Below are 576716 nucleotides of genomic sequence, written 5' to 3' on the forward strand. Positions count from 1 at the left end.
GTCAGGCTAGAAATCTACTGTGGTGATGGAAGATTTTCTGCAGCCAGATCCCTCTCAACCTAGACAGAGCACCAGGCCATTGCCAAGTCCATTCATGTACTCTCTCTGGGGGCAAATTTACAATCACCAGTTAGCCTAGCATGCACATATTTTGGGCCATTTATGTTCAAGCTTTGTTGTCACATGTTTACATGAGCAAATCTACTATCAAGGCATTCTGGGTGCATGTTCTGGGGCCTGTAATGGCAAGGGGCCTTTTCACCACTCACAATCCTCCCCTTGCACTCTGAAATTACCAACAGGGAACCCACCCACAAGCCCCCGCCCCCGCAACTCCACCACCTTTCTTCACCACTTCAGTAGAATCTCCACAGGCATTAAATGGTATGGTATCCGTGTGCTGCATTGTTTAATGTATGATCAACAGTCTGCTGAGGAGCTCTATTCATTAAGTCACCCAAGGGCCTGTAAGGGTCTTAATCCAACCTTGCATGTGTATAGTGGGAGGAAAACCAGAGGACCAGTATGCAAACCCATGCTGACACTTTAAGAATATGCTCACTTTACACAGATAGCAGCCAAGCACAGGAGTTGGATCTATGAGGCACTGGCATTAACCACTATGTCACCTTGTCATCCACTAGTAATTGTAATATAATAAATCACAATGCCTGTGCAACATGCTTCTATGCATAAGTTGGTTAGAAAATGGATGGATGTTTGCATTGTACAGTCTATACTTCCAGATACCTTCAGATTCCCCGGGTTGAATTTAGATGAAGACTGTTGTTGGATATCATTGAATAGCATTGATCAAATAAGGTGACCACTGAACAGCATTGACCAAGTATGAATAATTAAGATCAATACTTGACATACTTTTTTAGACTCCCTAGTGGTTTTATCTGTTGCTAATGAGAATTCACCCTTCGAATTTCTGTTACAGGGTTATAAAGGAATCAACTCAGGAATGGATATATGTGTTCCACTCACACGTACACCCACATTCAGTCATGGTGTGTGATGTGTAATGTGTGCATGAGTGTGCCTTGTGATGGACTTGGACTTTATCCAGGACTGTGTTCTACCTTGTACCCAGGTGTTGGTTACCTATAATCCTGAATTGCATTTAGGAGATTTGAGGACATTACATTATACACATGTGCTAATTTAGAGTATCAGGTTTATCTGACTTTGGACTACTGAGGAAACTGCATGGACATGGGGAGAATGTGAAAGACCCCATCAGCAGGGTTCAAACTTCAGCAAAAACTCTAATCACTGTAACTGCACCCCTGTGCTGCTCACATTGTCTTCATCCACTCATTTTCCAGCCATTTCATTAAATGGAAGGTCTTGAGCAGCATTGTCAGGAATGAACGCTGGATGGTTTAACAGTACATTACCTCTGGGCCAATTCTGGGTCACCAATGAATCCTAATGGGCACATCTTTGGGATGCAGGATAATCCAACATGGATACGGGGAGAACATGAAAATCTCACACAAATGGTAACTAAACCAGGACCTGTAACCAGGCTTACTAATAAATGTGTGCACTTGAAAGTACACGAAGGTACACTCAGTTCAGTATCTATTTAAGTAACCTGATGTGTGCCACCTTCACCCTGTGTGCAATTGCACAAGTTCCTGGAGTGCTCAGACCTGCTTACTGGTCATTTTACATTGTATCATTTAGAAGATCTGCTCTTTTTGAACAGAGTGAATGATCATCCATGCTGTAAATATTATTTCAAAATCCATGCTATGCATCATAGCCTCTCAGATCCTAAATAGGATTGTAACTGGCATGCCATTTACATGTTTTACCAATGTCATGCCAGCTTGTTCAGTGAATTCTTCAATCATGGTGAGATATGCCCTCACGTAACCAAATCAGTGTACTTAGGAGTGCATGTGGTGAGCATTGGTACCTCACAACCCAAGGATCTGTGTTCAGACCGGCCACTATCAGTGTACAGTTTGCATGACCTCTTTGTGTCCAAGTGAGTTTTTCTAGTTTGCAGTCTGACCTATATAGCACTTTCAATGCCCGTTCCAACACCACGTGCTTTTCAGGGCAGATTACAAAGTAATGTACAATTTCCCTTGATTAATTCCTGGCCTGGTAAAGACATCTTTTCCTTGTGTTTTGTGACTTTTTTTCTGCACGGTGGTTTAAACTTTATGACTGAGAGTACTAGGTGTCTCAAACTGACAAATCTGAGTGAGTGTGCTCCTGTGATGGACTGGCGGCCCATACAGGATTTGTTCATGACACTTCCTTGGTGATCCTGTAATGAAAATCTAACAGGCTATATTAAGTAAGGGCATCCCATTTGCCATTTGTGTAATTCTCTTTGCACCCCAATATTATCATTTTTTTAACCTCGCCACCCTCTTTCTGGAAGCTTCAGAAGAGGTGAGTGAATGACAAATGGATCCCATTTTCCAGACTTGTTTCAGCTGAGCCTGTCATATGCATTTGACAAGTACGCTGGCCTTTTCTTGCAGCTCTTTAATGCTCATATAATTTTAGCCATTTTCATCTTTCTGAGAAATGACATTTTTGTTTTTAAAGTGAATTAGATGTAAAAATTGTAGAAAGAAGTGGCGGCTTCGGAACAATCAGCATGAAAGCCGAGGTGAACTTCGCCAGAAGGCTTGAGCTATTAAAGCTATTGTTCTGTATTAATTCTGATCGAAAGCCTTTCGCCCAGGGACCCCTTCAATAAAGAGATGTTACCTCTCCGGGGGATTCTCTCAGAGCGGGGGCCACTTTGTTCTTATTTATTATTCATTAAAATCTGATCACCAGGAAAATACAATTGAGTCATCCGTCTTGATTTCAACGTCTTCCCCGAGGACACAGTCAAACTGCCAGTAGATCATAAGATAGGTCCCCATGCTGGAGAATAGCTGAGATGCACAAGGACATAGCACATTCACAGTGATTCAAGTAGAAAAAACACACTTGCACTCAGCCATTCAAAGGCTAATCATAATCAAATCTTTTAATAAGGGCTTTTGTTGTCATTTTGGTGGGATACAAACCACTGTGAAGACCACTAGCCCACTGCTTTTAGATGCAGACAGATACTAAAGCTCCCAGGCATGGCAACATCCCACACACACATCACCCTCTGCTGACTTCTACTTGGGCTGGATGTCGAAGAGCCAGCTGGAGGATGAAATAGGAGCTCCCATAGGGAAGACGCCCCCAGTGTCTTCAGACCAGATCTTGAGAGCTTGATTCAGCGGCTGAGGCTGTTGACTTGCGCCTTGCTTGTCTGACTGCTTTGCTTCTGCGCAGCTACTGGGGCATTACCACAGCTCTACAGCTTTCATGGTGCAGCTTTATAGACCAGCTTATAGATGTTAACTAAAGGTGACTCCAAAAATGTGTTTTTTACATTTGCTTTCCATGCCCTTTTGGGCCTATTAGGAGGCACATGGGATTTCCTTTGGCAAGTAACATGTGCTTAGACTTGTGGGTTCAATCTCCATCTCTGCCACATTGTGACTCTTGCTATATTTAAATACAATGTGACACAAAGAAAACATACATTTTCCAGCAGGAAATTTCATGTGATAGCACCCAGTAGAACAAACAGAAAAAGGCAATACTATCTGAATTCTCTGAGTTCTTGCATAACTTTAACTTGACTAGTAAACTTTAAGACACTGATCTGTCACTTCATTACAGTATATAAAAGAACCAGGAAAGCCAGAAATAGATTTTTTTGGTCAAATTATATTTGGAGGGAAGAGTTGTGGACTTAATTAATTTAACTGCTTGTTTATTCTTACAAAAATAAACATTAAAGCTTATATTTGTTTGTTGTGACCTTATGTATCCCAAAATCTAAACACTAAAGTGGCAAGGTGAGACATCCCTAGTGATTTCTCTGAAACGTCTTGTAGCATGTGAACACAGCAGTAGCTCCCAGTGGGGCAATTTGCTGAGTTGAGATGTAATGTTGACTCTTCACCTCACTTGTTAATACAAAATAAATAAAAAATAACCAGGTGAGCCAGAATTCATTTTTGCATTCAAATTGTACTTGGAGCAATGTGACACCAGCTTCTAACGTACAGTTGGTTTTTTATTTTAATATAAGAACTAATTGCTTAAATTCATGTGACTACAATGAAAGTTAAGGTTAAACTCCAAAAATTTGAGAAGCTTCTTGCAGCACAACAAAAACTTAAAGGCCCCACTCCACCCACTAGAGTTACAGCGAAACAAAAAGAAATGGTTTAACATGTATTACAGTATGTACAAAAATACTTAACTAATTACATATGAGATAGTATGTTATATTTTTTATCGCATGAACTAGTCTATTCAGAGGAATAAAAAAATGTGTGACTGCTGGGATGTGAGGGGCACCTCCCGGATTTTTGTTTCAGCTCTACCTTCTACAGCGAGATGGGTGTTACTCCTCTTTCTATGGTCCCTTTACCTGAAACCTTGTGAAAAAAACTCTTAAGATGTTATGTTTCATTTGAAACTGTAGCCAATGGTTTAAAAATCAAATAAATTATATCTACCAAAAATACAGTGCATCCGGAAAGTATTCACAGCGCATCACATTTTCCACATTTTGTTATGTTTCAGCCTTATTTCAAAATGGATTAAATTAATTTTTTTCCATAAGAATTCTACACACAACACCTCATAATGACAACATGAAAAAAGTTTACTTGAAGTTTTTGCAAATTTATTAAAAATAAAAAAACTGAAAAATCACATGTACATAAGTATTCACAGCCTTTGCTCAATACTTTATCGATGCACCTTTGGCAGCAATTACAGCCTCAAGTCTTTTTGAATATGATGCCACAAGCTTGGCACACCTATCCTTGGCCAGTTTCGCCCATTCCTCTTTGCAGCACCTCTCAAGCTCCATCAGGTTGGATGGGAAGCGTCGGTGCACAGCCATTTTAAGATCTCTCCAGAGATGTTCAATCGGATTCAAGTCTGGGCTCTGGCTGGGCCACTCAAGGACATTCACAGAGTTGTCCTGAAGCCACTCCTTTGATATCTTGGCTGTGTGCTTAGGGTCGTTGTCCTGCTGAAAGATGAACCGTCGCCCCAGTCTGAGGTCAAGAGTGCTCTGGAGCAGGTTTTCATCCAGGATGTCTCTGTACATTGCTGCAGTCATCTTTCCCTTTATCCTGACTAGTCTCCCAGTCCCTGCCGCCGAAAAACATCCCTACAGCATGATGCTGCCACCACCATGCTTCACTGTAGGGATGATATTGGCTTGGTGATGAGTGGTGCCTGGTTCACTCCAAACGTGACGCCTGGCATTCACACCAAAGAGTTCAATCTTTGTCTCATCAGACCAGAGAATTTTCTTTCTCATGGTCTGAGAGTCCTTCAGGTGCCTTATCGCAAACTCCAGGTGGGCTGCCATGTGCCTTTTACTAAGGAGTGGCTTCTGTCTGGCCACTCTACCATACAGGCCTGATTGGTGGATTGCTGCAGAGATGGTTGTCCTTCTGGAAGGTTCTCCCCTCTCCACAGAGGACCTCTGGAGCTCTGACAGAGTGACCATTGGGTTCTTGGTCACCTCCCTGACTAAGGCCCTTCTCCCCCGATCACTCAGTTTAGATGGCCGTCCAGCTCTAGGAAGAGTCCTGGTGGTTTTGAACTTCTTTCACTTACGGATGATGGAGGCCACTGTGCTCATTGGGACCTTCAAAGCAGCAGAAATTTCTCTGTAACCTTTCCCAGATTTGTGCCTCGAGACAATCCTGTCTCGGAGGTCTACAGACAATTCCTTTGACTTCATGCTTGGTTTGTGCTCTGACATGAACTGTCAACCATGGGACCTTATATAGACAGGTGTGTGCCTTTCCAAATCATGTCCAATCAACTGAATTTACCACAGGTGGACTCCAATTAAGCTGCAGAAACATCAAGGATGATCAGGGGAAACAGGATGCACCTGAGCTCAATTTTGAGCTTCATAGCAAAGGCTGTGAATACTTATGTACATGTGCTTTCTCAATTTTTTCATTTTTAATAAATTTGCAAAAATCTCAAGTAAACTTTTTTCATGTTGTCATTATGGAGCGTTGTGTGTAGAATTCTGAGGAAAAAATGAATTTAATCCATTTTCGGAATAAGGCTGTAACATAACAAAATGTGAAAAAAGTGATGCACTGTGAATACTTTCCGGATGCACTGTAAGTACAGTGATTTAATTTTAATTGCTATCTTGTTGCTTTGTTGAGAAACTTGTGAAAATGTTTGCTATGAAAGATGCTATACAGGGGAAAACACTGATTGACTGACATATAGGTTCTGTACATCCAGCCTTAAACAGAAGATGAAAAATAATAAACAACTACTGTAATAAAAAATATAATCAAAAATGCTTTTTATCTGGAATTAATCCTTTCTCAGTATAATACCAAAATATCTCTCGCCAGTCTTATTATAAAAATTTTCAACTATTCTTTTCTTGCATTTTTAATAAAAGTACAAAGAAAACTAATGGCTGCCCTGGGTGCTCTGCAGCCATCCCATTGGACCCTTTCAAATCTAATAGTCTCCTTTCTGTTGCACAACATGCCGGTGATGAACCTTAACAACTGGACTGATATGTTGAACTTTCTTTTAGTTCTTTGTGGGAAAGTTGTAGTGTTATAATAACGATAGCTAGCAGAATGAAGTAAAAAAGGATAACAGTGGTCTATGTTATGTATAAATTTAAAACCATCCAGTATAGAGCGAAAGAAACATTCTGTTGTTTTCCAGTACCCCACTGTAATGGATCTTACTGTGTAAGAAATCTAGACAGATGAACATTGTTATCCCACCACGCTGACCAAGTATCTCATCTCTTTTTTAATTCCGTTTGCCTCTTGGCATCAGACTGGGTCGATCAGACCAAATATTCCTTACCCCAGCAAAGCCTCTAGCATGTTCTGATGAAGGTCCAGGTATTCCCAATACACATAAAAATTTAATTCATCCAGCACATTCAAAGTCTGCCCTGGGTGTTACCACATTGGGTTTTCTCACAGGAGGCACCCAAGGGGGCACCCTTGTTAGATGCTCAGCCCCCCCTACTCTTGACCTACTTACCCCATTCACAGATGGTAAGTCCATGCAATCTTGTGAGGGAATTTAATTTAAACTGCTTGCAGTCAAGACTTTTTTTCTTTCAGTCACTCCTCATAGATCCGTACCTTTGGTATGAATGGTGACATAAATTGAACTGTAAATAAAATTCTTCATCAGTTGCAACAACTTGCTCTACACAACCACAACCACAATCTAGAACACTGAGGAAAGCCCTACCATCTTTTACCATAAAAAACTGGTCACTCTCATCTTCACCTATGCACAAGGTATACACCACTTCCATTTGAGGCACTTGAAATGGTCAGATGAGGCAAAAATAATGCCTTTCTGTGAGAATAATAAAAGCATAACCCTCACATCCCCTAAGGTATATACTTTACAAGCCTCAACTCCACCTTAACTTCCTGTGAAAACAAGTTATAGACAGGAGGGAAGACAAGACTCCCAAAACAGAGTTCATTGCCTGCTATATTCAGACTGGAATTAGTATCAAATATGCAAAAACGGCTATTGCTGCAGAAATAAAATGATAAAATATGACATTACAGCACCCCTAGAACCCCAAATCTTTGTAGCATATTCCACAAGACAACTCAGAGGATATGGTCTTAAGCCTTGTCTGATTCCACACATTACATGTAAAAAGGATAGAAAAATTCCCATGTACCCTCAAGGAACTGTGAAAGGCCAAAGAGTTAGTTCCAGCTCCATGGCCAGCTATTAAATGAGTCTCCTTTCCAGTACTTCATCTGAGGATTTTCCATAGAGGTTGAGGATTATGATTCCTGCATAACTGGAATACATTGCTCCCTTTTTTAAAATGAGGACCACTACCCCTTCCTTCCACACAACATTGAAGAGATATGTTAGTAAAAACATCCAACACAATATCCACTGATTTAGTATTCTGGTGGAATCTTATCTATGTTCAGTTCAGCACTGCTTCATTTGTTGTCTTTTTGACCAGTGCAATATTGAGAAAATACTGCTCACTTCTCAACAAAGACCGCTTTCTTCACTTTGAAGATTTCCTTTTCTGCTGGTACACTAAGGTTTGTGCTATACTTATCAATGACACATAATGACAACCTTTCATCCACCACACTTTAAAGCTACTCCCAGATTTGATGTCCTGGACATGGTCCATTCAATTTCATTCAGCTTCAGACCTCTCCCAACATGCAGGAGAAACACCTCTGCAGAGCTGAATTAATCCTAAACCAAAGCATTTTCTAGTTGTCCTCAGTCCTCTTCCTGATGTGCACCATAGATCTGAGTCAGGTCAACACCAAGTGGTGATCAGTTGATAACTAAGCACCTCTGTTCACCTGAATTTCCAGAATATATAACCTTGGGTTAGACGGCATCATTAAAAAGTTAATCATTGACTTTAGGCTCAAGGCAATCCAGATACACTTACAAAAACCCTTGTCTTCAAGCATGGTGTTGGCCATGGAAAACTCATGACTAGCACAGACATCCAATAATAATTTCCCAATTGAAATACTTCCAATCGCATCCTTCAATCCTTCATTCTGCATACCAGAGCCAAAGTTTCCTAGTGGACTTACAGAGTCAGTAAGCATTACCTTTTCAAATGCTGAATGTCTCTTAAAAGAGTTGCTGTGTAGTCGCAGTCACAGTTTTTACGAGTTTCAACAACTCACAATTGCACACTGACACCCTTCCAGTTCACCAGTATAACTTCAGACCGTGAGTATTCACAACCACTCTAAGATCTTCTTCTTAATCTGGGTGAAACTACAGAATTAGAGTGAAACAATCCCTCAGTAAGAAACTCAGTTTCAGAGTTAATGCTGTGTTCATAGAAGAGGCCCATTATATGTATGTTGAACTTTTCAGCATCCCTCCATGAGCTACTGTTCCTCCCTGTTCAATGAAGTGATTTCCAACTCTACCACTCCCAACCTGGAACATTTTCAGCGTCTCAATACCCTTGTGAAAACTTTATTGTGCGACAAGTCCAATGTTTGATGTAGAACACACGCGGTGTGCAAAATCCCCCAGGGTAATGAGGGTCTTGTTAGTGCTTGATTATTGGCTAAACCCTGAAATGTTACTCTTGTACCATGGAATATGCAATTAGCTATAAAGAATGTTATCACATTGGATATGATATAATATCTAACACAGAATAACTGCATCACACATGGATAAGTAATTGCATTCAAAGCCATGACCTTTCTGACCAGCATCATGCAAAAGGCCACTTTTCATGACACTCTCATGCACTTCTGTGTAGGAAAGCAGAAGCCAACAACTCACTTACCATACTGTAGCTCTAAGGGAACAGACCAGGTCTAATCCTGGCTCATTTGTCTTATTTTTATTCATTCATTTTGTCTACTTTCGAGTTCAATTTTATAATCTATATTTTCTTTCTGTTTTCTTTTTGTTTTTTGATTATTTTGTATTTCTGTTATTAATTAATAATATATATTTTTCTATTCTTTATGCTGTATTATAGTCCTCACTTTAAATATGTTCAGTATAAAGGAGTGGCACCCAGGGCACTTCCCCCAGGTCTTTATATGGCTGCTACTGCTGCAGTGCTGTGCTTTGCCATTCTGATAATATTTTCTTTTTCTCCTTTGTTTTGGATTTCATTATTGTAAATTCGTTTTGGTTATTTGTTTTGATTAATGGACATAAGCTGTGTTTAAGGTTACGATTTTTGGATTACAAACTTGTTTTTGGTTGTTTAAGGTTTGCCTTTAAACATACCCTTTTTATTAATTTTTACTCTTGTTTTTGAATTTCTATTTAACACTGCTTTTGTCAACATGGACATTGGGTTTTACAGGAATCCCAAAACACCTCCTGTTTTGAAGTTTTGAATATTAAGCCTTCTATAAGTTTTTGTCGGACCTTTGCAGGTGTTATGGTCTGGATACATATTTACATTTTTCCTTATTTTGTATGAGGCCTTTTTGGGCTTACAGTATGTATCTCCCTTTGAGGATTTTTGCTATGGAGAATGTATTTTGTACATTTATTTTGTGCTTGGAAATATATTTAAGGCAGTTAGAAATTAAGTAAGTCTAATTCCAATTTGTTTTATTATGGATTCTGTTGTTTTGTGTTGAGGTCATCAAAATCTTGCTGTGCCAATTCTACTGGAAATTACATCCTATAATATCAGCACTGTGCACTTTCTGCTCATCTGAGTTTGCAGATAAATCCAAAACTTTTAGTGATTGATTCACTGTGTTATACTACTTCTTTCACGATATTGGCCTAATGCTTTGTTTTCTTGACTAAGATGTCGATCTTCGAAATTAACTTTGTTGAAAAATAGAACTGATTCTTAGCTTTCGAACTTTCTGTGTCTTTTCTTTTGATAACTCACATAAATCGTTCCTTCTGGCAAAACAGCAGATTGAAAGAAGGCTGCTTCTTGAGTTTAGAGTGAGGCTGATTTTTTGTTTGCTAGGCTTCATTTGGAGCCTGAGGCGCAGTTCTAGAGGTGAAGCCTCAGTTTTGTGAGCTGACAAGAATCACAACTATAGTAGTGCTGATGCTCGCTTAAGAAACAATGAAACTTTAAGTTAAAACTTAATCATTTGGGACATTTTTATTGTTTTGTTTGAATATTTTAAAAGCAAATCCAAAATTTGCCAGCAGGGAACTTTAGTTTCTTTTGTTCATTTCAGGACAGTGTTAAGATAAATACAACATTATATGGTTATTATTGTTATAAATTATTGCTGCCCTGTAACCGATCACTGCTGTTCCAGTTGGTGAAGAGCATGGAGAGTAGAAACACAACTTTTTGAGTGTAAAGCAGGGTAAAATAAAAGGAAACACCCTAATAATGACCTTCATCTGAAATCATATATGAGAGTAGGTTCCTGCAAATAGTATAAAGACATGTAGAGGTTGTAAGAAAGGCACTATATTGCGCCCAACCCGGCACAGACTTGACACAGGAGGCATGTATAAAATAAAAAGACTTTTATTTTTCTTCAGCTGGAGGGCATGTCTTCCCTGTAATCCCTCCAGCCACAACACAGTCCCAAGCACTAAGCACTGAGTCACCACACTCCTCTCTCTTTTACCAACACTCCTCCACAGCTTTATCCTCCTTCCACCCGACTCTGGCCGCTGAGTGGTGGTCGCTGGCTCCCTTTTATTGGGTACCTGGAAGTGCTCCAGGTGGTTGATTATCAACATCAGGCTGCACTTCCGGGTAAGGCGAAACCAGTGCCCAAAAGGGCCCAGCTGCTCCTGTTGTAGCACCCCCTTGCAGCACCTGCGGAACCCCACAGAGCTGCACAGAACTCCAATCACCATGAAGCCCTTGGGGGAGTCTGAGGCACCGCTGCAACCCAGGGGGGCTGCCATCTAGCATCCAGGGGGAGATACTGGGCTTCCCACCCTTCTCCCCCCGGCAGATATGGTGAAGGGGCATCCCGGCAAGGCATGGGTCCTGGCCATCCGTCACAAGGTTTATAACATCATATAATTTTTTTCAGACATCCTCCACAGTTTTGATTTTAATGTTATCTAAAGGGTTATTAGAGGACCCTCTCCTTCATTTTTCACCTTGACCAACTCTTCATCAAGTCTGGTTCCAGAACTAATGCTCCATTAAGAAATGAGACCAACATTCTCCACAAACGCCTGCTCTTTCACTGTTAGAGAAGTTACATTTCACCTCTACAACTGCCAAGGACTAATATGGCTGGATTCATCCCATGTAAGCCTGTTAGCTGAATTTCATGACACCCAAATGGACTACATGAGCCACCTGGTCACTAGGAGTTGCCAGGAAACACCTCTGTTGGGTCCTGGCTTAATGAGCGAATTTGTTTCAGTTACAATATTGTTTCCTAAAAATGATTAATTTTTCAGGGGCGCTATGGAAGAAGTAACACTTGTGTTTGTAACTATTTATAGATTTTTTACTGTAAAATAGCTACACGGGAGCTTACTTGGAAAAGTTTGAAGGAGGTGCAAACGAGAGCTACAGCAAAGGAAACGACAGGTTAGCTGCCCAGTTGTTCACACATTGAAGGCAGTGTGAGGGGAGTTTTGGAATGCTACATAACTCGTCTGAACTACTGAACAAGAGGAGGGATTCCAATGTGAGGTACCAAGGTGTGAAAGAAAATGGTAGTGTCAGCAAAACCATTTACTGTGTACTGTAAGTAAAGGGTCCGAAAGAAAGAGAAAACAATTTACTTATTGCCAAGTAAAGAAAGTTGGAATGTCCATGGCTCTACACATGCACACAAGCATGGGTCGCAGATTTAAGTCATTCCTTCCAGATTATGATGCAGAGGAAACTATGTGAAGGTGTGCAAGGTGATTGAAAGGGGCTAGGCAAAGTATCTGTCGGGTTTGAAGAACAAAGTCCCTCGGACATATAAAACAGGAAGATGCATTTCAGAGGTGGTCTTTCATTTTTGTTTTTTGGTATTGAGTCCATCTTTACTGGAATTTGCATTAGTGTCCTCTTGAATAGTCTGAGAAAGGTTAGGAAGGGGTGCACAAAAACATTTTATTATCTATCCCCTTGAGCTTATGGAGAGGGGATAATGTTAGTTTCATTTGATTTATTTTTTAATTTATAGGAAGTCTATGGTTCCCTTTGAACAGCTTGAAAATGGAGGAGTGAAAAGGATGGGAATCACTGTGTTTTTGTTTGATATGGATTTTTTTCCATTGTTTCACAATTTTTACTCAAGCACATGGGAACAGTGATTTGATGGACTTTTTAGTGTGATAATTCACGGAACTTACTTCAACCTTTGATATTTTTTGATATCACCAGTTTTTAATATAGAACTGTCTATTTTTCCATCCTGTCTCTGTCTCTCTCACTCACATTGGTTTATCCTCAATACGACTACCAGATGCCCCATGGTTAGACAGCTGTGAGGTATGTAGTGGGTATAAGGCATCAAAGACGGAATAACCAGGTATAGAAGATGGATAGATTATCTCATTGTGGTAAAACATTTGTTTTATAGTGAAAAATGTAGAATGGTGAGACCTGTTGCTTCACAGCCCAAGATTCAGTTACCAGCCTGTCCATTGTCTTGGGAAGAGATTAGAAGCTTTTCATGTTGCTTCTTCTCCAGGTTCTTCAGTATCCATTGGCATCACAAAAATATCAATTTGTGAATAGTTAGATTGAGATTTTAAAAATATAACCAATTACTTTTGAGTTCAGTATTTAGACCGTGTAGAGATACACTTATACAATACAATACAGTACAATTTATTTTTGAAGAGCCCAAAATCACACAAGGAGTGCCGCAATGGGCTTTAACAGGCCCTGCTTCTTGACAGCCCCCCAGCCTTTACTCTCTAAGAAGACAAGGAAAAACTCCCAAAAAAAAACCCTTGTAGGGAAAAAAAAATGGAATAAACCTTGGGAAAGGCAGTTCAAATAGAGACCCCTTTCCAGGTAGGGTGGGCGTGTAGTGGGTGTCAAAAAGAAGGGGGTCAATACAATACAATACACAAAACAGAACAAATCCTCAATACAGTATAAAAATAAAAATTTTACAAATACGGAACAGAATTTAATAATAATAATAATAATTCATTACATTTATATAGCGCTTTTCTCAGTACTCAAAGCGCTATCCACACAGGGAGGAACCGGGAAGCGAACCCACAATCTTCCACAGTCTCCTTACTGCTTATTTAACAGTAGATGATATCACATAATATGATTAGGATTTATTTTATCCAAATCATTATCTTAGCATAGTGGGGTTCAAAGGGGCCACTTCACTTTAGAGGTTTACAGGAATGGCCCAAGTAGTCTAAGGTAGTCTGTGAGAAGGCCCCAGATTTTTTAGCCTTGCTTTTTTGCAGTAATGGAGCCTGCTAAGAATGAACACATAATTCTTGTTATCACATTTCCTTGTGCCTACCTTGTAAGCAGATGGCAGCTCCCCAAATATTAGCAATCATCTCCTGTGCGTGTTTACGATGTGGGGGATGTGAAAAATACGTGACGTTTTTGAGCCACACTTCACTGTTGGCCCTGGATTGAAGTGTAGTTGTATGGCCAGACGGGAATTTCTGTGTTGGAGTGGAAAGAAAAACAAGAGCAGTTTTAATCACCGTGGCCGGCTGCTGCAAACTTATTAGCAAAAGAAGAAAGCCGGAATGGCGTCAAAGTCGGCATGTGTCCAGAAAGCAAACAGAGACCAGGAGAAAAGGAAGGGTAATGAAAAGCAAATGCTTTCGTCAAAGAACGTGCACTTATCAGCTAGCAGCCTTGCAACCTTTCCTTCTTTTCATTACGGCTCTTGTGTTTGCCGTCAGTCACTGTGGCCTGTGATCCCTCACTGTCACCATCACTTTTGAATGCTGAACGCAGCCAGGCGTCTGAGATAAAAGAAAAAAAAAATGAATACTTGCTGTCAGCTTCTTAGGCTGAACAGTTTTTAAATTAGTGCCACTCATAGTAAGCTTGAATCCCACCTCTTCCACCATTACAGTACAGTAAAATGCATACAATCATAGATTTAGCTCATAACGTTGCTTCCTTTAAAGATAAAAAAGTAAGTCCTTTATCTTACATTTTATAAAGGATCCTAATGCTTTTCAAAAGATATTCAGCTTGTTCATTTGCGACATTTTTGTCAGATGCTTTTTCTGAATAATGTTACTGTATGGTTTAATTTACTTTACTGGAGTTTGTATGTTTTCCAAATGTTTGTGGTCTCTAAAATTCTCCTCTTTCTGTGTGTTGGGACTGAAATGGACCAATCCCAACCCAGTTGTCTACAGACCCTGCAATTGCTGACTGCCACTTCAGCTCTCACTCTGCTGCATTTCATTCTGTTTTATCCATCTTTCATTCAATTCTGTGGCAATTTAATTTGTAGACTCTATTTTGCACTTGGATTCTTAGACCACATAAATGTAAAAGACAAACAAATTCAAGGTCGAATGAATTTGTCAGCCAAAAAGCTGCAAATTGTTATTTCATACTGTACCTTTCTTAGTTATCATCACCCCAATGTGCTAAACTTTTACACAAAAAATAACAGCAACATCCAATTGTATGGGAGCTTATTCGGTAAGTGGGATTTGAACCTATACTCAGAGTATCACTTTCACATTTTTAGCTGCCAGACATTAGTTTACAGTGTCCATAAAAAGTATTCATCCCATTGGAAGTTTGTTCATTATTATTACAACATTGAATCACAATGGAATTGATTTTGCTTCTTTCACACTGTTCAAAAGAAAAAGACTCTTTAATGTGAAAGTGAAAACAGGTCTCTGCAAAGTATTTAAAGTAAATTACAAATAAAAAAAATAATTGATCGCATATGTGTTCGCCCCCTCAAGTCAGTATTTGGTACATGCACCTTTTGAGGCCATGACACGCTTATGTCTCTGTGTTAACAGTTTTTCACATTTGCAACTTTTTACTGTTCATCTTTGAAAAAACTGCTCAAACTCTTTCAGGTTCTGCGGTGGGCTGGTGCCCCGCCTGGGATTTGTTCCTGCCTTGTGCCCTGTGTTGGCTGAGATTTGCTTCAGCAGACCCCCCGTGACCCTGTTTTAGGATATAACGGGTTGGAAAATGACTGACTGACTGACTGAACTCTTTCAGGTTTCATGGAGATTAACAGCCATTTTCGAGTCCCATTTGGTTTGAGACCTGGATTCTGACATAGCCACTTGAGGACATTAAGCTTTTAGTTTTGAAGCCACCCCTGTGTAGCTTTGGCTTTATGCTTGGGTCCTTGCCTTTCTGGATAACATTCATTTTACCTTCTATACTCACAAGCCTAACACAGCCTCCTGTAGACATGCCGCCCCTCCATTATGCTACTACCACCATGTTTCACAGTGGGAATGGTGAGGTTTTTGACAATATGCAGTGTTCAAACATGGTATTTAGTCTGATATTGAAAAAGCTCAATTTTGGTCTTATCAGACCATTAATCTTTCTTCCAGTTGACATCATGGTCTCTCATGTGCCTTCTGCCAAACTCTAGGTGAGACGTCATATGTGATTTTGTTTAAAGTGACTTTTACCTTGCCACTCTTCAATGAAGTTGCATCTGGTGAAGCATACAGTAACAAGTTGTTGTAGGTACAGTTTCTCCAATCTAATCCATTGTAGCTTATAACGTTTAGAGTTATCATAGATCTCAGTGATCTTCCTCACTAGTCTTCTTGAACAATCACTCAATTTTTGTAGATGGCTGCTCTAGGAAAATTTATAGTTCTGCTGAACGATTTCCATGTCCTAATGATCGATTTAACTGGACTCCAAGGGATATTCAGTGACTTGGATATTTTCTTCCTTATATCCTTTGACTTGTTTACTTCCATCCATCCATCCTCTTCCGCTTATCCAAGGTTGGGTCGCGGGGGCAGTAGCTTGAGCAGACATACCCAGACTTCCCTCTCCCCGGCCACTTCTTCTAGCTCTTCCGGGAGAATTCCGAGGCGTTCCCAGGCCAGGAGACATAGTCCCTCCAGCGTGTCCTGGGTCTTCCCTGGGGCCTCCACCCGGTTGGACATGCTCGGAACACCTCACCAGGAAGGTGTCCAGGAGGCATCCTGATCAGATGCCCGAGCCACCTCATCTGACTCCTCTCAATACGGAGGAGCAGCGGCTGTACTATGAGCCCCTCCCGGATGACTGAGCTTCTCACCCTATCTTTAAGGGAGAGCTCAGACAACCTGCGGAGGAAACTCATTTCAGCCGCTTGTATTCACGATCTTGTTCTTTCGGTCACTACCCATAGCTCATGACCATAGGTGAGGGTAGGAACATAGATCGACCAGTAAATTGAGAGCTTTGCCATACGGCTCAGCTCCTTTTTCCCCACGACAGACCAATGCAGAGCCCACATCACTGCGGACGCCACACCAATCCGCATGTCAATCTCACGCTCCATTCTTCCCTCACTCGTGAACAAGACCCCGAGACACTTGAACTCCTCCACTTGAGGTAGGATCTCGCTCCCAACCCTAAGAGGGCACTCCACCCTTTTCCGGCTGAGGACCATGATCTTGGATTTGGAGGTGCTGATTCCCATCCCAGCCGCTTCACACTCAGCTGCGAACCGATCCAGAGAGAGCTGAAGATCACAGCCTGATGAAGAAAACAAGACAACATCATCTGCAAAAAGCAGTGACCCAATCCTGAGTCCACCAAACCGGACCCCCTCAACACCCTGGCTGTGCCTAGAAATTCTGTCCATAAAAGTTATGAACAGAATCGTTGACAAAGGGCAGCCCTGGCGGAGTCCAACTCTCACTGGAAACGGGTTTGACTTACTACCGGCAATGCGGACCAAGCTCTGACACCTTGATTGACTTGTTTACTTCAATCACCTTTTCACAGAGTTAGTTGCCTGAAGTATTCTTTTGTCTTCATTGTGTAGGTTATGCCACAATAACGACCAACCACAAGTCAATTATAACCCTTTAATTACAGACAGGTGATCTTTATTGAACTAATTGTGTGACTTCTAGAACCAAATGGAAGCACCAGTGATGGTTCCACTTTGACATAAAGAGTCTTTTTTTGTTGATCAGTGTCAAATTAGTCATCTTGAAACCACTGTGATTCAGTATTAAATAACAATTCACCCAAGAGGGTGAATATTTTTTATCAGCCTTGCATATTGTGGTGGTGCGTGGGGCACCTTTGCTGTTATAAGTAGTCTAGCCATACATTGTTTTTCCGATGTTCATTAGGAGCATTTTGATCCTTGAAATTGGAAAATTCACACTCTGGACCTTTTTGATCCAATATCAGTTGCAAGGAGCCAGAGCCTATCCGAACAACACTTGATGCAAGACAAGAACTAATGTATCGACACTCACTGAGAATGTGCAAACACCATGCAGACAATGACTAGACCTAGAAATCAAATCCATGTCTCTGTAGTTGTAGCAATGCTATCCATTAGGCCACTTGAGTATAATGAAGCATTATATAATTTGAAGGTTAGGCTCATAAAGTTAAAGCAGTGGTATATGTTAACAAAGCAAATAGCTGTGTAGCAAATAGCGTTAAGAAAAATCATGTAACCCCTTTATTAAGTTCAGGGCTTCAAATAGCAGAAAGCAAGTGTGAACAGTATGCCAGTCCATCACATGGCACTCATCAACACAATCTCACTCTGAACTAGTTTAGTTTCTTTTGTTCATTTGAAGACTGTGACAAACCCAGCAGCATCTGGCCAGCACAATAACTAACTGTACATTCTATGCCAGTCCATCACATACAATGACACAATTTAAATTAGCCTATTTGACATTTTCTTAATCTGGGTAATAGTGCTGTGTCTCACAGCTGCATATATCTTTAGATACAGTAGATCTCAGTACCATCACTAATGAATGTTCTCCTCTTGTCTTCTCCAAATACCAAAGAGATGTTCAGGTTTTAGAGGCCGGTTGACAATTGTGATGATTGAATAGACTGGAGTACTGAATAGTAGTAGCCTATCTGGCAAGAAAGGAGAGTGCATCAATAAATTTGATCCTTACACAGGCAAGCACTAAATGATGATGATGAGTGTGATGCCGATTGTTGATACTTGGGATACAGACAGTATGTATGTGTTGAGAAAACACATGATGAGAGCCACATCTTGTTCTCAGCTTGTATGTGTTGTTTTCTGGATTTCCGTGGCTCATAAAAAATGGAAAGTGAAGTAATTATTAGGCTGTTACATATGATTTTGTTATTTATTGTATATTATTCAAAAAAAACAACAGCACTATTGGGATGAATGTGCAGCATGTCTACCAAGAGAACTTTAATTCACAAGTGCCAGCAGAAGTGAACAAGAACCAATGAAAGGAATTAGTGTTCATAGGGAATGGATCAAAGCAGGTTCTGCAGTAGTCTTTTACACCCAGAGTGTCTAAGGGCATGCGTGTCATGAAAAGAGTCTGTTCTGTGTGATGCTGGTAAGAAATAGAAGGTGGAGTGGCTTTTGTTTACAGATGTTGTATCTGCGTATTTGTCTATTTAAGATAGTCATAGCCTAAGTGATAAGATCCTCCATAGTTAATTTATTGTAGTTCACTGTAAGAGTAAGATTTTGGAACAATACTGGAACACTAACTAAATGCATTCTTTTGTGGACTGCAACCCTTCTGTCTGTTAATGTATAGATAGTACAATTCATGCCTCTGGAATAATTAGCTTTATTGAAACTGTCTATATGACCCGAATTGCCTAAATGTTGTTTTATTTGTTGACGGCTATTTTGGCAATGTCCAAGTCATTGACTGTGGGACACAAAGGTAATGAACTCCTGTCTGTATTTTTGCCAGGCACCAGCACGAGATTCAAATTATCTTCTTCTTTCAGCTGCTCCCGTTAGGGGTTGCCACAGAACATCATCTTTTTACATATCTTTCTTTTCTGTTGCTCTGTTACACCCATCACCTTCATGTTATCTCTCACCACATCCATAAACCTTTGCTTAGGCCTTCCTCTTCTTCCTCTTGCCTGGCAGTTCCATCTTTAGCATCCTTTTCCCAATATATCTTCTGCACATGTCCTCCTCTGCACATGTCCAAACCAACACAATCTCGCCTCTCTGACTTTGTCTCCAACTGTGCTGACCCTCTAATGTCCTCATTTCTAATCCTGTCCATCCTCGTCACACCCAGTGCAAATCTTAACATCTTTTACTCTGCTACCTCCAGCTCTGTCTGCTTCTTTCTGGTCAGTGCCACCGTCTCCAACCCATATAACATAGCTGGTCTCACTACCGTCCTGTAGACCTTTCCTTTCACTCTTGCTGATACCCGTCTGTCACAAATTACTCCTGACACTCTTCTCCACCCATTCCACCCTGCCTGCACTCTCTTTTTCACCTCTCTTCCACAATCCCCATTACTCTGTACTGTTGATCCCAAGTATTTAAAATCATCCACCTTCGCCAACTCTACTCCCTGCATCCTCACCATTCTATTGACCTCCCTCTCATTTACATACATGTATTCTGTCTTGTTCCTACTGAGCTTCATTCCTCTCCTCTCTAGAGCTTATCTCCACCTCTCCAGGGTCTCCTCAACCTGGTCCCTACTCAAACTACAGATAACAATGTCATCAGCAAACATCATAGTCCATGGATACTCCTGTCTAAACTCATCTGTCAAACTGTCCATCACCATTGAAAATAAGAAAGGGTTCAGAGACGATCCCTAATGTAATCCCATCTCCACACTGAATGCATCTGGCACTCCTACTACAGACCTCACCACTGTCACGTTTCCCTCATACATATCCTGTATCACTCTTGCATACTTCCCTGCTACTCCTGACTTCCTCATACAATACCAATACCACAACTCGTCTCAAGGCACCCTATCATATGCTTACTCCAGGTCCACAAAGATGCAATGTAACTCCTTCTGGCCTTCTCTATACTTCTCCATCAATACCCGCAGAGCAAACATCGCATGGTGTGCTCTTTCTTGGCATGAAACCATTTTGCTGCTCACTAATCATCACCTCTCTTCTTAACCTAGCTTCCACTACTCTTTCCCTTAACTTCATGCCGTGGCTCACCAATTTTATCCCCCTGTAGTTACTACAGCTCTGCACATCTCCCTTATTCTTAAAAATCAGTACCAGTACACTTCTTCTCCACTCCTCAGGCTTCCTCTCACTTTCTAAGATTCCATTAAACAATCTGATTAAAAACTCCACTGCCATCTCTCCTAAACACCTCCATGCTTCCACAGGTACGTCATCTGGACCAACGGCTTTTCCATTCTTCATTCTCTTCATAACTGTCTACTTCCTCCTTGCTAATCCGTTGAACTTCCTGATTCACTACCTCCACATCATCCAACCTTCTCTCTCTTTTATTCTCTTCATTCATCAGCCACTCAAAGTGCTCTTTCCATCTGCTCAACACACCCACCCTTGCTTGTGAGTATGTTTCCATCTTTATCCTTTATCACCCTAACCTGCTGCACATCTTTCCCTGCTCAATACCTCTGTCTAGCAATCGGTACAGGTCCTTTTCTTCCTCCTTAGTGTCCAGCTTCTCATACAACTCATCAAACACTATTTCTTCAGCCTTTGCCACCTCTCTCTTCACCTTAAGCCTTATCTCCTTGTACTCTTGTCTACTTTCTGTATCTCTCTGACTATCCCAGTTCTTCTTTGCCTACCTCTTTCTCTGTATATTCTCCAGTAGTTCCCCATTCCATCACCAGGTTTCCTTTTCCTCCTTCCTCTGTCCAGATGTCACGACAAGCACCCTTCCTGCTGTCACCCTTACTAAAGTACTTCTGCTGTAGTTGCCCAGCTATCTGGTCAACTTTTCACTGCCACCCAGTACCTGTCTTATCTCATCCCTGAACTCAACCTTGCAGTCTTCCTTTTTCAACTTCCACCATTTGATCCTAGGCTCTGCCCTTACTCTCCTCCTCTTCTTGATCTCCAACATCATCCTATAGACCACCATCCTATGCTGCCTAACTACAGTTTCCCCTGACACCACTTTGCAGTCTTCAGTCTCCTTCCGATTGACCCTCCTAGATAGGATATAATCTACCTGTGTGCATCTTCCCCCACTCTTGTATGTCACCTTATGTTCTTCCTTCTTCTTAAAATAAGTATTTACCACAGCCATGTCCATACCTTTTTGCAAAATCCACTATCATCTGAACTTCTTCATTCCTCTCCTTGACACCATACCTACCCATCACCTCCTCATCCCCTTCACCAACATGTCCACTGAAATCCGCTCCAATCACCACTCTCTGTCCCTTGGGTACACTGTTCATCACTTCATCAAACTCACTCCAGAAATCTTCTTTCTCATCCATTGCACACCCAAGTTGCAGGGCATATGCACTAACAACATTCATCATCACACCTTCAATTTCCAGTTTCATAACCATTACTCTGTCTGACACTCTTTTCACCTCCAAAACACTCTTGACATAACCCCTACCCCATTTCTCCTCCCATCCACACCATGTCAGAACAACTTGAATCCACCTCTGATCCACCTGGCCTTACTCCCCTGCATGCACAAAATATCAACCTTCCTTCTCTCCATCACATCAGCTAAATCTCAGCTAAGGAAGTGGTTATTGAATGGTTATTGGTTCTTTGGTTTCAATGCACTAGAGAGCCCAGTCACTATTCAGGGTGTGGATGTGGAGGTGGTGCATTGCTACAAGTACTTGGGGGTCCACATCAAAAACCAGCTGAACTGGAGCACAGCATACTCTTCTTTTTCTTAAAAAAAAACACTGTTCCTTTAATGTGAACAGTGATATCTTTTACATGTTCCTTAACTCTGTGGTAGCCAGTGCGATTTTCTATGTTGTAGTGTGCTGGACTGATAACATCACTTTAAAATAGGCCCATTGCATCAACAAGCTAGTTAAAAAGTCAGGCTTAGTTATAGGATTTACTATAGACATGTTAGAGGTGGTAGCAGAGAAGAGGATGAAGAGTCCCATTATGAGCAATGCTGCCCATCCTTTCTATGACACTCTAACACTGAGGACTTTCAGCCAACGAATTATTCTCGAAAAAAGTTATCGAGGCTCCTTTATACCAGCAGCAATACATCTGCATAACACCTAACTGTGTATCTTATTATTAACCAAGTCATACGTTTTCCTGTGCAATGGGGTATCTACTGGGAGGTGCTGCTTGAGTTGGGTTTTAGTGCTGTTATTACATCCCATTCAGTCCCTATATCAATGGAGCAAAAGTTATTTTTGCACTGTTAGCATTCAGTTAAATCTGTTTAAAGTGGGCATCAGTCTCTGCCACCAGTGTGCTTTGCTCCCCCTCAGTTGGTGCTTTTCATGGACAAGAAATCAGGTTATGGATAGCATCTGGTTGAAGCTCAAGTAGGCTGAATCCCTGCCTGCCATGAATTAATGTCTTCATTTGTTTAAACTGAACACAACGAAGTGGTCCTCAACTAATATTGACAGTATCGTAATAATAATCACCACTGCCATATCAGAGATTAAATCCTTAATTGACTCATTGACTGAGGGACATATTTTCCTACATTGCTGTAAAATATTTAAGGTTTTCACACCATTCAGTCTTTGCTTCTAAATTTAATATATTCTGAAATACAATATTTCATATCACTGTTATGCTGATGACACTCAGATATATGGCAAAATTTTCCGCTACAGAAAAGTAAAGATCTATCTATCTATCTAGCTATCACTTGACACACCTCATCCATCTATCCTTGGTGAGTTTCATTCATATGCCCATGGTTCATTTCCAGAAATATGCAATGTCAGTATTTGTAAAGTCCTAGGACGAAGTGTGAGTGGACACTGCAATGGACTGGTGACCCATCCAGTCTTGTTTCTCTACTTGAACCTGGTTACCAGAATAGTCCACTGTACCCCATAGCCATGAATTGAATTAAAAAATGAGGATGCTGACATATGCTGAGCACTCCATTTTACAACCAACAACGTATTGGCTGCCTACATAAGAGATCAGAGTTGTTTCATTTATTTATTTATTTATTTTTTGACAGCATTCAGAGTTGAAATGTAAAGCAGCTTCCATTCTACACCAAACAAATGCTGCTGCAACAAAGGCAGAGAAAAATGGCAGGTAGAAATGATTTATTGCACAAGCAAGGCATGGAAACGGCAGTGCGCAAGTCTCGATGAACACTTAAAAATGGTTAAAAAAAACCCTTGGTGGTACGCAGCACAACAGCACTCCCACGCTAAACGATCTCCTCAGACAGCTATTCCTCTACTGAGACTTTGTTAATTACGATCACTTGTCAACAAGCTTTACATAATGGCGTTGAATACACTGCAGGAATTAAGGGCTCCTAAATGCTACTATAAGAGTCAATTGAGATAATACAGAAAAAAATAAATAAAAGAATAGCTCAACAAATCATACTGTATTTTGTAGAGAGAGCAAAGCAGCAAGTGATTGGAAAAAAAAGAATTGTTCTCAATGACAAACTTTTCACGTTGCGTTCTCTATTTTTGGTAGAGAGAACTTCTATCAATTTACCACAATCAGACAGCATTGCTTTGTTTTATTGAATGTGTCATCTAAAGTAATGAATTATTATTATTATTATTATTAAATATGCAGTCTTACATTTTCTCAATCCACTTTTTGCATTATGGGATGGCAATTAGCTGGTAGCATTGGGCACAAGGTAGAAACCAACTATGGATGGACCACCAGGAAATGGCAGGGTACACTTAATGACAGAATTGCAGATTATCTTTCTTTGTGGCGTGGTGGCTATAGAACTTGACTCTAAACCACACATCCAGTAGGTCAATTCCACTTTGTGATCATGAGTATGTAACTTAATGTATCTATGTTCTGACTAAAAAGCATCTTAGGATGGAATTTGCAACATAATAGTGTTATATACAAATGAAGATTAGCATAATTATCTCTTGATGTAAGAGAAAAGAAAAGTGTCATGGATATGGAGAGATTATACAAAGCCCACACAGCCTGGACTTGAAGCTGCCAGGCTATCCACTAAGCCACCATACTACCAGTCCTTCGAATATGCCAGAATCACACACAATAAGTGTTTGAAGTTAGGAACAATACTGAGAAGTCATTAATTTTGTACTAGTGTTTATTATTAGCACCATCAAAACGAGCAGCTCAAACTATTAGGGAAAAGCTGTAATTAAAAAAAATACAAAATGGCAAGCAAAGCAAAATGTGACAAAGCTGTTTTACATGCAGTAGAATAGAAACAGAAAAAAAATTCAATTGAGACACTATAGCACACAACACAACCATATTCAACCTCCCATCCATCCATTTCAAGGCTGTTTTGTCCAGTTACATGACTGCTGAGTGCCCGCACTGGATACAAGGCAGGACACATTCACCCCAACATTCACACTGGATTTATTTAGAGTCATCAATCAGTTCAGTTAGGCTATCAGTGTTATGAATACTTCCTATGGTTAGTTAATATAGACTTTCCAAAAAATGCCACACAGAGTGCTTTTTGGTATACTGTATTTTTATCCTTTACTACAGGTGCCAAAATGTTTCACTTTTTAAAAGCTGCCACATTTGAGCAGGTGACATAAAGTTGGCTTTCAGAGGTGTCAGGTTAATCCCCAAAGGTTTAAAAGACTGGCCTAGAGCCTCACTCATGGATATGTGGATTCAAACAGCCAAGAGATTGGAACACCAGGCTCAATTTGTGCTTACTATGTAAGCCTGCGTGATATTACTCATTTTTAAGATGTGAGGCCCAAGAATGTTGAAAAACGAAAAAAGCATGTGGTCACAAAAGAAATCAAAACAAGTCTGGTATGATTTAAATGAGAAATGGCCATTCCTTTTCTGAATCTATTACACAAGGATCTACAGCCTATTGCAGGAGTATGAAGCACAGGAAAGAAGCCAGCCCTACTGTAGATGGGACATCAGCAGGCATATTCATTCACAGTGGGCCAAAAAATCCTGCACATCTTTAGATTGTAGGAAGAAATCAGAGAAGCTGACGAAAATATAGGGATACAAGAAGAGCATGCAAACCCCACATAGGCAGTGACTAGGTCAGGATTTGAACCTGTCAGACAGATTGAATGTTGTCCTACAAAGAAATGTATTATTTAATAATCATACTAAATTGTAACATTTTCTAGTAGAACACAATGTATATTATGTTGATAGAAAAAGCTAAAAATAAACAAAAGGAACAGAAAAATAGTTTATAATATACATGTCTTGCATTATACGCATACATGATCCCTACTATCCAGGATTAGACTTAAGACATTGTTTTAAAATTAAGCATTCTTCAAGCCATTTCATCTATTTCATGGAATGGATTGCACAATTGCCATGCTAGAATAAAGAGCAACAGAGAAATTTACAGAATACTAATGATATACTTATGAATTGGAAATTTTCAGATAAATAATTATGTAGTTGCAATTCAGACATTCGAACTAACAAAGAACAATGCAGATTACTCAAAGACAGGTACAGTTCTGATTTCTTAAAGGACAAGTAATGCCATTAGTCTAAACAGAATATGGAAGACAGCAATTGAAAATGTAGAGGAAATCAGAAGATGTTACTATGCTTCCAGAAAATAAAATAATGGAAAATAAATGCACCTCTTAACACATAAAAAACATATAGTTGTAACGGCCAACCCCTTACTCGGCCGGCAGCTACACTTCCTAGACCTGTGGCCTGGATGAATTACTGAGATGAATCTAAATATCAAGCTGTACCTCTAACAAATGAAATTTTCCCCACAATCAATGGTTTAAACAAGCACGCAAAAACAGATGATATGTAAAAGTAGGTGGTTAATTATATTAAATGGAAAACAAAACACTACTGCACATTTCACACATAGGAAAAAAAATATATATATCTATATCCCTCCACCAAAGCAACAACGTGACACTACCATATATATACACAACAAACCCTCCCATGCCCCTGTAACATATAACAAACAACAACGAATAACAACAATGAATGAAATACGGAATGAATGATTGTGAACTTGAGTCCGAGTGTACAACTGTCCTGAATGCGGATGACTGGTCAACAGATAAGAGATGCATTTGTATTTCCCGGAATAAATGGAGCAACCTCACCGTGAATCCTCAGCTTGTGGTGGATGATGTAATCTGACCCCGGGGTCTCTGGTGATGAGGGGATTGAAGCCAGTCCGGCGAAATGAAAAACAAACTGGTTGCAAAGGTGTGATGTGGTAAACAGCAGATAAGTTGATGTGTCGTGGTGAAATGTGATCTCCGTCTCTCTCCTCTCCTCTTTTCTCTGTTCCCTCCTGATTGTTTATATAGTCCTGTGCCGGATGTAATTAATTGATTAAAACAGGTGCTTTCCATCTTGGGGCTGTGGTCTCTTTCCATCATCCGTCCCCCTGTATTTACAGGGACGACATTCACTGACGCACACAAACAGCAAACAGGACGATGGAAACAAAACGCACTTAGTACTAACATTAACAACACTATTACTATGTAGCCCCACTACATAGTATGTAAGTAAACATAAGTAAAGTTTTATTTATAAAGCACATTTAAAAACACAAGAGGATTCTCCAAAGTTCTGTAGGGCAGTAAGAGTACATAATCAAAATATAAAACATAAACTCAACTCATGGTCAGAACATAAAATTTCAACATCGGCAATGCTTGTCACTGCCCACCAGTCAAAAATTTTAAGACCATTTATCCTTATTCAAAAACCATTGAAAAAGGTAACTCTTAAGCCTGGACTTAAAAACCACAATTGGTGCTACAGAACTTATTTCGAAGGGTATATTTTTCCAAAGTCCAAAGCTTGGTCACCTTTATGTTTCAACCTGGCACAAAGAGCAGTAGCTGATTTGAAGACCTGAGTGAATGTGATGAAATCTGTGGTTGGCGCAGATCAGCAATATAAGAAGGTATCAAGCCATTAGAAGCTATAACTTTCTTGCCGCTAACTCTGAACCATGTTATTATTATTATTATTATTGAGGTTAAGCCTGAGTCAGACTCAAGGTGACAGATAATAATCCACTTTATAGTGTAAAGCCCACATAACCTTTGGGATTTATTTCTATTGCCATCTAAAGTGGATGGAATATCAATATTCTTCAAAATAACATGAATATTTCTAAGTGTTTTGCCTCTCCAAGGTAACTCATCATAATTCATAAGTGTGGCAGAGCTTCCAACCAAAACACAACGGCACGTAAGTGAGAAGTTGTAAAGCCAGTTTTACAACAAACTGAAAGTGAACCATTAGTTTTAATCAAGAGATAGTGATGACAATGTGAATTGGTCATCAGTTGTTGGCACTGTCATAATATACATGCTGAATACATCCTATGAAGCTTCGCAGTGGTGCAAGAAGCTTCCTGGCAAAAAAAGGTCAAGTAATTGAGATCTAATAGAAGGAAAAGGAAGTCCTTAGCCCCCTTAACAGTGTTCATAAGGCAGCAACTATCAATGTTTATTTCAGGGGAAATGTGGAAGTCGCTAAGCCTTGCACTGTGGTAGCCTACAATAACACAAGGGACACATCAATCATGTAGATCAGGCACTGACATTCTATCCTGTCCTATAAAAGTGCACAAAGAAATATGTTGCTACTGTCCCAGGCTCTGCATTTGTGACTGTTTCAAAACATATCACATGAAAGACATGTACTAAATCTGCCTCAGTACAATAGTAGACATGAAACATACCTTTCCTGCTGTATCGATGCTGATGTTTTAGAATTTACATGTTTCTCTTATACATAATAACCCTTTTTTGCTAGAAAAAAGTAAATATTTTTGTCTTGTTTCTCTGGAGGTAAAACATAACCAACAATAAGATTTTGAACTGCACTCTAAAATTATTTGGAAGCCAGTGCAATGAAGCTAACACTGGAATGATATGTTCCCTTTTCCTAGTGGCAGTCATAAACTGTGCAGCCATATTTGGAACCAACTGTAGGTGTAACAGAGCTGACTGACCCAAATCAATATGAAGAGAATTACAGTAATTTAAGTGAAAAGTAATAAAAACATTCATTAATTTTATAGGTCAGAATGAGAGAGGAACAGTTTATAGTTTTATTTATTATCCTAAGTTGAAAGAAACTGCTTTTAACTCTGAATTAATCTGTTTTTCAAAATTAAGGCCTGGATCAAAAACAAAACCACAGCCTGTGATTTCAGAGATAAGGACAAAGAGCCAGGCGTTTGTGACCAAGTACGTGTGAGAAAATGCCTACCAAATGCAATAACCACTGTCTTGTCATTATTCAACCATATCTTGACATCTTTTAAGCAATATGTAATTGTAGATGTCACATCTGCATCAATATGATTCAAAGGAAGATAGATAGATAGATAGATAGATAGATAGATAGATAGATAGATAGATAGATAGATAGATAGATAGATAGATAGATAGATAGAACTTTATTTTTCTCTAGGGGGAAATTTGGCCATATATCTGGATGTCATCAACATAATAGTGACATGAAATATTGTATTTTGGAATACATTAAATACAGAAGCAAAAGCTGAATGGTGTAAAAATCTTAAGTATTTTAGAACAATGCAGGTCAATATGTCCCTCAGTCAACAAGTCAGTTAGGAATATAATCTCTGATGTGGTGGTGCTGATTATTATTAAAATACTCGTTATCATTTGGCTTGATTTACATCTCATTATCATTTGGACGCAAGTAAAGGAAAGAAATAAAAAATTAAGGGTCTGAATCTTAAAAATGGAGTCAGTTAAAATCAAGGCAAAAGAAGTCTGTCTCTTAGTAGCAGTAACTGACCATAAATTAAGAAAGCATGTAGAGTGAAAACTTGGAGCAGCAGGATCAAAGTACAGCACCCTGCTCTATATGCTCCTCATATTTTTCAGCGTATATATAATAAAAGTCCTCTACTCTGTGTGTTTGTTTGTGGTGGAAATTTTAATTCTACTCCCTTTCTATACAAAGAAATTTAGAAACGCAGTAATACTTTAGTAGACGTGCTAATCCCGCTTATTAGTTTTTTTTCTATATTAAAAGTACTTCTTTTTTCTAACTTTTCTTAATATTAGAAGAAAATCAAAACTGACTTAATGAGGAACATTCCTAATATTCCAAACAATCTGGCAGGCACTTATTAATATTGCACTCAGTCTAATTGTGCATGCTGAACCACTACTAACCTTTTGGACTCTTTGAGTGATACTTATTATTATTAAGTCTTCTTCTTTATTTTTTCTGTCCTGTCTGGACAGGTAAACTGATCTGTTTTGATTAAGATGTAATATTGTATAAATTTGCAGGGTGGGAAGCACATTCTACCCACAAAAAATGCAAGGCAGTAAATCATGACATGTTAGTTATTCACTGTTCTGCAAAAAATGTATTATTAAACAAGATGTACTTTTTCACTTTTAACATTCAAACTTTTTTCATGTTAATTTGATTCAGTTGGGTGTGTTTCTGGTTAACAACACTTAAGTATTTTCTTGTGGAGCTTTTTAAGGGACATGCCACGCACCTAACCATGGCTAATACTCTGTCTTTGACCACACATTTCTTTGACACTACCTCTTAGTTTGGTTTGCAGTTAGCCAAGTCTGGCTTCTGTGTTATACAGTGTCATCAAGTTCAATAAGTCTATTGTCTATTGGGGGTTTGTGCCTCACACTAAGTTTTGGAATTTTAAGCTTTTGCTTTCCATTTTCATTGTCTGGCTCATGCCTTTGCCTTCTATTATATCCTGATTATGGCCTCACTTTATCCCTCATTCCTGCTGCCTTTTCTCAGTTCTTACCATCTGATCTTGGTTTCTGCCTTATGACCATGGCTGACCAATGAACAAAGTAAAGTCCATGGGCCATCATACACTTTTGAATACAGTATTCAAATGCAGCCACAGTACATAATAAAAATGATCCAACATAGAGGCACAAATGATAGGTGGAGTTACTTGTGTTGGAGAAAATAGTAATACAACTAGATACTTGGCAAATCTGAGACTATGTAGTCCTTGTAGAGACATTTACTTTTTGTTAACAGAAAATGGTGCCTCCTTTGGCCTTCAAACTGCTTAAATTGATCTGCACATACAGTAGGTTGTGTAAGATGTTGGGTACATTGTTCATGAAGGAATGATTGTATTGTGCAGGAACTGTAAAGTGGATAAAAGTACAGAAAAGCAGCCCTTTCACCTTATCCTAAAGATGTTTGCTAGGGTTGAGTCTGTGCAGACCACAGATGTTGAAAACTTGCTGTTGTATTTGGTGATGATAAACGCCTTGTGACATGATGTATTGTCATGCTGGAAAGAGTGGCCTCTAGACTCAAAGGGCCCCACACCAGACTTCCACAAAGTCAGCCACAACAAAACAACTTTTATTTTTGCAAAAAAAAAAACATTTTGTACATTTTACGTTAAACATTTGAATGAAAAACTGGTGTGTTACATTGCATGACAATATTGGCAAAAGATGGACAAACATGGAAAAATCTGCTTAAGTCATCTAGAAGACAATAAAGGTCACTGGATAGCATCCATGTCTCGCAACCATATAGCAAGACAGGAAGCACCAGGACTCTAAAGACTTGGATCTTCGTCCTTTTCAATAGATTTTGGGAGCACTACACACCCCTTTCCAGCAACCTCATGACCCCCCATGCTCTCCCAATCCGTCTACTGACTTCATAGGAAGAGTCACCAGAGACATGAATGTCACCTCCAAGGACATTCAGAGGGACAAATAAGTTTAAATACAGGAGAATGCCAAGGTAGAATTTTTATTGGGACTGACGAAAAAAAGTGTTACATGCAGGAAATTGTCAAAAATTTCTTAGGATCCTATTACAGTTCTGGGTACTCTGTGTTCAGGGTTTTTAAGGTGTGTTTACATATAATGCACAAAGCACCTATTGTGATAGCCAGTCTGTCTGTCACATGAAACAACTCACCCCCCCCCCCCCCCCCCCAAAGAATAATTTTGTTGAAATGTGGCACACTTATTCTTCAAGAACATGTGTTGAAATAGTTTCATTTTCATTGAGATATATTGAACCGATTGAACTGTACACCCTTTTAAAATTTCAAAGTCTCCTATTAAAAAATGTTGCGAATTCACAAACGGAGAAACATTCTGTGTGATTTCAACTAAGAATTACTCACTGTTTCAGTTTTACCTTGATAGCAGTTACACCAACTAGTATATTTTCCTTTTTTTCACCTCCTATAGCTGTTACTGATGGCAAACAAATCCCCAGTACAAGCTAATGAAAAACCAGCAGACTGTGTGCGTGGGGTAAGAAGTCACTGTGATTGACTGTTTTCAGGAGTCCAGGTTGGTGCACGCAGAAACTGCTGCATGTATTTTCCCCCTTCCTGATGATTATAGTCTTAACAGCTAAATTAAAGTAACTTACTAACTGTACAAGTATAAAATGCAAGCAAGGAAAACAAAGGGTTATCTATATATGAATAAAGTACACTGTGTCATGCACAAATAAACATTTAGTCAGTGCTATTGACCTTAGACTAATCCAACCTCACAGTTCCATCATCTACACATTATAGTGACTCACTGTTTCACTGACACTATAATTTACTACATTGACCACAAGTCCAGGTGACAGGGACAGTACCAATTTCTGGCTACACATCCCAATAAATAACTGAAGAATATAAAATTGTTTTAATAGATTGACCATCTAATAAAACATTGCTCCACCGAAACAAACATCCTCACAATATATTTAGAGCAAAACTCCAAAGTTAACCTCCAAACCCCATATTTCAGTTTCAAATACGAGGGAAGTTCAAAACGTTTCTGCACTTTTATATTTTTGCTGGAAACGGTTAAGGCAGGAGGAGTAGTAATTGGGCATTAAAAATTTGGTACGATGCTGGGAAAATTCCATTGCAAATGAATGTGACTATATAGAAAGGTGATGTAATTTGTTTTTGAAATTCTTAATAAATAGAGTTAAAAAAAGTGTGGAAACGTTTTGAACATCCCTCGTAATATACGTTTGAAAACATGTTCAAAATGACATCAGGGAAAGCTTAATTAAGAACTTGTGTTAAATTTTACCAAGAACCAAACAAAAATAGACAGTACATTAAGCACTGTATGGAATCCTGTATGTTCATTTGTGAAGGTTTTTTTTTCGACTGTGCCCTGAACAGTAATTGTTGATGATTTATAATTAAATGAAAGAGAATGTGCTTAATGTGTGGGCATACCTGATACATAAGTGTCTTGGTTTGGAAAAATCTGGTAACTCTACAATTTACTATCAGAGTGCCACATTCACTGATAGCCATAATGGCCACTCATTGTAATAAAGTTTGCTTTTCACTTCTGTCATTCCCTAAAGAACAGCTCTGGAAGTTCTACCTCATGAAAATTACTACAGCCAGACATGCTCAATCAAAGAAAGAACTGATTAAATATGCTGTACTTACCATGTAATTTCTGTATAATTACAGGGTAAGTGTTATTATCTTGTGCTTAACTATGTAATACAGCGTAACACTGTAATTAAATACTCAATTGTAATTGTTATTCCACAATTTATATACACACATATACATACCCTTGGTGGGGTCCTTGGGGGTTGCTAGGGGGTGCTGTTGGGAGGAGACATCCCTGTACCCTGTTCGCCTGTCCACCTAACTCAGAAGTGCTTTCAGGGTGCAAAGCTACAGCACCAGAAGTACTCCCCCAGTCCAGTATAAAAGGAGCCTCAAGTAGACAAATTAAAATCAGGAGGAGGACAACAAAGCTTGCCTGGGAGGAATGGAGGAAGAAAAATGTAAGGAAAGGCAAGAAAAGAAAAAGGTTTAATAGCAACAGTTCGTTTGATTACAAGACTGTATCAGTGCAGTTGTGTCCAGGGTTTGGGGCTCTAAGGCATCCCCCTACAGGTCCCACCATGAAGGAATGAACTTAGACACACAAACATAGACACCTCCTGGGTGGTCAGGTCGCAATATGTAAATTGTTTGATTATATGAACTTTTTTCCACAATATGTAAATTAAGTAAATAAATTCCATTATGCATTAAAATTCTTTTACTCCTTTGGATGATGAACAGTATGTTTATTTCAGAAATACTGTGTATAGGGAATAACACAAAAATAATGAGATGCAAGCAAAGTGTATTAATTAGAAACTAGTGAACAAAACAAAATAATGATGTAAAAATGGCACTGTTCACAGCCCTCCCAGCATTCACACCACCCTGTTATACACTCGCTGCCCTAAGATCAGTAAATTTCAGATTTCCAACCTTCATCCCCCTTTCCTCTCCTTCCTTCAGAGGGATGCCCCTGCTCTAATATCTATGTAGTGCAGCACTTGCATACACAGTCATCACAATAGGACAAGGTTAAGGTGAAATTGAGATGCCACTCGATGGTTTATAAAAACAGAAGTACATTTTCATATACCTATGCACAGGTCATGCATTTCAGCAGCCTGCAGGTTTGCTCACTTTCTGCACTGTATTGTTTACATCGGCCAATGTCAGGGATTAGTTACACGATTAACAGGTATGCATGAAGGAGATGTCTGTTATCACTCAGTAGCGTTCACCAACAAACCCTGCATTTCTTGCCTTTTGAAACACTTCCAAATTGGCCAGCCGATGAATATCCAAGACCACTTTTACACAATATCCCTTTAAAGTCCAAAGTGTTGATTGCAGGGAGACTTTGTAGCAGGAGTTACTACACTCCAAGATGCTAGGAGTATGAATGGATATCAAGGTACAGCCAAATGTGCACTCCAGCCTGGTGTTGAAGCTCATGGATCTTGATCTGAGTGGCTCCATCAATTGCTGGGTGTTTGACTTCCTGACAAATAGGCCCCAGTCAGTGAGGATTGGCAATAAGAGCTTCACCACACCGTTCACGAACATAGGCATTCCACAAGGCTGCTGCCTTAGCCCACTGATGTACAGTCAATTCATCTCTGACTATGTAACAAAGGATGAGGGCAACAACATCAAGTTCGCTGATGACACTGCTGTGACTGGCCACTATGATAATGATGACTGCCTATAGAAGGGAGGTAAAAAACCTGACAGCATGGTGACATAATAATAACCTATCCCTAAATGTCGACAAAACAAAGAAGGTTGTTATTGACTTCAGGTATAACAAAGACAATCACGCTCTACACTGCATCAATGGTTTAACCATCCAGCCATTTAGGAGCTTCAGTTTCCTGGGTGTACAGATCATAGGCTGTCTTTCGTGGTCTGTCAACACCACCTGTATCCTCAAAAAAGGGTGGTTAAAGAGCTTTGGGGTGGAAACCAAAACACTAGAGAACTTCTATTGATGCACTATTGAAACTATCTTGATTGGATGCATCACAAAGTGGTATGGTAACCTGACTTGCTGGTATTGTAAACTTCTCCAAAGTACTCTCTGTGCAGCTTCTAAAATCATTGGGGTTGACCTTACACACCTTCCTACCATCTACTCCATCAGATGTCTGAGGAGAGCTGAATCCATCATCTCAAATAACAGTTATCCAGCTCATCCAATGTTTTCACTTATACCTTCTGGGAAGTGCTATCAGGACCTTACCACTCGTTCCACGCACTTCATGGTTAGCTCATTCCTTAAGCAATAAGGTCAGTGATCTCGTGATAACCTAATCTTACATGCCAGGTTCTGTACCCACCTGCTGGTTTATGTATACAGTAATTGTACTTTGAGTTACATGTGTACTCCCACCTACTTTTTTTTCCTTCTGTTGAAAGCAATTTGTACAGTTCAATTTTGCACTTGCTGCTCTTTTTAACAGAATTATTAAGCTTCAGCTATCTCTCTATTTATTTATTATTGTCTTATTGCTAGTTCATACGTCCTTGCAAACCCCCACCCCATCCTTCACAACTGTGGCACAAAAATTTCACTGTATTCTCGTAGTGTATAAAGCTCTCTAATCTCTAATCTAAATGATTTAACTTAAATAATGTGAGACTGTTGGATTCATTTTGTGGTGATCAGAGATACAGAACCCAACTGATATTCTTCTGAGAAGGTCTTCATTATTGTTGCTGTACCATCTCTTTCCCAGTTGGCCAACCCTCACTTCTTTTCCTAAGCCTTTTTTTTACACTCACTTCTCACCATAACCAAGTTCAATACAGGAAATGTTACTTGTGAAACTAAAGCTAGCTGCAGTCGTAGAACTTAGATACTTCAAAATATTTTAAAGAATATAGAAATATTATCAACTTATAAATTTATAATTATTAACAGTATTAATAATTTACATTTATTTAACAATTTATCTATGTAATATTATCATACAAATGCATTCATTTGCTTATTTCATCCTGAATAATATATCATGTCAAGTATAAATCTTAGTATTCTAAATGTTCGTAGAACTGTCATGACGTGAATTTAATGTGCTCTGTCTGGCAACTGCTATCTGTCACTACAGTTGGCGCCGGATGAAGGAGCACTTAGCAATTAATGAGTAGGTCTGGGAGAACATAGATTACGATGGATTTACCCTTGTAAATTAACGATCGATCTTAAAATGGAGTTTAAAAACATTCTTTATGTTATGGTGCTTTCAGGAAACTTACCATGTTATGTTTGAGCTTCAATGAAAGAGAGTGAGTCTAGCTTGATCTACCAATTTGCCATTGATATTTCATACTATGAAACTCTTTCTCCCGATGTAAGCTTTTAAAGTTTTCTGATGAGTTTCTTTTCTGTACAAGATTCATCTAATCCTCTTCAGTAGTTTATGATTTAGTGAAGCACAGTGGATCTGCAGATGCAGCTCATTGGGCTCCTCAGCTTCTAGGCTCTCATCACATTTTTCTTAATCAGACCTCATACTTAACTGCCCTGAAATGGATTGGTAGAATTATACTGTCATAAACATTTAGTCACATATGTGTTGGTGGTTTAATTTTGTTGATGTATTTTTTATTGAGCAGCAGCCCCTGTGTGCTTTGTCTCTCATTTTATTAATTGGCAGATGAAAATTACAAAAAGCATGTACTTTTAAATCAAGATAACGATAGCTGGTTATGTTTTCCAGATTTATGTTACTTGAAGAGCAGGTCCTATTTTCTAGATGTTTGAACCTTTTTGTTTTTTGTAAAATTGTGATTCCAGGTTTGTCTATAGGGACAATTTAGGATCACTGTGTTGCACCAAAGTATTCTGTGGAAAACAGCAGTGCCGGTTTATTGGTGTGGAGCTAAAGCATGATTTATTTAACACGTACTGCCTGCTGACATAATGCTGGATTACATTATACTGCATCAGGACTGACTTACTCACATGCTTACATGTTGTGTGTATTTTACTTACTTCTACTTGCATTCACCATTGTGGGTTCTCTGAATATGTAGGGGGCCATTAATTTCACTAGGTTCTTTAGATTATCATTACATGAGTTCTCTTAAAGCCAAGAACTGTCAGGATATTCATGCCTTACTCACCATCCTGTGTGAAAAAACAATTTCTTAGTTAATTCCTTTAATGTGCTTTTCCTTTTACAGGTGTTCTCATTTTTCTTTTACTATTTAGGTGGCCAAATTAACTTTAAGAAATATCTTAAATGGCTAGGTGACTGGGCTCACAGTTTGCTGGGTGCCCGATTGGCTGGATGGGTGTCAAGATAACAAGCTGAATGGATGGAAGATTAGATAAATGGTTAGTAGTTGGATGAATGACTGACTGAATGGTTGGTTAAATGGTTGAACACATGGCTAGCTCAATTGGTGAAAGCTTATTAACCCTTGCTTTTATGGTCATGCACAAGAGATGGAAAGTCATTTTAATAAAAAATTGAATAAATGGACAGCCAGATGGTTTAATGGATGGAAGTACACATGGATTGGAGCATGGCTATATAAATGGCTGAGTGGTTAGATGGATGCTAGACAACTGCCGGGATGGGTGAATGGATAGATAAATAGATAACACTTTTGGTGGATGGATAGCTGGCTGAAAACATGGCTGACTGAATTGGTGAATATATGAATGACTGGTTGGCTGTGTGAATGGATTATTAGATTAATTGCATGGATGGATGCTACCCCTTGAATTTTTTTCTCATGTGTTTGTGGTGAGTCGGTTATTTTTATAAAAACAACAAGCAAACTAAAAAATATCAATAAACAAAAATGAATCCTATATTCATAATTTATCATTGTCCAAATACAGGGGTTTTGGTGTCCAGATATATAAAAAGGTTTTATGACAGGCACACAATGAACAACTAATGCAACATGAACCTCCACCCTTGTGGTTTAAAGTCTTTCAGCCAATAGACTAGAAAGAGAAAAACAATGATTTTCAGCTTGTTGCACAGTCACCTTCAATAATTATGGCGGACTGATGGAGTCAATTTAGGCTTATGCTTGACATGAGGCCTTTGCAGTGGAATCCCAGGTAGCTGTTTAATTCCACAGGTTCAAGATGCTTCCCTCCACTTTCGACTAAACAGAGGGGGTGGATCTCTCAAAATATCATCTTGGAGCCGCTTTATTGTTTGCTAGAATATTGAGTACAAACAGTCTGCAAAACACCTGCTGAGAAAATGTTGACACAGCCAAAGTGTTCAGGATTTGGGAATTCAACAGATGACAAGATCAATATCCTCAATATGAGCCCCTGACAGCTGTGCAGCGCAGCCTTCTGAGATTTACCGAGACGGTGCAGATGCGAGAGGAATTTGCTATTATGTTACTGTGTATTACTGAAGATACTTGCATCCCCCAGAAGCACTGCCGCCTCTTCAGAGCTGCTCTCTATCTCCTTGTATGGAGGAAGCCGATTAGTGGCAGAGACACTTTAACAGATCCCAAATCTGACTGAAACGATAACACAGTGATGCAGGCATGGAAAGCTTTCAAAGAGGCTACAAGGCTTCGGGTTGAAAGCCCACGAGTTAATCATTGTAGGACCCTAAGACAGTCAGTCAACCTCTCTGCAAAAGGCTCCGCTATCTGCCCTGGTAAAAAAATGATTTGTATAATATGTTTAAATGAATAGTACTTGTCAAAAAGGCAATTATTAAAGAAGATGTTAATAATTCTGTTATTATACATAATGATGTTCTTGCAAAAAAATATAAAATAATGTGTAAAAAGTAGCATCAATCATAGAGGTAAAGCTGTGTATGCATAAATGAAAAGATTATTGCTACAAGATAATAAAACAAACAAATGGCAAATGTACTGTTTAATACTTCCTATAACTTTATTTAGGATTCCTCACTAATAAATGAATCAGGGTCTTACACGTCTTGCAATTTGCCAAGACTTCTCATAATACAGTAGACTGATGGAGGCACAAGGTTCATGGTGCTCCTATTTTAAATCTGAACACCACACTGTCTTCCTGCTAACATTTTCAAAGTTTTGAGTTATTTTTTTTTCCAAATATATGTTTTCTACTGAATAGAGATAAAAAAAATGGCTTGACATAACAGCAATTTGCATCTACATTTACATATATTTGCTTAGCAGACACTTTTATCCAAAGCAAATTACAAAAGAGGTCAAGATAATCAAGTAATGACTGCCTGGGGGACTGTTTAGGAATAAGTGTTACAGTGCAAGGTTATAAAATTGATCAAGACAAGCAAACCACTCAGAACAAAATACAAGCGAGTTGCAATTCCTAGGTTGCAAAATAGTTAGACGGATATTCACCAAACGCTTCGTAAACACATAAAGGGAATGAGAATTCCAAACGGAGGTGGGCAGTTTGTTCCAGCAGCTAGGAGCTACACATGACAAGAGTCTGGACTGATACTTTGTACCATACAGAGGTGGCATCTCTAGACACCATTCATCAGTAACCCTGAGTGGTTGACAAGGAGTATAGGACTTCATAAGTGTCTCCATTTATGTAAGTGCTAACCCACTTACTACTCTGTAGGCAAGCATCAAGGATTTAAACTTAACATGTGTCTATACAGGGAGCCAATTTAGTGATCTGAAGAGAGGAGTGAGATTTACCAGCCTCATCTAACTGAACACAAGATATACAAGATGTTGCATTTTGAATCATCTGCAGTGGCACATGCCAGTGCTCCTGACAGCAAAGAGCTCAGATCATAACATGTGTGGCAAAACAATGCATTATTGGATGCCTTTTACTGTACACTTGGCAATTATACCCTTTTGTCCATCTAGCTGTCTTACAGCCCCAAAACATTGGCTGCAAACCACAGCATTGGCATCATCTGTGTGACGTTTGCATCTTTGTCTGTGTTTTAGTAATTATTCCTATAGGTACTCCAATTTTCTTCTGACATTCTAAAGATGCACAAGTTAGGTGTAGGTGTGAGCATGGGCATTCACTTGGATGGTCTGGTGCTCCATCCAGGCTTGGTTTCTGCCTTGCTCTTCTGCCAGCATAGGCTGTACCTCCAACCATCTTAAATTAGAGTTAGCAGTTGAGAGGGTAGATGGATGGATCTAATACTGATGACATAACTCTTTATTACTTTTCTGTTTCTCGATCAATAGATCTCCTCCAGCATCATCTTTTTTAGTCATGGCCCAGCAATGATGGATCAGTCTGCTAAACATAATTTGCACTCCTGATTGCATTTCTAATTTCAGAAGAATTGAAAATGCATCTCTTCAGACATCTGAAAGATGACTTCAGATGGACTGCTGTGATTACACTATTTTGCTTTTAACATTGTGTGGTACTTATATTTTAATTTCTTTAATTGTTTGCTCTAAACAGTTACTGCTCTCATGAATAAAATTTGATCAACTGTTTTGCCATACTTCATTAAACTTTACACCACCATTTTACCAAACTTTATTGTTATCATTATTCCTTTTAATAATAGTTGTTACCAGGTTACTGATCTAAACCAGATTCTCTTCACTCAGACAGTTCTTTCCTCACGGTACATACCAGGTTAAACTCCGGTCCACTCCCCACAAATTGTGTGGAAAGCCACTGTCTTAGAAAGTTCAGCCAAAGGAGAACTCCATCAATTCTAGTTTTGAAAATGCCTAAAGTCCTACTGTCTGCCACACTACTTGTTAGCTTATTCCACGAGTCTATGGTACTTGGTGTGAAGAAAAACTTCCTAATGTTTGTGTGAAATTTACCCTTAATGACAGCTCATCCTTTCTGCTTGGGGTGGTATCATTTACTTTCTGAGATCCCTGAAGATGTCCCCTAAACACATGTGTGTGACAATATATGTCTAAAACCTGTTTGATCACTCCAAAATATCACATACTGTAGAAATGTTGGACATATACATTCTCACTGTCTGTGTGCCAGCAGAGTACACACTGTACACCTGGTATGTTGGTCACAGAATGAGGGTCTGAATTTCACAAACTGAAGTAAATCTTTTCATGTTATCGTTTGCCCACTGTGAATGACTGTGTTGCATGCCCAATGAAAAATCTTGCTGTGAGATGGCCACACAGAGCTTTTTAATTTTTTTTTTTTGCCTTCAGTCATTCTCAAGAATTGGAGACAAGTGTTTCTGCCTTTAATAGTGTCAAAATTAAGCAGCTTAGATACTACGTGAAAGAAGGACACTGATGCCAAGAAACACAGAGAGCTCTGTAGATTGTAAACAGCCACCTTGTGGATGTTCCTCAGTTCTGAATGGTGCATTTAGAATCCAGATGTCTCCTGTAAATAGTTAAGAGTGAATTCAATAAGTTGTTCTTTGTATAATACTGAGGAACAAGGTGTAGAAGTTAAGTCAACACGTCAAATTAAAAGGAAATGGTTTAGGATCAGAATGAAAAGAGTTACAAGTGAAAAAGACAATGTACACGAATAATACTTGATCAACATAATTCCAGAAGAAAGTACGCAATGTTAGGAAATTATTTAAGTGTATAGTAAGACATAATTTTTGAAAACTCTGATGAGATTATAAGAATCATTATTTTTGTATATTCTTAGAGTGAGGGGGAAATTGTTGATTGCTGGTCCAAGCTAGTGTTGGAAAAAGGAATAATTACTGTTAGATGGCATTAAATAGCAAAAGAACAGCTTAGAGTGATAAAAAACTTTAGCAGCCAGTGCAAACAGTAAGTGTTCAACATAACTTAGAAAGCATGAAGGCATGCAGGTCAAATAGGTTAATGCAGAGAAAAAAATAATTGCTTACCAGGAAAAGAAAGAAATCCAAACAGAATGCAGAAGGATGCACAGGTCAAAAAAGTGATAGAAGCTGTACAAGAAGAAAGGCCTTATCAGGGTGCAGTCTGAAGTCCACCTCTAACTGTCTGTTTGCCCTTGTCCACACCACATCAGTACTTGTGTTAATTGTGTGGCAGTTACATGGTATTAGAGACAAGAAGAAATAAAAAGATGATGCCTGTCTGAAGTGCTTTGCTGTAGTACTGAGTCCTGTGCTTGCAAAAGCCATCATGACAGAAAGGAAATCAGGAGGCAAGATCATTGACTTTGGCAGCAAATTGTCATCAATATTAGTTTTGCAGCCTTCTAATTTTATTTCTACCATTATTTTGCACTTTTGTTTTGTTTTTCCTTATGCTGATATTTTTATTGTCATTTTCATGACCTTATAACAGCATCATTTTGTGTTGTAATTTTTGGGATGATTGCCACCATTGTGTATTTCTGGATGGTCATGGCCATATTTGTGGATGGTATGCCTGTTGCTGGTCACGTGAGATGGAGATCAAGTGACATGCTGAATCATCAATCACTGCCTATGCAAGACTACAAATGTATAAATAATGAACTACGTTTGTGGTACTTAGAGAGGTTATTGAGGATTTATTGGCTTCTGAACTTTAGCTAGTTTTCTCAGCAATGTTTCTGGTTGGTGTATTGGACTTTGTTTTTTTGTTTTTGTATTTCTTCTGATTTTGTACTCAGCCTATTTCAGACTTTGGTTCCTCTCTCATCAGCCAGTCCTGTTTACAAACTTTTGCCACTTTGTCCTGCCTTTCTTGCACCCTTGGCAGAATAAAAATATTTTAAAGTCAACAAACTTCATAGAACCAATACAGACAATGGTCCTTGTGTCCAGCTGGGACTGAATAACTTCATGAATGGCAGGTTCAGTTTTTGGTCGTGCACCATGGAAAGGTAGTTCCATCTTAAATACCACCTCAACAAAAAAAAAAAACTAATAATGACACTAACTCATAAAGGAAATTCCAATGTAACTTGACAAGATGAATACAGTGGACAGGACACTCTGGAAGGTTTCAGGTGGCAAGTTACAGGGGGCCATAAATCAAACATCCCAGTGTTGAGCAGGTCAGAAATTTTAGCTTACATTCAGCGCTCTTTTCCTGACAGTTTAACACATGTGGGACTCCTAAATGCCAGGATGAGGTAACACCTTTTAAAACTTGAACATAATATTATTTTGACACAATAAAGCAATCAGTGTCTAACTAGGAGTTTCACCCACTGTTGCAAAGTGGAGTCACAGAAATGTGAGACCTCCAAAATAAGCCACAAAAGCAGGACAGGACCTTCTTTGGTCTGCCCAGCAGAGGTTCACCCAATCCAGCTATTCCTCTAACTACTACCTGCTGGCCTAGTTATCTCCCAAAATAGGAAGCTTTACAAGCTCAAAAAGTCTATAAAAAGCCCAAAAAGAACAAAATGCTTTGTAAAAGAGAGAATAGTTAAAATTTGGCTTGTAGAGACATGTCTGTAATGGTGGTGGATCAGCTTCTTTGTTGGCAGCATCCATTAAGATGGTTAGAGTTATTGGAGGAAGCTTGTCTCCGAAGGGACAAATGGCACTGGCACACTCATTCTAAAAATAAAAACTCATTTAAAATGTTCAAACCTATATGTCTATTATTACTATAGGCATACTATGAAAAAGTGCATTGCATAAATACTTTTAATAGAGACAGAACTTGCTTAAGGTTTCGGTTAAGGTTTATTTCAAGTATGTATACCTGTTTCTAAACTTTGGAGAAGTGCATTTTGCTATTCTGCTCCTTGGTTTTCTCTCGTTCAGCAGGCATTGTGTTTTTACAGTGCCTTGTGGTAGCTGGTTTTTCCACTCTCGTGAGTGTATCTCATATTGTTTCCAAAAAGCTGACAAGTAGCCGAGTCCGCATGTACAGGAGTAGCAAAGCAGGAAAAGGGAAAGAACAGTTGTGGAGACGGTCAGAAATAGAAATTTAATTTATTCGCTTTAATGTTTTGGCTGTTTGCTGTTTGAGTGTTTGATTTCAATTGCTGGGAGATTTGTGAAAATATACTTAAGACAGTTTATGTGTTGGAGGAATGTGACCACAAGGGGATGGATTCCCCCATTTATCTGAGTGATAGCAAGTGGGGCAGAAGTGTCTGCATATACATGTGTCTGTCTGGGATATAAGATACAGTATATATATCTTGAAATTCCTGTGTGCCATGAAACTTCAGCTTAATAGAGACCCTGCTAACTTGTGTTTTGCTGCTATGCTCATTCTTGCCATGGATAAATTTAATGATTTGAAGGTTAAACTGTCAATCTGCCACACCCTCACTTTTTACTTTGGTTTTTTTTTCACCTGGTTTGATTATTTCTTCACAACTGTTTCTGTTTTGGTGAATCAGTTTTGTTCAGTTAATTCATTATGTCATTGATCATTTGCAACTGCTTGTTATTTTTGTTTAATCATGCACTGCTCTTTACACCAACGAAGTAATCAAGATTTTATCGGAAAAGTCTTTTGTTACTACTATGTTACATTCTTTCATGAAATTCTAAAATGTATCTGTAAAATGTGTTTATTTATTTTTTTGGAAAAAAAATGTATCTAAATTTACTCTTTTTTACTGACTCAATAATGGTGAAAGCAAAAAATAAACATTAAAGCCAAATTTTATATTAATAATTAAGGGTACCTATCACTTTTACATAGTTCTGTATTTTTTATCAAAACCTCATTTTTCTTGTAGCGTCTTAAATTTGCAGTACTATAACGCTTTCATATTTTTTAAATGAGGAAGAATAGCTTATTTGTTAAATCATCCTGTTAAACCATCTAACAAATGATCATCTTTTGTTCAGACTCAACCAATGTGTTTTAAAAATGTCCCCTTTCACAGGTTTCCTTGTATTGCTCATGTACCCTGCTGTCTAGCTGTGTTCTAAATATTTATATCATTCTCCAGCTCATGGACAAGCCAGTTTGTCTTTTACCTTATCTGACAAACACTTAACAGCTATTGTGATGAAGCTGCTACCATCTTAGATGCATGAAAATTAGCTTTTAATTTCATTTAAAAAGGCAGCAAAAGCATATCAACAGGGGAACTCTTCACTCCAGACAACACTTGTCTCAAGCAAAGCTAACCAGGAAATAATTCAATCATCTTTATTTGATGTCAGTAATAATTCTTACATGGTGGTGACAATGTGGTGCAAAGGTTAGCATTGCTCCTTCACAGATCCAGCTTCCTGGATTTGAATCCTGCACCTGGTCATTGCCTGTTTGAAATCTGCATGCTTTCCTCATGTCTTTATGGGTTACCCTATGAGTAGTCTGGCTTCTGTCCCACAACTCCTAAAATGTTCTTGATTGGGTTACCTAAACTGGCCCCGTGTAAGAGTTAGCTTTGCAATTAGTTGGTGTCCTGTCTGTCACTCAGAACTGGGATGACCTTGAAGTCATTTAAGCAGGTGTTAAGAATGGTAAGGAAATTATTTTTGGAACATTGCGTCTAAAACCCATGGTATTCACCATTGTTACCTTCAGGCCTCTCCAGCTCAGTCTTATGATATACTGCTTTAAGATTGATACTGCACCAAAAGCACCTCCACACTGCAAAAATAAAATGCAAGAATTACTTAATCAAGTTATGTGAACAGGTTCCATATAACTAGTATAACTAATTTGTAAGGTAGTTTTTGTTGCAATTCTACACATAAATGAGCATTAGCCCAAGTTTGTGTTGTTGTGTAGTGTATATTGTATAGTTTACTCAAATATAGCGACCATGGTTATTTTCAAAAACTGAATATCTTCAAATATTCACACTGATCCATTAGAAATAGCATACACATTTTATCAACACAAACAATAAAACATGCGTATGTTCTGTGAAAACCAAAGTTTTTTTTTTTTTGTAAAGTATAGTTTATTCACATATATTTAGGATATATATATACTAGACATTAAGCCCGTTACAATAACGGGCGCTAGAACAGTGGTCCATAAACATTAGCAGGAACAGTCTATATTAAATGGGAATGGGCCTTTTCCCTCATTAAATTTTTTCCGTAAAATGCCTGTAATTTTCGCTGACAGTAATACTGGCTTTGTTGTCCGTAATATGCGTTTAATTTTCTGTCACAACAGTGGGCAATCAGCAGATTCTCCCCAGCAACTGATTTAATGTGCGCGAAAATAAATCTACTTTTAAAAGTCATTGTATTGTAATATCATGAAAATTCGTATATTTAGGAAAACCCCTTCAACGACTGACACTTTACACTTTCCCGGGCCAAGCTTCTTAATCGCAAATCTGACATCCTCAGAGTGAACACTTGCACAACAATGGGGAAGCTGGTCTCCGTGTCTCAGTACCCGATTGGATTTTTCGTGTTTTACACTCTTGCACAACGATAGGGAAGCTGGTCTCTGTGTCTCAGTACCCAATTGGATTTTTTGTGTTTTACACTCTTGCACAACAATGGGGAAGCTGGTCTCCACGTCTCAGTACCCGATTGGATTTTTTGTGTTTTATGTTTTAGGTCTTACCTCATTTACCGAAATCCGATTGGATCGGCTGCACGATATTTTATAGGTCCCGCCCTCTCTGTCTTGTGTGACGTGTCAGGTGGCTTTTGAAGCATCGCACCGTGCCCCGTGCATGCACACTTCACCAGAAGACACACACACATGGACACTGGACGCACACAGGGGTTTTATTAAAGAGGATATATATATATATATATATATATATATATATATATATATATATATATATATATATATATATATATATATATATATATATATATATATATATATATATATATATATATATATATATATATATATATGTGGCGTGGTGGCGCAGTGGTAGTGCTGCTGCCTTGCAGTTAGGAGACCTGGGTTCGCTTCCCGGGTCCTCCCTGCGTAGAGTTTGCATGTTCTCCTTGTGTCTGTGTGGGTTTCCTCCGGGTGCTCCAGTTTCCTCCCACAGTCCAAATACATGCAGGTTAGAAGCATTGGTGATTCAAAATTGTCCCTAGTGTGTGCTTGGTGTGTGGGTGTGTTTGTGTGTGTCCTGCGGTGGGTTGGCACCCTGCCCAGGATTGGTTCCTGCCTTGTGCCCTGTATTGGCTGGGATTGGCTCCAGCAGACCCCCGTGACCCTGTGTTCGGATTCAGCGGGTTCCGAAAATGGATGGATGGAGATATATATATATATATATATATATATATATATATATATATATATATATTCACGGCATTCGAAGTCTGTGTCACAATCTGATTGTATGGGTGGTTACCTACCAGGTAACGCTTGTGGTTGGCCAGCAATCTGCTAACATCCGCCACGGTGCCCTCAGTTTGTGAGGAGCAGATCATAGAATGGTTGAAATAGTTTACTGTCAAATAAATGCAAAGAGTACGCGACACGTGTTTCGCCCTCATTCTGGGCTCATCAGGTGTACACACTCCACTGCACTCCCTCTCGGGAATCGAACCTCGGACGTCAGCGGCGATGCCCCTAACGTTGCGCCACGGCGTGTGGTTCGTTTATTTGACAGCATGTAGATCGGGGTAATTACATTCACGGCATTCGAAGTCGATTCCCGAGAGGGAGTGCAGTGGAGTTTGTACACCTGATGAGCCCAGAATGAGGGCGAAACACGTGTCGCGTACTCTTTGCATTTATTTGACAGTAAACTATTTCAACCATTCTATGATCTGCTCCTCACAAACTGAGGGCACCGTGGCGGATGTTAGCAGATTGCTGGCCAACCACAAGCGTTACCTGGTAGGTAACCACCCATACAATCAGATTGTGATACAGACTACGAATGCCATGAATGTAATTACCCCGATCTACATGCTGTCAAATAAACGAACCACACGCCATGGCGCAACGTTAGGGGCATCGCCTCTGGTGCTGACGTCCGAGGTTCGATTCCCGAGAGGGAGTACAGTGGAGTGTGTACACCTGATGAGCCCAGAATGAGGGCGAAACACGTGTCGTGTACTCTTTGCATTTATTTGACAGTAAACTATTTCAACCATATATATATATATATATATATATATATAGTGGCAAGTGGCTGGGGGGGCACCCAGCAGGGATGACCGGAAGGACCGGAGGGGGGATTACGCCTCCTCTGGACCACGAGGGGGCAACCGTCCTGGTGGCTTTGGGGACCATGGAAACTGAGCTTGGAAGCTCAACCCTATAGGGGCCCGTGGTCACCGCCAGGGGGTGCCCCGATGCCTGGAAGCCCTGGTCTTCAGCACTTCCGCCACACCCGGAAGTGCTGGGGGGAAGACGACCAGGGACACCCGGAGTGCTTCTGGGTGCGCAGTCAGTACTTCCACCACACTGGGGAGTGCCAGCGAAAGATTATTGGGAGGCACCTGGAGCACATCCGGGTAACTATAAAAGGGGCCACCTCCCTCCGTTCAGTGGCTGGAGAAGACGAGGTCTTGGAGGAGAGGAGTGAAGGCGGACTTGAGAGAAAGACATTGGCAAGAAGGCCTGGACATTTGGGGGAGTTTTGGGGTAGTGTGCTTCACTGTTGTGTAAATAATGTACAATAAACGTGTCGTGGGTGAACTAACGATGTCTGCCTGTCTGTGTCCGGGCCAGCCTCCACAAAGATATATATATATATATATATATATATATATATATATATATATATATATATATATATATATATATATATATAAACACAATCTATTACATTCCACAACATTTTTTAATCCTGACTGGGTCCTAGACTTTGAAGGCTTAACCTCAAAGAGGGGACTTTGCCAATGAAGGTGGTACAAAAAAATTACACAGTAGTTCCAATCCTGTTGGTGAAATAAGTGAATCCTTCGCCTCCATATGTCCTTTGCCTCCATTAGGGTCTGCATGGTTTGGATTCTTCAAAGTGTCCAGGATAGAATAGTCTCTGAGCAGGCTGTGGATGTATCTGCAGCACTCTTGGATCATGATCCTTTCTTTTCTGAGTATGAGACAGCTTCTGGTGACCCAGAGAGTGTCTTTCACACAGCACATGAGACACCATGCCTCTTCGGTGGCTTCCAGTGAGTGGGTATCCCAGGGTACACATGATTTATTTTCGTTTCCATCTGTATAATCCTACAGTTAATGGTCATATTGTATTGGAAATGAAGAAAAATATGCTTTTGTGATATAAGGTAGGTGACAAGTTTGCCAGGGTATCAAACAGTAACATAATTCAGCTTCCAAAAATAAACAAAATCTTTGGCTATAGTCTTTCCACCTGTAAAAAGATGTGGGGATCTCTTGGACAACAATGCAACAAAAGGGCTGGTCCTTTATGGTAAACCTCATACTTTATACAAATACAGGATAGTCACTAAATAAAACATGTTTATTTTAATCAGTTAAATCAGCTTAATGCAACCGTGTATAGAGAGTATGGGCATTCCATGTTTTGAGTATAAAAAGTGTTACTTTTGATTAGCATGTGAATAATAATAAACATTCCCAAAATGGATTACAGTAATCCCTCCTCCATCGCGGGGGTTGCGTTCCAGAGCCACCCGCGAAATAAGAAAATCCGCGAAGTAGAAACCATATGTTTATATGGTTATTTTTATATTGTCATGCTTGGGTCACAGATTTGCGCAGAAACACAGGAGGTTGTAGAGAGACAGGAACGTTATTCAAACACTGCAAACAAACATTTGTCTCTTTTTCAAAAGTTTAAACTGTGCTCCATGACAAGACAGAGATGACAGTTCAGTCTCACAATTAAAAGAATGCAAACATATCTTCCTCTTCAAAGGAGCAAACAAATCAATAGGGCTGTTTGGCTTTTAAGTATGCGAAGCACCGCGGCACAAAGCTGTTGAAGGCAGCAGCTCACACCCCCTCCGTCAAGAGCAGAGAGAGAGAGAGTTAGAGAGAGAGAGAGAGACAGATAAAAAAAATCAATACGTGCCCTTCGTGCTTTTAAGTAGGCGAAGCACCGTGCAGCATACTTAAAAGCTGCACACAGAAGGTAGCAACGTGAAGATAATCTTTCAGCATTTTTAGACGAGCGTCCGTATCGTCTAGGTGTGCGAACAGCCCCCCTGCTCACACCCCCCTTCGTCAGCGCAAGAGAGAGAGAGAGAGAGAGAGAGAGAGACAAAGAAAAGTAAGCAATCTAGCTTCTCAGCCATCTGCCAATAGCGTCCCTTGTATGAAATCAACTGGGCAAACCAACTGAGGAAGCATGTACCAGAAATTAAAAGACCCATTGTCCGCAGAAACCCGCGAAGCAGCGAAAAATCCGCGATATATATTTAAATATGCTTACATATAAAATCCGCGATGGAGTGAAGCCGCGAAAGGCGAAGCGCGATATAGCGAGGGATTACTGTATGCTTCTGTTCAAAAGAAAATAATCTGATGGCTTTGTTTCAACATCAATTAATTGTTTTAATGTGACAGTTAAAAGATTTAACCACAAATACATAATACCAGCAAAAGTTACCATATTAAGTTAAATTAAACTTTAATGATATATATAAAACAAACATTCCCATTTTTTTCTCAGAGCATAGACTCTCTAAGGGCCTACTGCTGAGTGACTGAGGCCCTCAAGTCATTTGCTGCATCCCTTTAGTCAAATCATTCAGCCCAGCCTGCTCGGCCCCAAAATGAGTGCCTGATCAAACTATTTATTCCATCATGAATCTATTACTTTTGTCTTTTACCTAAGCTGTGTATTCAGAAGATCCTTCATCCAACACCTGTAACTCTTCAGTTTTTTGATGAATTTGAATGTTTCCAAAAGTAAAACTACAAACATACAAAAATGAAGGTAGCTTATAAAATGTCTGTATTCCCTACAACCATCTGATGCAGGGTGTTACTAGAAGGTTAAAGTTAAAGTAATAAACATGTTAGAAACATGTAGAAAAACTGTATTTTATATACTAGCTTTGTTTGGGCAGCATGGTGGCACAGTGGTAGCGCTGCTGCCTCAAAGAAAGGAGACCTGGGTTTGCATCCTGGGTCCTCCCTGTGTGAAGTTTGCATGTTCACCCTTTATCTGGATTGGTTTCCTCTGGATGTTCCGGTTCCTTACCCAGTGTCCAAACTCTTTCAGGTTAGGTGGATTGTTGATACTAAATTAGCCCTATTGTGTGGTTGTATCTGCCCCATGATAGACTGGGGCCCTGTCCAGGGTTTGTTCCTGCCTTGTGCCCTGTGCTAGTTGGGATAGGCTCCAGCACCCCCTGCAGCCCTGTTCATGACAAATTAAGTTAGAAAATGACTGACTGACCATCTTTACTTAGAAAAATATAACAATAACTGTAAAAATGTTAATGGGCATTTGAAATTTCAAGAATTAAAGTAAACCCTAGGGTAGTGCCTCACTCCGGTTCGCAAATTCTCCCTTTATTGTCAACTTAGAGTTACCAATTAATGTAATGAATGTGTCTTTGGGATTTGGGATGTGGAAAGAAAATGTGAGTACCCATTCAGACATAGGGAGAACATCTACACAGAGAGTGAACAGACTGAGATCTGAACCCAGAAACATGTGGCAGCATTTCACACATCTATACCAATGACCTCTGAATCTAAATATCTAAGCTTTTTGGGACAACCTTTGGCAATTTTCTTGAGGTGTGAGTGGTTGGTTTCATGGTAGATGAGTTTAGTTTCTGAGGTTTTGAACTTGTCTAGATGAAATAGTCCATCCATTGGTTCTCTTTGTTGTAACATTTCACATGAGCTGAAAAAAGAGGGAGGAAAATTCAAGGCAGCACACCAAACAAGCTTTGTGAAGGATTAGGAGCGCTCTTGATTTGGGCAATGCCATTTTGACAGATGGATCTTTCAGAAGACAAGGTAATAATGTGGAATTTCCTTCTGTGAACACTGTGTTGAGGTAATTTATTTAAATTTCCCCATTTAAAAATCTATCTAAGCATGGCAGTAAAAGGCGTGCATGGCAGCACAAAGAGGTGGGTGGGGGAAGCTAAGTAATTGAGTTTTGAGCTTCAGACTTGGTCTGTTCTGCTGTCTTTGAAGGGTTGAGGACAAAGGCAAAGTTTAAATGGTGGGGGTGGTGTTATTCATTAATTAGACAGAGACTGGGCATTAGTGATGTCTGGACCTAGTGAAAAGAGAGATAGCCCCTGGGGTTTAGAATGATATGCAATCATTATTTATATATGGTGCCATCCATAGGATGCACTGTGAAAGTGCTTTGCAAAACTGCAAAGTAAATTGAAAAAAACAGACACAGTACAACAAACTAAGCTGAAAATTGGATTTGAATATAATACAGTAATAAAAAATAATAATTATACCGCACTTTTCTAGGTGTTCACTTTACATACATAGTGGGGAGATATTTCAATCACTACCAATGTGTAGAATCCACTTGGATGATGTGACAGCAGCAATTCTTGTGCTAGTACGCTCACTACATATTAGCTATTAGGATGGCACCATTGTTTTTTTAGCACAGTGTCCCTGTCACTGCACTGGGTCACTGGGATCCACACACAGACCACTGGGTAAGTGCATCCTGTCATCAACACCTTTTCCAGCAGCAACCCAAGCTTTTATTATAGACCTGTTACTTCTTTTTGCCAGTCTTACAGCCTCTGTCTTTGTTGGATAGAGAGTCATGTGCCTATTGGATTTTCTGTCCTGCATAACCGATGGGGAATTTCTCCCTAGTCAGGCTGCCACCCCTCTCTTTAAAATGATTTCCGTGTAGTTCAAGACCTTCTATTCTAGAGGAGTCGATATCCTATATAACTGGATTGTCATGGATTTTTTCCTATATCCCTTTTCCTAATGGGTCACTGTGTGGTACTTTTCCCCTAACAGCTCTTTATTCATCTTATTTCTATCTGTTTCCAAAGCCTTCTGCTCTGTGCAACTACTGTTTAGTCAGTCTATCAACCTTGATTTTAATACTGCACCTTTCATAGTGAGACCCAAGTTCACCCAACTCAGAGCCTTGACAGAACAATTGCCCTGCTAGTCCATGTATGCCTGTTTTCTTTACCTGTGTAGAATATCTAACGCTTTTTTACATCTTTATATACACTTACAAAACCTTAAAACCTTGAAAATGAACAAAGTGTTTTATATGTTTATTAACTAAACAATAATGCATTAAAAAGTCATTCATTTTCCCTGTCTGCTTTTGTTTACTCTCGGTAAAATGGTTAACAGGAACCATCCCTACATTAAAAAAGGACATGTTTGCTTTTTTATGAAGAAGTCATTGATTGACAGCAGCAGTGATAAGGCACATCCTCATTCCGCTTTCGGTGTTTGAGCGAGGCCGCTGAACAAATGCGGAGAAAGAGCGATTGCCAAGAGTGGCGCACATTTGAATTTCAGCTTCTGAATGACTTGATGCAGTTTTTTTTCTGTTTTGTAATAAATATACATTTTTTGTTTTTTCCAACTTGATCATCGGCATAATACAGTTACAGCATGGCAGCTGATCTTTTTTATATAAATATGACTTGACGCTCCTGTCGCGGTCTGTTCCGCTTTTGCCTTTGGATTCTTCTTCTTCACGTCGCCTCGGCTGTTCTCGCATTCCTGCCGCGGCTTTCAGACGACACCGCCTAAAAGACGTCCTCTCAGCAAATGTGCAGGCGGCGTCGCCGAGTTCTGCTCCGCTGGAGGTGATCGCGTTTCAATGACACAGATCCTATCAGCCCGTCCGTCCTTTCTGCCCACGAAGCTAATTCTTTGCTTCAATTATGACCTCCAGCGCGCGGATTGGTGTGCGTGCGGTGTGATTTATGTAATCTACCAGAGAGACCAGCATTTAGAGTCTTAATGGAGCTTGAATAATGAAGTAAATAATTAACATATTGAAGCTTTAGTGGGCCCCAGAGGAATGACTGTCATTCACTAAGGCGCCGTGGACGCCTTTGTTAGACGCATCAGGCTTCAGCAGGGGACAAAAAAATGAAACGGCTTACGCTGACAGCGGGATCGTCGGGATAAAAGAGAAAAAAGGAAAGATCTTGGCGAAAGAAGGAAAGGACGCCTTTAAACAAAGCATTGAATAGTCAGGAATGGCGAGGAGAGTGCAAAGCCTCTTCTCTCCTTGACACCAGGGTCAACCTAGCAGCAGCTCGAGCCTGGCCGCATGTCAGTATTGAAGTAACGGAGCGCTTTTCGAATGTGCCAGTGGGATGGCAGCCAGCTTTTAATCGGAGGTCTGCCTTTCTCATTGTGCCAGCTTGATGTAAAATCCATGGCACCGATAGCATGCCCTTGTCTGCTAGACAGAGCCAACAGACCGGAAGGAAGCTGGACAATATTGACCATTAAGTTCTGACGCTGTGGTCAGGCTTCACAATGAGTTTAGATCTCGGCCCGTGTAATCTGTGTAGAGACGGCAATTTCTCCTCCTATATTCCACAATCAGCATTTTAAGTTTATTGGTATATCTAAATCTTACATGAGTGTTCTCTGCGATGCGCAGGTGTCACCCATCCACGATTAGTTCTTGCCATCATCTCAAGGTCCCGGTGTAGGCACCAGCTTCCAGCGGTCATAGAATGGGGTTTAGTCAGTTCATATACTGGATGGAAAATAGTCCGAGGTAACGGTTAACTTCATCGGTAATATCCCATGCCGCCGTCTCCAATTGGCGCCCAGTTCAGTTAGTTTCTACCCCTCACCCAGTAGCTTCCCTAAAGTTTGAACAGAATAAGGGAATTTGAAAATGGATGGATGGTTTTTCAGAATTACACCCCCCCCATGAAGACTAACAGCTTTGTCTTACCTAGGTGTCAGTAAGCAAGTAATTTAAAATGCATGAAATCCGGAAAGTCACTCTGTAATAATAAATCACCAGGGGATGGTGTTCAACTGAGAGAGAGACGCTATATCATATAAGATATGCTTGCAGTGCATATACATAGTAATATATTAAAACATTGTTATGCCTACATGACTCCTTAACAGCTGTCAAACTGCGATTTTTCAATGTTTCATTAAGCAGATTGGCACATCCAACGCCTTCTGCTTTCAATAACAAAAAATGTGCTTGTGACGGTTCATATGGGTCAGCAATATTAAAAAGAAATGATGGAAAACCATCACATAATACATGAACACACCATACTAGGCAATTTGCTACAGGAGTGTGAAAACTAGAAAAGTTGAAACAAAACTGTACAGAAAATTGTGCCATTCTCCATAGCTGATATAATAAACTGTCAACAGGGGGCAATATCCTCATTAAAAATTGTTGCAGGCAGGGGTATTTGAGAACCAATGAGTACTAGTAGCTCATGAGTTTTAGTCAGGTTCATGAAAAAGTATTAGTGGGATGCTGGCCCTCTGTGTTCTAAGGAGCAGAGATTAATTAACTAGGCAGGGGAACATGTGCATGGTACTATTGAGACGTGTTGCCATCTGGAGGAACATGGCATCTCTCTGAACGTACCTCTGAGGGTACTATAACAGAACAGCAGCAAACATCCAATGCAGTGACTTGATGACACCTGTTTTCCAGCTAGATGATTTATAGCATCATGTGGTATATTTAAGGGCTGGCAGACCTGGGGAATATTTTTAGATTATGTGGCAGTATGTTCAGGGACCAACAGGGGGACCGAATTGTCTAGTAACAAACCTGTTAGGGTACACTAAACATGAGATTGACCGCTTGGTGTATAAATGACCACCACCTCGCCACAATCAACATGTAGGAGGAAGCACCCACAGAATGCTCCTTCATATGGTAGGGTTATACAATAACTACTCTGCTGAGAGGCGGAGGGCATTTATCAGTTTGAGTCTCATACGTCTAACATCTTAGAGGTAAAAAATACCATAAAGACCTAAAAATGTGATGCTTTAGAATTTATCCTGAATTTTAAGAATACAAGTGGGGAGAGGTCCACTGGCAAATGCAGAAAAAAACTAGAAGAGTTGTTCAGCTGGGTAAGGCTGAATAATAATGTACAGTCTGTCTGTGCGAGAAGGAAATAAAAAAGAAGGAATGGCATGCTGCTGCAGAACTATTTTAATCAAGCAAATTATGTTTTATATACAGGAAGAAGAGACAGAGAACATTTTTACAAAATATAAAGTGACAATAAGCTTTATAAAAACCGTCAAGATTACAAGATAAGGCCATTCAAGATAATGCAAATTACAAGTGAATTCATGTCTAGGAGACCCAAGTTCAAATCTCAGCCAGATCAGATTTTATGTTGAGTTTGAATCTTCAACCATTTGTGTCATTACAGATGTCACTGAGAAATGCCAGGTGACTCTGGATATTGAGTATGCTGCTTACGGATGAGTTTGCCCTGTGGTGCATGACTGTCTTATCTAATGCTGACTCTTTGCTTCTGCAGGCTGTTCCCAAGTTCCCACAGCCAAGCAGTGGACAAAGTGAGTTCAGAAAATGGATGGATAAGTGAAGAGATTTTCCAAAAGAGCTGTTGGGTATTCTTTGTTCATGGGGTTACAAGGTGGGGACTTGAGAGTGGAATTAATGGAAGGACCTGTTTAATGTTGGCTCCCTGCTTGCACCACACCACATAAATCTCTCTAAACAGGTAAGCATCTGCTCTAAGGCACTAGTGGAAATGAATATATGCACTGGAGACATAAGCCAGGAAAGCCCATATTTACACAAAGTATCACTTTATTGTTAGTATGTGGAACATTCCAGAATTGACTTTGGGATTGGCTCCAGCAGACCCCCGTGACCCTGCAATTAGGATGTAGCGGGTTGGATAATGGATGGATGGACGGATGGACAGACTTTGGCTAGGTACAAAACATGGGATACAAGACATTGTCAACACCAGACAACACAATTTCAACCCATGATTAACCTGACACTATGCAAACCACTATACAAAAACAACAATTTCTTGAAGCAGACACCCTCCTAAGAGGAAAATGAATCAGATTTTTGACCAGGTTAGTCGTGTTAGACCAGGGGTTGGTACCACCATTAAAGAGAAGCAGAACATATTGGGGGTTTGGAGGGATTTACCAGCATAACGAGTTAGCTACTGAACACTTGGGTGGTGCACTAATAAGCTTGGCCTAGGGCACAAAATAACCTAGCACCAGCACTGGTTAGATCGATTGTCCTTCTCTGATTTTTAAAAGTTTTTAGCATTCTTTTGTGCCTTTGGTTAGTACCTTCATCAAGCTTGCATAAAATAGATACACTGGCACCACCAGCACTCACAATAATCCTTGTGATCAGTCTGTTATTTTTAGTGTTTTTGATCTGTTCACATGCATGTATAACTTGTTTGTTGGTGCTCTGGTTTTCTTGTTAAACCCAAAGCTGTTTTGAGTAGATTAACTGGTGACTACAATGGGCTATCACTATGACTTGAGTGCCCCTGTGCTGGACTTGAGTCCCGTCTAGGAATGGCTGTCACCATACAATATAAGCGTCAGTCCTTATAATGGAGAATACGGTACATATATACACCATGGCATTCATAAACTGATCCCGCACGGAGTGTCAGATATGAACAACTCATCATTTTCGCACCCGTGCCTATACCCGGGCCTCTACGCGCCCAGACAAATCACAAGAATGTGCTGTTGAGACCGGCACCGGGTTTATTTCAGCGACCACCTCTTTACTTTCCTGTCCGTTTGGAATTCAAAAGAACGATGCGTTTATGGAGGACATGAGCCTTAGTACTATGATTAAGGCACCGAGAGGCGATGACAAGCTATCATTACGCTGCCGCCAAAGAAACGGAGACACCCCGTAAGTGGAAAGGCATCCTGCAAACGCGAATCCGCACGGCAGTGATCGGGGCAGCAGAGACTTGGCAGGTAAAACATTAAAACACACAAACCGAAAAATGTGCTTTACAGTTTGACAGTAAAGCTGCCTTTGAAGTTTTCGGAGAGTCCCACAGGTGGCAAGCAGAGTGGCAGCTCTTTGATTTGAGCGCAGAGAGCGGCGTTCCTCAGTCTCGCGTTAACGCCGAGGCGCGGCTCCGTGGAAGCACACGCCGCGTCGGATAGCAAAGCAAACATTTGAAGCTCACAGCGGCAAGGATGGTGGCTGTGAGATGGCTTAGAATTGCGAGGCGGTGGAAAGACATGGCTAGACCTTGGGGAAGGGGGGAAGATAATAAAACGTCGATGTTAGTCGGAGACAAAAGATGATTTACAAACAGAGGCCTCCTCCTTCTTCCTTTTTTTCTTTTCTTTCTCTCACTGGGTAGATGCAACGCGCCGCACGCAGCAGGTTGAAAGATTTGCCTGTGGGGGTTTTATGGAAAATTACTTGTATAGCAAACTGTGTTTGCGGGTGGTTAAGCAGAGCCTTGAAGCATTTGAGCAAATCAGGGCCATTTACTTTTGAAAAATGGAACCGAAAAAAAGTGAATTGGAAACAGCGGGGGAAGAGGAGCGCCGCTGATTAAGAACGAGGGCTGGTGACCAATGGGGGATCGACATCAATCACGTTTCTGTTTTGTTCCTTTTTATGCTGTTAGTAGTTCCTTTAAGCCAGAGCAATCCTAAAAGTAAATGAAAAGAAGGTGTTAGGGGTACAGACGTAGGGCATCTGTTATAGGTGATTCTCATCCAATATCATTATGTGAACTGGCAGTCGGAGTCGTGCATCACACCCATTGGCGTCACAAAGGGGTTTGCGTACGACAAAATTACAGGGTTTGACATCCCAATGACTGTATATAAAATTATCTTTTGTGCAGTTTTTTGATGAAGTCACCAAGGTTGACATCAAGCCCTCCACACACACACACACACACACCCCACTCATTGAAACACTCTAGTGTCCGCGGTCACTCACCCACAAATAGCACATGGGACAACGTTGATTCATCCTAACCTGTGCATTTTCGGATGTGAAATGAAAACTAACTAGCACAAGAAAAAACGATGGAGACAAAGGGGGATGTGCAAACTCCACGTTCAGGCTATGATTCAAATTCATAAGTAATGAGGCAGCAGTGACAAATCAGTCGCTTAATTAATTGTTTTCATAAGAACTACTTATGAATGCTTTGAAATAATTTTTTTTTCTGGTGCCTACTGACTAACCAGTACAAGAAACCTCCAGATAAGATGTACTGTTTGACTTGTCTTGATGTCTAGCTGTGCAGGAGGGGTCCCTCCATATTTTTAAAACTGTAGACCTTAAAAAAGCCCTCAATCTTAGGCCATTTTTGGATCATATTTTGCTCAGGAAACTACACCCTTATTTTGCACAGGAAACTACACCCTTATGAAAACGAGTAAACCAGTAGGTGTCTTCAGCAAAAATCATCAGAAGGAACTGAAGGTGTGCATGGCTTCACACCATAATGGGATACAAGGGGCCAAAGTTAATCCTTTTCATAAAACTTAGAGATCAGTAAAATAGGCATTTGAAGCATCATTTTCTGGTACTTTAAGGTTGCTGATCACAAATGTGATAATATTTGTGATATATGATTCTTTACTGGTGGTCCTAGCTCTCTTAAGAGCTAGTCCCTGAAGGTTAAAAATGACAAACTTCAGACATAAACATGTGGTATATTGTTTTAGTCTATTTCAAGGTCAGTGATCATTTACTAGGGGTATAACCCTCTATGGACCTCTATCACAAAGTGAAAAATGACACATTTCTATTACAATTGAGAATATTTAGACTTGACACATTTCAATTGAAGGACACATTTTAATATTCCAAATATGTGATTCAACTGTTGTTGTTTATCATGTACTTCTACCTAATGAAATAAATCTTCATTTCTTATAAACACCCCGAATTAGGGCAGCTTATGCTAATTCATACTTTTTATGTTATAACAGCTACGCTAACCTCTAACCTGTCAAAGAAAGATAATAAAGTACATTTTAAAATATTTGCTATTGCCTTCTTCTCAGACTGTGTCATTTCGAGGTGCCTTGCTTGCTTTCTGTTCACTTTTTGACTACCACCAATTATAGATGGGCCCCCATTACCTGCTGTGAAAATTTGATTGCTATTCATGTGAATACTTTGAAGGTGACTCAGGTTGTTAGTATATAGTGACTCAATGTTGCTTGGTAAGTTATTCATTTTATTGTAGCTGAAATGCACCATTTTAAATCCTTTTTTGTAAACAGAAAAAAAAGTGGTCACAATCAGAATTTTGAGCTTTGCACCCATAAAGTATCATGTCATCATTCCTATCACTGAGCAACCAAAGCCAAACTGACCATTCAGATTGCATGGAGGGCCTGGAAACACACACACACACACACACACACACACAGAGACAGTAACATTTTATTATATACTAGAGTTTTTTTTTTGCTTTTTTGTGTGTATATACAGTACTTTTTGTGTGTATATACAGTACATAAAGGTGTTGAGATTTGGAAATCTAGAAACTGGAGAGCCCTCAGTGAGTTAGACATGGCAGAGTTATGGCTGAAGCATAGGCCAATAATGGGAACGGTAGCAACTGCATGAGACTAGGTATCTTCTCCAAGCCTGATATGATAAGGTCCAAGGGAAGGAAAAGAGCCACTTTACACAGTAGCAGGTGCCAAATACCACTGCCCTCTCAGAAAGTACATTACTTTTGTGTAAGCTGGAGAGCAGTCACAGCCCAGAACATCAGCAGGCTTACTCACTACTGCACAAGACTGTCAGCTAAAGGTTAATCTGGTCAAGCAGCTCAAATTTCCGGCCCACACAGCAGCATCACTGCAGTCTGACATAGTCATTCTATCAGAGGACTCAAAACAATTGGTCATGATAGAATTGGCAGTGCCCTGGGAAAACCACATGGAGGAGGCATATAAAAGGAAGCTTGCTAATTACCAGGAGCTATTGGAGCAGTGCTGGAGGCAGGGTTGGCAAGCTTGCTGTCAGCCGGTTGAAGTAGGATGTAGAGGCTTTGCAGACCACTCACTGTGCAAAGTATATACACTGATTGGCATCACTGGTGCTGCAAAGAGGAGGGCCATCTTAATCATCACAGAGGCTGCAGAAAGAGCCTCTAGATGGCTTTGGTTCAATAGAGGTGGAATAACACTACTGGGACACAAGTTAGAACCTGATTAACCCTGGCTGGCTTACCTGGGTGAAAGTGTGTGATGCTGAAAGACCTGAAACACCAAATGGACCCTGAGTACATTACTAGTAATGCATCTCAGAGCATCCGATAGATGTATACACACACACACACACATATATATATACTGTATATATAGCGCTGCTGCCTCGCATTTAGGAGACCCGGGTTCACTTCCCGAGTCCTCCCTGCGTGGAGGTCCTCCCTGCATGTTCTACCCCTGTCTGCGTGGGTTTCCTCCGGGTACTCCGGTTTCCTCCCGCAGTCCAAAGACATGCAGGTTAGGTGCATTGACGATTCTAAATTGTCCCTAGTGTGTGCTTGGTGTGTGCATTTGTGTGTGCGCCCTGCAGTGGGTTGGCGCCCTGCCCGGGGATTGTTTCTTGCCTTGCGCCCTGTGCTGGCTGGGATTTGCTCCAGCAGACCCCCGTGACCCTGTAGTTAGGATATAGCGGGTTGGATAATGGATGGATGGATATATACTCTCTCTCTCTCTCTCTCTCTCTCTCTCTCTCTCTCTCTATATATATATATATATATATATATATATATAAAATCCTAAGCCTAAAAGTGCAACAGTTTTGTGCAATGATTTTATGTGACGTTTTTATGGCTTATTTTACACCCTACATATATATGTTTGGTATCATTCTTTTCAGAATTTATCGAACTTTAATGTGATGTTGTTAGAGTTTCAGATTCTTATTCCATTTTTAAATTATAAACTAAAAAATATCAAGAACTCACGTTCCGTGAGACGAGACTTTGTGCCAAAAGATTTAACCATGCCCGGGGCCAGAAATAAAAGACAAAGAGTAGGACAGCTGCTGTACAGGCTTTTAAATGTTCGAAGCGCCGTGCAAAATGCAGGTCATGCGGCACGGCAGCAACAGCAAGCCAGCAGCTGATTGAGCAAAGAGGAGGTGAAAAAAAAAACCTATTTGTTTCCCATTGTGTCACCGTTTAAGAGGGAGTTTCGGAGGAGCAATCGTGTCTCCTTGGGGTGCGTTCAGCCACTCTCTTCACAACGTGAGCGTCAGAGACACGAAGTGGCTGGTGCCTAGCGCAGGCCGGGGGGGGTTTGGTGAGTGAAGCGAGCAGGGGGGAACACCCTAATATATTTATATATATATATATATATATATATATATATATATATATATATATATATATATATATATACAGTATACTGTATATTTACAGCATGTGAGAGAGATGCACATGTACCTATTACCACTCCTTATGTAAGATGAGGAGAGTGATATACTGGAAGCCTAATATTTTCATTTAGAAATGAAGTCTTTGCCCTCCTAGTACACAGATTTTTGGGCTGATCCCCATGTTATTGTTAACATGTTTACCTACTTCACATTGAGTGAAAATATTATGGATGCCGTCATTCCTGTAACTCTTCACAACTTAATTATGACTATTGCGCGTTTATGCACCATAGCTTATACAATTGACATATCTCATTGATGGTGGTCATTGTGTTAATGTTATTTAATTTAGTTACACATGAGAGGGGCTAATTCGCTTTTTTTTCTTTTTTTGCACTAGGGCTTATCAAATTCAAATTTCACTGCTTGCGTAGCACATACACTGTATATATGTAATCTTATGATACTCTAATAATGGAGAATCATATTCCAGTAAATGTTTTTCAGATGCTAAACTTATTAATAGATTGGATTATTTACCTTTTGTGCATTTCCAGGTCCATATTTTTATACATAGATATGTTGAATATATGTTTTATGTCATAGCCTTCTTTTAGACATTCATTTTTTAGCTTATCTGTATGGAATTTGTTTCTTCTCTTACTCCATCCATCCATCCATCCATTGTCTCCCGCTTATCCGAGGTCGGGTCGCAGGGGCAGCAGCTTGAGCAGAGATGCCCAGACTTCCCTCTCCCCTTCTTCTCTTACTGTCTTCTTGAATTTTTCTCTGAATAATCTGGTTTTCCTAACAAATCCCAAAGATGTGTACATTAGGTGGGGGACCTTAAACTGATCCTATATGAATGAGCGTAGCTACATATATGTTGATGTCCTGAAGTGGACTGGCATCCCATCCACATCCCATTGCCTTGCACTCAGTGTGGCCTAGTGGTTAAGGGTTTGGACATTGGATTGCAAACTCTTGAGGATGTGCATTCCAATTCTGCTACCAATACTGTGTGACCTTGAGCAAGTCACTTTACCTGCCTATGCATCAACTAGAAAAAACAAAAAGAAATGTAACCAGTTGCATCTCATATGTTGTAAGTAGTCTTGGATAAAGATGCCAGACAAATAAGTAAATAATAATAATAACCACCCAGTACATGACAAACTGCTTTTCAATAATGGATATATTGTATTTATCATGTTTACTGTTTCCAGTCCATTTTTGTGATTTTTATTTTTATTCCATCCTATACACATTTTAATATCATAATGTTGCACTTCTTCCTTCAGGTGATTGCCAGGGGTTAATTAAACAATATATACTGTACACACTATATATTACCATTTACTGTTTTAAAAAGTTTGCAAGTTAAAGATCGCAAAACTGTATATCTCTTTGGAACTTGGTGGAACCCATATGCACCCGTGCAGGCCATCCAAATGCCACACTGAATATATCCCTATTAATATTAATGTCATGGTTATTTTAGCACTGCCCAGTGTCTACAGCAGGCAATTGGTAACAACATTTTCTCAGCAGCATTTTCTCCGAGGAGGCCTTGCTCTGTATACTGTAGTTAGACGAATCAAGAAAAGGCCACATCTATTCTAGGTAAAAATGCAAACAGATGAATAGATGAACCAACAGTGCCATCTGCTGTGTTGAACCACTAAATGCACAATGACAGTTCATTAATCAAAGAAGGTAAAATATGAAAAGATAAAACCTTACTGTACAGAGTTAGTGCAAGTGGGGCTTTGAAGATAGAACTGCATCACATGTGCTTATACTTTGGACAGTTAATTCATAACGCTTTGAGCACTGTTAATGCATGTGATCTTGTTTTTGTAATCCTAAGGTTTTTTTTTTTCTCATAATTACATAAAGATAGCATGGTGGCATAATGGGCAGCACTGCCACCTAACAGATCCAAAATCTTAGGTTTGATCCTGCTTCAAGTCATTGTCCTATGGAATTTTCTTGTTCTGCCCATGTTTTTGTGGTTGTACCCCAGTTAGTCTCTTTTGAACTCTCACATCACCAAAGATGTGTATGTTATTGGACATGTGTATGTGCAATTGTGGGCCCTGCAATGGACTGATGGCCTGTCTGGGGCTTTTTCTTGTCTTGTGTGCAATGCAGTCAGGATAGGCCCTACCTCCCATGCCCCTGAATTGGATTATGAGGGTTGGAAAATATTATAAGTACAAAAATAAAACTTGAAATTTGTCTTTGTAGTTGCATTCACAAACAAAAGAACAAAAGATGCATAGAAACAACAGGTTAAAACCTGACATGATTCACAAAAACACCATTTAAGGTCAGTTTGTAATATTAAATGTTTACAATGGCTATGTGCCTGCATTGGAAAGATATGTTTTTTGTAGTTAACAGGTAACCGCAGGCTTTCTGCTTGAAAATAATGCAGCTATCCTCCTTGGGACATCCACATCACTTTTAGTTGGTAGATAATTCTGTTCTGTGGTGTCCTTGCTAACCCTGCAGGATAATAAGCCCTAGACTTGGTGTTTTTCTTTTTCAAGGCCTCCTTACCATCTGCTGTTTTTCTCACCTTGTCTATCACTCATTTGAAAAAGGCACAATGCCCACCCAAGCCCATCCAGCTTGTAATTAGCTGTGATTGCTAATGTGCCATGCACTCTGACGCTGCAGACAGAAGGTGCCCACACTTGTCATGCTTAAGCAGTTCTAGTGGCTGTCATTCAAAATTCGAATCAGTTATGTGTGACGTTAGTGGTGGTTATCTAATTTGATCTAACAGACTACAAACAGTACTGTGGTTATTTAGCTGACTGGCTGGCTGGAGGCCATAGGGCCTTTAAGTTCAAATCCGACTGCTGGCTCCATGTGTGACCACTTATAATAATATATGCTAAACTTCTGAAATTAGGGTGGAGATAGCACTTATGGATCATGCAAGGTGCTAGTTACACTAAAGACTAAGTATATGTTAGCGTTGCAGCTATTGTTTGAAAATTCAGTCATCTAGAAGAACTAAATTATAGCTGGGAATGTCAATCATGGCGTAAAGATGTACATTACTTTTCGCAGGATACCTATGAATTCAAAAATTCAAACATGACTTTCTATCTAGTTATAGAACCCCATACTTGTTCACTAAAAGCCCCCAAGCTTTTTGCACACCACCACAGGAAAGAAGTATGAGAACATGTTTTGAGATGTGTAATAGAATAGTATCTCTCAATCTTAAGCATCACTGGATAAAATTTAATGTCTCATTATTTAAGCACTTCTGGAAGGAAGTGTCAGATTTTTAAAAATCTCCAGTGCAGTGTCTTCAGTATATTTAAAAAAAAAAAAAAACATTGGATTTTGGAGATGAAGCTTGACACTTGTTTGTGTACAAAATGCATAATACAGGGACATGGGTTTATAGGGTCATTGTTGTCACAAGCAGTGACTCTCAAATGCATTGCAAATCAACAAGCAACACGTTGCCACTCTCTGGTGCCGCATCACTCTCCAGGAATCTGGCTTTACCCCAGAGCAACAGCATGAGCAGAAACTGCCGTCTCACTCGCAGCAAGATTTATTAATAAGAATTTGTGAGAGGCTCAGTGATCAACACTCATCCTTATTGACCCAAATAGAAGTAAATATTACAAGGCACCTTTGTTAACACTTTTAAGGATGACAGAGTTCAGCTGATTCTCACATTCTGGATGTAGTTCACAAGAAAATTGTACAACCATGGAATTAACAGAATGATTTTGGAATCAACCCCAAGTCCTAGTGAATTCCCAGTGACTTGATTTTACTGAATGCGCTGCTAAATCTAGATTTTGAGCTTACTCTAGGCATACAAAGATAGTGTTTAGCATGACGAGCAAAGCATCTTCAACCTCCCTTGCTACTCATTAGCCATAGTTTCTTGGGTCTAAGAAGTGTGTAACATCTGAAAAAAGGTGTTTTCTAGAAATTTAAAATAGTGCACATTTTCTTCCATCGATTGTCGTTAGGCAGTGGGGTAAGCACTGCTTTATTTCACCCCCAAGGTCAGAAACTACTCCACTGTCTTCTATCCAAGGAAACAGCTTCAGAAAAGGATGTACTAACTTGTAAGTACATGATTATAAAGTTTTACCTCTGATTTCATCTGGTCCATGAGCTTTGTCAGAGATGACTTATTTAATTTGTGTTCTAACAGCAGCAAGATAATTTCTATGTCTGTGACAGGAGCAATAATAATGCCTGTCTGCCCTAAAATAAAATAATTGATATTGAGATTATTTTCAAAAAGATTATACTTGCAGCAGTAATACAGTGCCTCGTGATTTTATAGGAACTAAATATAATCCCAACCTGACCCTTTTTGCACCTCTATTAAAAAAAAAAAAAAAAAAAAAAAAATCAGGTTTTTCAGTTTTTTTCCTAGAGCCTATTGTTTTAGTAAAATTTAGAAATGTTTTTGCAGACTCTGAATCTGAGAAGAAGCAGTACGTAACTACTAAACCACCATGCCACCCATAATCCAATCCCTTGTGGCCATTGGGCAATATTTACAATGTGAGACACGTCCATTTAATAGAAAAACGCTAGACAGCCAGAAAAGTTGAAATGACCGTTTATTATTACAGAGATCACAATTGCTTACAATATCAATGTACTTTATTGGCATGCTAGCTGGTGATGACAGTTTAAAAAGTTAAGTTTTATGTCATACAAAGGTTTAGTATTCATTTTTTTAAACTTTGGAGTCTTTTTTTTTTTTTTTTTTACCCCTACATTTCTCTAAGTTTGCTTTAACACTGATCCACCTATACAAACAACATCAGTGGCGGCTGCATCTACTTATAAACAAGGCAATAAACACACACATAGAATGAACAGGAGGCTTCTTTTTGTTGTCAAGCCCCAGACTTCCTCACATCACAAAAATCTTTGTTTTTGTTTAAATAAGTTACAGTTATCTGTTTTTGTGTTCTCCTCCATTCTGCACACAGGGCCAGGGAAAGAAAACAAGCAAGAGCGAGTGTCTGTCACAGTTCTTATACAGGACTCTCATTCAATCGGAAGGACAAAGGAACCAGTCGGCACCCAATTCATTTGTGAAATGATTTTGCCAGCTCAGCCCTACTGTTCAAGGCCTCATTGTACCAAAAAAAAGGGAAGTTTGGGTTGTTTGAACAAAGCCTGCAACTTGTTTCTATGGAGTGACGTGAGTACATAACTAGCCTATTATCTCAAAAAGAAATTCCCCAAGGGCACCGATGCGTTTATCTATTTGGTAGACTGTATGTGAAGATTCAATAAAAATAATAATAATTTGTTTTTCCCCATCCATAAGGATTCAACTGAATTGAGACTCTTATTGTATCACTCCCTTTGCCAGTATTTGAACATACATCTGTATGTTCTCTTGTGCTGAATCATCACAGTAGAGTGAATGCCTTTTGTGCCATTACAAAATTAATTAAGGAGCAAAATACACAAAAAAAATGGTCAGAATTTTTGCAAGTACCTGTACTCATGTTAAGTGCCAGGGTTGAAACAAAATAGTAACCATAAAACATGGAATTCAACTAAATAAAAGATATGGATCTAAAACATGAGTAGTATTAAGTTGAAGCAAGTTTTATAATCTCAAATTTAATTTGGCCACCCTGGCAACTGTGAGCCGAGGTTGGAGAACACCAGCATACCAAATTAAAACAAATTATATATTTGTTAAAAAAAAAGTGAAGAGAAAAAAAAGAAAAAATGAACAAACCAACAAAATTGCCAATACAAACACATCTACAGAAAGCTACAGCACTTTTTAAAATTAAGATTAATATTACACAGGATCAGATAGCAGCAAAAAGCAGAAGCAGTACAAGTTTAATGAGAAGTAAAAGGCTATAGTATAACTGAAGGGAGTGCTCACCCCCTGCAGGCCAGACATTTTCAAACTATTGTGAAAAGAGTTTTCAAGTATACTTTTTTTTCCCTCAAAATGTTTAAATATCTTTTTGGCTGAGAAAAATGTTAGATGGAACACAGTTACATATTAATTTTTTTCTTTAATCATATAAGTGACAAGTAATGTCCAAAAACTGTAAACGGCGACTCTGCAATCCAGGAATTATATGAGCGTCCACATAGAAATAGTTAATTTTGACCAGACATTGTGTGCTAGTTTTGTGTTAGTCCTCACTGTTCTCTGGGTCAACAGAGAGGAAGAGGGGAAAAAATGAGAGTGCCAGCAGGGATCTCTCGTTGTGGCACGTGTGGACAATGAGGAATGAAGAACCTACAATAGGGAAATGGCAATGGAGCATCCTAGTAATCTTGGGGTCTTCTCCAAGTCCTCCACAGTTTTGCAATGATAGGCATGATCTTCCTTTCCCTAAAAAGTGAAAAAGACATCAATAATTTTCAGGATAAATGAAAATCAACTGCAAACCAGTAAAAACAGATTTCATCTTAGCAGCTTTGTCTTGCGTAAGCGCTAGTTAAAGTAATGTCTGCGACATTGACCATGAATGCCATCTGATTGCTTTGGGAACACCTGGTTTCTCTCATCATCATCAGAGATTTACACACTGTTTTGGTGCCATCTGTCAAATAACAGTAAGTAATCCTGGACTGGTTGACAGTTCAACATAGGATACTTACACTCACTCACACCAGGCCAATTTAATGCCAACAAATTTGATGACATGTACCTGAACTATGGGCGAGAACTCATATAACTCATATATAAACACTGACAGAACATGCAGAGTCCACATATAACCCATCACAGGCATGGACTGAACTGGGATTCAAGTGCAGTGAGATGGAAGCACAGAATTTGAATCTCAGTTAAGATGATTCTGCAAATTAATTATTTCTAGGTTAGAAATGATAAGGGACATGGAGAAACAACAGTCACAAATATGGTCCATCCATTTTCTGAACCCAATTAATAAAACTCAGGCACAGGGGCAGCGCTGGTGTAATCTGTTACAAGCCACACTCCTGCTCACTCTTACACGCACTCTAATAACCATTAGCCACTTGAATTAGATCAGACAGACCAGTCCTCCTAGTCACATCTCTCTGGATATCATCATCATTCCCCACACAAGCCTTGAGGTCTCCCAGATAGACTACAGAGTGGGTAGGTGGTATCTGTTTTGAGTATCACATCAATGACTTTGGAAACCGGAGGATGTACAAACAAGCAAGTTTTCATTATCTGATGTTTGAAGTCACATCATGGTGGCCCTCTTGTTCATCAGTACAAAATTGGGCTTAACAGAACCCAGCAGTGGGCTACTTAGATAGATAGATAGACTTTATTAATGCCCAAGGGGAAATTCACAAGTAGTAAAAAGTGTCCAGGAAACAAGTCCGCATAAAAGAAAGTGGCAGGAGTGATCAAAGAGGTAGAGAAAAAGGTAGAAAGATAAAGTCCTACACGGAGCTGCTGGAAAGACTGCCACTCACGGTGGTGCCTAACTAAGCACTGACTAACTAACAACTACTTCCACACTCCTCTGGGATCTCTGCTTAGGAGAAACCTAAGAGTCATATGAAAAGTCTCATTCTGGAGCCAGTGATGTCTGTAAATGGGAATGCAAATATACATAGCTGCTAATTGTCTCTTTTGCATGAGCCATCTGCTTCCTCACCAGTGAAGCAACACTTCTACTCTCTTCTTTCTCATATGTCTGCTCTGCTCATGCCTGTAACTCATCTGGCATTGTAGCTGAACTCCACCATACATCTATTGATAATGTGCCTATATGGCTGCTCTATATTACTTCTTCTGATTTAGACTATGTGGGTCTCCTGGTCAACAGGCACCAACTGGTAAAAGGAAAAAAGAAACAATCCCAGGTCTGTGTCCAGAGGCCAGTCTCTGAATCCCCATTCTGAATGAGGTTCCCTTAGTTATCAGGAATATGATTTTTGAATGTTCTTTATATTATCCTTCCATTTTCACCAATCTGTCACCACCATAAGGTATTCTTAATTTAAAATTCCTAGTTAATAAAACTAAGTTTGATCTTTTTAATAATTTGTATTGTATGTTCACATAAATGACATTGTTGTTTCTAAAAAGAGCAAATGAGGGTATACACTTCTTCATTTTCTAAAGATGTGTTTTCAAATAAAAGGTTAATGAGCATAGAATTATTATTTGTAATATTATTTGAACAGAATACAATGCAATTTACAAGTCCACAGTACTGCACATTTACAGATATTCATACATCCATTTTCTTAATCTGCCAATTCCACTGTTAGCATCACAGCTGAATGCAAGACAGGTACTCTGGAAAGGACCAGGGACATCATTTGCAAAGACTGAATACGCACAAAAAGAAGTTTGGAAAGAGAGTACAGAACTTCCCACACAAACATCGGGATTTATAAAAGAAAACTTGACATTTAGGCTTCTGTACAGTATGTTTATGGGAACTCTTACCCATAAATATGCAAAACTTTGGAGAAACTAGAAAATGAGTACACCCTTGATGAAGAAGGGAAATGGAGTCAGTCCAACTAAATGATAACTCACCACAAAAATTCATATCACTGAATCGTTATAATGTGCGCTGATGTAACAAACAGATTACACCTCTAAAGTGTTGAATATAACTTACAGACTATTTTAGTTCCCTTTTAAGAAGGCCAAGCTGCATATCTGCACTGAAGAACTTTTTTGGTTATTCGTCAGTTTGTATCAGCTACCTGTTGTCACTTCTCAGGGAACTGGCCAACAGGTCAGGAATATCTTAGTCAATCTTCACTCCATCATGCCTGCTGTGCTGGCAGCCGTTAGCTGACCAAGGAGCAACTATATCCGGTTTCCTCATTTTGTGAGTGTACAAACCTAAAACTTATTTTTGCCAAAATAAAAAGGCTATTTGCAGCAATGTCTGGTTCTAATCGGATCACTTTACTGCACTAATATTGAAATAAGTGTACCTAATAATACTGAAGCTGCCTTGTTACCTGTAAGCTGTTAAATTCCATTAACACACAAGTCATCTGTGTTCTCAAGATGAGACTGACAAACATCATTTCTCTGTGGCCTGAGTCAACCCATGTTTCATTTATTTTGAGACAGGCTAGCTTTGGCAGACGTGATGGTGCTGTACATGGTGGCCTGCTTGTTGGTAAGGTAACTACCTGAACACTCAGAGTTTCATATGGCCTATTTTATTCATTGTTACAGCAATCACATCATTACATGTGCCAGGTAATAGCGTCTACCCACTAGATGCCGGCACCTTATGCCTTTTCTGGACCCCAAATTGCAGAGCAGAGGTTCTATAATGCCACACATGATCTTGCATGCTCATTTGCAGAGCACAGCCAGATACTTTTAAATGGAGGTGCTGGGATCTCGATGCATCAGAAGTGGGGCTGCTCTACTACTCAATGAATATCTGCAGCATCATGATTGCATATGTATGAGGTTGATTAGTATTGAGGCACGTTCACAAATGCACATTTACAAGACGATTGCAATTTATAAAGGTAAATTCGGGCAAGGAGAAAAAAATCCCCCAAAATGACATGTAATATTTGTAATGTTCAGTATGTATGACTTTCACCATTGTACTAAAACTCAGCTTTGACCCTTCATTTCCATTAGTTATTTATTTTTAAAGCTTCTGTCTCTCCCACCTTCATGTGCTGACTATATAAATGATCCTGTTTTTATAATGGACTGCATCTTTGTACAACTGCCTATTGAGAAACCTGTTGCAAACACAAAGAACAATACCATCATCAACAACACAACAGCCTCTAACTATTAAATGTGTTAATCTACCAAATACTGAAAAATGGAAGTTAGATTAACTCCAAATAGAAATGCATGCTGATAAAATACCTTAAATGTATTGAAAGATGCGTTTGGCTTTCCATCACAGAAGCATAAGGTTTGCTGATGATTTAATGAATGGCTTCAAAAGCATAAAAACAATGTGGCTTTTTGGTATGCCACCAATCAACCAAGCATCACATGTCTACATACTGTGATAGTTAATCTCTCCCTGTATTGACTGCATATGATGGCAGCAGTTTTTAGCAAAATTAGAATCAGGAGGTGAATCATTGCCGTTGGAGAAACAAGCTAAATTTTAAATAATAAAAGGGCAGGACATGAAACCAAAATGTAGTTCAAAAAACGGTGTGAGGAGATGATAGCTATAAAAGGTCAGAGATAAAACTTTAGATGTAATTTGTGGTCAAAGTACAGACCAAAACAACATAACTGTGTTTTAAGGCTGTATCCACAAACATGGACAACTAGGAAGTGCTTAATGCAAAGCTTTACACTGGCATGATAATGAGGCATTGTACACTTCTGTTCATCCTGCCTAGCAGCTGCATAGTAACCACTGCATGTCAACGAAGGTCTCAAAATGACATTGCAGGAGAATATAAAAATCACATTGAAATAAAAAATAAGCATAACCAATAGATTCATTGGTTTCTAACACCCCGAAAATTATTTTCAATAATTATTTGGAGATCAAGAAATAGCTGAAAAAACTAAAAAGCCATTTCATGACACTCTGATGATGGTTTATAAATTAGTTAATTTAAGTAGCTACAGTGGCGTAACTAGAATTTGATAGCCCTAGTTCAAAAAAATAAATTAGTCCCCCCTCATGTGAAATTAAATTAAATCCAATTAAAAAATGACTACCATCAAAGAGATGTCAAGCATATAAGGTATATAAAAGGTCAACAGTCATAATTAAGCTTTATGGAGTTGTGGGAATGATAACACCATTAACCTTTTCATTCCAATGTTAAGTATTGAAGCATGTTAATAGTAAAGACTTGCAAAGCAACAACCACCATGCAGTCACCATGGGCTCCAATCCCAGTACAATGGGTCCCAGTGCACATGCCCTGTCTGTACTGCTCGTAGGTAATGCCACTGGGTTTCTAAGAGGATGACTAATTAATACATTACAACAATCTAGACGAGAACTGGCCATTCAGCCCAACAAAGCTCGCCAGTCCTATCCACTTAATACTTCCAAAAAAAACATCAAGTCTAGTTTTGAAAGTTCCTAAAGTCCTACTGCTTACCACACTACTTGGTAGCTTATTCCACATGTCAATGGTTCTCTGTGTAAAGAAAAACTTCCTAATATTTGTGCAAAATTTACTCTCAAGAAGTTTCCAACTGTGTCCCCGTGTTCTTTATGAACTCATTTTAAAATAATAGTCTCGATCCACTGTACCAATTCCCTTCATAATTTTAAACACTTCAGTCATGTCACCTCTTAATCTTCTTTTGCTTAAACTAAAAAGGCTCAGCTCTTTTAATCTTTGTTCATAATTCATCCCCTGTAGCTCTGGAATCAGCCTAGCCGCTCTTCTTCCAGAGCTGCTATGTCCTTTTTGTAGCTTGGAGACCAAAACTGCACACAGTACTCCAGATGTGGCCTCACCAGTGCATTATAAAGCTGGAGCATAACCTCTTTGGACTTGTACTCCATACATTGTGCTATATAACCTAACATTTTATTTGCCTTCTTAATGGCTTCTAACCACTTTCTGGAATTTGATAGCGTAGAATACACGACGACTCCTAAATTCTTCTCATAAGATGCACTTTCGATTTTCAGTCATCTAGAACAGTGATTCCCAACCTCTGTGGTCCCGCAACCCAGTTTTGTCTGTATAAGTTCATTGACAACCCACTAGCAGCAGTTGCAAACCGGGGTGTGGGGGTATAGTGTATTACATAAATATTAAATAAACACATATACAGAATTATTAAACATAGGTTCTCAATACACCTACAAGTGCTGTGTTTACATTTGCCTATTACAGTATAAGTCAGTGGTCATCAGATGGCCTTAAGACTGTCATGGTGTCTGCACATCTTATCTAAGGTCACGTCAGAGGCTTCTTCCTGCCAGTTACTGCATTTTCCTGCATTACTGTAGCAAATAGCATCAAGTGCCCCAATAATGCCCAGAAAACTAAAAAAAGTCTTAACTGTAAAATTCAGGGCACAACATTATTCCAGGTTTTTTTTTTTATATAATTTAGTGCTTTTCTGACATTTTGCATCAAATGGAGGTCTCTGTCCCTCAGTGGAGTTTCCTAATTGCTAGATGGAATAAGAGAGGCATTTGCCCTTCGTATACTTCAGTCTGCTTAATGTTTATCTTCAATTATGTATTGAACATTAATTAATGTATGTATTTATTTATGAGTTTAAATTATTCCCTGAGCTTTCTGCTATTATTGAACACTTTTTGTGCCAACATGGTGTCACACACATGCACATGGAAGACAGCTTATGGGTTCCACTAGTGTTGTTTCTCACTTGGACCAGGGGTTGGTGCTGTTACCTGATCCTTTCTCCTCATGTCCCTCTGCAGACCAGCCGAAGACTGGGCCTCTCAATGACGTTACCTCCAGCCCACCCACCGGTAATGTCACTTCCAGCTCCAACTGATGACATCACCTTCAGTATCCAGAACCCACCTACGGACTACATCACTTCCTGTCCCAGCCTCCCTCATCCCACCTCTTTCTGTTTCTGCCATATTTATAGACCAGACTCACCCTGTTGGCTTAGTTCAGTTTTGGACTCCTGGCTGTAAAGGTATGTTTTTTTCAAGTATAAGGGGTGGCCATCCCCAAACCTTCTTATGTCTGCTGCCTTATCTTTTGACAATGGATATTTAAGAAAAAGAATCCAAAGTGCCATTTTACTCTTTTGCATGGTAAAAGTGATTAAAATCCAAAAATTAAAAATTAAACAACTTAACCCCCCCCCCCACATAAAAAAAAATAATGGGGAAAAAAAATCAAATGAAATTTGTGAAAAAATGATAATGGATTTCAAATGGATTTTAAGATATCTTGAAATGACACCCTGGTCACTCCGAGATATGCATTATAAAATATGTGAAATGCATTTTGAGAGATCTTGAAATAATGTCATGTGCATTTTGAGATATGAGTACCAAACTGTGACTGTGGACAAATTCCTTAATCTGACAAGTATTTCAAAATGTACAGTAGATAGGTTTATTTATTTTTTTTAGTGTTTGTTCAAAGTGATGTGCAGTCTGCAAGTTTACAGTATAATTGTTGCCATATTCACAGCGAGTCCAAAGATGGGTCTTAATTGTCATAACATCACTCAGCATCACATCCTCACTTGAAATTGTGTCCCTACATTTGCTTTGTTTTTGTGTGAATGGGGCAGAGTTTGTATAAAGGCCTTGTGTAAATGCAGCAATGCACAGGGTTCTTGTGGAACGAGGACTTAAAGATGCAAATCAGATGGTCAAGGAATTAACAGAACAAAATCTGGAGAGCAGACAAGAATATTGTGGCTAGAACTGTCAGAACATTGGTTATCAAAAAGAATCTTTACCCAGCAGTACACAATGACTAGCTAAAACAAACTCCATACATATGAGTGTTTTCACATTGTTTACAAAAGTATCTCTGGCCACACTAAAACACCCAAAAACACATTAAATGTAGACATCTGCCTACACTGGGAATGCCTGTATCGGTGGAAAAAAATCATTGAAGAGGTGGTAATGATGCTGCCCACAAGATTTATTACAAAACTTTAGCGTCAAATTTATTTTTGTTTTGTGCATATATGCAGAATTCAAACTGTAGAAAATGCAATGTAGATAATACAGGTAAACAACACAACAAATACCATGGAACGCAACTCTTTCATGTCTGCTGTGTTAGAATATGGTCACCGTTCACAAAAGGAGATATATGAGACGTTGTAATGAGCAGAATCTAATCCTTACACCACACCTGCAATGTTGGAATATGAGCACCCTTTATGGAAGAAAAACCAGTCAGGGAATTAGATGTTGTAATGAGTAGGATTCAATCAGGGAAGAGCCATATAATACCTGTAAGCATAAACCAACCAGAGTGCAATTTGTCTATGCTTTCAAAAATTTGCATTTCTGCCCCTCCACATTAAAGTGCTGAGGATGCGTTTTCAGACGTATATGCCAGGGTAGTGTGGATGAAAGGTGAAAATGGAGATTAATGTCTGCCTTTTTAAACAAAAATGTAATAGTGTGGAGGGGGCTTAGCTAAATGCAATCCAACTTTAAAAAGCAATAGATATAGTATGAAGAGAATTGTAAAGTACCCTGATCCCATAAGCTGCCTTGAGTAGAAATGCCAGTCATCTGTCTATTGTTGACCATACTCATTTCAGTTGAATCATGAGGCTTCAGCTTATTTGTAAAGTACTAAATGTAATGCAAGAACCACCTACAAGATAGAGTGCTGACGTATTATATGCCAAAGTCACATCCAAACCCATATTCATTCACAATTTAGAGTCACTATTTAACTTAACATACACACTTAGGGTGTAGTCGAGTTAGAAAAGTGTGTGGACAAAAATCCACAGAGACAAGGGCAGAATGTGCTAACTGAGCTGGACTGGGAACCAAAGACACTGGATCCATGAAGCAGCAGCAGCAGTGCTAATCTATGTTGCCATTTTGTCACTAAATTTCATTCATTCACTTTACGTGCAAATCTTTTATAGTGCAGTAGGTTCTGAAGAGGAAGTACTCTTAATGAAAATAAACCAAATTCATCTCATTCTCAAAGCTGCTAGCTGGAGCTTATGCATGGAACACAGAGCCTAAGGTATGGAATAGTCCTGGCCATTGTGCTAATCCATTGCAGAGCCAGCTCAAGCACACACTAACACCTGCTGTAACAGGGCCAGTTTGGAATTACGGATTAACCTGACCAGCAAGTATGGGATGTATGAAGAAAACCAGAATACCTGGCAGAAATCCATACAAACACATAAACAGCAGCATTAACTAACATCTGTTATTCACACTGCAGGTTTAATTATTGTATTGTGCAATGGGTTCTTAATTGGAAGTGCCCTTAGTAAGAATAATGTGAATTTATTGGATTTGAACAAAAGCATTTCTTAAAATAAACAAATAGTGCATATTATCCTCCACATTTTTTAAGTAGTCATCTTGCATATTAATATAATTAAATGACATAGCCAATTTATTACCCGTTTCTAGCACTATAACACGTATTGATAGGCTTTACCGTTTTGGAAAGGGGTGTTCATCCATGTGCATGAATGCACTGTTAAGTCTTAAACTGAATTAAATATCAGAAGCTTTTACATTTTTCTATCACAGGTTTGAATAGTGAAGCAGCAAAATGCATATACAAAAGCCTGTCAGTGCAGTCATAGGGTAGGTAAAGCGAAGAAAAGCTTTAAATGAACATTCTAATTGGGTAATTACGGCCTAGCACATGTCTTTAAAAAGAAATTGGAAACCTGCCTAACAAACAAAATTAATTAATCCGTTCTTTTAAAAGCAGCTTGCAAATGATGCCATTGCCTGGAATTCCCATGTTAGTAAATATATAGACCAGAAATGCAAATCCATGTAATAATAATAATTCCCCCCACCACCTTTTGACTAAAACTTAAAATTTTTTTTAAAAAGCTGCCCTCTATATCTTACCCTAAGGTGTTAAAATCCCGAAGACAAAGTGATTTAGTAAACATGCATGCACCCAACCATAAATATGCAGAGAAGAATACAAAGGCAGGCGCTGTAGTCCTCCCCACAGGAGAGCTCCCTTATCGGGACACAGCACGCCAGCTAAAGGCAGCTGCTGGACAGCAGTCAATTTGTAGTGGCAGGCCTGCGGGGGAATCAGAATTGCCCATTTAACGTGGCAGCAGAGAGAGAGAGGCCCCCTCTCTTTATTGTATTAACATGCTGGGCTGCAGGGACGAGGCAAATGTAATAAATCTAAGTTAATTGAGAAGTAAACAGCATTATTTATAATCCAGAATAGTGCCGTCAGGGCTCGGCAATTAAATAGGCTGGTAGGAATTTGTAGCTCTCTGTTAAATACTGCAGCCACTGGCGATCGACAGCTCCAGGCTGTCCCTCAGGAGATTTTTTTTTTTGTTTGTCTTTACGACTCCCCCATGGAGCTGGCTGTGTTCCTCCCATCTGTTTCTCACTAATCGCGCAGACGGAGTCAGGCCGCTTAGATCCCACCGGCGTGACCAGCAAGCAGAGAGCGGTCTGTGCTCTATCACAAGCCTCAACGCGTTTTCCCTGCCCATGCAATCGATCTGAGATTTTATTACAATCAAATGCTAGCAGTGCAGCAGCAGATGAGCAGCCATCAAAGCCCGCAAATGCCATAACAACTCCTTGTAATACAAATCAAGACCCGGAGAACTATGTCCATTTTAGAGAAGGCCAACAGCGTGCTAAACAACCAATAAAAATATTCAGACACCCAATATTTTAATCGATATAAACAGCATTCTTTACTAGGAGAAGCTTTACTGAAGCTGGGTCATATTTTCTGAATATGGGATCTTACTAGTGAGCGTTGACGCATGGGTAAACAGTAATTACAGATGGAGGATCATGGTGATCCTGAATTCAAATGTAAGCCTGGGTGTTGTTTGCACATTCTCTCTTCGGGTTGCATCCCAAAAATGTGCAGGTTAGATTATTCAGAGATTTAAAATTAGACTAGTGTGTGTAAGTATGCACTGATGTTTACCAGTATTCCATCCAAAATTTAAAAATCCTGTACTCAATTCTGGCAGGACAGACTCTGGCTTACCCTAGACAAAAACAGTTCAGGATAATAATTTATAGATAAATGTGTGCAGAAGGGAAGAAGCAAAGCTTGGTGTGTTTTGTGTCTAACTCACTCCAGACCCAGGCAACTCCACACAGGAAATGGTTCTACTGCTCAGCAGGGAGTGGGTCTGTCAAAGTTGGGCTCTTGAAGCTGAAAGGTCAGAGCTACTGTTCATATAATTCTGATCAGCTGTTCTTCAAAGGTCTGATCTGCACATCACAACGCCACAAAACCAAATCTGATCATTTCCATGCCATACCCTGCTGACCTTGCAAATCAAATAAGGTGGAAACGACAGCTGTTCTTCACATTTGTTTCCAGCATCCATCTTTTACCCCTACCAAGCATGACATGCTGAGTTTTGAGCCCAGCGTGCCAACTAATCACCAGAAAATGGGGGCTCAGCCGGGAATCAAAACAGTGTGTAAGTGCTGTGAAGTGGTAATGTTATGTGTTGTCCACTAAATTTATACAGCTGCCACGAATTGAACCCAGGCTCAGCTATAGCATTGATGAAAAGCAAGTAGCTTATTCAGCTGGCCTAAAGGAACAAATCATTCCCCAAGCCTGAGTGGCTTTTAGTACCTATGCCCGAGGGGGATACTGCATGCTATTACAATACTCTGCAATGCTATGTAAATAGGTAAACACTCAATTTGTTCTTTCTTACACATTGCTATTTGGAGTTTGGCAAATATTCCAATGTACTTTGTGCAAAAGGTCACAAATTGATTTGTAAAATGCTGCTGTTTGCATTCTCACAATATAACAAAGACTTACAATTCTTGGTATTCTTAGGCCTCCGTCGGCCTGCAGCCTTTTCACACAACCGTGAACCAGCTTAATCGACTGTGTAACATCTCCTTCCCAAAAAAAGAGAACAGTCCCACTACCTGTGTGGTGCAAAGCATCTGAATCCTGGCTATAGTCAGTATTGTTCTGTCAGAGACTAAAAAAGCAGAAGGAAAAATAATCTTTAAATTAAAAAAATAACCGTTCACCTAGGTCGCAGCATATTTCAGTAAAGCAGGTTTAGGTGACTTTGACCATATGTGCGTTCTTAGTAAAAGCAGTGCAATTAAGCTTGGGTAAGGGGGCGTAGGTGTGCGTGGTAGCGTGGCCATGGGGTGTTGATGAGGAAATTGACTGATCGAACATTCACGTGCTGATGTGGTCAGCCCAGCCGGTTTCCTCATTAGCAGTCTGGGGATTGTAATCAAGGCACTTATGCCTATATTTGAGCAGAAAAGTCAGGGGAATGAGAAAGAAAGAGAAAAATGTTAAACGGAAGGAAAGTAGGAAAAGTAAAGGCAGGATCGTGGTGCTGGGTGGAACAAGCAGATGGTGATCACGGGGCAGGGTTGCTCCAGCTGGGCGCCCAGGGAGCAGGAGCAACCAACCGTTCTGAAGGACTCCTGCAGTACGGCAAGAGACAGTGGCAGGAAAAAGGAGCAAAGCTAGTGGGATTCCTCACTGAATGTGGACAGCGCTTGCTAATGGATGTTTCCTCTTGCTGAGGAGACCACAAAGGGTGTGTGGAGGAGACATTCTTTTAGAAGGAAGCACAAAGACTCATGATGTTTTTTATGGACAGATCCTGACTGTGATTTTATCCTTGATTTTAACCAGGTGGAATATTTGCAATATTTTTGGATTATTTATTTGATTTTATCCTCAAAGGACACTGTTTTTATTATGGCTTATTTATTGACATATTTATTGAGGAACCTGTACTTTCTTTGAACACTTTATTGCTTCAAAATAAAAGCGCTACACATTTTGCACTACTCCTGCTGGATGTGATTTCTCATTGCTCAGTCCATCCTCGGTTTACGTCTATTCATGTTCTGGGTTCAAGTATGCCAGCTGTGGCGAATCTGGGCATCTCACAGAAGCAAACCTACCTGCTTTTTTAAGTCCAAACTTCCCTGCTACAATAAGAACAGGCAAGAAAGGATCAGGAGATAGACTTTCGCTATGTCTGAGTTGACAATCTGAGTCTCTGAAAGACTGGTAGAACCGAGAATCAGACACCAAAATCAAAACGCCAACAAACTCCTAGTCGTAAATACATCATGAAGAATTCATAAATGATAAATTACTCAAAAACAGCAGTGCACATAAATTTGCTATCCACAATCTTAAGTACTTAAAGATCCGACATGCTAGTTTTTAAGCCATCAAGTGGATGACATCACACAACTTGACTTCTGGGACTGCACCTCCTAAAAACAGAGTTGTATCTTAATGATGGGACCACCAAAACTGTGGCACATAGAAACAAAACAAATTTGTGTTGTGGTAACGGAAAAATATAATAACAAAGGGTCTAAATTCCAGAGGTTTCAAATGAATAAAACTCACATCCATAACTGGTCTCAGATATTCAAACCCAAAAAAACAGAAAAGCAAAGGAAAGTCAAAACACATCACTTTTAAAGTTTTCTACCTTGTAACAGATACAACGGGGCAGGAGCACCTTGGAAGAAAGCAACAGTGAAGTCCAGCTCAGTTTGCCCATCTGTCTGTTACATTTGTTTCCTTTGGTAGCCATCAGAAGACATTTGTAAGAATATATCATACTTCATATGAACCACACAAGAGCAAAACTTGTGTAGAAATATTCCAGTTAGTGCCTTTGCCAGCTCAACTTGACAGTATAGGTGATAGAAGCCACCCACTATACTACTTGCAGCAAAGGCCAGATCAGTGCCTGCCTGCACTTTATTTAGACAGGGCTGGTGGTGCACTGCATGGTAGGCTAGCTTCACTGAAAGCTGGGCTTCATACGAATGAGCACCACTGAATGATGGCTCTGCATGAAGCCAAAGTTGCAGTCCAAATGCCCAACAAAGTATTTTACCCAAACTCTTAATTCTTCCTTTCTGTCATTTATAGCTACAAAGTTATTTTCTTGATTGATAGTGCATGAGCTCTGTCTGAGGAGTATAAAATGAACCTACCAAGAATACACCATTTTGAAATTTAACTCCTTCATATATATATTTTTTTGCTTGTTCTTATAACCTTGAGATAACATCAATTTTGCAAAGAGGAAAACTCTGCACACACTGAACAGTGACTACACCATTCCCACAAAAAAGGTATAGGGCGAGCAGTCTGGTGATATAGTGTGCCATAACGTAGTCTATTCAATTTATTTAATCAAAAAAGCTGCTCTGGGAAACATCCTGGCATTTCAAATCCTTCAGAAGCTAGAAAGATTACATCACAGTTCTCTCCCAGACAGAGAAAAAAAACCAAGTTGTTGAGGCGATGAGGAACAGATTTCTTTAGGAGAGAAATAGTGGTAGTGCTGCTGCTTTGAAGTAAGGAGATTGTGGGTTCGCTTCCCGGGTCCTCCCTGTGTGGAGAGCGCTTTGAGTAGTGAGAAAACCGCTATATAAATGTAAAGAATTATTATTAAGTTTAATAATGAGGCTGAGATGGGTCAGGCTAGAAAGAGTTTGACCTGTTACTACTATAGCAGTCTGTGGTACTGAAGCAGAATCTGAGTTTTCAAATGATACTGAACATGAACTGTGGACAGTGTGAGAAAGAAGAAAGAATAAGATCATAGATACAACTGGCCTAGGTAAGCTTCTTCCACATGCTTACTGGACTTACTCTAAGTGACAAGGACAGGAGTTCAGCATTGCACGAGGACGCCAGAGTAGACCTCTTGCTGCTCCTTTAGTTTAAGTAGGTTGAGCATGTAGGGAAGATGCTTCCTTTTGGTGGTATATCACATATGGTTCGCTAAGTGAGATAATGAGGTGGCAGATATTAAGAAGAAAACTTGGTGTACTCAGCCAAGCCTGAAGCCAACATGGCCATGAAGATAATAGAAGCAAAGATGAGTACACTTTTAGTCTCTCTTTATAAAATAACTTAAACAAAACACTTATTCTTTTCTGTTATTGAACTGGCAACTATAGTATTCATATCTACTCTATATACTGTATATTGTGACAGATGGCCGGGAACCACCTGGAGCACTTTCGGGTACCCAATAAAAGGGAGCCAGCGACCACCACTCAGCAGCCAGAGTCGGGAGGAGGTGGACAAGGTTGCTTGGGAGGAGTGATGGTGGCAAGGAGAAGAGTGCTTGCTGTACTGGTGTGCTTTATTCGGGACTGTGTATTGCCTGTGGGTCACGGGGAAGACGTGTGCCCACTGGTGAAGAAAAATAAATCTTTATTTGTTTTATTTTACACGTGCCTCTCATTTCCAATCTGTGTCAGGTCGGGCGCTATACAGCAGTACAGTCGGCAGGACACGCTATACAGTCGGCAGGATTCCGGTCCGTCCATTTGGGCCAGGACCTGTTTAAAATTTGTATAAGGACCCAGCACAGCAGGGAGGCCGCAGGTTAACAACCAGGAAGCCCCAAAGGACCCTGTGCTGATGGGGAAGAGAAGGTCTGGGAGGACTCAAAGGTCGACTGCCCGACACCGCCACGCTGGCCGGGACCACGGGTTGCAGCAGGAGGTAGGTAATGGGCCCAGGGGTAATGTTCCCAGAGAATGTTACTCTGCTTTTTTGTCTACCTGTCTTCTAGACGCCAAGGGGCGGGATACCTGCTGGTGGCCGGACGACGTGTGTCCAGTGTTTTCTTCGGCCTCGGACATCCTTCGGAGGACGGAGGCCCGGACGATCTCCGCAGCGCAGTGTTTCCCATGGAGGATGACAGGTACGGGGGTGGAGGATGTGTGTCGATATCCCATCGATACAAGTGTAGAGACGGGGACGGCGAATCTCCACCCCGATCTCAACAGACACCCGGAGTGTTCGCTGGGAGGAATGCAGGGTTTGGGTGGCTTGCGGTCGGCAGGAGAGGACGAGGGGAGCCCGAGTCCACCGCCAACCAGAGAAACTGACCTGTTTCAGGCTGCATGGGACTTGGAGGGCATTGTCCTACCCCTGCAGTCCCTTTTTCAGGTTTTTCAGGCCCTGCAAGAAGAGAAGGAAGGGCTGGAGAAGAAGCTTGGTGCGCCGATAGGAGTCATCCTGGAGTGGGTGAGACGACGCGGGGCCGATTCCTCCAGCCTGACCGATGCGATGGTACAGGTGAGTGAGGCCTGCGCCGCAGACAAAAGGGAAGGGCAGAGCTCAGCGGCGGCAGGGATTAGTATTGCTTGCCAGGCAGCCCTGACTCCTACAATAGACACAGCCACGATGACTGACAGCGCGGCAGAGGAGTGTGCACAGGGGCAGCTGATTGACATCGGCTGACAAACAGCCTTGCCGCAAATGCCGGCATCAGTCTAAAAGGGTTTCCCTTCTTTCCATAAGGGGACCCAGATCGTCAGTGCACCCCAAAGCAAGAAGAGGTTCCCGGAGGAAAAAACGTGATTCTCCTAACAGCATGCAGCATGAGCCTGTCTGCTCAAAGGCAGTGGAGGGCTGTGCTGCAAAGGGGCGGAGACGTCAGGTGCCCTCAGGGCAGCGGACGAGGGAGAAGGACTTTCCATCCTGCTTCCAATCCCGCAGGGGTCGAGTTGAAGGGGAGCGGTGTTGCTATAACTGCGGCCGCAGTGGCCACATCTGGCGGTGTTGTCCAGAGAGGACGTCCAATTGGCGTGGGCGTCGAGGCAACACCCCCAGACCTGTCACTTGTATTTCCACAGGGCAGAGCCGCAGACAGGAAGATGCCGACTCCCCAACATGGAGAAAACCAGCCCTTGTGGGACGTGCCGCTGAGCCCTACAGTGCTCATCTGAGGGAAGGGTCCTGTGACAGATGGACCAGTCCCATGCCTGGCCGGGATGCCCCTTCACCACATCTGCCAGGGGGACAAGGGTGGGAAGCCCAGTATCTCCCCCTGGACACTAGATGGCAGCCTCTCTAGGTTGCAGCAGTGCCTCGGACTCCCCCAGGGCTTCATGGGGTTTGGAGTTCTGTGCAGCTCTGTGGGGTTCTGCAGGCGCCGCCAGGGGGTGCTGCAACAGGAGCGGCTGACCCCTTTTGGACACTGGTTTCTCCTTACCCGGAAGTGCAGCCGCATATCGATAATCAACCACCTGAAGCACTTCCAGGTACCCAGTAAAAGGGAGCCAGCGACCACCACTCAGTGGCCAGAGTCGGATGGAGGACGACAAGGTTGCTTGGGAGGAGTAGTGGTGCCAAGGAGAAGAATGCTTGCTGTACTGGTGTGCTTTATTTGGGACTGTGTATTGCCTGTGGGTCACGGAGAAGACGTACGCCCACAGGTGAAGAAAAATAAATATTTATTTGTTTTATTTTACATGTGCCTCCCATGTCCAATCTGTGTCAGGTCAGCCGCTATACAGCATCCAGCATTACAATATATAAAATCCTAAGCCTAAAAGTGCAATGATTTTATGTGACTTTTTTGCTATCATTCTTTTCAGAATTTATCGACCTTTAATGTGATGTTGTTAGAACAACACCTACGATCCAATCACTTCTCATTCGTGTGAATGCTATTTTCAGACACAGTTCCTGCACGCTCAGCTCCAAGCGGGGTCGGAAATAAAAGGCAAAGAGTGGAAAACAAAGTATAATGTCCTAAAGAGGTTCAAAAACGTTGGTGCGATACACATGCAGAGCTGGTTAGAGGTTATGAAAGTACTAAAATTAGAAAGCCTCAAAAAACTGATAGTAAAGATTGCATTAGTGCTAACACATGGAAATTATTACTCGGTGAAATAACGGAACAGCGAAAAGAGATAGAATATATGGACATAGGTGGTATGACAGAAGTACATAGATTTCGTTTGGCTTTAAACTTTAAGTCAGAGATTTGTATATTGTCTAATTCATGTTGCCATCAGGGAAAAGTAGTGTTTCTTCCCAATGAAGAGGCATATCTGTGAGAATTAAAAGATATGTTGTTTGGTGAAAGTGAAATCCACATACGCAAGCGGCAGAGGATGTGAAGTGGCTAGTGTGAAGCACAGCCCGGGGGGGTTGGCAAGCAAAGTGAGCAGGGGGCAAAGCCCCCTAGTTTATATATAAAAAAACAAAAAGGAATGAATTATGTTTAATTTCAGCTAGTTATTTCCAGATATAATGTGAGAAATTTGTTTAATCTGGACAAAAAAGAAATACAAGATTAGATTTCTTTACTGTTTTCACGGAACAGTGGACCAGCTCTACACCCTTAGCAGGATCCTGGAGGGTGCATGGGAGTTCGCCCAACCAGTCTACATGTGTTTTGTGGACTTGAAAAAGGCATTCGACTGTGTCCCTCGGGGAATCCTGTGGGGGGTACTCCGAGAGTATGGGGTACCAGACCCCCTGATAAAGGCTGTTCGGTCCCTGTATGATCGGTCAAACCCGTTTCCAGTGAGAGTTGGACTCCACCAGGGCTGCCCTTTGTCACCGATTCTGTTCATAACTTTTATGGACAGAATTTCTAGGCGCAGCCAGGGCGTTGAGGGGGTCCAGTTTGGTGGACTCAGGATTGGGTCACTGCTTTTTGCAGATGATGTTGTCCTGTTTGCTTCATCAGGCCGTGATCTTCAGCTCTCTCTGGATCGGTTTGCAGCTGAGTGTGAAGCGGCTGGGATGGGAATCAGCACCTCCAAATCCGAGACCATGGTCCTCAGCCGGAAAAGGGTGGAGTGCCCTCTCAGGCGAGATCCTGCCCCAAGTGGAGGAGATCCTGCCCCAAGTATCTCGGGGTCTTGTTCACGAGCGAGGGAAGAATGGAGCGTGAGATCGACAGGCGGATCGGTGCGGCATCCGCAGTAATGCGGGCTCTGCATCAGTCTGTCGTGGTGAAAAAGGAGCTGAGCCGCAAGGCGAAGTTCTCAATTTACCAGTCGATCTATGTTCCTACCCTCACCTATGGTCATGAGCTATGGGTAGTGACTGAAAGAACGAGATCGCGAATACAAGCGGCTGAAATGAGTTTCCTCCGCAGGGTGTCTGGGCTTTCCCTTAAAGATAGGGTGAGAAGCTCAGTCATCTGGGAGGGGCTCAGAGTAGAGCCGCTGCTCCTCCGCATCGAGAGGAGTCAGATGAGGTGGTTCGGGCATCTGATCAGGATGCCTCCTGGACGCCTCCCTGGTGAGGTTTTCCGGGCACGTCTAACCGGGAGGAGGCTCCGGGGAAGATCCAGGACACGCTGGAGGGACTATGTCTCTCGGCTGGCTTGGGAACGCCTTGGGATTCTCCCGGAAGAGCTAGAAGAAGTGGCCAGGGAGAGGAAAGTCTGGGCATCTCTGCTCAAGCTGCTGCCCCCGCGACCCGACCTCGGATAAGCGGAAGAGGATTGATGGATGGATGGATGGATTTCTTTACCTTATTATTGATAATTATGTTATCACACAAGAAGATTATTGGTCTTACATTATGTAGAAAGCTTCCAGTCTTACACCAATTTTCTGTTTTTAGGTTTTTTGATTTTTTTTTGTTATTGTGGAGAAATGCTTTCCAGGGTGAGGCATATTGAGAGGCCCGGCTCCACATATTTTTTTGGTTGTTTTTTGATAACCTCACACCTGCTGAGCTCCTATGGAGTAGTAAACTCACTGTGTTTTTTCCTTTTTCTTTGTCATTAGACCATTTCATATTGATTGGCAGTGATAAATCGAGACAGACAGCAGGCCAACAGCATCCCAATCAACTGTGGAGAGAAAAAGAGAGAAAGAAAATAATCATTTTTTGTACACTTCTTTCAACCCATGTCAAGTAAGTATTTGTTAGTGCTATACTGATATTCTTTAACAACTTCTTCATAAATACATGTTACATTTAAACAAAAACTAACTGTCTTCTTAGTTATGTAACATAGCATTCTCATAGCAGCTCAATCCAAATCAAGGTTATAGGGGCTGGAGTCCATCCCAGCAGCACAGGGCAAGAAACAAGAAACATCCCTGGACAGGATGCCAGTTTTGTGGTGTTTTTATGATTCTTGCATGAAAATACATGTCTGGGGGCAACTTGTTATTAAGTACTGTATATAGTGAACAAAGATGAAAATCTGCTCTTAAAATGGTCAAGCCCAAAGGGTTTTTTCCTAAAAACCTGCCCCAGTTTCCTCTAGTCTATGCACTTTCATTGACTGGGGTACAATTGAAAAAATAAGCAAAGCAAATGAGATCAAGGTGGATGCCTGTAGTCTGACTCTATTGAAGCATATCTATATTACTAAATGACAGTTTAATTTATGCACAGACGGCAGACGCACCGCATGCGCACTGCGCCACAGAGTCAAACCCAGCAGCTTCCCAGAGTCAGTAGGTGGTGCCCAAACAACACAACCTGTAAACTAAACTTGCTCTGATCCACTGTGCCAGCAGTCGGTGTCAGCAGAGGTAAAGGAGTCACGGCTACAAATGGAAAGAGCTCAACGATGTGTAATACAAAACCGAGCCCGTAGTTCCCAGAGTCAATGCGTGGCGCCCAAACACCACAACCTGTAAACTACATCTGCTCTAATCCACTGTGCCAGCAGTCAGTGTGTGTAAGTTTGAGTATGCTTCCTAACAGTAAACGACTTCTACCTAACGACACAGCCACAGAACAACAAAGACGAGACCGCATGGATAAAAACAATACACGGAGGCTCCTACGACACGCTTCAGACACACCAGAAGCAAAGACGTCACGGCTCCACAATGAAAGAGCTCAACTAACGGAAATACAAAACGAGCCCGTATGGATAAACACAATGAACGAACGCGCCCACAACGTGCTTATGACACAGCAGAGGCAAAGGAGTCACGGCTCCAAATGGAAGGAGCTCAACGATTAGTAATACAAACACAAGCCCGTTTATTTAATTAAATGAAAACTTTGCCATGACTACGACCTGTAAACTAAACCTGAGGTAAAGCGTGCACGCCAGGTTGTACAGCCGCCCGAACGCGACCGCCCACACCACCGCATATACCACGTTCGTTTAGTAATGTAGCCCTCCATGCCCGGATCCGCTGCCATGGTCACTTCAGCATGCGAATCCACCGCCGTCAGCAAATGACTTCTTGCTGACGACACAGCCATAGAAAAACAAAAAAGAGACTGCATGGATAAAAACAATAAACGAAGGCGCCTACAACGCACTTCTGAAACACCAGAACCAGATGAGTCACAGCTCCAAAAAGAAACCGCTTTAGTACAAGTACGTTTATTTAATTAAATGAACTTTCCCAGGACGCACCCACCCTACATGATATTTCATCCCTCCAAGTATCGGAGGGAACAGAAAGTGATTGCCATTCTTGGATTTGCGATTCTTTCGAGAATCGTGGGCTTTCTGGTTGAAAAAGAAACTGAACAAAAAATCTGACACTGAAAGAAAACAGAAAGCTACAATTTTGCCCATCAGTTAAAGAGCTCTGTAACCCAAGTTACTGAAGCTGTCATTTTGACTGTTGCACCACTCCAAGATATAACAACAGCAACTTATCTTTACAGAGGTTTTGCACTGTGGCCTATATACAGTATGCTACATGTTTAAGCTCTGCAGCTTTATGCTTGTATGGCATGTTTGGTAATTACAATTAGACAGTACTGTTAACTTGCTTTAGTTATTCCTGTAGACTGTGCTGCCTCATCTGTGGTCTGTGGTAATGCTGGAGTATCGTTTGACATGTTAACTGTTTCCAGTGTACCGTGTACCAAAATGTACTTCTCCTGTGGCTCTTCATTATCAATAGCAAAGAGATCTCTCTTAAAGGAAGCTCTTTTCATCTACTCTTTACTCGGTGTGAAGGCACACGGTTTAGTATGAATATATAATATACAGTTGTCTTTTCTGCAAACATGGCTGCCAATTCTTTGTACCGCTTGCGGATTCCAGCTATACCATCTTAAATATGATCGTCATTGACTACATACAGCCTGAGGCAGTGCATCATTCACTTAGTACAAGTCCAGCGATGTGCTCAAATGCTAAAATATAATCTGGTTTCCCAGAAAGATTTTTCCCTTTGTTTTGACCACATTAAATGAGATCTTACAGGATGCACATTTATTTGTTTTCACACAGGTCTTTTAGGGAGACCTTTCACCCATGGAAGGTTTATCCATTATAACCGCGCCAGCGCCTTTTGCTGTGTAAATCACCGCCCATACTCTGAGCTCCACCTTCATGAAGCATTGAGTTGATTTAAATATGTGAGACTCAGTGAACCGTCTAATTGTTCCCACCCACATTTAAGTAGAATTCATTCATGGTTGCCTCCAGAAGTATATATTATAAGTCTGGCTCTGCGAGACTAGGGTGCCAGTTCATCACAAGGGTTACTCACTCACACATGGCCAATTTGGAGTCGACAGTCCACCAATCAAATACATCTTTATGGAAGTGTGAAGAAATCCCACACAGACAGGGGGAGAACGTGCAAACCAGACATGAGATTCAAAACGAAAATGAAAATGTTGATTCTGTGCATCAGCGATCAGTGTCAGTAATATCCAATGTGCCACCATGCCATCCTTCTTATGTCAGCAAGAACATGTAAAGAAAAAAGTATCCTTTAACTCAGTAATACTGAAAAAAAATAAAATTCATGAAATGCAGTCTTATTAGCTCTGTGAAACATTTTGTGATGACAAAGACTGCTGATGGCACTATTATAAAATAAAGATTGACTAATTGATTAATTGACTGAATCTTGGGTCAAGATATCTTCATAGGATGGGTAGGCACACAACTGTAACACTTTGCTAGGTCACAGACCATGCCAAACACATTTTTCATGTGGACTAAGTGAAATTCAAGAAGGATAGATAGATGGGAGTAGGTAGTGGCTAATGAAGAACTCTAGATTTTCTTGTAGCAAAATGGAGACACCTTTCTTTACTTTTCGCTATCATGAAAGGGAATGTCAATGTCACATTATTATTTTTCCTGCAGACAGCGTCATTTTTTTTTTTTTGATGAGGGGAACTCTTTTAATCATTTTTGCACATCAAGAGAAGGTAGATGCAATGCTAATTTGCCTAATGCCGTCAAACACATTTTAATATATTAACCCTTTAGTGCACAAAATAAAAACTTGAGCTATACCAGGTGACTTTTTGGTAAAGTTAGAAAGGAGGAAGCAGAAACATCAGAAACCAATAAAAAATTCTTATGAAGAAGATTTTTCTTTGTTTTGGTACAAACTTTTTCTGAAGTTAAACCTATGTGTTGTATTAAGAAAGATACTTTAAAATGTGCTTATCTGCTTAACAAAATGAAAATTAAGCAACCTAAGATTTTGTTTTTATTTTGAAAATGAGCTTTTTACAAGGGAGATGTTTCTTAAAATTCTGAACTAGCAAAAAATGCATGAGTTAATTACCTGTGGAAATGCGACTTTGATGAACATATCTGCAATAAAGTATTATTTTGACAAAAGAAAACAATTCACAAAAGACTTCTGATGCCTATCTCTCTTTGACGCTATTTTCTCCCTTTAACACACGCACACACAAATGCTTTGAATAGGGAAAGTCCTCAATGTCAAAAGATAAGCCTCTTATGTGTCTCTAGTCAGGAGGTAAGATGGCAAGCAAAACACGCTGAAGACGGATTAAGGAAATGAGAACAAAGCTCTTTTTAATGGCTTTTATTGATTCCCCAGCCCACCCCCCCAACATTTATAGTTCAATTAATGGTCAACAGAGTGAAAACGCCCCGGCCATGGAGCTGGGCACAAGAAGGTTAACAGCCTTTTATTTCCATTAGGGCTAATGGGAGCTGATGCTTCTGGTGGGCAATTGGGCACAAATGACTGATGGGCAGCAGAATGAGCAATTTGGGCTTGCTTGATTTTTTGTTCTTTTACAGAGTTCCTCTAAAAAAACAGATTCTATTTGTAGTATTTTAGTGCATCTTAAATACAAAAGAAATAAAGGATATATAGGTATACTTGCACATATACATAAACATATATTTCATATATTATAGACATAAAATGTACACAGTGCCCTGAAAAAGAATTTGCCCTTTACTGATTTCTAGCACTATCACAGAAAGTACTAAAAACAGTATTTTCAGGTTATCAACCAAAATCTAATATTAGATAAAAGATACCTGATGGAATAAATAACAGATGCTTATTTGGAACTTATTTTAAGTTATCCAGTTGACACTGTGTGAAAAAAAAAATATTTGTCCTCTAGTTAAATCATCCCAATTAAAAGGATAATTGAAGTAAGCTGATTGAACACAACCGGACTTGATTATGGCCAGCTCCTCAGTCATTTGGACCGTTACCATAAGAGTCAAGTGGCCACTGCAAACATTTAACAAACACATAGTGGTACGATCAAGGGTAAACTCCCAAAGAGATCAGAAAAAATATTGATATCTATCAGTCTGGAAAGGGCTACAATGCCATACAATACAATCTCCACCAAACTTCAGTGGGAGACATACTGTAATGTTGAAACGGAAAGAAACGGAATAGCAGAGAATCTCCCCAGGAGTGGCCTGCTTGCCAAAATACTCCATGGGGCAAATCATAAAATCATCCTGGAAGTCACAGTGGATCTTATCAGCATCCAAAGTACTAAAGACATTTCTTGCCTCAGTAAAAGTCTGCGTCCATGATTCCATATTTAGAATCTCAATTGGATAGGCAATGGACAAAAAAGCCGTTCATTGGAGAAGAGCAAGGCAGGAGTCACTAAGATCCAAAAATAACTCTAAATGCTTGTCTTTCATTTGGACAGATAAGAAAAAAAATAGAACCTTTTGGATAAAGTAAATACAGCATTGTACAGTTAGAACATTATACCATCAGTCATGTGTGATGATGCTAGTGTGGTCCTGTGTGAATTCTTTGCTGCCTCAGGACTTGGAAGACCTGCAGTAGCTGATGAAAGCAAGCATGCTGCTGTACATCAGAAAATTGAAGAATGTCTGGTTATCTGCCTTAGAGCTGAAGATGAAGCAAATGTTACATTCACATGCGATTGGGCAGATGGTTAATATAAATTCCTGAGTCGGAAATTCCATGTGAAAGCTTTACAAACTCTGAAGTACAAGTTAAACAATTCAGGGAAAATAAAGCTACCCAGATTCTCAGAGCTCTGAAGTAATTCTAACCTATCAACTTAGTCAACTGTATGCAATAAAAGTATAACCCGGTCAGTCAGAAATGCCAACTTTGTGGTTGAATTGGATTGCGAGTGAAGTGATACACATGTAAAACATCTAGTTTACTCTTTACCTTCACAAAAATATACAGTTAATCTTTAATTGCTTTTTTACCGACCAATTAACAAATCAACACTACCATGCATTTCTCTGAATAGTCCTATCAAAAATTCGCATGAACACATTGAAGTGGGAAGCTGAAATATTACAACTTGGGAGTATTCGGTGAAACATTATAACTTACAAGCTCCAAATCTTCTGATACCACATGAACAAAGTAATAGTTGGTTCATGCAGCAAGACAATTAAACTCAAAAGCAAATTCACATCAGAATGGCTGGAAAAGAGGCAAATTAATGTTTACAGACTCTATGGTAGAACTTGAAATGAGCAGTTCATGCTTACAAACCTACTAATGATTTTGAGATTATAGTAGCTCTACAAGGAAGAGTATGGTAAAATGTGTTAAATGGTAAAAAGTGTTTGGTTGAAGTGATAACAGCTAATGGTGACACAACCATCTATTAACTGCAAGGGAAAATTCTTTTTCACACAGTCCTAACTGGTGTTGGATGACTTTTATTCATTAAATAACATAAGAAAAAAGTGAGTTATTTGTTCAGTTTAGTTTTCCTTTATCTAGTATTAAATTTTGTTTGATGATATTACTGTATATTACAGTTACAAGAAACAGTTTGTGAACCCTTTGGAATTACTGAAATTTATGCGTTAATTACTCACACAAATGTAGTCTGATCATCAACTAAGTCAAAATAGCAGACAAACAAAACCTTCTTAAACATTAACATAATAAATAACTAATGACACAGACTTAAGACTTTGTTTAAACATTCCCAGGCCAGGCTTGAAGATGTATGAAAATCCCTGTATTCGATGACTGGTAAGAGCTCCAATGGCAGCAACAACCTCCATCAAATGTTTTCTGCAGCTTCTGATCATACATGCAACAGTAGGCATGAGGATAGACAATTCTTTCCTTATAAAAACATTTTAGTTTATTGACATTACAAGGATTCCTTGAGTAAACTGCTCTTTTCAGGTCATGCCACAGCATCTCAGCTGGGCCAGGGTCTGGACTGCCACTTAGCCATGCCAGATAACACATTTTCTGATGTTTTAGTCATTCTGTTGTTGATATAACCCTTTGTTTTGGGTCACTGTCTTGTTGCATCGTTCAACTTCAAAAAGTGATGGATCAGTATCCCTGCTATTCTCCTATAAAATGTCAATTTTTTTGTCCAGGCTGAAATGCAGAAAAGCGGCCCCAAACAATGATGCTCTCTTCCCACTTCAATATGTCTGGGATCTCAGTTTTTTTGAACACTTAAATCCACTTATATTTTATCATTAGAGCTGAGGTTCACATACTTTTTCCTGCCTTGACTATGAAAGTTTATATAATGTAATCATTATTAATAAATAGTCATCTGGTTATTTGTGTGTTATTCGTTTAAGCAAATTGTGAGTTTATTATTGTGACCTAGGTGAAGCACAGACCACATTGTTATGAGTAATAATACAGAAATTCAGGTTGTCCCATGTGGTTCACAAATTTTGAATTGCAACTGAAAAAAGTTTCATACTATCATAAAAATTGCACTGTCTACAAATGTTTGTACATACTAGTAGGATGACCAAGAGTGTCTCCACTAAACAGTAAATAAAAACTGAAACTGTTGAAAATACCTGAAAACCAGAAACACCTTTCTGGAGAGGATGACAACATAAACTTTATGCTGCTACTAATGAAAGGGATAAAACTATTAGATCACAAAGGTAAGGTTGGCTTACATCTGCCATTATACTTTCCTAGAATGGAATGTGAGCTTTTCCAACACAGGAGTGTAAAAGAGTGTCAAATCCAACTAATTAAAACACCTTATAGGCTCTTGACTCTCAGATTCATTTCACCTTACTACTTACACATGTCTCGATTGTAAGCAAACTTTATAAGAAGTATGACCTTCGGAGAAGTAAAAAGTCAAATTTCCAAGAGGGCCTTCTGAGTGAAAAATGCAAAGTATGGAATTGCCTGAGCAGAAGAGCAGGCAGGTGTAGTCTGTTGCAATGGTACAGTGAAAAGATCAGCAGATAGAAAGCAATGATGCAAGAAAGCTACCTTTATCATTAATTCACTTATTACCATTTCTTTTGCCATAATAGGAAAAATCATAACAAAGAAATGAAAAAAGGGCATTCTAACACATATGCATAAATAGTAATCAGTTAGATTACTGACCTTGTCTATCATAAGACCTAACTATTGCTACCGTCAATTATCTAGCTGATAGTCTCTGATATGTTGGATGCTTGTGCTTAATTAAAAGTAATTAATATTAAACATAACGCTAACGAGCATTACACTTATTAATTCAGGCTAACAAATCTCATCAACAAGCACTTAGCATACATCAGAATGCGCTCATGTCTCAAATTAATAACAACGTATTCAGTTTCAGCCCTGGCAATACACAATGCTGCCCTGTAAAGTGACACGATTGAGACTCCACAACAAGATAGCAATACTTTCTAAAAGATAAAGGCCTGTTTAAAATTTCATAATGAAATGAAGGACCATCCAATGTCCTGTCATGAGGTATGCCACAAACCCAGAGAGCATTCTTCTGGTCCTAGTTGATGGAAGGAGCACAGATATGACTCAGACAATGCAAGAGAAAGCCCAGAATTTGGGTAAAAGTTCTGGGTGCCTCCTGGGTTCAATAACCCAAGTTAGAATAACTGGCACTCTGAGGACAATAAAGTATAGGATGGGGTGGAGCTGTCCAAGCCTCAATTTTACCTCCCAGTCAGTTGCTGCAAAACCTGGGATGCTGACATAAAACATTTATGGAAGGACATACGGGGGAAACAAGCCAGCTTGGACAAACCCAGATGAGACAGACAGTCCTTATTAAAAGACTACCACCTTGTTACTAGTCTGTCTTTGGTGAACGACTTACCAAAGAGACTAAGAAAACAAAAGTAAGGTTTGATCCATGTCTGATCCAGTTCTCCTATTCTTTGTCTAAGCTTATTTTAAAATTCATAAAATCTGCAGGGCAAGCCTTGGTATCCTCATTAGAAAAATTATTGGAAACTCCCCACTATTAAGGGTATGATATTATTACTGGTATTAATTTGCTGTGAAAGTGTAATGATTTCTAATTATATTGGAATAGCTTGGTGTCTTTAGAAATTTTTTCTAGTCTTCTGATTTTTTGAGTTTTATTTTATTTGTTCACATTGTTTTGGTTGCAGTTTGATGACATCATCAAACGGTTGCTATGGTCTGTCTCTATAGCGATGTTGTAAGCATCAGTGCTAATCAGTTCCTTGATGAATGCCAGGCTATTTAAAGCCAAGGGGCCATATAGGTTCCTTTGTCTGAATGTTATCTTAAAAGTAACGTCTACTTCCCAAATAAAAGTCAGTGAGTCCGTCATTTTCAAACCCAATTAGTCCTGAATGGTTTCACAGGAGTCTGCTGGAGCCTATCTCAGCTAGCACAGGGCACAAGGCAGGAACAAACCCTGGACGTAGGGAAGACCTGGGACACGAATCCTGCTCTCTTCACTGCGACGCAGTGGTGTTACCAGTGCAGCACCGTGCCACCCCAAAAGAAAAGTAAAAGGCTTTAAAAATGTAATGTTTCCAATAATTTAATCACACTGTTGACCATGATTCTTTAATTGCCCTCTCTATGAAAGTTTATTTCACTGTATGACCCTCACTAGTCCTTTGGCTTTGAGTTCTGGTTTAAATCTTCAACTTCTGAAACTTTGATAATACAGAAAGTAGTCAAGAAGTTCTTTAATTAATCATTCATGTTTTCACAGAATATGCCTGACAAATGCTACAGTACATATTCTTTTATTGTAGTCCATTCTTTATTCTTGTAATAGAAATTATGTTTTCAGAGTCACTAGAAAAGGTAAATTGGGTAATCCTGATTTTTTTCAAGAGAAAAGTTATCCTGAAAGGGAATACTGCTTGTCACCCTGGACAATCAAAGGATATATTTTAATGACGGCCATCGGAGACTGGAATATTAGTTGGCCCTCGACTTTTTGAGAATCCCTAAGTGTAATACAAAGCATATACAGTGCATCCGTAAAGTATTCACAGCGCATCACTTTTTCCACATTTTGTTATGTTACAGCCTTATTCCAAAATGGATTACATTCATTTTTTTCCCCTCAGAATTCTACACACAACACCCCATAATGACAATGTGAAAAAAGTTAACTTGAGATTTTTGCCAATTTATTAAAAAGAAAAAAATTGAGAAAGCACATGTACATAAGTATTCACAGCCTTTGCCACGAAGCTCAAAATTGAGCTCAGGTGCATCCTGTTTCCCCTGATCATCCTTGAGATGTTTCTGCAGCTTAATTGGAGTCCACCTGTGGTAAATTCAGTTGACTGAACATGATTTGGAAAGGCACACACCTGTCTATATAAGGTCCCACAGCTGACAGTTCATGTCAGAGCACAAACCAAGCATGAAGTCAAAGGAATTGTCTGTACACCTCCGAGACAGGATTGTCTCGAGGCACAAATCTGGGGAAGGTTACAGAAAAATTTCTGCTGCTTTAAAGGTCCCAATGAGCACAGTGGCCTCCATCATCCATAAGTGGAAGAAGTTCGAAACCACCAGGACTCTTCCTAGAGCTGGCTGGCCATCTAAACTGAGCGATCGGGGGAGAAGGGCCTTAGTCAGGGAGGTGACCAAGAACCCGATGGTCACTCTGTCAGAGCTCCAGAGGTCCTCTGTGGAGAGAGGAGAACCTTCCAGAAGGACAACCATCTCTGCAGCAATCCACCAATCAGGCCTGCATGGTACAGTGGCCAGATGGAAGCCACTCCTTAGTAAAAGGCACATGGCAGCCCGCCTGGAGTTTTCCAAAAGGCACCTGAAGGACTCTTAGACCGTGAGAAAGAAAATTCTCTGGTCTGATGAGACAAAGATTGAACTCTTTGGTGTGAATGCCAGGCATCACGTTTGGAGGAAACCAGGCACCGCTCATCACCAGGCCAATACCATCCCTACAGTGAAGCACGGTGGTGGCAGCATCATGCCGTGGGGATGTTTTTCAGCGGCAGGAACTGGGAGACTAGTCAGGATAAAGGGAAAGATGACTGCAGCAATGTACAGAGACAACCTGGATGAAAACCTGCTCCAGAGCGCTCTTGACCTCAGACTGGGGCGACGGTTCATCTTTCAGCAGGACAACGACCCTAAGCACACAGCCAAGATATCAAAGGAGTGGCTTCAGGACAACTCTGTGAATGTCCTTGAGTGGCCCAGCCAGAGCCCAGACTTGAATCTGATTGAACATCTCTGGAGAGATCTTAAAATGGCTGTGCACCGACGCTTCCCATCCAACCTCATGGAGCTTGAGAGGTGCTGCAAAGAGGAATGGGCAAAACTGGCCAAGGATAGGTGTGCCAAGCTTGTGGCATCATTTTCAAAAAGACTTGAGGCTGTAATTGCTGCCAAAGGTGCATCGACAAAGTATTGAGCAAAGGCTGTGAATACTTATGTACATGTGATTTCTCAGTTTTTTTATTTATAATAAATTTGCAAAAACCTCAAGTAAACTTTTTTCATGTTGTCATTATGGGGTGTTGTGTGTAGAATTCTGAGGAAAAAAATGAATTTAATCCATTTTGGAATAAGGCTGTAACATAACAAAATGTGAAAAAAGTGATGCGCTGTGAATACTTTCCGGATGCACTGTATATTAACAGAGTGAGGGAAGCAGGACAAACAGCTTGCACCTGGAAGAGAGAAATCACATGACAGAGACAGAGAACAATTGGTTTGAAGAATGGTGGTGAGGGTAATGGAAGGTTGTGGTTGTGCTGGAGAAAGAGACCAGCTTCTCATACTTGTAATTGAAGTCTGAGTGCTCTGATACTAGAAAAAAAAATATTTCTGCTGTGCTGTTTTCTTCAAAGCCCAGGGCAGGGCCAACAACAGTGCTCAAATGCGTTTTCTAAATTACTGATTTCATTTGAGGTAATCGAGAGAGGTTTCTAAACAGCAAAACAACTTTTACACAGAGTGGGACAGCAGTTTGGTACAGATTACAATTTTGCAAAGAACTCAGGCAATTTAGCAGCACTAATCAATCTGAAAACATACCTTGGGAAAAGTTGTGAAAGGCAAAGAGAAATTGTCTTTCCATAACATCCAAGTAAATACAAAATAAACATACAACATACAGTGTCTTAAATATTAGTTCTGGCGCCGATGAGAACTGCGATTCCGTTATGCCATCTTTGTTACAGATACTTCCAGCAAGACCCTGTCCACTCCATCTAATTGTGCATGTTGTGCACGTAGAAAATCAACCATTCTCCTTTGCAGTGGCTAATTTGTGTCTTTTTTTGAACTCATCATTTAATTAATCACTCTGCCTTACTCAGTTTCTCAGCTCACACTGAGGATTCTTAACAATCTTGCACTTTGTGTTTTGTTTTCTAAGACATTAATTAAACCTGAATATTTTCACTGAACTTTATTCCGTCTCTTTGATGTGCTTGTTAAGGGCTCTCTCTCTGTCTAAACAGCTTTAAAAATGTGGGTGTGCTCAATTCTAATAAATAGACATGGGTGCAAATAATGAGTCCTACAGAGGAGCGTCTCATTCACCTGAGCCTGTCTGTGTGCTGCAAGTTGCCTGCGACTTGGAAACAAAACAACAGCCAAGCACTAATGAGCCATCTAGACAGTGAATTCACCCTATTGACCAACGTGTCAAAACATTACCCTATACCTTTGACAAGTTTCAAACTACACTGTAATTTTTCAGCATAGACAGTACTTAAACAAAAAAAAAGCATAAAAAAGAAAAAACTTCAGTCTTTCAGTTCATGCATTAAACTGGTGAGTTGTAAATGAATGCTTGCCTTGTGATAGACTTGTGCCATATCCAGGGTTGACGTCTACCTTACACACAATGTGACAGGAAAGTCTACAACCCCTTATGACCTTGCCAGGAAACAAATTTACAAAATGGATGCAAATATGGACGTTTATGCATTGTCTGAAAATTATTATCACTCTCTAGTTTGAAATTGTACATAAAAACCTGCAACACTCTTTAGAGACGCTGCTTCAGAAAGTTGAAATACGCTACCTGTGAAAAGGCAATTCCAAAAGCGACTCCAGCTATTATACCCATGTTGGTCTCCATGAAACTGGTCACCAGTTCGTAACAGCCCTACAATTCAAAGAAGTGTCAGTGAAGAGCAAACAACCTAAACATACAGTACTTAGTTTCTGCCATGAAAAGATTCTATGACATACAATTTCAAAATACAATTCACATTGGTTTATTTTTGTCATGCATACAATAATTACCACATTGTGTGCACTTTTGAAAAGTTGAGCACATATTGAATGATATTTGTAAGTACAGGATGATGCAATATAACAGCCTATTTAAATTTTAAATTGTACCATTTATACGGAACCATATTCCCAGGGGCCTCATGTACAATGCCTTGCATTGAATTTGCACTAAAACATGGCATACAGACAGAACTTTAAATGTGCATACGCAAAAAAAAATTCAAATGTTTAAAACCGTGTGTAAGCAAAGTTCTATGCATTTTCCCTTTATAAATCCCAATCAATGTGAATTTTAACGCACATGCACGAGCCCACAGCCCCACCCAGACTCCTTCTAGAATTTCACCTATTTGAATATGCAAATCGATATAAATAGCCCCCTCCATTCAGTATTTTTGTTAAAAGACATTGGCAAAAGCACGTGTAAAAAAAAGAATTTCAGCAAATACAAAATGGATGCCCTGCTCAGTGAAGTGAAGGCAACGAAAATGAACTATTTGGTGGCTTAAGCAGTGGTATAAGCAACAAAACAAAATTGATGGAGTGGCACAGTGTGGTAGAGACACTCAAAACTTAAAATTCAGAATGTCACATGATGCCTGAAATAAAAAAGAACTTGTCAGATATCAAAGTCAGTGTGAAAAGGCGAGTTGCAGCCCAAAGTCTGAGTGTTAAAACTACTGGAGGAGGTAGTGGAATTCCAGGACTCACAGCGTTTGAGCAGCGAGCTGCTGCAATTATTGGCGGGTGAGGGGGACCACGACATCACTGCGGGTGAAGGTGAGTTTTAATTTTTTTTTCGTTTACCATTATCCATACTCGTGTAAATAATGTGCATGTTTAGCAAGACAAACAAGCAGGGAGTAGATGTAGTATTACTGTTTATTCAGTTTCAGGCAATATAACAAAAGGTGACCCCAGGCGGTGATGGTGTTGCTGTAGCGAGCACACACACCCCTGCCTCAGAAACTGCCAGGCAACCATCTGACCGTGTGGTGACGGACGCTGTTCTGAAGCCAGAAAATGCAATATTGGATGCTGTAAGAGATGTGGCCAATGACCTAAAAAATATAAGAGCTGTACTATGTGATATTGACCACAAGTTAAATGAATCATTTAAATATTGCTGCGTCTGATTACCCATTTTAACATTCTGCTAATTACATTCAAATTAAGTTGTAATGCTGTTTGATTTGGCTGATCATTTGGTGGGTTTAGTATCAGGTTCATCATACTGCATTTCTTTAGGTACTGGCAAGGCACGATTGTGTGCTACATTATGCAGCATGCTACATGCTTGCACAATGTGACACACTTTCTGTGGACTATAGAGCAGCACTTTAATAGAGTTGACATGCTTTCTGTTTACACAAGCAAATTCATTCTCTGAAGGCACTTTTATAGCAATGTTCATGCAGTTGACTTCTGCATGGTGCGACTCAGTGGTAAATGAGAATACCTGATCAGTCAGCCAGTTCACGTTGAAAAGCTCCTGTGGCTAAAAACCAGAGAATGGACAGAATTTGCAAAGGAACATGTACAGCACAATTCCTCAAAGTCTGCCTTTGTAAAGCCAGCCACAGTTTAGCACACAGCTCCAAGAGGATAGTTCTTGGAAATCTAAATCGACTTATAAGTCAGTCATCATCAAGAGAGAAGAAATCAGTATGATCTCTAAATACATGCTCTCTTCTAATTTTTCCATTTGCAATGTCTCCTAAAAATACTAAAGCAGCCATGGTAGTTGGAACAGTTTGTCCATTCTGTGCACCATATTATTGTAACAGATTGATTACAGTCAACTGCATTAAATTTGTAAACAATATGAAATTAATTTCAGTGTATTTGACAAAAGATCTCACCATGTAAGTGAATCTAAAAAAGAATGGGAAACTGCACAGAAACAGTAGTGCTGTTTTGACGCTGGGGGCTGCCTGTTTGCAAAACCGAGCAGAAACATGTGTACGCATGGTCTGAGGCTACCGTGAAAATGTGCGTAGTTTTATATCAAATTTACTTTTTATACCTCTCGATGTGAGCATGGAAATGGGCGTAAGCAACATTTTTGTGCATACGCACCATTTATATATGAGGCTCATGTGCTTTGCAAAGCAATTTTTGAGGTTATCATGAAACAACTGCCCCAAATAAAAAAAATTATATATAAATTTATATCTTTTTGTATTTAACATCAATGAATATATTTACAACTTTAATCTTTTAATCATTATTTCTACTGTATTATTAATAGTAATTAAATTAACAGTTGTGTTGGTTCTGTAACATATACCACAGGTGTATGTACTGTATGAGTAAAGTCCTGTAAAGGGTTAAAAGTTTGGGTTTTCAATGAATTTACACATTTCAGACATTCCTGAACATGATTTGACCACTTTTGGAATAATGCCTGTCTGTGTGTCATAAGTCTTTTGACATATTAACTCAAAAACAAATGACTCAATCCCATTGAAACTTGGCACATTTATTGGTATTGTAAAATGTTAGAACCCTACTAATTTTGAACAAAATTGCTTCAGTAAATTAGACAGAGGTAAAGTAGATAAGAATTTTGCATTTCCGAGCGCAATGTTTTACTGCTAAAGATGAAGCTTTATGTTTGGAAAGTCAAGTGCTAGAGACATCAGATTTTTAAATTCAGCTGTACCACCAGATGCTGTCCTGAGAAGCTGAATAGGTACCGACTCAAGATTTTACATTTATCTGCTGATGAACATGACAATGTAAGTGGCAGTGTGCACAAGGGGTCACCATGTGTATTGTCATACTATATCAAATTTCAGTATCTTATGTAATGTTAACTACAGACGGGTGTGATGTTGAAGAGATTATTTCATGCAAAAAGTGAAAGCAGAGATGTCATAATTGGTTTTTTTTTCTTGTCAAATTAGGCCTTGCAATATCGGATGAAATCCTTTTTTTTTTTTTTTTTTAGCAAAAATGGGACATATGCAGTTTGTTGCACAACTTACTTCATTGTCTGTCAGAGCTGCCTTAGATGCATCAGGGTATTCAAAATAACACTACAATGGTTCAATTGTTCAAAATGGGTCTGAATTATTGACACATAATCATATGACTTAATGAGGGTAAGAAAACTAAACAAAAAAGGTCATACTGATTTATGCAGCTACTATAAAATTCCTACCTTTAAATAAATCCATTACTTAAAACCTTAATATATATTTATAGACTAAAGCATTTAAGATTACAATATGAACTATAGGTAAATGAGCAAAGGCAAAACACAAATATACTGACGCTTATTAGCTAACAATGCAGTCACTTTAGTCTGTGGCTGATCTCAGTCACAGTTTATGTGACATTACATGGCACTTCCATCATTTGAAAATAACTAATGACCAGTTACAACCGGCTGCTTCAAGGCATGCCCTGAAAAAAAAAAAAAAAAAACCTATCCTGACCCATAAACAAATTATTTTGTTTATTTCATGATTTGGGTTTCAAGGTTATCAAACCCTGTGACTTGCATTGTATGACTCAAGACATACCTGCTGGTACACCTTAGTGGCAGCAACAGTAATATTACGCAGGTCCTGTTGGTTGCAGTCACTGGCATTTGCGCAGCAGCTGGATGGAATACCCTCTTCTATGAAGTAGGTACTTGCAAACCAGCTAGTGTAGTTCTGCACTCCACAGCAATGCAGCTGGAAAAAAAAGAGAAACAGAAAATTAAGTTCTACTTTATCTAAAGCAAATAAATGTATAAAAAGTAGAAGGTCCCTTTTCCTCACTTTCTACTCATCCTGGAATGAAAAAATAATGTGCCCCCAACTCCATGATTTTTCAATCTTAAATCAGAACTAGAAAACCTAATAACACCATCCAACCATTCATCTGTTTTCTCAACTTCTACTTTCTATTATAAGTTCTCGACAGAATTAGGCACAAGTTGGAATCTTGTTTTGTTTCTTCTTTTGTATTTTAATTGTTCTTTTGTTTTCTCTGGATTGTATCTGGTATGTTATTATTTTGGTGGCACGGTGGCGCAGTGGGTAGTGCTGCTGCCTTGCAGTTAGGAGACCAGGGTTCGCTTCCCGGGTCCTCCCTACGTGGAGTTTGCATGTTCTCCCTGTGTCTGTGTGAGTTTCCTCCGGGTGCTACGGTTTCCTCCCACAGTCCAAAGACATGCAGGTTAGGTGCATTGGTGATTCTAAATTGTCCCTAGTGTGTGCTTGGTGTGTGTGTGTGTGTGCCCTGAGGTGGGCTGGCGCCCTGCCCAGGGTTTGTTTCCTGCCTTGCGCCCTGTGTTGGCTGGGATTGGCTCCAGCAGACCCCCGTGACCCTGTAGTTAGGATATAGTGGGTTGGATAATGGATGGATGAATGTTATTATTTTTTGTTATAATTAGTAGTATGCCACTGTAATGTTCTACTTTTCAAAAATAAAAGAAAAATTACACAGAAAAAACAAAGGATTGGGCACAAGGCAGTACTCAACAATGAATAGAATGCCAGTCCAGAGGATACTCAAACATACTCCCAATTTAATGTCATCAAATAATCAAAAATGCAAATCATTAGGATGTGGACAGAAATTAGACTACATTAGAAAAATCATTTTGACATTATGGGAACAAGCAAACACACGGACACTGATCAGGTAAGGAACTGGACCTAATTTCACTGTAAGTAACGAAGGCAAACATCTGACATTATTAATTATGAAGTAATGATGCATACCTCACACACACACACACTTCAAGTTCAATCTGCCTAACACTTTTACTGTACCCGGTGTAGTTATGCAAGCATGTGCAAATTTTAAGTGCTCTTACAACAAGATATTTTTAGCTGGATTATAGAATGTCTTCATAATATCCAACTAAGGAGTTCAACTTTGACAGAATGGTTAGTGCTGTTCCTCATAGTTAATAGATACTAAGGTACCATTCCTGGAGAAACACTATCTGCAAAGAGTTTAAAGGTTCTACTTGTTCCTGGCTAGGCTTTTTACTAAGTGTTCTGCATTTTTTGACACCTCCTAAAGATGTGCAGGTTAGAACAATTAGCAGCTGTATGTGAAGTGCTTCTCATTTAGATCCAGCCTTGTGCCTGACGCTGCCAGGATAGACAAAATGTCTTCACAGCAGACATATTCAAATTATCTCGATAGCACAGAAACTCTTGAATTTTTTCCTTTGGCCACCTTTCCCCTAATTCTTCTTTCATATTTTATTATTTTACAGATTAACAAATTATTTAAAGACATCACACAGCTTTCTCAATCAGATGATTAATTCATTCATGTGATGGAGCCTCCAACTCCAATTGCTTTAGACTCTTCTCGCTAAAGCCCAAAGAAATCTGTCTAAAGCCTCATTTCTACTAATTCCAGCTGCTGCACCAGATCATGCCATTTCAAGCGTGCAAAGTACTTCCGTCCATTTACAGTAATAATAGACCTTGGTAGAATAATGCAAAACATGCCTTGCATCCATTTTATCAGAGGAGATACACATACATATCTGGTTAAGAAAGAAATGTAACATTACAGAGCAGAACTTAGCTTTTATGTAAATTAAAATAAATGGAATACTGTACTGGTTAACGTCTGGCACTTTAACTTGCAAGGTTTTATTAAAGGATAGTGAAAATGCAGAATTTAATTTTACAGTGTCTATTCTGCCCACTGGCTGCTGTCACTGCTGTAGCATGAATGTCTTTTAGAAGCATATCAGTTTTATTCCATGTTTTGACTGGATGATATATTGTGAGCCAATATGGCATTACTGGAGAGCATATAGGTTACAGTAAGCATATTTAATATTGATCTGAGTTTTGTGGTTGGGTGGAACACTGCTTAGGACTGTTGTCTTGCAAATCAGAGTCCTGGCCTCCGCAGTGCCTATGTGGAGGATACATATTCACTCTGTGCTTTTGTACCTTTTCCACTGGGTACTCCTACTCCTCCTGGTTTTCCTCCTACATCTTCAAATGATGCAGGTATAGCTAACTGGCTTATGTGAGAGTGCAGAGTTACTTTCAGTCTTATGCCTGATGGTGTTGGAATTGACTCTAGCACCATGTGACCAAGAACTGAACAAGCAAGTAAGAAAATGATGGATTATTCTTAAATACCCCTTATATATCAAGCTGAATCAAACAGAACTTCATTTAATCAACACAATATTGTCACTACTCCTGCATCTTTAGAGATGCCTTTTTTTGTCTGTCTTACACTGTGCTGCACGTCATCCACTGCCCGGCTCCTGTCATCCTTTCCATTGTAGTTCTGCACAGCTTCATTGTATGTCCGGAGGAATGTGCCCTTGATCTAAAAGAAAAGCAAAGAGAAATAACATTTAAAGTCATTTAGCAGCCTGCCAGTTCTTCTGCAACGTAGTCCAGCTACATCTGAGCAGCACAGGGATAAGCTACAAGGTATAATCCCTGGAAAATGATCCAGCAGTAGTCTTTAGAGATCAGCTTATTGGACCAAAGCCTGTAATACTCAAGTTCAGGTACAGTAATTGATCCAATTGATGTAAAACAAAGAAGTTCTCATCCTTTCATGAACTCTACCTTGTAAATAAGTGTCTTTTCATTCACCAGCTAAACATCACAACCATAGATGAGAATGGAGATTGGTCAATACAATGAGAACTATATATCAGAACCTGGCCTGGCACAGCACTGCAGATACCAAACTCCTTGAGCTCTTCTATGATGAGTTAATGACCTTTCCTCATGTGGAAGAAGCATTTGCCACTTTTCTAAGGCAGAACCAGAACAACAGATTTAGGGAATATTGATTCTTATCCCTTCTGATTACTGAAACACTTGCAAGGTCTTCAGTACTTTTTATTTCTATTGCAGCTCTCATTGACCTTAAAATAATTAGGTATTCATTTGAATGTTCCTGCACACCTCTTACAAGTGGACAGCTTGAAAGATTTGATTAAAAATGCCTTGTATGCAATGTATTTAACAAAATCCAAGGGCTGTGTTGGAGTTAAAAGTACTTGTACAAGATTTCAGCCTTCAAGTCACTGGGGCTACAGAGCCTGAATAATATCTATCCAATCATTCTTAATGAAAGAAATGTCTGTTTACACCATCAGGATCTAAAAAACAGTTTACAACAAAGGATCATCAGAGATCATTCACCAGTTGTCATATAATCCTGAGATCTTAACATTTTAGAAGGTGTCCTATAAAGATGAAACTGATAGAGACACATGCTTCAAAGTAGAAACTAGGGGAACATGTTCCCCTTCGGAAAACTGATGCACAATGGTCAGTGGACAGACAGAAATTCTTTACATAAAGAAGCCAACGAAGTAAAAGGAATACTCCAGTAACTAACCAAAGCAGAGAAGAATATCCCTCATATATCTATAGTATGTTAACACAACTGGGGCTGTGGGCAAAATTGGAGAGCATATCTAGGGGTTCTAAAAGTGGAGTAAATAAGCAGTTCATGTTCATTACTGGTCCTTAGATGATGGGGCTCACCAGCATACCACAAACAATAGAATAATCAACAATATTAAGGATTGAAACAGCCATTATCTACTATATAATTTTGCCATTTAGCATGAACTCTGCATTATGGTTCTTTAAAACACTTTAAAAACTCTTGTTACATACAGAAGATTCAGAAAATACTCAGACCCTTTCAGTTTCTGCATGCTTTATTGTGTTGTAGATTTACTTTTAAATGGATAAATTTGTCATTTTTGCTCGTTGATCGACATTCAGTAACCCATAATAACAAAGTGAAAACATGTTTTCAGAAAGGTTTGAAAATTTATTAAAAATCAAAACCTGAAATCTCTCATTTTAAAAGTATTTTGTCCCTTTGCTGTGGCATTTCAGATTGTAGTCAGGTGCATCCTATTTGCATTAATTATCATTGAAATGTGTCTAGAACTTGGCTGGAGTCTACCCTTTGGAAAACAGAATTGATTGGACAGTTTAGACAGACACACACCTACTGTATATATATGAGGTCCAACAATTCACATTGTATGTCTGGACAAAATTTAAACCTTGAACTCCAAGGTGCTCTCTCTAGACAACTGTGATAAAACTGTCAGGAGGCACAGACCAAGCCAAGGGTATAAAACCATTTCTAAAGCATTGAGTATTCCCAGGAACACTGTGACATCAATAATTGTGAACTTAAAGAAGTTTGAAGCCACCAGGACTCTTCCTAGTTTCGGTTGTCTGGCCAAACTGAATAACTGGGCAAGAAAGGTGTTGATTAGGGAGGTGACTAAGAACCCAATGATCACTCTAATAGAGCTTCAAAAGTCCTCTTCTGAAATGGGAGGACATTGTGGGTAGGACAACCATCTCAACAGCACTCCATTAGTCAGGCCTTTATGGCAGAATGGCAAGATGGAAAACACTCTTGAGAAAAAGGCATATGACAACCCACATGGATTTTGCCAAATGGCATTTAGAGGACTCTGAGAACATGCAAAAACTAAACACTTGGGACAGAATTTCAAGCACTATGTCTGATAAAGACCAAACACTGCTCATCACCCTACTAATACCATGCATATGGTGAAGCATGCCGACGGAAGCATCATGCTATAGACTGCTTTTCAATGGCAGGTACAGGGATCCTGGTCAATTCTGAGGGAAGGAAAAATGCAGCCCAATACAGAGAGGTCCTTGAAGAAAACCTACTCCATAGTGTATGCGACCTTAGACTGGGCCAACGGTTCACCTTTCAGCACAACAATGAACAAAGCTTACAGTCAAGACAACACTGGAGTGGGCTTGAGACCAGTCTTCCAATGTTCTTGAGTGGCCTAGCCAAAGTCTATGTGTGGAAATACCTGAAGATGGCAGTTTATAGATGCTTCCCATTCAATCTAACAGAGTTTCAGATGATTTTCCAGGAGGAATGGGATAAACTGCCCAAATACAGGTGAGCAAACCTTGTAGAGACTTACTCAAGAAGACTATAATTGCTGACAAAGGGTCTTCTACAAAATACTGAATTAAGGGTATGAATACTTTATGACGAGAAATATTAGTGTTTGCTTATGAATTTGCGAACCTTGCAGAACACATGCTTTCAATTTGTCATTATGGGTTACTGAATGTAGATTGATGGGCAAAAATGGCAAATTCATCCATTTAAAATTAAATCTACAACACAATACAGTGTGCAGAAACTGAAAGGGTCCCAATACTTTCTGAATCCACTGTATAATCAAAGAAGTTAATATTAATGTGTTTTTCTTTAAAGCTATTAACTCATTTTAATTTTACATATTCCTTTAAAGAAGGCTCCTATTGACATTTAGATGAAGATTAAATAAGATGTGACTCTTTAACTTGATGTACTTATGCCTGGATATCGAAAAGAAATGTATGGTTGTTGCTGCTGTAACAGTGACCTAATCCACTGCCTGCTGTCTGAGGCATTAGCACAGGGAATAAAAGCTCCCTTGTGTGCTGAGACTGAGTGATAATGAATGAGATCACGGGGGGAGCGGGGTCCGCAAAGGGGGTTTCAATGTGTACAGTAAAATCACCAGTGTCTGAGCAAGTCTACTGTACGTCAATTAACTCTTGAAACTGACTATGTTGTATGATTGTACAAAAATTGACCTGCAGTTTACTTTTGTACTCATTCTTCACTTGTTTACTTTTTACAATATACTAAGTACTGTAAATATCTTAAGAAAAAAGAAATGTGAATCCTTTTATAGATGCTAAAATAATAGGAGACTGATGATTTGGCTTGGCCACTGCCTGTGAGAAGTTGGCACCTTCTTCACATTTCTACATTTGCTTGCCGCCAATTACTCTTATTTACCATCCACTCTGTAAATGTGACAATAAACTTGACGTGGAACCCCTTCAAGGCATGCATGTTAGATTAACTGGTGATTATAAATGGGTCCCGTGTATAGACTGGCACCCACTCCAGGGCAGGTTCCTGTCTTGCGCCTGACATGCTGTAGCACTTGGCAACCCTGAATTAGGTTACAGAGGTTTGAGAATGTTTAGGTTGTCACAAGCGGCTGGGGGACAGACCCAGCCGGGATGCCTGGATGGACCGGGAGGTGGCGTATTTGTCCTCCGGGCCACGAGGGGGCAACCGCCCTGGATCTGGAGAAGAGCAAGGAGGCTCAAGCCCATTGGGGCACGTGGCCACCGCCAGGGGGCACCCCGAGTCTCAGAGAGCCCGAGAAACATTTATTTCTGCCATACCCGGGAACATGGAGGATGATCCTTCCAGGGACGCCCGGAGTGCTTCTGGGTGCTCTCCTGACACTTCCGCCACACCAGGAAGTGTCGTCAGATGGAGCACCTGGAGCCCATCCGGGTCATTACAAAAGGGGCCGCCTCCCTACAATCAGGGAGCTAGAGTCGGGAGTGGGAGCAGGACAAGGCTCCCGTGGAGAGAGGAAAGGCGGCCCACGGACAGTGAGAGAGAAGCCCGGAGTAGGGGTGATTGGTGCTGGGGGCACAGTTTACTGTGCGGGACTGTGTTTATTGGTGATTAATAAAATGTGTGATTTGGATAAAGATGTGGTCTCAGTCTGGTGGTGTCCGGGCATGTCTCACAAGGTGTATAATTTAGTCATTTTGTATGTGCAAGGGCTGTTTTGTAAAGTGATTCATATTGGTGAGGACATTCCAGACACTGAACAACTGATTGACTGATCAATTGATCAATCAATCAAAGGGTAACTTATAGTGCAGCAGATCACAGCATTGATGTTGTGTGTCTGAAACAATCTGGGTTAAGTAGGCACCATATAAGGAACTAGCTTTGGAACACTCCTAGCATTTGTTGCTACAAAGATAAGCTCAGACTTTCATGAACCTGAATTGGACAGTCGGGTAAAAAAAATGAATGTGTGGACAACCAGTTTAACGGAAAACATAACAAGCACAATATGAAACTATCCATCTTGTTTTGGACAGGTAAGAAATCAAAAGATAAAGAGAAGAAGAAAAATGTTGTAAAAGAATGCAATTAGAAAACACATAATGTTTGAATAATGACAGACCACAATAAATACTCATTTAGTAAATTTAATACATAAGGGATACCTACTTCATGCCGGAAAACAAAGCCAGAAATGCCAGCGACTAGCTCAGCCAGGAACACCAAGGAAAGGAACATTGCATACTAAAAAAAAAACACATGGAAAAAATGAAGTGAGTATACAGCAATATGAAAATTATAGCAGCAAGACAACATGTCAGGCTACCACAAGCTTCAGAGTCCCTGATTTCATTTCCAGGCCAAACAATGTCAATGTAGAGTTTGTGTGTTCTTCCCTTATCATGTGGTATTTCTATGAATAGTAAATTTTCCTCTCACATTTCAAAGACGTGCATTTTCACTTAATGGGCCCAGTCTGAGTGAACCTGGGTATGTTTATGTGTTTGTGTGCTTTGCAAGTTTTTCCCACCTTGTTCCAGATGCTAGAACATTTTTTGGTTCTCCATGACCTTTGAATAGAAAGAACAGGTTAAAAAATGATAAATGGACTTTTTAAATTTAACCATTATGTATGGGTGTATACTGGAGAAGTCCGTAAAATATGTAATGCTACTGTATTTGCACATTTTTTAAAAATAGGGTCAGGCGAAATGATGCTACATAGGCAAAGACCTTAATTCTACAGAAACTTCACTTTTCTTGTCTTGAGCTACATGCACTGCTCTTTAAAATCTTTGGAATTCAAATGCGTATGCAGATGCCAAACATTTTTTTTTTTCATTAATGGTTACACTTTATGCCCTTATACAAGTGCTTTGTCTCTTCAAGGCACATGCTATCAAGGGCACAGGGGAGACCACTATGAAGTGTGATTGATGCCTCAGATATTGTCTTCAACAAATCTTACGTAGGCATCTGAAGTTTGAGGATTCAGAGACATCCAGGCAGGGCACCTGAAAGTAGAGGGACCATAGCACCACCCAAGAAAGTTGTAGGGAAAGATGAGAAATGCCCCTTGATCTTTATATCCCTTCCAGAGTCAAAACATGTAATAATACAACTGGAATAAAATTATCTTTCAGCATATGTCGCTGTGGCACTGACAATGATGCAGACAGCTGGATAACTTGGCACTTGTATTATGCCACTCAGTGATGTTTATCAGCCTGCCCTGTTTCTTTTGTGCACTGTTGCTTGTCATTTTTCATGAACGAGTCAACCCCAGAGAAACTACATCTTGAACAGAGGGTTGCTCAGATCAGATGGTTATGCAGTATACATTTCACAATTCCTAAATTATGGTGTTTACAGTAGATAAGGCAACTTGGATGAATCTTTAGAGATAAGATCACTAGTGGAATTAAGAATTCAGCCATACAGCTGGGGGCACAATCTTAAGATCATTCATTCATTTTCTGAACCCACTTATTCTAATTTCAAGGTTGCAGGATTCACAAGCTCTTCCGGGCAATATTGGTCCAAAAAGAAGAAAACACCTCTAAGCACATACAAACCCACACTCACTTAATCATGAATCAATCTAAACTGTATGTTTTTGGACTTGTAAGAAAACACACACAGACACAGAGAGATCACACAAAGCATACTCTGGAAATGACTGGACATTCGATAAAGAGGTGTCTGCAGTTAGCACATTTGAATGGATGTCACCACCAAATTTTCCAATATTCTATAGTAAAATAACTCATAACCAAACCAAGGAATTAATGATAGGTGCAGATAATGTTATCAGTTTGACCCACTGCACTGTGTCTCCTTCTAATAATAATAATAATAATAATAATAATAATTCTTTATTTATTAATCGCATACATAGTTATACAGGACAACACGCAGTGAAATGCATCTTTTCGCATACCCCTTGGGGTCAGAGCGCAGGGTCAGCCATTGTACAGCGCCCCTGGAGTTCTTATCCATTGGTTAAAATAATTTTAAAAAAAGCATGAAAATTGTGTTTCTTTGTTTGCAGTGGATAATCTATGAATTGTTTATACTTTATTTTTAAGTTCAGCAACATTTAATATATTTCTTTCTACTGCACTGCACTGGCATTCTTATATTTAATATACAGCCATATGTGCGTCTATTTCATCTTCCCATCATTTGTTTTGGAAAGCACTGTGTCAGAAGGCTTATTTTGGAAGGCACTTTATAAAATAAAAAATTAATTAACCGTGAAGAAGAAACCAAAAAGAAAATTGGCTTAGCTCAGGATTTTGCGATGGTTAAAATACAACAAAGTGTTTTTGGGCCAACAAATTAAGTCAGCTTACGTATTTTCTTTTGTTCCAAGTGAAATTCACACACGGCTAATAAGAAAGCAGGCTGGCACAAGCATGTTGAAGCTGAGCATCGTGCAAAAACCCGTTCCACCGCCTGCTATCAGAAGGTATCAGCCACAACTGTTGAGTCTTAGAGCTGTTGAGCTACTATTAAAATGCCAAGTGTTGGCGGCATTAAACAGAGAGGGGCAGCCGTGTTGATCGCCTGTGTGCATTGCTAACAGCATTGGGTTTGTTTCTGTGTCAAACAATATTTAATTTCCCAGCAGCTGTATGAATTGGGAGTTCCTATTTTACAGTGTCTTGACAATGGCAGATAATGGGAATGCCAGCTATAGTGTAAGTGCTTGTGACATGTTAATAGCACCCCTGACACAAACCCCCCCACCTACATTTCTCACTCCTGATGGCTGATGGCAGTTTCCCACTTCTTTCTAGCTACACTCTGATTCTATTCTAGGCTTGTGCTGCTAATCAGCTGTAAAAATGGGAAAAAAAGATTTTTTTTTTTCAACTCACTCTCATCTGGTTGTATGCATAGAAATCACATTCTGTCCACGTCTGAGCTCATTTTAATGGCAGATCAGAAGAAAGCAAGGCAGTTACAGAGAGATACGGAAATGAGGAGCTTTCAACTCTCTTTCTAAATGCATTAACTGTTTCATTTAAATCCTTAAAAACAAGGATGGCTTCTAGACCCACACCTGACCCTACACAAATGTTTACCGGACTTAATGTGGACTGCTCTGAACAGCATTTTAATTATTGTGAAAGATGCTATACAACATAAAAATTTGATTGATTGAGCTCTGGTGCTTCCATTGTTATGCATATTAAAGTAAATTCAAAAAATGAAAGCTGGTGAAACCATGTAATAATATAATGAATGCTGTCAGGGCATGACAATACTTACCTGTTCTGAGAAGTGAACCAAAATCACAGACCCCCAGGATTCTCAAGTAGGAAAGCAAATATATTACTGCCTCCAAAACATCTACTTTTAAGTAAATGAGGTAGATTTCTGCACATGTTTGCTATCAGATCTTCTCTAATTCTGTATTTACTCCATAACTCAATAGCCTTACAAAATTAGACACTTTTGCCCTCCCCAACAGTGGCGGCTCGTGTATAGGCACTGTGGAACTGCAGCACCCCCTATTTCCACTTGATATTATCGATAAAATTTAATATAATCAGTCCTTTTTTCTTTTAATTCTTTCTTTATACTTGTACAATATATAATCTTTAAGCTTCATGTCAGTAGCCATCCCCCAGTTTATGAAAAAGATACTAAAATCTTTGTATGGAACTGTGCGCTACACAGTTCCAGCGACGTGGTGTTTGGCTGTTGTGCGCAAATAGGAAGCTGCAAGCGAGGCAGCGAGGGAGAGAGAGCACTGTCGCTCCTGCAGTGCCGACCCTGGCGTGCTGGTGGAAGGTAGTGTTCTTTTTTTTTACTCCACGTGTGTTATGCTTAAAAACCGTGTACCATATTCTTGAATGTGATAAAGTGTAGAATTAGATTATTATCCTGCTTCCAGCTATTCTATTTGATTAATTTTTTTTCGGTTTCTGAATAAATTTTCTTTTTATACATGTTTGTTTCCTTTTACACAATTTTAAAACAAAGGCTAAAAATTTTCTGGAGCAGCACCCCCACTAAGTTTAGCTACGAGCCGCCACTGCTCCCCAATCCCACAACGCAGCACAAAGTAGAAAAGAGACAGCAAGAAAAGAAGGGAAACTAAGCCCTACATGAGAAGGGCAGAGCCACTAACATGCTATGATAGATGTACCTAAAAATGTAAAAAGTTGTATACAAGCAAACACTTAACTGAGATGGACCTAAGAAGCACTGTAGATCCCAGGATGGAGTAGAAGAGTTCTTTGTAGGCCATTTGGGGCCAATAGAGGTATAATTATTTAGGTTCTACTAATCTCTTTTGTGTTGGGTTAAAGGCCTCCCCATTAGCCACTGGGACCTCAAACAACATCTTACCTCCACTATACCAGAATATAGCCCTGGTAAAAGGGTGTGATTAATCGTAAAGCAAAGTAAACCTCACATGGGACAAGACCAAACAATCATTACGGCCATGTCAGGCATTGCAAAACTGAGATGGGGTAAAGGAAAGTGAAGTTTTAGTGTTTCCTATTGGTACAAGAATACAAGGAACAGGGCTGAAGGACTTCAGACGTGGTTTGTCAGTGATGACTTAGACTTGGGATGAAGGATTGGGGTACAAACCCAACAATCCCCCAGTAGTGGATAACAAAAAATGATAGTAACCAAAAAGTTACTAGTAATCACCTGCATAATTTCTGTTCCTTCTCTTTAGTATGTTTTCTAAGATTGGGCAGTCCTTCTCTCTGCTTTAGAGCCGTTAGATTGATCACTCTCTTCCATTCTCTGGCCTAATATATAGCAGATGGCGAGGATGGGGTAGGGCTTCCAGACCCTGGGGCATAGTTAGGAATTATCCTGGTTTTGCCTATCATAGCTGTAGGTAAGAGGGGAGAGGTTGCTAACAATGACACCCCTCCCTTTTTCCAGAATGGAACCACTTACGTTGACAGAACCTTAAAGGTGTCTTCAAGGTGCACACGTGTGACACTGTTGTATGAATTAGGCAAGCTAAAATGCAACGATATATGTGTGTATTTGGGGGGGGGGGGGGGGCTATTAAACATATAAAGGCATAGGGAGTCATTACCGTAAAACTGTTTATCTATTTTATTGATAGAATTATATGAGCTAGAATGTTGGAGATGGTTTAGTTTTTTTTTTTATTTAAACCAGTAACTTAGTAGATAAGATAAGAAAAAGCATGTTGCTTTCATAGTCACTGATTATACAGTAATAAGTGAACAAAATGTGGCCCTATATTTGAACAGATTCTGAGAATGGATAGAAACAAGGATGGATAGATTGAAGAATCGAGGCTTTTAAGAGCCTAGCTGAGCTGCACATTTAGGAAATGAACATCAGGCATCACTAGGTTACTAAAGGTAACGGTGGTAGCGGCAGCAGCATTGTGCAGTTTTATTCCCTACACCAGCTACATTGGCCGCGTGAAGTAAGAAGGTAGGGCATTACAGTCATAAAATACCAGTCAAGTTCAATACAACACAGCTGAATGTGTTACAAGATCAACAAGAAAAAGACAATTTTAGCTGAAGGGCAGGATACAGTTTTATAGAAGGCCATTTTACCTTAAGGTCTGATGCATGTCTTGCTTTCATCAATTAGCTCAGGGGTGTGTGTGAGCACATAAAATTTTATTAGTCCAATGTTTCTCAAGTCTGTTGCTTGTGACCCAGTCTTTGTAATGAGTTTCATTGTAAGTGAGCATTTAATCACTGAGGGTCAATTACAAAAAAAAAACTTTTGAAATTAGTTTGGAGCTACGAATAAATTTGGGGACTAATGCAAACAGTATATTCCTGAGATTATTATCAATTCTGAGACCAACAGCAATGGAAAAAATCAGGGGATCTTAGTTGTCTGCTTATCAGATATTTAGTACTTGGCTAAGGAGTAAGGCTTGTTTTTATTCTATGAAACAGGAGATAAAGATTGGCTGTGGGGCATTATTGAAATATGTAATACAAAATCCTAAAGGGTGAATGGTCATGAGAGTATTGCTTAGGTAGGGAGAGTCAATCTGTATCATAACAGAGTAAATGAATGAAAATAAATCTCTCTTCTCAATCAGTTTCTGTTTTGTACCATCTGCACTTTACCTACAACCTCTTGCATATCCTTCACTACTCTGTACGTGTGACAATACTACTGCTGCTACTACTACTACTACTACATCTTCAACTACCTCATTCTTCCTTCTGTTTTTTGGTGTTCCTGTTCTTTTTTCTCTTAGCAGCTACATCACTAATGTTCTCCTCTAGTAATCTACTTTCCTCTTGTCTCCATACAGTATCCCACTGGAGTCTTCTTTCCTGCATTTTCCACCACATCCCTTCTACTTTTAGGCTTTCCCGTAATATAACTATTTTCTACCCTATCCATTTTGTTCATCCCACACATCCATCACATCTCTTTCATCTCTTGAACATTTATTCTTTCTGTCTAGTTGTTATCCAAATTTGTAAACTACACCACATAGCTGGTCTCACTACCATCTTGTATATTTTCCTTTTATCTTGGCAGCTATCCTTTTGTCACAGAGTATTCTGCTGCACTCAATACAGTCGTGCCATTCTACTCGAAAATGGATTTCAAAATTGTATGTAAAAATTGTCAAGACACTTTAAAAAGTAACTGCCAATAACAATGGTAGATTAATAATTAAATATGTTGCATAAGAGTGTGAAAGAAGCTTACATTTTAATGTGAAATTAAGTTAATGTAGGAACATCAGTATATATGGTTCATTAAACTTGTCAAGGGGTGGAGTAAAGACACAACTGAGGTCAGTATTGTCTTCAAACACAAAATGTATGGTTGCACTGAAAAACAAGCACTGGACAGTGGAGGAACTGGTATGACAATTCCTGTTTTGGATATACTTTGGCTTTTTCAACTGGCAGATTTCAGGTGGTGGGCCTCCAGCCAGAAAGTCTTCTCATTCTAAAGAGAAGTGTAGTGTTTTCTGGGAAAGCTGAAAGATGAAGCAGGCCTTTAGAATGTTTTCTATATTTAGTCTGTTTGCAGATTCAAGCAGCTTCTGATTCACATGGGAATCAACCTTGAGCTTGAATAATAATGATTTAGTAACATCCTGTGTTTTCAGAAACCATTTGCATTTGTAGCAGAAAGAAAGCCAGGTGTACATTTATTTTGGGCAAGACTTGGAGGAGAGCCTGGCAGCCTTCTATTAAGACTTATTTCAAAAAGAGAGTTTTCAGTTCTGTTGGTGCTTTGTTGCAAAAATGGAGCATTTACTTCAGTTGCTTTTCTGACACTTCTGAAAAGAGTTCAACTCAGTTGCAAAAATGGACACCTTCAGAGGTGTCTAGGACACTTAAATGAAGTGTTCAATTTGTTGCTGCTGGACACTTTCCAAGGAGCTCTGTCTCTGGCAAGAAACTTATCTTTTTATTTTTTGATTAAGGATATATAATCTGTGACTACGGAACCTGACCTCCTGGAGCTCCTGCTGATATGAAGACTGATATGTATAATTTATTGTATTGTTTATACTTGCTGCTATTGGTTTTCATGCAGATACATCTAAATTTTACATGAAAACTTAAATTAGTACTGAGCTGAGAGCTATATTGTTTATTCCTTGTCTAACTGCGTTCTCTTTAGGGCTCAATGGGACGACACTGTGAAGCCCTCTAATAGTGGTAAACTGGGTTGAAATAAAGAACAAAAGAAATTTTATAAATGAGAAGAGACCATTCAGACCATCAAGATTGTTTGTTTTGCTAATAGCTAAGCTGTCCCAGTATCTCATCCAGAAAACTTCTTAAAAGATGACAAGGTTTCTGCTTCAAATACAGTACATGTCTTGGTAGTTTGTTCAAGACTCCCAAAACTCACTGCATAAAGAAGTGATTCATGACTTCAGTCATAAATGCACTTCCCCTTAATTTCCACTGGTGTCCTTAAGTATGTGATTCACTGTTTAGTTGAAAGAATTCTGCTGGATATATTTTATCAATGCCTTTTAGAATTCTGAAGACCTGGATTAGGTCCTCTGTTCAATACTAAAAAAGTTTAATTCTCAGATTCTGTCAAAGTTTGACATGTCTGTAAGTCATAGGATTCACCTAGTTGCTCTGCACAGGTTAAGTGAAGCTTTGAAAGAAAGACAGTCCCAGTGTGCGAAGCAGCCTGCTAAAGAGACCCCCAGGGTTTAATATGCAGGGTACAATGGAAAGAGTGAGATAGGTTAAAGGTTACACGCAACAGTTCTATGGCTGATTTTCAAATTTCTTCCTATTTTCCAATAAGAAAAGAACCAAAAAGGTTAGTTGGTATCATTCATGTTGGGTGCATCTGATAATACAATAAAATAAATCCAAATTCCTGCTGAGTCACACTTTGGGGAGATCCAAGATAAGGCAAATCCCTCATGTGCATGGTTCCTTTCAGTGGACTAATTGCAGTGTCAGCTGGTGGTTAAATTGTAATAGTGGCACACGTTTGATCCCTTGATATAAGAAAACCAACATTAGAATACCACAGGATAGCCAATGAGGTCCATCCTTTTATGGAGACATCTATAAATGGACAAGTAAATTCCTGATACAGATCTAGGCACATGAAAGTAAATTCTGCTTAATACAGAGGCCTCTTCACTCTGTGGATCTTGGTCCAAAAGTTGGATGAGACAAACAAGCTATGTGGAGTACAGCTTCTCCAGTGGCTAATTTGAAACATCTATGAATCACAAAGGAGCTGGCACTAGCCAGAATCCCACTGTCACATTTTTAGTACATTTTGATCATCTGTGAATCAGGATTGTGTAAATAAAATAACATAATAAAGCAATCATAATATATATACAGTATATGTAACAGAAGATGCAGTGCATAACCCTCTTAACTATCTTTAGCCTTGCTGTTCAATGTGACCACCTCTTACATCACTTAAATATTTGACAGTCTTTTCTCTCATGACAATTTTTGAGGAACAAACAAGCAGTTTAGTTTTAACTCGCCACTAAAAAGAAATGACTGAGATTTATCTAATCCACTCTCTGGGAAGCTAGAGGTTCATCTTGAACAAGATGGAACCTAGCTCCAGACAGAATGGCAGTCCATTGTATACTATTATTTATGAATGTACGCTGGGGCAGATGCTGCTGCGTGTGAAGAGAGCACATGCAGAGACCCCAATTAGACAGCATAAGCAAACTGCACCTTAAATCAACACATTTGCTTTTGACCACAGATGTGGTTGCTACATCAACAGATGAAGAACTTTGAGATTTTTTTTTAATAAAAGAAAAAAATAAATCGCCAGTCGACAACCCTGATTGCCATTCAGCCTCACAGCATGTCTTTGGTTGAGAGAATGATACCTCTTTTGAATGTATAGCTCATTAGGGTTAAAATATATGCAAGATTACAGAATGGAAAACAGGCTCCAATCAGTGCTACACTTGATGAGCAGTCCTGATGACCGCAACCAACGACATTTTCTTGCATTAAAATTCAATTTCTAACACCCACCAGAGCAAATGAAACCATGTCCCCTCAAAGTATTTAAATGAGTTATCAGTCACTTACCAGCTTCAGCATCCATGGGCTGCCACGACATGTTGCAAAGCAACCAAACAGGCCAAACACGATAATAGTAGTTCCAGTCCCGATCAAGACATAAGGCGCGTTAGTAGAGTTTTCAGCGATTAGTGAAATGTAAGTTCCCAATGTAAGTTTTCCCCATAATCCAACTGCCAGTAGGATGGCTCCAGTAATCTAGAAGGAAAAAAAAGAGGACCATAATCAGAGCTGCAGCTCATTAGCCATCATTTCAGTACCACCAACTTGTTATTAAAACCTGACAGTCAAAACACTGATAATTCAAACAAATGCTCTTGGACAGCTGTTAAAACTCCTAATAAGTTCCCATGTCTGCTCTTTGTCTGCAGGACCACACTTAGGTGTTTATCTTACTGTAACTGTAGGCACTTTTTCTCCCTTCAAATCTCTTTGTGCAGTATACTTTATACAGATATATGAACTTAACAGTCAAGAAACCACCTGTGACAATTCTGAAAGTAAATCATAGCCTTCTTGTTTCACTGTTTTGTGAAACTTTAACTTGACAACTGACAAGTGGTATCTGAAGATGGCCCAGTCAGTTTTAAAACTCACTTGTACAGGCAACTGTTACAGCTACTTATATTCATATGTATTCAAATAAACACACACCACACATTTCATATGGGTCCTCCTACCACATCCCCAAACACATGCAGGTTAAGATAACTGCCATTTACAAACTGACTCCTAAGTGAGTGCAAGTTGAATTGTCAAGGGCCGTTTTCTTCTTTGTAGTCATATATCTATCTATTATATTAAAAAAATTTTGGGTCGAGATGTAATCATCTCGGGTAGACACTTTGAAGTCCCGCAAGACTACTTGCACGACACGCCCTACTTACAAACAATTTCTCGGAGACACTTGAAACGTCCTGGGAGACAAGGAAGTAAGAATAAAAGGACAGCTGCTGTACAGGCTTTTAAATGATCGACGCGCAGCGCGACATGCAGATCACGCAGCTCGGTAGCAGCAGCTGCTGTACAAGCCAGCAGCTGATTCTTCCGCATCTCCTTAGCGTGCGTTCAGCCCTCCCCCCCTTTACAACGTGCGCAGCAGAGACACAAAGTGGTGAGTGTGAAGCGCGCCCCCAGAGAGAGAGAGGTTGGGGGGTGGTCGAGCGAAGCGAGTAGGGGGCAAACCACCCTAGTGTGTATATATACAGTAAACACACACACACACACACATACATACACTGTATATATAGTACAAACACATATATATAATCTAAAGAAAGGTGTATATTATCACACATGCTAACACTTTCTCTCAGAGTTTAAAGGGACAATAAAAGAAGTGGAGGATTTTACACAATGACTTAACTGTTCTTCATTTCTTTCATTGACCAAGAAGAATTTGACAATGCAGAACTAGCCTGCTGTACTCCAAATTGTGCCTCTCTGCACAACTCTCTTGGTACAACACCATCATAATCCTGTTGCTACTAGGAAGAGTTATCATTTGTGACCATTGAATCTGTTATAACATGTCTGGCTATTCCAAGCTTTTAAAGAGCCTGTACTGGGGGAATCCAGAAAACTAAACATCTTCTATAAATCTGGCTCCTCGTATCAACCAAACTGCTTTTGATGAGTATTGTTTACTTTATTACAGGAGTATAAATATATTTTTAGGTATGAATCTCAATCTGATTATTTAGGTGGTTACCTACCAGGTAACACCTGTGGTTGTTTGGCCAGTTGGAAAACATCCACCACGTCCACTGAGTTCTGAGAAGCAGATCATACATATGTTACAGAGTATCTGTCAAATATAGAGGATATTTTCAGGACTCCACTAAGACTGTCATGCATACTCCTGCTCAAGAGAAGATGCATTTGCAGACAGACTCACCTCTTTTTATCCAAACATTTGATCAGGAACAGCTAGAAGAACACAGTGATGTCAGTTGCTCTATGAAGCCTGAAGCTCCAATGCCATATAATAATGGATCAACCTGGATGTCTGCATTCAGCTGAGTACCTGCATCTGTGTGAGACACAGCAGAAGCAAACTTTTCAAATCGATGGATTCTTCTGGGCCCATTTATAAACTTTGGATCCATCTAATTTAATTCTTCTTCATTTGTTTGTACTCATGGACTCTGACCTAAACTTTAAATTGTACATTAACCATATTACAAGGACTGCATTTTTCCATTTAAGGAACATGGCAAAAGTTAGACCTCTCATAACACTGCAAGCTGCTGAGAAATTGCTTTTGTTTTGTGTTGACTAGATTACTGTAATGCACTCCAAACTGATCTACCAAAGAAACACATCAAACGGTTGCAGTTAGTTCAAATTGGAGCATATCTTACCAGTCTTAACATCATTACATTGGTTACCTGTGTCCTTTAGAATTGACTTTAAAATACTACTAATGGTATTTACTTAAAGCTTTAAATAATCTTACTCCTTCATATATTTTGGAGTGCCCCCTGTCCCCCTAAACTCCCAATCATAACCTTAGATCCTCTAATGGTGGTCTGCGTATTATTCCAAGAGCTAAGCATAAAGGAAGTGGCGAGATGGCTTTTTGCTGTTATGCACAAAAAAGTCTGGAATATGTTACCAATAGGGATATGCTAGGCTAATATTGTGGAACATTTTTAAAGACTCCTAAAAGCTACCTTTTTTTAATTTGACTTTTTTGTAGCTACATTTTAGTTGTACTCTTAATAAACTACATATGTAGTGAATAATTATATTCTCCAATGACTTTTTAATCATTATTAAATCTCTACTTTCTTTTAGAGTTTTTCTGTGGTGGCATTTTGCACCACCTCCCCCTGTTCAAAGTTCCGTGCAGCTGCCTGCAATGTCTGAATGAAAGCAGATAACCAGGCTTTCAACAAGACCCACTCCATCAAACCCTATAAGACAAAGCCTAAAAAAAAATAAGAAGCCACTATTTTAGGTAGAATGCCCAGAGGGGGGGCAATTGGTCTTGGAACCCCAGCAGATTTTTTTTTTCCCCAACATATATGAATTTTTTTTCTTTTCTTGTCCTCCCTGGCCATCTGACCTTATCGTTAGACTCATCTTTACAGACTTAAAAACTGATTCCATTAATAAGGACTCTAATTTCTATTAATTAACTGTGCAGACTGCATCTCTGTTGTTGGTTATTAGCACTAAAACATAAGTAATATGATAGCTATAATTTGTTACTAACCCTCACCTATTCTGGCGGCACTTGGTGCCACTGCCCACCTGCCAGGTTATTTTGCCTGCCTAAGGAAAAGTCATCTCTGATGGAGGATCACAGGAATCATTGGGCAGAGGGGTCCTTTCACTGGATTGGCTGGCCCAGCACTGACGAAACTGTGGAATGGCCAATAGGGGGAGGCAGCTTGATGGACAAATCCAAATCGTATTATGTGATATCATCTACTGTTGCTCTGTACTTGTAATATTTATATTGCACTATTATACTGTATTGAGGATCACTTGTGTTCTGTTCCGTGTATTGTATTGTAATTACCCCTTTTTTGACATCCACTTCATGTCCAATCTACCTGGAAAGGGGTCGCCCTTTGAACTGCCTTTCCTAAGGTTTCTTCCATTTTTTCCCTACAAGGGTTTTTTTTTGGGAGTTTTTCCTTGTCTTCTTAGAGAGTCAAGGCTGGGGGGCTGTCAAAAGGCAGGGCCTACTCTAGGAAACTACACAATCATGTTACTCAAAAGCATCTTTCCTTCTTGGACCTTTAGCACTGGAGCACAACTAGACCACTTCACATATATTCCCAAGCAGTATAAAGCTATATAACATGCAGAAATTAATATGAAGATAGTAGCAATAAGAACACGCCAGAAACTCCTATTTGCATAACTTGCATACAGTACACAGATTTCAAGGCTGATGTAGATACGCGTTTATAACCATATTACTGCTTTTATTTTGTTACTGCATTGCAGCGTGCAGGCATGTGTGTCATTTCCTTCATTTCCTTTGCTCAGCAAATGTTACCAATCTTTGAGATTTATTTATTTATTGACCTTGACAAACTCCAGGAACAAAAGTTAAAGTTCTTGATATGCAAAACCAAGAAAAACTAAATTCCCAAATACATAGTGTTTACTCACAATACTGTAAATAAGAAAGTATTTTCTACTTCAATGTTAATTCACTAAGGAGTTATGTAAGCACACAAGCACATATACAATAAGCATTTAAGCATACAAGATACAAATATGCACAAAAGCATTTTATGCGTATATGTTAGTTATCCATTATCTCATCTTTCTGTTGTGCTTACAGCCATAAGTGCCATTCATCTGTCCAATATTATAGCCATCCTTCCATGAACGGCAGGACATGCTGCTGCAGCTAGTTCATTATAAGCTGCAATAACTGAGAAAAATGCTATACAGGACCTGGGTACCGGCGGCCCAAGTGTGTGGCGACATCGGCTGTTGCTGAGGCAAAAACCCGGGCATGGGAGGAGTTTGGGGAAACCATGGAAAATGACTTTCGGCCGGCACCGACAAGGTTCTGGCAAACCATCAGGAGCCTCAGGAGGGGAAAGCGGTGCTCCACCAACACTGTGTACAGTGGAAATGGGCCCCTGCTGACTTCAACTGCAGACGTTATTGACCGGTGGAAGTAATACTTCGAGGATCTTCTCAATCCCACCAGCATGTCTTCCTTATAGGAGACAGAGCTGGAGGACTTGGGGGGGCAGGGGGCCGTCCATATCAGGGGCCAAGGTCGCTGAGGTAGTTAAAAAGCTACGAGGTGGCGGGGCCCCTGGGGTGGACGAGGTTCACCCTGGGTTCCTCAAGGCTCTGGATGTTGTGGGGCTGTCCTGGTTGACACGTCTCTGCAACATCACATGGACATCGGGGGCAGTGCCTCTGGATTGGCAAACTGGGGTGGTGGTCCCCCTTTTTAAGAAGGGTGACCTGAGGATGTTATCCAGCTATAGCAGCATCACATTTCTCAGCCTCCCCGGTAAGGTACTGGAGAAGAGAGTAATCTTGGATTCAAGAGGAACAATGCGGATTCCGTCCCCGCCGTGGAACGCTGGACCAGCTCTACACCCTGGCCAGGATCCTGGATGGGGCATGGGAGTTTACCCAACCAGTCCACATGTGTTTTGTGGATTTGGAGAAGGCATTCGACCGTGTCCCTCAAAGCATCCTGTGGGGTGTGCTCCGAGAGTACAAGGTACAACGAGCCATTCAGTCCCTGTACAGGAGAAGCAGGAGCTTGGTCCGCATTGCCGGTAATAAGTCGGACTTGTTTCCTGTTGAGGTTGGACTCTGCCAGGGCTGCCCTTTGTCACCGATTCTGTTCATAAGTTTTATGGACAGAATTTCTAGGTGCAGCCAAGGAGCAGAGGGGGTCTGGTTCAGTGACCTCAGAATCTCGTCTCTCTGCTATTTGCGGATGACTTGGTTCCGTTGGCTTCATCGGACAGTGACCTCCAGCTCTCAATGGAGTGGTTTGCAGCCGAGTGCAAAGCGGTGGGGATGAGAGTCAGCACCTCTAAATCCGAGGCCATGGTTCTCAGCCGGAAAAGGGTGGAATGCTCTCTTCGGGTTGGGAACACATTACTGCCTCAAGTGGAGGAGTTCAAGTATCTTGGGGCCTTGTTCAAGAGTGAGGGAAGAATGGAGCGGGAGGTCGACAGACGGATTGGTGCGGCATCCACAGTAATGCGGGCTCTGCAATGGTCCGTCATAGTGAAGAGAGAGCCGAGCCAAAAAGGTGAGGCTGTCTATTTACCACTCGATCTACGTTCCTACCCTCACCTATGGCCACGAGCTTTGGGTAGTGACCGAAAGAGCAAGATCACGGATACAAGCGGCCGAAATGAGTTTTCTCCGCAGGGTGGCTGGACTTTCCCTTAGAGATAGGGAGAAGAGTTCAGTTATCCGGGAGAGGCTCGGAGTAGAGTCGCTACTCCTTTGCATTGAGAGGAGTCAGCTGAGGTGGTTTGGGCATCTGGTCAGGATGCCACCTGAACTCCTTCCTGGGGGGGTGTTCTGGGCATGTTCCACTGGGAGAAGGCCATGGGGCAGACCCAGGACATGCTGGAGGGATTATATCTCCCGGCTGGCCTGGGAACGCCTCGGGGTCCTCCCAGAGGAGCTGGCGGAGGTGGCCAGGGAGAGGGAGGTTTGGGCTTCCCTGCTTAGGCTGCTGCCCTCGCCACCCGACCACGGATAAGCGGTGGATAATGGATGGATGGATGGATGGACCTGGGTACTAAAAGATGAATTCATGAGGTAAGAGGAAAGTCCACTAAAGTGCTATTCTTGACATTATCCATGTAAACATTTTTTCACATCAGCAATGCAGGGAAGCCAGAGTCTGTTACAGCAAATTTGTGGGAAAGACAGGAACTAGCCTAGGATGGGAGTCCAGTAAATCACTGAATACCCTCTCGCTTACATAGTTGCTCAAACTAATGGCCAACTCAGAGATACCAATGAACTTTACATACACATATAGGAGGATACTGCCAGGGACCAGAATACCATAAAGCCATTGACAGAGTTTGTCACATGGAATAGACTATGAGCTGCCCAAGAACTGAACCCTTAATTATGCTACTAACCAGTGTTCCACAGCGCTATCTATTGGAAAATTACATTTACGTTTACACTTACTTATTTGGCTGACACCATTATCTTAGGCAACTTAAAACATTTATGATACAATTGGTTACATTTCTTTTTGGTTTTCCACGCACTGGTCAACTTGAAGAGTCAAGAAATTGGTGTGGCCATTTTCAAGAAGTTCAGTTTTCCGAAGTTCGCTTGATTTCTGACCCAAAAAAAAAAAATCTGTCTTATCGCTGATTTTGGGGTTATTTTTCCATTGCTACTTTGGTACTGTTCCAGGCTATTTTCTATAGTAAAAAAGGCTTATTCATTTATCCGTAGTTGTAAAATCCATTGAGATGGGGTTGCTTTAAAATGTAATGATACAAATGACTCTTTTGTTAGTCAGTACATGGCAGGCCTCAATTTAAAATATAGTAATTTATGTGTAAGAGATACTCATTTGGGACAAAATCCAAGCCGAACTATTAAGCTCTCCATCCATAATCAAAAGCAAATTCGGACGCAACATAAAAATCTGAAAGGAAGACCAATCCATTTACAACGTACATACTCAAACACTCTTCCATATTTATGTCAAATTAGAGGCGTCAGACAACCAAACACGCATGTCTGTGTTTCGGGGGAACAACTGAAGTACCCAGAGAAAGCCCCCCTCCCCTTGGCCGCAGGGCGTTGACCAACATTTTTACTCGAGGCTTAAGCGCACGTCATAGCTCAAGCATTCAGGTTCGCGCTAACCGAGTGCAGCGGGGCGTTTGCCCTTTTTATGTAAAGTTCATGGATTAAACTCTTCTTACATTTTGGTAGACATACTTTGATGAGGCTTGAGGTACGTGCTTGATGTCGATTTTCAAGCTCTACTGACACGGCTATTTGACGTAACTCGGTGCCTTGCCAACCTTGACCTGTGCAGCGCGGGGACGCTAAAGAGGCGGAGCTGTAGGTTCAATAAAGCGCCAGATATGGCACGAAGTGGCGACATGCCCAACCGCCCAGGCCAGCGTCGAGCGCCTGCACCAAAAAAAAAATTGGGAATTGCGATTACAGCTTGAGTCGGTTAACCCATTTGAGGTGCCGTTTATGGAGGTTAAGAGGTCGCGCGCTCTGTTTAGTCCTTGTTATATACACAGAAGGGCATCGGGAACGCAACTGAAGGGTCGCGCGCTTTTGTCAGCGACTTCTCCGTTCAGCCCCGGTCTTCGATGTCTAATCTGCGCACCGTATATTAAGGATAAGAGGTGTGGCTCCGGACACAGAGAGATCGTCGAAATCTAATACTGACCACTCGTTATGGACACCGAGGGGAGCCCCCATCCCTCCCGGCCAAAGGCTTAAAATGGCCGGTGGCTGGCACGCAAAGCAAATGCATTCTACACAGTCATCCGAACCCTTCTTTAAAGAAAAGTGGGATATTACACGATTAATTAAGCATATTACTGTCGTGTGACTATCAGCAATTGGCAGTTACATTAAATACAACACTTCAAAATTTTGTACGAAAAAATCAATGGCTCCTGAAAACAAAAAAAAAGTAGATTAAAGTGGGAGGACGGATTCCCAGGCATGCTTAATTCAAATCCACGTCGCGGTGGACCGGAGCCTGACCCTGCAGTATCGGGTACAAAGTAGCAACCTGTTGCTGCATGGGGTCACTAAGTTTTACACTCTTAAAAAATGATAATTTAATTGGCACTTTACTGGGTTGTGTGGTTCCATGTGGAAATATTTTATTCCGGGAAGTTTTCTTAGCATATGAAAAGGTTCCTAGTATGTGACCAAGACAGCCATCTAGCAGGACACTAACATATTAAAACGTCTGAACTTTCTGTATTACTGTATGCAGCAAACGTCCATTTAAAACCAGGGACCAGTTGCTTCACAGATCGTATCACATATTGATGGCTATTTATGAATCTAAATAAATAAAGATACTTTTGGGAGCTTTCGTGTAGATGTTTCTTTTGGGAACCAAAAAGAGTTCGTCTATGGCATCGCTCTGAAGAACCACTTTTATGTTTAAGAATGCACACTCAATTGGCAAATTTGGAATCCGTAATTAATATTCATGTCTTTAGGGACGTGTGAATAACACTGGCATACTAAATCCCCACTCGGACTAACAGCACGTGCCAAGTCGTGCAGGATCCGTGAATTAACCATATTAACCACTGCGCCACCCTACCGCCACGATGGGATGGATGCTTTTCCTTATTCGCATGGTACGGTAACAGTATGCGCAGCACGTACTGCTGTTGCCGCACGGAGCTACCATCCAGGTTCTTTTTTCTTCTTTCAGGCGAGCTTCTTTTGTACTGAAAGATGGACACACACGTTAATAACAGACGCCCTGAAGTTCCGTGCCATTTAGCTAACTGGGAAGCTGCGGTTGTCATGGCTATTTAGCCAAATATTTAATGTGATTTGCAACCTGCCTCGGCGCTGCACTGTGACAGATGTCAACGCGTGTGTCTCACTTGGTGACATTTCTGCTCGTCCGTTGTCCCCTAAAGGAATGCTTGACAATGCAGACCAGGAATTACACAAATTAGGTCGCAGCTGGTGGTAGGGATCAACATTTTTGTTGGGGGGGGGACGCTTTCCCTTCTTTCATAACTAAACCCCAGGGTACACCAAAGCAATACAGAAAAAAATCCAAATGCAGCAGAGGGGCTTAGCGTGAACTTTTGAACCTTCTGTCCGTACTGGTAATGCAAGAGACAAGAATGAACATCACGGAACACTTCTGCCTGGCATCGCATCCTCCGTTTGTTTTGTGACTTCTAAATTCAAGCATGTGGCGGACGTGGTATGCGGACCCCAGCAGACCTGCCGGCGACACACGCGTACTCTCTAGAGCTCAGCGGCACGACTCGCATACTTCATGTCTATTGAAAGCCGTGGCAGTAAACGGCAGTGCCGAGAATCTGAATTGCCTGCTGACGACTGAAATCCTTTTCTTCCCACCCACGCACTTTAATTAGCCTGCGCCACACACACACCCGCACACACAATTTGAACGCATATGCATAATTCATTTCATTTTTCAGCACTCATAGCAGCTTAGGGCTGCCTTGAGAGATTTCCCAGCCATCCAAATTACTAGCGCAAATCCGGTAACATCATTGGCGAATTAACAAAAAAGAAATGGAGGGAAAAAAAGCAAAACCTAGCGCCGCGCACATACTTTTTATGTATTATTTTGGGGCTCGATCACCATTATCTGAGCGCTATGCGTCCAGCGTAAATCTTTTAATGCCTCGCTTTCGTCTTCCTTAATAGCGCGGCGCCACGTTTCCTCCTTTTTTTTTTTTTTTTTTTTTTTTATTGCTTTCTGCCAACAGGCAACCTCGCAAGAGGCTCAGTCTTGCAGGATTTAAAAGAGCATCCTACAGGTGACAGTTTTCTCGGAATTTCAGCGGGCACGGCCCGAGTTTCCAAGGAGACGGAAATTCCCATCATCCCCGAGGCAAACACATTCAAATGAGGGCACCGTTTTGTCAAATCAGCTGGCAGCTCTGACCCCATCTGTCATTCAGAATTCAAATTTATCTGATGTGGCGATATTCATGACTTGTTGCCTCAGAGAGCGTCCGATGCAATCGAGTGCACAACACAATGAGGCTTCAATAATACGGCGCGCCGCAAGGCACCGAGGAGAGAGAAAGCTAAATCTCGGGGGGTTGAAGGGCCTATTGGTTACCATCACCTCAAGGCATGAGATCAGTTACTTGGCATGGCTTTTGTCTTATGACAGCTGGCCAAGATAACATCGGGAGCTGGCTTCTTCCCAGTTGCCTGCTGGGATGGGATGCTGAAAAGCATGCGCCTGGAGTCACCACACGCTGAGATTGGCATCTGGCAGGTACTAAAGTTAAGCGGTTAGAAAGCTGCATTTGACAGCACAAGGTCGTGAATACGAAGACTCACCCCGTCTTGTGGTGGGATCAAGAAGAACAAATCGATTAACCTGCCTGAACACCACCTACAAAAAATATTCACTCTTTAGTCTATATAGTGCCTTCCCAAATGAGAAAATCTGAGGTATTGCAAAGTAAAATGATAACACTAGGGAAGGTGCACTGGATAATTCCATCCATCCATCCATTTTCCAACCTGCTGAATCTGAACACAGGGTCACAGGGATCTGCCGGAGCCAATCCCAGCCAACACAGGGCACAAGGCAGGAACCAATCCCGGGCAGGGTGCCAACCCACCGCAGGCACTGGATAATTGCGAGATTCATTTAATTTTTTTCTGTGGGTAACTAGCCCTTTACATCCCATACCAAAGTAATATAAGGCAATGTTTCTTACACTTATTTTTTCTCTCAACCCAATGTTGCCCATCTCATTTTTCATAATTGCCAACAATAGTAATCCCGTGGTTGTGTGTCCCCCTTGGAGACTTGCCTCCGAGAGTCATAGCTTATTTAAAATGCCTGCAGCGAGAGTCTTCAGAAACTGTATGTGACCCTTTTCCATTGAAAACAATGGTGACTGCACAACCCAAAAAAACAGGCATCCGGATAGTTTAAGAACCTATCCTTTAAGGGATACTCCAGTTCACTGATGACATTCATTTTGGTAATGAATTCTGCAGGAGTGCCAATGTTCCAGAAGCTTTTCTGCATTATAATTCTGTCCAGTTCACAATCAGGAGTCAGTACGCGTAGGTTATGTTCAACTGGTCTGCAAACTGAGCCTGCAGGGAGTCTTTGCAAACCAACACTGCATAGAAACCCTAATTGCATAGAATGGACTTACAAAGAGATGATAATAGGTGGTGGGAGCAGTAGTGACCCACATGATATTATCAAGCCTCCATTCTTGACCCCACCCATTGCCTTGCCACTTGCTTATCGTTACCCAGCAACCTCAATCACTTGGTGGTCGCCTGAGGCTTGTTTTAGCTTAATCTGCCTCACAATTTAAACCGGTGACTGACTCTCATTAAACTCTCTCTCTCTTTCTCAGAGTCATTTCCAACTCTTAGTTTCCCTTGAGTCCCATTTGGTTTGCTTTTTTTGTTTTCATGAAACTTACTTTATTATTAGCCTTTCACCTTTACCCTTCTTCCACTTTTTTTTTTTGTTGTTCAAGCTGTGTTAACATTTTGCCAATGTCTTCATCTAGTTCTTTTAATCATCTGCATAATGATCTTTTTTGGTCCAACCATGTTTTTGTGCCCCCTTTCTCTGTCTGAATCATGACCTCAAATGCACATTTAAATAATGGCAACAGCGAATATGAACTCTCTGCACATGAAGCCCACAACAAGTCAAGTGAAGGTTAAGCCTGGGACACATAACGAAGCAAAAACATAGCCAAATCCTGATGGACATTTTCAGGCTTTTAACGGTACTTTCTCACCACAGAGACGTGCATTTTCATCTCAACCAAAAATATTAAGAAATATCTAATGGAAAGAACAAATTAGGAATATTTCAAACTAATAACATAACTGCAAACAGTAAACTTTCAGCTCTGTCTGGTCTGGACAATGATATTGTAATATAAATATGGAAGCAACCACATGCAACTGACTGGCACCTTGACCAGGACTGACTTTTACGACAGACAGACAGACAGACAGATAGATAGAGAGTAATTGCAGTTATAACAACAGCTGAATCAATGTTAGTGTGTTAAATCAGCTGTAAAAAGTTCTCTAGTCGTACACCTGATGCTACAAGAATAGTCACCAAATCTCCATAAACCTGGAATGGATAAGCAACTTAGAAAATGGATGGTTGGACAGCTGGACGGATGAGATTGTTCTGTACCTATGATCTGTAGGTCACTTTGGATAAAAGCTTCAAATCCATATATATAAAATGGTAAGTCCTCTCCATCTGACATTTGATTACTTGCAAACTTCTTCGGCTACAGCCTTGATCTTGGTCTTGATCAAAAGTTTATGACCTGATATATTCTGGCAATTCAAAAAATTGGAGGTAGCATCAAACTTGGCAAATTGACCTGCACTTACAGGTTTCTTATGGTGAAGTGACAGGCAAAGAAAGTGACATGGTGGAATGAAAATGAAGACCTGCGACATCTGGTGAGCATCAAGCAATTTGCACAGGGCTTTAATGCGTTGAAGAATACCATAATAGGATAAAGAAGAAGAAGGCTAGTACCATTTGCTGAGCATCAAGTGTGGAATACAGAATGAAAAAATGACAAAGACTGACAAATGCCTGTGACCGGTAGTTCATGTGCGACTTCTGGGGCTAGACTGATCATTGTCAAGTGCGAGATACAAAATCGAAGAATGACAAAAATGGACCAATGCATGCAGCCAGAAAACAACATGTTTCACTAGCATATACAGTTTTTAAATATTCATACACAGCTCAGTGCCACTTTGTGACGTGGTGCAAGTCTCCTTATTGGTGAATCACTCAGTGGGTTAAATGTTAGGCCCTGACACCAACCTTTAGTCAAACAAGAGCCATCTGCACTGCTCTCCGGCACGGTGAGGGCGTCCTCCTCACTTACAAGCCCTTTTCAGCTTATTTGAGAACTGCTTTAAGTTATTAGACTCATTGCTCTAGCTTATTGCAAAGCTGTGCAATGTCAAGAAAAGAAAAATGTCAAGTGTCATGTGATCTTGTCATTTGCCTTGCTGCTATTTAGAACTGACATGCAAGCACAGATGTCTGGATATTTTTTTCTGACAAAGGATTTTGGAAATTCTCCTGGGTTATTTTCTATCTACATCTAAATATTGATTTTATATCTCACTGGAGCACTAGTTGACTGAAACATGGGACTCTGGGATAGGACATCACCTTCTGTGTTAATGCCTGCTAGACCAAAGCAGTGGTTTTACTTGTGAAATCCTATGCTCCTTCTTGATCACTTAGGTCTGGTGATGCATTGTATGAAATCTCAGTCCAGACTCTTGTCGTGTGTAGCTTCAAGCTGGTGGAATGATTCCTTCCGGAATTCTGACTCCCTCAATGTGTTTGAGCAGCGTTTGAAGACTCTTATTTGGTGAATTTCTGTCTGCTTGGTTTTGTAACCTAAGAATTGTAACTCGCTTGGATTTTGTTCTGAGTTCTTCACTTGTGATGACCAATTTTGTAACCTTGCCCTGGAACACTCGTCTCAAAACAGTACTCCAGAATGATATTTACTCGATTATGTTGACAAGTTTTGTAAGTTGCTTTGGATAAAAGAGTAGACTACATAAATACATGTATATGGTTTACCGGCTCTCACGTAGCATTGGCATCTACTAAAACATTGATGTCAGCCACTCTTTATGGTATGCCAATCATACTGATAACATCTACTATGCGAATGAAAATTCATTCCATTTTCAATTTGTCTCAGAAAAGATTCAGTTTGGTAGATTGCATCCTACATTGGAAGTAGAGCTTTTGATGGTGTGCTTTGTAAAGGGCACAATATGACTGCAGCTCAACGGCATAGTAGTTAGTGTTGATTCCTCACTGCTCTAAGGTCCTCAGTTTGAATTGTAACCCAGACATTAATCGACGTGAAGTCTGAATATTCTCCAAAGAGGCGACTCTAACCTATAAGAGTGCATGTCTGTGTTTGAGTGTGTCCTATCTAGTCTGTAGGTGTGTGTAGGGGGGTCTTGCCCTTCACTCAATGCTGGCTTGCCACAGCGCTGTATTAGCAAAAACAGGGTTGGAAAATTAGTGATTTAACAAATGAATAACTGAATCAATGTGTTCAAGTGTCTGTGGGCAGCTGGGGTAATAAGCATCATTACATTAACATCTGCACACAGAGGGTGAAGTGAAGCAACCTCTTCTTGCCCACTGAATGCTCATCTTATCATCTCAAACCACTTTTCCTGGTGAGGGTTGCGCCTACTGAATGTTGTGAATGTATACTGAAAATGAATGCAGTCTAGTGGGATGCTGCTGTGAGCTGAGCTACCTGCATATCCTCATTAAAATCAAGAGTTAATCCAGACCTGAAAAACTGCCAAAACCGTCTTAGAAGATCAGTGACACCAGTGACGATAGAGCTGGGGGTCTATTCAAGTCACAGCAGCTAAGCTGCCAGGAGAAGATAAAAGGGGAAAAAGAAAAGCTATCATATGAGCTTTCGTGTGTGCGCCCATCAAACGGACCTCACCCACAGATCACAGAACATTACAGGAGTCAGGGGAGCATTTGCTCATGGCGGCAGAGACAGCCTCCTCCACTGACAATGATCAAGAGAGAAAAGGAAAAGAAACAACCCAGCAGCACCTGCAGCAGAGGACTCAAAGTAGACCCTGCAGGTGCCAGCCAAACTGCGCCAGTGTTGCAGAGCCGAGGCTTTTCAAACAGCAGGCAGACAATCAGCCCGGCCAGTCCTCTGAATTATACCGCTTGACTAAGGAGCAGCCCGCTTCTATTATTATAAACCTATTATTACCTAATGACGTAAAGAGGCCATTCAATACTCCAGAGCTCATCTGTTTCCGCTGCACGCTCGATCGTCACCAGATTGCCCTGGCAAGCAGACAAAAATGTATTTTTAAATGGGAACTTTCCACTGGGGGCTAAGTGTCCAGAATCATGGAGCAGGCTGCCTCTGTGGCCGCTAAAGTGCATCACACTTAGGAAAAGCAGTGGGAACCACAACATACTGCAGGTTCTTGTAGCGTTTGATTGGCTAAGGCATTTCATAATTCCATTCTATTTTCTTCTTCTTTTTTTTTCATTGCTGGTTTTTACATGTAATATTGTCGATATGCAACACTGCTTACAGTGACTAATTCTAGGCACACTGCTACCACTCTAATGTTCTGTGGAGAACAATAAGCAAGCTGTATCTTTAATATATAACATCCAGCAGCATTCAATACTTTATTATCTTAAAGTTGAGCTAGGAGCATGATTATAAAACATTTTCTAAAAGGAGACGAAGTGGGAGGCAAAAGCATTATATCAATTATGCAGGGAGCCAAGCAAGACCATTTTAAACATGGAAAAGTCCAGCTCTGCCACAAGGATGGGTGGTTGACAGCAAATATAGACTCTTTTAGCACAGGCCTGTTAAAATCAATCATTGCATCTAAGGTGCAGCCACACATTTACATTGAATACTGTGCCCTTTAACACAAAGCAGCTTATAAATGACAAAGGCGTAGAATGACAGTTTATTCATTTCTAAAACGGAGGTGAAGAAAGTGAAGGGGCATATTCAGAGCCTTATAGTGAGTCTGTGGCGGGCATTCTATCAGCCACCTTGTGGTTTACATTTTGTCACCATAACTCCAGGACAGCCACGTCTGACTAGTATGCTAAAAGATACAATGGACTCATACTGTCTCATTATCCTACATAATCCCATGATCACAAATAAATAATGGCCAGTACAAAACAACTTCTTATAACTACATCAGTGTTTCTCAACCACTGTGTCACAACCCACTCTTGGATCACGAGTACTTATTGTTTATAATGGTAGTGGGTGACAATGGGTCATGAATGGTTTTATCGCTCCGATGATCGCACTTGCCTCCTTCCCTGCTCGGAAGATTTCACCTGATTAAACCACCCAACTCCGACGACCGTGCTTGAAACACCAAAGAGGACCCAAAGGTGTCTCTTGAATAAACTTAGATTGGAAAATCCCTCCACAAATTGAGAAATACTATACTACAGTATTACATACTAAAAGTTATTTACATGCTGAAAAGGAGTTGAGATTAAAGATACAACATTTGGCTCTATAGCCTTCATCAGGTGTTCAACTGAAAAGTCAACAGCAGGCAATATACTGTATATAGGAGGAGGAACAAAACTAGGGAAGATGAAAGAAGAAAATGGGAGAAAAGGTGTAAAAGGCTGCCATTAGTGAAGATGAAGGGAGAGATTAAACATTTAGTCAGTTATTAAAACCTGCAGAAATATGTGACCCCAGGCTGAGAATGAGTTTCTATTTCTCTTTGAAAAGTATATTTGTAGCTCTGGGAAAGAACACAAAGAGGGAGATCAGCGTGGCTGTGATCAAGTAACGTGAAATGTTCTGCCATAGGCTTTGTAAGGTCTTTGATTTTAACAGCTTGAATGTACTACCACAAATGGTCAGTTAGTTACCTCCCTGCCTCTCTTATGTAGATGGCCAACTAGCTAGAGGCTTGTTGTTTAATACTGATATTACCAGAAGATCCAGATACAAGAGTATTGTTAGTGACATATTTGTAAGTGACACAGTGGCTTCAGTTACAGCTCAATATGCCTGTTGAGGAAGGTGGCTCTCATCTGTAAAGTCTAAAGACTAAAGGTTTGCATAGGTTAGGTGGTCAACGGAAGGAGATCAAGGGAAGGATCAGTGTGAAAAATGTTGAAAATTTAGTCTGACGGCCTGTGTGGGAGACGCGGTGTTAGGTTGGAATAAGGAGGACTATTTTTACTTTGCAGGTGCACGCTTCAGTCCAACACCAGCTCCACAAAGTGTGTCCCTTTCAGACTGTTCAGTAAACTTAACACAATACAAAAAGTGGTACCTATGGATGTTTTGAGTGTGGCACATCCATATAACTTATCGAGTACCTGTTAAAATGGAGAATTTTAAAGGCAATGTGTACCGAGGAGGTAAGACTATACAGAGTTCACATCCCAGCATGCTTGGTATTTGAAAAACAAGTGGAAGAAGCATAGAGAAAATAAAGACATGTTGGAGGTAAAAAAAATTTCAACAGAGTATGGCTGTGGAAAAGATAGACATGATGTAGTGATGTAATAGGACATAGAGACAACAGAGTGAATCAGAATACAAGAGTAAAGACTGGAATACTCATTCTGGAGAAATTATAAAAAAGGAAAAAATAAATCAAAGCTTTTGGATTGTTTTGTGTGCCAGGATTTTTTTTATAATTTTGATCGTTTCCACACAGGAAAAGCTAAATGTTCCTAATCTATGTCTGGAATATGATAAGTGCTACTGTATTCAAAGTATTTGCAACAGTAGGTAAGTATAAGTAACTGGGTATGAAATTGAAAATGAATACCAGAAATGCTCATTGTTATACTCAGCTCTAGCAAAATTCTACCCAAGTTGTGAATGATCCACCATGTTTTCAGTAAAATGAACAATTCTGCACACCACATGATTACAGGTACTTTTATTATGAAAACCGTAAGGACCCCTGGGTGTTAAATTTCAAAAGGCCCCCCTTCATCTCAGCACTCCACCTCACTTGGCATATGCATATTCTCATACATTACATCAAATAGTTCAGTAATAAATTAGGTACAAAGCTTTAAAAATATATATTGGGTCAACTTCACCTACCGTTTTTGTTCATTTGTGCATTACAAAGAATGCATGACACGCATTGATGAGTGCAACGTGACATCATATCTACGGGAAATCTAACATTTTTAAAAGGGCTAATCCATTTTGTGGAAAAAGAATTAAGTGTAACTGAGCGTTTTGAGTTGGTGCGTCTTATGTACTGCCAGGGCCTCGTTGTCCTTCCACATTGATGCTCACCTCCAAGTCGATGTACCGCAGACTCGGACTGCGTGTTGCCGGTAGTAGCGGCTATTTTTGCCTTTTCCCGACTATCTTCTTCAGTTACTTTCAACTGCAATATTTACGGGTTGTTTAAATCATTACTTTAGATAATTTTCTTAATTTGTCGGACACTCTTTAAATCAGAACTGGATCTTTTGCTTCTATCTCCTTTCTTTAAAATGTTCAATTCGTCGCACCACATGGCTCTCGTTTTGAATGAGCTTACTTCTTTCCGACACGGTAACACATCAAATGTACGAACTCATAAAAGGCACCAACTCTGACTGCGGTCTCCCATACCTACCAGTCAGAATTCATATTTTTATTTCAGATCTTTTTAGTTCGGTATGATTAGAAAGCATCGCGATGATCCAATTGAGGCTGGGTTAATGTGATGGACCGTGCATTGCACTAAGTGCCGGTACTATGTGTGAAAAGTTCGACATTTTCTTTTATTTTTACATATGCTAACACGTACTGGGCCACAGGGTTAGGACCCAAGTCACCCCGATGGCAGATCCGACCTTGCACCCATGATTCGTTTCCTCCTTGCGAACGATTCAGTTGAGATAGGCTCTGGTTTAAGGTGATTCCGAAATGGATGAATGGATTTCTCGTTTGGCACTGACGAATGCAGACTAACTGCTCTTCTGGAGCTCCAGACGAGCATAAGCACAGTGTGCTCTCATCAAACTGGAACCCTGTAGGCCCTACGGAGCACAATAACACCTTTCCCATACATCACTCATGCTCGTAATTTTTTCCGTTACGCTCTAAGAGACACCGGCCCTAAAGATTTTTTTTCCCTGTACTTTGATGACCCCTACTGGAATTATGCAGTCCTTGCAGGAAAGCAAGACGACTCGAGCGCTTGAGTTCTGACAGGCATAAATAAAATGACCGCATTTTATCACAATAGATGACGTTCTGAAAAGAAAAACAAAATAAAAAAACAAAAAACAGCATGATCGCATGGCGGAAACAAGTAATAGTTAGAAACTGAAACCTTTTTGTCTACAATGGGAACAATTAACTATAACATCGTGTTTACGTGTGTGTGTTTGTGTGAGTGAAAATAATTCAAATCCCCACATCATCAGACGCAATGCAGGAACCAAGCTCAGCCGGGGTGCCAGTCCATTGAGGCTTACCCATTCTTACAATCACATGTGAATTTAGAAGGTTTGGGGCTCGGCTGTATGTCCTGGTGCATCACAGATCCGGTACCTAAGGTCTTCTTAATCCCGACCCTGGCCACTGACGAATTTACGCAAAAATAAATACCAGTTGAAACCTGAACATCCCGACCCCCCAACCCCGCACGCAATAAAATGAACGGGACGTCACTACCCTGCCGAGTTAATGTTCTATTAACTGCTTTATTCGTATAATTGATTCTTGACGTTTGTAAATTGAACAATAAATGACCACGTGTAAACAACCTTATAAAAGAAAAAAAAACCCAACTATCTCTGTCCTGTCAGATTAAACGCGGAGCTCCGCACCGCCCGCTCCGTCGGCCCGTCTGTCACACATCGACGCGGCAGCCTTTTTAACAGCTGCCATCGGCGGTTCTGTCAGCCAAACAAGCGTGACAAGCAGCGCTGAACATGTTGAGAATGTCGGCTGCTGTTCGTGACGGCCGCACTGAATATTCCAGCGTGTTCAGGCAGGGCACGTTGACACATTTTCAGCTACTGGGACCCACACGTAGCATTCAGACCTGCGAGGCTGCCAGAAGGCACGGCCCTCTGTTTCGACTGGCGGCTCTTCAGAAAGATCAGAGCGAGCGGCGTGCCAGCACGTGCCAACGGGCAGCGCTCGGTCTCCGCGGCTCGCAGAAGCCCAAATAAATGACAGGCGCGGGCTCGTAGCGGAGCAGACGTGTGCAGCTAGGTGTTCAAGCGTCATGGAAACTGGCCCGCTGAGCGCGTTAGTCAAACGACTTGGCTTCGTTTCGTGTTTGTCTGAATCGGCACAAAAAAAAAAAAATCAATCTCCGTGCATGCCTTCTGTTGCTCGAAATAAATCCGTTATAATCCTGCCAGTTAAGGGGATTTTTTTTAATAATCTAAAGGGTGCAATGCAGAGGTATGAATATTTTGACCTCTGTTTTTTAAAGTGGTTGAATATATAAAGCATATTGTGTTCCGAATATTAAACCATATTTTCCATTACCAATTTGTTCTAGCAGTGCTCCCCTCAGCGCACATATACTAAAGTAACTATCATAGGCATATCGATAAGATTATCGGCTACACTAAACTGGACCGTCGTGAAGGTGGGTGGGGGTGCTATTGGAATCGAAAGTTCCTGTTCAGAAAACAGATGGATACTTAACGTAAAGTGCACCAAAGAGTTTCGATGTTGCCTTACAACAGCGGGATAGGTGTTTCGATTTCCGGGTCCGTTTTTTGCCGTGGCCTTTTATGAGACGCGCAAGATTTTTAAAGCCTTTCCTCATCTATTGTTCCATTACCACCAGGGTCAGCTGTTGCATATTTGTTACCCTACGTCGTTTTAAAAGTCGCACCCAAACCTTAGTTGTCTGGGTATAATTATACAAAACTGAAGAGAGGGTTGGCGAGATGGGGACACTGTTTGGGGTCCCATTTGTGTTTGAAGTACGCGTCATATATTCAATGGAAGAGCGGGTGTCGCATCTGGTACTTCAACCGTGGAGATATTTTTAACCCCCCCCCGGTTTTAAATTGTGTCCAATTGTTTGTAAGCATTCTCACCAGATTGTCATGGTTCCAAAACGGAGCACAACTAATTCATCCAATGAGTGTGCTAGAAGCAAATTAAATCGACGAGCGGGGGTCTGACTCTGAGGGTGGTCCCGCGTGTAGGTCCGTGCGGTTTGTAGTAAAAGCAAAGATCCGGCTAAGTTCATGGCGTTCAGAGCTTTGTAAAATGTACACACATTCTGGGAAGCGAAGCAGAAAATCTGAACGTCTGTTCAACCTATTTGTAGGTCAAGATCTGTAATGATTATATAATGACGTTCTCGTATTTTGCCGTCTACAGGTGATTGTCCAGCTAGTTATCTTCATTAGGATGTGCCAACTAACGCAAGACAAAAACGTTAGAATTATTTGGGCACATTAAATTGGGCCGCCGGGAAAGTTTTGGCTGAATGTGCGATCGACGGTGTCCAAATGTGGGATGCTTTCTTATTTGGACCGGATGCTGCCGCGATGACCCAATTCCGTAAACAACTGTTCTGAAATAAGCGGGTAGAAAGAGACTGTATACAGACATTCAGCGTTTCCTTCAACACATCAGTATCGTCCACTGCGCAACAGCTGCCTCGTGCGATTCGCGTTTACAGCGCAGACAATTAGAGAAAGCGCAAGGGCGCCGTATTTATTTTTCAAAGGATGTTAAATAAGACGACAAACTGGAACACCCCTCTCGCACTTTTAAATTACAACCTTAGTATGTTCAGGCGCAGTATGGTCTACTAGCTGTCCAGCACAGCGGCTGCCCCAATACCGTTCTGTTAGTTTTACGTCCCATCATTATTAAACGCCTCCAGTCTGCCCCCTGCAGGTATGAATATGATATAAATAGTTTTTTAAAAGACGGGCACGTCTCTCCTCATCCCCAAGTCCCTTTTTGAGTGAGAAATGGCAGAGACTCTCCGTGACTGTAAAATTGGACCAGGGAAGTTCAGGAAATGTCTGAATAAGCAGACAAAGTATCTCTTTCTTTAATTCACAAATGCGAGTTTCTCAATATTGCTGAGTTTGAGGGTTTCTGGTTTTAAACAAAATCGAGACACTGTAAGTGAAGTTTGCACGTTGCTCTCTCGTGTCCGGTGAAACGAATATTATCGTGCGTAAGAAAATGTATGGAAATTTAACTTAAGATGTTCCAAAAGGTATCGTTGCATCGTGGTTCGATTTGCTTCTCGATCACCTTCTCTGACCACCCATATAAGGCACACGTTTTGTTTTTCTGCGATCATCTATTGGTCTAAGCATATTGTGTTTCAACTCTATGTCTTCCCTAGCTATCCATCCATACACTGCAGTACTGAACAACTGCGTTGCTGTTTCTCCACAGGACAGTAAGGTTTGTGGCCATGTGTAGTCAAACGACAGTTTTATTATGACAAGTATTCCTTTATCATAGCAGAAGCTACTATTTTTTGGACAAATTAATTAATTATCGAATCCATTTGTTTCCAATAGGGTTCCGGGGCGAAAGATCGAAAAACAACATGCCGACCTTTTCCAGAAGTGAAATAAACTCAGGGTTAATCCGAGGAGCGGTTCTTAGTCATGAGCTCGAATTCGAACTGCGCTAACTTCGCTATAATAAGAGAGCAGCCATAAATGGAGCAATGGCTCCCTCTGCAGTTCTTTACTCTACTCTGCAACCTGAAAATTGCGCCAGGCCTGCTCATTTCTTTCCTTTGGAAGAGAGCTTGGCCCGAAAATATTTCTTGTATATTAGCTTTATTAGATGGATGGGTACAAGAACCCTAAGAATTTTACATGACACAATTAATATTATATAAACCGTGTGTACTCCGGTTTCCTCCCACAGTCCAAAGACATGCAGGTTTGGTGCACTGGCGATTCTAAATTGTCCATAGTGTGTGCTTGCTGTGTGGGTGGGCTGGCACCCTGCCCGGGGTTTGTTTCCTGCCTTGTCTTGGCTGGGATTGGCTCCGGCAGACCCCCTGTGACCCTGTAGTTAGGATATAGCGGGTTGGATAATGGATGGATGGATGGATAAACCGTGTGAATTGTTACTTTAACAATCAATGGAAGTTGTTTCACTTGGGTGAATACAGCCACTGCAACCAGGTGCCAAAAAAGAAGCACTCAGTGCATTTTCACAATTAATCTTACGTTAATCAATCTCATGGCGACACGGTGGCGCAGTTCGCTTCCCGGGTCCTCCCTGCGTGCAGTTTGCATGCTCTCGCCGTGAATGCGTGTGTTTCCTCCGGGTATTCCGGTTTCCTCCCACAGTCCACAGACATGCGGGTTAGGTACATTGGCGATCCTAAATTGTCCCTAGTGTGTGCTTGGTGTGTGGGTGTGCGCCCTGCGGTGGGCTGGTGCCCTGCTCGGGGTTTGTTTCCTACCTTGCACCCTGTGTTGGCTGGGATTGGCTCCAGCAGACCCCCGTGACCCTGTAGTTAGGATATAGTGGGTTGGATACTGGATGGATGGATAGTCAATCTCATTCTTTAAAAGGTACAAACGAATCTGTTAAAACAGCACCTAGAAACTTGATTATAGGTAGGAGAAAAGAGTTAATCTTGTTCTCACAACTGCACACACACACACGGTTCATATTGGTACAGCCTATTGATTCTATACATTTTATTTCTTATGATGGTCTTTACTCTATTCAAACCATTTAGATGTTGTTTTCATTCATGGCAAGTTAAAAATCACAAGCACATATCAGATAGATAGATAGATACTTTATTAATCCCAATGGGAAATTCACATTCTCCAGCAGCAGCATAATGATACAATAACAGACAATAACTTTTTATAATGTTAAATGTTAATGTTTACACCCCCGGGTGGAATTGAAGAGTCGCATAGTTTGGGGGAGGAACGATCTCCTCAATCTGTCGGTGGAGCAGGACAGTGACAGCAGTCTGTCCCTGAAGCTGCTCTTCTGTCTGGAGATGACACTGTTTAGTGGATGCAGTGGATTCTCCATAATTGATAGGAGCCTGCTGAGCGCCCTTCGCTCTGCCACAGATGTTAAACTGTCCAGCTCCATGCCAACAATAGAGCCTGCCTTCCTCACCAGTTTGTCCAGGCGTGAGGCGTCCCTCTTCTTTATGCTGCCTCCCCAGCACACCACTGCATAGAAGAGGGCGCTCGCCACAACTGTCTGATAGAACATCTGCAGCATCTTATTGCAGATGCTGAAGGACGCCAGCCTTCTAAGGAAGTATAGTCAGCTCTGTCCTTTCTTGCACAGCGCATCAGTATTGGCAGTCCAGTCTAATTTATCATCCAGCTGCACTCCCAGATATTTATAGGTCTGCACCCTCTGCACACAGTCACCTCTGATGATCACGGGGTCCATGAGGGGCCTGGGCCTCCTAAAATCCTCCACCAACTCTTTGGTTTTGCTGGTGTTCAGTTGTAGGTGGTTTGAGTCGCACCATTTAACAAAGTCATTGATTAAATTATTATATATTATTATTGTACATGTTTAAAAGATTTGGACAGAAATAAGGTGTAAAAGTCGGAACCTATAGGGTCACAACGGCTGCAGATTTTCATTCCAGCTACTTTGATTAATAAAAATTACGAATGCAAATGGAACAGCCGGTATTGATTTGCATTTAATTGACTTGCACTTTAGCTGTTTAATGTTTCAATAATCAGCAGCAAACAATAGTGAGAAATGGAAACTGAGCCAACAAATAACCAGATACTGTAACATTATTCCATTTGCACCTATGATATGTCAATCGTACAATACCCGTCTCCGTAAAATATCTGAAAAGAAAAAGGAGAACATCTCAGTAATGCTGGTCTGCTCTGGTCCATCCAACATTTGGATGGTGCTGTCAGGAAAAAGAAGACAGTTTTGGAAATGTCAAGTGTAGTAGAACGAGACCACTAACAGGCTTGTGGTCCATGACATAGAGTAGATTTAAAATAATCAGGTCCTGATAGTACCCATTCAGGTCAGTATAAGAGGTGCCTGCATGGCTAAGGGGGGCAGACAAGAAAATAATAGACATAGAGGAACAAGAGACACAAAGATACAGAGATTAAAGAAAAAAGAAAGAATGACGGAGATGGCAAGAATGTGAGAAGCCAGGGTGTGGTAGGATTGAGTCAGGCAGCCAGGTAAAGAGCTCCAGGAGGAACGTAGGGCCGACGAATCAGGGGCTGAAGAGGGATGCTCTTACTAAGAAATCTTGGAATAGCTGGATGGGCCTGATGCCCATTCTCATGTAAGGCCAAGAAGTGGCAGAGAGTGCAGGAGGTGAAAGACTTGGCTTGACGCCCTGCTGGGAGCACGTGGGAGAGCAGGGACCTATGCCTGGATGAAGGTTAGCTGTGCCTGTTGGTGGGAATGTCTACTCATGCTGCTGGATCTGAAGGGGGTAAGCCAGGGAGATGTTGGTTTTTGAAAGGGGTTCACAGACATGACAGGGAGAAACCCGGATTGTCACAAGGCTATAACTGTGTTTCCTTAACATCTAAATAGGAGACTGGCATTACGTAAAATGGAGATTTACACCCCTGAGTTAGCTGGTCATCTGTTAGCTTGCTTTGTGTCTCATTATTGTTTGGCTGCTGATTAACCTAAAAAGAAAACAAATAAGGGTTCTGCATTTTAAAAAGCAAATCAATTAGAATTAAGGCAAAAGAGGTATGTTCAATTAGCAGCAGTAAATGGTTACTATTGAGTAGCTGGAACAAAAACCTGTAGTCACTAGCTCAGAGTCAAACAGTGCATCAGTAATAGGGTCTGAAGCAGCAACCTTGGGCTTTACAGTTCAACATCTTAACCACTGGGGTCACATACTTCTTTATGTGTCATAACTTCACTTCAAGGAAGAACTCCAAAAAGATGTCAGAGTGGAACAAGTATAATGGAGAGTTCACTTTCTATCTCCACTTGATCTAGTGAAGTAAAATAAATATAATTTTTATAAATGTTATATATACTGTATCAAGTCAAGTCAAGTTGGGAAACATGCACTGGTACAGTGTGTTGCCGCACCCACCACATGACGAAACAACTCCGGATCCTGGTTGGCAACCCCCCAGGCAGACACACAGAGGGTCATTTCCGGAGGGTGGGACTAGACCATCTGCCACAGCCAGGTGTTATGTGGGCGACCCCTTGGCCTGGTCCAGCCACTCGGGTCCCCAGCAATGAGGATCTTACGAGCTGGATCACCCTCGGGGAAAACGCGCCACATGGCCGTAGTGCCGTAACTGACGCTCCCTCACAATGCAAGTAATGTGCCTCATTCTGGACTCCATGAGCAACCGCTCATTCGACACAAAGTCAAACCCAAGGTACCCAAGGATTTTCCAGAGAGAGACAGTACCAAAGGAGTCCAGTCTTCATCTCAGGTCACTGGATAGAGTCCATGTCTCACAACCATATAGCAAGACAGAAAGCATCAGGACTCTAAAGACTTGGACCTTCGTCCTTTTGCATAGATATCGGGAGCGCCATACACCCCTTTCCAGCAACCTCATGACCACCCCCCCCCCATGCTCTCCCAATCTGTCTACTGACTTCATAGGAAGAGTCACCAGAGACATGAATGTCACTGCTGACGTAAGTAAACCTCTCGACAAGGTCGACACTCTCTCCGCAAACAGACACACTGCTGATGGCTGTGCCCAAGAGGTCATTAAAGCCCTGGATCTTGGTTTTTATCCAGGACACTCGCAAGCCCAGACACTCAGACTCCTCGCTCAGTCTCTCGAGTGCCCTGATCAGAGCCTCCATTGACTCCGCGAAGATCACAGCTGCAAAGTCAAGATCCGTGAATCTTTCTTCACCAACAGATGCCCCACAGCCGCTGGACCCCACAACCTTGCCCAACACCCAGTCCATACAAGCATTGAACAGAGCAGGAGCAAGAACACACCCCTGACGAACCCCAGAATCAACTGGAAAAAACGCATATACAGTATATATACAGTACTGTGCAAAAGTTTTAGGCAGGTGTGAAAAAATGCTGTAAACAAAGAATGCTTTCAAAAATGGAAGTGTTAATCATTTATTTTCATCAATCAACAAAATGCAGTGAATGAACAAAAGAGAAATCTAAATCAAATCAATATTTGGTGTGACCACCCTTTGCCTTCAAAACAGCATCAATTCTTCTAGTTACACTTGCACACAGTTTTTGAAGGAACTCGGCAGGTAGGTTGTTCCAAACATCTTGGAGAACTAACCACAGATCTTCTATGGATGTAGGCTTCCTCACATCCTTCTGTCTCTTCATGTAATCCCAGACACACTTGGTGATGTTGAGATCAAGGCTCTGTGGGGGCCATACCATCACTTCTAGGACTTCTTGTTCTTCTTTACACTGAAGATAGTTCTTAATGACTTTGGCTGTATGTTTGGGGTCGTTGTCCTGCTGCAGAATAAATTTGGGGCCAATCATACACCTCCCTGATGGTACCGCATGATGGATAAGTATCTGCCTGTATTTCTCAGCATTGAGAACACCATTAATCCTGACAAAATCTCCAACTCCCATTTGCAGAAATGCAGCCCCAAACGTTCAAGGAACCTCCACCATGCTTCACTGTTGCCTGCAGACACTCATTATTGTACCGCTCTCCAGCCCTTCGACGAATAAACTGCCTTCTGCTACAGCCAAATATTTCAAATTTTGACTCATCAGTCCAGAGCACCTGCTGCCATTTTTCTGAACCCCAGTTCCTATGTTTTCGTGTACACTTGAGTCGCTTGGCCTTGTTTCCACGTCGGAGGTATGGCTTTTTGGCTGCAACTCTTCCATGAAGACCACTTCTGGCCAGACAAATCCGGACATTAGATGGGTGTACCTGGGTCCCGCTGGTTTCTGCCAGTTCTGAGCTGATGGCACTGCTGGACATCTTCCAATTTTGAAGGGTAATAAGCTTGATGTGTCTTTCATCTGCTGCACTAAGTTTCCTTGGCCGACCACTGCATCTACGATCCTCAACGTTGCCTGTTTCTTTGTGCTTCTTCAAAAGAGCTTGTACAGCACATCTTGAAACCCCAGTCTGCTTTGAAATCTTTGTCTGGGAGAGACCTTGCTGATGCAGTAGAACTACCTTGTGTCATGTTGCTGTGCTCAATCTTGCCATGACATGAAACTGTCTTCCACAACCTCACCTTGGTAGCAGAGTTTGGCTGTTCCTCAGCCAGTTTTAAGCCTCCTACACAGCTGTTTCTGTTTCAGTTAATGACTGTGTTTCAACCTACATGTGACATTGATGATCATTAGCACCTGTTTGGTATAATTGGTTGATCATACACCTGACTATAATCCTACAAAATCCCTGACTTTGTGCAAGTGTACCTATAAGAATTGATGCTGGTTTGAAGGCAAAAGGTAGTAACAACAAATATTGATTTGATTTAGATTTTTCTTTTGTTTGCTCACTTTGCATTTTGTAAATTGATAACAATAAACAATCATTATTTATATTTCTGAAAGCATTCTTTGTTTATAGCATTTTTTCACACTTGCCTAAAACTTTTGCACAGTACTGTATATACACACACACACACACACATACAGTATACACACACATATACATATAAACACTGTGGAAGATCAGCCCAACTACAGATAGACACAGGACACACAGAAGTCCAAAACACACACACGTTTATTTTCTTCTATTGCACCTCACACAGTGCACAAACCCCACAATGCTCTGTCCTTTATTCTTTTGCCTCCTCTCCTCTCCTCTAACGGAGTGAGGTGGCCCCTTTTATAATGCCCCAGATGTGCTCCAGGTGCTCCATGATGATCTTCTGGCAGCACTTCCTGGTGTGGCCATGGGCCCCAAAAGTGTTGAACTTTAAGCTTCAATCCTGTGGCCCCGATGCAGACCAGGGCAGCTGTCCTCTTGTGTCCCAGGGAAGGTATTGTCCTTCTCCTGATCCTTTCAGCTTCCAGGCATCCCAGCTGGGCAGGATCCCCAGCCGTCTGCCACAACACACACACACCGAACCCTTTGAAGGGTGATGTTAGAATATTTATTTTAAAGACATCCACGACAGACAACAGATGTATCTCTGTCCATCTATTCTATAATTCACTTGTCCGGTACATGCTCAGAATGAGCCAGTATCCATACCTGGCAACATTAAGCACAAGGCAGGAAATGAATGCCAATGTACCTCATGGGACAGTCATCCACACTCCCATGCTCATGGATTTTATAAAATACACTTCCCAAAATGGAGAGCTTTCAGCATTACCAGCCTTTGTAGCGTTATTAATTTTGTGGGTTCTTCTTATTATCTGTTAACATATTCAGAGCAGAACCTTATCATTACCCATCTAACCCTTCTGCTTACATACAGTATATCATCATATATTATTAAATGGCATCTCATAGATGAGTGTTCACTTGACATAAACTCAGCTCTTGCCCAACATGTGATGCTGCCAACATAGGTTTTAACACCACATGTTCCTAAATTGAAGATGTCACAAAATGGTTGAATGGATAGTTTCACTGAACTAATTAATTTTTTCTCCTCCTCCCAAATCTTCCTAGGGGAACGCTGAGTAGAGTTTGTTTTCAGGTGCCCTGATAGGCACCAGTACCTTAAAGCACTTGTGTAGACTTCTTGTGACCCTAATGTAATTCAGACACACAGAAATGTGTGCACATTTACCACATGACACCCTATGTTCGTACACGTAAACCAAAGACTAATCAGCAGTACCACTGTTTAGTCTTTGGTTCACAATTTAACCATCTGCGGTGTGCAGAGTATGCTTTCATCAATTAAAATCAGTGTCTCCATATTTTGTTTATGATGTCAAGCTGAACTCCACAATTTTACACTTGCATAGAGTTGCTCATAAAGAGCTGAACGTGCTCTGTTCACCTTCCTTGTCCAGATGGCAGCAGCAATTCAGTCTGTGATCACATGTGCAGAATAAGCCCGAGAGCACTATGCTCAGTGGTGTTTACCACAGGCACCATCACCTGCTTCAGAAGACACATTCACGTTATACATGGAGGCCAGCTATAGCTGGTTAGTCCACAAATTAGAAGTGTTCATCTCTTAACATGCAGGACCACAGAGGACACAGGTGGACTGGACATTCATTATATTTATCTGCCACATAAGGGAAATAAGCACACACTTGCCTATATTTTGTAAGAGAAAGACTGGAGGTCACATTACATGCTTAAGCTTCAGGCCGCACACAGTGACACATAACTAGCATCTACAAAACACAAATAAATGAAAGTGTATGTAACAACTATATAAATAACAAAATGGTAATATCTGTGTGTGACTGGTTCTTCAGAGTAATATGATTGGTCAGTTTGACTTTGGTCTGATTGATCAATTTTACTGTGGTTGCTCAGTCAAACATGATCAGGACGGGAAGTGCTAGGCAAGTAAAGATGTTGGAAGATTGCTTAGAGTTGCTTTCAAATACAGGAAGTAAGTTATTTGCAAGAATACTAATAATATTTTCAGAGAGGGTAATGGGAGACCCATCTACCATTGGTGGTAGTACTAGGTGGGCAGGAGGTAAGCAATGTGCCTCAAAATGAGAGAGTCTGAGAAGCAGGCTTTATGGGAACTTGATTAGGAGATGAAGCACCAGGTAAGACAGGCTGAGACACATGATGATACTAGATGGCGTAAAATGAATGCTGAGGATACACTTAAGGCTAGAGATATTAAATATTTTAAAATTTATTTTATTACCTGTCTGATCAAATAAGTAGTGAAACAGATTCAACAATTAGTAAGCTGAACAAGCTGAATGTCCTATTCCTGGTACTGTTACAACGCAAGAATTCTAGTGCCCTAAGAAATAAAATGCACACTCCTTGCACAAAATGTTATAAAAGAGTTTATCATGAAACATACTTTACCAAGATTAGTCTATCTTTTTATATAAGCAGTTACACAAATAATAAAAGAAGGGCAAAGCTTCAGTCAACAAAGCATAAACAGCTTAAACCACAATGCAGCATTAATATAATCCCATCACAGACCACCACCGACACTTCTTGCTCACCCTCCATCCCAAATATCCCCTCCTGGATTACAAGGAAGTAAAAATAAAATCAGAACAATTCAGATTAAAGCTAACTCAAAAACACAGATTCAATAGGCACAATAATCAATCTACCCAATACAGTATTTCAAGCCATAATGGCAAGTTACATGACTGCTCAGGTATGGGTTCACTTATAGTACTCCTCAACAATACAGTTCATGACGTGACTTGACCACCCAGATATTTCCAGCCTATTTCTTCCTTGTCAGCTGCTCTGGTTCTCCATCATTTGGTACATGCAGGTGGGTCAATGGCGATACATGATGGCTCATATTAAGGAGATCATGGGTTTGTGTTCTGGGTAATCCCTGCGTGGATTGCAAAGTGCTTTGGATAGTGAGAAAAATGCTACATAAATGTAAAGAATTACTATTATTTTTATTACCAATTTCCTTAAATCAGCTCCCACACTCTGACGAGTTCTACCTGGGATTGTCTGAAGCTTCAGCATTAATAGGAGCTTAGCCCCTGCCTCTGATAATGCCACCACTTAAATATACTTCTTGCTATGGCAGAGCTTTGGGCTTCAAGTGGATGTTGTGCGCAGTCAACAAGCTTGCCCCCCACTGCAGTTTCCATGCAGTCAACAACTATTCAGAATGCAGAACAGGAGGAAGAAGGTCTGGAAGTTTAAGTCCATTACAGTAGATAGGTTAGGGGTAGGGCTTTTAGAGATTAGGGGCTAAAGTCCTGGAGGTCCAACCAAAATGACACCTTGAAGCAACCAGCAATTTTGCAAAAACATTACCAAACAAAACGGCTTCTTTTGAAAGCTGTCAAGCAACATCAGCACATGTTGAACAAAATGCAGATTCAAGTTGATAAAACCTGATAGGATGGAGAAGACTTCAACTCAAAAGGTATGAACTGGAGAGCAATGCTAAAGCATACACACAAATGAGAACATTACAACAATCCAGACAAGAACAGGGCGTTCAGCCCAACAAACCTCACTTAATTCTTCCAAAAACAACATCAAGTCTAGTTCCCAAAACACCTAAAGACCAGAGATGACATTAAGGATGCAAAGTGAGCTTCATGGTAAAGCATTTATGGCAAAATAAAACAGAAATTATATGCAATCCAAACTAATTAAGAAGACATGAACACGACTGGATGGTGGTTTGTGTGAACAATGAAGGGCAAATATCACATTGATAGTTTCTTGATGAACTGTAATGTAAATTGTTTTGTCAAAATTAATTGTAGGATTGTCTTCGTAAAAAATAGATTGTCTGATTAGAGTATTCCCTGAAGACCCAAACAAATCTAATAATATTTCACAGGCGCCAAGATTATAACAGCATTTCCTCTTCTTAATGATTACTTCCTCGGGCACTGCCACATGTACAGCAGGAAGCGTCCGAGGGCAACCCTAGTTTCTAGACAATTTGAACACCCCCAGGGGCACGTAGCCGATAAAGACATTGAATTGATGTTATAACTATTAGCAAGAATGAAGCAACCATTGACCTCAACCAAGGCAAGAAGTCTGGTTCCCCACAATGCTCTAGCACCTGCTAATTTGCATGAAGCAGCATGATCAAGCTGTGAAGTGAGCTCTTTCATTCCTCGCGGATTATGTGGCCAGGCAGTAGCTTCGCTGTTGCCAAACACTTCTGATATGCTTGGGATGCCAGGGCACATCTGCCAAAAGGTATTATTGCACTAAATCAATAAGGAAATGAAGGCCATAACATTCTGAACTTGAGAGGCGTTCTTAATGTAATTTTCTGATAATCATTATTACGAAGCACACATTTGCATGTTTTTGTGGCTATTTGGGGTTTATACATTTAAAGGTACTGAGTACCTTTGTCTTTAAGCAGATGAAAGCTTGTCTGGTAACGGTAGAAGAAAGTAGGGGAGGAGATGCCTATCCGGGCAGCATCAGCAACAAAGTGAAAGCAGCCCTGGACAAGGTGTCGAGTCTAGGATAGGAGTCAGTCACACACACACTTGATTGGCTAAATGGAATAGTAATGAATATCATTCAATTAAGAGTTAACTGAATTATTACAAATGTGAAAATAGAGAGGAGTACTGGAATGCACTTTGCTACTCACCTTACAAAACCATACTTCTTTTTTTTTTTTTTTTTGAAATGAGCAAATCATAGCTCGTATAATAGAAATCTAATCTTGTACTAATGATGCTAATGTGCACTGGAACAGAAGCTTGAGAGGCCGTTAAATCCGTGATGTATTGACTCTCTCTAGTGCTACCTTTTTCACTAAATCATTTTACATTGCCTATGCTAGCTGCTTAAAAAAATGTCTCCAGAATAAATTGTGGCTCTGCTATCTGGAACAGCGACCAATAAACAGTCCGACTCATTTGCGGATTTAAATCTTCATCAGCAATTACACCGGTGCCATTAGTGAGGATGGAGGAAAGATTGAGAGCAGGAAACTAACCTTGTTTGACAGAGAAAAGAAGAGCCATCACTTTGTTAAAGATTCTGGCCCCATGCCTTCAAAATGTGTTAAGAGTATGCAACATGGTGGGCACCCGTTCAGGATTTCTCAGAAACTATTCTCACTGTGCCATGTACAAGGAAGCAGCCAACCTGGACAACTGTAGTTTCTTTTTGCATCCATATTACGTAACGTTTTATTCTCAAAATTGCTTAAGTAGACTTAGGGGACCACAGCCTTTCCCAATAGCTCCAAGTGCAAGATGGGAAATAGCCTTGGACAGGCTGCAAGTACTTTGCAAGACCTATTCATGCACACATTGACACTGTGTGTAAATTAACGTAACCATGTGCAGGGTTTAAATCTGGGGCACTTTATCTGTGACAAAACAGCACTGCCTACTGCACCACCTTCTACATATTTTAAATTTATATATATTTGTTTTTTATTTACTTGGAGGTGATCCAATGTGTTTTCAGATTATTCAAAAATTTTAGCCATACTTAAACTTGCTGAAATCTAACAGCTTGTGCAAATCAGGCATATGCTGGAATTATAAGGTACTCATCTTAGACCAATATGTAGTGTCTAATGTCACCATGAAAACAAATAAAAAGTTACATACATTGACAGTCGGGTGGCATGGTGTCAGAGAGATTTGCAACAGCTGTTTAATGGCTTCAAGGTCCTGGATTCAACTCTTAGCCTTGCTGATGGCTTGAAAACCTCCAACAAGACAGCACTCAGATGTTGAATCATTGAAATTACAGCAATGTGTCTCACCTACCTGATTTTCAAAATTCTGAAAGTCATTGATAAAGTAGATCTGTCAGACTTTTTTCAACTTAATTACATACTCAAGAATGCCAGTGAAAAATAAGGGGATTTGCACTTAGGACTGAAGTCAGAGAGCACTTGTTTATGTAAAAAGTTGTGGTAATCTAGAACAGTGTTTTTCAACCAGCGTGAGATGGCACTGTGGTGTGCTATGAGAACTACTGAGGTGTGCCACAGAAATAAGTGTAGCACACTTGAGTCTGAACCTGAGAGGGAAAAGCTCCGCAGATGGTCGAGACCTATCTCGAGACAGAGACTCTCTGTAGAAGCTGGCATAAAAGCAGCTCCATGATCATCATGTTAGAGTACTTTGGATGCATCTCCTAGTTGCTAGAATCCATTGGCCTGAGTGTTTGGTCCCCAGTGAGCCTCACAGGGCTGGTGGACAGTGGGCATACGAGTTGTCTCTGAGGCATAGAGGCGAGAGTAAAGGGGTGAAACAGCTGGGAGAGGATACCAAAGTGCTCACTAAGTGCCATGTCTGCGAATGCTGATCTCGGAGCTGTTTTTTTACTGACTTCTCCGGTAGTCCTGCCCCTTTGTACAGTTGAGCACATGTATGAGATATAATGTGTTTGTGTCTAGTAAAGTAATGGTGTGCCTTGGGATGTTTTTGGTTACAAAAAGTGTGACACCACAGAAAAAAGGTTGGAAAAACACTGATCTAGAACAAACTACTGAGCCATGCAGTTGAAGCAGAAACCTTGACAACCTTTCAGATGTTTCTGTATGAGAAATTGAGACAGCTAAGCTATTAGCTAAGCAAGCGAGCTTGATGGACTGAATGGTCTCTTCTCCTTTGTCAAATATGTTATGTTCTACTTTGTATCTGGAGGTTTATATTTCAAAGGACCTTGTTCTGCAGCTCATGCACTGGAGTACCTCATATTTTTAGTACAAGCTTTCATTACTTTTATTTGAGTGTATAAATGTTTATGGGAAAAAATCGTGATCCAAAATTCTTCTTTTTGATTTGTGGTTCACTTCAGCAATAGTATACAAAGGCTCTTGGGACTACAGCAAGTTCATTTAACAATGATGTCTAAGGAGCATATTATGCAAGAGGCTAAACTTGCACTGCAATTATTGATATGCTAACTCATCAGAAGAAGCTTTTATACTGTAGATATGAATATACAAGAACATCTTTAGCATATGGCAGATGGCATGCAAACCTAAGGCAAGTACATGTACCTAATGGGTAAAGTTGGATGATTTAAACCTTAATAATGAAATATATTCATGTTGCTTAGAAACTTCTAGAGAAGTGCCAGCATACTTTAAAGCATACAGACAAAAGTCACTGTAAAGTGCTTTTGTTAAATGGTAATCTTATGGCACTCTTTCAAGGAAAAAGTTCATGATAATTGGATCCTTTAGAACAATAATGGCTTATTAAAGAGATTTAGAAAACCATTATGAGCCTAAGAGTCCAAGATGCTAAAGTGTTATAAAAACGATCTTCCACAGTAATATGCAAACAAAACATGGCAATAACAAAAAGCCATGTGTCTGCATAACCTTTTAAAGCACAAATCATAGGACATACTAATTATCAAATATATTTGTTGCACACTACAAATGGGATGCCAGAATAACGCAGGGCACACACACCTACCCAGCCATACTCAGTAAAGGTAGGAAAAACTCAGAGCAAAAGAAAACACACATTTAAACTGGGAGGATGGGCTGACTCCACACAAACAATGACTTGATTGGCATATGAACCCCTGAAGCTGAAGGACATGCTTTTCTAAAGATTCCTAAAATATTAGAATAGTTTTGATGAGAACAGGCCATTCAGGCCAACAAATCATGCTTACCTAATTTCCACCTAAACAACATCAGAGTTGAGTTATGAAGGTCCACAAGGCCCTACTGTCTAACACCCTATTTAGTAATTTATCCTATGGTTCTCTGCATGAAGAAAAACCTAACATTCAAGCAAAATTAGCATGTTTCCATCTGTGTCTCTTTGTTCACTTTAAAAAAAATCCACTGTACAATTTCCTTCATAATTTTAAAAACTCCAATCATATCATCACTTTAGCTTAAAGTGTAAAAGTTCAGCTCAGTCTTCAATCGATACTCATAGCTCATACCTTCTGGAATCAGCCTAGTCATGCTTCATTGGACTTTCTCTTGAGCTGCTGTGTCTTTCTATAATATGGGGACTAAATTGGACAAAGTCCCAAAACATGGCAGTACTGTGGCCTACTCGGTTATAAAGCTAACTGTACTAGAGAGACTACAAAACACAGTGTATCCACTGAGGGATAACTCAGATAGTGTAACTGCCTCTATATTTATATCAATTGCCGTGACGTCATTGGCTGGGTGATCACAGTCACGTGACACATCCACAAAGTATCTTGTAAACAAAGAATTGAGACAGGTATGCAAATAAACTTCATCAAATAGAATCAATACGAAAAATTTATGTTATAAATGGCATTCTCATGGAAAAAGCCATAAAACATACCAAAATACAGTACACCTATACTGTTTTTTAGATAACATTAGGGAATATTTTGGTCAGAAATGACTAATACCTTTTTTATTTAAACAAAATGTAAAGTGTAATGGATGGTGCAGTGCAAATATATATTTTTTGCCCATGGTTCACAAAATCCTCACCATGAAGCATGCAAAACATGTTAGTATCTCTGCTTCTCTTCTGGAAGAAATGTTTCAGAATTGGAGGAAAAGTGAACAGAACAAAGCTCTGTCAGATACTGAAGAAAATCTAATGTGAAGAAACTTGAAATTAGGAGGACAATTTGCCTTTCAGTTGGACACTGAGACACATGAAAAAAGGTGAATGTCCTTTAGAGGCATGGATACAAGTAAGCAGAGAAGGCTGTGCCCATCCAAGGAAAGGTTTATTTTGGTATTCAGTTGCCCCCCCCCCCCACTTTCCTATCCAAATGCCCACTCTTGAACAACATCTGAGTAACACCATTAATGTTCTTAAGTAACTGAGAACTTGTGGCACAAGATGAAATATGTGACGGTTAAATATGTTGAAGGTGTTGGAATGAATTTGTCAAGAGCACTGAGTGAATATCACCTCCAAACTGCATGCAGCGTTTGTAGACACTTACGTAACAGTGATTTAAAATTGTTAATGCAACACATATAAGAGCACTAAATCAAAATGCAAAGCAAAAGATTTAGCCAACTCAGTTTTCTTTAATGCTCAGTATTTGCCAGATATAACAAAGAATTGTTTATCCAGAAGAACTGTACTTGCATAGCAGAAATAAAGACAAACTAAAACGGAAAAAAGGACAAGATTAGTCAAAAGAACTGTTAAGAGTCTAAACCAGAAAGTGACGGTTATGGTCCAGGATAGCTCTATGCTCCCTTGTCGCATCCAGGAGCCTCTTCAACACATACCAGTTGACAGTCATGTACCAAGATGAGCCAGGCAAATGAGGACACACACATTCAGCAAGGGAGTAGTGCAAAAAGTGCCAGTGTTATTATTAAAACCAAACAAAAAGTGTTCAAAAGTGCGGCGGTTCAAATCATTTCAATAAATAAATAATCCGTAAAAACAGTGAAAATTATGGCGGTTAAAAGTCCAAATAAATAATCCAGTAAAACGAGGTTAAATTCCAAGGACGAACATATTCTTTTTAAAACCATGAGCCTCTGTGCTGCTTTCTAAACTCTGACGTCTCCCCAGCTTACCCTCTTCAGATTCCACAGCACAAGGAGTCATCAACCAGCAAGCGCAGACAACCCTTTGATCAACTTCTCTTGCTAGTCCGTCAGAGTGTACAGGGCACCGCACCAAGCTTTACTCCATCCAATTCCCACTGCCATTCCCCGGTTTTGCATTTGGAGTCCTCCTGACGTGGTTTGGTCTCTTCTGGTCCCAAGCTACTCTGCAGGAGCAACACTCAACCCCTTTTTGAGCGACGACCATGCGCTCCTTCCCCGGGGCTCACTTTCCTGTCCACCGTCTTCCCCTCTGTTGTACCAGCTCTTGTCCATTCCTACCCTTCCCTTCATTAGTTTACACCTCTGTGTCTTTCTTTTATCATCTTCTGTTCTGTTCCTTTTCTTCCCCCCTCTGCCGTGCAGGCTCCTTTTAATCCTGCTTGATTGGGTGCAGGTGTAGTGCTTTGCCCACTCCAAGCTGTGAACGAGGCACCTGACTGATCCACTCACATTTGAATGTGTATGCGTGATCAGCCAAGCACAGCAATCAACCCTGGAGTGAAGCGCACTTGTAGATACCCACACCCGACTGGAGCCTGCAGTTTACACAATTTATTTAAAAATTGCATTGTGCCACGGACCTCTCATCACAGTGACCAAAATAATAATAATCCTCAAAGTTTAAAATGCAGGGCAAATGATGATGTTGAAAGACCAAAGTTTCCGGCTACTTAATATCCTTTCGCTGTTTAGATAAGTACAAGTTCAAGTTTATTTTTCAAACATTTAGAAATAATATTTGAAAACTGTGAAGAGAGTGACAGCATCTTAAGCAGCTGTGGAGTGATGACATAATCCTTCTTGTTTCTGTATGCAATACATCTTTAGGGTTTCAGTCTCCATGAATGTCATCATAATTGGCAAAGCAGGTATTACACTACCATAGATAGAGAGATAGGCACTGAGAGAGAGATAGAGATACATACATACATACGATATTGTAATGGCACTGTCTCTTGCAGCTTCAGAACTAGCTTTAGGGGATCCTATAAAAAAAAAAAAAAAAAAAAAAGGGCAACCCTGCAACTGTTTCACGATTGTGGTTAAAGTCCACCATGTTTCTAAGGATACTGAGCTTTCTAAAAAAAAAAGCTATAAAGTGTGCAAAATCCACTGGATCAGCACTAGCAAGTAGTGCACAGCACAAGGTGGTTTCTTATAGTATATATTACAAAGATATTTGGTATCATAAGTGCATTATATTGGTAATTCATTACTTCTGATTTTAGTTATTGATTAATGGTTTTTCTCATTATTGCCTTAATGTGAGCAATCTTTCAATGTGACAATCTGTTTAATGCCATGAGCTGGTTTACTGAGGAGGTTTGCACTGAATTCTTTTTCTAGCAGCTAAGGAATGAGAAAATGCTCTCCTCTCTCTTTAGATGCATAAACATTCTGGTTTAGGTGCCATATGACACTGTAAAGTGGGTGCCTCTGTTTACTGCAGCAGTGTAATACTAAGCATTTGTTATTTTTCAAAACTTCCCCCTGGAGACAAAGATCTATTTATCTACAAGTTCTATTTGTCTATATATAGGATTGTGTTTTTAGGTTTTTTTTTTATTTAACCCAAAAGATTTAGATTTTGTTATTTATTTTTGATTTTGACCTTTATATGATGCTTCTGGAGTGTGTCATGTGACCTCGAGTGTCACAATGATGACAGTTTCTCTACCACAAACCATCTCAGTGAAATATTCCATGAAAATTGCTGTTTTGAAACAAAGCTTCGTTTTTTTTTAATAAGTTAATATTTATGATGTCATGAAAAAAGATGATATAAAAACTGAAATTTTAATTTCACTAGTATACACTGTTTCGGCAAGATATTGGAATCAGTAAAAAAAAAAAAAAAAAAATGCTGTTTTGAAAAAAATATCCATCCATCCATTATTCAACCTGCTATATCTTAACTACTGGGTCAAGGGGGTCTGCTGGAGCCAGTCCCAGCCAACACAGAGCGTAAGGCAGGAAACAAACCCCAGGCAGGGTGTCAGCCCACCACAGAGCACACACATACATTAGGGACAATTTAGAATCACCAATGCACCTAACCTGCATGTCTATGGACTGTGGGAGGAAACCGGAGCAACCGGAGGAAACCCACGCAGACACGGGGAGAACCTATGTCTCCTTACTGGGAGGCAGCAGTGCTACCACTGCGCCACCGTGCCGCCCTGAAAAAAATATATTTTTCAAAAAAGGTTAGGGTCGTTTTATGGCGTAAGTATATTTCATACATTGTTTGAAGTACATTTTAAGCTAAAGAATTGCAGTCTTTGTAGTTCTTAATGTTAGGTGTGGTGGAAACAACCCCAGACAGATAGACAGATATACTTGATTTGCTTCCAAGGGAAAATTACTAATTTACAAAATTTCAAAACATGTATATGTTTTAATACAAACAATAAAATAAAACACACACACACACACACACACACGCACATAAGAACTTCAGGTTTGGGAAAACAGAGAGCTACTGCTGTCAAAAACAGACTTGTAAGTGGCAATAAGATGAGGTCAGACCTGCTCAGACTGTATCACAGGTTTATATTTAAAGTAATTAATATTTAGAGAGAGCAGGTCCAGCTTGTAGCATCCACAAATGGAATATGCTGATAGACATTTGTTTCTTGAACTCACCAAGATTCAGAATGATTCATCATTAAGATATCGGTGATGGAGTGAATCAGAGCTCCCAAATAATTAATTAGTCTTTTGCCATGCATTTTTTGTTTTTAATCAGTATTTTTTACTCTCCTCTTATTCCTCCAAAATACCCAGGAATTTATATTTAGAAGTATAGAAAGATGCCTTTTTATTATCCAGAACATCACTCAAATGGAAAGATATTATAGTGGAAAGGTGATCGAGTCTATACAGTATTAGCAGGCATGTGTTGCTCATTCCACTGAGAAACACCTTCAGGGGATTATAAGAGGAAATAAGCTAACAAGTGACTACTTCTTGTAAGTAATAATAATAGTTAAAAAAAATTTTTGTAGTCTAAATAATATATAAGGTTGTTTTCTCTAAAATAGAATTTTCATTATTTTAAACCATCATCTATCAAAAACTGTAGGAGACAGAACAATTCTAGTTCCACGTTTGGATTCAGTACTCTCAATTCTATAAGGAATGCCTAAAGTTTTTGACAGGAATCAAAACATTGTTTAATTGCAGACCAGTGTGTCATATAACTGGCAGGAGGGTAGATGTCACATAACAAGCACTACTGGGTACATGACAAAAATTCATCTTGCAAGCATTGTTATTAATCTCCTCCTAATTAAGCAGAGCAATACCACATTTCATTATAGCCAGCAGAATATCCTTAAAAATCAGTGTCTTATAAAATACTCATTGTATTTTACGTTGCCATCACCCTGTGATAAAGAAACCTTATTTGACGTTTCAGACAAACCTCTTGCTTTTAGTGACATCGCCATTCTCACATTCCCGCAAGCTGTGGATAGCTGAATGGCCAAATTAGAGTTACAAGGTGAAGACATATGGTTTCACTTACTGCTCATTTTTCAATGCATGCTGGTATTGTCCCCAAAGGGAGCCCTTTTGATATATGCTGCTTTAGAAGGCACTAAAAGCCAAGACAAAGTGCAGCATGGTTCAGTGACTTGAGTTGCAACTGGAATCTGAACAAAAGCTTTTTTTTGTGACTTCATTAAAATACAACAAAATAAACTGACTGGGATGTTAAAACTCAATGTGATATTTACTGAATAAGGATTAATATCCCATTGTAATTAAAAAGTGCACATGAAAAAGGAACACTGGGAAATCAAGAAAGTCAACATGAGGGAAGATCATTTACTGTAACTCACAGATGGTGATCAGCTTCTTCTCTGCCTTCCCTTCGCCTCATTTATACTGTTATTTTTAAATACAAACTTTGTGGTATTCAGTAACCCCAAAGTATGAACAGTTGAACAGTCATACTACTACACACCAGTGTAAGTCAATTTCCCAGTTTTACAAGGCTGAACTTTGCTTTTATCTAAACTAACACCATAAGTTCAATATTGTGGATAAAATACTAACTCAGCCCTGTGTAGATGGTACCCAATATCACCTTTCAGTATTCTGGTGTTGGTGTGTGATATGCTGAACAGTCTAATCAAAATACGTATTTGTAGAAATAATACAGACAAATGAACTATTAATATTAATGTTTCTCTAAAGTACTAAGCTCCCAATTTAACAGAATCATTCAGAGGTTTTGGGTGTCATGGTGGTGCAGTGCATAGTTCTTTGACTTCTGTATTCAAATACCTGTGTATATGGAGTTTGTACGTTCTCCATAACGTTGAACCTTTGCCCTGGTTACTCCTGTTTTCTTCAAAATCCAAAAGACATGTATAGCAGGTAAACTAGAAACTAAGTTTGCTTTTTGTAGAGGTGTGTGTTATTGTGCCATGACAGAAACTGATAAGCTCTAGTTTCCCACAACCCAGTATCTTAATAGGAGGTACAGAAAATGAATGAATAAATAAAAAAAAAAGTGGTGGTGAGTATGCTCTAAGTATTGATACCACCAAGCTTTGACTCAGTACATATTGCACTTCACATAGATGGGTCCACGTTTACTGAAAAAATGGCCGTCCTGATTCATTAGTAGATTGAAAACTTTGTGAGGCTACCTACCATAAATTTCACAGGAAGATACCAGTGGTCCAAAAGTTGATAAATTATTTCAAATGCTGAGTGAAATTTAGAATAATCAGCATGTGTGTGCACTTAACTTCTCTGATATTTGAACTTATTTTTAAGGATGCTGATGCAAGACATGCATTAAATGTTAGCACTTGCATATTAAATTCAGATGGCTTTTTAGTTGAAAAAATCATTGTCAAGTTTAATGAACTAAGACAAGCACATATCTCTCTAAAATGCAATAACCATTTGCCATACACTTCCAACTTTGGAACTGTGCTGGAAAATTTGCACACTTAGATGATATTTTCACTCTTGAGAATAAGTTAACCACATGAAACTGCAAACCTTTTTAATCTGAAGGCAAACTGTCCTCATTACAATGAAAGCTGACTCGTAGGCAAAGTGTGAAATTCGAGATTTACTTGTTATTTTGTACTTTACTTTTAAAAAAAAAATAATTGATGAAATGTTGCAGTCTTAGTTAGAGTAGTCATGAAACAGCTTACATAAAGTTGTGATTTACAGATGTGATTTTTCTCTAAATTATTAGAGTCCAATGTATGGACCGAATGCTTTGTTTCTGAGCTGCCTTTTCAACACACTTGCATCCTGACAGATACACACGGAAAGACGCCACTCCAAAAATAGTCTTGCAAGGCCAGACGTGATTCTTAAACAAGAACACATCTGGGGACAACCTGTTAAAAGGTGTGTAGAGAACAGCAGTGAAATCCTGAGCTGCAAAGGCTACACCACAGGACTTCTTCCTAAAACACCTGCCACCAATTTCTCCAGTCCGTGTGTTTTGAACCACTGCCGGGGTTTCAGGGAGAGACAGTAAAATCAAGACTACTATGAAAATGTGTAAATTCATTAAAATGTCAAAGTCAAAACTTTGGAAGAGGAAGAGGACAAAGCTTGAGGAGGAGTGGTGGTGGAAGAGAGAGAGAGAAGTGTTTTGGTGTGTTAGTTTGTGCTTGGGACTCTGTTGTGGCTGGGGAACACGGGGAAGACGTGCCCTCCAGCTGAAGAAAATAAAAGTTCATTTATTTTTATACGTGCCTCTCGTGTCCAATCTGTGTCGGGTCAGGCGCAATATAGTGCCTTTGTTACACTATAATATATTATATATATATATATATATGCGCAAGGGGAGAATCAATTGGTGACTCATGAAAATACAGAATAGCTGTAATCAATTCGTACTGAGATCATTAATAATGGAAGAAGAAAAAGTATATTTGACAAAGCTTCTTTTACTTCCATTATTTCTATTAAAATTCACCTGAAATACTCTATCCTCATGGTGCTTTTGTTTGCCTTTCCAGTCACAGTACCTTTTATCTGAAAATACAAATAACACAAATTAATGCACATTACTAGTGCCACCGTCTGTCATACTCTCCACAAACTGAATTTTCTTCTGTCATGGAAGTAGCCTTAGAGCTCTCACAGACTTTCATAGTCTACTTCTGGAGAGTTAAAGATCCATGTCTTTTTTAGCCACTGTTAGTTAACATTAAGACAACCCTGCTTGATATAGTAGTAACTTCACATAAGTGTTTCTAGTCTTTTAATGATGTTACATACCAGCACCAGTGCATGAATAAAGAAAAAGCCCCCTACAGCTGAAGAGTCAGTAAAGCCTGGAAATCCATACAGTAAAACAACACATGACTGAAAAATTTACTGACTTCTGTCAGAGTCCTTTGAAGAATGCATATGATACAATTTCATGTTTGGCATGGGTTTTGAAAGTCTCCTTTTGCTTCTCTCTCACAACACTTTCTGGATTCTCTCTGCATGACTTCGGTTGAAGCCTTCATACTCACAACTGATACTCCAAGCTACAGGATGTAAGAATTGTACTCACATACTGGAAACAGGAGAACTGAAAGAAGTGATACAAAACATGGACTACAAATATGACTGAAACCATATTAATATACACAGCAGGATTTCTTGGAGCAAATCTTTAAAAGTAATGTCACAGAAGCAAAGTGTTTTAACAGAATTTAAACAAAGCCCACGAGACATTCCAAATGGCATGAAGAAGTGATAGGTGAGTTCAGAAGTCCCAGTGATCAGCAGTTAAAAATGGGGACTTGGTTATTTCAATCAACAGGCAGTTACAGTAACTCCGTTAACACCACTGAAGCAATCTGGGTTTTACATCAATTTAGAGAGAATGGAGAGGAAATTGTTTCACTGGAAACACTAAATTGTTCCACTTTGAACAAGGGAGGTTTGTGCTGTGGTATGGACCTGATCCCAATTCATCATGATGCTACTTAGATATGCTCCAGTCTCAATGTTCCTAAACTGGAATATACAGTTTTGGAAAATACATGAACAACTTCAATTTATCTTTCTACAAAGAGGAAATTCTCTGTATATGAAGGTAGTCATGTCTACTAGATTACTCCAGTACAGTACACAATACTACAGGAGCTCAGCATTCCATAAAAGAAACAAAAAATGCTCTCCCTGGAGTACAGTGTCCTTTACTTCTGATAGTATGGGCATTCATTAATTTTCCAATCTCACGTACTACAATACAAGGGTGAGAAAATGAAGGGTGAACCTACAGGACACAAGATATAGATCAACCTTAGAAATTACCACATATTTTGTTCTCACTGGATTAACATGAACAAGGCATCTAAGTAAAACTTTTTATCATGCTAATCAGACATCCTAAAATAATTTATAATACAATATGTAGCATTTTCATAAAACTATGCATTCAGTAGCTAATTGTGTTCTAAGTGCCAACCAAACATACTTGACAGTCTTATCAGCTCACTCCACCACCCTACAATAACGGCTTAAATATATTACTTATTGGATTCCACATACTGTAACTCCTTAACTAGTAAGCTAACATTTAGCTTAGACTTCTGACATTATCTTGTTCAGTTAAACACCAATCTTACTTTGATAAATTAATAACCTAGTACAGGGGTCTCCACCTCTGGTTCTGGAGTGCTACTCTGGCTATTGGTTTTCATTTCTCACAACTCTTTTTCTAATTAGTGACCAGGTTTTTCAGCTAATTACCTTTGTTTACCTTAATTTTAATTGACTTGCTCTTTAAGACTCAGACCCCTTAATTGCTTATTTGTTCCTTAATTAGAAGCCAGTCAATAATGCATTACAAAATGAGCCAACCCATGAGCAGCTGACCAGTGTCCATCATATAACATCTGAAAATAAAGAAGGGTAAAGGTCTCTGTAACGTTGATCTGCTCAGGTCCACAAAATATTTTGATGATGCTCTTAGAAAAAAGGAAATCAACAATTTTGGAAATGTGTGCTATGGGAGAATGAGAGCAGTAACAAGCCATGGGATTAAATAATGGATTTACAGTAAGTAACAATAAGAATGGCTTTTAATTAAGAAATTGGTTGAATTGAATTTGGTTAGAGTTTGAGACGCTGACTTAGGTGATCATTCTTTTGGCTCACTTCATATAGCATTTCTGTTTGGGTGCCATTTAAGGAAAAAATGAAGCAATTCAGTGGACTGAATTTTAAAAAACAAGTCAATTAAAATGAAGGGAAAAGAAATTAATTAGAAGCAAAAACTGGTCACTAATTAAGAAAGGGTGAGAATGAAAGCCTCCAGACACAGTAGCGCTCCAGGACCAGAGTTGGAGACAGCTGATCTAGTATATGCAGAATTTGTCATTAACTGTCTGGACATTGTCCCAATGTTTCATTCATGCAAACTGCAGCACAAATAAAGGCTAGGGCGGCTTTCATTGAGTGGCCCATGCATGTGACCACTGAGGTAATGATCATCTAACACACATGTATGTAACACATAAAGTTCACATTCATATACACTAACATACACTGTTGGACATTAGAACAATTTTGACGAGAACAGGTCATTCTGTCCAACAAGGCTTACCAATCCTCTCCACCTAATTTTTTCAAAACAAAACTGAGTCGAGTTACATAAGTCCTATTCCTACCACACTACTTTATATCATTTATTTCATGCGCCTCTATGTTTCTTTGTGTGAAGAAAAACTTACTAACATCTGTGTGAAATCTACCCTCCACAATTGTCCATCTGTGTCTCTTTTTCTTGTTGAAAAACTTAATTTAAACCATCAACTGGGATTCACTGTACTGATTCCTTTCAGAATTTTAAAAAGTGCAATCATGTCACCTCTTAATATCCACTTGCTTAAAGTCACAAGGTTCAACTTCTTCCATCTTTTCTCACTGCTCATACTTCACAGTCCTGGAATCAGCCTAGATGCTCTCCTTTGAGTCTTTTTTTTTTGCAATCTGGAGACTAGAACTCCAAATGAGGCTTCACCAGTTCAATATATGGCTTAAGCATTCTTTCTCTTGACTTGTACTCTACAAATCACGTTATACAACATAAAATCCTATTAGCCTTCTTAATTGCTTCAGTATACAGTCTGGATTTAGATAGTGATGAATCCACTACAGGTCATAGGTCTTTCTCATATGTTACATTTGAAAGATTCAAACCTCCCATCATGTATTCAAATCAAACATTTTTACTTGCTTACTTTACATTTACTTACATTAAATATCCCCTGCCACAAATCTGCCCATGCCTGTTCTGAGCTGATTCTACACTATCTGCCATTCTACCTAATATAGTATCATCTGCAGACTTAAACCAGCTTTTTTATGTATATCCATTTATGTATATTACAAAGTAGAGGGGTCCAGCAATGATCCCTGATGAACAACACTTTTAACATCACTCACTTCTGAAAAAGCCCCTCTAACCATAATCCTCTGTTCTCAGTGATTAAGCCAATTTTCCACCCTTCTACACACTGAGCCTTGAATTCCTGCTTCATTTAGTTTAATGATTAACTTCTCATGTGGTACCTTATCAAATGCTTTCTGAAAATCCAGATAATTGATATCATATACACCTCTCTGATCATGGTTTTGTTGCTTTCTCATAGAATTCCTGCATCTCAGTGAAGTACAATCTTCCCCATCTAAAACCATACTGAATATTCATTACCGTATATACTCGCGGATAAGTTCTCCCGTGGATAAATCGGGACTTGATTTTATCGTATAATTTCTGGTATTTTATAATGTTGGTCGTATAAACTCACGCTATTGGTCCAAGAGATTATGATATGCGAATGCCCACCTGAGAGAGTAACCACGGACTACACTGCCTTTTTTTTCTATGTGGGTGTGGCAATGCGCTGTATCACAGCGTACTCCTAACCTTTCTCTCTCTCTCTCTATTGTGCCTATGTGACCACACGGTAATACCCAAACTATTCCGAAGTAGACGATTGCACTGTTGTGTGTTTTTTGTATCTCACACCCTCATATACCTTTATCATAAGAGCATCACTTATCTACGATGAAGTGTTCGCTCAGAAGAAAATATGAAGCTGGTTTTAAATTAAAAGCTGTTGAAGTGGCGAAAGAAATTGGTAATTGTGCTGCTGCAGCAAAGTTCGATGTGTCTGAGAAACTGGTGTGAAAAAAAAATAAAATAAATAAGTGTCGCATTTTTGAACGGGCGTATAAGTCGGAGCCTGATTTTATGATCAATTTTTCGGGTTTCAAGGCTCGACTTATACGTGAGTATATACGGTAACTCCTGATCTTGCCAATCTTTTCCTTAATAATTGCTTACATCAATTTACCCAGAATGCATGTTCAGCTCACTGGACTATAGTTATTGTATCAGCCTTATCACCTTCATTTTTTAATGTAAGTACCTGTGCTACCCATCTAAGACAGGTTGAAATCTACAGTAAGTAGTCAACGTAGACCTCATAGACCTTAATGTTTGCAGTACACCATGCAATGTGCATGTCTCTGTTACATGCCATTTGGTATGGGAACCATAAAAGAGTGACTCGACAAATGCGCGATAGACAAATGCGCGCCGACAAAATCGCGACATCATAATCGCGCCGACAAATGCGTGATAATTAGTAGTATAAAAGCATAAAAAGTTCTACTTAAATATGGTTTGTAAAACTTAATTTAGATGTCAATATTATGAGATATGAGAAATAAAACATTTTGCTATATATTACATGATACCTGGCTACATATTAGTGGGTCAGCACAGTCAATAGACTTTCCACAGCTTGTTGATACAGAGATTTTGATTTTCGCGATTTTGTCGGAGCGCATTTGTCTATCGCACATTTGTCGGTGAACCCATAAAAGCAGCATTACTGTTTGTGATACACCATCTATTGGAATGACAAATATATTTCATTACTAGAAATGTTTGTGATGTGCCCTCTTGGGATGACAGACATTTAGGAACTGGATGGACACACAGACACTTATCCTTTTTTTAAGGCGGATGAAATGGGCCTAACCACAGCCAGCAAAACATATGACATAGGCCAGGTAATGCTCACAATGACAGTCACAAAACACCCTCTGAGTCTGATAACCCTTACTCAACCCTAATCTGAACACCAGTGTGGCCAGGTATGCGATGGGCGTTTTGTGACTGACGTTGTGGGTGTTTCATGATGTTGAGGCGATTCTTTTGAGATAGATGGATGAATATTTGTTAGCTTCCAAAATGAGGAATTTCCCTAATGTGCATGGATTTTCAAGAAACAAGTATAAAATGTATACTGTATAGGCATTTACCAACCTCCTTAACCACTCTAGGACAGATGCCAATTCTGGGCCTGTGTTAGATTTCAGACTTTTTACGATAAGTTGCACGTCTGCCTCTGTAAATTTCAAAATCACTAAGTACCTCTTTGAGTGTCCCTGTTACTGCTAAGAGTTTATTGACTTCTTCACATATGTAAACTTCAGACAAATGCAAGTATAAACAATTTGCTGTTCCACTGCCCGTAAAATTTAGTTCATCCTTAATGTTCCCGATGCACTTCACCTCCTTCCTATGTTTTACTAATAAAATGCTTAAGGACAGTATACATAGTACACAAAAAGTTATAGCGCATGCGTGTATACTGTATAAAATATGCACAGCCACTAAACATGATGTACAACTGAGATTCAAGTTAAAGTTCAAGTTGACCATCATGAGTATAAGAACAATGAAATTTTTGCTTGCATATCTCCTTCAGACTGGTGACAGCAATGCAATACCAACAACAGACGAAACATATGACACATCTGCAAAAAGGATCTTTCTCTTGAAGAACCAATATGCATTTACTTTCTATATACTGTATTTGTCTATATCGATCTTTTTTTTCCATATTTTGGATACCATAAAAGACTTGGAGCTTGTGATGCTCTCAGAATAAAATCAACAAAAGATGAGCTAAGTAAATTAATAGACAAACAAAACTTTCATATACAGCAAGCAAATGAAAAAAAATATATATAGTGAAAATGCTCACATGTATATATCCTGTAATGTTCTATAGATCTCCATAATATTTTGTGTGTGAGTGTGTATTTTTAGAGCAATCTTTCGCTGTCCAAAATAAAGGTAATGCTAAATGAAATATTCTATAATATATGCAGTCAGGCAAGCAGGGACCCCATCCGTGCTTCCACCCTCCAGGACCAATTTAAAAATGCTACAGTTCTGAGAAATTTCAACACAACAAGGTCTGCAGTGCTGTGACAAAGCCTGGAGTCTCACCAACTGAAACAGTCCAGTTAAGCTTGAGATCCTTGAGACGACAGAAAATGTGGTGCCAATCACCATACAGTAGGCGACTCTGCTAACAAAGCCACAGCTGCTAATTGGTGTAGCGCCGTTGGCAAACTATATGGCAGCTATTTTATTGATTTTTGTATTTTTTTTAATGATGCCAAAAACTGCATCTATCACTTTTGACTGCAGTGAAAAAGACAATAACTGAGCATGGAAATTCCATCAGGGTGCTACAGCCTTTAAGTCTTTAACATCAAAGAAATTTAATAAAATAAAAAAAAGGAAAAAAGGATGCAGGGCTTGCAATGCACGAAGAGCGCTTATGCATTATTCAGAGGTAATGCATGAAAAATTCATCACTTCCATTCTATTCGTATTCTGAGTTCTCTTTTCCTCATCACTCTCTCCATCTGGGATGTTATAATCAGTGCCACAGCCACCTCCTCTCATATTTAACTATTCCTTACATACAAAGCAGGATCTGGCAACGTGACAAACATTCTAGAACGTAAAAAGGAGACCGAGTGGAAATTACTAATTAAAAAATTAAATTGTAATCTAACTTCCTTCCAGAGCAATAGGTGTTCTTCCATGCGAGCACATATTGATTTAATGAGTGTCCCAGATATGAAACTGTCTTAGATTCAGACAGAGGTTAGTAACCGTTAATACTTTCAACTGGCAAAACACTCTACATTATTTTCCAATGAAAGCCTTTTAAGATATCAATCTAGGCCTGTACAGAACTCTAAGCAGATACTCTGCCATCGTGTATGAAACCGTGGGATGAGACAATTGACATTAGCAGCCTAACAAGAAGCTAGATGGACTAGATGGTTTAATCAATCAGTAAACTTTCTTCGATTGTTACATTTACAAGGTTAAAGCATTGTCGTCAGCTTAAAAAAATATATTTTTAATATTCAATTCAAATTTAATACTGAAAACTACTAACAGTAGAAAAAAAATCTGATAATTATGGCCAATTAAGTAACACCCAGTCCAATGTTGTCTCTTGGGCCAAATGAACTGATTACTCAGGACTGAATCACGGCTGCTGGATTTCTAGAAATCAAACGTATAACATTTTTTTTTTTTTTTAAACTTTCTATATTTTAGAAAGAGAAACAGTTCTGTATTATTACATAAACACATTTTTCTATGGAAAATTGTCATGCTCTACCTGTGACCACAGAGAATTTAATTTGTGCAGATAATCCAGTTTATCTCAACGTGCAGGTAACAGACAATGTGTACAGATCATAAAATATTCTGATCGTTCATTGGATACAAAGAAATCTTTAACCATCTGTAAGAAAATGGTTGAGCAATTATCAGGACTGAGGGCACTGGTTATAGCAGCTGAATTACAATATGCATTATAATAAAAAGGGCATGGGCAAGCACAGTGATGCCGCAATTAATACTAGTGTCTTACTGCTTGAGGGAACTGGATGTGATTACTAGAAATTTGTACGTTTTACCCGGACACTCGTACATCTCAAAGAACTGACGACCAGTCAACCAGGACAGGTAACACTAGTTTGTCAAAGTACAAATGACAGTAAGTCATACACCTTCATAATACCTCACAATGACTGCTTTTCTTCCTTTTTCTTTTCTAATTCTTGTTTGTATTTAAAGTGGAGGAGTTGTTGTTTGTTGAAAAATGTCTATACTAGCTGTGCTACTTGTCTAAGACAGGCTAAAATCTAAACGATTAATGTAGACCTCAGTGTTTACGATTGCAGTGCACCATGGAATGCTTATGTCTCTGTTATATGCCATTTAGTATGGGATTTGTAAAAGCAGTGGTAATGTTTGTGATGCACCATCTGCTAAAATTACAAATGCAATGCATTTTATTATTAAAAATGTTTATGAATGATAGAGGCATAGCAACTGGACAGACACATAGGCACTTAAAAGCAACATTTCCATTTGGTACAAATAAAGCACCATCTCTATGTCTAGGTGTGCTTAGTGTGTTTGCTGAGATTCTGGTGTCCCATTTCAATTTATACATCCTATCTATGTGGCGTATGCATTGGACAAGGCAGATTCATAAAAGTAAGTGTGTTTATTATGTTTTAAAGGGATATTTTCCAACACTGCATTTTAGATTTTTAATCATTTAGGTGGTTATTATTGTCAGGAACTTAAAGCATTCACATGTAGGCCACAAAATTTTTGGTTTGGTTGTCCTCACTGTTTTTAACAGCTAACCCTGCATTCAATTACAGCTAAATTTGCTTTTGTATTGTACTCTGGCTTAGATTGTGTGCATACATCCAAAACTGTAACACATTAAAAGTAAATTTCTGAACCATAAGTACATTAACAGACAAACTGTAATAAATGCACAGTAAACTGGGGCAGTTTTAACATTACTAACATAAACAAGATTTGGCAATACAAAGTAAACCAACTTTATGATTACAATATGGCCAGTTGACAAAATCTTCAGTTAACGGTATTACTGGAGAACATAAACTTTTACAGTTTCATGGTTGGTTATAAGACACAAACACAATTCAAGTCAGACAATGTTACTGTTTTGATAACCAAAGACACAATAGCCATGTCCCCATCAGGTCATTCTCCAAAATCATAAGTACATGCTGACCAAAATCTAAAAATAAGACCAGACTATTTTGATGTTACTGCTCCACACATACAAAGTGCTTTTGGATAGTTCTCAAAATATAAAGGAGCTGTCTTAGGCCAGTGTGGGTGGCACAGTGGTACTGGGTTACCATTGCTACCTCACAGTTCAATTTCTGGCCTGGCCACTGTGTGTGTATTCTGACCATTCTCTTCATTTCTGTATTGAGTTTCCTTCCTAAATATATGTATGTTAATTTGATTGGTGACACTAATCTGGTCCTGTACAAATTGTTGGGATAGGCCCAGACCGTAGAACTCGATAAAGCACATTCAGTAAACAGACAGTGGCGGATGGCAAGGGCCCTTACCTGGCCAGAACAACTTTTTAAAGGAAGGACCTGGGAAGAGGGCATGCACAGGGCATTATCTCCCCCAAGCATTAGTTGGCAGCACCCCCTTGGGTAACAGCAGTGCCTTGATTTCCCACAGGGCTCCATGAGATTTGGAGTTTGGCACTGCCCTGTTGGGTTCCATGGGTGACAACAGAGGGTGCTGCAGGGACTGCGGAGCCCCATTTTGTCAGGATTCTGCCTCACCCATGCTAATGGGCCACCGGAAGTACTCCCAGGTGCAACATAAAACAAGCCCGCTGCTTTCATTCGCGGAGCCAGAGTCGGGAGTAAGAGTGACAAAGCCTGCTGGAGTAGGAGTGGAAGTGAAAGGACAGAGACTGACAGAGAGACAGAAGGAAGAAGGCATTGCCGTGTGCTGTTTGATTATAGTGCTTGGCTGTACTGTGCTGTGCTGTGCAGGTAGGAAACTTGGGAAACATTTCCCACAGTTGAATAAAAGCCTGTGTTGTGCTTATGAACTTGTGTCTACGTGTGTCTGTGTTAAGTGTGGGGAGCTGGAGAGCCTGCTGCAGGCCACAAGATGTACGTTTTTTATTTTGGCTACGGCATTGGACTGTGCACCATAAGATGCCTCACCCTTGATCACCCCATTGTCAATTAATCCAGCATCACCCAAGGCCTTGTGAGGTCAAGCATTTGATTAGTTTAACAGGTCTAAAGTTTCATCTTGTTCTTCACTATCATGTCAACTTCTTACTTTAATTCCTTGCATTCTTAGTGGCTTATTTTTACATTTTGGACTTCTCCCTTTGCCTCATGGTAACAGCGCTCAACTTTTAAGATATCTTGATAGTTCTTAATATAACACATTTGCTGTTGATTGGGATTTTCTTGGCTGCTCACCCTTTTTGTCCACCAATGTTCTAAGATGCTGTGGTTGTCTGACTTGCATCTCTGAGACCTTGCTCAGTGGATGCCACTACCAACATATGTCTCACTGTGTTGGCGGCAGAAGGTCTTTGAGCCCACTCAGTCCTCAATGCCTCAAGAGAAAGGATGTGTGGGTGTACAAATGAAGGTGAAGATCTATCCATAGCTGGAGATGCGAGATTGTAGCATCTGGCATTTGTTGCTTCAGTCCTTTGCTACTAACTCAGTGTGTGACCCTTAAAACAGCAGAAGTATTGGGAAAACTGTGTTGAGAACATGTGTTTTGTATGTAACTTTGGACAGAAACTTCAGATGAATAAATGCAAATGTTTTCTAGTTTTTTTTTTTTGTTTTTTTTTTACTAGAAAGTGACTATTTAAAGGCAATTTCTTTTCCTTTTAGAGAATAAGCACATTTCATGAGAAGTACCTTCTAAAAGCAATCTGATGAGCACAAAAAACTAAAGTGTCTTACTCCAGGTTATATCGTAAACTTGTGGTGAAGTAGGAGCCTACAGTCTTTGGGTTTTAAATCTAGACATGGAAGAAAGGGGAACAGCTTTTCCATGTGTCACAAATCTGCAAAATGCATAATAGCTGGCCCAAGAGCAAAGGGATGGAAGCCAAGCTGTAATTGTATGCCAGTCACACCTATGTTAGCTGCTGAGGTGGGGAATCATAGCAATGTTGAAGATTTCGTTAGCAATTGCCAACAGCTATACACCTTTTGGCTAAAAATTACTGAAAGAAATTTGGTTATTATGCCTGTGATTGTTCACAGCCAAAACTATCTTTAAATGTAGATGAAGGAAGCTCTGTATTATTTCCAGTGATTGGATTTCTTCTACAGTCTCTAATAGCCTTGCCCTTAGCCAAGGAATGCTGAAGGGGAAACTCCAGGGTTTAATGACTTTGTCAGGAATCCCCTAAAGACATGCCTCATTTGGTCATGAAAGGTTGAAATGGTAACTCAATGCCCCTTCTCTCTTAGTGTCCTTCACTTTCGTGTGCTGTCCCGGATGGTTGCATCTGCTTTGCCAATGAAATGTTGAAATGACAACTATTCCATTCATCCCAGTATAGTATGGCCAGCCGTATCCATTTTGGCACCGTCCCCAAGACTGTCATGATTTAGTTAGGGACTGCAAACAGCTATTCTCCTTTTGCTTGTGACATGCTAGAGTAGGAACCATACAATCCCGGTCTTTCCAGGTATTTTGTGTTATTGCTCGAAATCACCAAACACTGGCCAAAGGGGAAGCATGGAGCTCCACTCCATTTCTTGTTCAATGCCTCTCTCAGCACTCAACGCTCTCAAAGTGAGCACCACAGATGCTCCTGTATGATATGTGGTGGGGAAAACGCTATATCTGCCCATGCATTAACAAATGCAATGCAGACCTTAATATTTGATGGTCAGTTAGCTTTGGAAAATGATGGTCAGGTAGATCTCCTTTCGGTTCCTTGTACCAGACTAAAGACAAATGGCAATCACACATTCCAGTCCATTGCTCCAAGGTTATGGAACAGTCTTCCAGTGACGTGGAGATCAGCAGAGTGTATTGAATTGTACAAGTGTCAACTTGAAACTTATTTGTTCAGTCAGGTATTTGGGTAGCTTTGCTGTCTGTGGGTGACTTTTATATTGTCCTTGCATTTTATGTTATTTCAATATTTCATTTTATTTTTGTATTTTACTATTCAGCGCTCTGTGACTTTTGTCTGTTATAAATATATTTTACTTACTTTTATATAATAGTAATAATTGTGTAAGGTGGTATGTAAAGGATGGTCTTCTCAGCTACAACATGTCACTTATTTGTAATTTTTAATACATTCTCACATTTTAGTTGTGTATCATTAGAACACCTCTGAAGCACACCAGGTTTTACAGGTCAAATACATTTTGCAAATTTCCGCTTTGAATTGTTTGGAGATCAATACTAAAACAGCCAGTGCCACGCATAATACACTACTGTACTTGAACAAATGTGTCAGCATCACTGCTCATCTGATTTCACTTCCAGATATGTGCTTACATTGTATTGTCCTTCTTTGTAAGGTAATCTGGAAAGTGCCTTCTACAAGCATTACTGTGAAAGACACTATATGCAATTACGGCAGTGTGATGTGTTGTATTCATTCTTATCTACTGTATGGCGCTCCCTTCAATGAGCTGAGATTTGGCACTTAACAGCATTTCATACGCTGTCATCTGCTGTGAGTACTTGGCAGTCTGCTCTTTGAGGATTGGAGAACACAGCATGAAAAAAAAAATCCCCCCCATTGTTTATTAGCCACTCCAAACAGAAAGAGCTCGAGAGGTTATGAAGCATAAAAGAAGCCAAAATGCAAAAATCAGTCCTGCACCAGGGGAAATTTAAGCAGAACTCCACTCAGACTTCTGTCGATTGAAGAGCACAACAGAAAGTGGCTGTGTGCCAGCAACGTGCCCTTTAATCTCAGCCACTGCAGCTAACTAAGAGCGATGGAGCCAAGTATCCAGAAATAGCAAGACCAGCAGGTTACAGTTGGGAGCAGATGAAAGCAGATTTCACTTCAGTTTACGTGCATATGATTACAGTGTGTGAGGCAGACGTGTGCACATGTACCCAAAACGGCCGCTGCTCGCTGGCTCGGACAACTACAAGAGGGCAGCCACTGGTCAGGCTCTCTGTAGCTACTTCTGTCCTTTTAATTTATTACAATGGGTAGGCAATAGGCCTTTATAAAACTATTAAAGGAAGTGCACTAAGCAAATATAAACTGCTTAATGATGCATGTGGAGAATGCTTGCGAGAGACTAATATGAAGAACAATACAGATTAGAAGTCGAAATGTCAAACACTGCACAAGTGTACCACCACACAGTCAATTAATAAATCTTGTTTTTTAAATTGAGCATATTGTCAATGCAAATAGCATGGTGGCAAAGTGGATAGTTTTTCTACTTCAAAGCTCAGGTGGAGACTAAAGTCAAATTCTGATATGGACACTGCATGCGAACCTGGTATGCTTCCCAATGCCTGCATGGATTGGATTTCATCGGATTGTCTAACATTCCACTGAAACATGAAAGATGCATGTGGTAGATTGTCCAGCGACTCTGTATTGGCCTGAGCACATAAGAGTATGCCAGTCACAGTGCTCTGCAACGGATGGTTCTGTGTCCAGAGGTACCTCCAAGTACCAACCCTAGAACTATCATTAGTTAACTGGATGACTGAATTTATTATTATTATTTGACGGACGTCTTCATCTAAGGTGACTTACAATATTTGACATACACTAGTTACATTTGTTTTGTTTTTTGTTTTCTTTCCTAAGTGGAGCACAAGCAGGTGAAGTTACTTGCTCAGGCTCACACAACCCTCGGGGTTGCAGTCCAAAGCCTTAACCACTATGCCCCTCTACTGCCTGCCTGAATATATATATATATATATATATTTTTTTTTTTTTAACTGTATATCTAACAATGATTTTTTTTAATGACATTTACCCTGATGAAACCTGTGGGAGACCTGAAATACTCTGAGGTCAGTCTTCTTACTGTCACCCAAACCCTGTTATACATATCTGGATTAATACTTCCTTGATAATCTCTCTCCCCCAAATCTTCCTATGATGTTCCATTGCTTCTGCCATTGAACACTGACCAAAAACGTGACATTTTTTCTTTTCTCCCCCCATTTATTTACAGTATGTTCTCTGTATTTATACAAAATATTTTGACATTGTCATACCTGATGCTGACACTCATTTATCTGCTCAATCACTTTTCATTCTGACATGTTGGCTGGGTGATCCTTACCAATACTCTTCCACATCCCTGGCATTTATCTTCTAGTTTAGCTGCCTGTGTTATGTGGTTGTGTATTGTACTCTTGACTGTGGAATGTTTTATATAAAACAAGGACTTACTGACAGATAAGTACTTTGTGACCGTGCTTGACATCAAAGACATTACACAAAATTGGTACTTATTTTTCAGAAAATGCAAGTTGGACCATCTGCAAAAATACAATATAAAAAATACCATACTTTAAGTAGTCAACTGATTTTGAGTGGCACATTGGTTAGGATCGCTTCCTCATGGGCCTATTGCTGTAAGTTCAAATCCTGCGCTGTATAGCATTGCCATTTTTTCCCATTGTCTATGTGAGCTTTTCAGTGGACAGTCCAGTTTTCTTTTCAAATCCCAAAGTTGTGTATTTTCAGTTTAGTGGCCATTGGATAGTGTGAATGAGACCTGCAATGGACTGGGCAGTGTGTCCCAAGATGGGTCCTGCCAAGACAGGCTCTTTTCCAGCACGTGACCCTGAATTGGATTAGGTGGAAGCGAGAATGTTACCACCCATTTGATTTTTAGTCTTTTATAGAAAAATTATTCTGCAAATTTGGTCACACTCTACTATACTGTATGCTTTAGCCATAATATGATAAGGGTTTTGCTTTTTTTAATAAGTAAAGAATTACATACATGTTTGGATGGATGGATTGATGGATGGATAGATCTTAATTTTAATATAGTAGGCAGGATAACACAGACAGACAGACAGACAGACAGACAGACAGACAGACAGACAGACAGACAGACAGACAGACAGACAGACAGACAGACAGACAGACAGATAGATAGATAGATAGATAGATAGATAGATAGATAGATAGATAGATAGATAGATAGATAGATAGATAGATAGATAGATAAACTTTTTTTCTGTTTACCTGTGAAGCTGATCCTTCATAGAATTTTTTTAATTTACTGTACTATGGGTTTCATAGTGAAAAACGTTGTTTACCAAACAATTGGTATTATATCATGTTGAAAAAATGTTTGGATAAAAATAGAAACAAAACCTAAAACTTTATTAACACTTTTTGCTAAAGTAAATTAATTGGGCTTTTCTTTACTATGGTGTATTATAATTTTGATGTCACTGATTACATGCTCCATTGGTCGCATCACCGGCAGGAAGTCAGCCTCGTTCCTAGTGAGTGTGGGACTCCCCCAGAAATGCCCTCAGTTACCAATTCAGTTGTAACTTTTATAGACAGAATTTGTATATGCAACCAAGGAGTGGCCAGTTTTGCATCTCTGCCTTTTGCAGCCTTGGCTGTGACCTTAATGAGGCACTTGGGTGGCTTGTAGACACGTAGGTAGCATCCAGAATGAGGATCAGCACCTCTGAGTCTGAGGTGATGGTTTCTGAGCTGGAAAAGGATGAAAAGCCATCTCCAGGTTGGGAATGAAGTGATGGCTCAACTGGAGGAGTTTCATTATCTCAGGATCTTGTTCACAAGTCGGAGAAGAAGGGAACAGGAGATCAGAGCAGTGTCCTTAGTCATGCAGACTTTGTACAGGTCAGTCATGGTAAAAAGGAAGCCAAGATAAAATGTGAAGCTCTCGATTTACTGGTCGATACACATTTCTACCCTCACTTATGGTCACGAGCTATGGGTAGTGACTGAAAGAAGTAGATTGGTGAGAAGTGCAGACATTCGGGAGGAGCTCAAAGTAGAGCTGCTGCTTTTTCTACATCGAAAGGAGCCAGTTAAGGTGATTTGGGTATCTGATTAAGATGCCTCTTGGACACCTGCTTGGGGTTGTGTTTCGGGCACGTCCAACTAGGAGGACACCTCAGGGCAGACCCAGAACATACTGGAGAGATTGTATGTCTCATCTAGCCTGGGAACACCGTGGTATCCCTGCAGAGGTGGTGACGGGGAAAAGGGATGTCTGGGTATCTATGCTTAGACTGCTGTTCCCGCAATGATGGACCCGGATAAGCAGCAGAAAATGGATGGATCAATAAAAATATGCACACTTTACAAGAAACACATTTTTCTTTGTAGAACAATCACTAATATATGACATAACATCTTTATTCACTATGAAAGTTAGTATAAAATTATTAAAAGAAAAATACTTCATTGTCCAGGTACATAAGGAGAGGAAAACATTTCCTAACGAGCCCTGAACATCCTCATTTTGTGTAGCAGCTTGTAAGAAGTTATTCAACTCAGGAGGGACAGACACACAAGCACAACACACACAGCCTATAGATGCTGAACACTTCTACATATCGTATTAGGAAAACTTTACTAAGATTACAATTCTAAATGTTAAATGATGTTATGAATGTTTGGGACCAAATCAATTTGGTCATTAAAACAGCAAAATAGGAAGTAACATGTAACTGAATAGCATCTCATATAATTGGGTTGACTGATGGTCTCCAGATGGAGTTAGTGAGAGATTTGATATGTAGCTGCTTTATTACACTTAGGTTCCAGGTTCAGTTCTGGGCTTCAGTACATTCACAGATCACCACATGCTGCCAGGTCAAATCACAGCTTTGCTACCACATAAACATTTGTAAATAAGTACATATTTTCACTTTGACAGAATGGCATCCTATTTCTGCATTACTCTCACTGGAGATAGTAAAGTTTTGGCTGCCCTACAGGGATGTCCCATCCACATGTGTCAAAACTTCTTAGACAGAATAGATATGCAAGACTTCTGAGCAGAGTCACACATACAGTACAGTAATATCCTATCATAGAAGTAACAGGAATAAGGTATAGATAGGAATATGCGGCTGAAACAGTATCAGTCAAAGCTATCTGGAAATCATTGTACTGAAAAATAAATTCGCTGAAAAAAGTAATATTACCTAACACTGATGGAACATTATTTGATATCACACACTCACCTAGAGGTGGTTTTGTTTAAAAAAGAAAAGATATGGTGCATTATTTCAATACTTTTCATCGTGATATTATCTCGATATGCAGACGACCTATATCAAGATTGAAATTGCATCTTAAGAAGGTTATTAACTTTTTAATCCACTGATACTTGCACTGTCAGATTTGATGTAACATCTCTTATGCAGTGCATTGAACTGCTTAAGAGATCTGAAACAGAAATAGCCTGTGAACATTTATTTTTATTGATATCAGCGGTATGATTGTACCTGCTTATGTTAGCAGGAATGATGTTCTAATAGAAATCACTCACTCCACATTTCATTTGAGTATTCACATTGGTTTTCCGAAAGGTTACTAGAAAAATTACTTTAACATGAAACATGTTTATAACTATTCTTGTACGAAAATAAAGTACTCAGTAAAGTACTACAAGAATAAAGGTGCTTCTCACAGCATCACCCACAACTAAGCTTGATGACATATATCTGTGTGCCGTACATACTGTATCATATTTGAGTATTCATCCCTACTGTTGACACTATTGTGATATGTAAATTCCATTTCCACAATTTTAAAAATAATTAACTGGGATGATTTAACCAAAGCTTAAATTTTCTTCTTATTTGCAACAGATAAACACATTTTTGCTCATAGGATATGATTTCAACTTCATTCAGAAAAAGAAGGAATAAATTGCACTACACCGCAGAAATGAATTACATCATTTAAAATATCATAAAACATGGCAGTAACAGGATTTGCCCGAATGGATCTTACTCCGTTGGGTCCTTGAGCATGGACCTTAACCTGAAAATTGCTCCAGGGACACTGTACATTTTCATCATGAAAATGATATCAAGCATTTATCTTAGCATTCTAAATGTTCAGGGAGCAGGAATATCATGAAGTGAATGGATTCTGTGCGGTGATCGCTGCCTGCGCCTCCTCATAGTGCAAGAGGAAGTCAGTTTAAGAAGCACGTAGCAATTAACATGGCTCGGGGAACACTTAACACAAAGCATTTAATGTGCTACATAACTTATGACGGGGTTTGAGAAAATCTAGTAAATTAAATATTCATTTTAAGATTAAGTTTTGTTTACGATGTTCTACTTTAATGACAAATTACAAGAATAAAATCAACATGTCGACTTTAATCTCGACATAAATGGCGAGGATAAAGTAGAAATGTTGAGAATAAAGTCAACATGTCGTCACACTAATACACAATACCCAGGTACATTACACTGTATTGAAAAAAAAATAAATAAAACAAGTACAACTTGGCTTGCAGTATTATCCAGTAGTACAGAAACAGTATTCACACATTTCAACATAATGGTCCATATCCGACCTTTTAAAACCAAAGTATCTTCACACAACAGACACGGCTCCTTTATTCAGCAAAAGTTCTTCTGTGTCATCATTTTCAACTTTATCGTCTGCTACAGCTTCAGTTTCGGTATGTTCTTTGTCTATTTTCACCATTCAACACCTTCACTAACACATGTACTCCGTTGCATGCGTGTTTAGCGGTGCAGCAGTGAAAACGGTCCCCCCTTAAACAGTTTCCCGCTGTGCCATGTTCCAAACGTTGTTTATGCTATTTAAACCGGTGTTGCGTTATAAGAAATATCCATATGATAACAGAAATAAAAAACAGTTTTTGGTATGAACCGGTATACCGCTCAGCACCAAGTACAACTAATCACTTCAGTACTGGACTCATGACATACCTTATTATTATTTGATATTCAGCAAATGACTCTACCCATGGTGTCATCTTCTTATATAATATCCTACCGTGGCTGTCTGTCTGTCTGTCCAGGATTTTACGTCACCTTTAGCTTGCAAACAGTTTGAATTATTGACCTGAAATTTGGTACACATATACCATGTGATGTCTACTATCCGCTGTTGGGGTGATGATGGACCTCCAAGGTTATTCCTCTTTTTATTTTTATTTTAATTGTAGAATCAACTCTCGGCAGCAGCCAGCAGGGTGGTCGTTCTCATCCCTACCACCTTCGCCATCACTTCCCTTACCTCTTCATGTCTTAAATCATTCTTGAGGCAGATTGAAGACTTAAGTGCCAGCTTAAGTTAAAAGTTAAGTACTAAGTAATTGCAAAACAAAAACGGACTTAATCAGTTTTAACACAAAAAGATGCCAATGAAAGAAGAGAAGAAGCAGGCCGCTAGAGCGGAGAAAAGAAGAGCTGCTCAGGAAGCAGCAAGCGCATCAACCTCTGAGCAAACGAATGGTAAACGTACAGAGAAAACGAATGAAAACTAAGAATACTCAAGTCAAGTGTATCAACTGCACATTATCATGCATTGCGCCGTTACTGGTACATTATATTTACATCTACGTATTTTGACATCTGTATCAACAAATCACTGGCAGGTTAATTGACTTGTCAAGTCTCACATGTTGAGCTAGTGGTGGGGACATAGCTGGTTATCTTATATTAATTTATTTTATTAGGCCATATTTCTTAGCAATGATAACAAAAAATATTGCATTTATATGAGGTAGTTTCCACTACAGTAATCCCTCGCTATATCGCGCTTCGCCTTTCGCGGCTTCACTCCATCGCGGATTTTATATGTAAGCATATTTAAATATATATCGCGGATTTTTTGCTGGTTCGCGGATTTCTGCGGACAATGGATCTTTTAATTTCTGGTACATGCTTCCTCAGTTGGTTTGCCCAGTTGATTTCATACAAGGGACGCTATTGGCAGATGGCTGAGAAGCTACCCAACTTACTTTTCTCCGTCTCTCTCTTGCGTAGGGGGATTGAGCAGGGGGGCTGTTCGCACACCTAGACGATACGGACGCTCGTCTAAAAATGCTGAAAGGTTATCTTCACATTGCTACCTTCTGTGCAAGCTGCTTCCTGAAGCGACATGCTGCACAGTGCTTCGCATGCTTAAAAGCTCAAAGGGCACGTATTGATTTGTGCTTGTTTGTTTTTCTCTGGCTCTCTATCTCTCTCTCTCTCTCTCTGCTCCTGACGGAGGGGGTGTGAGCTGCCGCCTTCAACAGCTTTGTGCCGCGGTGCTTCGCATACTTAAAAGCTAAACAGCCCTATTGATTTGTTTGCTTTTTTTCTCTCTCTCTCTGACATCTGCTCCTGACTTGAAGAGGAAGATATGTTTGCATTCTTTTAATTGTGAGACGGAACTGTCATCTCTGTCTTGTCATGGAGCACAGTTTAAACTTTTGAAAAAGAGACAAATGTTTGTTTGCAGTGTTTGAATAACGTTCCTGTCTCTCTACAACCTCCTGTGTTTCTGCGCAAATCTGTGACCCAAGCATGACAATATAAAAATAACCATATAAACATATGGTTTCTACTTCGCGGATTTTCTTATTTCGCGGGTGGCTCTGGAACGCAACCCCCGTGATGGAGGAGGGATTACTGTATACTTTTCAGGCCATATTAAAAGTATGTGTACAGTCAATTAAAAACACTGAAAATTAGAGAAGACTCTGTAGGTAGGTAAAAATTGTGTTAACATCTTTAATTGTGGAGGGATACTAATGGAAGATGTTATGTAAAAATCAGTACTGTATTTTTCTTCTTTTTGCAACCTCTGTGAAATATCAGCCTCTTTTTTAATAACAATATTCTTTACTTCGCAAACACCTTTACCTAGACAACCTAAAAAATCATACGGATATAATAGATTTGAGGGAGTGTTAAAGTAACGACTCAAGAGATATTAAATAATGAAGCAGAGCACAAAAATGTGGTGTTCAATTAATCCTTGCACAAGACGACAAATTAGCAATATCAAAAAAGCTCACTAAGATGCAAACAAGTTAAAGGCCTCATCTTTATAACAGTCAAACACAGCAAAGGTCAGCATGCAGGAATACATTTTAATCAGAAAACCAGAGCCAATATGAAAATCAGAAACCAGAGTTAAAGTCCTGAAAATGCTTTTACTAGAAGATTAGCAAGTTGTGATTTTCCCTGAATCTTTCCTTTAATAGTTCCATTTCAGAAGCCTCAGTAGTCACATTGCCATCTTTTGTAGTGGCAGCGTGAGAACCTCACACTCTGAGATTCAGGAAATGAACACAGTTGCCACAAACAAAGATGGCACCACTCATGAAAAACGATGCATAAAAAGGTGATGACTCTGGAAAAATAAAAAAAATTATGCCATGATGTCATCAAAACAATAATAATATATATTTTTTTATTTTTCCAGAGTCATCACCTTTTTATGCATTGTTTTTCATGAGTGAAAAAAATCAAACACAGAAATAGCAATTCTTAACAATTAAAATGGTTTCTAGCAAATTCAGAATTGTCCTAAGAAATTTCTAACAATAAGCAGTCCCAAGATGCTTTGTGAAGAGTTGTGAATCTAAAAAGGATTCAGAAGAACAGTATGCTAGATGTAGTTACAACTGAACCTGGAACCTAAGCCTGATAACACAGTTCTAATAACCAAAGGAAGCGCAATCCACAAGCACAGGAGCAAAAACTGAGAGATACTAAAAATGTTTAGTTTCCCTGGAAAAATGACGCAGTTACTGTATTTATCTTGTGTCGTATATGCGCATTTGGAGGTATGTACTTTCACTCCAGGACAGGAGAGGGCATTGTTGCTAACAGTATTGTCTCTTTTTTCGTTTCACAGAGACAAGAAGATTCCCCCTGAGGGCAACTGACTCACTGTCTTATCCTGGATTTGGGTCCTGCCTTGAACCTGATACTCCTGGGGTAGACCCCAGCTCCCAGTTACCCTGAAACTGATGCAAAAGATCTGAAAATCTATGAATGGTTATAAAGTAGTAGTGTCTAGCAGCCAATTTACAAGTAGCACTACCAAAATATCTATTAACTGGATATGGACATGTAACTTTAGCCAAAATCAATTACACACTGTCATTCTAAAACATGTTTCTCTTCTTTTCATTATCAATGTAGGAAAGCCAGAAGAGTGACAGCTCTGTCAGTAAATGACAGTGGAGATTAAAAAAAAGAGAGATACCCTGAGCCTGATCGTGTCGATAATAGATGACATCCATCTGCCTGCAATTTCCTTTGGAGATTATTTACCCTGGAGCACTTTGTTTTTCTTCTTTTTTACAATAATTATTTGTTTTACAAATAGCAGTAAGGGATTTAGCAAAAACATAGTTCCGACAATGCCCAGAACACCAGCAGTATCCAGAAGAGTATTGGAGCATATCATAAAGGTGCTTGGAAAGTGAATGCTGGGGTGCTTCATTCTATAGTATGACGTAACAGATGTTGCTGCAATACAAGTAAATAAGTACACTGATAATAGATGAGTATATTCATTAAAAAGAATCACCCAGACCATTAATATAAAACAATTTTAACTGAAAATTAAAATATATTACCTGTCAAAGGGAAAAACCCTCAAACTAAAAGGGAAATAATGACTTCCAGGCACTGAAGGTGTTAAGTGACCTGCCATTATATTAACTGCATAGGCCGCTCTGGCATAGTGCCAAATATGGAATCATCTTTGAATTTCTGCTACTAACTTATACAGCTGGAAATTCCAAAATCCCAGGATACTTGTCATCACTGTTGTCTAAGCACTAAGCTGTCTGAAATTTTTAGACGCCCGGGACTTTCTGATGCCAGTCTTCTTGCTATCCCAGGGCCCCACTTCTATGAAAGCTCTATTAGCATTTAGCTCCTACTCTGTGGAACTCTCTCCTGAATGTTCAAACCTTGTCTAAAAGTCCTCTTTTTCACTCATTTTTTTAGATCTGCTACTTCTATATTTAATAATTTAAAAAAAAAACTGACTTTTTTGTACCCCTGGCACTGATACCTTCACTTCTGAGCTGTCTATCAAGTCTTATTGTCAGTAGACTCCCATGCTCATTCATTTCATTATCCTTTAATTCTGACTTTACTCTTTCAGGCTCATGCAGGCTCTGTCCAGTGTTTTATTTTGAATTGTTTCAAATTTCAAGTTATTCTGAAAGTATTTTTGCTTTCTTTGTAAGTATAAATACACTAAGTGTTGCACCACATGAAATAAACACTTGACTGATTGACTGGGGAAGGATACTAACCAAACAATAAGGACTTTTTTTATTGTGGGTTCAAATTCTGCCACTGACACCGTGAGACCTTGTGCAAGTCACTTAACCTGCCTGTGCTCCAATTGGAAAAACAAAAGAAAGGCGACAAATTGCATCTCAAATGTTGTAAATTCCCTTTATTAAAGACATTGTGGCAGATGGCTAGGGGTGGCACCCAGCCGGGACGCCCAGGAAGACAGGAGGAGGACTCTTACCTCCTCCAGACCACGAGGGGGCGACCACCCTGGTTCCTTTGGGGGCCACGGGTGCAGGGCTTGGAAGCCCAACCCTGTAGGGGCCCGTGGTCCCCGCCAGGGGGCGCCCCCATGCCTGAAGGACCCGGAACCAACACTTCCGCCACACCAGGAAGTGCTGGGGGGAAGAAGATGGGGAACACCCGGGGGGCTTCCGCCACACAGGGGAGTGTCTAGGGAGTGTCGGGGATCACCTGGAGCCAATCCGGGTACTTATAAAAGGGGCCACCTCCCTGCAAAGAGGGACTGGAGTCGGGTGAGGAGTGGACAAGGTTTGTGTGCAGGAGAGTGTAGGCGGCCTGAAGAGCAGGCAGAGACTGAGAGAGGCCTGGACTTTGGGGGAGTTTGGTGCTTGAGGCACTGGGCTGTGCACTTTACTGGACTGTAATTATGCACAATAAACGTGTGGTGGACTTTAATATGGTGTCCGTCTGTCTGTGTCTGGGCAGCTTATCACAACATCAAACCAAATAAGTGAACAATAATACTAATAATATTAATACTAATAATACTAATACTACTACTAATAATAATATGATGGGAGAAACAAAAAGAACAAATGACATTAGCATGTGAAGAGATGAGAAATTTAAGTAAATGCATAACAGGTAGTGTGACATAGTTGCTAAAGCAACGGACTGTAAACCAGAAGGTAGAAGGATCTCTTTTGCCTCACAGTGTGACCCCGAGGTAATCATTTAACTTGCCTGTGTCCCTAATGAAAATAATAATAAAACATTTTATTTCTTAGTAGGCGCCTTTCTAAACATTCAAGGATACCGAACAATAGATAAAACACAGATTACAAACAAAACTAAAATACAAAATTTAAAATCAGACAGAGCAATTGTCGTCAAAGAGAAAAAGCAGTCTTAAACAAATGAGTTTTAAGTTTAGACTTGAAAAGTTAGAATGAATCAATATTTCTAAGCTCAGATGGTAGCAAGTTTCAGAGCTGGGGAGTAGAGCAACTGAATGCTCTGCTCCCCATAGTGGTAAGACGGACGAAGGGGACAGTCAAGTGGATGGAGGAAGAGGATCCAAGGGTACGGGAGGGAATGGCAACATGGAGGAGGTCAGACAGATATGGAGGGGCAAGCTTGTGGTTAGCCTTAAAAGTTAACAGAAGAATTTTGAATTCAAGGTGGGAGTTAACCGGAAGCCAGTGAAACTGCATGCAGCAAGATGGGAGTGATATGATGAATAGAGGGGGTTCTAGTAATGATGCAGCAGCTGAATTCTGAACCAGTTGAAGCTTATAAAGAGATTCTCGAGAAAAACCAAAGAAAAGGGAATTACAATAATCCAGACGAGAAGTGACAAAGCTATGAACAAGGATAGCAGTGGTGTGGAGCGTGAGGGAAGGGCGAATATGATTAATGTTATGCAGGTGGAAATATGGAGACCAGGAGATGTTATTGATTTGGGAATGAAAGGATAAAGTACTATCAAGGATGACAAAATAATATACATGCAAATAATTTTAACTATTATATCTTCAAGTTGCCTTGGGCAAAACATTTTGCCATATAAGCAACTATATAAATAATCCAACTACTCACTTTTAATCATGATTAAACCATTTACAACGGTCACAGAGAACTGAGCCTGTGCAGGCAGCAATTGGCACAAGTTGAGAATCAGATACAAACAGAGTGGCAGTCTGGCAAAGACACACTCAGGAATACATCTAGGATAATTCAGTGTCACCAAAGAATATAACCTGAATGCGTTTTGGGATTATTGTACAGTGCCAAAATATAGGGAGACTGTGCAGACTCAACACAGACATGATCAGTCTGGGATTCAAGAATGGTCTTTGGAGTTGTGAAGTGGCAGTGCCAAATACTGCACCACCAAGCTTCACATAAACTATGATGGATTTTGGTTGGACCTGTACAGTGCTGTGAGTGGGTAGCATTTCAATCCAGACTCAATCTTTCTTTGTGGAATGGGCCTGTTCTCCCTGTGTTCTCATAGATTGTTTCACACAGGGTGTGTGCTTGAGGGTGCCCTGTGGTGAGCTGGTACACCATCCAGAAATGTTTTTTGCCTTGACCATGTTAGTTATTCAGAAAAGGGATAGATATTAATAATATAACACGAGAATAAAGCATAGAAAATACAACCATTACATAGAGTACATCACTAGGCTAATTTGCCAGCTCCTGTTTAGCTGGTGGAAATGAGTTCTGCGTTGCAATTTTCTGGATTGGATAAGATGCAAAAAAATGAGACATGCCTACATGAGCTGAATTCGAGTGCTGAGCAGACGAATTAAAACTGAATTCAGATTACTACCTAAGCAGCAAGAGCCTCAAGTTTAAAAGCTTCCAGACACCATAATGCAGAAATATTAAATTCATATAGCTGCTCATTATGATACAGCTCAGGAATACAATGATATTGCTTTTATACTCAGGTAGGCAGTTAGTGATAAAGATGCAGCACCATGGGGAATGAAGGTAGCATGGATATGTCAGAACAAATGAAGACAGAAGTCTGATGAGTTTCCATATCTCGCATGTTTTGCTAGCTACTCTAAATGTGACTACTTCACTGGCCGTGAGTGCAGAGGGACAAGGGGCTTCGCAGGACAGTTGCAGGGTTTTAAACACAGTATACTGTATTCAGCTTCCATCGCGGCACTGTTGCATGCTGGTACACAGATGAATTTCACTGTGGTCTATGCAAGTCACAATACTACCACTACAATTTTAAATTACAGTAACTATTATACGAGTTAGATTTTTAGAGCTTGAACCAGTTGTAATTAGTAAATTAACAGCCAGTGACACTGAAATAGAATCTAGGTGGTTTTGAAAATGGATAGATGGATGCTGGGCATTTTATATACCACCTTTCATCAGGAATGTTAAAAGGAGGTAAAGTGACTTTCTGGTGGTGACACAAAACCCTAGGTGTTGGATTATAGCCTACATGACAAACTGAGCTCATAACCTTGTAGGACATCACAGGATGCAGTTGGTGTCCACTATGAGCCTCCATCTACCACTGCAAAGATTCCAGAATCGTGTACATTGACAGCCCTCAAAGCTGAACCGATTTTATCCCATCACACCAATAGTGACACTAGCTCTGTGACATCCCACATTATCCCTCAATGACACCTGTTTAACTAGCAAGGGCACGATTTCATTTTATATATATATATATATATATATATATATATATATATATGTGTGAAGAGTACTACAATCCCTAAGGTTCTAAGGATGCTGAGCAACACTCTTGTGAAAAGCTTTGAACTAATTTGCATGAAAACCAACATGGCTAACATGTCTGTAACAGTCATGATGGCTACTATAGTCACAGCCAAAAGCAAGTAAATCATGGTGGCCTTAAGATGTTCACATGCCAATGACTAACTGATACGATGTTCAGCCATATTACAAATACATGAGCTTGTTGAGGGCTAAACATTCTTCTTCATTTTGGTCAGGTGGTCATTCTGAAGTATAACAACACATTTGGGAGTAAGGATGTGATGGACAATGACTACAGAAAGGCTCTTGTGCCAGATGGGCTATATCAAATACTGCTGAATACAACTGTACAATCAAATTCAACAATGTACATAAGACTGCATTTAGAGAATGGCATATAATTCTGGCCACAATATTTCTCTCTATTATAAAAAAAAATCTTGGGACGAAACAAGACTTTTTTCCTACAATGAGACATGATCTTTTGAAGAGAGACAGAGAGACACTTTCACGTCCCGTGAGACGGTCAAGTCACATCATACTTACAACTTTTGGAAGCAAGTCCCGTGAGACGGTGACTTTTGCAAGTCACACCCTACTTACAACCATTTTCAACCTCTCAGTTGTTGGAATGCTTTTGGAAGACACACTTCATGTGCTCTTAGTTCTTAAAAATTTTATACGTTCTAGATGACACATCAACGACCAAGTGCAGAAGAAAGAGCAGTGCGTCGAAAAGAGACTTAAAAGCATTGGTGAGAAAAGAATGCTAAAAAGAAAGCAAAAAGAACAAAAATAATCTATGTGCAAATTCTGAAAATAAGGTAAGTAATAATCAGCCAGTCCCGTCAGACCAGACTTTGTGCCAAGAGATTTAACCATGCCCGTTAATGATAGTAAAGATCGCATTAGCGCAAACAAACGGAAAATATTACTCAGTGAAATAACAGAACAGCAAAAAGAGATTGAATAGTGTTTGAGGAAGTCTGGGGGAGAAAAGAGACAAAGCAGTGAGACAAAAGGACTGCTGCTGTACAGGCTTTTAAACGTTCGAAGCACCAATTTAGATGAAGATCACGCAGCACAGCAGCAGCACCAAAAATGCATCTGATCAAGCAAAGAAGAGGTTAAAAAAAAAACTCTCCATTTGTTTCCCATTGTATCACTGTTTAAGAAGGGTTTCGGAGGAGTGACCACGTCTCCTTTACACAAAAAAAAAAAAATGCTGTAACAGCACCATAACTTGTCCACAAATAAGAAACCAAATACATCTGTAGAGTAAAGAGCATGGTTTACTGTAACAGGATAGAAGAATAAAACTGTTACTATATTTAGTTCAGTGAAACAGGAGAGGATGCTCCGATGTCAATGTCACATTTCACGACTTTTTGTCACTGAAATATGTCAAATTACACAAATGATTTTGGCAGCCCATGTGGCATTTATCTGACCAGTCGTGCTCAACCTTTTTTGTGAGGGCCAATGGCATGTCACCTGACTGACCCGGCGATGTATAAAGTGTTAACAGCTGCAGCAGGTTCAGCAGCAATCTCTGCCCTTTATTTATTTTTTCCGTTCTGTTGTGGAATTTAATATACGAGTCATCAAATAGACAAGCTTCTCTTCTCTTCTATTTGCAAGGTCCACAGCTCCCATGCTGGCTGACAGAGCCGGCGCTGTACTGGCACTATGAAGACAGCTGATTGGCTGTGGTGCGGTCAGCTGCAGTCTTGGCCCCATTTTTTCTTTTTACCATTCTGTTTTAGTACATAAAACACCAGACGGCCACTCCTTCTTCTGTTTGTGAGGTTCCTAATTGCTACATTCTATGCATTGTACTGCTGTTTGAATGCTCACTGGTTCTCAGCTCTTATATGCAAATGGCCAACCCCTCCAACCAAAAAAAAAAAAAAAATCAAACCATTCTGATGTTACCCTAGCCAGTTACAGACTAGCTGATGTCAGCCGTTAGGTACATCACATTAGACGATCAGTTTCACAGGAGCGCATTGTAATCTTTCTCTGACTGGCTAAGATTATGTAAATGAAGGCTATGAATGAAAATCACTGGTAACGTTGTCTAATGTGACATAGGCTTTCCAGTATAGCTTTCATTTACATAGTCATAGCCAGTCGGAGGCAGTCAGTGGTGCGTTCCTGTGAAGCACAGTCGTTTAATATGAGATACCCAGCAAATTACTTCAATTAGTCTGCGACTCGCTCTAACAAAATGAAACCAGTCTGACTTTGTCTTCAGTTGAAGGAGCAGACTCACGTGTGCATGAGAGCTGACATCCAGAAGTACAATGCATAGAATTTAAGGGCAAGGAATACGGAAGGCACTTGTTTTGAACCTTGCAAAAAGAAGAGAAGCTTGTCTATGTGATGTCTCTTATTTTCTGCAAAACATAATGGAAAGGGGAAAAAAGAGCAGAGATTGTAGCTGAGCATGGCATATCTATTAGCCGGTCCTCTACAAAGAGTTATGTTAGGAAACACATTATTGGCAGTCACAAAAAGCAATGAGTGCTAGAAGATTGCACAGTGCATCATCTATTGGAATGTTTTTTTGTAATGTATGTAGTAATAAAATGCATTGCATTCTATCAGAAGGCGCATCATAAACATTTATAGTAATAAAATACATTATTTCAAATGGTTGTGATGCACCATCTGCTGGAATGACAAATGCAATGCACATGTCTCTGTTATATGCATTTGGCATGAGATTCAAAAAAAGAAGTGTTAATGATTGTGATGTGTCATCTGTTGGAATGAAAAATGTAATGCATTTTATTATCACACGTTTGTGATGCACCATCTGTTGTGATAACAGAGACATGGCAACTGGACGCCATGCAGACAGACACACAGACACTTATTCTTTTATTAAGATGGACACTGCATTATATGAGATGATACAAGAAACTAAAGGTAAATGTACTGATGTAAATGAAGTGGAATTTTTGGATTAAGAGAACACCTAACCAAGGGCAGACAGTTAATTTAAATAGCCCCTTGGGCTGAATGTGTTCCTTCTTTACAGTACAGCAAAGTTGTGATAGAAATATGTTCTTTTTTTTTTTAATAGGAACTTCTACTGCAGTGTTCAATGTTTTAAGTAAGTAGATTACACACTTTTCAAAAAAAAAAAAAAAGTATTAAAGTATAAGTACAGTAGCTAGAAAATATCCAGGCAGCAGTTGTCTCATTTGACACTACAAATATTGCTTCATGGCATGAATGCCTATAATTTTATTGTTTTAATTAAAATTGAGTAAAAAAAAATCATCAATATAAAAAATAATCTTGTTCATCTGGTGCCAACTAATGACAGAAGCAAATGTTCCAGTTTTTTTTTTTTTTTTTTTTATTTGGGGGTACAGAACAATTTTTTTGGCAAGCTTCAAACAAGACAACAGAAAACACGTTGTGCTGTGTGCACAAACACATCTATGTTAAAGTCGCAGGGGCTGCCTCCAAACAATGACTACAGCGTTACGGTGGATACAAAGGGAGATGTCCCTCTTGTTTCTTTGTTTTTGAAAACGCAACTTTATGGAAGCGGAGAATTCAGGAAATAAAGCTCCATTAAAGTTATTTTTGTATTTTAACTTTACCACAAAGGCACTGTAGTTCAGCAATTTTATTTGTTGAAAAGTTTGAAGACTTGTAGGGGAACAAATGCCAATATTCACTTCTTAACAATACATACCATTGTGTTTAAAAACTCTTTTATTTATTTAAATTTGATCTTATCCATAAAATATAAAAAAGACTTAATGTAATCCAAATAACCAAAAAGATTTTGAAATCTTTTGATAATAAACTTCCACTTGATACATCTGATTTGCATACATATTTTAAAAAGCCACTATATTTAAAGAGTAGTCAGATATCGCAGAGTGCCCCAGGTTTGAGATACAGGACTCCACGTAGCCTCCCATGATAACATGTTCGCATCAGGTTGCCAGTGATAAAGAAAGAGTGAAAACTTCATAGTGTCAATGGTGTCCACTTGGAGAAGAATCTCTCTAGTAAACAGCTTGAGAAATAGCATACTGTTGGGGGACAACTGTGCCGTGGGAAACCCACATGGTACCCAGCTCTAGTCTAGAATTATGACAGTGTTCTGTTTTTTATACTCATTGTTTGATTTAAATTTCTCAAAAATGAGTAATGATAAATACCTTAGTGTGACAAAACAACATTAAAAGGTGTCACTTTCTATTGTGCTGTTAAAAGTCTACCAAGCAGACACAAACATTGCCTGCATCACTCTGGTTCTTCTATTAATGCATTCGCTATGTATAATCATAGTCCGACAGCAAATTCTAATTTTTACATTTAAAACTGTCTGTTCATGTAACTGCTGGGGTACTGGGGCAGACAGCTAGAACCAGTGTCAGTTCGGCCAAGAAATAAGTTTAATGGGTTATCCCCATTCACTTCCCTGCCCTTGACAGTTTATTTAAACTATAATCAGTAAAGACAGAATGAGTTGTTCTACCTGAAATGGTAGAGATGAATAAAAATTTCTTTTGTAGGTAAAACCTCAAAGTTTGAATTTAAATAAACAAAACAAGAATTCCACAAAAAAAAAAAAAAAAAACTCCATGAAGAGTATTTTGATGTTGGATCTGGAACAGGTCTTACCTTCGCTCTAATAATAATAATAATAATAATAATAATAATAATAAATTTTACTTATATAGCACCTTTCCCATGCTCAAGGCACTTATTTAAACAGCAGGGTATATGTATCATTGGGTACAAATATTTCTGCTCTGCATGCTGCCTTCTCTTAAACTTCTGACAGAACAAGCAGCACAGTTGACACATTGGAGGCTACAAAATGGCAGTGCTCATTGTGAAATACAAAGAGTGATCAAATATTAAATAAATAAATAAAATATAACACATTCATAATAATTAGGCTTTGTCAAGAATGCAATTTTAGCTTTCTAAGAGTAGAATACATTTTTAAAAAGAATGATTAAAACGTAATATTCAGCAGTGGTACTAAAGTATTGTCAACAGAATGATAATGGAAAACACAGTGTTTAAACTAAATGCAGATCAATGACTCTGGGTGAGGCACAAAACTGCTCAAATTAGTTTTTAGACCACTTGTAAGATATTATTTTCATAACATGCCCTTAGCAATAAATTAACTAGGGTGGCAGTCAACCAATAGAAAGAGTAGCCCTCTTCTCTAATGTCAGAAGCCAGTTCAGAGACGGCCTAGTATTCTTTTGATGCACTGAATCTTTGCAGTCAAAACCTTTTTAGCAAATTCTCTTCTTTGGCTTTAACACATTTTCTTTATTTCACAGCTGCTCCGGATTAGTATTAACAAGCAGAGTGACTCAGACTCTTATTTTCTGAAAGCTTTTCATCTTTAAACATATACGAGGACTTCAGTGAAACCTTAGACCACCACAAGCAGTATGCTCCAAGTCGTTGATGATCAACTACAGATCACAAAAGTGATGGCAGTGTGTTACACTGTAAAAATGGTCTCTCTTAGAGAATTTTCATTGCGTTTTTATATATGCATCACACCTTCTGCATTTATTCTGTTAATGTGTATTTCTGGCCAGAGTTTTAGCAGTAAACACAAAGTTGTTTCTGATTTGCTGTTGAAAATGCGACTAAAGAGTGGCTTCATTAGTTTTTTCTTGCAAATAAAAAGCAAAGGAATCAAATTAAGTAGATATCACAGTCCTCTGACTATACGGAGACCACCGAATTCTATCCTGATGATTATTATTTTTTTATCTATAGCATTGTAACACAACTCAGTGATTTCAGTTAAGACAATTATCTCTGAATTGACCAGCTGGGAGGTAAGATTTGGAAAGGTAGTCACGTAAAATTTAAACACTGGGAAACTTTTATTTCCCACATCTTCCATAGCATGTGAACTCAGCAGGTGGTTTACCGGCGGGAGGTAGTGTCAGGGCCGGTGCCGCCATTAAGGCAAAATAGAGCACATGGGGGGTAACCCAGCCACGGGTTTAGCTTCCAAACGGTCGGTTGACGCACTAATAAGCTTGGCCTAGGGCGCAAAATAATCTAGCACCAGCAATGGGTACTGTAAGCAGCATTTATATACCGAAGAGCAAGCAAAGGGGATCATTTTGGTTTTGACAGTGCTTTAAAAATGGACATGTGGTCAACATATCCCAAAAAAGCTAGCCAAAGACTAGCTTAACTCTTAATGTTTTATTAATAAACATTTTTTCTTTTGATTATTGGGATTCATTTATTTACTTTCCATGTTTATACATATATTTTTGTATCATAATTTTATTTTTAACATATAAATTTTAAGTTGTTTCTGTCACCTTTTTTTGTAGGTCAAAATGGGTAGGCCTCTATCTATGTATCAAGCTATGCTGTAGTAACAATGAAGCACGGCCCATCATAAGGTTGTTATATCTGTATATAGCCCCAGAGCACAAGGAACACCCCAGGGTGTAGAGTGTTGTCAGTGTACACGTATCCTTTCCTCATATACATATGTATCAATATACTGGATAGACTATCCCAATACCTCTGTGTGTCTTGTCTTTTCCTAAAAATTAAACAATGACTAAGAGCAAACATTTTTACATGAGAGACACAATGAGTCAGCAGCTCAGCAAACAAACATGAGAAGTCACTGTTAAAACCAGTCATGCAGAAGAGAGAGACAGTCACTTGGGAGCTAGATTGTGTGGGTGTGTGATGAGGGACGTTTGCACATTGGCATGTCTTGCAGTTACACCAGACCTTGACAGATGAAGCAGATGGCAATTCAGACACCTGAGTGAACCTTAAATCCGTCTATACTGAATCCTTGTCATTTTCATGTCTATATTATATATATACGTCGTTTAGCCTGTTACAATAACGGGCGCTAGAACAGTAGTGCATAAACATTAGTAGGAACAGTCTATATTAAATGGCAAGGGACTTTGACCTCATTCTTTTTGTTGGTCATATTTTTCTTTCTTTCAGCCTTTCTTTTGTTGATGTTTACTTGCTGAGCTGACCGTTCTTCGTGGGCTGCTGCCGTGTATTGTGTATCTTTAATTTTCTGTGACAGTAATACTGTCTTGTACATCCGCTGGCTTGTACGTCCGTAATATACCTTTAATTTTCTCTAGCAGTAATACAGGCGTGCGCATCCGTAATATGCCTTTAATGTCCTCTGACAGTAATACTGGCTTGTATGTGGCTGTAATATGCGTCACTGTATTGTGTACCTTTAATTTCCTCTCGCAGTAATACTGGCTTGTATTTCCGTAAAACGCCTATATCTTTCTCTGACAGTAATATCGTGCATCGCACCGTGCCCCGCGCATGCGCACTTCACCAGAAGACACACACACGGACACCTGGACGCACAAAGGGATTTTATTAAAGAGGATATACAGTATATATATATTATATATATAATATATATATTATATTGTCGTAGATGGCCAGGTAACTTGCCAGGCCGGGACACCTCTATTGTGGAAGGACTGGGGGAACCAGTGTGGACAGAACACTACCTCCCCCGAAACACTAGATGGCAGCCCCCCTGGGTGGCAGCCATACCTCGGATTCCCGCAGGGCTTCATGGGAAAGGGAGTCCAGTACAGCTCTGTTGGGATCCGGGGGCGCTGATAGGGTGCGCTGCAGATGTTTCTGAGCCCATGTGGGCGGATCTTCCACCACACCCTGAAGTGCTAATGGAAGTAGGGCAATGAGCACCTCAAGCACTTCCGGGTGCCTTATATAAGGGACCAGTGGACAGTTCTCGGTGAGCCAGAGTCGGGTGGAAGGTGGATGAAGCTTGCTGAGGAGGAGTGGAGGAGTAAAGAGAAGAGAAAGTATTATTGCATTGTGTGCTTTTGTGTTTGTGGGACTGAGTTGTGCCTGTGGGAAACGAGGAAGGTGTTTCCCACGTGGTGAAGAAAAATAAAAGCATCTTTTGTTTTTATAAGTGTGCCTCTAGCGTCTGTGTCGGGCTGGGCGGCTAGCATGCCCCCCGAGTTGTTACAATATACATACGACATATAGGATAGGATATATAAAGTTTTAGAACACCTAATTTTTTCCAGTTCATCTTCAAATTTAATCAGTTGAAATGCAATGAATTACCTAAAATGGTGACAAAGTAGGCAGACATCAGGGGTTTAAATGTAAAAGTTTAGGTTAGCAAAAACTGAAATATTACAAATAGGCCTTCTTCAGAGAACAATTGATAGATTACAACCTACAGATGCTCTGCAGCAATTAAAGTAAAATAAGCCCTTGCAAGTTGAAGTAAGCAATTTGCACAGGTATACCAACTTCTGTTTATAACTTAAAAACGTTTTGTCTGTCTTAAAGCAGAGCTGGAAAAAACTGTTACTACACCCTCTGAAGTGTACTACTTGGACATACTCTTAGGCTGGCAGATGAATAAATTGTTCAGAGTGTGCATGGGTATGTGTGCGCGCCCTGGGATAGAATGGCATACCGTCCAATGCAGACTTGAACCATGAAACTGTAACTGCCACAATGGTTTCTGGACCTCGGCAACAATGATAAGGGAGAATTAGGTATGTAAATTGGGACAATAAAAAGACCAACACTAGATAGTACATAACGGGAAGAGCATTGGTGATATAGTATACCATTTTTAAAGGATATAATAGAAAAGGAAACAATAGATCTCCAATAACAACCAAGCAATAGGACAGTTTTCCTCATCATATATGTACAGTGACATGAAAATGGTGTAATTTAGCAGAACACTGCCAGAGTTCGCCTTTGGATGATGGAGATGAGGCATTATAAGTATATCCACAAACGACCAATGCCAAAAATAACACTTCTGCGTATTGATCACAAGAATATAAGAAGTTTGACAACTGAGTGAATATCATTGAAGTCCACCAAGCACATTTGGTTTCTCTTGGTTATCCAAATATCATATCCAAATACTTTAAAAGCTGTCAAGGTTTTCACTCCAACTACATGATAGCCTGTTCCTGATGCTCACAACCTTTCTGTGAAGATGTGCTTCTTGGATTACATCTTGAACCCACTTATCCTTAAAATGAACAGGTATATTCATTCAAACTGGTAGTTCCAGTTTGTTTATTTATTGTTTTTATTGGTTTTGTTTATGTTTTGTTTTAACTGTTGTATTTGTACTGTATTTGCTGTTCAGCACTCGGTGACCTTTTGCCTGTAAAGGGCGCTATATAAATAAACTACTACTACTACATGAGAATATGCAACTCCCAGCTGTTGTTTTCATTTTATTTTGAAGACCCGTATTCGGACCCCAATGTTGTCTTCTTTATTCAAGCCTTAAGAAGTTTAATTCCCTTATCTTGACAACGTATCACATGCCCTTTAATAACCAGATGTCACTGGCCATTCCTTGTCAATGAATATGTGACCAAGAACAAAATTACACAAAATTACCTGCTTGTTCAAAGTCTTTTTACTCTTCAAATATGCAGGTCATCCCAAAATGAGTGCAGTGACATCTGCAGGTTTAACTCAGCAAATGTGGTGAAGACAGCTGGAATAATGCACTTAATGACATAAATATGAGGATGGCATAGTGGTTAGTGCTGCTTCTTCTCAGCTCCAGATGAGTGACTATTAATTGTAGTCCTGTCATTGTCTGGGTGAGGTTTGGTGTCATCTGGTTTTCTCTGCCTTTTTCTTACACACACCAAAATTGTGAAGGTTGGGTTGATTGGCGACTCTACATGTTTACGATTTACATTTATTTGCTTATCCAAAGCGACTTACAAAAGAGGTAAGCATAATCGTGTAATATTAGGCTAGGGTCTGTTTGATCAGCAAGTATAGTAGGACAGGTAACAAAACTTGATTGCAACAAATGAAAAGATGTAATAACTAATAAGTATACAATCGATAAAGCGATTAGACTTAATCTAACAACAAATTAACCACCAACAGAAAATTTTACAGGGCAAAGTTTTATTTTTCAATATAGAAGAGTGAGTGTGCTCCTAGTACAAACCTGTGACTTGGGTTGTTTCCAACCTTGTACCCAAAGCTGCTAGAACAGGCTCTCCCAAAACTCGGGACTAAGCAGGTCCAATAAATAGAAGGAAGTATATGGCGTGCACATTGACAGGCATGCATCACTGCTTACATTGAAGGTGGTGTTCCGTAAAAACCTGCAACAATCTTGACTACACCTCTTACATAAATGAAGAACTATATCCTCCATGGCTGAATTTCATCAGCCACCTACATTAGGCCTTCTGTAACATTATTCACTGATCACACTCTAGATTAGGTGTGGATGTAAGAAATCGCATCAGATAAGCGCATTGTTAACCAGTCATGCAATTGTAGACAATTTTAAAATCTTCTCCCAAATTACAGCCAGCAGGAAAATGCAAGTCGGCCAAGAAAAGCCATTTGCAGAAATTTCAGTTCTCTCAATGACAGAAAGCAGGCACTGACCTGAAACTAAAACATCCCCCTGCCTTACAATGTAATATTATCTTGTCTGGATTACAGATTGCTTTCATTGTTATATCGAGTTATTGTATTCTTTTATAGCTTTTAAAAGGAATAAATTCTTATGAACCATAAACTAGCAGAGGTCCCATACTTTTCATGTATGACTAAAGTGCAAAGAACACTTGGGCAAACTTTGCATAATTCAGATTTGGTGGACCTCCTAAAACTAACTATTTGAATTTGCAAATGACAGAAACTGCTTAGAGTCAGAAAAAAGTCTGATAAAACAAAAAAATAGAAAATTGACAGAATAACAATGCTGCCCAAAGAGCAATCAAAAAGAAAGTGCTACAAAAGCAGCAATCTCCAAGTGAACTGAATTTTGCATTGGACAAAGATAGTTCAAGAAAGTGGAAGGAAGATCTTTGCCACAGTTTTTAAACAACTTCTACTTTATAGTACTTTATTTTATCCTCCATAGCATGCCTTCTATTCATTTTCTAAACCAGCATTTACCATTAACATTTATAAAGATATTAAGTCTATCCTGATGGGATGTCAATACCCTGCAGGAAATACTCGCATCTCAGCTACCTATATACATTCATTTTATTCAAATCTCATTTTCTTCCTCTGGTCTAACAGTACACTATGGGTGCCCCTTTATAGATTTCTAGAATTGGTGACAATGCAATATAAAGAGTTTATAGACAACAAAGTATATCATGTCCTTTACATCTTTGACAACTCTGTGATGGCCAGTAAGATTTTCTATACTGTGGTGTGCTGGGCCAATAACATCATTTCAAGAGAGGACCTCCAAATCAACAACAAGTTAATGGACACACTCAGCTCGCTGGAGGTAGTAGTGAAGGAGGGAATTAAATCAAATTGAATGAGTGCAGTTATGAACATTGCTGCACATCCTCTCTAAGACACATTAAACACTGAGGACTTTCAACCAACAAATTATTCAGCAGAAGTGTGTCATGAAAAGCTACTGAAGCTCCTTTACACCAACAGCAATATGTCTGCATAATGCCTCACTGGAACTGGGACTGTCAAGCCAGAAGTTTTCTTTCTTTCTTTTTAGTCAGCCTGGTGTGCATTTAAGAGGGGTTTGTTGTTTGATTTAATAAAATATAATGTTTATTTACTGAACATTTGTTAAGAAAAGCCAAATTTCCCTACTGGGACAAATAAAGTTCTTTCTATCTATCTGCTCTGTATATACTCCTTAACAACCACCCACGTTTAAGATGATGAAATATATAAAGAAAACATGTAATCTCAGTTTGCAAGATTTAAACCCAAACCCCTATTGATGTCAGACATCACCACCAATGACAATTGTTAATATTTACTTATATAGTACATGTCAGGGGTCAGCATAGTAGCAAGCATACACCTAAAGTCTGGGAGTCAAATCAGGCCAGTCTCTTATTTGTGTAGAGCATGCAAGTTCTGTCCATTTCTGCATCACGTGATACTCCAGATTTCCTTCTTCAATACAAAAAACGTGTCTTAGGTTTGGATTGCTACAATTGAGCATGAGGTGGTGAATATGCCCTTCAATGGACTGGAGTCCCATGCAGGGATGCCTCTTTCCTTGTTGCCAGTTTTGTTTGAATAGACTCTGAATGTATATGCTCTTAAAGTTCAATAAAGGCAGTTCAGTAAATGAATGGAAGATCATAGAAGCTACTATGTAAAAACCCTTGTTTCTCACTATAGAACAAAACCAGATGCTAAACTTGTAGCCTTTTGAATTCAAGCTAATCTGCCACCTCACTGGAACCACCCATTACCGAGTGGAGAACATGCTGTGTCTCAGCCTTTCACAAGGAGTTGGCACACATAAAACATTAAAATAGGTAAAGGGTATGCCCCTATGAAACACAGTGCTTCATGTCTTGAGCTAAGATTTCTAACCTTCTTCCTGTTTGGTGTTGGATTAACCTTTATGAATTTTTTTTTTGGAGATGCATACTTATTAGGGATGCAAATTTTCATTACACTTCATAATCGGCAGTCAACCTTCTTTGATCAATTAGTAATCCTAAATCATTAAAGGCATACACCCTGCTTAATAACACGATAAATAATGCAAGGATAAATTTCCCAGAAAAGATTTTGTTTATCTGTTATGTGCATAGAAATTTGTTTTAACATTAAGACAAAACATGTAACAGGTTGCCTCTTTACATTATTGAAAAGGAGGATTATGCATTTTTGATTAGGAACAGGAAAATATTGCTGTGCTTTAGAGTTTGTTGCTTGCATATCTTATTAATTGTGAGGCCAGCACCAATGAGCAGGTATTCTGACTGAACTGATGTACTGCTATTGCTCAGGTAGCCCTTTTCTATAGTTAACATACTATAAATGTTACGGCCATCACTGACTGTCACTTCAAGTGACAACACAAGGCCCAGAAAGTTGTACTATAGACACAGATTTTTCCAACCGGCGTTAACTTCTTCCAAGTTCAACTGGAATATTGCAGGCAAATGATAACGTAAAAAGCTTTGTGGCCATTTAAAGGGTCACTCCATTCAAAAATTATATTATTTTAAATATTACTTACCCCATGTTGTTTGTAGTGGTGGCTAAGAAAGATTTTTAATGTCATGTTTTCATGGAGAAATTTAATATTGATTATTCAAACTCAACAGGGTGGAGACAGACAGACAGACAGACAGACAAATTGTGGGTTTGACGTCTTTCCTGTTTACATTCAATGCCAGGTTTTCAGAAAGTACCTATTAATATGTAACAAAAAATGCACACGTTTTGACCATACAAATGGATATCGGACATTATGAGACATGAATTACATGAGATTTTTTTTTTCTTTTTTCCACATTATTGGGCACTATATAGCGCTGGTCACCTATCAACCCTGTTGAATTTGAATATTCAATGTTTAGTTTCTTCATAAAAATATAGTGGGAGGTCAAGCAAAATGACACCTTTTATTGGCTAACTAAAAAGATTACAATATGCAAGCTTTTGAGGCAACTCAGGCCCCTTCTTCAGTCCAGTTTCTGTATTACATCTTGCCTGCAGAAGGGGCCTGAGTTGCCTCGAAAGCTTGCATATTGTAATCTTTTTAGTTAGCCAATAAAAGGTGTCATTTTGCTTGACTTCTCACTACATTCATAATGGCTAACACGGTACAACACCCTAGTACTACAGTCATAAAAATTTAACAGCAAAATTTTTTCTCACCCCCACCCCACTACAAACTACATGGCGTAAGTAACATTTAAAAAAATATATAACTTTTGGAAGGAGTATACCTTTAAATGGCCACAAAGCTTTATGTATTTGGCTGCAATACTCCAGGTCAACATGGCAGCAGCTAACCTCTTAGCAAAACTGTTGGCTGTGTAACTGCTGGAGAAGTTTGTGTCGGTAGTACAATTAACTTCATCTGTAAGAATTCATCTATATATTATAGTGACATGTTATTATGACATGATTTTTGGCTGTTACTATAGTCCAAACATCATCTTGAGTGCAAGCTTATTGGCTTTGGCTTGCAGGGTTTCAGTTTTTGTGTATTTTCTGTGTTTTGACATATGGAAGATGACAGTACCTCTAGGTGGCATATGATATGCTTGCTCAAGATAGCTGATTAGCTGCCTAAAGCCTTTGCCGCCAACCACATTGATTACAGACATGTCTTGTTATATCACAGTACACACACACTGTGAGATTTTGTCTGACCTCAGGTCATCCAAGTTTTTCTTTGCTAGTACTGCTGATATCATAGCATGCTACAGTCCGACCTTGCAAGAGGAATGCTGGTTTTGTATGCAAAAATGCATTTCAAATGTACTGTTTTGATATTTCAGCACAGTACTGACACAGTTTCCTGAGAACTTTGCCACCCTTTTGTTTGAAATGATCCTAAACATTTAAATTTTGCTGAAGGCATCAGTTCCTTTTCCAAATGTAAGGTAATGTGAAGTGTAGCTTCTATACTGTCCCCTCATGATGTCTATTTTAATGAATAACATGTCTCAAAGTAAGGATATATCAGGAAAGGGAATGCAGCAAGGCAATTACATTTCCCAAGGCAAATTTAAATTAATCGTTTGATCGATAAGATTATTCAGTTCAACCTCTTAACGTAAGTTAATCGAACAACTGCTTATCATTGGAATTCCCACTGCTGACACAGCCCTCCTGTCATGTGGTCATCTGTTACATTGAATTCAAGAAGGACTCACATTCTTACCCATCCTTTCAAATGACGTCAAGTCTCTTGTATGTAGTGATTTATTTAGGAGAATTCTTGGTGGGTACAGAAATTCAAGAAAACCTTAAGGGACCACTTCCTTGGCTACAGCACATCTGAAGAAATGAAACTACTCCTTCTCCTGTGAACATGAGAATTCTACAGAGAAATGTTCTGTGACTAGTGAATCATTAAAATCAAAGTTGGAAGAAGGGCAGCACTGTTTAATGTACGAGGCGGCCAAGTTCTGATGAGCTGCTGCTTTTGAGGAGCATGTCTGTCAGCAACATGCTCACAATGACACTCTGTCACTCTGGATGCTTAATGTGAGGGCCTTTGGAAACACAGTCAGAAGATTGATTCCCTATTACGTAATTCCCCAAAGCCAGCGCTCTGCCTGATCCTTCTTTTGTTTACCAATTAACACAAGCCATGCATTTAAGATACTCTCTGCTAAGTACAAATCCCTCCCATGAGTTGCTGTGTGATACTGGGTAAATCACTTAAGACATATTTAGAAATTTGGCAAACCATAAAAGTGTGAAAACTGCATATGTAGGACGGTGTTCACAGTGGAAATCACAGACTCATACTGAGAAAGTGAACAAATTTATGTTTGAAAATTGTGTGGGCTACATTCGAGAGTAATAGCTGATGCCTACTGTACAGTATCTGAAATCAGTACGTTTTTTTTATTGAGAAGCATTAATTCACAATGCTGCCACCAAACACTTTCTAAAGGAATTTATTAAAGGCAGGAAGAAATCGTGCTGATTGGGAGGATATGGATTTACACACAAAACCAACCATCTTGCCACCCCACTGACACAATGACATTAGATTCACAGCTCTATGGGGAATTCACCTCACCTACAATGGCCAGTCTGGGTTTCTTAAATAACTGTGCTCATTTAATTATCTGTTTAACATCCAAGAAGCATTTTTGTAGGTAGTAGGTTGAACTGTAAACCACCAGTTACAAATTTGTCCTTGATAATTCACTGGTTAACTCTGACCAAGTCAGTCATTTTGCCTGGACACATAATATTTAAAGAGCATTGTATATGAAAACAAGTGCACCATACCTGTGAGTGGTAATCTGCTTTAGATAAAAAAAAAAATGTTAGCTGCATTAATACAGCTACCTATCCATCTTCTGAACACATTTATTCCCAAAAAAGTTTGCCAGCACAAGACAGTAGGTTATCCTCGATGGAAAGAGAATGCAGTCCAAGATAAATAACTGCATCAGTCTGCTCATTTTTAAACTTGCCTAATCAAATTTAGAGTTGCTTGGAGGACAGAACCTACGCCATCAGCTTCAAGTACAAAGTCAAGTCAAGTTGGGGAGCATGCACTGGTACAGTGAGTTTCTGCACCCATTACACAACAAAACAACTCGGGATCCCAGTTTGCAACCCCCCCAGGCAGACACGCGGTCCACTCCCACCCTCCGGAAATGACCCTCAATCTGTCGCAAACAGGTGTTATGCGGGCGACCCCTCGGACTGGTCCAGCCACTCGTGTCCTCAACAATGAGGCTCTTACGAGCCGGATCACCCTCGGGGAAACGCGCCACATGGCCGTAGTGCCGTAACTGATGCTCCCTCACAATGCAGGTAATGTGCCTCATTTGGGACTCCATGAGCAAGCGTTCATTCGACACAAAGTCAAACCAATGGTACCCAAGGATTTTCCAGAGAGACACAGTACCAAAGGAGTCCAGTCTTCGTCTCAGGTCACTGGATAGTATCCATGTCTCGCAACCATACAGCAAGACAGGAAGCACGAGGACTCTAAGGACTTGGACCTTCGTCCTTTTGCACAGATATCGGGAGCGCCACACACCCCTTTCCAGTGACCTCATGACCCCCCCCATGCTCTCCCAATCCGTCTACTAACTTCATAGGATGGGTCACCAGAGACACGAATGTCACTGCCAAGGTAAGTAAACCACTCAACAAGGTCAACACTCTCTCCGCAAACAGACACACTGCTGATGGCTGTGCCCAAGAGGTCATTAAAGGTCTGGATCTTGGTTTTTATCCAGGACGCTCTCAAGCCCAGACACTCAGACTCTTCATTCAGTCTCTCGAGTGCCCTGATCAGAGCCTCCATTGACTCCACGATGATCACAGCATCGTCAGCACAGTCAAAGGCAGGACCTCTGCGTTTTTCCCAGTTGATTCTGGGGTTCGTCAGGGGTGTGTTCTTGCTTCTACTCTGTTCAATGCTGGTATGGACTGGGTGTTGGGCAAGGTCATGGGGTCCAGCGACTGTGGGGCATCTGTTGGTGAAGAAAGGTTCAAGAGCAAAGGGAGACCGTAAATCTGTATGAATAAAATCTTAACCTCTGTCTTGCCTTTGAATATTTTGGCTTTGCTTAATGTTACTTATCCATTTTGCAAGATATGCACCTCATTCCATCTCTCAGATTGCATCTAGACAGCTTGTTTGCTCGCCAATCAAGCAAAAACAGATAAACCAATTTTCAAGAAATTTTGTACATGTGTTGTCATTTGTCCAACTTAAAATACAGAATACCTGTAATGGCGCACTGAACGATAACGTGCGTGAATACACTTGACTTGAGCTTTCATAGTTTTCATCCTCTTTCTCCGTATGTTTAGCATTCGTTTGCTCAGAGGTTGATGTACTTGCTGCTTCCTGAGCAGCTCTTCTTTTCTCCACTCGGCCCACTTTTTCTCTTCTTTCACCGGCATCTTTTCGTGTTAAAACTGATTAAGTCAGTGTTTGTGTTGCAATTACTTAGTATGTTTTCTTTAATTTTTCACTTAAGCTGGCACTTAAATCTTCAGTCTGAATATATGAATAGGTAGGGATGAGAATGGCGCCCATACGCATGTGCCACACAGCTGCCTGGCCGGCTGCTGCAGAGAGTTGATTCTACAATAAAATGAAATAAAAATAAAAAGAGGAATAATCTTGGAGGTCAATCATCACCCTGAAAGCGGATAGTAGAGGTCATGTAGTATATGTGTTCCAAATTTCAGGTCAATAGGTCAAATGGTTTGCCATGAATAGTGGTTTAATAAAGGGAACAACATGTGCTGTTGCCCATCTTACATGCAGTATCAATTATTCAATAAGAAATCCAGTTTATTAATGTAGGATTAAACATCTATCTGTGAAACAGTAAACCAGGAAATTAAAAGATGTATCATTCATGGTCCAAACCAGCAAACAGTTAACTCAATTATAGAATCCAAACATAAACAAAAAGAACAAACTGTCATCTTATGAGAGCAGACAAACTGATAAGAGAGATAGTGAAGATGATGAATGAGGCACTTGCATTTCAGCTAGAAATGACAAAATGACCACATTAAAAAAATCATATTTGCTTTCTTCCCATAATCCATTATTCATCTTAATAAAAGGGCAAGTGTCTGTGTGTGTTTCTTTGTATCTGAGTGTCCATCCAGTTGTTATGTCTCTATTATGTGTCATTTGGTATAGGATTCGTAAAAACAGTGCTAATGTTTGTGATGTGCCATGTGTTGGAATGGAAAAAATGCAATGCCATTTCAATATTACATGCATTACAAAACACATTCCAATAGACAGTGCACTGCAAATGTTAACACTGAATATGCCCAACAGAGAGTAACCGCCAGACAGATAAAAATCTGCTTATCTACCTTAATAAAAGGACAAATGTCTGTGTGTCCATCCAGTTACTATGATATGCCATTTGGTATGGGATTCATAAAAGCAATGCTAATATTTGTGATGTGCCATCTGTTGGAGTGAAAAATGCAATTCCATTTTCTTTCTGCATGCATTACAAAACACGTTTCAATAGATGTTACACTGCAAATGTAAACACTGAATCTGTCCAACATAGAGTAACTGCCAGACGAACAGAAATCAGCTTATCCAACTTAACAAAAGGACAAGTGTCTGAGTATTGGTGTGTTCGTCAAATTGTTAGGGTGAAGAAAAAAATTTAAAATAGGCAGAAAATATAGAAGGCTAAAAAAATCAATAATGATAATAAAAACACCAAATAAGAGTTTAAAAATAAGAAAATTGGTTTTATTGGCCTATTCTATTGTTTGACACTATACACCAGCAAAAGCAGTATGGTAATGGCTTTCTTGCACCCAATCAGGCAATGTGAACCAGGTATCTACCTATAATGATAATGACTGATATCTTTCCATGGTGGGCAATGGATGAGTGAAAAGAATGATAAATCCACATGCACGTCTGGAAACCAAAGCCCCGAATTGATTAGGCTGGAGTCGCTAAACCAACAAAACAAGTCCACCATAAGAGTGGTCAGTTCAACAAGTGTCACAGAGGGGAAGCAGTGAAAATGGGTGGCTCTTTACAAAGAAAAGGCTCCTGCAGGGAAAAGGGATTAGGTACATATTATTATATCAGACCAAATAGACAACCCATGTATCAAATAAAAAACACGAGGTCTACATTGATTAGTTACAGTAGATTTCAACCTGCCTTAGACAAGTAGCATAGCTAGTACAAATATAACCGGGCTACAGCAGGTACTTCATCTAGTAACATGGTATGTATACTCCAAAACACACTAAGCAATCAAGAGGGTTAACACCTATCTTTGGTTTCAAAATTTTTTCCCCCCTAAATCTTAAATGCAAATTTACATTTTAGAAGCGCTAGGAGCATACATTGCCAGCTTCTATGAATTATGAATACAGTTTGATTATGTACCTGTGGGCCTAAGCCACTAATGAGTGGCCAAAAGTATACTGTGAAAGTGTAAAATGCTGAGTCTGCAAAAACATAGCATGAAAGCAAATTTCTTAAACAACAACAACAAAAATGAAATGTACAGTATGTGTGTCTGGCATGCCACTCTACTAGTTGTGAAGCATGGCAGCACCATATGGACACATGCATGCATGAAACAATGAGTGGGCTAAATGAAGTCCCCTGGTCCCATTATTTACACTTGGCTGGCATCTGTATCACTTATTTCCCTCATGCACAACTTTACTTCAATGTCATTACATCCCAGTAGACTGCCTTCTAAATGTCTACCCTTCTAAAAACGACTTTTAGTCAGTAAGTGGTAGAAATATAACAACATTTGTAAGCATGAATATTCATTTCTGTTTGGGATTTAGATAGTTATGTATCCTCTTGGAACACAATTTATCATTGACAAAATCAAAGTCAAAATGGACAATGAGAGGGACAGCTGCTTGGCTAACTAAAATAAACAAGTTAGAAAATATATGCGTGGCACAACTTTCAGGTGCCTTTGGTGACTGTTAACAGATATGAAAGTGGGAGCATTTCACATTTTTGTTTACTTCATCCAACAGTTATTGCATTTTTGTTCATTAAATATTTTTATAACAGTGAATCATATTCAAAAATAAGAGTGGGAATAAAATGCAATTACAGTACGTGTCAGTAGACTACACTAAATATGTGCATTTTTACTGCACTTTGCATTGGAGTTAAAAACGGAGCACAAATAGGCTTGTGGTGGCTCAGTAGCTTTCATACGCAGCAGACTATAACTGAAGTGATGTGAAAATGGCATCGGCTGATGTGTGCTAATGGCGGAGGGTCTGTGACTAACTGTTGCTCAGTTTTCTTAAACATAACAGAGTAGTATCCAGTATTAGCAATTGAAAAGTAACTATTAGTACAAAATGGCCAATACTAGCAATAGATCAGTATCAATATTATCCTATTAAAGGAGAAAAACAAGTGGCATAAGTTTTCCATCAAGCTATTAATATTAATTAAAACACAGTTATTTGTTAAATTATATAAATAGGTACGAATTTGAGAAGGAACTGATTTTATTGTAAAACGGGAATACAAAAGGTGACAATAGTCTTGAAGATTTTAATCCCATTCTGAAGATACAAAAAAGTGCCTGATAAGCCGTGACGTGCTCTTACAGAGTTTGTGTGTTAGTCAGCAAGGAGCAAACTCTAATCTCACTCCCTCCTCACTATGACCAGCCCGCAGATCAACTACAGTTCCATTTCCAGGGGAGTCTATAGGATTTGAAGGTATCAGGGTTTTAATCCCCTCTGTGAGGGTCGCATGCTTTTACACATGCATAAGAGCCTGAAGACATGGGCTTCTCACGATTCATACATGTATGGAAAAATATCGAAGAGTTGGGGCCTGTCCCCAATGGGGTTTTGTGTGAGTTATATGCGTATCTTAAATAAAATGTTTAATATTGATCAGGGGCTATTTTGTATAATTATTAAATGAAAACCAGCATGTGTTGAACCAATTGTGAACTTGTTTAGGAGAATGTATTGTTAATGGTGGAGCTTATTTGAAAAATGCTATTTTAAAAATGTTTAAGACAAGGTAAATAAGCTGCATTGATTAATTCATTTTTGGACTACTTCATTCCTTAATGCTGCCATGAGTCAAGTGACTAAGAAAAATGACCATTCATACTATTCTTTCAAAAATCATCACATCCTTGCACTGCATCTCAAGAATTTCTTTCAGCTTTACTACATCTTACACTAAACATTTCTGCTGGCAGTGATATACCTCAGGAATCTATTCCTGTTTTGAATGAGAATAGTTGTTTTAGGGTCAAACCCAGATGCCCCCTGCGTGGAGTCTGTATGTTCTCTGTGAACATACAATTTCTCCAGTGCTTTGGTTCCCTGCCACAAACCAAAAACATGAAGGCTAGGTGGAGTGGCGATGGTGAATTGGCCACTGACAGGCGCATGTGTGTGTGTGTGTGTGTGTTCACCCTGTGATGGGCTGGTGCTCTGTCCAGGTATTGTTCTTGCCTTGCACCCGATGCTTGCTGGGATAGACTTCAGCTAGCTCAAAATAAGTGAGTTTGAAAAATGGGTAAATAAAGCAATGTTTAACAATATATTTACTTCCCGGAATATACTTAATAATATTCATGTAAGAAATATTCCGGAAAGTAAACAAAAATGTCAATTATTTATTATATAGCCGTTGTCATTTGTCTCTTTATGACACCACTGTTATCATGGTAATAATCCTCTTCTTGGATCCCATTCAGGTACCATTTTTCCAACTTGGGCGCTCAGATTAAAAGTTTAAGAACCCCTGCCTTTTAAGTCAAGCAGCTTTGTGTCTGTATGTCTCAGTCTGCTGTTGTGCTTGGAAAAAAATAAAGAGTTGATTGGTCTGTAGATGAAATGAATACTAACCCAAAATATTTTAAGTTAACTGATGACTCTAACTCAGCCTTCTGTGAGTGAGAGCAGGTGTGTCTGTGATTGTGCCTGGTAACACATTGACATCTCATCCTCGGTAAGCTCCTGACAAATTCTGGTTCCCACCAAAGGAAAAATGTATACTCAGAAAATGGATCGATGGGATGGGTTACAACACCCAGTGAAATTATATTAGTAAAGGCCAGTTCTGAAAACTTATGCAAGGAAAAAAAAAAAAACGAAGTGCAAGAGTATCTGGAAGTTCCATTAAGAAACATTTCATTATTTATAAGAAAAGAACATCCGAGGCATTCAGAATGAGAGACGAGACAGTTCAGCGGTTTGTGATGTTGCCTTATGGCGGCCTGAGTCCTACAGTATTCCCAAATCCAGACCCAGTCATTGGCTGTGTGAATTTTACCTGATCCCTAGTCTGCATTGAGTTTTCTCAGGTGATGAAGTCCATAAACGAATGGACGGATGGGTGGATGTACAAATCCAATTAGGTACATTTCGTTACAGACATAGAGGTCAAATCTAGCTGAACTACAAGTGGATGTTAATGGAGGTCCTTTGAGTTAAACAAGGGAATACCAATTCTTCAAATCATGTTGGCTAAGGGGATAATCAGCCACCAAGAAAAAAAACCTACAGGAGACCAGAGGCAATTCGACTGACATTGACATGATGGTGCTCTTTCGTTTCATCAATAAGTTGGAGAGTTGCTGTGGCAACCCCAAAGCCAGTCGGTGGCACAACAACCTTCTGTCAAGTCCCACGTAAGGTCCTTTATTTATTCTTTCATTTACTTACACCATTGATTTTTTTGGGCAGGAGGACGTCACAAGCTCTGTAGAGGCTATTGAATTATTTACTTTATGTCAGAGTAAGTAAAGTGTAGACTAAGCAGTAGAAGATTAATCTCCCTCTGTAAACAGCTTAAATTGCAGCATTTCGCACTGGATGCTTGAGTTTCATCCCCTCTGCAATGCTCTGCTGCCACCAGAAATATTAATGTCTTCAAGCTGCAGCAAAAGATTAACCACATTAGGCCCATTTAAAAGCATTATTCAAACTGCATGCATGTTATTAAGGTGAGCAAATGTTTTCTGGTATCTTACTTTTGAGAAGCAAACCAAAGTTGTCTGCCTATCGGTAATTTCATTAAAATGTGTGGGTAAAATGGTAGTTTTGTTTTCATTGTTAAAAGTATAAAATAATATATAAAAAGAGATTTGTATGTTTATGCAGACAGACAGACAGACAGATATTCCTGCAAGGGGATGAACCTAACCCAGGAAATACGGTTTTATTATTGTAATAAAATGTATAAAACATACTGTATATAAATAATAAACCCTTATTTACCTAATGGGTTTAACTAGACCAGGGGTGGAACAAAAACCTGCAGCCACTGCGGCCCTCCACAAATGACTTTGCCCACCCCTGAACTAGACTGTAGCAGTTAGTTCCTAGTTGACCTGGTCAGATCAGTTAACCATTCAACCATCTTTAATGCACAGTTAAAACTAAAACACTCATTTTTTCCAGTATTCAAAGCCATTACTGTACTACCTCCACCTGGCAAGCCATTTACTATACAGTATTCATGTGCAGTGGGAGATTCAGGAGATACAAGTTTCCCATTGAGAAATTTGATGTGAATGCCTTTTCAAGAAGTGGCTCCCAGTGGAACAATTCAGAGATAACTTTATTACCCATTATCGCAGAGCTGTGACATAATGCAGATCTCTCACCTCATTTCAATATACGAAAAAAGAACAAAATAATAATCAGCACCTAGGGCGTTACTGTAAGCCAGAAAGTAAGGTGGCAAAAAGATGTCAAAAATCACGCATTAAAGCAGGTATTCGTCCAACCAGATTGCCAAAAGGGGCTGAAGAGGAAGAGGAGGAGGCCATTTGGCAGCTCCCCACTTCAGTATGATATGTTTTCCCCCATTCATTAGCTAAAGTGTGTAATGTAAAGTGCTACATGCTACAGGCATTTAGTCAAACAGGGATTAATTAAGGCTGATTAAGGGACCCAAGCACTGCTTAAAATGGAGCACCTGGGAGAGAAAGGCAGCAGACGTGAAGAGGAGCCTGAGAACATGGCTGTAGGCAGGCCTGCTAGGTGAGAGGGAAAAGCTGCCTTTGCACTCTTAACACAGCTGTGTTCAACTATGTGTGGTGTTCTGTGGTCCTATGTACAGTCAAAAGTGGTCAACACTGCAGTAAAACGCCAAAGTGAAATCGCCTTCCTTTGCATATGTGCTATTCTGAATGTCATTTAAATTCTGGCATAGATTTCATTATTTACAGCTGAAAGACATATTCCCGTTTATCGAAGCTATTTATTGTGATTAAGTGACAGTCCATGCACATCCACTTTTTCATAGTCTAGGGGTGATACACAGCAGTGTTTACATACTCAGGTCAGGTTATCTTGTCTTCTCTCCATGCCTTGCTTTCTGAATCTCAGCAGCATGCCCCTTCATAAGAGAATGCCAAGTCTTTCTCCAGGTCTTTAGCATTCACCAGGTTATGTCTTTGAATCAATGACTCTGTGGTTCCCTGCCTATTAATACATGTAGCTGTCATGTTATTCAATATGACTTCCCATAACATTTTACAACAGAAACATTATGTTCGTAGAAAAAGGGCTACATTAGGCAGACTTTTTGATTGATACTGTCATATGGCAAAGCAACCTCGACAAGAATGGCAGATGAAACCACTATAACAGAGCATTCATCAATACATCCATTTCCTAAACCTAATAATTACATTGGAGAATCGTGCACTCTACCCCAGACACAAGGCTGGACCACCAGAGCACACATACACGCACTCACATAAAGGCTAATTCAGAGTTACCAATAACCGTAACCTAATAAATACCATTCTGGCCAAAAGCTGGGTATCACCCAGAAATGTGCACGTTTTTGTTAGAAATTGATACCTTCCTTATTAAGATATAATTAAGTTGGTTTAAAAATAGAACCAAGACATTTCTAGTGCTTCTAATGGCTACTACTGCTTGAAATGCAGGGTTTATAAGTTATTATTCACATATGGCTCCGAAGTCCACTTTTCAGCAATAATTTCTTCAGTGTCCTAATGGTCAACTCTCCTAGCGTATCCTTAATTAGTCATGTATAAATTCTAAGTGTTTATTAGAGAAAACTGCAATAGCACCACTGAAACTTGTTATTCTGTGCTACAAGGTACTGAAATTTGCAAAATTCAGTTCTGGGTTCAAAACTGGCCAAAATGAAATAGCTTTCACAAGGAACATGTCAGTTCATTGTTTTTTATATGTTTGTTTGATTTTTTTCAGAATTCTATGCGACAGATTTCCAAGAAACTGAAGGTTTCATACAAAAATGTCTACTACTGTCATGAGAGAAGAATGCAAACTGGATCTAACATTACAAAGGAAGAAGGCCCAGATGCTCAACTGCATAAGAGACCAACACCAGAAACAAACGCCTTAAAAGCCCTCAAGTTGTCTTCTTTCACTAAATACACACCAAATACCAGTATCATCTGCAAAAGAGAAAAGCTGACTCCAGGATGAGGATTATAATGCGCTTTTTGGTCATCTTCTGTCCAATTTCTATGTTCTTTTGCCCATTTTAACATTTTCTTTATATTTGCCAGTTTCAGATATGTCTTTTACGTTGAATCTCTGCCTCTAAAGCCAGCATCCCAAAATCGCCTTTTCACTGTCTTTACACTTATCACAACTTTAAGGCTTCCTTAGTGAAATAAAAATTCTCAATTGAGGATTATTCCATTTTTTTTTCAGAATTCCAGCAAAACAGCCTTTGTTCTGTTTCCAAGGCACCTCATACCTGTATTAGTCATCAGACTTTATCATTTTTTATGCCTGTATACATTGAGGCTCTGAACTAACCTGAACAGCAATTTTAGTTGGGAAGCATACAATGATACAGTGTGTTGCTGCACCCACCACACACAAACCTCAGGATCGACGCTTATTTGTAATTACTCGCTCTCGTACCATTCAAGTATGTGTGGTATGCATTTCATAACATTTCCGTTGTTATGCTAATAAACATAACTTTGGCTCAAAAAACACAGCTAATGACACACATTTAGAATTTAGCAATTCTTTTTTAGCAATGAAGTATGCTGTTTCAGCAGGCCTGCTAATTGTGCGTCCCTGCGGTTATTTGCTCCTGTTAATATATAACATGTCACTTCATTACAGAGATTTGCAGCACCATTCAATTTTGAGCCAAGCCACACAAAGGTCTGGCCAATATGTTAGTTTTGAAACACTTGCTATTATTTTGGAACGAACATATGGAAGATTCCACTTCACCACTGTAGATTAACCACTGGTACAAAGATTACTTTCTACTACTCTAGTTGGCACTGCCTCACATTTCCATTTACATGTGTGTGTATGTATATATATATATATATATATATATATATATATATATATATATATATTCACGGCATTCGTAGTCTGAATCACGATCTGATTGTATGGGTGGTTGTCTACCAGGTAACACTTGTGGCTGGTCAGCAAGTCGGCTAACAACCGTCACGGTGCCCTCTTTCAGTTGCGAGAAGCAGATCATAGAATGGTTGAAAATAGTTTTACTGTCAAATAATGCAAAGAGTATGCGACGCGTGTTTCGCCCTAATTCTGGGCTCATCAGGCGTACACACTCACTGCACCCCATCTCGGGAATCGAACCTCGGACGTCGGCGCTAGAGGCGAAGCCCCTAACGTTGCGCCACGGCGTGTGGTTTGTTCATTTGACAGCATGTAGATCGGGGTAAATTACATTCATGGCATTCATACGAGGTTCGATTCCCGAGAGGGGGTGCAGTGAGCGCGTCGGCTCATCCCAGCCAACACATCCAGGATGCTAAATGGCTTCCCCCCTGCAGCATAGAGGTGCACTGGATTCCCGCAGGGAACCATGGGAGATGGAGTTCGGTTTCACAGCCCTGCTGGGTGCCGCCGTGTGACACTACAAAGACGCGGGGATTTTTATTTTCCCTATAGCCCGGAAGTACTCCCAAGTCATGGGGCTGGAAGAACAGAAGTACTTCCAGGCTGAAGAAAAATACAAGTCTTCATCTGACCCGGGTCAAGGACTATATAAAGGACTAAGGGAGACCCAGCAAGCCGAGCCGGAGTTGGGAGGGAGTGTGACGGAGCTGCTGGGAGGACACGAGGGAAATTATTGTATTTAGTATTGTGTAATCATTATAGTTATTGCTTATTTATGGTGGTGGAGGTGCTTTGGGGCACTTTGGAGAAGAAAATTAAATTACTTCTTGGTGCTTTTAAACCAGTGTCTGCATCTGTCTGTTGGGTTTCACGGGGCAACAGCGCCCTCAAGCGTTCATTTATTGACAATGTATATATATTTCTTTATTTGTTTATAGATTATCCATCTACTAATATATTTATTTATTTTAAGAGCTTCTGTAAAGTTCTGTCTATCCAAAAGACATGCAGGTTAAATTATGTGATGACTGTAAATTAGCCCTGTATGTGACCATGGCACATTGTCCAAGGCTGCCTTGCCCCCCCAGTGCAGCACTCAATCTTTGTGACTCTGACCTGAATAAACATGTTGCAAATGGATGGATGGATGGATGGTTAGCTAGCATGCCTGTAGCCATGTCCATTCCATTCAGAGGATGAAAGCAAATTTATCATTTCTAACTCCGTCATTGAAATGTATAACACTACAAATAACTGCAAAGTATCGTTGATTGGTCAAGCCACCATACTCTTCAAACAAATTCTAATCATTTATTTTTGTAAGCTAATTTCAAAATCAAATAAAAAGGCAATTACAAAATCCTATTTTTTATCTTGAGTGAGCAGTGGAATCTTCCCCTTCATTGAATTAAACCATAGCTAATATTAAAGAATAGGCAAGATTCTCACAACTCTGCACTGAAATTTAAGCCTTATGGGTATATGATCCAAACACATCCAGTCAAGTTCAAATCTTCTCTGGAAGATTATATGTACTTCACATAAAGAAACTAATCAACCAAAGTTTCAACAGGTTACTGACAAATGAATGAGCCAGTCTCCAGTCATTACATTTATCGATGTTGATATACTCTTGAAGTAAACCTATTTCCCTTCTAAACCAATATCTGAACCCAAGTCCTCAAAGCCACATTATTCACTATGCCACCACATAAAGAAATTTGAACAATTCAAAAAGGCATAGCATAGAAGTTTTTATCTGTCATATAATCATCCTTCTGTAGTGAGAGTAGGGAGCAGGAGACCCTGGAGTGGTGGAGATCTGCTCTAGAGAGGAGAGGAATGAAGGTCAGAGGAGTGGTGAGGATACAGGGAATAGAGCTGACGAAGGTGGATGAGTTTAAATACTTGGGTTCAACAGTACAGAGTAATGGGGAGTGTGGAGATGGGTGGAAAAAAAAAAAAAAAAAGAGTGCAGGCATAGTGGAGTAGGTGGAGAAGTGCGTCAGGAGTAATTTGTGACAGACGGTTATCAGCAAGAGTGAAAGGGAAGGTCTACAGGACGGTAGTGAGACCAGCTTTGTTATATGGATTGGAGACGGTGGCACTGACCAGAAAGCAGGAGACAGAGCTGGAGGTGGCAGAGTTAAAGATGCTAAGATTTGCATTGGGTGTGACGAGGATGGACAGGATTAGAAATGAGTACATTAGAGGGTCAGCTCAGGTTGGATGGTTTGGAGAGAAAGTCAGAAAGGCGAGATTACTTTGATTTGGATATGTGCAGAGGAGAGATGCTGAGTATATTGGGAAAAGGATATTAAAGATAGAGCTGTCAGGCAAGAGAAAAAGAGGAAGGCCTAAGAGAAGATTTATAGATGTGGTGAGAGAGGACATGCAGGTGATGGGTGTAACAGAACAAGATGCAGAGGACAGAAAGATATGGAAAAAGATTATCTGCTGTGGTGACCCCTAACAGGAGCAGCTGAAAGAAGAAGAACAAGAAGAAGATGATAACTGTCCTTCCAATTTTTTTTAATCCGCACTGTCCATTTCAGATTTTCAAGGAGCTGGAATCTATCTTAGTAATGTGAAGCACAAAGCAGGGACTAAAACTAGATAGGATGCCAGTCCACTCTAGCACAAATCCACACACGGCCTACTGCAAATTTCATGACATCTTTGGGATAAGAGAGTAAACCACAGACCCTAGGCAAAACACAAGCAGAGACGACGAGAACATACAAACTTCACACAAACACTCTGCCTTCGTTGTTGTCAAATAAATGCATGTGATATGCCATAAGTAGTTGTTATTTGGTTACCCAAATGCAGGAAAAGCTAGAATGAACGAGCCACACATTTTTAAAGAGTAAGAAAAGTGAATCAATAAGAAAGCAAATCTAATGCTCTGATTGTCAAACATAACAGATATGGAGGAGCTCTTCAGTTTTATCTCTGCAGGCACCCTTCTGACTTTCCAACCTATGGCATTTTCTATTACTTCTCTCCCATTTCTTTCTGTCTCTGACAAACACTATTCCCTTCATTTAGTATTATTGCAACAAACATGCTACCATGATTAACCAATTAATACTAATTTTAACATAGGACTTTCAAACAGTGAGCATGACCTCAAAACACTTCCATGTATGGTACAAACACGTTTCTTTCAGGAAATACATATTTGTGAGCTGTGACAAACTAGCAGACTTCAAGGATTCCACTCCACTTCAGGATCCCTTCATTACAACTCCAAATCGTCCTTTCAAACCCTTGGGAGGCAACAAGTAGCCAGAGCTGGGACTTCCATTAGACGTCATGAGGTTGCCTTGTACTTGTGCCTCCTGCAGAGCTCCATCAGCAACTCGCCACTAATCCCACATATTAATTTTAATAGGACAGATGAGTCATATAAACCACAGACTGACAGGCCCTGTATTTTAATAACTGATCTGAGTTCGGACTCTGCAAGATACACATTTGAAAGTCCCATGCAAAAGATGGGCCCAACATTCAGCACTAGATGATGATAAGAATACTCACAAGGTGCCTTAAAAATCAAACAAGAGTGAAATACCGACTACTGTAAATCACAGATGGTAGGGCTGGGTAGTTATAATTGCTTAACACTCTTTCCTCACAGTTTCAAGGACCCAGTTTTGATTCCAGACCTGAACGCTGACTGTGTAGAATTTGTATATTCTCCACTTGTTTTTCTCCATGTATATGTGTTCCCCACAACTCAAAACACACACACTTTACATTATGTGGAATATCCATGTAATAACCTGGTCCACAATGAACGAGTGCAAGTGTGTACAGTATTTAACTGTATCCTGCGGTGGACTACGGTTCAGGTTCGGGGTTAGTTCCTGCTTTGTGTTGAACACAGTGTGCAACCCTATTGTTATGTCCTGGCTTTTAAAACATTTTAAAGGAGATGATATCATTGTAGTATCTGTGTTCGAAAATACAGCTGACAACAGAGGATGCAAGGAGGTCCCAATTTATTGTTTTATACTGCAGAATTATCCAGTTAACCAACAGACACAAATCTATGTACAGCAACCTCATGCAACACTTTACGTTTCACACATAAATCACTTCAAAATAAAACATGTCACATATAATATTAGTAAAATGTGGGTTCAGAAAATAAATAGATGCATAAAGTGGGGAAAATAAGGTATTTTACCTCAAACCAGGAGGGAACAGACTATTTTGCTTCAATAGCATACATTTACATTTAGGAGCAAACCTTACTGCTATTCATCTCCATTGTTCCCAATTCATTTTTCCTGTTGTTTATTACTGTCTTTCTTTTATTTATTTCAGATATTAAAGTTTTTCACACCGCTATCATGGCTGGTGACTGTAAATCAGTGCAGCGTGAAGAAAAGTGGGAGAGTGTGTGTGAGCAAGTAGTACAATGACCTTGAACTCTCATTCCAGAGTCGGTTTCTGGTTTTCACTCACAGTTGCTGGGATAGAATCCCCACCAGCATCCCTGAAACCAAATTAATTGGGTTCACTAGATGGATGGAAGATCAATCACAACCACATTATTCAGCCGCCATGATCTTTTCTTAACTATACTCGCTTTGACTGCATTAAAGGCAGCAGTGTCACAGTTACAATAGAGATGTGCTTATGTGCTCAGGTATAAGTAAAAGAATCTCAGAAATAATCAAACTCACAACACGACAATGACTTGGGGCATGTCACCTGCAAGAAGCATGGTAACGTCAGAGGAACCACAGTTCAAAGAGCCAAATGCCAATGAGCCTAGGTTTATCTTCTTTTATGTCCACAGGATGGTTGCTCTGTGTGTTGCTGAATAAGAGCAAGAGAGAAATGCAGAGAAAGGGATAAAACACAGTGGGTGCAGAGAGCCATTAAAACTCTTTTTTTTTGCCCCTATGTCTTCAACACTTAATTTTGGTAATGCTGGTAATTTGAGGTTCGAAAGTGAATGACTTGGCAGAGCGAGCGGCCTCTCGTGAAATTTACTGGTCATTAGTCAAAATGTCCTGTGCCTGCTCAGGCAGAAGGAAATCACCAGATTTGCATACTTGGCAAGCTTTCAGAATTTGTTTTGAAAAAGCGGCGATGCACAAACGGGCACTGCATACTGATGAGTGTGAGAACACAGGTACCATAATACGTGACATATCTAAGAAAGATGGATTATCACATACACAACACCGAAGGACATATATAATACCAGAGTCACATGGGCAAGTGCTTCCAGGTGTCACATACTTTTTCAATGCTATTATTTTATGCTAAAACTAGGGTGGTGCAGTGGTATGTGATATTCCTCACAGCTGCAAGAACCAGGGTTCAAATCCTAGTCACTCTCTGTGTGAATTTTGACATCTATACGTATTTTTTCCTACCACCCTGTTTTCCTCTCACATCTCAAAAACATGCAGTTTACGTTATGTTGCTGTCATCACAACATTAGTTACATGAAATCTGATATGGTGAAGCTCCACAACAATACAAATATGTAGCTTAAAGACAACAATAACTGCACGGAAGCCCACAAACAACCAATTTAACAAAACTCAATTAGACATTCATCAACTGTTTAGGTCATGATAGAGTTCATTCCTCTCCCAGTTTGTGGATTAGGGCTTTTATGGAATCTGGCGGTCCTCGTCTTGACTGACTTGAGCTGTTTACCAAGTGAGCAGAGGATGAGCTGGGAGTGGTAGGTCAGATGAAATCTTAGTGACTTCCTGTTCAGTCGGAATCATTAGAGAGAAGTGATATCCACTGAATTCAGAAGCCACGCTCACGTCTTTCACCACCTTGCTGCTTCTTCCTCTTCAGAGGGTGGTTTGCCATACTAAACTATGATGAAGGTGGATCAAAACACTTTACTCTTGGGTGGGGTATCATCAATAGCAGGATGCAAGCCCTATTATAGGCTTGAAGCCCATCCCATAATGCCCTCTCCTGCCTTCTTATGATAGAAAAAGTGGGATATGACAAAAATGGAGCAGTGGAGGATAAGAACTAAAATTTACAGACTCACGATTAGCTTAGCAGAATGTTACTTTTGCCAGATGCAATGTGATGTGATTTATGTCTTCATATTCTACTTTATTCCATTTATTTTTTTAAAAATGTTTTAATGCTCATAAACAGTGCTCAAAAAATATAAAAAATCAAATCAGTGCAGAAGAACAATGACAATAGGTCACACCATTCTGAACACACACAACTCTTTACGAAGCTTCGCTAGAGGCACAAAGACATTAATTTGCATTGGTTAACAAAAAAACAAAAAAGCTGAAATCCCCATCAGCTGCTGTACCGCCCCTGGTACCTGCCAGCCTGTTGCAATCAAGCTCATTAGCCGCCTAGCAGGGAAGGTGGATATAGGCAGGGATTAATACAAGCGGGCCAGCTGGTGATGGAGAGCCTGCCTTGCATCACAACTGCAAAGTAATAGCATTTCCCATTTCCCTACTGCTGTATAAAATGAGCGGCTTTCATTCAATTACAAATTGCCTCGACCAAAAAGGCCCCGGTCCAATTTCTAATTGCACTTTTTACACAGCGCCTATATTGTTTGCATTCCTGTGCATCTATCGGTTACCTTTTCAGTTTCAATAAACCTAATGAGCAGTGAGCCAGACGCAGCAGGTACAGGGAAAAAAAAAGAAGAAAAAAAATAATGGTAAATCAGCCCTATACTGTGGCGTGGCATTTTGATAATTTAACAAAGTTAGCGAGAATTTTTTCAAGGCACGCATTGTGAATAAAACAGCTGGCATGCCCACAGCCGTCTTTCACTGGAGATCAATAAAAGGAGGCAAAACCAATACGAATGCACACTGGGGGAAAGAAGACACAGCGGCAAAAGTAGAAAGCTGTTCCTGTGGCACTCTGTCTTGCCCTGTGTCTACTGAAAGCTGAAGACTTGCTGCCCAGACTCCTTTGCTAAAAGCACCACTGTTGCACTTTGGTTGGGGCTGCTTACAGGTGACAGCATAAAGGACACATCATTCTTATTGCCAATACCTTTGGCAAATAAAAACCATGGAAAAGATGTAGTGAGCCAGCCTCACTAGGAAAAAACAATTGATCTTGTTTCAATTATTTTTTTTAGAAAATGCAAAGCTGCTTATGAAATATAACCATGTGCCTTAAAAGGCAATTTAGTTTAAGTTGAAAACTACAAGTGGGCAGCACGGTGGTGCAGTGGTAGCTCTGCTACCATACATTACAGAGACCAGAATTTGCATCCGGGGTCCCTCCTCCATGGAGTTTGCATGTTCTCCCTTTGTCTGTGTGGGTTCTCCCGTTTCCTCCCACTGTCCAAAGATGTACGTGTTATGTGAATTGGTGATGCTAAATTGGCCCTAGTGGGGTGTTTGGCGCGTGGGTGTGATCGCCCAGCAAAGGACAGGTGCCATGTCCAGGGATTTGTTCCCTTGTGCCCTATGCTAGCTGGGATAGACTCCAGCCATCCCTCCAGTAGCCCTTGTCTTGATTAAGTGGATTGGAAAATGACATGACATGACAAAAACTAGACAGCCAATTCAAAACACATCCTTTTAATTCAAGATAAGTATATGAGGATATCACTTACTTAGCGTGCTTGTGAAGGGATGTCTAGCTGCCAAGGTGTTGTCTGGGTTAGGAATTGCCATTGTTGGATGAAGAAGAAGAGCTAGATGCCAAACAGAGTAATATCCAATCTGGCAATAGGAATTAACTTTCATATTAGTGTGGAGGAAAAGGCACCAGTAAGAAAGGGAAAGAAAAAGGCCTTGGAAGGCGGAAAACAGGCTACAATTTATTCAGCCCACTAGACAGGGCAGCAAATGGTCTCATGTTGGGAGAATTTGGAACATGTTGCAGTGTGAAGATGAAGATGACTGAAAGAGGAGAGGTATTACTCAACAATAGTGTTTTTCAACCGGTGTGCATCGTGAGAGCTACCCAGGATGCCATGGAGATAACAGTGTAGCGCTCTTGGGTCTGAAGCTGAGAGAGACCACCTGCGGAACTTGTCGAGACCTGTCCGAGATGGACCTGACTACCTGGATAAGCTGGCATAAAAGCAATCACTATGTTGCAGACACTTCAGGTGCATCTCCAGGCTGCTCGAGTTCATCTGCCTGGGTGGGTGGTTGCCAGTGAGCCTTACAAGGCTAGTGGGCATATGAGATGCCTCTGAGACAGATAGAACTGAGGGACGAAGCAGCTGGGAGATGCACCCAAAGTACTCACTAAGTGCCATGTCTGCGACCGCTGATCTCCAAGCTGCTTTTTTAGTGGCTTCTCTAGTAGTCCCCTCCCCTTTGGACAATTGAGCATGTGTATGAGATATAATGTGTGTGTGATTTGTAGAACAGTGGTGTGCCTTGAGATGTTTTTGGTTACAGAAATTGTGCCACCACAGAAAAAAGGTTGGGAAACGCTGCACTACAGCATGCTCAGCACTCAGTGACTGCTGAGTGGAAGATGTAGGATAGTGCAGCACTTTTAGGAAAGGCAGCCCAAAAACAGTATGAGAGGTCTCACTCTTAAGAGTCATTGAGGATAGAAGAATTAAGGACACCAGAGACAATATTATATGATATATATCTAATATATTTAATGTTTTTCTGGTTTAAGTTTCCATGTTTCATTATTTCTGTTTTTTATTTATGAAAAATGCTTTTCTTTGCTTTCGTTAACTATTTAATTTATAATTATAATGTTTCTTATTATACATTTAAGTTCCATATGTTCCTTTTGCTTTGAGGGTGGTACCTCCCAAAAGGCGGGGCCACGCTGACATCACCACTCAAGAGCCCTCCCTCTGGCTATTTAGGTTCAAGTGGGGGGGAAGCACACATCAGTGATGCATTGAGGTTTTGAAGGAGTTTGTGCGAGTACTGTTTTCTTGAGACTCTTCTGGTTTTTGATTACTTCTGCTGTTTCTTGGATTCTTTTTTGGATTAGTCCATTGGAAACTGTTTGCATATTGATTTGCCTGTTAAGGCTATGTCATATTGGGAGATTTTTCCAGGGATTTTCAGACATAGCCGTCATTTGCATAATCTTTTCAAGTCAGATGAAATCTCTCGTGAAGGCCTGTTGTTAGTTTTCACACACCCAACAATTGACTCCAACTAGCATATGACTTGCTTCAATAAAATCAAACAGGTTTAATTTTCTCTTTAGTCGTAGGGACGTGCACTGTGTGATGAAAACTGACAAACTTGCAAACAGAAAACAGATTCGTCTTAATGATGGCTCAAATTTTACAAACCACAACTGAATGGAAAAAAGAAAAAATGTAACAGACTGTGGCTAAACTCGCTGTACTTCTTAACCGGTTAACTCTTTGTACAGTACCGGCTCAGTCAGGCAGCACATTATTAACTATGACAAAAAGGGGCGAAAAGTGTTAGAATGTCAGCACTTAGTCTATAAATTTGATAGACCCAGCTAAAACTGACATGGTCCGGCGAGAAGATCAGCAAGTCAGTCGGCAAATCTGATACACCCCACTACTAGCAATAATGTAATGTGACAACTCCTTTTGCTCTTTTTGGCCATTTTTGTTATATTTTTCTCTGAAAACTAAATATTTCTCATTTATAAAGATTATTTGGTGGATTGGTCTCTGCAAGCCAAAGAATTTTTATGGTTTGCTTTCCCTTGCAAGCCATTTTGATATTTTGGGACACTTGATGGTTGTTTTTGAGGCTTAAACCCATTCAGACTGGCGTAGGTTGAAGCTGGCCTGTGGAGTTTAGGTTAAGCCCATTGGGATGAGGTCTTTTCCAGGCAGGAAAAGAAGGCCTGACTTAGCTTGTGGAACATTTAGAAGACCTCACATCCTCTCTTAGTGTACTTCTAACTACAAATCAGGACAACCAGGTGTTCCTGAAACCAAAAAAAAGTCTTATTTCTAGCTTGGCTGGAAGTGACCCCTAGAGTGTGAAGAAAGCCAAGGAAGAAAGTTCACCATAACCTAGAGTTGGGAAGACACTTGGAGAAGAGGCTCATTGCTGGAAAGAAGATGGGCAATGCTCCTACACTGTATGACATATGACAGGCAAACAGGGAAAATTTTGGCATGGCATTTGAAAGGATAGGCTGGTCAAAGTGGCAACCCAGAAAAAGGTGAAGCATGGCTAGTGGGGCCTGGAGGGGCAGCAAGGTTTTTTTTTTTGTTTTGTCATTCTTATCATCCTTTGTGTTCACCCTATTGAGAACTCACTCCAGTGCTTAACAATAAGAATAAATGGACTAAGCTTTACACTTCTGTGTTTCTTGACTTTATTTCAAGTGTAAAATGACACAATGAGGACACTATCTCCTATATAGACTTTTAAAATTAAAGGTGCCAGAGTGCTTCCTCAGAGCGATGCTATACAATAGGTCAGGGGTCCTCAATCACAGTCCTGGAGGGCCGCAGTGGCTGCAGGTTTTTGCTCCAACCCAATTGCTTAATAAGAAGCACTTATTGCTCAAGTAACACTTCTGCTTCACTTTAGTTGTCTTGCTTGTTAAGATTTTGACCCCTTATTGCTTATTTTAGTCTTAAACAACCATATTCTTGGTTTTTAATTGCTCCTTATTAGCAACAACATGCAACTGACAAAAGAGTAGCATTTCTTCATTTAGCTGGTTACCATTTACACCTGTGTGTATTTATCACGCACTATTGTGTTTAATTAAACACTTGGAAGGAAACTGAAGAGGAAAAAGTGAAGGACTGAGAATTACTCATCCATTTTAGCCTTCAAATCATTTAGATGATATCCTTAGAAAGGGGAAGAAAATCCAGGATATGAGAACGACCTGACATAGCAGAGTTAAAGCACTAACAAGCCATGAAATTAAATTATTGGCAAGAATTGCTTTCTAATTAAGAACAAAAACCTGCAGCCACTGCGGCCCTCCAGGACTGTGATTGAGGACCCCTGCTATAGGTGGACAATTTTTGGTTTTCAAAAGACGCATCCACATGAAGGTTCCAGAAAGAACCCTTATTTATTTAGATCTGTAACAGGCTCCATACAGTAAATAGCCATAAAGAGATGGTAACAGATTTGTGAAATACCAGTGGGTCGTGAATTAAAAAGGACTCTTACTGTTTACAAGAATATAGGCTAAGTACAGGTTTTCTTAATCTGTTAGTGTCCTGCTAGGTAGGCAACCATACACTAAAGAGTTCGTTTTTTTTACATATTAAAATGTTTTTCAAAGCACTTATATGCAAATCCCAGAATAACATGGTGCTTTGTCAAGCAATAGTTCAATGAGGGACCACACAACCCAGTAGAGAATCATAAAGTGCAGTTAAAGAGACATTATTTGTTAAGAGTGTACATATGCTACATGTAATATATATGTAAGGCGACTCTGTGCTTAGATCTCACAATTTTATGGGCCCAAGTTGAATTCCACGGTTGTCAATTGTCTGTGAAGAATCTACATCCCAATAACAATCAGTTCTACATTCAGTGAGACGTGTAACAGAGCGACACTACATCCAGACTTGTGCCTCATACTAACAAAATAGGCTTCAACTCTACAAATTTCCTGGAATGGAAAAGGCAGGTGCAGAAAATGGATGGACTGGCGGATATATTTTTTATAAAAGCTTCTGGCTTTTATAAAAACAAACTTTTGATTTGTAAAGTGAGAAAATGCCCAAAACAGCTTTATGCCTTTTGTTGTTTGCTTGTGCGTTTCTCTCTCCTTAAAGCTTGCTGAAGGTTTGCCCAGAGTATGAATATTGAGGACTAAACTTGCAGTCTTATGGTTTTCTGTCCATCTCCTCTGCCTGTCCAAGATAATGCAATGTGAGTGTGTGTACTAGAAAACTGGGCTAAATGCATTAAATTAATAATGAACAGTACTATTTATTTTCAGATACCTATTGGTTAGAAGGATGCAACTATAAGGAAACCCTAATGATATTATTTGTTTCTGATATGGAGCTGAATGTATGTGGTTTCAAATGCACCAATGTGTGTATGCATGTTGTTACTCTGGAGACAAAGAGCTAGCATTAGTGCCAGTGTTAACTGTTCTTAATTCTGCACAGGAATAGTCACATAATTTAGAACTTGATGAGACAGAAATGAGCCACAATTACTTTTTTTTTCCATTGGGTATCATGCATCTACAGCTTTGGCTAGTATTCGTGAAGCAGCTAAATTAAATTTTAATATAAGCGGTCACCGCACACCAATTCAGTAAATGTGACTGCAGGGCTCAGCCCTTGTGGACTTTATTAGACTGATTTGCTCTCTAAAACCTCTTTATTTAACATTTCAGACAGTAAAGTAACCCATGCAGACAGCACACTATCGTATTCTAAGAGCTGAGCACAAATTAATTTGATCCCTTGAAACGCCCCCACTAGCTCTACTGCAGTCTCCGAATGACTGTACATTGGACCCTGAGCACTCCCTGACCCCTTTCCTCTCGGCAGTTTTACTCAGAACTACTAATCCTGATTAGCCCCTCAGAGTTATATTCTATGCCACGTACAGTTTTCCACCAGTATGTATTCTATATACTCAGCTCATTGGTACGATTTCAGAATGCAGAAATAGTCGTGCTCACAATGTTTTCACCAAATCCACCCATTAGTTTTAATGCTATGCACTGAAAATAAAGGAGCACTTTCTCAGATCAGAGGCACACTACTGATCTCGCCGGCATAATTTATCAGATCATTAGCAGATCTTTACCTGCGCTTCTAACTGAGGGAATGAAAAAAATTCATCCTAAGTATGCAGAAGAATGCAACACAATTAGGGTACAGGTATGACAAGGCGAAATTCAGAGTTCAGACAGAACCAACACAGGACAGGGAAAGGGACAGAGGAGTTGCTCATTTAGTGGGGCTGGTGATCAACTGCTGGACTTATAAAGAGAAATGTTTGCAATTGGAATTTTCCAGTTTTTACATTTGTTATCTCCAGGTACTCTGGTTTTCCACACATATCTACTAGAAAATACTGGTTAGTGGTTGTACGAGCAATTCTTAGAAAGTTAAAGCTTTGAGTTAAACTCATATTAGTGTTTGCTTAATTTGAATAGAATATCATTTTCTTTCATAGTCATAGACAATGGTATCGCCTTTTACCCCCTGTAAGTTAATCTGCGATAGTTATAGCAAGAAAGTTCTAAGATACAGTGTGACACTTGAGTCAGTTGTTGTTTAGAATAGTTCCCAGTACACAGGGACTTAAAAGACCCGAGCTGCTTTTTTAGAGTATACTCTTTCCAGTGAATTCACAAGCATATAATATTAGATTAGACACCCTACCTTTTACCATAGCAGATCAGTTTAAATACCTAGGGGTAAATATCACAAGTAAACATAAAGCTCTTTATCAACAAAATTTTGGCGTCTGTATGGAAAAAATTAAGCAAGACTTGCATAGATGGTCAACCCTTCATCTCACTCTAGCCAGAAGAATTAACATTAAGATGAATATCCTTCCTAAACTTCTCTTTTTATTTCAAAACATTCCAATATATATCAATAAATCATTTTTTAAACAGTTAGATTCAACAATAACCTCATTCATTTGGAACTCAAAACACCCACGTATCCGAAGAGCGACGCTACAAAGACCTCAGGCAGAAGGTGGCATGGCTTTACCTACTTTTCAGTTTTATTACTGGGCAGCAAACATACAAGCCATAAAAACCTGGACACAAATAAATGAACATACACAGGCTTGGTCCGCAATAGAAATAAAATCCTGTAGTACTTCTTTATATTCTCTGCTCTGCTCTCCAATAAATGCAAGTTATCGCAAATACAGTATACTAATAACCCAATTGTGCTTTACTCACTCAGAATATGGAACCAAATTAGAAAGCATTTTAAGATGGAAAATCTTTTATCAGTGGCACCTCTGCAAGAGAACCACCTCTTTCAACCTTCACAAGTACATCCAGTTTTTAATACCTGGAAATGTTTTGGGATTAAAATGCTCAGAGATCTTTATATAGACAACATATTTACATCTTTTGAACAATTACGTTCAAAATTCATCCTCCCAGCTACACATTTCTTTTACTGTCTTCAAATTAGAAATTTTGTTAAACAGAAATTGCCCGATTTCCCCCACCTTGCACCCTCCACAATGCTGGAAAAAATACTGCTCAATTTCGAGGAATTAAACACTATTTCCGCAATATATAAAATCTTATTAGAGTCCCTACCTTTCAAAGATCCAAGAGGACATTGGGAAGAAGATCTCTTAATCAATATATCAGAAAAGGAGTGGAAGGTAGCAAAGCAGAGAATTCACTCGAGTTCTATATGCACAAAGCATAGAATTATTCAACTAAAAATTATATATCGAACTCATCTGTCTCGCTTAAAACTGTCCAAAATGTTTCCAGGGCAGGATAAAACCTGCAAACGCTGCAACCAAGCTCCTGCCTCACTGGGTCACATGTTCTGGGCCTGCACCAAATTAACATCATTTTGGACCAAAATTTTTAAGTGCCTTTCAGACAGCCTTGGTATCACAATCCCTCCTAACCCATTAACAGCTGTGTTCGGTGTTCTTCCAGATGGACTTGAATTGGAGAAGGACAAGCAAACTGTGATTGCATTCACTACACTTTTGGCACGCAGACTTATTTTGTTAAATTGGAAAAATCCTAATTCTCCTCTTATAAGTCAGTGGGAAACCAATGTTTTATATTATATGAAATTGGAAAAAATCAAATTCTCAGTTAGAGGATCTGTACAAAATTTTTTCAAAACCTGGCAGGATTTAATCATTATTATTTTAGAATAAGAGAAATAACTATTCCGCATTTAATTCCCTTCTCCATCTCTTATTTACATATATATTAATAAAGTATCTATCTATCTATCTATCTATCTATCTATTTACTTCTCCCTTTCTTTTGTTTAATGTTGCCTTATTAAAAAGCCTTAAGCAATTTTCCTTTAGCTAAGCTCTCCTTCTCAGGGGTGGGGTTTGATTTGTCTTCAATTTTGTTGGGTTATAAATTGATCTGTTTGTATGGAATGATTACAATGAAAATTAATAAAATAAAAATATAAAAAAAAAAAAAAAGGACCCATTTTCAGCTTAGAAATGGGATAGGCATACAGTTTTCTGACCGTTTAGAAATGGTTCACCTGTAAGCAAACTTAAAGAAACGAAACAAGGTTTATAAGCTTTAAACAGAACTTCTCTTAAACAGGAACTTTTCTTTTTTTGCTACATCAATTTTATCTTTTTTGTGTGAACCGTTTTACTTTGAATTTTTGCTAAAGTTTTTAAAACAAAGATATTTTGCCTGTGGAATCATTTCAACGCGTCAAGCTTTTGCAGAATCCCATTTGCAAACTACAGCTGCTGAACTTTGGGAATTATGGGTAAATGCAGCTACAGTGGCTTTAACAGATTTTCCCTTTGTGAGGTGGAGCGTCAATGTGGGAATCAATGCATCCCTTCCAAGGATGTTTCCTTCCTTACGCCCAGCATTCCAGTTTTGCTGGGATAGGCTTCGGTTCCCCTTTATCTTTTATTTGAAATAAGTGGATATTGCAGACAAGATGAGGGATGAGCATATCCTGGAAGACTGGTGAAGTATAATAGATTGGAAAATTGAGAGTTAACCTCTTGTGCATCATCCCCAAAGCCTCTCTTAGGGTTGGAATTCTGTGTAAAAATGGTTAACAACGAATGCCTTTCTGAGCTGTTATGATCTAATGTACAGCGTCAAGCCTGAATAACATTTGGGGCAGATTTCTGCTGTTATCTAGAGAATAAAAATAACATTATGCTGAAAAATAATGAATATTTCCGTGTGTTTTGTCACACCAAGGTAACTCATGGATATTCATTAGCGGGGCGAAGCCTTCAACTAAAACAGAATGTCATGCAAACAAGAAGCTGTAAAGCCAGTTTTAGGAAAAAATGCTGAAACTGAACCATTAGTTGAATCAAGTGATAGTGATGACAATGAATTGGTCATCAGAAGTGGACACAGAAAGTAAAACTTATGCATACGGCACTGAACGACTAAACCAGCGTGATATACCTGGTAAATTCTGCATTAGTACAGCACTGGACACTAAACCTACCTTACCTAATGTATTTAGGTTGATGTTTTGGTATTTACATGTTTCGGTTAAACATAATAACACTTTTTCTTGTTGAAAAACATTCAACGTTTCTGGCTCAGTTTTCCAATGCTATGCAGGCTACGGGGGCTAGGAAAAAGAACAGTAATAAAAATTGAGTGCTCATTATTTAAAAGTCAAAATGTGGCAAAAAGAACAAAACCAAAACAAGACACAAGAAATGTTGTCAAAATGCAACAGAAAAAGTCCTGGGTGTAACTAAATATTTCTTTGCCTATCTACACCATAACTAAATCGTGCTTCTCCCAGCTGTGCTTCTGTTATCTATTTTGATTCAAATCAAAATATTGAGACCTCATACACTGTGTGCTGCCATCCTCTATTGTGTGCTCTACAGAAACGTATTAAATAACCTGAACAAATACAACAGATAATGACGTGAGGTTTGAAATGTTTATGTTACAAATCCATTAATAGAATGCACATCTGTATCTTTCACCCACATTGACATTGCTTAGACATACGACATATCCAAAGATGGAGGTCCAGCCAAAACACTAAAATTAACCACATTATTAAAGTATAATAATAATAATAATAATTCATTACATTTATATAGCGCTTTTCTCAGTACTCAAAGCGCTATCCACACAGGGAGGAACCGGGAAGCGAACCCACAATCTTCCACAGTCTCCTTACTGCAAAGCAGCAGCACTACCACTGCGCCACCTGTGTATAGTAGAAAACACATTGCGAACATGAACCCAATGATTTTTCAATTCACGTGTGTGATCAGTCAAAAATGTTACTTACGGTATCAATAATAGCTGCAGTATAATTTACAAAAGCAGACTTTACAAAATGTTCTTTGCTGTTTTGAGATGGTGGACTGATTCTTCTCTATTTGAGGGCTGTAAGTTATACTTGTGGTGTGGTTGCTCTCTGTGTGAGTGCCGTTATTTTATTTGTTTGTTGGGTGGCTACATCACTAAACGAAACTACATTGCAAGTACACTGACACAAGCATCACAACTGCAGAGCATCTGATTGTTTGAACCTTGTGTCTGTTTGGAACTGGAGCTGATGGAATTTGTGATTAAATGTAGTACCCCTATTAACAGCTAGCCAGCTTATGTGTAAAGTGCAACAATTACATAAGTTACATGAATTTAGTACAGTTACCTGAATGAGAATTTAGTATAGAACAAATGAAGAAATTATTACAAATAAGTTGACACATCTGAATTGGGGCTCATATGTGGAAAATAAAAGATTTCGGGTCATCCTACAGTATAGCTACATCCTTGAGGGCACTGCCTAACTATGCCAAATTACAGGAAATGGTTTGTTGTCCAGCTATAAATTGAAAGACTTTTAGTTTTCAGGTAGAATTAGGCAGACCTAAACACACTGTTGTAGGATTTGCCCATTTTTTTGTCTATCCCAGTACTAGCTATAGGTTTCTATTCATGTCTTAGATGTCATCTTCCAGGAAAGATTTACTGTAAGCCTCCACGAACATGAGAAATCTGTTACCACATATGATGTTTATAGATTCTTCTGAGGTGTGCACAGGTATTCTTCAGGTACTCTGTTTTCCTCCTTCATACAAAAATGTACAAATTAAAATTGACCAGTAACTCATAACTGACCAGGCATGGAGGAGTGTGAATATTTAAATGTGTGTACCCTGCTGCCATATCCATTGTTGGGACCTTATTTCTGCTCTGAGTCCCCATGATCTTGTATCAGGATAAGTGGATTCAGAGACCAAGTAATGGTGGGTCCTTCTTATATTTTCAAAAATGGAGCTACTGTCCCCTCCCTTGGTGTAAGCATTAGTCTGCCATTACTTAATAAGTTGTTATAATTCAGGCCTTGGTTCATTTAGCAGTGTGTTCTAGGTCTGTTCCAACCATACTGTAGTTTAACATGCTATCTAACTGTTACGTAGAACTTACTCTGTTTCATATGTAACAGGAACTCAACCGTTTCCATCTTTCACTTGCAACTATCTGCACATGCGGGTTGGTAATTTATGTTGAGTTTCAGGCCTCTGAGCACATAACTCAATTACACATAAAATACATAATAATGTTAACATGAGCCCTATTGTTTGTCACCAGATTTATTTAGCTGAAAATATAGCAAGAAATTTACTGCCATAACATTTAGAATTGGATATGGTGAAACTCATACAAATTAAATATCACTACACGCATATACAATAAGAAAAGCAGTAACCAACATTCCCACAAACATCAAATTTAATAAAAACACACTAAGACATATTCACCAGATCAGTGTACAAAATCTTTAGGGTCATGATGTGAAGTTCATGCATCTCACAGATTCTTCATAAGTACTTTTCTGAAATCTGAGAGTCCTGGGGCCTCATGTATAACGCCATGAGTAGAATTCACACTATAACATGGCGTACGGACAAAAGCGGAAACATCCAGATGCATAAATCTGTGCGTACGCCAACTTCCACGTTCTTCCGCTACATAAATCCCGGTCAGCATGAAAAGTAACACACGTGCACACGCCTGCTGTCCCACCCCAACTCCTCCCAGAATGACACCTCTTTGAATATGCAAATCTATATAAATAGCCCTTAAGCTCAGCCTTCTGTGAAAAGACAATGGTAAATGCACGGGGGAAATAGAAGAATTTCAGTGAATACCAAGTGGAGGCAAGGAAAAACATACTATTTGTTGGTTTAAAAAGTGATATAATCAACAAAAGGAAGTTGATCGAGTGATATAGCGTGTCGGAGAAACTCGAAAGCTCAAGTTCACAAAGTCGCACAGTGCCCGACATAAAAAAAGAAGTTGTCACGTATCAAAGTCACCGTGAAAAGGCAAGTCGTAGCCCACTGTGTGAGTGTCATATGAAAGCTTATTAGGGTACAGAGAAAAGAAAAGGCACACAGTGGGGAAAAAAGCATGAAATGTCAACTTTAATCTCGAAATTTCCACTTTAATCACATAGTTTATTTTGTCATTAAAGTAGAACATCATAAACTTCATCTTAAAATCATTTAATTTACTAGTTTCTCAAATCCCATCGTAACTAAAGTAGCACGTTAAATGCTTTGTTTTGTATTTGATTTTCTATGTGCTCTATGTGTGTGAATCACTATGTGCTTCCGGGCTTTCTCTTCCTCCGACAGGACACAGAATCCATTACATTCATAATATTACAGCTCTCTGAATAATTAAAATACTGAAATGTATACGTGATATCATTTTCATGATGATAGGAGTTAAAGCATGTTATTAAACATGGGAACACGGTGGCACAGTGATTGTTCATGTCTCATGCTTCCTGCGCCATGCGTGACCTTCGATGAAATACTTTATTGTAGCAGTACTGTCTCTTTCAGACGTACTAACCCCCAATTCCTGTCCTTACTTTTCTTTCTCCAAATACCCAATCGCCACACAATCAGCTCTGTAATAGATGTTAAGCCATCTGTAAGTTTAGAACGCAGATTCTTCAAAACTTTTAAGGAACACTGAAATATCTTTGTAGTACGTGTTTAATTATTTTATCCATCTATCCTTCCAGTGTCGCGCCAGCACCAGCAAGAATACAGCGCGAGGCAGGAATAATCCATGAACAGAGCACCAGCTCCTCGCTAGCGCTGCGACACCATGTCCTCACATGTTTAATTATTAACAATGTACATTATTTAAATGAAGTTTTATCTGTATAATAAATATTTTGCTGCATTTCATCTTAAAAATGATATCATCATCATATGTAAATGCGCGCTTTATAAAATGGCTCAGGTTGTGCAATATTATAACTGCATCGCAAGTTTACAGTGAAGTAATTGTACTAATAAGTACAAATAGTTCTACAAGGAGAACTTGATGGACTGATTGAGTGCGTTTATTGTTCTTGGGATGAAACTGTTTCTGAATCGCAAGGTCAATACAGGAAAGGCTTTGAAGCATTTGCCGAGTGAGAGCAGTTCAAATAGGCAGCATGGCTGAGGCAGCGTGTGCTTGATGCTGTATACCGATAATTCTCTGCTGTAGATCTATGATTCCCCATTCAGATATAGTGATATAAATACTCCAAGTGGTGCAGTGAGAGTAATATGGAAAAAGATGATCCACTGTGGCAATCCCTAATGGGAGCAGCTGAAAGAAGAAAAAGAAGGTGCAGTGAGAGTAACAACGCTAAAGCAGCTATGGTATTTGGAATACTTTGGCTATTCCCTGGAACATTATATTGTTACAGGTTAATTACAATCAGATGCATTAAACTAACAAACAATATGCAGTTTGTTTCAGTGTATACGATAAAGCCGCGTCAGGGATGTGGATCTAAAGAAAGGGTAACCACACAGGAACAGTAGTACTGCTTTGACGCTGGATGCTGCCAGTCTGCAAAACACAACAGAGAACTTGCGTACGCCAGGGTTGGAGCTACCGTGGAAATGTGCGTGGCTTTATGCCAAGTTCAGGTTTTATACATCATGATTTGAGCGTGGAAACGTTCGTATGTAACATTTTTGTGCGTACGCACTGTTTATACATGAGGCCCCTGGTCTTGATTGACCTAAGCCAGAGACGGTCAATCCATTAGGCAAAATAGGTGGTGGCCTGGGGCAAAGCCGTCCTAGGGGCAGCATTTATAAAAGTAAGGAGTGCATACTCCGGACCATAAAGGGTATCACCAGGGTTGTAAATGTATAAAAATAATGACTGTGGTATGCACACAACAATGTGTCATTTGTGTTTCCTAAGGCACAGCACCGAGTGGGAATCGGGTTGTCAAGCTGTGATGACAATGAGTAGTCACCATTAAATAAATTCAGCCTAAGGGGGGATCGTCAAACTGTGATGAAACTAAGTGGTCACAGTTACACGCTGAATGCCATTTATGACACTAAAAGTGCATGCACTCCGTACGCTAAGGAGCATGCGGAGGTACAAAGAGATGATGTTTGTGCTATTGAAGTGGCACGCATTCTCAACACTGAGGAGGAATTGAACAGGTCATTGAATTTTAATAATACCAACTGCCCACTATAGACAACAAGGGACAATATCCAGGAACCCGGCCTTGGGCTCCAAATGGGCTTCAACTGGCACTGACCTAAGCCATTTACAGATGGACTGAGACTGAACAGAGAATATGTGGGGTGTGACAGGTAAGAACTATCTTGATGTAAATCAGAAGTGAATCTGCTGTAGGGTCATGACAACCACTAATTTTAGGACTGGTGTACATCAAACTAGCTCATTCTTGTCCTAGACAGAGATACTGCCACACAAAAATGTGGTGGAGATGGTCAAAACTATTTCAATAACGGGCATGTAGAAATAAATTCTGCATTTTGTGACAGTCCAAACTGTCTCAGAAAAAAGCAACATAGACCATAACAGATATGTTGGCTTCCAATGTTTGAGTGCTGGAAACAGTGGTGTCTCATCCTGTCGAAACGCCACTATAACCTGGCCGTTGATGTATAAAGATAATCATGACAGTTTGCTTATTAACAAAGGCATCACTTGAAAAGGTTTTTGACGTCGAACAACTTATTAAAAAACACATTTGTGAAAAAAAACACCAGATGAATAAAGTATTCTAGAAAATATATACTTGAGTGAAGAGGAACTATTAACAATAGCTGGAGACCTTTGGACAATTAGTAACCTGAACAAGGCTACACGTTTAATAAAATGTTGTTATAATTTTTTCTAATGAGAACTGTCTGAAGAAAAAAAAAAAACAAATAAATGTGGTGTGGCTTGTCATTTATAGTACATGTGTCATTTTACACCTCAACAATCTCAGCTGCATGTGACACTTTCAGTGAGCACATAATGCAGAAAAACAGCACGGCACCATGGGAGAAAAGCACAATTTCCAACCAACAGTAAGCTATTTAATCTATAATAAGCCTGTACTGTATAACAGAGGAGGTGCCTCTGCTAAAATAACTCTGCCGTTTTAGGAAGAAACAGCAATGCATGGCCATATGGAGTTCACACCCTGATAGCCAAGGCAGCTCACAGGCAGGCAGTGGGATTCCAAATTACTGCACTGATAACAGTGTTGTGTAGTACAAGCATGCTGTTTTGTCCATTACACCGCTGAAGCAAGGGCAGAGTTTAACTTTACAACACAGGATGCAAGGCATGGAAGGGCCCCTAGACCAACGTACATTACACTCAAACCAGACTAAAATATCAACCAAAGCGTACATTTTTATAGCACAGGGATAAACTTGACTCACCATTTGAGATGGAAGTGAAACTAGAGGGAACACACAAGCTCTACACCAAAGGCACATTAGTTTGAAACACAACCAAGGCTCATATATTATAAGAAAGCAAAGCAACCTGAGTAGATGTCTCCCAATAAATAAAGTAAAGTAATTTTATGTGCAAATAAATAGTTTTGTATGGAAAGTTTAGCCTGACAATGACCTCAGTTAAAGAAATCTTTACTTGTTCTCTTTAGCCACTCTAAGGATTCAACACAGTAACACTCCATTGTCTATGTTTGACATCTTAAAACAGTTCCAACCATCCCACTGCTTCTCTTAGGCACTTCATTAATATTGACCTACTCACTCAAACAGAGAATAATATAATCTCCCGATTGTCATTTTTTGTTGTACTTTAATAATAATAATTTAAAAACTAGCTATCTGTTCACCATGAAATGCACCAATGCAGGTTTAAAGTCATCATACCTCAGACAACAATGGATGTGTGGCAGTGCTGAAAATAGTTAAAAATCATTGGGCACTAAAAATGAAGGCTGAAAACAATGGGACAAGGGCGAATCTGACTTTCAAAGTCCCTAAACACCCTGCCAAGGTTGCCAGATTAGAACCAAAGACTTAAAAAGCCCACACAAAGTGCTAGAAAACAGCAGCATTTTGGGAGTCTGTTAAAAATGTATTCAGCATATGGTCTCGAAGTCATTCCGTCTCTCGCGAAATCATGATGGTGGGCTGGACTTCACCGAAGGAGCACTTGAAGGTTTTTTTTTTTTTTTTTGTGTATCTTGATTATCTATGTCAATCTTAGGAGTCTTACTCTTTGACTAATCCTTATGTGCACTATAGTTTCACAAAATATCTTACCCATGTGTACTTCTGGAACCATGAGAGAAGGATCTTTTTAAGGAAACTGCATCAGAACATGGCAGAGATCCAGCAACTAGCATATATAATGGGGTGTTCCCAGGCATCGTATTCTAGGCGATAATACATCAGGCCAAGAAGGGGAAATTCACAGTTTAGCCTAAGGAGAAGGTACGTCCTCAACAAGGGCAAAGCATACTGACACAGGAAGGTCTTCCCACATACTAGGCTGGAACGACAGCACCCTGCAGGCATCAGTAAGCTCTGTCACCAGGAGTGAGACCTTAAAGAACTGACTTAAAACTAAATTAAATACTTTGTGGCAACGTGTGGCTGCAAAGGGAGCACAAGTGGGATGCTTCTGACTATTATGGCTTACAATCTGGAGCTACCACGGCAGCTTGAAGTTCAGTTTTGTGCAGAGGGGTTGCTAGAATGCTCTGTTAAGCTCTATGTCGAACAAAGGAAACATGATTTCCCGGGATACCAAAGGGTGCAGCCTTAGACACAGTTTTATAACTCCTGCCTTTGGTTTAAAAGGTGCAGCCTGCTATAGCCATACAGAGATAAAGTTGAGATGCTGTGCTGGGGCAAGAGCTAAACTGTCTGGAACACAGAAGAACACTCGGAAATGACAAGACGGTCTGGCAAACAAGAAGCAGAAAATGGTTTTGTGGGATTCTGCAGTGGATGGGTAGGAAACCAGTACATTGACTACTCAACCTATCTTGAATGCACAGAGTGTGCTTTGTGTTTGTGTTGGTCCTTTGAATAATAAAACTACTTCTTTTGACATATTTTGAAGTGTTTCGGACATTTGTTTTGAACTATGGTAGACCATAATGATGTCCTGTCACCTCTGAACGCGTTTACCACCATAATCTTGGGACCAGAACACATAAGCATTATGGATGCTCACTAAAAGGAGATAACTCAAATATTATGGACTTCACTGAGTTGCTTAATGCACAGGCATTCATGACAAATGTAAGCACTGCACTGATGAGAGTATCCAAAGCTTTGTGCCAAAACTGAGATAGGTATCTTAAGTCCTAAAGGAAAGCAGGTACTTTATACGTGCTCAATTAATTGATAAAAGTACTTTTTTATTTTGTATACTCAACATCTTCAAACCCAATTAATCTATGCAGTTTTGAGTTCCAAAAGTACTGAACACAAGGTAGGAACTAGACCTGATCATGGCACCAATCCATCAAAGGAAAACTGGGAGAATGTGCAAACACTACATGTAGGATTCAAATCCTGGGCTCTGAATCTGTTAGGTAAGAGCAATTAGCACTGCAACATCCCTTTTATGTTTTAATTGAATCCTTCAGGATCATATAGGAATTAAACTTATTTTGCTTTATTCTAAAGTGTTTTATATGTCTAGTTTTCAAAAATAAAAAATGCAACCAAATGGAACGTGTAACAAAACAAAATTTAATATATAATAAGATAACAACCTTAAACCCAGAGATGAGATGCCTTACACAGTATTGAATATACAGTGCATCCGGAAAGTATTCACAGCGCATCACTTTTTCCACATTTTGTTATGTTACAGCCTTATTCCAAAATGGATTAAATTCATTTTTCTCCTCAGAATTCTACACACAACACCCCATAATGACAACGTGAAGAAAGTTTACTTGAGGTTTTTGCAAATTTATTAAAAATAAAAAAACTGAGAAAGCACATGTACATAAGTATTCACAGCCTTTGCCATGAAGCTCAAAATTGAGCTCAGGTGCATCCGGTTTCCCCTGATCATCCTTGAGATGTTTCTGCAGCTTAATTGGAGTCCACTTGTGGTAAATTCAGTTGATTGGACATGATTTGGAAAGGCACACACCTGTCTATATAAGGTCACACAGTTGGCATTTCATGTCAGAGCACAAACCAAGCATGAAGTCAAAGGAATTGTCTGTAGACCTCCGAGACAGGATTGTCTCAAGGCACAAATCTGGGGAAGGTTACAGAAAAATTTCTGCTGCTTTGATGGCTCCAATGAGCACAGTGGCCTCCATCATCCATAAGTGGAAGAAGTTCGAAACCACCAGGACTCTTCCTAGAGCTGGCTGGCCATCTAAACTGAGCGATTGGGGGAGAAGGGCCTTAGTCATGGAGGTGACCAAGAACCCAATGGTCACTCTGTCAGAGCTCCAGAGGTCCTCTGTGGAGAGAGGAGAACCTTCCAGAAGGACAACCATCTCTGCAGCAATCCACCAATCAGGCCTGTATGGTAGAGTGGCCAGACGGAAGCCACTCCTTAGTAAAAGGCACATGGCAGCCCGCCTGGAGTTTGCCAAAAGGCACCTGAAGGACTCTCAGACCATGAGAAAGAAAATTCTCTGGTCTGATGAGACAAAGATTTAATTCTTTGGTGTGAATGCCAGGCGTCACGTTTGGAGTAAACCAGGCATCGCTCATCACCAGGCCAATACCATCCCTACAGTGAAGCATGGTGGTGGCAGCATCATGCTGTGGGGATGTTTTTCAGCAGCAGGGACTGGGAGACTAGTCAGGATAAAGGGAAAGATGACTGCAGCAATGTACAGAGACATCCTGGATGAAAACCTGCTCCAGAGCGCTCATGACCTCAGACTGGGGCGACGGTTCATCTTTCAGCAGGACAATGACCTTAAGCACACAGACAAGATATCAAAGGAGTGGCTTCAGGACAATTCTGTGAATGTCCTTGAGTGGCCCAGCCAGAGCCCAGACTTGAATCTGATTGAACATCTCTGGAGAGATCTTAAAATGGCTGTGCACCGACGTTTTCCATCCAACCTGATGGAGCTTGAGAGGTGCTGCAAAGAGGAATGGGCAAAACTGGCCAAGGATAGGTGTGCCAAGCTTGTGGCATCATATTCAAAAAGACTTGAGGCTGTAATTGCTGCCAAAGGTGCATCGACAAAGTATTGAGCAAAGGCTGTGAATACTTATGTACATGGGATTTCTCAGTTTTTTTATTTTTAATAAATTTGCAAAAACCTCAAGTAAACTTTTTTCACGTTGTCATTATGGGGTGTTGTGTGTAGAATTCTGAGGAAAAAAATTAATTTAATCCATTTTGGAATAAGGCTGTAACATAACAAAATGTGGAAAAAGTGATGTGCTGTGAATACTTTCCGGATGCACTGTAAAGTCAACATTGGTTTCTGATTAGGGTCTAGCGTGAGTGAGAATTTAGACAAACGGAGGATATAAGAGCTGAAGATATTGAAACCCCACTTGCTTTATAAACAGAATGAAGTTGTAAACAAAAGAAAGAGGAAAAAGGGATATAGAAGGAAAATGTTAGCAACTAGAGTGTTTGAAGGCCTAAGTTATAAAATATATTGCCCAGAGTATGGATATCACCACTAAACCCAGGCTAGAAAGTAATGGGATTACCTCCAGTATGCAAGGCAAGGTTGAAATATATAGTGTTAATAATATGCCATGTTGGACAAGAACTAAGAAGCCTCCTCACCCTACACCACATTCCTAGAATATAGGGCTTTCTGACTATTGAGACCCAAGCGTAACTGTAGAAAGGGGAAGAGTGTATTAGAAGGACACTATTTATTAGAGGGTACAAGGGTTTAAGCATGAGTATCAACTGCCATGCTGGATTCAGTGGAATAATTCTAAATCAGGCAGGGATATAAAATAAATAATCTATATATATATATATAATCCAACGTCTCTCTGTCTGTCTGTATGTCTGTCCGCTTTTCACGAGAGAACTACTTAATGGATTTAGATCGGGATTTTTTCTATAATTTGCTTGAACATTGCGATTGATTTTGCAACCTCTCTCATCACGCTAAATATCATAGTTCGCTCGCTGTACCGATTTATTTGTACGAATCCGAGAGAGATGCAGAGGGCCGAGAAGAAGGGTGTGGGGCCTTCCTTTCTCACACGCCAGCCTTGGAACGTAGTTTACAACCTCTTAGCTAGCAAACAAGATAACTACTTAACGGATTTAGAGTACATCTTTGAGATGCGAGATGAACATCCATACAGAATCAGGAAGAACATGCAAATGCCGCGCAGGGTGTACTTCTAATTTAAAAAAAAAAAAAAAAGACTAAGCATCATTTTAAACAGAAAACTGGACTGCATTAAAGTTATTTCTACTGGCTTTCCAAGCAGAAACGATAACATTTATTAACCAGAAACTTCTTTAAGGAGTTGGGCAGCCACGTGAAAGCAGGAAGGTGTATTCTTTCCACTTATTCGAAAGGATGAAAAGGAGGGAAGCTAACCTGATCGTGTAGTTGGCATTGTACCGAATATGAAGAGCCGAGTTTCTATAGATGGAAGGTAATTACAGAAGAAATCAAGGGCTTCTTCACTGTAGACTTGGCTAACTGCAGGTAATTTGCAAAATCTGCTTCATTCTGTATAAAAAGTCTGTATGATACACTGCTCAACGCAAAAAAATAAAACCGCAAAAGACTCACTTTCCAATTTTATTAAAGCTGCTCATTCCTATTGAAAAGAACTTCCCCGGCGCTCCCATTTTCCACTTCAGTGTAACCACACTTATCAAAACCTGGCAGGTGCGCCCTGCGCTTTAAACTGTCAGAGCTGGTCGAAATAGGCCTCAAAAATTGCAAGAGCCGCTTTTCAAGTCACCAGACAGCACGCAGTAATGAGGAAGCGTGACAAAATGCCTACAAATCTTCCGGCAATTACGCCGCCTAAAGACCTGCAAGACAGCTGCAGGAATTGATGAGAGCCTGAGAAGCCGCTAAATAAGTGAAGTGGTTTGGCTGCGTGGCTTAGGGGAGGGGTGAAGGGGTTCGGGCTGTTCGCAAAGCCATTCATCACAGCTCCATTGCTTCAAGCTGCCGCAGCTGATTGCTCTGCATGAGTATTCCTCACTCTGCTGGACTTGCTAGCACAATTATGCCATTCATCTGTTTGGAGGAGAAGAAAAAAAAATATTTCAGTATGCACGCGCGAAAGTCATCGTCTACTTGGCTTTGGGCAGATATGCTCACCTGCACTTTTGTAACAGCAGGTTTTCTTCACCTTAGGATCCAAAGCAAGTCTGTCATGATGGGACACATGTAACGCCCCACAAATACTTGGATCCTAGTCTGAATCCTTTGGGTGCTTTCTGTGTGGAATGTGCATGTTTGAGCAATGTCCATGTGGTATTTCTCCAAAACATCACTCCTGTTAAAGACCTGAAGGTTGCCCCAATTGATAACTTTAAATTGCACTGGTATGAGCCTGGGTGAGCTATGAAACTAAGATCAAGAACAGGGCTAATTGTGAACATTTGTGCATTGTAAGCAACCACTCACAAATGCTGCACCTTCCACAGATAACAGCCTTCAATACAACTGCCTTCACTTTTATATTTCCTTGTTCTCCTCCACTCATCTCCAGGCAAGCTTCATCTACCTCCACCCTTGGTTCCAATTCCAGGCGTGTTTCATCCCTTTCCCTGGGAGCAGGTCAACTTCCAGGCGTGTTTCATCTCTCTCTGCTCCTGACTGCATGGGTGAGGTAGAGGAGCTTCTTTAAGCTGTGCCCTGGACTTTTGCAGTACTTCCATTGCAATCATACATTCCCCCAGGTCCAGGTCAACTCCCTCCAACAGCACCCAAGAATCTCAACAGAGATGACCAACTGAACTCTAATTCCCAAGTGGCCCTACAAGTATTCAAATGGGAGCCATACAAGAAGGATGTTGACACCCAGTGTACTGGAGGAACATCTAGTCCTGGAAGACAATCTCCGTCTGTCCTTCTGTTATGACATCCTTTCCAGGAAAGGTGCCACCAACCAATCTGGATAGGATACCCATCCCTCCACATCCTCCTTAATACCACATGGCAGATAAGGAGGAAATTATTGCACCATCAAATGTGTTTTTATACCCTAATCTTAATTTTATAATCCTTCCATCCATCCCGCTATATCCCTACTACAGGTTCACGGGGGTCTGCTGGAGCCAATCCCAGCCAACACAGGGAGCAAGGCAGGAAACAAACCCCGGGCAGGGTGCCAGCCTACCGCAGGACACCCACACACACACACTAAGCACACCAAACTAGGGACAATTTAGAATCGCCAATGCACCTAAACTGCATATCTTTGGACTGTGGGAGGAAACCGGAGCACCCGGAGGAAACCCATGCAGACATGGGGAGAACATGCAAACTCCACGCAGGGAGGACCCGGGAATGGAACCTGGGTCTCTTAACTGCGAGGCAGCAGCGCTACCCAATGCGCCACCGTGCCGCCCTTCATTTTATAATGTTTTTTCAAAACAGTTATGCATTTCATAGGTCACCTTCTCTTTCAACACTCACCTACACAGTGACCAGTGTTTCCAAGTCCCGGTGAGTATGGTTAATAATTGCTTAATAGATACCTTCAGTCCAGTATTCATTCTGCTCCATTTCATGTAAAACAATACCACTGACAATTCAAATAACCTGATTCTGTAACGAATCATAATGTTTCACACATAGACTTCTGATCTGTAAGTAACTGGATGCTGAAATAAATCCAAGACAGTAACATCATCCCAGCGTTTTCACATTGACCCAGATGCAACGCACTGTCGGAAAACAAACTAAGATCATGATAATAAGAAAGACTATAAAAGTTAAATAGCAACCAAGCTAGGCATGTGTTCAGGTTCTTGTGGAAAGGTGGTGAAAGTGTATTATCATCCATCCATATGTAGCCAGTGAAAATCGCATACAGAATCGTTGATTAGGAAGCACACTTTTTTCAACAAAAAAGTAAAAACACTGTCACGTACATGTGCTTTGGAGACAACCTGATGACTTATCTAAAGGTAATTCAACCCCAAGTCGAGGGTTAGTGCTGTTACCTAATGCTTCTACTCCCCTGTCCCTTACAGATCAGACAACTGGTTGCCAAAATGATGTCACTTCCAGGTCACGGTTCCTTGGACCCACCCCTTCTGGTCTGGCTTCCTCTTAAGGGAAAAGAAAAGACATTGGACTTAACTTGTCAAAAATATACAGGGTTCGCCTTCAAGGTGCCCAAACTCTTTATCACTCTACTGTGTTTTATTTTACAACACATATACAGTATGTATTGTATATATTACTGTATATATAAGTATGTATTGTGCTGGGGGTGCAACTGTGGTGCAATGGTTAACACCGCTGAGTGACGGATTCCAGGCTGCTGAGTCTGAATCCTTCTCTAGGTCGCTGTCAATGTGTACTCTGCATGTTCTTCTTTTCTATATGTAGAGACTTCATCATTAAATCCAGTTTACCGTCAACATTCCCAAAGGCTCAGGTAAATCAACGATTAGAAACCCAACTGCGTCTGAGTGTAAGCAGGCCATGTGATGCACTGGGGCTCTACTCTAAGTCAGCGCTTACATTACAACCTTTGCTAGACTTCAGTCCCCTACTGAATTTACAAGGTTTGAGAATATTCTATACAGTATTCCGTATGTCTGAATTTAACTCAAGAAGGAACTAAGCTATTTTTTTTTAAACTTATCAGCACGAATCAGCAGCTGAGGATGAGCTGGAGACCCAAATTACCCTGAAGTTAACTGAAGCAAATCCAGTACACTGTACAGTCTACACACTGAGCATGCTGGTCACTGGTGTTTGTTAGAGGAATTTGCTTTTCAATAACAGATATACATCAGTAAATAAATTTAAAATAACAGCACTCCAGAATTACACCCATGGCTGCATGGACAAGCTATGGACACACAATTCTGAATGGGGCAAAGCAAGTATTGCTAGTGATATTAGCAATCTTAATCCATGATGTAACATGTTAGATTAAAATAAAACTTTACTTAACAACTGCACAATCTCACTTTAAAAGGCACCTCATATGGGTGTGGGGGGCACTGAACTCCCTCACCCCATGCAAGGCAAGAAGTTTGTTTGAATGATACAGCATTATCTATCATTTTTGTGGATTCATACTTTTCATTTTCATTTTTTCACTGGTTATCCCAAGGAAACAAAAATCCTTGTGATCCCCCAGCATTCTATGAAGATTTAGAAGTTGTATAGCAGAGGCATTGATGTTTCATGAACCCTCCAGAGATATGGTCAGCTTTTGCTTCTCCATTATAGATGAATGAATTCAAATTAATCTTATTTGTTTATGAAACTTCATACCCTGTACCTTATTATGTATTGATTTATCTTCCTCTGTTCTATCCTTTCATCAGTCTGTCCTGCCCTTTGCACTAAATGATATTTCGAATAATTCAAGATGAGGTCCTTATCCTGTACAAACTTTGTTACCAAGCTGTCTCCATTCCCAGTGGGCTATTGCAAACTCATTTTAGCTTCTAAAGGTTTTACTAGAATGTGTACAAAATCAGAATTAATGGGTTTATATATTGTTAAAAGCTTTTTCTCCCTGAATCAGACAAACTAAAAGCATGCTCAATAAACATGTTTCACTGCCAGTTCCTCAGTCAAAGCAGTCTAAAACTGAGCATGACTTCAACTAATTCACCCGACCCTTTATCTCATTTATTTGCAGCTATCCTTCCAGTAGAGGACTTAACACTGAAAACAACACAACCATTGCCATTGGCTCAGCTATGTACTGTACACTGAATGCACATGAACACTAGAAAGGTTGGGAGCATGCACTGATACAGCACATTGCTGCACCCACCACACAACGAACCTCCTCGGGATCCCCCATTAGGACCTGAGTGCAGCCATGCAATGGGTGACACCCAAGCACCACGATAGTTCAAATGTACTAGAAAGGATCATCAGAAACTACATCTGAGGCAAAGAAAATGTGGGATACGAATCAAATTGACAAATGGCAGATATTTGCTAAGGTCACCCCGTGATGACAATGTCTTTGTCATCAGATAGTCAGTAGACTTGGCTTTCAAGGAGTCTCAGAAACTAACTGATTAATGTTGAACAAATGTTAATATGCTGTATAAGTCAGAGCACCAGGAAGGTGTGTAGGCACAGATGCATTTGAGACAGGGCGTGGATTAAGTTAGAGGAGGAGGATGCAGGGATCAGTGAGAAGCTCAGCTTTAATTTCATAATGTGTTTCATAAAGTCATCAGGCAGCATAAAAAGCAGTGCCCAATTTTGTTACATAATGCCAAAGGGGAGACCTCTTGGATAGAACCTGACAACTTGGAAGGCCAAGGATGCCTAGCATTACACAAGTAGTAGACACATTGTCCAAAAAAAATCACTGTCCTAAACTATTAAATAATAAGTACAGAAGAGCCATGTAAAAGTTACCATAGCTACTTGTACTCAAAATAAAGGAAAAGCTTTGAATGTGAAAAGGAACAAAGTGTTCTTCAAATTACAAAGGCACACTGTGGATGTATAGGTCAATGGACAAAGAGTACCTATGACAGCTAGACTTACAGAATAAGAATCGGCATCAATGAGTTTGAGAGCACTCTGCAAATCTGTGTTACATTCAAGTATTCAACTATTTATTATAACAGAAAACAATAGGAAAAAACTAACAATTGGAAAATTAAGTTGCGCAGGAGGTGGAGGTTTTTTTTTTTTTTTTTTTTTTTAGTAATGGCATTCACTGTGACATTTTTTTTTTTAAATTATAATAGTTTTCTTGGTAACATTCCCAATATAAATTATTTAAGCATTTTAAGTCTTTATAAACCCCTCATTCATAGTACTCTTTATGTAAGGCACCATATAAAATAAAGCTTGATTAATAACTTTCAGGAGCTGGTAATTTTAACATCCATCCATTTATCCAGGGCAGTCATCACGGGGAAGCCAGAGCCGATCCCAGCAAGCATCGGACACAAGGGAGAAACAATCCCTAGACAGGACACCAGTCTGTCTCAGGGTGAACACACACACACACACCAGAATATGTGACCTGGAAAAATGTCTTTTTTGATGCAACTGGCTTTGTAAATCACCTAAAAAATGTGCTTACTGTTCTCCTTCTTCTTCTTTCGGCTGCTCCCGTTAAGGGTTGCCACAGTGGATCATCTTCTTCCATATCTTTCTGTCCTCTGCATCTTGCTCTGTCACACCCATCACCTGCATGTCCTTTCTCATCACATCCATAAACCTTCTCTTAGGCCTTCCTATTTTCCTCTTCCCTGGCAGCTCTATCCTTAATATCCTTCTCCCAATATACCCAGCATCTCTCCTCTGCACATGTCCAAACCAACACAATCTCACCTCTCTGGCTTTGTATCCCAACCGTCCAACTTGAGCTGACCCTCTAATGTACTCATTTCTAATCCTATCCATCCTCCATCCATCCATCCATCCATTGTCTCCCACTTATCCGAGGTCGGGTCGCGGGGGCAGCAGCTTGAGCAGAGATGCCCAGACTTCCCTCTCCCCGGCCACTTCTTCTAGCTCTTCTGGGAGAATCCCAAGGCGTTCCCAGGCCAGTCGAGAGACATAGTCCCTCCAACGTGTCCTGGGTCTTCCCCGGGGCCTCCTCCCGGTTAGACGTGCCCGGAACACCTCACCAGGGAGGCATCCAGGAGGCATCCTGATCAGATGCCCGAGCCACCTCATCTGACTCCTCTCGATGCGGAGGAGCAGCGGCTCTACTCTGAGCCCATCCCGGATGACTGAGCTTCTCACCCTATCTTTAAGGGAGAGCCCAGACACCCTGCGGAGGAAACTCATTTGAGCCGCTTGTATTCGCGATCTCGTTCTTTCGGTCACTACCCATAGCTCATGACCATAGGTGAGGGTAGGAACATAGATCGACTGGTAAACTGAGAGCTTCGCCTTGCGGCTCAGCTCCTTTTTCACCATGACAGACCGATGCAACGCCCGCATTACTGCGGATGCCGCACCGATCCGCCTGTCGATCTCACGCTCCATTCTTCCCTCACTCGTGAACAAGAGCCCGAGATACTTGAACTCCTCCACTTGGGGCAGGATCTCGCTACCAACCCTGAGAGGGCACTCCACCCTTTTCCGGCTGAGGACCATGGTCTCGGATTTGGAGGTGCTGATTCTCATCCCAGCCGCTTCACACTCGGCTGCGAACCGATCCAGAGAGAGCTGAAGATCATGGCCTGATGAAGCAAACAGGACAACATCATCTGCAAAAAGCAGTGACCCAATCCTGAGCCCACCAAAACCGGACCCCCTCAACGCCCTGGCTGTGCCTAGAAATTCTGTCCATAAAAGTTATGAACAGAATCGGTGACAAAGGGCAGCCCTGGCGGAGTCCAACTCTCACTGGAAACGGGTTCGACTTACTGCCGGCAATGTGGACCAGGCTCTGGCAACGATCGTACAGGGACCGAACAGCCCTTATCAAGGGGGCCGGTACCCCATACTCTCGGAGTACCCCCCACAGGATTCCCCGAGGGACACGGTTGAATGCCTTTTCCAAGTCCACAAAACACATGTAGACTGGTTGGGCAAACTCCCATGCACCCTCCAGGACCCTGCTAAGGTATAGAGCTGGTCCACTGTTCCACGACCAGGACGAAAACCACACTGTTCCTCCTGAATCCGAAGCTCAACTATCCGATGGACCCTCCTCTCCAGGACCCCTGAATAGGAGGCTGAGGAGTGTGATCCCTCTGTAGTTGGAACACACCCTCCGATCCCCCTTCTTAAAGAGGGGGACCACCACCCCGGTCTGCCAATCCAGAGGCACTGTCCCTGATGTCCATGCGATGTTGCAGAGGCGTGTCAACCAAGACAGTCCTACAACATCCAGAGCCTTGAGGAACTCCGGGCGTATCTCATCCACCCCCGGGGCCCTGCCACCAAGGAGTTTTTTGACCACCTCGGTGACCTCAGTCCCAGAGATGGAGGAGCCCACCTCTGAGTCCCCATCCTCCTCGTCACACCCAATGCAAATCTTAGCATCTTTAACTCTGCCACCTCCAGCTCTGTCTTCTGTTTTTGTGAAAGGCACTATTTGAAATAAAGCACTTTGTATAAATACAATGAAGTACATTGCAAAAAGATTGATATCAACTGTATGTATTAACAGATTACTCCCTGACAGTATGTTGTGATGTAACAAATGATATAATACAGCACTGCTGTGCTTGCTTTGAACTGGACTGAGTGATTATGCACTCCTCAGAAAATCTCACAATAGCTTCACATATGCCGTACTTTAAAATACATTGCTTTCTATAGTAAGTTGTTTTAATCTAGTGAACAGGGACATGATCCTGTAGAGGGCTTAAGCCACTCCAATAAATGCCAAAGAAGAGTCCCAATCTCCAAAACAAGTGTACTACACATAGTAATATTTATGTACGTTTTTACTTTGTACACATGAATTTTCTGTAATATTATTTTGCTTTCCTAAACAGAGTCAATGCAATTAGAAGCGCTATATCTTATAAGACTTTTTGATAACATCATCTATATTTGAAAATGTACTTTTTAGTATGATGTTGCACTGTAATGTTATCGTCCTGGTAAAGTACGTGATGATTGTGATTTCTGTGAATGGAACAATGCAATGTTAACACTGACTTTTAGATTCAGCCGTACTCAACATTAGTCCTGTTTCTTCTTCCTCTTCATCTTTTCCCACTTCTACGTGGGATTGATGTGCTTGATCAACTTTATTCATCCACCTCTTATTTGGCCACCCTAACTTTCTCTTCCCTTGTACTTCCATTCCCTTCACTCTTTTGCCCGCATATTCATTGTCTCTCCGCATCACATGTCTATAACACTGCTTTCCTGTACTTTCATAGATATCTTTCCAACTTTTGTTGTACCTCTAATTGTCTCATTTCTTATTTTGTCCTTTTTTTCTAACTCCACACTTCTATCTCAGTATTCTCATTTCTGCCACATCTTACTTTTCTTTTCTGTGTTCCCTTTACTGCCCATGTCTCAGCTCCATACATCATTGCTGGTCTTACCACAGTCTTAAAAACCTTGCCTTTAATCTTCACCTTAATTCTTCAATATTCCTGATACCTTCTTCCAATTGTCCCATCCACACTGCACTCTATGGGTTATCTCTACATCAAGTTTTCCATCTCAGGCTACCGCTGATCCTAGAAATTTAAATGTTTCAGTTCTTTTCAATAGCTCTCCCTGCAGGCCAACTTCTGAATCCCAATCATCATTAACCCTCATATATTCTGTTTTCTTCCTATTTATCTTCAACCCTCTAGCTTCCAAAGCTCTTCTCCATTCTTCCAACTTCCTCTTTACTGGTGCTACACAACACAATGTTATCAGCAAAAAGCCTGCACCAGGGAGATTGATCTTTTATCCCATGACTCAACACATCCATAACCAGATCAAAGAGGTAAGGACGTAAAGAAAATCCTTGGTACAGACCTCCTCTAATTCCGAATGTGTCTATTACCTCAACACTGCTTTAAACTTGAGTCCTCATTCCCTCACACATATCCCAGCAATCCTCAACATACTTCTCTGGTACTCCTTTCTCCCTTATGCACCTCCAGACCTCTTGACTCAATATAATTTTATAATTTGTTATGTGGCTAGGTTCTGACAAATTAGTTATGTCATTTTTTTATGTATAGAAGAGAGAACTTTTGTGGTAAGATAGGTCCTTCAGGCAAGGTAATTCTGCACACTAATCATGGCGCTGTGTTGCATGTTGAGTGGCACATACAGGTAAATGTAAGCATATAATCACTCAAACTTAGGCACAGTAATAATATCATCTCCAGTAGTTGTACCATTCATCTTGTATAATGTTAAACACATTGCTAACTTTGTTATCAGAGCTCCAGGATACAAAACTGTACAGTAAATAAAGTAGCATGTGTTGTTCAAGTGAGGCTCATTGTGTAGCCGGCCAGTCTCTGTCTAAGACTCAATGCAGCTGAAGTAAGCCTCTGGATCCTGTAGTAACACACTGGATAAGTGGGTTCACAAACTGGATACATCCATCCATCCATTTTCCAACCCGCTATATTCCTAACTACAGGGTCACGGGGGTCTGCTGGAGCCAATCCCAGCCAACACAGGGCACAAGGCAGGAACCAATCCCGGGCAGGGTGCCAACCCACCGCAGGACACACACAAACACACCCACACACCAAGCACACACCAGGGCCAATTTAGAATCGCCAATCCACCTAACCTGCATGTCTTTGGACTGTGGGAGGAAACCGGAGCGCCCGGAGGAAACCCACGCAGACACGGGGAGAACATGCAAACTCCGCGCAGAGAGGACCCAGGAAGCGAACCCAGGTCCCCAGATCTCCCAACTGCGAGGCAGCAGCGCTACCCACTGCGCCACCGTGCCGCCCCAACTGGATACATGAAATGCAAAATAATTGCTGAATAATGTTTTCATTTACTTCTGTATAATTTATAAGCAAAAACATCCTGGCATAAGATGCCAAGCCAAAAGAGACATACAAGCAGAGAACATAAATGAGAAAAGAGAACAGGGCTAGGAAACACAAAAGAGACAGACAAAGGTTGAAAACGGCAAACAGAAAAAGGTGACTAACTATTGGACATGACAATAAAAGAAAAAGTGTGATTGACGGTGAACATGGGTGGGCATCCTGGTCAGGATGGGGCAAGATTCCTCACCTGGATGGGAAGCCAGCCCCTCAAAGGCACAAGAAACAGGACGAAGATCATTCTGCCTCAACCAGAGGACTGACAGAAGATGCCAGTCAGTACATTGGCATCCTGGGAGAGTTGAACTGAGGAACAGATACCCGACAGGGATGCCAGTGTAGTGGAAGGACATGGGGAGACAACCTGGCAGGACTGCATGCTCCCTCAACCTACTAGGTGGCAGGATCCCCGGGCAACGCAACCTATGCAGACACCCACAAGTAATTCCATAGGGCAGCCTTGTCGGGTTCCATGGGTACTGCCAGGAAGTGCTTCAGGAATCCATTATCCCTACTTTGTGGGACTTCATGGGTTTGACCCGGAAGTACTTCCATCTGGCTATCCCTTAGCACCGGAGGTACTCCTGGGTCCAACATAAAAGAAACCTCTCGAACTCATCCAGGTGAGTTGGAGTCAGGTGGAACAGGGATACATGGAGGCATGGAAGGGGAGGAAAAAGAAGAAAGCTGAAGAATATTTGTGTTTATACCAAATTTTAAACCTTTCTGTAAGGTAATTTATCATCATAAACTCTTATTAAACCAGGACCTGTGTGGGTGTATTTGTGTCTGAGGTTTGGGGTGCTGCATTGCCCCCTACTGGTCTCAAAGGACAAGGCAGAAGACCATTAGTGGAGTGAGGACAGACAGGAAAACATAAAAGAGACAGAGGACAGCATGCTGGCAGAATTTGTTTTTATTCAGTATTCTGTACAACTAAAACGAATGAGAGAATAGAAAAATAGATGCAGATGAACCACAGGAGGGGAAAATATCATGAGTGCTGTTCTCATGTTTGGGTAATTATTCAAATTGTTACAGTGATTCTAAATCAGAAAAAAAGGTCCCCTGTATTGCTATTCCCATCACTCCGATGTTCTGTCTTTTTGTTTGTATTCCTCTAGTTTTCTGTTAATTTTTAGACCAAGCTGTATTCTTTTCTCAACCAACCCCCTCACCCAAAATCCCCAATATTATATATGTTACACGGTCTGGTGGCCTTTTCCACCCGCCTAATGATTTCAGCTAAAGCACTCTTTTGTGAGTGGCAGCAGAGAAGAGAAAAGAGCAAACACGCTCATCATTAGTCTACGACATCTCTTTGCGATTCTCAGGCACAATCAGCAGCTGCCTGCTGAATTTCTCACCCTGCTCTTCATCCGGGATTGTACGAATACCACATCATAGTGATTTCCAAGTTTTTTTTTTTTTGTCATTTGGATGAAACCGCTTGTAGGCCCGCCGAGCTCAGATTAGGGCTGTATCATTTCTAAAAGCTTTAAAACGACGGCTTTCAGATGCTAAAGATTTACTAGGATTGCTGCCACTTGTGCTGCTTTTCCACAGCTGTTCTCAGTGTGACAGAGGCTGTCTGGCAAGATGCCCACGCATCAGCATATCCCCCCCCATGCAGCCAGCAAGCCCACCAATCGCACAAAGACATGAGGATTCACAAAGCATAATGGCAATGACTAGAGGGAAGCAAATGATTGATTGATTCTTTGTTTATTGTAATTACTGTTTGATAGTATTGTTTAATTAAGAGTGATCAGATGCAGCTGTGAGGCTGGCACAGGCAGCATTCACAGTGCCCTCACCTGGGCAAGCAAAAAAGAAATCTTCTGTTTGGCATTGACAGCACCCTGCACCTAAACACTGAAGCAGGACTAGCGCCAGCCCTTTAGAAGCCAGGCAATTTATATTAGAGAGGAATGACATGGCACCCTGTGGAGGAGTCTGCAGCTCAGCAAGATAAGAAGATGAATGGCACTGTAATCTTGTTGTTTGGTGTGTGAACTCCTTAGTAGTGATTGGCGTTATTATTAAATGGCTACATAAAATGTATATTTGAGAAACTGTACCATACAGAGAGTAAAATTAAGATTAAGGTATACAAAACATATGAGCCTGCTGCCTTTGCACTTCAGGAGCTTGGGTTCAATTCCCAGTCTGGGCTGGTATCCATTTCTCTTGAGCCTCTGGTTTAATCCCACAATCCAAAGACACTCATATAAGGTTAAAGCTGAAAGGTGGTATGTGTTTGTGGTTGTTCCCTGCCACATCCATGCCTAGATCTACAATACAAGTGGCTACTGGGATAGGCTCTGACCCTTGCAATCCTAGGAAGAGATTTAAGGTACAAAAAAAAAAAAAATAAATGGGTCTGTTAAATAAAATAACATGTAGTATGGTAGTGCTGCCACCTCACTATGCTTGCACCTTGGCTGTAGTCTTCTGGTTGGTTTCCTTCCTCAATCAAAACTTGCTGTTTTGTCGAATAATGAAGGCTTGGGGTGAGTGCTGGTTTGACAGCATGCTCTGAAAGTGACCGGAGCCCTGGCCAGAAATGACAACGCTATGCAGTAGGCTCAATCTCATTGCGACTATGATCAGGAAAAAAGGGAATGGAGATGATGAGCATCTGTGCTTATTTATTCAGAGCAACCCAGGTGTTTTTTTCCGTTCTTATACGTGCATATTTTAGACTTCATTCAATTAACTCATATAATATATAAGCAAATTGTTAAATTAGTCATGTACTGCGCTGCCTGATAAGTGCTAGTAATTGTATACATGCGGTACAATTTTGATTTCTGGTACTTTGGAGCAAGCAATGCCATTTCTGCTGCCATCATGTGGATTTTGAGGGTATTGCAGGATGATAAAAACTAATTTCATGACCAGTTGAATGCAACATTGGAAATGTGGTAACTTTGTACATTTGTGAAAAATGTATCTACCCACTCATCATTTATATATGCTTTATCCAAGTTAATGCCACAGCTGCCTGAGTGAATGCCAGAAGACACACATACATATACAGAACATCCATCCATCTGTTAAGTAACAGACCTAATGTTCTTTTTTATAGTCTTATCCACCCATTGTTATGGTACAGTTTAAAAGAAAAATTATTGATAGTTTTGAAACCTTTAAAAATAACCATGAATAAAAGGTACAAGGCATATTGCTTTGTATTTATGTCCAAAATTAATTTAAACAAATCTGCTCGCTAATATAAACAACATTAACCCCTTTATACTATATTATATATATAATAATAATGTCATTACATTTATATAACGCTTTTCTCAGTACTCAAAGCGCTATCCACACAGGGAGGAACTGGGAAGCGAACCCACAATCTTCCACAGTCTCCTTATATATAAATATATATATTATATATGGCGGCACGGTGGCGCAGTGGGTAGTGCTGCTGCCTCACAGTTAGGAGACCTGGGTTTGCTTCCCGGGTCCTCCCTGCGGTGGAGTTTGCATGTTCTCCCTGTGTCTGCGTGGGTTTCCTCCGGGGACTCCGGTTTTCTCCCACAGTCCAAAGACATGCAGGCGATCCTAAAATTGTCCCTAGTGTGTGCTTGGTGTGTGTGAGTGTGTGCCCTGCGGCGGGCTGGCACCCTGCCCGGGGTTTGTTTCCTGCCTTGCGCCCTGTGTTGGCTGGGATTGGCTCCAGCAGACCCCTGTGACCCTGAAGTTAGGATATAGCGGGTTGGATAATAGATGGATGGATGGATTATAAAATGAAGATTAGGGTATAAAAACACATTTGATGGTGCAATAATTACCTCCTTATCTGCCATGTAGTATTAAGGAGGATGTAGAGGGATGGGTATCCCAACCAGATTGGTTGGTGGCACCTTTCCTGCTGCATTATAAGACAATTATCAAGCTAAAAGGGACATGGCCAAAACATAATTTTAAAAAGTACAAGGTTATGGTAACAAATACATTAGGAAATTTAGTTTGTTAAGATTTAAACAACTGTTTGTTCTCCTAACATAATGTTACAGACCGGCTTAATCCAGTTTGAGGTCACAAGGCTGCTGGAGACTATCCCGACACCACTAGCCACAAAGCAGAAAGATAAGGCACCAGTCTATTGCAGGCCCCACTCATGCACACACTCATACAGGTGCTAATAAATCGAAAACACAAATATTTGGGGTTGTGGGAAGAAAGGCAGTGCAAAAACACATAGAAAACATCCAGATTCAACAAAAAAACAGGTTTTGAATGCAAGATGCTGAATGCACCCACCATGCCAACATTCAACATGTATAAAGAAATCAACATATTACATATATATTTGAAAATCTGATAAATCTAATACAGAATCATGGGGGGGGGGGGGGGCTGTAGACCATCCCAAAAGTCTTGGATTAAAGGTAGTATGTCAGGTGTTGGATAGGGTGCCACACAGAGAACAGTTTAGAGCCACCAATTACCTAACGTGTACATCTTTGGGGCTGTGGGTGTACAAATGGACTACACAGAGCATAAACACATTTTATACTATACATCCATCTTCTTATTAAGTTCAAGGTCACAGCAGCATTAAGCACAAGGCAGCAACCAAGTGAGGAGCCAATCTGCAGCCCAGTACACACTCAATAACGTATCCAGATTCACGCTCACTCATATCAATAAATAAAAGTAGCTAATTAATTAACATGATGAGTAAGAAAGTGATAAAAAACAAAAGCTTGTTTTCTAAATGTACATGACACTAGAATTTAACTAGTGGTATAAACCTTCAGAGCCTTTTCTATGACTAACTGTGCCTCTTCTTCAGTGCTTTCGAGTCAGACTAACTGCTGCTTCACAGTTTGAACTGTTTGGCCTAATGTTTAATCCTTTGGCATTATTATTAATGTGGAGGATACAAATCAGGAGAAACAGTAGCTGTTCTGGAAAAGAGAGGCAGAGAACTCATATGCTGGTGTAATGGACAGAGCTGCTGCCTTCCAACTCTGGGACCAGATTTTGGACTCAAGCTCTCTCTACGTAGAACTTGCAGGTTATGCCTACGTCTGCATGAGGTTTTCTCCTCATTTTCCATCAACATTCTAAAGAGGTGCATGTCACTTCAGTCTGTGATTTTAAGTGGTCCCAGTATGAGTAAGTGTGCCCTCTGATTGACTGGCATCACATCCAGGGTTAATTCCTTCCTTGGAACCTGTGCTGCTATAATCTGCACTGGGTGCCTGCAACTCTGTACTTGTTCAGTGGGTTAGAAAATGTGTGGATGCTGGTGGGAAACTTTTATTATGGCCATTTTTTTGTAAATCTGAACACTGTTGCTCTATCTTAAACTCTTCATTACTAGGGAGCCCCTTAAGGGACAGAAGTTATAAAAAAACAAAATGTGTTATTTCTCGTATTTTACCTGTGCACAAAAAAATATAAATTATCGTGCACATGCAAAAATATCTCATGACCACGTAGAACAAAGTTATTTTTTGTCACATCACTTCATTGGCTCCATACATTACTAAATAAAATCATTAGAGTCTTTCAGTCCTTACTAGATGTTTCATTCTGTATGGATTTTGCTGTCCATGCATGGGGGTCCCCCCCAAACCACACCCCGCAAAAAAACCACACACACCCCCCAAGTATTCCAGTTTGCTCCTAAAGACACACAATTTAAGACAAATATTCCCTGTAAATTGACTCAAGGGAAATGAGTGTGCCTTCTGATAGGCTGGCAGACCTCCAGGGTTGGTTTCATAGTGTGGCTGGGTTAAGCTTTAACCACAACATAGTATAGGAATTAAGTGGCTTCTGAAAGTGAATTAGTAAATCAATAAAAAGCTTTTAAAAGAAAATTGAATGTTGCAATAAAATATGAATGAAACAACATAAGCACCTAACAGCAGGGGCAGAAAACATCAAAAAGGGAAGAATAAGAAACAGAAGGTCTGGGTCTGGGGACCAGTTACCACTCAGCTCATCCTTGTTCAGACTGACATCTCAGGTTTTTAAAGTTTCATGTGATACATCCAAGATTCAAATATAAATCAATAGCTTACTTAGGTTTGCAAGACTCCATGTCTGAGTCACATATCTGGACAAATGTCTGTCTTCTATAACTAAGATCGTTGGCGTCAGAGGGGACATTTTTTGTACACTGGGTGATTTCTTTTTTTCTCTTAGGCAAAGAAACACGTAAATATTATATTTAAAAGTCAGTAGATGAAGTGGCAATAGGCACCCATTGTTGGGAATGGGGTGATAAGGATCCTGAATAATCCTGTTACTGATTATTATGATAGTTGTCTACAGGACATACTGTAGATAATTGCGAATTTCCCCTTGGGATTAATAAAGTATCTATCTATCTATCTATCTATAATTGCGGTCTTGCAAAAGAGTCTCCTGCTTTGAAGTTTAAACTGCTTAAACATACATACAATTCAATAATGTGATAACAGAACTGCCTCCTTCCTTGGAAAATGGTTGTATTTACCTGGCCTGTAGTACTAGGGTGTTGTACCGTGTTAGCCATTATGGATTCGGTGAGAAGTTAAGCAAAATGACACCTTTTATTGACTAACTAGAAAGATTATAATATGCAAGCTTTCGAGGCAACTCAGGCCCCTTCTTCAGGCAAGATGTAATGATTACAGTACATCTTGCCTGAAGAAGGGGCATGAGTTGCCTCAAAAGTTTGCATACTGTAATCGTTCTAGTTTACCTGGCCTAAAAATTAACATGTCTGAGGACATTGGGTTCTAATCAGCATATGTGTACTCCTTGGTAGTTGGCAACAATATTTTTGTTTAACCTGTGTTTACACTATTTGTCAAGCTCAGGAAATTGACATGTACCATTGTTTAATCCATTGTCATGTTGGTCTGGTCAGGGACAGAAGGAGACTTACATTTCTAGGCAGTAGAAGACGTGAGGTGAGGGACAGTCCACTGAGAATGCTGCCAAGACCACTCACACAGAGCACAGGGGCTAGCAGGCAGACGAGGGTATGTGGCTGGTGAGACGCGAGGCACATACTGTAGACGGCAACACCTACATCCATGGAGGAAGAGACTGTTCCACCAGAGAGACACCACTTGTGGGTCCAGCAAGAGAGTGAAACTGGCAGACGTGAAGCGAGGTGTGCCTAGGTCAACACAAGAAGCCCAGAGTGGTAAAAAAAAAAAAAAAAAAAAAAGAAAACACTCACTCCACAAGGATGAGACACTGACAGAAATTTGACAATTTGGCAAAACGTCTGTTGGGAAACAGGCATCTAGTGAACAGAGTGCATCCATGGACAGTTGGACAATTAATTGTTGGGGTAACACAGCACTCAAACTGGACTCTGCACCACTAAAGGTTGTATCCTCCACTTTATGTTTTTAACAGACTTTTAGAGTGTGGACTGTGTGTTTTTCTTTTTTAAAAAGAGTTTTTGTTTATGATATTGTTAGATTCTTATGTTCTTTTATCTTTTTGGACTACTTTATATTGTCTTGTGTAATACAAGTCACAGTTGTTTTCCTAAAATTGCTGCCGTGTCTTTCATTGTGTGCTTACTCACAGCCAAATTTAAAGGAACCGGTGTGCTATTTCTGTAAATTTCAAGAGTTCACAGTCTCTTAATAAAAACTGGGAGGCGTAGTCGGCTATTTTAACAGTGTCTAGATTAGATTACCTGTAAGTGTGACCAGACACCTGTCACATTGGCACTGAGGGACCTAAAGACAACAAGTAAACAAATATAGCTTTATCAGTATGAAGCAGTCCTGATATCCCACTGTTCTTCAGTTTCACGCAGTCTCAGTTTTAAAAATGACTTGGATATCTACAATTCAAACAACATTGCACAAGTGTCAGTAACCTGCTTGGTTTTGCTGTGGTTGTTTCCACACTCATTCATTCTTAGGCTATAAGAGAATTCTCCATACTTGCAGTGTGCTTATTTAGGGGGCTTACAGCACCACCATGTCGAAGTTCCACTATGGTACAGGAGCCCATCTGCTAGGCCTGCTTAGATAATTGTCTCTGTAGGGGAATTGCTCAGGGTGTTCCCCTTACTCCCAGCAGCTATCCTCCCTGAGACAGCCCCAAGATACAAACTTAGGACACTGTCAATTACCAGCAGTAGGTTCTACCCTGCTCTAAATGGAGACCTCAATCAGCCAGTGGCAAATCAGGGCACTTAGCTGTGGCTTTCTTGCACCTACCAGACAGGGTGGAATTGCAGATAATGTAGAATACCAAACTAGGTGGAAGAATAAATAACTTAGAATCAGTTAAATTGTTAGAGGGATTTGGACATCACACAGGCTTGGGCTGATTTGTGACAGATGAAATTCAATGAAAGTAAAGGTAAAGTATTACATGTGGGAAGTATAAATGGTAGTTTTGCATACACAATAGAAGGTCTGTAACTTGAAGGTACACCTTATGAAAAGGGCCTAGGAGTCATAGTGGACTCATCATTACAAAAGAAATCAAAAAAGTTAATAGGATATTAATTTATATATCACAATGTTGTATATATCATGAAGTTACATAACATACTAGTGACACCTCACCTGGAGACATAACAGTGACCACCAGCTAGGCCGATTCCAGGACTAAGAGGCATGAGCTATGAGGAGAGATTAAAGGAGTTGAACCTTTTCATCTTAAACAAACACAGATTAACAAGGAACAAGATTGAAGTGTTTAAAATTATGAAAAGAATTCGTTCAGTAGATCCCAGAGGAGGAGGAGGAGGAGGAGGTTAGGAGCAGGCGCTGATACAGCACATTGCCACACCCACCACATGACAAACCAACTCAGGCCCCAGGTTAGGACCCGAGTACAGCCATGCAATGGGTGACACCTCAGCATCCCAGATGTTACTTTAAAATAAATTTTGCAATAAGAACACTGGGACATGGGTGGGAACTTAAGAGCAAATTTCACACAAATGTTAGAAGGTTTTTTTTTTCCCACACAAAGAACCATGGACACATGGAATAAATTACCAAGTAGTGTGGTGGAGAGGAGGACTTTAGGGACCTTCAGAAGTCGACTTGATGTTATTTTGGATAATCTAGGTGAATAGGCTGGACAAGATTGTTGGGGTGAATGACCTGTTCTTGTCAACAGTTTTTCTAGCGTTTTTACATTCTAACAGTGACCATATCAATCGGCTTTGCTTTATGCTCCCCATCAGTTACAAATATTTGTGTTCTTTTATCCCAGTTAACTCTTTTCCTGGAATCGAGTCTGTGTTTTACATAGCTTTTCTTAAGATGTGAAATGATGCAATGAATGTACTTAGATGCAGAAAGTACCCCAGCAGGGTGTGTTTAAATCCCTAAGGGAGTCTTGTGGACAATATAATTATACCAAGTTGAAGGTAATGAAATGGCACACCAGTGAAAAGAAACCCATTATAGATGGTCGGATGAATGGATAAATTATGGGCAGGCCTATCAGAACATTGAAAGTAGGTTCATACATATCTTAGGCATAGGCAACAGAAGATGATGTCTGCTGTAAAACTAATCCAAGAGAATGCGCTAATCAACAGGAACCATAGGCTTGTGGGTTTCACAGAATCGTTTGTGGAGACCTCATTCCCATTAGCCTGCAAATGGCAGCATTAATGACTAGACATACATTCATGAATTTGCTCAAACCAGGTCAAGTTTCCAGGAAAGATATAATCCAGGCAGAATTGTGCATGAAGCTGGAATGAACCCCAGATGAAATACCAAGACACAGGTTTATCTAACTCAGGATAAGTAGCAGCAAAGAATCATGGATAAGGCCATTTGGACATTCACCCTGAAGTGATCTAGGCCACCACATCAGCTCTCTTTTGATTGAGATGTCTGATAACCAAGCAAAATACTTTTATATCCTGCAGGTAGGTGACACATGCAGTTGGATGCATTGTATTAATATAATTTGTAAAATTAAAACAATCAAATAAAGCCACAGAGAACAGTTGATTGTCCAACAAAACAACCTCACAACAAGATGAGAATGTTCACAGAACAATGACTGTAAATGAATTTGATATAAACAGTGTGGCTAACTAGCAGGGTAGTACAATGGTTTGCACTGCTGCTGCCTCACAGCTCCACTGTCCTAGGTTCAAATCATGTCTTAAGCACTGTATTTGGGGGTTATGCATTCTCTCCACCAGTTTTTTATCCCCCTAAAGTACTCAAATTTCCACACTGCATCCCACAAACATGGGTTTTGGGTTAATTGTCAACTCCCGCATTGCAGGATGGAGATACATGTTTGAGACAATGCTCTGTAGCGGCCTGCTGTTCCATACTCTCAGGCAGATGCTATGATCTCTCAGCAAAGTCAGTTCTTTTAAATAGCAGTCAATCCACAAAGAATTTATAAAGGAAAAGAAAATGGTATGAAAATGTGCAATTTGTTTGAATGCAGATGGTCAGTGCTGTTATAACATGGTAAACATTTTCTTTCTTGTTAGATACATTTGTGCAAAATAGTTTTTTATTTTTAAATTATTAGTTTCATGTTTGGTTTAGTTTTGGACATGTTAATCTTTATCACATCATTTTGTTTTTTGTGGGCTCATTCGATTTTGTGATGGCAGTTGCTAGGGTGCAGCATCACGTTGCTAGCAGGTTGAAGATGTTACCTTAGGGACAGTATTTAAGACTGCACTGAAAGATAGATCGCTAGTCAAGATTGTGGCCATGTACTGAAACTGAGCTGATTGTTTTTGAGTTTAGGATTTTCAGTTATTCAACTTCTTACAGAGCTCTTTGACTATGGTGTTTTGGCTTGGAAACACAATAATTTATTACTCTTGTTTCTTTGCCCTATAGGTCTGCCATTTTCTGCATCATTTGCAGAATGAACACATACAGCTGAAAGAAGCGCATGGAGAAGCAGATAATTGTGCAACTCTTTTCAACCTGTAGGTGTCTTCATTTATTCATCTACTTGCAAGTTTCTTTCAGAATTTAATCTTTCTCTAATATAGTTCTCACAGTCAACCAATCAGGTAAATATATATTTGTTTTACTAATTGTGTATAAAAACACGTACACAGACGCACACAATTAAATAAAAACTAGACTTGCAGATAATGTGGACACATACATTAAAACATACTTAACCACGGTTGGCCCCTATTGTGTGACCAATGCTGCACCCCCACAACTTTATAGATGGATTCAGTGGCTTTAACACTGGACTGATGTCTGGATGGGTGGAGTGTAACTGAGTGACTTTGCTCACAGCTCAAACCTCAAGACTCTTCACCTTCCTGCAGTCTCATAATGACAATATGCATGGTACATTATTGCATCCTGGTGAAAATTTGATGGTCCTCACCAGGAAGGGCAGCAGACAAGAAGAATTATCATTTGATTGCTGCCTGTTAAACTATCCCAAGTTAGGCTTGCATCCATGAGATGGCAGTTTCCAGTCATACTGCTGGCTGATAGTAGGATCTGCTGAAGACGGCATTAAGTATTTTTGATAATACAAGATATCTTGCAACTTGGCCTTGTGATATTAATGGGCGCTTCACTACCATAAACAGAAATAAGAGTGGGCAAATATAAGGCAGATCTGATTAGAGAGACCCAGAAATACTGTACAGGTAGGACCAAACCTTATGGAACTAAATAAGAGGGAAACATACTTTGCGGGTCAACATTGAGAAGTGCCCAGAGAGCCAACAAAAATGTTCATACAGGAGAGACAGGCTCTCAGCAGGATTGCACAGTAGTTATAAACACTTATCTGTCTTATAATCATAAATCTCCTATCACATTTGGACAAGATATAGATCTTTACTCAGTCTCACAATAGCCATATGCTCAGGATTAGGAAGGAATTAAAATTGTAAGCTTGTGAAAAAACTCTTATGTGACATACTGGCCAAAATGCAAATTTTTAACATGTGTATACAGTATTAACAAGAAGAACTACTCTCACTAAAAAGACAGTCATCAACTCAACTCAGAAGCTGTCCTGTGTTTACTTAAATATACACCACTGTGGATTTCCACAAATAGCAGTATGCAACTCTTTGGCTCAGATTTCTGAGTTATTCTTCACTTACACAAATAATATAGTCAACCATCTACAAATGTTCATGACTTGGGGAGAAAACAACTGAAGAGGACAGAAATAGACACAAGGAAGGGATCAGTCCTAGGTGGGATGCTAATTCATTGCAGGCTTCTTTATTTCTGGGACACACAACATTTGACTATAAAACTTCTATTGTATCTGCTCTTCAATGGCCAGAATAGCAAAGTTCAGGAGAATGAAAATGCTGGATCCATTGTTCCTTCAAGGGGGTGCTGTTTTGCATTTCTACCTCAGCTCTTAATGTACACAACACATACAAGCATACAAAAATGTTTAAATATAAAGTTTAACTAGAACTGCTTGAATTTACCACTTTGAGTTATTTTTGTGAAACAGAACATTTCATTTTGTCTAGAAATTATTAATAAGAGACTAGCAAATGCATTTGCTGCCAATTAAAATTAATGTTGTATTTCATAACAAACATGAATACAAAGATGGAAAGCAAAAAAATCAAACTATTCTTCTCTGATTTTCAGAGTTTATAATTTAAATCATTTCAGAAATAGAGACTTCTGCTGCTACATAAAATAACACTGCAACTATGACAATCAGAGGTCACTTTGGCGGCTTTAAGAACAAAAGATGTTTAACACCGCCTGTCATACTTATTTGCTTACCTAATGCAAAGCTGTTACTGTACATTTGAATATTTGATAAAACAAAGTATACACTTCAACTAATGACTACTGTATGTAAATTGTTTATTTATCCTCTCTCTTATGTGAAGAAGTTCCTTGTTTCTTTCTGTCAATGCTAAAAAACAGTACAACATTAATCAGGGTCAGCGCATTTTTTGAAGAAACATAGGTAAAAAATTAAAATTCTAATATTTTGATTACAAATAAATGAAGATCCATTACAAACATGTTTGCAGCACATGTTCTCAGACAGTTTGCGAATAACATTCACAGGTAATTTCCTGAAGTCACAGGCACTTAGTGGAGGTAGGGGGTGAAGCCATTAACAGACAACCAAGTGTGAGCCTGACTAATCAACTTTAACGTCACAGTTTGGAGAAATGGTGAAGAATACAGTATAAAACTATAATATTGTGCACAGTTTCATGGAGGGTGCACTGGTTACTTCTATCAATTTTTGCACCTTCTCAAGTACCTGTAATTATACTTCTATTTAGTTATATGACAAAATGTACCATTAACGACAGACAAACATGTGCATCCTGAGTATAACCCTCAAAACTTCAGTGTGCTTGCCTGTCAACAAGTTTTTCTTTTGATATCAAGAGATTAGTCACAATTATCCTGTTTTATATTGAACCTTTCACAGTAACAAAGTATTTTACAAAGCAATTTAAAAAAAGATAGTCATGTGAAGATCTACTCTGTCAGCTGTGAGCACTGGAAGTAGCTTGTTCTTCTTGTAAGGCTTGACATGCCTTTTATTAGCTGTGAAAGGCTGTGTTTCTTCATTTATCTGACTATGGAAAATGAGGAGAAGAGAACAGATGAATAAAAGGATTCATTAAATTAAAATTCATTTAAATTTTTTCATATTTTGCATAATGAATTCTTATCAGATAGACAGTCAGACAGATAGGAAAGCCACTATATGACAGCCAGCCAGACAGACAGACTTAAAGCATTACAGGAGTTTGGTTGTGCTTTGTATTGTTAGACAAACTCTTTTCTCCATCTGTGTGCGCAGCCTCCTACAAAGATCTGCTTGTTGTTCCTTTCATGATGTGCACACGGTTGTGATAAATCCAAAGACATGCAGGTTAATGGGCTTTCAAAAAACAAACCCTGTGTGCTTATAATTTTGAGTCTGGATGTGTATGAACAGGCCCTGCAGTGGACGGATTCCCTGTTTCCAGCTTTGCACCCAGTGCTGCTGGAATAAACTTTAGATTCCCGTGATCTTGAATTGAATTAAGCAGGTTTGTTAATACTGTGTTAAGGAAAGACAGCATGTCTTGCCCCATCCAGAAAGGTCAGAGGAAACTCGGATGAAGGACACACCTGAGAAGGTCCACGCATTAGAACCATGTCAACTCCTTGCTGTCTCACCCACCAGACACACCAAAACCTTGGATTGTCGCTAACCTGACTAAAATTCATTTTAAGAGATAGCATATAGAAAACGTGTGACATTTATAATATCCTCATGCAACTCAATCTGTTCATTAATCTATTTTAAAACCCACTTAAACGAGTTTTGAGTTGCTGGAGTCATAGCCTAGTCTAAAAGACCTGGGTGGTGTCCTAGTCTGCCACTGGGCACATTCAGGTAAACACAGTAACACTCACTTATACAATGCCAATTTAGAATTCATCAATCAGAATGTGTAGAATTAGGCCACTGGTAAACTTAGAAGCAGTCAAGCTGTAATTGTTCAGTGAGTATGGATTAGCTTTCTTTAATTATAAGAACTCTTTGTATATAATAATGAATATTTTCAAAAGTAGGTTCTGTTCACAATGTATGGCTATCCTGCCTGTCATTATTGTATAAAGTATGTAAAAGAGGACATTGAGGACACCTGTTATTCCCATATTAGAAACATCACAAACATTTTGGGTCTACCTAAATTCACTGAGTGGTGAGCATAACGACATCTCTGAAAGGACAGAGAATCAATTCAACTCGGTTCTGCTTTTATAAAGTGCTTTTCACTGAAAGCAGGCTCAAAACACTGTAACAAGTTCACAGGTAAGATGCAGTTACAAATTTTGTTGTTGATGTCAACCATTCAGTCGCATCCGACTCTTGGTGATTCTCTGGGCCAAACTTTAAAGTGTACAAACTTTACAAATTACTAATCACATAAGGCATAGACATAAAGATACACATTTGCTTAGACAAACAGTAAAACCTTTAAGAAGAATCTGAATGAGATATTGGGACGGCTCAGCTATCAAGTAAAGTTTGATGGACTGAATGGTTTCCTCTTGTTTGCCAAATTTCTTATGTTCATATTGAACAGTCCCATGACCCTGTAGTTAGGATATAGCGGGTTGGATAATGGATAGATGGATATTGAACAGTGTCCAGTTGACAACAGAGGGGAAGAAAACAAAAACTGCAGTCGGCAGCATCCCTGCAGAAAACAAACCAGCCACAGTCCTGTAGACCTTAACTAATAGGCTGCACACCCCATCCTGGGCCTTCTACAATATAAGTCAAGATACAGTATAAGGCATCAGACATTAAAGTAGTATTGGCTACATTAGGTGAAACTCATGGCGTGTTTCATTCCTGGTAGCTAATGACAAGAAGATATCTTTATATGTTCTTAATTGTCATACCCACAGAACACAGTGATAGTCTAACTTGGCTATGCAATGTGTCACAGAAGGAGTATAAGCCTACAGTGAGCTGCACTATTTAAGATTGGAAAAGTCTCACCTGGTCTGACAAACCTCAGTTTCTACTGTGACATGCAGATAATGCTGTCAGAATTTGTAGTAAACAGCATGACACTATGAATTCATTCTGATTTGTGTGAATGGTACAGGCTGATGATGGTAGTGTAACACAGTGTGGAATGTTTTCTTTGCACACATTAGGCCTCTTAATGCCAAATTCGTCAGCAGCAATACAAAGGGCTGCTGTAGCATTCACATGACCCAGTGTTTCAGACTCATGCAGGTTAGACAGATTGGCATCACTAATGGTTCAGTGTAGATGTGTGAGGACATGTGTCCTACAGGGAGCTTGTATCATATTCAAGGTTGGTTCTTGCTTGCAGCTACTATTGCTGACTCGCTATCCGAAGAAGTTGGTTTAGAAATACGAATGTAGAGATCTAAGTAATATATATTAGTCCAATAACAATGCTGTTTTAATGTTAGCCATTACAAAAATGTACACACCTATAAATAAATGTTTGTTTCTAGAACAAAAAATATATATATATTTATTATATACACATACACACATTTACTAGAAAAAAAAATATTTCTTAAGAAATTGTTAAGTCCTCGTACAGCATCAAAACATTAAAGACTTATCCTATATTCTGCCATCTTCAGGGAGAAAAAAAAATGAATGAAGCTGCTTCCAGCTATAATTCAGAGGCCTAGTACCACATTAATGCTCATCCAGGGTGATTTAAGTGTCATGTGTACTCTGCACATGGCTTATAAAAGGGATCTATCATCCTGATAGTCTAAGGCAAACACTAAAGATTTACAGTCCCCTTCAGAGAGTGGCAACAAATTATAGCTGCAATTTCATTATCACGCCACTGCCAAGTGGGTGAGGACAGAACAGTGTCCATGCGTGTGTGCTCTGACACATTCCTCACTGATTAAAGTGAAGGCGTCTTGCATTCCACGATTGCGAGCTAATTGGTTGCGTATGCTGCCTGCTTTAGCATAGTCATATCGCATGCACCCGCACAATTCACAGCTTTTGGTTTTTTTTTCTAGCCACCTAACACCTGGCAGATCAAACTGGGGGGAAAAATATTACTTCAGTCGAAAATTACAAACAAGGTCATTGTACAAAAAACTTTGAATCACTTGGCAACAATCTTATCTCAAACATTTCTGTTGCCTTGAAAAAAAGATTATACTGTATAAATGCTAAAATGTTGAAGGAAATGAACTACAAATATATTACTAGGCAGCCAACGTTGATTATGGAAAAGGCAATGTATGGGGATCATTAAACATGGTGGGCTTGAGGAAGGAAAATTAACTTAGTTGGATAAAAGAAACAAATGCCCCTCTGACAATTATACTGTATAACATCTGGCCAAGACCCCCGTGACCCTGTAGTTAGGATATAGCGGGTTGGGTAATGGATGGATGGAACTTCTGGCCAAGTGTTATTAGCAGAAAAGCACAAAAAGAGTATTGTTTCCGGTGAATGGCTGAGGACATTCTAGAGGCCAGTAGGCCAAAAATTAAATAAAAGGCACCCAGCTACATGCATAAACAAAGAGAGACGCACATTGAAAATGTATTTTAGATGTAGTAATGTATCATAATACATAAACCAATACTTTAGAGGGCTTTAAGTTACAACAAATCAAAGTTTCCATGGAGTGTGGTTATGTTTTGCTACATTAAATTTACATCAGCTGTATTTTTAGGTATACTGTAGTTCATTCTTTTGTAAGGCGTGATTCCAAATTATACTCTCAATACATGTATTATGTTCTAAATACATATTAGGTATGGCTTTGAGTTTTTGATTAAGTAGTAATTGCTGACATTCACTTTAAAATATATGAATTAAAAAAAAAAAAATCAACAAATTATCTGTACATAGTTTCTTTAAAAATGTTTTGTCAGGCAGTTGGTGTGTTCTGAAAGGCACTTACCATCCACCATGTCTATTTTGGTACCATAGTTAAAGGAACAATTAATATTTTGATTCATCAATTAAGTGCCTGGAAGCATTAATAAATAGATTTATGCTCAGTGCATCCCCAATACAAAAAAAAAAAAAAAAAAATGCATTATTAGGTTAGTGCTGCTACCTCCACACGCAGGAGACCAGGAGATGATTCCTGTAATTGTCACTGTCCACATGCAATTTGCACTCTCTCTCTGTGTACAGCTGTGTATTTTTGGAGTACTTCAGTGTTCACCAACATCTCGTATTAGGGTGACTGCTAATGTTTAATTGCTCTACTGGTATAAGTGAGTGTGAGTCTGCGTGTGTGTTCTGCAATTTACTGAATATCTATAAAAGGATGGTTCCCAGCTTGTATCCAATACTGCCTAAGAAACTCATCTGAATATATAACACCAAAACCTGATTATTTAAAGTCAGCAGCAGAATATATAAAGTAATTCCCGAATATATAAAGTCAAAGCCTGATTATATAAAGTCAGCGTCTGAATATATAAAGTCATTCCTGAATATATAAAGTCCTTCCTGAATATATAAAGTCATTCCTGAATATATAAAGTCAGCATCGGAATATATAAAATCATTCCTGATTATATATATAAAACGTCAAAGCCTGATTATATAAAGTCAGCGTCAGAATATATAAAGTCATTTTTGAACATATAACGTCAGCGTTGGAATATATAAAATCATTCCTGAATATATAAAATTAAGACAATTCACAAATAAAATGGTCTAGTTCCATCAAATATTCTCTAATTTCCATGCTTATCATTTCACTCGTACTAGTAAAAGGTAAAAGCCACTCAGAGTCGATCGGGCTTGTGAGGTTCGTCCAAAAATGTGCCCATACAAAAAGAATAAATAAATATAGTGTTCAAAATGCCAGGCACATGCATCATTTTGAATAAATTAACTGAACAGTGTTTTTTTTTTTGTTTGTTTTTTTTCTGAAGAAGTTTTTGTTAACTTATTTCATTATGTTGTATTAGGAATTCATTGAGTTTACTAAAAATGTGCCCGAGTCATTTCAATCAATATCAATATAATCTGACTTTAAATTTATATATTCAGGAATGACTTTATATATTCCGACACTGACTTTATATAGGGGCGGCACGGTGGCGCAGTGGGTAGAGCTGCTGCCCCGCATTTGGGAGACCTGGGTTCGCTTCCCGGGTCCTCCCTGCGTGGAGTTTGCATGTTCTCCCCATGTCTGCGTGGGTTTCCTCCGGGCGCTCCGGTTTCCTCCCACAGTCCAAAGACATGCAGGTTAGGTGGATTGGTGATTCTAAATTGGCCCTAGTGTGTGCTTGGTGTGTGTTTGTGTGTGTCCTGCAGTGGGTTGGCACCCTGGTTCCTGCCTTGTGCCCTGTGTTGGCTGGGATTGGCTCCAGCAGACCCCCATGACCCTGTGTTCGGATTCAGCGGGTTGGAAAATGGATGGATGGATGACTTTACATATTCAGGAATTACTTATATATATATATATATATATATATATATATATATATATATATATATATATACACTTTATATATCCCCTCCTTTAACCGCCACCTTATCGTGGTGGAGGGGTTTGCGTGTCCCAATGATCCTAGGATCTCTGTTGTCCGGGGCTTTATGCCCCTGGTAGGGCCACCCAAGGCAAACTGGTCCTAGGTGAGGGATGAGACAAAGAGCGGTTAAACAAACCTTCTATGATGAATGAAAACTTTGGACGGCGTTTTCCCTTGCCCGGACACGGGTCACCAGGGCCCCCCTCTGGAGCCAGGCCTGGAGGTGGGGCTCGATGGCGAGCGCCTGGTGGCCGGGCTTGCACCCATGGGGCTTGGCCGGGCACAGCCCGAAGAGGCAACGTGGGTCCCCCTTCCCATGGGCTCACCACCTATGAGAGGGGCCAAGGAGGTCGGGTGCAGTGTGAGTTGGGTGGTGGCCGAAGGCGGGGACCTTGACGGTGCGATCCTCGGCTACAGAAGCTGGCTCTTGGGACGTGGAATGTCACCACACTGAAAGGGAAGGAGCCTGAGCTTGTGCGCGAGGTTGAGAGGTTCCGGCTAGATATAGTTGGACTCACCTCGACGGACAGCTTGGACTCTGGAACCAATCTCCTTGAGAGGGGCTGGACTCTCTACCACTCTGGAGTTGCCCCCAGTTAGAGGCGCCAAGCGGGTGTGGGTATACTTATTGCCCCCCGACTTGGAGCCTGTTCATTGGGGTTTACCCCGGTGGACGAGAGGGTAGCCTCCCTCCACCTTCGGGTGGGGGACGGGTCCTAACTGTTGTTTGTGCGTATGCACCGAACAGCAGTTCGGAGTACCCACCCTTTTTGGAGTCCCTGGAGGGGGTGCTAGAGGGCATACCTTCTGGGGACTCCCTCGTTCTGCTGAGAGACTTCAATGCTCACGTGGGCAATGACAGTGAGACCTGGAAGGGCGTGATTGGGAGGAATGGCCCCCCCGATCTGAACCCGAGTGGTGTTTTGTTATTGGACTTCTGTGCTCGTCACGGATTGTCCATAACACACACCATGTTCAAGCATAGGGGTGTTCATATGTGCACTTGGCACCAGGACACCCTAGGCCTCAGTTCGATGATCGACTCTGTGGTCATGTCGTTGGACCTGCGGCCACATGTCTTGGACACTCGGGTGAAGAGAGGGGCGGAGCTGTCAACTGATCACCACCTGGTGTTAAGTTGGCTTCGATGGTGGGGGAGGATGCCGGTCAGGCCTGGTAGGCCTAAACGTGTTGTGAAGGTCTGCTGGGAACGTCTGGCAGAGCCCCCTATCAGAAGTAGCTTCAACTCCCACCTCCGGCAGAACTTCGACCACTTCCCGAGGGAGGTGGGGGACATTGAGTCCGAATGGGCCATGTTCCGTGCCTCTATTGTTGAGGCAGCTGACCAGAGCTGTGGTCGTAAGGTGGTCGGTGCCTGTCGTGGCGGCAATCCCCGAACCCGTTGGTGGACACCGGCGGTGAGGGATGTCGTCAAGCTGAAGAAGGAGTCCTACAGGACACTTTTGTCCTGTGGGACTCTGGAGGCAGCTGATAGGTACCGGAAGGCCAAGCGGAATGCGGCTTTGGTGGTTGCTGAGGCAAAAACCTCGGGCATGGGAGGAGTTTGGAGAGGCCATGGAGAACGACTTTCGGACGGCTTCGAGGAGATTCTGGTCCACCATCTGGCGTCTCAGGAAGGGGAAGCAGTGCAGTGTCAACACTGTATATGGTGGGGATGGTGCGCTGCTGACCTCGACTCGTGACATTGTGGGTCGGTGGGAGGAGTACTTGGAAGACCTCCTCAATCCCACTAACATGCCTTCCAATGAGGAAGCAGAGCCTGGGGACTCAGAGGTGGGCTCCCCCATCTCTGGGACTGAGGTCACCGAGGTGGTCAAAAAACTCCTTGGTGGCAGGGCCCCGGGGGTGGATGAGATACACCCAAAGTTCCTCAAGGCTCTGGATGTTGTAGGACTGTCTTGGTTGATACGCCTCTGCAACATCGCATGGACATCAGGGACAGTGCCTCTGGATTGGAAGACCGGGGTAGTGGTCCCCCTCTTTAAGAAAGGGGACCGGAGGGTGTGTTCCAACTACAGAGGGATCACAATCCTCAGCCTCCCTGGAAAAGTCTATTCGGGGGTCCTGGAGAGGAGGGTCCGTCGGAGAGTCGAGCCTCGGATTCAGGAGGAACAGTGTAGTTTTCGTCCTGGTCGCGGAACAGTGGATCAGCTCTACACCCTTAGCAGGGTCCTGGAGGGTGCATGGGAGTTTGCCCAACCAGTCTACATGTGTTTTGTGGACTTGGAAAAGGCATTCGACCGTATCCCTCGGGGAATCCTGTGGGGGGTACTCCGAGCGTATGGGGTACCGGACCCCCTGATAAGGGCTGTTTGGTCCCTGTATGATCAGTGCCAGAGCTTGGTCCGCATTGCCGGCAGTAAGTCGAACCCGTTTCCAGTGAGAGTTGGACTCCGCCAGGGCTGCCCTTTGTCACCGATTCTGTTCATAACTTTTATGGACAGAATTTCTAGGCGCAGCCTGGGCGTTGAGGGGGTCCGGTTTGGTGGACTCAGGATTGGGTCACTGCTTTTTGCAGATGATTTTGTCCTGTTTGCTTCATCAGGCCGTGATCTTCAGTTCTCTCTGGATCGGTTTGCAGCGGAGTGTGAAACGGCTGGGATGGGAATCAGAACCTCCAAATCCGAGACCATGGTCCTCAGCCGGAAAAGGGTGGAGTGCCCTCTCAGGGTTGGTAGCAAGATCCTGCCCCAAGTGGAGGAGTTCAAGTATCTCGGGGTCTTGTTCACAAGTGAGAGAAGAATGGAGCGCGAGATCGTCAGGTGGATCGGTGCGGCATCCGCAGTAATGCGGGCTCTGCTTCGGTCTGTCGTGGTGAAAAAGGAGCTGAGCCGCAAGGCGAAGCTCTCAATTTACCAGCCGATCTGTGTTGCTACCCTCACCTATGGTCATGAGCTATGGGTAGTGACCAAAAGAACGAGATCGCGAATACAAGCGGCTCAAATGAGTTTCCTCCGCAGGGTGTCTGGGCTCTCCCTTAAAGATAGGGTGAGAAGCTCAGTCATCCGGGAGGGGCTCAGAGTAGAGCCGCTGCTCCTCCGCATCGAGAGGAGTCAGATGAGGTGGCTCGGGCATCTGATCAGGATGCCTCCTGGATGCCTCCCTGGTGAGTTGTTCCAGGCACGTCTAACCGGGAGGAGGCCCCAGAGAAGACCCAGGACACGCTGGAGGAACTATGTCTCTCTGCTGGCCTGGGAACGCCTTGGGATTCTCCCAGAAGAGCTAGAAGAAGTGGCGGGGGAGAGGGAAGTCTGGGCATCTCTGCTCAAGCTGCTGCCCCCGTGACCCGACCTCGAATAAGTGGAAGAGGATGGATGGATGGATGGATGGATGGATGGATGGATGGATGGATGGACTTTATATATTCCGACACTGACTTTATATATTCAGGAATGACTTTATATATTCTGAAAATCATTGTAATTGCCTGTTTGGCACCCCATAAAATAAATAAATAAATAAATTATATATATATATATATATATATATGTATGATTATTTAAGTAATAAAAAGCCAGCCATGACTTGTTACAGAAAGAACTTGGTGATTGAAAACTGCAGCATACAAGTCCAAAACTTTACTGCAGAATGTAACAGTGTAACCTAAATGTTATTTCTGCAGCAGTACTACATGTCAAGCTTCTCACTGAATTAAATTGTATAGTGTTTTTTGAGAAATCTTTCTCTGTTTACTTCTTTGAAAATAAATTATTGACTGGCTCCATTTCTTTGCTATTGCCACCTTGATGATGTTCTACTGTTTGTTTTACGTCCAAAGATGATTTTTCATTGCAGTGTTTCACTTCACAAGCTTCAAACTATTAAGGCACCTAGGTCATTGTAAAACTTTACATGAAAGAAGGCCCATTTTAAAAAGAAAGATGTTTGTTTGGAATTGCAGGTTTCCAATATTACATTTCCCATTTGCTCAACCATTTGACCCTTGCTTGTGGCAGACTGTGTCTTCCTTTCAGAGTTTTCAACCTCTGCCACCTGAGAAACATTTTACTAGTAATCGACTCAGTTTTCATCAAAAGCCAATCTTTTTGGTCACAACTATGGATTCATGAGAGAAAAAAAAAACAAATGTAAAGGTCTACCGACTCCTTTTCCCTCCGTAGTGTCTGCTTACATAGTATGTTTGCCTTCCACATTTTAGAAGTTAACAGAGCATGCTGCCAATTACTTCCTGTAATGAAGAGTAGCCACTGGAGACAAACTGATCATTTTTATCAGCCCACACACACCCCACGTTACACTAATCCCATGCTTGGTTAAACACATGCAGAAGGGAAAGTGTTGCCTGTGAGCTGTCTGAAAACATTAGGGCAGCAGCAACAGATTTGGTGAATCCCTCATTGAGAAACAGATATGCGGCATAACGTGGGAACAAGAAGACACTATCAGTGTGGTCTCTGAGGATGCTCCTTGTACGCAGTGACTTGCTTTTTCATTCTATAACATGATTAAATATAAAGAATGAATGTTGAAATAACATTAATGCAAGTTACAGAACCTCTGCTTGCAGCATATTGAGCACAAATTAGGAATCCTGCCTCCTTCCTGAATACTGAAACATGCCTAATCATCCAACTTTGACCAGCTTTGTCTATTAACAAAAATTGTTTCACTAGACAATAACCTAAATTTTCAGTCGCACATCTCTGCTGCATTTAAGGCTATAAACAAGGCTGTGCAGTCGGAGTCACAGTCAGCAACAACTATTGGGTTACTGGAGTTGGAGTCGGGACTCAGAAAAAATTAAAATTTCCAACTTTACATATACTGATTTGATGAAACAATTTACTTTTATACTTTTGATAAAAATACAGCTTTTTTTAATTTTGTAAGTTTAGCTTTATGCTTAATGTTACTCAGTGTTTGTAAGCTACAACAACATTGCTACAGCCTTTAAACAGTTAGAGTGCTAAAAAGTAATCTGATTATTCACGCTGGCAGTGATGAAGGGCCTTGTATCTTGTACAGTATGTTATGTGCGTCAATCAACATAATAAATACACAAGTCAAATTACAAATAGAAGAGCCAGAGTCCTAGTTGTTGGCACAGAAATTAAGGATTTGAAGTCGAAATTTTTGTGGTTTGAATTCACAGCCTTGACCATAATCCACTTCTTTCTTAACATCTCCAGAGTCCGTCTCTGCCCGTTCTAGTCAGAGGCCAAACTCTTTTCTTTTACCGTTACCCTCTCTGCACTGGGCTGCTACGATTCTCTCTTTAATCATTTACCACCACAAATGCTCTGCAGATTAAGATCAGAACTTGGCTGCTACAATCCTGACACTAACCTAATGCAGTGAATACATTACAGCTTATGAGGCCCATCTTCATTGGCTTCCCGTCAGATGCAGAACTACCTATAAAAAGTTGCTATGAACTTGCAAAGCTGTCAACGTCACAGGCTATTGCTCAGACATGCCTATCCCTCAAAAAACTGTCAGACCTTCTGATCCAAGTCTTCTCACTTTCCCAAAGTTTTGCTACAACTACAACACTTGGTAAGTTTGAGATTTTTTTGTGTGCATACAGTAAGTCTTTTTTTAGAGGCTCCTTAAATTATAACTGTCAATTTAAGGTTAAGGATTAATCCAGTCAAACTTCTCCTCATAATGTTTTACCGTGCAACTCAACTTCTGCTTCAGTGATTTACAGGCACACACACAGCATATTGATCTCTTTTCATGATGGCTCCTTGTCAAACCCCTCCTACGGTCATTTGATATTTAAGCTACTACTTGCGCAAGGTTTGAATCAGATAATGAAATGACGTTTTTTGCTTTGATGGCCAGTCTCTTGATGACCTTACACAAACATAGACTGGCTGCAGGAAATATAAGATAAAACCTTGAACGTTCCAAAATTTAGATCCACATTACCTGAATGTGAACAATGCTGTATGTCACACCAAATTGGAGAAACTGAGCAATGATAAGCGATGGGTATATGGTTGGACATCTGTAAATTTTCTAAATCCAGCTTGTTTCTTAAAGGTTTGTAGAAGAACATATCCTTTTCCAGCTAACCATTCATGCAAGGCCGGCTGGATTAAATTTTTTTGATAAGGAAGTGCATGAGCAAGGCGTATAACACCATGTGGCTAATAAAGTCTATTTTGCTACTGTAGGAATACTAAAGTATTTATGAGTTTTTTTTATTTTGTATTTTAAAATGTCAGCAGCATTGGAAATCTATCATTATTGATTATAATTTCACCAACACAACTGCATCATTTTTCAATGATTTTTATTAGTATCTTAATGAAAATTATTAGTATAAAATATACTGTAAAGCAAATTCTGTGTGGATACATAACATTTTTAACATATACAGTACAATTTATAATTTGAAGACAAGCACTGCTCATCAATATTGATTAAGTTTAGACATTACAACAATGGCCATTGCCATCACTGCCTTGCACATTGAAGAAAAGACATCAGTGTCCATATTTATCAAGTACTGTATCTTAAAATTACTCCTTGGAATTGCACTAAAAATCTGACTAGGAAAAGAATTCTTCCTACCCCAGAGTAGGATATGAGAAGTAGTTATGAAGCATCTTACACCCACACAGGAGACCACGTTTGATAATGAATGACGTCATAAGTTTACGGTACCCCAAGCTGTAAAATGGCACTCGTGAGGGCGTTTTGTAGTTTTGTTGGAAAGCCCAAAGATGTTTTGTACTTTTCTGACACTAACGCTAAAGCTTCACCAAACAACTCCAACAAGTTGCCGGTCCCAAACCTGGATGAATAGAGAGGGTTAGTGTCAGGAGGGACATCCAGCTCTAAATTTTAGCCAGAACATTAAATGATGGAATCAGTTCACTCAGTTTGAGAAAATGCTAGGGCGTACCCCGTAAGTGACACTCAAGGACCTCGTATAAACCCTGCGGATAGTGAGTGATGGCTACCAGGACAAGGACGGGCCTAACCAAAAGAGTTAGTCCAGAAGAAGCAGAAGAAGAATGAACGAAGAACTAACACTTTCATTTTGGTTGAGAACACATGGTTTCTCCATGTAGATGGAGTGATCATATGACGTACAAGATTTGTTTCTGTGAAATTGGTATCTTTTTATATCATCATTGTTCTCCAGCATTTCCAAATCATTCTGCCTTTCCCAGGATGTGGGTGCTAATCTCTGCCTGAACGCCATTTTCTGGCAGTTCCTAGTGAATTACTACAGCTGATGAACCCATCCCCCCCAAATCATGGTGAACTATGGAACAGTTTCCTAAATTAGGAAAATTGATAAAATGCTTTTAGTGCTATTCCTAAGAGCAGCCCCAAATGTTCCGGACTCAGATTTTTGAGCCAGTTAGGGTCATTTTCCTACTCAGAGACGATAATACGGGCACAGATACGCAATGTGAGCCAAATGTTACATGCTTAAACATAAAATGCATTCAGAATATTCTGTTTCAGCTTGATTTTGGGCTCCAGCATTTTCCTCTAAGTTTTGACATTCTGTTTTCTTTACCTTTTTAGTTTTTGTTTGAAAAAATATCTCTGAATACACATTATTTAAATTAAATCTCCAGCCTATCTCTACAACCTAAACTAAGGTAAAAAGATTAAAAAAAAAACACTAAAAAAGCTAAACATTCTGGAAAGATCAATATGAAATAGCATTCTAAGGTTTAATAAACATAAGTATTGTTTACCCATTATTCTATCTACATTTGTATGCAGTTAAAAAAAAACTAACACCCTGCAAAGGACGGGTGCCCAATCCAGGTGTTGTTCCGGCCTTGTGCCCAGTGCTTGCTGGGATAGGCTCCAGCTGTCCACAATCCTGCCCTGGATAAGTGGATTAGTAAGATTGATAGAAGGATGGAATTTTTTAAATTAGTGTGTTACATAATTTTTAAAAACAAATGGTTTTTGTCACATTTACTAGATCCAGGCAACAAACGTTTAAATTTGCAAGGGTCACCAACACTCTATGCTTCATTCAAAATTAACAGGACACATTGATGACTTTTTCAGTGATTAATTTATAATGGCCCACTTGCTGCTGTAGCTCCATAGAGTAATCTTTCCAATGTATGTGAATCTGACTGCCAAAATGGGATGAAGTGGGGATAAATTAGAATTTCGTTTGAAATATTATAACACTGGTTGTATGCTCAGTTCTTTGATACTATGCTTATGTCAATGTGTTCTTCTAAAATTAATAATGTGGAGGAAAACTGGCATCATAAAATGCATTTTATATTGAATTTCCTATGGCAGTGAAGGAATCAGTAAAGAACATTAACAGGCAGTCCTAACGTAGTGTTATACAGGGAAAAATATATTGATGCAAACACTGTTAGTCACTGGATTTCACAAATTGCAGGTTTTGAGAAAGGCCAAGTGGAGCTCATTGACACTCCTCACTTTACCCATCCGAATGCAGCAATCACACCGGCACTTGTTTAAGATGGGAGTATGTACTCTTGTTTCTTGCTGGTTAAAGTCAATTGAGATTCTGTAGAAAAATGGGGTGCAAGATAATATCCTATAATATGTTCAAATATTCTACATTTCTAGCATTAAAAATGGTGTCACTACAGTTTCTGGATGACCCTTATAGATACAGTACATATCATGGAAGTGACCATACAGGTAACCAGGGTACGAGAAATCACAAGCGCATACCATATTGATGTCAGAGTGTCAGCTTGAGGGTCAAACTGCAGACTGCAAATATAAAACTGCAATGTGAATAGCCCTTTAAATGTGACCCAATCAAAACAAACTATACCTTTTCTATACATTCATGTAACAGTGGGGCTTTTTTTGGGGGGGGGGGGGGGGGGTTGGGTTGTGGAGCAGGGCCTTGAACCTGTTTCAGCAATATGAAAAAGTAAGAAGAAGCCATCCTAGGATGGAGTGGCAGTTCATCACAGGGCATATTCTCTCAGATGGGACTGGTTTACTGTCACCAATTCACCTAGTATTCCTGTTTCTCGGACATGAGAGTCAAATGGAGCATCATAGGTTGGACATGCAAACTTTAACTTGGTGGTTCAGCAATTCAAGCAAAGTCCCCTTTGGCTCTGAGAGAGAACAACATTAACCGTTGCATTACAAAGTCTAAAGAAATCATTTTTTTTCTTTTTTGCAAGAATACACATTAAATTGGTCACATTCTCCAAGAGGATCATGATTTTGAAAAAATAAAAATACATTTAGATTACCTTCTTTTTTTAAATACTTACCAGAAAACCTTATCCCATTTGATTCCAGGCAAGAGCGGCTTCTGTGTGTATTATTTGTATATGCGCCCTGCCCACCAACAGTCCAAAGACAAGCTGTGGGGATATCTCGTAGCTCTACAATGGAAGCAGAACCTCTGTATATTTCTCAGTTAATTCTGGAGTTCGCCAGGGGTGTGTTCTTGCTTCTACTCTGTTAAATGCTTCCATGAACTGGGTGTTAGACAGGGACATGGGTTCAGTGGCTGTGGGGCATCTGTTGGTGAAGAAAGATTCACTGATTTTTGACTTTGCTGATGATGCTGTGATCTTCGCAAAGTCGATGGAAGCTCTGATCAGGACTCTCAAGAGACTGAGCGAGGAGTCTGAGTGTCTGGGCTTGCAAGTGTCCTGGATAAAAACCAAGATGCAGGCCTTTAATGACCTCTTGGGCACAGCCATCAGCAGTGTGTCTGTCTGCGGAGAGAGTGTCGACCTTGTCGAGAGGTTTACTTACCTCGACAGTGACATTCATGTTTCTGGTGACTCTTCCTATGAAGTCAGTAGATGGATCAGGGGAACATGGGGGGTCATGGGGTCACTGGAAAGCGGTGTGTAGCAACCCTGATATCTTTGCCAAAGGACGATGGTCCAAGTCTTTAGAGTCCTGGTGCTACCTGTCTTGCTATATGGTTGTGAGACATGGACGCTATCCAGTGACCTGAGATGAAGACTGGACTCCTTTGGTACTGTGTCCATCTAGAGAATCCTTGGGTACCACTGGTTTGAATTTGTGGCGAATGAGCAGTTACTCATGGAGTCACGATTGAGGCACATTACCTGCATTGTGAGGGAGTGTCAGTTACGGCACTACAGCCATGTGGCGTGATTCCCTGAGGGTGATCTGGCTCGTAAGATCCTCATTGTTGAGGATCTAAGGGGCTGGACCAGGCCAAGGGGTCATCCATATAACACATGGCTGCAGCAGATAGAGGGTCATTTCTGGAGGGTGGGACTGGACCACGTGTCTGCCTGGGGGGCTGCCAACCAGGAATTTTAGGTGTTTCGTCATGCGGTGGGTGAGGCAACACACTGTACCAGTGCATGCTCCCCAACCTGGCCTGACCTCTACATTTTTTCACTGGCTTTTACTGTGTCTGTGACGTACAGATGGCCATTTCAGGACTGTCATCTTCGTTGCATTAAGAGGTAGAAATGAATGACCTGTGGCATGTATATCAAGAAAGCTCCTTTAAAATCTCCTTGTGAATATTGTAAGAACAGGGCAGTGCTCAAAAGAAACCATAGAATGTGAGCGCAACTTTCTCTTTCAGCTGAAAACAGTGTGAAACTGATGCAACACTGAAGGACAGATGCCTGAAATATTTTTTGCATGAATTTCTAAAATGGTTCAGTATAAGGAACCACAAATGAATGCTTAAAAAAACTTAATTCTGTATGAAATTTGCTACTAAAAATATCCAGATTTATGCAGTTTAAGATCTGTATGTTTGTAGGCAATTCAGCAGCTCCTGCTCAACGTGACGGAGCAAGTTAGATTTCGATGACACACAGGCACAGAGCCATTCAGGGAATGTGAATACACAATAGTGGATAAGCTAACCATCTGCAGAATATGTAACAAGCAAAGGAGGGAAAAAATAAAGACACCAAATGACAATCAGCAACCTGCATCAGGAGAAAAATATGAATTTTAAGGAAAATAACCTAAGCAAAATCAATACATGTGATAAAAATGTCAATGTTTTTTGAATTTCCCATTGATCAATCTAACTATTCCATATATTTCCTTTCTCCAGATTGTGGTCCTAGCAACATATGGCACAATGTAGAAAGATCTCTGGTTTGAGCAATTTATGCTTTCCATTATTGTTGTAAAAAATTAATACATGTATTAACACTAAACATAATATTTTTGGGAGGTATGGCTTTCCATTCAGGTGAGTGAATAAAAGCACCCTGTGTCAAAGTGGACTTTTGATTTGGCCTCTCTGAGTAACAAACAGCAGGAATGTGGCAGAAGCAGCTCATGTGATCACGCGGAACTAAATGGACAGAGTAATCAATTCTGAAAGTGTTTCATTGCATCTTTTCGTCAATACTGCAAATGCAGTACTAATGTACTTCAAAGCTCTTTCTGAAGGAATCAAGGATAGCACAGTGTCTTTGAAGGAAGTGCACATAATGAGTTCATTAACTGTGCGGAGTAATGGATTGGCTAGTGTATTGAACTTTAACTTATAAACCACAAGGCTGCCAGTTGTAATCCTCACCTATGAACCATTGGGTGACATAGGCAAACGGCCTATGCTCGTTATAAAAAATACATTTAAACAATTGTACTATATTTCTGATTGTAAAATAAATTTGGATGGGGTATCATTACAGAAAGACACAATAAAGATTACTTGTTTACCCATGTTATAAAAGGTGCAGTTTATCTTTAAACATTGTGGCAGACGCTCAGGGACCTTGCCCCACCGAGAAGCCTTGAGAAGAGAAGAGGGGGGCCATATCTTCCCTGGCGAGCAAGAGGGCAGCACCTCTGGATAGCATCCGGGCTCAGCCCTGTGGGGGTCCGTGGCCACCGCCAGGGGGCACCTGGATGGTTCCCGAGCCAAGGACTGCAGCATTTCCGCCACACCAGGAAGTGCTGCTGGAACAGGAATCAGATACACCCGGAGCTTTCGGGTTCAAGAGCAGCACTTCCACCACACCAGGAAGTGCTGCCGGAAGATCATCAGGGAGCACCTAGAGCACATCCATGTGTGCCATAAAAGGGGCTACCTCACTCCATTCGAGGAGCCGGAGTCAGGTGGAAGAGGATGGAGAGAAGTGGAGGCGGCAGGAAAAGAGAATTAAAGAAAGGACTGAGTGATTGGTACACTGTGCTGTGTGTACAGAGTGTAAAATAATAAAAGCGTGTGTTTTGGACATTGGCTGTCTCGGTGTCTGTCTGTGTCGAAGCTGATCTTCCACAACATATACATGTAAAAACACGACAACAGCATTATACCATAAGAGTATTATCTTAATTATCGTGGGCTGCATCAGGAGTGGGCAGGAGGAGGAGTATAGAAACCTCATCAAGGACTTTGTTAAATGGTGTGACTTAAACCACCTACAACTGAACACCAGCAAAACCAAGGAACTGGTGGTGGATTTTATGAGACCCAGGCCCCTCATGAACCCCGTGATCATCAGAGGTGACTGCGTGCAGAGGGTACAGACCTATAAATACCTGGGAGTGCAGCTGGATGATAAATTGGACTGGACTGCCAATACTGATTCTCTGTGCAAGAAAGGACAGAGCCGCCTGTACTTCCTTAGAAGACTGGCATCCTTCAACATCTGCAGTAAGATGCTGCAGATGTTCTATCAGATGGTTGTGGCGAGTGCCCTCTTCTACGCAGTTGTGTGCTGGGGAGGCAGCATTAAGAAGAAGGATGCCTCACGCCTGGACAAACTGGTGAGGAAGGCAGGCTCTATTGTTGGCATAGAGCTGGACAGTTTGACATCCGTAGCAGAGCAACGGGCACTCAGCAGGCTCCTATCAATTATGGAGAATCCACTACATCCATTAAACAGTGTCATCTCCAGACAGAGGAGCAGCTTCAGCGACAGACTGCTGTCACTGTCCTGCTCCACTGACAGACTGAGAAGATCATTCCTCCCCCAAACTATGCGACTCTTCAATTCCACCAGGGGGGGGTAAACGTTGAACATTATTCAAGTTATTGTCTGTATTTTACCTGCATTTTTTATTACTCTTTAATTTAATATTTTTTGCTGCTGGAGTATGTGAATTTCCCCTTGGGATTAATAAAGTATCTATCTATCTATCTATCTAATGACAACTTTCACCCTACTAAAAAAAAATCAATAATTTTGCCAGAGAAATTCACACAATATGTATATTTTAAAACTTTTCAGCCAATCATATTAGCAGTATAACACTGATAAAATGTCAAAAAGAAATGTTACAAATCCAGCTGGTTGCAGAACCATATGACCTTAACTTTACTTAGGACTGTTCTCTCTTTCACCACACTGCCAGTTCATCATCCCAATGCTCTTCCTAAGTCAACGTTATTCGGTACCTTGGACTAACCTTGCTACATGAGCCACAAGGGCAGGAAGCAGCCGTGGGCCTAGCACATTGGCACTTCACAAGTTTACAGTCTCATATTAACATAACATGCAAGTCCTTGGGAAAACTAGAGAACATGGAGGAAAAAGTATACAATCATAAGGAGTATCTATAACTTCCAGAGAGACAGTGACATGGCTTGGCAAACTGTGAGGTAGCCGTGCCAAAACTGCACTACCAGTCCAGTTCAGAGAAAAAAAAAATGTAGATAAAATGAAGTTAAATAACAGAGTAGGCGACACGAAAATATAATGGTTAGTGTTGTTGTTTCGCAAAGTCAGTGTCCTGGGATCATACCCCACACTTGGTCATTGACTGCCTGGGTTTTGCTATGGGTGCTCTGAAGATGAAGATGAGCAGGTTAGGTTAGCTGTCGATTCCAAACCAGCCCGGCGTGAGTGTGGATGTGTACAGAAGTGCCCCCTGCGATGGGCCGGTGCCCTGTTAAGGACAGTGTAGTGTTTTGCACCCAAGTGATCCTGTGACAGGCTCCAGCCCCACTATCAAACCTCGAACTGGATTAAATCAGAATAAAAGGGTTTCTCGTGATTCTGCAGAGTAGTAATAATAATAATAATAATTCATTACATTTATGTAGCGCTTTTCTCGGCAGGATCAGAATGGTAAAATAGGAGCAGTGGCACCTCTCATCAACTGGACTTAGATTCCATTACTGATGCATTAGGGATTTGTGAGAATTCATGGGGATTGATCTATCAGGGCTAAAGAGGGGCTGGAGAGGGGATTAGACCTTTCATAACAGCAATTTCCATTCCTTTTCCAAGTACACAGGAGGTCCCACCTGAAGACTGATACCACATCCACACTTCCTCACCTCTCCCCTTCCTTTATAGAAACCATAAAAGAAGCACAGTCCAGAAAGTTGTTAGCTTTGGACTGGCAGCAATCTTGAGGGACAAACATCTACGTGTTTATGAGGTGCACTATGTGCCTCCCAATTTTCCCATTCAGTAAAAAAAAAAATTTTTTTAAGACCTTTAGTGTTTTTTTACACTGGTTATTACTGGTTGGTGTATAGTCAGTGGGCATGATCTCTCGGCATACAGATAAGTCAAACCCTATGGCCATGAAGGCAGTTTCCATGAGAAAAATAACAACAAGCACAGAAGAAGGTTTTGCAGTTAGACCTTGGTAAGTCTTATGTAGACAGCTACACTTTTTAAATGACACAAACGGCTCTAACTGAATAATTGAGCTGTCCTTAAAAAGAACAGAGCTCCAGGACACCCAAGAAAACCTGCAGGCTTTCAGCCTTTTCAAATGTGCACTCTTTTCAGGGCCTGTTTGAGTGGACAATAATTACTTTCATTAGCTGTCTTGAACTGCACACTGGCCCTCTCGTTACAACTGGCAAAGACTGCATGGCAACTGCATGGCAACAGTATGTGAAGTCTTTATTAAACTCAACGTCCCTGTCTCATTTACTATTCACAGAGCTGCCTGTCTGTTATTTCTGCACGTAAGGGACTTTTTTTTTATTCATTCAGCTGAAAGAGCGCTCCATGTAAGCTTACTGTTAGTGTAGATGAATTATTAAGCACAGCCAAAGACAAGTCGATATGACAAAGTGTTTTTAATTTTCTTCAGCCGAATACAGAGGCCCCTTCTTCCCCCACTGAAAAAAGTACATTGTTGCTCATTTCACCCCTGTGTGGAAAACACAGTGCACACACACAAACACCCATTTACACACACACACACACACACACACACACACACGCACGCACACACACGCGCACACACTTCACACAGGACAACAAAGAAAAGCTGCAAGCACTGCCAACAGCTGGCAAAGCAATTAGAGAGAGTGCTGAAATAACAGGTGAGAAAACAAAAAGAAAAAAAAAAGAAAAATTAAAGCACTTCATCAACGGAAATGAAACCACAAATTGCTGGTAGAGAATGCCATCCATGAAAATGAAAATAAAAAAAAAAAACATAGTGTAAGTATTTATTACAAGAAAAAAAAAAAGTCTAGGGTCTAATAGTGGCTGTCCCTGAAATGTCTGGTCAGCTGAAAAAGTTGTATACTATGGGGCCTAATGGTGGTGGAAGTCAATAGCACAACAAAGAATAAACCCAGCATCAGAGTCTGTTTCCACTGAAATCCAACAAAACAGCCTCCTCCATAGAATGTTCTTGTGACTTGTCATTTCTTAACTACCACTGAATATGTAGAATTATTTTCTCCATGAGCCTTATCAACTGAAGTTTCTATTTTTCTCTTCTTTGTTGCCAACTGGCATTACTTTACCTTTTGGCATCCATTTGGAGTGTGTAAAAACATAATCAATTAATCAATCTTTGTTTCTCCCCTTTGAACATTAAAACAGTTTAACCCAACAAAGCCACCCAGTCTTATTCAAGGAATTTTCCAAAATCTGATTAAGCTGAATTTTGAAGTTCCCAAAAGTCCTACTATCTAATACACTACTTAGTAATTTATTCCACATGTAGATGGTTCCTAGTGTGAAGACAACCTTTCAAAAGTTTGCATAAAATTTACCCTTAACAAGATTCCATCCAAATTGCTGTGTTCTTTTTGAAGAACTCATTTTACAGTAATAGTCGCAATCAACTCTACTAATTCCTTCCATAATTTTGTGTTCTAAGAATTACTTGTGTGCACTTTAAAATCACTTCAGTTTTTATTGTCCAGCGCCTCCTGAATCAAAGATACAAGAAAACCCCCACATATGAAATACTAATTGTCTTGATGTCTAGTTATGCAAGATGTCAAGCTTTTTAGAGATACCCCTATATTTTAGGCCATTTTTGGACCATATTTTTGTGCAGGAAATTACACCCTACCCTTAGGATAAAGAATAAACCAATAGCTGTCTTCAGCAAAAATGATCAAAAGGATTTGAAGGGGTTCACCCCTAATGGGATATGATGGGTCAAAGTTACTAATTTTCACAAAATGTTAAAAAAAAAAAAAGGGTACCAGTAACATTGGAGTGTATCATTTATGTAATACTATTAATCACGGAGATAATAATATTTTTGCTATTTGATTCTTCACCATTGGTTCTAGCCCTTGAAGTGCCACTCCCATAAAGTTAAGTTTGATATTTTTAAAGTTGAAGTTTCTTCTTCATAAACATGGTATATATGCATTGGCCACGCCAAATTCTGTTCTAAAGTTAAGTTTATTCTATAAATTTCAAAAAATACAGAGTTCATCCAAGCATTTTATAATGGAAGCCATGGAGTATATAGCCCAACCAGAAAACAAAAGCCTAAAAGCATATCAATTATTTTCATTGTTCAAGCAAAGAAAGTTATTGAGCATTAATCCTCATATTCAGATTATACACATATTCTAAAATAGCTTATATGAGTTAAAAAGAAAATCAATATTATAAGGTTCTGCCATTTTAAAAGAAGACCACCTGTGCATGCTATCTCAGTGTGGGTCTTTTTCCACAACAACATTTCAACCACAGGGGTGTGGTTTTCTCTCAAAAGATCAAATCACACTAAACTTCTTCTGTCTTCCATGTTCTTGGTATCATATTTACTTACTTCAGTATTTATGAGAGAACTCCTCCTGCTATCACATAGCAATACAGAAAATGTATTCTTACCTCATGAAAAATAGTACCAGGAATACACAATAAAATGATTATTTCTAGATCCATTTTGATGTCAAAAACATGCATCGGAAATACAAAAGGCATGTTTTCATATATTGAAAGACTTGCCACTTTAAAGTGGATATAATCAATAGGTTTTTGTCTGCCAGTAGTGCTCTATGCCCCGTGGTTTCCATTACAAAATGCCAGAACAGACTCTGTATTTTTTTTTTTTTTATTATTTATAGAAACGCTTAACTTTAGAACACAATTTTGTGCGGCAAATATATATACACCATGTCTGTGAAGAAATAACTCTGACATGAAAAATACTGAACTTATTAGACATATATAAACAAAAGACCTGTGTTTGTCTGGAGTAGTCCATTCTGCTCACGCTCAACCACAGCCACTAGGGGGTGCATGCATGCACTTTTACATGTTTTCGGCACTTTCTACAAAAGACCTGTGTACAGCAAACGCCACCGCACAACAACAATGTTGTGCTAATGACACAGACGAAAAGACACAACGTCGAAACGAAGCAATCGCTGTGGGTCAACAATGTGCAAGTGAAACACCTGAGCAATGGAGAGCAAGGCTTGAAGTTTTCACTAAAAACATTGTCTATCTGGTGGTATTTTTTCGAGACAAAGATTAATAGGACTCATATGCCAGAGATACAGCTAAGATATGGTATTGCCAGTGTCTTCTTACGAAAGCCAGTGGGGCAGCGAGCATAAGGTGGGTCCATGTCCACTGCACTGAGTAAATCTTACAAGTTAGCTGATACCTCTACAAACCAGAGTCTTCGGGTTGTTTTTTGTCCCAAAGACCACATGTAGCTAGTCTTTTAAAAATGATAAATATCAACAATAAGTATATAGAGTATCATTTTAGACCTGAAGCACTTAAACATTTTTTCTTGTGACCCAATTTTGCCCATTGCTTGTCTTCGTGAACTAAGAAGGGTGTGGGGTCCCTTTGGAGAATCGCTGATAGTTGTCTTCCCCTTTGGACAATTGCCATAGACTGTCGTCTGGAGAGGGTGGTGTTTGTTTCAGCCATGCCAGTGGCGTGGTTGTCGACTTAGAGTTTAAGAAAGTTTTCTTATAGAGATCAGCAATTATGAAAATGATGCTATTTTTGATTTTTGACCCTTTACTGGGGATGTAGCCCTATAAAGGGCCTCTGTCAGAGGGCAAAAAAAATGACAAATTTCTATTACATGTGAGAATATTTGGACTTTAAACATTTAAACTGAAGCACACATTTTAACATTTCAAATATTTTATGCAACTATTCACGTACTTCTACCTCATGAAGTAAATTATTACATTTCTTATGAATACCCCAAATCAGGGCAGCTTACAGTAATTCAGACTATTTAAAATCTTCAATCAAGTTTGCTTAAATTGAAAAGGTTCAATTCCTTCTCATACCTTGCAGTCCTAGAATTAGCCCAGTTGCTCTTTTCTGGTCTTTCTCTAGCCATACTATGTCTTTTGTAATATGAAAGCCAAACTTGACCACAGTAGTTGAGATAAGGCATCACCAGTGCATTATACTGTACTGTTACTGTATGATTTATCTCACAAAGTGGACAAAGTGTTGGAATGCCTTCAAAAACATCCAGGGATGCAGGCCTGAATCCCACCAGCCTGCCCAGAGGTTCAAAAAATATGCTATGAAATGTCCCGGAAAACAGTCAAAATATCTCACCAGAGATGGGATCACCCTTAACCCCTGGCTTGTACTGAGCAAGGAAACAGAGAGAGACTTTACAAAAGTAGGACTTACTGGAGGAATAGGAAATATACATGAAAATAGTTCACAGATATAAGAAATGAACCAAAAAAGGATCTGCCTAAAAGACCATCCAAAACAAGAGTTCAAATTCAAAATCCACAAGAAAATCCAAGTAAAAGAAGCATAAAAAGTCAACAGCCAGCGAGTAAGGTCAAAGAAAATACAATACTTACAAATCCAACAGACTACAATCAAAATGAACCACTCTGGACTTCAGTTCCCAGCCTGCCTTAGGTCTGGAGGTGGTCTCCTCCTCTTGGAGATTCACCCACAAAATACAAGGAACTTAAGAGAACCACAAAACATACATACTTTAGATACAACACCATAACTAAATAAAATAAGAAATAAACAGAACAATACTAAAAAATAATGAAAAACAATGAACAAATCAAAAAGTGAACAAAAAAGACAAAAAGAAACAATTGAAACATAAGCCGGGGTTGCAGTGGACTTTTGGCTTGACCTTAACATATCGTACTATTTAACATTATATTGGCAGACAAAGGTAACCAGGAGATGATACATGAGACTGAAAATTATATTCAGTAATGTGCCAAAGTCAAAACCAGAAATGTCAAAATTGGTTTCTGCTTCTTCAACTTTATGATTTAGTAGTTTGCTTCAGTTTTCCTTGACCCTTTGTGTAAAGAAGTGCTTCCTGGTTTCAGTCTTGAATACACTTCTCCTTAATTTCCAATAGTGTATTTGAGTAAAAGAATCAAATTTAGTCAACACACATTTTCTGTATCAACTGTCTCAGTGTCTTAGAAAATTGTGAAGACCTGGACTAGGTCCAAGTAGGAGATGCCTTTAAGTCCTGGGAAGCACTTGGTTGCTCTCCGCTGAAGTGCTACCATTTCTTTTTAGCAGACTGGTGACCAAAACTGAACACAGTATTCTAATCAGTGGTTTGACTTTTGGACAGGCAGAAGACTATTGAAATCTTTGCGAACCGAAGGTTTTCTCATAATCTTTGCTCTGTGAAGCAAACAGCTCATTATACAGTCTGAGCATAATGTACCTTCATTTATACTCAATAAGAACGCAGACAATGTCAAACAGGGTAAACTTCAAAGTAACACAATAAAATATAAGATCATTTAGTACATGATAAATTAAAAGGAAACGTTCAAGTAAGCATTAACCAATAGTTCACGAATGGCACAGGCGTAATGGTGGCTCCAAGGCTAGGACTCTGTGTCAGCAATCAGACGGTTGCCGGTTCAAATCCTGTAAATGTCAGAAGTGATTTCACTCCATTGAGGCCTTGAACAAGAACCTTAACCTGCAATTCCTCAGTCCTGGGTATGATGTTAACCTGCATCCAGCCCTGTAAGCAGGTCCTCAAACTTGCATTCCGTTCAGACTGGGGTGATGCTGTGGTGTCACCCATTGCACGGCTGCATTTGGGCCCTAATCTGGGATCCTGAGGTGGTTCGTCGTGTGGTGGGTGCAGCAACGCACTGTATCAGTGCATTCTCTCAACATTAACAATGACATGGGAGGGCAACACAGTGAACTCATGATCAGTAGGATTAGCACAATTATAAACTACAACCGTGTTTTGCTCAGCTAACATGCACAAGAGATTGGAACATGATGGAGCTTCACAAGCATGCCTAAGGTGTAGGTGAGTGTTTATATTACAGGAGCATTATCCAGAATGGAATTTGAAACAAAGACTTTACTGCATAGAGTCATCAAGCTAACCTGTATGTATTTAGCATCTAGGAGGCAACATAAAAATGCCTACACAACCACACACAGAACTGTAAACTGTGTAAGATTCAAACACTAATCTTCAAGAGCTGGACATCATAAGCCCTAGCCACTCTATGACTGTCAAGTTTAAGCAGAGGCACCATATACCAGCGGTTCTGAAACTGTGGTGCGAAGTAACAAAAAAGGAGGAGCGAATGTTGCCATATGTGGCATATTTTAGCTATTCATAGGGAAATTTTAAACTTGTAGTCGTGTATCGGCAGCAAAAAATATAGGAATAAATTTTATTAGGGTTTCAAAAAAACGTTAGGGGGGCGCGATTAAAACTGTTAGGAAAACTCGGGTCGCAAATACTTAAAGGTTGAGAAACGCTGCCATGTACTAACAATTAACACAAAAAAAAAACATTTATGAAGGGAGGAAAAAGTGAATGAGAAAATATTAAAGAGGATTACTATCCAATAGACTGTAGAATAATTGAAATAAAACCACTAACTAAGAGTAATGTGGGCATGTCACATTAACAACTCCAGCAAGGGACTCTCTGATAGAACCAGGAAAAATAAAATTTAGACTAAAAGCAATAAGCAGACCTAGAAAATAAAGAGTCAAAATTACGAAAAGAATCCCAATTCAGGAATTTGTCTGCTATGGAGTGCAGCTTCCAACATCTGTGCATCTGCTATTAAAATAAAAAAAGACATATGGAAGAGGACTGACAGTGTGCATTATGGCCAGAAGATGGAGCCCTTGAGATTGTGCAGCCTGTAACTTAAAAATAAAATGTAACTGAAAAAGGGAAAGAATGAATCTGAAGCAAATAGCCAAATAATAAAAAAAGAAGAGTAAGTTATTATTGTAATTTGAACACCTCCTTTAAATATTTATCATTTTTAAACTTTTCACTGCATCTTAGACTTTTCTGCTGTATTTTATTGTATCTGGATGCTTTGTAGCTTACCTTGTGGTACTCTGCCCAGCACTGATCCTACACAAAAATGCTTAGTTAACTATTTTTTTAAATTAATTACTTTTTTCCAAGTATGCCAATTTAAACAATACCTTTTAATAATAATTAAGTTATCACTATCATCTCCTTATGCTACACCGAGTACAACTTCAAATATGCATCAATAGACACAGCAGACCAATATGGCCTGAAGGCTTAATTGCACTTCATATTTTATTTTAAGCAAAAAATACTTCATGCGTTAACTTTTTGAACACAGATGGAACCTGATAGGTTCAGCATCCTTGTTTCAAACCCCACACCCAGTTACTGACCTTGTGGAGTTTGTCCATTTTTCCCCAGGTCTGTGTCCCTTTTACTTTCTGTTTGTTTACCCACATCCCCAAAAATTCATAAGTTAGGTTGGTTGCCGATTCCAAACTGTGTCAATGTAGACAAGTGTGGGTACTGTGATGGATTGGTGCCCTGGAGAAGCCAGTTTCCTGCTTTATGCTTCGTCCCCAGAAATCTGCCAGGCTAAATTGGATCAAGTGGGTTTGAATGTGATGTTTTGTATAAAACAGAAGTACTGTACATTCTACACATTTACTAATGCTTGTAGTAGAATGATTTACTATCCGTCTTATCTTGGATATCGGTAAGAAAACCTATGTTAATTCTGATATATCATTAAAATTCATAATTTAGAATATTAAAGGTCTAAATAATGTGCTGAGGGGTGGCACGGTGGCACAGTGGCTAGTGCTGCTGCCTCGCAGTAAGGAGACCAGAGTTCACTTCCCAGGTCCTCCCTGCGTGGAGTTTGCATGTTCTCCCCGTCTGCGTGGGTTTCCTCTGGGTGCTCTGGTTTCCTCCCACAGTCCAAAGACATGCAGGTTAGTTGTATTGGCGATCCTAAATTGTCCCTGGTGTATGCTTGGTGTGTGGGTGTGTGTGCCCTGCGGTGGGCTGGCGCCCTGCCCCGGGTTTGTTTCCTACCTTGCGCCCTGTGTTGGCCGGGATTGGCGCCAGCAGACACCCATGACCCTGTAGTTAGGATATAGCGGGTTGGATAATGGCTGGTTGGATAACGTGCTTAAGAGGAGAAAAAAAGTCTTTTCACATCTTAGTTCTCTATAGTCAAGTATTGTGCTTTTGCAGGACCTTCACTTAAATAACAGGAATCATTTCCTATCTTAAGTATAGTAAGAATGCTAAAGACGTGGGAACTCAGTTTCACAAAGCAATCCCTTTTATGTCTCCTAAGGTAATAACAGATCATGAAGCGTGCCACATTACGATGGACAGGAAACTATTTCAGATGACAATAAGATTAGTTAACATACAGCAAAAGCAAACAAATCGGATCATATGTTTCAGATCACAAAGAAGTCGGCCAATCAGGAGACTTATGATGTCATCACAATGCAGAGCTTCTGCCCCGCCCCTTCCAGTCTTTCACCATAAATACTCCACAGAACGCATCTCTTATTTTTTAGGCAAACCTAGGAATGAAACCCCATTATGTCATTCCAGCCTCTGGTTTTTTATTAAATGGACATTTTTTTGCATTGATTTTCCAATATGAATGCTTACAAGCTTATAGTAGCAGCACACTTTGTATTTAAAAGACAGTTTCCATTTTATAAATGTGTGTCTTCCAATATTCTTGATGCACAATGTTATGTCTACATTCAAAATCCTTGTTTCTGGGTGGCATGCAAATCTAACTTTTTTTATAAGTCTTTTCAATAAATGGCACACTGATAGGTTGAATGAGTGAACTGGCATCTTTGTGGTGTACAGTCCAAATCCTCTATCACTACTAGGTCCTACTGTCTACAATAAAATAAGTTACCCATATTTTGAACCAGCTTCTTCTTTCACAGGTTCCAAGGCAGAAACCAAGCCTTAATCGGAATCCATTTCACCTCGTGGCACATTCACATTCCTACATTGATGGATTAAAGGCCAGAAGTCCACATGACCGTCATCATTAAGTTCTTCCATGTGAACCCTGAATACCATGAGGACTGACTGAGGTCATTTATGTTAGGTAGAATGCCTAGAGGGGGCTGGGTGGTCTCGTGGCCTGGAACCCCTGCAGATTTTATTTTTTTCTCCAAACGTCTGGAGTTTTTTTTCTTGCTTTTTCTGTCCTCCCTGGCCATCAGAAATTACTTTTATTCCAAGTTAATTAGTGTTCCCTTATTTTAATTTTTATTTATTTTGTCTTTTTTCTCTTTCCTCGTCATGTAAAGCACTTTGAGCTGCATTATTTGTATGAAAATTTGCTGTATAAATAAATGTTGTTGTTCACAAATACCCACACTTGGTCAGTGTAGAGCGTCCAGTTAATGTAAGACGTGCGTCTTTGGGGTGTAGGATGAAATCCGGGATATCCTGGAGCAAAAAAACAACAGAGTTTTTAGAAGAATGTGCAAATGTCACTCAGGCAGTGGCCAGGCTGGGATTTAAGCCCAGTGTCCCAGAGCTGTGAGGTCATTTGGTTTTGATACACTGTAATACAAAAAGAAAGCTGTTAGGGATTTACAGAATGAAACTGTGTGACAGCCATTCAGCAGAGATTTCATATACCACAGGGGAAAGTGGGGAATGCCAAAGGGTCACATGTGTTCTTGGCACATTTTGAAGAGAAACATCATCATTTTGAGTCTCAACTGACCATGTGTACTGACTACCATTATGGCTCCCTGGCTTTCACAGCATTTATATGAATTAATGCCATGAAAAGCAAGTTGTGAGTACACAGCAACTGATTCGTGCAATAAACTGCAGAGAGTGGTATGAATTACCATTGACAGACCTTCTTTTAGTCCATAGTTAAAGCTGGCAACTCTCATTAGGGACAAGTCCTGGGGGTGGGCGGACCTCAGTACAGGTCAGGGGGGCATCTTTGGTTATTGGGAGGTCAGTCTTCACACCAGGGTAATAAAACTCGCACTTGCTCTGAGACGAGAGCCTTCAATTAGCAGCAAAATGCAATTATCAGGTTTAATGTACTTAGACTGCCCTACCTTATGTCACAACTCTCCTCTGAGGAAGACTTGGAGAGATTACGGATCAGCCTGCAACACATCTGGTACACTTTATAAGCTTACAACACGTGCCTCTTTATTGTGTGCTGTAATGCAGAACATTTTTGCTCATATTGCTCTTCTGTTCATCAATTTTAATTTTTTTTTGTAAACCACTGAAAAAAATCAGCAACATAAATGCAAAAATTGCCAGCTGAAAGACAGATCTATTAATGTACAAAATGATAGGTGCTTTAACATCAAACCCTGAAGCCTTCTAAAATGCATGAAGGGTTATAGACATGTGGGCACATAAAAACCTGAAAAGGCCGCTGGGACAGCAGACAGCTCTTAACACGCACTGCAGCTAACATGCAGCGCCCACTTAATTAAACAAGGGATATTTGAGTTCATTATTATTCATTTAGTTGTTTTGTTTTATTGTTTTTAATATACAGTAATCCATCTGCTACTTTCTTAATATACATTATCCAAAATACAGTAGTGGGCACTTAAAGGTTATGTAACAGTGCATTGGTGCAAGACTAGAATCATCGGCAGCAATTTAGAGTCATTAATCTAGTTAATATCATGTCTTTGGGCACAAGAAATGAGTCTATGGCACTTGGGTACAGGTCCACACAAAAGCCATGCCAGCTGGATGCCATTTTAGGATGAAAATACAACTGTGATTTATAATTGATTTCAGTTTTAATTCATTCTGATTAAGCGGATTTCTAATTATCAGCCCTGTGTGTATACACTAATTGTAAATACAGTGTGAAAAAAATAGAAGTTCACCATAAACTGAAAACACATTGGAACATAAACAGATCACGCAATGTATGCAAAATATAGAAGTGATCTAATATTACAATAGCAAGAAGGAGATGAATCCTTTACTGCCTTTCCAACTACTGATTTTCTAAAGCTAAGGGTTTGTGTCCCTAAATATACATACATATCCCATTATTTTCAAATGGCATTTGTTCAAACTGTAGGTTATCCCAGTGGCTTAAGTAAAAAAGAAGAGAACCAAATCAAATTGACACCAACACACATTAATTAATGTATGGTCACTTTAGAATTGCCAATTACCCAATCTTGCAGGTTTTGAGATGAGGGTATAAAACTGGAGTACTCAGGGAATAAAACATGGGGAGAACATGCAAACCACAAACAGGCAGTGCCTGGGCACAGGATTCTGGAGCTCTGATACAGCAGCAGCACTATCCACTGTGCAAGTATTGCATATGCTTCCAAAAACAGACCATTCTAAGATGCCAAGAACTTTTTCTTTTGAAGGCACTAAAAAAGTTTGCCAATTATTTGAAGTTTATAACAGGCATGTAGGCGACCGGAGGTGGATTTGTCAAAATCTGGGATCATTATTACTGCAGACTCTAGTAAGGCGGTGAGCTGCTACTAAACATAGCTCCACAGCAGCCCGTCCCAGACGCCTCCCAGCCAGCTCTTATTGCACTCTGCCAGCTTTTGAGAGAGTCAGCAAGCAGGAAACTCTGCCACGAAAGTTCTTGAATATCTAAATGTGCTTCAGTCAGTGTGGCATTTTAGTTCACGCACGTCTTCTTACATGCCCCCCACCCCCACCCCAACATGTACCACATGTGTACAATTTCAATGGGGTCTTGGCAGGCAGAATGTTCTAGCTGCATTAAACTATTCATAAAGCAGCCATTTTTTCAGCAACAGTTGCAGCTATAAAGATAATAATTTACCTCCCCTGCACTTGCACATCTGTCTATGATTTTCTTTGTTACGCGTGTGAAACTGCAGAAATGAATTGGCTGGTTATGAAGAACTTGGAGGAAGATCAAATTTTTCCAAGTAGGATCTGATCCATTGTACTGTGCACTGTGTGCATCACTCGATTCAAAAACCTGGCTGTTCAACATAAGCAGTGTTGGGAACATTATAACAATATCTCAATGTATTTTTTCTTTTTTTACAAAGGTGACATTAAATAAGATCTTACTGTGCTTGTTAGCAATTACCGGATATGTTTACTGGAAATAAGTTTTATAATCTGAACAATAAAAGTAAGAAGACTATCAAAAGTACATTATAAAAAATTCAAGTAAGCATATCTTCAGCATATCCACACAGCAAATAAATAGAAATCCCACATGGCATTAATCACCTTATTTCTAAATACATCATTAAATATAAGCAGTATACATGTTCCAGATGTTTTGTGAATACATTATAATAACAATTTAACTGAAAGTTATTCTAACATTCAATTAACATTTTGTTAATATTAAAATACTAGATGTCCTGGTTTCAATTTAAATTCCATTCACTTTTATATACACTTCCATTCACAAGAGCAGTGCAATGATGCAGCAGTTGGCACCTTGAAAACAAGTCAGGTCACCCTTTGTATTGAGTGTGCATGTTCTCTTCATGTCTATATGGGGTTTAAAGGTTTCGTTATTGTACTTGAGTATGTTTTGACAATATTTCTACTTTACTTGGGTATACTATTTTCTGTCTACTTGCATTTTTACTTTTCTACATTTTCAAACATACATGTCTATTTTTATTTTGATATGTTTTTTTGAACAAATTCATTACTGCAATATTATACCAGAAAGCAAAAGGGCTCCACAAAAATGCACGTTTTATTCAGTCAGTCAATTATGTGATAGATAGATAGATAGATAGATAGATAGATAGATAGATAGATAGACAGACAGACAGACAGACAGACAGACAGACAGACTTGTATGTGAAAGTTCACTGCAATGCACTTAAGAGACTGGCAGACCAGCAGTTTTCACTTTCAACTGGGTGGCAAGAGTAACTTATCTATGTGTTGGTGCCGTGAATAATTATCATGTCAAGTTTAAAACTCCCAGTTGTTTTTACTTTTTAGAAATTATGTTCCACTCTTACTGCATATAAATTAAAATATTTAAAAATATTTGATATTAATTACACTTGCTCATTTAACATTACACCAAAATAACCAAATGGGCAGCCTTTGCCATTTTATGCTATCATGACTACTTTTACCATTTTATACAGACGTTAACTAAGACTAATTGAGGTTCCCTTGTGTAAATGCCCATCCATTTTCCACCAAATTTGTGTCATGCCTTCATTAATCTATGTGTGGAGCTTTTTTCTTCTGTTTCCTGTGCTAGGAGAATCTAAGAAATTAATGGGTCAGGAAAACTTTGAAGGTTTGTTAAAATTCTACATAACGTGAACTCCTCTGTCGGATTTTGTGTTCTTTGAGTCACAAAGTCACTTCGACCGAGGCCTTTAAGCGAAACCTAAAAACTCATCTTTTTAGAAAGTCATTTTGTTAATGTATTTTATAGATTCTTCTGTTTTTTGTTTTTTTTTTATTCTATTTTTACTCTGTAGCACTTTGGGATTGCTAAAATATAAAGTGCAATATAAATAAAATTTATTATTGTTATTATTATTATTGAGTCAGTTTGGTATTTGAAGTTAGCAAGGGTCATGTGGCTTCTGTTTCTCAACTGACTTCTTCTTGTTTGTCCTTATGGCTGTTTGAGCCTGAATGAGTTAAATAATATTTTCTCACTTTGGCATTTGTACACACGTCATCTTCTAATTTCTATAAATCACATAAGCCATTTTTATGTCTAATTTAATGCCTGGGTGAGGCAAAATGGAGGGGGGTTTGCAGACTACTCCAGCATCAGGCACAATGCAGGAACCTACTCTACCAGTGCACTGCATGTGGAACCCAAAAAAATGCAATACGAAATTTCTCAATTTCTTTATTGGACTTGCTTATTCCTAACTTTTCAAAAAGTTTTTAAATAGTTTAAGAAATGTGTGACAGTTTATTTCCACTCTATTTAATTTATAATATATAAATTGAATTATATATTACACAATTAAATATGCATATCTGAAATGCTGCAACAAGTAGAAGGTCAACAGCAATGAAAGTGTCAAAAGTACTGTACTTAACGATTTAACGACCAATGGGTTCAGGGAAAAGCAGGTGTTCAATTTAAAAGCTTGATCCCTTTTGAACACACTTTTCTCTCGTGCTGGAGAGAATTTTCCAGAAGTTATTTACTTAAAATTTTAGCCAATAAACAAGTGTTTGCCACATTGTGAGTAGATGACTGGATAGTCTCACACATGGATTATGAGAGACTAGCATAGCAAAACACAAGTTTCATAAAATGGCTGTACAATTGCAAGTCTGTCTGTTTCAATCACAGTGAATCTTGTTGCCTTTGTTCATCGAACACTGTAGCCCTTACATCCATCTTTCTTTGTGGTTCTTGTTGCTATTGTTTATTGGATATTCCCACCCTCTTGTGGATGTGGATGACACTCCCTTTCTTGCCTACTTCTCAGACTCTGTTGTTATTTTTGAGGCACCTTTCTCACCTCAATTTCAGTTTTATACTTGCCATGTTTGATGGTGACACTGTCAGCGTGCCTCATACACATTTACTACTCCTCGTAAGTCTCAGACTTGCACTTCCTCTTTCGTCGTATCTCTAAAATCAAACTGACCAATCAGATCAAAAAGAGGACTGGATATACAGGATTACTATTTTATTATATAGTAAATAGAGATGCATAATTTCAGATTTTTTTTTTAACTGTTTGATGTTTTTCAAGATGTAATATCATGAACTTCAATGGAGACACAAGTTTTGTCATTTCTGTTCTCCAGGAACACGACATCAAATGTTTTTTTTAATCAGCCACCACTCAAAACAATGCAGGTAAATAACAAGGAAAAACTATAAAGTTTAGGATGGAGTATTTCTTTAAAGCTTAATGGGAGAAACAAACCTATGTAGAGAGGTTATGCCATGCAAACTCCATATACAAGAAAGAACGTTCTTGCCCAGATCCACACTTTGCACTCGATGTTCTGTGGCAGCTAAACTCATCACGGTGTCTCAATGCTCTCTCTTATTATCAGTCAAGCAAGCACACTTTCTATGATCGGCTTAAAATGTCTGGTACGTACATAGCATTTTGTGATATTTGGTAATGTTTACATTTTAAAATCAGCATACCCCTAACCCTAAAATGTAAAATGCTTTACATACATATATATATACACATATACATATACATACATATACATATTATATACTATATATATATATATTACAAATAAATAAAAAAAAAAATGAGAGAACCGGGGGAGAGGACATAAACAGCAGTACCTCCCCCGGGACACAAGAGGGCAGCACCCCCGGGTTGCATCAGGGCCACAGGCTTGGAGCTTAGAAGCTCAACCCTGTTGGGGTCCGAGGCCTCCGTCAGGGGGTGCCTGGACAACTCTGGAGCCATGGTCTGCAGCACTTCCGCCACACCCAGAAGTGCTGCTGGAAGTGGATCGGAATGCACCTGGAGCACTTCTGGGTGCAGTATAAAACAGGCCACCTCACTCGAATCAAGGGCCGGAGTCAGGAGGAACAATACAGTGCTTGCGAGAGAGGAGTGGAGGCGGCAGAAGAGAAAAAAAAGGAAGGAATAGAGAAAGGGACAGAGCATTGTGGGGTTTGAGTACTGTGTGTGGGCAACTAGATAAGCAAGTACAGTCAGACCTCCATATCAACAAGTACCGTATATGTAGATTCAGACAACCAAGGATGAAAAAAAAAAAAGAAAAAAAAAAAAATCTAAACACTTCCAAAATGCAAAAATTGAATTTGCTGCACTAAAAATTACACTGAATCCACGCGAATGAAGTGATGTATAGACATACCCTGCGAGAAACCATTAAGGCCAGTAATATGATAATTACTTTCAATCTGCAGCCTATATGGAACTGTTCTCTGTCAGATGCCTAAAAATCTGATTTATAATTTTAAGAGTTTTATGATGTTTTTTACTTCTTACTAAAGCAAGGAAAAACACTTTAAAAATAGCTCTAGCAAAGGAGATTCTGCAGGAAATGGAATTATAAGAAGGCCAGTTGTAAAAGACCAATGCTAATTTGTTCTTTTCATGTGCCTGGTCATTTGTAAAGCCAGAGGTGATGAAGGACAGATGCCATTTGTCGCAAAAGCTGCAGGCAGAACATTAATGTATCAGCCCTGGCTTTAGGTGAAAGAAACAGAACACGGAGTAAAAATGAAGGGTTTAATGTAATTGCACACACACACAATATTAAAAACATGATGCCCCCAGACATATCCAATCGGCTCTTGAGAACACCACAAGGGAAAATGACAGCCAGCAGTACACTGGTAGAGCTGTGGCTGAAAGTCGGAGGCATGAACATGATGGGTTGAGCAAGACAGGCACTGAAAGAGAAAGCAAGAGGTCTCACACCATTTTTTAAAATTTTATTAGTGATAATATTAGCTGTAAATCAAACAGAATTATCACCTTTTTTTGACTGGTTTTAATGCCAAAAGCAAGAAAATCACCTGGCCTAAGAAACCTTAAATTCCGAGCAACACGTACAGTAGCGCTGGAAATTTAAACACAGCCACTGCTACATTCACACAGGAAAATCCCCGGGGTGTTTGTCTATTCCACCTACCAACATCTCTCTTTCTCTACTCCTTTAGGCACAGTTTTCATTGCAAAAGTAATAAAAACAAGATTTTACAATGAAATATTTTCAAAAATGTAAATATTAGGTTTATGTAATATCCAGTATCCCGAGGGAAAAAATTAAATGAACAAAGAGTCAGCCTCCTCGCTTTTGATTTAATAAACTGGCTACATAGATTCAGCGCAGTAATGGTATAGCAAGTAACAAAGTGAAACTTAATTTTATACAGCTCTTTGAATGGCCTAGGAACAATGACAAGATAGAGGTGGTTGAGGAAAAAAAAAACAGTATTTTAGCATGAAGGTTTGCGTGTAGATGATCACAAATTGGAGTGCAAGTGTGGGTGGACCTTGCACTCCTGTTCCTGGAAAAACCATTGGACCTCAAAACGGTACAATGGATTAGGTTTATGTTTTCTTATTTTTAATATTGGTCAAGTATGAGCTAATCAATGATGTGGATTGCATCATGGGATTTAAGGTTTTATTTTCCAGTACCTAATTCCTGCAGGCCAGTAAACACAGGGTGACATCCTCGTTTTTCTAAACCCCATTAAAAATTATAATGTTTAAAAAACCTCCCTGTACCTCAGCTATGGAGGTGACATACAACACACAGAGTACTAAGGGAAATCAAACTATGACAGTCTGGGCTGGCTCCATAGTGTCTGGCAGCTTGAACATAGAACTATCAATAAAATGTCTGAGGATGAGCCGGGTAATTTTAAACAAACAGTTTCAGCACAAGGTAGATGAAACAAGTGCACAGTGCTTTTATTTCACAAACAAAGTCAAACAAGTGGGCAAACAATGTGGTTCTCTTCATAATCAATAAATAATCTATAAAAGAGATGAAACATGGAAATTAAAAAAAGTTAAATAAATAGATCCAATAAAATGATGTTAATATTCAGAGACAGTTCTGCCTTTAAAAACATGAACCTCAGTGCAGCTCTCTAAAATCTCAGCCTCTCCTCTGCTTATCCTATCAGGACCTTGCAGTGAGTGGAGACATCCACCAACATGTGTAGTCAACCTTAGGATCCTGGGTTCAGGACCCCACCACTAGTCCTTCAGCGTCTGCAGGACATCACACCAAACACCACTCTCGTCTGCCTCTGGCAGTCCTTTGACATGTTGAGGTTGACGCAGCACAACGGGGCTCCTCCTGTTCTCCTGCACTGCTCAATAGTAGGGCCATTTCTTTAGCCCCGTTCTTTAGTGCACGCCTGCCTTCGCTCGCTTCCACTGGTGCTTACTCCTGACTACCTGTCTCCATTCCATACTGCATGGGCTCCGTCTTTCCTGTCTCTTTCTTCTCCCATAACCTCTTTCATTCTTACTGTCCTCTACAAAGGCTCCGTTTCCTACCTGTGGGCAAAGGTGCTCTGCACCGAGTGTCACTGGGAAACAGCCAAGTTAACTGCATGAGTAGGCAATAGACATTCAATGAATCAATAAACTGTTTAAACTGTTGAGGCACCCACAAGCCCGAACCTCACTACAACGTTTTTTATTTATTTTAAACCTGAATATCTCCATGAATTCCACAATACCACACAAACTATTACAAAACACACAACCTTTATTTTTTTATGACTTTTTCCTAAAGTGAATGCCATCCCAGGGCACTTTACAAGTACAGATGCATTTTAAAACTGTTTATGGATTCTGCAGTTGGATCCTCTGGATTGAAACACACTGCATTGGAACAGTCATCATTGTGGTTGAGTTTCCAGCTCCTTACAAACTAAGCCTCAAGTTAAAGTTCATATATTTTGTTGTGTTTGTAAAATCCAGTGAAATGTTTACTTGCACGTCTGGCCACCATAAAATTCATCAGCCAGGGCCGTATTAAGGCCAACTGATGCCCTAAGCACAGCCCGACAATGATGCACCTTGAACCCTTCTATTACTTAACTCACAGGATATTATGACTCAATAAGTGCTGAAGGTGAAATATGAGATTAAAACTTGCCTCCTTTACGTGAAAAAGTCAGTAAAATAAAAAAAAATATACTGTATATCATAAAGAGCTTAAGGGTCTATTACAAGGATCAGCAGATATGTTAAATGGCAGCCATACTTAGCCGTTAATGTTTACACTGGACAGAGTTGAAGCTCTTAACCATGAGACAGAACCAAATGTGATATCTGTTGGCATCCGCAAACCAAACTTTTAAACATTTCTTTGGCATGGTGATTGAAAGGATTTTTTTAACAATGCATATTAAAGTCAAACATGGTAGCTAAGAACAGTTGTAAAAAACTAAACTAAAGTCAAGAATGGTGAAAGAATTAAGGGCATGATAAATAGAAGAAAATAACACTGTGGTACACCACCCCGTGCCCTAAGCATGCACCAATTTTGCTTAACTGTTAATTCACGTCTAACACCACCACTCCACAACATCAAGAGCAGGAGAATTACTAAACGTGTACACTGCACATGAGGTTGCATGAGTGTGAAATTCATTGTTTCCTTAAAGCAGCAATTTTGAAATGAAATATACTGTATTTCTTGAGAAGGCACAGACCCTGAATGGGACACCAGATGCCCTTCCAGGGTAGGTTTCTGCTTTGTGCCTGATGCTGCTGGGATAGGAGATACCTCCTATTGGTCTTCCATTTTAAGACGTGAGCAAAGCATCACAAAAGCCATAAATAGGCTAAAATATTAAAGTGTCCTGTGTGCACCCCAAGACAACTCTTCAATACTGCCAATTTAAGAGCAATCGACAACTGGTCAGGCACTAAGGTAAGGATGACATCACACCACCGGACTCATGATTTCTGTTTAGAGACTTGTGATGAAGCATATGGGGTCCGTGGTGGTGAAGAAGTTTATGTATAAAAATCAGTGCGGCTCAGGCTAGTAAATGTGGGTGTACATGCTGCAAAGCTGTGGACCCCAGAGTGTTTCATGTGGATACTGGCTGATTGTGCATTTTGTGCAAATGCGATGGACTCAGCCGGGTTCCTCATTGACACTTCATCCATTGCTATGCAATGCACCTACACCCATAAGGTATAAAAGGGCCTGAGTAAGAAAGATAAAGGTGATCAAAATGATAGGAAAGAAACTGAGGACATTTGGTAAAGGAAAAAGAGAAAAGGACAGAATCAAGTTGGGGGTCAGTATGGTTACAGAGGGTACTGAAGTGGTGAGGGGAAACCCTGCAGAGGAGTGGGGTGAGAGATGCTCCAAGGATGGACCACATTCTGTACAGTGGGGAGCAGGAGCAATCGAGGGCTCCAAGGGATTCCACAGAGGCTGATGGAGGTGGAAATAAGACAGAGCCAGGCTGAGGGAGAAAAGCGATAGAGACAGGAGTGTGGAGTAGACTGCTTTCGGCAGGCTCTCTGCCCCACTTAGCATAACTGGAAGACAGGTGAGCGAAACAGAGAGAGCATTGGGAAGGAGAGAAAGAGGATTCTCACTTTGTTTTCTTCCTTGGTTTTATTGGTGTATTTAACTTTATTTATTTTTAACTTCCCCACAAGCACTGGATTTTATGGAATCAGTTATTTGGATTATCTATGAAGAACTGGCACAATGCACTTTTGATGTACCAACCTTGTTTCTTTTATGTGTCCTCATTGCCCTAGCCATCCCTGTTATGATTATCGATGTATGGGTACAAAGAAGTGATGCCAGCTGCACTACAACTGCTGCATCATGTTCCCTCTGAGGATGTTAAATAATTTCACTAGGAATCACAGAGGGTGACTGATTACACAGGTGACTCTGCAAAAGTACCATTATGTAAATTCATTTCGGAAGCCAATCAATGCTGAGCACACCAGAATAAGCCACAATTCCAGGTTAACAAGCACAAAGCATCATCTGTGTTTGCTCTGATGTTCAACAAGCCTCTTCTTCATTTGCAAAGTTCAAAACAATCACTTTTCTTCTTTCCTTGCAGCTGCTGTTTGTGGGTAGTGTACTTCCTGCTGAATGCCCATTGGCTGTTAATTCTCACAGACACAACAGCCCACACTTGTGACTGGAGACTACTCAATATGATCAAATCAAGTTTGATTTTTGTCATAGCAAGTTGCAGAGTGCTACTGTAAGACGGAGTTGCTGTCACACTATACAACTGAATGAAACGGATGACAGTCCACACACAACCTGCTGCGATTTTTTTAAGATTATGTAAATGAAGGCTATGATTGCAAAAATCACTGAAAAGATGGCACAGTGTGATACTGGCTTTTGGAATGATTAAAACCGTATTTCCTGTAACAAAAACAGCTGCTATGATAAACCCAGGTTTAATGATGGGCAGGTGGGACTATGTAATGTCATTGTCTCATTAAAGCCTATTAGCGGTCTCCGGACTTTTTTTTTTTTCTTCTCTTTCTTTCCTACTCTCTTTACCCATTTTTGTTAATTATTTTCAGCTTATTTTGGATCCAAATGGGGCTCCGGCCTTCAATTGGTCTGTGGGCCTCAGGTGTTGCAACTCACGGAGAGAAATTAAGAGACCTCTTGATGTTTCAGATCTTCATTATAGCATGGGCTTTGGCCCCTCTAGAGCAAGAGTTGCTTCTTAGGTGCTTACTTTTATGCGTAGCTCATTTACATTTGCTAGCTTGACTTTAGTTCGGCTAAAAGGTTATTGCTTTTATTGTTAATTCTTTTTTTAAATGATTGAGATTTTTAAATGATTAAATATAAGGACTAGATTTATTGGGCTTTGCCTTCTATTCTGTCTTAATGTATTCATTTTTTAATTCTGTTTTTTGGAGCTTTCATAATTAGGATTTAATTAGTAAATGTACTTCTCATTAGTTCAAACCTTTTAGATCTTTATTTAGTTATTTCTTTAGATAGCTACAGTTTATTTCCCTTGTTCTAATTAATTTATTATATCCTGCTCTTGTTCTTTTTAATTCCTTAATAGCCATTGTTCATGTCATTTTATTAAATAAATATGCATTAAATACGTATGTTCTGGGTTTTTGAAAATGGATTTCATAGTTAGTTTTGGCTTTCCCCTTTGTGCTAATTTCTAATATAGGCAAGCATCGGAATATCAATGAGAAATAAATGCAAGTGCTCACAAAGTCAAGCGTCTGGGAGAGTTTGAAAACGGACTCACTAGCAAGGAGGCAAAGGAGTCACAGTATGGGAGAGCACACACACTCCTGTGTGTCTGTTATGGGGCAGGTTTGATTCAAAGTTTTTCTAACTTTATCTTTTTCTAATCTCTTTCATTGCCATTCTGTGTTTTGAAGTATGTTGATTTTGTTTAGTTGGAGGATATAATTTTGTGGAGCAGCTCCTATGCCATTCTACTGAGTCTAGCTGAAGAACTCCAGCGCTCCACTGATTTGAGGAGCAAATCAAGTTGTTCACATCCTACGAGGTTTACTGTCTTTTCAGAGATGTTACACAACATGCCCGGTATAGCGGAAAACATGTAATATTTTTAAGCATCTTGAGCATGGGCAATATATAAATAAAAAGTCTTCTTCTTATTATTATTATTAGTCTGTTAAACTTTAAAGTTACATTGTCTTTTCTCTAGCTGCTCTAAATAGGATTGGTTCATTCTAGTATGCTGTCCCTTAAGGGTGCCCCTAACTTGGAATGAATTATGAAATATGAGGAATTTCTCTATGTATCTTAAAACAGGATGATTTCATGTCCCATATATGGACCTATTTATATTAGATTAACACACTATCAGCTCTAAATATTCTTTTGTATATTTATACACTGTAAAGACTTTGTCTAACAAAGGATCATTGGCAAATGCATTATATACAAGATTGTATCGGAGCTGTATGGGTGTTCCAAAGACATCCTTGTTAAATACATGTTTTATACATTACTGGAATCTGAAGAACATTTTATTAAAAGAATGCTGAAGCAGCACTGGGCATAGTGATTTTTCTCTATCAGCAGTCATTTGCGTCTTTCTCAGCACAACCTTTTTAAAGATGTTTATGGTTATGGGAGGGTTTATCTGGCTCATGAATAATAATGACTCTTGAGTAGGCGTGTCTTGTAGGGGGTTGGCATATAATACGACTCTCTCTACTGTCTTGTAGTGTTGTGGGCTCTTCACATTTTCCACTGTGCAAACCATGTGAAACCAATGTACAATCTGATTGGCTGTTTAGCATCACTCCTCAATCCTGAAGTTCCAGAGTTTTGCAGCTAATGTCTTTGTAACTCTGCATTTGAATTTCTTCTGCTTAGTTTAGCTACGACTTCTGAATTCAATTTAGGGTTTTGTCTCCAGCTTAAAACAACGGGGCAATTTGATGTTCCAGTACTGACCTTTGAGTGATTATTATTTACTTGCCTATTTTCTATTTAAAGATGCCCTTTCCCATTCACTGCAGAACAGAGTTTTGTGTTCTGGTGAAATTGTAAAGGAGGTAAACTTACTGTGGGCTGATCGCAACTCAGATTTTCTTTATTTTCCCTTATGAATTTGTTTCTAAGGAAGCTGCAGACTATGACTGTATAAGTAACAGAATAAAATTGTGAGCTTCATCTATGTCAATACTTCAAAAACCCAAAAACTTTCATAAACAAAATGCCTGTGAAAAGTGCATACATAATAATACATATTTAAGGACCCTGACTTGTCCTGATAATTTTTCAATTCAGAAGTATCTTGTTCTATGGCACAGTAATATTTAATACTACAAGAAATATGGTGATAAATCACGGCTTGTCTATTCAGAGCTACTGCATGTTAAATTATGTGCACTAGTCTTTACATTTTTAATGTTTGCCCTTATTTTTCTGTAACCTCTGTAAGTCAGCTTTTTAGCCTGCATTCATTTTTATTCAGTATACATAGGCTGTATTTTATTGGTGGTATTGTGGCACTGCTGATGCACAGCCCCCTAAGATTGGGTTTTGAATCATGCACTCGGCCATTTTCTGTGTGCAGTTTACATTCTCTCCCTATGGCAGCATAGGTTTTGCGTCTGGGATGTCTCAAAGACATTACCTTGAATGGCCACCGCAAACTATGGTGTTGTCTAGGAGTACTGGTGTCTGCATGAATGTGCCCTGTAATAAAATAGCATCTATCAAAGTTGGGTTTTAGCCTTATGCTCACTGCTGCCAAGACAGTCCATGGCCCCCATCAGCATGAACTGAACTGAGCAGGTACAGAAAATAGACAGATTATATTACATATAAACTAGAAGATACAAGTAAAGCTCAAAGCAAGAGAAGGTCATTTGGCTCATACAGCAACAAAAGGACAAAAGAGCACAAAATCATCAACTAACGGGTCATAGAGGAAAGTCATAGATAGTGTAGAGTGTCAGTTACCAGCTTACTTCACACTCTCATTTAACTCAATAAACACAATTGCCAGCCTCAGCGGGTACAGAAGTTTGCATACTGTAGGATTAAAAAATGAAACCGCTGTTTTAACGAAATATGCATAGCTCTTCTCCTTGAAAAGTGTGTTCTCGTCCTTAAACTATGTTATTTGTAAACTGATAATTAAGGAACTAACTGATTTGTGTAACACTGCCCTAAATTGGCATCCCATTCAGGACTGGTTGCTGCCTTCCCTGATGCTATCAAATCCCACAACCCTATATTGCAATAACAATGTTTGAGGCCAGCAGCCTGTCCCGGTAGCACCAAACACAAAGCATGAAGCAACCATGGACAGGGCACCAGTCCATCACAGGGCTCACTCAAACACATTGTTCCAGTTCAGAGTTACCGACTAGCCTGATATGCATGTCCACTTGGGATGTTGGTGTAAATCCTTGAGTAACCAAGGAGGCACTGGGAAAATATGCAAACTCAACACAGGCATTAGCATCAAACTCAGAACTCTGGATGTGTATGATAGCAGTGTCCACCACTACACCTCCATGCCACTTACGTAGTGGAACAATTTGAATAAAAATTATCATGGTCATCTTCTCAAACTGCTTTTCCTGGTAAGTTTGCCACGGCCACAAAACTTCCATACCCTGTGCCACAGATTCCAGCTCTTCCTGGGGAATTCCAAGGTATTTCCAAGCCAGCAAAGAGATAAAATCCCTCCAGAGTGTCCTGGGTCTGCTACAGGGTCTCCGTCCAATGGGATATGATTGGAGCAGCTCCAGGGGAGCTAAAAGTAATTTAAATGAATTACTAAAATTAATGACGGACTATAAAACAATAATAATAATTCTTTGCATTTATATAGCGCTTTTCTCACTACTCAAAGCACTCAGCAATTGCAGGTTAAGGGCCTTGCTCAAGGACCCAACAGAGCAGAGTTCCTATTGGCATTTACGGGATTTGAACCGACAACCTTCCGATTGCTAGTGTAGATCCCTAGCCTCAGAGCCACCACTCATCCACTCAGACGGACTATAAAACAAGCATTTCCCAATTAATGGCTGCAAGCAGGCAGGACATATTCCAACAAACATCTGCTTAGTGTAGGAGACCAGCCTGTTTTTGTATTCCCCTACATAGGGAACTACATACATATGTGTGTTTCAAAAGAGCTCTGTAGAATAAAAATAGAATCAGGAAAGTAATTTAGCACTGCAACACACAGAAATGTTGAATTTTTTCCCTGCTGGCTTTGCCATAATGATGTGACCATGTGAAATTTGCCCAACAGGCAATAACAATTCACTTCTCAGTGGTTATTCGGCATTGCATAGCTCTGTTAATTATGGAGCAGCATTCACAAGAAGAAAGTAAAATAACACACCATTCTCAAACCGACTGAATCCACTTAAAGGTTGTAGAAGGCCACAGCCTACCCAGGCAGCACTGAGCACAAGGAAGGAGACCACACTAAATGGGGCAAAAGTCTGTGACAGAGCCCACTCTCACAATGCATCAAATTTGGGATTGTCAGTTAACCTAACCTGCACGTCTTTGGGGATTTGGGAGGAAAACTAATGAAGACATGGGCAGAACATGCAAACTCTACATAGACAAAGGGTTTGAAGACAAGACACTGGATTTATAAAGTGCCATCACTCACCATTGCACTGCCAACACAAATAAAGTTTAAAAAAAGAGGGTTCAGACTTGAAAAAAAATCCACAGATTCACAGGAAAATGTGTTGCACACAAAGAGTATGTGAGCTGAGATTTGAACCCAGTACTCTGAAATCAAAACACTGCAGCACAATTCACTGCGTAGCCTACTCTATTTATAATTTATCCATCCTTTACCTACCCATCATTATTCAGTTCAGGATGACAGAGACAGATTATCCTGGCAGGACTGGGCACAAGGCAGGAACCAACCCTGAAGAGGATGCCAGACCACTGCAAGGCTTACATTCATTCACATGAGGCCAATTTAAAGATTCCAAATAACCTAACACACACACACACACACACACACACACACACACAAACATCCAGTATACATCTTTAGAATGGCTAGATGGAGCATCTGGAGGAAAGCCCACTCTGAGTAGAATGTGCAGATTCCACAAAGATGGCCAGGTCAAGATTTGAATCCCAATCTCCTGTGGCTGCGAGGCAACAATGATAACCACTGGGTCACCCCATTAACTTGCACTGCTATCTATCATACTACTTGGAATAAAATCTTGTAGTGTATTACAACAAACCTCATTATTATTTAGTACAAAGTACAATTAAAATCCTAATATAGGGACCTTTCCCATAAATTGTAAATAACAGTATATTAGCAACCATGGCCAAATATTTCCAGCTGATTAGTACCATTAGCAATCTTGTTTATGTAAAATAATAAAAAGATGGCCTGTAAATTAAATTATAATGATAGATTTTTTGCTATATTGCACAACGGGACAGAGAATTATGGAAAAATGACAAGTCAGCTTTATACATATACATAATTAATTTCATGCTGCTGGACACACAGAATAGCTCATACATGCATCTGCTCTGTTGCGCTGCACTTTATTTATTCCCCTTAATTTATTGTGGCAGAATGCCTTCAAGTAAGCAGGGCTCTCAATCAAAAATTGGGCCAAAGAACATGTATCAAGGTCAGGATGTCATTTCTACAGATGAGAAAGGAATATATGAGAAAAAGTTAACAGCACACTAAAGCATACTAAAGGAATGTGCATCTGAGCAAATTCCATTTTCAGTTATGTGGAAATGGCTTATATAACAATATTTTAGTAAAAATACCTGTGTTTGGGATGTTGTCAGCATAAAATTCAATAACTTCACATATGGACTTTTTGCTCTTGTTTGGTGTTGTCCAGTGTCTGGTATTATAGAACCCACTATATCGGAAACTTTGTTATCTCCATTTTCCAAGAAAACATTTTTTTCTCAGCCATCAATACATACTACGTGGGGGTAAGTAATATGTAAAAAAAATATTTTTTGGGTGTAGTTAACAAAGAATAACACATCATACCTATGTGAGCCAACATCCAAGACCAATGATTAGTCACTTCCGAAGAATAAATCCATACATTCATTTTCATATTCTTTGTGATGTTCAATCAGCACCAAACTACAGCAAGTCATTCAAACTTCAAATTACAATAAAATGTTATATCATAAATGTCCATCTTGACTCACAACTACGTACTGTCTTTGAAGTTTTTGGACCAATCGAATGCTAACATGTATTTATTTAACAGAATATTTGGTTTACAGATTACAAATACATTGGACTGTTGTAACCATAGCTCTGAAATTGGCAGGTAAAGCAGCAGCAACTTAGCAGTATGACGTTCACTGCTTTAGCCGCTAGCCCATACTCTGTTAGGTCCTCCACTCTCCTCTCAGTTAGGGCCTCATGCATTCTGCTGGCATCCTAACCACAACACAAAACACCTGCGAACTGTGGTAAATGCGTATTCATGTTAGTACGTAAGTGTGCCTTTTTCATTACTTCAATAAATTTAAAAGCATTTTAATGCTCCATGAAAAAGAAGCCAAAAGGTGAGAGTACAAGGTTAGTCAGACATTCAATGCTGGGGAAATGTGTGAAGTGACTTGAACAATCAGCTTAGCATTTCCATAATAAGTATCTTTGAATCTTTAACAAAATACAAACTGATAGATCATTGTGACTACAATCAAGAGAAGTGGAATTGCTACCTTGGGTTTGAAGAGCGATCCTTGATTATGATGAGAAGCGTTCTCTGAAAATGACATGCATGATCTCTTCCTGTTTCACTTATGTAAATTACTGAAATGTAGAATATATACTTTATATAATATATAAAATATATACACACACAGTATACAAATATAGGGAGAGGTGGAGTCGGGCTAAGGGTACCACCTCTGAGGATACACAAGAGAGAGCCAGCACATCGGCAAAACGAAATCTCAGAAAAAAAGAGTCACTCGCTTAGCAGCGAATACAGAAGTAAGGCAAGCACATCAGCAAAATGGTATCCCTTTTACTGTTCCTCCCACCACTAATACACAAGTGAGGTGAGCAAGTCGGCAAAACAAAACCTAGTAGAGAGATGCCCAGAGTAATTCCTTTCAATTACCGGACATCTCTACATTTCAATTTTTTTTCTGACAAGGTCTGACAATTGCAATAGTTTCTACGACCGTGTGCTTTTTACAGCTAGTATATACAGTACATACACACTCACACACAAATGTATACATACATTATATTTTATATACATATATATATATATATATATATATATACACATACATACATACATACACACACACACACACACGTGCATAATATGTGTGTCCTAGCAGCTAGGATGTTAGACCATTGACCACAAGGTTTTCGGTTCAGTCCCCATCACTGGGCCATTTTGTCAGCCTGAGCAAGTCTCATACCTGAAATTCTGAATGCTGTTTCACAATTAATCTATCCATCCATTCAGCCTAGCTAATCCAGTTTCAGGGTAGCAGAGACCATCATGGGGTAAAACTCAGCAACTACGCTTGGATGGGGCACCACTCCATTTCAAGAAACTCAATCATTCTTTTGATGTTAACACTTTTGTAGATTCTGTTCAGTTACACAGGAAGGTGTACTGAGGCTTTACTATAAATATCAAGAGACACTATCACATCCACCAACCGTCTCAAATGGCAATGCAGCTTACCTTAAACCATATTATGAATTAGTGCACAATAAACCTTTTCAAATTATGAGACACAATCAAACTTTCACCTTGGAAAATATAAAAACTTTCATGCTATAGTGGCACAGAGGCTAGGGCGGCTGGCTCGATACCTTGTGAGACTGGATTTGAATCCCATCCAAACATTGTTTCAGGTCTGCCCGAGTGTTTCAGTGGATACTCTTACACACCTCCTATGTCCTAAAATTGGTAACTACCCTTGCACTCTCATTGTTCCTGTTGTTCATTTTTCAGTTATTGATTGCATGACTGGATTATTTATTTAAATCCTAATAGTAGACAGTGTTGTAAACTGTGTTCTGAGATTTCTCAGATAAGGCAGAAAGTTTTAACATTAAGTAGTTCTACTCACTAATAATGGCACCAGGAAGTGGAGATGTGCAAGTGAGAATTTCATTTCCCTCTGTATGTGTGATAATACTCACCCTACAGTATAAACCTATAATAGTGTGCTTCATAGTGCTCTCAACATGACTGATTCTATTCAATATAGCTCCTTTTATAGGAAACCCCCTCCAAAAGTACTTAAAACACTAACTTTCTGAATAAAAGTCTATCCTACTAGCGATGCCTAAAGAACGCTAAGTAGTACATTGAAAAGACAGTAGGGTCCATAAGGCCTTTAAGGAAAATGCTTCATTTTAGTGTCTCTAATGTCCTGTATAGAAGTTGTTAATTTGGACTAGAGCATCAGGTAGTGGTCTGACATCAGTCAATTCAGCACAAATGTGGTGTACTTGTCTACCGTGACTTCCGACTCTTAATACTGCAGTGTATTTAATACAGTCAAGGAGAGCCAGTGGACACATTACAGCGATGAGCTTGACCGTCATTTACCATTGACGCTTCTCTTCTTGAGCTGTAACTGTTCAGTAGAGTCTATCATTCATTAGGCTCATATTTCACCTGAAAGCGGTGCTGCATGTTAGATCTGATCCCCATATTTGTATAATTTCTATACTATTCTATTCTGGCACAGATCAACTCTTCCAGTCAATCAATGCTTACATGTAGATCCAGTCTTTTTGACTTGAAATGTGGGCAATAGCAGACTCCTAACTTTGGAATTATTTCTCTGCATTTTAAATTGAAAATGAATCTTAATGTAATTTAAATTTTCATCTGGGGCAGGACATTGGCACTGTTGCATCATAGCTGTGGCACGCGGCTGGGGGTGGTACCTAGCCGGGATGCCCAAGAGGACCGGAGGAGGGCTCACGCCTCCTCCAGACCATGAGAGGGCAACCGCCCTGGTGGCTGTGGAGACCACGGAGACAGAGCTTTGAAGCTCAACTCTGTAGGGGCCCGTGGTCACCACCACGGGGCGCCCCAATGCCTGGAGAGCCCTGGACCTCAGCACTTCCGCCATGCCAGGAAGTGCTGGGGGGGGGAGAGGAGCAGGGACACCCGGAGTTCTTCCGGGGATGCAGCCGGCACTTCCGCCACACTGGGGCGTGTCTGTTTTTACCTGCATTATTATCAATCTTTAATTTAATATTGTTTTTTGTATCAGTAAGGTGCTGCTGGAGTATGTGAATTTCCCCTTGGGATTAATAAAGTATCTATCTATCTATCCGAGGGACAATAAAAGGGGCCACCTCCCTTCATTCAGGGCTAGAGTTGGGTGGAAGAGGACAAGGTCTCTGGAGGAGGCAAAGAGGCGGCCTGAAGTGAGAGAGAAGGCATTTTATTGAGGGCCTGGACTGGGGTGATTGGTGCTGCGGCACTGGGTTGTGCTTAAGTCGTTGTTTGTAAATAGTGTAAATAAACGTGTGTTGGGTGACATGAATGTGTCCAGGCTGTTTTCCACACAACTTTACAATCATGGGTTAGACTTCCATACTGGTCATTGTCTGTGGTGAGTTCTTAAGTTATGGGAGTTACGATGAGTTGTATGTTGTTCAGATATGCAAGCAAGAATTTCACAGTACTCTGTACATGCAACACTTCGGCTGCTATTACTACTACTATTACTACTACAACTATTATTATTATTAATACTTGTTTGGTAGTTGCCTTAAGCAAGGGTTGCTTAAAAGTTCAGCATATACTGCAACATTGAGTTGGTCCACCTTGCCCCTGGTAACTACATATCAGTCAGAACCCCATATCCAAATTCCCCACCCCACCCCAAACTTCCAAAAAACCACATACAATAAATGCTGACCAGACATCATGTGATTCAGAAAATCCAATATGCCTGAAAGGATAGATTATTGCTCCAACCAGACTTTAATGCCACCATTTCAAAAAGCAAGACTGTGCAACAATCTATAAGCAAGGCAAAAGAAAAACATCAAAGGAAGAAATAGCCAACACCTCTCACTGTTGCACTTACTGGTTAGCTTTGTTTTTTATTTCTTTATTATTCTAGCTCAGGTTTCTCCATTTGCAGTACTTGAAATCAGGAGTCAGTTCTGGTGGACACATACTGTAACTTTCAGAGTTTTTTTGGCTGCCACCGTATGAGGCTTGTTTTGTTGTATTTCAAATCTCATTGAAAAGGAGCTTAGCAGTCCAGATGCAATCCTGGAAGCACTTAAGATAAGGTAGGAATCAGCCATACCTGGACTGCGAGGTATTACAGGTTTATTACTGGGTCATTATTGTCATGTCTACACAGTTTCACATACTGTATGTTATGTATACAATATACATAAAGGGACATGGTGGGCACAGTTATCCTCACTCTGTTTATTCACATCCCCGAATGAGTTTAATTCCTGGCTTAGTCGCTACCTTTGTGAAGTCTTCACATTTGTGCACCTCGGTTGGTTACCTGCTATGTCCTAACGATGTGCATGATGGCTTAAATAAGTGCACCTCATTAGTTATGTTATGAGCACTTGGGTGAATGTGTCTTGTGATCAACTTGTATCCCATTCTGGCTGGCTTCATTTGTTGTGGCAGTAAACAATAATGGGGAGACAGACCTGGCTGACTGGGTCCGGCCCAAGCAGGATCAAATACATTGGTTGGCATGGGCACCAATTGAAGAAATTACACTTCACTGCTTTGCTATGGCAGTGTATGTTTCGGCATTGCTACCCCACACATCCACTTGTCTGAACTCAAACTCTGGTCTACTCACTGGCACATTTTTCCCATATTCTGACTCCCCACAACTATTAATATGGATTTAGAGGATAGGTCTAATAGACATTTCATAAGGATACAATGATAGTATTTGATTTCTCTTATCATCTCTGTTGTATTTAAATAAAAAGTCATAAAAGAACAGTAAAGAGCTGTCAATATGTGCAACTGCCCGTCTGTTAACAAGAAAACACAAGAGATCTTTAACCTTCAGCTCAATTGTTAAGTCTGCCAACTAGATCATAATCACAAACCATAATGATTAAGGATTTTTTAATTAATTTTTTATTTGCTCTGTATATACTTGGCACCCCATGAACGGCTGGTTCCTCCCTCACATCTAGTGCTGCCAGGATAGGCTCTGGACCTCCAAGATCCTCAGTTGGAATAAGCAAGTTCAGAAAATAAATAAAGTAATAAGCCAACATCACATTAATCAACTTCTAGTCAGAAGGGATGCTAACCTTGATGACTGCAGTTGATTATCTCGTCACTAGAGCATGTCAATTTACATGACTAGAAATCAGTTGAAAAGTCGTGTAATTTGAAATAGCCTTTAAGAGCTGCAGATTATTAAAAATTTTATAAGTAATAGTTTATAATGGTGTAGTGTCCTGTCCAGGGCTGTTTAATGCTTTGTACCTACTACTGTCAGGCTAAGTTGCCATTTCAAGAACCTTAATTAGATTAAGTGGATTTAAGAATGGAATGTATAATGTAATTATACTTTATATTGTTGGGAGAGAAAGAGACACAAAAGCTCAGAAAAAAATCAGACAGGCCCAGAATATTGAATGTTATGTAATACACCAATAGTTGTCATCCTCAGTAGCACCTTTTACTCACTTTATCACACAGCACAAGTATGCATTGTAGGCCACAAAGCCTACAGACTGACAAGGCCATGTCATCCTTAATCAAAGGTTTATTTTTCCCCTTTTATATTCTATTTCAGTACCCTACCCAGTGCATCAATACTAGCACAATTCCTGCGTTTAACTTCTTAAACGAAAAACAACAAAAAAAAAAAAAAAGAAATGTGAGTGGTCTTCAAATCTCTATTTTTTTAAAATAAAAAGGTTTTAAAAGGAAAGTCTGCTTAGTACAGGACAATCATTAAACATCTTATACTTTTGATTTATATTGGTTCAAATCCAGGGCATTGGCATTGGCATTAAGAGCCTACCCTGCAGGGGGCAGAAGTCCATTACAGGGCACCATAAGAAACAGCCACAACAGGACAAATCAGTTTACTTCGGTGAACTGAAAACACATGTTTGGAGCAAGGCAGGACCCTCCGACCTTATTATTATTATTTAATTACAGGTCAGTCACATGACTATTCCCTGTTGGAATATGGCCTGGTGCTCTGTTCAGGGACTGTTCCTGCCTTGTGCCCGATGCTTACTGGAAGTCTTCAGCATCCCCACACCTCTGCTCTGGATAAACAGGTTTGGAAAATGGATGGACTAGATTTTGGCACTTCATAAAATATTAGTATGCAAAAACTCCACAAAATGCTGAAATTAAAATAACTAACTCCTCTGTTTTCATACTGGTCATAAATATTTTATATATTTGAAGAAATGTTCCCCTCAGAACTGCTGACACTGTGTAAGCTGTGTAGAATCTGTACGTATTAAATAAATGAGGCGCACAGTAAAGACCACTTTGCCATTTATTGCAGCCTTATGGCAAGGAGATAAATCTGATGAAGTGTAACTGGCCAATTAACTCTCTTTTAAGGTAAGCTAACACTTGTGGGATTTTGGTTTTTTAAATGATCGGAAGAAGGGTGTTGAATTACTTGGACTTCATGTTTGCAACTGAGGTTTTCGGCAAATAATTCTTTACTTGATGACCCTCACTTTGCCTAGATTATAATATTTGTTGCACATGGCCACTATTTCAAACACCGAAAGAAAGAAAGAGAAAGAAAGAGAAAGAGAGAGAGAGAGAGAGAGAGAGAGAGAGAGAGAGAGAGAGATAGATAGATAGAGAGATAGAGAGATAGAGAGATAGAGAGATAGAGAGATAGAGAGATAGATAGAGAGATAGATAGATAGATAGATAGATAGATAGACTTTATTAATCCCAATGGGAAATTCACAACACATGCTCCCTGCATTCTTAGTATTACCTGTATATATGTCCTCAAAGAAATCAGTCAAATATGTATCATTTTCTAGGTTCCCCTCAGCATACCTGTTAGAAAATTTTTTAAATCGGCTCCCTCTGCTTGTTCTTTGTGTTGATTTACTCAGTAATACCAAAAGGTTTACTGGCATATCATTAGCTGAGTTAGTCTGGTTCTTGAGCAGCATCATGTCACAGTGTTTAGAACTGTTATGTCTCCAAAGACATGCATTTAAATCCTGGCTCAGTCACGTCTGTCTGGACATTGTATTTTTTCCACAAGTTGTTTTTTTTTTTTAAATCTCCTAAGACTCCCACTTTCCTATAACATAGCCAGGATTAGCAGGTCAGGCCAGCTGGCAATTCTGAAATTGTCTGTGTGTCTGAAAGTTTGCACCTGTTATTGAGCACTAGCCACTGCTTCAGAAGACAGATGGTCATTCAAGACCCCATTTTTACTAAAGTGGAATTGTAATTAATTATCTTCCCACCCAAAATAGATAGCATCTCAGATGCTTACAATAATACTGTAATATCTTACAATAACACTGTACCATCCCTCCTTTTTACAGGTTCATGGTTGCAAGGAGTTGGAAACTATGCCAGCAACTCTATGCAAAAGATAAGAACCAACTCTGGATGAGGCAACATTTCATCAGAGTTGCCTACTCATTCACACACCCATAGTCCTTCACTGTGGGCCAATTCAGAGTTGCCAGACAACCCACTCTAACATTTTCAGAATTTGAGATAAAAACTAGAATGCAGAATCAGGGAGGATGTACAAACTCCACAAAGATAGTGCTAGACTTTTAGACACGACTGTGCCGCCTGGAAAATACAATTTTTTCTTATGGCTATTAATGCACTGAGAAATACATCTTAGTCCAATGGTTATTTGGAAGACCTTCTTTCTTTCTGAAAGATGCAAATGCAAGGTAGCTATTGTCCTCTGATGAATTCATCAGTTGAAACAAAAATCAGCAAACTTCAGAGGAGCACCAGTGCCAGGTCTGAGGAACACTCTCAATAATACCTACTGAATCGCAGCCTTTGGCCATTAAGCGCAAAGGAGAAACTACCATATTCTTCACGTGGCACTCATTCATAGGACTCCCTCATGGGTTTTATTAAACCTCCAGCTTTCAATTGGCTATTACTTCATTGGTTCAAATCTTGACCTCTTCAGCTCTTGCACCACAACACCATGTCCTTCAGTAAATACAGCACTTTTCACCACCCTAAACACACCATGAATTGCTTTACGCCATTTACAAGTCACCAACCCTGACATTCTATCTATCTATTCGTACTCCTCTTCCCTTCTGCCCACGTAGTGTATGACACACCAACTGACAAAATAGCCGCAGAAGAAAAATTGAGATGTTTAAGGTACATAACTTCAACTGCCTCCTAAAAAAACAAATAATATTTATGATTTAGCTAATAGATGCACCTGAAAGTAAGGCAAGTCTTAACTGGAATTCAGACTTGCCATTAAGAAAATTGATGGTTTAGTTTAGACATTTTACTACCATATCTCACAATGAAGTTATTTTCACAGATGTCCTCAGTAAAGCAAGCAAGTATAAAATAAGTAGAATAACTTGTATAATAACAACAACATACATTTCACAACAATTCAACACCAATGATTCAGCACAGTAAATAATAAAAAGGTTTTATTTGCAGCAGTCCTTCACTATTGTCATGCAAGATCAGAAAGAGGTGCACAGGCTCTCACGAGACTTTGCTTTTTGGAGCTCATTTACCAATACTAGCCACATGAAGTCTGTTATTTTATTGATAATGATCATTAAGAAATTCCACATCATTTTTCAAGCTAGCTGTAAGCAATGTGACCAGTGGCCTGTGTGGCAAAGGTGAGAACTGGTGCTCATTCAGAGGCACTATAGTACACAGAATCAGCCATGCACCCTATGCAACAACAAGCAGTGCTGAGTGCAGATCTAGAAAGATGTTTTCTGCAATGCCAGGAAACCAAAAGGAAAAATCCGGCTGCACTGATGTTATATTACTCGTATACAGCATAATATTAGTTTAAACAAGCTTTGGAGTCTTTCAGAGACCAGCTAAGTGAGGTGTGGAGACAACCAGTCAGATCAAAGCACGAGTGTGTTAGAGGGATAACCTCATCATTTTAGAACTGTAAACACTATATTAAAAACTATATTACAAAAAAGCAGCAATCAGACTTGGTTACATGTAACTGATCAAACTGACTGCCGTGAACTTTAAAGGACTCTTGAAGGCAGTTTAGATAACTAAATTCTGCTTTCCCACCTTCTTGTTTATCAAACTACAGTACATGTGTACATTCCTTCTTTCTTGTTATCTAAGCAATCAGATTAGTTTAAAATGATCAAACAATCTACAGCATATTAGTAAAAGAACTAGAAAGTAACAGATTGCACAATAAACCACAAGTATTAAAGCTTTCAGGCAGAGCCATCCATCACCAACGGCCTCATTTATAAAATTTTGTGTGGATCGGAGTATGAAAAAATGTGGAGTATCAAAAAAAAAAAAAAAAAAAAAGTATAAAATCTGGCGTATATACATTTCTATGCAGTTTGCCATTCATAAATATGTGTACATTAACATACTTTGAATGGTGCCCTTATGTTTGCAGCCACATCCTGAATGGTTTGTGCAGTAATGGAATTTCACTGCTTACAGATAACAAATGCAGCTTTTTTTCTTGCTAGATGCCCTTATTGCAATAGGAGTGCATCAAAGGGATGCAATTGCGTTAGGAGAACAGGAAACTGCTGCAAATTGCCTATTTATGTTGGCAAACACATTTCATTTTTATGTATGTACATCCATACCATATGAAAACTGAATGTGGTGCTTTGCCAGTCAGTTAATGGCTTCCAGCTCATAAGGCATAATGGAGTGAAGCTTGGCAAAGGTAATCCTAACCTGTCGGCCAGCTCCCTGATAAGTGACAACAGGTAGTCAATTTAAACCAAAAAATGTCTTCAAAGCCAATCCATAGCAAGGTAAAAAGGTATCTAAAACACAGTCTGGACAGTATATCATAATCATCACTTTTGAGGTGTAATATATCTGTCACATCAACATACATTATAATAATGTCTCATTGATATGAATTGTTATGCATGCAAGTTATCATTTAGCTAGTTTGTCTGCATTTTCCTACTTGATTAAGGGAGTCATTTTCCAGTTTTTTCAAAATGTTGCATCCAATTAGGTCATTGTAGCCCTAAATATACACAATTGTTCGCATCAAGTTGGGAAGCTATGTATGCACATTTTGAACCTCTTTTTGTGCGGACCCAAGTTTTATAAATGAGGCCCCCACAAAAGCTATCTAATTATATGTGTGTAATATCACAAGGTCTGGAATCCTATATGAATTTTTGACTTTAATAATGACCCGTCCAAGAGACCAGACAGCAATGTTAGAGACAGAGATATGCCACAATAAGTGACACCATTTCATTTGGACTTTGGAGAATGCAACTCATGCATCAGCCCGAGTACTAAATCTAAAAGCCTCCCAGGCCAACATCCTCTTTTGATATTGCTGCTAATCTGCAATATGCTTTCTAACACTATATCTGTGCAGACTTTGCTATCTAAATTAGTATTTTCTTCTACTGATTTTTTTTTAATAAATACCACATTGCTTTTAAATTTCTATTTAAAGTAATAAAGTAAATGCAGGACACCTGGTGTATGGGAGATGGCTGCTGTTCCTTTCCTACAGGGTTATCAGGCTGAGGAAAGATGTTTCCAATAGATGAACAGTGAGGTAGAAGTAAAACATATTATTAGGTAAGCAGCATATAATCAATGGGCTTATCAGCCTTCATGCATCTAGAATATTCTTACTGACCAAAGTAGCATTTAAAGTCTGAATTATATCCCAGAGCACGCATATGTTGTTTCACGCTAAAGATGTGAAGTACTGTACTGAGGAGTGACAGGAATTGCAGGCATCACTCATTATCAGTGTTAATATGAATGGAGACACTGTGTATGCATTTTTCCATGTGTGTTAAGTAAATAGTGCAAGAGTATACCAATCCTGTAACAAACCTGCTGAGTTACACTCTATCTTCTTATATAATTCGTTACCGTGGCTGTCCGTTTGTCTGTCCAGGATTTTAAATCACTTGTAGTTCGCAAACCGTTTGACCTACTGACCTGAAATTTGGTACACATATACCATGTGACATCTACTATCCGCTTTTGGGGTGATGATTGACCTCCAAGGTTATTCCTCTTTTAATTTTTATTTTATTTTATTGTAGAATCAACTCTTGGCAGCGGCCAGCAGGGCGGCTGTGTGGTGCATGCGTATGGGTGCCATTCTGATCCCTACCACCTTCGCCGTCACTTCCCCTACCTCTTAAATCTTCAATCTGCCTCAAGAATGATTTAAGATATGAAGTTCCAGTTTAAGTGAAAAATTAAAGAAAACATACCAAGTAATTGCAACACAAACACTGACTTAATCAGTTTTAACGCAAAAAGATGCTGACGAAAGAAGAGAAGAAGCGGGCCACTAGGGTGGAGAAAAGAAGAGCTGCTCAGGAAGCAGCAAACGCATCAACCTCTGAGCAAACGAATGCTAAAACGTATAGAGAAAGAGTATGAAAGCTATGAATGCTCATGTCAAGTGTATTCACTGCACGTTATCGTGCAGTGCACTGTTACTGGTCCCTCGATAATACAATAAGGAACACCACTTTCTTCATACTCATAAGCAAAAGAAAGGCTAGATGATGGTAGCCACTGCCTGAGAGACTGCTAAGTAGCATATACATTAATTCACTAACAATGTAGGTATAAAAACTAATGTCTGGTAAGTGAGGTGCTTACGTATAGTATCTATTAGAAGAGGCCTTGAGTTTCTTAATTACTGCACTGAGGAAAGGAGTCAACAAGAGGAGAAAATAAAGGAATGGTGGTGTAGAGTATGGACATGGAGGAGTGGGTGCAAAGTAGTAGTCAGGACTAGAGAGCGAAGAGTAGAAAAAGTAGAAGTAAAAGAAAAAGGGCAGGAAGGCCATTGTATTTGAATTGTGTTCTTGTGACCCTAAACAGCAGGATACAGGAAGTTAATGACACATTCAGCCTTATAGAGTTTCAGCAGTAGAAGAAGTATCAATGTCAACTTTATTTATATAGCACATTTAAAACAACATCGGAATGCTGTGGCCAAAGTGCTTTACAATAATAGAATTAAAGAAAAACATACAATTAACATAAATAACATAAATAGAAATAAAATAAATGAACATAAATAAAATAAATAATAAATAGAAGTAATGTTACATAATCACAATGAGGAAACCATCAGTATTACTGAAGGTCACGGAATGCAAGTGAATCGAAATGAGTCTTTAATCTTGTCTTAATCTTAATATATCTTACTACCAACTTCAGGCTCAGTTAAAATATGAGCAACTGCTTTTTTTTTTTTTTTTTTTTTTTTTTTTTTTTTTTTTTTAAACAGCAACATAATTATATTTTTGTGTTATTGTAACATTTTTTTTTTTTACATAACAGACTGAGATATATAACCATTATGCATATATTTCATATCTTTTATTTAAAAAGAGATTAAGAAAACACATTTTTGCTTCAGTTTCCAGTTAGTTTATGTAGAAGCAATCAGAGAAAAGTAACCAGAAGTTCTCAGAAATATAACCAGCTCTGCAAATGAGCATAAGAAACAGCCTGGCCAAAACAGATCTTAGCCAGCACCGGCAGGTGTGGTTTGAGTGTTACATACATAAAGACATACACAGTGGGCCAGAAAAGTGAAAAAAAATATGGAAAATATTTTTGACCTTGTTTCCTGATTTTAAGACTTTAGCCGCCTTAAGTCATTAAATAAAAATGAAGAAGACTGATGACACAAGACATTATCAATACAAAATGGTTTTATCCATAGCACTGGCTTTATATTTATTGACTTGCCTCTGATGCTGTCAGAATAGACTGTAGTTAATGGTAACCTTAACGTGGAAGATGTGTATTCCATCATGACTTGGTGGTTGCACACTTTTACGATGTGATACTTATGAAAAAAGGCTGCATTGTATATATAGTGATGGCAGTCTGTATAGTGGTTAAATCTTTGCACTTCAAACCCTGAGGTTGTGGGCTCAGATCATGGTATTGACACTGTGTGACCATGAACAAGTCACATCACCTGCCTGTGCTCCAATTGGAAAAACAAAAATAATGTAACCAATTGTATCTCAAAATATTGTAAGTCACCAAATGTGTACATGTACATGATGGATGGACTGGCATTCCAGTCAGGATGGCTGGCATTCCCTTTCCTAGTAGGCAGACCAATGTAATGAAGTACAATGGGAAACTTCCTCCATGGAGCATGTGTTCCCTTGGCACCCTAGGTGGCAGCATTCTTCTGGAGTAGCTTCCTTTTTGACACCAGTAGGGGTGCATGAGAGCTTGTGCTCTGAGGACGTTCTCCCCTGTCATACGGAATCTGCACTTGACCCGTAAGTGCTTCCTGGTGCAATACTGATTTGAAAGGGGCCTCCTCCACATCAGCCAAGTGAGTTAGAGTCAAGAGTGAAGGAGGACAACACTCACTTGCAGAGAAGGAGATAAAAATAGAAGGAGTTAGGGTTTTGTGTTGCAAGCACATTTGGGAAGGACTTGTGTGCAGAAGAAGGAGCTGTAGTTTATAAAAAATTTCTTTTTAGGACTAAAACCTGCATCTCAATCAGTGGTGGCCTGCAGGGGGTGTCATGCACTCCAAACACCAAACACAATTGACCAAAAGCACACAATGAGCTAAGGGCCTGTGCTAGCAATCCCTATTTTACTAAGCTACAACAAGTCAGCTGTCAGAAATGGAGAAAACATACAGGTGGAACGTGATGAAGATACTCTGAAAAATCAGAACTGCCACTGCAAGGAACAGAGTAACACTCACACATCCAGTAACTGGATTATTATGCCATGAGATGCACACACATGTGGAATGAGAAGTGCAATGTCCTCTTTGGATTGTGCATACTTGTTTGTTGCCCCTGTTTAGCCTTGTATATTAGTGGATGGAGGAATTTCTATGAGATTCTGGAGTTGGGTGCCCCAGCAAGTTCAAGAAAGTGCTCCTTCCTATCAACAGCACCACTTAATAACAAAGGTGTTTGTAATAAGGTTGCCAGCTGTAATAATTAGAGTAAGATTGGTATCAAGGTGTGATGGTAAATAGAGCTATACAAATGACATGCCTTTCAAGTGCAGCATATCACAGTTTCTGATTTATATCTTGATGTTCAGATCTTAGCTCAGTTCTAAATAGCTTTCTGATTTTCCTCCTAATGAGTAAGCAATTGCTTCTGTATGTTGATGGCTCTTTAAATAAAATGCAGGAAAGTTAATCAGCACAACACGTATGTCAAAAGGAATGCAATGCTTTCATTGTGTCCTAAACTTTCTGCCAAATCTTTGTTTATCAAACCCACTTAATCCATATTTATGGTTGTGGGGAGTCAGAGCATGGAAAGAATGTACCAGTGAACAGGCTGGGATTTGAACCCTGTCTACTGGAGCTGTGGGGCAGCAGTGCTAGCCCAGACACTGCCTTAGCAAATCAGTAAATCAAATTTCTGCTATTTTCGCCTGAGTCAAGGAGGTTATGGGTATAAAAAATCAATTAAACCACAGGTGAGTTCATCAACAATTTCCTTTATTAACATTTATGCATGGAGACCAGAACTCTAGCAGCCTGATCTGAGGTTTGAAGCTGCAGCAGCTACTTTTATAATTAACTTGTTTACTACAAGGCAAGTTGCATGTACCCATGAGACATCCATCCTTTACCCAGAGCACACACACACCACACTAAACAAGACTCACTACTTAAGCTGGCATGGAGGTGTTCCAAGATGTGGGAGAAGTCAGGATAGTAGTAGAAAGTAGTTGTATGGCTACATATACGGAGTACAATGCAATTTTTAGCTGCATGTCCAACCAACATGTAACACAGCACCACTCTCCAACACCATAATGAACAAGAATGTATTAAAAAACAGATACCTGGTGGATGTGCAGAGTTCACAAAAACAATGACCAGGCCAGGAATCAAACCCAAGTATTAACAGTGTTAACTGCTATGTCACTGCTATGTCTCTTCTATTGGGAGCTGAGGACTTCCATCCACTCGAGGAAGTAGGAGAACATGGTTGTAATGCTGTGCTTTTTAGATCATTTCATTTAAAGATCCAACATCTTAAAGCAAGATAATCCGCAGGCCTACTTTTAATGTTGGTTCACAAGATATACTGATTTGAAAAGCACTTGGCTACCTGTATAAAAAAAATAAAACAAACTGGTTAGTCTGCTAAAGCACACTGCCAAAGGAGTCCAAGTGTGAACCTGAAACTTGTTGTTGAAGGGGGTTGTGCAATGTCAAAGACTTTCTGTACAGTGGCCGGGTGAGTATTACAAAATGACACTTAAGACACAGTGGGCAACACACAGAGACAAATCGAGGTCAATGTTTTACCTTATAAATATGCATATAAGGGTTTTTTTCCATAAGAAAGCTAGCTGTCTCTTTGTGGAAATCATCAAGTATGAATGATCTTTCATGAATTAACCTTCTGATTCGCACACTGTGATGGTTATGGTTCTTTAATGTCTTATGCTTTGCTTGTCTAATATTTAACATTACAGGGCAAAAGCATTTGAATTATAGGGCAGTTACCCAGTTCTTGAACTCACTTTTTTCAGTATAGGAAAACTGAAGGTCATCCAAGCAAGCATGTTTGAGAGAAACCAACCTTGCACATTTACACACAAACACAGATGGGGTCAACCAACCTGAAGTCTTAGGTTGGGTTTATACTGCACGCGACGCGACTCATGCTGCAGCGGACGCTCCTTCTACGCAAGCGTTTTACTGTTTATACTTGCGCGCGTACTTTACGGAAATCTGGAGGAATCCACCAGGTGGCAGTGCGAGATATCATCACGGTGAGAACAGGTTCGGCTTCGCTGTGTTATGAATTGCCTGGAACACCCATTAAATTCCGATTACACCTTACCGCAGTATCTCTGAAAAGGATGTTTAATGATTAAATCCATCAATCCAGGGATGTGCCCATTCCAGCAAGCATTGGGCACGAGGATGAAACAATCCCTGGATGGGCATCAGCTCATCGCAAGGTGAATACAAGCCCTCACATACACTAGCGTCATTTTAGTGTCACTAAATCTGCATATCTTTGGAAGGAGACCAGAGCACACTGTGGAAACCCAGAAGGAAAACATGTAAACTCCAAGCAGGGAATACCAGCGATGTGACTCTTTGCGAGACAGCAGTGCTACCGCTGCACCACTGTGTCACCCCCATGTGTGTAATTATTAACAGTATTCATTATTTAAATTAAATTAATGACTTATCTGTAAAATGTAACATACATACTTTAATGCATTTCATCATGAAGGTAATATCAAGTATAAATCTTAGGATTCTAAATGTGCAGAGAGTTGGAATATCATACATTTAATGTGTTCTGTGTGCTGAACTATTGCTGTTTGCCACTGCAATCAGGTCAGGAGGAAGCCCTAGACAAAAAAAAACGGCACAGAAGACGGTATGTGAGACTTTTAAAATGTATTGTGTCATTACGATCGGGAATATGTGATGCTTAAACATAAAAGCACCACAAATGCATTTGTATGTAAACGCTGGGAACGCGTGGCAGCCATGATGCGGGTGCATACACATTCTGAGCGTGAAGTTTTAACGAGCCCTTAGGTAGTAAACCAGAATAGATTAAGAAGGCATCCCAAGAGGATATGCAAAATACACACAAGTTAGGATTTGAACGTTGGTTTGCGTCTCAAGAGCTGTGACCACAAACAACTATGCCACCCTTCAGTTTGCTTGCACTTTATTTATTTGTAAAGACTGAATCCTGGCCTAGTTTGGCATCAGCTCTCATAGAGTGCAGCATCCTATTTATATGATGTCACCTCAGGCCAATGATGTTCATTTAGCTCATCCAACATAGTACTTCAGCGGCTGACTCTGAAGTTCACTTGTGCATCCATCACACTCCTTTGTTTGGTTACCTTTCCTGCTTTTACAATTTCCAAGGTTAGACCAAGCAGTCCGAATGATATTGCAGTTTGCTATATATTTTTAATTGTGAACTATTCAAGTATTTTGGTTTATAGATGTTTATTATGGGTGGCACAACGGTAAATGCTGTTTCATCAAATGGTATGGAGTCGTGAATATATAGTCTATATAGTAGTGCTGGGCGGTATACCGGTTCATACCGAAAACCGTTTTTTATTTTTTTTATGATATGGATTTTTCTTATACCGCAACACCGGTTTAAATTGCCTAAACGACGTTCGGAACGTGGCGCAGTGGGAAACTGTTCAAGTGGGGACCTTTTTCACTGCTACACCACTAAACACAGATTGTTGCACTAGGGCTCTTTTTCACTGCTACACCACCAAATAGTGGGCGGTAGCATAGGTATGCAGCGCGGTGAAAATGGACAGAGAGCCGAAAAAAAGCAGTCACGTCTGTCACCCTGATATGCTTTAGTTTTAAAAGGTCAGATGTGTAAATACTGTTTCTATACTACTGGATAATACTGCAAGCCAAGTTGTACTTGTTTTATTTGTTTTCAATACAGTGTAATGTACCTGGGTACTGTGTAATAGTGTGACGACATTTTGATTTTATTCTCGACATTTCCACTTTAATCTTGACGCTTATGACGAGAATAAAGTCGACATGTTGACTTTATTCTCGTAATTTGTCATTAAAGTAGAACATCGTAAACTAAACTTCATCATAAAATGAATATTTAATTTACTAGATTTTCTCAAACCCCGTCATGTTATATAGCACATTAAATGCTTTGTGTTAAGTGATTCGTTCAGAGATGGGCGCAACTCTGAATGTATGGCATAATTAAACATGTATAACGAAGATATTTTTAAAGTTCTGAACACTCCGTGGGCTAAGTTTATAACTAGTTTTAATTTCATAAAGACGTTTATCGTATGGTGATTGGTTATGTGGTGAAAGAAAAAGGAAGGATAGGAACTGGGGTTTTGGTAGCCTATGTCAGATAGAGACAGCATGCATGCAATAAAGATAGCCCGCTCAAAAGAATATGCATTGAATTCTGTGTTCGTGTCTCCGACCAGCAGATCACAAACCCAACATTTACACAATATTTAAGTTAAACCTGTGCGATAGCTATTCATACATCCAGTTTTTTGGAGCCTCGTCACACCTGCCATAAAGTTCTCTACACTGAACATACACCTGGGGACCCTTTACTGCGAGGGAGCAGCACTACTGCCTCACTACCGTGCATGTGTAATACCTGCTTTAATGCATTTCATCATGAAAATGATATCAAGTATTTATCTTAGCATTCTAAATTTTCAGAAAGCAGGAATATCATGAAGTGAATGGATTCTGTATGGTGATCGCTGTCTTCTCTTAGTGCGGAGGAAGTCAGTTTAAGAAGCGTAGTGATTAACCACTGGGTCGGGGAACATAAATTAATGCACATTAAATGCTTTGTGTTATGACGGGGTAAATTAAGTAATTGATTAAACATTGATTTTAGGAAGAAGTTTAGTTTACGACATTCTACTTTAATTATGAAGTAAACTATGAGAATAAAGTGGAAATGTTGACTTTGTTCTCGACATATAGTTTGTTTTTTTCTTCCCAGTATAGCTTAGCTTGAAGCAAGGTCCATATTAATGCAGTTTGCCTAAATGATGGTTCAGTTGGTAAAGATGTCATCACCAATTTGCACTTGTTGTATTTTATTTTAATTTGGTGAATACTGTGTAGTTTCCTCCCACAGTCCAAAGACATGCAGGTTAGGTGGATTGGCGATTCTAAATTGGCCCTAGTGTGTGCTTGGTGTGTGGGTGTGTTTGTGTGTGTCCTGTGGTGGGTTGGCACCCTGCCCGGGATTGGTTCCTGCCTTGTGCCCTGTGTTGGCTGGGATTGGCTCCAGCAGACCCCCATGACCCTGTGTTTGGATTCAGCGGGTTGGAAAATGGATGGATGGATGGAATACTGTGTAATGCACCTGGGCTTGAAGTCTTGAAGTAATAGTGCAACTATCAGTAATAATGCTATTATTTATTTTATTGTTATTATTTATTAGTTTAAATATTATGCAGTTTAATGATGATAAAGTTGTTTAAAAAGTCACTTTAACGTGTCAGTGGACAGAGATTGTTAACATTAACAGAAAGTGTAGTTGGTTTACAAAAAATATTTACTATTTATTCCTTTTCTAAGACATATTCGGTGCAATACAATTTTTGACAAGCACTTCTGGATATTTTACTAAGTCTAAATGCCTCTTTGTATGGTTGAAAATATGTTGTCAAAATTATAGTTTGTTTTTGCAAAATTTGTTCAATAAAAAGGTTCTATATTTTGACTGCATCTGTCATGCAATGTGATACCTTCTTCATTAGTGCCACCCCCTTGAAAACTATCACTTTATGGGGCAATGCAAAACTGTATTAATACTTGTGTGCACATTAAAATGTTTTTTTTTTTGTACAATGTACAATACTCTTGACAGTGGAATAGGTTATTCTTAACCACATTTTCCACTGCAATTACTGGCTAACATCCACTCATGCATGGGGAAAAAAATACTGTCGAATACCGTGAAACCGGGATAATTTAGAAAAATACCGTGATACAGAATTTTGGTCATACCGCCCACCCCTACTATATAGTATATACTTTGCATATCCTCTCCATGTTGGTGTAGATTTTATCTCACATATCCTGAAGATGTGCATGCCAGCTTAACTGGGGATTGTAAATTGGGACTGTAGGCATGTTTCAGTGTGTCCTGAGATGGAATGGCTCCTGCCTGGCATCAGAAAAAATTGATATATATGGAAGATTGCCATTGGTCTGTGTAAAATGTACAGTTTTTCAGGAAAGTAGAATTATGGTTTATCTTATCAGGGGCAAATAAGGAGCCCATTGATGAGCCACTCCCTTCTTTGGCACTTACACAGGAGCCTCGTCAATGTAAACCAGTGACAGTACAGAATGTAGTCATTCACAGCACAGCCCTAATGAGCTAACTAGGAAGAGGATATCCACTTGTGGATGCACTAAATAAATCACATCGTGGGGTTATTCTGAATTTACAGCCTCTGGGGAAAAACAGAAAGATGACTAAGCAAGGAGTTCAGCTGCAACAGGTAACTGACATTTTGAAGTACTTTGGTGGTAATGAAAGACTACAGATGCATTGTAATATGACAGAAGAAACAAAGATATTTAAAGCAGCTTGGGTGAAAACATTTTCTTCCATGATTCAATTTTTTAAAGTCTGCTGTTCCAGAGGAGACTGGAGCTTATTAGTGTAGTAAATGGGGCAAGGAATGGGCCAACACTGGATGGGACAAAAATTTGCACTGCTATTAATTACTTTACATGCCTACAAAACATTTTGAGGGAAGCTTAAAAAAATAATTTGGTTATAAATATATACACAGTCTTCAACAAACTCTGAAAGACTCTAGAGTCTAGTTTCTCTGTCACATGCGTGAGCAGGCTATTGATGGTGGTGCCATCCAGGGATGAGTAATAACATATTATTATTGACCCATTCACTCCTTTTTTCAAAGTAAGCACATCTAATCCAGGGTCATGGAGAGTCAGAGCCTATCCATGCAGCACTGAGCATATGTTGTTAAAAAGACTTGGACAGAACATGGGTTTGTAATTACTTAGTTTAATTATTAAATTGCTACAGTTAATGAGTTGAAATTTGAGAAACAATTTCTGAGGTAGAGCTATGGGAAAAAAATACAAATTAGTTATGCTTAGAATTGTACACAATTCTACAAGAATGTACTCTGCTTCTGTCCCGTGCGTCAGCAGACTAAGCATGACTACCCATCAGTCACAGCTCCCATTTAAATACTATGAAGGAAAAGCAGGGGACGCCCACTGCTGGGTTCAAGAAGGATGTATTATCAAAGCCAAGTGTTTTAAGTGCATTTGACACTTTACTTCTGGAGTTCAAAAAACATGTGTGTTATTTTGTTTTTTTAATACAAGGGTGTTCTTATTGAAAAAGGTCAGAAGTGCCTTAGACTCTATTTAGTTTTCTTTTTTTTTTTCAAACAGCATAATAAGAATAACACAAATGACACCATATAAAAACAAAGTCTTTCACACCTTCTTACAATAGCTATGCCTCTTAATCATTAATCATTCTGCTTTAACTTTGTAATAGAAGGGCACTGTTTAAACATTATTCTAACACGGAATCAAAGGGCCACAGAATATAACATTAATATAATAATATAACAGAATGGGTTATATTATAGAAAAAATACCTGAAAAGAAAATTATGAAACAGGGGGTGGCCATAAAATCCCATCGTTCAGTTACTTCAATGATAGATAGATAGATAGATAGATAGATAGATAGATAGATAGATAGATAGATAGATAGATAGATAGATAGATAGATAGATAGATAGATAGATAGATAGATAGATAGATAGATAGATAGATAGATAGATAGATAGATAGATAGATAGATAGATAGATAGATAGATAGATAGATAGATAGATAGATAAACTGAATCCCACATACGAATACAACAGATCTTGAGCTTTAGTTACATTATTGTCAATTAGATCATCACCCTCACTTTTCTCCAGAGGATATGAGTCAAACCTGCTTTGCAGGTGGCACCATACTGTATGAACTGCACAAACAGCAGATTGACGATGGGTGCCACTCCTCTTAGTTTCTCATGGGGCTGAAGCCATGCTGCCTGCAGTCTGGAAAGACAGCAAATTCATTTCTGTAAAGGCTAGTTTCTACTCAATATGTTCTGCAGAAACTACTGGTCTGCTGACATTACATGGGGCAGGCAAGATAAACAAGGACAAGTGTATATTTTGCTTGCCACCCAAGTATTTAGGAACAAGCTGCACATACTAAAAAAATCCTTGAGGTTCTGCAGTAACAGGGAAGACTAGACAGGATGAGTTCTTTACGTGTAGTCTTTGCTACATGTCTCAGTTATTAATCAGGTTTTGCTTACTGCCTCTTTGCCGATTCATTTAATACACAATAATCCTTTATAACATAATGACAGTGAAGCAAAAAGCCATTAGTATTCTAAGTAAGGAAATCATTCAGCATGCTGGAAATATGAATGTTAATTAATGTTATTTTCCTGGTAAAGTATTTTTGATATTGCTCACCATGGAATACACAATATATCAAAAAGTAGCTGATTAATTAATTAATACCCTCAGCAGTATTTCATACATACTGTGCTAAACATTGATGGCGGCACTCTGATTAGCAATTTTACCTTAAATCTCAAGGAGAATGGGCTGAAATCTTGCTCTGGGCACTGACTACGTGAAGTCAGGGAGTTCATGGCTTCCTTTTGAGAAGATGTCATTTGGATTGACTTGTCATTCTAAACTGGACCTGCTTGTGTGTGTGTGCGTGCGTGCGTGTTAGTATAATCAGTAAAGATCTGACATTTGATTCAGGGTTGATTTGTACCTTTGAACTGTAGGCTGCATGGACAGAAACATTCTCCATAAATCTGAGATTAAACAGGTTAAATAAGACATATTGAAGATTTTCGTATCCTAGTAATCACACACAGACCAACATATCAGAACCCCTGTTGTACAGGACATGAGTTTATATGATAAAAAAGAAAATGTCTAAAAATACTAATTTAAGGAAATCTGCATTAACTATAATTTGGTTCAGTGTGGCTAGGGTGTTTAACACAAGGGTGCTTCTTATGTGGTGCCTAATAAAAAGAAGAAAGGTTGGAATTCTTGCTTTTTTAGGGTACATTAGAGTCAGGGGAGCGCATTATCTTAGCATGGTATAGCTATCATATCTTTTAAAATATCGGCAGATGAACTAAGAGTACATCCTATTTTTATTTTTATTTTTTTTGCAGTTAAAAGGAAGAATATTTGATTCAGCGTGCGAAACAAGCAAATCACTTACCCTTCTAGTGATCCATTAGTAGAAATACTGAAATCATAGCTCCACTCAAGTTCACCAAAGCATGTGCATTGTCGCTACCTAGGCTCACAGAGCCAACTGCATGAATCTGTGGCCACTACACTAGCAAAATAATTATTTCAAAACATCATTGTGATTTATGCTTTAAATGGTTATGAAAATATATGCTTCTCTTCTAAATTCACAAATTTAGCTTGCTCAAAAAAAATTAAGATAGTTTCCCTTTTAAAATCACTCACAGTTTTACTTTTACTTGCCGTAGTCTAGCAATGCCTTTTCAACTTTGTGTATTATGACTGTGACTTTCCGAACTGAGTCTCCCAGATGAGAAAGCCATGCTGTGATGACAGCAAGCAAAGCAGAAACCCGTCAAGCTCAGCAGGCAACACAAGCCACTGAGAGACAGAGAGAAGAGGTATGATGAACTGATAAAAGCAAACATTAGTTCATTATACAAATATGGGCATTCCAAGAGTAGTCAAAAGGGGAGCAAAAATGAGCAAGCAACAATAATTAAATTAGCACACTAGACAACCACAATCCAAAAAACTAACAAAATTGGCGCAGAGAATGGGATCATTCAGTTGAACATGCAAGTACCAACTTAAATAAAGCATAGAGGGAAAGGTTTTCAAGGGGAGCACCCTATCTGTTCTATCAACAACCCAAAAGTCATTGACTCAGAAGAAGATAATGACCTCAACTTTGCTGTGCCTAAAATCCCACAGAATAAAAGGTAACATCTTTTAGATTCCTTAGGAAACAGTGCAAGAGGCATTGCCGGTGACATGCTACCACACCCTCTTAGCAGCCGTACAACTCCGCAGAGAAATGTTCACTTTCACTTCTTCCTTTAACAATAATAAAAGCAGCTTTTAAAAAAACCCTATACATTGGAGTGACTCGAATAACAGCTTTTATGCACACATAATGCACAATGTTAAAGCAAAGGCATGGAGTATTGATCTCCCTTCGTCTACTTTACCCTCTCTCTCCTCATGTGACATCAGACCAAGTCATATTGCTAAATCGCCAATCCTGATAGGCGGCACTACGAGAAAACACTGAGAAAGACACCACAGCCCCTGGACTTCACCTGTCTCCACACATCTGCCACTGCCAAATTAAAATCTCTTCATCAGAGTCCTCAGAATCTTTTCTTTAGTACTTGGCTTCAGTCCTTTGTATGGTTATACAATCTCTGCTAAATGTCTTTTTACAGTCCCCTTGCGGATAAAAAGAATTTGGCAGCTTTCTGCAAGGATCCATCTTTATTAAGCATATCACGTTCTGCCGTTACTATATAATTGCTTTCTTTTGCTTTATAGAAAAAGGTTTTAGACTCGCCAAATTGTGGTAATTATTTTTTTAATATAATGTAATGTATATATATCATCATTAACTAAAAAAGCAGATGCAATTTGTCTCAAATACGTATACACCCACAATTACGAAAAACAACTTTATTAAACCTGCAAAATGTTTCAGCTAAATGTCACCCTTTGTGCAATTCCCAGATATTTCAACACTCAGAGTAAAATTCTGTCTAAAGGTTTAACTTCATGAATCGCCTATTTACACCAGACAATAAAAAAGATTAGATCCCTCTATTCAGTTTTCAAATCATTTCAAGGTTAAGGGAGGCTGTTGCCTATCCTAACAACACACAGGTGCAAGGCAGCAATTAAACCTGGCACCGGTACTTTGCAAGGTAACCTTATACCCACCCTTGATCTACCAAAAGTAAAAGTGTGATGATCTGCCAAGAGCCTGAGGATCAGCGCCAAGTCCAGTAATAGAATAAAAGAAAGCAAGAATGGCAGAGAAAAGGAAGGAGTCATACAAAGGAACAGGAGTCCAGCTGCCAAAGCTTCCTGTACACAGAACAACCCCAACATATACAGAGCAGTTCTGTGCCCTTTGACGGCTTCCATTACACCTCCTCTGAACACACACTCATATTTTAATGTGAATGAAGCGCTCAAGTTCCCATGGTGTGCAGAGCAGTGACTACATCAAACACATTTAAATAAAACTGTAACAAATCTGGTATGTAACACTAATGGCTTTCTGAAGCTTACTACAAAACTGGGATAAAACATATAACTGACAAAAAAAAAAAAAAAAAAAAAAGTTTCTGTGTAAATAAAATGTTGTGGCTCCTCAGACATTTGACTACCAGGTCACTGTCCGATCATAAGCATAGAGGCCACATAAGGAGAAAGTTGATATAGTGTAGAGCACAGCAGACACCAACAGTAACTCGTGGTTTACATGCTTTAAAGAGCTGGCTGCTGGAATGATTCTATTTAAAGATTAAATATTTATCAACACAACATAAGGGAGGGCACACTTTTACGCCTAGTATCTGCCTTGTTTAAACGGTTAATTTGTGCTCGATAGTCTCAGGTTTTAATTATGCAAAAACAGCACCGCCATCTGTGGCCACACAAAAACATGCTATTTTAAAAAGCTTCTGATGTCATGTCTTTTCAGACAGCTTCAGCTCCCTCTGCGCGTTCCGCGATCACACAATACAAATATTGCAGTATCATTTTGCACTGGATTTTTCTCAGTGAGCGAGTTTTAAAATACCGTGGCATATAAACAAAGCACATTGCAATTTATTACAATTAATGTCACTTTCAAAAAGTCGTCTGGCATCACACCACAGAAATTAACTTTTTCCTCACCCATTTTCAGATGGAAAGGGACAAAGTGGTGAAGGAAGGAAAAGACAGTGAGCAACTAATAATAGCAGCTATATACAACTAAGAGATGTAAATAATTTGGTACAAAATTAACAACATGATTTAGAAGTGCTGCCTGACTGACCAATTGACTGATCATAAAATAGCTAAGGGCTGTTCCAATAAAATCTAGATGGACAACCAGGCAGTACCAGTAATGCCCGAACAACTCTACAGTTATTGTTACCAGCACAGAATCTTCCATCTATGATACTACTTAGCGGCATCTTCTTATTAACAACATTAACGGATCAAACAACACTGTTGTTGTTATTGACAAAGAGGTGTAGAATAGTTTCACTGCATATTCATTTGACAAACTGAGAAAATTATGGTCAAATGCAACAGACAACACTGACAACATATAACATTTAACAAGTTAATCAAGTATACATGGAAACATTCCATTTTCAAGAATCCATCCATCCATCCATCCATCCTTTCATTTTTCAAACTCACTTCATCCTGAGGAAGGTTGCTGGGGAGCAGGAATCTATCCCAGTAAGCAAAGGGTGCATTAGGAATAAGTCTAAATAATAGTTTTCCAGATACAGTTTTTTAAGTGACTTTTTTTTGGCAAAATGTAGTATCTTCATTAGGTATGGTTTTATAGAATGCCAGTGAACAATGAATGCAATAAATGCATAAACAATGAATGCTGGTAATTTTATTCTTTTTAATTTAAATTCAATAAAATGAACTCATTTAAATGCAAATTACTTACATAAAAATAATAATAATGCTCAATAACAAACATATTGAGTAACCAGGAAAGCAACAGACAAGCATGTGGCATAAGAAAGAACAAAAATGTCTTCAGTAACACATAAAGAAAGTCACAAAGACGATGTCAAACAAATCCACAGAAACATTATGAGGCACCGTTTAGAACATTACGTATTTTTAGCAATAATTATGTTTTGTAATGAATTAGTCACTCCACCACAAACGTCTGATTGACGGAGTGCTCCTGACATGGTTGTCCTTCCGACAGGATCTCCCATCTCACCTCTGTTAGAGTGACTACTGGGTTCTTAGCCATCTCCGTCACCAAGGCCCATCTTGTCCGGTTACTAAGTTGGCAGTGCAGCCAACTCTAGAAAGAGTCCTGGTGGTTTCAAACGTCTTCAATTTTATAATAACTGAGGCCACTGTATTCCAGGGAACACGCAGAGCTTTAGAAATGGTTTTACACCCTTGCCCTAACCTATGTCTCAGAGAGTTCCATGGACAACATGGCTTGGTTTTTATCCTGACATGCAATGTGAATTGTGGGACCTTGCATACACAGGTGTGTGCCTTTCTAAACTGTCCAATCAATTCAGTGGATTCCAATCAAGTTCTAGACACATTTCTAGGATAATTAATGCAAAAAGGATGCACCTAACCACAATTTGGAGTGCCTCAACAAACGTTCTTACACTATATAAATAAGAAAAGATCGGGTTTGATTTTTAACAAATATGTAAACCTTATTGAAAGCATGTTTTAATTTTGTCATTATGGGTTATTGAGTGTACACTAATTGGCACAAATTGCAGATTTACCCATTTAAAATTAAATCTACAACACTATTAAGTGTGCAGAAAGTGAAGGGGTCTGAATACTCTCTGAATCCTCAATGTACTGTTAAACATTTTACACTCAAATATTACTTTTCACCCAGTTACTGTTTTTGGTGTAGAAGGAGCAATGAGTCTCTTCATGATGGTTGAATAGGTTAAGAAGGTAACCATCCTCTGTCCATATCCTCAAGTTCTCAAACACCCTTTGCTTCCAGGCAATGATAATGCCATCATTGCTCAATTTCTCATCATATTGCTCTTGGTTTTGCACAGTATATGTTTGTGTTTGAGATCTTTGTCCAATTTTTTTTAAACTTCGCCTTGCCCTTTTTTGTATAGTACCATAAGAATTAACAAAAAGAACTGCTTGCTCTGGCCTTTTATTTTCTGGTGCTATTCTGTGCTCCATGGCTTCCATTATAAAAGCTTAAGAAAGAAAGAATTAGCTCAACTGTGTCTCCAATGCCTACATCTGCCTGTTTTGCTCCTTCAAATGCTTGCTTTACATGATATTACTGATGTCCTTACATCAGCTAATCCATCATACAGCCCCAAATATTCAAAGATAGGTGTCTCGCTAGGGAGGTTTGTAGAAAATTTCCTTTCCATAGGTGGGTGGTACCACCTTACATTTTCAATGGCATAACAACCTCCAAAGAGGTTGTATCACTAATAGAAAGGCAGGAAAACTCATTGACTTCAGAGTTCACTCTTTTTAACAAACACTAGAAGTTAGTAAGGAGGAAGGTGGTCACCCTCATGAGGTGACCAGAACCGGGCAACCGAGGAAACGAGGCAAGAAACCAAATGGAAATTTCAGAATCCGACAACCATTGGCACCCACAGCAGCATATGGGCCTAAGAGCCAATCCAAATCATACACCAGCTAGGGATCAAAGAAGAAGAAGAAGTCAGTAAAATGACTAAAACTCTGCACTAGTAGGAAGTTTTTCATGGAAGTGAGAATGGGATATCACAAGTGATATTCTAGAAGTGCTCTGACCTCTTTGGATAACCCCCACAGATGACTGCACCACCTTTGCTTGTCACTCATCTACTGCTAGTTCTAATATTACTGTTCTTGAAAATCACACTCTTAATATCCTGAATGGGAACTTACTGCTCCCTTCACTTTAGACCCCTCAGTGTCTTACTCCCCTTCACTTACTAAATTCAAACATTTAACCTCTCTCACCTTCCAAACTCCCAAGTCACCCAGCTTTAAGAGAATGATGCAAGCCTTGGGCAGAAGACATTTTTAGCTCAATTTATTATTCTGGTGCAACTTTCCTATGTTACAATACAGTGAAAAAGAAAAAGAAAAAAAAATGACCCTACAACAGTGTCTCACAAAGGTGTGTCTCAGCCAATACATTCAAAAGAAATAATGCAAGACCAAGGATTTTAACATAAACTTGTTGTGGCGTAAATTGATGGTGGAAAATTAAATTTACATTTAAATCAATCCCCCCAAATTAATTAACAGCACTAAACTAATTTGATTAAAGGCTAGCAAATTTAAATATTCTTTGTTGTAAAAGGCTGAAAGCAATATCAGCTGGAATCTGAAACCTTGTAATGCTTGGCACAGTTTCTGAAAGGCAGAAACCTGGCAAAAAACAGTAAATCTCCTCTTTAATTATTTCTGGCTCATTAGGCTTCAGACACAAACTTATTGCTTGCAATGATTTTCTAATTAGCCGCTAAGTTTCGACGCCAACTGCACAGTGTCATTCCATTTTAAAATTAAATATAGCCTGTATTCAATAATGTTGGAAAAAGGCACAGCACCAATGCAAAATAACACCAGACCTTAACATAGAAAGTAGTAAAGCATAAAAAGCCTAAAACCCACAGGAAACAAACAAAAGCAAGAAAAGCTTTATTTCATACCAGGAGAACTTAAGCCAACACCTACAGAACTGGGGGTGCAGGAATTTACCAAATAAACAAACACTTGAAAGGTACAAAAATACCCTGCATGCACACCTCCATTGCAAGTCAATTTAATGTCACCAATATGTAAATGTGATAAGTTGTCTTTGGACCTCACAAGGGATTCAGAGTGGCGGAGGAAATTTAAGGTGAACATGGAAGCTGCATACTGAACGACAATAACCTTGAACCTTAGCACTGTGATTCAACAGCACTAATCACTTTACTATCCATTTGCTTGTATGAGCCCAACACATTATGATAAACACTAGTGAAACCAAATAAGTTTTATTTTATTTTTTCAACAGTTTTCCTGTGACTACTAATGTACTTGCTATAATATTCATAAAACTTTTCTATGCTTGAACAGTTTTGTGCACAAACTCTTGTACAGATGACATCTATCTATCTATCTATTGACTTAAATACACATTACAGTTACAGACAGCACACACTTACAGATCCTGTACACTTATGTTTTTATGGTTTTTACATATTAGTGGAGTCATAAAATTAAAATTTGCGGTGGGTTGGCACCCTGCCCAGGATTGGTTCCTGCCTTGTGCCCTGTGTTGGCTGGGATTGGCTCCAGCAGACCCCCGTGACCTTGTGTTCGGATTCAGCGGGTTGGAAAATGGATGGATGGATGGATAAAATTAAAATCAACTCCAGTAAGTTAAAGGTTCAGTATTTTTGAAATCAAAGTTGTTTCTTCACAAACATGGTATATGCGCATTTACTGTACAGAATTGTCTTCTGAAATTAAGCATTAGAAATACATAAACGGAATACCTGTGCATGTGTGTCTGCTCTGCTCATGATCAACCACATCCACTAGATGGCACAGGTATGCCTATTTACATTTTTTCGGTGCTTGCATGCGCCACACATCTCACTACGAAAGACCCGTGTGCAGCAAACTCCGCTGTGCAAGAACGACGTTGTGCTAATGACACAGATGAAGAGATAAAACCTCGAAACAAAGCAAACGCCGTGACTCACCAACATACAAGTGAAACACTTCAACAACGGATGGCAAGGCTTGAAGTTTTCACTAAAAACGTTGTCTATCTGGAGGAAGTTTGTTGAGACGAATTTTAATAGGACTCATATGCCAGCGATACAGCAAAGATATGGTATCGCCAGTGTCTTCTTATGAAAGCCAGGGAGGCAGCTTCATAGGTGGGAGCACATCCTCTGCACTCAGTAATTCTTAAGAGTTAGCTGACATAATATAGTAAAACTGCTAGAGTGTCTTCAGGTTGTTTTTTTGTCCCGAAGAGTACATACATGCAGCTACATTTCTATAAATTAAAAAAAATTGTTGCTTGCTCTGGCCGTTTACTTTCTGGTGCTGCTCTGTGCTCCATGGCTTCCATTATAAAAGCTTAAGAAAGAAAGAATTAGCAACTGAACTTTTCTTTGCTCGGCTGTCTCTCCAATACCTACATCTGCTTGTTTTGCTACTTCAAATGCTCACTTTAGATGATATGACTGATATCCTTACATCAGCTAATCCATCATGCAGCATCAAACATTCAAAGAAAGGTATCTCACTGGGGAGGTTTGTAGAAAATTCCCTTTTCAGAGGTGGTTGGCACCACCATACATCTTCAATGGCATAACAACCTCCAAAGAGGTTGTATTACTAGTAGCAAGGCAGGAAAACTCAGTTCACTCTTTTTAACAAACACTAGAAGTCAGTAAGGAGGAAGGTGGTCGCCCTCCAGAGGTGACTAGAACCAGGCAACTGGGGAAACAAGGCAAGAAATCAAATGGAAATTTTGAAATCAGTGAAACCTGACAACCACTGGCACCCACAGCAGCGTACAGACTTAGGGGCCAATCCAAACCATACACCAGCTAAGGATCAAAGAAAGAAAGAAAGAAAGAAAGAAAGAAAGAAAGAAAGAAAGAAAGAAAGAAAGAAAGAAAGAAAGAAAGAAAGAAAGAAAGAAAGAAAGAAAGAAAGAAAGAAAGAAAGAAAGAAAGAAAGAAAGAAAGAAAGAAAGAAAGAAAGAAACTTTTCTATCCCCATTTTTCAATTTGAAAAATACCAAACTCATCCTTTAATCTAAACGTATCGTGTAATTGTTATGAATCACATTTTTTATACTTCATAAAATGAAGCCCCATTGAAAGAGTTTTGAGCTGAAAAAACAACATTAAATTGGTATTAAAGGTACAGAAAAAAAATGAACAACTGAAATTCAAATTTAATAACATTGTTAAAGAGCATTGTCTTAGTAGCATAAAATACTGAGGATATGTTGGCATGCAACAACTGTGTTAAGCTTTGGTTTGGTTTGAGTGACGATATATGTAGGCTTTACGCCATATTTCAAGGCTGGTGGTACGAGAACTAAGTTTTGGTAACCAGCTTAGCAAATCTCAGGATTGTGCACAAGAAACCTAGGCAGGTAATTATTTTAGAATGAACTGGACCAGAAAAAAGACAAGAATTCTTAGAAAGAAGCCAAACGAGTTGTCAGGATCTACGGAAGAGATTCGTCACTTAAGCACTAGCAAGCCTAGCTAACAAAGCCTAGGGATTAAACTAATTTGTAACTAAGCAGAGGAGTCAAAATTGTAATTAGTAAGGAAAGAGTTCTGACCAAAATTAAACAGGGCTTATGCAAGGTTTATTTATTAAAAGTGTCCAGATCCAAAGATGCAGCTACGTCACCATCTTGAATAGTCCCCACATGATGGCAGTACACGTTACCTCAATGTCAGTCACATGGTGGCAACCTAAACAATATAGCCATAGCCATAAGAAAGCATAAAATGGCGACACAAAACAATCTTACAGAATGGAAGCGAAACGATATCACCATCATAAATATAGAAAAAAAGCTGAAAAATGGTAAAGTAATTTTCAGAATCAATATTAACTGCAAAAAATGTGTGAAAAACATACAAAATACCCAAATACCAAGATTCATGACACTCAGTGACAAAATTATGAAAATTCTTCTGAATTTAGTTAGAGCTCAGTTTTAGATAGCATGGCCAAGTTAGGATTTCTTCACGTTTACATTACAGCTCAACTTTTCCCATTATCAATTCTTGACCAAAATGCTCTTTCTGTACCAAATAAATGCACCAACCTCGACATTCGCGTGATTCATTTGATGTCACTTTAATCATCCTCTGTTTACATTTCAATTGTCAAGTGGTTACATTACAAATGAATGCGTCAGGAACACATTAGTGTTGTCTTGAGTTTTTTTTAATTGTTTCTGAATTTTAAGTATTATTATTTGTATTATCGTTATGTTTATGATATCATCGTCCTTCCATTTTCTTTAGTGTTTTTCTTTGGGTGCCACAATTTTGTGCTCTATGTGATATGGATGCCATCCTGTTGTAAGCTGCATGGTTTACAACCTGTGATATCATCACACTGGTAACGTACACCCAATAATGTTCAAATAAAGAAAACATGCGTCTTTGTTTCCAAACAAATTCACCTCTCAAACACAAAACTAATTACAAATTCCTCTGGTTTCTCAATAGAAAAGGATTTCTGATTTATAATCTCATCTTTTCTGGATTTGGATATCTGTTATTTATCTTTGTGGGACAAACTGACTTTTCAATGGATCATTCTTCCAAATAGCACTTTGAACCTTTAACTGTTCTCTGCCCTGTATTGTTTAAACGTATCTAGGGCTACATTCACACTGCAAGTCTCAGTGCTCAATTTTGACTTTTTGCTCAGATCAGATTTGCCTATCTTGTCAGTTCACATTCCTAAGTACAAGTGACCTGTATCTAACTGTAAAGTGATTACATCTGTCCTCTGAAAAGACACGCATGCACACACTTATAAGTTTGTGCACAACTCATTTGCGGCACCAAGAAATAACATATTTAGTATTAACATCATGGTATTAAAACTGACAAAATGGAAGCACTACCAGCTAATGCATGAAACGCATTTTGCTCTGGAAGATGGCAGTTTGTCAGCTGGACGTGATTCAGTCAAGAAGGCAAAAAAAAAAAAAAGTCACACGGCTATGTTTGCTGGCACTGCCTTACCAAGAAATGTGTGGGTATAAGCAATGGGGGTCAGTGACTGTTGTCACAGCTGTAGCTCTCCTCCATTGTTGTTTTGCAGCGCTGCTGGTGCTGGCTGATGATGGCAGCATATAGGCAAAAAAAAAAAAAATCAAATGAATTCTGATGCGATTGTTCTCAGTCATTTCACGTGGCCACGAATCGGATCTGATCTGGGGCCACATATCAGAAGTGACTAAAAACGTATTTTAAAAGATCAGACTTCTGTGTCCAAACATCAGATTTGTGTCGCAGTAAGGCAAAAAAAATCAGATTTGAGTCACTTTAGCCTGGTAATGTGAACCTGCTTGTGGTATGTTACCAGAATGCAAAGCCCTTGTGGACTGCACATCAGTGTTTAAAAAATTAGACTAAAACATTCTATACAAGTGTCTTCTCATTGGTTTCATGGCTGAACTGAAGACATCTGCATTAGGAAAGGCTTCAGATGGAAACTGTTTGTGTGTCCTTCACGATTTGTAACTTTTATTTAAACTGTGCTATTCCGTGGCTTTCTAAGCGATATTTTTTGTATTTCATGTCATCTTCTTTAGATGTGTTCAGCATTATATAGTGTTCATTTCCATGTTCAGGATGTTCAAAGTTTGGTACCATTCAGTCTTTATTTTATATGCATTGTACAACCAAAGAATCAAAATATGACAACACTAAAGTTAACAAATATGAAAAAACTTTAGTTTGAGAATCCATTATAAGCAAGCATTAACACTCTGCACGTTACAGTACATATAATTCTTTTTAACATGAAATACAAAAATGAAAAATGACAGTAATATATTTCAAGGCTCATTATTTTAAATGATAATTTATTATTCTTAATAGCACAGTTAATAAAATGTTTTGCGAGTGCCATGTTCAATGCTCCGGCTCCCGTCCGGGATGGAGGCTGGTTTCTTTCCAGGAAAGGAAGGCCAGAATGGAAGGACAGAGATGGATGGACATCCCAACCGGGATGTGTGCTTGTATCTTTCTCAGAAGGAAGGAAGTCCTGTGCGAAAGTACAGATCGTGGCTGCTTTCCGGGGTCATGATCTCCCTCAGTACACACAATGGCAGTATCCCACTAGTGGAAACCCCATATGGATATACAAAGGGCAAGAGAACACTGTTGGGATTGTTGGGTTCCACCAAGAGGAGCTTTGAAGAGTTGTTCATCTGAACCAGAAGTTCTTCCACTATACAGTGCTGTGGCACCAGAAGAATTCCTGGCTTAAAAGAAGCAGATTTTTCTGCCTCAGGAGTCAGAGTTGGGAGAAGGTTGAGAAGACTACATGGGACACGTGGAAGGAAGATGCTTGGGACTTTGTTATGTTGTCTAGAAAGGAGGAAAATAGACACTTAAGTTACTGGCTTAAATAAAGTTCCTTGTATTTGAACCTGTAAACATGTTGTGCAGTTCTGTCCGGTGTTTGGGGCTCAGTGGAGCCCCCTAATGGTCACAGTTTATAATTTGTTAATAACCGAATTATACTGGATACCTAATAAATGGTCCAAAATATTTACACAAGAAGCCCATGCATTAATTGTTTATTTAAAGCTTTTCATCTTAATTTATTTAACCATCCCAAGAACAAAGTGGCAAGCCTTTCTCCTGTGGTAATGAAGTCCTATAAGTCAAGGAAGCATTCTTGCAATAAATAAAAGGACCCGATTTCTCTGATCATCCTAATATCAAAAGCTCTGCCATTGCCATCTTCATAATTTGATTCCACGTTTAAATAGCTATGCGAAAGAGAAAATACGTTTGAAATGGAAATTTTGCAGTAATAAAATTCTGCAACAGTTTCTCTCCTGGTGTTCCTTCTGGAGCTGGATTGACATTAAGCCAATGATATTAAATCTGTGCAAAACAGCTTGGCAGTTTCTCTTCCTCACATACTGCCAAGATTAGGAGCAGAGGATCTTTCCTTTGTGTTTGCTATCATAAAAAACTCCCAGTTCAACCAGTGACTTACTAGGCACGCCATAAACAAGTCACATGAAATAAACCACTCCATTAATTTTTGATGCTTTCCACTCCGTTTCTCTATAAAATGTCTTTTTCAATGTGAGATAATTTACCCACACAAAATGCAAGTGGACATGGGAAGTACTGAAACACCAGACATAATTCTAGAGTTAAGAAGGAGCACAGTACTATCCTAATTTAAATCAGTGGTAGAAAAATACATTTAGAATTTAAGGAGTGTGTCTGCTGTATATGTGTATTGTTCAGGGTCTAGCATTTATGTGATAGTTGCATGTTTATTTTTTTTCCCCTATGTTATGCAATGCAACTGAATTTCTATTCTAGGATCAATACAGTACAATGCATCTATCTATCCACTAAAAAAGGTGTGTGATGCAACAATATAGAGTGAACTTGTATATTAAAACCTTCAAGAGCACAAACTTCTCACAGAGACTACATGAATGTATTCATCCCAGAGACTACAATTTTTCCCATATTTCAGATTTGAAAATACTACCATTTAATCTTACAGAATTTGCAATTCTCTAAGAAGGGTTAATGTCTTATTTATTGATTTATGCACATTACTAAAAAAAAAGACCAACACAATAACAGAAAGGTCAGGTCAGGTTGGGGAGCATGCACTGGTTACCACAGCCACCACACAATGAAACAGCTCGGGATCCTGGTTGGCAACACCCAAAGCAGAAATGTGGTCCAGTTTCATCCCCCAGAAATGACCCTCTATCTGCCACGGCCAGGTGTTACATAGGCCTCCCCTTGGCCTGGTCCAACCACTTGGGTCCTCAACAATGAGGATCCTGCGAGCTGGATCTCCCTTGGGGAATCACGACACATGGCTGTGGTGCCGTAACTGACACTCCATCACAAAGCAGGTAATATGCCTCATTCAGGACTCCATGAGCAACCACTGGTTTGACATAAAGTCAAACCCGCAGTACCCAAGGATTCGCCGAAGAGACATAGTACCGGCGGAGTCCAGTCTTCATCTGTTGTCACTGAATAGCAAAACAGGAAGCACCAGAGCTCTAAACACTTGGACCTTCATTCTTATGCAAAGAAATCGGGAGTGCCACACACCCCTTTCCAGCGACCTCATGACCCTAACACCCCCCCCCCCCAAATAAATGCTCTCCCAATCTGTCTACTGACTTCATAGGAAGAGCCTACCAGAGACATGACTGCCACTGCCAAGGTAAGTAAACCTCTCGACAATATCGACACTCTCTCCGCAGACAGACACACTGGTGATGGCTGTGACCAAGAGGTCATTAAAGGCCTGGAATTTGGTTTTTATCCAGGTGATTACCAATCCCACAGACTCAGACTCCTCACTCTCTCGAGAGCCCCGATGAGAGCCTCCACTGACTCCGCAAAGACCACAGCATTGTCAGCAAAGTCAAAATCAGAGAATCTTGCTTCACCAACAGATGCCCTACAGCCGCTGGACCCCACGACCCTGCCCAATACCCAGTCCATACAAGCACTGAAGAGAGTAAAAACAAGAACACACCCCTGATGAACCACAGAATCAACTGGGAAAAATGAAGAGGTCCTGCCTTCACTCTGCACAGCACTTACAGTACTAGTGTACAGGCCAGCCATGATATCCAGCAACCTGGTGATGATCCCGCAAAGTCTCAGGATGTCCCACAGGGCAGCTCAATCAAATGAGTTCAATGCTATATGAAAATCAACAAAGGCTGCAAAGAAACTCTGCCGATATTCGCGTTTACGCTCCATGAGAACAATCAGTGCCAAGGTGCAGTCAATGGTAGACTTCTTAGGCGTAAAACCAGACTGCTTTGGTCGCTGGTAGGTGAGCAGGTGACCACAGACCCCACTGAGGTTGACCCTACCAAGAACCTTACCCAGCACCAAGAGCAGTATTATCCCCCTGCAATTGCCACAATCCAGGCGATCACTCTTCCCTTTCCAGATAAAGGCAACAAGTCCTGTTTTCCAGTCATTTGCAATGACGCCCGTCTCCCAAATGGAAGCAAGGATTGCTTGCAATGCCAGGAGGACAGCCTTACCACCTGCCTAGAGAAGTTCACCCTGGATACCACAGATCCCTGAAGCCTTCCTTACCCTCAGCTGGTTCACCACTTGTGAACCACCCAATCTTGCTGAGATTGCACAGCTAATAGGAGGATCAGCCTCAAGAACTGTGACCCCAGAGATATCCAGCATCCTAGACGGAGGATCAGCTTAAACAGCTGCTCAAAGTAGCCAGCCCAGGGAGTCACAATTGCAGCTTCATCCATAAGGACCATTCCATCATCCACCTTAACTGCGACTCTCCGAGGAACAGATTCAGATATGTGTAACGTTTCAATTCCTATGTAAACAGAATGTGGGTCACTAGACCAAAGATGAAAATCAGTGCAAATAGGAAAATAGTAAATGAATGAAATAAGTATTTCAAAGTTTTTATGAAGGAGAAACCAAAAGGAAAAAAGAATGCCTCACAGAGAAGTAAAAGCCATTTCCATTTTTCTAAAAATGCTTTTCCTGTAACGTGCATTTGAGGAACTCAGAGTTCATCAAGCCCACATACAAGTATGCTCTGTTCAAAATTTTTTTAGGACTGGCACCAATCCTCGATTTAATAAGAATTGGTTAATACCGATTTAAATTCTTTATCCTTTTAATTTTATTATTATTAATTTTTAACAATAAGCTCCTGCATCACCGGCTATACAGAAGTCTTACATTATATATTAAAGTGGTATTTTTTACAATTAAACTGAAGGCACAAGATGGAATTCTCCAAGAAAGGGAGTTATGGAACAGAGCTATAGGCTGGTTAAATGAGACACAAAGTGCTGAAATGAAGGGGCAAAAAGCAAAATTCTACCTTTAGACTTAACACCTATCAAAAGAGTATTTCTAAAAATGTGATCCTGATGGCTGTGTATGTTATTCTCTGAATATTTTAGTATCTATACCTAAAATGTGAAATCAGCAGAACATGCATGAAATCAGAGATAGAATGAGAATCTAGCAAATGTTAAGAAACAATGTGCAATTTACACAAAACATATAGAAGTGCTTACATTTAAATAAAACTTCAAATAAACAGTAGCAATTAGATGAAATCTTGATTTTTCTTTGGCTGAATTTACTGCAGCATGGTCAGCCACACTTCCAGTGTAGCACTTTGACAAGGACCGCACAGTAATACAATTATTAATTTATTTAGATGATGCTTTTAACCAAAGCCATTTTTATGAACTAGCATGTCATCATGCTGGGCTCTCAATTATGGACTGAATAAATTAAGCTGTTTTCTTTATCCTCTTTCAAGAGAGCTGCTTTGTGATGAAAAATAATGTGCAAGATGTCAGTTGCCAGAGAGACAGCCTCAGGAGAAAAAGTGTCCTAGGAGCCGAATCCTAGAGGTAACAATTTCACATTTTATAGAGGCAACAGGGTAACGCTGTAGCTGTTATGAAGGTTGTTAACAGCATCAAAATAAGCACAAATAGACCCTTACATTTCCTTCTTGGATGCGATACTGTACATTGTACTTTCACAATTTATTCCTGAATGTTTTTTCAGTCAATATATATTAGTTTGGACAGCACTGCCACCTCGCAGATCCAGAAGCCTAAATTCTAATCCAATATTATTTTGTTCTGTGGCTTTTCCATGCATTCCTTGTATCTAAGTGGACCTTCTCCAGATATTCAGTCTCATGCTATATACCAAAGACCTTTGTATTAAGGCAATTTGACAAGGGTGAACTGATCAGAGTTAGAAACTGTGACAGTGGCATCCCATTCAGTTCTGGTCCCTGCTTTGTGTCGTACTCTGCTTTTCACATTTCTGTGAAGAATAAAGCAGGTTTACAAAATGAAGTGTTATTTTTTTTATAATACCATAACTAGACCAAAATAATGGGTTCAGAACAATTACACTTAAATTATATTACCCTGTGATAGACTCATGCCATGTCCAGGACTGCCAAAAAAGTTTCTTGCTCCAAGTTGGATTAAGTGGATTTAATAAAAGGTTGGATAAAGTAAATAATAACATTCTCAAACCTGGTTAATCCAATTCAGGGTCACTGGGGCTGGAACTTATACTGGCAGCACTGGGTGCAAACAGGGAAGAACTAACTCTGAAAAGGGCATCAGTCTGTTTCATAGCCTACTTATACACACATACAAACACAGGCACATCAACATAAAGACAATTTATAGTCACCAGTCAAAAGTCCTTGTGATGGGAGTGTCACACGTGCGCATTGGAGACAGCTTAAAGGTTCAGCTGATGGTAATTTCCTACTGGAACACAGGATGGCACTGTTTGCTGACACCTGTGGCGGATGGCCAGTGTCCTCGCCTGGCCGAGATTGTTTCTTAAAGGAAGGACCGGGGGAGAAAGCGTGCACAAGGTATTATCTCGCCCAGATTGGTAGATGGCAGCCCCCAACAGCCCCATAGGACACACTAGGAGTTTCATGCCTCAGCCCTGTGCCACCAGGGGGTGCTGCAGGGATTGCAGAGGCCTAATTTGTCAAGCTTCCTACTCAACCGTAAGTGCTTCTGGACCATGCTAACGGGCCACCTGAAGTACTCCCGGTGCAGGATAAAAGAAGCCACTGCTCCAAAAGCCAGTCAAAGGGGAAAGGACGAGGCTTGCTGAGAGGATTGGAAGCAGAAGACAGCCATTTCTTTTCTTCTTCTTCTGTCTGTTTCTGTTTCTGTGTGCTCAGTATTACTTGTGCTTTGCTGTACTGTGCTTTTGTGCTGGTGGGAAACAAGAGGGTAAATAAAGCACGTGTGTGCAGCTGAACTTGTGTCTGCATCTGTCTGTGTCAGGTGTGCAGGCCACACACCTTATCTCTTTCTCCCTCTGCAGACCAGAAGACTGATGGCTTTACGATCTTTGACGACACTTCTGGTGTGCGCCCACCTCCTCCTACTGGAAGTCCCGCCATTTTGGAGCAGTCATTTTCAAGACTCACATATGCAAAGGCATTTTCTTTCCGTTTTCAACGCGTTTATAACCAGTGTTTTTTTTTTGGTTTTTTTCCCCAGTTATACAGAGTTTGCTTAGGAGTGTCCCAACACTTCACAATTGTCTGTGTTTTTTCTTACAGGGGTTAAAAACGGATGTTACTGAAGATAAACTTACACAGACATAGGGGGCTTCTTGTATTGGATCCACTAGAGGAAAAACATTAACTATGGCAATTTAAACATGAAATTTAACAGTATTATTATAATTATATTATAAAAATTATAATAATTTATAATTAGTAGTAAAAGGCTACCCAAAGGTTGTGATATGTGCACAAAAAAAATATCAGAGCAACAGGTTTAAGATTAGATATAAGTGCCACAAAATGCTGGTTCACCCTGTCTGATTGATTGCTATTCTTTATTCTGGGTTGTTAAATATAATAGTAAAAGGTGATTTCTAAAATGTCTGAGGATTATTGTGAGCAAGAGCAAGAATGAACTACAAAAGAACGAAAGAGAAGTTATAGCCTGAGTAAACAAATACTAGGCCCTACTCGGAAAATAAGATTACTAACACTAAGGAAATGTTGTATATCCACCAAGGGATACTGGACATGCCATGTGCCGCCATATTTATATTCAAAATATGGGTAACTTCACTGATCTGAATATCACAAATCACCAGAACAGGAATTTGATAGAGCACGACCAAAATGGTGTTGCAAAAATAATAAAGACACACACTGGACTCAAAATCAACACCTTTAAAACAAACTAAAGTGAATACAAAGGTTAGAAATGAATTCCCTGTGTTAAAATAAACCAAAAAAGGATATAAAACAGGACAATATTACAATCATTTTTTCTTACTGCTGTGTTTTTTTTTCTATTACACTATATTTGTGACTGTTTAAAACAGTACTATGTTTTATATTAAACCTTATTTGTAACAACTTCCACCATTTTTCTACACAACTATATGCTGTAAACGACCAAATGGCTGGTTCCTAACTTTTGGCCTTTCCTGCCAGAATAGGCTCTGGGCCCCTGTGATTCTGAGCTGGATACATGTTTGAAAATGAAGGATGAATGGGTGGATGGATGGTTTTATTTACCACTTTGTTGTGCTGCTTATACAGATAACAAATGCAAATGACAAGTCTATTGTATTTGTCATATAAATCAAGCTTATCAACAATTGCTTCTAACATTACCATAAATCATAAACTTGAATTTAAAGGTTTATAGCTTCACTACTGTCACTTACACAACGTGCAGTGAAATTCTTTCTCGCTTGTGCTAATCAACATTTAAGTAGATAACAATCAATAGCAAGGAAGATTAATTCTGAACTGCATTTTCACTTCCCAACTCCGTGTTTATTCAAGTTTATTCACATTTGAGGTCTGAAAATGATACAGTAATTAAACATATTAGTAAAAACAGTAAGTAAAGCATACAGACAATCCAGCATATGGGATGGAATTTGTTTACTGGTCAGATAGCCTTAGTCATCTTCAAAGAGCTGAGAACACATCCAGTCTGCAGAAGGCAAGGCTGAACAGTCTGCTACTGTAGCTAGGACAGGCTAATGCTAATCTCAGCACTATTTGTGTATCTGTCCATTCATATATTTTATGAATATCAATTTCCAAGGGTAGATCACAGGGGTAACGTGTGTATGAAGATGAGGCGCAAGCAGGAATTCAACTCTAAATGGGATGCCAGTGCATTGCAGGGCCATTACAATTGCATACTATGAACCTAGCAGCACATGCTTGCAATGTGCGAGGAAACCAGAATCACAAAAAGATTCACATGAACACAAGTAAACCCTAAAAAGAGGCCACCTATTTTGGATCCATGAGCAGAGTGGCATCAATGCATCCTGCAACAGCTATCTATATTTTGAACTTAATGGATAAAACACCTTTATGATACGCTTAGCCCCTCATGACCCTGAATTGGATTAAGCGGGTTTCAAAATGTCATGATTTGCTGTTTCAAAATGTTATGATTTTGTCTTTTTCATTCCTAGACCAAATAAACAAATAATTACAGCACTAGCCTGAATAAATCATGTTTATTGACAAAACCAACAACAAAAAAAAAAAGTAATTCAATAAAATTGATTAAACTCTTCCCTTAATATTTTTTCAATCAAAAAAACTGGAAAGCAATAACACAACAATAGAGGGCTCAGTTTATAAGCTATTATATTGAGTATTAAAGGTAATTCAGTTTTAGAAGTTCTCAGCATGTCAAAGAAGTTGCTAGTTATTCACTCTGGATATATCAGGTTGATCATTGTGAAAAACACAACATGGTTGACTGGAGCATCAGTGGCCTCATGTCTAAGTCCCCAGAAGTGAGGTGCAAGCGTTCAGTTGACACATGGACACATGCCTTAAAATGTAAACCTGCAGTATAAAACGGTGCAGATCTGACCTACAAACCTGTGATTAATGGCAGCAACTTTCTTCTTCAAGCCAAAAGTTCTTATTAGTGTTTGGGACGATGGTTCCTGTTGAAAACAGGTATTAGAATAATTTTAAATATTTGCTATCTCTTTCCCTACTTGTACTTTTAGCTCCTTTCCTCTTCATTCACGTGTGTGTGAACCTTTCTTCACCATTGCTCCCTCTCTCGTTTCTGTAATGCCTGCTTCTCAGACTGTCAATTTTCGAGGGGCCTTTCTGATGTCCCGTCCATTTCTATATTTCCCGTCTTTGAAGTCAACTCGTCAACTCTCTGCAAGCGTCCTACACCTTTACTCCTCCTCATGTGTCTAACACTCGCACTTCCTCTTTCGTTGCATCACCAAAGCCAAACTGACCAATCAGATTGCTCTGAGGGACTGGACACAAATACCTTACTGTTTTATTATATATACACATACATACACACACACACACACACACACACAAACACTATATGCATACCATACACACACATATGTATATGAATTTAATATATTGTTGTTTTATATTGTAACAGTTGAGGTTGTTATCGACCTCTCGAACCCTCAGGTAGCATGCCAAACACCAGGTAAAAGTCCAAGACTTTTTATTTTTATAATAATAATGTGCACAAAGCACCCTCCACTCCACACTACACATACAACAATCAATAATCGATAATCCACTACAATAATCACTCCTCCTCTCCCAGACACTTCGCCACCCTTCCTCCCAGCTCAGCTCAATGTCTGGGCTTTCCCAGAGTCCTTTTATACACCCTGACCCAGAGGTGTTCCTGTCCAACAATCCACAAGTCCTCCTTACTTCCGGGTCAGGGTAAAAGTCCTTTTCTTCAACCCGGAAGCACGTCGTTTCTTCTTGTCATGTGATCATGACACACTTCCGGGTTATAGGGCACGTAAGAGTCTGACAGCCTTCCTACAGCGACTCCCGGTGGTCCCCAAGGTATCCAGTAGGGCGGTGTATACAAACTACAAGGTCCATAAGGCCCTGCTGGAATTTGGGGAACCTCCATGCTGTTGGGAGGGCTCCACCTGGCGGCCTGGAGGTGTGGGCCGGAATATTTAACTGGCCATCCATCACAATATATAATTTTTTTTTACTCGAGCTTCTATAAAGTTTTAATTTCTCCTTGGGGACAAATAAATAATCTCTATCTGTCTATCTATGAGCCCTCATATAATTTCTTCCATCAATCAGTTTCTTGGTATCTCTTTTTGCATTACCAGAATGTCTCTCAGCAGTGTCATATACAAGTCATGAATGTATCCTGGACTCCCCCGCAAGGCTGACTCACACATGCCTAGCCAATTCAGCCTACCGATTAGCCTAAAAGATATAATCAAAGGATACAGTAGTAAATAGCTCCAAATATTTTTTTTGTCCAAATGATTGACAGTGAATGAGAGATCAGAACCAGCCATCATGAAAAAATTGCTTACAATTCCCCGACTTTCAGCATCAAGAGCATTATAAAGCTACGTTATTGCAAAATTAGGTGAATTTTGTAATACTGTACTTACATATAATTATTTATTTAAATTATCCGACCTAGGCATTTTTACCAGGTACTTGCTGTGTGTGCCTTAACTACCAGTACAGGTAAGTGCACAATCAGGTGCAGAATAAGAAGTAATAATGTTTATTATTACTACTTATTTAGAAATTAGATATTTTAGATTAGGTATCACTATAAAACACTGAAAAATGATAAAGACATAATTCTAGAGTCATATTATTATTACTAATGCTTTAGTATTGTTAGCATATAAACCAATAAAATGTTTATAAGCAGTTAATATTGATTTGTAACAGATACACAAAACTAAAGTGTGACCAAAATGAGACATACAGTAGTTTTAATTATGTAGCACATATCTGGGTACATATGTAACAAACCACACCCACCTATCATATAAGACAGTATATACAAGACATATGAAGGCTATTTTGTACTCTGCTGGCAAAACAATTTTACTTACATTTTTTAAAAAGTGAGCATTCATACATCCTGTAAAGTTTGCTACTAGACAAGTGAAAGCTAATGGCACATTCTCTGTATTGTTACACTGCTACAAACACAAGAAAACCCTGTACAAAATCCTCTCTGTCTGATCTAAGCATATCAAATACAAAATCAGAAAACTATTAAGTAACAATCTATAAAGTTTACACAACAGTCCAAATTCTCTGAAGACAGAATCCTTCAAACACATGTCCGTACACAGATACAGTATATGCTTCAAACTCAAATTTTTAGTGTTAATACCTCAAACTTGTAGAATCTGCGTATGGGTATTTATCCAGCAGTGCGCCAGCCCAAGATGAAATTGTACTGGGCAAGATGAAAAGCAGTCTCGGACCGGAAACTAACAGACAAAATCAACTTATAATCTTGCGTTGCTTCTGTTGGTTGAAAATAACAAAGGGGAGCTGGTCTGGGGGCTTGTTACTCTATGCTGAACATCTTAACCAGAATCAGCAAGCATTATTAAAAATTAGTACTGCAAGAGAACCTTGTGTCAAAGGGATACGATAAAAGTATTCTAATCTAGAAATAAAATTTTTTTCTTGACTCCATTTACAAAATGGACTTGGAAAAAGAAATGTATATTTGATTCAATCCCGGAAAACAAAAAAGGAAATAAATGAAAGAATTCCTCTGCCTGTATTTTAACAGACCACTCGCAGCTGTTGCTTTGCCCTGTAGCTGTCATCAGTTATAATCATCGTTATTATGAAACCATGCCATTTTTGGAAGGAATGCAGACCCAGGCAACAGGAAGGAGGTCTAATAAGCATAAAGTAAACAGACAAATACACTTAAAAAAATAACCAATGTTATAAGGGACATGGTGTTCTATGAGCCAATGTGCAGGCTCACATAGTCAAAGAAAAGTTAATTGCCAGGCAAATTAATGTTACTAGACTGTTTTTTCCTTTTACTGATGTTTTGTGAACTTAATTGCATAAACTATACTTCACTTCTTTGGGCCAAACCTTTGAGCACTGTTATATAGCACTAATTGGATTTTTAGTGTCATATTTGTTTTAAATACCTAAACACAAAGTCCTGTTCGGCAATGTTGAGTACTAACATTTTAAAATTCCATCCATCCATTATCCAACCCACTATATCCTAACACAGGGTCACGGGGGTCTGCTGGAGCCAATCCCAGCCAACACAGGGCGCAAGGCAGGAAGCAAACCCAAGGGAGGGCACCAGCCCACCGCAGGGCGTGCGCACACACACACACCAAGCACACACTAGGGACAATTTAGGATCACCAATGTACCTAACCTGCATGTCTTTGGACTGTGGGAGGAAACCGGAGCACCCGGAGGAAACCCACGCAGACACATGGAGAACATGCAGCAGCGCTACCCACTGCGCCACCGTGCCACCCCTTTTTAAAATTAGTTTTATTAATGGTTTATTTGTAAGGGGTAACATAGCATAGTGGTTAGTTTTGCTGTGATCCAGAGTCCTGGCTTCAAATCCCCTGGCTAGGTACAGACATGTACGTGTGAGTTCTCTTATGGACAATTTGGGTTTCCTTTCAAATGCTAAATATGCATATGTATAGTAAACTAGAGATTCTAAACTAGCCCAATATGACTGTGTTTGGGTGTGCATGAGTATCTCCTATGCTGCAGTAGTACCCCATCCAGGAATAATTCCAGACTTGAATTTTAACAACCCTTTACAATTGTGAACTGGAAGAAATGGATGGATCAAAAGAAGGATGGGTGTAATCGTGAGGAGATCGCCTCTCACTTTCTTGTGGCACAGTGCTGTGCATGTGACAAAGGTATCCTCTGGAAGCAAAGAGTTTAAGTGGATAATAACCACTTAAAGACCATTATAGTGCAATTTGATTTGTTATGCCTTCACTGCTATTATGTTGTTTATATGTTTAAGAAAAGTGTTGTTTATAGTTCTTGAACTGGAGCACTCAGTCAAATTAATACAGTTACACTTCACCTTTTCAAGATCTTCCATAAGGTTTAAGAAACCTAGAAAGGGGGGGATGCAGTGAGAAGATCAATGTGCTGTTCTCCATAATGACAGACAAAGCAGGCCTCATTCTTGCTTAGATAAAATTGCTACCCATTTTCTGATTCACTTATTCTGTTGTATAAACCAAATGACCGGTCCATGTTTTCCTGAGTGGGCATTGCACGGCACCACCTGCAGCTACGTTTACCAGACAACCTTAAAGTCACCAAATGACCTAATGTGCTGTAAATGTCATCGAGATATGGAAGGAACCCCTTAGAAAACCAAGCAACTCCACAAAGATAGCCTGTAGGCTGAGATCCAAACCCAGGTCATGAGGCATTTAATATAAACTAAATATTATTTATTATATGCTGCACATCCTAACAAACCAAAGTATCTCATGATTTATTTTCATGTGCATGTACATGTGTTAAAAAATGAATGGATGTGTGTCATCCACTCTAATAAAAGGATAAGTGTCTGAGTGTCATTCCAAAAGATGGCACATCAAAAACATTTTTTAGTAATAAAATGTATCGCATTTGTCATTCCAATAGATAGTTCATCACAAACATTAACACTGCTTTTAAGAATACAGTAACATATGGCATAAAATAGAGACATATGCCTTGTATGGTGCACTGTAAATGTTACTACTGAGGTCTACATTAATTACTTAAAACTGAATTTGTTTTAGACAGGTGCCACAGCTAGTCTTTTACACAGGTATAAAACATAATAAAATATTAAACCTGCTTAATCCCATTATATAAATATACACTGTATATTATTCAAACATATTTAAGGACACACATCTACACATACAGATATTATATACACAGATATTTTTTGTCAAATATACGAGTCAAGTGCGTGCATGACGGATACCTGTCAGGGGTCACTAACATGTCTCCCACTCCTGTCCTTACAATGGAGGAAATCTTGCCTGAAGAGGAGTGACATCACTTCCGCTCTGCCCTTAACTCCTCTCGTTCCGGCAACCATGTATAAAAGATAGCTTAAACAGGGGGTGGTCATCATTTGTTGGAGTAGCAGACTTTTGACAACATTATTGCTAAAGAGAGAATGCATTTTGAGAAGGACAATATCTTTTTCTTTACTTATAAATAAACCTGGAAAGAATAGAAACGAGAATGGATGTACAGAGTGCCACAGAATGAGATGAAGATGAATGCTAAATTAAGAGAGATTTGGTGGGAGGCCATAGGTGTTACAAGGAGGAAAAACTGACTAAGATGGTTTGTGCAAGTGGATCAAAAGGCAGAGGATAATTGGGAGAAGATGTGCATCAAGATGGAGGTGAAAGAGAGTTTGAAGAAGTCAATATGTAAAATATGGGTCTCACTTTACAGGATGTGTAGAATCACACAGAATGGAGGAGACAGAAGATGATGTATATCTTTATATATAATATAGTACCGGGGCTGTTCATTTGTCTGTTCAGGATTTTAAATCATACCGTTTGACCTATTGACCTGAAATTTGGTACACGTTTACTACGTGATGTCTACTATCTGCTTTCAGGGTGATGATTGACGTCCAGGGTTATTCCTCTTTTATTTTTATTTTATTTTATTGTAGAATCAACTCTCAGCAGCGGCCATGTGGCGCATGCATACGGGCGCCATTCTCATCCCTACCACGTTCACTGTCTCTTCCTCTACCTCTCCATATTTTAAATAATTCTTGAGGCAGATTGAAGACTTAAATGCCAGCTTAAGTGAATTTGCTGCATGTTATCGTGGTAAATTTAATATATACATACACATTGCTGCTGCTGCTATACATCATGAACATACATACTTAAATTATATGTGTATTATGCAGCATAAATGAGTGTTTGGGTGTAAATAAACACTGCTAAGCTAACCCCATCTAGCAACTGATGACAAAAAAAAAAAATTAAACTAAACTTCAGTTCATCCCATAGAAATTAAATCTGTCTGTGCTAAGGTACTTGGGGAAAAGGCAAAGTCAAAGTCTATGCAGACATTAATTCATGACAAGGACTTTAGAAAAGAAAAACAGCCAAAATGTGAGCTTCCTGCAGATGTGATAAGTTCACCATTTTCACAAATAATAACACACACCTTTTAAGCAAGATGACCCTTGTTTTTTGCTTGGCGGTACTTGTATTTGTGATCTTTGGGAAGGTAACATCTATTGGGAGGGTTCACATATGTAGTCTTTAAAGAGGTTTGGTCAGATTTGTAAGTATGCAGTCAAAGGTGATGACAACAGTTTAGGCAACAGGAATCCTCCTTTAGATCAGCAGGCTGGTTGCTCCTTCTAGATTTTGTAAGCTGAATGCTTGCATCCCAAGAAGGAATTATCTGTGGCATGCATTAAAAAAAAAACATAACTTACCCTAATAAATTTTTACTTTAATTTACAACACATATTTCAGAATTTTATCTTTTCATTCACTGATCTGTAAAAATGTTGCTACACATGCAATTAATATAAATGGTAAGCAACATTCAAAGAGCAGATGCAGAAACTCAAGGGGACAGTAAAGAAAAATTTGGATCTTGAGGAACTCTCAGCTTAGCCACTGCTTTCATAACCCTTGCAGGACTTGGCAGTGGCAGATCATTTTGAAAAGCTAAAACAAGAAATTGTCAGTGTTTTTATTTACACTTTAAAATGGTTAATTAGAAACATTTACACTTCTAAATATCAGCAAATCACCCCTGGTGAGAGACTCTCAGCATAATGAGTGCAAAGAAATTACAGAGGGTTTTATTTTTAGTTTTGTATTTGAGGGACTGCTAGTGTATTCCATAATATAAGCAATTGACAGAATAAATCAATGTTTTCCAAATGAAACAAAATGACAAAAGATTTGCTAATTTTCCTGATTTTCTTAACTTTGTGTTCTTTATAAAGGGTCTACATTTCTAGGACAAGAAAAATCTCATGAAGTAACATTAATAATTGACTGCAGAATCGAAAATATGGCTAAATGACATTATATCTCAGATCCTGGTTAGAAAAACTGAACAATGAAAGTAGTCCAAACCATTCCCTCAGTCCTAGTGACCCAAGACACTTAGCAGGATATCACAATTTTAAAGTATGGGGTCAGAAAGTTAAAGATGTAAATGTCACTCTCTACAAAGACACATTAATTAATAAATAATAATAAATATTAAATAAGTTTTAAAATATTGCAAAGAACTGTCTTTTTGACTTAAAAAATTTCTAGTTTCTAACCTTTTTATCCAGTTCAGCATTGCAGGGAATCAATGCAGAATCTTAGCTGAGGCATTAGCACCTGTCTGATCTTATCAAAAAGCCACAGAAGTCCCAAAGCATTCACTTTTTTTTTTTTTTTTACTTTTGGTTTAATTATTGTTGCCCACCTTCATTACTTTTCTCATATATAATAACCGGATGGAAAGTCATGCATCACTCTCAAGCATGAGCACTCCAAACTTGAGTACCCCTTTAGCCCAGTCAGGCTAAAAGAGCATTAACTAGAGCTGGTAACTAAACAGTCTGCAATGCAAACTCACGTCATCAAAGAGAAGAAACATAGCAGGTGTATTTGGAGGAGATCGATGGCACACAAAATTGCTCAGATCAAACCTTCACAATCAGATATTTAATCACACAAATTACTTACTTATCCCATAATTAAGCAACCCCAATTAAAAACAGACAATAATTCCTGACAGCAGAAGAGGTGAAGACATAATGTCAAATGTATGGTCAGCAATCAGAGGTAGTTCTTGCTCTGATCTGAAGTCTGTTTCTTTGTGAAACACTTCCTCATTGCCTGCACCCCTTTTGCTGCCTGTGTAGGGCCCTCATATCACTCATTGTACCAACCTACCGTCGCATAAAACATAACACCTACGTGAGTTTGTAACTAGATTGAAAGAAGCAAAGCTGGAGATCTAGTGTGAAAGGAGAGTGGTAGCAATGGAAAGGGGCGAGGCACGGAAAGACCACACACACACACCCCACACAGTAGTTAACCCTTTTTCAACTGGATTGGTTTTGGCCGTCAGTCTACATACAGAGTATTATACTATAGCTCACGCAGTATACATTTTATTTGTGTTCTAAACTAATGAGCTGTCCTTAAATATAACGTCTGCTTATGGCTGATGATTTAAATTCCGATAAACAGCTTAAAAAGGGCAAAATCAATTTTCTATCTAATCTCAGACCCACTCAATCCAATTATATGCATATCCAATGATTATTAAGTGAAAGCAGGGCACAATCACGCACACTCCCAGCACTCTACCATACTCCACACACTTTGTATTGCACTTGAAAAAACAAACATTGATACCGGACAATTTATTATGGTTTGTGTCCTCATTACAAATTGAGCAGGGAATTCCTGATTTAGACAGGACTTGTTGCAATCAGCGTTTTTTTCCTTCCAGGATTTTGATAACATTTTGTTGACACTGTTTTGCAGTGTAAGAAGGCATTTTTAAGATGATGATAATGTACAGCAAAAGATACGTTTGGGCAAAATGATTTTCAAAACATCGCACCATGAAGTGGAGATGTATTTCATATTGGTTAGACAATCATGTAAGAATGAATGGTATCTTGTAAATACTCTAAAGTTAGTACAACTACTACTATTCCTTACCCTTACCCAGTCCAGCAGTCAATCTAATCTGTAGTTCTCCAAAGACACAGAGAGAATGTCCACATGCCACAAAAAAACAGTGACCAATTCAGAACTGAAATCCAGACTTCTTGAACTGTTAATGCAGCAGAGTTAATTATTTTATCACTATTTAAACAACAAAGAAAAAAAATCATCTCTCATATATATATATATATATATATATATATATATATATATATATACACACACATACACACACACACATATATACACAATATATATACATATATATACACACACATACATATACATACAGGGTGAGTCAAAATTATGTTAACATTTGAATAGCGGAAACAATTTATTTACAAAAATACTTCACATGTACAAGATAATTTACAGGAATGTCTCAACCTGTTCACCATCATGTTCAACACACAAAAACCAACAAACAACATTACCATTTAAAGTCCAGACACACATTTTATAGGGAATAGATGATACCAGAGTCCGTATTCTGTCCTTCAGGTCATTGATATCATGAACTTTCCTGCTATACATGCGCTCCTTCACCATACCCCATAACCAGAAATCACGGGGTGTCAAATCAGGGGAGTATGGAGGCCATGGCAATGGTCCACTACAACCTATTCATCGACCTGGAAAGGTGTGGTCGAGATAAAAATAATCCATTAGTATATACATAATTTATATATATATATATATATATATATATATATATATATATATATATATATATATATATATACACACACATACATACACACACACACACATATATATTATATATAAATCAAGTGTGTGTATTTTAAGAGTGAATGTATTCTATCACTGCAATAACACACATATTACATCAGCTAATCACTGCAGTCTTCAAATCTCCAAACTACAGCAAGTGTGGAAACTGGTAAGCCAGAAATCTAAATTAAACAAAGAGCTCAGCAACATGCAAGGATTATGTGCTCATTGCTAGAATCTGTAGCCACTACGGCCTTAAGAGACTCAGTCTCACTAGCCCAGACTCTGAAGAAGTGGATTTCTTTTCAACATAGCCATTCAAATCTTTTAACAGAATTTATTCTGATAGACAAGCCCCTTGAGATACCCGTCAAAGTCATGCCTGCATGCAACTGAGAGCTGTTTAGCAGACAGCAAATTTTTGTTTAAAGTTTCTCTGAAACCCACTGCAAGTGGTTTGCCAAAAGCTGCATGAAAAGCAGGTCAGAGCAGTCGAGCTTCCCAGACACAGCCATATGCGGAGCTCTCCTGATGTGCTCTTCACAATGAACTGACATGGCTGGCAACTGCCAGGAATCCACAATGCTCGCAACATGACCTACATAAAGTAAGCTGCTTGATTTATAATTAAATAGACTTAAATATCAATGAAGAACACTGCAACAGCTTACTTGATGGGAAATGAGTGATGCACGAGCAAGTTGTCTACTTAACAAAAATCTACCAAAAAGGAAAAAACTGCCTTCCAAAATAGCAAATGCACATCCAGGTGGGAAACGCATTAAACAAGAGGAGAAAAAAGTCTGCAGTAAAACTTTAAGGTGTCAAAAAATCCCAACTGACAGTACCATTCCAATATTTCTAATGATGAAATTACCAGTGCTCATTACAATTATTTCTTAAAAGATGTATAGATGAAAATTGCAGTGTTAGACATTAGAATACTGTATATGAAAAAAAGTCTAATTAGAGACTGTAAAATTCCTAATGAACACCTAAATGTAAAGATAATCCAAAATTTAAAACACAGCACCTACAACTCTTTTTTTGCTTTTTTCACACTGTGGGAGAGAGGATATGCTGGGTTTAACTATAAACTATTAAAAGAAAAGCAATTGGACTGTCCAGAAGATTTATAAAGTAGCTTTGATGTGTGAAAAGGCACAGAGGAATCTTCCACTTCAGAAATACTGGCATTATTATAAAAACCCATATTATCAATTCACCCCTCACAAAATTTCAAAAAATTTTTTTAAAAAGTTTGTCCCCTATTCTTTCAGTAGATATTCCACTCAAGAATATCTACTTAAGACGACATCACAGGACTCTTATTCTTTAAGATCTGTCTACACAACCTCTTCATTCACACCAGCAGACACTTCCATGTCTTGGCCTCCTAGAAGGAGGGCTCATCTTTGCTTCATGCTTGTGAACTCCAGGGGATAATTAGTGATCATTATTTTATAATAATTCCTGGAGCTCTCTGCTTTACAAATCAATTGCATATCATGTGAATCTATGAAGACCTGGACTGTGTATATTCGGCACTTTAAATCCTGGATTGTGAACACACTGGGAAGCCGCATTTCCCTAACCCTAACCGCCTGTACTGTACAATTGTAAATTGCTTCAAATTTTTCTTCAGCTCCTATTTGCACTATTAAGAGCTCTCTGCTTGGCACTGAAGATGCTATCCTTTATTTTTACATTCACTTTCACTTTCCACACGTTGCTATGCTGGGGCACCCAGGAGTGCACGAGGTGTGAAGTAATCATTGCACTAGTCTAAAGGACAATGAAGTGCACCTTTCATTTGTCCTAGATTATGAAAACACCCAGTAAATTTCTCTAATAGTCTCGTCTGCTCTTGATCAATTTGCTCTCAATTTCTTGGTTACAAATTAGCTTAGCAATTTGGTTTTGTCTGGTGTATCGATTTTCTGGTGTTGACTTTTAGCTCTTTTTTGTGTGTTTTTTACGTTACATGTCTTGATCCTTTATTACTCAATCTACCATGCTTTTCACCTCAAGCAGAACTGCATGTTCTCCTGAGGCTCCTGCCTATTTTAAACATATCTCTTCACATATTCCCTTACCGTACTCATTTACTAGTCATCTCTCGACTTCTGACTCAGGATGATGTATTGAGTTAGTAGAGTTGGGCATTGTGTGAGTAGGGGATTGTTACTTATTCTATATGGTTTCATTCGTGGATCACTGTGTTATGTTACTATAGAGGTGCTAAAGTTCAGTTCTGAATGCTCGCAATAGCCACAGATTTTTATTTGAAGCCAGTTCCCTAATTAGTAGGGAAATATTGTTGCCGAAGCAATAATTGCCTCATCAACATTTTTATGCTTCGGTTTAGATAACACACTTGTTAAGATTCCAAAACCTTACTTACTTCTCAAACAGCTGCATCCTCTGCTGTTAAATGCTTCTTGTTTTTCCTAACCAGCTGTTAATTAACCAAAGCCAAAGAATTCTGCTGGATCTACTTCACCGATCTCTTTGAGAATTTTGAAGATCTGCATCAGGTCTCGACGCAGTCTCCTCTGCTTCAGACTAAGCAGGTTTCATTCTTTGAGTCTGTCAGAGTACGACAGGCCCGTAAATTCTTGAATGCACTTGGCTGCTCTCCTCTGAACAGCTTCGAGTGCTGCTATGTCTTTCTTTTCCTGTGGTGATCAGAATGGCACAGAATTCTACAAATGCGGCCTCAGTAGTACATTATATAGTCTGAGCAGAACATCCCTTGATTTATAATAAAAAAAAAAAAAATAACCTAACATTTTAGCTCATCTTTTATTTATAAGTGACGTTCCCTTTGCCCAAGTTTAACACTTTACACTTTTCTACATGAAACTGCATTTTCCAAATGTTTGCCCGTTTCTAAAGTTTGCCCAAGTCTTTCTGATTTTTTTTTTCTGCCTCCTCGGTGTTCATCATTGCTCCAATTTTAGTATCACCTGTAAATTTCACAACTTTACTAAATAAATTCTACTTTAGTTTACTTTACTATCTAAACAAATCTAAACAAATCTAAATCTTTGTCACTAATGTAAATCAGAAGAAGTAACAATCCTAGGTTCAGATTCATACCTTAGGCTTCTTTCAACTGTGCATTAAAGTGTTGTTATATACACTAGGTAAGACATGACTCTTCTCCATAGTAGTTTTATTATTAATAACAGTAGTAGTAATGACTCAGTTAATGGTGATTAAAGCTCTGACCTCTGGAACCAAATTAAGTGTGCTAATTGAGGTCACAAAGTAAAGGCGAACGTTTAAGCTGGTAGAAATGCAACCGGAGAATATTCCTTTGTGCCTTATTGTACAACAGGGATATGATCATTATGACAATGAGGCTCAAGGGTTACAAACGGCTAATAAAGATATATATTACAACATGAATGCACCATTAAGCATTAAAAAGATTAATCCTATCAGTCACTTTAAAGCGCTTTCTGCATTTAATTCTCATTGTTACTGAAATTTGACTCCCATCTTACAATGGTAGCTTGAACCTCTGCGGAGGTTTCTTCCTAAGTGAAAAGCAAAAAACGACTGTTGGTAGTAAGGGAAGACACCTGTACTATTGAAAGTGCCATTGTAGCTGCAGGTTCTCCTTAAAAGCAGTTTCTGCATTTGAATTCAGTCCCTGCTGTTCACTAAACCTCTTAGTTAATCAGACCACAACCAGTCTGCAAGCTCAGGAATCACAAAAAAAATGGGTTGTATGTGTTAGACATCTATAAACGAAAGACCTGTGTGGGTCTGTATGTGTATGGAACAGTCCGTTCTGCTCACACTCAACCACAACTACTAGATGGCGCATGTATGCACTTTTACATTTTTTCGGTGCTTGCATGCACCTCACTTCTCGCCACGAAAGACCCGTGTGCAGCAAACTCCGCCATTCAAAAACAATGTCATGCTAATGACTCAGATGAAGAGATACAACATTGAAACGAAGCAATTGGCGTGGCTCAACAATGTGCAAATGAAATACCTCAGCAACGGAGGGCAAGGCTTGAAGTTTTCAATAAAAACATTGTCTATCTGGAGGTATTTTTTTGAGTCAAAGATCAATAAGACTGATATGCCAGCGATATGGCTAAGAAATGGTATCGCCAGTGTCTTCTGACCAAAGCCAGTGGAGCAGCAAGCACAGGGGAGTCCATGTCCTCTGCCCTGGGTAATTCTTAAGAGATAGCCGACGCCAAGTTCACACATATAATAAAACTGCTGGGAGTCTTCAGGTTGTTTTTGTCCCGAAGACCAAAAGCAGCTAGTTTATAATATCCAGAAGGATGACTTTTGCTGCATGTCTTTTTAGTGCACAGGAGTCTTTTCATTTTGGATGTAAAGCATCAATTGACCCATCTTTTCAGAAACTACCTAAATGATTCAAGGTCACTATAAACAGGTGTCTGTTTCAGCAGTACCAGGGGTAAAATGGGAAAAAGCCCTGAATGAAGTGACACTCATGTACAGCCCCACTAACACCAGTAGTACTCGATAGTCCGCCAGTGTAAAATTTTTGCAGAGAAAATCCTTGAAAGTTCCACACAGTCAGTCTCCAGGTTTCAATTCCAAACCACAGCTCTGGCAGCAATGCTAACCAACAAAAAGTGAGATACAAATAAACATACAGCCAAACATTAAGTAGCTAATATTTACAATGATTACGTTTGTTTGTAAAGAACCTGCTTTAATACAAGATTTACAAAGAAATAGAGAGAAAAAAAGTTAAGAATTGAAGGGGAATACTCACTTTTCTGTGGGACATTTTATTGATTTTCTCAGAAAAGTCAAATACAAACTGGTAGAAAACACTGCTTTGGAAGAATAAAAGCAGGATTTGAGCCACTTAATTACATAACATGTGACACTTAAAGTAGTAAATGGTTTCTAATTAAGGAATTGGTGTAGACAAATCCTGAAGACACTGACACAAGACCAGCCTGGGGTTGCCTATTCTCAACAAACAGGATGGTCTATTTATTTAAACGTATGCAACTTTCACAGTGTGCTCTCTCATTCACATCTCTTATTTTAACTGATGCTGGTATCAAATACAACTCACAGACCACATGTTATCACACATGGGTGCTTGAAGATCACCTTCAGGCCTCAAATCAAGCAGTTAACATCACTCTGGGACATTAGGGGGCACAGTCGCTAAGTGCTCTGTCTCTTCCTCCACAGCTTCAAGAAGAAGCCTAATAAAAGGCACATGACACATACAGAGAAGGCCCCGCCTCTTCCAGTCAGAGCCTTATAAATGTCAGCCGGCACCAGAAGGAATCGTCATTTCTTAGAATCGGGTCTACCAGGATGGAGCTACCAAAAACTGATCCATTCTAGACATGAGCTAAATGAAAAGACTGTCCTAAGAGAAATTTTGAGAGAGCCAAGTTTTGGTGTTTTTTATTTATATTTATGCAGTGCCTTGCTTATGTACGTAAGTTTACACATTTAATGGGGTTGCTGAGTTGACTCCCCAACTATTCCCTGGGACGCTGTCAAGTTACTCAGGCGATTGCACATGCGCTATACAACCATTTATATATTTCAACACTGAGGCACAGGTAGATTTTTTGACTGCTCACATATTGCAGTGAGTCAAAAGTGGAGTAGTCCAACATCACAGACACTAAGCTTATCTACATGTGATCTCAGAAAAATGGTACATAAATTATCAAAGGTAAACAGTTATTGTAGGTATACATTCTTTTAACAGTTTTAGACTATTTGTTAATTTTTTTAATGGGTCTATTTGTACTACGAGGAGTGGATCTACTATGAAACTAATGAAGCTTAAGCTTCAGGGCTCCCAATCCCAGATGCACACGAGAAGTGACTCTAATTCTCACCCCCCGTTAACTTGAAAACTATAAGGCACAGGAAATCTGACATATGAGATAATCCATTATGGCAATTTTAATCAATATCTGAGATGTACTGGTTATATATGTACAAAATTTATGTTGATCTGTTGTGGAACAACCCCACTGAAGAGGATAACAGTGGTTTCCCAGACCTTGTTGTTGGTTGCAAAGGGAGCTCCCATACCAGTTCAAGTTTCAGGGCCCTAAAAATGTAGTTCCACCACTGATTGCTATATTTAAAAACACAAGTTTTTCAACAAAACCACCATTTAGACAGATCATACTGGTTCACAGACATGCACAAATTTCTCCACAGATATATTGTCGGACCCAATTTATGGACGCTGGAAGCCCTGACCAATCGGTGGCTTTTTGCCCCCAAAACAACTAAGAAATATTTCATAGTGTACAGTAAAACTCAACACTGCTGCCTCAGTACACATCTCTGACTTACTGCATGGATGCCTGTACGGCCCTTCACCTGTCAGTACACCAATTTAAAAACAATTGAAACGTCTCATGATCTTGTGAGCTGCCTTGGATATAAAGAAATAAAGATAGTTTTGATAATAACAATACACTATTCCTGAACAAAAAAAAAATCAGGTTATAAGATGGATAAATAATACGAATATTAATAATAAAAATGAGAAGAAGATCGGTTAAACAGAGTAAGTAGGAGAAATTGGTTTTACAGTGTTTACAGGTTCAAGTTAGGTTTGCCTTTCCATGAAATACAGCATATGAAAACATTGTTTATTTCTGTTTTTTAACATCAAAAGTCAAGCCACCTGAAAACACTTGAAAGAATGGCTTTCCAGAAACCCATCTCTCACTATGTGGAGGGCAACCCTCCATCTCTATCAAACACAAGTGCACATTAGAACTGTTAAAAGAACAAAACACATTCACATTCACAGCGAGACGCAACTGTCAACACCTTCAGTGTTATATTGAACTGTAGTCAGAGTAATAAAATAATCCATCAGTGTAATAAAAACCCCACATAGTAACCAGAAAAATGGAACTTGTCATTAAAGAAAACAAAATTCTGAAATGGACTGTGGAAATGTGAAAAAAAAAAATTGGCTCAATGTAAGTAAAAACACAAATCTTTAAAGTCAGAGGGTATTTAAATGGTTGTTTACACCACTTCTCAGAAATGTGGAGCAGGAATAAAGGGATGACGCAGAGAAAAAAAACAAGATTAGTCCCAGAAGATGCCCTAATCTTTTTACTTAAAGATTGAACCCATGGACAGCCTTATGATACTGTGCTGCACATTAGACTGATTGTGAAAAGTATGCCATCTGTCACCTGGAGGAGGAAGGCGCCGCTCATCCAATACTTCGTTTATTCTCTCGGCAGGCCTCTCTCCACGCATGAACAGATTCAGTTTCAAAAGATCCACGTATAACAAATCCGAGTAGCACACAAAACATGTTAGTGAGTAGGTGAACATTATTTTTTAATTTTGACACCTTCATTTAAATATTTTCAATTTCAAAGTGGACTATGGAGTTGGACGTGAATTTAAATGGCATTTTGAGGTAGGAAAACTGAATATACACTTTAGGGAAGAACTCAAGGGTTAAAGTGCATATGATATTAAAGTGATTAACAATAAAGCAAGACTGTACACCTGTTGCAGCATACAGGGTTGAATCTTTGTTAACATTTACCAGCATACAGGGTTGAATCTTTCTAAACATTTACACTATCTTGTTCCATGGTTTCTGCATTTTCCACTTGCTCATTAATAAAGCACATTGAGATGAAGGGGTATTAGCATTCCTTAATGGAGAACTGTCATGGTTTTCTGTCTTTTAGCAGCGAAATGTAGGAACTTTAAAAAACAAAAAATAATGTGGTATGAAACAATTCAGCCATTTCCATATATATTGGCAGAAAAGAGCAAATCAGTGACAACACTGGTCTAGTACTGACCTGGTGGAAGAACTCAAAACTCCAAGAATCAACACCAGCCTGCCTGCTCACCATAGTGTTACACAGTACCCTACACCATTCAAAATGTCCTGCTGAATGAACACTGGATCCCCATTTATGTTTTCACACAATTGTGCAATGATGATTTTGCTCCCTTGGTCAGCCTTTTATTAGCAACCCCATACGCGACATATTGGTTGTAATCAGATGCATTACATTCACCCAGTTCTTGTCGTCACTATCCTGCAGCCTCACCACTTCAATCCACACTTACCAAAGTAACCCATCTTGCCCCAATAAAAATAACAAAAAAAAAAGTTTCAGGTTTAAATCGCACAGTTGGCTCTCTCACCACTTCAAGCAAGTCACTTAATCCAAAGTAGAAGTGCTTTGAAATAAACCAAATGGAGGAAGCAGCTCGAAGACATACTGATCTTAGAGTCGCCTATTCAGCACGACTCTTCAGGCTCATGTTCCAAACTCAGCCAACAATTCATATTTTGTGATCCATTTAACCTCATTGACACAGACAAGGTACAAGGGAGGTGGACATTTTATTCAAGCCATCTGTGAAGAATACATAAACCACAGACTACTCACAGTTCTGCCTGTCTGTTGGCATATACCTCACTAATCCTGCAGTGTTCTATTTATGCAAATAGTTGATTAGAAAACAAAAAATAAGCAACTCTGAGAACAACAAATAGAAATCCAAGGTAGTGAAACATTAAGATGTAGCTGAACTAAATGTAGAAAATCTACAGCTGAATGTGTTGTCTATGTGGGCTCAAAATGCAGACCAAGATGTCACTTTTCCATGCATTTTATGTAATATGCTGTTTTCCAAAAAAATAGTTAACATTATTTAATTGGCAAATCTATAAACTGATTTCTCTAATAAGAAGTGGATGTACTGTGATACTGTCTCCATATAAATGGGATTGAAAGAGTGCTACCATCAACACTTTCTCTTCAGAAAGCACTTCTGAAAAGAGGATGAGCCATTAGATATCAATAAGGACAATGAAACATGGTGAAATGACAATGAAATCCAAGGAGTGATGGCAAACACAAAATTTACTAACACCTTTTAGAGATTAACATAACATTTTAAAACTCACTTAATCCCGTACAGGGCCTACCATGGCTGCATTGATCACAAGACAGGAATAAACTCATGATGAAGCATCATCCATCACAGGCCTCTCCATACACAGGCACTCCCACATGGGGGCAACTCACTGATAATGAGTTATGAAAAGAAAGAAAAACCGGCAAAGAAAATGTGAAAATGCCACACAGATAAGAGAAAATAAATTGTAAACAAGACAACAACTTTCAGTTTACCCAACTCATCTAATAAGCTGGTACTGTAACTGTGATTTTGGTTTTATCTACCAGGATTAAAAGGACATTTTGACATCATAATAAATTAAATAAATATCATTGCATTATTCAGAAAAGAAACTGAATAGGTTGTCTGTAGGGAATTAAAGCCCAACTTCCTCTTTGGATCAACAGAATGAAGCAAAGAGTAATGATTTTCTGTTAATTAATCCTTACATCTTATCTTCTTTTTGCTCTTATATGAAAATCCTCTCTTCAATCTGATCTGGCCCTAAGGTGTATGTTAGAAATTAAGCTTAAAACAGATTCATTGATTGAGAACTTACACTTGGATTGCCAAATACCAAATTAAAAAATATTGGCAGAATATAACCCCATTGAAAGGCCTTGGCAATATGCATTTCAAATTAAGAGTTCACCAGTTGAAGCGGGAGACAACCGTGCTGATACCGTTCAAATACTGATTGCACATGCTCTCTCTCAAATTGCATTGTTTTGTTATTCATTCCCAGTTCACAAGTGTGTTGTGAAATGAGCTGCCTATGCACTTTTGGCTACAAAATGAGGCCTTGAGAACCTTATTTCCCTTTTCCTGCCATGCACAAAATTCATATGAACAGAATTAATTAGTTTACTGCTCCTTGGACAAAGTCAACAAACTCATGATTGAGAACTGGTGTTGAGCTCCTTCCGAGTCCATAGGCATTTATGTACCCATCACTGAGAAAACAGTAATGAAGAACAGTAAGAGTGCTAGATCTAGCCATTTTTTCACTTGATCACTAAATCTAAGATTCTCAGGTGACTAAAGTCTATGAGGCTGCATGAAGTGCGAGAGAGGAGTCAACTCTGAATTAGACAAGTAGCACCAGATTTAACTAATAAAGTGGTTAAGATAATTATTAACTTAATTTGCCAAGCTACAGGCAGTATCTGGTTAAAAGAGCTCTATGCATCTTAGAGTGGAATGAGGCATGGCTCTGTATACCACCTGAACATTGAAGGATAAGAGAGTCTGAAATGGATGAAGCTTTATCAGCTCAGAGGAGTTGGAGCCTCCAAATATTTCATTGCCTCAAAATTCACATGAATTTGATTTAGGAGTATATTGTCTGTTCTGTCTGACACTTGAGTCTATCCAAAAACAAATACGGGCAAAGTGGTAGGTTCGGCTAGGCTTCTTGTTGCAGGCTGAGCAGTATGTCTCTTTTGGACAGCTTACTACACCCACACTCTCGATCACTGTAACCTACTCTGGCTGAGAGTTTAAACCTTGAAGGTGTTTTAAGAAATTTGACACTAGAGACAGCTAGCTGTGGTACAGATGCACCTGGTGGTACAGTATAAACACTAAAGCATTTCAGCACCTGATCAAAATAAAGCCTTTTCTGGTATTTGGAAATAAACATGAACTATTGATTTCACTCCTACATAATATACAAAAATAAAATAGCAGCAATTGTTGCTTCCGAGTACCTTTTCATTTTGCTCTGAAACCCAGCTAAAATATTTTAAAGTTGATACCCCAAAATTCATTTCTTGTGCTATGGTGTCATCAAAAGCTGTTGCTAGGAAACCAGCAAAATGGCACAGAGTTGTCCATTTTTAGATCTGAGCGATACTATGTCATTGGAGGCAGGAGGTCCAGTACCATCTGCCATTGTATTTTTACTGTTTGTATTGTCAATATCAGTCTACAGAATCCAAGTTTCGCATGTTTTAAAGAACCAGTCAGTTTATCACAAATAAGGACTCAAAAACAAAAAGTAATTTCTATTCTGTGCATCTCTAAGGACTAAGAATGTTTAGAGATGTCACTGCTTCTTAAAGTCTCTAAGGATTTAGCATTAGCCATACATAGGCAGCGGGCAGAATTAGTTTTAGCATGTAACATCACAAGAAGCACAGTACCGTATTGAGCGAAGTTCACCAAGGAGTATACATTCAGAGGCTAATAAAGTAATGTACTTATTTAAATACAGTGGAATAATTAAAGAAAAATCAGTGAGGGACCAGAGGGACTTGAGCTATCAGCAGGACCTAAGCTGGACATTATATGAGTTGGAGAAGGTGACACATAAGGTAGATTTGATAAAAGCTTTAATGATCATTGAATAATGGGAACACTGGTTCGCAACTATACATTGAGAAGAGGAGGTTTTCATTTTCATCAAAGCATTCTAAATAAATGAGTCTCCTAGCCTTCATAATATTATAAAAGTTAAAAACTGTTTTTATTGCTGATAATTTACTACAGAAAACTTACAGCATAACCAGATGTATTTGCCAGATTTTCAAAGCCTTATGCCGGTGAAATACAACAGCATGTCCACCTTTCTGGAAGCAACAGCAGAATGACTGCTGTTATTGGCCAACCAGAGTGAGGTACATCAATGAGCTCAACCCAGAACCCACAATGCTGAAGGCCACCAGCTAGAGTGTTTTTTATCAACAGGATTGCCTCCATATACATTTTGAACAATTTATGAATGTTCATTATGGGTTCCTTCTTTGACACAAGAAATTCAACAACAGTTCATTGTTTAAAAATGCACATCATTGCACAACTCTATTTCAAGTTGTGTATGAACTAGGAAACAGATAACACAACACTACAATAGAAGTGGAATATTTGAAATTAACCACAGAATGCATTTTAGATATTTCTCTATTATTTTTTGACTGAAGTATATGTAATTGGGTTGACCTCACTTAGGTAGCACACTTTCACAGCACATGGAGTCCTCTCCTGGGATGAAAACTCAAGTCCACATCCTGCACAGAGTCCGTTGAGACAAAGATGACTAACTGGACTTCTGATACTGAGATTGTCCATTCTTCACAGGCTGTTCCTTTCATTTGAGCTTCACTACAGTTGGTAATTATATTTTTGGATGATGCTCAACTTTGGAAAAACAGAAACGTATAGGCTGCATGTCCCAATCGAAGGTTACACACCAATAAGTCCTAAATTTCCTTTTTGAAAATTTAACTTTCTTCTGTGTATTTCCAATATTGCAAATAGTGAGATGTCAAGCAAAATGACACCTTTCGAGGCAACTCAGGCCTCTTCTACATCTTGCCTGAAGAAGGGGCCTGACTTGCCGCAAAAGCTTGCATATTGTAATCTTTTTAGTTGGCCAATAAATTCATAATGGCTAACATGGTACAACACCCTAATATTGCAAATGAAACAGTATCACATGGGAAATGTGTAATGAATCCCACACACTACGGACCTCACCTCATCCTTAGTCAGGCTAAGGTGAGATAAGGGAAGAGGAGCACTGAACTAACAGACGTGTGTCTATCAGGGTTTAGCAGCCTCTGAAAGAATGGGGGAACCAAAATGACAGCATCAACCAGCAGCAGACATTCATGATATAAACGACAGGGCCCTACTTTTCTGAGGGTTAATTTAATTCACTACTTGGAAGAACGGCAAGAAAAAAAAATATTAAAAAACACAACAGTTGTACCATTTGGCCCACCACTGAACCTAGACAACAATTCTTTACTCTCATATTTTAGCCTCTAACTTATCTTTCCTACATACCAGCTCCCTGTCCTTTACTGGTATGACCCTTTTTAACAGTATGTATCACCTAAAGAATGAAAATTGCATGATACTCAAAATGCAGCCATTTTAAAAAGGTGTTCCTATTTAAATTCTTGCAAATAGGACCTCCAAATGAGTGGTCATGAGTGCTCCATTCTTTGTGCATGGCTATACAGTAGATGTCTTTTTATGCTTTTAATCCAATATGCACCACACTGCTCCCTGTGTGCTCTGCACCATTTAAACAAGCAGGAAAAGAAATATTGCTGGATGTTATTCACTGATGTGATGGGCTTCATATAAAAGTTATGTGTATTCTTTACAAGAGCTATTTACCATTAATTACAATTTATACTTACCACTTGCTGCCCTGAGCTCTGACTGATGACAATGACAAGTGTCCCTTTTGGTTAATGCTTCGTTTGTCAAAAGAGAAAAGATGAAGGACAAGTCATAACAAAATGAGTTAAAGCATAGCATCTCTCAAGAAAAGGAAGGGAAAAATAGTTGTAGGTCACTGTAAAAACCTGAAGGCCTTCATGTCCCCTAGCGGACACAATCAATTGCGCCCCTAGGAGGTACATTGCTGCACGCAGTCCAAGGCCAAAGAGTTGTGAATTAATGATGTGGCTCCACTCATATTTCAAAACAATTTTTCGCTACTATTACATGGTCTCATACCTTTTCAGTAAGACATCTACCAGAGAACAAGTCAAAGAATATTGGATTGGATAACAGGGCTGATGTGGTAACTGCTAATAAAATCGCTTGAATTAAAAATTGGATATGAAGTAAGCTTAAGCAGGCTACATGAAAAGTATTTACAGATATTTCTGGCATCTTTTCCAGATTAGACAAGGTCCAAACAGCCCAAAATCCCTTAAACAAAAAAAAAAAAACTTGAATATCATTGTACTGATTAGGCCATCATTTATTCTCTCTCAAATTCAAATATGTGCCAAGGGCCCCTCCAGTTTTACACAGATGAAGTTTATATTAACACACCCATTGTGTGGCAGAGAGAGAGGAGCGAATGCAGAACATTTCTCCATCAAAAGAGGAGCTTCAACTATGCAAATTAGTACACTTACCCTTAAAATTGGAAGAATGTTATGCAAATTGGTTATTTTTTCCACTGTCATAAACAGCTAATAAAACATGGCTCAAAACTAGCCCAGTTGGGTTGGAAGAAACTAACCATCAGGCAAAATGAACTATCACTGTCTGCAATCTACAAACTCCCATCTAATCTTCTAAACCTTCTTATCCCAAGGGTCGCGGAGATGATGGAGTCTACCTAGCAAGGACAGGGCACAAGGCAGGATGTTAACAAGATACTCTGTCCCGTCAGAACAAAGACCACTGAGCACAAGGCAGGACTCCCTCACACACACCTGACATCCTTGGGCTCACTTTGGTGACCTCAGCTTAGTGGGGACCACTAATGTCCAGAAGTGTGTCACTTATTGACTACCCTGGGGTGGTCTCATTTGCAGTGACTTCCCATTGAACAACCGACACATTTCAAAACTGGAATGTTTACATGGTACTTCACCAGTCCATTTAATAGATTTTATTATGATGTAAAAGTTTTGGAGCCTGGCCATTTAAATATTTTGCTCCACAAACTATTTAAATCTAAATCTTACTTATTTAATAATGTTTTTTAATTGTTTCTTCCTGTCTTTTTTTTTTTTTTTTTTTACACTTGTCTGTACATTTTGGTATATGTACTACAGTCCTATTTTATGCTAGGTTTATGTATTGTCATTATTTTGTATTTACGTATTATCAATGTAAAGTGTCTCCAATTCTCATTTGTAAAAGGGCTACTTAAACATAATTCTTGAATCTTTGAAGATAGTGGGGGATTTCCTCTCTGAACACAGTGACTTAGGCTCAGACAAAGTTAGTTTCCCTCTCTGGTACTTACGCTGACTTTATTCCTCTCTTTGCCTTCTACCACCACTGAACACAATTTATTGGTCACAATGTGCTGGCATTAAACCCTCCAAAAATGTCCTTCAATGTGTTATTGGATGGATACAAGGATGCAGAAAACAAACTAAATATAACATTCTCAAACACATATAACTCAATTCAGGGTCTCAGGTACTGAACACTACCCCAGGATGTTTGGGGACAAGGCAAGAACCAACCCTGGACAAGGCACATGTCCATCACAGAGCCCAATCTCACACTAACCTAAACTGCACATATTTGAGAATGTGGGGTTAAAGCAGTTGTACCTGGAAGAAAACTAACACAACCATGAGGAGAATTTCCATGTGGAGTTTGCACAAAGTCTATAGGATTTGCACCATGTATGCTAGATCCATGAGACTGCACTGCCATTTTCCTTATTCCTTTTACATGAAGCTGCTGTTGGGGTTGGCCATCCAGATGCTCCGTCTCCATTTATCCCTGTCTGCAGCATTCCCCTGCACATCCAAATCTTGTGCCACTAAGCCTTTCCTTAAGTCTCTGCTTTTCTTTTGATTTTTGGTGACAGTCACCATGCTTTTCTAGTTGGTTCCTCCTCAATGTTGTGTACAACCTACCAAAACACCTCAGCCTACTTTCCACAGTTTCTCCATAACAGCCTGTACCCAATTTCTGCCATTTTGTGGACTTTGTTTTTCTTTCTCCTAAACAGATCCTCAGCAGCCATCTCAACATACACATTTCTGTTCTGATGAGCAGCTTCCAGTTCTTCTCTGTAATGGATCAGAACTGCAACACTCATCAATCTATTATCTCACACAACTTACAGTGAAGTTTTCTGGGACGTTTATAGGCCATTGCCTTTTTTTAATACATTGCACCTCCATTAAAGTAAACACCACCCTATGACACTTTAGATGTACAGACATATGAGACAAATATTCACACATGTATTTCATTATACAAGGAATTGAGCAAAATTAAATGATTTGCCATAAGTGGACACTGAATAATGTTTGATTTAGAGCCCAGTTACTTAGCGACTTAAACCTGCTCTGTCCACAGCAAACATTTTTAAAAGAGGTACCAGTTACTGTCATATAAATGAAAAGCACTGTCCTGCAAAGAAGAACCCATCCATCCATCGTCTAAGCTCCCATTACTTGGTCACAGGAGGTCAGAACTGCAAGGCGAGAGTGTGCCCTAAATGAAAACATATCTTTGGTATGCGATAAGAAACTAGAGTATGTGGAAAACACCCAGACAGACGTAGGAGAATGTCCATCCATTTTCAGATATGCTCAGTTTAGCATCACCAAGGGGTGGAGCCTATACCAACAGAACTGGGTGCAAGCTCGGAACCAACCCTGGATGGAGTGCCAGTCCATCATGGGGCATATTCAAACTCATACACAGCCAATTTAGAATTTTGAAGTAATTTAAAACATTTCACGTTCAACTGACACAGAAGTCTTTGGGATGTCAGAGGAAAACTGGACTGCTCCTAAAATGTGAAAACCCCATATAGCCGATGTCCAGAGAAACAGTCAAACTTAGCTTCAACCTACCATCCATCATCCTCTAGCCCAGGGGTGGACAAAGTCATTCCTGGAGGGCCGCAGTGGCCACAGGTTTTTGTTCCAACCCAGTTGCTTAATTAGAAAACAATCCTTGCCAATAATTACATTTCATGGCTTGCTAGTGCTTTAACTCTGCTATGTCAAGTCATTCTCATATCCTAGTTTTTTTTTCCATTCTAAGGATATCATCCAAATACTTTGAAGTGTAAAACGGATGGGTAATTCTCAATCCTTCACTTTTTTCTCTTCTCTTTCCTCCCAAGTATTTAATTAAACCAAATAGTGCCTGATAAATACACACAGGTGTAAAGGGTAACAAGCAAAATGGATAACTGCTGGTTTCTTTTGTCATTTGCATCTTATTGCTAATAAGGAGCAATTAAAAACCAAGAATGCAGCTGTTTAAGACTTAAATAAGCAATAAGGGTTCAAAATCTTAATAAGGGAGATAACTAAAATGAAGCAGAAGTGTTTCTAGAGCAATAAGTGCTTCTTATTAAGCAATTGGGTTGGAACAAAAACCTGCAGCCACTGCGGCCCTCCAGGAAAGACTTTGCCCACCCCTGCTTCTAGCCCACTTAATAACTGAGCTGTGGGCGGTTATTGGGCTCAAGACAGGAAGCAAACATGGACTCACTCACACTAACATCCAAACTTAAACATCACTAGTTTAATATTGCCAATTATCCTAACCATCAGGGAAAGCGTAATGAAAATAATGAAGTAATCTAACCAATTAGTCTTTGGGGATGTGAAAAGAAAACCAAAATACCCAGAGGACAACCCATGTCAAAACAGTGAAAACATGCAAAATGCACAGTGGCTTGGGATTGAACCCAGTCACTTAACACTGTGCTAGTATGAATGGCTACAATGGGATCAGTGGTCTGTTATGGCAACTTATGGAATGCACAGTACATATCCCAAAGGAAGAAATGGACAAGAGAATGCTTTAGATATACTTCCATTAAGAAAAAATGAGTTCAACATATTACAAGTTAGAAATTTTCATGAAATGCAGAACCTCCCATTAAAGCATAGTATGATCAACTCATTAGGAAACGTGAATAGGAGGGCCTGTTTAATCCACAGGGTTAATAGTAATTTATTTCGGTTACCGTTATCCTGCACGTAAACAGAGACAGAGATGGTTACAGTCAGGCTTTCCCTTCACTTAGAGTTTTTCGTGAAATATTTAAAACCACTGCTTTGGAATACAAAAGTCAAAGAACCACCTCGCTTAAAAGAGCAACATAAAGCGACCACGACAGAGGAAGGCATTTCATTTTTTAACCGCTCTGAGTAAGCGATGACAAGCGTTGTCATTTCAAATAAGATCATACACCGGGCATCTGTGATCTACTATAACGAAAGAGACGAGAAGAATGGCAGAAATTCGAGAGCCTCCAATCCAAAAGCCACAAGCTGTCACCTGTCACACCGATATGTGCGCATTTAAAGGGTTACCATTAAAAAGAAATCCTTGCAATACGCTGCGTTCACCACAATTAGAAACGTGTCAAAATAGCATGCCTATCTTCCACGGTGCATTTTTACAAAATAAAGTGGCCCAACAGGCTGGCGCGACCGTTACAAAGTAGAAACTCCCGATCCGCAACACGGAGATGCGCCGGGGCGGCGTCTTACTGGCGCAAAGAAAAATAAAAGACTCGAAAGATCCGATAAAATGAGTCTTACCTCTCTCTCTCTCTGGATCGAATCGACGTATTTATCGGAAGGTGTCTGAAGCCGTCTCATGTCCGCTACTTGAGACAACGCTGCTTCTTAAAAAGGAATTAACGACGCTATTAAAGCCTTTATGCGGCGACGGATTCCTGGGTGTGTGCCTGTTAAATATCCAGCAAGTAGACGTATATTTTAAATTCTATAATTGTGGACTCTTAGTCAAATCATTATCATCGAATGCTATTTACATCGCTTATCTATAAAGGTCGTCAGCTGTAAACTGAACAAACACATAAAATAATCTTTAATTAACATTGCTTTTATTATCATATTATTCCAAACTTGTTACAGCTAATTTGAAAATAAACTGATAATAACAACCAACAGCAGTAACAACAACAAATGTGCAGCAATGCAAGACGACTCCTCCATCACCGCTGTAATAAACATGCACTTGTGTTTTTCTGCAGCATGGCAAAACAGACGCTGATGCGTTTCTTAAATAAACCTTCACGAATAAAACACCAAATCTTTTTTTAAAACGCAAAATCGTAATGAGTAGATCGAGAGCTTTCTCGTAATGTCGGTTTCGCTTACCCAAAACACGAAGGAGTAGACGATGAGGAGTGTTTTCAGACAGGTTATCACTGGTTTAGTCTCCATTCTCCTAGATGCCATACTATAGTGAAACGGAGTGCAGGATGATCACAGGACGGGATTTAGGCTGACTTGCGTTGCTGTGATTCTCCGCTGGGGCTCCACTCAGCTGATCCACTGCAGTCCCTCACAGCGCAGCCGCTCCCGCCCCCTCGCATTCTGCAGCCAATCAAAGCTCACAAAACGCTTGTACGCTTCAAGTCGGCAACGCCCCCTGCCGGACCTTACACCTGTGTGCCGAAGGCAGTCAGTAGCAAACAGGAGCTCACAGCACGAGGATCTCTCTCAAAATTACAATCTCACATTATTATAATCGTTTTGTGATAATCTATTGAACGTGTTTATCTGAGTAGAATTTATTTATATTGCAGCTATTGGTCAGCACATCATTCCTGTTCTCCATTGTTTCATTAATTGTCATTTTATCACCATCACGCAAACTGATGGCGTGCCAATAAATCTGTTTACAATCTGCTTGATATGTGTCATTAAATTCACTTCACAGAGTACTGTTACCAGCAGGCCGACTTCATTAGAACATGCGATGAAGAAGACACCAAATTCTGATCCTGAAGCGCCCAAATACAGAGCAGAGCACAACTCATATGACTGTTTGATTTCATTACAGCCAATCAATAACATTTCTTTTCATCATTTTTTTAATTAAATATATCCATTTTTCATGCTTGCTTTTATACTGTCACAAATTAATATATTTATTAAAATATTTCTGTATTTGTATTACTCACTGGAGCTAATAGTTTGTCCTGATTTCACAGTAAACAATCTTACTCTGATTTGGTCTTCCCAGTGATTAATCCAAATTTGGTTGCAGGTTTGCACCAGGTAATACTGGGATAGCTCCTCCCCCAGTGACATTATACTGGATTAAGTGGGCTTGAAAATGGATACATTATACTTTTCCTTTCTGTATTTCTATACTTAATATACCAGAAACAATCCACAGGGTGATAAAAAAAATAGACTGTAGTAGTTGAATTTATATACAGAAGATTATTGAAATCTGCTATATGCTGGTTGAACATAGAGTGGGGCATCCACTAGCACTACTACCTCATAGAGGCAGTGTTCCAGGTTCAAATCTGCTGCCTTGTCATGTTCATGAGTTGTCTGCATGCTCTGCATTGTTTTACTCTGGATTTCCTACCATATGCCCAGAAACATTCTGCCTTGCCAATCTGGAAGCTCCAGATTTGCCCTGTGGTATGTAAGTGTGGGCTCTGCAATTAAATGCTTCCTGCCCTGCACCAAGCACTGCTGGGGCAGGCTCCCACCTCTGTGACTTGGACATGTATTAAGCAGGTTGCAGAAGATTATGCACATCTGCTTATTTTAACAATGTCATTTTCTAAGCAAACAGGGAGTGAAATCTTAATCAGCATTCTTCCATTTTCTTCTGACCATAATTTATTCAGCTCTACAGAGGCCTGCTCAGTAAATATGTGAATTAAAATGAGAAGAGGAAAGTAAACAAGGAAACAATAGACTTTTGTGTGCTAAATGCAATGGCAGCAGTCCTCATCTTAGAAAAGCATTGAACGCACAATTGATATTTCCTTTTCACAAATACTCTATCACTGCTTAAAAGAGGAACATAATTCAAAACAAACGTTGGTAATTTTTTAATTAAAATCAGGGATTAAATAGTACTTACAGTAGTAAGAGTGAGAATGCTTGATGTAAATCCTAGGTGTACACAATGTGTATTGGAAAGTATCTATCTATCTATCTATGATTAGACACTCCTTTTCTATCTATCTATCTATCTATCTATCTATCTATCTATCTATCTATCTATCTATCTATCTATCTATCTATCTATCTATCTATCTATCTATCACTAATCTACTGCCCTGTATAAACTTTGTTCCTTTTGTCTAATACTGCTGGGATAAGCCCTGGGCTCCCATCTATTCAACAGCACTTAGAAATGGTCCTCAAACCCTGATGACTTCATTACCAAGATTATACTGAGTCATGGTAAGCATTAAGACTTTTACCAATAATTTGGCTAAAATTAAACTTACAAGTCTATTGCAAGAATTCATATTACTCCTAGGTGCATGAGTCTTCTACTGTTAGTTACACATTGTAGCTAACATTATTTCCAGGTACTGTACATATAGTCATATGAAAAAGTTTGGGAACCCCTCTCAGCCTGCATAATAATTTACTCTACTTTCAACAAAAAAGATAACAGTGATATGTTTTTCATTTCCTAGGAACATCTGAGTACTGGGGTGTTTTCAAACAAAGATTTTTAGTGAAGCAGTATTTAGTTGTATGAAATTAAATCAAGTATGAAAAACTGGCTGTGCAAAAAATTAGAGTACCCTTGTAATTTTGCTGATTTGAATGCCTGTAACTGCTCAATACTGATTACTTGCAACACCAAATTGGTTGGATTAGCTCATTAAGCCTTGAACTTCATAAACAGGTGTGTCCAATCATGAGAAAAGGTATTTAAGGTGGTCAATTGCAAGTTGTGCTTCCCTTTGACTCTCCTTTGAAGAGTGACAGCATTGGATCCTCAAAGCAACTCTCAAAAGATCTGGAAACAAAGATTGTTCAGTATCATGGTTTAGGAGAAGGCTACAAAAAGCTATCTCAGAGGTTTAAACTGTCAGTTTCAACTGTAAGGAATGTAATCAGGAAATAGAAGGCCACAGGCACAGTTGCTGTTAAACCAGGTCTGGTAGGCCAAGAAAAATACAGGATCAGCATATGCACAGGATTGTGAGAATAGTTACAGACAACTCGCAGATCACCTCCAAAGACGTGCAAGAACATCTTGCTGCAGATGGTGTATTTGTACATTGTTCTACAATTCAGCACAATCTGCACAAAGAACATCTGTATGGCAGGGTGATGAGAAAGAAGCCCTTTCTGCACTCACGCCACAAACAGAGTCGCTTGTTGTATGCAAATGCTCATTTAGACAAGCCAGATTCATTTTGGAACAAAGTGCTTTAGACTGATGAGACACAAATTGAGTTATTTCATCATAACAAAAAGTGCTTTGCTTGGTGGAGGAAGAACACCGCATTCCAAGAAAAACACCTGCTACCTACTGCCAAATTTGGTGGAGGTTCCATCATGCTGCAGGGCTGTGTGGCTAGTTCAGGGACTGGGGCCCTTGTTAAAGTCGAGGGTCGGATGAATTCAACCCAATATCAACAAATTCTTCAGGATAATGTTCAAGCATCGGTCACAAAGTTGAAGTTACGCAGGGGTTGGATATTCCAAAAAGATAATGTCCCAAAACACAGTTCGAAATCTACAAAGGCATTCAGGCAGAAGGAGAAGTATAATGTTCTGGAATGGCCGTCACAGTCCCCTGACTTGAATATCATCGAAAATCTATGGGATGATTTGAAGCAGGCTGTCCATGCTTGGCAGCCATCAAATTTAACTGAACTGCAGAGATTTTGTATGAAGAATGGTCAAAAATACCTCCATCCATAATCCAGACATTCATCAAAGGCTATAGGAGGCATCTAGAGGCTGTTATATTTGCAAAAGGAGGCGCAGCTAAGTATTGATGTAATATTTCTGTTGGGGTGCCCAAATTTATGCACCTGTCTAATTTTGTTATGATGCATATTGCATATTTTCTGTTAATCCAAAAAACTTAATGTCACTGCTGAAATACTACTATTTCCATAAGGCATGTAGTACTAGGGTGTTGTACCATGTTAGCCATTATGAATGTAGAGAAAAGCCAAGCAAAATGACACCTTTTATTGGCTAACTAAAAAGACTACAATATGCAAGCTTTCGAGGCAACTCAGGCCCCTTCTTCAGGCAAGATGTAATCAAACTTAACATAAGGCATGTCATATATTAAAAGGAAGTTACTACTTTGAAATCTCAGCCAATGATAAACAAAAATCCAAAGAATTAAGAAGGGTTCCCAAACTTTTTCATATGACTGTATTATCATATATGACAGCCTATAGATAGATAGATAGAGGAATGCACTCGACAGAGGGGCACCAGGCAAAGGTGGTTCAGACACATGAGGATATAGAGGAAATGCACTGAAGATACATGTAGGGCAAGAGATATCAGATATCAACATTTTTTTCAATGTATTCTATTATCCTTTTTACTTATTTATTTTATTAGCTTTTCATCTGCAGGAATATGCTATATATTTGAGTGGCAGCAGCCCTTTCATTAAGGAAGGAGGATCCTATCTTACGATGCTAGTAAGAGGCCAGAGACCTTTCTAGGAAAGTAATAAAATGGCGCCCCATGGAAGTGTTAGTGCCTTGCTTTGGTCACAGTGATGCTGAAGAAGTGTGTTGATGAAATGCAGAAAGTGTCAGCAATTACTGATACTGTGATACCAATAGTGTTCATGTTATAGAGGAACATCAAAAGACTAGCCGCAACTTGTTTTGCATTAATATTTGTTGTTTTATACTCATATTGACAGAAGCAGCTCTCCGTTATCCAAGCCAGAAGTTTCTTGAAAATTTTCATTTCCCCTGGAGGATAAATGAAGTATATAAATGCTGGCTGTGCAAAAAATTTGAGTACCCTTGTAATTTTGCTGATTTGAATGCCTGTAACTGCTCAATACTGATTACTTGCAACACCAAATTGGTTGGATTAGCTCATTAAGCCTTGAACTTCATAAACAGGTGTGTCCAATCATGAGAAAAGGTATTTAAGGTGGTCAATTGCAAGTTGTGCTTCCCTTTGACTCTCCTCTGAAGAGTGACAGCATGGGATCCTCAAAGCAACTCTCAAAAGATCTGGAAACAAAGATTGTTCAGTATCATGGTTTAGGGGAAGGCTACAAAAAGCTATCTCAGAGGTTTAAACTGTCAGTTTCAACTGTAAGGAATGTAATCAGGAAATAGAAGGCCACAGGCACAGTTGCTGTTAAACCAGGTCTGGTAGGCCAAGAAAAATACAGGATCAGCATATGCGCAGGATTGTGAGAATAGTTACAGACAACTCGCAGATCACCTCCAAAGACGTGCAAGAACATCTTGCTGCAGATGGTGTATTTGTACATTGTTCTACAATTCAGCACAATCTGCACAAAGAACATCTGTATGGCAGGGTGATGAGAAAGAAGCCCTTTCTGCACTCACGCCACAAACAGAGTCACTTGTTGTATGCAGAAGCAGCTCTCCGTTATCCAAGCCAGAAGTTTCTTGAAAATTTTCATTTCCCCTGGAGGATAAATGAAGTATCTATCTATCTATCTATCTATCTATCTATCTATCTATCTATCTATCTATCTATCTATCTATCTATCTATTTCCCATGGTCTGGAAAAATGGAAAAGTGAAGTAATCAATATCATTAAGCTCCTAGATTAAGTAACTGCTGTTTATTATTATTAGGCTGAAATATCATTCAGGGTGTGCCACAGGACTTCCATCTCAGTGGTCACTACACTGTATAATGATTGTGTTATAATGAATAAATTACAAATCAGACAAACATGCTGTACTATATTTAATTCAAATCAGATTATTTCACTGCTTATTTGGTGTGTAGCGAAAGACAATTTTATATAAATAAATTAACTAGAAAAACTGAAAAGGTAAAATTTTGCAGTAAATTAAGGATAAAAGCCTGCCAGATTCTGCCAGATGGGTAGTATAAAAGCGGATAGCAGACAAGCAAGGTGCCTCAAAATGACAACACTGTTCCTTGAAAAAATAATTAGATTTTTCTAGTGTTAAAGGAAAAAGGGTGATTCTTTTCCATTGTGTTATGGTATGTGGGTTAAAATTCTTCAGTTACATAAGATAGGACAGAATGCTTGTTTTGCATTATAGGACAGACTTCTTTACTGAAATATTAGATTTTTTGAATTGATGTTCAAGAGTGATATGGAGCAAGAGAAATACTTTGGTTAAAATGCTATATATACTGTATGAATCGTTGGAAAGGTTCAAGAAGAAACAGTGGCCATAACATGCCATTCTCAAAATAGCTTAGTTGATTCAGAGATCACAAGAGCTAGATCCTATCACAGTAGCACTGGCCACAAGGCATGAAAAAGTGCCAGACAGGGAGAGAATTAGGAATCAGACAGTGATTCTTTGGAATTCTATAGGTGTCACACTGTTTATCACATTTGAATTTTATTCTGAATTAGATATTTACATTTCTTTGCCTTTCTACTTTAATTATTCAGCTCCTGTTCACAGCCCTTTACTTTGTTGCTGGGTTACTTAAAGGTGCTAAAATGAGGCACATCTTTGCTAGACTAAGTAAACACCACACCATAAGATATTTTTGAATCAAAACTCTAGAATGTAGTAACATGAAAAACAATTAGCATAATTACTTCTGGATTTAAATTAAAGAGAAGCATTATCTTCCAATTAGCTTGCCTTATATGAAAACCAATAGTTACTCAATTGCACTGGACACCCTTAAATTGGAAGAGCTGTTGAAAAATGAAAACATGAAAACTTGTGTCAATAGTTTAATGCATTGTTGAAAACTCAACTCAGTTGTCATAATCAAACATTTACAATATTCCATTGTATGCTAAATGCAATTTCTTATCTAGAAAAATATTTCTTTTTGGAGTATTTCAAATAACCACTTTTCCCAGAAGCCGCAAGCCAGTTTGCTTGGACAAGCTCTTGAAATTTGTAGTGTTCTCATCATACTTTTGCTTGTGTGTGTGTGTGTGCAGCCTGAATGTTTAAGTTTCACCTTAGTTCGTGAAAGCTACAGCCCTTTTTAATTTTAATTTTTACATTTTTTTTAAGCTTATACATCTCTCTGCTTTACAGTAGTCGTGAAGCACATTGGTAACTTATGTTGAATATGATTTAGCTTTTTACTCTTTGAACAAAAACTGAAAGTTTATAAATATTCAATTGTGTTCCTGCGTTTATGTTGAAGTACCTTTTCATACTGTCCTTCAGTGTTTTTATTTAAAAAAACAACATTTTAAAACAATATATTGATTGATTTTCATTTTGGGTATTTTTTTTATGGCATTATTTGGTTGACATGTTATCATCACTAGTGTGGGTAGTCTAATACATTGTAAAATGCAGTGTCTCTCCTTCACGTTAGGATGCCCTCCAATGCCACTGTAATCTTTTGTGACTCCTTCCGTACAGTTTCAATGAGCTTTTCCATGCAAGATTCACTGCTTGCATATTCATGCCTCTTCACTCCACACAAAACAATCTGCACTCCCTTTCCCTAATTCTATGACCTAATCTAAGATAGGATCCTTCCTTATACTCATTCACAGTACATTTCAAGGCCAAGCAATTTAAGGAGGGTTGTAGGTCGTGCAATTTCTGCTCTTAAGTGCCTATCTATCTATCTATCTATCTATCTATCTATCTATCTATCTATCTATCTATCTATCTATCTATCTATCTATCTATCTATCTATCTATCTATCTATCTATCTATCTATCTATGGTGAGGGATGGCTGGGAGTCTTGGAAGGACTGGGGGAGATTGTGTGCACAAGGTGTTGTCTCCCCCAGACCACTACACGGCAGCTCCCCCGGGTTGCAACAGCGCCACAGATTCCCACAGGGCACCATGGGAACTGGAGTTCTTTGACTCAGTGCTGTTGGGTTTACATGGGTGCCGCGATGGGGTGCTGTAGGGACTGGTGAGCCCTTTTTTGTCGGGCTCCCACCTCACCCAGAAGTGCTTCCAAAACACAGCTTCAGGACACCAGAAGTGCTTTTGGGTGTAACATAAAAGGAGCTGCCTGCCAGAGAACCAGAGTCAGGAGGAGGTGGACAAAGCTTGCTGGAGGAGCAGAGGAGAGAAGATGGAGAGATGACAGAGGAAGAAAGAATATTGTTGTTTGCTTTAATTGTATTTGTATTTGTGCTTGTGGTGTTGGAAATACTTTTTGTGGAAGAGTTTCCCCACAATAAAGGCCTTGGTACTAAGGCACTTGTGTCCGCGCCTGTGTGTTTCAGATGTTTGGGGAGCTACAGTGCCCTCTGGTGGCCACACATACACACACCCACACGCACACATGCACACGCACACACACACACACACACACACACCCTCTGCAAAGCTTCTCAGGATGGCTCAACCACATATTATAATAACTTCTTTACCTATGACCTTTGAATTTAGATTGTAGCATGGTAAAAAATACCTACAGCCTTGTGTAGACAGACTGATATTCTCCTTTGTGATTGGTACAGTACACCGTATATTAATTTCTTTAGTAAGCATATTCCATCAATTTTCCAAACCAGCTTACAACAATGTAGGGTCACAGTGGGCCAGAGATAGGATTTGGGGTCCATAGAAATCAGTCCACAGGAGGCTGCTGGTTCATTGCAGGGCACACACACTTAAACTGGGCAGTTTCCAATAGCAAACAAATATAACCTTCATACCTTTGGTATGTCGACATAAAACCACATAATCACAGAGAAAACAAGCAAATTCAACACAGACACTTATAAAGTGAGAAGTTGAACCTAGGGCTGATGAGCTGTATAATAGTATAGTAATATGAACACTGTATCTATAATTGTTAAATGTAATTATCATTTGTAGAATTTAAAATTTACATTCTTCACAATATAAATATTTTGGTGTTTGTTTTTATACATGAAAACATGTATTTGAGAATATGTACTTCACCCAAATGGGTACATTTATTAAATAAATCACTCATTTCTTCACTTGAAAAAAATTAAATGGTTTGAAAATTAATGAGAGGATTGCAAATTACACAAGCAATTTGAGTTGATGATGTGAAAACTGCACACATTTTCTGTTGCCTGGCAAACAAGTTTAAGACACACATCATAAACTAAGCCTTTACCACACTGAAGTGAAACGCATTCATTCCAAAGGGACTTTGCACAGATCTGCAGATGTGAAATGGCTATTCTAACAGTTTGGTGTTAGAGACTTGTGACTTTAACGTTCTCTTTTAACATTCATTAGAACTTTGCTGGAGTTTAATGGACTCTAATTCCAAACATCTGGTGTCCAGTCCAGAGCCGATTCCTGTTTCGTTCTTGTTACTGCTTTGATAGGTATGCTTAAGAACTGGAAATTTAAAAATGAAATAATTGACTGATACACTGGTATGAATAGGATGGATAGTTATTAAAATAGGTAGACAAGTATATGGAGAGCGGAATACTGTAGATGGATGAACATGAAAATAGATGTTTGTATGAATAAAAGTAGATGGTCACAGAAATAGGTAGCAGAATCCAAAAATTGTAGATGGATAGGTATAAAAATGGATGGAGGAAAACTGAAAATATATACATAGATGTAAAAGAGGTAGTTTGGTAAGTATGAAAATGAATGGGGGATGGATGTCAACATGAAAACAAGTGCTAAAAATGAACACACAGATTGCAGGATGAATATTTAGATTAAATTGGAAAGGTAAACAGCTGGGCAGTATCAGGTTTGACTGTTACATATGGAGTGGATCCAAGTCTGAAAAACAATTCTAGTTCTAAATCTAATTCTAGGAGATACAGGCTTGGCTCAATTAGTATTGTTTATATGTTTTATTTACCTTTTTACAAAAACAGCAAACCATCTATCCATTAGCTAACCATTTTAATTCAATGCAGGATCAAGGGAGTTATAGACTCTGCTGGCAACATTAGGATTAATTCAGGGTACAAGTTTGAATTGGGTGGTAATCAAAAAATGATGTCTATGTTGCCGTTTTGCTTGCTTCGGTAAAATATTAAATTAATTAAAGTGTTCCAAACATACAAAAAACAGCCTTAGCAAAGGAAAAAAAATCTCCATTCTTCTCATTCACTTCGTGGGGGATATAGCTTATGCTCTCAACATTGTGGGAAAGGCAAGTGGAAGTAAGCCATTATAACCCCACTTATGTAGCTGCAAATGCCAGTTATGAACTACAGCATAATTTCTTAAAATTGGATCACGCAGGTTATTGTATTCAATGGGAAAGGGTCACTTAAAGTTTGTGAAAAACCTCCCTTCCGATGTAATAGTCATCATGGACTGCATGTCTAAGACACTATGAAATGCAAGACAGGGTTGTGAGGAAAAAAACAAGTTTAAGAAACACTGAAGTACAAAGTTTCAAAGCACTCAAAGTCCCAGGAATGACTCAAAGTGACAATTAAAGGGGGGGAGGGGGGGTAAATCCATCAAAACCCAGCTAGTCACAGAAGGGTCAATGAAGATTCTTTATGATTAAAAAAGGTTTATTTTACAAAAACACCCTGTAACAAGAAGCTCCGAAAAGCACAAAGACATAGTAGGTAAAGCCTTCTAAATAGGCAATCTCAATAGGAAACACAATTCCAATACAAAATCCAAGAGTCAAAGTCAAAAACCAGCGTGAAAGGTCAGAAAAATCCAAAAAATCAGAAAAGCATAGAAAATCACAGTAAAACCTGACCAACTCCACAAGCACATTCACAATGAACCGCAAGGGACTGTGGGTTTTCCTCAGCCGTTATAGGGCTGAGGGTAGTCCCAAGAAGGTGATGAACAAGTGACTCAGCTTCTTGGGGGACCACCCACAAAATACATGGCATAGACATAATGCACAAAATAGACATAAAAGCAACCCTGGCTAAAATATAATAACACAAGAATAATATCGTGTCTCATGTTTAGGACATGGGAGAAACAGCAGTGAAAAACATACACAAATAAAGTACAGGAAGAAAGTAAAAACTCCACAGACAGTGACGGGGCTGTGATTTGAACTGTGAAACTCCACCCTACACCAAACTTCCAAAAAGTAGGTCACCATACCAGAACCATAATAATGGAAATTAGAAAATTACAACGAATAATAAAAACACATAGAAACAGTCTGTGTATTAAACACACTTGTCAATATCATATCCCCTTTCCCTTGGAACGAATGAATTTTTTCATTGATTTATTTTACCAAACATTATTTCATAGAATGTAGTAGTATTTTTCCTTTCATTTTGTTCCAGTGTTAATTGCATAGAGTTGCTCAGGAAGTATACATCACATTTAAGACACTTGAAAACTGCATAGTCCAAGAAAGTTGTTATGACCACTAGTGTTTATACATTTTTGGTGAAAATTCTCACATGGATTTCATATATACATTTTTACTAAGGCTTTGGGATTCAAGGATTTTGAATGTAATGCTGTTTTTTGCGTTTAAAACATATTGGCAAATTTAAATTTTTGTAGCATTTTGCCAAAATGCTATGTTGTTTCTCTATCTGCACCACCATTGCCGAACATTTATGTCAATTGTCCCCATATTAATATTATCCAAAATTCCCTGGTTTGTGTGACACTTGTGACATCATCAGAGCAATTGTATAAAGGTCAGCCAGGCCATTTCCAGGATATCCAAGTTTGGAGACAAAATCTTACATCTGAAATTATCAACAAGAACTTTTGCTATCGAGTTCCCAGTTTACAAATTTTGTAAATGGTCCTGATTTTAAAATTTTAATTGCTGTGTTGGCTTGGATGAAAAATTGATTTGACTGGGTAATCATTACCCTCCCCCCCCCCACCCACTATGATGCTCATGCTTCTGCTGATTGTTTGTAATGGTCATTTTCATCTCACTTACTGTCTTCAGCAAGTCAGTAGAGACAATGACCAGTATGTGTAATGTTCAACTGTGGATTTTGCCTTTTTGCTTTCTCAGCATTCTTTGTAATGTTTCGTTTCAGTTTGATTCAGTTTTTCCATGAATGGTTTCATTTAGTGTTCAGTGTTAGCTCACTGCATTTCTTCCTTAATACCGATCGTATATTTGTTGAAGATGATGCCAGTTTAGGTAACTACCCTCAGCGCTGACATTAAGTGACGCTACATCACCTGAGGGTTTATAAAAGCCAGTGTCTACTACTCTTTTCACAGAGTGGTTATTAGTTAGCTTTCTGTTCATTGTGTTCAATTAATTGAGCCTTGCTTTAGTTAGTTGTTTTTTGTTTAATTAAATAAATGACTAATCGAATTCATTGTGCTACCAGGGTGTTTAACATGATGGTTTCCCTCTCCTTTAATACTCTGTTGGCAAACCATAATACAACATGGTTGTGTTGCAAAGGAAAAGACATTATCAATGAAGCTGCTAAACAGATTTTTTACACATAAATAGCAAATGACATATTTAAGGGCATTAAGTATAATTAAGTCTGAAGTCAGAAAGCAGTTTCAATGGAGCTGACGTGGAAAACTAAACTATTCCTAAAACGTATATGGATGATATAATGTAGCCAATAGTCATCCAAATGAACTCAATGGATTTCTTTGTCGCACTTGTTATATTTTCATGATTAAATGGAAACAATGACAATTGCTCTATAATGTGTGCTCTCTCGGAGCAGAGATGAAGGATAGCTAACAGAAAGTGACCATTGTTTTATGAAGTAAAGTCTAATCCAGAAATCACTGCTAACACTTTTGATAATACCTGGAAACAGCATGATAAATTCTCATTACTCAAAACCTTAAATCTTTTAGAAAGAGTGTAATTTGGAAAAGCACTCGTCAACACATACCCTATTTATCAGATGACCTGGAAATGCCTGGGTAACTTTATACTGGCAATTCAGTGACATCACTTGTTGTGCACTTCTGGTCAGTTGCCTACAACATTATAACAATGTGGAGTCAAAATGATAATTACCAGCATAAACTAAGATATTGAAATGAAATAATTATAAAAATTGACATACTTTTCAAATACATTTTTAAATGACAAAATTAATTCTACATATATTTATTTTCATTTTGAACTTCTCTTTCCCTTTGAATTCATGTGTGGTCCTGCTTTCCAGATGCTAATACAATTTCATTTCTAAATGCTTTACCTTCTTTTGCTTGTCATGGGTTACTTTCAATTTCAGGGAATGTCATTGTTTCGGAAAAGATGAAAGATACACAGATTAGCATCAGGTGAGCGCAAGTGTTGTTCTGAAGCTGAATTAGCATATGCAGTCCTTGCAACCATAATAAAAGGGAATATGAGCCGCATATAAAAGCCTTGAATTTGAATATCAAACATACCCAACAAACTCAATTAACATGTTGGCAGTGGAGTACAGCGCACTCTGTCAGAACACAATAGAAATATCTGACTGTATAAATTGGAGAACAGTGTTTAGCAAATAAGTGATATGAAATTTTTATGTTTTGAGCATCTTAAAATGATCACAGTTGTTTGAAAATTCTACCATCAACTTGGAGCAGCTGGTGAAAGGAATCATTAAAATTAGAGATTCAATGTTTTCTGAGCCAGTATGCCAACTTTAAGACATTTTATTCCATGTATTAAAATTCCATTAAATATATGAATATATGAAACAAATACAGCTAAGGAAATACTTATTTTAGTTGCATTGTATCTGCCATTCCTCATTTTTGTTTATTTACAGTGTATCATACATAAAAACATTGTATATTCAATATTTGAGAAACAGCAACCTGGTCCCTGGGTTGGAGTCTAGGCTCTAGTACCATATACTGTATGTAGTGTTTGCATTTTATATTTATATGTTTTAGTAGGTAGAAGGCAGCTATCGATTTTTCCCAAAGTGCACCATGCTTTTAGGTCATCCATATTGTATGTGCACTATAAAGTACTGGCATTCAGTCTCGAATTTGACCCTGCGTTGTGCCCATTACTGCCAGGCCAGTTGCCACCTGCTTTAATTAGAATATTATGGGTACTGATAATGGATCCCATTTAATAGTTGCAGTATAAATCAATACTTCCAACTCAGCATCAGTAGGATAAGATAGCATTCGGAGTACATAGTCACCACCAACTAATTAGCTACAATAATGGGACAAACTGAAGTTGACTTGGGCAGAATCTCTGTGCTGGACTTTCAACACATTAAAGATTCCTTTTATCAAATCAAGAACTAACACAGGCATACATACATACCTGATGTGGTAGTCATTCGGTATTGCTTTTAAGGTATCTTCACTAGCAGTACCATTTTTCTGACCTTTCTCGATATGTTGGAAGAGTAAAATAGTTCATTTCCATTTCTCATTAGGACAGATATAAGGGACCTGTTACCACTTACTAGTGATAAGTGAAACTTATATTTTCTCAAACCTGACACAAAAATTAGTTTCACTGGCAATTGTGTAACACAAAACTCACTAAAAGTAGTTTTTTACACAATTAAAAAGAATATTCTTTCCAAACGTTATATATTTTTAAAATATTATTTACCCCATGTGGTTTGTAGCGTATCTCATGTTTTCATGCAGAGCAAAGCTAACAAAGTTTATGCTTTAATAGAAGCAAGCAGTGACCAGTGCTATGACCAAAAAACAATATTAAAATGTCCATGAAAAAAATCTCACATTACATGTATCGTATAATCCTCATCAATGTATGCAGTAATATACTAAAAACATGCAAAATGCATGTATTTATTGTGAAAATATTGTTAAATCAATTCCTCTGGTAAGGTGAAAATAGCCCACAACCCAGAAGCCCTTTCACACTTTTGAACTGAAGACCTAACTCTCCCGCTGGAACACTGGCCAAGAGTCCTGTCTTCAACTCACAAGTGCAAATGATATGTGGCTTCACTTTCCTCTCGACTTAGTGCACAGGGAAAAAGTATGTCCTTATGTAAACATATTAAAAAATAATTGCATTCACTATATGTGATCAAAATAAGTGTCGCTGCCTTTATTGCCAATGTTGCTGACTTTGAGTGTATGAAAACGCCCTAAAATGAATCCCTATACGAAAGGTAATGTCAACAAAAAATAAATATTAGTAGAATCATATTGGAAGCATATTTGTCTCTCCATAATTCCTGGGCAGATGTATTATCAAGGTGATCTGGATTTGTGCCCTGGGTCCTAGGCGTATGTGAGAAAACAGTAAGGCTGTCGTTTTTCTGTTTCAGCAGGTGCTCGTGCTCATGCAAAACATGTACATAGTTTTTTGTACATCATATCTCCCCATCTAATGTACAAGTGACTGACGACTTGTTTTATATTTAGATGTGATGTTTATAGAGTGTAAATATATTGTATGCTTGTAACACCCTGGTGATTATGTGGGTTTTAATCTGGTCTTGCTGTAACTCATTTCCTAATTAAGTAGATAACTTAGAAGTGTTGATACTTGTCATTCAACATGCGTTCAGCTTTTCCTAATAATCAAATTAAGCCAATAGATGCCAAAGCGTATAAAATATCTAGTCAGAGGTTGGACAATATTAGTAAGGAATGTCTCATCACAGTGCAAACTTCACAGTAGAGCAAAATCTCTATATAAAACACACTGTGAGAGATCTCATGTCAGATCTGGTGAACACATCAAAACAGTAACTCCACAACACTCCAACGGAATACAGCATGTAGGAAACTGGCATCATCTTTCAAAATGCACTTTCCAAACCAGTGGCCAAGTGATTTCATAACTTGGGACACCAACTGTGCCTTTTTACTGAAGATTAATAGTTACGTAAATGTATATTGAATACTAAGAGAGATTCTTTAATTGGTTGTATGTTTGTCTGAAAGTGTTATATACATCAACCTAAAAGTGAACACATCTGTCTATCATGAAAGAACAAACATGTTTTATTGAAGCTTTCCTCATTACCACACAAGGGCAGCATAACAACAACCATAAACATTGTGACACGTGTTATTATAATGTTTTTCTTCAAACAGAAAACCAAAGACATGGAATAAATTACCAAGAAGTCTGGTAGAAAGTAGGACTTTAACGACATTCAGAACTCAACTTGATATTATTTTGGATGCATAAGTTGGTTAGGACTGGCAAGCTTTGTTGGGCTGAATGACTTCTTCTCATGTTCTAATGTTCTATTTGGTTCACATTTACAGGGATTAAATTTAAGGGAAAGTAAGAAGACACATAACTTCTTTCTGGCACACAGTATCTCTTTCTTTCACAACTCCCTCCACTCCCATACATGACCAATGATCATAAAACACTGCATAAGCCATTCCTACAGGCATTTCAATAAGTGGGGCCACAGGGTATTCACCAAAATTATGAAGACCTGCACATTTCTTATGGAATAGTTATTTGCAGCCTCCAAACAGCATCCATTAGAGTACATTTTAAAATATCCAAGAAAAAAAAAATACAAGTGTAAAAGGTAGCCTAAAGCATAATTTACTTTTCTTCTAAACATAAGGTATTAGTTTTGGTGAAACTTCAGTTTTAAAATAACTGAAAAATACAAAATTAAGATAGAATTGTTGGAAAACCACTGCCAAAGTAAAAGCTATCTTTATTGTAATCTGCAGATAATGGTGTGGTGAAGTTGGTTTAGTGTAAGTTAATGTTTATTTACTCTTGTGCATAATGTTACAGGGTAAATCATTTATAGCTAGCAAACCTTTTGTTTTCCTTGCTTGCATTTTATACTTTTACGGTAAGGAAAATCATGTAACTTACCTGATACAACTTAAACCATCAGGAGGACTTAGGAATTTGGTCTCCTCCATTAAGGAACTCTGTTAGCAGCTGTGTTATTTTTTCTCTTTTTTATTACTCTGAGGTATCCTGTATTTACTCAACCCAGAGAGGCTTCAATCACAGTGTATGCAAGCATATATAAGTATAAGTGGCAGAAAAAAGGCTCAGAAAGAAACGGAAAAGACAGCTAAAGCTTCATCCAAGCCTAAACAGGCATCAAGCTCAAGCTCAAGGTAAGGCCTGCCAGAGACTGACCTGGAACAGATAGGCAAAATCACAGATTTCCCGGGACCTGACGCTGCTGCATCGTCTACAGCCAAGAGAAAAAGTGGGAGTGAAACTGAAAATGGCCTTACCTTCCATGTTGTCAACCACCCCTCATGAGCCAGCAACATCAATTCCAACTGAGCTTGCCACTTCACCAGCGGAGCATGGAGAAGACCAAAATGATCTGTCCAAGCTGAAAGTAATGATCACCGCAATAGCCACCGCTCTCGGGGGGGGACATAAACAAGCTCAAGAATAATATAAAGAAGGATAAAAATGATATAAGGAAAGAGATAAAGAACATACACAAAACAAACGAGAACCTGCTTCAGAATATTAAAGACCAGGAAAAACATTTATTTAATCGCTTTGAGGCAGCCTTTAAATGTATGCTAGAAAAAACTGAGGAAAAAATACAGGAAAATGCGCCTAAATTTGAGAATAAATTTAGAGCACTTGGTGCTCAGTTTGAAGTTGTTAAGCAAACATTCACGACTCGTACTGAAATAGCTGAACAACTGGCATCTACCGCTGACAGAAAAACAACGGCTGCAAATTCCGAATGCAAAGTGCTTGGAGACAGACTAGTTGCACTGGAAGATGGATGCAGAAGGAATAATATTAGAATTGAACGTCTCTCTGAGAATCGTGAAAGTCTTAATCCAGTGAAATATGTAGCTGAACTATTCTCTTAAATAATTGGAGAGGACTTCAAATCAGAAACCGAGATAGCAGCAGCTTACCACATACATGGATCGAATACCTTAAAACCTAGGACTCTCATCACGAGTTTTGAAAAATTACAATTTAAATTATATATAATGTCACTTCTCAGACAGAAACAAGAGATTATATTTGGAAATAACCACATTCATATTTTTTCTGATTTCTTACCCTCAGCAGCTGCTAAACGCGCCACATTTTACAACATTAAACAGTGCTTACAGAAAGCCGAGATCAGATACAGCCTCTTGTATCCTGCGAAACTGAAAGTGGACATTCAATGCAAGCTCTACATTTTTTACTTCTACAGATGAAGAAGAAAAAGAGCTAAGAAAGCTGATCCTGACACTTTTTTGAAATACGATCGTGAGTCACATCCGGTCCTGGCATGGCAAAGAAGATCTTACCTGCAGTTTGATCCTCTCACAATGATACTGGTACCATAATTATACATCCTATTTCCTTCTTGGCCACTTTTTGTTTACATTTACATTTTAATTGCAATTATATACATGTATGTATGTATTTGTATTTTTTTTTTAGCAGACTGTTTAACATCATACCCTTGGTTTATTGTATTAGGGCTTACTATCAAACATTATGTGCTTATCCAGGGCTACTGTTTAACATCATTCCTTGGGTTTACTCTCTCAAGACTGTTTAATGTTATATTTTATGTTTATAGTATTTGGACTGTACTGTCAATAGATATCTCTATTTTAATCCTTATACGTCACTGCTGGGGGGCTTGTTTTGTTTTGTATGTGCAATCTATTTCTAAACTATCCTTTTAATCCTTATAATTGTAAGTGCCAACATAACAATAGGCTTCATGGCAATAACTCCTGGAAAAATTGGAAATTAAGGTCAAAGCTGCCTTATATAATAATGTATTATCTTAAATTAAGAGTACAAAATGTCAACAAAAGTTCAGAAGCAGTGTCTCCATGACCAAACAGTTAACTTTGTGAGCTGGAATGTTAAAGGTCTCAATAACGAATTAAAGAAAAAGAAAGTATTTCCTCACCTGACAGGTCTAAACACTAAAATAATATTTTACAGGAGACCCACTCATTAAACAAGGATCAGTTTCGGCTGCACAGAGACTGGACTGGCCAAATATTCCATTCCAGCTTCACAAAGAAAACTAGAGGTGTGGAAATTCTTATAAATAGAACAATCTCATTTGTAGTATCAGATGTAGTATCTGATCCAGAAAGGCGATATATGATCATCATGGGAAATTTATTTAACAGTAAAGTGATTTTGATAAATATCTATGCACCCAATGTGGATGATAAGGATTTCATCCAAAACATATCTGCACCTATCCCCAATGTGAACACTCATGAAATTGCAATGGCTGGGGACTTAAATTGTGTTTTAAATCCAGACCTAGATAGGTTTCCTGCCACAGGGTCAATCACATTTAACACTAAAAATAATTACACAGTTTGTAATTGATCACAACTTATCAGACCCCAGGAGATTTTTAAACCCAAACTCAAGAGCATATTCCTTATACTCACCAGTGCATCACTGTTACTCAAGAATTGATTATTTCCTTATATAGTAGATAACAATTTGCTGCCTACAATTAAATCTTGTAACTACGACACTATTGTTATCACTGACCACACCCCTTTGATCATGGAGCTAAAATCACTAAGCCCCACATACTCATCTCACAGCTGGTGACTTAACTCACTTTTATTATCAGACAAGAATTGTACAGAATTTATGACCAAACAAATAGATCTTTTTTGTGACAAATACATCCTCGGTGGTCTCTGCAAGAATACTCTGGAAAACTCTGAAAGCTTTCTTAAAAGGACAGATTATTTCATATCTTTCCTATAAAAATAAAATGGAAACCAAAAAGGTATCACAGCTAATCAATGAAATTACCAGAAAAGATCCAGAACATGCCAGGTGTCCAAATGAGTCACTTCATTGGAAAAGACAGGCTCTGAATTCAGAACTCAACCTTTTAATAACTAAGTAAACTGAACAACTCATTTTTAAATCGAGATACCATTACTATGAACATGGAGAGAAAACTAACAAGATCTTAGCTCAACAAATCCACAAGCAGGAAGTTTGTAATGCAATCCCAGCAATTACCAACACAGGTGGAGACAAAATCATTCACCATAAAAATATAATACACACCTATAGTCCTTATATTCTACTCAGTTTAAAGAAAACAAGACACAACCTAATGCGTTTTTGGATGCATTACAGATACCACTAGATAATCTCAGTGTAGAGGAGCTGAATACACCTCTGGCACTATCAGAATTAATAGATGCTATAAATTCACTTCGGAGTGGGAAAGCAGCATGCCCTGATGGCTACCCTGCCAAATTTTATAAAACATTCTCAATTAAGTTAGCGCCCCTTTTATTAGCAACATTTACAGAAGCTAGAGACAATAAAATTCTATCTCAAATTTTTTGCCAAGCATTAATTACCATCTTTCCTAAGCAAAATAAGGATTTATTACAATGTGCATCTTATAGACCAATCTCACTTCTGAATAATGATGTTAAGATACTCTCCAAAGTCCTAGTTAGAAGGATTGAGAAAGTGCTTTCTTCGGGAATAAGACCAAACTGGATTTATTAAAGGCAGACACTTAGCTTCCAATCTTCGACGCCTGTTCAATTTAATATATTTACCCACAAAGTACAACACCTCGGATATATTATTACCACTGGATGGAGAAAAAGGATTTGATATGGTTGAATGGAACTATCTTTTAACTACATTGAAGAAATTTTGGTTTGGCCCGAACATATGTGTATGGATCAAACTACTCTATACCAGTCCAGAAGCTTCAGTTTGTATTAACATTATTTCAGACTACTTCAAACTAGAATGTGGTACTAGACAAGGATGCCCCTTGTCACCTCTGCATTTTGCAATTGCCATTGAGCCATTAACAGTTCACTGTTGAAATGTTACTGAGATAAAGGAGATTATCAGAGAAGGACTTAAAAAGAAAATTTTACTATATGCAGATGATATGGTACTGTATATATCAGACCCACAAAATACTGTGCCTGTAGTCCTAACAGCACTAACAAAATTTCAAAAGATTTGTGGTCTCAGAATTAATTTGAATAAAAGTGTGCTCTTTCCAGTGAACTTTCAAGCACACAATTTTAGATTGGACATCTTCCCTTTTATCATTGCAAATCAGTTTAAATACCTAGGGGTAAACATCACAAGTGAACATAAAGCTGTTTATCAATTACATTTTGTTGTCTGCATGGAAAAACGTAAGCAAGACTTATATAGGTGGTCTACCCTTCATCTCATTTTAGATGAAAGAATTAACTTTGTTAAGATGAATATCCTTCCTAAACGTCTTTTTCTATTTCAAAGCATTCCATATACATCAGTAAATCATTTTTTAAGAAGTTAGATTCAATCATAACCTTATTTATTTGGAATTCAAAACATCCACATATCCAAAGGGTGACCCTACAAAGACCTAAAGCAGAAGATGGCATGGCTCTACCTAACTTTCAATTTTATTACTGGGTGGCAAATATACATAAAAACCTCAACATGTACACAAATGTTGAAATCAAGTTCCAGCCTCACTGGGTCACATGTTTTGGGCATGCACATGTTTTGGGCATGCACCAAATTAACATCATTCTGGACAAAAATTTTTAAGTGCCTTTCAGACAGCCTTGGTGTCACAATCCCTTCTAATCCATTACCAGCTGTGTTTGGGGTACTTCCATATGGGCTTAAAGTTGAGAAGGATAAACAAACTGTAACTGCCTTTACTACACTATTGGCACGTAGACTTGTCTTGCTCAACTGGAAAACTCCTAACTCACCTCTTTTAAGTCAGTGGGTAACTGATGTTATATACTATTCGAAATTGGAAAAAATCAATTTCTCACTTAAAGGATATGTACAAAACATTTTGAAAACCTGGCAGGATCTAATCAATAACATTTTAGAATAAGCATTTAAATTGAATTGAAGCAAATTCTCTTTGCTTTATTTATTTATTTATCTTACTATTAAAGATTTACGCTGTTGGCCAAGCTCTCTTTCCCATGGGTGGGGGTTGATTTGATTCAAACCTAGTTTTGTAAAATTTGACTTGCTTGTATGGAATGTAACTTAATTTTAATAAATTCAATAAAATTCAATAAAATGTTTTTAAAAAGCAGTCTACCATTGAACCTAAAAAGAAATATTCAGTATATTGTAATGAAGACACCCTTGTGTCATCATACCTATATGATCACTACTTATTAGTTTTCAAATAACCTGTTGCACTCTCTTATTTGTATTATGCAGGGCATACCCTTCTGGTATCCCAAACCTTCTTCCTGTGTCCTTTGTTTTTGTAGCCTTGTAGTTGCCCACTAGTCGTGTGACACTTTGAAACTCTTGAATTAAACACCTCATTATTTAATAAACAAATTAAATAAGTATAAAAGTGTTCAGTTATTTGCTTTTCTTGAAAATATGATAATATTGTTGACTCTAGAAGGTACAACCAACCCAACACACAATTCCACACACACCAGTCCCGTGTTCAAAACAAGTGCTTTTATTTACCAAAGTACATGTAACAGGTTTCATTTTCCTTAGTTCAGCACACCACGACAATACAATTCTTTCTCTTCTTCCTCCCCAACTCCTCTCCCAACTCTGACTTCCTGGTCAAAGTGAAGTTCTCTCTTTTGTATCTCACCAGGGGATACTTCCAGAGGTCAATCCATTGTCTCCAGAAAGCATTTCCGGATCAGGCAGGACTCATTGGTCACAGATGGTTAATTCCTGACAGTCTCTCTTGGCGCCCCCCATGTAACCCAACAGGGCAACCTAATGCAACCACAACTCTCAAGCTTCTCTGCAGGTCAAGTGTATGGGGAAATGATCTGTTTATGGGAGGCAGGTTACTAGTGCGTCACATTTGTCTTGGCCTCTGGGCCACTAAGGAGATGGAGTCCATCCAGGCCCAGATGCCAATCCATTCATTATAACATTTTTTGTGAAAAAACTGCAGGAATTCAAGCATGAGAAATGATTTGTAATGGTACAAAAGCTGTTAGGTTTCACTTCTAGGATTCATCAGGCCTGAATGCAGTTAGAAAAACTGAAAGTGCTGTAAGTATAAGAAAGAAAATCCAAATGTAAAAAATGCTTCTACTTGCAGTGCATGGACAGCTACAACTAAGCTAAGTTGATAGGTTTATAGAGTTATTGTTGTCATATGTACAGAATACAGTGTAATTCTTACATTAATAGCCATACCAGAGAACTTCACTCTGTTTTATCTGAAAAATCTCTAAACATACTTGACACAAGTTCAACCAAACAAGACACCAAAATATTCTAAATGAGTGTGAATTGAAAAATTACAACTTTCTTAATTAATAAATTTAATCTTCATCCATTTTTTTAACTTACCTATCAGAAACTACACTATGGATTCTTACCAAGGCGTGTTTATATAAATCGGAAATTAGTACCTGTGACTAATGAAAGGCATAGGATTACAGTGGGAGAAATAAGTATTTGATCCCCTGCCGAATTGGTAAGTTTACTCACTTACAAAGAAATGAACAGTCTCTAATTTTTATGGTAGTTTTATTTTAATGGAGAGAGACAGAATATCAACCAAAAATCCTGAAAAAAATACATTACATAAAAGTTATAAATTGATTTGCATGTCATTGAGAGAAATAAGTATTTGATCCCCTACAACCCAGCCAGACTTCTGGCTCCCACAGACTGGCTGTGTGCTCACGTGGCACACAGATTACAATCAGTCAATCCATTAATCAATCACAGATACTTCTGATCTCAGCTTGTTATGTGTATAAAGCACACCTGTCCATAATCGATTTCTTACTTTCAGTCCTCTCCACCACCATGGACAGACCCAAAGAGCTGTCAAAGAATGTCAGATAGGATTGTAGACCGGCACAAGGCTGGAATAGGCTACAAGACCTTCAGCAAGAACCTTGGGGAAAAGATGACAACTGTTGGTGTGATTATTCAGAAATGGAAGAAATATAAAATGACCATCAATTGCCCTTGGTCTGGAGCTCCATGCAAGATCTTGCCTCATGGGGTGAGGATGATCATGAGAAAGGTGAGGGATCGGCCCAAAACTACACGGGAGGAGATTAATGATCTGAAGGCAGTTGGGACCACAGTCACCAAGAACACCACTGGTAACACACTACGCCATAATGGATTGAAATCTTGCAGGCATCCCTGCGCAAGAAGGCACATGTACATGCCCATCTTAAGTTTGCCAGTGAACATCTGGGCCTGTACATATGACTTCTTTGTAAGTGAGCAAACTTACAAATTCAGCAGGGGATCAAATTTGTTAATTTCTTACTTTAAAAATGAGTGATTATGAGTCTGATAGAATCAGCATGCACCATCCATACGAATGCAATAGACAAACTTAGTCCTAGGACCATAGTGGATGTAGATTTTTGTAGTGGCTAGACTGCACAATGTGAAGTAAACTTAACATTTGTGATCAAATTGAATCGGCTTACAAACTGATATTACTGTGATGCCTATTGTCGCCATTGTCTATTGATGTTTTCTAATCTAAACTAGAGACACTCATTGAGAATTCTGGGTGTTCTTAATCACTATAGTTCTTTCAACCCAACATACTTTATTAAGCAGCACTCAGATAATACATGGAATCAGCATCCTCTTTAATAAAATCCCTGTGTGCGTCCAGGTGTCCGTGTGTGTGTGTCTTCTGGTGAAGTGCGCATGCGTGGGGCACAGAGCGATGCGCGATATTACTGTCAGAGAAAGTTACAGGCGTTTTACGGAAATACAAACCAGTATTACTGCGAGAGGAAATTAAAGGTACACAATACAGTGACTCATATTACAGCCACATACAAGCCAGTATTACTGTCAGAGGGGATTAAAGGCATATTACCGACGCGCACGCCTGTATTACCGCCAGAGAAAATTAAAGGTTTATTATGGACGTACAAGCCAGCGGACGTACAAGACAGTATTACTGTCACAGAAAATTAAAGACACACGGTTAGCTCAGCAAATAAACATCAACAAAAGAAAGTCTGAAAGAAAGAAAAATACGACCAACAAAAAGAATGAGGTCAAAGTTACTTGCCATTTAATATAGACTGTTCCTACTAATGTTTATGCACTACTGTTCTAGCACCCGTTATTGTAATGGGCTAAATGACTAGTTATTTATAATAGAAAAAGAAGATCGTACTATCATTAAGTCTTTCTTCACAACATTACCATGACAGCTAACTTTCTGAGCTATATTCATCACCATTAAAAATAAAATATTTTTTCTCTCCATATTTTTTCCCTGTCTACAATGAGGACTTTTGAGACAAAGATTCAACAGATTACATCTCTCTATCCAGAACTGATGGTTAACAAGTGAAGGAATTTTGAAATGTCTTCCTCATTGCTTTTTTTTAGATGACAGCAAATCATTTCTCCTGAAAAATAGGAATGCTAAAAGAATATGCGATCCTGAGTGTTACCTTTCCTGCATGACTCCAGATCATGGTCAGGATGACTCAAGAGAGCTTCTCCCCCAACATTTCCATTCATGCAAGGCTCCAGGGACAGAGTGTGCAGCTCTGGGGTACAACCTGATTATTGAGTTTCCTTGTCACAATCCAAAGCAAAGAAGTGACACAGCAATGCTGAAATGCTCAGACACCATCACCTTTATTGTTTTAAATTGTGCTTCGCAACTGAGCAGCAAACAGTAGTGCAGAAAATATGAAGTGAGCATGTATGAGCTAAAAACTGAAAAAACTAACTGAAGTCTTCACTCCCTAATAATATGTTAACACCTTCTCATACCTTAACTCCAGCCACATCTCCATGTTTAGAATGATCTGGGCATTAATTCCCTCAAAGTTTTATATTCTCATTCCAAAGCTAATGAGGTTGGAATGAGATGTGAAATACAGTACACATTACTACAGCATTTAAAGGAAAAATAACAATACAGTTGTTTAAAAATCAACACAAAAACAATTGTAATGAATTTTGAACATTTATGGTTTGTATTATGTGATTTCTTTTATGATGAGAGAGATGGCTGCAGTCACCCACCCACTTGAGGAAAAGACTACAGCATGCAGAGATCTGCTAGACTAATTTTACATCCTCTTAAATGCTATGAGAGAAGTACCTGATGACTGAAAAGCTGCAAATGGGACTCCAGTCCACAAGACACAAGTCAAAATTAATAATTATTGACAAATTAGGGGGTTCCCCCCTGCTCACTTCGCTCGCCAACCTACCAGCCTGCGCTACGCACCAGCCACTTTATGTCTCTGCCACTCGCGTTGTGAAGAGGGGGGGACTGAACACACCCCAAGGAGATATAGTCGCTCCTCCGAAACCCTCTGTTAAACGGTGATACAATGGGAAACAAATACAGGTTTGTTTTTTTTTTACCTCCTCTTTGCTCGATCAGCTGCTGACATGCTGCTGCTGCAGTGTCACGTGATCTACATCTTGTGTGGCGATTCGAACATTTAAAAGCCTGTATAGCAGCTGTCCTTTGCCTTTTATTTCCAGCCCCGGACATGATTAAATCTTTTGGCACAAAGTCTCGTCTTGATATTTTTTAGTTTATAATTTAAAAATGGAATAAGACTCTGAAAATCTAACAACATCACATTAAAGTTCAATAAATTCTGAAAAGAATGATACCAAACATATATATGTAGGTTTTAAAATAAGCTTGGTTTAAAACATGACAATAAACGTGACATAAAAACATCACATAAAATCGTTGCACAAAATCATTGCACTTTTAGGCTTAGGATTTTATATATAGAGAGTAGATAAGCCTTACTTCTTTTCTATCCAGTGTAAGGGACAACAGTCATGGGCTGGTGTCCCAACCAGGACAGGGCATGGTTCATTACTCAGCCTAGGTGACCAATGAAATTAAGGAACAGGGGGGCACACTGTATTCAGAGAAGTGGCTTCCCCAATGCACTAGATGGTGGCACACCCAGACCAGGATTCCTACAAGGCATAATGGGAATTGTAGTCCCATGGGGTAGCCAAGTTGAATTCCATGGGGGCTACCAGAGGGAGCTATGTTTAGCAAAATGTACTTGACAAGGGATTAGTAATCCCTACTTTGTAAGACTTCTGATTGATCCTGAAGTGCTGCCATCGGGCTATGCCTAGCACTTGAAGTATTACCGGGTACAAGATAAAAGAAGCCACTCTGTCACATCCAGGCAAGTTGGAGCCAGGAGAGGAGTCAGGCAACACTTGCCTGGGGGAAGTGGAGGAGAGGCAATAAATGGAGAAGAATTTATAATTCTGATGGTTTATTTGGATAAAAAAGCCTTTCGTATGGTCATTTTTAATAATAAACCTTCACTGAAGACTTGTGTCTGTGCAGTTGTGTTTGGGATTCTCTGGTGCTCCCTGTGGTTCACACGAGATAATGAAAAGTATAACCATAAATAAATTAGAAGATTACTCACATGATAATAGCATGCTATAAAATATCTGGCATGACTTTATAAGAGGAAGATCTTTCCGTACCAACCTGTTAGACTCTATGGACTGGCATCTGCATTGGTAGGCAAAAGAAAAGCAAATGACATAATTTAATTAGGCTTTCAAAAGCTTTAGTTAGACTGTTAAGTTCTTTGGTACAATCCCACACAGTGATTTTTTTTATGAAACTATAAGCCATTGGTATCAGAGGCAACTTACAAAATAAAAAAGGAAATTTCAATTATGGACATTTTGAAATAAATCTACTATACAGAGATTAAAGTATCAGCCAGGAAATGGAAATCTAAATGGAGTAGGCACTAATTGTAGTCTGAGAAGGAACAAGAGTTTGGAGATAGAACTTTTAATGAAGCTTTCACCACAAACAAAGCACTATTTTAGAAACAAAGCTAAAGAATAGAGAATGATTTTTAACCAGAAAAGCCTACATTAGCATGAGATTCTTTCACCTACCTACATTATACTCAATTGTTCATTTTTCATTTTTTTAAAGCTTGTTCCCAAATAATTTGAAAAGCACCTACTGTCATCATCATGTTTGTCTATTTGCCTGCATGAAACAACTCAGCTGACCTTTTAAAGATCATGTCCTACTCTGGCAGGAAAAGGAAATTAAGCTTCTTTTCTTTTGTCAAGAGTGGGTTTCCTTCTACATTCATTGCCCCTGTTTGCCACCAGGTATTCCAAATTCTCAAAGCCATTGACTAAAATTGATCAGTCACAACTTTTTCATTTAAGTAGTAAACCACCAACTGAAGGACACTGGCTGAAATTAAGAGAAACTGTATTTAAGACTGAAGCTAGAAAACACATCTTGGGGCACAGGAGATGGGAACAAACTACAAAGTCATGCAGATGAAGCGGAAACATTTTTTAACTTTTTATGTCCCTAGTTGAGCAATAGTGGCCTCAAAATATTAATAAGCTGTTAGACACATGTGCTTGGGAAACAACTTTAGGGCTTATCTAATGGTAATTCCACCCTGAGCTGAGGGGTGGCTCTGTTTCCTAATACTTCTCCTCTTCTCTCCCCTACAGATCAGACGACTGGCAGCATCAGTGAAGTCATTTCCAGGTCGTTGTTCACTGACTCCGCCCCTTCCAGTCTGGCTCCTTCTAAAGAGGCTTCACCACCATTTTGAACCAGTCTATCTGTTGACTCCCGTCTGAAAACGTCTGTTTATATTTTTCAACCTTGTTATTTTCCATCAACTATGCGGGGTTCACCTATGCAGTGCCCCAGCTGTTCATCTTGTTCCTGTGTTTTGTTTTACAAAGCATATCATCTAAAATAAAGCAAAAACAAAAAACAGAGCTGTATTCACCAAAATTGCTGACAGCATAGCTTTGGGAGTTTTTTGATTGTTTATCTCAGCTACTAGCTTCAGACTGATGCTGATTTTGAGTTTCTAAGACTCAATGTAAATCAACCTTTAACGGTTGTACTTTATCTGTATTAGTTTGACATTACTTGCTTGAGAATCCAGTGGCACATAAGCCTGCACAAAGTTGTGACTGTGTGCTCTGTGATGAATATGAGTGCAAGAATACATTGCCCAGAACTACTGAGCAAAGTGATTGCTTTAATTCAATTTAATTCATGTTCATATTTAATCCTCTTATTTATTTTTTGTTAAATTTATATTTATTTATCTACACTGCAAAAAATGCATATGCAATAATTATACAAAAAGAATTAATTGGGAGTTGTTTTGCCTTTATTTAGCCACAAATTTGCAATGAGGTAAGCAAAATTTACTTGACAAGATTTTTTAAAGTACTGTGTATACTCGCATATAAGTCGGGTCTTGAAACACAAAAAATTGATCATAAAATCAGACCCCAACTTATACAGCCATTCAAAAATATGACACTTACATTTTTTTTTTTACATCTTCTTGCTTCCTCCAATCTCGCACCAGTTTCTCAGACACATCGAATTTTGTTGCAGCAGTGCAGTTACCAATTTCTTTCGCCACTTAAATGAACTTAAACTTTAATTTAAAACCAGCTTCATGTTTTCTTCTGAATGAACGCTCCGTCGTAGATAAGAGATGCTCTTACGATAAAGTGTATGAGGGTGTGAGATACAAAAAACACAAAACAGTGCAAACGTCACTTCGGAATAGTTTGGGTATTACCATGTGGTCAGGTAGGCACAATACATAGAAAAAAAAGGCAGTGTGCTGTGTGGTTACTCTCTCAGGTGGGCGTTAGCATATCATAATCTCTTGGACCAATAGTGTGAGTTTTCCGCATTCAACTTATACAAGCGACATTATAAAATACCGGAAATTATATTTTAAAATCAAGCCCCAGCTTATCCACAAGAGAACTTATCCGTGAGTATATACGGTAAGCTAAATAATCGTAAATACAAATTTTTTGATAAGTCAATGATTCTTACAATAAGGAAAACAATATTTAATGTCATGATATAAATACTCTTCACTTGCTTAGATTTCATTTTTTGCAGTCTATCTATCTATCTATCTATCTATCTATCTATCTATCTATCTATCTATCTATCTATCTATCTATCTATCTATCTATCTATCTATCTATCTATCTATTTATGTGTGTATGTATGTATGTCCAAAATATTCTTGTACTAACTAGGTGGCTGGCTTTCATGCTCAAACCACCTCTTTTTATAAAGCCGAATTGACTTCTTGATCAAATTAAATTGTCACAAGCCAGAGCTGGCAGAATCAGGAAGCAGTGCCAGTGTCAGTTTCACACATGCACCCTGCCATGTTCACTCAGATTGGGCTAAATTAGATCTGCCAATTAGAAATGTAACTTTTCAGTACCAAATACACACCCACTTTCCTCAAAAGACAACTCATTGCCCATTATAAAGTATCCTAGGGGCAAGAAAATGCTGAGTGGGACCTTAAACATTATGTAAGCATGTGTGATTTGTAATTCAGTCATTCTCAGGTTTTAAAGTAAAAAAGCTGAAATCAAATTTCTATAGTTAGATATTATAAAAAACATCCAAAACTGAATTGTTTCTTCCAGGATTCTTAGCACAAAGACCAAAACAGTGACTGAACTGTGAAATGACATAAATTTTCACTGCTGTCAATGACTTGAAAAACTATGCCAAAGATCCAAAGTTTCTTACTGTCATGTCATTTGCGGGACTGACTTGTACAAATCTGTGGGCAAAATCTTAACACACCTGTGTGTGCACTGCTAATTGGTGCCACAACACAGCAGTAATCCCATTCCATAGAAGAGTCACACTTGTCTTTCTGATTTTTAACAGAGGAGAGGAGATTACAGACAAAGTGCTCTAAGAATTCTTGACTCCCTATGAGACAATCATATTTATCATAGAGCATATTCTGTAGCAACAACTGGCAAAACAAATCCATTTCATTTGTGTGTAAAGTATTAACAGGCTTCTAATGTGTTCTTCATGCAGTCAATTCATTCATCTGCTGGAATCTTAATCAGTTCTGTCTGCTGGTGATTTCTGGGCTGGAGCCATAGCATTTAAAAACAAATGTTGGAACACTTGTTTGACAATCATTGAATCTTTTATTTTTGCTGATTGATGGCCCACCTGTGGGAATATTCCAAATGTTTATTGTTGTCTTAGTATAAACTGGGGGTCATTAATGCTACAGTTGTTGTACTAGTACTAGCATTCAAACTGACTGGTGTGTTTCTAACATACACCTTCTGCTTACTTTAAAGGAATTCTTCACCCAATCTTGTTTTTTCAAGCCAAATAGAGAAAAACAACCTTCTGAAATTAAAGATGTCAGTAGTGGCCACTGTTGTACAATGGCAAATGGAAAAAATAAATTAAAAAAATTCAGATTACTTGTGTCATGTGAATTTCCCCTTGGGATTAATAAAGTATCTATCTATCTATCTATCTATCTATCTATCTATCTATCTATCTATCTATCTATCTATCTATCTATCTATCTATCTATCTATCTATCTATCTATCTATCTATCTATCTATGTCATATAATCCACATTTCTGTTATCTAGTTACTTGCTCAAACTGTGCAATGCTTTTTTTTAAATATTGTTAAAATAGATGAATTATCAATGGATAAAGAAAAGTAAACCCAAATCCTCACAGGAATGATTTTTTGAATTGAAGCTCCCCCTCGCCCCCTCATTCATTGGTCAAGAACTCTGTCTTCAATTCAAACAGAATTGTGGAAAGGTTTGAGTAGTGAGAAAAGCGCTATATAAATGCAAAGAATTATTATTATTATTATTAAAGGTGCCTTTCCTGTTTACTTTATATGCTGTGTTTTCTGGAAGTAAGTATTGTACCCCACGTGCTGTTAACTGTTACTGTTATTTGTTGAACTGTGCTCCCCCTTTGTCTTGTCATTTATTAACACACCTGTCAGTCACGTCCCACAATCACTGTGGTGTTATAAATGTCCATGCAGCACGTAGTTCCCTTAATGATCATTTAAATACAATGCACCCCTTGTGTGTCACATAGGTATCCCTTTATCTCTTGTTTTGGTCACATGAAAAACATATCTTTAAGGTATATAAACTCCTGGGTCTGGTTAGTTGTGGTACACAACAATCTGAAACTTAGTCTATGCATATCTGTTGTCACAACCTGACCATGGAAGTCACTCGCCTTTTTACAATGAGGTACATCCAGTAAAAGCCTTCAAGAAAGCTGACCCTTTTCTTCTTTACATGGATGTGCTGAGTTGTTGAAGCTCCTTGCAGCCACATTGCAAAAACTGTGTAGTGGGCAAAAAAGTAAAATGGCGAATCCACTTTGCAGGAGAGACTGCAAGAGAACTGTTAACAGAACTAAATAAAGGAATTCGAAGAAGGATCCTACAGTAACATAGTAAAAGGGCAATTCCACATCACAAGATGGACTACAGAATATTGCTGTACACCTGCTAAGTAAAGAGATCACGCGTTGCTCACAGCAACTTAGATGAAAGACAGAATTCATGCTGTGAGTCAGAGCACAGAATCTCCACTGCATCATTGTTAAATCAACTCAGCCTACTGACAGGTTGTAATGCAGTAAGGACTATTGCTGTGCCAGTTTTCATATTGCTGCACCACTTTTCAATTTAGATTGGTGTTTCTTGTGGCCATAAACAACGAGAAAGTCATTTCAGACTGGACCGAATTCGGATCCAATTGTCTTCAATGCTGCAACTTTATTCATATTGCCTCTCCTTAATCACCTGAAATCATCAGTTGTCTTCAGATCAGGCTCACTACACAAGCACTAAATTCAACTTATATAACCTAAAATCTACAGTTGAAGACATGGAGAAAGGATACAAAACTGATGCTGCTTCTGTTGCCAGTTCAACACACATGCGCTATTCCAAAGTATTTGCTAGCAGCTCTGTAACCAGAGATCGTACGTTGGCTGAAGCTGCATGTGTACAAACATCATTCAGAGAGAAAGAGCTTGCCATAAAAAGTGAAACAGCAAGAATGGAGGCAGAGAGACTTGCACTGGAGGCAGCACTAGAGGCTCTTCAGTCCGAAAAAGAAGCTACTGCTGCAACAGCTGAGGCTGAAATATTTGAAGCAGCGACCAAAGCTCATCTCAAGCTGATAAAGGATGGACGGCAACGTATGTATGGGAGCAGAGTGTACGGCTCACACCTGACACTGTCACCTCTCAGCCTGACTCATCTACACACAGAGAAATGAAGAAATCACCCGCAACACAACAGGACGTCAAGCAGATGAGTCCTTCATGCATCTCAGGTGACCACCCATTTTTTACAAAGGTGCAGGATGGAGAAAGTGAAAATGTCCAAAGAGTGCCATCAAAGTCAGTACATGCCATTTAGTGCCCCACCAAGCAGGAGTGTCTGATCACAGTTCTTGCATCAAGACCCCTCCTCTAAAGATCATCCCTCTCACAGAAGAAGCCTTAAACATGGGGTTTTTCCCACAGAATATCCAGTACAACTAGACGCCTAATGTGGTTCACTGGTCAAAGTATTGGGCACTTAAGGAACTTGTTACAAATGAACTCATAAAGTTTGATGACCAGACTAAGAATGCTGTTAAAATTTTTGCGATTCTGGACAATCAGAGCAACTGTTCATTGGTGAGATTAAAATTCTTTGGTGTTTTTAAAATCCAAAGCAATGCATTCACATACACTCTTTGAACCTGTGCTGGAGTCATGGAGACAACGGGAAGGAAACTTGTTGGCTTCCAAATAGGTGCTGTGAATGTAGGAGCAAACATAGCCCTGCCTCTACTTGGAAATGCACACAAGCCAGCTGTTAGTACTTTCAAGACAAGTGTGCTGGAAAATGGGCAACTTTCACTTTTCACGCCTCACCACAGCCACCTTTGCTTGAAAGAGCGGGTCACTTACAGCAGGGAACCAATACCAGGCGCCTGTTTAATCAAGCTTGTACATAATGATGTGCTTGGAAAGTCAGTGTTTGCGAAAACTAAAGATGACAACAAGTGTGCCCTCTCTATTGAGGACCAATTCTTTTTAACAATTATGGAAAAGGAACTTAACAGAGATGAGGCATATAGCTGGGATGCTCTTCTAACTTTCAGATCTCCCAGACCTTGTCTCCCCAATAACCTTGAATAGACTCTTTCTTGCCTTGTCTCTATGCAACACTCCAGCTTTATGGGGAAAATCTTTGGAATATATCATCCACAGAAGTCTGGTCAAATAAGGGTAGTTTTTGACTCCATGTTGCCACAGAACAGACTGTCTGCACCTCCAGGTGATCTCACAGAGAATGACCCCTTTAAAAGCCAGTGGAGACAAATGCAAGCCTTGGCAAATTAATTCTGGACATGCCGGAGAAGTGAATACCTTCCCACTTTACAGAGCAGACACAAATTTACAAATAGAAGAAAGACATTGTGATGCGGAATGTGAGTCAGCTACCATGCAATGCATGGCCTGTGGGATTTGTCACCTTGGTATTCCCTAGCAGTTATGGTATTGTACAAAAAACAGAAGTTAAGACTGCCTCTCAAGGCATCTCTATAAACTTTATCAGGCCTATCACAGAAGTCATTCTACTAGAAAACGGATAGATTAACACAATGTTTATTTACATGTTATGGGGAACAGCCCGGACACAGACAGGTAGACAAGATTTAAAGTCACCACACACGTTTATTTACATTATTTACAAAGTTCAACATGCACAAAACCCAGTGTCGCAGCACCAATCACCCTCAGTCCAGGCCCTCAAAACAATGCCTTTTCCTTCTCTTCAGGCCGCCTCTTTCCTCTCCTTCCGAGCTCTGTCCACTTCCACCTGACTCCAGCCCTGAATGAAGGGAGGCCGCCCCTTTTATAATCGCCCGGATGTGCTCCAGGTGTTTCCCGGCAATCTTCCACCGGCACTCCCCAGTCTGGCGGAAGTGCCGGGGCTGCATACCCGGAACCACTCCGGGTGTCCCCGATCCTCTTTCCCCCCAGCACTTCCGGGTTTAGCGGAAGTGCTGAGGTCCAGGGCTCCCAAGGCATTCGGGTGCCCCCTGGCAGTGACCATGAGCTCCTACAGGGATGAGCTTCTATGCTCTGTATCTGTGGTCCCCATAGCCGCCAGGGCGGTCGCCCCCACATGGTCTGGGGAAGGCGTAAGCCCTCTTCCGGTCCTCCGGGGCATCCCGGCTGGGTCGCCCCCCCAGCCACCTGCGACAATGTATAGTGATATAATGTTATTATATCAGATGGGGAGTGATCTTCCCCACTTGCCGTTAGCTGTTACTGTTATTTGTTGAACTGTTCTCCCCCTTTGTCTTGTTATTTATTGACACACCTGTCAGTCACGTCCCACACTCACATTGGTGTTATAAATCTCCATGAAGCTCACATGAAGCATGTAGGTCCCATAATAAACATTTAAATACAATGCACCCCTTTTCTGTCATGTAGGCACCCCTTTATCTCAGTCACATCCAAAGTGTATCTTTGGATATATAAACCCCCAAGTCTGTCTACACACATATCTTGTCATGATCTGACCCTGGAAATTTTTCACCTTTTTACAATGAGGTACATCCAGTAAAAGCCCTCAGGAAAACTCACCCTTGTCACTTTTTATGTGGATGTGCTGAGCAGTATAAGCACTTTGCAACCACTTTGCACGAATGGCGTGGAGTGGGCAGAAAAAGTATTAATAGTATTTTAGCAAAAAATGCATGTTATGAGAATACGAATGGATAATGGACATCTGGATTATCTGACAGGAGAATTTTTTTTTCTGTTTTACATAGACATTTTTCATATTGTTTGCTGTTGCCCAGAGTTTGATCACAGTTGGGTCCTGGTGAACCTTCGTTACATCTTTTTTCTGTTTTTCTTGGGCACCACTAGAAACTACTCTAATCTGGGTAAGTAGCATGTTGTACCGACCTTGCCATAACAGGTTTGGAAGGAAGGAAGACACAGCAGGACAAAGAAGCGACTGCAGAACAGTTTACTCTTAACAGGGTAACAACAATAAAGGAAATTGAACAGGAACTATTTGCAATTATCTATTAACCTTTCATTGTTGTGGCCCTGTGAGATGCCCAAAAAAGAAAACTTTGATTCCCTACACAGAATCCTCCTCCCCTTCCGCTCATACCTCACCCTTATATACAGTACCAGACTATTCCATCATCCCCCAAACCATCCAGAAACTCTGTCTCCATTTCAGCTTCTCCATTTTCTTCCTTCTAGTGTCCATCATTTCCCTGATGACAGTCCTCTGCATCTACCTCCACAATCTCTGTGAGAATCAGCAGTCCCTCAGACTCCAGGTTTCACCCCAGCTGGGATGCTACAATATTAAAAAGAATAATTTATGGGAGAAATATTCTTTTAAACATTTTGTGGCAGTTAAAAGCTTTGTGGGTTTTTCTGACACTACATGCTTTATTTATGCTTGTGCAAAAATCTTTACTTATTTCATTTTGTTCATTTTACCATATTAAATAGGAGACTTGTTAATATATCTTGACAAAAACAGTCAGAAAAAAATATGCATGGAAACTGTGAAACAAAACTAGTAACACAAGAGTATGAAGGAATTACAAAACCAGATCAAAGGAACAAGTTATCGGTCCACTTCAAAGCAACAGGCGAGGGCTGATTATATGAATGAAATCTCCCATATTGGCAGTTCAAGCAGGCAAGCATCATGCCATGGAATCATACAGGTACCTAATGTGTCAAATCTAAACAAGCACTTCACAACTGGTCTGCCTGGAAGGTATTGATCTTTAGGGAATACGGAGAGTTCTTATCTGGAAACTCATCGTGGTCCATGCAGTATATATGTTTTGTAAAACATAAGTAAAGGAACACGACTAACTAGGATAAGGTGCAGCCATCATACAATATATGTTTTTTTTATGTTTGGTCTCACAATTAAACTCACTTTTAGTATTTTCAGTACAAGTGAGCACTCAGAAACGTTTTTTAATTTTGACATGCCAAAAAAGGCCAGGAACCTCTGCAGGATTTTTAAGACGAACAGCAGTAATGGTAATGAAAAATTGAGTAAATTTAGTTCTCAAGATTCCCTCTAAAATCTGTTTGACAATTTCATGGCAACCTGTAACATTACACCATCTTCTCATATCATGGTCACGGATATGAATTTTCTATTAAATAGAATGAAGTTATGTATTTTAACGCATTCTTTTTTCATCAGCGCTCATGCGACTGGAAACATGTTGGTTAGACATCCATCCATCCATTTTCCAACCCGCTGAATCTGAACACAGGGTCACGGGGGTCTGCTGGAGCCAATCCCAGCCAACACAGGGCACAAGGAAGGAACCAATCCCGGGCAGGGTGCCAACCTACCGCAGGACACACACAAACACACCCACACACCAAGCACACACTAGGGCCAATTTAGAATCACCAATCCACCTAACCAGCATGTCTTTGGATTGTGGGAGGAAACCGGAGCACCCGGAGGAAACCCACGCAGACACGGGGAGAACATGCAAACTCCACGCAGGGAGGACCCAGGAAGCGAACCCAGGTCCCCAGGTCTCCCAACTGCGAGGCAGCAGCGCTACCCACTGCGCCACCGTGCCGTGGTTAGACATGCAAGTAAGAATTTCACTATACCCTGTACACGTGGCAGTATTGCTACTATTCCTACTCGTTGTCCTCTGGGAAAGAAGACATGAGGCCTGTGTGCTATGAGAAGTCATGCAAAGGTTTGAAACTCAGAATGGATAGTGGGTTAAGTTACCATAGGTGACACCACTGCATCATGACACTTGTTTGAGAATGTTGTCCAAAAATTGTTTGCCAAAAATAATCCTAATAATAAATCAAATCTATTTTTCTAATGCAATATTCATGCATCTTTATGTGTGAACTTTGTTGTTAATTTGGGCTTTTATACATGCAAAATAGATTTCTGATATTTAATTTCAATTTTGAGTTGAAATATAAAAGATTTTCATTACCGTATTGATTTTGCCTATTTATTTGATGCATTAATTTTAATAATGTGTTCACAAACATTGCACCTTTGAAGTCACTAAACATTATGTATAAATGTGGCAGTGATCACCTTATCAAGCTATGCTTCAGTGGATAAGAACTCTCAAGTGTTTTAGTGCTAGTTACGCTATCAGTTAAAGCCCATTTGGAGCCCTAGGTGGCAGGTGGCAGTTTTGCCCTTGGTGTCCATAGTGCGCACCACTTGAGTTTTATAAACGGCACTCATTGATGTCCATACCGTGCTTTCTGTATTGCTAGAATTCAAGGACCTATGGTGTCTCACTTGCCATCCATAGCACACGTTCCTTTACTTTTAGAAACAACACCCCTAATTGAATGGCCAGCTCTGGCCAGTTAGCTTTGAATTCAAGAAGGCCCTATCCCCTGGTTTAGTGGTGGTGGTTTACTGGTTTTGAATTTTGACTTTCTTTGACTCTTTGATTTTTGTTAAGCCATTTGATTTTCATCAGCTTATTTCTTTTTTTTTTCCTGGCATTTGAACTGATGCTTGTTTTTTGAAAACATCATTTCAGCATTCTGTCAACTTCTGGACTTTTCATACTCACAATAATGCTAACACTCTCTCCATGTCCATACCTTCTAAAAAAGTAGATTTTTTTTTTCTTTGAAGTCCAAAGCTTGGAGTACTAGAAATGATTTTCAGCACATGAAGACTTAATATACAGTATTACATGATTACTATATTATGTGGCCAGCAATGGTTGTACAAATAGGAAACAACTTATTAGTTGTAAAATAGTGGTGGCTATACCAAAATAAAAGTCAAAACTGCAAATTCAAAAACAATAAACAACAACAAAAATAAGCTTAATTAACCCAAAAATGAATTATACAGAATTTTAGAAGCCAAAAACCCAGACTCATCACAAGTCATTGGCTTATGGTTCAAGACAGTATAGCATTTTTCAAAGAATCTACCCTTCAGTGATCCTAAAGAATGGTGGGAAAGAGACCTTTCAATCAGCATTTTAGAAAAGGAGTGGAATTCAGCCACACATAGAATACACTCTAGTTTTATATACACCAAGAATTCCATAATTCAACTTAAAGTCTTTCATTTATCGTGTTTAAAATTACCTAAACTGTAGAAAGGGCAAAATCCTACTGGCACAGTTTGCCATCTAGCTCCAGCATCACTAGGTCACAGAATGCACTCCATCCATCCATCCATCCATCCTCTTCCGCTTATCCGAGGTCGGGTCGCGGGGGCAGCAGCTTGAGCAGAGATACCCAGACTTCCCTCTCCCCGGCCACTTCTTCTAGCTTTTTCGGGGAATCCCAAAGCGTTCCCAGGCCAGCCGAGAGACATAGTCCCTCCAGCGTGTCCTGGGTCTTCCCCGGAGCCTCCGGCCGGTTGGACGTGTCGGAACACCTCACTAGGGAGGCGTCCAGGAGGCATCCTGAACAGATGCCCGAGCCACCTCATCTGACTCCTCTCGATGCGGAGGAGCAGTGGCTCTACCCTGAGCCCCTCCCGGATGACTGAGCTTCTCACCCTATCTTTAAGGGAGCAGCCCAAAGAGGCAACGTGGGTCCCCCTTCCTATGGGCTCACCACCTATGGGAGGGGCCAAGGAGGTCGGGTGCAGTGTGAGTTGGGTGGTGGCCGAAGGCAAGGACCTTGGCGGTCCGATCCTCAGCTACAGAAGCTGGCTCTTGGGACAGAATGCACTAATTTAACATAATTTTGGACAAAAACCTTTACGCACTTGTCACACAGCCTTGGTGTCAGAATGCCTGCTAATCCATTAACAGTGATATTTGATGTACTCTCAGGTAGCATTAAAGTGTATAAGGATAAATCATTTGATAAAGCCTACACCGCACCACTAGCATGGAGACTCAGCTTGCTCAACTGGAAGAATCCCAAAACATCTTCTAAAACTTGTTGGATGTGTGATGTTCTATATTATTTCAAATTAGAAAAAAAATCAACTTCTCTCTTAGAGGATATGTCCAAAACAGTATTAAAATATGACAAAAATTAATTAATATTATTTTAGAATATGCATGCCAGGCTTGTGCTCGGCCTCTTATGCTATTAATTGTTCTATTATATTTAAAAAGTTAGGTGAGATTTGTTTTTCTTGCTTCACTCTTCTTTTTCTCTTTCTCTTTGGTGAGAGTTGAATCTTATTTATATTTTTTTTTCTTTGCATTTCTGTTTCTTTTGTTTTCTCTGTATTTATTTTAAAGGAAATGGCTGACTATGACAGCCTGAAGTCTTGAACTCATGGACATCACCAGATGCTGGGTTTCCTCCTTTGCAGGCCTTTACTGCAGCGACTTTCAGTTGCTGTTTGTTTGTGGGACTTTCTGTCCAAAGTTTAGTCTTCAACAAATGAAATGCATGCTCAATTGGGTTAAGATCAGGTGACTGACTTGGACATTCAAGAATTTTCCACTTCTTTGCTTTAATAAACTCCTGGGTTGCTTTGGCTGTATGTTTTGGGTCATTGTCCATCTGTATCATGAAACGCCGCCCAATCAATTTGATTGCATTTAGCTGGATTTGAGCAGACGGTATGTCTCTGAACACCTCACAATTCATTTGGCTGCTTCTGTCCTGTGTCACATCATCAATAAACACTAGTGTCCCAGTGCCACTGGCAGCCATGCACACCCAAGCCATCACACTGCCTCCACCGTGTTTTACAGATGATGTGGTATGCTTTGGATAATGAGCTGTTCCACGACTTCTCCATACTTTTTTCTTGCCATCATTCTGGGAGAGGTTGATCTTGGTTTCATCTGTCCAAAGAATGTTTTTCCAGAACTGTGCTGGCTTTTTTAGATGTTCTTTAGAAACCTTGCAGTGCACCCTCTATATTTACTTTCATGCAGTCTTCTCTTTATGGTAGACTTGGATATCGATACGCTTACCCCCTGGAGAGTGTTGTTCACTTGGTTGGCTGTTGTGAAGGGGTTTCTCTTCACCATGGAAATGATTTTGCGATCATCCACCACTGTTGTCTTCCATGGACGTCCAGGTCGTTTTGCGTTGCTGAGTTCACCAGTGCTTGCTTTCTTTCTCAGGATGTACCAAAGTGTAGATTTTGCCACTCGTAATATTGTAGCAATTTCTCGGATGAGTTTTTTCTGTTTTTCGCAGCTTAAGGATGGCTTCTTTCACCTGCATGGAGAGCTCCTTTGACCGCATGTTGTCTGTTCCATGCAAAATCTTCCACATGCAAGCACCACACCTCAAATCAAATCCAGGCCTTTTATCTGCTTAATTGATAATGACATAATGACGGACTTGCCCACACCTGCCCATGAAACAGCCTTTGACTCAATTGTCCAATTACTTTTGAGCCCCTGAAATGAAGGGATTGTGTTAAAAAAATGCTTTAGTTGCCTCACATTTTTATGCAATCGTTTTGTTCACCCCACTGAATTAAAGCTGAAAGTCTGCACTTCAACTGCATCTGAGTTTTTTCATTTAAAATTCATTGTGGTAATGTACAGAACCAAAATTAGAAAGTCGTCTCTGTCCGAATATTTATGGACCTAACTGTATGTAACCTGATTTTTAAAAATTAACAAAAATTAGCATTTACTTTTTATGAATGTAATTATCTGCTCATTTTTGACATTTGGTGATTTCAATGGATTTTTCTGTCAAATGCAAAGTGACTGAATTGTTTGACCTGCATTTGAATATTTTCTAGGATGATATTCATTTATTTTATTCTGACTCTTTTTATTTCTCTTTTACCTTTGTCATACATTCATGCTTGAAATATCTCCTGAATGACTCAGGTAATCCCAACATTACCACCCAGAGGGGATGCTGCTGCTAACCATATCTCTGGTTTCCTCTACAGTGTGGAGCCGTCACCAGGAGACAACTCCTGCCTCCTGCCTCCTGCCTCCTGCCTCCTGAGTCCTGCAAGCACTGGAGGTGCTGGCCCTGCTGGGAGCGGGCACATATAAACAGATCATTGATCATGGTCGTCTTTTGGACCCAGGAAAGAAAGAGAGATGAAGCTCTTGTCATAGAAACTAATCGTAGAAACTAATCATATTACACAAGGGAATTGTACTATTTATGTTCTGTTGCCTTGCAAGATTGTGTATTTGCTTTGTTCATAATTAAATGGGGAATCACCAGGTTGGCACCCCAACAATTGATGCTGTAGGTCTTAGCCATACATCACTTCACACTTTCATCTTTTTAAAGCTCCAGAGTAATGCCCTATGCTATTTTTTCCTTAAGACACACTTCCTTCAGCAAGTGGCATTTCTAGCTCCAGTCAGTGCTTAAATAGCTCACATTTGCCTGAAGTCCATAGAGCGCATAATCAAGCACTACTCTCTTCACCGCTCTTTGTTTCCTTGTGCTCAAGAACACAGCCTCTCGGGATTGTCTAGTCTTTGCTGTTATTGTAGCTATCAAGTTTGATGTGTTACTAACACAATATTATTTTTTCCAACTTAGTTATTAGTAAAATATTTTGAGCTGAACTTAATGACAGTTAGAAATTAGAGCAATGAATTAATGGTGAGGAACATGCTGAAATGACACAAAAACTTTTGCTTAGGTCTGATAATAGTACATGATTAATACATATTGTTCATATATACATTTTCAGACTATATTAGTTCAGTTTAAAGTTTTGAGTGACCTGTCTTGGCAGTAACTGGGCACACACACACACACACACAGACGATTTGTTATTAAGTTAACTTGTACTGTTCGGGGATGTTGGTAGAAAATTGAACTACTCTGAAGAAAACCATCATAGAGATGAAGAGAATGTGAAAACTCCACTAAGACAGCCCCATGCAATATTTGAATACAAGCCTCCGTTTCAGTGGAGCAGCAGCATTAAGAACAGTGTCATTCCATTTGAGGCTAAAACATCTTTGTAAATGAGTGGACTTAGCACATTGTAACATGTAAATTATGTCCAGGTATGAAGAGAACTATTTTTATCTACCATGTTTGACAGAACTGAAAGGTTTATTGTACTTTATTTTTCTCTATTTGGATTTCATCTGCCAAAATTAGAAGGAAAATTAAGCAATTTTTCAATATGATGCCTAGTAATGTTCCCTCTAATTTTGTAATTTCAACTTTTTCCAATTGACAAAAACCTTGGTCACTGTAAATTAATTGTATATAAAAATATAAACCTAAAATAAATTTTTGTTAATAGACTGCACTCATTGTCAAAGCTACTAACAGTTGTATTTGCATGTTTTAACAGAATATGATCTACTTTGTTTTTTTGATGCTAATAAACAGCAAGTTAATTTGAATATTGCACTATTCATATGCTATGCAATTTAACTTCCTGACAGACAGACCTCAGGTGGTTCTGGTGGGTGGCCACACCTCATCATCCCTCACTCACAACACAGGTGCTCCACAGGCTGTGTTCTGAGCCCTCTACTGTACCCTCTCTACACATATGATTGCATAGCTGTACATGACTCTGACATCATTTTCAAGTTTGCTGATGACACAGCTGTGGTAGGTCTGATATCTAATAAGGAGGCCTACCTGGATGAAGCAGAGTCTGTCAGGGTAATGACAGGACAACAGTCTATTCCTGAATAACAGCAAGACAAAAGAGCTGATTGTGGACTTTGGGAGAAAACAGTAGTGGCAATACCACACCCTCGGTATTAACAGTTTCCACTCATAGAAAGGGTGGACAGTGTCAGATATCTTGATGCCCACATCACAGAGTACCTGACATTGTCTAAACACATTGACACCTTGGTGACAAAGGTCTGACAATGTCTATACAACTTCAGGCGCCTCAGGGATTTCAGGTTGCCCTCTCAGATGCTATAGAATTTCTATATATTCACCACAGAAAGTATTCTGACAGGAAATATCACTGCCTGGTTTGAGAACAGTATGCCACAATACTGTAAGTCCCTGTAGAGATCGATATGGTCAGCTGGATGCATCACTGGGCATGCACTCAGTAACCTCCAGGACATCCCCGCCAAGTGATGTCAGACCTGGGCAAAGAAAACTATCTGAGATACCAGTCATCCCAACAGCAGCTTATTTTCTGGCTGCATTCAGGTAAATGCTACTACTATCTAAAGTTCAGTTCAGAGAGATGTTTTCCCATAGTCCATCTGCATATTAAATAAGGAAAATGTCTTGAAATACATGATGCCTATTGTAATCTCTCTCACATTAAATTATTTAAGTCATCTATTTAGTTATTAGTATTATTTATGAATTATGATTGCTGATATTTTCTATTAGCTACTATTTATTACATATTCATAATTCTATTAAGAATTTTTTAATGTATAAAGTTATGTATTGTTATTGTTTCTTTATATTTGTCTCAAGACACAGACGTAGGAGTTGAGTAACTAAGCACTTCCCTGCATATTGTACTTTATGTATAATTTCCATGCATCCATCCATCCATCCATCCATTATCCACCGCTTATCCGTGGTCGGGTCGCGGGGGCAGCAGCCTAAGCAGGGAAGCCCAGACCTCCCTCTCCCCGGCCACCTCCTCCAGCTCCTTTGGGAGGACTCCGAGGCGTTTCAGGGCCAGCCGGGAGATATAATTCCTCCAGCGTGTCCTGGGTGTGCCCCGTAGCCTTCTCCCAGTGGGGCATGCCCAGAACACCGCCCCAGGAAGGCGTCCAGGGGGCATCCTAACCAGATGCCCGAACCACCTCAACTGACTCCTCTCAATGTGGAGGAGCAGCAACTCTACTCCGAGTCTTTCCTGGATAACTAAATTCCTCACCCTCTCTCTAAGGGAAAGTCCAGCCACCCTGCAGAGAAAAGTCATTTCGGTCACTTGTATCGCAATCTTGCTTTTTCGGTCACTACCCAAAGATCGTGGCCATAGGTGAGGGTAGGAACGTAGATCGACTGGTAAATCGACAGCCTCGCCTTTTGGCTCAGCTCTCTCTTCACCACGACGGACCGTTGCAGAGCCCGCATTACTGCGGATGCCACACCGATCTGTCTGTTAACCTCCCGCTCCATTCTTCCCTCACTTGTGAACAAGACCCCGAGATACTTGAACTCCTCCACTTGAGGCAGTACTGTGCTCCCAACCCGGAGAGAGCATTCTACCCTTTTCCGGCTGAGAACCATGGCCTCGGATTTAGAGGTGCTGACTCTCATCCCCGTTGCTTCGCACTCGGCTGCAAACCGCTCCATTGAGAGCTGGAGGTCACTGTCCGATGAAGCCAACAGAACCACGTCATCCGCAAATAGCAGAGATGAGATTCTGAGGTCACCGAACAAGACCCCCTCTCCTCCTTGGCTGCACCTAGAAATTCTGTCCATATAACTTATGAACAGAATCAGTGACAAAGGGCAGCCCTGGCGGAGTCCAACCTCAACAGGAAACGAGTCCTACTTATTACCGGCAATGTGGACCAAGCTCCTGCTCCTCCTGTAGAGGGACTGGATGGCTCGTAACAACGAGCCTTGTACCCCGTACTCTTGGAGCACACCCCACAGGATGCTTCGAGGGACACGGTCGAATGCCTTCTCCAAATCCACAAAACACACGTGGACTGGTTAGGCAAACTCCCATGCCCCCTCCAGGATCCTGGCCAGGGTGTAGAGCTGGTCCAGTGTTCCACGGCCGGGACGGAATCCGCATTGTTCCTCGACTATCGATCGAACTTTCTTCTCCAGCACCCTTGAATAGACCTTACCAGGGAGGCTGAGGAGTGTGATCCCCCTATAGTTGGAGCACATCCTCTGGTCACCCTTCTTAAAAAGGGGAACCACCACCCCGGTTTGCCAATCCAGAGGCAATGCCCCTGATGTCCATGCGATGTTGCAGAGATGTGTCAACCAGGACAGCCCCACAACATCCAGAGCCTTGAGGAACCCAGGGTGAACCTCGTCCACTCCAGGGGCCCTGCCACCTCAGAGCTTTTTAACTAATTCACCGACCTCAGCCCCTGTTATGGACGGGCCCCCAGACCCCCCCACACCCCATGGGAGTCCTCCAGCTCTGCTTCCTCTAAGGAAGACATGCTGGTGGGATTGAGAAGATCCTCGAAGTATTCCTTCCACCGGTCAATAACGTCTACAGTTGAAGTCAGCAGGGCCCCATCTCCACTGTACACAGTGTTGGTGGAGCACCGCTTTCCCCTCCTGAGGTGCCTGACGGTTTGACAGAACCTTCTCGGTGCCGACCAAAAGTCGTTTTCCATGGCTTCCCCAAACTCCTCCCATGCCTGAGTTGTTGCCTCTGCAACAGCCTATGCCGCCACACGCTTGGCCCGCCGGTACCCCTCAGCTGCCTCTGGAGTCCCACTGGTCAACCAGACCCGATAGGACTCTTTCTTCAGCTTGACGACCTCTCAAACCTTAGGTGTCCACCACCGGGTTCGTGGATTGCCGCCACGAAAGGCACCGACAACCTTGCGGCCACAGCTCCGTTCTGCTGCTTCGACAATGGAGGCTCGGAACATGGCCCATTCAGACTCAATGTCCTTCGCCTCCCTCGGAATGAGGCTGAAGTTCTACCGGAGGTGGCAGTTAAAGATCTTTCTGACCAGTTCCTCCGAAAGACATTCCCACCAGACCCTCAATATTCATTTGGGTCTGCCTGGTCTGTCCGGCAGCCTCTCCCGCCATCTGATCCAACTTACCACCAGGTGGTGATCAGTTGACAGCTCAGCCCCTCTCTTCACCCGAGTGTCCAAGACATAAGGTCGCAGATCTGATGACACGATTACAAAGTCGATCATTGAGCTGCGACCTTGGGCATCCTGGAGCCAAGTGCACTTATGGACACCCTTATGCTCGAACATGGTGTTCGTTATGGACAATCCATGACCAGCACAGAAGTCCAACAACTGAACACCACTCGAGTTTAGATCAGGGAGGCCGTTCCTCCCAATCACGCCTGTCCAGGTTTCACTGTTGTTGCCGACGTGAGCATTTAAGTCTCCCAGCAGGACGATAGTCCCCAGGAGCTGCACCTCGCAGTCCCTCTTCCAGGGACTCCAAGAAGGCTGGGTACTCTGAACTGCTCTTCAGCACATAAGCGCAAACAACAGTCAGAGTCCTCCCCCAACTCGAAGGCGTAAGGAAACAACCCTATGTATAATTTGTATGTGACAAATAAAATTTGATTTGATTTGATTATCATAATGCAAATAAATAAAAGTACAGGCTGTAAAATGCAAAAATCATTTTATTTTTTAATTATTTCTCTCTCTTCTCTTCTGCATTTGCTGATTTATAGTACACCTTGTCCACCCTCCATCCAATTCAAAGCTTTCAGTTCTTACCAGCATATCCTAATGACACTTTCTGAAACTATTTTTACATTTTCTTAGTGAATTCATTAGGCTTAATCCATGTTCACAGTCAACACAGGATGATAGAAGAGTTTCCCAAAATCAAATCAGCTTTTCAAGATTACACCTATTCATTTTGAAGTGTGAATTTCACCATACACGCAAAGGTTCTAAGTAACTTGCATTTCATATTTTAAAAGCACAGTAAATTTGAAGTCACTATACTCTTTATCAATAACACTATTTTCAGCTAAATTTCAAGGGTATTTTGAGCATAAAGTATTAATTTGTTCTAGTGATATAGGTGAAGTCGCATGCTATTGATAAAGAATCAAAGGCTGACCATTCTTGTATTTCTTTTCAAATGCACACAAAGTAGGTTTACAAAAGTAAATTAGTATTTATTGCAATGTTTTCTTGTCAACTTTTGCTAAGGATAGCTTTAACTTTGTCACTCCATAAAACATTTCACCAAGCTATTGCTTAACATGCTCAATTTGCTACATGCAAAACAATTTGTATCAAGCAGTATCAGGCCACACCATTGCAAAATCTTACACAGTGCAGCTTATTCTTCTAAAACATTATTTTGATTTTTTAGGGTTATTTGGTAATTGGTGTTTTTAACTTCTTGTAGCGATAGGTTGAAATATTATCATTTGATTAATTATTTCTAGTAACACAAAGTGCTTGGATAACCACCTGATTTCACTGAGAGGTCTAAAGGTAATAGATCAAATTTTAAGAAGCACTGATAATTTCTTGAAATTTGGTTTAGTTTGTTGAATACCAAAAAAACACTGTAATATTGTTCACATTAGAATTTTTATATCTCCTATTAACTTGAACTCTTTCCACATTTTACAAAGGCCCAAATCCCCATGGTGTGCAACACAGTGTTACTGAACTAAGTATGGTATATTACACTTTCAGATGAAATTATAGCAGCTGATTTTCATTTTCTGCACATATCCATCCTACTAACCGAAGGTTGTAAACCGGATATGGACGCAGGGTGCTGGGCGCTGGGCACATTGAGGCGCATGCGCACTGCCGCCAGGCACAGAGCAAAAAAGAGAGGATTCGAAGGTTGTATTACAGTATGAACGGAATCCCCACAGGTCCATGCTGTGGCAACGCGCGCACCTACAACGCACTTGTGGAAGGAGTCACGGCTCAAACCAACTGTGACAACGCACGCGCCTACAACGCGCTTGCGAAAGGAGTCATGGCTCAAACCAAACAAAACACAGAAACGAGACTATGACCTGTGAACTACACCTGGGGTAAAGCGTGCACGCCAGGTTGTACAGCCGCCCGGACGCGACCGCCCACACCACCGCATATACCTTCCATTATATCTCTTCACGCAGCGGCTTCCCACCGAGGCGCATATTGCGCTGTGGCGCTCGCCCCACAGTCAGACACAGCGGCTTCCCAGAGTCAGTAGGTGGCCCCCAAACAACACAACCTGTTCAAGCAGTTGGTGTCAGCAAAGTCAACAGACTCACGTCTCCACAAAACGAGAACGCTTTAGTACAGATATGCTTATTGGATTAAATGACATTTCCCCAGACAGATCCGCCCTCCATGATGTGTCATCCATCCACATATCGGACAGAACAGAAACTGATTGCCATTCTAGGATTTCCGATTCGCTAGCGTTACTTGTAACATATATATCCTGTCTTCTAATATATGCTTTATGTATATTTTGGAAATCTTCTTTTTTTTGGTAATATTGAAATGCTTATTCATTATGTTTGAATTATAATTCCTTTACAAGGTGTTTATTTATTTTTATTTGTTATAACATTGCTATTCTCTCATCTCCCTTTTGGGATGTGATTTCATTGTGAAATTTTTGACATCTTACAGAATTTCCAGCCATGGCCGTATCGTTTACCTGTTGTATTAATGGTTGCTGCCATATGTCTGCTGTCATCAAGACATATGCCATAATTTTGTGGTGTCTATTTAAAATGGAGTTATGGCAACCTCTGTACCCTAGCTTTTGGAGTTCTTAATCTCCTTAGCGTTAGACCCGAGCATCAGTCAGGTTGCAAAAAAATTGCTACAAGCATTAGTCCTGAGTGTCACTTGAGCTATGGCACATTTGTGTCTCACGTAAGACCTGAGGATTACTTGGGCTGTAAAAGAGTCAACAGTGTTAGTGCTGAGTGTTACTTGGGCAATAGTATAGGCATGTTTTGCGTAAGTGTTAGGCCCGAGCATTATCTGGGCAACACTTTAGACGTGTCTTCTCCTACCCAGATAATAGCATCTCATAAGAAACGTCTCTCATCAGCAGTGATGAAGAAGTGAATCTGTCTTCAGGAAGTGAAATTGAAATAGTCAGTGAAACCAAAAGTGATTTTGGGCATCCAAAGCAAATATGCACTGTGCTGCTCATATTATTAATATTATTATTATACTTTCTAAACTTTTGACTTTGTATTTGACTTTGTTTTTACAGTAGAAAGATGAGATTTAATAAAAATGTCATTTTTCAAGCCAGAAAATACAAGATTTTTATATGTTTTTTTTGAGAAAAAATGTAATGCTAAGGAGGTTAAACAATGATTTGCATGATTCTTTTGGTTATGGCCTGAGTCTACTTTGAATTTTTAACTTTTTTAGCCTAATCCTTTGGTTTTGTTAAATTATCTTTCTAATTTTCTAGTTCCTAATCCAAGACTTTGTGCTTACCCTAAAAACATTCTTTTCTTTCACTATTTAGGTCTTTAGTCAGTCTGTTCACAAGATAGATAGATAGATAGATAGATAGATAGATAGATAGATAGATAGATAGATAGATAGATAGATAGATAGATAGATAGATAGATAGATAGATATACATTATTCAAAAAAGTCAGTAAAACTGACGAGGATGAAAAGGTGGCCTCATATATTCTGTTACAACTGTTTCTATTTTTTCTGTTTGGAGAACAGAAAGTTCAGTTCCTCCGGGTCATCCAGTGAGTTCAACTGGCAGCTTTCTGGATTTATATCCAACTCCCTAGCCACTACAACACACTGCCAGCATTTTTTAATCAAATAGCTGGAATTATAGCCAATGCCTTCTCTTTTTTTCATAGAATGCGACAGACACAGTGTAAAGCCAGTTTAATTTTTAATTGTGTCAATGTACAATAGGGTAGCTCTTATCTAAAACTGATGTATTGTTCCACCTTAAACTGCTGCAGCACTTCAATTGAAAACTGTTCTTTAGTCCAAATTTCACACACTTTGCACATTAGCCTGACTGAATTAATTATTTGTACCATAATTCTAGCATGTAGTTTATTGAAAAAAAGTTGAAATGTTTCATTTTTCTCTTGAATGTTTTACCTCAAATTATTGACCAGAATGGGAACAGTAACTGAGCAGTACTGCAACAGTGATGCACTATCCATGGCCAGTAAGCCACTATATGCTTGAAATAGTGTTTGGGTGAATAAGGGAAACTCCAAGGTGTAGGTCAGATGTTGAGGGAGCAAAGATATCCCTTCTTCATTTGCATAGCCATTAATGACCTGAAATAAACACAATCCCTTCCATCTGAGCCATGCTTATGCTAAAAAGAGGCTATATAGCATCAGGTGCAGAAAGAGAAGACTCAAACAAGAATGGTTGGAAGGGCAAAACTGCTATCTGGAAGCTGGAGAGTGAGTGTGTGTAATGCAGGCAAATTATAGTATGAAATGGCTTGACCTGCTACTGATCTTGGCCTTGACAGCTTCTGCAGATGAAAATGAGAAGTGGATCTCAACACTTTCTACATTGAATCCTTGACATTGTATTAACTGCAATAACTTACATCTTGGTAATGGTACTTTAGTAGGGTTGTCACAAAAACACATATAAAATTTAGAAATCACATTGTTAATTGTGGGTCGATGGGGGGAGTACTTCGAAGACCTCCTCAATCCCACTAACATGCCTTCCAATGAGGAAACAGAGCCTGGGGACTCAGAGGTGGGCTCCCCCATCTCTGGGACTGAGGTCACCGAGGTGGTCAAAAAACTCCTTGGTGGCAGGGCCCCGGGGGTGGATGAGATACGCCCGGAGTTCCTCAAGGCTCTGGATGTTGTAGGACTGTCTTGGTTGACACACCTCTGCAACATTGCATGGACATCAGGGACAGTGCCTCTGGATTGGCAGACCAGGGTGGTGGTCCCCCTCTTTAAGAAAGGGGACCGGAGGGTGTGTTCCAACTACAGAGGGATCATACTCCTCAGCCTCCCTGGAAAAGTCTATTCGGGGGTCCTGGAGAAGAGGGTCTGTCGAATAGTCGAGCCTCAGATTCAGGAGGAACAGTGTGGTTTTCATCCTGGTCGCGGAACAGTGGACCAGCTCTACACCCTTAGCAAGGTCCTGGAGGGTGCATGGGAGTTTGCCCAACCAGTCTACATGTGTTTTGTGGACTTGGAAAAGGTATTCGACTGTGTCCCTCAGGGAATCCTGTGGGGGGTGCTCCGGGAGTATGGGGTACCGGACCCCCTGATAAGGGCTGTTCAGTCCCTGTATGATCGGTCGAACCTGTTTCCAGTGAGAGTTGGACTCCGCCAGGGCTGCCCTTTGTCACCGATTCTGTTCATAACTTTTATGGACAGAATTTCTAGGCGCAGCCAGGGCGTTGAGGGGGTCCGGTTTGGTGGACTCAGGATTGGGTCACTGCTTTTTGCAGATGATGTTGTCCTGTTTGCTTCATCAGGCCGTGATCTTCAGCTCTCTCTGGATTGGTTCGCAGCTGAGTGTGAAGCGGCTGGGATGGGAATCAGCACCTCCAAATCTGAGACCATGGTCCTCAGCCGTAAAAGGGTGGAGTGCCCTCTCAGGGTTGGTAGTGAGATCCTGCCCCAAGTGAAGGAATTCAAGTATCTAGGGATCTTGTTCACGAGTGAGGGAAGAATGAAGGATGAGATCGACAGGCGGATCGGTGCGGCATCCGCAGTAATGCGGACTCTGCATCCGTCTGTCGTGGTGAAAAAGTAGCTGAGCCGTAAGGAGAAGCTCTCAATTTACCAGTCGATCTATGTTCCTACCCTCATCTATGGTTATGAGCTATGGGTAGTGACCGAAAGAACGAGATTGCGAATACAAGCGGCTCAAATGAGTTTCCTCCACAGGGTGTCTGGGCTCTCCCTTAAAGATTGGGTGAGAAGCTCAGTCATCCGGGAGGGGCTCAGAGTAGAGCCGCTGCTCCTCCGCATCGAGAGGAGTCAGATGAGGTGGCTCGGGCATCTGATCAGGATGCCTCCTGGACACCTCCCTGGTGAGGTGTTACGGGCACGTCTAACTGGGAGGAGGCCCTGGGGAAGACCCAGGACACGTTGGAGGGACTATGTCTCTAGGCTGGCCTGGGAACATCTTGGGATTCCCTCAGAAGAGCTAGAAGAAGTGGCCAGGGAGAGGGAAGTCTGGGCATCTCTGCTCAAGCTGCTGCCCCTGCAACCAGACCTTGGATAAGCAGAAGAGGATGGATGGATGGATGGATGGCATTGTTAACAGCTTTTTGCACTATTAACAGTACAGAGTGAAAATCAATACTGCATTTATGTCTAACTGCAAGTAGAGGTATTACTTGGAACACCCGCCAAAATGTGAGAAAAGTGAGGGAAAACCTACGCACATATTAAAATGGCTGACAGTACTGATGCTAGAGCACTGACAAAAGTGACACTTGTCAAAATGAAAAACTGCAGGAGCATTGATACACAGAGAGTGCTGCAGGACTCTGTAATACAAAACATAGCACCAGAGCAGCTTTTGGCACAAATATAAACATGATGAAAAATTATACAAAATTGATTTCAAATTGCTACAAAACACTCCTAAAATCAGAACTGCCTCGTCATATTATGGAATTGAATGAATCTGTAGCAACAAAAAGTTAATTTTACTTATTCATTCTGATTGCCATCCATAGCTGCTGTCTTTCAACCATATTCTCAAGAACAGAACTAAGCATGTGCTTAAAAAATAAATTGGTAATTTGCTTATAACATTTAATTCTGTTTTAACATAGCATAGTTCTGTTAAATAATGTGCTTTTTACATTTCCTAAACATTTTGTTTATTGTGCATGCACATGACATGTCATGAAAAGTGCCCAATGCTGAGTATTTATTGCTAGTCTGAACTTAGTAAGAATATGCAGGTGGACAATGGCTTTAGCACTTTCAATGTACGGAGTATAATTAAATTCTTGTTTGCATACTTGAGCCACAGACACCACACCACCACTCTCTGGCAATGCAAAACTTGCTTCCTATCAGAAGAAAGAACATAATAGGCAAAAAGTAGCCTGGGCCTTTCTAGGCCCCACACTTCCACCATTCATAAGTAGAAGCCATGTCTTGAAATGCTTTGCCTTCGAGGCAGATGTTCCGGGTAACATAGTTGTTTCAGAATATCCCGCTCAGTAAGCAATGACTCGAATCAATACAAACCATAGGAGACAAAACATCAAACCTGACTAAGCACCTGAAAGAGGGACGCCGTGATACTATACTATGCATGAGCTTCTAATTACATTAATGTTATATCACTAATATTATAATGTGTCATCAAGTGTTCTTATCCAGATATACGCGTTGCCACTACCTTTTGCTTGAGATGACTGTTCTTCATTTCTATACAGGCAAATATATCTGACAATAATGACCATAGTGGTGGACAACCAGGGCCTTTACCAGGCTGGGATGCCTATGCACTGAAAGGACTGGGGGAAAGAGCAGGCATAGAGCATTATCTCCCCAAGATCTCTAGATGGCAGCCCCTCTTGGTTGCACTGGTGCCTCAGATTCCCATAGGGCTCACAGGAGATGTAGTTCAGCACAGCCCTTTTGGGTTCTGTGGGTGCCACCAGGGGGTACTTCAGTGGCTGCAGAGCCCTACTTTGTTGGGCTTCTGCCTCACCCAGAAGTGCTTCCAGATCATGCTAAGGTGCCACTGGAAGTATTCCCAGGTACAAGATAAAAGGAACTAGCTACCAGTGCTCCAAGAACAAGAGTCAGGTGATGGGGGACAAAGATTGCTGGAGAAAGAGTGGAGGCGGATAGAAGAAGAGAGAGAAAGAAGGCAAAGACAGAGTGCTGTGCAGTGCTTTATTTGTACTGTGCTGTGTGCAGATGGGAAATCCTTAGGGAAGAGTTTCCCACAGCAAAATAAAAGCCTTGTGTGTTGCTGGACTTATATCTGCATCTGTCGGATTTTGGGGCTAGAGCGCCCCCCTGCAAAAAGCTTTGTTGCATATGTTTGATGTGGCTAAGAGCTAAATAACATTATTGGTTCAGGTTATTGCTTTTTGAAGCATCCTTCTTATTTACTCAAGTTTGAATACAATAAAAGAGTAGTCTTTTAAGTAGATTTTACCAACAACAATAGTTTGCCCTTCAAGTTTATAAAAGAAGTACAGTGTGGCAGTCAACAGAAAGCCTCAATACAGTATCATGAAAATGTTTTTTTAACCAAGTAGATATTACATTTTTTATCCTTCCTTAGAGTGTCCTCTCCTGATTTTTTAAAATTTCTTATTCAAAGCTTGAAGTTACATAATTTTAAAGTGCACATTAAAAACTGAGGAAAATTGTGTCCAAATTCCCGATGTGTTCCATTGTGACATTAGTGAACAAACACTGAGCATGCACAATATGATCATAGTGGTTACTGTGACACTTCGTAACATGATTGGCTCATTGGTCAGTTGTTTTTATCCACATGTTTATTTATTTTTATGGCACTCCTAGGGTTCTGCATTTAAAGCTGGGCAATAAAACATTCTTTGTATATTGATATTTATGAATGTCAATACCAATTTACTTACTGTAAATGATACTTTGGTAACTACCTGAAGGCTATACCACCATGTTAAAGCTGTTGTTATTTTATGCTGTTTTACAGAATAAAATCATAGTATTCTCCACCTGAATCATGGAGGTACTTATAATAAAAATGCACTGTCAACTGTTTGAAGGCTGCATGCCATCATTTAAAAGCAAAGTATGTTTTGGCTGTTGTATGAAATGGATGTTGATTATTGTGAAACTTCACTGGTAGTGTTAAAAAATGTGATATCATGGCATCTCTACTCAATGGCACTCAAATTTGACCCCATCCCATGACAAACAAAATCCATGTCCCCACCTTACAAACTCAGCCAAACCATGGAAGAGAAATCAAATAAAGAAAATAAAAGAAAACCTAAGCACCAAGTGCAGACGTTAGGCTTGAGAGAAACAGCGATTGATGAGAGAGAAGAGGAAATTGCAAAAGTTAAAACATGGAGTAGTGGCATATATCACACGCCTCCTGATCCCTAACCTGCCTAATAGCCATTTTCCAACATTTGAGCTGCATAACCTGTTAATCCACGCCACAGAGAGCTCAAGAAAGGTTAAATGAAGAAGGCAGGATTTCCAAATGCTAAATGAAAGTCTTAGGATTTCCAGAGTGAGGTTATCAAATCCTTTGCTGGTACTGATGCTAAGAAAAACACTATCCAATGGAAATAAGAAAGAGAAAGGGAAGTAAATCTATTAGGAGAAAACCTAGTAGCAACAGGGTAAAGTTAAACAACAGGATAAATGACAGAAAATTGCAAAATGCAGATTAGGAGACACACACTGGAGGGCACTACAATAACCTATACATAAAGCTTCCAAGGGCTGATTGCATGCATGAGTGACATTAGGGATCCTCTTCCAGACCCATGGCGTGAATAAGACATAAATAATGTGTATGTTTGGCTAGAAAATGTTGGTAGATTAGATTTTTGGAGAACAGAGAGTGTCACACATGTGCGCTTAGAAGGCAGCTAACAAGTCCTGAGGTGAGTGAACTATCGCGAGACAAGGGGTAATATCAAGTATTAACGCCTCTCTCCTTCTTCCACCAGAGTTGTCAAAGAAAAACCATAAAATAATTCACTCACCATCAACAGTTCCAGATTCCCAAAATGGCTCCTATTCCATTCCATCACTTCTGCCTCCAACTACCAAAGACGACGTCACTTCCGGTTGGCCCTTGATGATGTCACTTCCGACCCTAACTGATGACGTCACTTCAGATGACATCACTTCCAACAACATCACTTACGGTCTCGTCCAGATGACATCGCTTCCAGTCGCCTCTTGATGACGTGACTTCTGTCTCACAGTTGTGACATCATTTCCACTAATACCTTCTGGTTGCCATTTTCTATAAATACTCAGCTTCAGCTGCTGTTTATCATCAAATGTTATGATTTTGATCATCTTTTTTTTACTTGTTTTGTGTACGATCGCCGGACATTATGAGGGGACAATTCCCCAACTCTTTTTTGTGTCTCTTGAGCAATCTTTTTCCTACATTGGCGTAGTCGGAAACAGGATTTTTGTTCGAAGATGTTGGAAGAACCAGACCTAAACACCATTTTGGCAACAATTATGACAGAGCTAAAAACGGTGAAGATCCAACTGGGGGAAACCTGAACCCAATTTGCGGAATCAGAGGCTAGGGCAGCAGCTGCAGTAAGAGCAGAGGTCGATAGGCCTCCCCCTCCTTTATTAATGCCATTGATGGAGGGACAAGGCATTGAGTCTTATGTTCTCATTTTTGAGCGTTCAGCTATGCGAAATGTATGGCTGAGGTTGGAGTGGGCCTACATTCTAGTGCCCTACCTGAAAGGGGAAGCACAGTGGGCTTACTATGACCTGACTGAGGAGCAGGTCAGCAATTATGACATCCTCAAGGGTGAGATCTTTAAATGCTGCGGTGTGTCGGCAGCACAGCAGGCAAGGGAATGGAGGAAGTGGAGGTTCAACTCTGAGAGGCCCATAAGAACCCAAGCCTTTGAAATCTGGGGCAAGTTAGGACAGTGACGTCAATAGTGCCTGCCAGGTAGTAGAACAAGTGGCTTATGAAACTCTGGTGGGTGCCCTCCCGAAAACACTTGCCCAGCAAATCCACAAACACACATACAAAGATATGGAATCCCTAATAGATAGATAGATAGATAGATAGATAGATACTTTATTAATCCCATTAATCAAGGTTGTCGAACGGTACTGGCTGGCTGGCAAGGTCAGAACGGTCCGCTCGCCAACCAAACAGGTTTGTGTCACTGTGTCACTGTTCCTGAGCTTCCCCGACATAGTACCGACCCTCCAGTCCGTCCAAAACAAGTCAGCCTTCCCCGCTGTTTCAAGTGTGGGGAGGTGGGACATCTTTCTCCTGAGTGCCCAACCCCGATTGAGCCTATGGACTGTTCACTCGTCAAAAGAGAGCGGTATTGTGCTATGGTTAATCCTTTTCTCTTCCTTACACAGGAGTAGTGGTAATTAATGGGTATAAGGTAATATCCATGTTCGATTCGGGGAGTAACATTTCTATTGTTGCTTGCTGCTATGTTTTACCATGAAACTTATACATGGCGAAACTCTATTATAAATCTGCCTCCTCTATTATCTCAAGTGGTAACTCTATGAAGAGTTTAATAGTGGCCATTCTACTTAATCCACCATATCCAGTAATACTGGAGTGGGACTGGTCTAATAATAAAAGCAGTATAAACATAACTACTCCTATTGAAAAGTTGGGCTTGTTAATGGATAGTACTAGTCCAGCTGCCTCCACGCCGTGTTCGACAGCCTCTAGGACCCATGCCTCAACTCAGTGTGACGGAGTGGAAGGTCATTCGGATAATCTGGAAGTTGTCACGACGACCGGAGAGTCTAGGCAGGCTGAAACTCTGCCCATTGAGGCCGGTAGGGATCCTATACAAGAGTTAAGTACTCAATTTAAACTTACGCCGTCCTCCTTTAAAAGGGAACAATGGAACGAACATTCCTTAAAATTTGCAAGGAATTCAGTGGTTTCAGTTAATGGACAAAAGTCCCAAAATTCCATCCCACAAGGGCCTCACTTTGTGACTGAAAATTATTTACTATATCGTGTGGCAGAACATGACAGGGAGGTGAGGACACACTTGTTAGTACCACATGCGTATCGGCAGCAAGTATGTGAACTAGCTCACTCCCACCTCCTAGGTGACCACTTGGGAACCGAAAAAACTCTGGAGTGAATTAAGCTCCAATTTTATTGGCCTGAAATAAATGAGGAGGTCCGTCGATTCTGTGTTCATGTCCTGAATGTCAGCTTCGACAGATTCCTAGAAGGGACTACACTCCTCTAATTCCACTTCCCCTGATCAATGTACCCTTTGAACAAGTCGATATCAACCTATGATGCCAGTTGACTTTCAGGCAGTTCAAGGTGGTTTGGTTGCATGGTCGAAGTTTGGGCCACAAAAAACATGAATCTCTATTTCAGAAAATTCCTGTGTCTTTAATCTGTGCAAATCAGTTCTGGTGAGGTTTCTAGCCCAGGAGTCTAATTCTGCAATAATTTTTTCGAAATTAAGCTTATTTTAATTGTTATAATATATTTTGAGTTACAGTAATCCCTCGCTATATCGCGCTTCGCCTTTCGCGGCTTCACTCCATCGCGGATTTTATATGTAAGCATATTTAAATATATATCGCGGATTTTTTGCTGGTTCGCGGATTTCTGTGGACAATGGGTCTTTTAATTTCTGGTACATGCTTCCTCAGTTGGTTTGCCCAGTTGATTTCATACAAGGGACGCTATTGGCAGATGGCTGAGAAGCTACCCAAAGTACTTTTCTCTCTCTCTTGCGCTGACTTTCTCTGATCCTGACGTAGGGGGATTGAGCAGGGGGGCTGTTCGCACACCTAGACGATACGGACGCTCGTCTAAAAATGCTGAAAGATTATCTTCACGTTGCTATCTTTTGTGCAGCTGCTTCCTGAAACGACATGCTGCACGATGCTTCGCATACTTAAAAGCTCGAAGGGCACGTATTGATTTTTGATTGAAAAACAAACTCTGTCTCTCTCTCTTTGTCTGCTCCTGACGGAGGGGGTGTGAGCTGCTGCCTTCAACAGCTTTGTGCCGCGGTGCTTCGCATACTTAAAAGCCAAACAGCCCTATTGATTTGTTTGCTATTCTCTATCTCTCTGACAGTCACTGCTCCTGACGCGCACACCTTTGAAGAGGAAGATATGTTTGCATTCTTTTAATTGTGAGACGGAACTGTCATCTCTGTCTTGTCATGGAGCACAGTTAAAACTTTTGAAAAAGAGACAAATGTTTGTTTGCAGTGTTTGAATAACGTTCCTGTCTCTCTACAACCTCCTGTGTTTCTGCGCAAATCTGTGACCCAAGCATGACAATATAAAAATAACCATATAAACATATGGTTTCTACTTCGCGGATTTTCTTATTTCGCGGGTGGCTCTGGAACGCAACCCCCGCGATGGAGGAGGGATTACTGTACTTTCAACAGCATTTTGGTTATTTATGGGCCCACCATTTTGTATCTTGCATTGTTAGGATAGCAACCCATGCTGTTAGGTACATGTCTTAAGGGGTTGTGACCTGTTAGTAACAATACAATGGGTTAAAAGTCATCTTTTATGAGCACTTCCTCATCTTTTATGAGCACTTCAACTCTTTTTCAACGTTTTTTCATGCGTACTTTTGACTTTTTCATATCTGTTTTCTGATTTTTATTTGTGCTTATTTTTTTAATGTTTGTCTCTCATTTTGACTTTGGTTGTGGTGCAGATTGACCTTCCACATTCGCCTTCTACTTTGGCTTTTGACTGTGTCTTTAATTCCCAGTCACTATCCTAAAATACCCCTTTCTCGCGTGCCTAGTTTAACACATGAAAAGTTTGACATTGATTTTTAAACAGAAATGAAAGGTACAAATTCTACATATTCAGGTAAGTGAATGGTTATTCTTTTTAGAAAAAAAAAAATACTAATGATGGGAGAGGCACAAATCGTAATCAGGAACACATCAAAGTTCAAAGAATACAGTGAGATCAAACTGATACTGAAAGCAACCAGCCCAAAATGTCAGTCAGGAGTCAAAGTAAAAAAACGGAATGCTTTTAATTAGAAGAAATCTGTTAAGGTCTAAATCCTAACCAATGAAACAAATCCTCCTTTGTTTTAGAAATCCCAAATCTTATACAACTAAGAAGTACACAACACTGACATTTCTGCCATTGACCCTCTGACATCAAGTGTTATGAGTTCTGGTCGTCTAGCAGTAGCCACCACCATAGCTATTGTAAATATAGTGGCACCCTAAAGAAAAAAAATGGCAGTAGATATAAAAAATGTCAGACTTGTTCAAAAAAACAACTGGACGTACCATACCATACTGTTTTCTTAGCCTCCTTAATGCTGAGAATGGTTGTGGGGTGCTGCAGGCCATCTCAGCAAGCATAGGGCACAAGGCAAGAACAATCCCCCTGGACAGGGTGCCAGTCCATCGTTGGACAAACACACACACAGACAGGCCAATTTAGTAATGCCAATCCACCCAACCTGCATGTGTTTGGACTGTGGCAGGAAACTGGACCACCTGAAGGAAACTCACAGAGACAAGGGAGATCATTCAAACTCCTTCCTGGGAGTCCCAGGACCTGGGACGTGAAACCTGATTTCCTTACTGTGAGGCAGCAGCACTGAAACTAAAAGTAAAAACAAAAATTAGATTAGAATTCCCCAGATTTCAAAACCCTTAATTAAAAAGAAAATTAAAAAATAATAATAAATAAAATTCAACCCTTGAAAAAAATAACACTCTTTAATTGGATTATGGGTGTATTAATTGACTGAGTATTCAAGTGCCTCCTCGGCCATTATTGGTGGCTCTCCAGTAATTTTCCAGAATTTACTGTCATGATAGTGTGACTTTTTTACCTTTGAGGGCAGAACGTTGTAGAGAAGATTTGCTATATGACACTAATCACATCATCAGATGAAAAATGAAGGCTAATGGCGGAAACTTGTCTGTGTTTTACAGAACTGCAATGATCCCCTGGAGCACAGTAGTTTACAACCAGCATTTGGGATCTCATGAGGCACACATCTGGAATGTAATGAAGTCAGATCAGAAGGTAGGGTCCTTGTCAGTATGAAGGTAGTTAGTAGAAATGATGGTCATCCAAATTCTGTATAAACTGAGGGAATCTGGTGGCCTCAATACATTAGGAGCAACTGGAACACTACACCCTAATCACAGGAAATTTAGCTGTTTTGTAAATATTAAGAAAGAAATAGACTCATCTTTAAGGTACTGTTAAAGTGTTTATTAGCAAGAGCAACTTCGTGATCACAATATTTTTTTCCAGATTCCTTGATATGCTCAATGCAATTTCTGATCTAGAAAAATATTTCTTTTTGAAGTCTGAGAAATGTTCGCTAAGCCTGGTGTTGATAGAGTGTTTGCCTGGGTTGTCCCAGTGTTTTTGCTTAACTTTGTGAATGTCTGCACGTGCATCCTAAAATTTTCACCTTAAAGGTGGATGGATACAGCCCTTTCAAGTAACCATTTTTTGAATTTTCCATGACACGGTTTAAAGGTAATGGAAAATGACCAAATTAGATTATAGCAGAAGGCCTATCACTGACTGACCCCTGTGGGGAAGAACTCTTAACTTCATCCATAACCCTCTGCTTCCTGTGTTTTAGTCAATTCTGCACCCATCTACACATTACACCATGAACTCCCTCTTCTTTTAGTTTGATGCCCAATCTTTCATGTTGTAACTTATCAAATGCTTTCTGAAAATCAAGATAAATAATATCATATGCACTACTCCTATCATAACATTTTGTTGCTTCCTCATACTGTAGAATTCCAGCATGTTAATAAAATGTAGTATGCATACATAAAATAAGCCACATCAGAAGATATATGCACAAGAAGCAGCCATGCATTGATGTAATATCTGAGCATGAAGCCACATTGTTGGATATTCAGGGGATCATTCTGTTAGATATTGTTTATGGATGGAATATTCCTAAGTTTAACAAAGAAAGGATAGAAGGGAGGTTAACACATTGTAATTCATCATTCTCAATAACTCTCCACAACTACCAATATGCTTACAGTGTTATAAAATTAGCTGAGGCTTTCATCTAAAGAGGATATAAATCACATGATTGATTGTTTCTGTAATTCCGTATATGGAGCACAGGCCTGTTAAATGACTCACGCCAGTTCACACAATGATTAACATTGTGCTTTACAGTCTGATGCTTTAGCCTCTGGTCCATTCGCCCATTCAGCCACCAACTTGATCTCCCACTTTTCTATCCTCTTTTAATTCTGTTCTCTAGGACACGTGATAAAAACCCAACAGCTCACATACTTTGTTTCCCAGTGGACTGAATTGTTCTCAATAAAATAAACTTTTTTCCTATTTTCATCTCTTTCATCAAGACACACTGAGCTTCTTTAAACCTTCAGATTAAGCTCGGCTTTGAACCAGCAGAGCAGAAATTACTTAAACTTTGAATGCAGGATTTAGTTTCAGTTAATCCCACAAATATTTGTCACACCTAATTACTAATTAATAATTGACTATATTATTGTTACTAATTGACTATACCATTGTTCCTTTAGAAATGAGAAGAGGTTAATCGAGCTGCCAGAATGAAAAACACAGGCAGAAAAACTGGAAAGGAATTTCATTGAAGTTGAAAATAAAATAGACTGCAAAGGCTAAAACTACCCACAAAAGCACCATAAACGTAAAACAATTTGAATTATAATCGTCATAACTCTGCACATAAGGAAGAGATTCTAAAAAGAAAACAGAATACATATCATCCTCCCCTTTATAAATCCATGATCCATATTTGCAGAAATCTCTGCTAACTTAAGAATTCAAATTCAGTTTGAAAGTCAGCCCTGTGCTTTATTGTAGGCATTCATTGTGGCTCTTTAGTAATGCAGCCAGCCATCACAATGCTCGACTACTTCTTTTTCTCAGTTCTCCTTTATCTTGTACAGATGTCTCATTTTTCATTGCCTACATTGGGATTTCTTCTGCCCAGCAGCTGCCCTTAGATCATGTCACCTACGAAAACTTACCTGGCTTTAGAGTTTCCTTTAGCTCTCCTGATCTTTTCTTTAAAAGCCTAAACGTTCTTAGCAACTTCTAGGCCGTCAGCATATATGTGACTTAGACAGGATCCTATTTTAGTCTGCAAGGGATGTGGAAAAAGTGGCAGGCCACAAGGACAAAAAATGGACAAAGTTAAAAACCGCAGAGATGCAGGCATCAAAACTGATAGAACAAAAAGATGGTGCGACAAAACCAACTATGTGAACCAAACTTCAAAAAACTTTAACAAAATTGTCATTAACTCTTGTTCTTGAGAAAAGCAAACTTTGATTTGATATCCACAGACCTAGAAAGTTGCAAACAGCACGTCATAACATAACATGATGTCATGATGTCACTCATAACATGATGTCACATGTCGTGACTTCTGGAAGTCGTGTGGTGGCAATGGAAATTGTTACTGTAATCACAGAACTCCACATGAGCGCAAAAGTCCTGAGTCTTTTACCAAAACTGATATAAAACTGCACTTGGTCAAAAAAAAGAAAAACAAAAGTCTCAGACAGGATGGACTGGCATCCCAACTGAGGTTCAGAATGATATCTTATTTGGTTGTGAATCTTTGATGGATGGAGAGCATGGATGTACCTGCAACCTGGGGTGGTCCTTGAGTTCTGCCCAAGTCAAGATGACCCTATAATGGATTGATGGAGGACAAACAGATTTCAGGAACAACACAGCAGGTAGCAGTATCCTTCTGACTGGAGCCCAACTAGAACACCTGCAGTGTTGACTGAGACATGTATTACAGAAGGGGAGCCCTTGGGTGTCGCAGGATTTGGCACTATGAGGATTGTCCCTCCTTATTCTGGGAAATTTCTGTATTACCTGGAAATGCTTCTGGTAAGCAACATGGTGACACCGGACATACTCCTGGGTTCAAGATAAAAAGGGAATGTCTTAGAGAGTCACAGTTGAGAGGTAGTGGATAATGCTTGAGAGGGAGGAGGAGTAGAGGAGAAGGAAGTCCATATTTGCCTATTTATATTCATTTGTTAGTTGAGTATACTGTACTACCTTAAACCTGTACCAGTACTCCACCTGAATTTGTGTCTAGCTGAGTGTCTGGTGTTTGGGGCTCTGGGATGCCCCCTAGTATTTAAAATATTTTGCACATTCCCAAACCATGAAATATTGACAACCATTTTTGTTTGACATGCCTGCTGCTCTCTGGCATCACTGAGCTTTATGGCTGCTATGGCTGGTTTCTCACTGTCTCTGTATCTGTCTTTCTCTATTTATGTTCCTCTTCTCAACTGGTGCAACCCTGTTGTTTTTTTGTAAAGGTGTCCATGAAAAGAACTTTAGCCTACTAAATTATTTCTTATTACTGGAGAAGTTAATCCTGGAGATGCCCAAAGAATGTTTCTGAGATTTCAAACCTTGTTTCCCATGTACACCCCATAATATGTACCAGTGGAACCCTGAACAAGAGAACGCTGCACACTGGTGATATCATTGTCATTCTCAGTTGTTCATCTTTGAACGGATTTAACACTGAACCCCTGAGTACTTTAACATGGCAGGCTGCACACTACTGGGACCAGTCTTGTTTCCAGTTTTCCATCTCTGCATGGGCTGAACCTGAATATCTTAACAATTGTTGACACCGCTCTTGCTCTCAGTTTTGCCTATTGCAAGGGCTGAACCATTCCCACCATGGACAAACTACCCTGAAAGGATTGGACGAAATATACTGTCATGATCACCGACCACCCAGTTCACTATCACAGAAAGAATATAACCTGAACAAGTACGGCTCATTATCTTACTAAAACTTTCAACACTTACAACCTGAGTTAGGATCCTACAGAATCTGGATATGTATAGTCAGGTCCATAAGTATTTGGACAATGACACAATTGTAATAATTTTGGGACTGCACACCATCACAGTGGATCTGACACAAACCAGTCAAGATTTCAAGGGATTTAACAAAAATATTGAAATTTTTATACATGGTCCCCTTATTTTCAGGGGCTCAAAAGAATTTGGACAAACTAACATAATCATAAATATAATGATAATTTCAATATCTGGTTGAAAATCCTTGGCAGTCAATGACTGCCTGAACTCTGAAAACCATGACCATCTTCAAGTGCTGGGTTTCCACCCTAGTGATGCTTTGCAGTGCTCTTCAGTTTCTGCTTATTCGTTGAAGTTTCTGCCATCAGTTTTGTCTTCAGCAAGTGAAATGCATGTCCATTTGAGGTCAGTTGACTGACTTGGCCATTGAAGAATATTCCACTTCTTTGCCTTGAAAAGCACTTGGTTTGCTTTGACAGTATGTTTTGCCTCATTGTCCATCTGTACTGTGAAGCATCATCCTATCAGTTCTGCAGCATTTGGCTGAATCTGAGCAGATAGTGTAGCCATGCACACTTCAGAATTCATCCTGCTACTTCTGCCAGCAGTCATATCATCAATAAACACTAGTTTATTTCCCCTTGGGATTAATAAAGTATCTATCTATCTATCTATCTATCTATCTATCTATCTATCTATCTATCTATCTATCTATCTATCTATCTATCTATCTATCTATCTATCTATCTATCTATCTATCTATCTATCTATCTATCTATCTATCTATCTATCTATCTATCTATCTATCTATCTATCTATCTATCTATCTATCTATCTATCTATCTATCTATCTATCTATCTATCTATCTATCTATCTATCTATCTATCTATCTATCTTCCATTCACAGCCATGCATGATCATGCCATGAAACTGACTCCACCATGTTTCTCAGATGATGTGGTATTCATTGGATCATGAACTATTCCTTTTCTTCTCCATACTCTTCTCTTTCTAACGTTCTGGTATGTATTGATCTTCATTTCCTTTGTCCAAAGAAAACTGTTCTAGAACTGGAGAGGCTTTTAAAAATGTTTTCTGGCAAAGTCTAATCAGTCCTTCCCATGCTTGAGGCTTACCAGTGGGTTGCACTTTGTTGTAAACCCTCTGTCTTTAATTTAATGAAGTCATGTCTTGATTGTACTTTGGCAATGATAGATCTACCTCCTGGAAAGTGTTCTTGGTTTGGCTAAATGTTGTGAAGGGGTTCTTCTTCACCAAGTACAGAATTCTGCAATCATGTGCTAAATTGGTCTTCTGTGTTTTTTCCAGGGCACCATTATGCTGCAGGGAAGTTGCCATCTAGTGTCTAAAAGTAACTGCCTTCCCCCATCCTTCTATTCTTGGGGCGTCCTGGCCGGGTTGAGCTGCCGCCCGTCCCTTACAATATAAATTGCATGGTGCACTACAAGCATTAATGTTGAGGTCTACGTTGATTACTTAGATTTCAGCCTGTTTTAAATGGGTAGCAGTTAGTATACTGTATATGATGTGGAAGAATATTTTTCTATCCCTCCACAAAAAATTATGAAGCCACATCATGTCTCTGAAATAACTTGAAACTGCCAAAAGTAATTAGCACCCGTGATTGTTTCCAATTATAATTATCATAAATCAGATTGTGCTTTAGAGTCTTGATTCAAAAAGAATATTTCAAATAATGAAAAAATGACATGGAGAAAAATAATGGGGCCCTTAACCCATCATTTTCTTATGCAACCTTTAGAAGCAATCACTGCAAACAAGCTATTCCTGTAGCTCTCACTGAGACCACTTGTCAACAGGAAGTTTGACCCACTCTTGCTGATCAAAATGCTCCAGTTGCATCAGGTGTGAAGTGGTGTGTTCTCCAGACTGCTTGTTTCAGTTTTTTCCAGATATGTTTGATAAGATTAAAATCAGGGCTCCTAGAAGGGCCACTTCAGAATAGACCAATACTTTGTGTTTGCCATTCTTGGGTGCCTTGAGCTGTGTGATTTGGGTCATTATCCTGTTGAAGGATCCATGACCTGTGACTGAGACAGAGCTTTCTGACACAGGGGCATTACATTTCACTCCATATTGTCTTGATAGTTTTTAGATTTTAATTTTCCCTGCCTAGACATAGGACACACCATGTCAGACACAGCACAGCAACCTCAAAAACAAGTCTCCTCCATGCTTCACAATAGGTATGTGTATTATCGTATTATTTCCCTCTACTTATCCTTTACCTGTTTTCTCAAGGGTAAGTGTTCTCGTCAAGTTCGTTATTGGGTTGGTCTACTGTTGCACTTTAAGATGAACACACACATACTGTACATAGATATACGCATACACACAGACCCTAACCACAACGGTGCCCCATGAATGACACACACATGCTGATTAACCCTTAGCACTTTAAACCACACAAGTGCTTTAGGAATAACACAGCCTGTCACTCAGCACTTCAAGAGACTTACTTATTATCGGCACGAACAACATACAATGTTTTAGTGATATCTCAGACCTAAATATTACTTTTGGTCTACAAGAATATACATTTAAACATACAAAGACTCAGCACTCTTGACTATAGGCCATTTATCAGCCAAGAATACCTTCTTTTCGTACTGTTCCAACTATCGAGTGGAGCTCCTCACTCTCAGCCTTATAAACCTCGCAGCACAGAAATAATGGCAAAAGTCCAGCTGCACCTAGGTGCTCAAAGAAATCGAACTTATTAATTCAATCACTCTAGACATTAAGACAAAGCATAGAAAGTTAAAAGCAGCATGGTATTTATTACAAGAATAATAATAATACCACTGGAACAAAGAAAAATAGAAAACAGGTACTGATAGGAAAGTCTGAATGTATATAGTCTTTAGAAAAAACTTACGAAAAAAAGGTAGAGATGACAAGGATGAATGTCCCAGGGAGGCATTTGATTTAGCAATCGATGTTCATGATGCTTTCCTGACGACCAGTGACGTCTCCGTTGCTGTTTTCTCTTCTTCTGACGTTGCTTTCAAATGAGGCATATTTATTATGAAATGTCATGTCGTGGTTTCACTACACATGCACCTGATTGGCTGGCTGTTGTAAAAACATAAAATGATGTAATTGAACAAAATGTATGTGTGTAAGTACAGAAAATAGGACAGAATGATCAAACTTGTTTGTGTTTTGCGTACGTGACAAAAAGCATATATACTTTCTGGAAGTTTTCTTTCAATGATGTGTGTGACAAGAAAATATACCTTTAGGGTAAAGACTTTACCAATTGGAATAATACAAAATGAGTCAGGACGCTATTTTTATTGCTTACGTGGTCAACGATCAGGAGACTAGAAAGCTATAGAAGAGCAAGGATATCTGCGCTCGAGGCAGATGAAGTGCGGTGTCCTAGGACTGTATTTCTCTGTCATTTTACCCTTGTCTGGTATGTATCAATAAAAGGTTTTTACTAATTTTAATTTTCTTCTCTGTCTTCAGTCACAAAAAGTGTCCACAGTTTTTTGGCGCCCGGACGTGGGGCAAGAGACGACCGGTCGACTCCTCCAGCGAGACCATTTCAGTGATCCGTCTTACCAGCGGACTGCCGTCAACTTGAGTACTCCGGCAGCAGAGCATGCAGCTCCGGCAAAAGTTAGGACTGCCCTGTCCTGAAAGAGTTCTTGCGTGAGGAGCCCCTGGTCTCCTCTTTGCTACATCCACGGTGACTGAACGGATTTCCAGACAGAGCTTGCACACTTCCAGGCTGGGGTAAGCACCGGGGAATTTACGAACATTTTTTATTTTCTAAATTACGGGAGGGCGAGTTTCCTGTTGACCGTCTAGTCATATTCATATCTCAACGGGTTGCTTAAGGTGATGGAGACTTGACCCAAGCAGTTTGACGCATACGAAAGGTCTGACGAAAGGATACTGGCCTCACCCATATCCTAGACTCGGCTGGAGGTATTGATGTAGTATTCTGCTGAACCGAATCGGACACGAAGTCACCTGAGCTGGAATCCGGGGATGTGAGCGGACAGGCTAACGGGACGAGTAACGGGGTGGTATATATATATATGGAAACATAAACAGAAAAAGAGCACAGATTGCAGGATTGCTGTTAGGACGGAATAAATAAATCTACATACTAATAGGAATACCGTGTTCTCCTGGGAACTGGGACAGGACCGATAGTTGGGTATCTCCCCTTGGGACTAAAAGAAGGGAACAGTAAGGGAATAGTGAGTGGCACACTTAATACCTCGCTGATTCATACGTACAAGGGATTAGACGAATCAGTATATAGTTGGAAAATTAAATACAGGACCCGGGAAGAGCAAGGGGACATAATGGGAACTTATAACAGTAAGCCTGTTAATCGCCGCACAGGGGGATCAAAATCATTAATGCTGGAAGAATTATTTTTGGAGGATCAACAGACGCCCCGTAAAAATGGGTCTCCTAGGAAATTTATAGAAAAGAAGACAGGTTTAGATTTCAAGAAGGCATGTAGGAAATGGAATAGACAGAGTGGTGGGCGTTGGCCGATAGAGGGGACAGGAGATGTAAGTGAAATACAGGAAGCTAGGAAGATCCTGTGTAGGAATAAGCAGGGTTGTTATAATAATGGACCGTATCGAATGGATATGTTCGATAGATGGGAATTAGTAATAAAAGACAGAAATTTAGAAGCAGTACAGAAACAGAATGAATTGTTGCGGGCAAATGAGGGAAAGGCTAAAAAGGAGAAAGAGGAATTACTAATTACATTACAGAAAGTTCAGACAGGCACTGAACCACAGGCAGACGGGAGGAAAAGGAAGAATAATCCAAATAAAGACCCCCTTTATCCTATTATTTTTTCCTCTCCTCAGTACCAACCTCAGGCACCTCCATTATCCCCTCCTCTATCCCCCATTCCGACTGCCCCCCCTACACTACAACTGGCAGAAGTTTCCCCCGATGATTCCCCAGGCACAGATCACTATGACCCACCCCGTACTAGACAAACCCCCGTCTCCAAATGCACTCGAAGTCAAACCTCCACTCACAAACCAGCTCCAACTTTTTTCTCTCCAAATCCTTCACCTTTACTTACTTGCCCTTTAATAGAAGTTCCCAATCCCCATTATAACCCTGCCCATCCAGCCGGACCCCAAAATCCCACAACAGTTATGATAAATCGGAACTGGGACATCCAAGAACTAAAGGATGTCGTAAATGCATTTCCAGATCCAAAGGAAGTAGGAGGACTAAAATTTGTTGAACAACTTGATCAGTTAGATAGCATGTATAAGCCTAACGCTGCTGAATGGACCCAGGTACTTCGTCGAAAGCTTGGGACCACATGGGCCACTGTTTGCAGGGGTGTCCGCAATGACGTTCCATGGGTATGGAACCCAGCTTTAACTCGAGGACAGGGGATTGGTGGAGAAGGCGAATTTAACCCACAATGGGAGGCGTTGAGACAAAATATTGCAGAAAAATATAAAAAAGGAACGGACTGGTCCCTTATTTCTGCTGCAAAACAAAAGAGAGACGAGACGGTTGATGAATGGGCACATAGGATTCAAGACCTTATGGCTAATCACTCGGGCTTGGAAAATGTTGATGACCGCACCCGAGCTGCAGTTCCACCTTTTGTTTCCGGTTTGCGCCTTGATATACAAAACAAGGTCCGCACTTCCTGTATTGAGTGGGAAAGTGCCGCGTTTGATGAAGTCAAACGACATGCTGAACATGCCGAAAAACAAACTAAGCAGAAGGAATCGGACTCTCATGCCAAATTATTGGCAGCACAGATGAACTATTATACCAGGAATACTCCTGACCGAGGCCGAGGATATGGCCTTAGAGGAAGGGGACGAGGAAGAGGACGAGGTGGTTTTAGAGCTCCTCCTGTTGACCACAATAAGAATCCTTTTATTCCCTCTCCCTTTAATCCCAATGTTAATTCCTACTCTTGCTACGCCTGTGGTGAAACTGGACATTTTCGTCGGGAGTGCCCTCACAGACAGCAACAGCCCCCGCCTCCCCCTATTCCACCTGTTTTTTCTGATACCCCTGACCAACAATACTGGCCATAGGAAAACGCAGGGACCTCCAGCCACTCTTTTCAACTACCTTTGCTCACCCATAATTCAGAGACTGATCCTTTACTGACATTGTTCGTTGATGGCACTGAGACTATTTTCTTAATCGACACTGGTGCCACTCGATCTACCCTCTTGCTGGCAAAGGTCCCTGCCTCGAACGAGACTGTTACTGTGCTTACTGCTTCTGGACAACCTCACCTTCTTCAAGTATCAAAACCTCTTCAAGTCCAGTCACGTCCTGGCGGACATACCTTACTGAATCGTTTTCTTTTAAATCAGCTCTGTCCAGTTAACCTTTTAGGAAGAGATCTCATGACAAAACTTTCTCTTTCTATTTCTATGACTGACAAAGGTTTTTTCTGTTCTACCCCCAAGTTGTTGTGTCAAATTGCCCCTTACCCCAAACCCTCTTTTGCAGCTTGGACTTTAAATATTTCCCCACACACCATTCTCCTCAAAGCCCTACACTCTTTTTCCCCCTGTCTCTTTCCCAATTTACAGGCCCCTGACATTTTACACTGTACTGCCCAATACTTCCCTATAGAAGTAGACACCCCCTGGCTAGAATCTTTCCTTACTTCTGGTACTTGCCCCGAAACCCTTCACATCTCCTGTGTTTTTATTTCATCCACAAAGGCAGCTGCTTCTGTTCATCTTACATGCTCACAGCATATATTTTATCTTGGCGGCTCAGTGCCTCATATTTCTTTAGCTAAATCACGCACTGTTAAATGGGGGGAAATAGGACCATGGGTGGAAAAATGCCTTAAAAGAACAGACTGGTTACAAGTTACTCCAGGTATTTTTGATACTCCTGACCGTTTAATAACTAAAGTGGTGTTTCAAACTGATTGTTTAGTACATCGCGCTTTGTGCCGTCCTTCCTCTTTTGCTTGTTCATTGCAAACCACTTTCCCTTCTTGGCTCTCTATGCTCCCTGATTCACTATGGTCCCAGGGAAAGAATGATTATGGAAGGATAGCCCATTGTGAGCCTCTGGTGATCCACCCGAAATCCTCCTTCCGCCCGCACCGTGCCCAATATCCTCTGTCTCCCGAAGCAGAGGCTGGCATCTCCGCCGTACATTCCGATCTCGTCAAACGCGGTGCCATTATTCCAATTGAATACTCTCCAGTCAATTCCCCCATTCTACCTGTAAAAAAGGCTGACGGTTCATGGCGTTTCGTACAAGACTTGCGACAAGTAAATTCTGCCATCTTCCCTAGGGCCCCTATCGTCCCTAATCCTTCCACTATCCTTCTACTATCCCTCCTTCCGCTCGGTACTTCTCCATTATTGACCTAGCTAATGCTTTCTTTTCTATCCCTGTACACCCTGATTCTCAATTTTGGTTTGCTTTTACTTTCCAAAACCGCCGTTGGACATGGACCGTCATGCCTCAGGGATACACTGAAGCCCCTTGTGTATATGGACAAGCTCTTGCCCAAAATTTAGAAGGCTTTTGGCCGGACAGAGGTAGTACATTGATACAGTATGTAGATGACATAATGATATGTAGCGCTACGGAAGATGATTGTACAAAAGATACCCAGAAATTGTTGCTGTTTTTGGGGGACAATGGCCATAAAGTTTCTAAAGTTAAGCTGCAGCTAATCAAAACAACTGTAAAATATCTAGGTCATGACATTACGTATGGAACAAGAGCTCTCTCTAGCGATCGCATTACAGCCATCCAAAATCTTCCTAGACCGGTCACAAAACAACAGGTTATGTCTGTTTTAGGTATTCTGGGCTACTGCAGACAGTGGGTTCTAAATTTTACTGAAAGAGCACAGCCGTTGCAACAATTGGCTAATACTCCTGGCATCCCCCTTTCTGGTCAGGTCCAATGGAATGAACAGGCTGAGAAGGCTCTCTGTAACCTAAAAACTGCTCTTCTATCTGCGCCCGCGCTTGGTTTGCCTGATCATTCTCGCCCATTCACTTTGTTCGTGGACGAAAAGCAGGGATTTATGAATGCAGTACTGACGCAACAACATGGAGATAAACAAAGACCGGTGGCTTATTTTTCTAAAAAACTGGATCCAGTGGCCGCAGCACTTCCTCCGTGTCTTCGTGCTGTGGCTGCAACAACAGAAGCTGTATTAGCAAGCACGGATGTAGTTCTCATGAGCCCCCTAACAGTTAAAGTGCCTCACGCTGTACATTCTATCCTAGTACAAGCCAAAACTTCACATCTCATTACTGCTAGGGCAATACACTATCAGAATGTACTCTGTACTTTGTCAAATGTTACAATTGAAAGATGCTCCACTTTAAATCCAGCCACTCTTCTCCCAATTAACAACGAAGGAGAACCACATAATTGCCATGATGAAATAGCAAAGGTTGTAAAACCTAGAGTAGATCTACAGGAAACACCTTTAGAAACTGGAGAAATGATTTTTGTGGATGGATGTTCCTTGCGATTGAAAAATGGAGCACCCTCAACCAGTTACGCAGTGGTCCAAGGGGACCGCCTGCTGGAAGCAAATCGAATTTCATCAAGCTTGAGTGCACAAGCAGCTGAACTCGTAGCACTCACTCGAGCATGTCAGCTGTCCGAAGGGAAGATCGTAACAATTTATACGGATTCCAGGTATGCTTTTGGAGTCTGCCATGATCATGGAGCACTATGGAAACTAAGGGGATTTAAGACCAGTACTGGCAAACCCATCCAACATCAGAAATTGATCGAATCCCTTTTAGAAGCTATAACCAAACCATCGAAGCTAGCGATTGTTAAATGTCAAGCTCACACAGGAAAACAGGATCCTGTTAGCAAAGGAAATGAATTAGCTGACCACTTTGCTAAAGAGGCTGCATATAATAACACACCAATTTCTTTATTCCAACAGAGAAATGACCAGGACCCTGATAATCAAATTATTTCTTTACAGAGTGCAGCCACGGATATTGAAAGGAGAAAATGGTCCAAAGAAGGGTCCCTCTCTGATGGAGTCTGGACTCATAAACACACTAACAAACCTTTTCTCCCAAAAGCCTCTTTCCCAGGAATGGCAAAAATCGCCCATGGCCTCGATCACGCAGGTAGAGATGCCACGGTTCGAGATGTTGAAAAACATTGGGAAGCTGTAGGTTTCTCTACATATGCAGAGCAATTTTGCAGACGCTGTGCAATATGTCAAAAGTTTAATGTGGGAAAAGGTACCCAGGTAAGTCCCGCCGTTACCCCTAATCCAATGGGTCCATTTGAACACCTCCAAATGGATTTCATTGAACTAACCCCGTCTAAAGGGTACCGATATTGTCTTGTGATTGTCGATGTGTTCTCCCGATGGGTAGAGGCTTTCCCTTCAAAACACAACGATGCCAAAACAGTAGCTAAAGCACTAATTAAAGAGATTATTCCAAGATGGGGTATCCCTCAAAAGTTACAAACAGATAATGGCACTCATTTTGTGAACTCCGTTATAAATGAATTAACCACCTGGCTCCAAATTAATGTGCACCATTATTGTAAATACCATCCCCAAAGCGGAGGCATCGTAGAACGATGCAATGGCACTTTAAAAGCTAAACTCGCAAAAATTTGTGAACAAACTAATTTATCATGGCCGGATGCACTACCCTTAGCTTTAATGGGACTAAGGGGACGGACACACCGACAACTGGGACTATCGCCGTTTGAGATTCTGACCGGACGTCCCATGCCCATTGGCATGGTTGTAGGAAATGTGAATTTGCATACTGTGGACAATGATCTTCTCTCTAGTCTTGCAGGTCTCCGAACCTCGTTGAAGGAAGTCCACCAGCAGGTTAATCAAGCCTGGAGGACCAGCCCACCTTCTAAGGATTTACCAATTCCCTTGGGCACCTGGATCCTGGTTCGAGATACTCGGAGAAAACACTGGCATCAGCCTAGGTGGAGAGGACCATTCCAAATTCTTCTATCCACACCACATGCCGTGAAAGTTGAAGGACTGCCTGCCTGGATCCACGCATCACATTGCAAGAAATGGCTATCTTAAAAATACTTTTTCTGTTGACTGTTACCCGTACCCTCTCAGGCTACCCAAGGATGGGTGGTGATCTCTATCTAAGTACTTTACCGCCTCTATGGAAAGGGCATATATGCTACATGAGGAGCACATGTCTCGTATAGCTTCTTCCATTTTCTCCTCCCAATCCCCTTTTCCCCCCCCTTCCCCTTCATCAACCATTTCAATTTAATTCTACTGCCCACATCATTTTGTTCAAAAAGGGAGGAGTGTAAAAACATAAAATGATGTAATTGAACAAAATGTATGTGTGTAAGTACAGAAAATAGGACAGAATGATCAAACTTGTTTGTGTTTTGTGTACGTGACAAAAAGCATATATACTTTCTGGAAGTTTTCTTTCAATGATGTGTGTGACAAGAAAATATACCTTTAGGGTAAAGACTTTACCAATTGGAATAATACAAAATGAGTCAGGACGCTATTTTTATTGCTTACGTGGTCAACGATCAGGAGACTAGAAAGCTATAGAAGAGCAAGGATATCTGCGCTCGAGGCAGATGAAGTGCGGTGTCCTAGGACTGTATTTCTCTGTCATTTTACCCTTGTCTGGTATGTATCAATAAAAGGTTTTTACAAATTTTAATTTTCTTCTCTGTCTTCAGTCACAAAAAGTGTCCACACTGTCAATATGATTGATGAATTTTGCTCAAACTCTTTAATCTATCTTTTCCCAGATAATAAAGTTCTTTGATATTGCCTCATGTCCATCTTTCCCAGGCTGTAAACCAAATTGTTGTCCCAGATGTCCATATCAATAGCCTGAGGTGTCGGCTTAGTCTTCCTTTCCCAGGCTGTAATACCAAATTAGCATTAAGCTGTGAACAACTGTTATAAAAGTGAGGTGTAAGGGAAGAGGATATGCCTTTTTTATCTTAAATATAGTTTATCTGTTGTCTTGTCTTGAACAAAATATAATGGAAAATTAAACCAAAATGTACAGGTTTTATACACCATAACAGTATGGCATTCTTTTCTTTGAAAGCTTTGTTTTTTCATATATGGACACAAAGCTAATGTGACTTACCAAAAAGATCCAGTTTTGTCTCATCTGTCCAAAAGACATTCTCCCAGAAGCAGTGTGGTTTATCTATATTCTTTCTTATGTTTTTCTTTCAATAGTGGAGTCCTTCTGGCTCTTCTTCCACTGAGCCCACTGTCACTCAAAAAGCAATGGATGGTATGATCAGATACTGATGGACCTTCATTTTGGAGTTCAGCTTGAATCTCTTTGGAAGTTGTCCGTGGCTTTTTGTCTCTCATTCTCATTATCCATCTGCCCATTCTGGGGTTGATTTTCCTCTTCTGGATACATCCAGGTAGGTTGGCTACAGTCCCATGGATCTTAACCTTCTTAATAATATTTAAAACTGTTGTCACAGGAATATCAAGCCACTTGGAGATGGTCTAATAGCCTTTGCCTTTAACATGCTTGTCTATAATTTTATTTCTGATCTCCTCAGACAACTCTCTTCTTTGCTTTCTCTGGTCCATGTTCAGAGTGGGACACGTGATGATACCAAACAGCAGAGTGAATAATTTCTCTATTTAAATAGGCTGAAAGACTGGTTGCATGATTGGAGACATGTATGATACTAATTGAAAAACAGCCAGTTTGAAAAATCACATTAATCCAATTATTTATGTTATTTTCTAGGGTTACCAGAAAATGTGTCAGGACCATTTTAGAATATCTTTGTAAAATAAGCAAGGCTTTATCTCTTTTCACACTTGTTTAGCTTTATTTGATTACATATCAAAAGCATGCAGGTATACAGGGGACAACTGCTTTTCATTCAATCACTTTTCTGGAGGTATACAGCAGTTTTTCAATGAGCTTTAAGGAAACTAGCAAATGTGTCCATGTTTGTATAATTATATTATAATAAAAAAACATCAACAAACACAAATAAGAACTTGACTTATAATAGCAAACCACAGGCCGAACCTTAACAGCACATTAGAGATGCACTCCAAAGAGATTGGAAATGAAAGTGTAGAACTCATAGAAACCTTTCAGTAGACTTAATTTGCAATGATAATCACTCATCCCATTTTACGAACGAATATTATCCATAACAAATTCACAGAAATTAATCTTTCCCAGCTTTGTTTTTGCTAGTGAAAATGTAATTTAGTTTGCACATCAGTCTGCTGTCTTCGGTGGAATCTCATGTATGGGGCAAATTTAGAGCAATGACAACCGCTGCATCACGTACATCTTTAGAAAGTGGGAGGATATTGTAATACACAGAGAAAATATGAGGGAGCATTGGCTTCCAGAGAACCCAGGCCCCTGCAGTTCAATACTCAGCCATCTCCATGCCACCCTAGTTAGAATGGCATCACAGGTGTGACAATAGGGGACGCTTTCGCTCCTCCAAACCCGCAGACAACACGTCCAGACACCAGGTAAAAGTATCAGAAATAATTTTAATTTCTTCAATACTGTGCACAAAGCACCTCCACCTCCACAATACACAAATAATCATCAATAATAAATACAATAAATCAATTCCTCCACTCCACCTTGCAGCTCTGTTGCACTTCCTCCTAACTCCGGCTCTGTCTGCTGGGTTTCCCACAGTCTTTTTTATAGTACTCGAGCTGGAAGTGCTTCTGTCCTTCAGTCCATGTGATTCCATATCACTTCCGGGTCAGATGAAAACTCTTCTTTTTCTTCAGGCCGGAAGTACTTCATTTCTTCCGTCCCCGTGACTAGGGAGTATTTCCGGGCTATAAGAAAAATATAAATCCCTGTGCCTCCCTTCAGCGTCCCTTGGCGGCTCCCACGGTATCCAGCAAGGCTGTGAAGCCGAACTCCATTGTCCAGGGAGAACTCCATCTAGAGGCCTGGGGGTGTTGGCCGGGATAAATTGCCGGCCATCTCTCACACAGGTTACTAGAAAATCACTCTGTGAAATATTCATTCAGTCATTTTGTAAATTGTCTTATGCAGGGCAGGATTGTGGGAGCCTATCCCAGCAAACACCAAGCACAGGAATAATGCCTGGGCAGGATGCCAGTCTAATAAAGGGTGAACACATACTGGCTAATTTAGCATTGCTACTTCAGCTAATCTGCATGTCTTTGGACTATGGGAGGAATCCCACAAGAAAACAGGGAGAACATGCAAACTCCACACAGGTAGAACCTGGGACATGAACCCTGGCCTCCTTGTTGCAAGGCAGCAGAAATACTACTGTGCCACTGTGCCATCCCTACTATGAAGCATTATTGCTGAAAATTCCATTTTTATTTGGGTTTTTTATTTTGGATTTGATGCTTTCAATAATACTTTCTAGGTCAGACCAGTTCCCTTTACTGCAATGCTTATTACTGAGTATCAAAGAGGAAAGCTTACTGATTTGTCATATCTTTAAAATGTATTTTGACAATAGAACAAACAGTCTGCAGGAAAGAAATGGCAAAAATGTCTTGTGGAGCTCAGATGTGTACATCAAAAGTGAATGAAATGGAACAAATTAGTATTAAACAAAACAGCTAGCACACAGCCTTGCAATAAATTGATTTTGAAAAATGCTGCAAACTGTTGTTGGACCATGAAGAAAACAATGTGGTAAAAGCTGTCAAACTTAAAATTTAACTGAAACAATCATCTTTTATTTTACATTGTAAACGGAGGAATCAGAACATATTCATACCACTTTACTTTCTGCCCACTTTACTGCATTGTAGATTTAATTTTAAATGAACAAATTTGCCATTTGTGTCTGTCAACGTACACTTAATAACCCATAATGACAAAGTAAAAACAGGTTTTCAAAAAGGTTTCAAAATTTATTAAAAATCTCAAACTGAAATCTCTCATTTATATAAGCATTCAGACCTTTTGCTGTGGCACATCCTGCTTGCTTTAATTCTCCTCGAGTTGTGTCTAGAACTTGATTGGAGTTCACCTGTGGAAGACTGAATTGATTGGACAGTTTAGAAAGACACACATTCACACTGCGTATCTGGACATAAACCCAACCATGACGTCCAAGTAACTCCATGTAGACCTCCATAATAAAACTGGAGTGTGGTGTAGATCAGAGAAAAGGTATAAAGTCATTTCTAAACCTTTAGTTGTTACCAGGAGAAAAATGGTCTCAATAATTCTGAAATGGAAGAAACACCATCACTTTAACCTAGAGTTTGCCATCCAACCAATCTGAGTATTTGGTCAAGACAGGTCTTGGTCAGGGGGGTCAGATCAGATCACTCTAGAAGAGCTTCTGTAGTCCACTGATGAGATGAGAGAGAAGGACAACCATCTCAGCAGCACTCCATCAATCAGGTGTTTATGGTAGAGTGTCTAGACAGAACCCACTCTTGACTAAGAAACAAATAACAGTTTAAAGGACTCTGAAAGCTTGAGGAAAAAAGGCATCTGGTCTGAAGTATTTGGGCCAGGAACTGCTCATCACCTACCTGATACCATCCCTACAGTGAAGCACGGTGGTGGCAGCATTATGCTAGTGGGTTGATTTTCAGCAGAAGGGACAGGAAAACTGGTCAGAATTGAGGGAAGGCTCGAATTGCCTATAAATTTCTAACATATTCTTTTGTAATGATAAAGTAGAGGAGAACCAGAGATGGAAATCTTCACCTATAACATCCAATAGTATATTGTCAGATGAGTCACTGATTACTTTGTGACTAGCGATGAGTGAAATGATTCACATGAAATCGAATTTGCAGCAAAACTCAGTATTTGGCAGTTGCAGCTTTCTCTGTGTTCAGTTTTCCTGTGGACCAAAACACAATAAAATGAACAATGGTTCTGTTTAGTATGCCTTTGTGTGGAAAATATGCAGCATGTCCTGTCCCTCTGCGGTCATGTGAACAAGAGGCCTAAATAGAATTGAATTTACTGGTGTAGTTCAGATTATTTGCTTTGCACAGCTGTAGAAAGGAACACAGGTAAAATAGGCTTTAGGGAAAGGTAGTCCTTGCTTTCCACCAAAAAAAAAAACTTTAGCCTTCTCCAAAAAACTCTTTAGTGAGCTTCATAATTGAAAATTTTAGTATCAGTTTTACAAAACTGTATGCATATCAAAACTTGCCTGTTTCACTATTTTTGACAATTAATGGATGCTGAGACCACAAAAGCAACTTGCTAGGTAGTGTATTTCAAGGGTGGGGAAGGAGGAAAACACTGAAAAAATCATTTAATTTGCAAAATTAGTTAATTATAGAATTAAGCACAGTGGTAATGCTGCTGCCTTACAGTAAGGAAAGCAGCATTCAAGTCCCGGGTCCTCCCTGCATGGAGTTTGCACGTTCTCAACCATGTCTTTGTGGGATTCCTCCAGGTGTTCCAGTTTCGTCCTACAGTCCAAAGACGTACAAGTTAGGTGGCTTCGTGATTCTAATTTGGTCTTGGTCTGTGTGTGTGTGTGTGCATCCTCTGATGGACTGGCACCTTGTCTAGGGTTTATTCATGCCTTGCACCCTATTCTGGCCGGGATAGACTCCGGCACCCCCCCCCCATCCCCCCCCACACGGCCATGTTCAGGACAAAGCAGCTTAGAAAATTAATGACTGAAGACTAAATTAAAGAATCTAATTAATGTACCAGAAACATTTAACACAAGTTAGTTCAATAAACTGAGAACTGAACAAGAAGTGATCAACAGTAAAGCTCCTCAAATACAAAATTTTAAGTTACCTCATATGATAAATGGCTGGAAAAGCATGGATATATCATACTCAAATTTTTGGACTATACAGTAAATGAAAAAAATCCTAAAAACATTTACCAAAAAGTTAGTAAACACTATCCTACTAACCTCAAAGGGATCAAAAATATTCAAATGTCCTACTTAAGAAAAACAATTCCCAATCAAAATACTTGATATTTAGAGTAAAAGGACCAAAAACACAGAGAAACCTTAACGTTCCAGCAGTTAGACTGATGGTTAATGCTACCCTAAATAGGACTGCAGGTGTCTTCACACCTGCATTTCAGCAGCCCCCCCTTGTCATCTTTTAAACTACAATAGGACATACATTATACCAAACAGAATAATTAATTAATAGGAAGATATTAACAAACAATTTCCAAAAGTAACAAATAACTAATTACAAAGAAATAATGTTATAAATAAAAGGATATCACATTACTATAATAAATATTAAACAAGAACAAAAATTAGTAAAATAAAGATAGACAAAAGGCAGAGAGATAATGGCCGAGCAAAGCTCTGATAGGTTGGCTTCACAGACAAATAACAGGAACAAAAATCTACACAAACACAAAACTGGTCCTGAACACAAGAAAGAAGCATCCATAAATAGGCTCAAGAACAGTTCATCAGATGGACACAGGTCAGTAGACAATGCATTCAATTTAGGGGTTTGCACTACAGTTGTAACAAAAAAGGTGGGGCTATAGATCCAATTTGAATAGTGGGTGTGGCTTAGGCAAGTTACCTGGTAGTTTTTTCCTTTTATAATTCATAAATTAATTAATTTCATGGTGGAATGCACAACAGATGTCTGCTAACATATACTCACTCCATTTTTCATTATAATGTCTGTCCATTGGAGCAATGTCCTGGTGGAACCTCTCCCCCAGAAAGGTGCTAGGGAAAAAAATTCAGATGAGAGTGTTTGATTTTAAAGATATGTTGCACCAAAGTTCTAGGTAGAAACAGAGAAGCTCTTCAAGTAGTTCATTGTAGTCTTCTGTGTTTGTATTCACAAGAAAATTGTGGTACACACCTTTTTTTCAGTAAATGAAGAGTGTGTATTCTGTACCGTTTGCATGACTGCAACCTGGTCAAGACAATGAATAGATCAACCTGGCTTTGCCTTTTTCTATAAAAAACACTTATACAACAATTTTCTCACTTCTGGACAATAAAAAGTCACATTTCTAACCTTCTAACCTTCTTTCATGTACAGTAACATAACTGTTATTTTCATAATGATGTTGTCTTGTCTTAGTAGGAAAATATAAACACCCATGGAAAGCATGCTCCTGCTAGAGGACCTTACTTATCTTCTTTCTTGGCTCATGCAAGCCAACCCAGACACAGGCCACCTTAATAGACACACCAAGCTCTTCAAAAGAAGGCAAAGCTGAGCTAGAATGGCAGTAAAATATCCATCCATCCATCCATTTTCTAACCCGCTGAATCTGAACACAGGGTCACGGGTGTCTGCTGGAGCCAATCCCAGCCAACACAGGGCACAAGGCAGGAACCAATCCCGGGCAGGGTGCCAACCCGCCACAGGACACACACAAACACGCCCACACACCAAGCACACACTAGGGCCAATTTAGAATCGCCAATCCACCTAACCTGCATGTCTTTGGGCTGTGGGAGGAAACCGGAGCACCCGGAGGAAACCCACGCAGACACGGGGAGAACATGCAAACTCCACTTAGGGAGGACCCGGGAAGCGAACCCAGGTCCCCAGGTCACCCAACTGCGAGGCAGCAGCGCTACCCACTGCGCCACCGTGCCGCCCAGTAAAATATTTTTTTTGTTAATTTGAAGGGAATGTGTCTGGATATCTGTGTTACAACAATTCATGTTGTTGTAAGTGCCTGATGTATACTACACAATATCAGGGAGACAGTAAAAGATAACACCAACACTAATCAGACAAAGGAGAAATGGCCTGAGCAGTGGAAAGAAGAACAAGAAGAAGAAGACACTTGTGCAGGTCATGTAGGACCACAGGGAGTATGGCAGTCCTTGACCCAGCTTTTTTTTTTTGGACAGGCTCAATGTAACATGGCATTATATGATTGCTGGTAAGTTCAACACTCACAAACTCAAAGGACAAAATTCTTTTTAATTTCTGAAGGTGATTCTTTGCAGAAGAGATGTTACTAACAAAATAATGCACTGAAATGCAATAAAGTGCACCAGGAAAGTAATTTTAACAAGTTTTTAAAAAGACACAAAGCAATCTCTTTGATGTTAACTTGAAGAATGCTTAAAAATTACTCAAGATAAAAAACCTCTAAACCAAAAAAGAAATATTGTCTGCCTCAGTCGGTTGGGTTCTGAATAGTTGTTGTGCCAAATGAAAATGTAGTAGTTGGCAAAGTGAGGGCATAGTAGGTAATAAATTCGTCCATTACTGTAAACCAAATAAAAGAGTGATTCATTAATCTGGGTCTGGTGTATGAAACAATCTGTATGAAAAGGAGTGTGGTCCATGTGCTGACTGGAGGATGTTGCTACATCCATCTGGATTGACTATAGTGGTACCTGCTGATGGAAAATCATTCAAATGTATTGCTAGATTAAGGTTCATGGCCTGTTGGCTGGATTGGTAGTTGAGCAAAGGAAAGACTGATGGCCTGCAAAGATTTGGAACATAAATTTTGACCTGTTAATTTCACGTTCAACCCTTCCTCTCTGTACCATATTTCAACATATCACTAATTATGCTGTCGCCTATGAGTGGTAAACATTTTTGTCTTTCATATGTACTGATTATAAATTAATGTTTCTGTTTGTCAGTTGCTGAGTGATACAGGACTAGACCACTGGCACAAATGGGCCAGAACTTAGGTCTATGGCACTGGGTGTCTCTTTATAGCAGAATCCTCTGAACTACAGTGCAGAGTCTTCAGGGTCAACACTCATCCCAGTCAGGGACCATGTGCTGTCTCACTAGCTTGGAGAGTAGTGGCTACGTACCAGACCTCCTTGGCCTCACGTGTCATTGGACAAAGTGGTTGTAACTTTCTTGATTAGAGAATTTATGCTACTCAACTTTTGGTGAGGAGGTCTTATAGAATCATGCCATTAATCTTAACACTTGGTCAGGTACATTTTCTCTCCTTCTCTTCTTTCTGGGTGAATTGGCCGATACACTTTGTTACTTCTGTTTATTGGATATTTACTGTCTGCTGATTTTTTCTTAAGTTTCAAATTTCTGACCACTTCCCTTTGGCTTCTACTACCCAGTCCTAGACCTTACCATGGATTACTGGTTAATTGTTGTAGGGAGTGTGGACCACAAGAGGAGTCCTTCACACCAAACTCATAATGTATTTGCTAGACACATAAGCCTCAGGCCCAGAAGCCTTTTATATTCACTACAATACCTTAACACTAGGCTCCAATCCACAACATTAGATATTGGCAGAGCATTAATCACAAAGGAATTATTTCTCCTTCTTCCCTGCCTAGACAGAACCAGGGGGCAGGTGGGAACGTACAGGACCAGAAGATGAAACATACTCAAAAATCCAAGCCAAACATCTAAGCCAGAGATCCATTCTATATTTCAGCTAAGCCTAAACAGAAACACAATTTGGTATCAACAGTCACAGCCCAATATCAGTGCACTGAAAGACTAACAAAGAAACACATTCATTAGCTCTCAGATTTTATCTGAAATCTCAGATGGCCCCTTCATTTTGTGCCCCTTTATACTGTCACAATGGTGAGTCACATATCATGACCTCAGAGACCACACCACATCATAGCAATGAAACTACAAAATGGCAGTGCCCCAAAGAAACGAAATGGTCTTGGTTAAAAACATTATTTAACAACTAAATCCAAAAGGCAAATGTTAGGTTAGAATTCTTTGGGTATGAAAATATATGAAATTATGTAAAATGTTTATTTATAACTCCAAAGATATACAGGAAAAATTAAATAAAAGTACTGATCACAACAGCCGTCTGGCATACTAGGGCAGCCCTGGGAGAAAGTCTCAACATTGTTCATTTGTTATTCTGGCTTCCTAACCATTCACCCTCTGCAGTACATTGGAAAGTCCATATCGTCTGGAGCTGAAAATGGTAAAGCACCAGAACTGATACTTTGTAAATAGATAGCTAGATTATAGTTCTTGTACTTTGGCATCTCCTGTAGGCACTGATACCAACAGGCTATCCAGTTCCATCCAGCAGTGCACAAGAGATCATAAGGAGAATGCTGCTGACTTAAGGAAGCTGATAATTAAGCTGGGGAGGTTATGAAGGTAAGAAAAGAAGTAAATATAAGATTATAGAAAGGTCTCCAAGATTTGTTGTGCCAGGAAATGAAGGATCAGGAGGAATGTTTGAGTAATTGCTTCAAAGTAAAGCCGCAAATCTTAGAAGAAATGACAGGGAATAAAAAGAATAAAATGATCAATAAAATGAGTTTGTTATAAACAGACTGCTACAAAATAAATAGATCTGTGTCATAATTGCTGAGATCCTTCGTTTATGTTGGACAGCATGCATAAACACATTTTCTGCCTCTTCACTATGTCAACTAACAATGTAGCGAGTGAAAATGCCTTAACACAATAAAAGATTGTGATAATTTGATCAACTCTTAATGATTTTCGTTCAATGATAGAGAATCCTGCTGAGATCCAAGGCTCAAGTCACATGGGTGTTTCCAATCATTGGTAGGCTGAGATGAGTCTTTTCGCAGTTTCAAGTACAGTAAAAAGTGGGTCAATAATTCCTCTCAGAATGAAGCTTTTTATAATGGAGCTGGCCAAAAACTCTATATGACACATGTGTTTATTCAAATACTTGTCAGCTAGACCACTGTGGAAGTCATTTTGACACTTCTTTACACAGAATAGTCCTTGACTGTGATAAATGCTGTGTGTACTGTGGAAAGCAAATGTATTATAAGCAAGGGTTTAGTTATATCATGTACACTGTAAAATCTTGTAATTATCTAACTGACAGGGTCATGGAGTGGCTGGAAGATGTCCCACCCAGCTTAGGGCGCAAGGCAGGTACATACTCTGGTCAGGGTACCAGTCCATCACAGGGCAAACACAGACACACACGCACAGAAAAAGGGCCAGTTTAGTGTTGCCAAACCTGCTGTCTTTGGACAGTGAGAGGAAATACCTGTGATGCAGCAACATGACCACAGCACCACTGTGCCACCTTTAATTTTATAAAGTATTAAACATAATTTGAATATATCTCAAAAACATAATGCAATATCTGCGGTGGGCTGGCACCCTACCCAGGGTTTGTTTCCTGCCTTCTGTTAGCTGGGATTGGCTCCAGCAGACCCCCGAGACCCTGTAGTTAGGATATAGCGGGTTGGATAATGGATGGATGGATAATGCAATATTTTTAGAAACTACAATGAAGATTATAAAGAGTAGAAAAGCTGAAGAAAAGAAATACCACATAGTACAATCACCGGTGTTAGCACCTGACCATGAAAGAAGCTAGTACAGAGCACGGAAGAGGAGACCCAGAAAAAGAGTACTTGCCCTTAAGCATTTGGAAACATTTTTTTGCTGCTGAAATCCTTTGGCATGGATGCATGACAACCAGTGAGTCTCCGTATGATCTTGTCTGTAGCTCATGGAGTTGGGGAAAATAAGGAAGATGATGTTGCCTTTGACCTCAAGAGATGTGTGAGGCAGAGACAGTGTTGTGAATGTGCAGGCCATATATGAGGTAAATAAGAGGTTGTGGAGCCGCATAAACACTGGCACTAGATGGCAACCAGTGATTTCGGGTGCGGAATAAACAATACCACTTGTAATAAAATTAATAATATGTATCCATATTGCTTCTATGTTAAATCTACTTCTGATAGTGAAATTTCTTATAACAAACTAAAATCCTGCAATGTATCTACTGCATTAACTGAGGTGTACTGTATGTTTCTGTGGCAGAAGAACAGAGCTTGTTGATTAAAAATTAGAAAATAGAAATTAGAAAATGTAAGATCCTAATGACCCTCAGCTGAGGTGTCCACAGGCTGAAACATACTTTTATTATCTCTACATGCATTTTTGCTCTCAAGTTTTTTCAATTTTTCAATATTACAATTAAGACTCATGATTTCTAATTTCATAATTTTTCTCCATTATATAAAAGGAATTTCTGTCATCTGTACGATCTGAATTGCACGGTATACAAATTATAAAAGAACAAGTGCATGTAACCAGCTGTGCATGTTGGACTATCTTCCTAGAAGATACTAAACTGAGTTTTGAAATATCTTCTTCAAAATCCACACAATGCTGTATAAGAACATTGTTTATTTTTAGGTATATGTTTTGCTGTAGAAATATCAACATGCTTTTTAATGTGTGCCACCCTTCTCCAATAAACTCTTTTGCCAAATGACTCCTTTATTTGGACTTGTTATCACAGTGCTTCAACTGTCTTCTTTCTTTTTCCACTTCAAAGTAAAGAGTTGCTCAATTTATTTCAGGAATTCTCTAAAGCACTTTTTTGCAACACTTCTGTTTCCCCTGCTGTTGAAGTCTTACATATAAACCTTTAAAGCAAATTTTGGCTGAAGAAAATTATCTTGACTTTTCAGTTTTACATTTTGGATGTTGTCACACACGTGCGATTGGGAGGTAGCTGAAGGGCCTGAATGATAGTACTTCCACGGCAGACCAGGGGGTGGCGAGGTGCACTGACCTTCTCCCTAATTCTTCTGCAGACCCTCAATGGGAAATCCCGTGCGGTTCCAGAGCCATTTATGACGTCACATCCAGATTTCCAGCGCCATCGATGAAGTCACTTCTGTTTCCGGCACCATTGATGAAGTCACTTCTGGTGCCAGCCCCACTGATGACGTCACTTCCTGTCCAGACGACATCACTTCCGGTCCTGGTCCTGACAACGTCACTTCCTGTCATGGCCTTTAAAGCCGTCATCTTCTCAACCCTAAGTCATTTCTGTTCTAGACTCAAACCTGAATATAACTCCTTTAAACAACCCTTTTTTTTGCAGCCAGGGCACAACATATAGGTGGCTGTCCCAAACCTTTATGAAGTCTTCTCGTTCTTCTTGTGACAATGTTTTGTTTTCAACTTCTGGAATTTGTTAAAGGCACTGTTTTATAATATTATTCTCTGGGTTGTTGCTCTGGATTAAGTTTATTTTTGTTTATTTAGTCTTCTGTTGTTGTTTAAAATAATTTTGTATACAGTGATCCCTCGCTATATCGCGCTTCGCCTTTCGCGGCTTCACTCCATCGCGGATTTTATATGTAAGCATATTTAAATATATATCGCGGATTTTTCGCTGCTTCGCGGGTTTCTGCGGACAATGGGTCTTTTAATTTCTGGTACATGCTTCCTCAGTTGGTTTGCCCAGTTGATTTCATACAAGGGACGCTATTGGCAGATGGCTGAGAAGCTATCCAGCTTACTTTCTCTTTCTCTCTCTCTCTCTCTCTCTCTCTCTCTCTCTTGCGCTGACGTAGGGGTGTGTGAGCAGGGGGGCTGTGTGCAGCTGCTTCCTGAAGGACATGCTGCACGGAGCTTCGCATACTTAAAAGCTCAAAGGGCACGTATTGATTTTTTTTATCTGTCTCTCTCTCTCTCTCTCTTCCTGCTCCTGACAGAGGGGGTGTGAGCTGCCGTCTTCAACAGCTTTGTACCGGCGGTGCTTCGCATACTTAAAAGCCAAAAAGCTATATTGATTTTTTTTTTGACTGCTTGCTTTGCACTCCTTTGAAAAGGAAGATATGTTTGCATTCTTTTAATTGTGAGACAGAACTGTCATCTCTGTCTTGTCATGGAGCACAGTTTAAACTTTTGAAAAAGAGACAAATGTTTGTTTGCAGTGTTTGAATAACGTTCCTGTCTCTCTACAACCTCCTGTGTTTCTGCGCAAATCTGTGACCCAAGCATGACAATATAAAAATAACCATATAAACATATGGTTTCTACTTCGCGGATTTTCCTATTTCGCGGGTGGCTCTGGAACGCAACCCCCGCGATGGAGGAGGGATTACTGTATTGTGCTAGTAATTTCAGTGTCTTTAAGTTAAAGCTGATAACTGTTCAGCATTAATTGGGGTTGGTTCCTGATTTTTGATACATTGTTTTTGTACTCAATTGGGTGTTTTGATTTTAACCCACACCTCTTTGGTAAGGTACTGTCTTTGGACTTTGTCTTGATTTATTGCCTTAATATTTGCTCTTACCTATGTTTGGTCTGTTTTTTCCCTGTTTTTCCTATAATGCCTTATGTGCTTTTATGACTAATAAATTCTTTTATTATATAGTTCTTTATTCATTTTTTAGAACAGATGTTTCACGGTTTTCATCTTCTCTGATTTTGTGATGTTTTGGGTATTTGTTAACTTTTAACAGCCATTTTAATCCATTTCTGGGACTGTGCAGGCTGAAGCTCACCTTTTGAGTAGGAGATACTGTATGCTGCCTGGTATGAGGCTTGCCTCTGTGGCTTAGTGGAGTACAGGAATGACATTTTCTGGGGGGGGTTTGGAGGCCTCTTCCCCTTTTTGTAATTAGTGAGGCAGGAAAACAGAACCATTTTTGGATGATTTTTTGTAACTTATCTAATTGCCTTTATTATTACCATTGCCTTTGCTTCCTTTCGAATACTTTTAAATTCCTGCCATAAATATTAAAATACTAAAGAAACCTTATTTAGATTTATGGTTTTATAAAACTTTTATGGTTTTTCCATTCCCCTTTTGATTATAATTTTAGATTTGAAAGTATTTACCCCACTTTAGGCTTATGCGAGCCATGAGCCTGCATCTTGATTTTGGGGGCTTAGATGCTAGAAGTGATGAGGCCTCCTCTGTTGGTGCAAGGCTGTTGTGAAGCACAGATCTGGCTTTTGTTTGTTTTTGAGGTCTGTATCTTTTTTTGAGATTTTTTTAAATTGGTAGTGCTCTTTATTACCCTTTTATTGTATTTATTTGTTTGTGTGCTTGTGTATTTGTTTGTTTGTGAGGAATCAATTTCTTTTATTTATTTTCAATTTTCTTTTCATTTTCTGGTAGCCAACATTATACTTGCAACAAATGGGCACACCCATTATATCTGTAGTGTGGTTACTGTTACTACAGTGTTGCTTTACATGGCATCACCTATGATATGGTACATATATCTTTTGAAAAGACAGCAGTGGCTTTCAAAATGTGATTGGGAATGTCTGGAAAAGGCAGTTGAAAGGGATTCCTAAATGTTAAATACATGACAGGTGGAGGGAGACCAGGGCCTATAGCTCCACTGAAAGGTAATTTAGACATTAACAAGAATACATTCTGGGATTCGGAAGAATACTAGTGTATGTTAAGAAAAATCCACAAAGATACAATGAGAACATGGAACTCCCATACAGATCCTGACCACGGCTCAGAAATGAAATTAGGAATTTTGAGCTATGAGGAAGCAGCACTGCGCCACCATGTCACGTCACATCAGGCAGACCAAAATGATTGCTTCAGTGCTAGGTGGCGACTCTGGCCACGGTTTGATCACACTTGTTTACTGGTCAAAAGAGTACAATGAGTAGAGACATGCATTGAGAAATTTTCCTTCAAGAGTCTCTTTCATCAAATTCTATAAATGTCATCCTGTTGTGAGCTTCTAAATGCGATGTCTGTGAAAAGGTCTGGCTGTCAAATGTCGGGAAGTAAATCCTTTCATCCGCCACATTAAAATGATTCCCCTTTTACCACAGTTTTGACTGCCTCACTACTCAGAAATATAAACTGCAATAAATGAAGTAGAAAAGGTTAGGTGAATGGCAGCCAAGGCCCTTGCGGAGCTCACAGAAGTCGTTTGTCATTTCTTTTCTAGCCCTTATGTAGAGCTAATGTTTTAAGCTCATTTTGTAAAAATGTACCTGCTAAGAAATGAAGGTACATCACATTTTAAATTTTAAGATAGACCTCATACCCATCTTAGTAAAGCTAACAAAGTGAAACAATTAGAACAACATTTTTTGAATAGTTAAATATCTCAATAATAAGCTAGTTAAATGACTGAGGAATTGACAGACTGCTTGGTTCAGAAGTTCATACCCTAATTCCAATAACTTTAAATACTGACACTTAAAATCACTTCATTCTGCTTTGTGGCCAAATTTAATTGTCAGTGCCATGCATTGATTGTTGAACCCACCTCTTCTATCTCAGTGCTGTGGTGAGCTGGTTCCTACCTCAGCAACATTAAATATATGGCAGGAATTTACTGTAGATGAGGAGACAATTCATCTTAGGACACACTCACACTGTGTTTCCGAATTACCTAAAATTTCTGTCTTTGGAGAAATGAGAGGAAACTCAGCAAAGTTGGAAAAAACCCACAAAAACAAATGTGGAGAACATTCAAATTTCCACATAGACAACAACCAGGTGTGAGATTTGAACCCTAGACACTTGATCCATGAAGCAGCAGCAGTAGTCGCTAGGCCATTGTGTATAATGAGTACAACAAAACTGAATTAATTCTATAAACCAAAATTTCATTTATTAATCTGCTGCACTTTGTGTCTTCAGCATTTGAAAGAAACTTAAAAGATACCAATACCAGTGATATTTTACGATACTTGATAAATATTTGATACCATGGCAAAAACAGAAATCCTGTTCGTTATTAAAAGTACCGCAATTATTTAAGTGAACAACATTGTGCTTTTTTCTCTAATAGAATGTAAAATATATAAATATTAACAGTAATAACAGAATTAAAATACTGGTACTGTATACTGTTCAAGTAGTTATCCATCATTTAATTAAACTAGTATTGGCATTCATAAATATCAAAATACAATGCAGGGCTTGAGTTTTACTGTGTGACGTACATGGTAACAGTGTAACAACAAATTGAGGGGACATTATAATCAGCAAAGGGTTAATAAAGAATAATATCATCATGAACTGCCTGATAGATAGATAGATAGATAGATAGATAGATAGATAGATAGATAGATAGATAGATAGATAGATAGATATACACTCCAGAACAACTAAAAAGCAAGAAAATTAAAATGAAACAAAACTTCTGGCTTGGCTATGCACATTCCAAATTTATTTTCTGGCATTTTCTCACTTGTAACTGAAAAATATGGTTTAAAATCAAAGCTGTTTTTGTAAGCCACTTACTTTTTAAATCTGGTTTGTCAGAGAATCGTTCTATAAGGTGTTTAACATTTGCTATTGTGAGATTTATGAGATTTAAATTTGCATCAACAGCTGGTTAAAAAACTTACTAAAGGGTAATATTTAATGGATGAGTCAGATTGATTCAGTTTTCAAGTGTCACAAAATCCTGCCGCTTTAATTGTCCAAATCTGTCTTGCCTTCCTTTTATATTTGTCCATACTTGAATTCCTGTATGAATCAGACTTATTAGTTTTGCATTAGTCCATTGTTTTAGAACTTCTGTAAAACATCCTTTGTTGTGCTGTTTTCAAAGTATCCTAAATGATTGATCAGACTTTATTAGCCTGAGTACTAATCCAGAATTAGAATATTAACTAGACCTGCAGTGTAACCACATAACATTTGCCAACATGCCTTTCATACCTGTATATGTTATATATGTGCTTTCACTACATTTGTACCATTTTAGGAGATATACAAATGAACTTTAGCTTGGCTTCAAAAACCAAAAGAATTACACAAATCTAGCATTTACATATTCATATTTAGCAATGAGGTATGCCACTTTGTCCATCCTGCTAACTAAGATAATCACAGTACTTTGTGCTTTGGAGCACTAAATAAATTATCTTTTGGGATTAACAAATGAATCAGCTCTTTATGCCACAAGTGTAGACAAGCCAAATAGCCTCAATTATTACTTGTTACAACTGTTGACAGCTCTTCCACTCTGCACAGTCCTATATGCATAGCAGTGGGTATATGCAAGGTTTCTCCCATGATCCTGAATTGTATACAGTAAACCAGTTGTAAAATGGATGCTTAAACAAATATCTGTAGATTTGCTTGATGCAATCAGAGAAAGAATGCAAAATCTCTTTTCCTCTTTAGGGACTGCATAGGACATAGTATTAAAAAGTCATTCATACCGTTATCATTTTTCCTCCTCTTACAACTTCAGCCCAGCCCACTGGGCTGGCAACTTTGAGCAGTTGTTCAAAGCTGATCCTCCGGCTAGGACATTGGATATCTCTGGGTCCACGGTTCTTGAGGCTGATCCTCCAATTAGCTGTGAACCACCCATTCTCACTGAGATTGCACAGATGGTGAACCAGCTGAGGGGAGGAAAGAGTTTCTTTGCAGCCTTTGTCGATTTTCGTAAAGCGTTCGACTCAGTTGATCGAGCTGCCCTGTGGGACACCTTGAGGGTTCGCAGGATCCCCTCGAGGTTGCTGGATATCATGGCTGGCCTGTACACTGGTACTGTGAATGCTATGCAGAGTGGAGGCAGAACCTCTGTGTTTTTCCATGTTGATTCTGGGGTTCGTCAGGGGTATGTTCTTGCACCTACTCTGTTTAATGATTGTATGGACTGGGTGTTGGGCAAGGTCGTGGGGTCCAGCGGCTGTGGGGCATCTGTGGGTGAAGAAAGATTCAGAGATCTTGACTTTGCTGACGATGCTGTGATCTTCGCGGAGTCAATGGAGGCTCTGATCGGGGCGCTCGAGAGACTGAGCAAGGAGTCTGAGTGTCTGGGCTTGCAAGTGTCCTGGATAAAAACCAAGATGCAGGCCTTTAATTACCTCTTGGGCATAGCCATCAGCAGTGTGTCTGTTTGTGGAGAGAGTGTTGACCTTGTTGAGAGGTTTACTTACCTTGGCAGTGACATTCATGTCTCTGGTAACTCTTCCTATGAAGTCAGTAGACGGATTGGGAGAGCATGGGGGGTCCTGAGGTCGCTGGAAAGGGGTGTGTGGCTTCCCGATATCTATGCAAAAGGACGAAGGTCCAAGTCTTTAGAGTCCTGGTGCTTCCTGTCTTGCCGAGGATGATCTGGCTCATAAGATCCTCATTGTTGGGGACCCAAGTGGGTGAACCAGGCCAAGGGGTTGCCCACATAACACCTCACTGAGGCAGATATATGGTCATCTCCAGAGGGTGGGACTGGACTGCGTGTCTGCCTGGGGGGTTGCCAACCGGGATCCTGAGTTGTTTCGTCTTGTAATGTAATGTACCAGTGCATGCTCCCCAACTTGACTTGACTTGTTACAACTTTATGACAATAAAAGTTGAACAATTACAACTCACATTTGATTAGTCATGTAATTGCGCTCTCAAAGCACACATGGATCTGTTTTCTGGACTAAAACAAAGATAAACATAAAAATGCATAAAAGAGTGTTGTTATGCTCTAGAAATGTATAGCCTGCATACAACTCTGTGACGTGTTGAAGGAACAGTGGAAGTCTAAGGTAAATGAAGGCATATAGGAACTAAGGGATTTATTCTGTGTGTTTCTTAATGGTTCATTGTTAAGATTTCTCAAGTTGCAGTGGCCTATAGCTCCTCCCATTCTTGTACATCATTTCTGATTTTCCCTTGCTAATTGAGATGATTCCAGAAAGACTAAAGCATTTTAAAGAGTTGCTCATGCCCAACTAGTGAAACAACAATTCATCCATTCATCCATTTTGATGGCCTGTTATCCATGATGGGGATGTAGTGAGTCTACTGTCTCAACACTAATACTGTGGCTTCCCCAAACATATATAAACCTGGGGGTACTGTCAGTCCCTTACGCTCAATATAAAGAAAACAAGGTAAAATAATTGTCTGTCCCAGAAGCATTGAGCACAAGCCATGAACCAAACCTGGATGTGGTGCTAGTTCACAACAATACAAATGTACTTTTACAACACCATTTTCAGTATGAATATAAGGCTCAAAACACTCAAGCTCAAAATCAGTCCTGTACTCTCTGGCAGGTCTGAAAAATACTAGGTAGGCCTCACTACATATGTGTGGCCCACAAAACTCAAGAAGCAGGTTTTGTGGCCTGTTTACCCAAAAAGTGAGAGGAAACAGCCAGGGTTTCATCCCTCCTTCAAGTTTCTTTACTTTTTTAGGAATTCTTCTTGCAAAAGATGTTTTCTTTCAATTTATAGTGTATCAATTTTCTATAAATACATTTATTTTTATATTAATTACCAAGGAACAGTGAACAGGAAATAAATATGACCAGGAGAATTGAAAGTCAAAAAACAAGCCAAAGGTCAAACCAGGAGACAAGAAAAAATTTTGTCAAAATAATAGTGAAAATCAGAAAAACCAGGAAGAACTAAACAAAATTTTTATCTGTCAAGCTCAAATACCCCAGAAATGCTCAGGGTTACTTTTGTATTGTCACAAAACTAGCATCACAAACGAGCAATTCATGGGAAATTCTAAGAAAGATCTCCAGGTAGATATCAGAAGCAGAAACCCAACACAGCAGCACCCAAACAGGAAACAAAATAGTGTCACTATAGAACGTGATTAAATTACACACTTTCACAGATTAAGTTCTAGACAAAATTAAACACTATATTTGAATTCCTTGAGTGTCAAAATTTTATAATCCTTATATAGATTGATGCACAGGAATTTATAATAAAAATTGAACATCACATCAGTTATCTTTAATTAGTGTACTATGTGAGTTACGTATTTATTAGGTCTTTGTTTTATGTATCTTGTTTTCTTTATGTTGAAGCTAAGGGGGCGGGGCCACCTAACACTGCAGCTATGGGACCGCACTAAGCCTATATATGTCTGGAGAAACCTTAGTACCTGTGCTGAGACATTAAATTCTCTATTATTGTTTAGCTCTTCTTTAGTGTTTGGAAATTTGGATTTTTAGATTTGTATTTTTTGATGTGCTGCCTTTTAAACTTCACTCTGTTTATTGACTGGTGGATGTGGTATATTGTGAATTAAGGTTTTAAAAAAGTAGTTATAAACCTGATAACCAAGGTAAATATATGAATAAATAAGGGGTGTCGTTAGTAACAGAGAGTAATGGAGATGGGCGTCTTTTTTAAAGTTCTGTTCTGTGTACCTTAATAAATTAAATGCCTTTCTGAGTTAACCATCTGCCTTGCACTGAATCATTTACGGAAGCTTCCAGAGCATATAAAAATTTTACAGTGGATTTCTGATTTGATTTTGGTATCTACTTTGGTTTTTTGCAGACACCCCTTTTTTGATTCGCAAGTTTAAGTTCTATCCACAAATTTGGACAATCAGGAAGTTGTTCACCTTTATACCTTTGATCCAGTTATGTCACATGCCGTACTTTTCCTATTGACTATTGGGGGACTGGGTGTCATTACCCCCTTAATAGAATTGGCATAAAATACAAAACGATCAAAAAATAAGACAAAATTAAAGAAGTATGCAATACAAAGCACTGAAAATCAAAATATGTTCAATAACATGAAAAATAAAGAATTTTAGAAACAATCAAGATATACAGACTGCACAGAGCATGAGTTGTTTTCAACAGAATTGAAATTAGAAGATAGATAATCAAAACAATTAGTATCCAAAGTCAAAACTGGAAATACAATATTTAGCAAACATAGACTAAAATGTGAAACAAGAATCGCAAGTAGAAAATCGAAGTGAGAGGTTCAGAAACCATATTAGTGACAAAATCTACAATGCTAGCCATAAATCTTTGTTGAGGGGCAGAAAAGAGTTCAAAACCAGAGATTATTTAAAATGTTCAAACAGTAGTGCTAGGTATTAGGTTGAATCCACAAGTTTCCATGCTGTTGGTTTATAAGTCATCATGTTGATGACATCACTCAACACGACCTTCGCAAACCGCTTCTGTAACTACAGGTGCTAAAAAAATAGGGGTTGTCATAACAAAAACAAGACGGAGCTGCTGGAGAAAGTGCTTAATTTCCAATACTATTCAAAATGATTTAAAATAGTGTGACCTTTATATTCCTTGGCTTCTCAAACCCACAAAACAAAGTCTTCATTATTCTTAATGAATGAAGAAACCGTGAAAAATTCAAAATAAACACTAGGTCATGACACAAGGTGTTCTGACAAGAGAAGGAAAATGGCAGACCATAAAGAAAAAATTGGAAAACTGGTCAGAATGTGAATTGTAAGTAAATAAGAGAGTGAAGTCAAAAGTAGGAAAGAAAGTCTAAAAAATATCTAAACTCAAAATGTGAACCATAACCAAAGTCAAGAAACTTGTAAGATTGTAGCCAAAGAAATCAAAACCTGAAACGCTTTAAATAGCACAAGTAGTAGCAGCCAAACTCAGACAGTAAATGTACTGAGGAGACAGTTAAGTACTGGCACTTTAATAACGCCACACAACTCAACCTCTGCTTCCTGTTACCTACAAATTTGGATGCACAAAATGGTGTTGCCCATAACAGAAAACAAGAAAAATAATGGTAATTAATTTATATACACACACAAATTCATAACACAAGTTAAACAGATTGAAAGAAAAGAAACTAAACTCAGGGAGGATACACTGGTCAAACAATAATAATATTAGAGTTACCAAACAGCCTATTGTGGAGAATTTTTGAATGTGAAAAGAAAGCCATTGCATCAAAAGAAAACATGAGGTGTGCATGCAAACTCCATACTAATAGTGTCCAAGCCTAAAAGTGATGTCTGGAGATGTGAGACAACAACACTACAAACTGTGTAACAGTGACAGCTGCTGTGAACTTAAGAGAACATCTTGAAAGGAGTTTCAGTTTCTGTAGCTGTGAAGCAGCAGTTTGTCATTTTGCTCTTTTCATTGCGAACATGTCACTCCATCATTGCATTTGATTTTAAAACTCCACCCAAATCAAACAAGAGAACAGTTACTATGCATGATGTCCACACCTCAAGTTTTACTTTATCGTTCATTCTCATATGTTTTATTAAGAGGCTTTGTCCAGATACTGGCTAAGTAGCAAACTCTTCCTTTTTGCTTTGAGCCTCACCCCCACTATAATCTGTCATCTATGGGGGAGGAGCAAGAGCTTTAGATCCATCAAAAATTTCAATCTCTGGTTTTCAATTGATCTTGATGTTTTAGGGTCCCCTGATACCAAAAACATTAATACCTTAATGATGGGTGTATGTCTGTGTGTGTGTGTGTCTGTGTGTCACAGTTTCTAGAGCTACAATAGCTGAATGGAAAAATACCAATCTCAAAACTTAAGCCTGCTATGAGATGATGATATGCTGATTAGTTTTTGAGCCAAATCGTGCAAGAGAAAGAGGCACTCTAGAGGATCCCTCAAATACTATAATTCTTCTAAATTATTAATTCTTCTTGTCAATTGGTATCATCTCTTATATATATTTCTCCTCTGGTTCGTCCTGCTTCCACTTCAAAACCGGTCCCTCCCACATTCAGCCGACACGGCATTTCTCGATTCCTATTCGTCCTCTTCCAAACCCTTCCCCACATTCTTCCAGTGCGATTCCTGCAACAAAACTTTTCAAACGCAAACCTCACTTGCTAAACACAAGAAAAGGCATTCTTCCCAACAACTATATGAGTGCCAGAAATGCAATAAGAAGTTCACTACACAGGATTGTCTGACTAAACACAACAAAACTCATTCACAACTCTTGCAATGCGACATCTGCAATGCGACATCTGCAAAGCAATGTTTCCAAACCAACACAGTCTCAGCAGACATACACACAATCCTCTTCCCGTTACTACAGGTTCTTCTTCACCTAATTCCTGTCTTCCCGTCCAAGAGTACAACATTGGGACTCCAGACCAGCAGTGCAAACACTGTCATGCACTGTACTGGCCTACTGAGTGTAATACATCCAACAAATACTTGCGGTGCTGCCACAACGGTAAAGTAGCTTTACCACCTTTGCGGGAGCCACCTGTGTCTTTACAACAACTTCTTGCACAGCAAACATCAGAAGCTAAAAATTATCGTGAACACATTCAAGAATACAACTCTTCTCTAGCGTTTGCTTCCATGGGTCCACAGATAACTCAACCCCCTTCCCACGGATCATACTGTTTTAAAATACGCAGGCAAATTTATTACAATTTATCTCTCCACTCTACGCTAACACTTCTACCTCTCCAGGATATGGACAGTTGTATGTATTTGACACAGTGCAAGCTACTGTAGTACCCTTACAAAATAAAGCAAACTCTGCATGCAGCGACAATTTACTTCTCCAGCTAGATTCCATGCTCAGAACCATCAACCCCTTCGCTAAATCATACAAACACATGCATGAAATCGCCCAGTCCAATCCAACAGCATCTGTATGAATGGTTTTCAAGGAAAACCCGAGGCAGGATTTACGACGATACAATGCCCCGACATGTCACACCGATGTTGCAGCGATTTTCGTTGGAGAAAATGGCGAACCGCCTGCCGAAAGGGACATTTGCATCTATCCCATTGGCAACTGCTGTAAACAGATTTCCACGCTCAATATGAATTGCGATCCTATGGTTTACCCACTTTTATTCCCTTACGGAGACATTGGCTGGCACAAAGATTTACAACATGTTCCCGATAAAAGAACCGGCAAGCGAATAAGGCTTACTCAATGTCAATTTTACGTGTACAGATTAGCAATGAGGAATACATTTAGTATTTTGCACTCCAGCGGCAAACTATTCCAACAGTACATCGTAGATGCATATGTTAAAACAGAGGGTGCACGTCTCAACTATCTTAGATTACATCAACAAGATCTGCGCGTGGAACAATACAAAGCACTATCAGACGCACTGCAAGCAAACGTTGAAAATAACAACGTACGTGTAGGCAAAATGATCATATTACCATCCACATTTCCAGGAAGTCCAAGATACATGCAACAAAACTATCAGGATGCCATGGCCATAGTACGTAAATTTGGAAAGCCTGATTTCTCCACCAAAACACTTATTCACAACTGCGTCTTTCAAGAAGTATTTATTTCTTCTTGATTTCTGAATTCCTTTCTCACCGTATTCCGTTCCTATTCTTACACCGCCATATGCTACAGCGGGCTTTGGCTAGTAATGTTCTATTTAATGATCAGAAAGATCAGCATCAGATCGGTAATAATTACTGAAATGTTATAGAATAGTTTGAAAAAATCTTGATTCCTATGGTGCAAAGCCTACTGACACTCACGTCTGAATTTTTTAGGATCTGTAATGGGCATTTTTACTTTTGAATATGCAGAAGCTCATGGTATTGTGGACTCCAGTTCAGTTCCATGTCAGATGTTCTGCCCATGAGCATATTGCTTTTCTCCTGGTACTTCAGTTTTGTTCTTCATATTGGCAGGTGGGTGTCTATTAAATGGGCCAGTATGAGTGAGTGAGTATGGAGTGCACCCTGTGAAAGAACTGGACTGACGCAAAAGCACAGCTTTTTCCTGCTGTGTACGTCATTCTACCAGCATAGGCTCTGGCCACTCATGACCCGGCACTGAAATAAATTGATGGATGGATGTGTAACACCTCATTGCCTCTCCAATCCTGTGGTCTTATCCTTACCTTAATTTCGTCTTTGACTTTTCACATTGATTTTCTCTTATAGTTATTATTATCTTACACTAAATAAGGTGCTCTGTGGTTGTGTTCACTGTAAAATGGTTTGTACAAAATAATATTAGCAGATGCAGATGTATTATCCAGGGTGTAGATTACAATTCAGTAGGTGTTGTTATAACTGGGGCCATCAAAGTGCAGACAACATCATAAAAACCAAAGCACACCAGAAGGATTACAGTCAAAATTGTATTGGAGGTTAACTAAAAAGGCAGGCATGTTCTGCATTTGTTATCATCTTGTAACATCCAAAAAGTATCTGAAAGCCAGTTACAAATCAACCTTTGTCAAATTTATGGTTAAATTATATGTACATATTTATTAATTGTGAAATGAAGACAGTAAAGTAGTAACCAACCAGTGTTGGTCCCTGCCTGTACCCTGGTGCTGCTAGTGTGGGCTTTGGCACCTGTGACCATGAACTGGATTAAACAGGTTTGATAATGGGAAGATGGAGAAAAAACAATAGTTAGCCAAAAGTAGAAGGAGAAAACAACCTGTGCCAAGAAGAGCGGTAAATTTCCAGTTCTTACAATACACCTATTTATTTAAATGAAGCAAGCAGCATCTCAACAGAGAGCAGTGACTGAGAACCTCTGAAAGTTGTTCTTTCATTACCTTAACATTGCCCTTCAAGATTTAGTAACCTTAAAAGACGTTTATCTCCATGTAACTTTCACTATGGGTTGTGTGGGTGACACAGTGCCTCACAGATCCAGAATCCTGAGTTCAAAGCCTTTTGTTGTTTGTGTGAGGTTTGTCTGCAGTCCAGGTGCCTGTGTGTGATGTAGAAGGATTGGAGACTCTAAATTGGCCCCGGTGTGGGTGTCTATTGACCTCCTGCCTTATGACTTGTTTTGCCAGGGTAGGCTCTGGCTTCCTGCAACCCAGAACTGGATTAAGCTCCTTCAAAGTGTGGTTTTATTATTTTCTTTATTAAATGACTTGTAATGGTGCTCTTTGTGAAAGGTATAATTTGAAAACAGAATATTTTGACCTTCCTGCGGTGGGTTGGCACCCTGCCCAGGATTGTTTCCTGCCTTGTGCCCTGTGTTGGCTGGGATTGGCTCCAGCAGACCCCCGTGACCCTGTGTTCGGATTCAGCGGGTTAGAAAATGGATGGATGGATGAATATTTTGACCTTCATGTTGAGGAGCAAAGGTCTAATTTGAGGCCACCATCAATGTGTAAAAGTTGCACTTCTGGATGTGGAGATGTTAAGGATGGATAACTTGAGCCCACTAATTTTACCTTACCAGCACTTCGTCATCTTTTATTACTTACCTCTTAATTAACCTTGATTGTGTAGCAGAGATATCCTCAAAACATAGGAAAGTACACAGAGATGGTCCTCCAGTTTCTGGGCCACTTGCCAAGTGTATTTAAAAAGGCAAACATGGACTTATGACGCAGAGGTACATCAACTACTTCTTTTCCGCCACTCTAACTGCCCATTCCTCCCTTCATTAGTAGTTCATCCTTCCTTTTTAAATGATCATCAACCTTTTATTATTATTACAGTGTGGATGCCTGCTTACAACTGCATCATTGGTGAAATTTACAGATAACAGAATTTTATTAACAAATTCCCTTTTCTCAATTATGTGCTGTTAAATCCAGCAGAATAAACTGGCAAACACAGATAAAGCATACATAAGGAGTTTGAAATTCAATCCACATCTTTTTCTGATCAAATTTATTTACCAATAGTCTAGACATGAAATCAGACTTGCTTCAGCCAGGTAAAATTATTGCTCTAAATTACTGCTAATAAATAGTAATTAGGCAAATCTCCTGAGTTGAAAATAGGTGCGCATTAGTCAGACTGGCATGCCGTAAAAACAAACAAACACAGTAAGGACAGCAGTCAGGTGGCTGGTCTTGGCTTTACTTTGGAAAAGACAGAGTAAGTGTTTTGCAGCCTCACTCGCATGTCTGATGCTTGATGCCTCATGCTAAGGAAGCACCACAGAAGAATGAACATAAATGGAGACAAGTCTTCAGAAATATGAAGAGACTATGGAGATAATAGTGACTATGGAAAACCTGGTGAGATGATGAAAAATACCTTTCAAATGTAGATATCCTGATTAGGGATCCTAAAGGGGTGTTTTGCAGAGGGATCATGCTACCTGACAAGACTTTTTTTTTATCTTATAGCCTAATTCCAGCCCAAAAATACATTCACGTACATCTCAAAACAAAGGTGAAGGACAAAACTCTTAAACATCAGAGAAAGAAAGCACTTAGCATGACATTTAATGCTGATTTATATCAAACAGATTTTGAAACAAAGGAAGGCAACACATCATCAAAACAAGAGTTTCTGGTACAATGGGAGCATGGGAAAGTTCATGTCTGTGGCTGAGTAACTGGCTGTTCATCTGTGTCCACTTTCAAGGTCTGGATGGCACAGTGAATTCAAGCAGGACAGCATTACCTTTGTAGTAGACATACTGTAGCTGAAGGGTGGGGTTGGCCGCTGTCTTATGATTTAATTGAAATATTATTGGCAACATTAGCCTAATAAAGTATCCAATCATCCTAGATACCCTCCAAAATATTCTAGCAAATTTCTGGTCATATAAATGTTGTGTTTGACCTTAGGCTGTATTTTGTTTTGAAGTTTATATCTGGATCTATGAAACACTTTGGAAAAGGTTTTGTCTCACTGTTCTTCTTCTTCTTTCGGCTGCTCCCGTTAGGGGTTGCCACACCAGATCATCTTCTTCCATATCTTTCTGTCCTCTGTATCTTGTTCTGTCACACCCATCACTGCATGTATCCAATATTTCTAGTACAAGTTTAACTACATTTACATGTAAGGCTAAACAAAATCTAAATCTGTGATTGCAGTAAATATGAATATAGCAAAAACAAATCACGCATATGTCTGCATACCCGCTGTCTCTCGACACTGACTTCCAGTCAAGCTGCTTCCAGTCTCCTGTCCAGGTGGTCTGGGGAACTTCTGGGTCATGCGGAAACCAGGGCAGTCCTCCCTTGGGAGTGCCCTCTGGTGAACTGAAAAGTGTTGTGGAAAACCTCACAGCCTTCAACACAGCGAGTCTGTGCCAGGCCATCTGTTATGTATTTCAGCCCATTCGCCCAGTCCATCCATTATGGCCTCTTGGCTGGGCAAGAATCCTTTCTTCATTCCAGCCAGGATGCTTATCCTTCCATCCTGGCACCTATAAAGGGCTAATGATGCTAAAGAGGTTAACTTTCCTGACTAGAGATCATCTCCTACTGCCTTTTAGTAAGAAGCTCTGGTATATTCATGTTATTAATCTTAACAATTGGTCAGGAATACCCTCTCTTCTTTTCTGGATGAATCAGACAATACGCTTTGTTGCTTCTGTTATTTTGGGCTCCTGCTCATTTCACTTCCTTGGTATCACAACATGTGGCACTCTCAAACAGTTAATGTCCTCCTACAATGGAATTTAGAAAGCTTTACCTTTTTGGCAGTTTTATATTTTCTCTTGGTTAGAACTGCCATTACAGTGCTGTGCATGAACCTTCTTGCCAGCCAGGCACCCCATAACACCAAATACTATCAAGATGAATCTAATTGCAGCCATTAGGGGAATGTTATGGTATGGATCAGACTACATGTGTAAGAACATTTCTGTGACCCTCCACCACCCACCCCTGGAATATTGAGAAATCTGAATGAAATAATTAATCAACGGCATTGTTGCATGTGCTGCAGGTAAACATATACCGCACCTTTGGTAATCCTGATGGCATCATTTGTAAGACAAATACCAACTCTCAAACCAGTTTTGTTAAACTTGACTTGCATGTATGGAATGATTTTTTGATTTTAATAAAATAAAACCAAAAAAAAAAAAGTACCAACTCTATATGGGATGTCAAAGTATGGAAGGTACAGACGCCATTATAAAAAGAATTCTTGAAACACATTTTACACAAAGCGTAGCTGGGCGTCACTGTGCAGGAAAGCTGCATTATAAGATAAGAGAGCCAGGGCTGTGGTTGGTCAATGGAGACCTTCTTTAAATGAATGGTAGTAATTGGTGGCTCTTAATTCAACATTTTAGGTGCATGTCTCATTTTTGCTGTCTCAGTAAAGAATACTAGAGAGACAGAGTGAGAGTATCTCCCTTAGCTATTATTCCTCACTTGTGATGATTGGGGGCTGAAAGAATTTGCAGCTACACATGACATCACTGCTTACAAGGTCAGAAGACATTTTGGCAGCTGGCCTGTTTGAGTTGTTCTTTATGACTCAGGGATATAAACAGTGCCTTCTTATCTGGAGGCCACTGTCCAGTGTTCAGTGCAGACATCTCAGGGAGGATGACTATTTAAAGAGAGAGTGAGAACATCAAGTCAAGTTGGGGAGCATGCACTGGTACAGTGCGTTGCCGCACCTACTACACGACGAAACAACTCGGGATCCTGGTTTACAAGCCCCTAGGCAGACACACGGTCCAGTCCCACCCTCCGGAAATGACCCTCTATCTGCCACAGCCATGTGTTACATGGCAGACCCCTTGGCCTGGTCCAGCCAGTCGGGTCCCCAACAATGAGGATCTTATGAGCCGGATCACCCTCAGGGAAACACGCTACATGGCCATAGTGCCGTAACTGATGCTCCCTCACAATGCAGGTAATGTGCCTCATTTGGGACTCCATGAGCAACCGCTCATTCGACACAAAGTCAAACTAACAGTACCCAAGGATTTTCCGGAGAGACACAGTAACAAAGGAGTTCAGTCTTCGTCTCAGGTCACTGGATAGCATCCATGACTCGCAACCATAGAGCAAGACAGGAAGCACCAGGACTCTAAAGACTTGGACCTTCGTCCTTTTGCATAGACATCGGGAGCGCCACACACCCCTTTCCAGTGACCTCATGACCCCCATGCTCTCATTCATGTCTCTGGTGAGAACATCTTCTTGAGTAAATCTTTGATGTTCACAATTGGAAGGAGATAAATGTAACAGACTGCAGTGGGAACACAGGGAAGCAGTTGGCTAACAGAATTGTTCTTTAGCTAAGAAGTAGAACTGGTAGTTTTTAATCCTGGGTGTTGAGACACAATTAAAGAGTATGCCCAAAGATTACTGTGACCTGAAAGAAACAACCAGGAGATGATTCAGGAATCAAAAACTGTGTTCAGAAATGAGCAAGGGTCAAGACCAGGTAGACAAATTAATGAGGCAAACACCACCAAAGGGCAAGGTAACTGAAGGTCAAGAAATGAAGTAAAAGTCCAAAAAAAAAAAAAAACGACACTACGGCCAATTTAGAACAGAAGCCAGCTGTTTTTAGGAAAGACATTGTTTAGATTATCTATCAACAGTGGCGGTTTGTAATGCAGGGCACTGGAGTGCCACCCCCTCAAATATTTTAAAAACTACTTAAATTAATTAGGTAATATGAAATAATCATGAAATAAATGTGTTTATTTGCACAAAGTGCTTTGTATCAGCATATGTCAGCATTCATTAAAAATTGGTTCCAACTTGTATTTGTTTAATTTCTGTGTAAATAAAAAAAAAAAAAAAGTGAATACCTATATTTCTGGAGTGAAAGACGCTGGACAAATGAGAGTCTAAAAAAGTCCTTGATCTTTTGGCAAGCAGGTGATCTGAGGCTGCCCTTTAATTAGTTACTTTCAGATTTTTTCAGGGATGCAGCTCTGTTCACCCCTGACACCCACATTTATCCATCCATCCATCCATTATCCAACCCACTATATCCTAACTACAGGGTCACGGGGGTCTGCCGGAGCCAATCCCAGCCAACACAAGGCACAAGGTATGGAAGAGAAAAAATTATATATATACTATATATAACTATATTAGCATAAATAGCATATTAGCATAAATAGCCATAAAAGTAATTAACAGCTTCTGAAGCATTAGATTTAGCATAAATCAGAATGGAAAGCAAATAAAATATGTCAAGCAAATAGTTAAATAAAAAACATTAGCCATATTGCATTATTTTTAAGTTTAAAGCAGAATTATCAATTTGGGAAAGGAAGAACAGAATAGAAAGAGAATGACGCACAGAAACTGTCGAGGACAGAAGAAGGGGGAATATGGACACCTGTGTTCGAAGGTTAGGAAGCTGAGGGACGATACCAATGACATAATATAGAAAAATGGTCCTGGTAGGCACATGAGAAGCCAGCTGGAATAGTGAATCAGCAGAAACAGCAAAAGGCATTGCTACTAACAAGATCAAAATGATGTAATGCATGAAAAATAAAAATTAGTATATTCATGTTCTAGTATAAATAAATATAGAGAAATACTGTATTTAAGCATTAACCTTAGTGCAGATATTAATGCAAGTCAGGCCTGCCACGCAAAGAATTAAATAAAAGCACATGCCATATTTCTTTTTAATTAAAGCTTAGCTTTAAGCTACCAAGTATAAACTGGCATGCAAGCCAAGGAAGGGGAAGTGATAAGAAAAAGCCCAAAAAAGGAAGAAGGAACTTCTGCCCGGCCGAGGACCAATCAAAGTAAGCAAAAACAGAAAGTAAAATGAACAATAGACAGTAGAAATAACGGGGGGCCAGCTGCAGGATGAAGTCAGGAGATAATAATGGCTCCCATGAGAACGCGAGGTATCGGCTGGGCAGGTGCAGAGGGGAGTCAGAGAAAACAGCAAATGAGCTAATCTCAGCGAGGTCAGAGTGATAAGAAATGACTATATAAGTTTGGAGTCCTGAACTGTTCGGGGCTCAGCTCAATTTGGCCGTATTGGGTTGAGTCCGTGTTATTATTTTTGTAATTTTATTGCAATAAAACTATAGACTCTGTTTGCCTATCCCGAGACTCCTAATAGCCTTTCAGATAAAAGCCTTCTGGTAACAATTTTTCGCCACGACAAAGGTAGGAAACAAATCCTGGGCAGGGCGCCAGCCCACCGCAGGGCGCGCACACACACACACACACCCACACACCAGGGACAATTTAGAATCGCCAATGCACCTAACCTCCATGTCTTTGGACTGTGGGAGGAAACCGGAGTGCCCGGAAAAAACCCAAGCAGACACGGGGAGAACATGCAATTAGTATAGTTTTAGGTTTTTTTAATTTAATGTGATTTGACAATCGTCAACACACTCTGTCATGCTTACGTCAATGGTTCCCAGTTCACACCTGCCTTTAAAGTTACATAACTACCAACCTGACTTAAGAATTCAGCAGAAGGCAAGTGATTGAGGACAAGCTTACACACAGACTTTTTTCATCTCTTGTTATAATAAATGGTAAGCTAACTATGAATACAGAAAGAGCCGGTCTTTGTGTGTGTATTATTTGCAAGGAGATCAGTTCCTGAGATTTTTAATTTTAGGGTTATTTAGGGTTATTTATGAAAGTGTGGTGCCTAAATTTGTATTTTAACATCAGTTGCCTCGATAACAAAGGGCCTTCATTTACTAGGCATTCCACAGCTCCTGCAACTATAACCATTCAAAATATTCACGACGAGTTATCACAGAAGCAATTCAATGCTATGCTAAATAATGTGATTTGTTTCAGAAAATAGAAACAAAATATTAATAAATATAAACAAGCAAAATTATTTGAATACAACCTGACAAAAAACTTAAGATATTGTGATTCTGGTGGTTTGTTACTCTTGTAGGCATTTCAAAATCAGTCTTTGATGCTCTTGTTTCATGTTACATTGTGCAGCTGCCTTTTTTCTTTTTCATATTGTGCGCAAAAAGAGATCTGAAAATGTGAACAAACTTGTGTACCTTAGCAACTGGTTGAATGTTAAGAAGGAAAAATAATGAAGATAGTGGCCTTGAGCAATGTTACAGACATATCCAAAATATTGTGTTTTGTTTAACATAATTTTGACAATTAGTGGAATTTCTGAAATCCTCTGAAAATTATTTCCAGTATATCATGCTACTGACATTATTTTATTTATAGCTGATCAGGTGATGCACTGTAGTAGTAAACACCGTCCTGTATAATTACAAAACATGCAAAGACTCTTGTCTTTTGTTTTTCTACATTGTGTGTTTTATTCCCTTAGTGTACTTTAGTAATAGGCCTACTGTTTGTTAAGGTCATGCAAGTTAAGAAGGTTGAACTGAGTGTGAGCTCGAGAGATAAAAAACCATTCACTTGACAGTGTTGTTCACCATAGGCAGGTATTGGTATCTATAGGTTGGGAGATATCATGCCAGTTAATTTTTTCTTGTTTGTTTGTTTGTCTGTTTTGTTTTGTTTTTTGCATCATCATAAGGCCATACTTTCAGTTTTATCTGGGTGAAATTTTATTCACCCACCCAATTTCATATATGCCCACCCACCATCACATTTCTGGCTATGCTACTACTTCTACTATTTCTACTACTACTACTACTACTACTATTAATAATAATAATTCTTTACATTTATGTAGTGCTTTTCTCACTACTCAAAGTGCTTTGTGTGTAGGCAGGATTACAGTGTGTGTTTGTGTTTTTTCTTTTCTTTTCTCCTGAGCTATGAAGTGCTGTTTCAGTTTGTCCCTGAAAAACTGTGCCCCTGCCAAATTTTTTTCATCAACTGCCACTGTCTACTGAGGGTTACTGAACACTCAGTGCTATCATATTTATAATGGAAGTACTGGTGTCATCAATGAACTAAATCCTGTGAGTACGGGAACATAACAAGACACAACTAAAATGACACTGAGACAATTATATATAAAGAAAACACCATTAAAACAAGAACCAAAGTGAACATTAGTGCAAGAAATGAAATCTCCATTTATTAAAACCCCAAACTAGCAAACAAATAATGAAATACCACACTCTCACCTCACCCCTTCCCCTAATTCCTTGTTATCTTGAGTAAAGTGTTTTGTTATTTTTGTTGTTGACACTGTTTTTGCTGATCTTTCTTTTTCATGTTTGCTTCTTGTTAATTACTATTATTATTATTACTATATACACAGGCTCCATACTAATCGCTGAGACACCAAGTTGTTGTCCTTGACCTGAGACTCTCCTTTCCTATCTTTTCTAAACTGCAGATTAATTTTTTAAAGGTTATTTTTGTTAGTTGTTGACATTTTGCCTTTTGTATTTCTAGACCTTTTGTATTTGTTCACTTTTTAGTATATTTAAACCTATTTTGTACTTTTGTCACTTTGTACTGCTTGGTCTGTTTTATATTTTTGGTCATTTGTATTTCTTTGCCTTTATTTTTGGGATTTTGGCCTTTAGAATTACTTAACATTTTCTTTACTGTTGTATTTTTGCTTTTTGAATGATCTTTAATCAATTTGTTTCAGTAAATAGTAATTCAACCACTTAAGCTAAATTATGTTTTATGGGCCTCCACTTTCTGATCTATAAATATAATAAATAATATATATAAATAAATAATAAAATATATATACATATGTTCAAGTATATACCATTTGTTGAAGTTTTTGCTTGCTGTAAATACCTGCCTCTGTCTTTATTCTTCAAACAAAGTCTTATCTTCTCTATTATTCATATGTACGGCATCCTGTGTGGAAGCTGGCCTGGACACAGACAGGTGGACACCGATAGTTCAAGCACCAGCACATGTTTATTCATTATTTACACTATGTACAAGTAACGCACAACCCAGTGCCCCAGCACCAATCACCCTTAGTCCAGGCCTCTTAGCAATGCCTCTCTTCTCCTGACCGCCTCCACTCCTCTCCTCCAAGCTCTGTCCTCATCCACCCGACTCCAGCCATCGAATGGAGGGAGGCAGCCCCTTTTATATTCACCCGGATGTGCTCCAGTTGCCTCCCAATGAGCTTCTGCCAGCACTCCCTGGTGTGGTGGAAGTGCCGGCTGTGCACCAGGAAGCACTCTAGGTGTCCCTGGTCTTCATCCCCCCAGCACCTCCGGGTATGGTGGAAGTGCTAAGAACCAGGGCTCTCCAGGCATCTGGGCGCCCCCTGGTGGTGACCACGGGCCCCTATAGGGTTGAGTTTCCATGCCCCTTTCCTGTGGTCCCCATAGGTATCAGGGCGATCGCCCCCTTGTAGTCCGGAGGAGGCGTAATCCCTCCTTCGGTCCTTCCGTGCTTCCCGGCTGGGTACCGCCCCCAGCCGCTCACCACACCTCTAAACGGAGACTGTGGAAGATTGTGGGTTCACTTCCCGGTTCCTCCCTGTGTGGATAGCGCTTTGAGTTCTGAGAAAAGCGCTATATAAATGTAATGAATTATTATTATTATTATTATTAAACACTTGATTCCTCTCGTATTCAAAACATCTATCTACTGAAAACTTTTGGTTACTTCACTTGTGATGCTATTTCTACTCATCCATTATCCAGTGCAATTAGAACATCTGTTAGCATCATCTCGCATCACTTAAAATAAAAATGATGCTTATCAAGGTATTCATGCAATCATACATACTGCCCAGTGATCTGTGATGGCTTTTGCTTAAGGATGTACAGCTCACATTTTTTTCTTTTCACTTGCTTGCTTACTAGTCTTAGTGTATTTTGACTCCTGACCTTTAACTGTCATTTATTGATTTCCATACTCCCACCGGTCCTGCCTAATTCCACATCTATCTTAAGCACTTTCTCATTTGACCTTGCCTTTGCTTGATACTATGTTTTCTATCTTCCTTCAGAACATACATTGAAGTGAAAGGCTATTTTAATCTGGAGCTCCATACAAGAAAAAAAGAGTGAGACGCCTTCAAAATGCAGTCCAGAAACCACTGCTAGCCAGCCTAGAAGAGGTAAAGTCCAGCTCCAGCCAGTCACTCACTACTACTTCCAGACTTTGGCCTAGTAGGTCAGAAAAATGTGGATTGGCTTTTCAGTTGTTAAATGAAAATAGCAATAAAGTGTAAAGGAAAATCAATGATGGCAAACAGGAGAGCAAATACAATAAAAGATTTATTTCCAAAAAAACAGAAAAATGCACAAAGCTCAAAAAAGCCAAAATTGTCAAAAGGAAATCCTTAATAAACAGATTTGAAAATGCACAGCCCAATAAGAATAATCAAAAGGTATAGCAAAAGAAATACAAAAAAAAAAAATCAGAACTATCCTAAGTGAAACCTTTCAATACTCACTTCTCCAAGAAAATTATCTCAATTAACTACGCAGGACTCACCTCCCAGCCTGCTCTTAAAGATTGCTGGTGGTCCTATGGCAGTGATACCAGGTATAGTTATGTTTTCACAAAATTCTGCAGCTTCAGCTTACTTCACAAAATGATTCAGGCAATAGTGTGATGCGTGTTCAAATAATTCCACAGTCCAAGTATCAAAGCAAAAATGGTTTATACAAAAATAAAGAGACAAATTGATATTACAAAGAAAAGGAAAGTTCTTGAACAAGTTTTTAAGTCTTATTTATGTTGTTATATTTCTTTATGTTCTTATCCTGTACTTAAAGGACACAGGTCAAGATAGATGTTCATACATTTGTACACGTTTATAAAATGGTCAGAAAACCGTATGTTGTTTTATTTGTAAATTAATCTATCAGTCCTTGCTTCTAGAGGTGAGACTATTTCCTAACTGGCTAAATTATCACTCTGTTATAACAGAAATAAGCTTTCAGTGTTAGCTTTCAGGCAGTAAAAGATTATACCGGGGATGGCCAGCTCTGATCCTGGAGAGCCATAGTGGCTTTTTATTCCAACTATTTTCTTAAATAGTAAATAGATTTTGCTACTAATGAATTCCATTTAATTTATTTGATATTTAAGACTCAGACCCTTTAAATCAGGGCTGAGCAAGGTTGTTCCTGGAGGGCCACGGTGGCTTCAGGTTTTTGTTCCAACCCAATTGCTTCTTGAGAAATCATTAATTGCTGAGCACTTATTGCTCAAGTGACATTTTTCTGCTTCGTTTCAGTTGTCTCACTTGTTGAGATTTTTTAACCCTTTTAATTACTTATTTTAGTCTTAAACAGCTGTATTCATTGTTTTAACTGCTTCTTATTAACAATAATTTGCAAATGACAAAGGAACCAGCAGTTCTACATCTAGCCTGTCTGCATTTTCACCCATGTGTATTCATCATTTACCTTTTGGTTTAATGAAGTACTCAGAAGGAAACTGTGGAGAAAGTGAAGAATTACTCATCAATTTTAGGCTTCAAATCTCTTGGATGATGCACCAGAAGAAATTTTAAAAATCTATGATTTAAGAATGAACTGACATGATATATATATATATATATATATGTTTTATATGTATATTTTGGTCTATTATGTTTTTGTTTGTTTGTTTGCTTTCAGGATCCTCCTTTAAGGTTTAATTTTAGTTTCAATTAGTTTTGACAAACCAAATCAAAAAAGGGACCTCCTTAATATCTTTATGGTTTCTCCTAGACAACAATGAGACCAGAAAGAAATAAAATGGAGGTGTGCTCCATTCTTTCATGCCTCTCAGATATTTCTCCTGATGAAAAAATTCCCCAGTGGTCTAATTTATATTGATGGGCTCCAATTAGATCATAGCCATTCTGGAATAAAAGGCAGGAAGTATGACATTAGACTTCAGGCCCTGAGGTTAAGTGCTTAAATCCCACTTCTGACACCATGTAACTATGAGCAAGTCACTTGACCTACCAACAAAACAAAACAAATCGTATCCCAGATGTTGTAAGTCACCTTAGATAAAGGCATCAATCCAACAATAAGTAAAAAGTATGATGTCTTAAAAGAGATGAAAACAAAACTAGAAAAAGATCTCACAAATATAACATGCTTTTCAAACCACATTTTCAATTTTGACTCCTTTTGCTTCGGTTGCATCTTATGTCTCCTTTTTGTCTAAAGCTATTTCTTCTAAGGGATTTTAGGAGAAACATTTGTGACAAAGTTGATCCCTAAATGAAATATAATGAGAATCTCTTTAAAGTCTCATGAGCCATCATAGACATTTTCCAATGGGAAGTTTATTTTTATCCCATCTTATTTTTTGCTGGATACATGATGCGTCACATGATGATTTCAAGAAAGTGACACTATAAATATGGCAGTAGCTTTAGTATGGTTAAACAATAACATGAAATTGCCTGGTGTAGTTAGCATTTTTCAAAGCAGGTTCTAAATTCTCAGTTATAATTTTGCCCTTTTGATTCCTGTTCGCCTGGTTATTATGATCTCCCCGTTCTGACATCTTGCCTGCCCCAACTACGTTTAGTCTGCGTTTATCATTTCCTTGTCTTTTCTCCTTCTCACAACAATTCTTGAAAACACACACATGCCCCTTAACAAACAGCATTTCAGTTTGTACATTCTTGTTTCCACAATGTTGTTATATAATCAGACTTTAAAGATGCCAATTAAGTGAATATGCACATCTTTGGCATGAAAACCAAAAATGAGGAGATCTTTCCAATTCCACACACACAGTGGCTGAGTTGGGACTCATACCAGCTCTCCAAGCTTTTGTGAAGTTTCAACTGCAAACACTAGCCCACCAGGTAATTCTTTGTCTCTAATGCTATGTAAAATACATAAAGAGCAAAGCAGGAAAAATACATTCAATCAATTTAAAGGAACTCTAACACAAAGAATATTGCAAGGACTCCTACTGACAATGTGCATAATATGAAAGACTTGCCCATTTGTTTTTTTTATTTATTTAATTTTAATGTAATTAAATTTTAAAGGCAATGAAAAAGTCACATCTATTTGATCCTATACTGAGATCAAAACACTGTGTTGCCTGAAGCATGAATGGAAATTCAACAGCAGAGCTGTCATTCTTTTTATACTGAAGAGAAAATGTTCAGGGAACAAAAAAGTGGTTTTGTACATTTTCAAAAGTATTTCTCAGTAGAGCTTTAACAAAACACCAATAATTCTTTAGGAATAACAATGTTACGCATTATTTAGTTCAGAACAGACACCCATGTCTTCCACTGCATCCTTAACAATAACTCATTGTCCTCACAACACTCTCATTTTCCACCAGAATTGTGATGCTGTTTTCCATTTAGTTATAACATAATAGATAATGAACATAATTATAATAACAAGACCATAGGGGTAGATACCTCACTGAGTTTACATATAATATTTACAAATGCATCAATCTAAACACCACAGGGTAAATGAATTTAACGCTACAAAAATATTCAAATTAACTTACAGCTCAGTATGTGTTTTCTTGTCAAACACTGAAGGACAACAGATATTGTTCAGTTTGAGGAAGTTTGCTGCTTACATTCATTTTGTTTAGTTACTTTTTTCTTTAGATGATTACAGGGTTTGAGAACCTATCCTAGCTACCTCAGAACCAAAGCCGAAAAAACCCTCAATGAGAAGTCAGCCCTTCATTAAGGACAGTCACACACATTCATCTTCACACAAACCACAATCATTTCAAATCATCAACTGAGTTAACACAAATGTGTTTGGGATGTGTCATTTGTATCAATTAACATCTTATTAAAGAAAGAAACGTCCTCTTAACAGGACAAATCAGTAATCAGGCAGCCTCAAAAGCTGTTCATTGTATCTTTTAATTACTTCTCAGCAAAATGCCTTCGAGGGAGCATTCTTCAAAAGCAGTCTGGTACGGCATGGTCAGAATGGTCAGAGAAACAAAGAATTTGAGATTCATTTTATAAATTGTTGAATTTACATACAGTGTCAATCAATGCATACATTTTACTCTGATTGGTTCATTGGTTTACACCCAAATGATTTATTTAAAATAAAAGTCTATTATATTATATTCTGGTTCTTCTTATACCTTTTGAGATAAGCAACCACCCTTGAAATTTCTGTGCATATAACAACTGTCCATTCTAGTTTATAGGACATCTGCTTAGTCATCTCTTAGTCATCCTTCAGTGTATTTTGTATATTACATCAACCTTTCTTTTTGTACATTATTTACTTGACCATCTCAGTATTTTTCCCAAACCAATTCTTATATTTCAGTGTACATTTTGTTTTTCACTTGACCTTTATCTGGTTTCCTGGTGTGCCTGAACAAGTTTTTGACATTTAGCCTTTATGCTATTTCTTTAAGATGAATGCTATGTTACCCTAAAATTATTCGTCCACACACTTAACCTGAGTACTTTCAGAAAGTCCAGTGCAAACATTGAGAGACTGCAGGACTCTGGAATGGCCTTCATCCTACACAGAGAGGATATTGTTTCAGTGTTTCAGCCACAAAGAAGTCATACCGTTTAGAGCACCGAAAGGTATATTTCCAGTGACCAGAGTTGTCAGCAGTAGCAACTGACTGTGCTGAGCACTGTAGTGTGCAACGTCTTATGCATCCCGGAACATCCATCCATCCATTATCCAACCCGCTATATCCTAACTACAGGGTCATTGGGGTCTGCTGGAGCCAATCCCAGCAAACACAAGGCGCAAGGCAGGAAACAAACCCCAGGCAGGGCGCCAGCCCACCGCAGGGCACACACACACACACACATCAAGCACACACTAGGGACGATTTAGAATCGCCAATGCACCTAACCCGCATGTCTTTGGACTGTGGGAGGAAACCGGAGCACCCGGAGGAAACCCACGCAGACACGAGGCATCCAAAACCCTTTGTATAAATTTTGTCTTAGATGTTTATTTTCTATCTTCTGCATTAAGATGTCAGTAGAAAACAGGAAAAAATATATCTACAAAGATTAATTTTCCAAATATTAAATGTTACAGAGACTTTTTTGCATTTTGTTAGAGGAAGTGGCATATTAAGTAAGCAACCAACTTTCAGATTCAAATTTAAAGAAACAAAGATAAAAAACAGATGCTATTGATCAAAGACATAATGAAATGATTGGACCAAACAGATTAACTGAGACAGAAACAGCCATTTAGAAAGAATCAAACTGGCTAATGGGCAACCAAACTAAAAGGTGAGGGTGTAGCAGCTTCCAGTTTAACATCCATCCATCCATCCATTTTCCAACCCGCTGAATCCGAACACAGGGTCACGGGGGTCTGCTGGAGCCAATCCCAGCCAACACAGGGCACAAGGCAGGAACCAATCCCGGGCAGGGTGCCAACCCACTGCAGGACACACACAAACACACCCACACACCAAGCACACACTAGGGCCAATTTAGAATCACCAATCCACCTAACCTGCATGTCTTTGGACTGTGGGAGGAAACCGGAGCGCCCGGAGGAAACCCACGCAGACACGGGGAGAACATGCAAACTCCACGCAGGGAGGACCCAGGAAGCGAACCCGGGTCCCCAGATCTCCCAACTGCGAGGCAGCAGCGCTACCCACTGCGCCACCGTGCCGCCCCCAGTTTAACATTCAAATCATAAATTCATACACCCTTGCAACAAGACACAAGCTGACCATCTTGTATTTGAGTCTTTCCATAGCAGACTTTTTTTGTACACTCCTTCTATACCACCCACAGTAATTCTTCATGTACCACCAGTGATACATGGTAGAGAACCACTGGCCCAGATGCACAGTGCTTCCAAGTTAGAGGAATACTGATATAAAAATGAAATCAGGCCCAATGAGCTAGGTGGTAACAGCATCAAATTGAATTCAGAAATATGTGTGTAGCTTGTGCATCTTCAAGATGGTGTCTGTGGAGCTGGAATTCTCCCAAGCCATGGTGGAAACTGAAAATGGAACACCCTGTAGGCTTCACAACACAGAGCAGAGATTCACATAGAAGAATCCTCTGAATTTGTTAACAAGAAGATCACACACACGGTGATGCAACGTGAATTATATGAGGACCACTGAGGACACACACAGGGTAAGATGTGCTACAGCATACATTAATACATTAATAATAGGTTTAATCTCCCAAGTCTACAATACAGGACAGCCCACTGGCATCCAGACAATCTTACAGATGAAGAATGTCTTCCTGTGAAGTGTCAACCCATGTTCTTTCAACCTGGATTCACAACTGGTCAATGTTCTTTGTCAATAGCTGGTCATATCCAAGAAACAATTTTACAGGAAACTATTTGATGTCCAGGTACCTTCCTCTTCCCAATGTTAACAATAAAAATGCACCTCAAAGTAGTACCATCCCGGCTTGTGAAGGCCTACTATACAACCCTACTTAAACACTGTTAATTGTACATGAACTACACAAAGACATCTACCAGGCATGAAGAACACTTCACAGAGTACTGTACAGAATGTGGCAATAGCACTGACCACTATTCCTGTAATGCAGTGGTTCTTAAGTGGGGGGAGGGGCTGTAAATGTCCAGGAGGGGCCACAAGAGGAATGAAACTAATTATGTAATAGCAGCAAAATCACTAAAATCAAGCTACAGCGGTAGTGTAATACAATCTTTTTAATGTGGACTTCCTCATCAGTAAACAGAACATGTTGTATACGGAACACAACGTCAGTTTTCTCAAAGACCTCCTTTAGATAGATAGATAGATAGATAGATAGATAGATAGATAGATAGATAGATAGATAGATAGATAGATAGATAGATAGATAGATAGATAGATAGATAGATAGATAGATAGATAGATAGATAGATAGATAGATAGATAGATACTTTATTAATCCCAATGGGAAATTCACATTCTTCAGCAGCAGCATACTGATACAATAAATAATATTAAATTAAAGAATGATAATAATGCAGGTGAAAAACAGACAATAACTATGTATAATGTTGAATGTTAACGTTTACCCCCCCCCGGGTGGAATTAAAGAGTCGCATAGTTTGGGGGAGAAACGATCTCCTCAATCTGTCAGTGGAGCAGGACAGTGACAGCAGTCTGTCGCTGAAGCTGCTCTTCTGTCTGGAGATGATACTATTAAGTGGATGCAGTGGATTCTCCATAATTGATAGGAGCCTGCTGAGCGCCCTTCGCTTTGCCACAGATGTTAAACTGTCCAGCTCCATGCCAACAATAGAGCTTGCCTTCCTCACCAGTTTGTCCAGACGTGAGGCGTCTTTCCTCTTAATGCTGCCTCCCCAGCACACCACCGCGTAGAAGAGGGCGCTCACCACAACTGTCTGATAGAACATCTGCAGCATCTTATTGCAGATGTTGAAGGACGCCAGCCTTCTAAGGTAGTATAACCGGCTCTGTCCTTTCTTGCACAGCGCATCAGTATTGGCAGTCCAGTCTAATTTATCATCCAGCTGCACTCCCAGATATTTATAGGTCTGCACCATCTGCACACAGTCACCTTTGATGATCACTGGGTCTATGAGGGGTCTGGGCCTCCTAAAATCCACCACCAGCTCTTTGGTTTTGCTGGTGTTCAGGTGTAGGTGGTTTGAGTCGCACCATTTAACAAAGTCATTGATTAGGTCCCTATACTCCTCCTCCAGCCCATTCCTGATGCAGCCCACGATAGCAGTGTCATCAGCGAACTTTTGCACATGGCAGGACTCCGAGTTGTATTGGAAGTCCGATGTATATAGGCTGAACAGGACCGGAGAAAGTACAGTCCCCTGTGGCGCTCCTGTGTTGCTGACCACAATGTCAGACGTGCAGTTCCCAAGACGCACATACTGAGGTCTGTCTTTAAGATAGTCCACGATCCATGCCACTAGGTATGAATCTAATCCCATCTCTGTCAGCTTATCCCTAAGGAGCAGAGGTTGGATTGTGTTGAAGGCGCTAGAGAAGTCTAGAAACATAATTCTTACAGCACCACTGCCTCTGTCCAAGTGAGAGAGGGATCAGTGTAGCATATAGATGATGGCATCCTCTGCTCCCACCTTCTCCTGATATGCAAACTGCAGAGGGTCAAGGGCGTGTTGAACCTGTGGCCTAAGGTGGTGAAGCAGCAGCCTCTCCATGGTCTTCATCACATGTGATGTCAGAGCAACAGGCCGAAAGTCATTCAGCTCACTCGGACGTGATATCTTTGGGACTGGGGTGATACAAGATGTTTTCCAAAGCCTCGGGACACTCTTTAGAGTGCATTTCATACAGTATATAGATTGTTTCTGTATATAGTTGGCTGGATTACATTTCAGTCCACCTCCAGTATCCATATTATGTCCTGATAAAGATCTATCGGACACCCCACATATACGCAGCTTATTCAGGGTTTAGGAATTCCTGGTGCTTATCTGCACAGCACAGTGCATAACAGCTACTAACCTGTAGATGGAACGGTGTCCTGGAGTGTGAAATCTTCAGTTAATGAAATTACTGCTTATAGTAGGATGAAAAAAATGTACAGGACTCTTTACAATTACACCCACAACTTATTTTTAATATTGCACTCTTCACTAAGTGCAGACATAGCACACTATGAAAAATTCTCTGTTAAAATTCAAATATAGGTTATACTAATTACTAAATACAGATATGGTGTACATGTAAATACACATTTGTTGAAACACAAGGAGAACAAGGTAGAAACTAATTAAACATAAATGTAAACCAACAATACCTGTCCATGAATTAACTGATGAACTATGGCCAGTTGACAATAGAGGAGATGAAAATTGTAAAAAGGAAAGTCAAAAACAAAGTCACAGTCCTAGAGACCTTGGCCAACTGGCCTCTTAACCCCTCATAGGTTTTCTGTAGTGGAGCCTGTGCTAGCCGTCCAATCTGATGAGAGGATCTTTCCATCCGATGATTCCAATGCATCTTTATCTGAAGTGACTTTTCCATACACGGGAGAGCAGAGGAGAAAGAGAATAGAGGAAGTTTAGTAACAATTTATAAATATGATGATGCTTCTGGTATGTTTCTGTACAGATGACTAAGAACCAGAGATGCAGTATGCATAGCTAATCAGCAACTCTAGTCAGGGTATGCTAACTGAAGTAGTGAGTCTTCAGCCAGGTTTTAAAAACTGACACTGAAGAGACATCTCTTATAGTAGCAGGCTGATCATTCCATAGTATTGTGACCATTTAACTAAAAACTCGACCTTCGAATGTTATTTTATTAATCCTTGGAATAAGCAGGCTGGGATCTTGAGATATTAATGTGTGCTCTGGTTTGTAACTAATGATAAATTCAGAAAGGTAAGCAGGGCCTTGGCCATTTAAGGCTTTATATGTCAAAAAGAGGATTTTGAAATCTGCCCTAAACTTAACTGGGAGCAAGTGTAAGGATTTAACAACTGGAGTTATGTTTTCATATTTTCTGGTTCTTGTAATTAATCTTGCAGCAGCAATTTGAATTAATGGAAAGCTGCATAAAGAACATTATGAATAGTCAGTGAATAATGCATTGCAGTAGTCAGTACCACTAGAAATAAATGTATGAATTAATTTCTCAGCTCATGCATATTTAGAAAACATTTTAATCTTCTAGCATTTATAAGATGGAAAAAACATGTTTTGGATAGTTTTGAAATGTGTGCTTTAAATGACATGCTAGTGTCACCTAAATTGCTTGTTGATTAGGTAAAATTAATGCTAATTCCAACTGAGTTTAAGACTGACAGAATGTTGTTGTGGTCGGCATTAGTCCTTCCAATAAGTAACACTTCTGTTTTTTTCTGTATTCAGAGATAAATAGTTCTCATCCCCCCATCCATCTATTAACTTACTTACTGAAACAATTCATTAAGACCAGCATCAGAAAAACATCATTTGGTCTAAAAGAAAGTTATATGTTGTTGTCATCTGCATATGAGTGAATAATAACTCTTAAAAGCATTTTAACTACAGAAACTCTTCACATTGAAAGCATTTCTTTCTTGCATATTTTTCCTCATTGTACTAGTAATTTATAACTTTAGTGCATCTATTTATTTTATAACTTAATGGTGAGAGGAACAGAAATCTGTACAAATGCCACAGGATCTAGAGCTGCTTCAGTTAGCTTATAACTTGGGAATGGAAAATAATGTGGCGATGTGAAAATATCAAAGACTTTGAGCAGAGTCATTCATTGCAAGAACAGCTAACCAATAAAATGTGTGTAATATCACATATCCTGGAGATCCACATGAAATGTCAGTATAAATAATTGCCTGTGTGAAGGAGAGAAAAGTAACAAAATGAAGAAATGACAGAAAGTGCGATGACAGGAACAGACAGCAGAGACCAAGACACATCAGAAAGAAAGAGAAAGAGAGACCATTCCATGTCGAGAAACATAATTTATGCATCACACTGATTGCTAAATCAAACAGCCGCTAAGAACAACATCCATCCTTGACAATGTTTATTTTCAGTAAGTTTTTTTTAAGAATTACATCCAGTGTTTTTCTATTTTATTTTCTGTTATACTTTCTGCACTATTAGTATTATTGTACTTTAATGAATGCAATATTGCTTTTACATTTCTATACTTTGTCTTACAATCTTGAGTAATTAAAGTAAATATTAGGGCACCTGATGTGGGAAGATTGCTGCTTTCTTGGCCACAGGTTTATCAAGGCAGTGAGGTGGCACCTCAATAGGATGAACAATGGTGGTAGAAGTAAGAGTCTGTTGGTTGTTAAATGGCACATAACCAAAAGGGTGTTGAACCTTGGGGTGTCGCGAGGACACCTATTTATTGTTTGTGCTGGTGATAGCGAGTCCCTGTGTAAAATACAAAGAGTAACAGACTTTTGGCTTCACTCTTATACATACTTATGGGAATGGAATCCTATCTGGAATAAAATAGAGTGACTGACAGTTTGGTATCACTCATGTATTTGTGTGTATATGTTAATCTTACAGTGTTGGAGTACTCCAACCTAGTAAACAAACTTGGAAAGTCTCACAAATCCCACAATAACACAAGTGGAAAGTGGCTGTTTGTAATGGCCCAACAAGGAAAAAGTGAAAAGAAGTCGACTTGTCTCACTGTCATAGAGACGTTTAGTGTTTTTAAATGATGCCAAAGATGTGACAGTCTCAGGAAATGATAAGTCGACTCTCTTTTTAAAGCTGCACAGGTGTCAGTGCTGCCCTTGGACAACTTACCTGACTGCTGCCATCCCCAAAATGATGCTTTTGTCTTTTCTGCCAACTTGATTATTGTACAGTACGTGGACAGAAAACGTATTTGCATTTCCACTGTGTTAAATGGAAACACTCCTGTGCTGAATCCAGAGGAAAACAAAGTAGCTTCCATGATTACGTTATGAAAACATTTCTGCAGCAACTAATTTCTGCATTATACAAATTTTCTATTTTTTTATTTTCAGAAATATGTAGTCGTTTTATGCTTAATTGAGTAATACTTATGCCCAGTGAGTAGTGAGCAGCTTTTGTTGTTAGCAAAAATATCTGCCGTGACACATTTTGGATTCTGGTAATTATTGGTTGTTATTTGTCCCTTAGAAAAGCCTAATATAATTGTTAAGAAATGCACGCACTAGTAAAAATTATTTTTATTTAATAAATCCAATTAAAATGGCAAATTGTGTATTATACTTTAAATATGTAGGCAGTGTAATAGAACAACTATGCTTTTGCTAATAAATGTAAGTTCTAAAACAAGCAGCTTTGCCAAGGCTGTAGCAAAAGCAAAAATACCAAGGACTGTGCACGGTGCCCTCACATAAGCATGTGGTGTAAAGGTTGGAGGAATATAGGCTGAGAGCCACTCATGTAATGCCGCAGTGGTGTGAACTTTAATTAAATAATCTTTAATGCTGCCACTACTGCTCTTGTACCTTTCATCACAACATCGTCTTCTCTCCATCTTTGCCACACTTTATTATAGTATTCCATGTCAGTGTTTCTTTTTCAGTTTTCATTAGTGTATCTTCATTTCACTGCTGCCTATTTCGTAATGAATAGGTTGGCATGATAGCAAAGAAGTATACTACTTATGAGTAAAGTGCTTGAAATAAACACAGCAATGTGTACTGACAAGCAATGGAATTGGCAAATGCCTAATGAGGAATGAGAGTAGACCTGCTGGGAGGAGAAAAGATAAACGGCGCAACGTATGATTAGAAACCTTTAATATGCCCATTTTCTTTCTCTGCCAAATTTCATCTATCAGTCATTTTTGTTTTATGGCTTGACATTAAAATGCAATAGAAAACTACACATTTAGTGCACAGTTTCTAATAAAGGCTTTTAGAAATTAACTTTATTAATTGTGCATTTTCGTTCAGTTCATTATTTCATTTAGTTCATTATTTAAGGAGGAGTTGTTGAGTGGTTGAGAATATATTTGTTTCTGAACAAAAGGGGAAAAGACACAAATAATGTCTAGTGTACGATTTAATGAAATTCAAATGGATAAAGCAAGTCTGAGAATGTCGTGATGTTCAGTAAATTTCTGGATTTATTTAAATACATGATACAGAATAGGCTGATCTGAACTCACTTTTTTCTATTATTTTGCCTACAAGTGAAGCGTTTTCTTCAGCTAACTTTACTCTACAAAGTATAGATTTAAAAAAATAACTATTATAGTGAAAAGCTATCACCTATCCCCAGTAAAGGAAGATGACAATAGATAATAAGCTGAGAAGGCTTTGGAGTTGAGTGGGCTTAGGCTCGGGCCTAGGAACTGAGCAGCCCGTGATGGGCACTTTACAATATTAAGTTCATTTGTCTCTTGCCTTTGACAGATGATGGGTGTCACTTCAATGTACAGCTCTCAGGCATATCAGCAGGGCAGCATGCAAGGTTACATAAATACCTTGATGGGTGACATTTTCATTTTGAGTAACTAATAATGATGACAATCTGCTTAAAGATGTTCTGCTCCACTGGTTGATGTAAAGAGTTCAGTAGGAATAGGGTCACAAGAGGCAAAAATGTTCACAATCAATACGTTTTTATTATTCTGGAAGGCCAAATGTGGAAACTCGACTGTAACTGTGCCATATGCAGGTGTCTTCAAAGTATGACATACTGTTCCTCTTCAATGCTATTTGCATCCTATTGCATAATAAATCCAATAACTTCTGGTATAAATGGCATGAGTATTTAATTGACAAAATATCCAATTATTTACAATAGAAAAAAGAAGGATATACCTGACAAACTGTATGATTAGTTAGTACATTAGTACTTTCACATCAGATGGTGTTAATTTGACACCTAAGAGTTTACATCTCCAACAACTTAAAGCCTGTTAGTGATTTAAGTGAGTGAAGAGAAACATTAGGGTTCATCACATACTGCCTTTGAACAATTAATCAGTTCACACATACATATGTGATGGACAATCCTTCTGTTTATGACAAGTATTGTCAAAAATACAGATGGGCTTGCTTTACAGTCCTGCTTCATCGGTCAACCAAAGCACATTCTCCATCTGCAGTACCATCGGTCAGATCTTCAGTATTCTGAAAAGCATCAGGAGAACAGTTCTGGGTTGGATTTCTGTACTGCAGTCTTGAAAAACTGTGGTCACTGTGAAAGATTCTTCCTAAAGGAATATTTGAGTGATCAGTTTCTCTGGCTTTGAATAGGCACACAAGCCCACAGGGATAACCTTTATTTAGCAACTATTAGTAGGAAGCATAGCCCTAAATGCCAAAAAGAATTTTGCATTTGAAGTAACACAAAAAGCACAGATCAAACTACATTTATTTTATAAACTAATGCACTGGCTCTTAAACAGTGGCACTACTTTGTACCCACCTTCCTCAGAGTTTCAAAGCCATGTAGGAAAGTCGGCCAAAGGTTTCCCTCTTCCTTACTTACTAACATTTCGATGTGGGTTGTAGCCTTATATAACCAATTAGTACAAGTAAGGGTTGGAAACGGGTGAACACAAGTTCATGGTGAGTCACATCTGGAGGTGGGTTACCTCAGGTTGGCATTGTGATGTGCCATCTGTTTCTGTGTCATATACTGTACATTAGTAAAGACTTATATGACTAAATCAAGAATGATTAGCACATAAAATACACAATATAAAAGTAAGTATCATTAAAGAGCACCAAATAGCTAAAAATGAATCAGGCAATGTTTAGCACAGGCCATAGTACACTTCACACTCTTCCCTCCTATGAATATTCAGGATATTTTCAGTCATTTCATTTTCACTGAATTTTGTATCTGGATGCACAGTTTCTTCTTGGTGCGCTTTGTGATTAACATTAGTCAGTCCACTCTTGTTAAAAAACTCCTTAATACTAATTAGGTACAACTGTAAATGGGTTGATACAAAGTGGGCTTCAAAACAGACTAAAGTGCTAATTTGAAGGGTCCATGTGTGGTGATGGTTAAAGAATTTCTTCCTTACTTCCATCCATCCATCTTTCAATCAGCTTATCTAGTTGAGAGTCATGGGAGCTGGTTTCTAACTTGGCAAAACTATGTTCAAGACTAGAAGCAATTCTCATTGGGTAATTGGCTGATCACAGGTCTCTTCCTTATCTAATCTTCACATCATCTATTATGTTCATTTTGAAAACTTTGGATGTGTTATCGATTTTAGCTTTCTGTTATGAAACCACTTTAATCCAGTTCAGAGCTGTGAAGTACTAATTTTATAAGCTATCATTTCCATAGATACGTATATACATATACAATATATACAGCTCACTTGTGAAATTCTTTCAGCCCAAAGTAAACATGTCACCATTATAAAAGATGGTGGTGCACACAACTGACTGTCCAATATTTTTAGATGGAAGATGATAAAAAGCTAGTTTGAAACTAGAAATAGTTATGATTGTAATTCATGAATAAACATTGTTTCGTATTTACTTATGAACGCTTTGAAATTACTTTGGTACCTGCTGATTCACCAGTATGAGAAAACTTCCACATATGAGATGCCATTCAACTCATCTTGATGTTTAGTTATGCAAAATGTTAAGCGTTTTGGGGTTCCACCATAATTTTGGCCCTCTAGATCTGAACAAGACATTATTTTAGGTCATTTTTAGATTGTATTTTTTTATGATAAAGACTAAACCAATAGGTGTCTTCAGCAAAAATGATTAGAAGGACTTGAAGTTCTGCATGCCACATCAAGCGACCCCACGGGTTCACTCCCTAATGGGATACAAGGGGTCAAAATTACTTTTTTTTTTTAAAAAACTTCAAAAAATGGAGATTGATAATATAGGCATGCAGAGTTTTCTTTTTAGGTTGCTGATTATGAATATTGTTGACATTTGATTCTTTACCAGTGGTCCTAGACTGTTAAGAGACACTACCAGATGGTTAAAAATTACAACTTAAGCATTTGGGGTATCATTTTAGTCTATTTCAAGGTCAGTGATTATAAATATGATGATAATTTTATTTTTTGATTCTTTACTGAGGATCTAGACCTCTATGGACCTCTATCAGAGGGTGAAAAATGACAATTTTCTATTACATTTCAGAATGTTTAGACTTTAAACATCTAAACTGAAACACAAATTTTAATATTTTAAATATTTGGCACAAAATGTGTTGTTTATTATGTACATCTACCTCATGAAGTAAATCATTAAATTTCTTAAGAACACCCTAAATTAGGGAGGCTTACACTAATTCAGACTTTTTTACAGCTTAGTTTCTTGATGTTGGTGTTTGGTGTATTGATTCTCTGAGCTCAAACCTAAGCCTGTCCTCTGACAATTCATCTAAATTTCCTGTTGAAAAGCTTTGCTTTCCCAGCAATTTAGACCAAACCACAGGAATAGTCTGTTCAGATTTTTTTTACCTTTCCAGATACTCTATTTTAACAGTTTTGCTCTTTTTTCCTGTAGGCCATGATGGGTCTTATAGAGCGGAAAATCTTTACATTTTCAATCTGCTGACTGCTTATATTAAGTTTCAATTATTTTGTTCAAACAAACCAGGATGAACTGAATTTTCAGGACTTTAATTACAGGCATCACAAGCACCCTTTCTTGTACATTGTTCATGTATTATTCTAGTAACTGATTTACAACTTAATGCTGGAGACAAAAGTAGGCAAGAACACACCGTGGAACCACAGAACCTGGAAGGGATGGACACTGCAAGCCTAGAAATTCCAGAATTAGATAATAGGTTGAGAAAGGAAAACATACAGAGGGTACTTCTAAGATCAAAACTCTGATCAGTCATTCATCATAAAGACAGATAGCCAATGAAATGTATATAATATCATGTTTCTCACGTGTGCATTTTAACATAAGTATGGTTCATCCAAGGAACCAAAGGGGAGAGAACAGAAGGGCAACAGAGAAAGTGAACTCAGAGGCTGAGACACATGTGACCATTTCAACAGGACATTGAAGAACGTAACATATGAATCACTCTGACGGCTAAATCAAAAGCCACCCAAGACAACATCCGCTCCTTGACATTTCAGATTTTCAGTAAGCTTTTCTTAGACTATTTACATCCTATTTGCTATCTGTTCCATTTTCTATTATATTTTCTTTTATTTGGTATTGTTATATGTTAATAATATACTAAATTGCTTTTATATTTTCTGTAACTTGTCTAGAATGATTGAAATAATTAATGGGTGCCAAGTGGGAGAAGATTGCTGCTTTCTTGCACCACAGAGTTTATCAAGGCTATTGAGGTCAATAATTATAAGTGCCATAAAAGTAAGACATATAACCAAAAGAGTAGAGCTTTTATGTATCATGAGGACTGGTGTATGTTTGTTAATGCTCGTGACAGTGAGTCCCTTTGTAGAGAGTCCCATGCGTGTTACTATGAAGTGACTAGCAATTGGCACCACTCGAGACTTTGGCTGGATAGGACTGCTATGTGTATGTGTGTGTATCTGAGTGTGTGTGTACGTGTGTGTGTGTGTGTGTGTGTTAATCTTCAATGGAGGGAGTAGATGAACCTAGTGAATGTTCCTTTTAAGTCTCACAAAGTTCAAGACAATACACCTTATCACTCTTTGGTGATTCTTCTTCTTCCCCGGCAACCCTTTGTCAATCAAGCAAGTCTATGCTAAGATTATAAAGAATGTAGAAACCTAATAAAAATATACAACATAGCATTTTGTCTGTCTAGTCTAAAAATACAACTGGATTTCAAAAAAAGCAATCATTTAGGGATTTCCTGTGATCGGCATGTTTTATCATTGAAAAAGACATTAGCTGGAAAGAAAAATTAAATTGAGATTCAGATTTTACAACTGAGGATGTATTTGATCAGATCAGTTGAAGTGATTCTTATCTAATGAGAAAAGGAAACAGCAATCAGAGACACTAGAATTGGGGCACACCGAGATAAAATTCATTATTTTTCATTGGGAAGATTTATCTCTGTCAGCAGTGTGTGTAAAAGAATAAAAAAAACAGTAGCCAAGAATATTACATTTGAACTCTGAAAACAGATGCTTTCATCTGTATATACATTTAATGAGCTATTAAACATACCCTCTTTTTTATGTCATCTGTTTAACAATAAATTACTCCTGTATCTTTAAAGCAGAAACACACAAGCAAATCGTACTCATACTCATAATCATAAATTAGACTCTAAAACATTAAAACACAATATATTTTCTAATGGATCAGGCACGAGGGTGATTAATGAAGGACAAGAGAACAGCAGGCATATCACTCATGTGCCAAAATGGAGAGAGAAAAAATGTTGATGCAGTATTTCATAACATAACATGACATTCTCCAAACCTCTAAATCTTATTCTAGGGCTGGAGGTTGGTAGTCTCTTAGAGTGAGACGTATAAGACAACCTCGAGTGAACTTGGATTATAAATGAGTGGTGATTTTTAACGGGAATCCAATGACATGGACACCCCATTATACCATCAGAAGATTCTCACTAAAATATGGACGTTTGCCCCCATATTTGAGCAAATGCAGTTGAATGACAATTCACTTAAGCATGCAGGCCACAATTTCTTCAGGAAAACAACCTCCTCTGTGAGGTCATAACTCAAAAAGGAGGATAATGCAAAACATTATTAACAGTCCGCCTACACGGAGGTGAATTACTACATTTGTCTCATTACCTCTTACTAGAATGCCACTCGGGATCTTCAAAAACACTAACACTCCAGTTACTCGGGTTTTGAGTGTCTCGTAATTCATATACTGTACCAAAGCAAAAATGAATTCTGCTTATCCTACTGCCATTGTTTTTTATATATATTTTAAGCAGATATTATAAGGTCACTAGAGTAATCAGCATTCAATCAAAAATGTTCCCTCATAATTGTGACTATACCACACGGTACCTGGAAGCAATTCTGCATCAGGTTGTTACTGCAAAAAATACATCAAAGAAACTATCTGGCATGACTACTCATGTAAGAATCCCAAAGAAAATCTTAAGATACCAAAGGACTCCCTTAGAGCCTAAAATCATTAAACAAACTACCAAGCATCTTAAAATAAAACAGTTGAATACTTCTGTGTACTACTCTCAGTGTGACAGGTTGTTCCAACCACACTGTAAAACAGATGCGAAGTAAAGTAGTAAGTACAGACAGGAGGTATTCCTGCTAATTCCATCCACCTTACTTCCATACCAAGAACTGCATACCTTGGGGTTTTCACATTTTGAGTCGTTATATGAAATGAAACCACAAGGCATCCTGGACTTCAAATCCATTAAGCATTGAAACAGCAACCTACACCCCAAACAATATTTTGGAATTTGTTACCCCAAAACAATTTTAAAAATTGCTTTTCAGCCAGAGAAGCTGTGGTTCAAATTCTTGTTTTAGATCTGTTTTGATCATTTTTGATTCTATTATTTATGTTAAGGTTACTTGTGTTGATTATTTCTATTATTCTATAATTTCTATGTTTTGTGGGTGGTCCCCCAAGAGTTGGGCCCACCTGCCGATCACCGCCATGGTAAATCTGGAGGGTCTCCCATAGTTTTTGGCAGTTCATTTTAAATGCACTAAGGAGTTTTGGTGAGTTCTGTGTTCTTGCTGTGACTTTGTTGAATTTTTTTGTCTTTCTGTTTGGATTGATTTTTGTATTTTGTTTGCATTAGATTGCCTTATGGTTGTAGACAACTCCTTTTTGCCTTTTGTGTTCCTTGAGGACTTCACACAGAGCATTTTTGTGGAAATAAAACCTTTTTACTTTTATAACGTTTCTATGTTTGCCCATTTATCCAGCCAGGTTTATGCAGTACATCCTACTCTAGTGAGAATTTGGGGATCTCATAATTGTTTTGAAAGATTCTTATAGGCGGTTTGACCGCAAGACCATGCTCTTCAAATCTGTACCTGAAGACAGATCCATGGTACTCCAACCAACCGCTCACTCTAACTTTGTTGCATTCTGCCAGAGCAGTTTGAAATTAAAGAGAGGAAAGGTTTGGTAGATCCTATGGTTTTATAACTCAATAAAAGAAAAAAGAATTTGCTTTGGCCTTGCGTTTTGAGGTATGCAGACTTAGCAACTATGATGAACTAAAATGAAGCAGGACCTTCACAACAAGTTTGGAAGGGACCCTCTTTGAGGGAGCCTGGCATAACAACCCCACTTTTAGGTTGTCTTGGACTGAAACACCATCTGTGGAGTGTCCCTTGGCAGGGGTTTGGGCTGTAACACTGAAGCACCCTCCCAGTGACAGTGAGAGCAACAGCACAAAAGTTAGAAATTGACACAAGTTGACAGCTGGTTCAGAATGGATGGCTTGAGCAATCAGAGAGTTGATAACTGGTGACAGATACTTGTGGGTTAGACAGGATGTCAGAGACTGGTGACCCTGTCAGAGAGGGGAAATCTGGAAATTCTTCAGATGAATACTCGGGCTGCACAGGCTCTGATGTTAAAAGAAACACCACCCATAGAAACCCATAGGCTTAAGTGACTGTCGTCTTCATACTCAGAAGACTCAGGAGACTCTGTGTATGCAAACTTGGAAGGCTTTGATTGCACAGGTTCAATTCCTCAGAAATGGGAGATTTATCCCTCATGTGATGTGAATGGATGGTCTTTGACCAAGTCCTTTAGTTTTCCCTGTTGAGGTTTGATTTTTTTGTGATATTAGTTGACTTATTGAACAAGGAATGAAACTCACTAGTACAGTGTTTTTCAACCCATGTGCCACGGCACAGTGCTGTCCTGTGAGTGTTACCGAGGTGTGCCATTGAAATAATAGCATAGTGCACTTGGGTATGAACCTGAGATGGACAAGCTGTCTGAGGAAGACATGACTACCTGGAGAAGCTGAAATAAAAGCAGCTCCATGATCACTATGTTGCTGACACAGCACTTAGTCCACTTCAGATGCATCTCCTGGCTGCTAGAGTCCATCTGCCTGGGTGTGTGGTCACCAGTGAGTCTGACAGGACTGGTGGATAGTGAGTATGCGAGTTACCTCTGAAGCAGAGAGGGGTGAGCAAATGGACAAAGCAGCTGGGAGATGCCACCAAAGTGCTTACTAAGCACTGTGTCTGCAAATCTGATCCCAGAGCTGCTTTTTTGCCACCTTCTCCAGAAATCCATGCCCTTCAGACAGCTGAGCACATGTATGAGATACATATAATGTGTTTGGCGTTAGTGGAATATTGGTGTGCCTTGATATGTTTTTGGTTACAAAAAGTGTGCCACAACAGAAAAACATTTGGGAAGCACTGCACTAGTGAGTCCCTCCCTACTTTTCCTAACATATCGAATTATTACTTTCATGTTCTGGATTAAAGCATATATCCATTTGATTGTTTCTGTAATCTGCATCTTCAAATTTATATCAATATTAAACATTAAATAATGATTTCAATATTTTTAGCCTTGTTTGGTGAGATTCAATATTTTTTGTGCAGTTATCTAAAACTAAATTCATTATTACTAAATATATCCATAATACATATTTGCCCAGATGACAGCCATAATGATATTGATTTATGTGAGATTGTGGCGTTTTACTATAAACTAAACCTCAAATTTTAAAGGCCAAAGTCACACAATTTTTTTTAACCTGTTATGTTCTGTGAACGACAGGGGGCATTGTAGGACCCCAAACCCCAAACACGAATGCACAGACACAAGTCCTGAGTTCAAATAAGTGATTTATTAGTCAAAATTCCTTTCTAGGCCATTCAAATGTTGCACAACCCCAACACAATTCTTCCTTACCTTCCACCTCCTTCCAGCGAGTGTTGCCATCCTTCCTCCCAGCTCTGACTCACTGGAGGAGGCCGAATGGCTTCCTTTTATGGCAAACCTGAGATAATAAACTAAGTTTACAAATGAAAATGTTGGTAAAATCTATATGATTCATGGCCTTAGGGAAAAAAAAGCACAGGGAAAATGTAATTTTAGGAAATATTAAAAATATCAGAGATTCAGGACATCTATTCTCCTTCTTTCCACCATTTTGTCCAATTTTAATTTCCTGGAGTTGGAAGTGTAACTGCACCCAGCTCTAAGGAAACAAAATTGGAATAATACAAAACAAAATTGAACTCCACTATATTCCATGATTCTTCAATTTGAAAAAGGTTGTCTTGACATGCTAAATATTATATAGTAATCACTATGAATCAAATAAAGGATCAATTCTCAAGTCATTTTTATTTGTTTATAGAAAATTTACATTTTAATTTTCATCTTTCATTCTGCACAATTACTTTCCATAAGAATTCAGTTGTTTGTAATTTTAATTAAAACATTACCCTGAATTACAAACAGCCATGCTGAATTCAGTGAAGGTTCATGACCTTAGATTTTGTTTTTTGGTTGAACATGCTACTAAGAACATAAGAAACATTACAAACAAGAGGACAACATTCAGTCTATTAAGCCAATTTGTTTAACTTATGGCTAAGCTGTCTCAATATCTCACACAGGTTCTTCTTAAAGATTGTGAAGGTTTCTGCTTCAACTGCATATTTTGGTAGCATGCTCCAGAGTCCAACAACTCTTTGCGTAAAGAAGTGCTTCGTGGCTTCAGTTTTAAATGTGCTTCCCCTTAATTTTCACTGATGTCCTTGGGTATGTGATTCACCCATAAGCTGGTAATTAAGTGTGTAAAATGCGTTTTCAGTGTCACTGGCAAGATATTTGATCTTGAAAGATGTAGACGTGATTTTATAGGTGAGAAATGCAAAGATCTAAGGAGGATTCAGTTCAATAAAACAAAGTGAAATAGATGAATGACAGAACAATAAATTAACAGCAAGAAGAACTGAAGGAAGTGCTTGTGCGAAGGAGTTGTTGATACTGGTTGGTATTGAGGGTGAACAATCCGCAATCACATTGCTTCACTTCATGTTGGGAATCCATGTGGCAAGTCGTGTGCAGTACAACGAGGAAGTTGCACCATTCTAGATGGACCCTTGGTGGGACAGGGAAGTAGTGGAGTCAGTCTTAGTCAGGACCTCACCTTTGACCTTGCATCTATGGGTGGCCCTATCTGGAGTACATGATTACCGTTTGCATTTCTCAAGGGATCATTAATCACGCAAACCACTATTCCATGTTAAGGCATGGACTCAGTGGAGGGTTACAACAAAAACTATTCATTATTGTGTTTTAAGGTTTGAGACATAATGTATTTATTATGGTATATTCAGGAATCTTTTGTAACTAGGTTAGATTTTTTTTCTCAGACCCTAGAATGAGTGTTTGGAAGTTTTGAAGTACAGAAAACCTAATTTTTTTTTTCATTTAACTAGTCAAAGAATAGTTTAATGTTTCTTACTATTACATTTTGTATAGTTAGGTGACACAACCATTTTTGTATCCATGTTGGTAGCAGATGATGGTCAGTTTCTAGGGAGTCTATCCTATGTACTTGATGTTTACTATGCAATGCTTTTAAAAGTCTGCTCCGTGGCCTTTGTGGAATCTGAGATTGTGGATATGTGCTGTAACAAACTTCAGAGAACTTAGCAAATGATTTTTGAGTTCAACCCAATATATTGTGTTTTTGACTTTGATTTTCAAGTAGCATTTTGAATTTTGGTGATCAATCTTATGACTATTGCTTGTTAAACAGTCTACGTCTTCTATTTCTGTTTTCATTTTTATGTATACTTTACATCAACTATACTTCATACTTCAAATACCACATTAAAGGTACCTTTAACACTTCATGATATTTTGGCACTTGATGGTATTTTTATTGTTATATATGTTTCTCTGTGTTTCCTGACTTTGGGCAAACAAATACTATTAAATGAATTACTTTCATTGTCAAGCTATGCACTACTGTGTGCTATCGACCTCTTGAAACTTACACTTGCAGCATTTCTTGCCACACCTTTACATACAGTGTATTCTGCAGGGGTTATACTCTCCCTGAAAACTACTTGAACCAAATGCTGGCCCAAAATCACCCACACTAGCACCTCAAAAATGATAAAACATGTTACAAAAAATAGCTCTTAGCTTTGCTTTTAATGTTCACACATGTTAAGCCACCGCATGAATATCATTAAACAATAGTTTCTGGTACAAAAGAACAAAGGCAAGTTTCTTGTTGGAGGCTCGGGCTCATCTCTCCATCTGTGTCAAGGTTGCTTGATTTCAAAAAAAAGGTCCAGATGCTGGTTGGCTTGGTGACTCCCAACAGGACTGCACTCAGGCGTTAAACCAGTAAATATAGAGCAGCAGCAGGTTATGGGACCTTCCTCCTTTTATTATATTCAAATATAATTTACATCATTTGTCCAGTAACTGAAAGAATACTATGCATGCCTCTTTTTCTCACTCTATTCAAAAAATATCACAATTTCTATGCTAGCAGCCATAAGCTTGTTTTCCTTTTTCCCCAAATGTTTACATTATAAAAAGGATTTTCCAACTTACATACCGTCTCATATTCCCAGTTCAAGCCGAAGTGCTTTTATATGTGTATAAATGTTTGCTGAATTTATATGGAAAACATTTAAATCTAGCAAACCAAAAAACAAAAAGATACGTAAGCATACCAATTATTGATTATATTTGCTTCACATTAGATAGATAGATAGATAGATAGATAGATAGATAGATAGATAGATAGATAGATAGATAGATAGATAGATACTTTATTAATCCCAAGTTTTGAATCCCAATTTTTTAATCAAACTTTATTATAACAATGTGTAACCATTAATATGTTTAGAAATAAAAACAAAATGTTTATGAAATGAAATTTTTCAATCCAAACACATGAAAAAAGTTAAAAGGTTAATGATACTGTAAATCAGAATTTGGGCTTCGGTACTTCAGGTGAGAAATCAGTCAATAAGGAGACCATGAGACCCTAAAAAAACAAAAAAAAATGTGTTTAATGGACATTTAAGGAATCAGTGACACTTTAATAATGCATACTGCAGAGAGAAGATTGTTTCAGTTTATCTAGATGTACACAAGTGTTTTATAGGATATATAAAGAGGCTTATTCATGGCAGTATATTTAGCGCTATATAAATGTAATGAATTATTAATATTATTATTATATTTAACCAGTAGCAGAGATAATGTATGATAAATTGATTCTGGGTTGCTATCTGATAGATAGATAGATAGATAGATAGATAGATAGATAGATAGATAGATAGATAGATAGATAGATAGATAGATAGATCCATCCATTTTCCAATCCGCTGAATCCAAACACAGGGTCACGGGGGTCTGCTGGAGCCAATCCCAGCCAACACAGGGCACAAGGCAGGGAACCAATCCTGGACAGGGTGCCAACCCACCGCAGGACACACACAAACACACCCACACACCAAGCACACACTAGGGCCAATTTAGAATCGCCAATCCACCTAACCTGCATGTCTTTGGACTGTGGGAGGAAACCAGAGCACCCGGAGGAAACCCACGCAGACATGGGGAGAACATGCAAACTCCACGCAGGGAGGACCCGGGAAGCGAACCCGGGTCTCCTAACTGCGAGGCAGCAGCGCTACCACTGCGCCACCGTGCCGCCCATAGATAGATAGATAGATAGATATTATATAATCTTTATTTGTCCCCAGGGGGAATTTTGGCAAAATAAATGTACAAAGAACATATACAATTACTGTAACAAGATTACTTTGCACAACAAACATCTTTAAAATAGGGTGTCTCTATTTAATCAAATCAATTAATCACAAACAGAAAAATTCAATAGCTGGTTGTTCAAAAGGTGGCAGATAAAATATTCCTTTTGCTGTCATATATTGTAGTATGTGTTTAATAAATACATGCATTTATTAATGTCTTGGGCATGTGAATTGCAAAAAAAAATGGTAAAAATGAAGTCTTAACATTAACACATTTTTAAAGTCACTAAACTTGAATTATAAAAAAAGATGTTGAAAAGCAGGAATTAAAAATGGGAGCATGCTTTTTTCATAGCAAAATGATTTTTTCCTTTTTTTAATCAGTTTATACTTGTTCTCGTCAGTAAGTTGTCTAGTGGCCCCAGGACCACAATTTCAGTGAAAGAAAGCTGTCAGCTGTGAGCTGGCAGAGAACAGCTGTGAGAGGGATTGTTGTATGATTAGCTGCTCTGTGTCATGAGATTCGTAACCCACAGAAATTAATTATTGCTATTCAATTCACTTGTTTTTTTTCCCTCCTCAACAACCTCAATTCACTCTTCATGCGGAGCACAGACACATTCACCCAGCTGAAGGAGAGGCAGTACAATTTGAACACAATTTTATGTAATACTGCTCAGACAATAGCACCTATTGCCTGTATATTAGATTATACTTGTAAAAGTAACAAAAAATGCTCTTTCACTTTGCAAAAGATTGGGCGACTAAAAAGAAGTCCAGAAAAACAGAGGCAAAAATGGATCCATGGGAGAATAAGTACGGTTTACAAATAAGAAGATTGACACTCGCTTCAAGTCTAGATGAAGAGCATAATTGTAATTTTCTGCTTTTACAGAAGTGAAAGTAAAGTGCATTCACACTTTTGAATTGAAGACCCATTCATTGGTTAATAGCTTAGTCCTCAATTAAAAGCATGAATTCACTTGAACCCGTTTTATTTTTATGCACTACTCTCATTTTCTGGGTGTATTAATTTAACAATATTTCAGAAGAAAATACAATTCTTTTGGACATTGTGAATATATGAATGGATAACTGACTTGAAGATTATGAAATACAAGTAACATTTTTTCAAGAAGGTTTTAGTATCATTTGCTGCTGTTCAGCATATTCCCCGCTGATTCCCTATGAAGCGTATTATATCAGAAAATTCGATTCTCCAAGAAAACATGATTACATTTTCTTCTTGGCCATCACTACAAAGGGTAAAAAACAGACTAAAAAATATATCATTTTTGGGTGGTGTTCCTTTTTACACCTGTTTTTAAATTTCCCATTGGATGGCATTGTAAAAAAAATTTAATGGATAAACATTGTGTCCGTTATTTATTAAAATTAGCTATTTCTGTAATGCTGATTGCTATCACATAAGATATTTAATGTACAAGATTTCAGACTCTCTTAAACCCCAGGAAGAATTCATAGCTAGTACATATCAGAACTGTAACTATAACCCTAAATTCATTTTTGGAATGCTAACTCTGACTAGAGCTTCTGTAGATAAAGACAAATAGAGATATCTATGTACTGCACAAAAGTAATAATACAAGTTATGAGAATATTAATCCTGTGATTCAAGTCATACATAGGAAGTTGCAGTACGCCTATTAACCTTATTTAGCTTTGCTTACTTCCCTATCTCCATCTGAATCATTCTGGAAGTAAGAAGGAGTTCTTATAGCACCACTCTTTTATAAACAGATAGGCCACTCCAATCCAAACTCTGCCATCATTTCCCTAATTGACTTGCTTCACATTACTCTGAATGAACTGATTGTTTTCTTCTCAGCAGAACTGTTTGCGGGTAAACACTACTACACTACTAGGCTGATCAGTGCGGAGTTCAGTTGTTACGTGCTTTAACCATTACCAGACTGCGTTAATGCACATTTGTCTGTTTCAATGTGCACAGTGAAGCTGTGAGACTTTCTCACCAGGAATTAAATTACCACACACTGTTGAAAGGCAATGTGCTTGTCAGTCATTCTCTCAAAATATGGAAGGTAACATCATCTCAGGCATGAGACAGTAGATGGAAAAATAGTTACAATAATGAACTTTTCAGTAGTATATAACATTCTTAAACCTGTCTGATCCAAATCTTGGTCAGGGGCTTGGGTTCTAGGGCTTCTCCGGACAGTACTGAGTACTAGGGAGGACAAGACTCCAATTCATCACAGTGGCAACTCATTAACAAACCCAGACTAACACTGGACCGATATGCAATTGCCAATTACTGTATTCTGCATGTGTTTGGGAATGTGGGAGAAAATTTCAGGCAAACATAGAAAACATGCTAACTCCTCACAGTCAATGACAAGGGCCCAGAATTCAAACTGGGAATGCTGGATATGCAAGGTAGCGGCAATAACCAGTGCATTTTAATAGCATGTTTTAATAATCCCAAAATACTCATCACTTTAACTACATGCTTTATATTTTTTTATTGCTAACTTCATTTAATAGACAATAATAATACAGCTAAATTCATGTGCTTTATCTCAATCGAGTTCAAAAGTGACAAAGCTCTTTCAACAGAATGCATTTTCACAATGTATATGCCGAATTTGCTCATACCTTACCTTTTATTGAGAAGTCAAGCAAAATGACACCTTTTATTGGTTAACTAAAAATATTACAATATGCAAGATTTCGAGGCAACTTGAGCCCCTTCTTCAGGCAAGATGTAGAAGGGGCCTGAGTTGCCTCGAAAGCTTGCATATTGTAATCTTTTTAGTTAGCCAATAAAAGGTGTCATTTTGCTTGACTTCTCACTACATTCATAATGGCTAACACAGTACAGCACCCTAGTACTACTTACTTTTTATTGTAATCTAACATAGAAGCAGCAACACTATACTAGAGCTGATCAGACTTTTTAACATAATAATGTTTACCATCTTTTGCAATCCCAAACCATATCATTGCCTATGGTCAAACACAAAGTCATATTCCTTTATTGCATATATCCTTTATTTTTGACTGTCTTTTGGAAATATGATTTCATTGTCTGACAATTAATGGTGTGCTTCAAGCTAAACTGATTTCCCCAAGGGTACTGCATGTTTTACATGTTTATGGTTTCAACATTTTTTTTCGGTAAAGGTTACTGATACACTTTTTTTTTATCTCATCCCCATCACTGCTTGGGCTCAACTTTGTAAAATGTATCATCTCCTTGATCCTATTTGAGATGTATGAGAGAACTGACTGAAATTCTTTTTCTTTTCGTTCTCCTTTATTTAGGCTTCAGAGAACAAGAAAGCAAGCAATTCCATACATAAATGCAGAATTTGCACTGTTTAATACATCCTTCCATCCATTTTCCAACCCGCTGAATCCAAACACAGGGTCACGGGGGTCTGCTGGAGCCAATCCCAGCCAACATAGGGCCCAAGGCAGGAACCAATCCTGGGCAGGGTGCCAACCCACCACAGGACACACACAAACACACCAAGCACACACTAGGGCCAATTTAGAATCACCAATCCACCTAACCTGCATGTCTTTGGACTGTGGGAGGAAACCCACGCAGACACGGGGAGAACATGCAAACTCCACGCAGGGAGGACCCGGGAAGCGAACCCAGGTCTCCTAACTGCGAGGCAGCAGCGCTACCACTGCGCCACCGTGCCGCCCACTGTTTAATACATCTATTGGGAAATTCATTTCTGTTATACTGAAAAATGTCAGGTTTAAGAACGACTGTTGCCTTGTAATAATCACAGACTACAGCAGACCCAGCATTTTGCTTACCATTATTGTCCACTTCCTATTCTCTGCCTCTGGGAATACTAGAGATCGTGTGGAGTAAAACACCTCATCATCCACTTCTTCTTGTTTGCGTGGCAAGCAGTGTAGAAAGGTCCAGTCTGGGGTTGCAACTTTAGCAGTCTATGGAGAAAAAAAAACCAAATACAAAGTAAAACATAATTGACAAAATATTCTTCATACAAATAAGAGATTGTTTGAAAAACATTTTAGTTTTTTCATCAACACATCCATTTTAAGTGTGAAAATAAAATAAAGGTAATCAGAATTCAAGTATAATGAATAAAGCAGGGGGATATAAAAAAAAAGGGATTAAGAAAATTATACATTAGTCAAAACTAACCGTATCTAGTACTTTGTTCAGAATTACAGAAATAAATATAAGATGAGATGTCAGATAAGAAAAAAAAAATGCGTGGAAGTACCTGCTCTTTAATATTTGTACTGTCTATATCAGTGGTCCTCAAGCTCAGTCCAGGGTCCCCAAGTGGCTAAAGCTATTTGTTCCAGCCAGTTTCACAATTAATGAGTCACTTTAACTCTTATTGATGTCATTTAATTATCTAGTTTTTTTCTCTTCTCTTAATCTGAATTTAGAAAAGCACAAAGGAGTGATTTTTACATTTATATGACATTTTGAAATATTTGTATTTTTGGTATAGCTTTAAATGCTTATTTTACTCTTCATTATATTCTATTAATTTGCCCATTTCTGTGTAGTTGTCTTGCTTAATTGTATCCTAATAATGGAAAATTAACAATAAGCAGAGTAGACACCTGGGCCAATGACACTGAATGCTGCAACTGCTTCAGCATCAGAGCCACTAATGTGCTCATTTAGGAATAATGGATTAAACAACCAGAACAACACAGAAAGCAACATGCAAATAATGAGGATGATGAAAATTATAAAAACAAAAACACTAAATTATTCCCATACGTAAATGCTTGGTACATTCTAAAATTTACCAAACTTAGTTTTAGGATTTCCACATAGATCCCAAAATATGAAACCTGAGAAATAACAGCTTGCTTAGTTAGACTAGGAGGCCTGTTAAATTGTTGGAACAAAAACTCACAACTGCATGGGGAACACAGGTCTGAGTTTAACAACCACTGATTTAGATAATTAAGGCAGCATTATGAAAGCAATAGTAGGAATACAGGAGATTCATGGATAAATCAAAACTGTGTCAAATACAGTATGTACGAAGTATTCATATTATAACTATACAGTGTCTCTCTCTCTCTGTTTATAAATAAATAAAATAAATCACAAAGTCTGTTTGTCCAGTTCCTCTGAGAAATCTGATCGGTCAGTTTTGCTTTGGTGACACGATGAAAGAGGATGTGCGAGTGTAAGACGCACGAGAAGGAGTAAAAGTACATGCCATGATAGTTGCCTTCAAAGAGGGCAAGTATAAAATTGGATAGGAGGTGAGAAAGGTGCCTCGAAAATAATGACAATCTGAGAAGCAGGCTTTACAGGAAAACATGCAAGAAAGGGAGCACTGGTGAAGAGATGTTCACACATGCAAAAACAAGAAAGATGCATGTAAGGCAAGAGATAGAAAATAGTTTTTAAATATTCTACTATCTGTCTTAGACAGGTACTGTGGCTAGTATATATTTAATCTATCTATATTTATATCTGTCCAGTGCCTGTGTCCTTGCCCAGGTGTAATGTTGTCTGGCATCCACAAGTGGGTGGGAATGTCCAATGAACAAAGGCATAGACTGTGAGGCATACATCCGTGCATTACGTTGTCCGGCATTCACAGGATGGCTGAAATGCTCAACGTAGGAAGGCAACAAGAAGCACAAAGAAAAAGGGATGCAAGAGTTAGAATGTCCAATGAAAAGGCAATAAGACATACATAAGGCATATCCAGTGGACAGAAGTTTGTAAATGCATGATACAATCAAAATTTACCATTTTACCATTAAGCCTGTTTTAATAAAAGGGACAATTCACTGTGCTTGTTTATTAATAAATGCACTGCAAGACTGGAAATACAGCCTCGATCTGTTGGTTTCTAATTGTTTCAGAGTTCAATCTTCCAGTATGGTAAATGCTTGAGTGGGTAAATAGTCATTTAAAATGAACCTGTAACTCATACAAATGTCTACAAATTTAGAAATAGTTCAGCCTACTTCACGTAATTGAATGGTTAGTAATTTCATTCAGTCATTTTTGAAAGTACTTCAAGAAATATGCTTGGAAAACATGATTAGAGACTACAAGAACAAAACAGATGTTCTCTCACTGTCATGATTAGGTATTTTACATAAAATCGATAGAGAAAACATAAAATGTGATCCTAATCCTTGAAAGCTAAATGACGATGGTAACCCTGCTGCAGCAGTTGAGGTGTCACTTTTCTTTGAAGATTCACAAGTCACTGAATCCTGGGAGAAAGAGTTTACACCCAGTTAGCATCTCATTATGGAAGTTGTGCTGTTTTTAATGTGTCTTTAATTCAATGTGTGTGATTACATATGCAAATGTTGTATGGTTTCATTGATAATACATTATAATAGTAAATACATGCAAGCAGACACACTGAATCAGTAACTGCTGAAGACCACAATTCCAAAATAAATGGAATTTGCATCCAAGACACCTGCCTCTGTTAGCACCAGCCACAAAAATCAGTCTGTCAACAAACTCCCAAATGCTTTTATGTTAGTGTACACACTTATCCATACTATAAAAGTTACAAAATCTGAGGCTTGATAGATAGCCGAACATCTTATGATTTGTTGTAAACCAGGAAACTAATTTCCACAAGAGACAAGAAAGAAATATCTTGTATACAGCAAGTCAAGTACTTAAGAACGGTTCATTCTATTGAGAATATGTAAAGGTGCAAGAGTATGAAAATCTACAAAATGTTATAAATAACTCTCAGTGATGCATCTTCTATAATCATCACCAGCCAAGCATGTACGTCTATTGTGAAACATAAAAATGAAATCTTTCCCAACCTGCAAAGTGATTTGATAGCCACTGAAATCCATCAGCCTCTGTTTCTTTTGCTCCTCCATGCCCATACTAACCCAGGTATCAGTTACCAACACATTGGTTTGATGAGCTGCTTCCAAGGGGTCATTTGTTAATAAAAATGTAGTTCCACACTGAAAAAAATAAATGAACATACATTTTTTATGCACACTGCACATATTCAAACAGGTGCATTTTAAATAGACTTATTCTCAATTAGCCACATGAAAATTATCTGTGCAATTAGAATACATGTTTAAAACCAGAAGTAAAAGTAGATAGGACATGTCTAAAAATACCATGAAATGGGGCTAACCTGGCAGCAGGCATAATTTAGCTAAATAACAACCAGGCGTAAATACTTGTCCTAGTATTTAACATAATGGAGGCATGACATTTTTTAAAACAACTTATTCACTTTAAGTGATCTTTACTCCAGGTTAACATAAACAAATGACACAAACAGTATTTTTTTTATTTACAGTTTAAGTTATCAATGTTATTTCTCAGGTCATTGTTTAGATACATAATTTGTATTGGCGTATTGGATGTTATTTGCATTAGAAGGTAGTAAACCATAAAAAGAATTCCTAAAATCTATCTTCCGTGGAAAACCATTGACCTTATGTTGAGCAAATTACATTAATTGTGAAATTCTTTTAACCTCTGGTAGTCGATCATATGTAATAAGTATTATGATAAGCTGAAGCAAAAGGAAACTGTGTTCTCTGCTGGTAACCATAAAGGCAATTGTTATGGTGCTATTAACAATCTAAATAATTTACATATGCATGGGCCGGAAGACAGATGAGGCACTATGCTCCAGCTGTGCTAAAATTACAGTAAGCACGCATTTTAATGATATACTTTGAGGATTCTTAATCTGCACTTAAGTACTGATAGATTAACTGTTTCCAGTATTTGAAGTAAAAAAATTCTACCTACGGAGCTTTACCTTAGATTAATACAAATGTCATTGTGATTGAACATCAATAACTTAAATTAGTTTTAACCGTGATGTAACATTAATAATGGAACATACACACAAAAACCTAATATACACAAACTAGTCAGAATTGAGCATAACGGTAGCAAGCAGCTCAGAAACATGAAGTAAAGAATTAATTCAAAGTAAGAAAATTAATTACAATTGATGCATTGTGGTACAACAGAAAGTGTCTCTGCACTTGGTGCTGGAGTGCCTTCTGTCTTCTTTATGGGATCTTTGGATTCTGCCATACAGGGCAAGTAAACTCATCAGCAAAAAGTGGTCCTTTTAATTTCAATATAACCAGTATGCTTTGTATGCGAAACCAGCATAGTACACATATAAAATCATAATATTATGGTTGTGAAACTGGCATAGTATACAAGTAAGTTCGGAGTTCATACTCAAAACCGAAATGTTACCCTCACGTTACCAGTACAAGACATACATGAAACCAATAGAGTGCATACACAAAACCATTGCTAAACCAGCAGACCAGTATGCATCACTGTCTGATATGGCAACTGCAACATATCCGACCGCAAGTGCCTGCAAAGGATAGTGAAGACAGCAGAGAACATTATTAGGGTGCCTCTCCCTTCACTACAGGACATATTTTACAAATGCAGTGTCTGCAAGACCTGCAGTATTGTGCAGGACCCCTTACACCCCTCACATGGACTTTTCACAATTCTGCCATCCAAGAGAAGATACTGCAGCTCCAAAGCCAGATCTGCCAGGCTGCAGGAGAGTTTTTACCCCCAAGCTGTTAGACTCCTTAACACCAGGCTGCCCCCTGAGACCTTCCACACAGCCTCAACCACCTCTAAAAACAGAACTTTTATACATGAAAACCACTGTCCTGCAAAGACGAGTGTGCATGTAGAGAAGAACTGAAAATCTCATACTGACCTTTAAGTATTTTGACACTCTTGATATCCTTCTGCTGTGAAACATTCTGACCTGTCATTGTTTACACATTGTTTCCAAAACAACTATTATCATACACTGATAATTTCTGTATTATCTATATCTATTATTTATTAATTATATTACATATCTTACACATCAATATTGCTGCTACTTCTTTGTCTTGTCTTTGCACAATGTCTTGTCTTGTTTGTGTTTTCATTTAAAATTTTAATTTTAATTTTAATTCTATTTTTAATTTATTATTTGCATGTCATGTTGTTACACTGTGGACCCTGAGCTTCGCAATTTCGTCTATTTGTATACTTGTATATGGTTGAGATGACAATAAAGTTTACTTTGACTTTGAGTCATATATGAACACAAGCCAATATAGTTCATATGCCATCCAATATCATTCAAGAGCAAACCGATGCAGTTTACTCACAAACCAATAATACATGCACCTGAACCAGTGATTTACAAGTGCAAATCAATATAATTCATATGCAAACCTGTGGTATGCATATACAGTACAAACCGGTACAGTTCACATACAAACTAATAATAAAAGCACAGGAACCAATATAGTTCATATAAATGAAAGCAGTATTGTACTGCATGCACGGAAACCAATGACACATGCATGCAAACTGATAGTAAATACTTATAAACCAATAGTGTTCTCATGAAAAGAAATAGATTACACACAAAAATATATGATTTATCTGTTTTTTGGCCCCTCATAACAACCTTTTCCAAACTGTTTAAGTTTTAGTTTTGCTTGAAACTACCTCTCAATTCTTTCACTTGAATCAATGGAAAGACCTTGAATAAGCAATATTTGTCAAAATGCACTCCATCTTGTTGTTTTAAACCATATAGAAAAGAGTATTATATTTAATCTTGAAATTGAAGCACCTACTTCATGAACATTTGGAGAAAACCAGCAGAAGTAAGTACCTCTTTGGAGAGCCTCTTGGCTGTTTCTGTCATGCTTGCATCTGGCTCATACCCCTTAATAAAAAAAATGGAGGGAAAATCTTACAATACAAGAAATCCATAGCTTTACAAATCTTTCAGAAAAAAAAAACTATTTCTACTTACCTTTGGAGTAGCTATCCTAAGGTGAATTCCAAGTTTGGCAGCAGACATCATGAAAGAGTTCAGCACGTTGTTACCATCACCAATCCATGCCACCTTTAGGCCTTCCAAAAATCCATAATGCTCCTGAGACAAAAGACAATGGAGGTAAAGGAATCAATAAAAAGGAAAAAATGGTGACAGTGATGCAGTGATACAGTATTTACTAACATAAATCAAGTCTATGAAGTAAATTTGTAATACATTTGTTCAAACTTCCAGGCAAAATTCATTGCACACATGTAACAATACAACACACTTTACTTGTAGACCTATGTCTAGCAGGGCTTTGTTATCCTAGGCATCATTCATTTCAGAGCATGGTAAATTTCCCAAGAGACATAACAGAGCCCTCAAAAAATGATTTCCTCTGTTCTATCAAAAAATCTAAAATTGTGTGTATTCATAGCAGTGATTGTATTATTGTATGCTACTGGCAAATGAATTAACTATTTTTTAAATTTACTTTTATAAATTGTTGAGATGTCGGGAGTAGGTAAGAAGCCAGACTAGAGTATGAATGTGAAGGAGGTCATAAAACTATAAATAAACTTAATAATGAAGGATGGTTAAAACAAAATACCTGCAATGTGAGATAGTCAGCCAGGATCTGAATAGGGTGGTAAAGATCAGACAGTCCATTGATAATCGGAACAGAGGATTCTCTGGCCAGCTCCTCAAGCACTGAATGCTTATAAACTCGGGCAAGAACCAGATCAGTCAATCTGGACAGCACTCTACAATTACAGTCCCAAAGTAAGAGTAGTTAACATCACTGAAAAATTTCAGGAAGGCAAAAATTTTACTTTGATTTAGATGCTCATTTTTTAAACAAACAATGAAAAAATCACCACTCACACTAAAATGTGGAGTGTTATCAATTATCATCGTAATAAATGTAACAAATTTCAAATTAAATCCAGTGCTGGAATGAATTTAGTTACATTCTTCTCCTATAAATTGCCTACTGGCTTATGCTTGACCTGAATTAAACATAAATTACCATTTATTACACATTTTTAGCATTTGAATGTAGGACATTTTGTGTTCTGTTACATGTGATTTTGTGTTTTATTTTGCCCATAATTGTAACCGAGTATTGTTCCTGCCTTGTGGCCATTGCTTGTTGGGACTGACTCCAGATGTCCTGTGACCCTAGTCTAGATAAGCAGGTTTGGACGATGGATGATAAATGGAAGAATGGGCATGGGCTTGTCAATCCCAAGTGCGCAACAAATTAAAAATTAGAGTAGAACATTGACATTATAATAAATAGTGCGGTCTCTAACTTATGGGACCAGGGTTTGATTCAAGGCCCAGCTGTCATTTACTTGTGGTTGCACATTCTTTCATGATCACTTAGGCTTTTCTTACATTAATTCAGTTTTCTTTCCACGCCTCAAAGCCCCAAAGGTTAGGCTGAGTGACAGCTCTAAATGTGATTGTGTGTGCATGTCAGTGTGCTAACTGATGGACTGGTGTCCCATTCTTGGGCTGTTACTGCTGGGATAAGCTTTAGCTTCCCACAACTCTGAAATGGAGACAGCAAGTTCAAATAATGGATGTTAGGGTGTAATTTGTGTTTATCTCAAACGTAATTCTACTCTATTTCATTTAACACATCAGACTGTTTAATTACATTCAATGCTCATAAGAAAATTGTCTGTTTCTCATTCTAATGCTGGTATTGTTTAATTGTTATTTAATTAAAAAATAAATAAATAAAATGAATAAATCAAATTAAGACTTAAGGTAAAAGCAAGAGACATGTAATGCATAAGCCTGATGAACGTTTACCACTCTGTTTAAAAGGCTCCTGCCTGCCCTCCTGTGGTATAAAAATGACACACTACAAAATTAAGTTAAGCTTTCCTCCAAATTAAGTCTTTTCTGTGTCATTCTTTTGTCATTTTCAAAAGCAATCTTAACTATGAAACAATTTAAACATTAGTTGCTTTTAATGACCAGAAGCTCCATAATTGAGCTTAACAACAGTTAACTGGTTTTACAAAGCAGGACAATATTTTGACAGAAGACTTCATGGCTAGGTGCTGTCTGGGACGTATGAAAAGAACACAAATTCAACATTCCTGGTTTCTATTTTAGTAACAGTTGCAAGCTTAACAGAAACCCTGAGTCAAGAACATTAGGTTTCAATAAAAAAGATTTTTAAAAACAAACCCAACTAATGTTCTAGAAAGTTACAACAATTTACTAGAAATTTTCAGTACGTTCAAGTTTAATGTTGGATGTTTATACAGGAAACAGTAACTAACCTGGCTGTGTCGGTGGTGCTCTCATTAGTGCCCAAGTGAATGTCTTTCGAAGTGAGGAAGCAAGGGTGTCCTCCTAACAGTGCAAATCCTGAAAAGAATCAAAGCGCTTAAAAAATACATATGCATGCATTTAATATAAATCAGTGACTTTCCAGAAAAACTAAAATATACAAGCTTGCTCATATGAGAGTAACGGGAAGGAGATTATGGAGCCCACTTTATTAGCCTTTATTCTGCTCCATGTGCAAACACAGCAATCTTGACAATGACTAGACTATCTGTAAAATAAATTTCAGTATTATATCTATCTGTCCTTTATTAAGGTCACTAAATCAAGCTCAGGGTCACAGGTGCCACAGCCCAGCATTGGGCACAAGGTTTGGACTAACTCTGGCTGAAATTCCAGTCCACTGCAATGCGCATTTAATTCACATGCCTACTCAAACTCTCAAACTTAGAGTTTCAATTAAAATAACATTTTTGGGATGTAGGTGAAATACCAAGAAAAAAATTCCCAACATAGTATTTGGAAGACTGCACAAATTCCAAACAGAATGGGTAGAAATCTAAACCCAGAATACTTTTGGAAAGTAGCTAGTGCTGATACAGAAGACCACTCTGGAAAACTCACATTTTGCGGAAAACCATGCATTATATTATAGAGAAAAGAGAGCATATGTTGGATAGTTACTCTATACGTCAGTGTGGCCAGAAAGGGGCCTCAGGTTGAGGTAAAGTCTGTCAGTACTGCTGATGCCTCAGAAGACCAGAGAAGTGGCAAGCTGACCTTCTCCTATTCCTCCTACTCCAGCCAGTACAGAAACAAACCCAGAAACTGCAATGGTAGCTGGGTACTTTTATTCTTTCTTGACCCAACCCTAAGAAATTCCAGGTATAAATCAATGGTTAATCCCTGCCTACATCCCAATGAATCAACATTTCCTATATGCTTACAGGTGCTGGTCATAAAATTAGAATATCATGACAAAGTTGATTTATTTCAGTAATTCCATTCAAAAAGTGAAACTTGTATATTAGACTCATTCATTACACGCAGACTGATGTATTTCAAATGTTTATTTCTTTTAATGTTGATGATTATAACTGACAACTAATGAAAGTCCCAAATTCAGTATCTCGAAAAAATAGAATATTGTGAAAAGGTTCAATATTGAAGACACCTGGTGCCACACTCTAATCAGCTAATTAACTCAAAACACCTGCAAAAGCCTTTAAATGGTCTCTCAGTCTAGTTCTGTAGGCTACACAATCATAGGGAAGACTGCTGACTTGACAGTTGTCCAAAAGACGACCATTGACACCTTGCACAAGGAGGGCAAGACACAAAAGGTCATTGCTAAAGAGGCTGGCTGTTCACAGAGCTCTGTGTCCAAGCACATTAATAGAGAGGCGAAGGGAAGGACAAGATGTAGTAGAAAAAAGTGTACAAGCAATTGGGATAACCGCACCCTGGAGAGGATTGTGAAACAAAACCCATTCAAAAATGTGGGGGAGATTCACAAAGAGTGGACTGCAGCTGGAGTCAGTGCTTCAAGAACCACCACGCACAGACATATGCAAGACATGGGTTTCAGCTGTCGCATTTCTTGTGTCAAGCCACTCTTGAATAAGAGACAGCGTCAGAAGCGTCTCACCTTTGGACTGCTGCTGAGTGGTCCAAAGTTATGTTCTCTGATGAAAGTAAATTTTGCATTTCCTTTGGCCTGACCATAACCCCATAGAAAATCTATGGGGTATTGTGAAGAGGAAGATGCAATACACCAGACCCAACAATTCAGAAGAGCTGAAGGCCACTATCAGAGCAACATGGGCTCTCATAACACCTGAGCAGTGCCACAGACTGATCGACTCCATGCCACACTGCATTGCTGCAGTAATCCAGGCCAAAGGAGCCCCAACTAAATATTGAGTGCTGTACATGCTCATACTTTTCATGTTCATACCTTTCAGTTGGCCAACATTTCTAAAAATCCTTTTTTTGCATTGGTCTTAATTGATATTCTAATTTTCCGAGATACTGAATTTGGGACTTTCATTAGTTGTCAGTTATAATCATCAACATTAAAAGAAATAAACATTTGAAATACATCAGTCTGTGTGTAATGAATGAATCTAATATACAAGTTTCACTTTTTGAATGGAATTACTGAAATAAATCAACTTTGTCATGATATTCTAATTTTATGACCAGCACTTGTATATTCAAAGGTCTTTAGAACCATTCATTAAAAGGGACACTGCTTCAGGCATCCATCTGATTACCTTGCTTAGACTGTAAGAAAAGGAAACCATTTTTTATGTTTTATTGTAAGAAATAATATTAAGTAAAAAGACTGTATTTGGTCTCTGGGGTTCAGAAGATGAGAAGAAAGAATAGAAAAAATGTTCTGCTATGCCATCTTCCAAATTACTCTAAAAATGAGGCCATAAAAGAAAATATTAGGCTACATTACCAGGTTTGCACAATTTTGATTGGAAATGGGCAACTCCCTGTTTTAGAATTCAGAGACTGTCTGTCTACATGTGTACTAAATTTCAGGAAAATAGAAAATAAAAAAGGCAAATAATTTATATATTAAGATGTATATATCATTTAATAGGAACACAATTTGCAGATGTACCACTCAATGAAACTAATATGGAGAAGGTTTTTTAATGTTTGCATTTTATTTAATCTCATACCGTATTAATGAGTGTGTTCATTTCACAGTAAGTAACAAAGAGGGCCAAAATGATTTTCAAATTATCTACTATTTTTCTCCATTTGCTTACCCTATTAGCCTACAAAAGATGCTCAGACACTCAGCAGTCACAGTAGCTTCTAATGTAAAAGCTGCTTAACGTTCATTCACAAATCCATTTTCTAACCCAACATACCTAATTCGGGATCACAAGGAGTCACAGCCTATGCCAGCAGCACAAAGAGAAAAACCTACCATGGATAAGGCACCAGTAAAAGCAAAACAAACCACTAAGAGATTACTGTTAAGGTAGCAAGCCTGTTTTGGATGTACACAACAAGCTAACATTCTGTCAAAGCAAGTACTGTTTCACTTTTCTTGAGGGGCTGAGTAAGTCTTTGCTTAGCCAAAATGCAAGGATATTGCAAAAAAACATAATTTTATAGTTAAAATTAAAAAATACTGTAAAAATAAAACTAAATTCATTTTCATTAGTGCTGGTAGTAGCATAGCAAGCTGAAAAGCACTACACATTCCTTTTTCAACAAATGGCACATACAGTTGAATAGCATAAATAACAATAACAAGGCCAACAATATTTTGGTCATGAAATCTGAATTCAGCATTTTTGAAATATGCAGTTCTTGTCTTTGTTCTGACCATCTGTAACTTGGCATCACAATCATAAGGGTAATAAAGGCTGTGTATTCCTAATGCAAAATTTCAAAATTTGAAATGCTCCAAAATCTGAAAATTCTTCAGCACCAACAAGAAAATTCCACACTAGACCTCACTAACACATGTATAACTCAGCCAGTGTTCCCTCTAATTTTTCTTTTTTTTTACTCATGAGTAGTTGTGAATAACACGAGCTGGTAGTTATGACCAATTTCTTCAATCACCTTTGAACCACACCATGAGCAATGGAGGATCCCCATCAAGTACTGAAGCACCAGCACATGAATGATGAGCTGGGAGTTTGGGCGGATTGGAGTTTTGGGAACGATGGGTATGTTAACAGAAGGTGGAAGGAGGCCTAGTAACAGCTGTGTGACACAGTTCAGATCATAAGAAAAATGTAAAAATGTCAGAATTTTGGAATATCCAGAAGGGTTGGACTCCAGGAATCCTATAAAATTCATGCTTGATTTCTTTATTAACGTCCTGGGTGATGCTATCACACAAATTTGGAGAATGAACAGGCATATCGCTTGCCTGGTAAAACATTCAATGAGGACCTTCTCTATTAGATTCAACCACGTCTAGGAGAAAAAAAAGAAAAAAGAAACAATGTGTTTTTCCATATTACAGCAAAGAACGTGATTCTTTTTGAGTATAATAAAATCTATTTCTTTCAGGATTTGTCCAGTATAACTGAAAAATCCCCTTCAGATTATCCTTGAGGTCATCCAAGAGTATCCTGATCTATAGTCAGAGTTCCCTACATTATTACAAACAGTTTAACATTTACTTTCTGAGGCAGCCGTTCTCTTTTTAGCCTCAGACACCATTCTAACTGTTCAGTGCAGGTTAGCAGGATAGATAGATACCAATACCATTCCTGTGCTGTTAAAAGTAAGTCATTTGTGACAAATAATTTAACAGCATACTGAGCCAGCAAGTAGATAGATAGATAGATAGCACCCTAAACCTCAGACACCACCACACGAACACAATTCGTAGGGTTTAAATAACTGATTTATTTAATACAATAATCTTCAAAAATCTCTCCAATGCACACAGTACCTCTTTAACTCTTTTATTCCACTCCAGGCAAGTGCTGTCCTCCTTCCTTCCGACTCCTACTTGCATGGATGTGGCAGGGTGGATCCTTTTATCTTGGACCTGGGAGTACTTCCGGTGCCAGGGCACAGACCAATGGAAGCATTTCCGGGTAGGTCAGAAGTCCCAAAGACCATAAAGATAGTACACCTTGATGGCACCCAGGGATCCCACAGGGTTGCTGTACAGCACTATAACCCCTAGCATACCCTGTGGTTGTCCATGAGTGTACCTGTCCCCAGGGATGCTGCCATTTAGCCATTCGGTGGAGTATGTAATAATTCTGCTACCCCTGTCCTCCCTTTAAGCTGGCCTCCCAGCTAGCTAATGTTCCTCCATTGATTCCTGTTGGGATACCAGTGCGCTTATTCCTTACAGGGCATCGTATGCCCTGATCTCTGTGTAGGCAGGAGACCTCCTGCTTCTTTTCATGTCTGTTTTCTTCCTGTGCCTTCTTTTTTTAAATTCTCTTTGTTTTCTGTACCTAAAGTGCTTTCTGCTACAAGATGCTATCATAAACTTCACAAGTGTTAGAATGCAAGATATCTCAAATAACTGAAGAAACTATAGCATTGATACCAACAAAGCAGTGTCTTCAGGGTCCATGTCTAACAATGGAAGAGACAAACACAACATCTTAGTCTTTCTAGTCCCCCAATGTCTTCCTGGATATCTGAAGTTTTACAGAATCAATTAACCTTGGTTTTGCATAAAGTTCACTAACTTTAGTGCCAAATTTGTAATCTTATTTTTTGTTTTTGCATTGCTTGTTGTTTCCTGAGGTCATCAGTCTCGCAACATCAGATACCCTCGCTCAGGTGATCCAGCCAGGGTTGATCAAGTCCTGTATTGTGTCCCAGCATCAATAGCCCACAATTCAGACCTCCTGATCCAAAACCACCTGTAGGCCCTCTCTGCAGCCTCTATGGTGGACTTTATGGCTCTCTTTTTTGGAGCTATTGTAATGCCAAGCAGGGTGCAGACCTTGCATAAAGAGTGGCCAGCAAAGCCTCTACACCCCCATCTCAATGGGCTCACAATAAGAATTCCAGCCACTACTTCGGCACTGCTTCACCAACCCATGGTACTTGGGCCACTTTCATTCATTAGCCTCTTCAATCTGATCCTCCCAAGGGACTGCCAACTCCACTATAAGCACCTGCTTTGAAGAGGCAGAAGTTAACACCATGTCTGACCTCATAGAAGTTGATGGAACGTGAGCTGTTTGCCCGAGTCTACTCACAATTCCCAATCCAATGCTGAGGTGAGCAGGCTGGCTGCTACTGAAGGCTGTGGCCAAGACTGCTCTCCTGTCAAGACAAAGGTGATGCCCCTTTTGCTGCAAAAGATCCTATTATTAGCCATGGCTCTAGAGATGGCCTCTGCTGCTGAATTGAGCACCTGGTCATGTCGCCAGCGGTAGCGGTCCTCACTGAGGGGTACTGTGCAGCAATTGAGGATGTGCTCCAGTGAGCCCTTTCCAGTGCAGAGAGGACATACCAGAGACTCAGTTTTGCCCCAGATATGTAGATTTTCTGAGCTGGGTAGAACATCATACACGGCTTTGTGATGGATGGCCGGCTAAATATTCCGGCCCACACCTCCAGGCCGCCAGGTGGAGCCCTCCCAACAGCATGGAGGTTCCCCGAATTCCAGCAGGGCCTTATGGACCTTGTAGTTTGTATACACAGCCCTGCTGGATACCTTGGGGACCACCAGGAGTCGCTGTAGGGAGGCTGTCAGACTCTTACGTGCCTTATAACCCGGAAGTGCGTCATGATCACATGACAAGAAGAAACAACATGCTTCCGGGTTGAAGAAAAGGACTTTTACCCTGACCCGGAAGTAATGAGGACTTGTGGATTGTTGGACAGGAACACCTCCGGGTCAGGGGGTATAAAAGGACTCTGGGAAAGCCCAGACATTGAGCTGAGCTGGGAGGAAGGGTGGCGAAGTGTCTGGGAGAGGAGGAGTGTTTATTGTGCTTGATTATTGATATTTGTATTTGTATGTGTAGTGTGGAGTGGAGGGTGCTTAGTGCACAGTATTATCATAAAAATAAAAAGTCTTGGACTTTTACCTGGTGTTTGGTGTGGTACCTGAGGGTTCGAGAGGTCGATAACAACCTCAACTGTTACAGCTTGAACCATGAACTTGATACGCTGTGGTTGAGCCTGCTAGATGTCACCCGAAGATAATTTCCTCTCCAGCACTCCCTCCCACCTTGTCCATGCTCCCTGTGGATGCATTCTCACCGTTCTGCTGGTTCGCTCTTCCTCTACAACTGCACGCACTTCTTCCAGGACTAGATGGCGTCTGTCCTTATCATGGTCCTTGTCGTACTGAGGTTTTAAGATCTCTCCCAAACACGCCCGCCCTGTTGCCAGAAAACCCACCAGAGCATTGTGTTTAAGCCGAGACTCCACTAGCTCCAGACTCTCCTGGATTCTCTACTTCCTGCCTGTCTGTACCAAGATTCCTGCTGATACCACTCTAGAGTCCCTGGAGTTCTGATAGAGCACTGCCACTCTTGTGTGTAACACTTTAAACTCTTTTTCAAGGCTGTTTATCAGGAGCTGGCACTTATTGCTCCTCCCATACAGTGCTGCACTGCTTAAACTGCGTGGCAGACCCAGCTACCTAAGGAGGTAACAACTAATCTTCCTTTCTAGGTTCTCCACAGTTGACATAGTCACCTCATACACCAGCAGAGGCCACAGGATATGGGGCAAGACAAATGTTGGTATAATCAAGCCTTGGACCTGCTAGGTAAGCCAGATTTGTCTACTATGGTGAGTCAAGTCTCATGTTTCTTGATTGTTGGTTGGATAGCCACTGAATTCATAAGGCTACCGTCAAAGACCTTGCCTAAGCTTGTGACTGGTTTCTCTGTAATGGATGGTATTGCAATGCCATCCACAAAAAAAACAAAACTTGTCCAACACCTTCCCCCTCTTCTGTACCATGGCCCTTGATTTTGCGGTTTTGAAGCTCATTCTTACCCAGGAAATTAGCTTTTCCAGGCCCTGGAAGATCCACCTGCCACAAGGCACTGATGTGGTGGTGAATTCTCTGATGGGGGGCTACCGCGTGCCAGACTTGGATAATGGGACTCTGCACTTAGCCTCAGCTGCCTTGACCACTATGTTAATGGCAAGGGCAAAGAGAACAACTGAGACGGTACACCCAGTTATGATCCCTTTTTCAAGCGCATGCCAGTCAGATGTTAAATTCCCAGTTGTGACTCTAATCCTGAATTTTTCATAGTAGTTCAGGATGACGTCCTTGATCTTACTGGGTACATGGTATCGACCTAGAGTAGTTTCAACCAGCTTGTGGGGTACTGAGGTGTATGAGTTGGCAAGATCAAGCCACAGCACAACCAGGTCTCCTTTCCTTTCATTTGTTTCCCTGATCATCTGGGTCACAGTTCCCATATGTTCTAGGCACCCTGGAACTCCAGGAATTCTTTCTATATTGAGGTGTCAAGTTACCCATTCTTAAGAAGGAAATCTGTCATCCTTCTAGATAGGATGCTGAAGGAGATCTTCCACTCCACACTGAGAAGCGAGATGGATCTGAACTGCTCCAGCTCAGTTGAATTCTCGTCCTTGGGTATTCAGACTCCCTCTGCCTCCACTGTTCTGCTACCATCCCCCTCCGCTAAATCACTCGCAGCATCTTCCAGAAGATTCTGAGGAACTCTGGGCAGTGCTTGTACACCTTTCAGGGTACTCCACTGGGTCTTGGAGCAGAGCTGGCTCTGGCTGCTATAACCACCTCTCCCAGGTGAGTTCTCTAGTGTTGAACTCCACCACTGGTGCTGGTATGTCCGAGAGGGCTCTCTGAGGTCCCAACTCTTGCTCTCTGTCAGAGTCGCTCAGGGTGTTGTGCAGAAAAAGGTCTAACGCAGCAAGCTAGATGACTGCTGCGCTTCTGCCCTAACAGCTGCTTTGTGAAGCCAAAGGGGTCTGCTAAGAAAGCAGTTCACTTCCTGGCTCTCTCTATCCTCAGTCTCCTGTGCCATTCTGCTCTACACAGGGTCATAAGTTTCTTCCTTGTGATATGACAAAGCTCAGCAAGAGGTGGTATCTCCTCCTCAGTAGCTGCCTTGAACTGTCTTGCCAGCATCCAAAGCTCTTGCTGCAGTTGGTGGATCTTCTATGCCCTGCGATTCAAGCCATAGATGGATCTAGTCATCTTGCGCTCCTCAACACCAAACCTCTCTGCTGCAAAGCTGACAATGTTTGTGGTCAAATTCTGGAGTCATTTATCTACACCCCCCTTTGCTGTTGTGTTGATCATTCTGGCTACATCCTCGTCAAATTAGTGCCATAGGCTGTGCTGATTAGCTGGAGGCCATTTAATACAATGCTGAAGCTGAACAACTTTGCTAGGTGCAGGAGAGTTAAGCACTGGGAGGTTCTGGGCACTCTGGGATGTCACCGGGCCAGGCTCCACCTGTGTCTCACCAGGAATAGGTCCTGTGCACTGTACTACACTTCCCTGCACCAAGTATTTTATTCGGGCTTGATGGATTTTCAGACCACACTCATTCCTGAAGACCTTGCTGTAGATACATCTACTTATCATAGTCGATAATCCATTTGCCAATGTCGTCATCCAAAAATGCACAGTAAAAATAAAACAATCTCAGGAAGGTAGCACACAGCACTCTGGTGTCATTGTGGATTGAGTGCACCCTTTCAAACATTTACAACATCTTTGTTTATTCAGGAGGCATTAAAGAGACTGAAACACATGTCTGTTAAATCAGAGGTTTTAGCACCACTCACTGTCAGTTAAGTCTTTAATGACAACTTTTTCTCACCACTCAATGTTTATCTCTCCCTCTCAAATTAAATGCTACACTGAATGTGCACATATTGACTTAAGCTATCTCCCTTGTGCAAAAAAAATGTATATAATAATGTCTTTGTTATTACTGTGGGTTGTCCAACACATAGAATTTGGATTATTATCGATGTCCGAGAAGAAAGGGCTCTGAATTAAAAAAGTAATTATCTGTTTGTGCGTCTTTTATACTTCCACACAATGTTCAAACTAATCCTGTTCACAGTCATGGTGACCTTTCTCAACAGCATCAGGCACAAGACAGGAAAGCCTTAGTGCAGACATCAGTATCTTTCTTTTATGAAAGTGTAAGTGTTAACAGACAGCCCACAAACTTTATTTCACCAATTAAAATTACAACATTTTTAAAGAGTGAACTACAAAAACATACTTGTGGATATAAGACTACACTGTGCTAGCTGCAAAAAAGAATGCAAAGCCAAAAGAATGTAAACATGAGAAGCATTTTAAAAAAATAAAAAGTGGATTTTAAAATGAACTAACTGTTCTTCACGCATTATTTTTAAAAGGTCTCTACTCTATGCACTGCAAGCAGTTGTTGACTGACTCACTGAAAGAAAAGCTGTATAATAAGCCAATTAAATATTTGTCCATGTAGTTTTTTCCTTTTCGTGTACTGCTGCTAAAAAGAACACATATGAGACACCTGTTAAACCACAGTAACCTCAAGGATGTCCAGCTATGGGAATATACAGTACTAGCTGTGCTGCCCATCTAAGATTAGGTTGAAATCTAAGTACTTAATGTAAACTTCAGAATAAACATTTGCTGTGCACCATCTATTGAAATGTATTTTTTTAATGCATGCAGTAATAAAATGCATTCCATTTGTCATTCCAAAAGATGGTGCATAACAAACATTTGAAGTAATAAAATGCATTACTACTAATGTTTGTGATGCGCTATCAGTTGAAATAATAAATGCAACACATATGTCTCTGTTATATGCCATTTGGTAAGGGATGCGTAAAAGCAATGCTAATGTTTGTGATAGGACATCTGTTGGAATGACTAATGCAATGCATTTTATTACTATAAATGTTTGTGATGCACCATCTGTTGAAATGCCAGAGGCATAACAACTGGACAGACACACAGATATACAGCCACTCGTTCTTTTTTATGGTGGATAATATAAATTTAAGTTCACATGGGTATGTAATTATAGAAGGAGAAGAATAATCCAAAACATTACAAAATAATAAAAGTGTATTTCCTTACTTAGCCCATCTGTATTTCACAATATTAAGAAAAACCTATACACACATATGCTTACAGTATATAGACACACTTGCTATCCAAAGCTTTGAATATCAAGTGATCTTTTTTCAATGAAATTGTGCACCCACTTTTCATAATATTCACTTAGGTCAATGCATACAGCTGTCAAAGTAGATGACTCATTTCTAGTCTGAGTATGTGCTTTTACATGACGCAGAGCTACACATCAAGCTATTGTGCAAGTGCAAAAAACACCTACTTCTGATTTTATTATGGAATGTGAAGGATGCTTGAGTGACCTTGCTTCACCATGTAGACCCCTGTGAAGTTTCATATACCTTCCAGCAAAGAGCAGTATATTAACAATAGAAAAAGTAAAACACAAAGCAATATCTGTGCGAGAGTGTTCAGTCCATGTCACGTTTGTCATATGTACATAGTAGAATGAAATTCTTGACTGGGTGTCTTCCACAAACTTGTGATAGTAAAGCAATAAAAAATACACTGAACAAAACATCATATATATCGAACGTAGCATTATATACATATTTATAGCTAGAAATCCACAAAGGATGAAAATGAATCACATATCTTAAAATAGCCTTTTATTCCTGAGCTTTCAACACTTCCAGAGCAGGCATTAACTCTTTGAGGGCTGAATATTTTTTCCAAAAAACATAGTTTCTGAAAAGCAATGGTTTCATACAGAAATCAACATAAAACGTCTGTTGCTGCATGCTGCAGCTGCCAGTTTGCCAAGAATGTGCAGCAGGTTTGCTGTCAGGCTGTCTTCGCATGGCTGGGGCAGCAGCAGTGGTTATGGTCACAGTGCATTGCAATGTCGTTTCTACCTCTTCTCATTGTTAAGTGGCAGTCCTCCTGGTGAACATTGTCAGCACCACGACTAGCTGGGGACCGATCAGTTGAAGCTGGAACCTCACATTCGTTTTCGATCACTTGTATCAAAATTGGAGTCCAACAAGTCATAGTCCAGTTCAGAGATAACAGGCAAAATGTCGCCTGCAGAGTATTTTGCTTTACGCATTCGCTTTGATCTCTCGCCATTATGTCAGTGCCATTTTTGCCATTGTTTGCACCTTATTACTCACACGAGCGCAGGAAATCTTGGTCAATCCAATGAAGCTAACTTTCCTTCTAGCAACGAGAGTCCAACAGAAACATAACGGTTGCTACTTGTCACACTTTACAATTGATTACAATTGATTGTGACAGATAGGGGGGTGCTGTCATCCCCTTGAACCCTCAGACCACACGTCAGACACCAGGTAAAAGTCCAAATATTATTATTTATTATAATAGCAATGTACACAAAGCACCTACACTCCACAATACTCAATAATCACAAACACTAATCAATAAACAATACACAATCCTCCACTCCCAGCAGCTCAGTCACCCTTCCTCCCAACTCGGCTCAACTTGCTGGGTTTTCCCAGAGTCCTTTATAGTCCTTGACCCGGAACTGCTTTTTTCTCTCAGTCCATGTGATTTCATAACACTTCCGGGTCAGGTGTAAACTCCTTCTTTTCTTCATCCCACAAGTACTTCGTTAATTCCATTCCCGTGACTAGAAAGTACTTCCGGGCTATATTAAAAATTCTCGTGCCTTCCTGCAGCGTCCCCTGGAGGTCCCCTTGGTATCCAGCAGGGCTGTGATGTAAAACTTCACTGTCCATGATGCCCTGCTGGAACTCGGGGCACTTCCATTGGCCGGGATGAAGTGCCGGCCATATACCACACGGCTTAACCAGGCACATGTTTAACTAGCTGAGTCATGACTAGCTAATGAAAACATCTTTAAAAGACACTTGGACATGAACAAAAAAATTTAAAAAGACTAACACCCTCTGAACCTCACCTTACTAATCCACCCCCTCTACACCCAACTACCTCCCCCCCGCTTCACTACCCCCTCACTTGCTATATATTGCCTTTGCTTCCTGTATGTCTAATCATTTTCTTCTGATGATGACACCTGGTAGGTGTTGAAAGCTCAGGAATAAAATACTATTTTAAGATCCTTTGTGGATTTCTAGCTGTAAGTGTGCAAACTGCATCACAGACCTCGCCATTTATGTATTATCACATGTGGATGCAGTGGAGACTTAAGAGCTATGGTGATGGTAATTACCCACTGAACCAGGGGTTGGTGCTGCGGTCTAATGCCTTCTCTCTTCCTCCCTCAGCAGAACGGAAAAATGACAGCCACTCCACTACTGAAGTCACTTCTGTTGCCCACCTTCCCGGATCTGCCCCTTGATGCATAGTGACTACATAACCTGTGAATCTGCCATTTTGTTTTCAGTTCTGTTTTCTGCTGATGTTTGGGAAGACATCTCCACAAATGGATAGCTGTTGAGTAACCTTAATGAATGGTAAAAACTGTCTTTGAATCTACTCATTTTCCAGAGTGGAGTGACAACAATAAACATGTATGCTGACTGAGTTCTTTAATAATACAGCTTGCTTCTCGAAAGTGAGCATGTGCTATAGGTTCTGGACTCAAGCGGTGCGATAGGAATATTCTTCACTACTCAGTACTTTCTGTACTACTTTGTGGCCTTCAGCTGAACAAAAGTTTAAGCGACCATTGAGAACAAGACACAAATGTTCACCTGTATAAGTTGGTGAGCACAGATGAAGATATGATGGCTAAGGGGTGAGGTAGTAAAGACGTTGGTTCACCTTCTTTAATGTGTTGTGGTCACTTTAGGTCATGTGTATTTTGTTTTATATCTACACACTGTCACACATGTGCGAATGCGAGGCAGCTGAAGGGCTTATATAATCGTAACAACTTGTCCGACCAGGGGGTGGAGGGGTGCACTGACTCTCTTTCTCAGTTCCCTACAGACCGTTCCCGGGAAATCCCGCCAACTGCCAAAGCCCAGAGGAAGACACTTCCAGTCTCGGCCCCGAGGGCAACATCACTTCCGGCCCTGGCCCCAAGGGCAACATCACTTCCAGTCCCCGCCTGAGGGCGACATCACTTCCGTTAAACCCTCCATAAAAGTCGCTACCCTTCCTCTGGTCATCAGTTCTGTCTTGGACTCAGTAGTGTAAACTACCCTGTGCTATTTTGCAAACTACCTTTTTGTAGCCTGGATTACAATATACGGGTGGCTGCCCCAAACCTTCTTGCGATGTCTGGACTCATTTATTGTGACAACAAATATATATATATATGTCACAAACGTGCAATTGGGAGACAGCTATAGTGCCTGAATGATAGTGATTCCACGCCAGACAAGGGAGTGGCGAGGTGCACTGACTTTCTTTCTAAATCCCTTGCAGACCATGCACAGGAAATCCTGCAGGGTTCCAGTGCCACTGATGATGTCATTTCCGGTTCCAGCACCATGATGACGTTACTTCCGTTCTATATAAAGCCACCATCTTTAACAACATAATTCAGTTCTGTTTTGTTCTTTGACCTGTGAACAACTCTCAACCATAACCTTTTGCAGCCAGGGCATATTATACAGATGGCTGCCCCAAACCTTTTTGATGTCCCTTGTTCGTTTTTGTGACAGTGGCATAGTCGGCAGGAAGTTTAAAGCCGAGAAGTAACCGGGACTGGATCTGAAGTATAACCAGGTGGGATAGTTCTGGGGCCGAGCTTCCAAGTGGGGGGTTCATCCTGTGGCTCGGAAAAACCCGGTGCAGGCTCCACTCCCAATACACATAACCGGACTAGTAAAGAAACAAAGGGAGAGTGGGGGAGAGACAGACAGGAGTGGGCTGGTCCCTATGGGAGAAGCAAAGGGGGCTTATTATGCACTCTCAGAGGAGAGAGCTGCCCCCCCACTAGGGTCAAAATCCTAGCTAAATGTGGGGCATCTCCAGACCAACAGGTGGAGAGATTAAAAAACTGGATATTCGACCCAGAGAGGCTGAACCAGGAGCAAGACCTTTGCTCTCTGGGAACAGGTGGTGCTATGGCTAAGGCCATTTGAATCCACTACTTTACAAATGGTGCAGCAGATAGCCTGCTTTCTGCTAATTCAACCATGACCCAGTGGAACAATGACTCCCTGAAATTTGCGAAAAATGCAGTAGTACTAGTCAATGGCCAATGCACTCATCAGCCCATGCCACAGGGTCCTCACTTTGTAATAGAAAATGACCTATTATATCGGGTAGCAGAAAATGAGGGGGAGGTGAAGAAGCTGTTGTTAATCCCACGAACCTACCGGCAGCAGGTCTGTGAACTGGCACACGCCTACCTCCTAGGAGGGAGGCCATTTGGGCACCAAAAAAACTTGAGCGTATTTTATTGGTCGTGAATTAATGAGGAGGTTCGCCATTTTTGCGTCTCTTGTCTGGAATGCCAATTATGGCAGATTGCTAGGAGGACTGAGCTCCTCTTGTTCCTCTTCGAACAAATTGGAGTCAATATAGTAGGACCCATAGAACCCTCATCAAGAAGACATAAATATATATTAATCCTCGTGGATTATGCTACTCGATATCCAGAGGCTGTTCCCTTGCGCTCAGCCACGTCTAAGGCTATCACCCAGGAACTGTTAGGGGTCTTTGCATGAGTGGCACCCCTAAAGAAGTCCTTACGGACCAAGGGTCATCTTTTACCTTGGAGACGTTCAAGGAGACTGCCAAGTTACTTAAAATAAAGCACTTAAAGACTGCGGTGTATCATCCTCAAACCGATGGTCTAGTAAAGAGATTTAATCAGACTCTCAAACAAATGCTTTGTAAAGTGGTCAGCGGGGACGGAAGAAACTAGGATCAGCTCCTCCCCCTCATACTCTTTGCCTATCAGGAAGTTCCACAAGCCTCTACGGGGTTCTCACCTTTCGAACTATTATATGAACGACAACCTCGTAGAATATTGTATATTTTAAAAGAAGGATGGGAAGGAGAGGCTCTTCCCTCTACCAATATATTAGAGTATATCGCCCAATTACACGATCGATTTGAAAAAATTTGACCTATATTAAATAGTCACATGGAAGAAAAGCGAAAGCAGTATAGGCCCACTATTATGACCGTGGTACAACTCTCAGAGAATTCCATCTGGGAGATTGTGTCATGGTTTTTGTTCCTACCTCCCATTCTAAATTTCTAGCCCATTGGCAAGGTCCCTATGAAGTTAAGGAGAGGAAAGGACTCATCGATTATTTGGTGAAACAACCCAATCGTCAGCCAAGCGAGCGGGTGTATCATGTAAATCTGCTGAAACCGTGGAAAGAACGGGATCCCGATCCCTCCTCCGCTCAGCCCCTCTCTTTCTTTGTTCAGAAAAATATCCTTAACTTTGGTACTGAATTAAATTCCAGACAGCGATGGGAGCTTGAGACAGTCATCCTGTCCATCCTGGAGGTAGTGAGAGAAAAACCAGGAAGGACCTATCTAATTGCGCACGACATTGTGACAGAGTCTGGGGTTATGGTTCGAGAGCGGCCCTATCATCTTCCCGAGGCAAAGAAAGCAGAAGTGAAGCTTGAAATTAAGCACAGGTTGGAACTAGGAGTTATAGAGGAACGTCATAGTCCCTGGTCTACTCCGATAGTCTTGGTTAGTAAACATGACGGGAGTTGGAGGTTTTGCAATGACTTCCATTGACTTAATCAAGTCTCCCAAATCAATGCTTATCCAACGGCTCGAGTGGATGACCTCCTCGAGAGACTTAGACAGGCAAATTACTTGACCACACTTGATATGACGAAGAGGTACTGGCAGGTTCCTTTAATGGACTCCGCTAAGGTTAAGACCGCGTTCAGCACCCTTAGTGGACACTGGCAGTACTGTGTCCTTCCATTCGGGTTACATGGGGCTCCTGCGACTTTCCAGCGTCTGGTGGATAAAGTGTGCATATAGTGCTGCCTACTTGGATGACAACATCCAGCAGCTGGAAGTAACACATACAACAGGTCCAAGTGGTATTGCAGACGCTGGATGAAGCCGGGCTTTGGATCAATCCAAAAAAATGCTTTTGTGGGTTGAAAGAAGCTAAGTATTTAAGCTACCCGTTGGGTTGGGATACTGTAAAACCACAGTGTTCAAAAGTAGATGCCATATTGAAGTGGCCCCATCCTTGAACCAAGTGGCAAGTACAAGAATTTCTCAGTTTAGCCAGGTATTACCACCGGTTTGTACCTTGGTTTTCGGAGAGAGCGGCACCCTTGAGTGACTTAACAAAGAAGAGGGCTCCTAACAACATGGTATGGACTGATAAGACAGACACTGCATTTTGTGACCTAAAACAGGCCCTTACGTCAGCGCCAATATTGAAAGCACCTAACTTTCATTCTCCAGATGGACGCTTTGGGCACAGGCCTGGGTGCCGTGCTGAGCCAAAGCGTCACTGGTATTGAACACCCCGTCATGTACCTGAGCTAGAAACAGTTGAATCGGGTGACCAGGTATGCGGTGGAGAAAGGGAAGCCCTTACAATTAAATGTGTGATTACGCAGTTGAGGTACTACATCTTGGGCTGGGAGTTTACTCTCGTGACGGATCACGAACCCCTACAGTGGATGGCCCTACACAAAGAGTCAAATCTGCGGGTCACTAGGTGGGTTCTTGAACTGAAACATTGTAAGTTTTCAGTTGTTCATCATAAGGACTCTCTCCATGCCAACTCTGATGCTCTCTCTCGAGTCCACGACATCTCGGTCAGGGCCACCTGAGCCAATGGGTCTGGGCTGAGGGGGAGCCTTGTCACACACATGCGATTGGAAGACAGGTACAGGACCTAACTGATAGTAATTCCACACCAGACCAGAGGCCGGCGAGGTGCACTGACTTTCTTTCTCAATCCCTTGTAGACCATCAACGGGAAATCCCGCAGGGTTCCGGCACCACTGATGATGTCACTTCCGGTTCCGGCTCCACTGATGACGTCACTTCCATCCTCAGCATATAAAGCCACCATCTTTAACAACCTAATTCAGTTCTGTTTTGGACTCTGACCTGTGAACAACTCTCAACCATTACCTGTTGCAGCCAGGGCATATTATACGGATGCCTACTCCAAACCTTGGTCGTTTCTGTGACAATATATATATATGTATATATGGAACGAGCCCCAGACACAGACAGGTAGACATGTTTTTATACACCGCCACACATTTATTTTACAAGTTCTATTTACAATAAAGTGCCACACAACCCACAGACTCCCCCAAAGTCCAGGCCTCTCTCACTCTGCCTCATTCTCTTCAGGCCGCCTCCACTCCTCTCCTTCAAGTTCTGTCCTTCTCCTCACCCGACTCCAGCCCTGAATGAAGGGAGGTGGCTCCTTTTATAATCTCCCGGATGTGCTCCAGGTGCTTCCCGGCAATCTTCCCCCCAGCACTTCCGGGTGTGGTGGAAGTGCTGAAGTCCAGGGCTCCAAAGACATTGGGGCGCCCCCTGGCGGTGATCACGGGCCCCTACAGGGTTGAGCTTCACAGCTCTGTACCTGCAGTCCCCAAAGCAACCAGGGCGGTCGCCCCTTTGTGGTCTGGAGGAGGCGCAAGCCCTCCTCCGGTCCTCCTGGGAGTCCCGGCTGGGTACCACCCCCACCTACGTGCCACATTATATATATATATATTATATATATATATATATATATATATATATATATATATATATATATATATATATATACACACACACACATACATACATAGATACTGTACATAGGCATAGATATACAAACTGCTAAAAAAATTAAAGGAACACTTTGAAAACACATCAGATCTCAATAGGAAAAAAAAATCCTGCTGGATATCAATACTGATATGGACTGGGTCACGTGTTAGGAACGAAAGGATGCCACATCATTTGATGGAAATGAAAATTATCAACCTACAGAGGGCTGAATTCAAAGACACCCCGAAAATCAAAGTGAAAAAATGATGCGGCAGGCTATTCCATTTTGCTGAAATTTCATTACAGCAACTCCAAATCGTACTCAGTAGTTTGTATGGCCCCCACGTGCTTGTATGCATGCTTGACAACATTCGGGCATGCTTCTAAAGATACGATGGATGGTGTCCTGGGGGATCTCCTTCCAGATCTGGACCAGGGCATCACTGAGCTCCTGGACAGTCTGAGGTGCACCCTGGCAGTGTCGGATGGACAGAAACATAATGTCCCAGAGGTGTTCTATTGGATTTAGGTCAGGTGAGCATGGGGGATAGTAAATGGTATCAATTCCTTCATCCTCCAGGAACTGCCTATATACTCTCACCACCTAAGGCAGGGCATTGTTGTGCACCAGGAGGAACCCAGGACCCACTGCACCAGAATAGGTTCGGACAATGGGTCCAAGGATTTCATCCCGATACATAATGGCAGTCAAGGTGCCGTTGTCTAGCCTGTAGAAGTTTGTGCATCCCTCCATGGATATGCCTCCCCAGACCATCACTGATCCACCACCAAACCGGTTATGCTGAATGATGTTACAGGCAGCATAATGTTCTCCACGGCTTCTCCATACCCTTTCACGTCTGTCACATGTGCTCAGGGTGAACCTGCTCTCATCTGTGAAAAGCACAGGGCACCAGTGGTGGACCTGCCAATTCTGGTATTCTATGGCAAATGCCAATCGAGCTCCACTGTGCCGGGCAGTGAGCACAGGGCCCACTAGAGGACGTTGGGCCCTCAGGCCACCCTCATGAAGTCTGTTTCTGATTGTTTGGTCAGAGACATTCACACCAGTGGCCTGCTGGAGGTCATTTTGTAGGGCTCTGGCAGTGCTCATCCTGTTCCTCCTTGCCCAAAGGAGCAGATACTGGTCCTGCTGATGGGTTAAGGACCTTCTACAGCCCTGTCCAGCTCTCCTAGAGTAACTGCCTGTATGCTGTAATCTCCTCCATGCCCTTGAGACTGTGCTGGGAGACACAGCAAACCTTCTGGCAAAGTCACGTATTGATGTGCCATCCTGGAGAAGTTGGACTACCTGTGCAACCTCTGCAGGGTACAGGGTATCGCCTCATGCTACTAGTAGTGACACTGACAGTGGCCAAATGCAAAACTAGTGAAAAAACAGTCAGAAAAGATGAGGAGGGAAAATGTCAGTGGCCTCCACCTCTTAAACCATTCCTGTTTTGGGGGTCATTTCATTGATGCCCCTCTAGTGCACCTGTTGTTAATTTCATTAACACCAAAGCAGCTGAAAATGATTAACAACCCCCTCTGCTACTTAACTGACCAGATCAATATCCCAGAAGATATCCCAGAAGAGCCATTGACTAGATGCCATACTCTGATTAAAAAGTGTTCCTTTAATTGGTAAATTTTAATGATATTGAAAATGACCTTATAAACATGTACATGTTCCTTAAGAAGTTTGCCTACCAGTTTCTGTTGCGATTCTTGTTCTGGTACTTCTTTTTTCAAAAATCATAGCAATAGATTTTCCTTGAAGCAAAGGAAGATCCTGCAAAGAAAAAAAAAATTATTTATTTATATTTTATATTGTGGAAAGCAGCCCGGACACAGACAGGTGGACACCGATGGTTCACCCAACACACGTTTATTTTCACAGTCTATATTTACACAGTGACACACAAACCCCAAACTCCCCCAAAGTCCAGGCCTCTTCATCTAATGCCTCCTCTTTGTCTCTGGCCGCCTCAAATCCTCTCCTCCCGAGCTCCGTCCTCTTCCACCCGAATCAAGCCAACGAACGGAGGGAGGCGGCCCCTTTTATAATCACCCAGATGTGCTCCAGGTGCCTTCCGACAATCTTCTGCCGGCACTCCCCAGTGTGGCGGAAGTGCCGGCCGCGCACCTGGAAGCACTCCGGGTGTCCCTGATCCTCTTCCCCCCAGCACTTCCGGCTTCATAGGCATTGGGGCACCCCCTGGTGGTGACCACAGGCCCCTACAGGGTTGAGCTTCAAAGCTCTGTACCCGTGGTCCCCATAGCCACCAGGGCAGTCGCCCCCACGTGGCCTGGGGGAGGCGTAAGCCCTCCTCCGGGGTGTCCCGGCCGGGTCGCCTCCCCAGCCACCTGTGACAATATATATATATATATATATATGCTGTATATATACATATACATACATACACATACACAGCATACTGGTAAAATGACAGAGCACTAAAAAACTGTATTCCCTTAGTCCCTTTGCCATTTCCTTGAAAAATTTTATAATCTGTCACACTTAAACATTAAATTCCATGACTATATTAGTTATATTTCCATGCTCGTAAATGCTCCATTTTCTGTGTTCATCAGTACACCAAATCTTCGAAATTATATTATAAATTACTTTGTGATATATAGCAGCTAGGGTCACTGGCAAAGAACTTTGAGATTTTTATGTTACATTAAATTTGAGATGGACACATAGGCACTATAACAATGATTTTTGCTATGTAAAATCTCTTAAAGCTGCAGTGGTTCTTGATGTACCCTTCCATGTGTACAGTAATACACACATTACACCATCAGGAAGCCTATACATTTCTATAAGCCCAAAGAAACTATATAACATTCCTGAACAGATTGCATGTAAAGTTGTGGAAATTTATGTACTTTAGAGTACCATCCAGGATGAGAAGTGCAAGAGACTCAACAACATTGGCAGAGAGAACAAAATTGGTGTTCTCCAATAAAAGAAGGTGCCTCATATTGTTCATGAGAGTCTGTTCCAATTTTAAAATTTCTCTAATGTTTGCAGTATTTATCGAACAGCAATGTATTCCCCCTAACCCACAACAAGCCCAAGCTGGAATATGCAAAAAATATTTTATAGGGAAAAAATGTAATAACAATCATGCTACATGTGTTATCACACTTGCACAAGAACTGAAAAAAACAATTCACCATAAAGACTCACAAATGTTAACAACAGTAGCATTACCAGCTAAAACAGGAATGAAACCTATTCATACATGGAGGTAGCACATTGTTTCTCTGGTTAAAGCATAAACCCATACATTCACCCACAGATATGGCGGCAGAAGGGAGATGCCGAATGGGAAATTTTAACAGTAGCCCACATTGCTTAAAGTCAGATCCAGAATTAGGGCAATGACTTGCTGCCAGCAAGAATATATACTAGAAGTAATAAAGATGTAAGATTTGGCTCTTCTTTAAGCTTGTTTCAATTCACAGCATCATCTCCACCCTGCAGGTTTTCAAAATGACTAATGTTCAACTGTGAAATCTGAGCATAAATTCCTTACCTGACCTTTGTGTTTAATTCTGTATTTCAGATCACTTGCGGTCCACAACAGATGCTTAATTTCTTCTGAGGTGAAATCTTTCAGCGTTAGGAAGCTTTTTCCTTTTAAGTTCACAGAGCTTGAACAGGGTGGACCAACACTGCAAGAATTAATTAAATAAAAGTTAAATTAGCAATGCACACAGTAGCTGTGCAGATACAGCATTTAACTTCATTACTCTATATTAGGACGCTAATTATAGAAATATACTTTAAGTACTGCAATAAACATGAAATAAAAAATTAACATCAAGATGAAGATGAAGATACCACAGGTATATTTTACTGTAACATCAGAGAAACATTTCAATAAATTTTTAAAAATCTGAATTGTTTATTTTTACCTAGAAAAACTAAGACAAGAGCAACCAGAAGTAAAGAAACCTTTCAAGGTCACTATATTATCTGGCAGATCAAAAAGTACAAGATACAGCTGTGGCTAAAGCAAAGGCCAGTGTGTGGGGTAATTTGGCAATGCAATATAAAATGGCATGCAGATGGCCTTGAAAAGGTTCTCCAAAAACATTAGACAACTCCGAAAGAGCAAGATGTTCTTAGCAAGGCTGTGAAATATTATGATTCTGAAGGCTGTGAAATATTATGATTCTGACACTCAGTTATAACAAAAAAGGGATGCAGGACAGAAAACAGCAAATGCCAGACCCACCTTCTTCACAGGTCTGGAAAAAACTAAGTAGGCTTCACTCGTGAGGAAGCCAAGTCACAAACATAAAAGGTGAGCTTCCAGCCAGCATGGGTTCAATAATCAGGAAAAGGCTTTTACAATTCAAAATATCAAAAATGTTTCTCAAAGGAGGACAAGAAACTACTGGAACCTTATTTATATTTAAAATATTAATTTAGAGATTCCAAAAAGGAGCAAAGCAAAAAATAAGACAGAAGACAAGGACCAAACATAGGTTTTGCCTACAACCTAAAAGCAAAAAAATCCAACAAAGCAGAAACAAAGTACCTTAACTGTTTCAGGGCGGATGTTGACTTTTGTCAAAAGGAGGGGTTGACGGTGGTAATCAACTGTAAACGGTGACAAAACCTGCCATTATGTTTTAGTTGGACTCTCTTTGCTAAAAGGAAAGTTAGCTTCATTGTTTTGACAAAGTACTCGCATGACTATTGAGGAGAAAACAACAGCAAAAATGGCATCAACATCTGGCTTGAGATCAAAGTAAATGCGTAAAGCAAAATACGCATATTATCACTAAATTGGACTCTGACTTGCCAGTCTCTGATTTTGATACAAGTAATTGAAAACGAATGTGAGGTACCAGCATCAGCTGTTCGGTCCACAGCTGATCAATCCCCAACCGATCGTGGTGCTGAATAGGTTTGTGCTGACATACCTATGGCAATGTTCGCCTGGGAGGGAACGCCGCATACAATGACAAGAGGTGCAAAGAAGATAGTGATGCACTGCGACCACAACCACTGCTGCCACCCCTGCCATGCAAAGACATCCAGGCAGCCTGCACGCTGTCCGTTGCTGGCAAACTGGCAGCCACCAGCACACAGTAACAGACATTTTATGTTGATTTCTGTTTGAAACCATTGCTTTGTGTTTTTTTCAGAAAACTGTGTTTTTTGGAAAAAATATTCAGCCCTCAAAGAGTTAAAAGAACACAGGGGTCAAAGGGGCACGAAATCCAAAACTGAACCAGAGTTACAAAACCAAAAAGCAGGAAGCAAAAACAAAAATCAAATGCAGAAGATGGACTGTCAACTGCATCTTACTTATTTATACTGCTGGGAATAGTTCCCCAGCTGCATTATCAAGTGGTCCCCACCCCCTTAGGCTCCACATAATGGGGGAATGGTAGAAAATGAATACATATAATATTATCATAACACAAAAAAGCAAAATAATTAATAAACACAATAAAAAATCAACAATAAAGAATAAATCCAATAACAAACTTAATAGCATAATATACAAAATAATATTTGAAAAAGTGCACAAAGAGTAAACAAACAAAAACATACTTGAGTCAGGTATATATCCCTGGTTGAAATCTAACAGGAAACATTGAAAAAATGGGGATATTGTTGGAAAGTTGAAGAACTATTTAAGAAAAATAAATCACATAAACTTAGTTTATTTATTCTCTTTGTAGGAGACAAATCCAGAGGCTCTCATTGAGACTTATTCCATTTATGCATGAGGTTACTGAGGTGATTAAATAGCTCCATAGTAGCAAGGCAACATGGATGGATGAAACTGAACTGAAAATTCTTCAAGCACTGGATAGTATGGGAATATTTTAGCTAATATGTCTTCAGTACTGTGTGGAAGGAGGAGACAGTGTCCTAAGACTGGTAGATAAGGGTGGGGATCCACATTTTTAAAAGAGAAAGATGAGGGTTTGCTCCAGTTATTAAGCGATCACACTTTTAAGCCTTCTTGGCAAAGCCTGTACCAGGGTAGTGCAATGGATACTGTCAACTAATTAAACCACAGAGCAAGGATAAATGAAGACAAACTTTATTTGAGATATTTGAGAGGACACGGTATCCTGCTCAGAGAGAAATTGATTGAGACTGATGGAAATAAGAGATCAGGAATTGAACTAATATACTTTACATCAAAATGAAAATACTAAATTGTCATTAAAGAATTCAAGAGCCAAATATCAAAACACTATACCAAGGGGAAAAAATGTACCAAGGGATTATACTTTCCTCAGTCTTGTATAATCAGGAACTTATATGATATACAGTTTCTGATGTCCACATTTAGTAACTGTGGCCAACAGCCGGGGCCCTTGCCCAGCCAGGATGCCTCTCCCTTGTATGGACCGGGGGAGGAAGCCTGGTCAGGACCGTACCTTCCCTGAAACGCTAGATGGCAGCCCCCTGGGTTGCAGCGGTGCCTACAACTCTTGCAGGGCTTCATGGAAGTTGGAGATTGATGAAGCCCTGTTGAGATCCATTGGTGCTGCCCTGGGGTGCTGTAGCTGCTGCTCAGCCTACAGAGCAGCTCTTCCGTCACACCCGGAAGTGCTACCAGAAATAGGTTGTCAAGCACCTCCAGGTGTGTTATAAAAGGAGCCAGCAGCCACTACTCCAGGAGCCAGAGTCAGGATGAGGAAGATGAAGCTTGCAGGAGAGAGAGTGGAGGAGCAAGAAAGAGAAAATGAGAAAGAAAACTGCTGTATTGTGCTTGGGACTGTGTTGTGTACTCGTGGGAAAGGGGAAGACATTCTCCACGAGGGAAGAAAATAAAAGCCCTGTGTGCTTTGAACTTGTGCTCTACATCTGTCTGTGTCAGGTCTGGCCTACAAAACATATAGGCAAACCATCTTCAAAATGGTGGCATCAATGGAAAACAAAATGTCAAATAAAAAAATAAATAAAACTAAATTGAAATTGAATTTAAACAACCAAATTCTCCAGATTAAAAAAAAACATAAAATGCATCTCACAAATGCTTATAACAGTAACAGAAAACTCAGTAAAAATGAATAAAGAAGTCACACCATAACACATGAAATCTTGATAATCCTTTCTCATGTGCATTGTGGACTATAAATAAAAAGCTTATGACAAACTACCCGTGGTTGTTATGATTTGGTTTGTTTTGAAATAGTTTTCTATGTTTCTCTTTGTTCTCTTTGGAATATTTCATATTCATTTTGGGGATTTGTGTGATGAGGAAACCATTTCCATAATTTAATTTTAGTTTGGGTTTACTTTATTATGGTTAGAATTATGTCACTTTTATGTTTGGGGACATTTTGTTTCATATAGGAGCCACCATTTTGCAAATGGTTGTTTCCAGTTGCTATACATAGACGACCAGAAGTGTGTCAGTGTTGTGCTCTTCCTGATTGTCCAAGATTACAGATTCAATCGAGCTTTCTATGTGCTTTAATTATGATTTAGTATTCCTAGCTCTTGATTTTTTGCTTTTGAATTCCTGATTATGATTTAGTTACATGTTTTGGCTTTGACAATTTGTTTTTTAGAAGTCCCAGTAATGAACTGTGGCCCATTTTCTGACTATGTTTAATCTCTTGATCTCCTATTCCTTTAAACTGTCACCTTCCTTCTCTTGACAGATGTAAAAGTTGAAATTGAATCCTGGTCCAATGTGCACCTAGTATGTGTCTGAGTCTCATATCCTTCTGAGCTTATGCTTAAACACTGATGCTGTTATTTTATTATTTATCACTCTGATAAATGCATTTTTTGTTGTTTTATATAACCCCTTAACGGAAAATGTTATATTTATGGCATAGCCATTCATAGTGGTACTAAGTTTCCTGTTTTTGTACCAAGCTGGATCATAAAAAAATAGGCCATTGTTCTTTACTTTGTGTACGTGGAGAAACTCACACATTTCCTAAAATAATAATAAAAATAATACATTTAAAATGTCACATACATCCTAAGCAAACAGAACTATCAATCAAATTGTGGTCATTTAAGGTATCAACATTTGCCACATCCTGTTAGCAACTAGATGTAACCAATCATGTTAAAAGTTTTCTGATTATATAATGAATTCTTTTTTTATTTTTGAGTAGTGACCTAATCAATGGATTGTATAAATATAGTGCAGAGGACACTTTTTTCTAGGCAACACTTTCTAATATGACAAGTAGTATGCCTCTTGCAAGATTTAGATAAAGAATAATGATTGACGCTTTCTCCTGCCTGTGTTTTATTGCTTACATTGGGGCATTCCAGTGTGGGGGGGGGTCTCTTTCAAATTCTTTTCTTCCACACAGAATATTGGTATCATTTGGAAGGTGCTATAAAAGCATGGGAGTCAGGAGCCGACTTTTCAATCTGTGTAACATTGTGTTTATATATGGAATCTGAAACTCTATCAAGGTTACATCCAGTCTTCTCTCCTCTTAACAATTTGTAAGCTTGTATTCAGTATTCAGTCTGGTAAAGTAAGTAATACATCTCTAATGTTTGCATATGTTGTTGCCTTCAACAAAGTGAGCACCACCAGAGGCAGTGGGAAGCAACTGTAATGATAATTAGCCCCAGAAAATCCTTAGGCAGAAAAGAGTGGTCTGTTTCCAATAGGTAGCGGTAAGCAGCTGCCTAAACAGACTAATTTAAGTATCTTCTGATATTTTTTTTTATTAGTTAGGATAGATTTGATCATAAGATTGATGAGTGAATTGGTGCGGCAACAGCATTTTTCCTGACAAGGTACTGGACTGTGGTGGTGAATAGGGAGCTAAATCCTCAGGCAGAAAAAACTTAATTTACTAGTCAGTCAACATTGCCATCTTTTCCTAAGGCCACAAACTCTGAGTACTGACAGAAAGAATAAGATTATGAGCTGAAATGAGTTTCCTGTGGAGGAAAAAAACTCCAAAAACCACAGATACACAAGGACACCTTTGATACCCATTCTAAAAAATCAGTTAACTGTTGTTGCTCCTTGGCAACAAATATGAAAGACAAGAAAACAATGAACAAATGTAATTAACGGTTAACTGTTTAATATTAAAAAAATTTCTCTATACAATATTTGCCCTGGGCGGCACGGTGGTGCAGTGGGTAGTGCTGCTGCCTCGCAGTTGGGAGACCTGGGGACCCGGGTTTACTTCCCGGGTCCTCCCTGCGTGGAGTTTGCATGTTCTCCCCGTGTCTGCGTGGGTTTCCTCCGGGTGCTCCGGTTTCCTCCCACAGTCCAAAGACATGCAGGTTAGGTGAATTGGCGATTCTAAATTGGCCCTAGTGTGTGCTTGGTGTGTGGGTGTGTTTGTGTGTGTCCTGCGGTGGGTTGGCACCCTGCCCGGGATTGGTTCCTGCCTTGTGCCCTGTGTTGGCTGGGATTGGCTCCAGCAGACCCCCGTGACCCTGTGTTCGGATTCAGCGGGTTGGAAAATGGATGGATGGATATTTGCCCTGTGGCAGACAGCCAGTGCTGGTCCCCATCTAGTGGGTAACATTGTTGAAATTGACCCAGGCACCCAATAACCCTAGACTGGAAAAAGTGGATTTAGTAAATGACTGTTTGGATAGATAGACAATATATAAGAGATGAAAAGATATTACACAATGCAGGAAATTCTGATATGACACAAGTCATTTTTAATTTACTTAGCAGCAGCCCACAAATGCAAGATGTTTTGTGGAATTTGCATGTTGTCAGTGTGTCTGTATGGGTCCGCCGGTATTTTCCAGTAGTTCACATAGTATGACCGAGTGTGAATAATAGCATGTTTGTGTTTTATGATATAATGCCATCCCACCAAAGTCCGGTTCCAGGTTCTCTTGTGGAAAACTCCAAAGATATGTTCTGGTTTACCATGACAAACAAAATGGCCAAGCGGATTCAGTAAATAAATTTTTGAAGACTGATAAAAAAAAAAATATAAAAAATTATAATAATAAAAGACAATTACATTGGACTTAACATACAGAAATAGTTTTGCCACCCCCTGTCGCCAATGGTAACAATACATATTGCCAACCACAGTTATAATATACCTAACATAATACTAATGTGCTGTGCAGTAGGTCTGGTACAGAATGAGTTGCTAACGTTAAATGGATATTAGACCATTCCTCTCCATTGGAATCACATCCAGTTCTCAGCAGTCTGTAAGAACAGTAAAGCATACCAAAAATCATATCGCTGTTCTATCAGGGGAAAGACTAAAGCTTCTGAATTACTGGGGGAAGCGGCACATTACATGGAAATTTTCATGGAAATTATTTTTACATTATAACTGGAGTGTGCCACCAGATGAGATATCACCCATTGTTTTTACAGATAACATGAGTACAAGGGACAACATCCAACTTTACAACTCCCAAAGTAATTTGGTCAAGCTTTAAATAGGTTTATAGGTTGAAACAAAAACATCTTACCTTGAAATATTACAAGCCACTGAAGCATTTAAAACAAAATGTTCAAGATAAATTTAGGCTTAAGAATTAATTTAACAATCCTGCTTGTACCTTACATTTACAAAAGACATATATGTCTTAGCAAGCAAATCACTAATAAGAAAACATTTATGTTACACATCATAAAAGTACTCCATCATCTCTTATCTTAACACACATTTTGAGATTCAGAATTTAAATAAAAAAGAGCTTTGGTCAGTAATTTGCTGTGTATGGGACACAACAATATCACTGGCCAACCATTCAATTCCACAGTATATTCTGAACTAAGAAAAATGTAGCAGTGTATAATTGATGGTTGGAGAACACCACACTTAAGAAGCATAGACACCAAAATGAAAGCCAATTCAAGGTTTTTACTATTGTATAAAAAAACAGTAAAACATGATCCAATTACTTTACCAAACAGCTTTAGGAGAAACTTTCCAAAACACTACCGTCCAGGAGCCAGACAATATGGTTTTATGTTCATGCTGTTATTGAAGCATAATTAGAACATCTTCTTGTTTTATAAGTTGAATTTGCCCATGGGATTAATTAAATTTATCTAATCTAATCTGATCTAATGCAACCATATGTGATTGGCCAAGAGCAAACCACTTATCGGCTCTATGCCCTTTGATACAGCCTGGACCTTTCAGTTGCTGCACACATCAACGTCCAACACAGAGCACCAGTTAGACACCAACAGCCTTTTCTTCTGAATATGGAGAGAACATGCAAGCTCCACAAAGCTTAAGTGGCAACAATAACTGCTGTACCATAATGACACCTATTACAAAAAGATTAAAGTTAAGAAACTCAAAGTCAAGGTAAACTTTATTATCCCTGAACAGAATAAAATTCAGCAGGTCATGCGTGTTACGCCCTACGGTGGGTTGGTAGCCTGTCCAAGGATTGTGCCTTCCTTGTGCCCTATGCTTATCAGTTTAGGCTTTAGCTTCCCCGCAGCCCTGCTCAGGATAAAGCAGTTTTGGAAGATGAACGAATGAATAAATAAATGAGAAAATATGTATTGCAGCTGAATTGTAAAATAAGTAAAGTGAAAACATTACAGTCAGTCATATTCAGTAATATGACTCACAAGGTACATCCATTTTCTAAACAAACGTTTTCTTTTATAAATTGACAGGGAGTCACCACCTATAGTAATACCTGGCACAAAAGATGAAATGCCAGTCTAGCATGGGGTAAAGAGATACACAGTGCCAACATTTGTATATTCTAATTAATCTAATAGTACATTTTTGAAAGCACATGGGATTCTCGCAAAAACCTTTCTATTATTTTATTATTTACCACTTATTCAGTTCAGCTATGCTGTAAACCAATGCCCATCCTGGAAGGATTTAGTGCAACACGAGAAACAACTAGTCATTACATTTCTACATTTTTTATTCCGTTATTCACAATATATACTTTAGAGTTCTGCTTGTAAAATAACACAACAAGTTAATTAAAATAGCAAAATGAAAATACAGGCTTAAAGATAAAGCCAATGATATCCAACAAGAAAAGTACAAAAACAAAAAACCTATGCATGAAACTTGAATTTATGAATAGTTTTCATCTTCATTCATTTTCTTAACTCGCAATAAACCCCAAATAAAGGAATTTAGAAAATGACAGCCACAGCAATTTTACACCTAATTTTAGTGTTTGGTCCTCTGTATCCAATCTTTAATAAAGCAGCATCACAGAAATTAATGCATTACTTATAAGACATGAAAAAACAAGTACAACTGACAGAAAAGTAGTCTTTACAAGCATCTAAACACTATCTGTCTGCATCATTGACAACTCGCCAATAAAGTCTTAGACGTGTAAGGATAAAAATATAACAACACTTCGATGAGGCTAAGTTATGAGACGCACTATTACCTACATATTTTAATATTTTAGGTGTTTCAATACCAATAAGGTAAAAAAAAAAAACTTTCTTTGAACACATCTGCTGGTCATTTTTGAAATGACGACTCCAAGCATGGTAAAAGCAAAACTCAAAAAGAAAGAGACATCCACTGTAACAACTGCAGACCAATGTCAGTGACAACTGGAGTAGTAAAATCTCAGATTTGGCCGTTCCCAAGTAGACGGTAGAACACTTACCAAAAGCCCCGTACTGGTAAGCAATTGCGTGCTCCCATTACGGCACACAGGTATCCGCTAAAACGTAACATTATGCTTTATGAGCAATATGTGTAAACGAATGAAAACTTTGCGATTTAAACTCGATAACTCCTCCCTGCGCTCCAAGTGTGCCAACAGCTCATCATGACGTAACTGCACGAGGAACAGCTACAGTCCGAACCAGTCGGGATGGGGCGGAGCTTAAGACGCGGCGTACTGCCAGAATCCTAGCAGGGGTTCTCAATGTCGGTCCTGGGGGCCCACTGTGGCTGCAGGTTTTTGTTCCAACCAGCTTCTATTTTTAATTGGACTCCTGGGCTAATTAAGTGAACTGTTAATTTGTCAAATTCTGTGTTTTGGGAAAAATGTAGAAATTAGAAAACTAAGTTTGGTATATTAAAATGTACCAAGCAGTTTTATTGGAATAATGTATTTTGTTTTCTTTTTAACAATATTTTCATCTTGATTTTCATTCTGTTTTTTGCAGAGTGTTCTAATTGTTTAATTAATTCATTATTTTCTAATTAGTAGGTCTAACGCTGAAGTAGTTGCAGCCTTTTTGTTTGCCTGGCTGTCTGCTCCGCTGGTTGTCATTATTAGGATACAATGAAGGGAGCAAACTGCACAGAGAAAGGGCAAAATAGAATGAAATCAACAAAAGGTTGTTAAGCATTTAAATCAAAAGCAGAAATATTCCTAAATGTCTTATAAATGTAAAACTTACTGCGGTGCTTTGTTAATGAAGAATAAGTGAAGAGAAAAAAAAATGTCTGCTAATTAATTGAGCTCAGTGTTATCAGATGTTGTCACTGATTAGGAATATGGTTGGCACAAAAACCTGAAGCCACAGTGGGCCCCCAGGACCGACATTGAGAACCCCTGCCCAGGGTATTGGAATACACGAATCAAACAGTATAATATTTTGTATTTAATCTCAAACAAATACCTTCGCTGTAATGTTTGTTGCTTACACAGACACCCTGTTTCTATTTGTAGTCTGTTGTTCAGAAAGTGTGCCCTTATTTTTTTAGAGGATCATGTAGCATGCAGCTGTCAACTGAATAATCAGCTGTTTTAATGACAGCGCAGTTTGCATTCTGAACTGGACACAATGTTCATTTGGCTGCGCAAGATAAGCCATGGTTGTAATGGTCCAACTTATCCTTCCATACTGATAAATTGAGTATTTCATATTCTTTAAAGAAATATTTTGATCCAGTACACAGCCGCGGGTTCAATCAATCTAGGCAAAACCAACCTTGGTTGGGGTAATAGACCTTGGTAGCGTTCAACTATTCATCGTTGGGCTTTTTTTGCTCAACCTTGCCAATTTAGAGCGGCAAATTAATCCATCCATCCATTTTCCAACCAGCTGAATCCGAACGCAGGGTCACGGGGGTCTGCTGGAGCCAATCCCAGCCAACACAGGGCACATGGCAGGAACCAATCCCGGGCAGGGTGCCAACCCACCGCAGGACACACACAAACACACCCACCCACACACCAGGGCCAATTTAGAATTGCCAATCCACCTAACCTGAATGTCTTTGGACTGTGGGAGGAGACCGGAGCGCCCGGAGGAAACCCACGCAGACACGGGGAGAACATGCAAACTCCACGCAGGGAGGATCCGGGAAGCAAACCCAGGTCCCCAGGTCTCCCAACTGCGAGGCAGCAGCGCTACCCACTGCGCCACCGTGCCGCCCCGGCAAATTAATCTAGCACGTATTTCGCTATTATCCATCCATCCATCCAACCCTCTGAATCTGAACACAGGGTCACGGGGTCTACTGGAGCCAATCCCAGCCAAAACAGGGCGCAAGGCAGGGAATCCTGGGAAGGGCGCCAACCTACCGCAGGACCCACACAAGGCCAATGTAGAATCGCCAATCGACCTAATCGATCTAACCTGCATGTTTTTGGACTGTGGGAGGAAACCGGAGCACCCGGAGGAAACCCATGCAGTCACGGGCAGAACATGCAGACTCCATACAGGGAGGAACCCTGATCTCCTTACTGCAAGGCAGCAGCGCTACCCACTGAGCCACCGAGCCGCCCATTTCGCTGTTATGTTAGGAAAAACATTAGTATTCTATAAAAAATATACATACCCAAAAACTGAAAAATAATAAATTTGACACAGGCACTACCTAGGCTAGGATTTGAACCCAGGGCTGCCTCGCGCCCCTGACCTGAATGAGCTGGTTTGAAGATGAATGGACAGACTATTAAGCTATGAGGCTGCAGTGTTAACTACTGCACCCACATGTACCTTTAGTGTATGTTTCCACGTGTCCTAACATACTAACATTTTCCCTTGACAATAAAAAGCTAGAAACAATGTTTGGTTTGCAGCTTTCATACCTTTTCCTCAAACAACTTAGGCTGGTTCTGGGTCATGGAGGGTTGGTTCCTATCATAAGTAGGAACCAGCACTGATTGGGGTGTCAGACTCATCACAGGGCAAATTAACCCATTCAGTGTCTCCAGTCAACAAAAACTTATACCTCAGTAGAATGTGGAAGGAAACCATGAATGCCTTGTGAAAAATTGAAAAATGGACTTGATTGTTGCCTGTGTGGATTTTGTATATTTTCCCTGTGTCTGTGTGTATTTTTTTTTCCCCACAGGATATCCCAGTTTTCTTTCCACATCCAAAAAATATCCAGGTAATGTGAAGTGGTGACTGCAAACACAAATGAGTAATTTGGAGACCAATTAAAGATTGCAGTTCTCACTCAGTCCAGGTGTCTTCTTACATTTTTTTTAGTCTCTATCTTCATTGGTTTCTGCAGACAGACAGACTTTGTTCACATTGTTTTTGTGTTGAATACTACCACTGTTTCCCAGGACTCCATTTCCTGTCTTTTGCTAATAACATGTCTTGTGATAGTATTTCCACATCTCATTGCTGTTTGCAATATCTCTTAGCAATATTGCAGTTTCTTCTTTAGACATGTGTTTTGTTGTGGACTCACACCACATTTCCTCCCTGTTTGGGACATTTGCTCAGTGTAAGTGCTGGTGATTAGCTGCAGATCCACAACATCTGAATTACAAAAGACTTCAGAAGCAGCTCCCTTTTCTACACTGTAAGAATGAGAGTTTTTCTGCACTCTTGCATACAAGAACTCTCTCTTTGCACTTCCTTCCTCTCTCTCTCACTCAACTCCAAATTTTGCACAGCACCACCACTACATGCTGTCCATTCACAGTGCAAATCCTGCCAACTACACCAAGTGTTTGTTGTGGAATCACAATCTGTCCCGATTTAGACATTACTTTGATAAATGCTGGTGACTAGCTGTATACCTGCAACATGTGAATTACAAAGGCTGTCTCTCACTCAGCCCCCAAGTTTTGTGCATCACTGCCATTACATCATGCTATTATAAAACTAATATTTTAAAAACCTAATCTTAGTTCTGTCATGTTATGTAATTACCAGTCAATATCTTACTCCCCTGTTGCTTCTGACGTGGTAATAAATAGTTTGAAACTCAGTCATATCTGAACTCAAATGATTTAGCTGACATTTTCAGCCTGGTTTTCAACTATCTTCATATGGCACTAGATTTAGGATCTTCCAGGTTTCTTATCCTGCTTGATCTGACTGCTGCCTTTGAAACTGTTGACTTGGTCATCCTACTGAGAGACATCATAATCTTTGGAATTGTGTGCAATGGTCTGTTATCTATCAGGTGGTAAGAACTTATCACCATTGAAAAATCTAAGTCAAAACCATAACTTTTTTCTGGGGTTCCACAGGGGTCAGTACTTAGGCTAGCTCTATATGCTACCTTACATTAGCACAATATGCCACATTAGCACAATATGTCTCTATGTTACTTTGTTGTCAGTACATAGATCTATTTACAGATTCTTCTTAGTGACATCTTGTTTAATCTCAGACCATCAAATGCTTGGATCACCCTCTAAATGGTGGTAAATAAGAAGCCATGTTTGTGGGCATTCCATACCAGATATGAAAGTCTGCCATTTGTTATATTACTGTTAGCAGTCATTAGATTCCTTCTTCAACCAATTTGGGGATTACATATGGCATTATTGTCTCTTTCTAAGGTCATATTTTTTCTGTTCGTAAGAGTTATGTTTATCACCTTTGGAATATATACTTGACTAATCTCTGTCTATACAAGATACTGACAAGTTGTTCCATACTTTCATACCAACCCCAATAGACTATTGCAATTCTCTTTGTTGCTGGCCGTCCTCAAAGATTATCCAGAAGTTACGATATGCCCAAAATAGGGCTTCATGTTTACTAACTACTACATGGAGACCCCTACATTACAGTTCTATTTCTTTTACATTTCTTTTACATGTGTTAAAGATGAGTTTTTTATTAACGTTACTATTACATTTGAGTGAATATGTGATGGTGTTGGACTGGTTATTTCCAGACTTGCACACAATGCCTTCAGGGTACACTCAGGCCACCTGCAAGAGGAACATTATGTAATGTTGGTTTGAATATATTACATTTGAATAGGTTATTTGTAAGAACAGTAAAACATATCATACAGTGTATGTAAAGCATGTAGTCATCACATAATCATAACCATCTCACACACTTTTATTATTAAAGTCAAAAGGTTAGTAGTTAATATCATTTAGGTAAGATTGTGGGTATTACAAACCCATCTGATCTGTTATTAGTTGTACAATTCCCATTGGAATGGTTCAGAATGTTATAGATTAGAATGCTCATCTTCAGAAATTCAGTATAATTCTCATATAGATTTGGAGAAAGTGTCCATAGAAGTATCAATCACAGACACAATTTCTATTCATTTTATCCTCTGCCACTCGCCTCCAGGAAAGTTTCGTTGTATTCCTCTCAACTCCAGTTACCCGAATAATGTAAGGACTTGGAGTACTTCCAAAGTCAGGATTCTGCATGGAGGAATCACTTCCGTGTCAGGTGTAAGCCCCACAAAATAGGAACAGTCGTTCCCTGTGGCTTCCCCTGGCGGCACCCACAGAACCTGGCAGTGCTTCCTCATGTGACTACAATTCCCAGCATGCCCTGTGAATATATGTATGGGTATGTTGGCCCAGGAATTCTGCCACCCAGCACACTTATGGAGCATGTAGTCTTGGAATGCTGTCTTCCCTTGTCCACCCATCACACTGGCCTCTTGACCCAGCAAGATTCTTCTGTCCAAGTATGCCGGGATGCTAGTTCATCCATTCGTCCATTCATCCATCCCGTAATTCAGAAACACAATGTTAACTTTCATAGGAAGGCCACTGTATTTATTATACGAAAAGTATGCTGATTAGCACATGCAAGGAAGAATTTCACTGTGACCGTAATGACCCTATAAACCAATATAAGAAAATTACTACTTCATCAATTACATTATGATTTATCCACGTTTTGATGTTGACCTGTGGAAGAATGTAGAAAAAAAAGTTATTTTAGTTGGTGGTAATTAAAGGAATAGCAAGGCAATCAGATATAATCTTAAATCAAAAGACTTGAGTTTTACATGTAAGCGTCGCGTTGACACAGACTTGACATTTCTAAAAGCTGCTTTCTCCTGCATAGCACTTCTGCAAATGAAGGCTGTTTTTATTCTGCAATATTTTTGAAAATATTATATTGATTTGTCTCAATCAGAAGTGATTATTGCAATGTTTTATGATCAGGCTGTTCAAATTGATAACTTCCTAAACAAAACATGACAGCAAGGATCATTGCAAGAGCTAGAAACTTATACAGTGCCATTCACAATTCTTAAGCCACTCAGGAAAATTGTTTTTAAAGCTACAGTAGTTCTCTGTGCAATAAACATTTGTTTGTTTGTGAAATCTACTTTATATATATAAATCCTAAGTCAAAAATTGTAACGATTTTGTGCAACGATTTTATGTGACATTTTTGTGTCACATTTTTGTCTCGCTTAAAATCGAGCTTATATTAGAAACTACATATATATGTTTGGTATCATTCTTTTCAGAATTTATTGAACTTTAATGTGATGTTGTTAGATTTTCAGATTCTTATTCTATTTTTAAATTAAAAACTAAAAACTAACAAGAACTCACTTCCCACGAGACGAGGCTTTGTGCCAAGAGATTTAACCACGCACGGTTAGACAAAGAGTAGGACAGCTGCTTTACAGGCTTTTAAATATTCAAAGCACCGCGCAGCTGATCGAGCAAAGAGGAGGTAAAAAAAAAACTGTATTTGTTTCCCATTGTATCACCGTTTAAGAGGGGGTTTTCGGAGGAGTGACCGAGTCTCCTTGGGGTGCATTCAGCCCCCCTCTTCACAACGGGGGCGGCAGGCTGGCCGCAACTGGGGGTTGGGCGCCAAAGGTGCCAAGGGGGCTTGCCCCCCTAGTACTATATAATATTAGAAAAAATACAGATAAACATTCATATGTTAAAGTAACAAGAATGTCCTCTATTTTCCAAAAACATAATATCTTGTGAGATGATTAAAACTATACGGCTTTGTTACTCAAACCTGTTCTCCAATCACCCCAAAAGTTCCCTATTTATACAACAGTTTATTTGTTGAAGCACACTTCATTCAAATTAATGAGGTAGTAATTAGCTAAATCAAGTGTACTAGTGGTGAAATTTAACAAACACATGGATGTATCAGATTGTAATCACAAATAAAAAATAATAAATAACAAATAATAAATAATAAATGTTTGCAAATGGCTTACTAAAGACCTTAGCGATCCTACATTGTCAATTTTCTCACTCCTGCCTACTGGTAAATGATAGAAGAGCATTAACACTCACAGATTCAAAGACAGTTTTTATCCATTGTTCATAAGGTCTCTTAACAGTCAGTCATAATACCAAAATACTGTACATGTTCTTGTACAGTATATACAGTACTGTATATTGCACTTTGTGTATGCTGCTTTTTTATTTATTTAGTTATTTAATTAGTTCCTTTTTTGCGAGTGTGTTTCTAAATTGGTATTGCATCACTGTCACTATTCTGCGAAGACATGCAAGTAAGAATTTCCTAGTTCTATGTACACAGTAAATTTGAACTTGAGCTTGCAGTTTCTTTTTGGTACTCCATGAATGGCTGGATGCAACCATGTTGGCATTCATTTATTCATTCATTCATTCATTCAGAATGGATCTTTCAGTAGCACAGGACACTCAGTCCTCTCATCCAATGGCAGGGCAGGCTGAAAACAGATTTGTGCAAACATTTTTCCCTTACAGGTGCCAAAAAGTCCTTTATACAATACTCATGAGGAGTTAAAAGGAAATAGACACTAAGCTGTGCCTGGTGCAACACTTCTGACTGCAACACTATATTCTTGAGTATTGTGGATCTTTCAAGCTGAACTGTTAAGTCTTCATAATGTTTAATCTCATTTACAGTATATATTCTGGAATATACTGTATTATATGAAAGGGTCTGAAGTAAAACTGAAAAATAGGCAAACAAAACTTCTATTTCTATGAGGCATATATTCCCTGTGCCCACTAAGAAATGCATCAAAATCATTTGAAAGGGAATGGTTACTAGAATCTCAACATGTTTCTTTCAATGAATGATTATACTTGTACAAAAGCATACCTGCAACACTCTGAGGAATCCCAGCTTCTTTGCTTCAGTGATGTGACACCAGAGATCACAGATTAGCTGATAGCATGGACAACATGACAGTGATGAATACTTCTCATTATCTGATCTCAATTGAAGGTGGCACTTAATCAGGCGTCTGTCATGAGGTGTTTTCATAGATTTATGGTTGGGATTCAAACAGTACATTTTCTGTTTGTTCATCGCAATAAATATCCATATTAGTTCAGTCAGCTAGATTTGTGCAAAAATGATCTTAATCTGTACTTGTCTCTTGATGCAACAGAAGGATTTTCTGTTAATAAAATCAGCCTCCTTTGCTCTTGATGAGGCCTTAATAGAAAAACTCAAAGAAAGAAACACAAAGCAGAAGATTGTGTAAAGAAGGTCACAGTTGTAAAAAGTGAGAGCAAAAAGGAGCTATCTTACGGAGCTGTTTGAGGGTGTTCAAAGTTCATTATATTTACAATTATTTAATATGTCTATCAAAAGGAATTTTACAAATTCAATGTGCCCTGTACATCAATTTCCAGATATTTAAGAGACTTTCTCATGATTGCACAGAAAAGTAAAAGTACAATGAAAAGGTAGCCTCATAATTTACAATCAGAACGATGTTTTAAAATGACTTGAGCAATGGGAAAGGCAGTATATAAATAAAATTTACAGTACATGTTTACTAATGTGATCAATATTCATATCTCAAATCTGAAATACTGTATTTTGAGGGTAAAAATTATTAGACTTCTGCATTGTCAGGCTTGATCTTTCTCTGACAGTCCAAAAATGGTGCTGTGTCATTCTAAATGTATCACTTTTCCATCCATTCATTGCAGACTTCATTTACATAATCTTAATCAGTCAAAGCCAATCACAGCAGACCCCTGTGACCATTAATTGTGTAGTCTCACATTCCCCAGTGACTTGGCGGTCCAACTATTCCACAACTCATCCCGACAACAAGAAGTCATAGGGTGTGCAAGAATTGTGAACAACTAAGCACTCATTTGAAAGTACAATGTATATATTGCAGCTACAGTGAATAAGGGGTGTTTTGCAAACAGAAGAGGCTCATCTGTCTGATGTCTCTTGTTTTTACCTACCACTACAGAATTGAAAGAATAACTGAATTAGCCTTTTTCATACTTGGGTATTTTTTTTCTTGGAGGTGTCATTAATACATAAAGTCTTTTCCGGTAATCCTAAACAAAGGCAGAATTGTGAAAGAAGAGGATCTATGGTGTCTGACTGTGTTTAAATTCTAATCAAAGTGATCCTTGCCTGAGTTTCAACAACTTTCCCGCAGACCAAACATAGTGAAGAAAATGGATCCAAGCAATACAAAGAGATAAAGGACCAAATTTGTCATATGCCTTGGCAGTACTTACAGTATGTTTAGTCAGCACTTCAAATCAGATAAGTAAATAAAGTTTGTATGCTGTCTTAAGACTGATGCTGTGCCTTTATTACTGGAATAACTTTGATGTTGTACTGACATGGGAGTCACACTGTGAAACGGCAAATGGTTGTCTGGGAGCTGACATGTTAAGTGTCTGCTTTGATGGACCACAGCACAGGAGGTCTCTCCTCTATTGAACACTACTATACAATGTCACCTGCTCCTGTTCAGTATACTGTGTATATAACTTAAAGTAACTGCAATGTGATTAATCTTTTTTAATAACAATATTAAATATAAATTTAAATGTTGTATGTCCATGTATGTTCATGTCAGCAACTCATATTGCTTATACAGCAAGTATGAAAAAAGTTTTGAAAACTATAAATAAATGGTTGCTAGGTAAACATAGATTTGATACATTTATTTTATAAGATTAAAACTACTTCACCCTGTTTATTTTATAGTACAATATACTGACATCTGTTGAAATGGAGCAAGCAAACCATAAATATAAAAACAGGCCAGCTAAAACCAATAGCATACTGGGAGAAGAATGTTAACAAATTGTCCTTTGTAATTATAAAATAATTCCTCCACCAAAATTTTACACTCTTTGTCCAGTTTTGATGCTCTTGTTGTTTAGTGCTTTACAACAACACTTCTTGCATTGCACAAATTAATTATTGGAAGTAGAATTTGAGCCACAGAATAAACATGAGCCATTACTGACAAACTAACAGGCAGTAGATTTAGTTACTGAAGGATTACTTTCAAATTTTGTAAATAGGGCTAATTGCGGACTATAAACTTATATGTTATACACCTGCAGATTGAAAAAATAAAAATGTGAAAAAAACACACTTTTTTATTAAAAAGAAGCTTAATCTATATTATTAATTGCATAGTTTGTTTTGACTGATATAAAAATATTCACCTGTAATAATTATCATGGAATTAATTTATAATCCTATTCACCACACTTTTTCCCATTTAATGTACTGCTGAATTTCTTTGTGGGGCATTAGCTGTCATGATTCTGTAATGTTGTGATATTGTTTTTCTTAAAAAGATATTTTTTCTCAGTGCAATGTTATTTTTTTCTGAGATTTCAAATAATGACAATTTTATTTTAAGTTTTGTTTGTTCCTGAGTTTTGTTTTTGGACTAGCAACTTAATTTTATTATATTTATGGTTTTACCAAAATGCCATTTTGTTTTGTGTAGGCTCTGCCATTTTAAGCTAAGGTACTCAGGTCCATTACTAATATCACTCTTCCCAGATGCTGCAACATGAAATGTCATCAATCCAATGACCTTTAACTGGTGCCACGTGGGAATCCTCTTCCAGGTTTGTGAATCTTTTTTACAAAAACTTTTCACATGTGTAAATTCAAGGATTACTAATGTTCTTGCTAGGCTATTCAAACTTTGTTTTTTGTTTCATATATTGAACTTCAATGCAGTAATTTTCAACTTCCCAGTTTTGACTCTTTGTTGTTTATTTTCCTTCTTTTCATCTCCTAGTTCTTGCAGTTTGCCTTTGTGGCCAATTATTTCCTCAGAACACTAGGATCTGCATATGATTTAGAAATTGTTTATGAAAATAATTTTTAAAATGCTATATGTAAAGATTAATTGTTTAAAAATCTTTCGCTATCATTTTATACATTTCAAATTCTTGCAGTTACTGGTTATAAAAAGATCAAGAATGAGGCAGGAGCACTACAGGTATTTCCTAGATGGAACAAAGTGCATTTTAAAGCTGCTGGATGTAGATATAGTAAATACCTACATATGTAACCCAGACCACCATTAACAAGCCTCCCTAATTTCTAGGTCATTTGGGGCTGATGCTCATACCAGTATCATTGGTTGTAAGGAAGGAACCAACCCTAAATGGGGCACCAGTGTATCACAGGGTACAGAAAAAGTGACAAACAATACAAAATTGGAACACTGTGTTGAATGTTGAAGCTAAAGTGGTACATCTTTAAAAGCGTAGCAAGGCTGACAGTAGTATTTTGTTGTAGTACATTTGTTATGAAAACAATGTAAAGAAGATTTAGAGAATGAAGACATTATTATTAATATATATTTTGCACTCCCCTTGTGTGTGGGTGTGTGAGTTTTTCCACAAACTTGATTTTCTTACCAAGCATGTGTGTTTTAGGTTTTGGAGAGTATACTTTGGCCCAGTGTGAATTAATAAAAGAGCTCTTACTTGAACTTGTGTCTGGTGCTCCCTTACCTTCTATATTTTCATTTTTGTATCCAAGATTCACTCAGCCCAGCCACAGGGGAATGAACAAACCTGTGGTCCCAAGCCCAGATAAATAGGGAGGGTTACGTCAGGAAGGGCATCTGGTGCAAAATTTTGCCAAATCAATATGTGGACAACAATACAGATATCCATATTGGATTGGTTGTGGCTCAGATTTAACAACGACTGCCACCAGTAATGTTAGCGAAAAAGGTTGCTGGCGGAAATTAGGCTACTGTTGGCCGAAGAAGGAGAAGAAAAAGGGGAAGGTGTGTCTGGAGGCAGAGAGAGAAGAGGAAGGTAAAGAGAGTGGAAGTGAGGGTAGGAACTTTGAAAGTTGGTAGTATGACTTGTAAGGGGAGAGAGTTATCTGATATGATGGTGAAAAGAAAAGTTGATATATTGTGCATGCAAGAGACCAGACAGAAGGGGAGTAAGGCCAGGTGTATCACTGGTGGGTTCATATTGTTCTACCTTGGTGTGGATGGGAGGAGAAATAGTGCAGAAGTTATCCTGAAGGAACAGTATGTCTAGAGTGTTTTGGAAGTGAAAAGAGTGTCGGACAGAAAGATGATTATGAA

The 576716-nt window shown here is 39.5% G+C and overlaps 2 protein-coding genes across 2 annotated transcripts; both read right to left on the reverse strand.

The window, feature by feature from the left end:
• Positions 1-66654: 66654 nt before the first annotated feature.
• Positions 66655-386351, reverse strand: tspan7b (tetraspanin 7b). The gene is made up of 8 exons (XM_028799788.2): positions 386188-386351; positions 120644-120832; positions 111249-111323; positions 106395-106490; positions 103706-103861; positions 99961-100044; positions 87229-87322; positions 66655-68434 (listed from the first exon to the last, which is right to left on the reverse strand). The coding sequence occupies exons 1-7, from the start codon at positions 386266-386268 to the stop codon at positions 87254-87256; spliced, it is 750 nt and encodes a 249-aa protein (XP_028655621.1). The 5' UTR covers positions 386269-386351; the 3' UTR covers positions 66655-68434; positions 87229-87253.
• A 134666-nt stretch (positions 386352-521017) lies between these two features.
• otc (ornithine transcarbamylase) lies at positions 521018-565030 on the reverse strand. The gene is made up of 10 exons (XM_028801276.2): positions 564859-565030; positions 555815-555953; positions 553977-554058; positions 534070-534157; positions 532377-532530; positions 531758-531880; positions 531614-531667; positions 528738-528887; positions 525735-525872; positions 521018-521185 (listed from the first exon to the last, which is right to left on the reverse strand). Exons 1-10 carry the CDS (start codon positions 564927-564929, stop codon positions 521126-521128), a joined length of 1059 nt encoding a protein of 352 aa, XP_028657109.1. The 5' UTR covers positions 564930-565030; the 3' UTR covers positions 521018-521125.
• Positions 565031-576716: the final 11686 nt, after the last annotated feature.

The sequence above is a fragment of the Erpetoichthys calabaricus genome, chromosome 4, assembly GCF_900747795.2.
Source record: "Erpetoichthys calabaricus chromosome 4, fErpCal1.3, whole genome shotgun sequence".
NCBI classification, from domain to species: Eukaryota; Metazoa; Chordata; class Cladistia; order Polypteriformes; family Polypteridae; genus Erpetoichthys; species Erpetoichthys calabaricus.

What these genes read in the sequence shown, in the direction of transcription:
- tspan7b (XM_028799788.2), bottom strand. Translation starts at nt 386,268, where the DNA reads ATGGCATCTAGGAGAATGGAGACTAAACCAGTGATAACCTGTCTGAAA. An exon ending in GCCCATGGATGCTGAAGCTG is followed by an intron (nt 111,324 to 120,643) that starts GTAAGTGACTGA and finishes TTTTTTTTTTAG; the next exon opens with TATGCAATGTTCCTTTCCTT. An exon ending in CCACTAAGGTGTACCAGCAG is followed by an intron (nt 100,045 to 103,705) that starts GTATGTCTTGAG and finishes TTTGAATTGTAG; the next exon opens with GGCTGTTACGAACTGGTGAC.
- otc (XM_028801276.2), bottom strand. Translation starts at nt 564,929, where the DNA reads ATGTTACGTTTTAGCGGATACCTGTGTGCCGTAATGGGAGCACGCAAT. An exon ending in AAGAATCGCAACAGAAACTG is followed by an intron (nt 534,158 to 553,976) that starts GTAGGCAAACTT and finishes GATTCTTTTCAG; the next exon opens with GATTTGCACTGTTAGGAGGA. An exon ending in TTAGGATAGCTACTCCAAAG is followed by an intron (nt 531,668 to 531,757) that starts GTAAGTAGAAAT and finishes TTTTTTATTAAG; the next exon opens with GGGTATGAGCCAGATGCAAG.